Here is a 571,959-nt window from a genome sequence, read left to right as displayed (position 1 = left end):
TCAAGGGGGAGCACCTCCATATAGCACAGGAACATGGAAAATAAAGATCACTGGATTATTTGGGGTCAGCCAAATGCCCAACAAACAGGTCATTTGGTAGAATGCCTACTTTCCAGATCACACTCGGCACTGGTCAGGTTGAATCAGGGGTACGGTGTCCAGTTCAGGATGCTAAATTTTAAGAGGGGCATTGATGAATGGGAGCATGTCCAGAGAAGGCGAAAACAGGGCCTGGAAACCAGTTCCCATGAAGAACAATGGAAAGGCTTGGAATATTTATCCTAGAGAAGGGAAGGTTAAGGGAGGAGACATTCTAGTGGTCCTCAGATATCTGAAGAGAAGACTTGTTCATTGTTCCTCAAGAGGACATATCTAGAACAAATGGGGGGAAATTCAGCTATTCATTCTCCTAATGACTTTTGGAAATAGATCTATAATGAATTAAAAAAAGATGTTTAGATATACCTTTCCCAAAAAAACTGGAAGCATTTTTGCTAGATTTGATGGGAGAGGCAATTACGAAGATAGATCAAAGACTATTTATGTATGCCACAGCAGCAGCGAGAACTTTAATGGCCCAAAAGTGGAAGTACCTACAATTGCAGAGTGGCAGGCAGAACTGGCCAGACTGACCTGCAGAATTCAAGACCAGGACGATCAAAAATTTCAAAGGGACTGGAGTAAATTTATTGTTTATCTGAATCATAATTGTAAAAATTTGAAGACAGTAGCAGGATTGAAATAAATCCTACAATTCTTTCTCCTTCTGTGTTGGAACTCCTATTTGGGGACTTTCCTGGGGTTTTTCTGGCCCATGTAGATAGGTAGCCTTGGTGAAGACTTGACGTTTTCATCCCCAAAAAAGTTTTTGATTGAGTTTCCACTGAAATGAGGCTGCATTTTAATGTTTTAATGTATTTTAATCTTGTTCTTTTAAGATGTATTTCAATCAATTGTTTTTATATTTGGTGTTAGCCGCCCTGAGCCTGGTTTTGGCTGGGGAGGGCGGGGTATAAAAGTATAATAAAGTATTATTATTATTATTATTATTATTGACAATAGATGAAAGAACTAAAAGGCAAGACAGGATTTGAAAGTGGAAAACCTGCTGAAAGGAGGAAGGGAAGTCGCATGCTCGGTAGAGCAGAAAGTTTTATGTTTGTTATTTTATTGTTGAAAGTATTGTTTAAGGAAGAAAATAATAAAAATATATTTAAAAAAAGAAAAAAGAAAAGAAAACTCCTAATGGCAAGAGCCATTCAGCAGTGGAGCAAACTGTCATGGAAAATGGTCACCTTTGCTGCAAATATTTTAAGCAGAGGCTGGCTGGCCCACCTGTCAGGGATGCTGTGGAGGCATTCTGCACTGCAGATCCAGCACTGAGCAGTGGGTCAAACTAGATTACCTTCAAGGTACCTCCTGACTCTAAAATTCTGTGATTCATACTGATAGTGCCTCTTTCTTGGTAAGTCCACTGGCCCTGATCCTGTTGGCATGGGGACACTGAATTTGCTCTTAGAAGGAGTGATGCAAAACAGAGAGAAGCACTTGTACTCGATTTATGCCAGGAAATAAGAGATGCTCAAACTTTTTAAAAAACAAATGAGCAACACCCCCCCCCCCAGTGCAGCATGACTGGCTTACCACATTTTGAAGGCACTGAACTAGTGCCCGTTGACATCTAAAGAGCCGCCGCGCCACACCCCCACAAGCATTAAGATCATACCCTAAAATTACATACCTAAACCAATTATTACTATCGTATATTTTTCCCGAATTCTTGCAAGAGACTGACAATGTCTTCTGCCTCATGTCAGCTTTTAAAGACAGCTGTTAAAATGTGCTTGTTGAGGGTAGAATAACACCAGTCTCGCCTCTAGCAAGCTTTTTGTCTCGGTAACATAATAACCATATCTGTACTGTAATTTATCGGCATGCGATGGCTGCACTGTTATTATATCCCCATAGACGATCTTGAAGCAGGCAATGCAAATTAGTTATAGTATTCATTAAAGCCACACGAGAGCAATCCCATAATAAGTGTGTATCCTTTTCATATACAGTTTACCAGACACTGCTAGAGAAATGCTATTTGGGAAGGTAAGGATGGTGTGAATTAAGTGGCTATAGTGTTACGTTACGCAATATGTCAAGTGTGAGGGACTTTTGTAGTTGCTGAACTACAACTCCCATTATTCCCATTAGCCATGCTTGCTAGAGCTGATGGGAGTTATAGCCTCAGGGGCACCGCAGGGGGCGCCACAACTATGATGTAGAACGGAAGGTGAGAGGCAGAGGAAGGGGGCAAATTTTAGCATCACACAGGGTGATGCTGACATTTGAGACCCCAAGCAGAAGGTGCCAGTTTCAATCCCTGCTGGCACCTCCATATGGCCAAGAAAATTCATCGACATCTTAAGTGTGACTTTCTCCTGATATACACATTTTCATGTGCAGTTTTGCCTAACATACACATTTTTTCCGAAGCAATATTTTCTAATATAATTGATTTTTGAATGATATTTTCCCCACTAACACATACATTTTTCTGCACATTTTTTTTACCCTAGCACATGCTGTTTACTACACATTTCTTGGCTGGAGAACTGCATTGCAAAATCAGAGATGTGCCGGTTTCGAATGATAGCTCTGTTTTGGTTTGCATGTTGCTTTGTTTGGTTTGCAGGTAGGCTTGCTTTTAAATGCAAACAGAAAGGGAAATTTCAGCAGATGCAGCTGTCCTGATATAATTTGAAACAGACCCAAAATTGTACCCCACCCTTCTGGTGCTGATCCTCTAATCCAGGCATGTCTAGCAGGTAGATCATGACTAGTAGATCACTGGACATCTGTGGTAGGCTCCCCTCAAAGAAGCTCAACAACTTTGGCTCCCCTAAAAAAAGCTCAGCATTTCTGACCAGCACCCCAAAAACGGGCCTTCCTCCTTCCGGAAAAACCTCAACTAGTTTGACCTGAACCCCCCAAAAGGGGGTAGATCATGTTGTTAAAAAATATAAATGATTGGAGCATTAATAATGGAGAAGAAGTTAGTAAATGAAAGAAGTTAATATTAGAAATATGAATTTGGAGAACTGCTAATTAGGTGATAAAATGAAATTCAGTTAGAGGGGATTCGAGGAAGTCAGTTATCAATGTAATGAAATTAGAATTTGAAGTTAAAACTCTTTTTTATGTGTTTTTCTTTCTCTTTTCTCTTTGTTTCTTTTGTATGTGATTAATGTGAAAACTAATAAAAAAATTGGAAAAAGACAAACAAACAAAAGGGGGTAGATCACTGCCAGTTTTTAACTCTGAGTAGATCGCAGTCTCTTGGGAGTTGGCCGCCCCTGGTCTAATCCATGTGTGGAGAACCTTTGACCATCCAGATGTTGCTGAACTACAACTCCCATCAGCCCCAGCCAGAATGGCCAATGACCAGGGATTATGGAAGCTCACATCTGGATGGCCCAAGATGACCCTTCAGACACCAGTTCATCTATTTTCCTCTTCCTCACAATGCCACCTGAACCTGGGAGCTTCACTCTACTGCATCACAGCTTGGCCACTTAAATTTGTAGGGAAGACCATTCTCTGAGCTTCCCATGCAAATTCATTTCACCTAGGCTCGCAGGAACAGGGCACTTAAAAAAATATTTTATTTTTTTGGAGTAGGAGAGATCATATCCAGCCAACACCCTTTAATTGGCAAAGAACTTTGTGCAAGATCAGCACCTCAACGCCACAAGCTGTTGTAAGGAGAGGACAGGATTTTTGTTTAAGAGAGTTCTCACACATGGGAAAATTTTTACAGCCCTACCAAAGCCTTTAAGGCGTCTGACTCTTTTGGGATTTTTTTTTTTTTTTACTTTTCTCAAAGACAAAAACCAAAAAATATCACAAATGCATTAAGTGAAACTTTTCCTAACATGGAGAGGCAACAACAGGAATGCTTCACCTCCTCAAATTCTGTCTGGTCTGTGGTTCCCAAATGCAAAAGTGGCAATCCTAAAGCCAGGCAATGAGCTTCTTTGCCAACAAGCAGGTGGAAAATATATTAAGAGCCTGCAGTCTGCTTATTATACCCAACTGCAGTCATGGCTTGCAGAAACCAAAGGGGCAAAAAACAGGCACACCAACACACTAGTCATCAGTAGTAATAATGCTTCTGGATGTTTTGAGCCAATTACAACTCTGCCTAACTTGAGCCTATTCATAGCCAGACATTATCTTGCCTTCAAGATACCAGCTTTGGGGAGGAACATGCAAAAACCAAATACAGTGGTACCTCGGGTTACATACGCTTCAGGCTACATACACTTCGGGTTACAGACTCTGCTAGCCCAGAAATAGTGCTTCAGGTTAAGAACTTTGCTTCAGGATAAGAACAGAAATCGGGCTCCGGCGGTGCGGCAGCAGCAGGAGGCCCCATTAGCTAAAGTGGTGCTTCAGGTTAAGAACGGACCTCCGGAACGAATTAAGTACTTAATCCGAGGTACCACTGTATATTTCATTTATCTTTCATCATTCATCCTTCAGTACACAAAAATTGTCATTTTTGGGTTGGAGGAGGAGTTAGCAGCCAGCAGCAATTGTATTTAGGTGATTGCAGCCTTTGCTAGCTCATGACCAGGGCTTCTAAACAGAGGTGTTTGTGAGGGAATTTTGAGGGTAAGGGCCTGAACACTGTCTCTCAGTGTGTGTAGGATCAAGATTCATGTGAACGGCAAGTGAGCTGCTGCAGCGTCCTGCAACATCTGAGCCACAGTTGTCTTCCTGCTTGAGAATGTGCAAAACTACACCTGCAGCAAAGGCACCATCTCGGCGGGGGGGGGGGGGCAGCTGAGTGTCTTGGCACCCACAAAATTTCCACTGCGGCTGCTCGGCCGGGCAACCCAACATGTCACGCATGTAACATCATATGGGCTACAGAGAAACGGGTTGGGGCCTGGATGGGTGCACGCATGCGCGGTCAAGGAGATGGGTGCCTGCACAGATAGCCCAACGACAGCTGCCACAATTTCAGTCTCGGGTCACAGAGCAGAGGAGAGGCCAGAGCGACATGAGGAGCCACATCTCCAGCGGGTAGGAGGAGACCCTGCTGAGGTCAGAGCAGCGCAAAGCCACCCCAGGGCTGTTGTTTGCAGTCAATAAAGTTGCACTAGCGAGGCAGCAGCTCTTAAAGGCTTCGGCATCCAAAGTGGTTGCAGGGCACCTAGCAGGCCAGAGATGGGTGACACTGGGCAGCTCTGAATATTCTCCTGCCTCTCATTCTTGCCCCCTGGCTGGTACAAATCACTGACCCGCTTTCCTGAGTCAGACTCCAGCCTCTGTTCTCCGAGTGCGACCTGCCAGTAATCTGATGGAGAAGCAGTGCCAGTTTCCTGCAAGATCTCACCAAAATTGTAAGAGATCTCACCAAAATCTAATGAGTTCTTGTGCAAAATGCACAATTCAAAGTGTTGGTGCTGACCTTTAAAGCCCTAAACAGCCTCGGTCCAGTATACCTGAAGGAGCGTCTCCACCCCCATCATTCTGCCCGGACGCTGAGGTCCAGCGCCGAGGGCCTTCTGGCGGTTCCCTCATTGCGAGAAGCAAAGCTACAGGGAACCAGGCAGAGGGGCCTTCTCGGTAGTGGCGCCCGCCCTGTGGAACGCCCTTCCAGCAGATGTCAAAGCGATAAACAACTACCTGACATTCAGAAGACATCTTAAGGCAGCCCTGTTCAGGGAAGTGTGATATTTTATTGTATTTTTGCTTTCTATGGAAGCCGCCCAGAGTGGCTGGGGAGGCCCAGCCAGATGGGCGGGGTATAAATAATAAATTATTATTATTATTATTATTAACGAAGTCTGAAGGGTGCCTCCTCCCCCCCCCCCGGTTGTCAGAATAGCAAGATCCCCAAGGATGGTTTTTCCTCTTCTCTAAATTATGCTGTTCAAATTCCTGATCTGCTGTAATTTTGACCTAGGTGTGTACTTTTATACGCAGGTCATTCCATTAAGAGTCATGTGGTGCAGTAGACCACACACACGCACACAAACACACACACACACACACACACACACACACCCCTGAGGCACTGTTTTGCACCTGGCTCTATGTGGTGGGCCAGGAGCAAAATCCCTTCTCTGATGAAAATGGTGCCAACAGGTGGATTTCCCCTGGAAGTAAATAATTTCCCCTAGTGACACAGCAGAGCTTAAATTTCCCCCTCTCCTCTTCCTGCTATTTGTATTCTAAAACAAACAAACAAACAAAAACTGCAAGTTGAATGTGAAAAGGCACAACTTCAGCCTTTAAAGGGCTGTGCAAAGGTTGACCTGGGCTTCCCCTCCTTCCTGGAATAATTATGTTGGTTCATATTCTCTTTCTCTCTGTGTAGTTAGTAGATCCATTTGGAATGCTGCAATTACACTGCCAATGATGTTAAGAATTACTCAATGCAAATGCCAGTCAGAAGGAATATTGGGTGACAAAGTACACTGCTGTTTCCTGGTCCATGTTTTAAAATGATTACAAGTCGAAGGACACAGATGGGCACGATGCCCAGAAATGCTGAATGGCACTCAAGGGGGGGGCACCCACCCACTGCTGTCTTTCAAATTCTGCCTTAGCCAAGATTTAACACAAGCTGAACAAATGAGGATGAAGAGCAAAGGAAAGGTGATGTGGACAGAAGATGGTTACAAACCCATCCGCACCAGGGTGTGGAGTTAAGGTGATTAGTAAGGAATTCTTCTTAGCTACGTAAGTCATCGTTCAGGATGTATTCAGTACATTTAGTCAACTAAAGGATGACTTACACCAATGTGAGCCTGCCCAAATGCTCAACTCCAGGCCAGGTTCAATGTTGTGTTAATTCACAAAGCTCTAAGCAACATGAGCGCAAAGTTCCTTTAAGACCAGAGGGTTTGACTCTTAAACCACACAGAATTACAGCTCTGTGATGGAGGTCTCCTAACATCTCGCAGCATCCTTAACAACCCACAGCTTCCAGAATTCTTTGCGGGGAGACATTTTTTGAGTGGCACCATCGCGCTTTAAATGCACAGTGTGGGAGGTGAAGATCAGCTGTGGCTGAAGATATGTGGAAAAGTGCTTGGGAAGGAGGTGTCAACAAAATTCGGCTTGCTGACCGTTTCTGCCTTTACCCCCACACCACACACACATCTCTCTAAGACAAAATTCCAGCCGCATATGGGGAATTGCATTCTGTGGGGAGTTCGTGTTGTACACCTCCTCTGGTGTTCGGGGTGCCACTCGGGGTGTCTGTTGGAGCTGGAACCAGATGCAGACCAGGTACTGTCGACAAACGCTGTATAAGGTCAGGGTGGATTTTGGTCTTGCGTTTCAGTGGCACTCTGTGCAAGGTCAAAATTCAGCGCCCCCTCGCCTCTCACCTTCTGTTCCGCTCACTTCACTATGTCATTGTTGCAGTGCCATGCAGTGCCCCCAAGGCTCGGTTCCCAGCATGGCAGAACTGGTAATTCTGCCCAAAATCTGCCTTTGATGAGGTAAAGGCAGACTTACTGGCCATTACTACAGAGCTGGAATGCAAGCCCTGTTTCAGTGAAATATAAATTTGAAACCTGGCAGGTGAGAGAAAACAAAGGGTGTGAAATAGTCGGAGTCTGTGCACAACTATCTGTGCAAAGGTGCACATGCATGGATGGGGGGTGGGGGGCTGGGGGAGACATTTCATACATCACATAGTCCCTTCCATTTCTAGGGATTATAGCTCTGTGAGGGGAAATCTCAAAAGTTGTCCCCTCTTGTGGTTTATCTCCGCACATCTTTATGCCTTGTCCACCCTTTCCTAGGTCATTCCTGGCGGGGGGGGGGAGCTGTTTGTTCTGCACCCAGCCCCCATTCAAGGAAACAACTCTCTTATGCCTCACCCCACCCCCAATTACAACCATAGAAAGCTTTGGCAGCACACTGGCAGTAAAACAGAATCAACTCAGACCATCAAAGATCTGGGAGAAAGGCAACTCTTTACTTGGAATCACACACATGTCAACAAAGGCAGCAGGTGGGCCTCAGGGGGGAGAGCATTCCACACATGGGGAGCCACAACTGAAAAGGCCATGCCTCTTAGGATCACAATCTGAGCCTCCTTTAGGGGAGGGAAACAGAGAAAGGCCTCTTTTTATGAAATTATGCTTTCGGGAAAGGGGGGGTAGACAGAAGGGTTCCTCCCTCCCCTCTCCCCCCATACTAGAACATGGAGTTCATCCCATTATTACTGTTTGGAAGTAGATTCAGTCCAGACAAAAGAAAGTACTTTCACATAACATATCAGTGGCATATAAAATCCAGTGCTACAAGATGTGGGCTGTGCCCATTAGTTTAGAAGGCTGTAAAGTGGATGAGAGATATTCATGGGAATATAGGTCTATAATTCCTTTTATTATTCCCTCGGGTGTGAGTGCTGTTGCCTATGTTGCCCAAACAGCACCACCCAACCACAAGAAGGAGGTACTGGCAGGCTTGGGGGAACCCAAGGTTTGAAGATGTAAAAAAAAAGGAAGAAGAGGAAATCCTAAGACAAATACACAAAGAGGGGAGGGGAGTAGACTATCGAAGACTGAGCATGCTCAGCAGCCACAGGGTGTTGACTGTAGGAAAATGGCAAACTGGCTGGGGAGGGGGGGATGACATTGTGTATCCCTGAAAACGGAGGGCCCTGAACAAGAACAATTTGTGCTGCAGTATTGTGTCACAGGTCCTGCTTGTTGGCTACCAGCTAAGACAACTACATAGTTCAGAGTCTGTGTGTATACTGGTAGCTGAAGCAGGGCAACAGTGAAGGAAGGCTTGGGCACTTCTCAAAGATGGTTGGTTGACCAGTGTTTGGAAAGAGGATGCCAGAACTGGTGGACATTTGCTCTGATTCAGCAGGGCTCAGCTTAAGTCCTTATCCTCAGGCAGTTTCAAAATGTGAGTGCAGGCACATTTTAACTGCCCTGTTCCGGTTTCATCAGGATCTTCACAGTGTTCTGGGACCTGACCAGGAATCTCAAAAATGCAGCTCCTTGCAATATGTAGTTCTAGGAACTTCTTCCCCACCCACTTGTGAGGTGTTTCAGAAATTGAACACAGTCACATTCTCTGACCCTACCATGTTGAATCATGATTAGTTTCCCCCTCCCAACAGAGCTACAATTCCCAGTAACCTTAAGAAACTACATTTCCCAGAATTCTGTGTATGGAACAGTGTGTTTTAATTGTGCACAGAGACATTGTTTAGCATCTCAAAGTGTGTTCACAGTACTGTGAGTCTCTTTTTCATGCACAACTGTCTTGGCCCCATGTTACAGCATTTAAGATTTCACAGACACCCAAGAGCTGTCATCTGTGAAGCTGTCAGGACAGGACTTTGGGGCAAAAAGCCTAGGGCCCCACTCAGCAGAATGAGCAAAAGGCTCTTTAAACACATAAGGGCAGACATACTGCAATTTGAAGTAAAGAGTCTACAATCACCTAATTGCATCACTCACTAACATGCTGAAAATTCACAGCTCCCCACTGTGGGCTGGGGTGGTACATATATTGCAAGGGCAACCTTGTCAAACCAGACAGATTTCATGTCACTGTCAACCCACCAATTCCTGGCTCCAGAGTGTATGATCAGGTTGAGTGCAAATATTGTGCTACTCATGAACCATTCACCACAAAGTTACAGCTGGCACAGGAGTGAATTTTCAAACGTTTGACTGTTTCCCAGTATTTGTGTGCTTTGTACCCAGGAGGAATCTGAGAGCACTGTTTCAGCCGCATGAGTAGAAGAAATAATTGTATAATCAGGAGTCAAACTGGTTTCACAGAAACTCCACCCACCAAGGATCAAAGAATAATAGACTGCAATCATCATCACTAACCGAGAGCGAATATAAAAAGGCCTACACCTGTTACATAATGCACGCTTGTTGATTCATATCTCATAAAATAAATTACGCTAAATCCGCAAATGAGATGATGCCTAGGCAGCACTGAAATGCAAACATAATTTGCTACACTGCTGCAATTCAGGCCTCTAATTGGTCCTGCAAGGCTACCTCAAGCTTCTGCCGCAATGCAGGCTGTATAGAACTTGGAAGCCCACAGAAACTGCTGAGTAAACACAGAAGGAGAAACTCAGTTTCTTGTCTGTTTTGTGCCTTGATCTAGTCAGCTTTCAAAGCAGTTGCGAGCCAGCATAGTATTTCTTGCGCAGGAGAGTTCTGACTGTATTTGTGGAGAGTAGCAGTATATGCAACGCATAGGGTGGGAAGGAAAGGAAAATCTGTGCTGAGTAACCACCTTTGCCGAGCAACCTTTGCTGAAAGAAGGGGGCAGGTAGACATATCAGCAGGCAACTAGCAACTAGAGATGAGTGGATCCGTCAATTTTGGTTTCTTGTTTTTCTAATCTTAAATTTAGTTCACCACATCTGAGCATCAGTTTGTGATATTTTGTTTTTTAATTCTCATGAAAAATTGTCAGCATTTTAGCGTGCTTGTCACCTAATATCTGTGCTGTTTGCACTAATATATACATTTCTTTAAATGTACACTTTACTCACATTACTGGTTTGGAGAACTGTGCTGCAAAATTTGGAAAAGTGTGCATTTCAAAATATTCCTGTCTTTCAATTCATGCACTATTTTAGAAACAACAAGTTAGGTATATTAACCTGTAAAAGAGAAATGGACTAAATTTATTTCCCATTCCTACTAGCAACATGGGCACATAAGTATTTATTTAATTGCAGATTTATAAGCTGCTTCAAATCCAAATGCTACAGAAAATAGTGTACAATGAAATAAAATGCAAAAGATTGCAGGCACAATTAACTCAAATCAGCAAAACCATATCTACAATTGCTCAATTAACATTCTATAAAATAACTGGGTCACACTTGAGGGTAAGCCTTCCTAAACAAAAATATCTTTCACAGCTGCCTAATCATCAAGACACCATATATTTATATCTCATTTCAGTTGGTAACTGATTCCAGAGGGCTGGAGCGGCAATACTAAAAGCCTGGTCTCATACTAAGTGCACCTCTGGGGCATGTGGTCCTCATTGCAATTCCTCATCTAAGGTGTAATTGTCAGGCAGGGAAATATGCAGTTGAGGCAGTCTGTTAGGTTAGCAGGTTTTGAGTTGTTTGGTGCTGCTATTGCTAAAAGCAAAACCTAGAACTGTGCCTGGTAGCAATACTGGCATTGCAGTTCCCTGAGCCAAAGAACGGTACACTCCTTCTATGAGGGATGGTCGTCCTCTTCCACAGAGCACGCAGCTTCGGGAGGGACGCACATGGAGCGGTGAGGGAGGAAGGGGACACCCGCCTAGCCAGCCAGATCAGCCAAATCAACCCTGGCGATCAATGGGGTGACAGATGTCACAGCCAGATCGCCCTCACATCCAACACAAGGTAGAGACTGTTGCCTGGGCGAGATTTCTTCTATGCTGGTTAAACATCTTCCTTACATCAGATAAAGATCCTCTCCTCAGAGAAGTTTTGCTAGACCCCTTACTTTCCCCAGGGCTACAACAGTTTAACAAGAAGGTACAGCAACTCGGGCTGTCAGTGGAACTTTTGCAATCGATGTCCCTACCATCTGCCAAGGCTATAATAAAAACTAGGTTGTGGAATATTGAACTCCAAGAACTAATAGTAGCAGCAGAGAAAACATGTTCCCCTCTTTATTTTCAACTTTCTTGGGCACATGAAACTAACCACAATTACCTTGAATTTCTGCTTAACCCTCAAGAAAGAAGGGCATTTTCGCTGGCCAGGTTTATTTCAAATCCATCAAACCTCCTTTGGGGAAGGTTCTCAGGCAAGGTGGAAGGAGAAAGAACTTGCCCATGTGAAGACCACCTGGTGGAAACCCTCACATATATGGTTCTTAACTGTAAACTGTATGCTGATCTCCGTCAGCAATTTCTAGATCAACTCTGTATCCCCAAACAGAAACCAGAGTTGGAGGTCATACATTTTCTATTACTGGGGAATGATCAGGAGCTCACCGAGTTAGTGGCTAAATATCTCTATTTGGTTTTTTTGTTATCGAAACACACTGCAGATGTCTGATCTCCCTGGAGACCTAGAGATGTGACGATAGACTACTCTGCCTCCTTTCTTTTAGCAAATGCTTTGTGCCACTGGGGAAGTGGCAATTCTGTATTGATTTGTTTTGAATGTTTGTATGTGATGCCAAAAAAAGGTTTGATGATGATGATGAGTTCCCTGAGCAGAAGTGTTCCCTGGTGTTGATGGGATGCCCCAGTCACCTACCTAATTGCTGAATCTGTACCAGCTTTGGAGCTAAGGTCAAGGGAAGCCCCACACAGAGTGCATAGCAGTAGTCTAGCATGTGCATCTCCTCCCCCCCCTTTAGTTCTTGCTCTGGAAGGGCTTTACCACTTGCTTGTTTTTGATTGAGTAAGCTAGCCTTGAGTCATAGGTTATGAGCAAAACCTGGAATTCTGTGCAGCCAGTTGTCCTATGCAGAGGGTTTTGCAATGATGTTCATCACGTCACATTCTTCTTGTGGCTAATGTCCCAGTGGACACGTGCAGGGAACCGCCATAAGCACAACGTATGTGGCCCAACCCTTCAGGGTTATTGTGACTTGGTTTTTAATACATCCTCCCCAACAACTCTCAGATTAAAAAGTTTGTGACCCCACCCCCACAGATTTTGTATACTTATGGAATCCTGCTAATACCTTGTTGTATGTGCATCAATAGGGCTGCTTTAACTACATGTGCAACCAGGCATTGTAGTTTGCTAATACTGAGCCTGGGTGGCAATTGGCTAATATACGAACTAATATACTGTGGAGTATGATATGCTTCGTGTATTGATTTTCTTGAAATTTTATTTTGAGTTGCCCTTGTAGAACTGACAAAGGGTAGGTATAAAAATGTTTTTTTTTAACAAACAAACTAAAAACAGCACCTACTGAGCGATGTGACAGATATCTGCTTCAGTTTTACTTAATTTGTATTATTTTATTTTATTTTTAAAATGCATTTTAGGGTGGTACACAAAGAAAGTTTAAATTACAAATTCATTATAAAACATATTCCATGATACAATAAAATTGGGGGGGGGGTAAAATCAGCTAAAAATATTATAATCTAAAATGCCTTGGCAAATAAAAGGGATTTAACCTGGTGCCCAAAAGAAGAGCATTCCATAACTGAGGAGCCACCACAGAGAAAGCCCTTTCTTTTGTGCATACACTTCTCCTAATGATGAGTTATGGGAAAGAGCCTCTTCTGGCGATCTTAATGCAAAGACACATTTATATAGGACAAGGTCTTGCTCCTTCAGATATTTTATATAGGAATAGGTACTCCTTTAGACATCTGGGCTTGTTTCTCCCATAGCCACTGCCTTGGATGCAAGAAGAAATCAGTCATGGCTCCCTCCCTCCCTCCCTCCCTCCCTCTCTCTCCCTCCCTCCCTCCCTCCCTCCCTCCGTCTCTCTCTCTCTCTCTCTCTGCCTTTCCACCCTGAAGCTTTTTCCTCTAGGTCACATCACACACACTTTCAACCCTGAACTCTAGTTTTTGTCCTTCTTATTATCTGCAAGTCTCACACAGGTAGAGTTGCCATATTTCGAAAAGTAAAAACCAGAACATCCCGAAGGTTGTTGAGCGTTTTTTAGACAAACCCCAAAGTTGTTGGGCTTTTAATATTATTATTATTATTATTATTATTATTATTATTATTATTATAACACCAAAAACCCTAAATTTTTTAGTTGATTTGCCTAAGATCCAGAACAAAGCTCCATCTTTCAAAAGACATCTCCCAGACATCAATTCTGCCTTTGAAATCCTGGCAATGGCAGACGTGTGGCAGCCCTACACACAGGGCCCCTTTCCTTTGCTTTCATAATGGCCTATCACTCACACAATCACCCAAACACAGCTAGCCTGGCTTGATTAGCCTAGAAGAAGAGGAAGAGGAGGAGGAGGAGGAGGAGGAGGAGGAGGAGGAGTTTTGATTTTTCACTACCCTAAGGAGTCTCAAAACGGCTAACAATCTCCTTTCCCTTCCTCCCCCACAACAAACACTCTGTGAGGTGAATGAGGCTGAGAGACTTCAGAGAAGTGTGACTGGCCCAAGGTCACCCAGCAGCTGCATGTGGAGAAGCAGGGACGCGAACCCAGTACACCAGATTACGAGTCCACCGCTCTTAACCACTACACCCTTAACACTTGCTCCCTTAACACTTGCTGGGTCCAGGGATTTGGTTGATTAAATGCTAACACTTACTGGATCCAGGGATCATAGCTGTCCCGCACCCACAAAGTCATAACAATACAATCTCAAACTAAGAGAGCAGGGAAGCTGATCCTTGATTACCAAGTGGTTCTCTCTTTTCAGAAGAGAACCCAACTATAGTCTAACCGTTGGTTCCCAAGGCAACATATTGCCATATTTGACTAACAAAAGGTGTATGTACCGGGCTAGACCTATCCAGCCAGCTGCAGGACCATTAAACCTCCACTATCCAATCCATCTCCCTAGGTATTCTAATATTTGTTGGAAAGAAGGGTTTGTTGGTGCAAAAGACCAAATCAAGTTATACTGTGTCAGACCTGAAAAAGAACCTTGTGGCATCTCAAAGGCCAAGGGATAAGAGAAACACTTCCTGTTGCCCACTGATTCCCCCAAGAGAAAAAAAGAAGAAGCTTTTCGGGGGGCACCAACCCTTAATTTAAGAATTAAAAGAACAGAGGATCCGCAAAGGAGGTTCTGTAGATGTTTAACCCAATGTAGGTCAAGGAAAGGGAGTTTCTGAGTGCTCACTCACACCCATACAGGTATGGTATGATTTCTCTCTCTGCCTCTTACACTTTTCTTTTCTGGCAAGCTGCGTAGCGTATACTGAAACTGAATCATGTTGTTCAAAGACCACATCCCTCTGGCTATATCTCTGAAGGTGAACTGCAGGCATGCCTTCCTCAAAGATTAAACACTCTCTTTTCTTTGCTTGAAAACTGATCATAAAATAAAGTTAGCTGCAAGCAGCAACTGATGCCAAGCGATGTCAGGAGTTGGCCTAGTCAGGCATCTTCCAAGGTTCACGCCCTAACAGGAAGGCCATCATCAAGAGCCCCCTGGCTCTTGCTCCCTGTCATTATGGTTACCTATTTGTTAGCTCCCACTGTGGTCCACAGGGGATAAGAACATAGCAAAATCCCTGCTAGCTTCTGCCCAGAAACTGATACCTCCACAGCCAGAGAAAGCATACCACTGCTTTCATATCATATCGCTCTGCATCTAAATCCTTTAACAGGAGATGCCCATGACTTTTAAGAACATAAGAAGAGTCCTGCTGGATCAGAACCAAAGTCCCATCAAGTCCAGCATCCTGTTCTTACAGTGGCCAACCGGATGCTGCTTGGAAGCTCATATGTCGGCGAGGGATTTTAATGAAAAATTTAGAACTGCCCACTTGGTGTGCAGTTGTAATTTGCACACAAAGCTACAGCTACAGCACACAAGTGCATTTTCCTTGCACATCTCTTCTTGCTTAGAATCCCTTCAGTGAAATTTAGGTGCCTCCACAGAGTGGGAGAAGATAATCAGAACTGGGAATCAGGCAATGCTAATGCAGAAGAGTGTCCGGGTCAAGATTCACGCAAGAAGCATCCAGCGGTAGCTGTGGAACCCACAGGGAGTGTCTTTGGGAAGGGGAGAAGAAATGGGTGTGCTTCATCAAAGGTCTGGGTTTCCAAAGGAGCTTGGACTAAGTCTAGGTCTGCATTAAGATACAAAAATGGAAAGTGTGCACAGGGTTCCAGTAAAGTGTGTTAGGGTGAACGTAAGGCTTTCAGCCAAATTTGGCCCACCAGGCCTCCTGCTTTGGCCTGGGAGACTGTTATGGAAAAGCCACACAGGCTTTAATTGAGATTACTATATGAGGGTTGGACTAGATGACTCTCAGGGATCCCTTCCAACTCTACAATTCTATGATTCTGTGACTACTTAGTTTCCTTTTCGCATTGTGATCAGTCACTTCACATAATACAACGGACTTGAATTTTTTAACTACCCATTTTTCTCTTTAACTGCCCATTTAGGTGTTGGGCTGCCCATTAAAAAGAGCCCTGTGAGTATCCTGTTCTTCCCATAGTTCCCTATTAGTAGGCATCCTTCAAATACAAGTGAGTGGAAGTTCTAGGAAGGGTAAGGAGCAAATGCTGTTGCACCTGTTTTATTCACTCATTCATATATTGCATTTCTATTCCATCTTTCCTCTGAGGAAAGTGGCATACACATTCCTGCACCTCTCCATTTTATCTACACAAGAACCCTGTGAGGTAGGTAAGGATGAGAGCCAATGTCTGGCTCAAGGCCACCCAATGAGCTACATGGCTGAGTGAAGATTAGAACCCTGGCCTCCCAGGCCCTAGTCTGACAGTCCGACCTAGCCTTTTTCAATCTTGGGTCCCAAGATGTTGTTGGATTACAAATCTCATCATCTATAGCTAGCAGGACCAGTGGCTGCTATAACTGCTCCCCTGCATTGGCACTCACCTTTCCATAAATGCTAAGGGGTGGAGGGTCATGGTCCAGTGCTTGCCACCTCAAGCGAGACACTAGCAAGAGGTAACCCTTACATGCCTTCCAATGTGATGCAGGGAAAAACCAGGTTGCCATCTTCCAGAGCCACACTCCTACATGAGTCATATGATCCACGCTAGATCAGGGCCTGGGTAAAAGCATGTTTTTCGGGCACAGCGCCCAAAATGGCCACCATGGTCTCACAGGGGGAAAACAGGATGTCCCAGTTTTTCCATGACAGTTGCAGGGTATGCGCTTAAGCACCTAGTTTCCCTGCACATTGAAGGCACCTTCTACTTACAAACTGTCTCCATCTTGTAAGGTGCTTTGAAGCGGTACATGGAGCCATTATTGTCCATCATTTACACACACGTTTCTTTTGTACCTCCCATAATCTCATCTCAAACAGGTTTTTCAGGCTTTTTAAACTCTCTCCAAAACCTGTATAGCCTGTTACCCCAAGATGATAATCGGGTGAGTGTCATCATAGTCAACAGTACCTCTCCCACATCAACTTTAACATAATTCCCACAGCATTGTTCCCACCTTAGGCTATCAATGCCCGTTTTTCCTTGCATATCATGTGTTTTTATATTGAAAGCCTGCGGGTAGGGACAGTCTTGTTTTGATGTAGGTTAGCCTCTCTGGGAGCCTTTGGGGATGAAAAGCGGGGTACAAATTCTCTAAAGAAATAAATATGAGACAAAACCAATGAGGGTAACAAGTGTTGTCTAGTTGTTACTGACCAGGTTCCATTTGGGGATGTTTGCTAGGGACTGTAATGGGATTTAGGTCTGCCTGACATAACAGGTCTTTTTTTTATGGGATGGCCACTTAGGTTTTGCTCCCACACACATGGGAAATATTACACCCCAAACAATGCTCTCTAGCCATTAAAATGTTTCTCCTAATGTTCAACTGAAATGTATTGTCATATAACAAGGTAATTAGACCTAGTCCTGCCCTTTGGGCGGAAGAGAACCAGCTTCTGCCTTCCTCTGTGTTGCAATTATGGGTGGGAAGAAAATCAATCCAGTTTGCATTTAAAACTGAATCCGTTGAATTTTCGCTTGCCAGAGCAATATGCAAACCAAATCACAGCACTTGTCTGAATTTTGCGATGCAGTTCTCCCATCAAGCAACATTTACAGAACTGTATATATTAGGGAAATGTCTGCATAAAGATGAAGATACTAATAAAAATAACGTACAATAAATAGGCATTATACCAGTGGAAATTGCTTGGAAAATGTGTCAAAACTGCAGGCAAAAGTATGTTTATTGAGAAATTCTCACAAAAATGCTGATAAAATTTCACAAAGTCATTTTAAATAAAAAAGTTCTAATTGCTGCAAAATGTGGAGAACTGAATTTAAGAATGGAAAAATGGGAAAATTAGCGAAACAAAATTGACAGATCCTTCCATCGCTAGTGACAACCCCAAGGCAATTTTCTGTAACTTTAAGCATTTATATATGCAATTTCCACTAATATATACATCTATATGTACACGTTACTCTGCTATATGCATTTTTTAAAAACCATTACTCAGCTAGAAAGCTGGAGAACAGCAAATTTTGAAGGATGCCTATGTTTATCCTTGCATTTCAGTTTGGATAGTCCAGAGCAGCTAAGTTTACCTTTTTACTTATTTATTTTAATTTTATTTATTATTGTATAAAGCCTGAAAATACAAAATAAAAACACAAAATACATAATAAAAACAAGAACAAGTCAAATCAATAACCGTCCTCCAACAAACACAATTAAAAAGACATAGAATGTTAATCAGCCAAAAGCCTGGTTAAAGCCTGTTTTCACCTGGTGCCTGAAGATAATAATAATAATAATAATAATAATAATAATAATAATAATAATAATAATAATTTATTATTTGTACCCCGCCCATCTGGCTGGGTTTCCCCAGCCACTCTGGGCAGCTTCCACAGAAACCAAAAATACACTAAAATATCATACATTAAAAATTTCCCCGAACAGGGCTACCTTAAGATGTCTTCTAAATGTCAGGTAGTTGTTTATCGCTTTGACATCTGATGGGAGGGCGTTCCACAGGGCGGGCGCCACTACCGAGAAGGCCCTCTGCCTGGTTCTCTGTAGCTTTGCTTCTCGCAATGAGGGAACTGCCAGAAGGCGCTCGGCACTGGACCTCAGCGTCGGGCAGAATGATGGGGGTGGAGACACTCCTTCAGGTGAAGAGATATGAAGATGCCAAGCAAGCCTCCCTAGGGAGAGCATTCCACAAACAGGGAGCCACCACAGTAAAGGCCCGTTCTCATGTTACCACCCTCTGGACCTCACATGGAATAAGGGTCTCAGATGATAATTGCAGGATCAAGGTCAGTTCATATGGGGAAAGATGATCTTTAAGGTATTGCAGTCCTGAGCCATTTAAGGCTATATAGGTCAAAATCAGCACTTTAATTGGCCCCAGAAACTAACTGCCAGCCAGTGTAGTAGGGCCAGGATCGGTATAATATGCTCAAACCATCTTGTGCCAGTGAGCAACCTGGCCACTGAATTCTGCACCACCTGAAGTTTCTGAACTGTCTTCACAGGCAGCACTATGCATAGCACATTGCAATAATCTAACCAGAGCGTGGGCAACAGAAGTTAGGCCATCCCTGCAATATTTAGCTTTTCAATGCCATCTGAACCAATTCCCCCATCCCTATCTATTTTTCACATCACTAACTATAAACACTGTTTTTCCTCTGGGCTGTTCATCTATGTCAGGGCCTGCTGACCAGGCCTGATGGGAGTTAGAGTGCAACAGCATCTTGAAAGCCACGGGTTCCTCATCCCTAGCCTTTATCCTTTGAAAGCACAACTTCATTCTGCTTGGAACTATGAAAGCACTCACATTTCCTAAAGTAACTCTTCCCAGTTGGAATCATTACTCACTCAATAACTCAAAGTAATGGCAGAGAAGACTTATAATCACAACTTTGCATGGATCAGTTTATTCTCTTAGTATTATTAGATTTTTTAAAAGTATAAAATGTTGTGGATCTCAACATATTTTTCTTTATATACCCATTGAGCACTTTACAAATTACTTTCCATGAATTATTTTCTGAGGACTTATTTCTCTCAATGAGATCAATTTTCCATTATGGTCTACCAGAATTACCTTCCTTTATTGTTCTTCAGTGAATGGACAACATTTGAGACAATAATAATAATACTACCATTTATCCGCCCCCCCTTCCTCTCCCCACCCAGAAGCATTTCAATCAAAAGTGCTGTTATCTCTGTGTCTGGTCTTTTTTACTGCAAATAATTGAATACAAAAATGTACGCAATGTCGAGGAAGTAAATGAACCAAAAGAAATAAGCATTTGATATAAAAGCAGTATAGCATAAAATGTGCAAAAAATAAAATAAAAAATAAGATGACTTAGCTTACTGAAAATAATATGAAATTGGATGATTTCACTGGGATATTTAAACTTAATTTTGCACTTGAAATCTTTTAGCACATAATGGCATTACAAAAAGAAGAAATGCCAAGTCAAATAAATGGCTTTTCTGTAGTTCTAGTTTTTAGCATGCACAGGCACAAATTTTTTTGGTAATGCAATATTCCAGGCTAGCGATGATCACAGGTTCGTAGCTTAAGGCAGATCTACACTTTATGCTTGATGAGAGAAGATCGCTGCAGAAAATGGCATCCCTGTGTTGAATTATTTTCTTTCCCTTCTTTTACAACATAGGATGGCACATCCTGTTTTGTTATGTCATCAGAGCATAGGGTTCCTCCATGCTCTACCATTAGACAGAGGTCACATCTGCCCCTTACATTGTAAAAGGCATGCTTAGAAAAACATTAACAGCAGAACAATTGTAGTTTGTTAAGGGAGTTTGGAGCTCTGTGAGAGGTAATCTACAGTCTACCAGGATTCTTGGGGGTGGGGGTAAGGGAGAGACATATACTTTAAATGAATGGTGTGGGCGTGACCAGAGTAACACAGATGCCTCAGGTGGTTATCTTGGTGGGGGGGGAGGGGCAGAGAGGTGGAAGCAGCAACCCTCTGAGTTCCTAAGCTAGAACCCCCTGCATTCTCTAACTAGCTGGCCATGGTGAAGGGTGCTGTTCCATTATTAGTCCAAAGTTTATTGGTCAACTAAGTTCAGGTTATAGCCAAAGAAACAAAAACCCCAATGAGCAAACAGATTTTAACAGGCAAGCAAATATAATGAAAACAGCATAATAAAACATGTGTGATAAAACACACGTAATACATAAAACATGCCTGCACATGTGGCATACATCTCAGGCTGCAAGGCTAGACACATAGGATTTCCTGAGATGAGCCTTTATTACTGCAAACATAGCTATATTAAGCATGGCAGGCTTAGCCACAAAATTAAGCAGATGCTTAATTTTATCAGTGTCACTGAGGGTGGTGGTTGGCTCTGGAATTTTATTTAAATATTTTGCCCTTGGAGTTTCATATAATGTGCCACTACTATCTGACATCTGCAGATACAGAAGCACTGTTCTCCAGGGGCTGAAGTCACCTTCTGTGCAAGGACTGGGGAAGGGGCAACATCTTGTTCTTCATCTCAGGCAGCAAGGTGCCTTGTGTTGGCCCTGCCTTTCCCTTCCCTCACCAGGGCAATCAAGGGTGCAACATTTTACAGGGGATGTAAGAAGGCACTGTTTTCTATTCCACCTTCTATTTGTCACATACAGCATTGTTTCCATGCTGCTGCAGTTCATCTTCCACCAAAAACTACATTATTCACCTTGCTGTCCACTGTGGCAAAATTATGTAACTTACATAAGCAATTACCGTATTCTTCCGTCTATAAGACGCCCCTATGTATAAGACGCCCCTTATTTTGGGGGAGTCGCATTTAAGAAAACGGGGGCAGGTCTATCTGTATATAAGACGCCCCCCAAATTTTGGACATTATTTTTTAGGGAAAAAACCTAGACTTATACACGGAAAAATGCGGTAAGTAAATTAAGTAAATTCCATTGGCATCATGTCATTGCACCCTATTAATTGCAATGCAAAGGAAACACAAAGCCAGACCCTCCAGGTGTCCCTATTTTCCAGGGATGTCCCTGATTTAGAGAAGCTGTCCCAGTTTCTGATTTGATCCCAGAATGTCCCGCTTTTCCATCTGAAGGCAATCCTGTACAGGGAATTTTTAAAAAAATGTTTAATGTTTTATTATGTTTTTATATGTGTTGGAAGCTGTCCAGAATGTTGAGGCAACCCAATTAGATGTGTGGGGTATAAATAGTAAAATTAGCATTATGGAATAGGATGTTCCTATTTTCATCGGAGAAATGTTGGAGGGTATGCAGTGGAAATTAGGAGGGGGAAGCATTATCAATTACAGACTGAAATCAACAGCAGCAAATACTGAATAATGGAGCACCGGCAATTTCCACTCCGGTCTCTGTTTTCGTCAGAATTCTCAAACATCCCTTGTCTAATTGAGAAAATAAATTCAGGAAGGTTGGTTCCAACAAGCCATGCTAGGAGCAAAATGAATAGAATACAGTGGACGCTCGGGTTGCGAACGTGATCCATGTGGGAAGCATGTTCGCAACCCGCAGCATCCTCAACCCGCAGCACAGCGTCTGCGCATGCGCAGATCGTGATTCAGTGCTTCTGCGCATGCCATGCGCAAAGCGCAATTTAGCACTTCTGCGCATGCACAAGCACTGAAACCTGGAAGTAACCCGTTCTGGTACTTCCAGGTTTGGTGTGGCGCGCAACCCAAAATCATGCAACCCGAAGCATCTGTAACCTGAGGTATGACTGTAGTCCCATATTCAACTGCGACTCCCTGTGAGTAATCCTCTTTATTCTTCCTGGGAATACTCAGGGATGGTCCAAGATATGTTGCTGCTACACCAAAGTCCCCACCTGCAGCATATATTTAAAGCAGTATCATAAAACTTTAGTACAGTGGTTCCTTGGGTTACATTCACTTCAGGTTACATACGCTTCAGGTTACAGACTCCGCTAACCCAGAAAGAGTACCTCGGGTTAAGAACTTTGCTTCAGGATGAGAACAGAAATCGTGCGCCGGCGGCGCAGCGACAGCAGGAGGCTCCATGGTGCTTCAGGTTAAGAACAGTTTCAGGTTAAGAACGGACCTCCAGAACGAATTAAGTATTTAACCCGAGGTACCACTGTATCATGGCATGATTCTGCAGCCTCTTCTGGTGCTCTTATGTTCATGTTGAAATATTTAACATTGCATATATTATTCTAATAACTTTACTTAGATTTCAATAAGGTTTTAATATTTTTTAAGGAGAGGAATAACAGTGCTCCATAAGCAATGTAATCGTTTGCAAACATTTTTATTGAAACATATTCATATATCGGATTAACCTATGTTACTGTTTTTCTGCAAGCTTTCTATTATTCATAGCAACAGTATATGTAAGAAAAATTATCTGTATCTGTTAAATGCTGGTGAATTTTTGGGAGGTTGTTTTTTTAAAAAAAAAACAACAACAAACCACACAACTGCATACTGACGCAGAAAAACGAAGGATTGAACTTAACTATGGGAAAAGGAGAAACTGAAATTGACAGTTGTTCACTCCTATCAGTGGGTCAGCATCCTCCAATGCATCTGCAGGTGGGAAGCTAGCTAAGGTGCTGCAGGGCTTGGTGTAGCTGGGTGCACATTGTAGCTGGTGCACATTTAACCCTGTCCCTCAATACTTCACCACCACTCCACGCCTCCAATCTGCCACCTGAGGTAGCTGCCTTATGCTGCTTAAAGACATGCTACTACTGCAGCAAGAATTCTTCTGGCAAAGTATTGGAAGATGCAAGAGCTACCTACTCTTGAAGAATGGCAGACAAAGGTGATTGACTTCATGGGACTGGCAGAGATGACTGGCAGAATTCGTGACCAGGGGAAAGAGGCAGTGGAAGAAGACTGGAAGAAATTTAAAATATATCTTAAAAACTGTTGTAAAATTGAGGAGTGTTAAGATGTCAAGGGGTAAGAAGCAGAGAACTACAGCTGTAATTAATAAATCTATGGGAATTTAATGAAGGGAACTAAATGGATAAATTGACTAAAGGGTTGCTAAAAAATTTTAAAATAAGGATGCAGTGAAAGGGAGGTAAGGGGAAGTCAATTGAAAGAAGTTACAAGAAAATAAGATTATGAATTTATTTATGTTTGATTTGTTTATGTTTGTTTGTATTTTGTGATGTGTTTGTTTTTTAATTATGTGTTTTAAAAACTGAATAAAAATTATTATAAAAAAAATAAAAAAATATGCTGCTTAAAGACAGGGCAGGCCCAACCAAAGACTCTCCTTTGGTTTACAAGCCAGCAAAATTGGCATGGCAGAATAGGCTACCATCATCCCCACACAGCAATGTGAATGGGAGCCAGTATAGTGCAGTGCAATGGTTTAAGTGTTGAATTTTGACTGTGGAGATTTAGGTTCAGTACTTGCTTGGGCACAAGGCTTGGTAGGCAGTCTTAGGTCAGTTGCTGCAGAACTAGCCTACCTAACAGGGTTGTGGTGAGGCAGGGCTAGCATGAATTCTGACACCCTGGAGCTCTTGGGAAGAAGAAAAAATATATACATAGTCCATGCTTGTCTGTTGAGGTCAGGATTTGTTTTACTTCACTTAAGCTAATCCTTAATAGTTGGGTAGGTTCAAGGGATCAACAGCCGCTTAATTAAAAACCAGCCACCAAACAGTTTCAAAGGGATAGATCCATTTACACAGGTGTGTACACAACATGCCAGATCACAGAAGCCTAGAATTTTGTAAACACACCTCCTTCCCCTCTGTTCTGGAGGGAGATGAGCTCTCTTTGTACACTCTGACCTTGCTGTCTGTGGAGTCCTTCTTGAAAAGAGCTCAGCTGAGAGGGTGGGGTAAAAGAAATAGCAGGTCTACAGATGAATTAGCGAAAGGGTGGCAGACTCGTGGGCTTGAGCCCCATATTGGGATAAAAGTTTCCTGCATTGCAAGGAGCTGGACTCAGTGGCGTAGCGTGGGTTGTCAGCACCCGGGGCAAGGCAAGTAATTTGCGCCCCCTAACCCTGGATTTGCGCCCCCTAACCCTATCCCTAACCCCCAGATGTTGCGCCCGGTGCGGCCGGCACCCCCTGCACCCCCCACGCTACGCCACTGGCTGGACTAGAGAACCCTTGTCGTTCCTTCCGACTCTACAATTCTATATTTCTATGATTCTGTGCAGAAAGGAATACCTGGGCATTGGCGAAAGGTGGAGCCTTTTTGGGGAGGAGAACAGAGTATGTAAGAAGGCAACAATTTCCATTCCAAAGTGTACTCATCACAATCAATGCTGCTCCTATTATACTGCAGTTCGGCTTCTGCCAAATGCTACATTCTTCATCTCACTATTTAAAGTAAGTTACACAACTAGCATAATTATTTACATAACCTAGGTAACTTGCACTGATAGGCAAGGTGTGTACACTCCCCTCCCCCATATTAGTTTTTTGTTAGCCCACTTGATTATGAGCGGCTATGACGGTGCCCAGATGGAAGTCTTTAGACAATTAATTGATGTGGATTTTCTTTTCTTTTTTATATAATATTTATTAAGATTTTGGAGATTACAAAAAGAAAAAAAGAAAAATTGAACATACAAAGACAGAAACAAAAACAAAAACACTACATAAAACATTAAATTAACAAAACAAAACAAAAACAATTAAAAACACTTCCAATATTTTCAAATCTTAACTTTCATACACTTGTTTCATTGACTTCCTCAACACCTCCCTTTTTGTATTCCACTTCAATTAACTATTTCAGCAAGTCCTTTCCATCTTCATCTATTTTCTATCTTAAAGTTAATTTTAACATATTGTAACCTAGTTTTTCCCCTTTTAATGCATTAACAATCTATCTATACCTAGTTCCTTTAAACATTTCTGCCAAAGCCATATAGCTTCATTCCACCTTTTTTCTAACATTCATTAATTTTACAATATTTCCGTAGATAATCTTTAAACTTTTTCCAGTCTTCTTCCACCGACTCTTCTCCCTGGTCTCGGATTCTGCCAGTCATTTCCGCCAGTTCCATATAGTCCATAACTGATGTGGATTTTCAGACTTCCATTGAACTGGTGACCAGGAGTTGCTCCAGTATGATATATGAAGGTTTCTCTGCCCTTCCTGGGAGAATTGCACTCATATGTGTCCCTTACGTGTTCACAGGAGTTGAGATGGCTTTTGGCCAAATGTAGTTTGAATTCTTTGCAGTTTGTTGGAGGTTAAAGAAAGTTATGGCGCTTGGTGCTTATTGTTGTTGTTTTTCATTGTTATTATACTAACTTTCCATACAAAAGTGATGCAAGGTGATTTACAAAAATTGTATAAACATTACAACACACACAGCTTAAAAACAGATCTATATAGATGTGTCCTGAAGAGCTGGCCTCACTAAAAGACACCACAAATAAATGAAGCCATTCAATCAAGGACCAAAAGCCAAGTTAAAAAGGAAAGGGTTTTTTTGTGGCACTTAAAAAACAGATGAAGATGACACCAGGTTGCCTCCCCAGGCAGGGGCAGCATTCAACAAGCAGGGAGCCATCCCTGAAAAGGCTTGTTCTTCTGTTGCTACCCTCCATAGCTTTCATGGAAGGTGCACAGAAAAAGGGTCCCAGGTGATTGCAGGGTCCTTGTCAGTTTCTGTAGGGAGAGGCACTCCTTCAGCTTGGATATTGTCCTGCTGGATGCCCAAAGGTAGAGGATACGGGCACACTTTTCATTTGAACGCCCTTTGATCCTAGATCTGAGGATTCCTTAATTTGAGTACCTTGTTGTTGGGATAAGAAATAACTCTGTTAAGGAAAACTTTATTAATATTGACCAGAACAGATTACTAGGACTTGTAAAACTTGTAAAAGTGACTTTAGAGAAGTAGAAGATATTTATTGTTTTAGATTATAATGCATGTTAATTCCTTTCAGCTGGTTGCAATGGTATAATTTTTAATAATAATATAATAATAATTTATTATTTATACCCCACCCATCTGGCTGAGTTTCCCCAGCCACTCTGGGCGGCTTCCAATCGAGTGTTAAAAACAATACAGTAATCATATTGTAGCATGGCTTAATGCATTTTGGATGTGCATTATTCTTATTGCCCATCAGTGCAAATTACCTGATTGGCTAATGAACAATAAGCTTGTTGTTATATACATACATACATACATACATACATACATACATACATACAAAAATACATAAAATAGAGGGCTGAATCTTCAGTGGTACAACATCTGCTTTGCACGCAAGAGGTACCAGGTTTAATCCTTAGCATATTCAGTTAAGGCTGGGGGGAATATCTGCCTCAAATGCTGGAAAGCTGCCGTGCAGGTAATACTGAACTAGATGGAGTAATGCCCCAACTTGGTATAAGGCAGCTTCCTCTGTTCCTCATTTGGGGATCTGTAGGCTGATTGCACCATGTGGTACCCATCCAGATATTGCTGGACTCCATCTCTAATCATCCCTGACCAGTGGCCAAGTTGATTGGAACTTGTGGGAGTTGGAGCCTATCAGCATCTAAAGGGCAACCAGTTCCCCATCCCTTCAGTACATCCAACTGTATCTACCTATGCATATTAAAACATGTGTACTGTATCTATATTAATGGGATGCGGGTGGCGCTGTGGGTTAAACCACAGAGCCTAGGACTTGCCAGTCAGAACGTTGGTGGTTTGAATCCCCGTGACAGGGTGAGCTCCCTTTGCTTGGTCCCTGCTCTTGCCAACCTAGCAGTTCAAAAGCATGTCAAAGTGCAAGTAGATAAATAGGTACCACTCTGGCGGGAAGGTAAACGGTGTTTCCGTGCGCTGCTCTGGTTTGCCAGAAGCAGCTTAGTCATGCTGGCCACATGACCCGGAAGCTGTACGCCGGCTCCCTTGGCCAATAAAGCGAGATGAGCACCGCAACCCCAGAGTTGGCTATGACTGGACCTAATGGTCAGGGGTCCCTTTACCTTTACCTTTACCTATATTATCACTAATGCATAACTCACAATTATTAGCATCTGTATAACTGTATAGCATCTGGAAGCCGCCCAGAGTGGCCCCCAGTTGTTATAGGCTCCAACCCCTTCCAGCCCCAGCCAGCATTCCCAATCGTCAAAAAAGGTTAGAGATGTAGTCTAGCAACTCCTGGAGGGCAACAGGCTTCCCACCTTTGCCCCAGAGTGTGTGGCTCTTTCTGGCTCCATTGCTTTTCCCCAACATCTGGTCCTTCATGTGTTGGTTCAACAATATCAGATCTTCAGGGTCAATCAGAGGATGGTGGTCAGGAGACCCATTCAGCTCTGGGCCTTAAACTCCAAAGGAGCCTCAAATTTAGGCCCTTGTTAATTTTTTCATAGTTGATCAGTTTCACAATCTGTTTTTTAAGCACATCAGACCAAAATGTGACACATTCTCTCAGGAGAGTTCAGCTTGTCTTGCCATGCCTAATATTGACTGTGACAGTACACAGAAGCTAGCTCCCCACCCCCACCCCTGAATAATTAGTGCATTTCCACAGGAAACAGAAAAGAGTGTTAAATAAATTTTAAAAATCAAATTATATATATCACTCTTCTTATTTTCTTCTCTGCCGTATTTTCTTTTCATTAGCTGTTGTTGTTGTTGTTGTTGCTATGGCCCTCAAAAACTGGAAGTGATCTGGGCCTCTCCTGACCTCTGATTGGGCCTGCAGGTGGGATTACAAAGTGTCATAGTAGAGGAATTTGCTACTGAAATGGATCTCCTCCTCCTGACTTTGTCCTGCTTCACTAACTCTTACCAAGAAACCAGCCTGTCCCATTTCTTAACTCTTATACCCATTTTTCTTGCTTTATGACATGCATAATGAGGCACACGTGACACCTCGTACAGAAGGGGAGTGATTTCTGCCCGGTATTCAATGACTATTTCTCACACTTCACTGGTGCCATTTATTTTGCTACTCGGTACAAACCCATGTTGTTCCTGGAACCTTGCCTATAGAAACTCAGCAGTAACATGTTTGTGTGATATATAATTAGGCGCATGCTGTAACCTGTCCACAGCTGCTGAAGAACATCTTGCACTATCAAGAGAACATAAATCAGACCTCTCTTGCTCACTCGTCCCAACTTTACCTCCAATGCTTTGGGAATCACAATGAAAATAACACTGGAAATGGCAGGAGCTGTTTACAAACAACCCAACTGGGAAGAATTCTTACATAAGATACAACCTAATTATTCCTTATCTCTGGGATCCTCAACTTGGCACCCTTAAATACCCCCCAGATGCCTGCAAAAGCCCCCTACTCCTCTCACATTTTAAAAACTGAGTTGTGTGTGTGTGGTTGGTTGGTTGTTGTTTTTTTACCTTTTGGGGGTGGCCTTTTTTGTCTGTGTTTCATTTGTTTGGGAGCATTTGTGTAGGAGTTTTGCCTGTTATGGGGGAAGATGGTGTTTATTCCCTGTGAAACTGATACTTTCTGTTGGACCCCCAAAAAAGTTGGGGACACCTTCTATATACCCCCACCTTTCTAAGTTTCCTCTTCTGCTCCAGAACATCACCTAAAATGGCTCTCTGGTACTTGAAAAGAAAAATAACTGAATAAGCAAAATATTCCCCTGTCACATCCACCATCATCTTGCTAGAAAAACGAAGTAGGCATGAAAGTCCATGTAGCCTCATTTAGCTTTCCTTTCCTTTGCATGAGAACAGCCATGTTCTTTTTTTCCTTGACAATGGAACTGCAGCAGCCATGCCTCCTGGGAAAGAGAATTCCATACCACAAGAAAGGCACAACAAGAAAGAGGGCACTGTCCACTGTGATGGGTCTGCTCTCAAGTTTGACTAGGAAGCTGCGGCTAGTGCAGAATACAGCAGGTTGACTGCTCATGGAGGCAGAGTATCAGCATCATATTATGCTGCTGCTGCAAGAATTGCACTGGCTGCCAGTTAGCTACTGGGCTAAGTTCAAGGTGTTGGTACCAGAATACAAAGCTCTACACAACTTGGGAACAGGATATCTAAAAGATTGTCTCCACCCTTAAATACTCAACCAATCACTGCACTCCGTGGGAGATGACATCCTGTAGACCTCATCTTAGCAGGAGGTCTGTTCTGCGCAATGTTGAAATTCCTTCTCGTTACATATCAGAAAAGCACCCTTGCTGTTGTCCTTTGGGCACCTGCTGAAGTTGTTCCTCTTTCAACAAACCTTTTGAGTGGGGAGTTTTATCCCAGCCGGTATCTAAACTGGTTCTGAAATTGCTTTTAGATGTGTGATTTGTTTTTACTGTTTTTGTATATGTGGGACCTCTCCAGATGTACTTTGTATTGTGCACTGAGGAACAGGTATCAGGGTGATCACAAGCGCTCCTGCATTCGATTTGAATTGAGTCCTCAAAAAATTTAGGATGTTCATGTGGCATATGTATGTAGCAATCCTTGTATGGTCCACAGCTTCCAGCAAACTTTTCATACGGAAGATGCTGTTAGTGTTGTTGTTTTTAACTGCCACCTCTGATGCGCCATAGCTCCATGGTACAATGACAATGTGCCAAATTGGTCACTTCTTTGTGATGGGTGTAGCCACTGCCACATACTTCCTGTTGGTGCAACTGGGCAGTCAGTGCAGATTCCATAGAATAAGTGTAATACGACTACGTGCCCAAGCACCTGTCGATACTCTGACTACAGCGATTGGCACTAGCTGCAGTTTCCAGACCATCTTTAAGGGAAGGTCCACATAAAGTGCACTATAGCAATCTCATCACAAGGTTGCCTAAGCATTGGGTAAGGCTATCCCAATCCAGGAAAAGCCAAAGCTTGTGAACTGGTCATAACTTGCAATAGGCACTCCTTGTCCCCTGAAGCTACCTGGACTCCAAATGGCAGTGCTGCTGGATCCCGTGCTGGACTATGGGTTGTATCCAACCAAATCCAACTCAGAGTAGATTCCTTGAAATAAATGGATCTATGTTAGTTAAGCCAATTAATATCAACAGGACTGCTCTGAGTAGGATGAGCATGTATGGTCACATCCACACCATATGCATTTAAAACAGGCTTTCTCAGCCTTGGCCCTCCAGATGTTTTTGGCCTACAACTCCCATGATCCCTAGCTAGCAGGACCAGTGGTCAGGGATGATGGAAATTGTAGTCTCAAAACATCTGGAGGGCCGAGGTTGAGGAAGCCTAATTTAAAACATATCCCTTCCCCCAAAGAATCCTGGGAACTTAAATTTGTTAAAGGTGTTGGGAATTGTAGATTTGTGAGGGGTAGGGTACAGTTCCCAGGATCTTTGGGGAAAGCCATGTGCTTTAAATGTACAATGTGGATGGGACCCAAGCTGGACCACAGTGGGGACAGGGAGTAAACCGAATGAGGTAGCAGTCAGCTGTGTTTGTCATAAAATACAACATTATCGAAAGAAAGTGGAGAGCTATTCAAATGAGATCACATTCCTGACACCAGCCCCTCAGGGCAGTGCCTGTATGAGCAGCTGTGGGAATGATGGGGGAAAGAGAAGGAGGCTCCATCAGGATTCAACAAGAGATGGAGCCAAGTTGGATGGGCCAAGAGAGCACTAGGCCTCAAGGGCTTCCCAAACCCAGGGTGGGGTTGGAGGTTGGACAACTTTGGTATTAGACCCGGAGCTCCAAAATTCCTGGATCGAAGAAAGCTGGGAACTGCTGTTTGTAGGATGCCATTCCCTCTATGTAAATGTGTGACTCACATCATTCAATTAGCTTCCTTTAATAGTGCAAATCAAAGGGTGAAGCTAGGTACATTCCTAGGCAAGTTTCAGCTTATTGCACTCTTTGATGTTCTAAGTGTTGTGTTGATATTAACATTTTCTTAAACAAATCTGCACTTAACTGTCTCCACAGAGGAAGAATCTCATTCACAGTTATCATTCCCTCTTAATTAAGGCGAAAAAGTGGGCTGGCTGTTTGTTTGGTGTTTTTTTCTTTTTTTGCAAAACAGCTCATTCATTTATTAAATTTCTATCCCATCCTTCCTCCTAAAAGAGCCTTGAGCAGCAGACAACAAAACAGCCCAACAACACTAAAAGTTTAGAAAAGTGTTTTTTTTTTAAAAAAAAAAATCAGACATTGTCACAGCTTGTGGAGCCCCAGCCACCTATGGCCTTCTAAGCCACATATTGTGGGTTCAAGTCCCATCTGGGGTAATTTTCTTTTAGATGCTAGGATAGCTCAGTTGGTAGAGCATGAGCCTCTGAATCTCAAGTTCATGAGTCTAAATGTCTATTTAGATGTCAATAGAAGAGAGATGCACTTCACAGGGGAGGGGCATAGCATGGTGGGGGCACATGGGCAATTGCCCCAGGCACATAATTGTTATGGGTGCGAAATACCTGGTGCTCCCTCAATACAGCTGAGCACTTCTGTCACTGGGAACTGTTGGGGGAAAAAACCAGCTTCCCCATGCGAACCAAGAAGTGACCTCTCCAGACAACAGAATGACCCTTCTCTTCTTATCTCTGCAACTGCTGTCTCCTGGGTGACGTGGACACTGTTAGACAGTTGAATACAAATGCATACTCTGTCCATTTCCCTCCCACCCACTCCGCATAGCCCTCGACTCTCGCAACCCACCCTATGCCATTGGAGGAGTCCATTACATAAATGGGGAACTACCACCCAAAAGGCCCTGAACTGCTACAACTACTATTTTGCATGTATTACATACTGTTTATTATGAATTGTGTGTCTTTGTTTCTCAATGTGATCCTTTTACATGCTTCTGTATGTATTGCAGTATTTTATGCATTGAGACTTGCTGTTATTTTTTTTAATACATTATAGTTTAATACAGTGGTACCTCGGGTTACATACGCTTCAGGTTACATACGCTTCAGGTTACAGACTCCGCTAACCCAGAAATATTACCTCGGGTTAAGAACTTTGCTTCAGGATGCAAACAGAAATCATGCTCTGGCTGGCGGTGCGGCGGCGGCAGGAGGCCCCATTAGCTAAAGTGGTGCTTCAGGTTAAGAATGGACCTCCGGAACGAATTAAGTACTTAACCCGAGGTGCCACTGTAATGATTTATTGTAATGGTTACGAATGAATTTCTGTTTAATTCTTATTTGCCGATATTTCGAGAGTTAGTTTTGTTGTATACTGTTACATTCTACTGGATTGTTGAATATTTATTTGATATAAGTTTATTTTAAAGTTATGTTGTAACTGTGATTTTTTTTATATTGAGTCAGATTATTATAAGGTTGTGATCTTTGTTGTATATTTTGTTGTTGTAAACCTCCTTGTGTATAGCAATATAGAAAGACAGTATGCAAATGCCTTACAATTTCATACAAAGTGAAATTGAAAAGCGAAAAGGGGTCATGTCAGGGGTCATGACAGTAAGGGGTCAGTAAGGGGTCATGTCAGGGGTCATGTCAGGGGTCATGACAGTAAGGAATCAAACCACTGGGTACAGGTGCATCATCTGGAGCAAAGTACCTTCTGCATGCTATTCTTCCATTTTTGCATTGGCATCTTTGATGGCCGCCTCCCAGCTATCCTGGCCATGTGCTGTTTGACGGGAGCGTGCTCCCAGCTAACACAGAGTGAACCCCTCTATGTGCCCCATTCTTGCCCTTTGAAATCCCCAGCTGCCACCAGATCCCTGGGTCAATATTTCAGCAAGGCTGAGACCACAACAGGTTCATGAAACAAGTCCTGAAATTTACTAAACCAGAAAACGGTCTATGGAATTTTAAGGGGAGAGGGAATACCATACCCTCCAAGTGTCCCATTTTAAGCGGGACATCCTGAATTCTCAGAAGCTGGTCGCAGTCCTGGGTGTCTCATTTTGACTCCTGTGCTCTGGCCGCTCAACACCAGAGTGCAGGACCAAAAAGCAGAAGGAAAACTTGCCTTGACTCACACAGTACCCCTCTTCTTCCTCCTTCTGTCTGTGGCACCGATGGTGGTGGAGGAAGAGGCTGCACCGATTGGCACAATGTCTCCCAATGCCACGCAGACCAGTGCAGCTTCCTGTGGCTGAGGAGGAGGAGGCTGTGGAGGAGGAGGAGGCCAGTGGGCACATGTAGGAGGGGGAAGGGAAGGGTGAGTGGGCAAGCAATGGTGACAGTGGGAGGCGGGGATGCCCCAATTTGCTCTCCCAAAAACAGGAAAATAGCAAAATAAAGCATTATAAATAAAATAGAAAGAAGGGGGAATAGTATTAATAGCAGAGAAAAGAACACAGGAATCTGCCTTTTATTGGCTCAGCCCAGTATTGTCTATGGTGATTGACAGCGGCTACCAAGGGTTCCAAGGCAGTGGTCTCTTCCAGGCCTACCTGGAGCTCCCAGGGATTTAACCTGCAACTTTTTGGACACAAATCCTGTGCTTTGCTATGGAGCTACAAGCCATTCCATGACTGCTATGAACTGAGCCTTATTCCATTGATCTCATTAGTCAAATTGCCAGTGAAATCTTATTTCCTTTAAGCCACCCCAAAGCGGTATGCCCCCCACTTAGAGTGAGCTTTGTGCAGATAAAAAGAATAATAAGAAAGGATACCCACTTTGAGCATTCAGTTGTTTTTACTCGCTGGCATTTCCCTAGGAGTGTGCCAGTAATACTCCTAGTTCCATCTGATGAGGGGGAAGCCTCCTGCTGAGAGTGCAGGGGGATGAACAACAAACACCCTCCGTGCCTGCTGGAAGCAACTGTGTTTGCTGCCAAATGTAGAGAGCTATATTTCAAGAAAAGAACAACCATATGCCATATTTTTTAACACATAAATGTTTCCTGTGGTTAGGCAATTAGACTGGGGACCCTCAGCTAGAGATCTGGCTGGGCTTTCAATGGGATATGTGTGAAGCTGTCCAAAACAATCATAACTAGAGCCCTCCTAGATCAGGCCTGTGGTCCATCGAGTCTAGCATGCTGTTCTCACAACGGCCAACTAGATGCCTATGGGAAGGAAGCCCACAAGCATGACCTGAGCAGTACAGCACTCCCTCTCCTCCTGCAGATCCAAGCAATTCAGAAGCCACTGCCTTTGACAGGGGAGGGCTAAGAGATACCGGTGACCTTATCCTTCATGATTGCATACAACCCCCACACTAGGCCATGTGTGAGTTTTTGCCTGAGCCATTCTTGGTCTTCCCCAAACTGTGGTCTTTCATCTTCTCTTCCTACAGTCCAGTCACTGCCAAAGCACACCAAGTTCCTGGTACGTGACTTCTTTGCCCTATCTGAATTTGGGACTCATCTATATGATACAGTCATGGCCACCAATTTAGATGGTTTTGGAGTTGTCAACATGATGCCTTAAGGCACCACTGAGCCCAGTGTGGTTTGTCCTATGACACCCACAGGTGTCAGTAATATCCCCTCCAAAAATGAATGGGAGACAGTTTGCTCTTCCTGTTTGCACTGTCTCAGATTCTCCTACACTGAACACACTGCCCTAAACATATCCTTACATCACTGGATGCCAGGACAAGGCATCATCTGTTCTGAACAGAGAGGTGCAAGGAGATTCTCTCTGTGAGTGTAGTGTGGTGGCAGATGTCCAGGGCCTTTTTGATGATAGGGGCATGGAAGCAGCATTTTATCAGGCATTTTGCATTACATATCATTCCCTCACAGCAGCCAAAGTTTGTTACGCCAACTGAAAATAGTTTGTGCTATGCTATGCCCCCATAGCAGCCAATTTTGGACTGGTGCCCATCGTAGTTTCTCAAAATTCCAAGGGTCCCCACTGGCCCCAAAAGGTTGGTGATCCCTGGACTGGACAAAACCTGTGGAGGATAAGGCTATCAGTGGATACTCGTCATTGTGGCTATGTGCTACTTCCAGGTTTGGAGGCAGCATGTGTCTGAATGCAAATAGCAGCAGATAGCTATTATCCTCAGGTCCTGCTTGAGGCTTCCTGGTGGCATCTGGAGGGCTTCTTGGAGGCACTGTGAAAAACAGGATGCTGAATGTATCAGAGCTCTTATTTTATTCTTATGCCTTAACCTGGCGAGGTAATCCCTGGGTGGAGTAAGGAAGAGGAAGATGCCCCATAATCACTGGAATTGCTAGGCACTTACCTAGACTACTGGAAAGGCCAGTAATCAATGCATAACCAAATTTCCTGAGTGGTGTGGGTTAGGCAAATTGCACTGCTCCACCATCAATAATGGAGGGTGGAAAAAGAAGAGCAGGTTGCACATGGCACTGACAAACGGCTAGCCCATGGTAGGTGGAGGAGACAATGGGTGTAGGAGGTAGTGGCACACCCCAGGAAGGAAGGAGCAATCTGTTCTTGTTGGGCCAAGCAGCAAACCATTATGGGTCACATTTGGCTACCAGTTGCCAACCACTGAACAGGGCCATCCTGTCCTATTTCACCACCTGACGCAAAACAGAAAGGTGCCGCCCCTGTTCCTCCGAAGCCTCTTTTACTGTGGTAGCATGGCTGCAGCAGCAGGGACAGCTGTGATGTCTGCAAGGGGTGCTGCCCTATGGGATTCTGCCGCCTGAGGCAGCTGCTTCAGTCTGGCCCTGCTGTTGGAAAAGTGAAGCAAATTTTAAGGGATTCTAATGGAAAGCAAGAGACTGGTTGTAGGTGGAGATGAGGAGAAGGCGATTCGCTTAACTGATAATAAATGCCCTGCCATGTTGGCAGGCAAGGAGGGAAGGGAGAGGAGGCAACCTCGTCTGAAGGATGACAGATGAGCATGATTAATTGTCTTCCCCACCCAAGGCTCAAGGGAGTTTGGGGATCTAGGCCTCCTTTTCTACTTCTTCTTGACTCATTGTGAGACGGTGATAAAACTGCACAACTGCTAGAGCTATGTGGCTGTTAAAGTCAATTCATAGCTTCAATTCCCAACGTTTCCCCCCTCGACAAACGTTCTCCAAGCACAATTACCTTTTGCCCGCCTGCTATTAACAGAAAGACGCAGCACATCTCAAGGTGTGCCGTTTTATCCAGATCTCTCGATTAGAGAAGAAGACACTTTCATAGAACAGGTTTAGCATTATCTTAGCCAGGAGCAAGGCTTGTTATTAACTGCACTGGAGGAGGTCATGAAAAAGCAAGCCAACCACACCAGGATGCCAGTTCAGCTCCTCACAGAGGACAATAGATGTAGCTGCCTAGCACTGAGTCAACCCACTCGTCCAGCTAGCTCCATATTAGTCAAATCTGACTTGCAATGGCTTTGGGGTCTGAGGTACAGAATGGTCTTTTACAGCCCTGCTAACTGAGATAGTTTAGCTCAGGAGCTGGGAACTTTCAGGCTGAGGTCCACGTTACCCTGGAGGAAAACTGTTAGGTGCTGCATTTCAGCACTGGGCTGAGCCAAGTTCAAAAATAGGCAAGGCCAAACCCACACACAACCACACTCCTTACACACACACACACACACACACACACACACACACACTTCCCATGGAAGTAGAAGCATATATTTAATTCTTAGTCAACTCAAGCACTACTTTCTATTTTCTCCAAAGACTTCTTTTTAGGACATAGTTTGCAAAAACCAAAACCCCAACACCTCCAACACTCTTTATCTGACCTGATCATGCAATGAAATGAAATCCAGTAATTCCAGCAGAAGAATGCAGATAGGGTCAGTGCAGCCCTGAACTGCAAGCCAACTTATGGCCCCTGTGCCCTTCTAAAAATAGTAGCTACATTTTCTACTACATATTTTAGAATGAAGAGTTGTCCGTCCGTCTATCCATTCTCTATGCATTTGGGCATCTCTGAATGTGTTGCCACCAAGTGATGGCAAGTGATTCCTGAAATGAAGGAGCTGGTTTTTGTCTACAATTGGATGCCATTTTGAATCAATATGGCAGACCGAAGCATCACAAACTGCACTGATTTGGTCACCTTTTAAGATAATCATCATCAAATTTGGCATGATGCAACTGAGATTGGGGTGCAGGTTTTGGTCTACATTTGGATATCATCAGATACCATTTGGAATCAAGATGGTGACATGAACCTATCAAAACTCTACTGATTTGGAAACCTCTTACAACTGCCACACACTCACTGGATGACTTATATTCAGAGGACAACCTGACGTTCCCAGAAGTAAATTTTGATAACACTTATATAACTATTTTGCAACACTTCTTCATTTATAGTTTATTAGGGTTTTCACATTATTACAAACAGTACAGCCTCTTACTCCCTCTCCTCCCTCCCTCCCAGTTCTCTTCTCCCTTCCCTCATGTCCTGCAGTTGTTGTTGCAGCATTTGCATTGAGCATGTGAGTTTTTGTATGTAGTTTTCAAGAATATACCCATATATACTGTTGCACACCATCCCAATCTCTGAGCAGTGTGAGATTCCAGGGTTTCCAGATGCTTGCCAAGGGTTCGGTTTCCTAAGAATGAGGACGGCAGAGATTGTGATGTCCTTAGGATATATGGTTTATTGACACATATGTACAACCTGAGCCTGTTATGGAGGGGCTCACAGCATTAATACCCCAAGAAGGCACTGCTTCTCCCATAGCCACAGCCTTGGATTCCAGCAGAAATCAGGCATGGCTCTGTCTCTCAGGTGCCCAGTCTGCAGTCTGCTATAACTTCTAGCTTACACACACCATTCTCAACTCTGGCCTTTGTCTTTCAAACTAACAGGCAGTTGAGGGAGGAGGTCAACCCATTCGGTGCACAGAACTACTTCCTTTGCTACCTTAACAACCCATACTTAGACCATTACCAAGAAGCTTCCTTGGCTATTCTAGCAATTGAATCCTTGTTGTATCTAGGAATTGGAAGGGACTCAGGCATACAGCCTACCCCCAACCCCCAACACTCTGCTCGCTTTACAGTGGTCCTTCGCAAGACGAAATTAATCTGTTCCGCGAGTCTCTTCGTCTTGCAGTTTTTTCGTCTTGCGAAGCACGGCTATTAGCGGCTTAGCGGATTAGCGCTATTAGCGGTTTAGCAGCTTAGCGGCTATTAGCGGCTTAGCGGCTTAGAAAAAGGGGGGAAAGGGGGGAAAGCTCGCAAGAACTCGCAAGACGTTTCGTCTTGTGAAGCAAGCCCATAGGGAAATTCGTCTTGCGAAGCACCTCAAAAGATGGAAAACTCTTTCGTCTAGCGAGTTTTTCATCTTGCGAGGCATTCGTTTTGCAGGGCACCACTGTATCCTAGTCTATACCTTTTGTACAAATTGCTTTGCTAGAGAGCCACATTGCAAAATTCAGAAAACTTAATATATTGAAGGTTGGCTATGTTTCAGTTCATGTGTTGTTTTTTGAAGTGTGAATGAGGCATGTTTGCCTTTAAACGTGAGCTGAATCAAATTGCTCACCTGTCCATAGTTGGGACTGATGGTTTAGGGCTTAATGTTATGAACCCTTGTCCTGTCATGCTGTATGACAGCTTCAATACTTGCCGGCTTAAATTGTTGCTGAAATATCTTATAAAACAGGTTGTTAATCAGCACTATTACATCCTGTTGTCATATAAATATAGCTTTTAATTGAACCCTCACACATTCTTATGACTGTTCGGCTCAATGTTGCATTTTTTTAATCTTATTTTTGTATCCTGAGGGTAGCCATTGGGCCTCTACTGACTTTAAACTAAAAAAAGGAAAGGAAAGGAAAGGAAATGATTGGCAACAGCATTATTTTTAATTAGTGTTTATGATGATATTACTTCTTTGGTCAGGACACTAATACTACCCTTTGAGTTTATAGTTTTTAAAGCATACTGGCTGAAATCCAGATAATTTATTTTAGACGAGCTTCATCTGAAGTGCTCCCTACTGCAGCTCCAGCTGACAAAGAGGCAAGCCTTCCCCCTTTTTTTAGAAAGCTGAGGCTTTCCTTTTAAGCAAAGTTACCTGCTGTGTCAAAATAAATCCCAGGGGTCCACATGGGTTAATTTATTTATATATTGCCCCTTCCTCCAATGAGCTCAGGGTAATATGCATAGTTTTTCTATCACTGCCCCTCATAGTACAGTGGTACCTCGGGTTAAGAACTTAATTTGTTCTGGAGGTCTATTCTTAACCTGAAACTGTTCTTCACCTGAAGCACCACTTTAGCTAATGGGGCCTCCTGCTGCCGCTGCACGATTTCTGTTCTCATCCTGAAGCAAAGGTCTTAACCCAAGGTACTATTTCTGGGTTAGCGGAGTCTGTAACCTTAAGTGGTTGTAACCTGAAGCGGCTTTAACCCGAGGTACCACTGTAGTCCTATAAGGGATATTAGGCTGAGAGACAATGATTGACCCAGGGCCAATCCTGGCTGAGTGGGGTATATGAACCTGGGTCTCCTGGTGAAACTAGTTCAGCAATGTAAACCCTCTGTTGCCATCTTTTAAACCAGACATGGGGAACCTGTCACCCTCCAGTTGTTGTTGGACTTCATCAGCCCTAGCTAGCATAGCTAGTGGTAAGGGATGAAAGGAATTGTAGTACAGCAGGACCTAGAGGGACACAGGTTCCCCAAATCTTCCTTTAAGGCACAGATTAGCTTCCCCCCCTCCCCCAACAAGTCAAAATAAAAACACTTGAGTGTGTCACACTGGCTCTCAATTGTGTTGTGAAACTGGGTGTGGATGGGCAGGAGTGTGGATTCTAGAAGGAACCCGTTCATTCATTGTTTTGCACCTATATTTCTGGGTGGCGGCGGCTAAGCTTAAGATAACAAACAGGGCAACATTAAATATATAACAAGCTTTACATAATTACACTGGAATTCACCTGATTCCAAAGACAGGATAAGCTAGAAATCCACTCCGATTAGCAAAACCAACGTAATGGTTTTGTTCTGGATTTATCAAATATTTCAAATTTTAATGGTAACCCTTATTAGTGCATTTCCGAACTCATATCTATATTATATGGTCTGTGAAAACCAGACATTTTTTCTGTAAAAGCAAAATAAAAAGGGAGCTAAATGTCTCCAAATCTTGCACCTAATATGTGAACCTACAAATGGAGAATTAAATGTGCACAGAGACACACATTTCACCTAAGACTGCAGACACACCATACATTGGAAACACATTAAAAACATGAAGCCCCACAATAATCCTGGGAACTGTAGTTTGTTAAGGGAGCTAGGAACTGTAGTGTGGGGAGTAAACTACAGCTCCTAGAATTCTTGGGGGATGTGCTTTTAATGTGCTTTAAATGCAGTGTTTTTTTCTGGCGGTACTCACCATTACACAGTACTGACACCTAGTTTTCCTAGAGATGCTCAGTCACATAGGGATTGAGCAAAGCCCCACCAGGGCCCAGCTGCCACAACCACCCCCTGGGACTGGCCGAAACGCACAAACCCTGCTCCCCAAGGAACACAAGAGTTGGTGGTGCAGCATGTGATGTGCTTCTCCCCCGCCGTGCACTGCACTCTCCTGCTGGCCATGTGTACCCTGGTTGTCTTGCTGGTGGTGCTTGCCATGGTTGGGGTGGGGTGGACTCAGGAACTAACAGTGAGTTCTGGCACTCCCCCTCCCCCCCAAAAAAGCACTGTTTAAATGCATGGTGCATATGCAACTCAATTTTGATCCTGTATTTCTACCATTTTCATGTCTCCCTGAGACTCTGCTACAATATGTTACAACTGCAGCAGGGATTCTCTTTACCCACAAAAGTGGAAAGCAGAAGAAATGCCCTCTAGAGAAGAATGGATAAGCAAGGTGATGGACTACAGAAAACTGGCAAAGTTAACAGCTAAAGTAAGAGAACCTAGGGACGTGGGTGGCGCTGCGGGTTAAACCACAGAGCCTAGGGCATGCTGATCAGAAGGTCAGCGGTTCAAATCCCCGCAACGGGGTGAGCTCCCATTGCTCGGTCCCTGCTCCTATCAACCTAGCAGTTCGAAAGTATGTCAAAGTGCAAGTAGATAAATAGGTACCGCTCCGGCAGGAAGGTAAACGGCGTTTCCGTGCCCTGCTCTGGTTCGCCAGAAGCAGCTTTGTCATGCTGGCCACATGACCCGGAAGCTGTACGCCGGCTCCCTCGGCCAATAAAGCGAGATGAGCGCCGCAACCCCAGAGTCAGTCACGACTGGACCTGATGGTCAGGGGTCCCTTTACCTTTACCTTAAGAGAACCTAAGGATGAAGGTTTTGTGGAAGAATGGAAACTCTCTTCAGATTTAAAGAAATAGTATCATATGATGAGCACGCGAGCAGGATTTGAACAATGAGCAACAGAAGGGATTAAAGATTGCAATAGTTTTGTTAAGGTTTAAGAGATAGAAGATAGGGTGCACCAGAGAAAGAAACAGAAGCACCGTGGGAAAAGCTGGTGGGAAGTTGGGGGGGGGGAGTCTTTATTGTGTTTTGAAATGCACGTGTGGAATTTTGGAACACTTAGTAAACATTTTTTTTTTTTTTAGAATAAAGACTGTGCTACCATCGGTAGCCTTGATAAATCTGTATGGCAACTTGGTGGTCCAAGAGTTACATGATATGCTCTGTTATGTGCCAATCCCTAAGGTGTGTGTGTGTGTGTTTGCACTTTAGCAAGAAGAAAATGGGCCACAGGGTGTGTATAATGGAAATTAGGGCTAGCTGGGAGAACACAATGATAAATATCTGCATGCTTCAAACAACTGCAGCAGCAGAATCAAAAGGGCAAGGCAGAGCCTCAGTGCACATGGAAAAAAATCAGCTTGTGCGGTAACATCAAACAGTGAGCTTGAAGGACCTGTTCCCACAAGGCCTCCTCCACACCACAGATTTTCAAAACTCAACCACACACTGATCACGTTTTGTCCACACACAGCCATCCATGGACCTGCAGAATGTCCACATTCAGTGATGGAACCCTTCATCAGGGATAGGGAACATTGTGCACGAGAGCTAAATGGACCTCTTAATCCATCATTCAGGACTCATCTCAGGCCACACACCCTCCTGAACCACACCTTGCACCAGATCTCCTTTGCACCCTTCCTTGGGTGTTTTCACCTGGCTAGATTGTGTCCTTAAGCTCTGATAATGGCTCTTGCTTGACTGGACGGATATAAGGTGTGTGCATAGAAACTAGCCTATAGCACAATGCAACAGCCACATTTCTTGCTCTGCCAACTTTTGCTTTTGGCCCTGCTCACCACTGGTTGTCCAGAAGGGCATTTGGACCTTGGGCTGAAAAGTGTTCCCCACCCCCGCCATACGCCATTCTATCCCCACATATGAGCTTATATTGTTGAAACAACATATGAAGGAGCCGGTGCAGCCAGAAAGAGGGCCAGGTTAAGGAACCTGTGGCCCTCACAATATTGCTAGACTACAACTCCTACCTGCTTTGCCCATTGAGCATGCTGTTTGGGGAAGGGGTTGGGGCCTGTCAGTGCGGGTGTCAGAAACAGGTCAGTAATAACTCACATTGTGTCAGAGAAGTTAACTCTTTATTCAAAGAAATGAAACAGCTTGGGAGGTCAGGCTTAGCGAGCACAGAAACTCTTCCCAGTAGATCCTGCCCCAATCGTGAGGCAATTGTGAAGACTGAAAACGTACCCACGGCTCCCTATGTCCCCGCCCCGCCCCATTCCTCCGGAAGCAATCTGAGGCGTCTTCATTTTGCTTGTCTTTTCTCTGCCCTCTTCATACCTCTTTGGGTTCTGGGAGACCAGGGAAGAGTGGAGCTGCCCATTGCAGCAGGAGGGGAGGACTCCCTGGCTTCAGCAGCAGCCTGCCTGATCTCTACATTTTGGCCGCTTCCTCTCTAGCCTCTTCTTGTGCCTCTGATTCTGGACTGCACTCTGCCCCAACCTCTTCCTGTTCACTAAATCCTGTGACTTCTTCAGTTCCCGACATCTCCTCTTCTCAATCTGTTCCCTCTTCTCCCTCTGGCCACTCTTTGTCATCCCACTTTCCCTGGGGATCTCTTGGGGGTTCCCCAGTGGGTGCCTCCCACCATGATCCAGCCAGTCCATGGCAGAACCTGACAATTTCTGGAAGGCTACTGGTTCTCCATACCTGCTGTATAGGGCTGCTGTAAGGATTACAAGCAAGTACTGCTGTGGACATTTGGAAGTCATAATCCTTGACAATTGCATGCCACTTACAAGTGTCCATGGCATTCTCTACTTGTAATCCTAGGTGAAATATGCACTAATTATAGACAAGCATGTATTTTTATACATTTATGTGCATAAGCCCTATGGGAGAAGAAATGTAACACAAGGCACGTGTTAATACACTGAAACATTCAGAGATGGCAGTATCAAATCAGTGGCACATGCCCTGCTGGCTTGCGCTCTTTATAAAGATTTGAGGAATGAGATTATCACTCCTCTTTTATTGTCCAATCCAGGTTGCCCAACCACTGCCACAGTGTCCTTTCTCTTGGCAGATCAAGATGAGCAGGTGACAGCAAAGGTTGCAAGGTTGTTAGCTGGGGCAATCAAAATAAGATCCACCATTTGACTATTGATTCAAAACCCTAAAATGTGTTTTATATAATTGACTTTTTATTTTTATTCTTTGCATATCGTATTGTTGTTTTATTGCTATGGCTGATGACTGATGCAAATAAAAATCCATTCATTCATTCATTCATTCATTCAGTAATTATACTTCTTGCATACAGGAAGAAGAAAATCAGACTGAATAATGCAAAAACTCAGGGCCTGAGTAAAGGGCATTGGGAACTGTAAGTGGAAGCATTTCCTGTGACCCATCCGTCTTGGGGCTGATTTGTCATCATTATTATTGATTGCAGTTATTAGTCACATGCTGCACATAAAAAGGTCTCCAAGCAACTCACAATTTTTGCAAAGGACATAAAGCATGAATACAAAAAGAATACATTACAATTAAAAATGTATTAAAACTGATGGTTGCTTTTATAAAAAGAAATCCACAGACAGCCCCCAATAGAACAGCAGGAAGAGCCATACAACATAAATTCTATTGTATAAGAACAGATAAAAGCAAATTTAAAATAGCATTGCTTTGATCAATGCATTCAGATCCAGCAAAAGAACTATTGCTTTTGGCACTCTCAAATACAGGTGAGGGATCGCAAGAGCCACCTGACTCGTTCATTTAAATGGAGAGAGGCAACAGACCTGTGAACTATAGGGGTGGATGGATCAGTCTCTTTCTATTCTATGCTAGTTTTACATGTGTTGATTCATAAGTCTGTTCCCTCCAGTTTTCACACTGATCTGTGAATTTTTGTGAATTTTTTTTAACTCTTCATGAAAATTCCCCAGAAATTCTCCTACATTTTCATACCTTTTCATATGCAGTTTTCACTGATGTACATAATCAGCAATCTCTCCTAACAGAATGCATTTTTGTATGTTATGTTAAATGCACCAATATGTGCATTTTAAGCACACTTTCCCTTAACAAAATGCAAACTTTTGTAAATTTTGGTTGGCTGGAGAATGACAACACAAAATTTAGAGAAGGGCAAACTTTGAAGGGTGAATGCATTTCAGTATATGTATTGTTTTGAAAAGTATGGGTCAGGCAGGCTTACCTTTAAACATGAACTGAATCAAATTTCTCCCCCATCTCTAATGTCAAATTTGAAGAAGTGCAAAATCAGAAGGATATCTCCAATCCATGAATTAGTCTGGGAGGTATAAAATATTTCAGTTTGCTTAAAAATATTCTTCTCCATCCTTGAATGAACAGTGCTGATTACATGTGCATTTACATACATGAATAGTGATTTTTTTCACTGGTATTTAGGGTAGTTACAATTTGAACACAACACAAAGAAAGCAACCAAATAAAATACCAGATTAAAAGATAATGTATAAAAACAAAATTGGGCTGCAGCCCTAAACCCCTCCTTACTTGGAAGTAAGCCTCATTAAACTCAGTAGGACTTAACTCTGAGTAGACTCTTAGGTCAGCAGCCTACATTGTAATGCTTTAAGGGGGGGGGGGGGATAAAAACTGAATATGATGTTTGATTTTGCACACATTGGCATATTTAAGAAATATACTACTAGATCCTTTGCAACTACTCTACAAAGGAGTGCTAATTTTAAGTAATGCCCAGATATTACAAAATCTTAAAGAGTCAGCTAGCAGGGGGATAACCCCCAATATAACATAACATGCTGAGAATCAGTACAGTAATTTGGGTATGCAAGACAAGGTACTGTCTCAAGTGAAAACTAAGAAAATAGCTCCCTCTGCCGGGCTGTTTAAGCAATTATTTGTTCCCTTTCTTACACTTTTTAAAAAGAAGATTTCACGGGATCACTCCCCACCGCCCACCACGCCATTGTATTTCTCCAGAGTAATGTTTGCTCCAATTTAGCAGGAAAGAGCAGGTTTTCCCTGGGAAAAGAGCAGGGCCGGATTTAGGTTTGATGAGGCCCTAAGCTACTGAATGTAATGGGGCCCTTTATATGTGCAGCTGTCCTTTGTCAACAACAAATTGTTGCTGTTTTTTGTGTTGAATATATGCTATATGGTAATTTATGGACCTAATAGGTACCTAAAGCCATTTGCACATAACAAAATATGTATTTTATCAAAGTAATTGATGAACTGAAATACAATTAAGAAGAAGTATATTAATAGTAAAGGTAAAGGGACCCCTGACCATTAGGTCCAGTTGTGGCTGACTCTGGGGTTGCGGCGCTCATCTCGCTTTACTGGCCAAGGGAGCCGGCATACAGCTTCCGGGTCATGTGGCCAGCATGACTAAGCCACTTCTGGCGAACCAGAGCAGTGCACGGAAACGCCGTTTACCTTCCTGCCGGAGTGGTACCTATTTATCTACTTGCACTTTGATGTGCTTTCAAACTGCTAGGTTGACAGGAGCAGGGACTGAGCAACGGGAGCTCACCCCGTCGCGGGGATTTGAACTGCCGACCTTCTGATCAGCAAGTCCTAGGCTTTGTGGTTTAGCCCACAGCGCCACCCACGTCCCTTAAGTATATTAATAGTGAAATACAATTAAGAAGTATTTTAATAGCAAAATAATTATTAAGCTCTAACTGTATGTAGGTTTTATTTTATTTGTTTTTTATCTTGTATTTTGGAAATGTACATCCAGGCTTTTTTTCCCTTTAAATTTTTTGAGAGCCCCCAAGAGAGTGGAGCCCTAAGTATAGCTTGTTTAGCTTATACGGGAATCCGGCACTGGAAAGGAGTGGGGCAAGGTGGCAACCTCTCACACTCGTGCCTAGGAAGAAAACTGCTCAGCCCCCTGCTTCCTAAGCAAGGGAGAAGCATAAGTGTGGACAAGCCCTTAATCACCTTTCAAATGTGTTCACTGGAACAAGGTTTGATTTGGATACTATGTGTATGTGAGGTCATGCAAAGGATTAAATTTAAAATATTAAATGATTTAATTGAACTGTGTTGTTACATATAATGGTATCCCTGGTTACGAACTTAATTCGTTCCAGAGGTCCGTTCTTAACCTGAAACTGTTCTTAACCTGAAGCACCACTTTAGCTAATGGGGCCTCCTGCTGCCGCCACACTGCCAGAGCACGATTTCTGTTCTCATCCTGAAGCAAAGTTCTTAACCCGAGGTAATATTTCTGGGTTAGTGGAGTCTGTAACCTGAAGCATATGTAACCCAATGTACCACTGTATTTTAATTATGGGTGCTTATATTTCAATGTTTGTATAATTGGTTTTTACATGAGGAAACTACCTTGGGCATTAAGCACAGTTTCTCCATGAAAGAACTTTCTTTGTAGCAGACCAAAACTGTGGAACTCCCTGCCCATAGAGATGCATGTAGCATTGTCATTGTACAATTTTCACCATATACTGAAGATGCACCTCTTTAACTTGGTATTTAGGAATTAAGGTGCTTTGTGTTTCTGTGTGTGTGTGTGTGTGTGTGTGTGTGTGTGTGTGTGTGTGTGTGTTTTGTTGTTGTTGTTGAATTTACATTGTTCTGTTCCATTCTGAAACAGTTTCACATGTTTCAACGTTGCAGTGATTTTTATTGGTTTTTAAATTGTATTTTCTATTCATTGTGTATATTAGGGGGGAATGAGCCTTAGTGAAAATAACATGCAAAAAATGCATTCTGTTAGGCAAAAATTGCTTGCAAAAATGTATATGTCAAACAAAACTGTACACAAACATATGTGTATTAGGAAAAATGCACACTGAAATCTGGTGAATTTTCATGCGGACTTTTAATAAAATTGCAAACTGATCTGGAAATGTGAGGAAGTGAACTGAGATTGCAAAAAAAGAGAGAAATTGAGAGAAACGAAAGTTAGTCGGTAAAAAAGAAAAATGCAGATATTTTTGTTTTTCCCAGCAGGGGTCAGTATGTAGCAGGATTGGTTTAAGAGACTTTAGATAGGAAGCACCAGTTCAGATTCAGTGTTTGCAAAGGAAGAGAAATATATATTTAAGAATAGAATAGTAACTGGGTGAGGCGCAAGTTGGTAAGCTGCTACTAAAAGAAACTTGTGTTCAGTTTGTTTGTTTGTCAGCTTGCTTGCTTGCTTGCTTGCTTGCTTGCTTGCTTTCGAAGGATGAGTGGGGAACCTGTGGTACTCCAGGTATTGCTAAACTCCAGCAACCTCTCATTCCTGAACATCAGCCATCCAGGCTGGGGCTGATGGGAGATGGAGCCCAAAAACATGTGGAAGACTATGGGTTTCCCACCCCTGTTTTAAAGCCTTACCTGTCATCTTTTTGAAGTAGGTATTGGACCAACTCTGAGACATCCCTCCTGGCAGCCAACCAGCCTTGCAAAACAGATTAGCCAAAGATGGAAAAAGACATTCTTAGCAAGATATATACGATGCCTTTTAAATGTCAGTGTTGACTCCAGGAGCATCTCAGACTTTGTAACTTGAGCACATACAGCAACTGGAAAATTGGCTATGCCCACACCATACATTTAAAATACTTTTGTACCACTTTAGCAGTCATGTTCCCCCCACCCCTCAAATACTGGCACACAGTTCCTGCTTACTGAATGCAATGTGTTCCATGAAAGCTGTTCGTTAGGTGAGTGTTCACATAACAAGTCCATGATTTCTACTATTTCCTATGGAAATATTTCTCATGTGGGATTTGCCTGATCTCCCTCCCCTCTCGCTCCACAGCTTCTTCCTGAAATGGCTGTAGCCATCAGCAAAGAAACAAAGAGAAAAATTATTTGTCTGAACTTTCCTACTCCCTGATTCATCCAGTCTTGCTTCTCTCACCCTTTCTCCATGGTTGCTGCCTGAAAATAGCTGCTACTGACCATCTCAGCATGGGTAAACAAGAAAGTAAACAGTTCTGTTATAAGTGAATCTGCAGTGCATATAGTAAGGTTTGGGCATAATTCTTTTTGTGCAGAGAAGTGATTTTTTGGATAGTAAGTGTGTGGATAGCAGGACCTGTGTGTAGTTTATTAAATGTGCTGAGAGACTTTATTCAGCTCATGTAGCTGCAATACCAGCACCCTTAACAAACTACAGCTCCCAAGTTTCTTTGGGGGAAGCCATTACTGTTAAAGTGGTTCAAGATTGCTTTAAATGTATGGTGTGGATGTGACCCCAGTCAATCATAAGCAAACTACATCCTTTGTGCTTTTCAGAGATGTGTGAAGCCCATTGGATAGCTATATTCAGACACATTCAGGCCACTCCACATTCACAAAGACCAAAGTCCTCAAAGAATCTCTGATAAATTGATATTTCACATTTGTTGCCTAGAACTTCATCAACAATCAAAAAACAATATCAAAACAATATCAAACTTCTAAACAAAATATATATATTTGAGATTCAAGCTAGAAGTCGAAATTTCTCCAAGTGGTATGAAATTTCATTTCAGCTATCAGAAAGTGTCCCCCCCCCCCTCACACTTTAAACCTTTTGGTTCTCTGCATTCTGGGAATGGCAGAATTAAATCTGTTGAGCACAATGCCTCAAAAGTGAAGCGCTTTTACATGCTGCTGATATCTTCGGGAGAGCACAAAGTACCTAATTTTGGCTGGATCACACCCAACTTGTTTGCCAGGATAACCGAGAAGCACAACAGTTAACCAAATTAACCAAGTGTGTATCTCGGAAGCAAGAGCAACTGGGGTTTCAAAGTCCTCTTCTCAAATGGTGACCGTCATTGCAAGAATTGACGTGGCATTTGGAACCTGACCATTGTTTCCATCTGTATATATTACAAGAAGCCATACTTAATTGCATGACAACGTCCTATTTTTATGTCTCGGTGCTAGCTTGGCTGCCCGTCAGTACCGAGGATGGATGATGCTCAGTGAATGAGGCAGCTATTCAATATTTCTTTTCATCTTCATCATTCAGTGTGCAGCTCCCCATGCCTTATCATCCAATCCCCGCACAGGCTACAGAACCATTCATTTCCTTGTTGCTGTTTGAATGTTCCTCGTCATCACCATGGTGTCTGAATGTCTCCTGCATTAATGAGTTCATCTTCAGAGCTTCCCCGCTGCCCAGACACAACATTCTTTTCAATCATATTTAACAGATGAGGAAACTGAGAACTCAGAGGCAATTTATGAATCCAGGAGTTCTAAAACAGACTGATACTGTGCCCGATGCCTCTTTGAATGGCATCCATACCCTATGTCTTCTTTTATAAATACATCTTCTTTTTCCATGTACCTATGCTTGCTTTGTCCCAGTAGCAATTTTGGTTTAGGCTCATTTTTTTAATTTAATAGATTTTGAGACTATGCCTTAGGACATGGATGTTGCTGGACTACAATCACATCATCCCCAATGCTTTGCTGGGGCTGATGGGAGCTGGAGACCCACCACATCTACAGGAACCCCAAATCCCCACCCTGTCCCCTCGGAGCAATTTATAAAATTACAGGGCTGTATTCAGCAATTGAGCAGACCAAAGTTTTACAAACTTCTCATGCTGGTGACACACTTTTTAGAGATGCGTCATTTCACGACACAGTAATTCAGTTATACTAGCAAACCGGAGGTTAAACTAACCCCTTTCCAGTCCCAGAAGGAGTGTAAGGAGCATTTGTGTGACACACCTATGCACTGCAGCCAACACACTAACGTGTTGCAGCAAAACAGTCTGGAAAGCTCTGGAGTAGACCCATTGAAATGCATCGACACAACTAACTTAATTCCATTAAGTTCTACTCTGAATAGAACTTACCTGGGTACAACTGACAAATTTCAGGCAAGAGTAATGACCATAGATTATAATGGTATATAGCCCAACGAAAGATAAAAAAGCAATGTAGCCCTAGTGGAATAAAACTAATATTGCATACCCTCCAACATTTTTCTAATGACAATAGGGACATAATGATAATTTTACTATTTATATCCCACACATCTTACTGGATTGCTCCAGCCACTTTGCTTCTTACTTCTTCTTTGGCAATTACTCATAGCCAAGTAAGATTGTCTGCCATGAACACGGTCTTAACAGTGAGTCCGTAAGTGACTGTGGAGGCCAATTCTGGATCCACACGTCCTTCCACAGTGGAGACATAGGTTTCCGGGTGGGAGTTGATCACGATGAGGATTTGCCAAGCGTGCCTTCCTCTTAGCACATTTCTCCCTTGCGTCCTGAGTTTGAGCAACTCTAACGTATATTAAAACATAATAAAACATCAGACATTTAAAAAACCTTCCTATACAGCTCTGGGGTTGGATAACTCCATCCCCTCCAACATTTCTCCAATGAAAATAGGGACATCCTAAGGAAAAGCAGGACGTCCCGGGATCAAATCAGAAACCAGGATGGCTTCTCTAAATCAGGAGCATCCCTGGAAAATGGGGACACTTGGAGGGACTGATATGGTAAAACAGCAGCAATGGAAAATCTTAACTAAAAGCCAAAATGAGTTTATTTTACTCAGTGGCCATGAAATACTGACTGACTATGGATGGTGGTGGGATTGAAAACTGGCGCAGGAAGGGGGGGAAGAAAATGAATGTAGGGTAACATAAAAGGTAACACTCCACAGTGCTAGATTTTATCACGCATTTTGCATCTTCATGTCTACTTGGAATTGCTTACTTTTCACACATTCCAACCTTAATAGGTCGTAATAGAGAAGACCTTTTGCATATTAGTATTATTTTTAAATACATTACGTTACCAAATACTACAATACTATCTAATTGGATTCAGGAGGACTTGCTGTCTTGCAAGTATCCACAAAAGTCTAGTCAAGGGCTGCAGTCCTAAATATATTTAACATTTTAATGCATTAAAAAAAGAACACCTTCCATTGCCTACACGACTAGAGTCAAATGATGATGACATCTTAATGGTACCCATCTGAAAAGCAGCGATCAGAATCAATTTGTTTGGCAATCATGCAGTTGTAACGACTGCTTAAGGAAGGAATCTCCTATAATAATTGCAATGTGTACCATTAATGGATTATTATCATTGCAACGGCTCCTTGGTACTCAAGTGAATTAGATCGCCTGGTGACTCAGTCTTCTGTGTTAACCCAGAGTGAAGTACTTCTCATAATCATGTAACAGAGGGGTTGCAATGGTCATTACATGGATTTGGAAATTAAGAAAACATAATGAGGATCAGGTCTGTAATGTAATAGTTACACATCCTGGCAAGGACTTTGCCCAAGTTTGGATGTGATTAGTCCTCATTTTTGAATTGGTAAGTATGAATCCTAACATAAAAACATAGGAAGGGCTCTGCTGGATCAGGCCAATAGCCTATCTAATTTAGCATTCTGCTCCCAAAGTGATTGACAATATGTCCCGATGGGAAGCCTGCAAAACTAAAGCACAACAGCACTCTGCCCCCCCCCCCCCGTGATTCCCAGAAACTGGCGTTCAGAGGCATGCTGCCTCCAACAGTAAAGGTAAAGGTAAAGGGACCCCTGACCGTTAGGTCCAGTCGTGGACGACTCTGGGGTTGCGGTGCTCATCTCGCTTTATTGGCCGAGGGAGCTGGCGTACAGCTTCCGGGTCATGTGGCCAGCATGACTAAGCTGCTTCTGGCAAACCAGAGCAGTGCACGGAAATGCCATTTACCTTCCCGCCTATTTATCTACTTGCACTTTGACGTGCTTTCGAACTGCTAGGTTGGCAGGAGCAGGGACCGAGCAACAGGAGCTCACCCCATCGCGGGGATTCGAACCGCTGACCTTCTGATCAGCAAGCCCTAGGCTCTGTGGTTTAGACCACAGAGCCACCCGCGTCCCAACAGTAGAGGTAGAACATAGCAATTGTGTTTAATGGTCATTCATAACCTTATGCTTCAAGAAATTACCTAATCCTACACATAAACTGAGGGCAGGGAATTATCTACAGTAGTAGTTTTTTTATGCGCACACATATACCATACCATTGTTTTGGTATGGTTCCAAAATGCATTGCATTACAAAGAGGATAGCAGGAAATAATATACCTGCATCACCTGGTGGAGATTGCACCCCAAGGGCAACGCAGCAGCTCCAGCATTCTGTCGGCATACACAGAACTTGAGGAACAAGCATTGGCTTTGCAACTCACATCTATCACAGCAGCTCCTCTCTTGTGGGGCAGAGAAAAATGGTGCTGCAGAAATTGAACTCCCTCATTTCTATGCTGCGAGAGCTCATATTCATTTCTTGGAATGTTCATAGCTTCGGCGAGGTAGTTTTTCTCTGCAGAGACCATAAGCGAAGCCACAGATGACCTGGTGAGGACACTCCATCAAGGAAATCATGGCTCTCCAGGCCTCATATAAGTGATGCCCAACTGTCTTCATATCCTATTAGAATGCTCCAGGAAAATGTGTCCAGGAACTCTTAATACCTTCAACTTTGGATTTTTAACTTGTCCGCTGTCATCAGCTGCTCCTGCCGATGGATGAATGGTTTATGAGCACAATCCACTGATAGTTTCATCTCTTGAGCCTGAGGCAGCATTGTGCATAGCTTCAAGAATTTTGCTATGAGAAGGGGCTAAAGGTACATCTGGGAGTGGGAAAAACAATGCAGAACAGCCAGAGCCTGAATGTAGAGAGCCCAAAGGGCTTCAGCTCAGTTACAGAGCATCCACTTTGCATGCAAAATGTCCCAGGTTCAATTCCTGGCATCTCCAGGAAGAGCTGGGAGAGAACCATTGCCTGCTGAACCCTGAAGAGCCACTTTTAGTCAGTGTACTGAGCTAGGTGGACCAAATGGTCTGACTCAGTATAAGGAAGCTTCTTATGTTCTTATGTTAAAAAGTAATTGGATGGTATTAAATATTCATTCTCTCTCTCTCTCATACTTATATCCACTTTGCAGCAAGAGGCTCCCAAAGCAGATTACAAAATATTTTCAAGATCTAATACAAGGGTAGGACGCAGGTGGTGCTGTGGGTTAAACCACAGAGCCTAGGACTTACCGGTCAGAAGGTTGGCAGTTCAAATCCCCGTGATGGGGTGAGCTCCCATTGCTCGGTCCCTGCTCCTGCCAACCTAGCAGTTCGAAAGCACGTCAAAGTGCAAGTAGATAAATAGGTACTGCTCCGGTGGGAAGGTAAACGGCGTTTCTGTGTGCTGCTCTGGTTTGCCAGAAACGGTTGAGTCATGCTGGCCACATGACCCGGAAGCTGCACGCCGGCTCCCTCGGCCAGGAAAGCGAGATGAGCACCACAACCCCAGAGTCGGTCACGACTGGACCTAATGGTCAGGGGTCCCTTTACCCTTTACCTTTTAATACAAGGGTAGAAATTGTATGGTGTGTCCATGTGAAACCATGATAGTTCCTGCAGAATTAGCTGCCTTGTTCTTCCCCGGTGTAATGCCAAAAGCTTCTGAGGCAAATAATGTCTTCCCAATATATGCATTTCTGCATGTCGTCTTCCCTAATATGTGCATTTTAATGAATACTTTCGCTTAATACCAGAATTCCTGTACATATTTTTTTTGGCGAGCATACCGCCTCGCAAAATTTGGAGGAGAGTGAACTTAAAAGGATGCCTGTTTTTCATCTCACATATTGTTTCTGAAAGAATGAATAAGGTAGGTTCTTATTAAAATGCAAATCACACTGGATTTGTTCCCCATCCTTAGAGCCAGACCATCTTATGGGTATGCCAGGATCCTTCCCTGAATATTCAGCATTAGTATTTAATATGGTTTTTTTAAAAAAAAATCTCCCCTCGCCTAGAAAAGTAAAGAAAAGCATGCTCATTGCATTTTACCTGGCTTTCCACAAAATTAAACCTATCGCCTTTTGGTCCTCTCAATGTTGACTGTAAAGCAGAGATAGGGATCCTGCAGCCCTCTAGATGTTGCTAGACAAAAGCTGCCTCACCATCAACCTAGTTCAATAAGGTTGATAGGAGCTGGAGTCCAACATGTGAGGGGGCAGTGAGTTCGCCACCCCTGTGAAGCAAAGGCATTGGGATAATTGACAATCTCTAGGCCCTTATTTTAATTTTTTTGTACTTTTATTTATCTAGAACAACAACAACAACATATCTCTTAAGTCCTGAACATAAAACATTACATATCATGTTTAACCCTACGTTTTTTAAAAAAAATTAAGATCAACAATAAGCGAAAGACCAGATTAAAACACATGTAAACATTCTTATTTGGAGTTTGTGTGGCCCCAGGGATTTTTCAAGGGCTCATGGAACGCCTGTTAAGAGGTCTGCCGGGGGTCTTGCCATTTTTTGATGATGTTTTGATTGCTGGAAAAGACCCACAGGAACTGGTTGCGCGTGTCCGTGCAGTGTTGCTCAAGTTCAAGGAGGCGGGGTTGCAACTAAAAAAGGAAAAATGCAGTTTTGGGGTGCCAACTGTGGAATTCTTGGGGTTTAAAATTGATGCATCAGGCATCCACCCCACAGATGCTAAGGTTAAGGCCATCATCGAGGCACCACGGCCACAGAACAAGACGGAGTTGCAGTCATTCCTGGGACTTATTAACTTTTATCATTCGTTCTTACCCCAGAAAGCTTCGGTAGCTGAACCATTACATAGACTGTTGCAGAAAAAGAATGTGTGGCGATGGGGGCAGGAGCAGCAGAAGGCTTTTGACTCCTTGCGAGGAATGCTGAGTAGCAAGAGCGTCCTTGCTCATTATGATGAATCGAAGCCGCTGGTCCTGGCATGTGATGCCTCTCAATACGGCCTGGGGGCGGTGCTGAGTCATAGGGAACCGGATGGGTCGGAAAAGCCCATCTCTTTCTATTCCCGTACGTTGTCGCCCACGGAGCGCAACTATGCTCAAATTGACAAAGAGGCGCTTGCAATTGTGGCAGGAATCAAAAAGTTCCATGATTATGTGTACGGTCGCCATTTCTCCATTGAAACGGACCACAAACCACTGTTGGGGTTGTTCAACCCGAACAAACAAACGCCACCAATTCTCTCCCCCAGAATGTTGCATTGGTCTATATTCCTGAACGGGTTCCAGTACACCTTGACCCATGTGCCGGGAAAACGGTTGTGCCACGCTGATGCGCTGAGTCGATTGCCCCTTCCTGGCGGGAGCAATGAGGATCCTGCTCCAGCGGAGCACATAATGATGCTGGAAACACTTCCGGGGGCTCCGGTAACGGCTACTGATATTGCTGAGAAAACGAGGAAAGATGCTGTTCTCTTCCGTGTGCTCGCTTGGGTGGGGAGGGGGTGGCCACGTGGTCCGCATGAAGACAAATTCAGGCCTTATGCGACAAGGCAGCACGAGTTATCCATGCATAAGGGTTGTCTCCTGTGGGGAGATAGGGTGATCATCCCAGCACCACTGAGAAACAGGGTTCTTGAGACGCTTCACATGGGACACCCGGGAATGGTCAGGATGAAGTCGCTAGCCCGATGTTATGTGTGGTGACCTGGAATGGACCAGAACATAGAACAATGGGTACGAACATGCAAGGCATGCCAAGAGGTGCGGCCAGAAGTGGCCAGAGCACCAGTTCACTGGTGGGAGCAGTCCAGATCTCCCTGGAGCCGGCTGCACTTAGATTTTGCTGGGCCATTCCAGGGGAAGGTCTTTTTGGTTATCGTCGATGCATATTCCAAATGGTTAGAAGTGGCGATGGTCCCTAGCATGGCATCAGCTGCCGTAATCAAGGTGTTGAGGCAGCTGTTTGCAACCCACGGGTTACCTGAGACCATTGTATCAGATAATGGGGCAGCTTTTGTATCCCAAGAATTCAGGGCATTCTTGGCTGATAACTTCATAAGGGGGGTCACATCTGCGCCCTTTCACCCATTCTCCAATGGCAGGCGGAGCGCATGGTAAGAACAGCCAAAGAATCCATTGCGCGCTTAATGGAGGGTAACTGGTCAGCTCGCATTGCGCGAATGTTATTTTTGCAGCATGCGACGCTGTGTACTGCGACGGGCAAGTCGCCAGCTGAGCTGCTCTTGGGTAGAAGATTGGTAACGGTGTTGGATTATGTCCACCCGGATAAAATGCCAAACCGTAGTTCAAGAGCAAACCCCCAGGCTGAGACTGATACAACAAGGTATTTCGCCCCTGAAGATCTGGTCTGGGTGAGGAACTATTCACGAGGTTCGCGGTGGGTGGCTGGTGTGGTCACCCGGGCTAGTGGACCTGTGTCCTATTATGTGACCTTGGAAAATGGGCAAGTTTGGAAGAGACATATAGATCAGCTGAGGCGCCGGGCGCTCAGCAGGGAGGAGTCTGATAATTCATCCCTGGCTAACGACGCAGAGCTGCAAGACCAGAGTGAAAATGGCCCAGAGGTGCAATCACCAGGGGCTTCAGCAAATGAACCAGGGTCTGCTAGTCCTCAGGATGACGAGGTACAGGTAGGGGACCCTGAGATGTCTGGGACTCCATCTGTTCCTGACGAAACCCCTATAGCAACCCCCCTACCACAGGTGACACCCAATCCAGAACCGGCAACACCTGTTGTCAGGAGATCAAGTAGAAGTTGTAGGACCCCACAGTACCTGAGAGATTACGTCTGCTGTGCTCACTAGGGGGGGAGGGGTGTTGTGTATTGAGTCAAAGGATTTTATATCTGTATTATTATTGTCTGTAATTGCATTAGGGTAAAGTAACTGCCTTTTGGTTCCAGAGGGTACAGCTACTATTGGTTCATTTAAGCTGCTGTATTTGGATCCTCTGTCTTATTGGTTGCCTCCAAAAGGCAGGACTGTGATTGCCTGATATTGTTCCCTCCAAAATGTATCCCTTCTAACTAGTTCCCTGTCCCTATAAATGTAGCTCTCCCCTCCTCAGGTTTTAGTCTTGTTGCTTTTAATAAAGAAGTGTTACTAGAGAACTGACTCCAGCATATTATGTCAAGAGAGCTGAAATCACAAACCCCACGTCACAACAGATTTGATATCCCACTTTATCACTACCCGAAGGAGTCTCAAAGCGCCTAACATTCTCCTTTCCCTTCCTCCCCCACAACAAACACTCTGTGAGGTGAGTGGGGCTGAGAGACTTCAGAGAAGTGTGACTGGCCCAAGGTCACCCAGCAGCTGCATGTGGAGGAGCGGAGACATGAACCCGGTTCACCAGATTACGAATCTACCGCTCTTAACCACTACACCACACTGGCTCGCTGCTCTCTGCTCTCTGCTCTGGTGGGGGTGTTGCTGTTCTAGATATTTCTTTAATAAATCTTTATCTTAGATCTTGTTATTTATGTGGAAATGGTTCCATTTGGTTGTGTGTTTTAAATGTTTTATTTATTGCTCATGACTACTTTTGTTATGCTATGGTTTTCCCAGTAGTAATGTATGGAAGTGAGAGCTGGACCATAAAAAGGGCTGATCGCTGAAGAATTGATGCTTTTGAATTATGGTGCTGGAGCTCTTGAGAGTCCCATGGACTGCAGGAAGATCAAACCTCTCCATTCTTAAGGAAATCAGCCCTGAGTGCTCACTGGAAGGACAGATCCTGAAGCTGAGGCTCCAATACTTTGGCCACCTCATGAGAAGAGAAGACTGCCTGGAAAAGACCCTGATGTTGGGAAAGATGGAGGGCACAAGGAGAAGGAGACGACAGAGGATGAGATGGTTGGACAGTGTTCTTGAGGCTACCAGCATGAGTTTGATCAAACTGCGGGAGGCAGTAGAAGACAGAAGTGCCTGGCGTGCTCTGGTCCATGGGGTCACGAAGAGTCGGACACGACTAAACGACTAAACAACAACAACAACTTTTGTTATGTTGCCGTTATGTATTTTTTTCATGTTGTAAGCTGCCTTGAGCATGGTTTGAATTGTGGAAAGGTGGCATGCAAATAAAATTATGGAAGGATGGATAGATGATTGTTTGCATCGGAGGATGTAGGTAGGAGCTTCTATCTAGTCTTGCACCAGGGAAGAACAAGGCAGCTAATGCTCCCTAAACAATTCTGGTTCCACATAGACACCAGTAAAGGTAAAGGTAAAGGGACCCCTGACCATTAGGTCCAGCCATGGCCGACTCTGGGGTTGCGGCACTCATCTCGCTTTATTGGCCGAGGGAGCCGGCGTACAGCTTCCGGGTCATGTGGCCAGCATGACGAAGCTGCTTCTGGCGAACCAGAGCAGCGCACGGAAACACCGTTTACCTTCCCGTCAGAGTGATACCTATTAATCTACTTGCACTTTGACATGCTTTCAAACTGCTAGGTGGGCAGGAGCAGGGACCGAGCAATGGGAGCTCACCCCATCGCAGGGATTCGAACTGCTGACCTTCTGATTGGCAAGTCCCAGGCTCTGTGGTTTAACCCGCAGCGCCACCTGCGTCCCTATAGACACCATTAGGGATGGACAAATCAGTCAGTTTCATTTTCTCTCAGTTCAGTTCTCCTGTCTTCAGTTTAGTTATCCACCTTTCCATTTCAGCTTGCAAGTTTCTTTTTTAAAAGCATGCAAATCTGGCAGAAGTTTAACACTCATTAATGTCTGGATTATTTCTGGGTGGGGAGAGGGGGAATCATTTACAACCCTGTTAACTTGGAAAATCACTATAGTTTGCACTGTAACATTCCCACGGTTTTCATGATTGTACCACTGCTGCTCAGATGATGAAATTTGGGGTGGTACCTTTCCAATTTTGTCCTGCCATGTAAGATTTAGTGCAAGTTGGTGGTATATTGATTAAAGAGCCATAGTTCCATATTGCTAGCAGATACTGGGACAGAATACATAGAATACCATTCATAGAATTGTAGAGTTGGAAGGAACCCCAGGGGTCATCTAGTCCAACCCCCTGCAATGCAGGCATCTCAACTAAAGCATCCATGACAGATAACCACTCAACCTCTGCTTTAAAACCTCCAATGAAGGAGAGTCCACCACCTTCTGAGGGAGTCCGTTCCACCGTCGAACAGCTCTTTCTGTCAGAAAGTTCTTTCTGAGGTTTAGTTGGAATCTCCTTTCCTGTAACTTGAAGCCATTGGTTCAGATCCTCCCCTCTGGAACAGCAGAAAACAACCTTGCTCCATCTTCCACATGAGTCCCCAAGAGCAGAGCAAAGAATCCAGTGTGGCTGGAAAGTTGGAGTTTAAAAGTGGAGGATGGGAGGAACTTTGGTAGATGCCTTATACTACATCAGGCCATTTCTCTGTCCACCACAGAGTTCTTCAACCTTGGGTCCTCAGATGTCATTTGGACTACATCTCCCATCATGCTTAATGAGCTTAGTCAATGGGCAGGGATGGTGGGAGTTGTAGTCCAACAACATCTGGGGACTCAAGGTTGAAGAAGGCTAATCCAGGACCGTATTATACACTTTGACTGATGGTAGCTCTCCAGGGTTTCCGGCAGAGCTCTCTTTCCCCATCTTCTGTTACTTGTTCCTTGAAACTTGAGATACCAGGGACTGAACCTGGAACCTTCTGGTTGCAACACATGTGCTGTGCTACTTAGCTAAGACAAAACAAGGTGTTCTGAATCTCTCTTTTTCTCTCTGCTGAGGAGAGAAGCAGGAGCTGGTGAGCTGTGGGAATAAAGTCTAAGTAACCCCTTCTCTTTCGCTGAGTCGCAAGGTGTCCATAGTTGACCCTTTCCCTCCTTTCTTACAGAATGTAAGGCAGGCATTACCCACCTGGTGCCCTCTATATGATTTTGGACTACAACTGATAGCCTGGTGGGAGTTGTAGGCCAAAGAAACTGGAGGGCACCAGGTTGGCAAAGGCTGATTGAAGGCCTTTGTTCTTCCCATAACAAAATTCCAACAGAATGCAGCTAAGTCCCATCTGCAAACCTTGGATTGTTCTTGTCCCTGGGATGAAGAACCACACGGACGAAACACAGCTATCTGGTAGGAGAGAGGGAGGGGGAGAAAGAGAAAGCGACTGTGTAAAAATGAGATATACGCGTGTAAATAAAACATTGATGAATGAAGGCCCTGAAAGCCGAGATGAAAGTGAAGCAGAACAGACAGGTAAATCATTTTGATACTTATGTTAGTGCTGAAATTATGTTTCTGTACTTTTTGAGGGTGCTTTTTTTCCTCCCCTGTTCTGCTGACAGCGGTGCAGGTGACAGAAAATTTGTCCAATTGTGTTGCTGACACAAGGGGAGGTTAGCAAGCAGTTCTGAGTTTTGCTGCTGAGAAAGCATGCTTTGGAGCTTGGAAGGAATGGCAGAAGCCTGAGCTCTTGCTTTTTCACACACAGCCCACACACACACTTTTTAAGGCTGCAGCCCTATACACATGTACCTGGGAATAAGTTCTCATCTTTTCAGTGGTGCTTACATCAGAATAGGCATGCATAGGCCTGCACTGTAAGTCACTCTGTTTCAAGTATGTTAGCCTGAAGTTCCACCATCCTCTCATTTTCACAACAAGATTTAGGGTTAACCTCTGGGCTTCTGCTAAGGGCCAGAGATAGTCCTAAGAAGTTACCTTCTATCAAGTGACACCAGTGGCGTAGCGTGGGGGGTGCAGGGGGGGCCGGCCGCACCGGGCGCAACATCTGGGGGTTAGGGTTAGGGGGCGCAAATCCACGGGTTAGGGGGCGCAAATCCATGGGTTAGGGGGCGCAAATCCACGGGTTAGGGGGCGCAAATTACTTGCCTTGCCCCGGGTGCTGACAACCCACGCTACGCCACTGAGTGACACTATTGGTCCATCCAACTCAATCCTGTCTGCAACAGAGGGGGAGAGCATTTGGTCCTCCAGATGTTCTTGGGCAACAGCTCCCATCATTCCTGAGTATTGGCCCTGCTGGCTAGGGCTCATGGGAGTTGGAGTCCAGTGATATCTGGAGGGCCACAGGTCCCCCACGCCTGGTATAATACATTACAAACATATTTTGCTTTCACACCAATTTAACAATTATGGCTTTCTCCCAAAAAATCATGGGAACTGTGGTTTGGGGAGTTCGCTAAAATTCTATAATGATCTTCACAAAAGCATTGTTCCCAAGGAAGAGGGTATGAATGCTAAACCAGTGGTTGCTTCAGTTTTCTGCACACCACTTGGATATATATTTAATCAGTGCTTTTTTCTGGGGGGGATGCAGGGGTACGCATACCCCTTAAACATTTTGTGAATCTAAGTTTGACCTCAATGCGGGGCAGTATTTCAATATGAGTAGGAAAATGAAAGTACCCCTAAATGTTTTTTTAGGGGGGGAAGCACTGTATTTAATATATTGAGCAGTATAGAAATTAAATAATCAAATCAATCTAGTTTAAGATTTAGATGTGTGTGTATGTGTATATATATGGTGGACACACATTTACTCAGTGTTGAGACACATGCACACAGTCATATCTAGAAAATTCATATCAAGTATTCTGCAAAAGATGTATAAAATATAAAAGCTGATCTGAAATTAGGAGGATTCAGGACAAGCAATTACAGTCGGTGAATGACATTCCCAAGAGCAGGACTGAGCTCTGGGGATCCAGAGATTCATTATTTTTAGTTAGGATCCAGTCACACACTGACAAATTCAGGTTGCACAATTAAAGTTGATTTTCAGTCTCCTGCAACAAACCTGCTCCTCACCACCACCAAAAGAATTAGAAATCCAGTGATGAGGAAATGTGCTGTAAAGTGTGGGATAGCACTTGATACAATGTCATATAATCTGTCCCAAAACCAACTAGAATGAATGCTCAGCAAATAGCTAGCATCGTCCAACATCCTACAAATTTTGTGCAGACAAATCAGGATCATCGCTGAAGCAATCCAGGGCAGTGGCTTTGTTTGTGTGTGTGCTTAAGTCAACTGCCCGTCTTTTCCTATGACATTCAACACACACACTCTAATCAACCTAACAAAGACATCACCAGCACATTAATTTTAGAGGTTCCTTTGTGAGTCAACAAAGCAACCATGTACAGAATTATGCGCTTTATTTCTGAATGATTTGGCACTATGTAGCAGTGAACCAGACCTGTCATATCATATGCACTTGGCACATCCAACAGACAGCTGTGGGTGACGTCCCATGGAATTGGTTTACCAATGCATGAGTGAATGGCAGAAGGAGGAGACCAAACAGCAAATGTCAGGCAGCAAGCTTTTAGGGGCTGGAATGTGGTGGCTTTTAAAATCTTTTATTCAGGCAAATCCTCAGTCAGCATGTCTGGTTCCTCCAGGCATTTTCCCTTCATGTGATGAAGCATCATCAATCAACACAAAACAGAAAAGGATGTAAGAGTTCTCGTAGATCAAGCCCAAGGTCCATCTAGTTCCAACATCCACTGTCTCACACTGGCCAACAAGATACTTCTGGGAAGATCACAAGCAGAATGTGAAGGTAATAACCCTCTCTCCTCCCAATCACTGGCATTACCTGAGCAGTGGTGGCTGGAGCCCACTGGGATTGGTGGGGCAAAAGGCTGAAAAGCTAAGAGCAAATGGAGTCTAAGCCAGGGATAGGAGGAGCCAGATCCATTAATAGGCAGAGCCAATTAATTCTAGTTTTGTCCCCATACTCCTCCCTGCTGAGTTCTATCATTACTTTGACTATTATTAATTATTTATTTATATCCCACCTTTCACCCTGACAAGACTCAAGGCAGCTTACAGATAAAAATAAGAACCACTAAAAGCATAGGAAACACAATCATGAAAAACAAATAAATGTTGATAAAATTAAAACTATATATGTACATATACTGTACCTTCCAAAGCTGTTTGTTCCACTGCCGAACAGCTTTTGGAAATAGCCTTCCTAATATTTAGTGACAATTGCATGGTTTAATGCTAACCATGCTTTAACACTATGTGCAAACCAGGACAATGAATCCTGATGTTTTTCATGAAGATGTACTTCTTTTGATTTGGTCTGTACCTAACAATTTCGTTCATTAAATTGTAGATGTTGGTGTTTGTCAAATTATTCTCCCCACAGAAGTGTGGAACCCAAGCAGGTTAGCCATAGGGAGCCTGCACTGGCTTTGGTCTGGATCTTCAGTGCTTAATGATCCTGAATTTCCCTTCTGTTTACATAATTCAGTGTAAAACGGAAGACGTTCTATTGGATTATTGCAAGGTGTTCAGAAATCTCCATATAATATCACAACTTGCTATAATTCGGCACAGTCTATCACATTATATATGTCTGATGACTTGGAGAAATTGCTCTCAAAATAAGATTGGAGTTGTAAAGAAAGCAGTAGGGAAAATATGATTTTTCATACTGTAGAGCTTGGTGAATTTATATAATCACTTAAAAACTAAGGAAGCTTGGCCTTTAGTTGTATTTCCCCCCCTCCCCCCCCCTTTGTAGTTATTATTGCCTCATTATACAGTCATTTGTACAATGTTTTGGCAGACATTCACTGTTGCATAAATTAAAGTCACTGAATCTAGTTTTTGCCTACAGGTCTTTGATGAAAATACCAGGAACATTTTTATTTGAATGTCAAAGTTTGTCAACCATTAAACTGATTGATTTTTCATTATACAATTCAATAGGAGAGGCAATCTCCAGTCTGTATGCAACATTACACTGAGAGATATACTCATCTCTGAAAAATCCTTCCTGCTTATGCTTTTTAAAAAATGATATTCCTAGCACGGAAGAACCACATGTTCCTAAGCCATCTCTATACATGAATTGTTTTGTTAATATGCCCAAGACAGGTATGCTACCGTAATTCAATTTTCATGAAAATAAATGAAAAGACATAACGTGGATGCAAAATTTCACTTTAACAACTTTTCAATGGGCTTCAAATGATAAGAGGCTAAGCAAGGATTTCCTGAAACTATCGGGGGAAGCAGTGAGAAAGAGAGAGTGTGTAACCAAGACAGAGAGAAGCCCTCCCTAAATGGTAATCTTGCTTCTACATTGGGGGTGCTTCTACCACATTGTAGATCGGGATACAGAACCCTTTATAGGCCAAGAGCCACATTGCCCACATTGATAACCTTCCAAGGGCCACAGTCCAGTGGTGGGCAGGAGCCAAGGGAGAAAGTGGGACGGACATTCCAGCTATAAAAAAACCAGAGGTTTGCACATATACAAACACCTCCAACCAGAGAAGCAATAGGTACTATCACAATTGAGGGACAATTTCTAGCAAGGCAAAAGCAATTAAGAAATGCACAGAGCAGTGCTGATGAGGGATGAGACCTGGTGAGGGGTCGTGGCTCGGGGACAGCCCCAAGGGCCAGACAGAAAGATCTGAGAGGATGCATTTTCTCTGATGAAAATAGGGGCATCCTAAGGAAAAGTGGGACATCAAATCAGAAACTGAGACGGCTTCTGAAAATCTGGGACTGTCCCTGGAAAATAGGGACACTTGCATTTTGCAAAGCAAAATATAATCCACTTTTGTATGTTAACATGTGCTGGTGTGCACTTTTTAACCTAGTATGTGCATATTTATACGTATCACTGGGCTTGGAAAATTGCATTGCAAAATGCTAACTTCTATGCCACAGGTAGAGAACCTGTGGTCCTCCAGATATTTGCTGGACCATAACTCCAATCATCCTTGACCATTGGCCATGCTGACTGGGACAGATGGGGGTTGCAGTCCAGCATTAAAACCCTATGCAGGTTGGGAGCAGGATCTGCATAAAATAGTCTCACCCATTATTTCCCTAACTGATCACTGTGTTCTGCAGGATAAGGCCTCCTCCAGATGTTGCCTCAACAGGAGGCCTGTTCTGTAGGGCTTTTTGTGCAACAACTCTTGCCCTTTGGAACATCCTCTCGTAACATATCAAACCGGTATCATCTCCACTGGCTTTTGGGCACCTATTCAAGATCTTCCTTTTTCAACAAGCCTTTTGAGTAGAGATTGCTATCTCAGTTCTGTTTTGGAAATTGTTTTCATATGTGCTTTTTGCTGTTGATGGTCTTAGGATGTTTTCATTGTTAATCACTTCCGAATGGGAAGTGATCCATGAATGAAATTAAACAATTGAAATAAGTAACATATGGAGAGTGGCTGTTTCCGCATTACTGTGCTACCCAGAAGTACAGCTGACCCTCCAAGAGTCCTTATTTTCCAGGGACAGTCACAGATTTTCAGAAGCTGTCTCAGTTTCTGATTTGATCTTGGAATTTCCTGCTTTTCCTTAGGAAGTCCCTGTTTTCATAAGAGGGTATTGAGTTATGTGACCCCTGAGCCAAGGGAAAAAGTCACTATACAACCTTTAGAAGACATCTGAAGGCAGCCCTGTATAGGTAACTTGTTTAATGTTTTAATATGTTTTTATATATGTTGGAAGCTGGGCAACCCAGTCAGTTGGGCAGGGTATAAGTAATAAAATTATTGCTATTATTGAATAGGTCATCCTTATTTTCATCGGAGAAATGTTGGAAGGTATGGTACAGAAATATTATAATGTGTGCAGTGTGAACTGGCTCTTCGACAGTCAGCAAATCTTTCTCTGGTGAGCCTACTCTATTGGGGGCTTATCTGGGGGTGGCAACAGTGGGCAGCAAGCGTGTGATCAAAGCCAGGAGGCCGTTTCAATTTCCCACAATGCTTCAGGCATACAATGGCTCTGAGGGCTGACTGCCTGTGTAATGTGAACAAGGTCTGCAAAATAACTCTCATTCTCAGGCTCTTCCTGGAAGAGGAAAACTATAATGATAGGCAATATAAATAAGCAACCCAATTTTGTACTGAGCAAAAGCGGTTAAAAAACAAACACTGCTTCGTGCATATGGTAATAATTTTCTTAAACAAGCTGGATCCTTAATAAAGCCAAAAATGAATATCTGGTTCCAGTTACTTCAAAAATTATTTTTAATTAAATTGCACAGTCAGAAGTCCTCTGCTGCAAAAAATTACGACTGCCATCATTATCTGCCCATAAATAGCCAACTTTGCAGATTAACACACAGAATGTTAATGACACTGGCATTAAGTCCCAATTAAACAATGAAGTAATACATAAATTATGACATCTCGGTGGAATGTATACCCAAGTGAGACGCATTTCAATAAAACAACATTTTACGTTAGATTTCAATAACTTTCATTTCCTTCTCCTTCTCTGAAAGTACTGACAAAAACTAAATATTCTGATGCTCAAATAAATACTGGTTGTTTTTTTTAATCCAATAACAATGTGGAATTGATGTGTGATTTGGCAGGGGGGCGGGGCAGAGAATGTGGTCTACCAAACATCTGCTATCATGTATCATTACAGTTAAATTTGATTTTCCAGCCTGAAAATTATTTGCACCTGTCCTCAGCTTATTCTAGCATACAGTGTATCATTAACACTTTCTGTTTGTTTTTGCTTTCAAACAAACACTTCACACCACTGAATTGGTGCTGCTACGTGGTGTGTCAGAAAACAGCCAGGTGGTGGGTAAATATGGTGGACCTTGCAGTGAGTAGGCAAATTTTAATGATTCATTTTGGTTTTTATAGTGAGCCCCGTGTAACATGCACCCCAAGAGATGCTAGAGATGGGCTGGTTCACCCTGGCTAAATTTGGTGATGACCTAAGCTTTTTCATCTCCTCCCGCTCCAACCATCTTTCCCAAGCTAATATAAGACCTGAATAAAGAAAATGGCACACCCCTCACCCTCCTAAATCTCTCCCTGGTTTGATGCAATGGAACACTGAACAGAGCAGCGCTTGCCAACCTCTTTAGAGGTCTGTGGGTACATTTGAACTTGTGCCATGGGTGCTGCATCCTGCCTCTGCTAACCTTTATCCTGCTCACACTCTTGGATCAGCCTCCACTCCAATCCACAGGGACACTGAAAGAGAAAGTGTACCACACACTGCTTTCCCAAGGTATCTGGTTGAAAGCCACATCCAGCAGAATTAGTCTGAGCCTTGAATAGCACCTAGAGCTGAAATTAGAAAAGGCCAAGAGCATCATTCTCCCAACTTCCTTCCTCACCTGTATGTACTTTTCACTGCAGGAAAGGATAACCACCCTCACCATCACATAACCAGTGAGTGTGGGAGCTCAGAGGCTTCATGGAGCCATGTTGGAGACTTCTTGAATGCGGAAAGTTGCAGTGGTAGTTAGGCAACTTTAGGCTCTGGACTAAATGGATTGCAGGGTCCTTTGTTGGGGTGGTAATGTGTATTACTTCACTTAGATCAGAATAATGTTATAGCTGGGGCGCCAGAGTCTGCTGGTTAATATTAGGAATGAATAAATGGTAGCATTTGGGTAATATTTGTGAAATTGAAGGGAAGATACAGGCTGCAGCAGTTCCCCTGAACTGTGCCAAACATGGAAATTCCCGGATCTAGCCGTTGAAAACTAGCTTGGCTGGTTTGGTTGAACGTAAGCCATTACATTTTGTGCTTTTATATTGTATGTTTATATTGTCAACCACCCTGAGATCTGCAGGTGAAGGGTGGTAAATGAATTGGATGATGATGATGACGACAACAACGAAACAATGGCCACACAGAGCTACACGTCAAAGAAGGTGTTTGGGTCTGTGCTGTAAGGTGTTGCCAAGGTGACAGGGAGGGGTCTGATGCCATATATTAAAATTTGCCCCTTTTTTACTCAAGGTTTAGAGAGGAGGATGTGTTGTGTTTGACTAGGTGTTTTGGAAAGGAGGAGAAAGGGAGAACACCATATGGGAGCAGAAGGGCAGAAGTCATTAGAGTTGGCTGGGAAGCAGGAACAAGGGGGTGGTGCTGTCTGCAGAGCTGGGCTGATGTGAAAAGCAAGCTGCTCTTGAGATGGTAATCCTGGAAGATCTGCAGCCCCATCATTTAAACTCAGGTATAGATATGTGTAATTAAGCCATATTTCATAAAGACACCACAGCCTCTGCTGTGTCTTGCTTCTCAACAGTCCCCCCCCCCCCAGAAAAATAGGTACTCACCATGAAGTTGTTACATTAAGTGCCATACTTTTTAACAACAAAAGAAGAGGGACCAGTACTGCATACCCTTGAGTACCCCCTGGGGGGAAGCATTGCTTCTGAATGGGAATATGATTCTGAGTGAGCGCCTGGAACCCCTTTGTGCACTGCTCATCAGAAATAGGGTAGCGAACGACCTCACAACAATAATATAAGCTGGCCCTCCTTTGTTTGAAGGCCAATGGTTCCTTCTGTGGAACGGGGCCCTTGATGTCTGCCCCAAAGTATTGTCCAGATGGCGCCACCTGTTGCAGGGGCAAAAGCTGAGGGTGGGAAATAGGAAGCCCAACCCAGGCACAGGACCCATTGAGATGAGTTCCTCCTCACACCCCTGGTTTTCACAACTGCCAATATATTATTCATACATGTACATGCATTGAATATAAGGAAGCAACATCATTTCATTTCACTGAATTCAATAGAAATGATGTGAAATGCCAGGGAAGCTAGCAGTTCTTCTCTGGCTCAGATCTGAATCTGAGCCTGTTTTGAGAGACCTCTTCTGGCATCTCCAATACAAACAACATGCAAGAACAGAAATAAGGAAATAATGCATAAGTTGCATCATTATTGCAGTTGTAGTCTCTATAGTGGTGTTTCCAGGGATGCTGTGGGGTACCAGTCATATTTATCTTTCCCCATACCCAGGATGAGTGGGCATAAAATTTGGATTTAGTGGTCAATCACAAACATATATCCAGATCTGGCAGAGGGTGAGTATAGGATTTCTGGGTTTAAAATCCATTTTCGGATATATTGATATCTTTATCTATATACCTATATATCTATGCATAAAATACTAGTTTATTTGTAGAGTAGAGGACTCAGTACACATTTTGTGTATAATTTATTATTTTTCAGTCATTTGAATTTGTTAAATCATAGCACTCCCAGTTGGAAGAGCAGAAGGTTGCAAAATTAATGTGCTCACTTAAGGAATAAGATTCCCCCAAAATACCCCACATCAGCAAAGAAGAATTCATTTTTATTTTTTTTAAATTGTCTCAGTAACACTGAGTGTTTAATCCATAGTGGAACCTTTCTAAAGATTTCCCCACAAAATACATTAATGACCAATTTCTTATTATCATTGACTTGGTTTTTTCCCCTGAGCCCATTCCTTAATATAGTCTTTGCCAACCCAGAGCTCTCCAGAGGTTTTGGACCACAACTCCTATCAACCCCAACCAGTACACTGGGAGTTGCAGCTCAAAACATCTGGAGAGCATCAGGATGGTGGGGACTGACTTAATCTATGTACCACTATCTCAAAGGAATAGCCAAAGAAAGAAGTTAATAAAGATATCTTCCCTATCATTCCCAGCCCAGAGAACATTTCAGTAATACCACATTTTAAAGGAATGAGTGCATTGCCTACATTGCTTTTGGGGGGAGCCAGATACTTCTCTGAGCAGAAGGTTGCATTGTCACATAAATTATTGAAAATATGGAATGAAAACTGAAATGTGCGTAAGAAGGGTTGAGTGAGAGAAGGTTGGAATGTGAAGGTTTGTTTGCAAGAGAACCATGAGAAAAGGACAAAGCAGAATGTAAGCAAGAGGAAGATAAGGATGAAGGATGAATGGCATTGCTATGTCAGAAGGTAATTAAGCTATGCCACATGCTGTAGCTGGACAGAAGAGCTGTTGTTTGGGAATGCATAAACCATAAGCATCCTGTGTCTTTTACACAGAGTGGCCATTTCCTCTTAATGCGGGTCAAGAGGTGTCCATTGCAATGCTAAGGAAACCTCTGGAGTCCGGATTTTATTAGCTGTCCAGGCTGAACCCACAGAGTAATGAGTATTGAATGTACATCTCATATCTTAGGTGGATCTAGATCAGGGCTTGACTTCAGCATTTTGCTTGTGAAATAATGCCCCGTTAAAGAGGTATTAACTCCCGCAACCATTATAATGGAGTTTGCAAGATCGGAACAAGTCTTGCTAGGGGCTCTCTATCCCTGTCTTCAAGCATTACACTGTCAATAAAAGCTGTGTGTTAGAGTGGCCACTTATGCAATGCATCATGGGGCAGAAAGAAGACACAAGAGGGCACAAATTTGCATATAATTTGCATGAGCTAAATAATGTGTATGGATACAAATTTAGAAATAATTACTGCAATTTAAATAAATACCTGAAGGAGCACCTCTTCCTCCATTTTTCAGTCTGGACGCTGAGGTTCAGATGCGAGGGTCATTGAGAGAAGTGAACTTACAGGAAACCAGGTAGAGGGCCTTCATGTTGTACCTGCCCTGTGGAATGCCCTCCCATTAGATGTCAAGGAGATAAACAATTATACGACCTTCTGTAAACAACTGAAGGCAGCCCTGTATCGGGAAGCTTTTAACGTTTGATATATTGTGTGTTCTGTTGGAAGCTGCCCAAAGGGGCTGGAGCAACCCTGGGGTGGGGTACAAGTAATAAATTATTATTATTATTATTATTATTATTATTATTATTATTATTCCAAGACTCTTGGCCAAAATTAACACTTCTTCAAAATTAAGGGAGTGGCACATGCCATCTTACTGAGAATAGCAATGGGCTTTCCATAGGCTCAACCCTGCTGGCTAATCTCTACCAACCTCTGAAATTTCACTACACCAAGGGACACACTAACATAGTGCCCATGGTTGCCCATGTGCCTATGGAAGTCTTCCCTGGTGTCAACAATGTCTCCCCTCTTTCCCATGCTAAAAATTAGGCTTGCAGTCAATATACCGTATTTTTCGCCCTATAGGACGCACTTTTTCCCCTCCAAAAATGAAGGGGAAATGTGTGTGCGTCCTATGGGGCGAATGCAGGCTTTCGCTGAAGCCTGGAGAGGGAGAGGGGTCGGTGCGCACGACCCCTCTCACTCTCCAGGCTTCAGGAAGCTATCCGCAAGCCTTGGGAGCCCGCGGGAGTTCCCGCTGGGCTCCCAAGGCTTGCGGACAGCAGCCTGCAGCCCGAAACCTGGGGAGCGCAGCGGAGCATGCCCCGGGCTTCGGGCAGCTCTCCGCAACCCTTGGGAGCCCAGCGCGACTTCGCTCCGGGCTCCCTAGGCTTGTGTATAGCAGCCTGTTCTGGTGGCTGGGGTCGGGGGAAGCTCGGGCTTCCCCTGCCCCAGCCCTGCACCTGGGGGGGAAATATTTTTCCCCCTTTATTTCTCCCCCCCCCACAAAAAAACCTAGGTGCGCCCTATGGGCCGGTGCACCCTATGGGGCAAAAAATAAGGTAATCATTTGTGCTGGGTGGTTCTAGAGTGCATGGAATGTCCTCAACAGTTTCTCCAGCTTGTAAATGTGCTAAAAAGGTCCTTTCTGACCTACCTCTATATCCTTAGGAATATAATCTGATATCTCTTTCTCTATGAATGAAAGCTAAGTTTCCTAAGAGGCTTAAATTCATCCCATATCCCCAACTCCATGTTTGTACACTGCATGTTGGAATTGCAGAAGAGACACATCTTGTCTGTTGGAGCATTCAGAAAACCAGCCACCATGATCAGAGAGATCAGGCAGAGTTTGGGGGAACAACCCTTCTCTAAGCACTTTCAGGCACAACTTTTTGGAGTTTGCTCGAGTACGCACAGCTGGGTTTGGTAATGCATTGTGCATACATCCCATCTTTGTCTTGCCAATGTATGCAACTGGCATGGAATTTATTGTCTGTGAGAGTTATGACAAGAGAAGCATTTTCTATTAAAGTCTCCTTTGATCAGACCTCCCATGCAGCCAACAGCAGCAGCTTCTCCTTGATGAGTCACTGTCAACTTTCTAAATCTCAAGTGCTATGAAGATTTACAACATTCCTGCACGGCTTCCCATCCACATTCTGATAAGCAGCAACTGCCAGCCTGTAAATAAAGATAATGGTGGAATTGCTAACAAGCTGTGCTCCCACCTAGTGCTTTATTGATAGATCTGACTCCAGACTCCCATCATTCCAGAGGCTGACAATAGTTTTTGAGGGACAGCCTAGAATGTGTCTGGGAAATGATTGTAGTGAAATGAGGTGCTCTTGCAAGTCCAAATGAGCATAAGATATCAACACCGGCAACAATATGATTCCCAGAGTAGTCTAACAATCTAGGCCTCTTCCCAAGGAACTCTGGGAATTGTAGGTCTGTGGTGGGAATAGGGGCCTCTTAACAACTCTCAGCACCCTTAACAAACTACAGTCCCCAGGATTCTTTGGGGGAAGCTGTGACTTTTCTAAGTGGAATAATAGTGTGGATGTGGCTTTAAAGCAAGTATAAAAACAAAAATAAAGCAGGAACCTAAAATTCCCATTCTCATATATGTATAAAACAGCAGATCCCACTGTGAGAATATTTTGGCCTGATCCAACAGAATGCTTCCTATTTTCTTTTGACATTCCCAGCCTTACCTGGAGATGTCAGGGATCAAACCTGGGGCTTTCTAAACACAAAGCATAAGCTTAGTTTGATAGGCAGCCCTTGCAGGGTAAATAAGGATAAGTCCTTGCAGAGCTCTCTCTGCCCCCTGTCCAGTGGTGAGGCACCAATTCCTCTTCAGCCACTTCTGTATTTGACATGGGGAGGGGTCATGCTCCCCCCAATTTTTTCCTCCCACAGAAAGATAAGGAGATACATTTTTCTACTTCTTCAGCGATTATTTGTTCTCCTTTGTGAACTAAGAACCTGATAATAAGAGAAAAGCCAGCATTGGTCATCTTCAGGGAAAGAAAATTTCATTGTGATTCCCAGACAGTTTCCGAATCAACCCACCCACAGCCACATGGATTTCTTTCAGGGGTCAAGTCTGTCATTGACACAAGGAGAATTTACACATGCAAGTCCCATTAGCATTAATGGGAGTTACCTACATAAATCCCCCCTTGCAATAATAGGAGGAAAAGGTCCAGTTAGTCTTCAGGCATTCAAGTTCTAATGATTACCTGTCAAATGGCCCAAAGCAAAATCATTTGAGGAGGCTGGTGGGGTGGGGGGAAGAGAGAGACAAGAGCAAATGTAGCCATTTGCCGGCTAAGAAGGCTTCCAAGAGATAGAGGATCAATTACAGGCAGCAGAAGAATGATAACAGCATCCAAATCTGGATTTAAACTGACAAAACTTGACTGATACAACAGTAGTAAAACAATTACAAACCTCGAATTCACCAGTGTCTGGGACTGGCTGGATGACAAGGAGTACTGGGAGGCACCAGGTGGTGAACCTGCAAGGGAAACCCCAGAGGAGGAAGGCTCAGAGCCAGGGAGTTGGTGGTGGGAAACTGAGGAGAGGTCAGAGGCAGAAGATTGGGAGAAGGGGCTTGGTGCTGTAAGGGTTAGGGTTAGGGTTAGGGTTAGGGTTAGGGTTAGGGTTAGGGTTAGGGTTAGGGTATGGGAAACTGAGGAGAGGTCAGAGTGAGAAGGGAAGAACCTGTGACGGAACAGTTCAGACTCTGAGGATAAAGCAGAGGTGGGTGGGTCAAGAGACTGCAGAAGAATCCTGGGAGTCCCCCTTGGTCTCCTAGAACTTGCAGAGTAATGAGAAGAGCAGAACAGAGGCCAGAGGTGCACAGCCACAGTCTGAGACTGCTTGGGAAACATCTGGGAGAGGAGGAGACTTAAAAAGGGTGGAAGGCCTTCAGTCCTGGCAACTGCTCCATAGGAGCAAGACCTACGGGGAAGTGTTGCTAAGTTGTATGCTCTTTCCTTGACTAAAGAGCTAACTTCACTAACAATGGAGTCATGCTTCTTTCACGCTGGTCTGCATCTGATTGCAGCCCTGAAAACCAGCCTGTAATATAGGATTCACTTTTAGACTGCAATACCCTCCCAGAGGGCAGACATGGGAACCTTTTGCAGCCTAAAGACCACATTTCCTTTTCGGTCACCTCCAGGAGGCCATATGCCATCCTGTGTACTGGATTCTACACTCATTCACACACACCCTCTCTGTCCTCCATCCATTCAAACAAGAGGTATTCTCAGATTTTTGAGGACTCATTCCAGCTAAGTGAAAACACCCAGGATGCAATGGAAAGTCAGGGACCCAGAGAGATTTATGGGGGCCAGGCAGAACTGAAGGGATCCATTCAGGCTGCTGGCCTGAGGACCCCCATGTCTGCTTTACACACCTTCTTGGGAGTAACTCTCAAGAAGGATGCACACTGTTCATGTAGCGCTATTCAGGTGAATGCATATGAGCATAAGCTGAGGACAGGATGTGCACATGTTTTTCAGACCTTCTTTAGCCTGATAGAGTGAGAGAGCTTCTTAAATGTGTTAGCAAAACTCTATGGTGCTGGATTCCCAAAGATGGGAAAGGAATCACCTTCACATTGAAAGGTCTGAAATGGACTCGGTATGGGTGGGGATGCTGAGGTTAGGGATTGTGTGTGGCCCCGCCATCCTCTCTACAGTTTAAGCCTGCATGTCTGAATAGGGTTTGTAGTTGATTGCACAAGCCCTAGAGCTGAAACACTGGTTGATATTCAACTGAGTTTTAAACATAGACCCACTGAAATTAATGAACATGATTAAGTTAATTTCAATGGATCTATTCTGAGTGTAAAGTTAGTTGAATGCCACCTGTTTAGTTTGATTAATCCATTGTTTTTAACTATTTAAAAAAGTGTTCCTGATTAAATCAGACAGGAGACCCCCCCCAAAAAAATTTGAAACCAATTTCATTGCTTTGTTTAACGTTTTTTAACAGGCCATTTCAGCTAAGGCTGTTCACACCATACATTTAAAGCATCCCCTACCAAATCCAAGGGATGGTAAATTTCTAAGGGTTCTGGGAATTGTAGTTTTGTTACAAGTAAACTGCAGTTCTTCTTCTTCTTCTTCTTCTTCTTCTTCTTCTTCTTCTTCTTCTTCTTCTTCAGGGTGTGTGTGCTTTAAATATATGGTGTGCGCACATCTTAATAATTTGGAAAGACCAATTTGGAATAATTTGGAATAATCTGAACAGACATATCTGGATTTCTTTAACTTAGTTCCAGCTATAGTAAGTCCAGCTCTGCCCTGCCTTCTTCTGCTTAAAAACAAAACGAACCATTGGGGAAGTAGAGTTGGTGTGTGCCATCTCCACTAGACCAATAGTGCAATGATCAATAGTCCAATAATCACAAGTTTTATTTTATATGTGTTACTTATTTTTTAAAAGGAAGAATTCAAACCTAACCTATCACTTCCAAATGGGATAAAAAGGCGTGAATATTGAATGAGCTCCAAGGTGCTTGAAGGATAACACAGCCACTCGTTTAAAAATTCAATTAACCTTATCTTTCTCAAACTTGATTAATAATCCTACAGATAAATCACTTTTTTAAAAAAAAGCTGTATTATCTTTTGAATATACTCTGAAACTAACAAACCTAATAGTGCAATCCTATGCTATCTACTCAGAAGTCCCATTGAGTGCAGTGGAACTTACTCTTAAGTAAGTGAATGTAGGATTGCAGCCTTATTTTATTCCACCCACCCTGGGCAAATCTAAGTCTTCTTTTGCAATGCTTAATTTATGAAATTCAGAGCGAGTGTTTCAACACATTATTCCTGGGAAAATGAAAGCGCAGCCGATACTTGCATAGCAAACCATTGGGTACTCAACTACCCCAGCAAACTCATTCAAAATGCACATCTGCCATGTGAACAAGTCATGAAAATAGTTTGTACACATCCAGTGTAGTGTAAAATCAAAGCCTGAGAACATCTGCAGTCTTTAATTTGCTCCGAAAGGCAAAAGCTGAGCATTTAAACGGTTAAAAAAAAAAAAAAAGACATCACAGCCACTAGAACAAGCAAAACATTTTTCCCCCTGCATGCATTCTTCTTTTTTACTATGCATCTCATTTCTGGTTAGAGAGCCATGACATTCTTGATGCAAATCAGAGTCAGGGATAGATGAGCAACTTGGGAATGGGGAAGACCAAAACTGCATTATGCCTGAGTCAGACCATCAGTCTATCTGCCTCAGTGCTGACTACGTTGTCAGGGTCTGTGGGGGAAATTTCCAGTAGTAGCAGGAGATGCTGGAGACTGAACCTGAGAACTTCTGCATGGAAAGCAGATGCTCTGCTACTGAGCTACGGACCTTCCTCTGAAGGGGCAGGGGCAGGGACCCCCTTCAACATAGAGAGGAAAGAGGAAGGAGGGTTCTGAGGCTTGCCTTCTGTCTAATTTGTTTTGACACACCATCAAAAGTTGGAGCAGGCAATGCCTTTTACCTGATTCTGGACTCCCAAGTGGGAAATTTGTGTGAGAGACTTGCTTCCATGTCAACCTTTTGGGGCCTGGGGACCCAGTGCTTCCCCCACCCCCAGGGGTACTCAAGGATACACAGTACTGGCACCTTTTCTTTTCTGGAAGAAAAGCACTATGGGGGCCCATTTGCAACCAGATAAATTGTTGTGCCTCACCACCACCAATTACAACACTGCAGCCCATTCTATCAGCTACAGTAGAATGCTTCTTTCAAGCCTAATTTAAGCTAGGTGCGAGGAAGGGGACCATGTGAGTGCTGGGAAAGGCCTCTGTGAGTGCAGATGGATGCCACGCTGATGAGACCTGGCTCCAAGGCTTCCATTAGCCCCTTGTTTCTGATCCTATGCCCTATTGCAATAGGAATAGCTGTTCTAACCCCTGATCTGCACTGTGGTCTAATTTTTCAGCTGCCCCTTACTTAACTAACATCACTAACGAAGCTTATAGATGGGCTTTCTCCAGAGCCCGCTTTGAGACAATGCCCTCAGCAGTGCTGTACGGCAAATTTACGCGGGTACCAATGCATGCGCGTCTCTGCCCCTGTATGTCTAATAAGGTAGAATCTGTCACTCACATCCTTCTATTTTGCGAATTCTATAGTGAAGAACGAGCTCAACTTATTTTGCCGCTTTTATCAAAATTTATACCCCTTCAACATTATTTGGAATCCTCCCCCGAAATTCTACGAAAATACCTTCTGGAAGATTCCTCAAGCTCAATATCATATGAGGTGGCCAAATTTTGCACTTTAGCAATCAGGAAGCGTAAATCTCTTTTGTTGAACGGCACACTGCGAAGCTCCCTTGTGTAATATTTTTTTTTTCTTGATGCTGTTGTTGATTTCCTTTTGTATGATCTTGTGGTGTTCTGTGTCACTGGCTTTTGCCGCAATAAAACTTGACTTGACTTGACTTGACTGTGGGGTGGAGTGTTAGCTTGTGGCAGACTTGGGTATGTAAGTGAGCTGGGCTAGAAGCAGGCAGAAGCGAGAGAGTGAGAGCTGTGCTTGATTTCTGCTTGAATCCAAGGATGTGGCTATAGAAGCAAGACTGAACCTGGATCCGAACCTGCTGGTATCTCCTTGTGTTCCAACAGGCCCTTTGTGCCCCACCTGGATCATGTTAAGGGAAAACCTGTTAGATTAGACTAATGGTCCAGCTTCCATCACGTTGGCTGAGGCGGGGGGGGGTAGTTGGCGTCCAACAAAATCAGGACTACCGATTCCTCTCTTCTGATCAGGCTGAGTAATCAGATTCAGGCTGAGTAGTCAGATTCACATTGGACAGGACTGAGGAAGTGATCTTCTCTGGACCTCTACATCTACAAAGCTGGATGCAACTCCCATCTTCCCTGTTGAATAGCTCTCACCATTGACGAAATTTCTCTTAATGGTTAGTTAATATGATTCCTCACCATTTCACCCATTAGAACTAGTCTGCTCCATCTTCTGCATGACAGATCTTCAGCTATTGGAAGAAAGATGTCACATCTCCTATGAATGTTCTCTTCTCTAGCCTAAAACATATCTAGCATCCTGCTTCTCACAATGGCCAACTAGATTCCTTAGGGCAGCCTATAAGCAAGATTGAAGGCCGCTATCTTTTCAGCGGTGGCTTTTGTCAGCTGTGTATGTAGAAATTGTCCCTGAAAACTGGGGAGGAGTGGGAGAATCTTTGTGAAGTTTATAAGCGTTGGGATCAACCTTAATAACTTTGGATTGTACCCAACTAAGTTCTACTCAGACCAGTAGTCACGTCAATTAATTTCAACAGGTCTGCTCTTTGTAGGGCTAGCACAGGATACAACCCATTACGATGTGACCTGGGACCATTCTTCCTTTTACTTCCTACCCCCCATTTTTTAAAGCCTCTCTCCACTCTGCATCTGTGCAGCTTCCTTGGCCATACCTGGAGTCTCAGTAGAAGAACACAATGATCTAACATTCTCCCATAGGCAATCCAGGAAGGGCAGATGGACGGGGAGCCTGTGGAGTTGGCAGAGTGCGAGAGGCTTTTCTTTTTATTTAAAGGAAAAGGTATAAAAGAAAAAACCCCATGGCCATATTTAGTTAAGCACCAACCTTCTGCCCCCTGAAAAATTCAACAAAATTATCTGCCCTCCCACCAAAAAAAAGCAAGAAGATAGCTGCTGTTTTTGTAGATGGCAAGGAGTTCCATGAAACAATTTGAACAGAACATCTACACAAAACAATAACAAAATAAAGTGACACACCATTTTGCATTAATATTCACAACCATAATGAAACATGGAAACATGCTTGCAAGCAAACCTTTAATTTCTTATACTAAAGTTCATTTCCAAATTAAAAAAAGAAAAGAAATTTTCTGTAGGAACTTCGTTCTGGAAAGCTCTTGGGAGCAAGCCCTCATTTTGGCTCCCGTATTGATTTGTAAACGTTCAAATATAATTGGGCTACATTCATGCTTTCTGATTTATGCATAGGAACAGCAATGGCGAAGGAAAAATAGGCAGACTCTCTCTCTTACCCAGCATAAATAACAGCTTAATTGCAAACGCCACAAGAACTACCTAGCGAATGAAATGAATTTGAGCCACCGTTTTTGTACAGAAAGGCTGTGTGCCATTGATACCTGCATCTTGCTTTACTGTGCTGAACGTAATTGTTATGTTTATGGAATAAACTTACTTTTGTGGCACAAAGCAATCACATAGGCTCAAGCACTGAAGGGCTGTATCACGGACCAATGACCTAGCCATCTCCCACCCAAACTGCATAATGATCATGAGGGGCATTTGTGGCCTTTATTAAGGAGCTGAATTTTAAAACATCAGTGCAGTGAGCTACACAGTAGCTGAAATGCTACCTGGGCTTTACACAACGCAATTTAAGCTCTGCTACCTGAGTTTGTCTACCACAGCCTGTCTCTTCTTACAAATATTAACTGTAAATATATCTGTTGCTTCATCCTGGATTTTCTGGGTGACCTTACACAAGTTATATGGGATGCGGGTGGCACTGTGTGTTAAACCACAGAGCCTAGGACTTGCCGATCAGAAGGTTGGTGGTTCGAATCCCTGCGACGGGGTGAGCTCCCGTAGCTCGGTCCCTGCTCCTTCCAACCTAGCAGTTTGAAAGCACGTCAAAGTGCAAGTAGATAAATAGGTACCGCTCTGGCAGGAAGGCAAATGGCGTTTCCATGCGCTGCTCTGGTTCGCCAGAAGCGGCTTAGTCATGCTGGCCACATGACCCGGAAGCTGTATGCCGGCTCCCTCGGCCAATAAAGCAAGATGAGCGCCGCAACCCCAGAGTCGGTCACGACTGGACCTAATGGTCAGGGGTCCTTTTACCTTTACACAAGTTACTTGTTTCTAGCCTCAGGCTCTTACCTGTAAAATGGGAATAGCAAGATAGCACCACTGGAAAAACCAACAAGAATGTAAAACATTTTTGCATAATGTAAGTGCTGTGCAAATGGTTACTAATTCTGACTTATTAGTTGGCTTTTTAGATTCAACAGCACAGAATCACCTCTTGTCCTTTTCTTCTGTACTGGATTCTTAGACAAATTGTCTTATATATTTACAAAGGCCAGTTTCCAACTGTCTCTCAAGGATGAGGAACATGTCACCTCCTAGATGCTGTTGGGGCTACCACTTTCATCACCCCAGTTGATTGGCCATGCTGGCTTGGGCTGATGAGAGTTGGGAGCCCAACAATACTGTGTGTGACAGGTTTCCCATTCCCACTCTAGGATAACCAAGAAAGAATATTAGTGGCTATGGGGTCTCTCAGAGGGCACTTGAAAAAACAAGCCTTGCTTCAGAGAAGTACTTTTCAACCAATATTTTTGGCTCAGTACTTTTGAGCAGCAACCAAGTAAACTTGTGCTGTCTTTGGGAAAAAACAAAAACAAATAGATGGTGAGAAATATAGCTCAGTTCTTGAAAGTGATTCAGTGAGCAGGCACCCAAGTGCTACCAAATAACCATTTCCAAGAAATCTATTGAAAGATCTATTTATTTTGCATTTCTACTGAGTATATAACAGAAAAGCTTAAAAACCACTTCTGTGATATTCTGCACAGCCAGTCAAACAAACAAACAAACAAACAAACAAACAAACAAACAAACAAACAGAAAACACTTGGATCTTTTCCTTTTGGTGAGCTTCTGCTAGCTCACTAACAACTGAATGTTCAGTGTCTAGTGCAGGAGTAGCAAGTTTGTTTCCCTCTAGATTTCAGGCTCCAGCTCCATCAGCCCCAACGAACATGGCTAATGGTCAGGGATGGTGGGAACTATAGTCTTGCAACAACTGAAGGGAACCACAGTGGTTACTCCTGGCCTAGCACCTACTAGTCTAACCCAAGAGCTGTTTTCAGTTAATGGAATTTTTCTCCACACTTCCTGTAGAGCAAGCTGAGTTCCATATATTGTGCTGCTGCTGACTTTGGCAAAACTGCAATTCTGTGGAATGACGGAATGCCTTATTTACAAACTGATAAACTGTATTTCCAGGAAAAATGAGTCAAGGATGGAGTTATGTTTCAGGACATAGCTTTGGACAAGACTCTCCTGTGCCAACTCAAATCAAGCTATTAAGCAACTCTGTAAAGTCCCGCTAGGATTGCTGGGGTTACATTTTGTGTATGACAAACTGGTTGGTTGGTTGCACTTTGGACTGGGTCAAGCTTCCCCAGACACCATGGTGAAATGAGTTCAGTCTTGGCCTTGCCATCCATTCACTCTTCAGAGGGTCTTTCACTCTCTTCAGTGCTTTTCTCAGGCAAAGTCTCTGGATTGGCCTCAGATGGATTACCAAACCCAGGATCTTCTGGCAGAGTCCCGTCTCCATCATAGATGATATCTTCTGGATTTGGGGGTGGTGGGCAGAATTCCTCACTGGGAAACATCTCTTGAAATATGGCCTCAGCCTATTTGGAAGGAAGCAAACATTTAGTTAACCTCTTTACTGGTTGAGATTACAAACCAATCCACATGCATATTGTGGTGTGTCCACAAGCAACAAAACCATATTTCACATCTGCCTCACCACCTGCTTGTTCACAATACTGCTCCTAAGAGATACCCAAGTACTTCCTTTATTCATTCATACTCATGTCCCCCTAAGAAACAGAAAAAGGAGAAAATGTGTGCATGCACATGCTTGGACTTTTTACTCAGATCCCTTGGAAAAGATGTAGAATTCATTTGAGCCTTGAAAAGCACACAGAGCTGAAAGAGGAAGTGGGAAAGAGTGTCACTCTTCCAACTTCCTCCTTCCACTGTATGTATTTTTCAAGGTAGAAAAAGGTTGCCATCCTTACCATCTCAAGACCAAGAAGGGCAGAGCGTTGGGACTCAAAGGCTTCATAAGTGCCAGGGGGAAGATAACAAAGGCATCATTTCACCTACCACCGAGTTAAAGATTAAGAGCTATATATATATATCTACAGTGGTGCCCCGCAAGACGGAAAACCCGCTAGACGAAAGGGTTTTCCGTTTTGGAGGTGCTTCGCAAAACGAATTTCCTATGGGCTTGTTTCGCAAGACGAAAATGTCTTGCGAGTTCCTGCGGGGTTTTTTCCCCTCCCCTCCCCCTTTTTCTAAGCCGCTAAGCCACTTATCTGCTTATCCACTAAGCCGATAAGCCGCTAAAAGCCGCTAATAGTGCTAATCCGCTAAGCCGTCAATGGGCTTGCTTCGCAAGACGGAAAAACCGCTAGACGAAGAGACTCGCGGAACGGATTAATTTCGTCTTGCGAGGCACCACTGTATATCTATCTATCTATCTATCTATCTATCTATCTATCTATCTATCTATCTATCTATCTATCTTTATAATTGTGGCCACAATACTGTCGTGGCTGAACACTTCTAAGTCCCACTGATTTCACATGGAAGAGAGCTAAGTGAGCAGCGTATATTTTCACATTCTGATATCCAGATAGGACTACATAGAAACATTTTTAGCCATGTCTGTCCGAGTGAGCATGCAAGGATAACATGCACAACTTCTTACGCTCACAAGGCTATAGCAACCATTAATTTTTAAATGACTCAGGCCAAGTGAGAATATATGCAAGAAATTTTAAGCAGCTGCAGTTGCCCTCCCTATGGCCGTTATCAATGGGCTTTTTAACAGAACAGCTGACACAGCCTGAATGCTCACATCTGATCTGTATATTCAAAGGCTAATAGTAGCCTTAATTTTGTTTTACAAGGCAATAATTTGACTGGTAAGAGGATAAAAGATGAAGATCAAAGACTTATATTGGAAGCAGAAGGCTTCTGTGATAATATTAATAAATTATCTTTTCCTCCCTCCTTTTTTATATAAAAAAGATACTGTTGGAGATTTATTTATTTCTAGAACTGGGTGAACTCTAGCAAAATCTTCTTAGATTAATTTGGGGGGAAACGCCCAAGCTTCCTCCCTGCTTCCAAAAGACCAAGAAAGGTTGTTTAATATTTTTTTTGGGGTGGTGGTGGTGCAATTTGAAGGCTTGGAGAAATCACCTCTACCCACCTGTCTTTGTACAACACACTAACTGTCTCCATCATAATGGAACTAGGGTGGAAGAAAGGAAACAGCACAGACTAGGAGAGAGGAGGCTGTCTATTCTATATATCCTTCTCTTCTGCTGTCTACCTTTGCTCCATTTCTTCCCTCCTCCCACCCCCAATTCCTCAAACCCATATGAGCCAGCAGAAGAGGGTGTGGGAAAATATTTGTGCATATAAAAAGGGCCGATGAAACCACCCCATTGTCGGGCTAGGTCATTTCCCAGTTCACATTAAGAAACTATAATTAAATGTCCCTGGGTATGGAAGTGAGAGCTGCCCATGGACAATCAATTGATATATCCAAGAGACACATAGCCCCCTCCAAACCCAATAGAGAAGACTCCTCACTCTCTGTAACTCAGCTCTTACTGTGTGAAGCATTTACCTAACAGCCCTGCTAATAGAAATTCCAAAGCAAATGCAGTTTAATGTTCCCATATGGCAGGCTGGAAGGGCCTAGAGCTAGAGAGAGTGGCTTAAGACAGCCCCATGGTGTATTTAACATTGAATACTGCAGGTCAGACTTCTTCATAACAATCCTGAATGGTTTATAACAATCCTAAAGTGTTCCCTATTTCTCCTATCCCCATTTAGCAGGTTGGGCTGTGAGAGTAGCATGCAACAACCTTGCAGTGTAGTTCACTGTTATATGAGCAGCAAGTGGGAGAGGGAGACAGTAGCTTAAGGCAGCGCTGCAATACAATACAATACACTGTGCACACAGGGCTGAGACTGATCTAGAGTCTCTTGTTTTTTAAGTTTTTATGCTTTCCAAATTTATGCATGTCATTAGTTTTACAATCAATTTAACATTTCAAAGTTTGACTTCCTTCCGCCTCTTTCTTCGGTTCCTGAAATTTATTTTTTAATATCTTCTGCATATCCAAATTCATTTAATTTGCTCATTAAATTATCTACTTTAAATACATATTCTTATGAAACTGCAGGTTATTACAATAATCCTGCTAATGTTTTTATCTGTTTGCAATGTATCTGTAAATATTCAATAAACCATTTCCATTCTTTTATTAAAAGTTTGTTATATTGATTTCTTATTCTTCTGGTAAGTTTCGCTAGATTGGTCTAGAGAAGTGGTTCCCAACCTTTTTTTGGCCATGCCCCACCTAAGCATCTCTAAAATCCCGATGCCCCCCCCCCCCAATGTATAATTCTTATTATTCAAAAAGTGAACTCCTATTCACATGGAGGAAGCCTAAAAGGCCATTCACTGTTAATAACTCATTCTCGAATTGCCTCCCCTTAAAAATCAAATGTGTGCCCCACATTGGGAGCCACGGGTCTAGAGTCTCAGTCAATCCCTCTGTCTCTCTCAGGTTGCAGCTCCCAGGCCAAGTCCAGCACTCAATTGCATACAGAAGCCTTGTGCTCCACTGGTACTTGCAACAGACATTGGTTGCAGTTCTAAAAGTAAAAAGGACTCCTGTCTTTGATGCTAGCTTGTTCTTTTTTCAGCCCCCTGAGTCACATCTAACTTACTTTAATTTTAATTAACAGGATTTATATGTGGTTTAATCATCCATAACCTCTAAGTGGTCTACATAAGCCAACACATGCACATTTCGTTGCAGAAACCCCACTTGCCCACAAACTGGCCCACAAAACAACATAGGTATTACAACCCTGCAGTGTACCATCACCCTGAAAGTTCCTCAGTCAAAAGCTGAAAAACGTGGGACACCTCCCTTACCTGTTTGACAGCACAGTCATTTCCCAATGCGTTGTCTGGCCCAGAACAGACATAGACGTTGGGAGGCAAATTGGCATAGGATGTCCTGTCTACACCAGAGGAGTCTCTCATGTTGAAATATACCGACCAGAGAATCTGAGGCTTTTGCCCTTCTCCTGCGCCTTCACTTTCTGGAACAATGGGGGGAAGACTTTACTCACCGGAATTAAAATGCAGCAAGACTTATACAGTACAGCAAAATGTTGGAAAGGCAAATTATTGGAGGTTGTGCTCTAGATTCTCCCACCTTCGGGGATTATGGATGAGGCCCTTTTGTTGCTGGTACCCTGATTGTGAAATAAGTCTCTCTGAAATGGATATCTGAAAGCATCTGAAAGCCCCCCTGCTTCTGGTTATTAAATATGGCTTTGTGAAAATGTGGTTACTTACAGCTGCATACAGTGAACAACTTACAGCTGAATACAGTGAACAACACATCAGACTGATTAATTCAGGGGCCCATGGGAATCATAGAGTTCCTTGAGATAGTTTTGAACCTCAAACTGGGTAGAAAACCATATTCAAGGAGATTTAGAGCATCTCCTAGAAGGGGTTTCACTCAGAGCAGAGAGTGTTCATGGGCACTGAGATCAACTAAGGAGGACGAGCCCACTGCTTAAGCACTCCAGTATGGGTTTTAGGGCTCAAAATGGAACCAAGGCGACACAGGCTGTTATATACAGCAAGCCACAGACTAGCACGCCTTCAAAACAATGGAGGATACCAGCCTCTACTGCCTCAGGAAGCAGTGGCTGACCTTATACACAGGATCTTACTTAGGTGGTATCTTCCACACACAAAGCTTTTCAGGGTCCCTGTACAGATGTGTGTGTATAGAATTCTGTAGCAATGCGGGTGGTATGTTGGACTGAGAAGATCTGGCTTCAAATCCACACTTAGGCATGAAGCTCACTAGTCAAGTTGTGGCCAGTCACTATGGCCCCAATTGCACATCATATTAAACCATGGGTTATAACAAACTATAGTTTAACATGAACAAGCAGTGTGCTAGTACACCCTGCTCAAAATTTCCTGTGGCACATCTCCCCTGCTCTGCCATGTCACAGACAACACAAGCACACCTGTATCATCTGAACTTGGGCTCTTGTTTCATATCCCAGACAGAGAGACCATGAGCTGTCAACCAGGATTTGTTGTTGGCTTTCTGTTTGGGAATATTAAGTCTTGCTGCTCTGCATTTTAATTATGTGTACACGACTGGGAAAGAAGCAGTAACCAACCGTGAGGCTTTTAAGGCAGGGAAGAGGGGGAAACACCCCCCCTAAAATAAAATTTAAAATAAATGCTATGCTCACATTGCTTAGAAAGAGAGAAGCCTTTCATAATGGATAAGAACAGAGGTTTGAAGGTATTTTTAAAAGGCAAGCACAGGACAACTAATCTCTCTCGCTCTCTCTCTCTGTGTGTGTGTGTGCCATGTGTGTGTGCCATGTGTGTGTGTGTGTGTTTAAACAGATGTATAATGACTGTTCTCAAGGAGAGAGCAGTTTACCTTTTCCAATCTATTTGGAAGGGATAATCAACCAGCATAAAGCCTGACGCAGTGCATTCTTTTAAAAAATTATTAAAAGTTCCTAGTACTCTTAAAAAAAAGAAGTTACTTCTTCCTCATTTAGGCAAGAAAATGAATAGAGTCCTCTTCTTCAGGTGACTTTGCTTCTCTGACCTGCCATGGCCCAGTGCTCACTTTATCTGGTGATTCATTTTCAATAACTCCAACAGTATTTGTTCTGACATTTTAATTAAAATATGACCACTACCTCATCTTGATGATAAAAAGGCCTATGTGTCAGTGAAAACTAGCTTCTCAGTGCCTCAGTGCACCTGAGGACCCTCCTGATCACAGAGTTCCTCCAAAAGAATTTCAGGCAGCTTCTAAACAATACATCACTTCAAAACCAGATCACTTTAAGCATTAAGATTAATGTTAAGAAGGAGGCAGGAGGGAAAGGACAAGATGATGCTAAGTGGCAATCTAACCACTTTTTCGTATTCCGAGGTGTGTTTTTTTTCCAGATCTGTACAATGCTGGTTTGGTTTCAGGTTGTTTTTCTCTCTAAGTTAAATTACGGGAGATGAATTGGGAGCAATAGAAAATGGATTTGCAGTGTTTATATGAACCGTCTCTCTGGTCTGCTAATGGGAGTTGAAAAAGTAATACCTGCATAAATAAATAAATAAATAAATAAATAGCCCTACAAATTTATAGTGTAATTTGTTGTTATTCTGCATGATTAAGTCCCATGGCACTCCAAAGCAAGTGCCTCCCCAGACAATACTGAACCTGGACAGTCACCAAAGGAGGACCATGGCACACCCAGAGATGCACATAGAACTAGCTTCTCATTTTGTCTGATAAAACATAAAGTAAATTAAAAAATGCGCACACATAATCAGCCAGGCTTTTGACGTGATTTCTGATACTTAAGTGGTAGAATGGCTGTCAATCAACTTGGGCTGAGAGAGAAGATTGTAAAGCATGACTTTTGTTTTTTAAAGTAAAACAAAACAAAGCATTTACCTGTTTCTGTACTTTCACTGAACAACTGGCCCACAATAGGCTCCAAATCTTCTTTAGCAGTTTTAATGGACAAACAAGTTAAATGCACCAAATCTGTTGGAATGGGATAGAAAGGCACTTTTAGGATCCTCCACAGCCTGGCATTCACAATTTTGACTATTAGTGTTAAAAGTGTAGGTCAGCTTGGAACTGGGCTGTATCACGTGGAGACAGTGCAGCGTTTATCAGGTCAGTCTTCTTCTGGGGCGAAGAAGCTGCAACTTCGTTGGGACAACAACTTTCAATGGCAGTGATATGGCATGGTAAAGTTCCTCACTGCACTAAAATGTGGTCATGTGAATCCACCCTGAACTGCATTTAAAATTGCACATAGCTTTGTAATTTAAAATAATTTCCAACCCAGGTGACAACAATTAAAAAGAAGAAGAAGCAAGCACCACCAACTGAAATCAAGTCATGAGTAAAATACCTTAAACACTATTTCAGCTATTAATATGCAAAAATCAATCTTTGTCCCTCCCCGCTTTCTAAAAGAACTGGATAAGCCTTTTTTTAAAAAAATACAACCAACAACAACAACCAACAACAACCTCTCCCTAAAAATTTCAAAGAAAGAAGCTTGCATTTTGAATATGAGCAACAGAGAAGTTTCGAATGCTGAGTCTGGCTACTGCTATTGCATGCCTCAATAGCATCCAGTTCCTCTACCATCTGGGACAATTCCATCGTCTAGATTCCCTTCCAAGGTTTCCGAGAGCAGGGTCTCCAGAAGTGATCATCACAAATAAGAAGGCTCTATAGACAGCAGAAGAAGAACCTTGCCTATCTGATCCAGTACTCTGTTCTCAAAGTGGCCAGCCAGATGTCTAAAAGAAAACTGCAAGCGGAACCTGAGCATAACACACACTCCCCACCTGCAATTTCTTCCAGCAACTGGCATTCAGAGTCATACTGTGACAATTGGAGGTAGAACTACAGCCACTGTGGCTGGTTGCTGCACCTCTGTGGATGCTCCCCCAGAGCATTATAATCATTTTTTAGGTTAAAAAAAACCCCACACCTGTCCACACTCTAAATTTGAGATTTATCTTGATTATTTTCTTTGCTTATTTTATCATTTGAGTTTTTGGAATCAACATTTTAATGCTTAACTTTTATTATTGTTTAACCTATTCTAACCATATGCCTTCAGAATTCTTAAATAATAAAAAGGAGTGATATAATTTTAAAAATAAATAAATAAGCAAATGCAGAGAAAACTGAAGCATTTGCTCTTTTGTAGAACGTTTGCCATAAAATCTTTTTTTTCTATTAAAACCACGATAATTGAAGTTCACTTTAATTTACTATATAATTATCTGATCACATGTGATGTTACTGCTATAAGCCATCAGCAAGCCCCTCCCTCCCGCCTTGGCAGTGTGTCTCTGATGTAATTGGGTTTAACTAAATTAGTTATACAGTGCATCAGCCTGATGGACTATATGCTGATGGACTATATGCAACTGGCCGAGATGACCGGCAGAATCCGTGATCTGGGAGAAGAGAAGTTGGAGGAAGACTGGGAGAAATTCAAGATGTATTTACAAAAACATTGTAATTTGGTTGAATGTTAAGAAGGATGCTAGATTATAAAAAACTGGTCACCACTAAACTAGATTTAAATTTGATGATAAGTGAGACTAAAGAAAATATAAAACTTTTTGGAAGAAGCGCTAGATTATATGTGTGAGTGGACATGAGATTGTAAACAAGTTGATAATTTGTTTGGAAAAAAAATTTTAACGATGTAAATGGGAGCGGGAGACGTGAGGGAGCCCAAAGAAGTGATGAAATTGTTGTGAAAGAAGTAAGATTGTTTATTATGTTTTATATTTAAAAACCTTAATAAATATTTATATAAAAAAAAAATAAATTAGTTATACAGTGTGCCACTGCTGGTCTTTGAGTAATTCATTTAGGGCTGGGGAGGACACCCTGTCTGTATAGCCTAAGGCAGTGGTTTCCAATTAGCTATGTATTGTGGACCCCCTGGTTTTCAAAAGCCAAGCCATGGGCCCCCCATTTTGATATTTCTACTGTACTTTTTGTTATGTGAATGGTGCCAAGGCCCCCCTGGATAGGTTACGTGGACATCCTGGGGTCCATGGACTACCAGTTGGGAACAACTAGCCTAAGGGAAATCCTACATCAGTCATACTCTGGGTATACCCACTGAAATCAATGGAAAGAAGAAGAAGAAGAAGAAGAAGAAGAAGAAGAAGAAGAAGAAGAAGAAGAAGAAGAGTAGTAGTAGTAGTAGTAGTTTGGATTTGATATCCCGCTTTATCACTACCCTAAGGAGTCTCAAAGCGGCTAACAATCTCCTTTCCCTTCCTCCCCCACAACAAACACTCTGTGAGGTGAGTGAGGCTGAGAGACTTCAGAGAAGTGTGACTAGCTCAGGGTCACCCAGCAGCGGCATGTGGAGGAACGGAGACATGAACCCGGTTCCCCAGATTACGAGTCTACTGCTCTTAACCACTACACTACACTGGCCCATTGATTTCAATGGGTCAACTCTGAATATGACTAGTGTTGGAAAGTGCTCTCAGTACTTAGGGTACGAGGAAGGGAGTTTGGTTCCACTCAGCGGGCAACATCAATTACATGCCTGTCTTCTGCACCATGTGACCCAAGGTCATGTGTATCTGCATGCTTATCTTGCTTAAATGAGTGGAAGAGATCAGCCATGTTAATAACCATTAATAGCAAACATCCAAAAAATAAATAAAAGGAAAAGGGGAAATATTTTTTATGCTTTGTCCAAAATCCAGACACAATTAGATCATGACCATGCCTTCATACACATCTGGCCAACTCACAGATTGTTTCATTGCATTTCTTAATTATAGATGTTTGTATTTTCATATGCTTGTGTAATTATATACTTGTAAACTGCTTAGAAAACTATTTTGGCACTATGTGGTAAATATATAAATAAATAATAGCCAGGTGGAGATTTGAACATGGAACTCAATGTCCAAGCTGAAAGCTATATTCATGACAGCACAATGACAATAGCAAACAGTTTGTAAAATGGAAAAAGCATATATGCTAACTTGGGGGGGCGGGGACACTGCACCCATTGAAGCTAAAGGAACACTTTAAAAATGTTTGAGAACAGCCATAACCAGATGGGGCAAGCAGGGCAGAGGAATGTGATGGGTGTTTACCCTCCATTTGGCAATACAATTGTAAACTCATTGACTAGAGAAGAAAAGCTAAGTGCTAATGCCTTGCAGATATGGGCTTCCTGTGGTGTGCTATAATAGAGTTTTTTTTATATATATAAAAATTAGCTAACCACCTGTCATTTTAATGAATGAGCATTAGCAGTCCAATTGACCTGAAGTGTAAATACATAATTATAGACTTTTTAATAAAAGCTTATTAAAGTGATTTTTAATAACAAAAGGTGGTAGTGGGGAAAACACACAAAGTCTATAGGCAGATCATAAGAACAGCTACTTCTCAAACTAGTGCAGAACTTCCTTAGTTTTCATTGTTAGCAATTTATTAATCTTGGAAAGTGGGTGTCTCAGTTCAGTTTTTTGGGACACACAATGAGCAGGTTTGGTGTGAGCTTGTGGCATTTTGAGACAGCAGCTGATGACACACTACCTGGAAAGGTCCTTAAGTGATACTTGCCCTGTCTCCCCCACACACTGTAAGCAACTGGGTATGAGAAAGGTCTCTCCTCTCTCACTAGTTATTCCAACTTCCACCCCCCCCATCCCATTGTGCAAGCAGGATAGTTCTACATGTAAAATGAACCCCCCACAAGGTCAATATACCAGCGATAATACAGAAGTTCTATTTTTTAAAAAAAAATTCCCCAAGCAACTGGAAACAGTTATGTTTTAGACCCCCTTAGTTTATTATGTTCAGAGTAGAACCTTAATAGTAAACGTTCCGTTGTCAAGAAAAGGCAAATGGATAGGAAATTAAATTGCCTGGGCAAGTATTTGTTCCAACCTTTAACATCCGCATTTCAATGCAGTTTATTTGAAAAACCTTTCTAATAAGGAGATCTCTTAGAGGAAATGCCACAAAGCCCTTTTCAGGAATGTCATTACTTTTCTATACAATATATTATATACTGTTAAAACACAGAAATCATCAAAAAACTTTATTGCTGTATTAACAAGGTCCCATTTCCTTTAAGCTATTCTTATGCAAATACATATATATTAATCTCATTTACTGCTGCTACATTTTGTAGCTGCAACCATTTAAATAGGTAACAGAATTGGCTACATATTGGGTTTTGGCCTGGCAGATAAAGGGCTTGGGAGATTGATGCAAACAGAAGATTGCAGAAATACTGGGGATATAGGATAATTTTATACTGAATCTTCTATCAAATTTCTCCAAGTTTTGCAATGCAATTCTCTAAGTTGTTCTTGTTGGCATCTGTTTGTCTCAACAGACAACCGAGTGTGCCTCCAGAGGTGAATTCAAACTGCTGCATTAGCAGCACCAAGCTGACCTCCCTGGAGTGCTAGCCTGGGCAGTGTGTGTGGATGTCCTGAGATGCCCAGATGACATGTACCAAAGGAAAGCAGAGCAATATGTTTGGCAGCAGCTTGGCTGCAGGAGTTGCCAGAAGGAGGCATACAAGGCGCCATCCAAGCATCTTAGGGACTCCACTCCAGATTTGTGTAGGGTTTACTCCTGAGCCTTTTCTACTCCCAAAAGAGAAGGATCCAACAAGGTTTAGGATAAGAGTTTTCCTTCTCCTAGATGGGCTTCCTTCCCGGGTTGACAAGCCCTATCTGCCCCTCCATAGCATGTGCAGAAACTGTCTTCTTGACCACTGAACCCACAATCAGTCTTGACCGCTCAATCCACCAGAGCATGTCTTTGCATGCAGGGGAAGTCTCTAACTCACCGAGGGTTTGAGACCCATCAGCTACCCTCACCTGGTCTAGCCGGCAGGTCAAAGCTGTTCCTGGTGTGTGGCTGCTGTCACATGCTGACTGTTTGCAGGAGCCACAAGTGAGAGCTGAGTGCAAGGTGGGGACCAAAGGTGGACAAACCACCCCAGAAGGAGCATGGTGTGTCCCCCACCAGAGGTACTACTTGCTCCCGTAATACCCCAAGTAACGGGCACAAAAATAAATATACTAGAAAAAGGATCCAAAAAAGGGTATATAAGTGAAAACAGCAGACAAAAATGCAAGGTGGGGACCAAAGGTGGACAAACCACCCCAGAAGGAGCAGGGTGTGATTTTCAGGATAAATTTTTATATAAAAAAAGAATTTGCAAACAAATGTGGAAAACTGAATTTGAAATTAGAAAAAAGGGAAACAGAGAGAACCTGAAATTGACAGATTTGCTCATCCCTAAGAACACACACAGAGGAATCTATGCCAGAGAGCAGCTGTTGGTGACAGGTTCCTGGAGTGTATCTACTGCTGTATCTACTACTAGTACTTGCAAGTCCCTTTCACACCAGTGTAAGTCAGGGCAAATATGCATGCTGCTATTAAGCATGTATTGGCTACATTCCTGAAATTTATAGGGTATTTGCCATTCCTACTGAGAGTTGGCACTTCCTTTCTTGCCACAATAACAAAGAACAAAGTCAGAACATGTACTCACATGTATTTTTCATGCATGTCATGGTTGAAGAACACAGTTCTATAAGGCAGACAGCAGGCTGACCTGGCTCCATAGGTGGGACAGTCAAAATGGAAATCTGGAAAGCAAACAAAACAGAATCTCTTTAAAAAGTCTTCCAAAAGAATCCATCTAGTAGTTCTTTGCAGGCTACAATGCAAGGCCCTTTTGCCTTTGCACCAGCATATTTAGCATATTATAAACCCAAGTCTGCCAAAGCGCTATTCAAAAAGAGACTGAGAGATGTTTGCCCCTGCTGCCTAATTATGCCTATTTTATTGAAAGCCACAACCACTGTGCTCTTCTCAGTGGTATGCTTTGCTTAAGAAAAGTGCAGCATTTAGATTTCAACAATAAACAATGTCTACTAAGGAAATGGCCACTATGGAAATGTGATTGGAGGCACTGTATTTGTTCACGTGGGATGTATTTGTAGAGGTGGAACATATCCCTTGCTCTACAATTGATTGTCCCATCCAAAGTGAGACTAGAAATAAATAAGAATAAGAATAAGAATAAGAATAAGAATAAGAATAAGAATAACTTTTATTTGTTTCCCGCCCTCCTAGTCAAGTAGCTTCATCTACATTGGCTGCAGAGATTTTCCAAATTTAAACCAGGCAACTTTATATGCATACTTATGTAATAGGATTATTTTATCTAATTTGCAAAGCTGATCTGTAAGGCTGATCTGTATACTTGTTCCTGTTACAACCTACAGTTTATAGTTTTAGATTTGGAAGTTATACAGAGATGCAGTGGGGTGTAGAACGTTGACCTTGAATCCGGAAGACATTTGTCCAAATCCTCACTCAGCCATGAAGCTCACTGGCAAATTTAGGTCAATCATAGCCTTAGGTCAATCATAGCCTAGGTCAATCTACCAATAGGGTTGTATACTTGGATGTGATCCCATTGTAGTTTTACAACAACCATGGCCTCTTCCTTCAAGCAACCTGTTGTTTGTCTGGGCCTGGTATGTGTTTGGATGGGAGACTGCTTGGGAACCCAAATGTACATGCTTGAAGACTACCATGTTGGAAGAAAGCTGGAATTATAATTTCAATAAAATAGAGATCCAAATATAAATGAGATATATAGATTATGTGCAGAGAAGTGGGACCAGATCTCTAACTTGATGTTTATCAGCTCCATCTATCTGTTAGGCAGGTTAGATCCAGGTTAAGTTGTTGTGTCCAACTTGTTTCTTTGATTTCAATGGGACTAAAGTATGATTAACTTAACCTGGATCCAACACATAACCTTTGCTTATACTTAAGAATTAACTTCATTGATCAAGCATCTATGATCTTGTTTGTCCATTTCCAAGTATTGAGCATTCAGACTTAAAAACTCTCCTGTTTCCTGGCAAATGCGTCTAATGGTGACAAAGGCACTTAAATGGCTTTACAATGAATGGAAATTGTGATTGAAAATACAGTCACAAGCAAGCAGCTGTTTACAAGGCAGAAAGTTACCAATGCTTAATGGATATGCTAACCTGCTGATCTGAGCTTGCCTTCAAAATCGACCGATCAGTAATGAGAACTGCTCTGGAGATCTGCCTGTAAGTGAATAAAGCAATTATGGTCTATCACCAAAACATAAGAAGAAAGCAGCCATATGGATTCAGGGTTTCTCTCTCTCCAAAAATAACTATTACCACCATGAGAAACTAACATTCCACCAGCTTGCACATTGCTAATGACACATTTGCATATGGCCAGCTTAACTAAGAAATTAACAATGACTCAAGTGCATGCATATATGAAGGCTGCCAAATCTGACTCTTAATATTTATCAAGTTATAATGAATATACTCAGTACTCCGTATGGAACATAATGTTTACTTCACCCATCACAGAATCACTCTAATAGCAAATTGTTTTAGAGTGTAGAAATATGCAAACACATCAACCAATACAGCCAATGACTGAGAGCCAAAGAGCTGTGCAGCTAGTGGGAATACACCTAGAGGCTTTGGGCTTATGTTTCTCCCACAACACGCCACACGGCAAACTACCTTTGAAATGACATTCAACAGCAGCTTGCAGTAAGGTGTAGGATTCTGATGTATTTTTAAAATTCCTCTAGGCCAGAGGAAGGGAACCTGTAGCCATCCAGGTGTCACTGCATTCCATCTCCCATCCGCCCCTACCAACATGGCCAATGGTCAAGGATAATGAGTCTTGGCATTCAACAACACCAAGAGAGCAGCAGGTTCTTCATCCCTTATGTTCACCTAAAATAGCTATTTGGATCTTTGCCACTACAAATATGAAAAGAATAAGAAATTTATAAATGTGGAACCACTGCCAAATGACAAAAGTAGGAGAACCTAAGGCCAAGGGCACTTCTGCCACCACCAACTGAACAAAAGAGAGTGTGTGGAGGGCGCAAGAATCTGCTGGAGTAGTCTGCTACTATTAGAAGCTGCTGCAGATAGAAGTCATGGGTCTGTGTGCTGTTGATCCACATGGAGAGTCACCAGGGTTGCATGTTTTATTCTATATTGTGATATACATAGAACATAGGAAGCTACCTTATAGAGTCAGGCCATTGGTTCTAGCTCAGTACTTGTCTATACCAAGTGCGAGAACATTTCACCTTCCAAATGTTGCTGAACAACAATCACCACCCCTGGTCATTGGCTACACTTGCTGCAGCTGATGTGAGTCGCATTTCAGCAACATCTGAACAGCCAATGGTTCTCCAGGGGGTTTACACTGATTGATAACAGTTCTTCAGGGTTTCACATAGGGGACATTCCCAAGCCTACCTGGAGATGCTGGAGATTGAACCTGGGACCTTCTGCATGCAAAGCAAATGCTCTACCACTGAGCTACGGACCTCCTGAATAGTTCCTGGGCTTGTGACTCTGCCTACCATGCTAGCCTTCATTTTTCTCTCACCAGGAATGACTAGAAAAACTCCCAAATCAGGCTGTAGATTTGCTTGGTCAACAGCAGTATTCACTGGATCATGATTATGGTTCCTGGGGCTCACTACACAGCTGCTTTCAGCTCAGCTCTGCCATCAATGAAGTGTACAGTGGTACCTCGGGTTAAGAATTTAATTCCTTCTTGAGGTCTGTTCTTAACCTGAAACTGTTCTTAACCTGAAGCACCACTTTAGCAAATGGGGCCTCCTGCTGCCACTGCACGATTTCTGTTCTCATCCTGAAGCAAAGTTCTTAACCTGAGGTACTATTTTGGGTTAGCAGAGTCTGTAACCTGAAGCGTATGTAACCTGAGGTACCACTGTATATGGATAGCATCTTGCCAATATGTTAGTGAAGAACAAGCAGCACAACATAACTGAAGGGGGGCAGGACGGAATTGTGATTATTTGGCAATCAACATGGTGTTTCTCAAAAGACACATCAGACTAAGCTTCCTTATTTGATAAAATAATGGGCTGCATAGGCAAGGGGAAGGTATACCTCTGTAATTAAGATTCTTGGACTTCAAGCCATAATTCTGATCTAGTTCCATATGTTTTCTTTACTGAAGAGACTGAAACCACTGCCTTGGGGGAGAATCATGTAATGTGATGAACTTGAAATTGGCTGAACTTGAAGTGCACGTAAAGGAGGTGTGTGCAAAGGAGGAGTAATAAACAGCCTTATGACAGACTGGAAATGAAGACTTCTGCATGGATCAATAGTGGCTATCACATTATTGAATATCTTCATCTACAACGAGGATGAAGAATGAAGTGTATGTACCACATTTGTAAGAAATCCTTTTTCCCACAGTAGCCAGCCAAATGCTTTGGGGAAGCCCACAAGCAGGAGGTAAGTGAAACAGGCCTCTACTGCTGTTTTTTTCCTCAGTAACTGGTATTCAGAGGCATTTTGCCTGGAGATAGTAAACAGCCAGCATGACTTCCTCCAGGAGTTTATCCGTAAGAGCTTAATTAAACAAGGTTCAATAAATTTAATTGTTGTTGTTGTTGTTGTTGTTTTAAAAAAGAAAAGGCTAAGTTTTCAGAAAGCAAGGGGCTCTTTTTTTTATTTGGACATCACAATGCATTCAAAAAGAGCCCTGATGCACCAGACCAAAGGGCCACTTAGTCCAGCATCTCCATAGTGGCCAACCAGATGCTCTCCCTCATTCTTGCCTCTCAGCAACTAGTACAAGGCATGGTGCCTCCAGATGCAGAGGCAGCATGCCTATGAATACCAGTTCCTGGGAGACAACAACAGGTGAGGGCTATTGCCCTCACAACCCACTGGTGGGCTTCCCAGAAGCATCTGATCAGCTATTACTGAGAGATGTTTGCTTACTACCCCAAAAGCATGGGAAGCAGCAGCTAGACTCTTGGTTCCCGTTTCAGCTCTTCAAAGTAATGTTTGAAGCTGACCTAAAGTTCAAGCAATGATTGAAACTTTCCTTATAAATAGAGACAGTGAGCTGACACAGAAGGAAAGTGGGGGGAAGTATCACTCCTTTAATTACCTTGTTTTGGTTAAATACCTTCTGAAGCATCCAGTATTAGCCATTGAGAGAGAGAGGAGACTGGATCAAACAGGCCATTGGCTTGACCCTCAAGAGCACTATGGCAGCTTTTAAACATTCTTAAATAGCCATTAGCTGGCTACTAATTGCCTCAGCAAAGGTTAATGGCATAAATGAAGCAGAGTCAGGGAGGGGGTGAGGGAATAGGTGTAAAATGCAGGAAAGTTCAATTCTTTGTGCCTTCAAGAGGCATCTGAGCTACTCTGCTGGGTAACTGGTCCAGAACCTGAACAAGGACACAAATGCCAGGGCGAAATGCAATATAATACAAAGGAGTTTTTTTCTCTTAGTTGGAGGGCCAAGCTATATGTAACACATAAGATCAGATCTCCCCACGTTTTTTGTCAAAGCTTAAAGACAAATGCTCAGGGAGGTGCAATCCTTTCCCTTTCTGAGTTTCCCTGTCTGAAATCAAACACTTAGGTAAAACCTGCAGCTGCTAATAGCCTCAACAAGGAAAGAAGACAGGTACAGATATAAGTATCTGCCTTTCCCAACCCACCACTTCACCAGTTTACACATATGCATTTCCTTGGGAGATGCTATAAGCCCTGCTTTCAAGCCAATTTTAGCACATAGTCCTTTGCTTTGGGGATCTTGATAAACCATTGTTTTGTGTTCTGATAATGTACTGCATTAGGCTTGCATTAACCACCCACAGAACAACTATAAGGAGGAATTCTGCAGCTTTCACTTCCATTTTATATTAACCACAGTTAGCTATGTCATCTGTACCCCAAACTGCAGTTAATATTAAAATGGATTGTGGAAACGATACAACTTCAAACCACAGTTTATGAAGCTGGCTTATTTCAGCTAACCATAGCTAAGATTAGCCACAGTTTAGGGTTCAGATAATATGCTAAAGAGCAGCTTAAGTGGAACCTTCTGCTGGAGGGGTAAGAGGGTGGGTCATGAGAGCTAGTCTCATTTAACACCGTGGTTTGATGTTATGCCTGAATGAATGCAGTGCCTCTTGGGGCATGTTACACATAATTTCTTAAGAAGGAGGGTGTCTCCAGTACATGTATGCACAAGAGTAGCGAGTTAGGGAGTGGAACAGAAAATGAAGACATATGTAGGACATCTATACATAGCTTGCATTCATTTTATAGTAGTTCACATAGCACTATGTGACAACTGAAGACCTGGAATGGGTGATTGTAATGTTTAAGGCTGGCAGAAAGGGGCATGAAATACCTATTAGGTTTCTCTTCTGTCTTGATACGTACCTGTAGGACACATTTGCACAGGTTTCCTCTGAAAAGTAACTATCTTCCACAACAAAATAGCTGGCACTTATTCTTTGACCAAAATGATCAATGACCGCCTTGCACCTGTTAAGAGAAAGATGGACAGATAGAGGGGAAATCATTTTTTTTTGACAGGCATATTTATGAAAAGCAAATTGAGGAGGCCTTCATTTTATGCTTCAGGCAAGTTACTAAGCACTTTTTATTTTGAAAATCTTTAAGAAATACAAGAGTTGGAAGGGACTCCAAAGGACACCAAATCCAGTCTGCTGGTGACGAAGGAGACAAGCTGCTAGAATATCCCAGATAGGTGGCCATCCAGCTCCTGCTTAAATAATTCTAATGAATGAGAGTCCATCACCTAAGGCAATCTGTTCCACAGCTGAACTGTTTGCACCATCTGGGAATTTGTCCAAAGGTTTTGTCAAAATCATCTGTGCAGCACCCCTTTAAATATTTGAAAATGGCTCTCGTATCACCTCTTAATTGTCTCTTCTCCAGGCTATACATATTTAACTCTTTCAACCTTTCCATGTCGGACTTTCAGCATAGGTTAAAGTTGACTTTTCTGATTTTCAGGCAAAATGGTTTTATTGCAAGAAACTGATCTTAGTAATTGGGCTGTTTTTACTGCTTTATGTATTATTATTATTATTTTGTTACCTACTTTGATTTGATTTTAGAAAAGAAAGGCAGGCAATAGCTTATGTTTTATTTATTATAAAATAATAAAGAAAACAAATGCAAGTCCCATTCAATGGGCTTAACTATTTCTCCCTGCATTTGCCCAATCACTATGCTATAAACATAACCTACTAAAGTGAAATAATTAATGTATTAGAACATTTGATACATCGTGGCCGTGGCAAAGTTTCTTTCAGTAGTAATACGAATCAAAGATCAACATACCCATGTCTAAGCAAATAACGCTTCGGTCTCCCTTCCCTGAGGGGTTGTCTGTATGAATCTGTATTTTATTCAGAATCCATGTTATGGGTTGTTGGACCACAATAAAGATTATTATTATTATTGATACATCGTTTCACAATGACATATCCCATCATTTTGGAAGAGGCTTTTCTTTGAACACCTCCACCATGTACACTGTTTAGCAATGCAGGCAGCTCCATTGGGGGTAAATTAGACACTGCCCCACCAGCCTCAGTCTGCCCTCAAGCAGCCTTCACCTGCCTGCCATCTTAATTACAACCTGTCCAGGAGAAAACATTGACTGGCAGCTTCTTCCTCCTCCTCCTCCATCTGTGCTGTAGAACTCAGCAGCAAGGAGGATGGGGACAAAACAAGAATGAGTTGGCTGTGCCTGTCGTTGGCTCTGGCTCCACCTACTGTTGGCCTCCTGCTCTACAAATCCAGATGGGTACTACTCACCACTGCAGCTATGAGAGCTTTGTGATCAAGTATTTTATACATCTTTCTAAATAAATAATTGAAATAATCTAAATAAATAAATATGAGGTGGGGGAACACGAGACCTTCTTGGTCTTGAATCCCATCCCCAGAGTCGCTCACCTGGCACTGTCCTGTGATCCTTCATATGCCACGTGGAGACCTCATTGTTCACTGAGGCCTTTAAAAGTTTTTTAAAGTTCTGAGTTTTAGCGCAACCTGCCATTTTAAATTGGGCAGCTTTATTTGTTCATTTGTAAAACTACAGAAAAAGACTATCTCATTGGAAAAGCGCCCTGGGGGACTGTGGTGTTGAAGGATGGCATATAAATACAGAAAACCAAGAAAAAACTTAAACCGAATTGGGCAGACATATAGGATCATCTATTCAGCTTGCAATGTTACCCTGATTTAATTTTAACTTTTTGAAAAGATCACTTTAGAGTTGCTCATTTAAATGCTGCTAACAAACAGTCTGGTCAAGCTGGCACAGTTCATATTTAATTATAAGCTATTCTATTGTTTATGAAACAATTTCTCCCCTCTCTCTGAATATTCCAGTGGGAAGAGTGGAGGTTGATTAAATGTCATGTTGCAGCATTCAAAATAAGCAAAAAAGCAAGTCACTAGTTCTTTATTTCCCCACTTTTTTCCCTTTTCTCCTTCATTCAGTGATGCTTAACAAGTCGGACATACAGTAAGGTTTTATCCAAAAAGTAGGAAGGGAGAGTGTATGCACACATCTTTTAATACTGGTTTCTACTTCAAAAGGGATAATCAGCAGAAGAATTCTTTCTAGTGCCACGTTCAAATAAGGAAAACACTTATGCAATGACATTATCAGGTCTTTGTCATCTGATATGTGTTAGGACAATGAATCATACAGAACCCTCCATTGACCTTCTTCAATGTGTCTAGATAAAAGGATGAAAATTAGAATCCATCTCCTTGCCAAGTGCCACCAGTTATAAATGTACTTTATAGGGCTCATTATCCAAACTAATGGACTAAGGGCGACATCCTTGAAATGGACTTACCAGCACTGACAAAGCCACTATGCAATATTTCAGGAAAGATATGTAAATTACAGTGTTTGCTATATCTTTTTTTTACTATGGAAATATAAATTTACATTTGTCACATCTCTTCAGTTGGAGGCCGGGATTGTTTCATTGGAAAACGCACTTAAAACTGTGCTAGAAGTAAAATGCGGGCAATTATTTTTAATGTAAGGCCTGCTCAAAATATACAGACGTAAATTAAAATACCTTAAATCTTATCAAATGGAGCCACATAAGCAAGATCTATGCAGCATAAAAGAACTGAGAAACAAAATTAAAAAGGAAAGGAAGCTTATAGGGAGCAGAAATTCAATTTTCGTCCCCCTAAAGGCAAAAGTCATGAGGAGATTCTCATTCACAAGCAAAGCAGGCAACAAATTTGATGGGTATCCAGTGGCATTAGCAAAACAAAACAAACCCATCCCCCTTATTTTAACTAGAATGCTGTATATGAAAAAAAACCCTTTTTTCTCCTATTTCCCTCCTCAGCATCTTGTTTAAGATATAAAGCTACACATCCTCACTTATTGGGGCACATAAACATAATCTATAATAATCCAGGGCTCTGTGTCTTGGAGAGATAATTAAGAGGCAAGACAGGGACTGCTAAACTTATAAATTGTGTGTGTGGAACCTCTGGCCCTCCAGACGTTGCTGAACTCCAACTCCCACAATCCCTAGCCATTGGCTATGCTTGTTGGGGCTGATGGGAGTGGTAGTCCAGCAACATCTGGAGGACAAAAGATTCCTCACACCTGCTGCAAATCCTGATCTGCTATGTGCCTCACACAACCATTTCCTAGGGCCATGGGAACTCTAACGCTCCTAGGGCTCTTTGTGTCCGCAAGGGCTTCCACATTCACTTCAATGGAAGAAAATGTTCCAATTTCCTTTTGCATTTGCAATTCACTCCTGCCATTAAAATTAATGGGGCAGACCAGACATGTGGGGTGTTCCATGCTCATAGTTAAACACCCATGGAGCTCAAAGGGGTGGGGGTGGAATGTACATGGAGCTTCTCTCTCTCTCTCTCTCTCTCTCTTTCTCTCTCATGCTCATTCCTCATGCTGGGAAAAGCTCTTGTGTGCCTTTGAGCATGCAGTGTTCAACATCATTGCTGAGAATGAGATGACCCAGTTTGAAAAGAGCTCCATGTGTGCTTTGGTACGCCCCCAAAATTTTCAACCCATGGCAGGAAAATTAGGAAAGAAACAATACTTGTGGGATTCTGATCTTCCATTAACGCTAGTCCTCAAGATGCCTTCTACCTTTTGTCATTTTGCATGAAAGCAATATGATGCAGTTCATATAAAAAGGTTATGATTACTTTACTTAATCTCAGGAAGTGCCATTCCATTGCTTCCATGTTATGTCAGCTTCAGTGATTTAATGGCAGAGAAACTGCAGGACATGCCTTGCACAGAGTTAAATCTTTGTGACAAGAGCATTCTTTCTGAGCGTTCCTGTAATCTGTCACATGACATCCTCTAAAAAAATGGAAGTTACGCTTCAAAATAAGTGTTACACTAAAGGTAACCAGACAAACATTTTTTTCATTTCCTTTGCTATAAGCCACCTTTTCCCAGTATCTCATTGAAGGACTAATCTTACCCAAATCTCCTCTGCCCAAACCTAAGAATGAACCTCTGCGTCAGAAATATATATACACACAAAATCAATCTATAAAGCAGCCTAAACACAGTTAGCTCTATATTAGCACATAAGGAAGTTTTCAGACACTAGGGAAAAAGTTGTTTTTCCCCTTTCAGAATGTGAATAGGCCACAAATGGGAAGCACAGTATTCATGGCTAGTAACCACTCTAAACCGAGTGAATAGACAGTAAAATGGCAAATGCAATTCAGTGAAAACAAGTGTAATGTGGTGCATGTTTATTTCACATGCACTTGTGGGGTTTGAACTGATGGTGATGGGCCAGGAGCATGGAGAAAGTGAACAGTGAAAAGTTTATGTCTCACACACATAAAACCAGAACTCAGAGACATCCAATGAAGCTGAATGCTGGGAGATTATAGACAGATAAAAGAAATTATTTTTTTCCATGCAGTGCATAGATGAACTAATGGAACTCGCTCCCACAGGAGGCAGTGGGATAGACAACTTCGATGGTTTTAAAAGAGAATTAGACCAATTCGTGGAAGAGAAGGCGATCAATGGCTACTAGCCATGATGGCTATGCTCTGCCTCCTCAGTTGAAGGTAGCAATGTTTTTAAATACCAGTTGCTAGAAACCACAGAAGGAGAGAGTCCTTTTGTGCTTGACTCCTGCTTGCAGGTTTCCCACAGGCATCAGGCTGGTCACTGTGAAAAGACCCTGCTGCACAAGATGTGCCATTAACATGGGTGGATTTATCTGTGAGGCTGATGTGGCATCCTCCTCTTCTTTTCAGTCTCCCCGCTTCCATGCGGGGAGCTGGCCAGATACTTATCTTGCCCCAACCCTCGTTGGCCAACTGTGACAGGTAGGTGGAGCCATCCACCTGCCAATCACCTGATGTCATTATGACAGGGGACAACTTCTGAGGGGTTAACTTTCAGTGCCAATTAAGGCTGAGCTTCTTTGAAGGCATACTATCAGTGCCAGTTGGCACTGACATGACAGCACAGCTTCAAAGTACCCCTTTGAAGCCCATTTGCATTCAAACCACACCTGCAAATAGAGAGGAAAAACATCAGCTTGCAAGCACAGCAATGGACTTCTAAAGCATGCTGTTAGGCAAGGGCTTTGCAAGTACTAACTATTGGCTGATCACTGGCCCTTGCAAAGACCTTGCCTAGCACAGCACACTTAAAGGAGGTTGCTGGAACCACTAATCAGCGGTGACTACAAACCCACATTTGCTGCCCTGCACCCGACATCATATATAACGTGAACAGTAAGCAATCTTCCTTTTCTCCATCTTCAATAGGACAAAAGAGCGTAAGAACGTCTTGCTGGATCAGGCCAAAGGCCCATCTAGTCCAGCATCCTGTTCTCAAAGCAGCTGACAAGATGACCCAATGGGAAGCCTGCAAGCAAAACTAGGGTCCAACAGCACTCTCCCCACTTGTGATCCTCACCAACTGGAGGATGTGCTGTTTCCAACAGTGGAGGTAGAAGAAAGCTATTAGGGGCTCCCTTGAGAGGAAGGTTGGGATAGAAATTTAACAAATTTTAAAAATCTAAATAATAACCATTATTTCCCATGCATTTGTCTAATCCTCTTTAAAAGCCATCTAAACTGGTGGCCGTCTCAACCCTCTTCCACTGTCCTTCTCTTGAGTTGTAGGTGGAAACAACTAGCAAAATCACTCCAGTCACTGCCATGTGGATCACATCTGTAGAAATCTTAATTGTATGGGTGCATGGGTGACTGAATCAACACAGAATCATAGAACCGTAGAAAGGACCCTGAAAATCATATTGTCCAACCCCATGCAATGCAAAAATATCAACTTAAGCATCCATGACAAATGGCCATCCAACCTCTACTTATAAACGTTCAGGTAAGGAGAGTCCACCATCTCCTGAGGGATGCGAGGAGACTGGGTCTTACATAGATATGTGGTGGTTTTACAAATCTGTTTACCTATTTTTGGTTCTGGTATTTAAAGAATTGAATTTAATATATAAAACAGGCATACAACCTTCCCATCAACTTGCTTTACTTGGAATAAAGGATATGTCTACTCCACCAGTTGCTCATAAAAGTCCTTATAACACTGGTCTGTCTAAGCCACTACTGCCAATGCTTGCTGGGATTAGTTGCCCAAGGTCCTAGGCAGACATGTCTCTTGGTCCTGCAAACCTCATCTCCTTTAACTAGATAATGTGGGGGAGGGGGCAGTGTTGGCAAAGGCTATTTCTACAGGTGAAGACTATCTAAGCAGAACATCAGAGGTCACTGAACTTTTCATTGCCTTACTCCCTGAGCTGCCAGTTTTTCCAGTATATTTTCAGCAGCCAGAGATCAAACCTGGGACCTGCCACACACAAAGCATGTAGTACCACTGAACTACTATCTCTCCTTAACTGATGTTGTTGCATTTAGCTGGCAGGCTGTCAAGCAAGCAAATTGTGCATGAGTTGCTCTTGCTTAATTAAGTGGGGTTGGGGGAAGCCTAGCTTGTAGTACATCACACACACACTGATGAGCATTTAGTCACAAGTCTAGCCAACACATGCAGATGCTGTGTGTGATTCAGACTTAGCTATGCTTAAAGTGGACCTACTGAGATCAGTGGGCTTTATGTTCATTATGGCAGACGTCCCGCTGATTCTGGTAGGTCTCCTCTAAGCAGAATAAGTCTGGATCCAACACATTCTTTCTAATAGACCCTTTCACAGGAGTGAATTCCATTCCCACAGCAAAAAAAAATCAGCCGATTTTGATCCAACTTTTTAAAAAGTTGCCCAGAGGCCCGATACTATTGTAAAAAGAATTCATCCTACAGTAAGAGGGCAGCATAGTTTATGACAACAATCTACCTAAAAACTCATTAAAGCCTTTTCTCTTAGAGTGACATGCATTATCAGCAAAGATTAATCTGATGAGTCTTTGGGTGAGCTTCATTTTTAAAAATGCAATAACAGAGGGCTTTGTTGTCATCTGATGAAAATCAATTAGAGTAGGTAAGGCCACAAGGAAAACTAACATCACTCATCACCAGACCCCCGGCAACCGAAATGATTTGTCTTCCAAGCTTGGGTGATCAGGAAGGAGGCTGCAGTAATATCGCAGGGAAATTAATTTAGTTTCTATATTCTAAACCCACTTTCCTTGTTCTGGAGGACCTATACACAAATTACTTTTAATCAAGGTTGATGTGTTATTAATACCAAGGAAGATCTTTGAAGAACCATTTTTAAAAAATTGACTCCAGCATTTTTCATCTTGCAGTTCTGTGTATATATATTTATATAAAAAGCAGAGAAAGGTTAATTCTTGCTAGCCTTACCTTCTAGTTTCTTTGTCCACCACAAGGCACTGCACAGGATGGCGGAGACAATAGACACCGCCAAATACTGCACACATCCTAGAAGAACATCAGAAATAAAATAAAAAAATGAGGGATGAGATGTAAATAAATTTCAATTCCCAGACCCTCCCAGTGTCCCTATTTTCTACGGATGTCCCTGATTTAGAGAAGCCATCCTGGTTTCTGATTTGATCCCAGAATGTCCCGCTTTTCCTTAGGACATCCCTATTTTCACTAGAGAAATGTTGGAGGATACAAAGTTATCTGACTCCTGAGCCATCTGAAGGCAATCCTGTATAGGGAAGGTTTTTTAATGTTAATAATAAGAATAATTTTATTATTTATACCCCACCCATCTGGCTGGGTTTCCCTAGCCACTCCGGGTGGCTCCCAACAGAGGACTAAAAACAGAATAAAATTTCAAACACTAAAAACTTCCCTAAACAGGGCTGCCTTCAGATGTCTTCTAAAAGTCAGATAGTTGCTTATTTCCTTGACATCTGATGGGAGGGCATTCCACAGGGCAGGCACCAATACCGAGAAGGCCCTGTGCCTGGTTCCCTGTAACCTCACTTCTCGCAGTGAGGGAACCGCCAGAAGGCCCTTGGAGCTGGACTTCAGTGTCTGGGCTGAACGATGGGGGTGGGGACGTTCCTTCAGGTATACTGGGCCGAGGCCGTTTAGAGCTTTAAAGGTCAGCACTAACACTTTGAAATGTGCTCGGAAACGTACTGGGAGCCAAGGTAGGTCTTTAAGGACCGGTGTTATACGGTCTAGACAGCCACTCCCAGTCACCAGTCTAGCTGCCGCATTCTGGATTAGTTGTAGTTTCCAGGTCACCTTCAAAGGTAGCCCCCCGCAGAGTGCATTGCACTATTCCAAGCGGGAGATAACTAGAGCATGCACCACTCTGGCAAGACAGACTATGGACAAGGAGTTTCTCAGCCTGTGAACCAGTTGGAGCTGGTAGATAGTTGCCCTGGACACAGAACTGACCTGCACCTCCATGGACAGCTGTGAGTCCAAAATGACTCCCAGGCTGTGCACCTGGTCTTTCAGGGGCACAGTTACCCCATTCAGGACCAGGGAGTCCCCCACACCTGCTCGCCCCCTGTCCCCCCAAAACGAGTACTTCTGTCTTGTCAGGATTCAACCTCAATCTGTTAGCTGCCATCCATCCTTCAACCGCCTCCAGGCATTCACACAGGTCCTTCACCGCCTTCTCTGGTTCTGATTTGAAAATGAGGTAGAGCTGAATTTTTAATGTTTTATTATGTTTTTACATACGTTGGAAGCTGCCCAAAGTGGCTGGGGCAACCCAGTAAGATGTGTGGGGTATAAATAGTAAAATCATCATTTTGGAATAGTCCCTATTTTCATCAGAGAAATGTTGGCGGGCATGAATTCTATCTTCTCTAAACAAGGTAGCTTGCAATGATTAAAAACAATTCATGATGTACGTTATGTAACTAAAAGCCACATGAAGACCACAATCCTATGCATGCTTTCCTAGCAGTGAGCTCCATGGAACAGAGTGGGACTTATTTCTGGGTAAATGTGTCAAGGACTGCAGTGCAAATGCCAATTTGCATCTTTCTAGACTTCTTAAGAAACCATTACTTGATGGGAAGATAGAGCTTATTTAATATTTCATTTATTCATTTATTTTATTTTTGTTTATGGATTTTTTAAAAAACAAAGCTGAGCAAGGCCCAAGAAACAGGCAAGGATCCACTATAACCATCTCAACCCATCAAACCTCCCCAGCCACCCAACCAAACCCCTGCCTCTCCCCCACCCTGCCCCCACAATCCAATCACCATTAGCCATGCACCTTTTAATAGCAGTTCATTTCAGATGGAGCGGCTTGCATGCCATAATAAAATGGGCTGGCCAAGATAACTTTGCCATATACTTTGCTCCTCTCTGCACTACCAGAATAAATCTAACCCTAAAACAGCATTCCTATACTAATATTTCTGTGGCCATTCACTTCTGATTTTATAAAAGAAAATGAAAATCAGATCCATTCATAAGTGATCAAGACACGTGGATGATGTCTTTTAAAAAGTGAGTCAAACAATTCTCTCTCAGTTGAGGGCAAGGTCACAAAACAGGGGGAAAGGGAGTTAAAACAGCTAAGAAACTGAACACACACAAGAAAATGCTCAGGAGAAACCAAGAGGCACCAAAGAAATAAATGAGTATTTTCTTTAAAAGTGTGTGTGTGTGTGTGTGTGTGTGTGTGTGTGTGTATTCAAAAAGAATAACATTTCCATAGGAAAATCAATTAGATTTGTTTGCTCACATAACTGGAGACAGGGTGTTTGGCAATTCAATACAGCCAGCTAAACATGTGTGTTTATTAGACAAATGTTTGTCTAAAAACGGTAAACTAACGAGTGAAGATCTAATAGAAGCAATGAGGCACGGTCAATTTTTCAATTAAATCAGCCCTAGAGGTTTTTACGCAGCATCTAGATGAATCAATATGTAGAACAGATATCCAGCACAGTATTGTACTTGGAATTTATTTAAACATGTTTCTGTGTATGTTTCACACACAGATAGCACATATTATGCTACACTATATTACATTATTTATTAATAACTGAACTCTGAACTGAACCCTTCCTACTGTGCAGCCCTGAGATAGTTGCTGGAGGATGGGGGGCATAAATGAAGCACATGAAGCTTCAGGGAAGGGCAGAATGCAAATTGCCCAGTATTTATACCAAACCTGGCAAATCCAGAGGTTTCATGTTAATCGCAAGGGCAAATATTATATATTATTTTAAAATATCTACCCTGCTTTGCAATTCTGTGAGTTTGAGGTGGCTTACCATTAAACAACAATAAGACACCAGCATTGAATGAATGGAGAAGTACAGTAGTACCTCTGGATACGAACAGGATCCGTTTCCGGAGCCCTGTTCGTATCTAGAAACAAACATAACTAGCAACGGCACGTCTGCGTGTGTGCGTCGCTTTTCGCCACTTCTGCGCATGCGCGTGACATCATTTTGAGCATTTGCGCATGCGCAAGCAGCGAAACCCGGAAGTAACGCACTCCGTTACTTCCGAGTTGCCATGGAGCGCAACTCGAACGTGCTCAACTTGAAGCGCATTCAACTCGAGGCATGACTGTAGTATGTGAACAACTTATGCACAAAACAGCTTATTATAAAAGACTCTGGGATGGGTCACATAAAGTGGGTATCTTAATCTAATCTACTATATATTTTTGGAAAGTAGTTTGCCTGCCCGCCTGTCCAATTGTTCTCTATAGGTTTGACCACCTCTTGTGATATTGTCATCAAATTCAGTACGGGGTTACCAGGTGGAGGGAGAAGTCTTTGTTGACACTAGCCACCATTTTAAATCAAGATGGTGAACCAAAATCATGACTTCACTCGCTTTGGGGCATAAGTCTGTATCCTACTGAGGTATTGTCACCAAACTTGGCACAAGGGTTCCCAAAGTGGGTGCAGTGGTCTCTGTCAATGTTAGGCGCTATTTTGATTCAATATGGTGGACCAAAATGTGACTTTGACATGATTTTATCCACTTTTTGGCATGATGGGTTCAAACTCACAAGTTACATGATTCATTAAAAAATAACTTCTTTTTATTTGGTTTCTACAGATTTCTGAGTAGTGCATGGCAACTCCCTGCTAATCTATTAAATGGAGATCACACACACACACACACATAAAACAAATATCCAGCAGTGTAGGGCTGATGGGGAGTGAACAGAATCTGGGCAGGGGGTGGGCACTTGAAGTGGGCTGTGCCTGCTTCAATTCTGCAAATGGGCATTTGAGCATAGGTGGAAATCTTGTTTAACATCCCGTGTGTACTGCAAGGTCACCGATATGGTCCATGGCTACAAAAGATGGAAACTGTACTCCAGCAACATCTGGAAAGCTACCCTGGTGTTCAGGATTTCCTGTTCACTTCAATAGCAAGGGCAGCTCCCTGCCAACAACATTTTGCAGTGCAAGGAATTTCAATGGCTCCTAGAGACTTATAGGGCTGTATTCAACCAAGTCCTATTCAGAGTAGACCCATTGGAATTAATGGGACTAAGCTATTCATTAATTTCCATGGGTCTAGAATTAGATACAAGCCATGGAGATCCTGGGCAGGATGCAACTAAGATGTTGCTGCTAATGGAAGCCAACACAAAGACTCCTGCTAGCTCAATGGAACTTTCACCCCCATTCTCTTTCCCATGTTGCCTCTGCGACTTCTCCAAATCTGCTCTGAAAAGTGGGGGAAACCCTCAGAACAGAGTGCAGGGGGAGGAGGGGGAAATTATTCCATCAGGCAGGCACAAATACCTGAGGTGATGGAACTATCTCCTTAGTGCTATGTTGAGCTCCACCTCCTGGATTTTTATGTTACAGCTGTGTCCCATGCATGTAATTTGTCCTCCTACCTAGCCTTGCAACAGTCCTATGATTTGGGTTACGCTGAGAAATGATGAGTATGGCAATCCCAGATCACCAGGTGAATTGCATGATGTAAAATTGATTACAACCAGGTCTCCTTAGTCCTTGACCAATACTCTAGCCATGACATTTCAGTTTGTAATGAAAACGAACAATTTGCCATCTTATCTATTGACTAGAAGACACCCAAATGACCTGGTTAACACAACACCAACTACATGCCTTCTTAAACAACCCAACAGTAAAATCAGCAGCAACTAGGCCCCTGACAACCTTTGAAAACCTCCTCCTAACAACAAAGGGAAACGGTAAAGGGACGGTATCCGCAATATACAAAATACTACTCCAAAATCCCGCAAATCCCCTAGACACAATGAAAAAACAATGGGAGAATGACATAGGCTATGAGATTAACCCCACTCAATGGACCAGAATGTGGTCTAAACCCCCCTTTAAATCCATATCAACGAAAAGAAAAGAACTCACACTGAAACTCACCTACAGGTGGTACCTAACACCAAGGAAACTAGCGCTAATACACCCAGGAACCTCACCAAAATGCTGGAGAGGGTGCACCTCCACAGGCACATACCTCCACATGTGGTGGGAGTGTCCCAAAATTCAACTATTCTGGACAACAGCCATACAAGAAATATGTAAAATAACTAAGCAAGTAATAGACATCACCCCAGAATTGGCCCTACTAAACATCTTCCAAGACAACAATGCCCATTTACACCACAAAGAACTCATAACCCACCTGCTCTCAGCAGCCAGAAACATCATAACCAGACACTGGAGAGACCTGTCAGGAGTAAGCATGGACCAATGGTACCAAATAGTATGGGAAACAGCCCTACTAGAAAAATTAACTAATAGACTGAAACTGACACGGGGACAAGCAGAAGAAGACGCCTTCACCCCGGTATGGCTCCCCTTTATCACATACACAGCCCAACAGGACAATGACAATAATCCACCAACAGCATACAAATCAATATGGCTAACCTGATCCAAAACACCCACCCACCTCACTCACACACGAAAACAAAGATCACCACAGCCAATCACAAGCAAACAATCACACCCTAAGCCAACCCCAACCTCTCTCACCACCAAAGGAACACAAGTGAACAACACAAGCAACGCTGACACCAAACTCTACATACATTAAACATAATAGAAACACCGCCACCCGACCCCACCCCCATCCATCCTCCCTCTCCCCACCCCCCCTTTCTTTTTTCTTTCTGTTTTCTTCTCCCCCTAATGCCTCAACAAATGAAACGGATTTGTAAAAATGTTACATGGAAGAAGAAGGAAAAAAAAAATACGAGGCACTACACTTCTGTAAAACAAGAAAATCCTTAATAAAAAATATTTTTTTTAAAAAAAATAATATCTATTATCTATTGACTACACCAGCACACTGATGTAGCTGTATCAGAGGGAGAGGTGAAACACCAAAGCCCTCATTACTAATTTGGTTGGGATCAATTTCTATTTGGTTCCTATGTAACACAGTGTAAGAACTGGTACCAGATTTGCTTCTTTTCCTCTTCCCATCTCACCCTTTTTGCCTTTGTTCCATAACCATTTGATTACATGCCAACAAGACAGTATGTAATTGTAGTAAATATATGAAATAAGACAGGTGAAACAATTTGGAATTAATTCTCTAATGCTCTTTAAAAGTCGAAATCTATATGAAAATCAAGCAAACTGTCTTGTCAATTTCTTATTCTACAATAGGATGATTTGGCTAGAACCAAAGTACAAGGTAACTCTGATACTATTAACCCTAAATGACAGACGTTTAAACTGATTCTCCTCTAATTAACTGGCTACTGTCTCAGCCAATAATTCAGGTTTTGCTGAAAGATCGCGCCTGTTACGCACTGTGTTTCAACTTTGCCCTGGTGACATCAAACTGCATTACAGCTAAATTAACAGTTGCGAAAAATTTTGGCCTAGTATTTTCCCGCCCCCCCCCCCGCCCCCAATCATCTCTAGCCTTTAAATGCCATTTCAATTCCTATCAAGCCAAGGAATCAGCAACTGCAATTTCAAATACAGCTGCAAAACAATAGACCCCATTAATAGCTGAACTTTTGACAGCACATTCACAGTGATTTATGAGTTTGTATATAATTTGATTATTCTATTAATTCTACTGATTACTGTTGGAGCTAATACAGTGAAGGTCACTCCCTAAAATAAATCTTCATTACATTTCACAGAAAGTAACTGCCTCCAACTGGTTGTTTTCTTTAATTAAAACACTAATGTTACAAGGAAAGAAAGAGGCTTCAGGGTTACTGCATCTTTTGCCACAGGAGGACTATGCTACTGTGATGTGATACTCCTGGACCTGAGTATTTGGGGAGGGGGGAATGCAGATGTCTATCTGACATCTTGATTTTTAACTCACCACACACATAAACACACATGCTTTGTTTGGATAACAAATTTGCTATCCTTTTTATAGCAAAGATCTCCAAAACGCTCACAAAAAGCAGCTGAAAGCAACAACAAAGCGCTTTTAATTGTACAAAACACCACACACGCATTATCTAGTTGTAGGCAGATAATTATCTAGTTACAACAACTGCGCATGGTAAGTCATTATTAACTACTATCAACAATATTACAGACACAGGTACTGAGAATGAGGAAGCATGGCATGCCTAAGTGCATTCAGCAACTTCACATCAGAGATTAGATTTGAACAGCTCGGATCACAATCACAACACGCATTTAAAGCACTTTTGTAACAATTTGAGAGACAAGGCTTTCCCAAAGAATCCTGGGAACTGTAATTTGCTGAGGGTTCTTAGGAGACCACCCCCCACAGAGCTACAATTCCCAGCACCCTTAACAAACTTCAGTTTCCAGTATTCTTTAGGGGAAGCTATTACTCTTAAAGTGGTGCAAGAGCGTGTGAAATTTATGGTGCAGATGTGACCATAACCTCTTAGGAACAAAAAAAGGAACTAAAGCAAGACAAAGGAAGATCCAGCTACTAATAAAATGCCAATAAAGTTAGCATTAAAAGAAACAAAGTAACTAAATAGAGGTCAGCAAAAGCCTAGGTCTGGGTACTTTTTTGCATTGAGGACAACACTTTGTTGGGATAATCTGCTGGGGGCCCACATGCCAACTGCATATGGGACCCAAAACAGAGGTGGGGAGGCAGCCCATTCCTCACCTCACCTCACCTCTCCTTCAGTGGGGCAACCCAACTCCCTCAGAGAACAGGTTACGTAAATGAACATCTATTTATGGGTTTTTTTTATTTTGAAAGTAAGAACATGCAAGTTTTTATAGGTTTGCTGCTACTGTATTTTACATATACAAACCACCGTGATTAATTTTATGCAGTATAATAATAATGGGGGGGGGAAATAATGCATGTTGTATCCCACCATTGCCTCAAGGAGTATGCAACATTATATGTATTTTATCTTGCCCCACGCAGCGGCGCAGCAAGTTGATCGGGCACCTGGGGTGGCACACGTGCCCTGCTCCCAGGGGTGTGGCCAGCCGGGGCAGGATGCTCCACGGGGCCTCTGAGGAGTCTGCCTGCCTCCTCCCACTCAGCCGCCCTACAGCATGGGGCAGTATGGAGCCTGCGGGTGCCCAAGCCACCATGTCACTCCCAGGAGAGATGTGTGGCTCGGGTGTGCTGCAGGCCCTGCAGTGAGTGCTGCCCGGCATTTTGTCACCCCCCCCCCAGTAGTGACACCTGGGGTGGCCCGCCCCCACCGCACCCCCCTTCCTCCGCCCATGGGCCCACTCTCATATTTATCTCCACAAACCAAGTCAAGAGCTAGTGTGGTGTAGTGGTTAGTGTTGGATTGCAACCAAAGAGACTCAGGTTCAAAAACCTTATCATCAGGTGACCCTGGGCTGCTCATTTTCTCTCAGCCCAATCTACCTCATGGGATGTTTTGAGAATAGGTGGGGCAGAGACCATGTATGCTGCAGAGCTCCTTTGAGGAAGGGAGATATAAATGTTATAAATAAAAATAAGCCGAGAAATAAGAGCCCAGAGCAAGGTCACCCTGGGAGCTTCAAAGCTGAAAAAGGGTTTGAACCTCACTCCTGCTGGTCCTAGTCCCTTAACCACATGGGCTCTCTTAATTATTGAACTTTCTAGAAGGAATTTCAGTGGAGATGCTCTAAACAGTGCAGTTAAGCCTCCTATAGCTTCAATGGGATTTGAGCTGCCCTGCACTCATTTCATGAGAGCAAGCGTCATTGAAATCAATAGCACCAACTTCTGCATCATGATCAGAGCATTTATCCGATATATTCAAAACAAGCATCCAGTTCAGCTCTGAGAGCTTCAACATCTGCAAGCCAGCAGCTATTTCTTAAATGCTAGAATTATTCCAAACAATGTTTTGCGAGAAGGATTTCACTGCTCAACATGGGATCGTGGAGTGCCACACTCACAAAGGACTTTGTATGCTTAGGAGGGCATGTTTCAACACAAAGGTTATTTTCAAATTAAAAGTCTTGTCCTGTCAAAACTTGAGAAATAATATGGGCAAGGACACAAAAGCATTCCATAGCTTTATTAACGACAGTGCTCACTGATCTGTGAATAACCCGAGAAGAAAAAAAAATGAAGATTATTGAGTTACTTTACCAATCTATCCATCCATCACTGGAGAACAGGGCTCAGAAGTGATGGATTATCTCACCTCACTGATGTTTGTCCCAAACTAAGGTTCTCTTCTCAAGGGAGGGGGGCACACCAGCCAACTCCAATCACAACGGTGCTATCCACACCCTTATATCTGTCATCAATGCAAAACTAAGAATAGAAAATGCTGAAACCAAACAATTTCTTTTAACGATAAACATGCTGCTTAAAAAAAATAAAAAAGCAATGCAAAGTTCAGAAAATAGCAAACATAGGAAACCACCTTATGCCATGGTAGACTATTTGTCCATCTAATCCAGTACTGCCTACTCTGACTGGCAGCAGCTCTCCAGGCAGAGGTTATGTCCACCTGATCCCTTTAACAGTAGATGTGGGGGACTGAACATGGGACCTTCTGCCTGCCAAACATGTTCATCTTATCAATGATCTATGATCATCCTTGACATCTTCCATGCACTTAAGCTTCAAACAAGATAGTCTGAGCTTTTTATTCCAAGCTATGAAGCCAGCTATCTCGCCTATATTCATTCAAGCTTTTACCACTCAGTCCTACAGTCCTACTTTTACCACCCAGTCCTACTTCCTTTAAGATGAGAATGAGAGATAGAGCTGTGTGTCATCACCATACAGATAACATTTCAGCCCAGAAGTTTCATGCAGATGTTTAAAAAGCATGGGACGCAAGGTAGGACCACATAATAACTGTTGGATGGAGAACTCAGATGTTTCTACTAAAAGCTCTAATGCTCAATCACAACAATACATAAGCAAAACAGGTATCAAAGGCACAGCAGGTGCAAGACATGCCTAACAAGCTAAACATTGATCCAACAAGTCACACACACCCTTGGCTCCTATTATAAACTAGTGGGACAGGTACTGCTTCAGTGAAGCAAGTGGGACGTATCTTTGGACTGGGCAAGCAAACAGGAATGCCTTTGGGTGGGCTAAACCTGAGTGGTCTCTTTGCAGTGGCATGGATCTCTCCATGTCCTAAGCAATGGAGAATGTGTCAGTGCCAGCTCAGTCAGACTGATCAGCAGGTGCCTCCTTGGGGACTGGAGAGTCATCCAGGTCATGGGCAAAGAGCAGTGCAAGGAGTGGCACTGGATCTGGAGGTGAGGCTGGCCCAGAGTGCCTGGGTGATGGCTTTCTGCCTGTTGCTCTATCCTTGGGTGGTTCCATTGCAGCCAGTCCCAACCACCTGGCCCCTGGTCACCAACGGGCAACTCCTCCAACCTGTATTTGTTTTATTGATGATTTGTTAATTACAGAATATGATTTATGCTGTATTTGTGATGTTATTGTTATCAATTGTTTGTAAGCAGCATCAGTATTCATTTGAATGGAAAGCAGCATAGCAATACAGCATTGCAGCAATACAGCAATACAGCATAGCAATACAGCCAACCAATCAAATCAAAACCATATATCACAGTAGACAATACTGAAAGCTGCTGATAAATCCAGAAGAATTAACAGGCTCATTCTACCACTGTTGGTCTCCCATTACAAGTTGTTTACTAGGGCAACAAACCATAGTTTGATTGAAATGGAACTGCACTATCCAAGCAGACTTTGAAGCAGAGTTGCTACAATGCTCTTGAGCACCAGAGTAGAACATTTAAAACTGGCTGGTAATTACCCAAGTTAGAAGGGGTCCAAAGTTGCTGTTTTGAACAAAAGCAAAGATGAAAAATTATGCACCCGTTATAAAGGATTGAAAGAGTTTTGTTTCTGTGACCAAGCATATTTTCAGGTTATTCTATTAAGAAACCCTAGTCTGGATCCAAAGGTTCTCATCAAAACTTTCCGATGGAGGAAGGGAGCCTATGAATCCAACCTACTGATCTTACAAACATCCATTCATCAGAAAGAAATGGTATATTTGTAAAACCATGGATAAAAAGCAAAATCACAAACCCAGTTTCTATTGCATAAATCTCATTCTGATAAGCTCTGAAAACAAAAATGTGAACCTTGCATATGAAAGTTACATAGTAGCATGAAAAAGAATCCCATTCACTGAGAGCAGTTTCAGAAATAAGGACCAATCTTATTCACTCAAGGGACTACCACAGTTCTAGTAAGCCTTGTAGAGTTTATGCAGAATTCATTCAGAATGGAAGGATATGACTTACAAATGTCTTTGAATCATTCACATAAATATGCATACCTGCCATTTATAACAGTAGCCTTGATGAGAACACACAGGGTAACTGACTGCAAGAAACGCTTAAGAGGGTTACATTAAAACAGAATATGAAGAGGTGGTTAGAAATCACAGGACAAGTGACACCTTATTCTGATAACCTGGCGATAAAAATTGTAGGGTATGATGTATAGGCAGAGATGTTACCACTTGGAAGACTGACTGAACACTAATCCTAGAAGTCTTAGAAACGCTGCTTAGAATTAGCAACACAAACTGGGGCAAAGGTGGTCCGGTACATAAGAAACAGAATCATTACAAGTTGAGATCTTTAAAGAAGGAAGCGGCTACCTTCCAAGTTAATTGATTGTGCGCTAAGAGAGCATTTTAAACAAATATTTTTCATATTTAATGCAAGGCAATTAACCTTAGAATCATAGAATCATAGAGTTGGAAGAGACCACAAGGGCCATCGAGTCCAACCCCCTGCCAAGCAGGAAACACCATCAGAGCACTCCTGACATATGGTCGTCAAGCCTCTGCTTAAAGACCTCCAAAGAAGGAGACTCCACCACACTCCTTGGCAGCAAATTCCACTGTCGAACAGCTCTTACTGTCAGGAAGTTCTTCCTAATGTTTAGGTGGAATCTTCTTTCTTGTAGTTTGGAACCATTGCTCCGTGTCCGCTTCTCTGGAGCAGCAGAAAACAACCTTTCTCCCTCCTCTATGTGACATCCTTTTATATATTTGAACATGGCTATCATATCACCCCTTAACCTCCTCTTCTCCAGGCTAAACATGCCCAGCTCCCTTAGCCGTTCCTCATAAGGCAGCGTTTCCAGGCCTTTGACCATTTTGGTTGCCCTCCTCTGGACACGTTCCAGTTTATCAGTGTCCTTCTTGAACTGTGGTGCCCAGAACTGGACACAGTACTCCAGGTGAGGTCTGACCAGAGCAGAATACAGTGGCACTATTACTTCCCTTGATCTAGATGCTATACTCCTATTGATGCAGCCCAGAATTGCATTGGCTTTTTTAGCTGCCGCGTCACACTGTTGGCTCATGTCAAGTTTGTGGTCAACCAAGACTCCTAGATCCTTTTCACATGTGCTGCTCTCAAGCCAGGTGTCACCCATCTTGTATTTGTGCCTCTCATTTTTTTTGCCCAAGTGCAATACTTTACATTTCTCCCTATTAAAATTCATCTTGTTTGTTTTGGCCCAGTTCTCTAATCTGTCAAGGTCGTTTTGAAGTGTGATCCTGTCCTCTGGGGTGTTAGCCACCCCTCCCAGTTTGGTGTCATCTGCAAATTTGATCAGGATGCCCTTGAGTCCATCATCCAAGTCGTTGAAGATGTTGAATAAGACCGGGCCTTCTTACCAGATGCAGCACCAACATCCTTAAACAGCTGCCAGTAGTGCCCAGGTCTCCCTTTTCTGGCACGCCAATAAGTGCCAGGCAGCCACCATTGTGATTGCCTACCATGTCCCTGATGCTATGTCACTCTGGTGCACCATGGGCAATCAGAACCGCAGCAGCCTAGCATTCATTGTGGAAGCACAATTGCTGCCACCCTCCTGGTCCTTTAGTAGGCCTCACCTCACCTACCCTTCATGTCTGGTGGAAAGAAATAGGAGGACAGGGGCTGGTTGCCTGCCTGCCTGCCTGCTGACATGAGAGACACATCAGAGGACCCCCTTCAGCCTAGAGCTACTTGCCCTTCCTCCAAGGAGTTGCCAAATGGCAGTATAGCCTCTCAGCCACTGGAACCTACTCAGTTAAAAAACAGCTCCATATATTCCTGAGTCAGGATCCATATAGCACAACAATGTCTATATTCGCTGGTAGCAGCACTTCAGGCTTTCAGACGAGAGTCTTTTCCAGCCCTACATGCAGATGCTGGGACTCTGGGCATGCAAAGCTGATGCTCTACCTCTGAGCTGTGCCGCTTTCCCAAAGCACCCTTTAAAATAGGTTAGGGCAGTGATTCTCAAACTTTTCCTCTGGACCACTTGAAAGCTGCCATGGGTCTTGACACACCACTTAAAAACACACACACCTTTTGTTGTTGTGCAAATCAATGAACTTACATAAGTCATATCTTAAATGATTGTAGTCTTGCTGTTCTAATACAATGGGTATGTGTCTGGTTTTGTAGGCAGCATTTGGTGAAGTTTATCTCCATCAGCAGGGGAAAAAACCCAAGCAAATTCAGAGCAAGGTGTGGGTATTTTCAGCTGTTCCACAACCTTTCTATGAGCCACCTAAGGGCAGCTCAAGGACTGCTAGTGGACCACAGGGCACAGTTTGAGAACCTCTGGACACAAACAGGGATTTCACAAAGGCTACCCATTGACTGTAAGAGACAAGTATCACACATCAAAACATAAGGCTGTCATTCCTGCACCACACAGCAACTTTCTATATTTATGGAGAACCTTCAAAAAGCTGCTTTGAGGCTTGATGGGACAGAGGTAGGAAAAGAAAATTTTACTGGCAGGAAAGGAAAACACATAGACGGTGGCTGCAAACTGAATTGAGAGACACAAGATGACTTGCAACACCACATTTAACTGCTCCCAAGGGACAGCTCCAAATTAAAGTTTCATATTTTAAAGCTCCAGTTAATGAATTAATAATAGAAACCAATGTACTAGAGCTTTAGGGATTGGATCAGTCCACAGGGGTGCGAGTGTCCCTCATAGGCTATTGTGATGGGGGGAGGGGAGGAGCCACAAGCTTAATATACTGTTACCATCTCCGTTCTTCTACACGATTCACCGCTAAACAAAAGAAGCCCTAAGGAAGCGTTGAATTCTTAAAAGGTTTTATTTTCCACGTACAAACATGTAAACACAGGGAAATGAAAACAGCTAAGTGTCTAAAAGGAATTAAATCAGATTAGTTAGTATTCCCAACTGAATGGCCTTTTAAAAAGAAAAGAAATAAAACGTTGCTTACCGGCAAAAGCACTGTGGGATCTCTCCTTGGCCATACAAAGGAAACAAGAAGGGAGTGTTTCCGTAACGCCCAAGGCACTGGAGGAACTTCTGAGTCGCCTTCAGGCCATCTATGGTGTAGCAGTCAACCTCCGAGACCATTGCAATGGAATGCAATATGAAATGCTGCAGATTGGGAGTCAACTTCTGGGTTTTTAAGTAGTCTGAGAATTTAGAGTCCTTGTGACCTGTTTCGGGAAATAAAATAAAAGTCAAGCATTATTCGTTCCGGATAATTATTTACAACTACAGCAACAAAACAACAACAACAAAAACCAGCCAGTCAATCAATCAATACAAGGACAGAAGGACTGTACTGTGTCAGATACTGTGTTAGCCATCTTTTAGGCTTCAGGCATCTCTCCGAACTCTACCAGGCAACACTCAAACACTATGCCTAGGGAATGGTTTTGAGTTTTTCTTTATTGGTTACATTTGTTCCCCACCATTCCTCCAAGGAGTTCAAGGTCATACACACACTTCTTCTCCCTCTCTCCATTTTATCCTCCCAGCAACTCTGCAAGGTAGGCTGAAAAACAGGGACTGGCTTAAAGTCACCCAGTGGGCTTCATGACTGAGTGGGGAATTGAAACGATCTCTCAGGTCTTGGTCTGACACTAACCATTACACCATGCTGGCTCACACTGTTTTGGATACAAGCCCTCCCTACCCGTTTTTTAAAGCACAACAACCAACAACCCCATTTTTGCTGTTCTCTCTTGCCTCAAGAAACAAAATCATCGCTCACAGCTTTGGAACCACATGTATTGCCTGGATTAGAAATGCACTTAGATGGATGCTCTTAGCCCAGAGATGGAAGGAAGACAAAGGTTCCACCAGAGAGGAATGGGAGACCAAACTGATGGACTGTGTGGAGATGGTGAAAATGACTGGGAAAATCAGAAACCAGGAAGACCAGAATTTCCACAAAGAATGGGGGAAATTTATAATTTACCTTGGAGACCACTGTAAATACTTGAACTCTTTAGCAGGATTTGAATAACACTTGTAGTGTAACAAGAACTAGGGATATATGGGATACTTAAAAACTGGAGTGACTTACAATATGCAGCTGAAAAAGCACTAGCGACGGAACCCATGGAAGGGTGGGGGAAAGCACAGAGATTTAGGTAAATCTTTGTTTATTTACCTTTTTAATATAAATTTTAGTCTGTAAAGCCAAATAAAAAATATTATAAAAGGGGGGGGAGAAATGCTCAGAGCTCCACATGTTCAAAGGCTTCAACATCAGCTCGAATGATCAGGAAGGCTACACACATGCCCCAGAGTGTCCCCCAACAAAAAAGTGAATGGAAAGCTTGTACACATGGGGCTTCCTTCAGCACATCAGGGGTAATAGCATCTTGTATAGCATCTGAGAACCAAAAGGTGCAGACATTTAAAGATCAAATGAAAATGCCCAGTGAGATTCTCCTGTTCAACAAATAGGTACAAACCTTGATATTCACCAGGGTGCTGCTCATAATCCAGACAAAATGTAAGAAATTTCATCAGCATTCTTTTTTCCACCATGGTCAACTGTTTGCTGTTGAAGACGTCAGCTCTAGAACATGGAACCTGAAATATAATTTGGAGGTTTATTTTCCACCATTCCAAACACAGTCAGGGCCAGGAAATGATCTGTGTCACAGAACTGGAGAAATCTGCAATTTTTTAAAAACCATTATCTTTTAGTATTAATTTAAAAACAGGATTTTTCTGTGTGAAAATGTAATCTCTTGCAAACACCATAGTCAGATAACTCAACCATGCTTAAGAGGAGGTCTGAAGCAGGCTGTAGGATTCTGCACTTTCTTCCTTGGTCCCATGCCTCGCAGGCACAAATTACCTCCTGCCCTCTCAGAACCATGGCTTGTTCCTCAAAATTTAAATGCTGATTAAGAGGGAACCATGGTTTAATATTAATCATGGTTACATAGGGAGAGGGAGGGGATTCCACAGCCCAATTGCTTAGCCATGGTAAAGAAGAATGGGGACATTACATTTACGCCTGCCTTATGAGTCACACCTTCTAACAGTCATTATACACAGGCGTAGCCAATTCAGAGTATTCTGAAGATTCAGCATGGATCACAACCTACCTTCCTTCCAGAGGGAAACTGCCTGATTTTATGAATTAAAAAAAGGGCTATTTCAACAAGTTTAAGGATTGTCTTTTGAGCAATCACTCAACTTTTGAGAAATCTCTTGCAGCTCTTTCCTAGTCCTATAAACTTGTGATCAGATCAATGCAAACTTCCTGTCTTTTCTGCCCAAGGGCACCATGATGTCTGAAAAAACTCATGTTTGCTGCCTCTTAGACTTCTCTTCTCCCATATAATAAGCCACTAATATGCTATTCTTCTAGACAAACACTTGGTGTTGGTTCATGCGATGGTCTTTCATTTTAAACAACCTTTAATGCTGGGCAATTGTGTCCTTCAAGGACACAATTGTCCTCACAAAAACTATGATTTTGGTTTATGTGATTTTCCGGTCAGCATCCTGTTGACTGCAGAGTTACATTAGAAGGCATTTCCTTTCTTAGTTCTGCTAATAAGCTCTAGCACCTCCTTCCCAACTGAATGCAAATAATGAATTTGGAAAACTGCACTATTTGGAAATCTGTTGCTAATATCAGATTTATTATATCAACAGTCAACTGGTGAGAACGGGAGATTTGGAGCACCAATCAAATTAATTCTCTTTTTCCAATTCCTTAACATACTCCCAAACCTCAGGTACATGTGCTCCCTCCTCTAGCCTTCTCCACTCCCGTTCCCTTCCCAACTCCTTTTGCTGGGAAAACCATTATTATCTGAATTGGTAAACTTTTAGTTTGCACTTGCCCTCCAAACCAGAACTACAAGGCCATTTAAATCCATAGCTTCCAACTATTGAATGTACAAGGGGAAGAGAGAGGGTAGAGGGGAAACAGTGTGTGTGAGCTTGAAACTTTGATCCCAGGCCTGCACCAGCAGTTGGTATCACTAGGAATGTGCCAAAGCCCATGCTTCTACTGAGGGCACACTGCCAACCCCAGGTGTCTCCTGGCTCCACTTCTCTCCCTTACTGCCACTGGGTATGCAAGCAGTGATAAGAGGGGAGGAATGTGGACCTTCACTTGACTTGTACACTTCCTCTGGGAAGTTGTGAAGATTGGGACCAGAGGGAGAAGGCAAGTGAGTGGGTAGCAGTGACAGTGGTGAGGAGTAGATGGGCCCATTCAGAAAAGGGGTCCCAATTACAGCATCTTACTCAAGGCACTTCAAAACATGCAGCTGTTCCTGCTTAGACGAGCCAGATCAGGGTCTGGTCATTATATCCAAACCAGTCCAAGAATGAAAGAACGTACAGTATAGCAGAGAAAGTGGTAGAGTGAAAGGAATTATACCTACATAAAAACTTATGTTAGTCAAATTTGCACTTTCAAATGAATTGCAAGCTCAGCTTTTGCAGTTAGGTCCATTTCAGTACCTACCTGTTCCACTCTGCCTTCTCGAAATGCAAGAATCCGGGTGACATTTTTGAACTCAGCATAGCGACTAACATTTGACTTAATTAGGAGGTCAATCAACAATCCTCGGGAGTACAGTAACTGCAAAAAAGAAAACATATATATATATTTGAAGACAATCTTAATTTTAAATTATCTTCTTTCTAGCATTGTTGAAGAGGAACACACTGTCAAGGCTCCACATTTTTGCAAATTAAACGTGTCATTTATTTGATAACAGTTGGAGTACTACTTCTGTATCTTAAGCCTTTGAATAACAGTAGTAAATGCTGCCAGAGCTAAAGCCAAAGTGGGACAATGAAAAGCAAGAGGTAAATGCCAGCATGCTTGGGGGAGCCTTGAGATTTCCCCCTTTATTCTTGAAAAAGTAGAAGGAGCAAACCGCTACTACCCTGTAAAAACAAAATAAAACCGGCCAGTAAAATGAAACAACCACCTAATGCAGCTGTAAAAGTAAAAGAGGACAAGGAGGAGAAGATGAAACACTTTGCTTTAAGAGAATGGTTGGCTGGAACAGCAGCATCGCTTTCAGGATGGAGGATACACAACAACATTTTGTTGCAGTTGGAATTTGTCTATATACTAATACTATATACTACAAAAGTTCCAGCTTCAGTGTGGGTGTGAAGCTATTAGCAGGGTCATTCCTACTTGGTTCAGGACTTAAATTAAAAGGCACATACTCTTCCAGATTTGATGGAGGGGAATAAGGATGCTCCCCTACAATCCATAACTCTATGGGCAATAACTGCTGCATATTTGACTTTACCTTACTGAAAAGTTCACTCCTATGCTCACTTGAAGCAAAACCAGAGGCTTCAAGGTGAAGAAAAGATGGAGAATAAAGGTAAAATGCAAAGAGTTGAAATTTGGAAGGGCTGCTTCCGATTTTTCCACAGTGCCCGAGTAAGTGGGAGAATCATGCTTTTCAAATTTCCAGGTCGTACCTGAAGAGGGAGGGGAGAATCTACTACAGACTAAAATCCAGGAGGAGGAGACACATAATTCACACATTCTCTCACACATAGTTTCTGGCTGCTTTGACTGTTGTCCAGAAGCAGAGAGAGAGGGATGAAGGATAGGTTCTTGCTGAAATAGTCAAGAGAAAAACCTTGGGGAAGTCAGAGAAGAGGCACAAATCCTTTCATGAAATTTTGGCAGAAGAAGTCATCTACATCAGGGATAGTCATCATGAATTCTCATCATCCTTGATCCCCGGCCATGCTGGCTAGGAATGATGCAAATTGTGATCTAACGGGTGGAGGGTACCACGGTGGCTATACTTGCTTTATATAGTGAGTTACTGGGTATCCAGATCTGCAACACACGAACTAGGGTCCAGATGGTTTACTCCCACCAATATGTGAGTTTCAAGCACTTTCAGGAGTGCAATATTTACTTTGGGCTGCCTCATGAGGCGCTGCTTCAAAAGGCCACCTTAATCTGCAGAGGAAGGGCAGTTTTGCAATGAGCTAAAGAGCCTCTGAGCATGAACAAAACAGAAAATAAAATAATAATAATAATAATAATAATAATATTTTTTTATTTATACCCCACCCTCCCCAGCCAAGGCCGGGCTCAGAGCGGCTTACAAACAATAATAAAAACAAGATGAATGATTACAACTTAAAAACAAAAATAAAATACAACATTAAAATAATGGAACATTAAAATATTAAAATGTAGCCTCATCGCAGGAGGAGAAGGAAAAGAAAAGAAAAAAAGAGAGAGGGAGGGAGGGAATCAAATTGGCTCCAAGCCAAAGGCCAGGCGGAACAACTCTGTCTTACAGGCCCTGCGGAAAGAAATCAGATCCTGCAGGGCCCTGGTCTCATGAGGCAGAGCGTTCCACCAGGCCGGAGCCAGAGTTGAAAAGGCCCTGGCTCTGGTTGAAGCCAATCTAACTTCCTTAGGGCCCGGGACCACAAGGGTGTTGCTATTTATGGACCATGAGGCTCTCCGTGGGGCATACCGGGAGAGGTGGTCCCATAGGTACAAGGGTCCTAGGCCGTGAAGGGCTTTAAAGGTCAAAAGCAGCACCTTAAATCTGACCCTGTACTCCACTGGGAGCCAGTGCAGCTGGAAAAGCACTGGGTGAATATGCTCCCATGGCAGAGACCCCGTGAGGAGCCTTGCTGCAGCATTCTGTACCCACTGGAGTTTCTGGGACAGCTTCAAGGGCAGCCCCGCATAGAGCGAATTACAGTAGTCAAGCCTGGAGATGACCGTCGCATGGATCACTGTGGCCAAGTCGGGGAAAATGCAGAGAATGTGATCGCAGCCAAGGAACTGAAAAGAGCAGAAGAAAGGATGCAGTCAGGCTGCAAGCCATCTGGTAATCAGAAATAAAGGGAGGCTGCAACCAATGCCAGTTTGGTCTACCTGGAGGTGAGGACAATGGAAGAGGAAGAGCACTCAAGACCCAATATCCTTTCAAAAGAAGTGACATATTTATTGTTAGGTTCCCTGAAGTCAGAACCAAAGAGAATACAATATGCTTCTGAATACAAGTTACTAGAATTGCCAGAATGGAGAGTACCCATAGGCATTTGGTTGGCCTCAGTGAGAACAAGATGTTGAACTAGACGGGAATTTGGCCTGATCCACCAGGGCTTTTCCTATACAGTATTCTTATCCTTAGGAACTAAACTTCCTGGAACACAGGGTGCTTCCAACCAATCTGTTTATAGAGGATTCATCCTGATTTATTTGCAAGAAGATCAGATGACATTGGCTATTTAATGAGCATTCATTTCAAATTATTTGCATGGAGGTTAGGTGGAGCTGCATTAAAGCAAGTGTAATCCCAGGGCATTTTCTTTTCACTTTCCTTAAAGCATAAAATCTGATTATTTGGGGAAGTAGGTTTGTTGCCCAAGAGTGTGAAATCAACTGAACAATCTGAATTTTGCCAAGGTGCAACTCAATCCCATCCCAAAATACTGAAAGTCAGGGAGTGCCCTAGGTTTGATAAATAAAAATAGAGAATCTTAAGGGAGCTATCCATGCCATCAAGAAATAGCTGGAGATCTTCTTTCCATTTCTACTGCATAACATACTTGCCAGTTTTTGGAGGTTTCAAACTTGTACATTCTGGTTGCATTTCAACAATGCATTAGCTTTTATTGACCTGTACAAAACCTCTTTGGCTCCTCCCTTTGTGCAAACAGGGAAAACAAACTAAGAGGTTGCAATGTGTCCTGTTATGTGTCAGTTGGTAACTATGGTTAATGGCTTCCAAACCAGCCAAGTTTTGAAAACCAACTTCCTTACACTTATCCATTTGCGGGTGATGGGAAGCTCTAGTAAATGGTGGCTTCCTGGTTTGTTCCCCTGGTTGTGCTAAGTGGGTGGGTGGGCAAGTAAAGTGATTCCATGCAGGTTCATGAAGCTCATGCCATTATTTCCATGCATTCTTTATACATTTTCTCTCCCTCAATTTTCATCTTTTTTGAGGCTTAAACTACTGTCCTCATTTCCTCAATATCCCAGCAAGCAGTGTGCTCACAACGGTTACAAGTTAAAACCATAAAACTTAATCTTCTAATACCTTTGCTCACTTTATATAAGCTAAAAATTTATTACACATTCTGGGAAGGACATGAATGTAAAAAACCACAGCACAAGATGGATGACTTAACTTTTTAAAAAAGAAGAAGCAATGCTCCACTGAAGAAAGTTACTTATGCAATGCCATCACTCTCAAAGTCTCGAGGAGAGAACTTTGTAAGGCCTAGCAAGAGATGGGGGAGGCTGGTTGCCTGATTAGAACTAAATCCAAAGGAAGCTCACAGGGGCACGATAGGGCAAAACAGGCCAGAGTTGCAGAATCTGAGAGAGCTCTGACTGAGTGACTTAATTTGCCAGCAAACCCCCACAGTTACAACAGGTGGAATGTGGGGGACATAGGAAGCTGCCTTACACCAACTCAGACCATTGGTACATCTAACTCAGTATTGTCTGGAATGGGCAGCAGTGGTTCTCCAGAGTTTTAAGCAGAGGGCTTTTCAAGCCCTACCTGGCGATGCTGAGGAATGAACTTGGGACTTTCTCCTACCATGCAAAGCAGATGCTCTACTATTGAGCTATAGGGGCAGTGTGGGGATTGTTTGGGAAACTCAAATCCAATGTCATCTGGAAGCCACAGACCTAGTTTTGGGACTCTTTGGACCCTGTCTCTGTTTAGCACTGCCACAAGTACTATGTCTGCAACTTCACATGACTTCATAAGGCAAAAGTAATGACTATCATTAAGCATGTGTACCAAATCATAACATTTTTTTCTCCCCAATGGTTCACCCTGCAATAATATTTCTCGCAGCAAGGTAGAAGAGAGTTAGAATAGTACGACAGCACAGTAGAAGTTGTTTTTTATTTTCTGGAATTACAGTTTCTTTAAAAGCACATAGCTTTCAGAGAACATGTAGTACAGTTCTCCCTACAAAAACTCAAATCCCTGATCAGCAAACCAACATTCCTAAAGGAAAAGGTGCAAGAAGTGTCTTGTTTTGAGACCCAATACGGTTGTTCTATCCCCAAAGCAAAGCGTGCTTTTAGCAGATACTTTAGCTTTGGTTCATTTTTTTTTTTAGAGAACATGTGTGTCTATTTAAAACCCCCACAAAACGCTCTTTTATAAAGTGACCTATGTTCTTTAGAGCAGAATACTAGGTCCCAGTATCATCATAATTATCTTGCATTGCCTGTGAAGTTTCCAAAGGAATATTTTCAATGATGCAAACATAAGGTGCAGGGTTAGTAAAGAAAACATAGGCAATGAGTTTCCTACCTTAGAAATTAAATCAATATTAAATCGTCTCCCTTCTTTAACAATTTGGGAATAAGTAATTTTCCTTGGTTCAGCTGCAGCTTCCACTATTGATGCAGCTTCGTTATTTTCCACTTCCTGTACTGATTGACCGGGCGTTACATTGTCACAGGGTTTCTCCCCCAGAGAGGTCACTTCAACAGCTTCACGGTCAACTGTACATTCTGGTTCATTTCCTGCAGCACTGTCAGGGAATGTTTCTTCACCTTTGGTCCCCGATGGCCGATCCTCCAAAGGAAAGCACTTTTCCTCAGCCTCTGGGGTGCCAGAGACTTCCTCTATAACCTCACTAGAAGCAGAAGCAACAGAGGCAGGGGCCTTCGGAAGTGCACCAGCTTCTTCCACATCTTCAGCTAGATCCTGACTGATTTTTCAAGGGGAGGGAGAGGGAGAAGGGGAGAAGAGATGAAAATCAGTCCCCAAACCTATCTTGCAACTTTCTGGGTACAACAGCTATTTCGACCAACTGATCGAAACATTATAAGAACCATGTCTGCTTTGTCTAGTCAACACAGATACACAAGACAAGACATACCATCTCCTCTATTTCTAACATTCAGAGTGTGAGTGTCATTGCTTACGTTACCAAAACAGCACAACCGATTAAGATAGTGGTAACAATCAGTTTGGAGAAAGTCTCCAGCAGTATGAAAAATAGCCCCACTAGGATAAAGCATGCTTATTGGCTAAAGGATACTGACTGCTGTTGGGCAGAAGGGACAGAAGATGACAGTGGTGGTGTAATGGAGCAAAGCGGCTGGAATTCTGAATAGCAGCATTCCACAATGCAATATTTTGTTACAAGTCCCAAGTAACAGCGTGAACAGGGTGCATGTGCACAGGTCTCACCCCCAGCCACTGATTGGCTGAACTACTGTGATGTAACAGAATGTTCACAAAGTGCTCAGTGGGGAGGTGCCAGCAACAAAATGTTAACAAATATAATACAGCTTTGTTGAGGGAAGTGAATGACCAGCTTGGATGGAAGAATATCACGCCACAGGGACTATGGATAGAAGGAGCTGTGCATCATGGATTGTGCGCAAAGCCATAATTAAAAGTGGCTTATGTGTACATGCACGCACACGCATGTTTGGAAACAAAATCCTCATCTTTATTACCGATCCACCCATGGCCTTTAATGAAACATAATGAAGGCATGCTTTAAATTTTACTGCTGTGACCATTAATCTAGTGGCTGCCTATCATGATAAAGGTAAGGAGGTCAAAAGAGCAAGGTCAGCAGATGTAACAAGTCTTTGGCATCCTCCTTTCTTCCTTAATGGCAAAATCCTTAACATTCTCCTTCTAAGGCCACACTCCACATTTCAAGCTCATTTTCCTTTTTAATCTTCAACTTCAATGGAGTCTACCTCAGCAACTAGCACTTTTGAACTTGGGATTTCAGTTTAGGCTACCAGCAGAGATGAATCAAATCAGTGTCATTATTAGTGGGGGGGCGGGAGAGGAAGAGTTCACCAACCATTTTGCATTATCTTTTTATCTCAACCACTTAGCCATTAATCCTCCAAGTAAATGTTTTAAGCCTAGCCGTCAACAAATGAACTGCAATCTAAAAGGTGATCTAAAATGATACAGCAGTAAAACTTCAGTACTTATCAATAAAAGGCAGAGCTTCCCCAGTTGCCAGAGGTAAAAGCTATTTAATTTTTTAGGTCTTCTTATGTCTATCTCTGATCTAATTAGCAGCCACACTAGGTTTTTTTGCAAGAGAAGCCCCCGAGTGAGCTGGGCCGAAATAAAACTCATCACATCCCTCGGCCCAGGTCAGCTTTATAGGCATCACCTAAATGTATTATTTCAGAAATATTGTTGCTAGTAACAATGCATTTTCAACTCAGGGCTGAGGGGTTAGGCTACAAGCGACAGGCAGGGCTTTTGTCATATATATTTTTAACACAGCTGCAGGGATAAGGGTGGGCTGCAAACTGAATTGGGAAAACAATACTAGGTGAGAAATATTTTGATCCTCTCTACATTTTCCACGATTAAAATCATTCCTCCCCTGAAAGCTGCTATTGGCCCTAAGAGGGGAGGGGCAAGGGGAAGAAAAGGAAGAGACAGAGGCTGTTCTTAGAACGCCTCCCTGGCTTCTTTGGAGTTTATCCTCAAAACTCACAGTTTCCAGGAAGCCTATGGAACAACCTCCTACTCCCAGCTACAGATATGGGAGTTTGGTTCTCATTTTAATGCAGACTGACCAAATTCTCACTTTCTAAAACAATATGTGAACACAGCTACATTCAGAAGTACATTAGCTGCAGCTTTGAAACCTGCTGACGGTGTGACTATTCAAGGATTCCCGGCAACCTTATAACAACAACCAAAATATTTTTGTAGAAAACTTAATTCTTCAACAGAACTGTCGCTATAAAAACTGGGCTGGGGGGGCAGGAGAGACACCCAAGTTTAAATCTTATGTGCAGATGGAGGTTTGTTTGTTTGTTTAAACCTGTAATACTAATTCACAAGGATACATGTGCAGCACAAATTGTGGTGTAAATTCTGAACATTATCTAGCATCATTCATTAATTAATGGTACTAACAAAAGAATCTCTCAAAGCCAACGTGTCTTATTAATGCCTCGTAACAGCCACCCCTTCCGATAGGTCAAAAGAAAAATTGCCAACCAGCTGGTTAATTTATGCAGCACAGGTGTTCACTATTTATTTTTCAACCATTTGCCTTTTTTTCAATACCGCTTGTTGCGGAGATGGTTTTCTTCCACTTTGATGGATGCACTTTGTTCTGTGGCCATTCATTTCGGCTTTGTGCACTATATTACCACTGCAACCCAGCTGTTTTTATTCTTTCAAAATAAATGTTTAATGGCAACTTCATAGGAGTTCAGGGAAATTAAGCAACAATAGCAAAAACTAACCGAAGCATGTAAACCGTCAGAACTGCTGTGATCAGCTCTCTCTCTCTCGAACATTAAGTTATTAAAAGGAAGAGGTTTTTTATTTCCAATTTTAATTTTTTAGATACATAACATAAAATCAAATAACACTTATTCAAGACAAAGAGCCTGTTCTGATGTAACAGGCAAACTGTCTTCAGTGCTGGTCTGCATGCATTGGATATGGTTTGCTTATACCAGGAAGTGAGTGAATTGGTTCACATGTAACACTAAGCCAAACCATTGTTTAGCATGGATGTACAAGGGTTCCCACAGAGGAACTGTGCTCTTCCTCTGGCCTTCTTGCAGGTGTGCTGCCATGAGCTATGCTACAGTTTGGTTAAGTGCATATTCCAAACTCAGTGTATGCCTCCAGGAAAAACCCACAAACTATAAACCCAAGAATATACCTTGGTTCTATCTTGTGGTTTACCAGAAGCAAGACACTCTGTCAGCCAAATTCTGGACACAATACAAAGCCAAACAACGAATCTAAAGAATTTACAGGAGTTCACTATTCACTTCTGAGTCCAGTTCAAGGTGCTTCAGATCCAAATACCTGAAGGATCTCCTCTCCCTATCAAAGCCTGCCTGTACTTTGAGATCTTCTGGGAAGGCTCTTTTCCACACTCCACTACTGAAGGAATCTTGTCAAGCAGTGGAATGAGACAGCCTTATCTATAGTGATGCTCCAATTACAGAATGCCCTACACTCACAAACATGCCAGACACAGAAATTGCCTTCATTTTGACACCAGGTTAAATCTTCTTTGTTTGCCCAGGAATTGTAAGCTGATGTTGTTTAGCCTGCAATTACATTTTTAGCTGTTCCTTTTTAACGGTGTGTTTTATTGTTGGACATTTTATGATTTTATTTATGTTCTGCAACCCACTTTGGTATCTGTATAGATGAAGGATATGCTACAACTATTCTAAATAAATAAATAAAACTGCTTGTGGCATCTCTGAAGCCAGCTGTGGCCACAGCAGTAAGCCCCAAACCTTCCTTTATCAGGTCTAAGTTGGGGGAGCAGGTTTCACCATGGAGGAGCAAGCTCACACAGCTGGCCCATTGGATTCCCTGTTCAAAATGTGCCTCCACATACACCATTTATGTGCAGAACAGGAAGCACTCACCTGGCATAGCAGAAATCTTCAACATGCTGAATGGTTTGGTCTGCCTTGTTCAGAGGAATACCTTCTTCGTTTTCAAGGATCAGTTCTTCCCAGCCGGTGTTTCCCTCACAGGGGTCAGCCGTTTTCTTGAAGGAATATGCAAAAAGGAACAGAAGTGTTTCATTAAACTTTTTTAAAAAATGAGCAAATGATGTTTGGGCTTTATTTAAATGTTAAGAAGTTGGAGAAATAAATATTTAATTCACTTTCTTTAGCAGTGTGAGGAGCAGGGGTTATACCAGACCCCTTCCATAGACTGAATTTTTCCAGTCTATGTATCCTGCAGGTGTGTGTGTGCACGCGTGTGTGTGTGTGTGTGTGTGTGTTTCGTTATGAAATGAGAGGTCAAAGTAAACAGATCTGGAAGGTTCCTATGTTCATACTGTAGTTTAAAAAAGAAGTTGCAGAGGACTGTAAATGAGATTCTGGGCAGCAATAGAATCTTAACACCAAAATGTTTATTGAAATATCTGAAAGGCACAATAAACAAGGAAAACTTGGAAGTTGCAACAGCAATGATTACTGCAGCCAGACTAGTCACAGCAAGAAATTGGAAATCGGATATAGCAGGTGACATTTTACAAGGATATAAAAACATATGGGATATAGCATGGTTGATAAAACCTACATATTCTAAAATAGATATTGAATGATTTTTTTCCCGAAGTTTTTAACCAAAAGGCTGAATATTTAGCACGATACAAAATCACTACTGCTTACCTGGTTCTCTTTTATCCAAGATAATAATCCAGAGAAACTAAAACTTGCCCAGTTTCCTCCATAGTATTGTCTTCTATTGTGGAGATGGGGGAGGGGGAGGGGGAGAGAAAAGAAAAAAAGAATAGCTAATGGAGTAAGCTTTCATTTTTGCAAAGATTCTATTGCAATTATTTAAACATAATTTACATACTACTTAGTATTTTTTAAAAAACCTCTTTGCAGTGAACAACAGAAAAAAATGAATATCATTAAAGCAAATATACAATGCAGAGTCAGTAAAAGTAGTAGTATAAAAGCACATAAAAACAGGAAATAAACACAGGGTCTGATCTTATGGTTCACAGGCAAAATGAAGTGAGTAAGTTCTGCTACCGAAAAGGCTTCCATGTGTATACAGGAACAGAAGAGGTTAAAAGAAAAGCAAAAACACACCATAGCAATCCCAAATAAGTTTACAGTTTCTACTTAATATACATGTAACATGTATATTAGAATTTTGGGCTGGATGTTTGGTAGAATTTTGGGCTGGGTGTTTTTTGAGTGTGGGGGTGACTTTTTGTTTCTGCTTTTAATAAAACCCATACACTCTGAAAATACATTTGCATTTTTCCACCTTAAAAATGATACCCCCCCCAAAAAAGAGAGTCAATTGTAGAACAAAAGAATAAGATATGATATTCCTGGGACTTCTGTGCATAGCCACTGTCAAGTGCCTCTGCATCATTCAAGAACAGCAGCACCATCAAAGGCTGCTCTTTAGTTGAGAAAATAGAAGGGCCAGGTTTTCTTCCAACTCTTAGTTTAGTTTCTGTCATTAGCATATACCTAATCTGCAGAAGGCTGAAAGCCCCTGGTCATCTGGAGGGAAAGGGCCACTACAGAAAAACATGGGGACTGTGGCTTCTAAATTTTCAACACAGCCTCTTGAAGCAACTCAGACTAGGTTGGCTACAAGCAGCTTTTTTGTCCCCATTTAACAATAAAAACACAGGTTGCACGAAGAAATGTTGAGTTATATGACCTGATAAAAGGATTAAGTGTGCATCAAATTAAGTGTGCATTTGTGTGCTGTGCAAAATGTACTGAGCTTGCCACAGAGAAGCACAAGGAGTTACAGAGGGCACTAAAGGGTTACCCCAATCAAAGCTCACAGGAAATCCCACTTAGCATATGCATGCACATATTTCAAGTACATTTAATACACATGGCTTCCCCCCAAAATCATGGGAACTATCGTTTAAGAAAGCTGAGAACTGTGGCTCTGTGAAGAGTAAACCACAGTTCCCTGGATTATTTGGGGGAAGAGAGGATGGAAGCATGCAAGCCCAAATCTTGTGCATGCTTGCTTCTATAATGTGAACCATGGTTTAGTGTTACATCTGAAGCACGTTTCTGTCTGACAGAGACAGGAGACCTTCACAACTGTGTGGTCAAAAGAACTGTGTCACTGATGCAAATTTAACAGTAGACTTGCAAGAGGGGGCAAGAACAGTTCTTTTGTAAATATCAATTAGGAAAGTTACACCTCTTGATGCTGTAATAGTCCTGGAAAAACAAATCAAAGCTGCTGATGCCTGAGAAGAAGTTGCTGTTGCTTTATGATTTCTCCAGAGAGCGGCCTGCATTTGTCTCTCCCCTGTTTGATTTCTGGAGTGTGTGTGCATGTCTCCTGTCACCTTAATAAGCTGTCTCTTGTTACCGACCCGGTCAAATTGATTTTAAGGCAAGAATGTAAAAGGACTTCTGGGCCTAATCCTAAATTTCAACTAATCACTTGGCTGAAGCACTTATTAGATAGGGATATAGGTAGCCTGTGGCCCTTCCGCTGTTGTTGGACTACAACTCCCATCAGTCCTGGTCATAGGCCATGCTGGCTAATGGGATTTGGAGTCCAACAAGATCTGAAGGGCAGATGATTGCCATCTCATCCCAAAATGGTATGAGGGCTAGTCAGCTTCTTTGTACACCTCATACTTTTCTTTAAACTTTTTGTATCACTGAAAAGAAGAAAGAAACAATGAATTACTAACGTTTAATCATTTTCACACACCAGCAGCAGAACTGGGTCAACTTTAGTGTAAAAGCAACCTGTTGGACCAGACCAAAGGTCCAACAGTCTGTGGCCACTGAGGAAAAGATCAGGTGCTTCTGGCAAGCTCACCACCAACCTCCTCAGCTTTTCCATACACACACACGAGGGAAGAGGAAATTCAAGGCCAAATGGAGGTTCCATGTAGCTGTCATAGTCAACAGATGCTGATAAATACTAGGAAGACAGATCTATCTAACCCCCTCTCCCCTTTAATGCCATCTAAATTAATGTGGCAGTGAAGTAAGAATAAATGTGTGCCCAAAAAGCCATTTTGTGATTGCTTCTACTCAAAAAGGGCAAGATCAGAAATTTGGAACAGGATGAGTTTTTCTAGTATTTGGTCTACATGACCAACATATGGCTTTTGCCATGTAGATCAGGATGATCGCACATCAGAGCTGATTTTATGGATTGTCCCTGCCCAACAGATGAGAAAATAAAGTTTGAGCCTTCCACAAAAATAACTAGGTGGATTTGCATCGCATGGTGGCTATTCGGGTAAACACCCTCATATGTTACAACCGGTACACTACCACAACAATGAATCGAAAATAAAAATATTAAAAAGAGGGACTTTCCTTCCAAGAATGAGGGATAAATTTGGCTTGGAACTATTCTGTTTTATCTAGTATTTCACTAAGGTACCTATACTGAGGTTTTGGTAATACCCAAACTTACTTTTATGTCAAATGGTTTAACTGATTAAAAAAGCAAAGTGAGACAGCTGCCTATTCCTGCATTGCAGGGAATTTGGACTAGAAGATCCTCAGGGTCCCTTCCAACTCCAGAATTCCATGATTCTATGAATGTAACAAGTAAGCTGACTAGAGAGCAGTGAAGGGAGGTGGAGAGGATCTATCTATCCCCAGCTGCCCCCAGTTTTCAAGCTAGATTTAGCTAAGTGTATAAAGGGTTGGAGCCAAATCAATTTTTGCTTTGTGGTAACAAACCTTTGTGCACTTAGCTGGGAGTAAGCTCCACTAAACAAAGCATGCAATATTTTGCAGACTGCTATGTAAATTTCATAAATATGCCGAACAGGGCAATTTTATATGCCAACTAAGGTATGAAGAAACCATTTTATGTTGTCAAAGCAGTAATAAGTTTAAGTCTGATAAGAAAGAAAGTGTTGCACATGTTTATGTTTTCCCCAAAATCTCCAGCGCCCCCACAAAAAGAACTAGGAAGAAATCCCCCACCCTAAGCTTCAAATTTTCTGGAAGTTTTACATCCCTAGTTCAACAGCTTATTTCTTTGTACTGTGACAAAATGATTAGACTCATAAACCAAATTTTACTGTCAGACACAAAATAGACAACCTGAAGAAATATGCTGCCTTCCCTTTGCTTTGGTTATTCCACCAATGCATCCAGAATTTACGAACAAGAGCAAAGTCCCCTAAAACAAGAACATTTGGGGGAGGGGGAGGGGGAGGGGAGGGGAGGAGGGAGGTCACTAGGAAGAAAGATCTTCATGCATAAACAAATCGCTTTCACAACTGCATTCAATTCTCAACTTTCACAACTTCAAATTTAAAGTCAATGCCAAGTCTCACGTTCCGAATTGCAAATTACTTTTCTAAATCACTTAGCATCTATCCTTGAAATTTCACACGTCAACAGCTCATTAATATCTACAGTAAATGTAGCTCTCTGAAAAAGAACCACATTTTTTTTTCCAAAAACATTTTATTGAGACGGATAGCTAGCACCCAGAAATAGAGCCCCCTTCAATTACAATTTGGCAGAAGCTAACTTTGGTTTTAAAACATGACTACCGGAATTTATGGCCAGGCTGCAATGGAAGTGACTATTTTGAATAAGATTAGCTGTTCTTGATGGGGGATGCTTGGACAGTGTTTATAAATCAACAGAGGTGCTACTCAGTGGTTTATAATGGTCCACTTCAGACCATCTACCATCATCACATAAGCGGTATATTATGATAAACGCAAAACAGTGGCGGGAGATTAAAAGTAATAAGATCCACCCAGGGTAATGAATCCAGGCAGCACTGGCACAAAGTACTTCAAAAGTTTCATTTGACTCACAGCTTCTCGCTGCCCCCCTCCCATTATGCTTTCTATCTAACTCCTATCAGAAAGGAGAGATTTAAAGTTTACACAGCATAGCGAGGATCAGATTTACAAGTGGGACCAATATTCCATTCCTCCTTCTCGTATGCCATAACACCCAAGAATATTGTTTAGGATTTATGGATTTAAATTTTGAGGAGCAAATCCAAGTGGTAGTTTTCATCTTTTATTTCTCCAAATTTTAGTTTTATTTATTGATGGAGGCCTATCCCTGTCTTGCAAACGCTCTTAGAAGCAACAGGTAGCTGTCCAGCAAGTATAAATGAAAGTGGGAAATGTGTTTTATGCAATTCGATCTGGAAGGACTCAAAACACATAGCTACCGTAATGGTAGGGGGAAACATCCCATTGTAAGCTGCATTTCAATAGAAGTTGAGAATTATTAGATATGTTTTACTTACTCAAAGTGTTCAGACAGTGCTTTAGACAGTTGACAATTCTTAATACATTTTTCCAGGTCCATTTCTCACTTACCGGGAGACTGGAAAACCACTTGTTCTGGATAGGGTTGCACTCCCTCTGAAGGAGCAAGAGTGTAGCTTGGGGGGTACTCCTGGATAAATCTTTGTCATTAGAGGCTCAAGTATCCTCTGTGGGTATGAGTGCATTTTACCAACTTAGACTGTTTCACTAGCTGTGACCATTCCTGGACAGGGATAGCCTGATCATTGTAGTTTGTGCAGTGGTAACCTCAAAGTTGGATTGCTGCAATGCATTTTACATGGGGCTGCCCTTCGGCCTGGTTTGAAAGCTCCAGCTGGAGCAGAATGCAGCATATGGATTGCTGATGGGGGCATCTGGCAAACAACATGTGACACTATTGTTAAAGCATCTGCACTGGCTGCCCATCTACTACTCAGCCGGCTTCAAGTTCCTTGTATCAATTTACAAAGCCCTAAACAAGTTATGCCTGAATCCTTATATCCCAGCTCAGTCAAGGGATACAGGTGGCGCTGTGGTCCAAACCACTGAGCCTCTTGGACTTGCTGATCAGAAGGTTGGCAGTTCAAATCCACACGATGGGATGAGCTCTTATTGCTCTGTCCCAGCTCCTGCCAAACTAGAAGTTTGAAAGCGCACCAGTGCAAGTAGATAAAAAGGTACAACTGGAGTGGGAAATGCAGGCAATTAAGCCATCATATTTCCACAATAGTTAGCCGGTTTTTGACAGTAACCTTTTATAGTGTTTTTACTGTATGGCTTTATATGTACAATTGTTGTAAACAACTCTGATATTCTTTAGGAATAATGGTATATAAATAGATTTATTCACTGAAAATACATGCACAGTTTTGAAATCAGAAGGCTATTTTAAGTGTATTCAAGAACATGTAAAATAGGGTTAGGTGCTGCCTATGTCAGAGCCTTCCTACCAATTCTCTGCCAGTCCCAATTCAGAGAAGGGTGATATTCAGTTGTTATTCCCTCACAGGCTAATACCATGGCTAAGGAGAGATTTGCAGGCTCTCACACACTCTCCCGCAAATGTTCTCACTCCTGGAAGAGGTGAACAACTGACATATGAGAGTCCATGTTTTCCTACTTATTTATTTAAAGTATTTCTTATCCATCATTCATCACAAGGTTTCATACAACCAAGGAGATACTGAAAGGGGTGAGGGAATCTCACCCAAAAGCTCCAGTGTAAACTGCAGAAAAGGGGGATACTTAAACTCATTCCAGGGGAATATGTCTCAGATAATATCATGTTGTTTAGTGATCACAACAAAAATAAAGGTAAAGGTAAGGGTACCCCTGCCCGTACGGGCCAGTCTTGCCAGACTCTAGAGTTGTGCGCTCATCTCACTCTATAGGCCGGGAGCCAGCGGGTCACGTGGCCAGCGTGACAAGCTGCATCTGGCGAGCCAGCGCAGCACACGGAACGCTGTTTACCTTCCCGCTGGTAAGTGGTCCCTATTTATCTACTTGCACCCGGGGGTGCTTTCGAACTGCTAGGTTGGCAGGCCCTGGGACCGAATGATGGGAGTGCACCCTGCTGCGGGGATTCGAACCGCCGACCATGCGATTGGCAAGTCCTAGGCGCTGAGGTTTTACCCACAGCGCCGCCCGCGTCCCTACAACAAAAATAAATGTCCCTAAAGGTGTCATACAACAGTTAATACAAGGTGAAACCACAATCTGTTATGCGCAAGAAGACAAGCATTAAGTCCCACAACATGTAACAAAAGATGGCAATTAGTCAGAAGACTTACGAATCCACGTGGAGAACCCGCTGGCCACTTCTTGAACATGCGGCTGCTATGATAGATTCAGGCAAACCTGTAAGGGAGGGAGAAATGGGCACCACTGTTATACCAGACCAGCTGAGAGCTGCCCCTTCTGGCACATCCTCCCTACATTCAGAGGAAGGAATCACGAAGCTTTAAATGGGGGGGGGGGTTCCTAATATTTTAAAGTTCTCTTTTCCATCCCTGTTTACCTCATCTCCCCCACCTTTAGGCACACATTCCATCCAGGCAGAAGCACTCAAGAAGACCACAGAGCAGGAGTGGGGAAGGGCGATGCATGGGGAAGTTGAGTCCCAAGGGCTATATAAAGCAGTCCAGAGGGCTGCATTTGGTCCCAGGGCTCAAGGTTCCTCACCCTTGTTCTATGTGCACATAACAGGGTTGCTTTTGCTTCTGCAATGTAATGGAAAGCGACACCAAAGCTGTCTATCACGTAAGACCATAAAGAAGACCAAGCCGAAACCTTGTAGATGAGCTTTACGCAAGTTCAGCAAAATGACTCCATAATAAGATCAGAAATCGGTATGAAACCAGGAAGCGTTCTAATCTATTTCATATCTTCAGGTGCCCTTAAGGTAAAAATTCAGACTTTCAGCAACTTTTTAGTCATTTTTAAGGCCTACCATTTTGACAGATAGTGGAAGATTTAATCTCAGCTGGCAAAAGGGAGGGGGGGAGTTATGAAGGTTCAATGCAAGTTCCCAACATCAATGGCTGTTTTGTTGTGATGGAACACCATTTTAACACTTGGGTTTTACCCCAGGGTGGGGAGGAGAAAAAGGATTGCTATGCTAGGAATAGATGAAAGTTTATTTTGCCTAGTAGACAATTCTGAAGGCATTGGGAGTTTCACACCACGGGCCAGGATCCTTTTTCCTTTAGCAGTGTTTCAAACTTACACAAGTGTCCCCAGTTCTATGAGCCAATTAGCATATTGATTTCCATTGAAGAAACATTATTTGAGCGAAGCTTCCAGCTACTTTCGTTGACACATTGCCGGTATCTCGGAATGGTGCATTGCGACAGACAACGCCTGTAGTTTATGCTTGTTTGGCTACGCGAGCTTTTCAAATACCTTTAAATCTTAAAGCAATGCATACCAAGATTTCAAAATCACCATCTGTAATCAAGGAACAACCACCTTGCCTTTGCTACCTTTCATCCAGAAATCCCTATGAGCTATTTTACGGGTTTAATATAAAAGGCTTTTTGCTTTCAGATTTGAAAGTAATATTAATAAAATGTTAGCAGTTTATAATCTAGGAAATGAATGCTGGATGCAACTGTAAAGGAAAAGGAGGCAAAATTACCCTTTTCCAATTTGGTATGGGGCAACCTTCCAACTAAATTTGAGTTCATCTAAAGAGCTTTGACTTAAAACATTACCAAGAAGCATTTTAAATATTTAGCGATGAGCCTGGAAGTTGCAGATTCAAAGTTTGATCAAGAGGAGAAGAGTTAGTCAATAATATCACTGGTATATTGTTTAAACAACTAATAATTCAGGCCTCAGATTGGTCTTATACATCACTCTACCATGCTGTCCTAACCAAAATGGCAGCCAACACTGTATGACTCAAACATATGATCATGGTACTGAAAACAAAGTTTATTAAATGCCCATATGCTGGTGCAGCAAGCTGCTCACCATGGACACGGCCTCTAGATGAACAGGAAAGTATTAAGCAAACAGTGAATGTGGAAAAGGGGCAAAGGGTGCTTTTCCATATAGTGAGTGGGCAAGAAGATGCTATGACTTTACTTAGCATGCCAGGTTATCAACGTGCTGGGGCATGTCACCAGTTGTGGAAGCCCCAAAGATGCTGAGTCCAGACACTCACAGTGAGCCTGCCAGTCAGGAGCATCTTGAGCCAGAGACACCGAAACTGGGATTCCTGGAAGAACCAGCTCCCTTTACACCAGAGGCCCCATGCACCCCAGTGCCTGCTTGCAAGCACACACAATACAATGCAGGAGCTGATTGAGAGGCAACTGAGTGCTAGGCTGGAGGATTGCTCATCAGGAAGTGGGTGGAGCCTCAGAGGAGCATAGAAGGTCTGCTTGGAGCTGTCCAAGGTACTACAACTCCAACCTGACCAAAAAAACTCCAAAAAGCACCTGTTGTGGTCAGGGGTCACACTGACACCATACATCATCATCATCATTACTACAACTACAATTTATTACCCACCCTTCACCAGAAGATCCCAGGGCAGGTTACAACAATTAAAACACAACATTAATATTAAAGCATAATATAACACTATATGAGCAAAAATAAGGTGGGTCCAAAAAATACACATCTCAAGTGCCAAAAGCCAGGGTGAACAGGTGTGTCTTCAGCATTCACTGAAAGCTGTATAATGAAAGAGACAGATGCCTGAGCTTCTGAGGGCAGAGAAACTACCCTCAGATCTTAGTGCCCAAGAGGATCTGTAGGAAAGATGATGCTCTTTCAAGTATTTGAGACATGAGTCATTTAGGGCTTTGCACACTAATGTGAGCACTAACTAACAACCAGTTAAAGCTCTGTTACACCATGATTTCCCCAGAAAACTGTAGTTTGTTAAGTGTGCTGAGTTGTTAGGGGGCCCTCATAAAGCTACAATTCCCAACATTCTTAACAAACTGCAGTTCCTAAGACCTCAGCCCTTTTCCACCTGAGTACTCCTTGTCTTGTCACCCTAGCAATGTGGGGGCCACTGCACTAAACACTCTTCCTGACCCACAGAGCTGTAATAGGGTGCCCCCATGCCAGGTTCAGTGCACACCAGGGCTGCCTCAGGGCATCAGATGTTATTTTCACAGCCCAAAAAGGCATTAAGCTGCAGCATCTCCCACCCTACAAAAGGTAGATTAAGAAAGGGGTCCTGCAGACGGGTAGTATGCCAAACAGAAAACTGGTTTACACAATGGATCCCCCTTCCCCCCAAAAAAAGAAAACACTGACTGTGGCTCTGCAGGTGAGATATTCCTGCTAGTTCAGTAGAGTTGGCAGGGGTCACTATGGTCATCTAGTCCAACCCCCTACAATGCCGGAATCTTTTGCCCAACATGGGGCTCAAAATTCAACAGGTCACCTGGGACTGCACCTTTTTACTTATAAATTCCTGCCCACAGCCATCCCTGGGTGGGTTCAAACCACCAACCTTAACAGCCAGGCACACTGAACCACGGCGCCACAGAGACATTTCCATTATTCTGTAACACAGGGTTGGCAAAACTGTGGCCCTCCAGATGTTGTTGGAATGCAACTCATATCCCCCCATATCACTGGTGCTGCTGGCGGGGGTTGAAGGGAGCTGGAACCTAGCAACATCTGAAGGGCCACAGCTTCCTCAACACTTTTCTTATAAAATCTTCCTGGTGAGCCCTACAACAAAGTAGCAAATCTTTTTCAGGCCTCCAGGATTAATGTGTCTCAATTCTAGCTCAGGGATGGGGAAGTTGTGGCTCTCCAGATGTTGCTGGACTCCCATCAACCCCAGTCAGGATGTCCAGTGGCTAGGGCTGATGGGAGTTGTATTCCAGCAACAAATGAAGATCCACAGATTTCCTCACCCCTGCCAACCATCTCCACAGAGTTTTAGCTAACCTTGCATCACAAGCAAACAGAGCTAGAACTTAAGCCAATAACCTACTTCAGAAGCTCACAAATCTGTATAGCATTGAATAAAATAGCTGTATGACAATATGAAAAACAAGTTCACACCATCTAGTTTTGAGAGTTCCCCACCCCCCACCCTGTGCCAGATGCTTAAATATTTGCTTGCGTAAAATGAAGCCCACTTGCTGACAAAAATTTGAACTATGAAAACATTACAGCAGGAAATGCATTATGATGAAACTGAGGAAGATCATGCGCCCAAATATTCAGTAGTAATCAAAACATTTAAGGTTGTGTATGTATGACAGAGAAAGTGTGTGTGAGAGTGTGTGTGTTTTGCAGGGAGCTAAAACCGGCGCCCCCAATGTTTCACTTTGTACCTCATCTTTTGGTTAGTTTGCCATAATAGATTTTTAAAACTGTATTAGTATCTGGAATTGATTTTTCTTAACACTATACTTACATAAGATAAACATAAAATAAAGTACTACCACCACTCCCGGCATATCGAACAATAAATAATAGATTCCCCTGACAGGACTTTGATGACTGGGCAAAGCCCAAATGCTTTCAGCCAAAATCATATGGAGCCATAAATCACTCTTTATTTTATAGAATATTTCAAAATGGATCCCTGCTTTCTACCTTGAAAGTCATTTCATGTGTTATTTATAACTAGAGAAGACTAGAAAAAGAAAAGAGGGGGGAAATGCATGGAACCAGGAAATTTACAGTGACTCTTTTTTAAAAAAAAAGAATAACTTCTTTTTCAGAGACAGAAAAAGAGGGGGGAATAGATTTACTTGGGCACAAAGAAAGAGAACCCAAACTCTTTTCAGAAGGGAATGTGCTTTATCTGATAACTTAACAGATTTGCGGTTTAGTTTTACTAGTTATAATGCTAGGACTCTTGTCCTCATTTCAAGCTCTGGTTCCTGTGCTGGACAAGACGGTCAGATCAGGGTGAAGGGTAGGTGTAACCATGGACAAGTGGGGATGGACCCAGAGGAACAGAGCTGGTCATATCATAGTCCCAGAATATTAAGGACTCATCAAGGGAGGAGGGCTCTGGGGAGGGATGCAGTGGGATGCCTTTTCCATACCCCGTTCTGTCTCCCTGTCTTCTACCTTGGTGCTTCGTGCTCATCTTGTCAGCGGCTTTAAGGCCAGCTTCATCTCCGAATCTGGCTTTACCTTCAGAACTACCAGGGCCTGGCCCCAGCTTACTTTCCCAAGAGGAGCCTGCTGCCCCATCTGCTCCAGAAGTTTTGCTAATGCCTCTGCTGTCGTCTAGGTCATGGAGAAGTCAGAGTAAGCATGACCAGACAATGCAGGCTCAGCCTTCTCCAAGGAGTGTTTGTTTGCTTGCCCAGTCCAAGGAACAGCCTGATTTGCAGCATCAAGTTGTGCCTGCCCCATTCCTATATGATGGAATTGCAGGGGACATGTCACTTACTGGATCAACATCTTAGCTTAACTGGCTTTGCATGGAACCTACTGTGTCTTCTAACTCTTGCTTCTTCTTCTTTTTTACTATGTACCAATTTCAGCAATTAGGAATTTATATGCAGTATTCATATCTACAATCTGAGTTCAAGTTCTTCATTCAGTGAGAACCAGGACACAAGTGTTCCTCTTATACTACTTAAATTTCAGCAGTAACACAACAATGAATGCCATCACACATGCTGCCATTCTCTCACCCTTTCCGCATATTAACTCATGATTCACCATATGGTATGGTGAATACTACCCAAAATTTCATGAGGGGGTTGTGTGATTTATTAATACCACAAGAAACTGAAGACAAGTCTTGCATTTTCAACCTACATCCCTAGAGTTTAAAAGTTTTGCACTCTCAGAATCCAAACTTAGCTCCCCAATGAGCCCCATCAAATTCTACTTAAAAGGCTGCACTTAGGAATTACCTATTTATGTTCCAAAGTCAGCTAGTGTTGTGAGCTAGAACAGGAATGGGGAACCTCAAGTCTTAAGGTCCCAGTGCTGCTCCAGGCCACACACATACACTGAGCCACAACATTCATGAGCCCTGGCTTGCACTCTCCTTGAATTTTTCTGCCTGGCTACAATGCATCCTTAGATCAGAGGGGGGATATGTGAATTTGTAGAAACTAACCTTCTGTACATAGGGAAATTTGCATTCATTGTTTTGCCTATTTTTGCCTCTGGGTCTGCCTACCCCCAGCACACAGCTCCTGAAAGGGAATGTGGCTCTCAGACTGAGAAAAAAGTTCCCTCTTCCTGAGCTACAATATCTGACAGTAGCATTCAATAGTGAAAAACACAAACACTTTCAGAAGCATGCAGCTGGAGCTAATCAGCCCACTGATCACAATATTACCTTGTATTTAAGCCATAGGCGACAAGGAACTGAGTGAAGGCAACTGTATGAAATTCCATATATAAGAGTGAAAGGACTGGGAGGGAAGGGGCAGAACACTACCTCCCTCCTCTGCAACAAACAAGAAACACAGAGGGCAGTCAGGGGGCAGAATTCTCCATCCATCCTCTGCCAGTCCCCAGCAAACTAGTGTATACATACAGCGGTACCTTGGTTTACAAACTTAATCCGTTCCAGAAGTCCATTCTTAAACCAAAGAGTTCTTAAACCAAGGCGTGCTTTCCCATAGCAGCAGGGGACTCAATTTACAAATGGAACACACATGACAAGAAGCGGAACATGTTCTTATTCCAAGGCAAAGTTCACAAACCAAAACACCTACTTCCGGGTTTGCAGCGTTCTTAATCCAAGTTGTTCATAAACTAAGCTGTTATTAAAACAAGGTACCACTGTATTTCGCAGGCTAGTTACTTCTGGCAGCTTATTCACAAGTCTGTACTAATACAAGCATCCTTATTTAAACTGGAGTAACAAGAACTTTGGTGGTACCAATGTACCACCAAGGTAAAGAGGGCCACATTTCCTAGCAGGCAACCTTCTGGGGGCCACATGTCAGTGGTGGGTGAGGCAACATATCTGACTCTTATCTTTACACTATAGGCTACATTCCAACTACACAAAAGTCAGAGGCTTCTACATGTACATCTCTCCATATGTAAAGGAGGCATTCCCTGGGGAGAGTTCTGAGGGTCAGAGAGAAAGGCTTGGAGGTGCCAGACGAAGGCTTCTCATTGCCACTGTTTACTTTCTGCCAGGAGCCGAGGACTGGGTAGGAGGCAAAGATCAACTGTGATGCTGCTGTTAGTAAACAAAGTCCTAAATGACTTGGGGTTATATTTAATGTCCATCATACTCAGAGCAGACACACTGAAATTTATGAACAGGACTAACTTTGGTCCTGTTCAATGGGTTCACTCCAAGTAGAACTTAACTGGATACAACCAGTGCGGCTGAAGGACCTGAGAAAACGCTGGTCTAATGCCAATGTTTTGTCCCAGAGATGAGGAACTTGTGGCCCTCCAGATGTTATTGGACTACAACTCCCATCATCCTTGACCACTGGTCACAGAGGAACATTTGGAAGGCTATATTCACTTTCCTAGGCTAAAGTTCTCCACTGCTGACCTAGGCGAATGGTGGGCTCTCCCCCACAAAAATATTCGGGGAAAGCTAGAGCATCCCCAAATGACGGCTGTCTGACTTCTGGATTTCCTGTACCGAGCAGGGAGCTGGACTAGACGGCATGCGAGGTCTCTTCTGTGTCATTTATCTCCCAACTTCAGACCCAAATTCATAAAATGGGAAGCATTATGACCAAGCTACCTACCAACCACACAGGACTATTTGGAAGGTGAGGAAAAGTCTGTTGTGGAACATTATTTTAAATACATTCACATACAGCAGTTATTTGATATACACAGAGCACAATTATTAACAGAACGTCTCCATCCAAACACACACACACAAAATTCAATTCATTATGGCATTAGCTTTTATGGACTGAATATTGTTGTTGCTACTCATTAATCACCTTCCACATTATGAGGCACAAAAATTTTATGAGGCACAAAAATAACAGAAGATGAAAAAAAGAAACAATACAAAGTGGACACCTATAGCAGATACCTATTCATCCAGCTGAGAAAGCTTGTCAGAGCAAAAACGTCTTCAATTGTTTCCAGAAAGTGCAGGTGGGAGGCACCTGTCATATCTCAACAGGAATGTCACGGCACAGAACAGGGCAACCACAGTGAAAGCCCTGCTCCATGTTACTGTGGAGTGGGCTTCCAATATCTTTGAAACTTGAAAGAGAAGCTCTCCTGAAGACTGCAGTGGCTTACCAGGTACATAAGGGACAATGCATTCTCTCAAGATCCAACAGAGAATCTTAAATGAATAAGAAGCCAGGGTGAGAGGAAGGAGATTGTTAGGGTCTGATGCACAAGCAGCTGTGATACAGAAGAAAAATACACATGGGGAGGGGGCCAGGGGAGAAGTGAACACAAGGTGAAGCTACATCCTTCATACCTTTATACACCTTTATTCTCTTCATACACAGAAGAGACCTCGCATGCCGTCTAGTCCAGCCTCCCTTACCTTTCCCGTCCCCGACTTGGCCACAGTGATCCATGCAACAGTCATCTCCAGGCTTGACTACTGTAATTCGCTCTATGCGGGGCTGCCCTTGAAGCTGTCCCAGAAACTCCAGCGGGTACAGAATGCTGCAGCGAGGCTCCTCACGGGGTCTCTGCCATGGGAGCATATTCACCCAGTGCTTTTCAAGCTGCACTGGCTCCCAGTGGAGTACAGGGTCAGATTTAAGGTGCTGCTTTTGACCTTTAAAGCCCTTCACGGCCTAGGACCCTTGTACCTACGGGACCACCTCTCCCGGTATGCCCCACGGAGAGCCTCATGGTCCATAAATAGCAATACCCTTGTGGTCCCGGGCCCTAAGGAAGTTAGATTGGCTTCAACCAGAGCCAGGGCCTTTTCAACTCTGGCTCCGGCCTGGTGGAACGCTCTGCCTCATGAGACCAGGGCCCTGCAGGATCTGATTTCTTTCCGCAGGGTGTGTAAGACAGAGTTGTTCCGCCTGGCCTTTGGCTTGGAGCCAATTTGATTCTCTCCCTCTCTCTCTCTCTCTCTTTTTCTTTTCCTTCTCCTCCTGCGATGAGGCTACATTTTAATATTTTAATGTTCCATTATTTTAATGTTGTATTTTATTTTTGTTTTTAAGTTGTAATCATTCTTCTTGTTTTTATTATTGTTTGTAAGCCGCTCTGAGCCCGGCCTTGGCTGGGGAGGGCGGGGTATAAATAAAAAAATATTATTATTATTATTATTATTATTATTATTATTATACACAACCTCTGGCCGTGGCCAGCAAGAGTTAACTGGGATTCATAGAAGCATAAAACTGTTGAGTTAGAAGGCATCAAGAGGGCAATCTAGTCCAACCCCCTGCAATACAGAAATCTTTTTGCCCAATATGGGGCTCAGATCTACAAACCTGAGATTAAGAGTCTCATGTACTACTGGGATTGCCACTTTTACTTCTGGTATGCCTCCTATGCAATGTTACAACAATCAGAATTTCAGCTGGTAAAAACTTTTCCATCACTTCATCTGCAGGCTAGGAAAAAGCTTCACCTGCTTTTACTCATAACAAGACTTGGAGGCCTTGCAAAAAGGGAGGTGGACAACACTAGCTCAAAACCTTGATTGTCTGTAGAATGTGTGGCTACATGGAAGCAAGCAGCTTGTTTTCAGCTTCAGTTTCCTCTTTGTAAAGACAACCACAAAAACCCAGATGGAGGTACCCTGGGTGAGAGGCAGGGAAGCAAAGAACTCCCAGGGTGAAAGACTGGGAGAAGAAGAAAAAGCTCCAAGTGAGAGCTGGGAGGCTACACCACCTTCTGTGTGAAACAAAGGTTAAGTGTTGCTTTTGAGGGAAGACTCTGCATTTTCTTTTCTCTGTCTAGGTTTTTATTTAGATTGGTTTCTTTTTGCTTTATTGCATCATGAAAAGGTTTTCTAAAACCCTTTTTAGAAACACACACAACCACAACCAAACCTCAAAAACAATAATTACCTTGTGAAAGTGAACACAAGGACTTCATTGCACAACTCATAAGGTGGTGTGCAAATTGTTATTTTTACTAATAATAATTATACTGTATTAAACATAGGAATTATACCAATTAAGAGCTGTTTGGCAGTGAGGTGTCTGCCTCAAGCAATGGCTGTCTTTTGCTGGAGGTGTTTAAGCAGAGGCTGGCTGGCCATCTGTAACAGATGCTGTAGTTAAATGCCTGCATCAAGCAGAGGTTGGACTAGAGACCTCCAAGGTCCCTTCCAATGCCATGATTCTATGACGTGGCCTTAACAACATAGTAAGCCACAGTTTGTCACAAACTATGGTTTAATTGTGAGTGACTCCCTGTGCGGCTCTACAACTGCATTTTTATATTGTGAACTGCCCTGTGATCTGCGAATGAAGGGTGGTATTTAATAAAATTTATTCATTAAACAAATTTAATAATTTCACAAACAAGCCAATACTATGGCTTGCCATGTCACCTGAACGCTGACCGCAAGCCAAAAACAAACCAAGGTTTATTCTCAGATACTCCTATCTGATTGTTCCTTTGGGATGAAGGGTGGGGCATAAATTGGATAAGTAACAATAATGATATCAAACAGGCAGGAAAGCTGAAGTATTTGAGAAGCCCTATATTTAATGAACAAGGGGCTTTCCCTGAATCTACCAAAGCCGATTACATGAGCAGTGGAGCAGACCCCCTCAGGAGGCGGTGGACTCTCCTTGGAGGTTTTCAAGCAGAGGTTAGGTGGTCATAGAGGCTTTACAGTATTTCAGATTCATGTGCTGCAGAGGGTTGGACTGGATGTCCCTCAGAGTTCCTTCAACTTTAAAATCCTGTGAACAGGCATTTCTTAAAATAGGTTACTGTGTTTTTAGGAAGATGGGGCTGCAATCCTAACCTCACTTACCTTGGAGCGAGCCTCCACTAGTTGCCCTTACTTCTGAATAGGCTGCACCATTGGGAAAGGGGCGTGAGGTAGGGAAAAGGCAGGGGGCAACGGAGGGCAGGTAAAATGGGGCCGGGGTCTCCCCTGTGCGCCTCATTCCTGCTGCCCCAAAGCCCATCTCTCCTCCATACTCACTCCAGCTTCTCACTTCCCAAAGACCGGCCACCCGTCTAATTCCCACGTTACATATACACGCGCGTAACCCTACCCACCCAGCCCTTACCCGTTCCTATGACCACCACATCAAACTCCGAGGGCAGGTTATCCGCCATCTTGGGAGGGGGAAAGCGGCCGCTGTCATACGGCAACGCCCCGCCCCTCCGCCCCGCTTGCGTGTCAGCTCCTGGCGGAAGTGAAGCTGCGAGCTAGCTTCGGGCACCGGCCGCTAAGGAGCGGATGTTGTTGGCGGGGGTGGCGGTGCATTGTGGGTGATGTAGTCGTCCGGCTAGGCTCACGAAACACCGTTTTACCTGGTAAAAAAAACCTCTCTCCCAGGTAAAGGGAGGGAGAGAGGCGGGAACTATTATTTATTAAATGTAAATGTTCACCTGAAGAGCACAGGGAGCTTTACAGTATAAATACAACACCATACTAAGCAGTGGCGTAGCGTGGGTTGTCAGCACCCGGGGCAAGGCAAGTAATTTGCGCCCCCTAACCCGTGGATTTGCGCCCCCTAACCCGTGGATTTGCGCCCCCTAACCCTAACCCCCAGATGTTGCGCCCGGTGCGGCCGGCCCCCCTGCACCCCTCACGCTACGCCACTGATACTAAGGTAACGAAACAAAACAAAAAAACAACAACCCAATAACACTATGAAATGTCATGAATTAATGTGGCGCCAGATACTCTGGCCTCCAAATCCCATCAGCCGCAGCCGGGATGGTCAATGGGCAGGGATGATGGGAGTTGTAGTCCTGCAACGTCTGGCGGGAACTTTTTTTGCATACAGTACTTACCTTTATAAATAACCATCAGTTCGCAGCCCGTGAAAAAAGCGTGAAAACTGAACCTCTCTTCGGTTAATGTAAACTAAAACTATGCTGCTCAGTGTCGGTTTGCTTGGGTGGAATTTTGCTTTGCTTTTTAAAAAATGTTTTATCTTAGAGCCACCAGATTTCTGGATTGTCACAAACCACACAACTTTTGTTGACGCTCCTTACCTGCAGTGGTATAAGGGAAAAATAATATTGCCAGAAGCAAAGTTCCTTTCTTTCTTTGCCTTCTCCATGCATACGTAAACGAAAAAAAGTTAATGTCTATTCAAATCATGGGCTGTTTTATCAACCATCGCTGCTGTTTCAAAGGGTTGCCAAGTGTATGTTTCGTGTGCATTTCAGCTCTTGACTGAATTTAGGGGGAAGAAGGGCAGACTGATACAGAAAAATTCAATCTCATATTTTATGTAACAAAAATGAGTCAAATAATAAAAATTTTGGCTTGATACATGACATAACTAATCAATATTATAATAGCAATCAAAAGAACCATTAAAGTTAGAAGATAATGAGAATATAATGACTTCAGTAAAAAATGGGTTTTGTAGCATTCTTCCCCACCTATGGGGCACTTTGATACATTGGAGGAGACTTTGATACAAAGTGTAAATTGTATGAGAATGGTAGTTATTTGCAAAAAAATAATGAAAAATCATTTTTATTGTGAGAGATCATAATCAACCTTACAATTTGCTTCTTAAAATCTAAATTATGTATCAAAACTAACAGTGTTTCACATATACAGTGGTACCTCAGGTTAAGTACTTAATTCGTTCCGGAGGTCCATACTTAACCTGAAACTGTTCTTCACCTGAAGCACCACTTTAGCTAATGGGGCCTCCTGCTGCTGCTGCGCCGCCAGAGCACGATTTCTGTTCTCATCCTGAAGCAAAGTTCTTAACCTGAAGCACTATTTCTGGATTAGCGGAGTCTGTAACCTGAAGCGTATGTAACCTGAAGTGTATGTAACCTGAGGTACCACTGTATCATAGACTTTATGGCAGGTTTTCTTAACAAAACATCAAAACTTATATTAATCTTTCCTCAAACACCTATCCATTTTTTTAAAAAAAAAACTTTGGAAAAACTTAAAAAGTATAAAAACTCACATTAGGTAGTCAAAAAATAGTAATTTAAACAAAAAGCTTATAAAAAAGAAGATAATTACTTGACGTTTAGCTTCTATTGCACATTATATCCACTTAAGTCAATAGAAAAAGTATAAAGAGATGATGTTCAAGATGTGCCCTTTGGGAAATTTGGTTTTGGCAAAGGCAAAACAACACCCTTAAAATCAACACTTGCCTTATCTTCTACAATGGGGAAGACAAACATACAAGATCTTGGGTTTTTCCAGAGATGGACTTTGGCCACGTAGTAAACAACAGGTTTTTTTTTTCTTTTCAAATTTAATGAGTTGAGAGATTTCATACAAACTTGTATATCGGGTTAGGGTTATGTGTATCAATGTGCCCCGTGTCTTAGTGTATCAAAGTGCCCCAACAGACATTTTCCAAAAAACTAACAATTATTACTAAAACCACTGAACTTATTTGAAAATCATGTGTAATCCTGATTACCTGTACTGAGTGAAATAATTTACCTTTGGTATTTAAAAATCTTAACTAAACGACGTAAAACAGTGTTGGAACACTTTTACATTTCATGTAATTTTTTAGTTGGCCAAGCTAAAATCACACCTACTCTCATCAAACGCCAACAGCTAACTGGCGAGCGGTGCGGTCGCAACTTTTGTACTGACACCTGTATAGACACGTTTTAGTGCTGTTGCGACACGAATGACATTTCTCGATATTGAAATATTGTCAGTGTATCAACGTACCTCATGCATCAATGTGCCCCACTTCCCCCTACTGATTTTATTAATTTGTTTCATAAAATTTATACACTGCTTGATTATTATTATTATTATTTTTAAAAAATCAACATCAAAGCAGTTTTCAAGAAGATAAAACAAGAATTCAAGAAAATCATGCAAAAGTAAAAATGCCAAAAAGATTAAAATTACTTCAGCTTCCTGAGCATTTAGGTAGGCTTGTGGAACAAAAACATTTTTAGCAGGCACTGTAAAGAGTGCAGTGAAGATACCCGCTTGATATGAATAGGCAGGGATTTCCAAAGAGTAGGTGCTGCCACACTAAACAACTGAGTTCTTACAAATTGCCATTACCAGAACTTTTCTGCAGTTCATTATTGTCTGACTTCACTAGCTCCTCCCCCCCCACTCCACCCTTACAACCCGTCTGTTGTCATCATTATTAATCTTATTAGCTGCTTCTTTTTTACAAAAACAATTCACAGTGACTTGTATAGGGAAATAAATAACATACATTAAAACCAGCTTAAAGCGAAACAAATAAAAATCAAAAACATTCATATTTTTTTTAAGAAAGATCAAAGCATCCGACCCTCTGACGGAGGCCACAGATAATTAAAAGCTAAAGTCCGGGGGAGGGGGGGTTTCTGGGTGCCTAAAGATATACAGTGGTAACTCTACTTTTGTTCACCTCTGGTTACGTATCCTTTGGGATACACACGCTGTTAACCCAGAAGTATTTTTCTGGGTTTCGCTGTGCACGCATGCACAAAAGCGGTGTAATGCCACGCGCACATGCACAGAAGCAGTCCCTCTGCTTGCAGAAACCTTGGGATCCAACCAGAGCTCCCAAACGGATCCCATCCGCAACCGGAGGTACCACTGTATAATGATGGCGCCAGGCAAGCCTCCCAGTGGAGAGCATAGGGATGCCTAGAAAGTTGAAGTAATTTTAATCTGTCTTAATATTTTAACTTTTGTATGTTTTAAAGTATGGTTGTGAATTTTTCCTGATTGTATTGTTTTATCTTTCATAAACGGCTTTAAGGGTTTTTTATTTTAAAAAAATCAAGCTCTGTATAATTTTTTATATGGAAGTAAATAAATAATAAATTCCACAGGTGGAGAAGTATTCTACTGTGTATGCCAAGTTATATGCACAGATGCAGGTTTTAAACATTCTGTGTTCCAATTACTATAATTGAAAGAGATACATCTCACCAAAATGTGCCCAGATACCCTATGCACCTTCTTCTGCTGCTGCTGCTTGCGTGCTTAATGAATATAGATGGTCAACTTTAAGGCCTCTGAAGCTCTCCTTTTTTAGTGTTCTTTATCTTTACACGCCTAGACACGCCTTCAAGCAAAAGACTCCTTCAAATAGATAAGGCATGTCCATCAGGTTGATCGCCTGGGTTCTCCAGGTCGATTGCAGGAGTTAAAAGAGAGATTGCCAGGTTGCTCCTGAACGATTGTGATGCGCTATGTCCTATCAGTGTGGACATAGCCAGAGCCAGTGTGGTGTGGTGGTTAAGAGCGATAGACTCGTAATCTGGTGAACCGGGTTCTCGTCTCCGCTCCTCCACCTGCAGCAGCTGGGTGACCTTGGGCCAGTCACACTTCTTTGAAGTCTCTCAGCCTCACTCACCTCACAGAATGTTTATTGTGGGGGAGGAAGGGAAAGGAGAATGTTAGCCGCTTTGAGACTCCTGCGGGTAGTGATAAAGCAGGATATCAAATCCAAACTCTTCTTCTATCGGCGTCATTGGTGTTGCTGTTAAAGGTTTTATTCCCTTTGTCTGTGGCAGAGTTGGAGGGAAGAAGAAATGGGTGCGGACTGTAGGGTGAGCGATCTAGAAAAAAACCTAAACAACTCTGGCTTCCCTCCCTAAAAAAAGCTCAATGACTTTGGGCAATGACAATGAGTAGATCACTGCCAGTTTTATTATACTGGGAGTAGATCGCAGTCTCTAAAGAGTTGGACATGGCTGAAATAGAGGACTATCCTCTGCAAAGTAGGACCCATCATGACCCTGCTAGGGAGTATGCATAGGATTCCAGTCTTACGCTCCTGATCCCTGTGCTACATCGGCTTTTCTTTACCATTGCATAATGTAATGGCATTCCGAATAGCTAAGCTACAGCGCAGCGGTAGAAAAAACATGTGCTTTCCATGCAAAAGCTTCCAGGTTTGATCCTTAGTGTCTCCTGGTAGGGCTAGGAAACATCCCCTATCCAAGACCCTGGAGAACTGCTGCCAGTTAGTGCCAACAATAGTGCCAATTAGTGCCAATTAATAGCTGCTGGGAGTCACAAGCAGGGAAAGTGCCATTTGACTCAGATCACGCTTGAGGGTTTTTTGCATTGGTGGCAAGCTGTGAGAACAGGATTCTGGGTTAGGTGGACCTTTGGCCTGATCCAGTAGGACTCTTATTGCATTCCAGTAGATGGTGTGACTCAGTCTAAGGCACCTTTCTATGTTTTCCTATGGGAATCTCAGATCAAAAATGATCCCTGTTTAATCATCTCATGCCGTCCATGTTCTTCAATCTTCACGGTTAGGAAAGTTTTCCTGACTGAAGGCCTGCCTTGCTTGCCAGTAGCAGGATGTTGTGCTAGCTGCGGCTTAGCAGGCCTGGGCCTCCGAAATGTGTGTGAGGAAATACTCAAGTCTTAACACCCGACATCATAAGGGGTAATAACCTGACTGGCAGCCCATTAACGCCTTGTTATAAGCCCCTTGCTTATTCACAAGAGAACACAAAACCACTAATGGAAACCAGAGACCACTTCAGCCTTAGGAATCTGTTAGGCACAGTTCGTCTAATGCACAGTCCTGTTGTCAGGCTGGCTAGAAACCTCAGAGACAGAAAAAAACAAGGGGATTTCCATCTTGATAATAATAAGAATAATGTAGAAAAGGGTAACAAACCAAAATGACCAGAGGGCTGGAGCTCAGTTAGCAGCATATTATTTAATTAATAAATTCTCTGACACAACACCACTTAAGAAAGGGAATTAGACAAATAAGATTGTGCAATTGAACTTTATAGTTGTCAGTGGATTAGAAGCCTATTTTGGCACCAGGGATGTATTATATATATACACACACACACAAAAACACACACACACACATAGTAATGATAATAAGAAATATAAGCGGTCTCTTTGTATCATCACCTATTGCAGAAGTAGGCAACCTCTTATCTGCCAAGGAAAAACATCAAAGGCAGATTTAGGGGAGCATGACTGGTTCAGCTGCAACTATGATGTAGAATGGAAGACGAGAGACTGGGGGGTACCGAATTTTGGCATTGCACGGGGCACCGCTAAATTTGAGGCCCCAATGTCTGCCATGACAGCATTTGCAAGTGGAGGCAAGGGCACTACTTGGAACTAGAAGTGTCATGGATTTATCAATCTGGAATACAGATCAATGTGCTTCCTTTTTTACCCTGTCTAGAATCCCCACTCTCCTTGGAAGCAAGCACCACTGCTTTAACTCTCAAATAAGTGTACAGAGGATTATTCATCTACAGTATTTAAATTGCAACTAGCCAACCATTCTGGAGAACAAGCAAAATGAGTTTTATTCTAACTTTAGTTCACTATACCCATGCACATGTGCACACATGGCAGAAGTATACCGATTTGTCCTCAAACTGCTAGTAACTTTTTTTTAACACCAGAGTAGTTTATTTATATAGAATTTAAATCCCTCTGTTTGCCATCAATGGTCTCGAGACGGCTTTCAATGGTGCACCACAATAAAAACACAATAGCAAAACAGCAGTAAGGCCACAAAGGTAAAAATAACAAAGCCAGTCAATAAAACTGCCAATATCCATTACAAGGATTTCAGTTGGTTAAAATGAGGGTTGAAAACCTGTGGCCCTCCAGATGTTGCCGAAGTATAGCTTCCCACTCCCTAACCATTGGTCATGTTGAGTGGAGTTGATGGGAGTAAAGAGTTCAGTAGCAGCCCTGCCCTAAGCCTTGCTCTTTGGACTGAGCAGCAGAGGTCAATCTTTTCCAGGCCTCCACCACTGATATGTCTTGCCTCTTCCTCAGGGATGGGGAACCTGAGGCCCTCTAGATGTTGCTCAATTCCCATCCCTGAGCTAGAGACAAGACAAGCCAATGGCAGACGCCTGAACAAGATTGGTCTCTTTGTTGCTCAGACTAAAGAGCAGGATTGATTAAGAAGCTTTTGTTGCAGGGGCATGGAAACCTCTGGCCCTCCAGGTGTTGTTGGACAACAACTCCCATCGACATCAGCCAATGAGCACGGATGATGAGAGTTGTAGTCCAGCAACATCTGGAGGGTGGTAGGGGAATATGAGAGTTGCAGTCCAGCCACTGAGCCACAAGAGGGAGGTATCAGCATCCCCATGGGAACCCCAAAGTTTGTTGCAATACAAATTACACACAACACACAATCCCAAAATCTGAGGGGGCAACCCTTGAAAGAGAAAAAGCCAAATGAGGGCCAATCATGCTCAATAACTACTGAATTTTCAATGGCAGTTGGGAAAGTGGGGTGGGGTGTGGACAGAATGTAGTACAGTGGTACCTCGGGTTAAATACTTAATTCATTCCAGAGGTCCGTTCTTAACCTGAAACTGTTCTAAACCTGAGCTACCACTTTAGCTAATGAGGCCTCCCGCTGCCACCACGTGATTTCTGTTCTCATCCTGAAGCAAAGTTCATAACCCGAGGTACTATTTCTGGGTTAGCGGAGTCTGTAACCTGAAGTGTATGTAACCTGAAGCGTCTGTAACCCGAGGTACCACTGTATCCTGCAACAGTGCATAGAGGGCTGGGCAGCAGCACGTCCTCTTTCATGGCAAAAAAAAATACACTGCAACATTTTGTTGCAGATCCCACCCCTTGTTACCTCTCTAGTAGCCATAACCTTGCACGTTTCTAAGAGCAGATACAGTTATTACCTTATGTAGAACAACCAAACTGGAATGCTTGCAAACATCAAGATTTGTTGTGTGCATGTGTGCGTGTTTTTAAAGTGAGAGCTATTTTATAACATATACAAAGGGAGAATTATTTTGCTGTCAGCATATCCTGGTTTCCAAAGTATCGGAGTATTTATCCTAGCGGAACATGCTATTGGCTGGCTGCTTCCCCGAGTTTCTGTTAAGTTCATTCATAAGATGGCAGTCGATGCAATTCTATTTCATGATGACAGTCATTAGTCACTGAACCAGAAACCTTTCTTAGTACCAGCTGAGTTAGCCAAATGTTTATCTAGGTTCCTTAACGGCAGGATTTGTTGATCTTCTACAGTGCAAAACTATTAGCTTGTAGTATCAGCATCAACTGGTGAAAATCTAATAGAAAGTGTGAAGCAGGGGGTGAGAGACACACAATGTATGAATAATTTTTATGGGAATGTCATGGCCCTTTAGAAAAATGTCATACACTGTTCCACCCCCCCTTTGCTATTTAATTGCAATGTCATAGTAACAGAAAGCAGCATACCCAATTCTGCACGGCTGAATAAGCGCATTCAATAAAGAAGATTTAACAGAGTAAATCAAACACTGGATTAAACATTTTCTGCATAACAGACCACAAAATGGGCATTCATTTTACCAATAGATCCTCTGCATTAGAAACAAATAGAAGTGCCCACCGACATAATTAAACAGCACATTCAACGGCGTGATTGAAGAATATCCTTATATTTTATTGAACAAGCACCCCAGTCAATTACAATTGCCGAAACCTATTCAAGAATGAGCAAGATTAAATGCAAAATGCAGCCATTTGCATTCAATAAATTAATTTGTTTTCTTTTGTACATTTTTAATCGGCAAAAGTTGGGAATCATTTGTAATCCGTGGATGGCATTTTAACAAATGAGCCGTTTAAGTGCAATTAATTAATATGTATGGAGGAGGGGGGTGGGGAGAGAAATAATAAAACATGCAAATCTGGATTTAGTATTCCATTTTTAAAATTCTTCTTACATTCAGAAGCGGCTCCCTTTAAAAGTGATTTCCCATTACTGCAATGGCTTTGAGCAAACTACAGGGATCATAGGGGCAGGGGGAAATCACAGAACACAATTTTTTTGGGCGAGCCTTCCAGTTCTCACACTAATAAATGTCTGTTTGTCGCCATTGTTAAAAAGAAGTAATATTTAGGACTCAGCATTCCCGTGCCTCATATGACTATAAATTAGTTGAATATTTTTACTTCCATTTCATTATGAGACAAATGTTGCACAGTGGCTCAGGTGACTTTTGCAAATGTAGTTTTGGAGAATACTTCACCAGTTTCACTGTTGCCCACCGGTAGTTGCAAACATAGATTGACAGTGAAATCCTGTTTACTCAGACATAAGATCAACTAGGTTCAATGCAGCTTACTTCCTAACAAGTGTGTGTGTAGGATTACAGTCTAATTTTTTAAAAATTAAAATACTATAATTAAATGCACATTTGAAAATCAACATAACCCACATAAAAGCCTATACCAAGTCAGCTATTGTTCTCAGACAATAAGGCAGGAAAACCTACTCACACACTTTAAAATTCGTAGGCCACATTGTACTATTTAACTTAGGGTTGGCAGCCCGTTGTAAATCTTCCAGTTGGTTAGTGCTCTTGCTTTCAACCAGTTGATGAATCAGACTGCAACATTCCAATTAATGGCTGATGCGGGTTTTTGTTTTTGCTTTTAAATTAATCTCCAGACTGTAGGTGATACTTCGGCACAAAAGTGTCACGCTGAAACACACGCAAACACACCCATCCCACTCATTGCTCAGTGAAAGGAAAGCCCTCTTTATTACTTTCAATAGACGTGTGAAACAGGCAAACACCATGACCCTCTTCACTTTGTGAGTTTAGCTGATGATTTATGAGACAGCGCGAGGTGACAGGGCTAACTATGACTCTATTCTTCCCATCAGCTGGTGGTCTTCAACCACAATATAAAACACACCAGCTAGTTAATATTGGCACAGACAGAAGACAGCACTACTGATGTGCCTGGGATGTGCATTGTTTTGCATGGCTGAGGCCTGCAGTCACGCAAAGGCAACTTGGGAAAACGCTAAGAGGTTCCTGGATCCCAAAGTCTCTCCTCTATCTGCTGTATATTAAACAGACCAAGTTTATTTTTTAGAAGGTGAGAATACTTAAGGATGTTGAAAAAGAAGAGGGATAGGGATCTGTAGCTTGTGGGCTAGATTGGAATACTGCAATGCATTCTATGTGGGGCTTCCCTAGTGTTTGAGCTGGAAGCTGCAGCTAGCGCAGAATGCAGCAGCAGAGCCGCCGACAGGACTGAGACCCTTTCTGCATCTAACACCTCTGCTCAGAGATCTACAATGGTTACCCATTCACTAATGGACAAGTTCAATGTGTTACTATTAATATAGGTAAAGGTAAAGGGACCCCTGACCATTAAGTCCAGTTGTGGCCGACTCTGGGGTTGTGGCGCTTATCTCGCTTTATTTGCCAAGGGAGTCGGCGTACAGCTTCTGGGTCATGTGGCCAGCATAACTAAGCCGCTTCTGCCGAACCAGAGCAGTGCACGGAAACGCCGTTTACCTTCCCGCAGAAGCGGTACCTATTTATCTACTTGCACTTTGGCGTGCTTTCAAACTGCTAGGTTGGCAGGAGCAGGGACCGAGCAACAGGAGCTCACCCCGTTGCGGGGATTCGAACCGCAGACATTCTGACTGGCAAGTCCTAGGCTCTGTGGTTTAACCCACAGCGCCACCCGCGTCCCAACTATTAATATATAAAGCCCTTAATAGCTTGAGTCCAGTTTGCCTTGTACAGTAATAGGTAAAGTAAAGGTAAAGGTACCCCTGCCCGTACGGGCCAGTCGTATCCGACTCTAGGGTTGTGCGCCCATCTCACTTAAGAGGTCGGGGGCCAGCGCTGTCCGCAGACACTTCCGGGTCACGTGGCCAGCGTGACGAAGCTGCTCTGGCGAGCCGGCACCAGCACAGCACATGGAAACACCGTTTACCTTCCCACTATAAAGTGGTACCTATTTATCTACTTGCACTTAGGGGTGCTTTTGAACTGCTAGGTGGGCAGGAGCTGGGACTGAACGACGGGAGCTCACCCCGCCACGGGGATTCGAACCGCCGACCATGCGATCGGCAAGTCCTAGGAAGCCCAATCGCCACCCGGGTTAAATATGCTTCGAGTTGAGTGCGTTCGAGTTACGCTCCTCGGCAACCCGGAAGTAACGGAGTGCGTTACTTCCGGGTTTCGCCACTTGCTCATGCGCAGACGCTCAAAATGACGTCACGCACATGTGCAGAAGCAGCGAAAAGCGACGCGTGCGTGTGCAGATGCGTGCTTGCATGCGCAGACGCACCGCCACTAGTTACGTTTACCTCTAGATACGAATGGGGCTCCAGAACGGATCCCATTTGTACCTAGAGGTACCACTGTATATGCTCAGTCAACTACTTCAGTCTGCAAAAGTGACACAGTTACAGGTGCTCCATAATACTCGTCCTATACTTGTAAGTATAGCAGCACCCCACAGTTGGAACTCCTCGCGTATTGACATCAGGCAGGTGTCTTCACTGTATTCTTTTCGGTGCCTGCTTAAAACATTTTGTTTAGCCAAAACTATCCAGGCTTGCTGACGTTTACATGCGTCTTATCACTTTCTAGGTATTGTTGGTTTTATGTTTTCTAAATGTCAGTTTTCAGGGATTTTTAACTGGGAACTTAAAGGTTTTATTATATATATTTTTTGTAAACTGCTTTTCTTACAACCAAGCAGTATACACATGCACTTAAATAAGTAAGTTAAAATTAAACTCAATCATCATCTACAGGTGGCAGATTGTGTAGCTTTGTTGGTGCTCTGGTTCCAGGGCAGGTAGGCATGGAGGGGAGGGCTGGGCCTTTTCAGCAACTTCCCCTGGGGACAGGTTTCTCAGAATGAGGAGCTGACTATGATGAAGGCAATTTATAGGGTCTGGTGAGTCATAAGAACATAAGAAGGGTCCTGCTGGATCAGGCCAAGGGCCCGTCTAGTCCAACATCCTGTTTTCAGAGTGTTCAACCAGATGCGTCTTGGGAAGTCCAGATGGGCCCAACCACAACAGCACCTTCCACAACTGTGATTCCCAGCAAATCATCTTCAGAGACCTACTGCCTCCAACACTGAAAGTAGAACATAGTCATCATGATAAGAAGCTACTGATAGCCTCCATGATTCCATGTAGAGTCAGCTGACAATCAGAAAACTGTCTAGCAGGCACCCTTGATCCATGAGCTTTTTGCTGAAAAGCCAGAGCAAGGGTGGCACAAGAAACAAGGCACTGGTCACTACAGGTCCTGGTTTGAGACCTTGTGCCTTACATCACTGGCTCGTTCAATGTATCTCTTCTCACAACAGGGCCAGCTGCTGATCTCAGCAAACCTGTGGGCTATGCAGTATATTTCTGTTTCTCTTGGTATAATTGACAGCTCAGCCTGGCCCTTTTCTGTCCTACTAGTCACCTTATCCACATATTACTATTCCACACCATCTTTTCATCGCAAAGCCAGTGTGTTTTTGCAATGACATTTCCCTTCAGAAATGGCAGGGAAGGAAGCCACAGACAGAAAATGAAATTGTCTGAGAAGTGTGGCGTTCTTCAGAGGGCATGTAAAAGTTGGGCCATAAATCAAGATCTGTGAACAGGGATAATTCACAGATCTTGATTTATTAGGATAAGTATTGCTGTACTATTAATAAGTATTACTCTACTATTTTATTCCATTTTCAATGACAGATTGAAATATCTCAGAATTGTTTGAATCAGTTGTACTGGTGCTGGCAACGGGGGTAAGCCAGAGCGGGCGGCAGAGGCCAGGCTGCTCTTGAGATGTCTGTGTGAGAGAAAATTGTTTTGGAAACAGGGTAAAAGGAAACACAATTGATTGGTCTTTTCTCTCCTATCACTTCTATATCTGACGGCCTTTGGGAGTGCCAGTGTAATATGGCGGGAATTCTTTTAAAAAATAAAATACATAGGGTTGCCATATTTCAAAAAGTAAAATTCCTAAAAATTTAGGAAACCACCAAAATTGTTGAGTTTTTTTTAGGGAAATTGATTTTAAGCTGTTTCTGCTGCTTTTTCCAGTTTGTCAATTCAGCAAAACTCCCCCTGATGCCATTTTCACACCTGAAAACAGGACACGTCAGGAATTTTCCTGACGTATGGCAAGCCTAACTTATTGCTCCAGGGCCAAGAAACAGCAGCACTCTTCAGATATTCTTAGCCCTTATCAACTCAGCTGGTTACTGTGGTGCTCTGTGAGAGAGCTTCTCCTTCAGATTCTGAAATTATCCTAAGCCTGATCCACAGTACTTCAGAACAAGGCTTTTAGTGCTCCCTGGGATAGTATTCCTGTCAAACTACTACAGGTGTTCACTATCTGCATTTTCCTGAAACAATTGAAGACAATTGTTCCAACAAGCTTTCTCAGCTGGGGAAATAGGTCTCTACCATGGCTGTCTACTTGTTCTTTTAAAAAAATTTATTGGACATTATTTTCTTTGTTGTTTCTATTGAATTTTGCATGTTACCTTGAGGCATGTGTGTAAAAGAGGATATAATAATGATTATAATAATGATGGAGAAGCATGGAAAGCTATTTTTTTATATATCATATTTAACATAATCCAAAGCGGAACTAATTCCAGTTCATTTCATTCAGTTCACATTCGGTTCAAGTTCATCCAAATAATTATTGGCAAGTGAGAATGTTATGAGCTGCTGTGCTGAAGTATAAAATATACTTAAGAAGACTTAAATATCAACACTGAGAGTGGAATGAGAATTGTTTAATTTATTTCTCCCAGCCATTATGATATTGAAGCTTAAAGACTCAAAGACTCTAAAGAGTAAACAAAAAACACATGTAGGAGAAAGAACTTGAAGATGAACCAGAAATCATTCAAAGTTCTACCCACCAAACAAACTTAATTCATGTTCAGTTTACTTGGCAACGGTGGGAACTGCTTTCATGTGAATCAGAGATTCTTGAACCAATTCAATACAATTTGTTGAGCCATACTAGTTCATTCCAAGCCAGAGGTGAGAACTTGGATACAATATTGGGAGAGGGAGTTATTCCCTGCCCTGCATAATTGATTACAAGATGTGCACATGCGCACCATCTGAATAGTGATGCCAATCAAAAAAAATTTGGAGGGGTACCCCCTCAAATATTTTATTGGGGGGGGTGTGTGAAGGGACCTTGGCCCTTAGGAGTTGGCTCCCATGTTCCAGACACTAGTTCTACCCACATTATTGCCATGACGCAAGGGGAAGAGCATGATTTGTGGGCCCCACCCTTCCCTCACATCCCCATTACCACTCCCACAGCCCTTCACACATTGGGGGCTGAACTTCTGCAATAGGAAACCTGCTTTACTTCTTTAGGTTCTGTTTTCGATGTGAGTATTGACCTCAGCAAAGGTGAGGCTAGGGTACCCTGAACAGCTTTGTGAAGCACTCAGACTAAACACTGTGTTATGTACTGAAGTTCTCGCCCTGGGCCAGCAGGGGGATACTGTAGATAGTTTTCACTCAGGTCCACATATGCAAATAAGGGATTGAAAGTGACGTTCAGTGATTGGATAGCTACAGAAAATGGTTACTGTTGCGTTCTAGTGGAGCTCTATATAAGCAGGCTGGCTGAACCCTTCGGTTCAGTTCTGTTCTGGCCTGTGAATAAACAAGAGCTGTTTGAAGAATTGCTGTGTCGTCTGATATGTTCACCCACAACTTAACACACCGCATGACTGCAGAGCTCAGACACCGCTTCAGCAATTGTTCCTCTCTGTCTCAGTAGTGGGCAGCCTTCCCCATCAGCTTCTTTTGTCCTACAGAGAAGGAGAGATTCTGGTTGTGCTGGTGCTTCTAACATGGACTCCTCTGAGCCCATCTATTCCACCTATAAAAACAGTTAAACACTTTGATTCTTAATTCAACATGATTTACATACCACGTGATTGCAAAAAAAAAGCCCACCCCAAAACCCAATGACCACCCTCTAAGCGGTTTACAGAAATATAAAATAAAATACTAAATGTATTGATAAAAAAACAGTTGATACTGATATTTAAAATTTCAAAAAGTGATAAAACGCATGTAACTTCTGCATGTCTACATAGGTTTGCCTAAAAATATTTTAAGCATATGTTTTATGGATACTGTTTTTATTGATGATTTTAATATTTCTTGTAAGCCGTTTTATTACAGTCAAGTGGTATATAAATGTTGTTAAATAAAAACAAAATAAATATGTAAAAACAATTTCAAATCCAATCCAGAGTCGCATATAGATTTTAGTTTAAAAGGCTTGTTGAAAAAGGAAGCACCCAAAAAGACTACAGAGATGGTGCCCATCTGATACAGAAAGCGAGGGAGCAGGTGCAGCAACTCTAAAGCCCTGATTCCTACCTCATATGGAATGTATCTCCTGAAAGGGTGGTATCTGTGGGATGCCCTCTCCTGGAGTGATGAATTTGGGGATACAGTATAGGCAAACTAGCAAGCATTGAACTAGTTAGTGCATGAAGGGGTAAAAGATCACAGAGTTGTATTGCTAGATAGACTCAGCTAGGTTATGCCCCCTCTCATCTCTAAAGGGAGGAAGTAAAGCTTACTTCCTTTCTCTTTGACTGTCTCTTGCTCTCCATCCTGTAATCCACCAAGCAGGACATGTGTAAGCTTTCTCCCAAGCTTACAGCATGTGTTTGGAACTATATTCTGTAATTTCTACCCCATTGTATTTTGCTTGTGTTATGCTGGCTGCTCCATGGAACAATGCGTGACCGAGACCTTGAATTTGTAAGTAAAGCCTTTTGAACTTACTTAACAGTGTGCAATCTGCTCATTGCAAGAGGGGTAAAAAGAGGTCAAATGCTGTGTGCAGCTGAATGGGATAAGACAGATCTAACAACCTATAGTCCTATTGCTTCACTGTGCTGCATATTTTTGTGCATTTAATACTCTGTCTGGAACTGTCTGTGTGTAAGTCCTTCAGTTTGAATCCAGGCACCCAGTTGTTTCCCTTTGTTTTTCACCCACACATGTGAGTCCACAGGATTCATATATTTAATTCCCCACAGTTTTGGTACTGCCTAACTCTGTGGCAAATATAGAGAGGAAGATAGGAAGATATATTTCTGATGCACACTTCATATGAAGCAAACATTTTCAAAACACACCGGTCCATCTTGTTAAGTGTAGAGTGGGGTATATGGCTAATGTATAATTTATGACAACTGTGGTGTGAAATGTGTAAAGCTACAGATTTTAAGTCGTGGAACTCCGTATTCTTATTCTTCTTGCACTGTTGTACCTAGGAATAAAAACTATGAGGCATCAACTGCGTGTCAGCAGAAGACAGCTCGTAAAATGCCAGCCCTTGAAAAGAAAACCTTTTGCTTAGAAAATTCTAACACAAGGAAGGGGGTTGAAGGAGAAAAGCTGAGAATTTGTTAATCTGAAAAAGTTATGAAACTGCTAAAAAGCTCCTTCAGAAAACGCTCCGTAAATATCATCATACAATTAAAAAAGGTTTAAGGTCATCCATAAAGTTGAGTGAATTGATGTCTCTCATATGCAGTATTTTAACTTAGGCTTCAAGAGAGAAACCATAAACAAAAAGCTATAAAGGCATCAGAAGAAATGGGTTCTTGCAAGCTCAGATTCTTGGGAAGAAGCTTACGTTAGAGCCAGAACAGTAGATTTTGTACTGACATGTGGATATGCGGGCTGAAAATACTTGTCCCTTGTATGCATGGTGCATGAACGCCTTTGCTTTTCCTGTGGAAAATGCAAGTGGCACCAGCACAGGACTTTGGGCACTGCTCAACAAAATGCACAGGATGGCTAAAAAAAAGTGATGTGATACACACTACCATTTAAGGAAGACCATTAATTCCAGAGTCTTACATTGCCTATCTATATCACTGCACAGGAGTTTGGTCCTTTGCCAGGGACTGCTCCTGCATATTTCTCTACAAAAAGCGGTTGTTTAAATGAGCATAGGTCGTTCACAGCAGACTGCAAGCACAGGGATTTTGTACTCAAATTTGCCTAACATGCTTCCATTCCACGGTCTTCTACTTATTCTTTGGAAATCTCAGATCGGGCTGCAGTCTAATACCAACTTCCCTGGGGATAAGCCCCATTGAAAGCAATGGGAACATCTTGCTGGCACCCAACAGCTGCCCCTCCTCTTGACCATGTAGGACCTCCCTAACCATCTACATCAGCCTTTGCTAACTCGGTGCTGTCCAGATGTTTTGGACAGCAACTCACATCAGCCCAAGCAAGCACAGTGCTGGCTGGGGCTGATGGGAGTTGTACTCTAAAATGTATGGAGTGCACCAAGTTGGAAAAGGCTGCTCTGCATTTTTGTTAGAAGCAGCTGTGTGTGGAGAAGAAGGAGACCCACTTTGGATCAGGACTGTGTATTAGGGGAAAGTTTGTTAAGGATGCTGAAAGGCATTAAGGCAACCCTGTATTGGGAAATTTTTTTATGTCTAATGTTTTACCGTTTTTTTATGTGCTGTAAGCCATCCAGAGTGGCTGGAGAAACCCAGCTGGATGGGTGGGATATAAATAATAACGTTGTTGTTGTTGTTGTTATTGTTGTTGTTGTTGTTGTTGTTGTTGTGAGACCCATAGTAAACCACAGCCCCCTCGATTCTGTGGGGGAGGCTGTTACTGTTAAAGTGACATAAAGATAAAGGTAAAGGGACCCCTGACCATTAGGTCCAGTCGTGACTGACTCTGGGGTTGCGATGCTCATCTCGCTTTATTGGTCGAGGGAGCCGGCGTACAGCTTCCGGGTCATGTGGCCTGCATGACTAAGCTGCTTCTGGCAAACCAGAGCAGCACACGGAAACGCCGTTTACCTTCCCGCTGGAGCAGTACCTATTTATCTACTTGCACTTTGACATGCTTTCAAACTGCTAGGTTGGAAGGAGCAGGGACCGAGCAACGGGAGCTCACCCTGTCAAAAGTGGCATAAGGTTGCATTAAATGTATGGTTGTTGGTGTGAGTCTAGACCAGTACATGGCTTCCCCCAAATATTTCTGGGAACAATAATTTGTTAATGGTGCTGGGAACTGTAATTCCCAGCGAGGAGTAAATTCTAGCTCCAGGATTCTTTGGGGAAATACATGTGCATTAAATGTGTGGTATAGGTGTGACCACAGACACCGATATTATTTGGTCACTGTTGTTCCTAACTTTAAAAAAGAAATGTTTCACATAACAGTTAGTGAAATGTGAATGAGTGGCTCAAGAAATGCATCTTTTCTATTGAAATTACCATCTTGTGCATGCTTACTTAAGAGCATGTCCCTCTGAGCTCTGTGAAGCTGACTTCTGATTTGAAGTGCATGAGATTTATCTGATAGGGTTTTTTTTTTCTTCCTGTGCAAAGTGTTTGTACTTTGACAGAACTGCTGAGACTTCCCTACTGCAGAAGTTAAATTTTTCAAGGCATGCTTTCAAAAGAGAGGGAGAGAGAGAGAGAAGAATGGAAAAGATTGCTTAAAATGGGCACAATCCTATTAAACAAGTGAAATCTTAATTTGTATTTGTATGAAATCAAATGGAGTGAATTATTTGGAGATGATTATAATTGTCATTGTCATCAACATAATCATCATCATTATTTTTTTGTAAGTCTAAGTGGCTGATGCAAGATGAATTATTTTAAAATATATATTCCCCCCACATGCCATTGTGATTCTCTCTTGTGGCAATGTGCTTGAAGCTGGTACTTGCTTTCTTCAGCCCCTGAACTTTTCACAATGTAGCTGTCATCTTTTAACAAGCATTTAAAAGGAAAGAGTCTAAGAATGGAAACTGTGGTGTTGTTTGTAATTTTAAAAATATTTCCCCATTTTTTTTAAAAAATACACTTCCTAGCTTCATTTCTGCATAGTTGGGAAACAACAATGTAGAAGTAGGACCTGCAACAAAATGTTTAAGTATCATAGAATCACAGAATTGTAGAAATGGAAGGGACCACGAAGGTCTTCTAGTCCACCCCTCTGCAATGCAGGAATATTTTTGTCCAATGTGGGGCTCAAACCTACAACCCTGAGATTGAGAGTCTCATGATTTGTTGTCTGGAGTTCCAGTCAGCTATGCCCCTTTTCAGGATACTCCATTTCATTCCTTCTCCTTGCACCCAACAGGCAGTTAGGATTCTGCGGCCTCTGGGCATGCTCAGTCCCCAATGGTCTGTTTTTGTTTCCCACACGCAAGTGCTTATGAGAAAACACATCATAGGAATGCTTGCAGTAGGAACATAGATGATAACGATTGCTGCTGCTGTTCGTTCTTGTGCATTGTGTTGTTTTTATCAATTTTTGTAATTTTATCTACTTGTATAGTGCCCTGTGACTTGTGTAAAATGCAGCGTATAAATCATCACCTACATAAATAAACAAGGAACATTACAAAATATAAATACCTTAATGCTTAAGGATGAAAAGGGGGTGGAGAGGTGGGCGGGCAGGTGGATGGGATTGTTCCAACAAACCTTCAGTTTCTTAAAACAAACTTCTTCAAACGCAAGGCACATGAGCCCCATCCACTTTCACAATGCCCCACCAGCTGCCCCCTTTTAAACAGTCATGGCCAGGTGTGCCAACTTGAATTAAAATATTGGGGATAGGGGAAGTAAGCCCCGCTTTGCATAACTGATCACATGATGCAGTGCACACACACCATTTGAATGGCAACACCCAGTGCTTCTTTTCTGGGGGGACGCAGGGGTACACGTACCCCTAAACATTCTGTGAATCATTGTACTTTTGTCCATTTACTGTATTTATTTTACCCAATTTGAACTATAAAATGGTGATTTTCTTGAGTCAAAATGAGAGTACTCCTAAACTTTTTTTTTAGGAAAAAAAAGCACTGGCAATTCCCACCATCTTTTATTGGGGGACGGGGGCGGCAAAGACTCCTCAGTCCCTAGGAGTTGGCTTCCATGGTCATGGCTTACCCCAAAGAATCCTGGGAAGTGGAGTTTGTTAAGGATGCTGAGAAGAAGACCCTCAATTCTCCCACTCTCTCCAAATGTTATGGTAGAGGGAGAAAGTGTCTCTATCCATTTTCTGCACACCATGCATAATTTTATAAACATTTATCATGTCACTTGCCTTTTCTCTAAGTGGTCTAAACCACTGAGCCTCTTGGGCTTGCCGATCAGAAGGTCAGCGATTCAAATCCCCACGATGGGGTGAGCTCCCGTTGCTTGGTCCCTGCTCCTGCCAACCTAGCAGTTCGAAAGCACACCAGTGCAAGTAGATAAATAGGCACTGCTGTGGCGGGAAGGTAAATAGTGTTTCTGTGCGCTTTGGTTTCTGTCACGGTGTTCTGTTGTGCCAGAAGCAGTTTAGTTGTTCTGGCCACATGACCCGGAAAACTGTCTGTGGACAAACGCCGGCTCCCTTGGCCTGAAAGCAAGATGAGTGCCGCAACCCCATAGTCACCTTTGACTGGACTTAACCGTCCAGGGAACCATTTTACTTCTAAGCTAAAAAGTCCCAAACTTTCTTCATAGGGGACTTGCTCCATCCCCTTGATCATTTTGATTGCCCTTCTCCCCTGAAACTTTTTCGACTATATAATATCCTTTATGAGTTCAGGCTACTTCAGAGTAAATGAAAACAGAATGTGGCAGAGGAGACCCTTCTTCTATATGTAACAAGAGTGGTTATAGTAGGCGCAGAAGCGTTCAGGTAGCGTCAGGAACTGATTGCAGAACACCGCTGAAAGAATACTTTCCCGGTCTGTCTACAAAGATTATAGCAGAAGGAATCTCTGGCCTCCCACATATTGTTGGACTTCAACTCCCATCCACTGCACTCAGTATAACCAATGGCCAGGGGTGATGGGACTTGTAGTCCAGTGACCAGAGTGTTGATTCCCATTCTCTTCGTGTGTTTGCCTTACCACTATGGAGAGGAAAGCAAGCAAGGCGTTTTCTTGCCGCTAGGTGGCAGTGCTTTCGGGTCAGGGGCTGCACGAAATCTAATGGCAGATGCAGACAACACGAATTGGGGATTGTATTATGTTTGGCTATCTTGCAAGGGGAGAGAGAGGGGAAAATAGGATGAAAAATGTCTTAGAGAATACCTAACAATTTTCTGATCGGAAACATTTGCCTCCAGAAATAGAGATACGCACCATTCTTCTTTTTTTCCTCTTACTGGGCGATCACTCGTAGCCGAGTAAGATTGTCTTCCACAAACATGGTCTTAACAGTGAGTCTGTAAGTGACTGTGGAGGCCAATTCTGGACCCACACATCCTTCCACAGTGGGGACATTGGTTTCCAGGCGGGAGTTGATCACGGTGTGGATTTGCCAAGCGTGCCTTCCTCTTAGCACGTGGGATCAGGTGTTAAACAGGGTTGTGTTATTGCCCCAACTCTATTCATTATTATGCACTATATATTTAATACACCCCCTAATAATCCTGGAAACTGTAGTTTGTTAAGAGTGCTGGAAACTGTAGTTCTGTAAGAAGTACAATTCACGGTATTCTTTATGGGGAGGGGTGAGGGTGTATTAAATGTGTGTGTGTATGCAGTCTCAGCTTCATGTATCATAAAATATCATGAAATGATGAAAATTTGTTGCTCCTTACCCCCTTTTAAAAAATGGCACCCATCCATAAATCTGACATTTACAGAAAAGTTATGAGGATATGTTATATATTATGTTTTTTTGCTTTGCTTTTCATATGAGATGGTGGTGATGATACCCCAAGAACTGCCTTTCCCCACATGAAGCAACCCAGACCCCATCCTCATCAACTGTGTCCCTTATTGTGAGCCCAAATGGAAAATATTACAGGACTCGATGACTCTTGGGGTCCCTTCCAGATCTACAGTTTCTGATTCTATAAACTTTTGCTCTGGAGCAATAATGTTTGGAATATTGCTGTTCTGGAAAAAGTTACACTCCATCTTTGAACATTGCAAGGCACAACTACACTGTGTACATTTTAGGCTGGATACTTGCGGGATTTTAACTTTGCGTTCAAATGAACACCAACAGCAGCAACTTAACACTGGCTTCTTGTGAGATCTGGAACTCTTGAGTTAACTATATTGGTTTTGGGTTTTTGCCACAGAATAAGATAGATGATTTGTGCTGTTCTTTATCCCCATGGTTCCTTATCGTTTTTGTTTTTCTCTGTCTTTGTAATGCTGTTTATTTTTTTAAAAGATAAAAAAATAGAAAAAGAGCATGCCAGTGCAAAATATATTTAAAAATCTGATTGCACCCGAGTCAACTAGGACAGAGAAGCATGGCTGCACTCCCCTTTGACAATATAAAACCCTTCCTTGTTCAGTTCCCTGCACCCTCTATCAGTAATTGGCACACAGAATTACTTTGGGGAGCAGAGAACAAAAGCAACGAAAAGCACTGAAAGCCCTGAATCATGTCTCAACCTCAACATTGCATCCTCTGCTGCATTACCGTATTTTTCACTCTATAAGACCTAACCATAAGACGCACCAAGTTTTAGAGGAGGAGAACAAGAAAAAAAATTCCCTCCCTCTCTGCTCAGCGCCTCTCCAGCAAAGTGGGGGGAGAAATGGAAGGGGCTCTGTTTCTCCTCCCGCTTCGCTGAAGGGGCGCTGCACAGAGAGGGAAAGCTGCGCAGCGCCTCTCCAGCGAATCGAAGCCAGGAGAGCAAGAGGGATCAGTGCGCACCGATCCCTCTTGCTCTCCTGGATTCAGCGAAAGCTGTGCAGCCTGCATTCGCTTCATAAGACGCACACACATTTCCCCTTACTTTTTAGGAGGGGAAAAGTGTGTCTTATAGATGGCATTTTTAGCACACTTTTCCTGCAAGGAAGACACATTGCCCTGTTCCTCCACCCAGCCCTGTGTAGAACTTGCCTGAGGCCCGGGGTGAGAGTCTTGTTAGAATAAAGTTGTAAACTCTTATCAAAATAGCAGCCAGTCCCTGGAGGCCCCCACCCCACCCCATCTCAGCCAGCTTAGCTTTCTGAGACCCGGAGCAAGTGTATCTGGCTGCCCCCCTCCATGCTCACAACCACTCTGTTCAGAAGGTTAGGCTGCGACAGTGGCTGGACCTACATCTGAAGTTGTTGCAGCAAGAAATGGGAACCATCTTTTCTGTATGTGGCTTCCCCTTGTGGCAGGCTGCTGTTACTGAGGCCTGGAACATCTTCTCAAGGTCTGGACCAGCCACTCCAGCTGGTGACTGGCCCTCCAGGACAGGATGAGCTCTAAAAGCATTGTTCTTTGGGCTGGACCTTTGCATGAGCAACAAAGGATCTTCTTGGCTGTGGTGTGCCCCTCAGCTCTGATGCACCTCTGACAAGCTGCTTAGGTTTCATCTGCTTAGGTTTCAACACAGCGTGCTTCCACTAGCACAAGGGCTTTGGGTTGTACCACAGAACTCCCTTTTCCTTATTCTCTGCCCCCCTCCCAACCCTTTGGAGCAGATCTGGGGAAGATGCAGTGGATGGGGAGCAGGACTGAAAGCATCTGCCAAGAACATTTTCATTAATCAAGAATGCAAGTCGGAGGTTCGAAGACAATCAGATACTGTCATAATTCTGTCCATAAATTATGCTGACTGGTGATCAGGTGCCATTATTCCCATGACCTGCTGGGCAGCTTCTGAAAAACCAAAGTCTTTGGGCTCCAGGGGAGTATGGTTGCAAAGCTGAAACTTAAAGGAATTGACAGAAGGACACCACCAGGATTGAAGCCTGTGGCTTAATTTGACTCAACAGGGAAAAAGCTCACCTGGCTAGGACAAGGAAAGATTGATAGCTCTTGATTCTGTGGATGGGGTGGGGGGGTGCATGACCGTTCTTAGTTGGTGGAGCGATATGTCTGGTCAATTCCGATAATGCCAACTAGTTATGCCATTCCTGAGCAGTTGGAGCCCAACTTCTTAGAAGCATAAGTGGCCACTCAAGAATGAGTGATAACAGGTACAATAGCAGATAGATGCTTTCGTTTAGGTCCCCGCATTGCAGGAGGTTGGACTAAATGACCCCCAGGTTTCCTTTTAACTGTATGGTTCTACAATTCTGTGATTTTATGATTCTGTTGCACAAACAGAAATTCTAGCACTAGCAAAAACACTTTGTTGATGCCATGAGCAACCGATGTAGTGGGGCAGGATTATGGAGAAGGATTGTAGCATTACCACTTTGTCTATGGCAGGAGTGATGCTGTCACCTACTGAAGGGTTTTTTTTGTTTTTTGTTTTTTTGCCAATATTTTGATCTTGAAGGATGGCATACAGTAGGTTTGCTCAGCAGGCTAGACTCAGACAGTGACTGGCCCAAAGTCAGATAGTGGCATGCCAGGGATGTGAACTAAGGTCTCCACAGCCAAAGTCTGTTAGGCTAAGTAATGATGATGATTATAAAATTTACCACCACCACTACTACTACTACAATTTATACCACCCTTTATCAAAAGACCTCAGAGCAGTGCACAACATTAAAAACACTGCTTGCCAAATCATAATTTTATTACGGTTGTGTGATCCTAATAGACTGGCCACTATGCTACGTTTGTATATTTGAGAGAGAGAGAGAGAGAGAGAGAAATTTGCAATAGATTTTAACTGGTTTTGTATATGTAACTGCTTTGTATATGTTTGTATATGTTATTATATTGTAAGTCACCTCAGGATGCCTCATGGAAAGTGATTAGTAATACAGTGATACCTTGGGTTAAGAACTTAATTCGTTCCGGAGGTCCGTTCTTAAACTGAAACTGTTCTTAACCTGAAGCACCATTTTAGCTAATATGGCTTCCCACTGCTGCCACGTGATTTCTGTTCTCATCCTGAAGCAAAGTTCTTAACCCGAGGTACTATTTCTGCGTTAGCAGAGTCTGTAACCTGAAGCGTCTGTAACCCGAGGTACCACTGTACATTATTATTATTATTATTATTATTATTATTATTATTATTATTATACATCCTACCTTTCAGATCCTAATCGAACACTCTAGCTACTACAGGGTCAACACAATGACTGCATTTTTTTATTCCCCTTGGGTGTGTGACTAGGGACTCTGCTTGGGGGCATGGCTAGGTGTGTATAAGGGGAAGCTGTCATACTGAGCGCCTGCACTTCAGACTTTTGAACGACATCGCTGGCGAATAAGGATTCAAATCCAGCTCACCCCAGTCGTAGTTCAACACTCTAACCACCATACCACACTATCTCTTGTGACAGTGGATGTTAGCATGTAGCTTTTAGCTCTGAGAAGTGCACCCCAGGAACTTTTGCAACACTGTGGTGAATGTTGGTGCTCAAAATGTCATGCGTTGGTTGCCTCTATACACTTGCATGGAATGCAAATCCAACCCTCCCTCCCACCTTAGCATTCTCCCCACCCCTCCCTTAACATCAACAGAGCTGTCAATCACAAAATAGCATACCTAATACTTAATAAGGAATGCCACATCTTAGAGACATTAGAAACAGATGTCACTGCATTACTTCACTGCTGATGTATGTAATAGAAATGACACTCTAATTAATTTAATGCAGTATAAAAGGACTGATTATTTATCATGGCTGACAATAAAATTAAGAAAACATTCAATTACAATCAAGAGTAATTCATTATTTATTGATTTTGCATTATGCACATATTAATACAGTGCGTTTAATTACATCATTTCTCTATTGACAATCAACCCTTTGAGTCAATTTCATCCCCCCCCCCCCAATTCATTTCAATAGGGAGTTTTAGGATATACTTCTAGCAGTACCAATCTGTGAAATACCAATCTGGAGCCCTCCATATGTTTTAGACTACAACTCCCATCATCCCCAGCCAGCAGATAGGTTGGTGCGGGCCAACCATAAGTATCCCTATGTGTGGACAGTTAAGTATGTTTGTGTGTGCACATCTCAATGTAGTAGCCTCAGATTTGCATCTTAGCATTGCTAGAGACAGCTGCACGTTCTGAATCTATCACTGTATGTTGCTCATCAGACATAGGGATGGGTTGATCTGTCAGTTTTATTTTTGCTTAGCTTCTCATCTTTCCACTCTTTGGTTCAGTTTTCCACATTTCTCAGTGAGTTTGTATTTTAAGAAAAAGGGTCTCACAAAAATTCTTCAGTATTTTAATGTGCATTTTGTGTGTGTGTTTGCAAACAAATTTCCTGAATATGTTTTTTTTTTTTTTGTATCGCTGGCTGCATACACACTAACAGCTTAAAATGCAGTGAGGTTTCAATTTGCACATTGCTGTACACACCGGGGGGGGGGGCAGGGATGTCTTCAACCAATGAACACTACCTGTATCCACACACCTTCAGCGCCCAGAACTCCTTTTAATGAAGCTGTCATCTGCACATGTGCAATGGCTGTCTCAGAGGTACACACATCAGCCTTACTGGGAACTGAACGTGGCTTATGTCTTTAAACTGGATGGAAGCCAATTTGAGGGAAAATTAGGCAAAACAACTGTATTGCGCAAGAAACTACAGAATATTTATGGATTTTGACTAACATCACATGTACACAATGATGTGTGCTTTTTAATGCACACTTTCTCATAATGTATGCATTTTTGTACATTGGGGTGGGGTGGGAGGACTGTGTTGCAAAATTTGGAGAAGTGTGGATTTTGAAAGACAGCTGTGTTTTGGTTCATCTATTGTTTCAGTATGAACAACCTAGAGAGGAATTGAACCAAATTTCTCCCCTGCCCTTAGTCTGTTGGCGTAGATTCTGGAGACATGGTCACATGTAGAGGTCAGACACCATATTAGGTGAACAGAGCTTAAGGGCCACGTTCTGGCTAGTTTTATTCGAAGCTGCCTAGGAGGGGTTTGTTCTTAAAAGCAGCACATAAATTCTTTAAATTAGTAACATTGGAGATTCCTACTGCACATGCATGCTATCAATATTTGCCAACCTGATGCCCTCCAGATGTTGTTGGACTACAACTCCCACCAGTCCTAACCAGTGTGTGCTGGGTGGGGCTGATGTGAGTTGTAGTCCAACAACATCTGGAGGGTATCAGGTCAGCGAAAGCTGTTTGGAATACACAAAAACATTTCTCCCAAATGGGCTGAGGAGAGTGCTTTTACTAGGGACAACTACTTTGGGACATTTCATGGTAAAAAGGCAGCAGTTGGAAGGTACGAGTACAGTGGTACCTCAGGTTACATACGCTTCAGGTTACAAACTCCACTAACCCAGAAATAGTACCTCGGGTTAAGAACTTTGCTTCAGGATGAGAACAGAAATTGCGCGGTGGCAGTGCAGCAGCAGCAGGAGGCCCCATTAGCTAAGGTGGTACCCTCAGGTTAAGAACAGTTTCAGGTTAAGAACTGACCTCCAGAATTAAGTTCTTAACCAGAGGTACCACTGTACTGGGGTCTGAACGGACCCAGAAGTTTGCAGTCTCACAAATCCCTCCCCAACCCAACTATTCTGTCTGCTATAAAACAAAATCCCAATTACTTGCTCTTTTTGTAGCATGGATGCTGTCAATCCATTTTTTAAATTATTTGTACTGAAAAGTGCTCCGATATTCCCCCCGATTGCCAATATCAAGCAGAGAGGTTGAAAGTTAGTTTTCGAAAGCTCAAATGGGGAGATATATTAGATTAAGAACTATCAATTGTGATGTGAGGCTGCTGGGCCTCCATTTTGGTGGGAGCCTAAATAATCTGCCAGACCCAGGAGGCTGCTGTTGAAAAGGGTGCCTTCAGTTCACAGCAGGAGTGGCCAGACTTCAGAACTGCTGAATCTCCTTTTCTGTGTGTGTGTGTGTGTGTGTGTGTGTGTGTGTGTGAACCTCCAGACCTGCCATGCAAAAACTCCCATATTTAATCACTGGCATTTGTAGGTAGAAAAACCCATCTGAAACCCTAAGAGCTACTGTGAATCAGTGTGGACTAGAGGTGTGGTGGGAGAACTCTGGCTTGCATGCCTAATTAAGCCTGATAAGCCACTGTGAGAACAGGATGCTGCACTAGATGGGCCACTGGTCTGAACTTGTGGCCCCCCAAGATGCTTTTAGATTCCAGCTCTCTTTAGGCCCAGCCAGCATGACCAGTGGTCAGGGATGATGGGAGCTGTAGTCCAACAACATCAGGAGAACCACAGGTTCCCCTGCTTCTGAATTATAGATTGTGATAGGTAGGGCTGGGTACAGGTTTGAGGGGGCCCTGAGCAATATGCCCCCTTCTCCATCAGTGAGCCCTGGTAGACTTACCTGGTGGCAATGGAGCAGCAGTGTTTTTAACCAACATTTTCACTTCTCCCAAGAGTCCAAAGTGATGCATAATCTGGGGAAATTAAGGTGGCACCTGGACCCAGGGGCCCAATCCTTTTTATTGTGCATTCATGATGATTTGTGCCCATGATCATGACTGCAACTGGAAAGGTTGAACAGGATCCTGCTTTCAACACTGTTCATGCTTTCAGGGCAGGAACATTTCAGGGTTCAGGGAAGACCTATAGCTTCATTTCCAACTGGTGCATTTCTGCTGAAATCCTGTAACCTTTCATATGGCAGATGTTCCAGGTGTATGTCCTTCTTTTGCTGGTGCAAGAGTGTCCCTCCAGGTGACAATAATGCAATAACATTGGGGAAGCATTGTAGGGCAACTAACAAAGCAGAATGAGGTGTGGATGGTCCAGTATAAACCCACCAGAAATGCACTCTTATTGTGTCCTTGTAAAGGACAGCAAAAGGGACACGGGTGGCAATGTGGGTTAAAGCACAGAGCCTAGGGCTTGCCGATCAGAAGGTCGGCAGTTCGAATCCCCGCAACGGGGTGAGCTCCCATTCCTCGGTCCCTGCTCCTGCCAACCTAGCAGTTTGAAAGCACGTCAAAGTGCAAGTAGATAAATAGGTACCGCTCCGGCGGGAAGGTAAATGGCGTTTCCGTGCGCTGCTCTGGTTCGCCAGAAGTGGCTTAGTCATGCTGGCCACATGACCCGGAAGCTATATGCCGGCTTCCTCGGCCAATAAAGTGAGATGAACACTGCAACCCCAGAGTCGGTCACGACTGGACCTAATGGTCAGGGGTCCCTTTACCTTTACCTTTACTTTTAAAGGACAGCAAACCATGATCTCTGATCACTTGGCTCATCCTTACGTGTGAACACAGTCAATACACAAAAGATTCAGAGTATTTTTAAAGCTGCCAATATATTAAAACTGGGTCATATGTTGGAGCATCTTTGTTTTACCCTGAGAAATTATGGGAAATAATCCTGCGGACTAATGTAGTCAGCTCTTCCATGCTCAGGTGAGCTGGGCCATTGCCTGGTATTAATTCACAAACCTTGAGCCTTTCCTTAGAGTAAGTGCAGTTCCCTTCTCCATGGATAGTCGCTTCTCAAGGGTACCGTTTTTTACTACAGCCTTTATGATTTTATATTGCTGCATGCCACTCTAACATGCAAGGTGGGAGGGAGTTGGGGGGGCTGATGCGCAAGACTTCATCTGGCCTTGCAAAAACTCAGCCTTATTTAGAAATATATTTAGCCTATGGAAGGCATTACAGTCCGAAGCTGGGGAGGGGGGTAAATCCCAGAGAGTGGAATTTGATAGTCTCATTAATCTGCAAGCAAAAATTCCTTGAAAGGGAGGAAAGGAAGGAAAACAACAACAATGCAAAACCTATAAATCAGATTTATATTTCCTGCTCAAAGACCTTTGCATGTTTTTGTTTTTGTTGTTTGCAGCTGAAGATACAAACCTTAAAAGTGGATGGAACATAAGAAGAGGGACAAAATCCTTTGGCTGGCCAAGAATTCTTCAGAATGTTTGAACTCACTATCTCTCAGCTTTTGTTCTCTCTCTCTCTCTCTTGGGAAATGGGGGTGTCACAATGACCTCCCTTGGTGGGTTATTGTGAAGATGAATGATAGAATGGCTGCAATGTAGCTTTGGAATCCTAAACCCAGGGGTACATTGCACTGAAGGTGGGAGGTCTAGTAGGTGCAAGGGCAGAGTAATCTTAAAAGGGGCTAGGGAGGAACAGGAGTAGCAGGATCTGACAGTTTCAGTTTTATCCATTTCTCATTTTAAATTCTGTTCTCCACATTTCTGCAGCAATTATTATTATTACTACTATTATTAAAACCCTTATGAAAACTCATTAGCATTTTTAGTGCTTATTCCTCCCTAAAAACACATTTTTGTATGCTGTTCTCCCTAATGTATACTTTTTGCGAGCAATTTCCCAAAACATAATGCCTTCGGGGTGTTATTTTCACTAATATCTTCATTTTTATGCACACTTTCCCCAAATATGTGCATTTTGGGTAAATGTTGGTTGATTGGAAATCTGCATTGCTACATTTATATAAGTTTGGATTTTGGTTCAGATACTGTTTTGGAAACTGTGAATTTGAAAGATTTGCTTGTAAATGAGTACTGTATCAAATTTCTGCCCCATTCTTTCCTCCATAGAGTGTTAAATTCACCAGTGCACCCGTACTCCTGCTGTCTCCTGAACTACAACTCCCACCTGCTTCACGCAGTTAACACAGCAAATGCTATACAGGGATAATGGGAGTTGTAGTTCAGCAACATCTGGAGGGCCAAAGATCTGAGCTAAACGAAGAGTTCTAGGGAGCTAAAAAAAATAATTGCTAATGATTTGGCAATATTTCGGTTGGTCTTAATAAATGTAGTATGATAGTGTGGATTTGGGATTAACATAATGAAAGAAAAAGTCCAACCTATTTACTTACAGCACAGTCTTGCTCATGTTTACTCAAATGCAAGTCCTGGTTCCAGGGTATGGTTTGAGGCTACTACCTTAATAAAGCCAAGTAAGCCTGGGTCTGGTCAAGATGGAAGACCACTAGTGAACCACATCTTCTGGATAGTTCAGTTGGCTAGGGCATCGTGCTGATAACGCCCAGGCTGCAGGTTTGATCCCTATATGGAACAACTGCATATTCATGCATCGTGTGTGTGTGTGTGTGTGTGTGTGTGTGTGTGTGGACTAGATGATTCTCAGGGTCTCTTCTAACTCTATGATTCTATGTATGTATGTAGGCTTGGGTGGTGGGTAATAAATCCCAGGATGGTGGGTAATAAATAATAAATAATAAATAATAAATGTAATAATAAATGCTATAAGTGTATACAGTATACACATTGTGTTAGAGGGTGCTTTGTCCCCGGTAAACGTGGCACAGGATTTCAGATTTGTAGCAGCTGTGCACTGAGTGAGTACTCAGAAAGTAACTCCTAGGTTAAGCGCGCACGAGGCGGCAGCTCTCCGTATCTCGCATCCCTCAGTCGGATGCCTTAAGTCCCACTGAGCGAGATCCTCGGCGGAGGGTCGCCCTCGCAGGTTCAAGCTGCACCTCTTGCGCACTTGGCTCAGAAATCCAATTGAAAATTCAAGCGCGCTGGCGGCTTTATTTCCCAGTCACCTGTGCCTCTAGTCGGGGGCGCGCGCAAACTTCCCCGCCATCGCACCTCAAGTTTTAACTTTCTTTCCTGCCCCCCCCCCGCCCCATCTCTCGCCGCGGTTTTCTCTTTCTCTAAGTCATAAAAGGTTTACCCCTGCCCCACCTCACTCCCGCAGCTAGAACGCTCAGCCCTTTTCCAAAAAACGCAACCTCGGGTCGCAAACTCTCTTCCACTTTCCCTTTCCCTCCTCCCCCAGCTGGGTGGGAACGGTACCCTAATGCGTCCCGGCGCTCCATTCACAGGTACCCAACGCTCGGGGGCAAGGGAGAGAGGGCCCCGCCCCGCCCCGCCTCGCCTCCCTCTCCATCCTTAGCCAGTGGCTGGCGGCCAGGCTGAGACCCCGACGCGTCGCATTGGCCGCCGGCCGCTGCCGCTCCGCGCTCCTCCTCCGCCCCTTCGCTGGGAAGTGGGAGGCGACTCCGCGAGCGGCTGGGTCGTGGGAGTGCGCGCGGGGTGTTTTTTCCCTCCCCTCTCCCCCACTTCTTCCCCTTTCTCTCCTCTCTCGCTCTGCGTCTCCGTCTCCTCCGTTTCCTCGAGTGTTGCAAACAGTTTCGGGTGGAAAAGTGGAGCCGGCAAGGTTGGATGCTGTAGCTGCCGCCGCCGCTGCCGCCGCCGCCGATGATCCAGGCGCCCGGGGCGGAGTAGAAAGCATGGCCGTGTCTTCTCCCCCGATTATCCCGGCAACTTCGAGCGGCGGCGGCGGCGGCGGCGGCAGCGGGGGCAGCGGCGGCACCGGCAGCGCCAGCACCGCCGCCAGCGCTGGGGGCTTGTTCCGGGCGGACGCGCTCTATCCCTCCAGCCCGTCGGAGTCCCCGCGCCTGACGAGCAGCCTAATCCACAGCTTCATCGCCAGCACCGCCAACGCCGCCACTGGCGTGCCGGGCAGCGGAGCTGGAGCAGGAGGAGGAGGAGGTGGCGGCGGCGGCGGCGGCGGGAACGAGTGCAAGATGGTCGACCTGCACGGGGTGAAGGTGGCTTCATTCCTGGTGGACGGGCAGGAGCTGATTTGCCTGCCGCAGGTCTTCGACCTCTTCCTCAAGCACCTGGTCGGAGGGCTGCACACCGTCTACACCAAACTCAAGAGGCTGGACATCGCGCCCGTGGTGTGCACCGTGGAGCAAGTGCGTATCCTGCGCGGGCTGGGCGCCATCCAGCCCGGCGTCAACCGCTGCAAACTCATCACGAGGAAGGACTTCGAAACTTTGTACAACGACTGCACCAATGCCAGGTGAGAGAGAGAGAGAGAGAAAGAGCGCGTGCGTGCGTGCGTGGGTTTGTGCCTGTGAGGGGTGTATTTTTTTGGGGGGTGGGGGACATAGGATATGGCGGTTCAGGCCTCCCCCTCCACCGGGGTCCCGACCGTAGTGAGGAGCAGAGAGGTCCGAGTCCCTCTGGCCACGGCTCCCTTTCCTGCAAAAACCGGGTCCGATTGAGGGAAGCGCCCCTTTCCGTGGCTGAGTGGGACGTCGAAAGTATCCCAAGTGCTTAGCTCGTTGTTTTCCTGAAGCTGAATGGATGTTGCGTGCTTCTTTTTCTTTTTAAAATCACCCGCTTTTTTATTTGGGAACAAATCCCGTTAGGTTTCTGTGATGCTTCCTTTAAAAAGTAGGGTACGCTGCTTTTTTCCTTTGCATCAGATCACAGTTCTGTATAAATCCGACATCCATCTAATTGCAAAGTCCTAGGGCAGGTCAACAGGATTGTGTTTTGAAGATCCCACGTGTGCACAAAAAAGTTTTAAGCCTTGTCCAATTTGCTTGAAACAGGAAAATGAGGGAGTAAGGAACCACTGATGTGAGAGATGCAAACAGGTCTTTGTAAAGTGCAACTCGCTTGGGTTTTGATTAAGAAAGAAAAAAGTTTATTTGGAAGGGAATGAGGGGGTTATTTTAAAACGCTTTGGAAGGGAGTTGCCTGAGGAGTTGCAATTAAAATCAGTGGACCGGGGGTGGCAGGTGGGTTGGAACCTTAAGCAAACTTAACTTCTGAAAGTTTAACCGCATTGTAAGTGATGGGAGTTGGTAGGGAAGCATGTGCTCCTCATCACTGATGATTTGGGGTAGATTTGAGCGGACCTACTTGGACATTAGGCTCACAGAAATCCTGAGTGGGGCTTGTTTGCGTGGAGGCAAACAAGCTGCAGCTGTAGGCAATCTTAGTCAGGAATTGTGCTTATCAAAATTGGTCAGATTTGACCCGGTACATCTAATTCTCAGTAGGTGTTCAGACAAATGCATTTATCACGGGTGCATTTATCTTACCTGCAACTGAGTGGGAAACACTGGGATGTATGGCCAATTCACACATTATGCTGGACACTGGTTCTGTGGGTAGTATCCTAGTACCTGTATATAAATGATGGGTTTTATATTTGCCTGGTGATCAATATTACGCACTTTGGTAGGAAAATTCTCCAAGGGTAGAAAAAAATTCTGAGAGGAAATACTTAGCATCAGCAATATAGTTCTTTGAACATCACTGGGTGCACTTAGAGGAATATCTTGTTGATTTCAGCAACCTTTACTTCCAACTGCAGGCATTTAAACAGTGGTTGTTTAAAACTTAGATTCCATGAAAGTAAGCTACTTTGATTGGGACAAGCAGATTTTGTTTCCCCAAGCAAATAGGGTTAGGAGTAGGGGATTTAGTATGCGCTTATCAGGAGGTAAGTTCAAACGAAAGGAATGCAACTTTTATATCTGTAAAAAGTGGTAAAGTTTTCAACATTGAGGACCAGCCTCTTCCTTTTGATAATGAAACCCTATTTGTGCCTACCCAGAAGTAGCTCCCATTCAGCTCAATGGGACTTGCATTCAGATAGTGCGCATAAGATCACAGCCTAAAAGTGCAGTCAGGAGTGAATCCCATTGAGTTCAGTGGGCCTTGTTCCCTGGTAAGTGGTTATCTGATTGCTGCCCTTACGATGCAATAATTAGCATGTTATATTAGGAACATGTGTATTTAGGGTTTCAGCTTAAACAAACCAGCAGGTGAGCATACCTGCACCTGAGCTTTAGGAAAAGTAGCTGCAGGAGCCCTGAGACGCTTCCTGGCTTCATTTTGTTTTTCCTGACAAGTTTTTGTCAGTGGGGAGGGTCCCCCTCCCTATCTCCTTCTTTATCCTGTTCATCATTTCAAGATAAATTCAACATGGATCGTTCTTTTTCCCTCTGCCACATTTTTCTTAGTTTTATATAGTGTCTGATCTGAACGCCTGCCCTGCCAGGTAGCATTATTGGGGTATAAGCAACTAAAAGCCCCGCGGGCACCTTGGTGTCTGCTGTCAATGTACCCTTGGTGCAGTAGGTGAAATAGTGTGACAGGTTAGGGAGTCTCTCTTTGTATTCATCCCCCCACCCAAAAAATTGCACCAATTTCTCTGTGTTGTAAGATTCCAAACATGGCACAAAGTTGGTCAGTTCAGAATCTGGAATTTGTGGGTGCTTCTTCCCTGTCAGTGAAAGTCTTATTGGACCAGCTCTGCCTGGTGTAGACCCCCATATGGTCTCTTCAAATCACTGACCCTAAATCTCATTGACCCTAAATCTTCTGTCCTCATTAGGATGCTCTTTGCCCAAAGGAGATTGTGGCTGAATTACATTATGCAAAGAAGTGTGTCCCAACTTTTCCTAATAGTGATAGAATTTACGGGATTGAGATGTTCATGTATCTGGTATCCTTGTCCTGAGAATAACAAGGTTCACAGTTGTGGTGAATGTTAAAAGGAGAGAAGTGTGTTTTTCAAATGTGTAGTAATAAATTTCTTTCTTTTTCTTTTGCAATTGTTTGGCAATCATTTTTGCAATAGTTTTAACGTTCATGGAAGGATATACTTCTTTGCATCAAAACAGCACACACATACTTCATCTTCCTCTGAAGATGAAGAAAGTTCCCTGTTAGATACTATTTTCGGTGAAACTTTACCTGTTAGGATCTTGCTAGAGGTTGTGAACATAACTTGTGATGCTGAAGCAGTTCATTAGTGCTGCAAATGAAGTGGGGGGAAATTCACAAGAGAGCATTGTGAGATAGGAACTTAAGAACTGAAGGAGAGTTTATAGACTAACTGTTGCTTAGCATAATTCTGGAGCAATATCATGAGCTAGTTAGCCCAGTGAGAGGAGGGTCTGTTCTGTTATCTCTCTCCTTTGGAACTGTTTAAAAGCAGCTCGGGTCCAGGAAACTGTGAAGAAGCTTCTTCAAATTTTAGGGTGCTTAATTCCATTATTAATTGATAAAGAAATGCATGCAATGTAAGCAAGAATCTTCAGGACTCTATGATGAAAATAAATAAATAAAAGCTTGCATTGGATCCTAAAACCTGAAACTATTAAATAATTTTTATTAGATTTATTAGATTCCTCCCCACTCCCATCTTCTTCTTTAGTGAAGGACCTGCATTAAAAACCTATTATACATTTGCACATGAGCAAATAAAGCATGTGTTAGTTGAAAAAACCACATGGCAGTTTGATTAGGTCTATTTTTTAGTTGAAAAAACCACATGGCAGTTTGATTAGGTCTATTGTGACTCATTGTGAGGTAAATGTTTTGCAACTTTTTTGTCCGCAATAGGAGCCTGGTGGTTGGTTACATGTTACTATAGGAAAGTGCTGATCTTCCATACAAAAGTGGGACTTGGATAAAACATGTTCTGCACTTGCTGGGGAAGTGTCCTACTCCCTTAGAAACTGATAATTTCTGCAAGACTAGGTTCTTGATCATCACATGTTAATTGTCGGTTTGGCAACAGGTAAAATTCTAGAGCTGCTCAGAGCACTTAACTCTTGCTCACATCCGTATCTATTCAGTAATTTAGGTCCATATGTGACGGAACAAATTCTACTTCGGGGTTGATTGTTTATATGCAAAGTCTGAGGTTCAAACAAATGGAGAACACTGCATATAAAATGCCTAGCTTTTATTTAGCAGGTGAAATCTACTTACACACTAAGTAACTCAAAATCATGATCTGATCTACTCACCCAAAGGTGGTGCTCCCATGCCAAATACAAACTGCTTGGTGACTCTCAAATCAATTTGTGATATGGCTGGCGGGCAGGGGTCTGTTTCAAGAATAAAGAGTTTAAGATTTCACAGGTTGGCTCAAAGTCCTGGGTAGTTCTTTAGATTGAGGGATGCAGACTTCAGGCTTGCAGGACTTTCTTGGTGTTTTACTAGAATTCTGAAATCTCCCAACTGTAGTCAAGTGCAGTATACAAGCACTTTGAAATAAAACAATTCTGAGCCCAGGGTTTTCTTTTAAGTACGGAATTCAAGGGAGCTTTTGGTTCACTCTGAGTTATTCCTACCTTCCTTCATTTCACAGTACTTTTTCGGGAGGGGGCAGAAGGGGGAAAAGTTTTTTTGTTGCCGTCCTTGCTAAACAATTAAGGGACAGGAATCTTTGCTGGTCCAATAAAAATAGGAAGATCTACCAGTAGATTTACTGCCCTGCCTGCTTAAGATCCGGTTCCTGGTTCTTAATTTTGTGTCCGGCACCATGCTAGTTGACCACTGCCCTTCGTTAACAGGGCAGCACATTTTGCTGACAACATAACTGCAAAAAATCCAGTGGGAATTGCAAAGTTCTTAACAAATGTCTTTTGACATTCTTGGGTCCAGTTGGCACTGAGTGGGAGATGGGCTCTTTTGAGCCATTGACAAAACCTGCTGGAGGAGAGTTATGAAATCGGGTGTAATAATGGATAAATCTGATGGGGCAGCCTGAAAGCAAGAGGCTTGGAAGCATGGAGAAACAGAAAATGTGAATACAGTATGGGAGAGCTATTTTGCACAGCAGATAGGGAATACAGAGATAGGGGAAAACAGCTGCTGCCTCCCAAAGTGAAACAGGAAAAACTGAAAACTGTTATGTGTGTTTTGCTAGTTAGATTTTTTTCAAGTCTGCTCTTACAGCTAACTCAGTGGCCCTTGTAGCTATTATTTCTAATTGTTTCTGCTTTCTGCTTAATTTCAACTCTCTGATCAAGTTGTTCTGATAGCAATTATCAATCTTGCTGGAAATGAATTACTGCATTTTTATATTAATCATCCTGTGAGATACTTGTTTTCCGTTTTGACTCAGCCACCAGATCAAATAAATCTATCCATCAAAACAAATCTACTTCAGATCTTGATTTCAAATCTGTGTCATTACATGTGTGAATCATATGTACTAGAATCTTCTCTTATGTCAACATTTCTGAGTTAGATCCACGCTTATAAGATGAATCCAACAGTTTCCTCTTGCAGGGTCACCTACACTAATTCAGTGCCTGCACCTGGAAAGTGAAATTGTCAAGATGATATTAACTGAGCAGGTGGGATAATTTTTTCCTGTATGCATTCTTCAAAAATATTGCTCAGTCATTGCACAAGTCAAGTTATGGGCTGTTTTGCTCACCAATCACCACCACAACAAAAAAGTTACAGCCACTTCAGATTGCCCTGATATAATGTCAACTTCAGTGGGGGTTTGAAAAGCTGTTTTGAAGTTTTACATCCTTTTCGTGCAGCAGGATGAAATATTAAACAGGAGTACCTTAAGCTAAGCCAAGGGAGAAATGTTTCCTTATGTGTCTCTTTGATTTTTAAAGTGGAACTCAGCTACTGAATTTGTGACAAACTATAGCAAGCATCTCATGCACTCAGATCTTGAGTGTTCCATGGAAGTCCTGTTGAAAACATACACTGCTATAATTTAACGTTGGGGAAAGGCCGTAGCTCAGTGCTAGAGCATCTGCTTTGCAGAAGGTACCATGTTCTACACCCAGTGTCTCCAGGTAAGATGACGAGAGACTCTCGCCTGCTGGGATCTGGTGCCAGTCTGTGTTGGAAGTACTGAGCTAGATGGACCAGTGACTCAGAATAAGGTGCTGCTTATGTGTTAGGATTTCAGACAATGATAATCTGCTTATGTACCCATATATTTGTGTGAGCACATGCAACTTTTGGAGATGGCAGGAATATAATTTTGTGCATGTATTTCTAGAGTTGTCTCAAATCCCACCAGTCAGCATGTTGTTTATTATTCTCACCTCTTATCACCAATGGCAAGGTGGGTAAGGTCATGTGTTCGGCTGAAATATATTGTACGTGCTTAATTAGAAGTCAGCCCCATTGAGTTCTGAGTAGATATGTATAGGATCGCACTGCAAGAAGCTTCTTACTTGCAGTCTGAATTTTAGAATCAGTGTTAGAAGAAACTTTTCTCACAGAAGCAAAGAAGGGTGATTGGTAGAATAGAGACTGTAAATTAGCTAACAAGTTTTACAATGAAGGTTTCAAATTTTAAACCTTTCGCTCCTTTCCCTCCTAATAACGGGGAAGCATTGTTAAAAAACAAACACCAAGAAACTCCCCTGAATATGGCCTGTACATACTTTATTCTAACTGTTCCTAGTTGTAGGGTCTCTTAAAAGGAGTCCAGTAAAATTGCTGGGGTTTTTTTAATGAGTAAAAGTTATAATTCCAGGACTTATGCGCCACTCTATAGATTTCAGTGCACACATTGTTCGTCAATGCTCACTTAAATAAATGGCATGCTTCTCCCTACATAAATTGTCAGCAGGGATTTAAACTTGCCCCAAGCTGTATGTGGAAAGTGTTAATTTTGCTGGTTTGGGCACGGATGTGAATTTGGGGGTGGCAGTCTTGGGGTCATGAAATGCAGTGGCTAAGAAGTGAGCCTTCAGTTCTATTCTTTAACCTGTCACAAATTAGCCTTGTGGCTTTAGGAAACCACTGTTCTCTTACTCTCCACCTCTTATCATTTGTAAGATGGGAATATTAATACTGAATGACCTTACAGTGGTGGTCAAATTATGAGAAGGAAAGCTGATGCTTAATACATCCCGGGAAACTTCCCTGTACTAGCCAAATTATTTCCCCTCCGTGGCATTTGAAATACAGTAGCAAAAAGGGCCAGTATAAAAGACAATATGATTAGTTTTAAACCCCACGTCACAACAGTTTTGTTCTGCCTTTTCCCTCAAATTTGAGCACCATATTACACGTCTGTTAGAATCAATGTGTGTGAAACATCTTGAACACTGAATATACACTATAGAAATGCTTTGCATAGTTAGTAGCATTATTTTACCAGCATATGTATAAGCTTATTCACCAAGTCTCACTGAAATTAATGAGATTTACTTCCTAGTATATATGTTTAGGATTGCAGCCTACGTGTCTTAGAGACATGGAGAAAGAGCCCCCCCCCAATTCTCTTATGAGAAATTATCAATACTTTATAAAACTGTTTCTCTCTCTGTGTATATATATATCTCCCCAGAGATTTAATGTGCATCTGTGTGTGCATTTCAGAACAGTTTTGGCATTTGTTTGCCTTTAGCACACTGAGTATCTTACTGGCTCATTGATAAAGAAATCTAATTTGAAGGAACAGTGATTTAAAACAAATCTTGTAATTTCTGAGAGCTCTAGATTTCTCCAGCTGCAGATGAAATGCTTCCCCCCCTGAAAGGGAAATGTTTGTACGTTTCCATTAGATGTTTGAGTTTTTATGGAAGCAATTTCTTAACAAACTCTCCCTACCACCTCCTCTCTCCTCCCCCTCCCCAAAATACGGTATTCTGTGCTCCTGGAGCCAAGCAAAATAATTAGGCATTAATGATGTTCTCGCCACATATTCAAAAGGTCTTTGGAAGCGTTTTTCCCTCTCCCCGCATCTCTTTTTCTCCTTTTCACCATCTCAACCTGCAGAAGAACTCTTCAGCGTCACTTCAAATCCGACAATTCTGAAAAGATGTAGGGATCAGAACGCGCACACTTTTAAAACTCATTGGCTCTGGCAAGGGAAATTGAGCATTTGCACCCAATAAGCCTGATTGTGGAACTGAATGCAAATTGTGTTTTGATTTATCTCTTTTTCGCTCCCCCCCCCTCCATTTGAATTGATCTTGCATTAATTTTGCCAAGCAGCTCTGTGAGGCTGCAGATGTTGCCCTGTGTTTAATAAATCAACGAGACGGATCTGAATGAATCACTTCAGATGGATTCTCTGCTCGGTTTGATGTCTAGATGTTATTCTTAGCTTGTTATCGTGACAGATGCATTAATGTTCCCATACACTGCCAGCAATGTCAAAGAGATTGAAGCTTTTAAAGTGGCGGTAACCTCTCTCTCCCTCCCTCCCTCTCTCCAGGTTTTCTAATGGGGGAAAAAAATCTCACAATTTTTCCTCCAGAAAACCCCAAAACAGTATTTTTAGGAAGAGGATGAAACCATAAGTAAAGCCATAAACTTAACTGTGGCGTAAGATGATTCTGGAGGGTGGGTGAAGAAGGGGAATTAACCTCTTGATTAGCCAGCAAGTCATGGTTAAATTTGTAAGAATTTATTTCTGAATGATTAATTATTGCACAATGGCAGAAATCAATATATGTATCTAAATATAGCACAAGGTCTTTTAATAGCGTAACCATTTTCTCAACATTAATATTTCATTGCAAAAGGAAAAGGAGGAGGGGAAAAAAAGGATGACCAGGATAAGTAAAATAAGATTAAGTATGTTGAAAATGAAAATGTTGAAAACAGAACTAAATTGATTGCTTTTGTTGCCGTGGCTGAGGGTGGGCTTTTTTGGAGGTGGGGGTTAATTCAGTTGGACTTGACATTTCTTAGGTTGCTTCTCTTGAATCCATCAATTTTACACTAATTTAAAACGGTCTCACACATGCACCAATACCTTGGTTGGAAATGAATGAACATTTGTTGACCGGCACATTCTGGTAACTTTTCCTACAGAAGTAGCACTTGGGATCACAGATCATAAAGTTGCGTAAAGTACCCTGACGGCTGCTGCTTTTTTAACAGAGCATGCTATTTTAAATTCTAAACATGCTGGTGGAAAAGGAAAGATATCTTGGTTATTGCACTGTATCATTTCACCCTAGCTCACTAAATTCAATTTATTACCTGGCTTATAATATTTTAATGGCCTCTTCGGACCCCCTGCTACCCCCACAACCCTTATGACTGACATATGAGGAACTAGTACTTTGTATGGGATCTGTTTCTGTCTGTGTTAAGGGTTTTAGAATGTTATTCAGCCATAGTTGAACACTTTTAAATCCCGTTAATTTCAAGGGGGGATTAAGCATGCACTTCAGTTCATCTCCTACTGAAATTGATGGGGCTTAAAAAGTGTTCATAGTTGGCTGGATCATGCCCTTAGTGATGTGGGAGGAAAAAAATTCTAGTGCTTTATTTTTCTATGGCAAATTTTATATTTAAAATAAGTTTATTAGGAACAACAAATGGGTGCTGATTTCAAATGTGATATTAAGGCAGTCTGACAGTTTCGAAAGCACTTGTAGGTTTGTTTATTAAACACAGTATAAGTAAAACAAACATGCTGAATTAAATTTGTAATTAATATGGAATCCAATAATTACCAGTTGCACTTTCACCCAACACTTAGCCATGCTGGCTGAGTATGGTAGGGATTGTAATCCAAAAAAATATGGAGGGCACCAGGTTGGCAAGGTCTGATTTAAAACTCTAGGTTGTTCAGCAAACTGTGAGCCATCTTACAGGCAAAGGACTATGGCTAGTTGCTCCAAAGCAGGGGTCAGCAAACTTTTTCAGCAGGGGGCCGATCCACTGTCCCTCAGACCTTGTGGAGGGCTGGACTATATTGGGGGGGGGGACGACGAACAAATTCCTATGCCCCACAAATAACCCAGAGATGCATTTTAAATAAAAGCACACATTCTATTCATGTAAAAACATGATGATTCCCGGACCGTCTGCGGGCCGGGATTAGAAGGCGATTGGGCTGGATCTGGCCCCCGGGCCTTAGTTTCCCTACCCATGCTCCAAAGACTGGGTCACTTTCCTGCTTCTCTTCCATTGTGCTTCTATAGCTTGATGAGCATTTGGAGTTGGCTGGCCAAACGAACTATGGTTGAGTGAGGCTGCTAGGCTTGGACATAACACCAAACCACAGTTAAACAAGCCGTGGTTTATGAGCCAACAAAAAACTGTTGTGGTTTGTTTCCAGAAAACTAACTCTGGTTAAGCCATGCTTTGGCTAAACAACTATAGCTTAGTTTAATGTTCAAACCTTGACAATATCTTCTAATGGGATTCCATTATCGTCATTGAACCAGTGGTATTTAAAATAGTCATATGGTCATAGATGATATTGCTGTGATGTGTTTGCATTTTTTCCTTCGCTGAGACTTTCAAAGTCCTCCTCCTCCTTACATCTGTGGTATTTAAAATAGTCATATGGTCATCTCTCTTTCAGATTTGAGTAGATGTTTCTTTTATCTGAGCCCTTTACTTCAGATAGGAGTCCTTACTCCTGATGCAAGCTTTTTTTAAAAAAACAAACAAACCCCATCCTCAACTGCTTAAACCTGCAATATATATTAAATGGAATACATGGTGTAAGGACACTTGTAAAGAGGAGATTTTTTTGCCTTGTGCCTTCACCTGCGTTTTCACCTGAGCAAATGTAAAGTTCTTCTTGATGTTCCAAACAAAGGGTTCCTGCTAATGCTAGTCTTATGTAGAGTAGACCCATTGAAATCAATGTGCATGCCTAACCCAGACCCATTAATTTCAATGGGTCTGCTCTGAGTTGGACATAGGCAGATACAACCCTATGTCCGCAGTTCTGCCCATGCAATGAAGCAGCTTAAATCCCGCTGAAGTTAATGGGGCTCATGCAGTTTAACAGTTTACAGGCCTGCAGCCAAAGACGTTCTCTTTCCCATTCATTGAGCCCCTTTATATATCCTGTAGGAATCCTTTGCTACACCTCATTCAGTTGTTGTGTAGGCATTTTTTCTTTTTCTTTTTTTTTTGCTATTGACCTCAAAATCTCAGTTTCAGCAACAACTTGTCCCTGCGATGAGAACGCAACAAGTTGTGAAGAAAGAACAGACCTGACTGGAAAAGCCACAAATTCTTAGTGCTCTGAAAAGAAGCTCCAGCGGTGCAGCTGGGCGCATTCTTTGCTATGTATGTGCAGGGCAATTTTTATTTTTATTTTATTTTTTAAAAAAGAGTGTTTTGATTAGACATGAATTACTAAGTGCAACAGCTAGTCTAGCATGTAATGGTTCTCAGTGATTACAGATTTATTCTGCTTGATATATTACAGACATCCCTAGGGGCAGTGCGGTTTTGCTCTCCGTGGCCACCGGTTAACGCACGCTTCTGAAAGGCAGCCGAGTGCAGGGAGAAACTTTTTCCCACCAATTCTACAGCTGGAGAATTAGAAATATTAATAACCACAGCTAAAGGCATTAGGTCTCTCCCTGAAAGGTTCCAGTGTGTGCCTTTTTATATCCATGTAATTAATGACCTAGCGATATAGCATCCCTTGTATATGTCCTTTTTCACATGAACTTCTCTGTCGTCTCTCTGCCGTAAGTGAGAGTAAGGAGATTACGTTTCTTATGTCTGTATGCTATTTTGACCTTCTAAGCCTGTTTTCCTTGTTGCAGTGCGTTGCACCAGACCCATGTTCTTGATCTAGCTTCTATGAATTCTCAATAAAAAATCCAAAGAATTAAATTGACAGCATAATGGCAGTTCTTATGTCCATGCAACATTTCTTTTCCTTTTAGGAATATATATATATATATATATATATATATATATATATATATATATATAATTCTGCTCCTTATCAGTAGTTCTAATGTAGTTTCGCAAACGTTTAAAGCTTTACAAAATGTTCAATTACTGTTGTGTGCAGTGATCATATCGGGTTCCTTGTGGCTGATCTCTGGTAACAGCATTTAAACTGCAGTTAGAGACAACACGCTATTTATGCACTGGGTTAAAAAGGAAAAGAGTAATATTGATCTGCCTGTGGATTAAAGTTTTCTTTTCTTTTTTAAATCGGTAACAGCTCAAACACAAAAGGTTTCTCCTTTTCCCCCCTCCCCTCAACCCCTTTATGATTTCTCAAGCCTGCCATTGATCTACTGGTTTTATTGCATTCATTATTTATTAAAAGAATTTGCAAGCTAAACATAACGCTAAGCTAGTTTGCACAGAGGGACCGCACTTAGGAAATTGAATGGAGATTGCATTAGGGATGAACATCTGTGCTGTTTTTCCACTCGTGTATTTATTGGTTTGTATAAAAGGTGTATTGGATTAACAGTTATAACTGTTATGGCATGAAGCTTTCTCTCTGAGACCCCAGGCAATTTAGTTGTTGTTAGGGAAGGTTGCCGCCTTTACTTATTGTAAAACCTGCGACAATCCCAGACTTGGCATGTTCTCTTTTTTTTAATGCAGCTGTTTCTGTTTGGATATAAAACACAATACATTGATTGTATGATACATGCAATATCGCAGATGATGTAGCATACAGACGGCCACCCTCTCTACTTTCTGGTGACGACAGGTGTAGTTTTGTAAATTAGTTCGCTGGAAATAAACTTCATCCTACAACCCTAACCTCACTTACTGGTCACTAAGCACCACTGGAACTCAGTGGAGGTTATTAATGAGCCAGTATGTTTAGGGTTCTGTTGCATGTCTTATTCTCTTCAGAATTTGTGCTATATTATTTTGACTTGGTGAACCACTCAGAACTCTGGTGGTAGCACTCTTCACTAGCTGCAGCTTCTGGATATTCTTCAAGGGTAGCCCCATATAGAACACATTACAGTAGTCTAATCAGAAGGTTATTAGAACATAATTTCCCCTTGCAAGGGGGCCGGTCCACTGTCCCTCAGACCTTTTGGGGGGCCGGACTATATTTTGAAAAATAATAATGAACAAATTCCTATGCCCCACAAATAACCCAGAGATGCATTTTAAATAAAAGGACACATTCTACTGAAGTAAAAACACGCTGACTGTCTGTGGGCCAGATTTAGAAGGTGATTGGGCTGGATCCGGCCCCTGGGCCTTAGTTTGCATACCCATGCTCTAATGATATACAAATGGCTTGTGAATCCTCCACATAGGCCTCCCTGTGACAATGCTGAACCTAGGAGTGCCCCCAAGCTATACACTAGTTCCTTCAAGGAGAGTTCAACCACATCAGCAACAGGATGCCTTCTCAGTGTCCCCAAGACCCACCAACCCAGAATACCCTCCATTTATCTGCATTAAGACTCAGTTTATCAGTTCTCATCCAGCCCATTACTTCAACACTGCCAGATTCAGAAGATTAACAACCTGCATATTGATTGCAACTTCATATAGACTTCATATCATAGTGTTAGTTTGATGTCAATGGATGAAATATGAAATGGGGAAAGTAACACCCAGGAGCAGGTAATGCGTTGGCTGAGGTGCTATTTCCTATAGAGTCCTTCTCTTATTGCTTAATCTGGCTTTTGCTGCCATTTCTCAGAAGCCCTCTAAATGTCTATGTTGAAATGCCAGCTGGAGGACTGTTTATTCCACATGCTCTTTGGGTGGAATATCAAGCCTTGTGTGTCATTTAGACTTTGTGACACATGTACCCACCCAAGGCCTAATGACTTGTCTGCAGATGAGCTGTTATTTATTACAGTCATGTAGAATAAAATTGATTGTCTTCTGAAATTAATCTTTCATTTGCCTCTAGCTCTGTTTTTAATACAGGACACACAGTTGCCTGTTTTGCAGAAATACTGTTTAATCACATTAATATCTCCCCCTCCCCTTTTCTCTCTTCTCTTCCTCCCCCCCCCCCACCTGCCCGCCTCTGGGCTGGGGAAGATAATTGTACAAACGAACAGCAAAATCTGTATCTTTAACTTCTCTTTATGATTAAATTATGCAAATGACTTATCTCCTGCCCTTCCAAGCAGTAATCATCTAATTAGGAGTGATGTGTTAAAGGGACAGTTTTGAATTGGGAGGGGAGAGTTGGAGAGAGAGAGAGAGAGAGAATGAGAGAATGAGACATGGAAGGACTCATTTTTTAACCCTAATGCAGGGACAGCTTTGGATGGCAGGTCTTAAAAGCTCTTGTTACACTCTGTGCAGGTGTTATGCTAAAAGGGGTTGTCTAGCACCTAGTTATTCATTTCCCGACTTCAAGGATCTGCTTTGCAACGTGATGCCCCCCCCCCCCAGATCTTGTTGGACTCTCAGTTCCCATCAACTCAGTTCCCATCAACTCTGGATGGAAAGTACAGGCTCCCCACTTCCATTTTACTGCTTTGTATTGAGTTCATTATGAGGGACGCAGGTGGCGCTGTGGGTTAAACCACAGAGCCTAGGACTTGCCGATCAGAAGGTTGGCGGTTCGAATCCCCACGACGGGATGAGCTCCCGTTGCTCAGTCCCTGCTCCTGCCAACTTAGCAGTTCGAAAGCACGTCAGAGTTCAAGTAGATAAATAGGTACCGCTCCAGCGGGAAGGTAAACGGCATTTCCGTGCGCTGCTCTGGTTCGTCAGAAGCGGCTTAGTCATGCTAGCAACATGACCTGGAAGCTGTACACCGGCTCCCTCGACCAATAAAGCAAGATGAGCGCCGCAGCCCCAGAGTTGGTCACGACTGGACCTAATGGTGAGGGGTCCCTTTGTTATTGTTGTTTAGTCGTTTAGTCGTGTCCGACTCTTTGTGACCCCATGGACCAGAGCACGCCAGGCACTTCTGTCCTCCACTGCCTCCCGCAGTTTGATCAAACTCATGCTGGTAGCTTCGAGAACGCCATCCAACCATCTCATCCTCTGTCGTCCCCTTCTCCTTGTGCCCTCCATCTTTCCCAACATCAGGGTCTTTTCCAGGGAGTCTTCTCTTCTCATGAGGTGGCCAAAGTATTGGAGCCTCAGCTTCACGATCTGTCCCTCCAGTGACCACTCAGGGCTGATTTCCTTAAGAATGGATACGTTTGATCTTCTTGCAGTCCATGGGACTCTCAAGAGTCTCCTCCAGCACCATAATTCAAAAGCATCAATTCTTCGGTGATCAGCCTTCTTTATGGTCCAGCTCTCACTTCCAGGGGTCCCTTTACCTTTACCTTATTGAGTTCATTGGTTCAGAGATAATTATAAAAAGGGGACTGGGTTTCTTTGCATGCTGAGAACCAGTCCCCATTGTAGCCTTTTCTAAACTTGGCTTCTTAGTTGTTGCTAGAATCCAAGATCCACCATTGGCTGTACTGGGCATGATGGGGACTGGAGTCCAACAAAAACTGGGAAGCAAAGTTTGGGGAAGAACACTCTGTTGCTTGTCTGACGCAAATAGCAACAAGGAAGGAAAGAAATGATGCTGGTTACAGGTATGAACATCAAAAGTAGTGAGGCAGAGGAAGAGTAAAATTGATATTGATAAGACCTAAATTACCTAAGCCTCTCAGGAGCTACTGGGTTAAGAACCAGAAACCCTCAGCCCATTATGGTGAGCTGTGCTATGGAGCATCTTCTAGGGCAGTGAAGTATTCTAAGACTGGTTTCTCTCACCATAGGTTGCCATTGGGCACTTGTAGACCAAGGGCTGTAGGAACTTAGGAAGCTGCCTTATACTGAATCAGTCCATTGGTCCATGTAGCTAAGTGTTTCCTGCACTAACTGGCAGCAGCAGCGCTCCAGGCTTTTCAGGTAAGGGTCTCAGCAAGCCCAGCTGGAGATACGAGGGCCTGAAGCTGGGACATTCTGTATGGAAAGTAGATGCTGTACCACTGAGCTATGGCCCTGTTTGGGTTGGGGTTTGGGCAGGTGTGGCTTATCTGGCTTGGGAGCATTTTGATGTGAATCCTGCCTTGGTTCCTCACCTCTGACTCTGTGGTGCAGCATCTGGTTTCCCGCTCTTCTCTAGCAGCTACCTGTGACATATACAGGTAGGTATATTTATGGCTATGCTACGTTAGGAAGAGCTAGGGATGTGTGGTAAATTTTATTCAGTTCACATTTAAAGGCAAACCTTACTAATCCACACTTTCCAAAACAATGCTTGAACCAAAATAGCCATCCTTCAAAATTCAAACTTTGCTGAATTTTGCAGTCGAGTTCTCCAACCAACCAATATTTACAAAAATGCATATATTAGGGGAAGGTGTCCATATAAAATAATACATTACTGAAAACAACATAGACAGTGAGTTACACTAGGCCAGGCATGGGCAAACTTGGCCCTTCTGCTGTTTTGGGACTACAACTACCATCATCCCTAGCTAACAGGACCAGTGGTCAGGGATGATGGGAATTGTAGTTCCAGAACAGTTGGAGGGCTAAGTTTGGCCATGCCTGCACTAGGCAATGTATATTGAATACTTTAAAAAACCCTGTATATTAGGGAAGATTGCATACAACTTGCATATATTAGGAAAAATTCAAACGAAAATTCTACTTAATTTTTGTTGTTGTTGTTTCTGACATGGAAATGTAGAGAGCTGAATTCAAGATTGCGGAAATGAGAAACCGAGAGAATTAAATTAAATTTTATTGCACACTTTCCCCTACTGTATAGGTATTTGGAAATATTACTTTGCTGAAGAACTGCATAAAACACAGGATTGCAGTGTTACACTTCATGTATTGCTTTGGGAAGTGCAAATTAGGTAGGATCACCTTTAAATGTGAACCAGATCCCGCTCCCCCTCCCCAATCCCTTGCTGCAGGCTTAGAATCTTAAAATTTACAAACTGTACCACTGACTTACCCAAAATATAATATGATCTAAATCAACAGGACTTACCTGGAATGAAACAGGTTAAGGATGGGAACATGAATGTGAACCTCTCCATTTATTTCAGAAACAGTGGGACAAAACGACCCACTGCCTCAGAAATGCACCTTGCCACTTCTGCCCCCCCCCAATTATTTTATGGTGCTGCGGCATCCCTTGAATTATTATTGATGCACACCTGTCATATTAGCTTCCAAGACAGCTGCAAATGGTGTGATCTTTCTTTCTAGGTGTGTGATCTAGGCAGAGGGAAACTTCAAGCGAGCTGTGTTCATGCTTCTCTGAACCATTTGCCATGCAAAAATAAAAAGGGTTCATGTAACATGATAATCCTGGGCCGCTTATATCTCTCTTTGTATCTGCATCTTCCCCTTCATGCTGTGACAGTGGTGGTGAATGCTAATGAAACAGTACATAGGTTAGCCCCCAGAGCAGTAATTTTAAGATAATTAGTTAAAGAGTCTGCAAAGGAAGAAACACGAGTTCTTCTTTACCCCATAAAACAGTCCCACTACGCGGCTCATACGACTTGGATTATTCAGTACGTGATCTCATAGAGTAAAATCACTCCATGGCTCTGTGCACAGGATGACTTGCATCAAAGTCTAAATGACCTCCACCAACTTGAGTATTCCTTTTGTTGATTCCCAAGACCAGATTCGTACAGCGGCCTATGAACCAACCACCATGTGGGGCCTTGGGGTTACTGTGGCAGCAGCTCTCTGAACTGATGGAAAGTGGATATGGAGAGGCCCCTTCTGGTCCTCTGTGTCCTCATGCAAACCCAAACATTGGCATCTTTTAACAGCAGGAAGTATCAAGGATGTCAGAGTGACTTCCTCCTTCCTCTCAGCACCAACTTGAACAAAATATTGGCGGGTGCTCCCTCCCTTTGTGGGAGATGATTATTCATCACACACATTATTGCAAAGGACACAGTTACCTTAGATCTGCCAGTGTTAACCTTGCTCAGATTGGGGAAAACGAGCTGTAACCAATAAATGCCAATATTATCTTACTTAGGGGAATTAGGCATGCTCAAAAAACTTGTGCCCCCCACAAACTGTAATGTAACTCTGAGAAAATGCAAAGGCCCTGTGTCAGCTGGCTAATGCTTGTAAAATGCTTTGAAGATGAAAAGGAGAAAATAAATTTTAGCTTGCAAATAGTGACATTTCCTTCCTCAAGAAAGGCTAGCTGGCACACCGATTGCTCCTATTTATTAGCTGTGATTTATTTGTGAAATTCCAGCAGGGAGCCATACAAAGGTCTCCAAGTTGCGGGCTGAGATAAATTGTGCATTTTGAAATGTATTTAGCTAATTAAAATGGAAACCGCATTAAAAATATATTAAAAAGGAAGTGGGGAAAATCTTCAGTGGCTTGAAAGTTATTTACACTCAATGGCTGAAGCTATTTACCATCCGTGCTTGCTGAGGAATATCTTTGGCCGATACACCTGTGCTTGCAATCTAGATAAGCTGTTGTCCCTCTCAAGAATAGCTGTTGGTACATTTTAATTCTCAAGCATGTGATCAGGTCCACTCAACAAAACTGAGAGAGTTTTGGCTGTTTAAACATTTTTTAGGCCTTGAAGAGGACATTTAAGATGTATTCTATTGACCCGGCTGTGAACTGCTCACACAATTACCAACAGGCCTCATTGATGATCCTTTGCTAAGGATCATCAAACGGTTAGAAGTAACAGTGACCTGCATGTAGCACAAAGGGAAAGGGGGTGAGTTGGAAGCAAGAAGTTCCGGTTAAATCATATTACCCTATAAATCAGGCTAGATCAGATAGGGTTGCCATATTTCAAACAGTGAAAATCTGGACAGAGCTCCTTTTCCCAGACATTTATCCCAGACACTGCTGCCGCCTGCAGTATTCCGGATATGTTTGGGAAATTCTGGACGTAAGACAACCCTAGATCAGACCAGATCTTTGTCCAGTATCCTGATCCCAGTAGTGGACAATCGGATGCCTTCTCTGTCCTGAATCTCCTAATCAGCTTAGCAGAATATGACTCTGAATTCTAGTCTTAAAATGAACTATATTTCTATATAATAAAATGTAACAATGTTGTCACGTAGACCCCAGTGGAGGATTTGTAGTGCTGCATCACAGTTATGGATAAATACAGTGTAGGGTAGGGAAGCAAAAATGAAGGCAGGTTGGACAACAGCATTGACCATTACCCTATTGTCCCACTTATATGTCCCCTACAAATCAGAATGGTACTAACAATGTGTTATTTTAGGCACCTCCTTAAGACTTGTAAAAATTCAACCAGGCCTTTTCAGAGTGGCATTGTTAGATGAAAACAACAAGACCTTTTGCATCCAGCACAGGTAATCTCCACTGAGTCTCTGTTTGCCCTTGCTCTTTAGCTCATATGAACTGAGAGTGCAACCTTATTCCTTGTAATCCTACTTGTTTTCTGACCTTTTACAAGGTGAGTTCAAATGCAGAAAAGCTTGTTGTCATGGAGTGGACACAGAGGAACTGTGGGAGGAACCAGCCGGGGAAGAAGGCTCAGAGCCTAGGGATTGATGGTGGGACAACAAGGTGGGAGAAGACTGGTGGGAGGAGGTGTTGGAAGCTGAAGAGGTAACAGGGCTTAGTGAACTGGGAGAGTCTGGCAAAGAGAAGTGCAAAATCAGGGGCAAAAGCTGGAGTGGCGGGAGAGTGGAAGGAGGGAGGCCAAGAGGCAGAGATGAGTCAGGCTCAGCGGCGTAGCGTGGGTTGTCAGCACCCGGGGCAAGGCAAGTAATTTGCGCCCCTAACCTGCCGCCGCTGCCAGCTTCTTCTTGCTGCTGCCTGGGCTGGGGTATTTACGGTAAGGTAGCCACGGCGGTGGGGGCGGGTCCGTGTCAGGTGATCTGAGGCGAGTTGCCGCTGGCGCTGCCGCCCAAATGACGCCGCTTGCCCGGAGGAGGAGGAGGGCAGAGAGGCGAGGAAAATGCAACATGGCCCAGCAGCTGCAGCGGCGGGGCTGTCTGGCGCGCCCTCCGCGGCGAGCGCTGAGAGCTGCTGCCTGCTGGACGCCTTCAGCCCGGACGCGTGCACAGTTCGTCGGTTCCGCGAGACATGGGGCTCTGCTACAGCCTGTGCCCGAGGCTCTTCGGCGACTCTGGAGGCGGTGAGCGCCCCCCCCAGATGTTGTGCCCTGTGCGGCCGGCCCCCCCTGAACCCCCCACGATACGCCACTGGTCAGGCTGGTGAAGAGTAATGGGTGTCTCCCCTTCCCTCTTGTTTCCAGAACCAGAAGAGGTATGAAAAGGGCAAAGGAGAAATTGGTGACGTACAAACACAGTCTTGGAAAAAAACCTGGAGAGGAGAGGACTTAGGCAACTTTGGGGAGGTGGGGGCCTTCAGTCTCAGCAACAGCTTCATGGGGGTAAGACCTCCTGGAGTTCAGTTGCTGTCCTCTGTAGGCCTAACACTCCTGTGTTGATGGTGTTTTTGCTAATAAAGAGTTAACTGCAACTTGCATGGTGAGATTTATTGGTGGCTCACTCCTGACACCTGTCAACCATTGCTAAACTTTTCAAATTCAAGAACAGAAGTTTGAGTAAAGCGATGTAAAAAGGAAATGGAGAGGAAAACTGTGGTTTTAAACAACAGCAGAGATTTGAATAAAGTACCTTTCACACAGTTTTTAAAATCATCATTTCCCTCTCAGTGATCCCCTATCCTTGCTTTACTCAAACCTCTGCTGCTGTTTAAAACTGCCAATTGCCTCTCTCAGTGTTTCTCACCCCACTTTTGTCAAAGTTCTGCTGTTTAAAAGAGACACCTTTCCCATTTCAGTACAGTGGTACCTCGGGATGCGAATGGGATCCGTTCCGGAGCCCTGTTCGCATCCTGAATGGAACGTAAGACGCGACAGTGCGTCTGTGTGTGTGCAGGTCGCATTTCGCTGCTTCTGTGCATGTGCATGACGTCATTTTGAGCGTCTGCGCATGCGCGAGCGGCGAAACCCAGAAGTAACACACTCAACCCAAGCGCAACCCGAAAGCGCTCAACCTGAAGAGCATTCAGCTCGAGGTATGACTGAACTCAGTACTCAGCTTCTCCCTCTTGCATTCCTCAGCTGCCTCATGTGAGAGAGATAAAAGAGGGGGAGCCCACTAAAGATCCCATAGTTCCTTCTCACCATGTATTTTACTTCTGGTACCACATGAAGTGCTAGATTCAATGTAGCTTTGTAGGCATCACATGTAGACAAAGCATGTAGTAATTTAGAAGAGATATTTCATTGTCTGCAATACAGAAATGATAATGTTGGCCTACTTTGCAGGCTGTTTTAAGGATTCCCAAGAATGTATCAAAGGTACTTTCTTAGGCACTTGGATGTGCTGTCTGTGGTGCTTTTCGTGTGAGATGGTACTTGTGATGTGGAATACCAGCTGTCAGTCACAGTGCTTTTGTTAAGAATGGAGTACTGGTACCTCCTTTTCTTTAACTCCAAAAAAGACCACTGACTGTAGTAAAGCAAAATATTTATTATATTGAATCGTACAGGACCAAAGCAATATGATTGATAGCTGTGTCTGTATGCCAGTGCTTCTGTTGGAAAGTTCTTAGACTTGGAGCAAGAGTGTTGCACCCACTTAAAAACACACATTTTAAAACAGTGGAACTACATATAAAGCTGTTCTTTGCTGCATAGACTGCAGTCCTGTGCACACTTACTTACTAGGCAGTAAGTCACACGGAGCACACTAGGAGCTTCTACATAAACACATGTAGGATTGCACTGCCCATAGCTAGAATTATTGTGGCTGCTAAATCCATGAAAACCCTTTTATTCAAAGGCTACTTCATCTATAATCATAGTATCTGTGTGCAAAATGAAAATGAATGGCGCACATGGACATTAAAATTGCAATTTTTCCTGGTGAAAAAGGTGAGGGACTGATCAGCAGATTCTGTATTTATTTCTGGGGAAAGTAGCAATTTAAATGGTGTTTTGCCAGTTGATCCACAGGGGTGTAAAATGTTTAGCAAGGGACATGGAAGGCTCCTGAAGCCTGGGGAGCTGCTCCTGCTCTGGCCCTTGGAACTCTCCATAGGCCACACCCTTCATTGGCCTTGCTTCTTATCCTACTTGAGAGATTTTGCTGGGTTGGAATGTATCCTTAAATGCTTGCAATGCATCTTGCAGGGCTGGCTCACCCATGAGGCAGGCTGAGGCAGCTGCCTCCGGTGGTGGAAGCCCAAGAGACAGTGCTCCTGTGGGCACCCCACCTACCCTGGCAGCATCTGCAACAGTGCTGTCTTCTGGTGAGATCTCACAAGATCCTACTGAAATATTGCAGCAGCTCGTGCTCTCCATGAGATCTCATAAGAGCTCAGCTAGACTATGTGAGATCTTGCCGGAACCTGCTGTGGCTGCTGCTGTTTGGCAGGTGCTGCTGTGCAAGGTAAGAGGGAATGGGCAGAGCGAGGTGGCACCTTCCCATTCTGCCCCAGGCGGTGAAATAGGACTCCCCACCCCAGCCTTTTGGTGGTGTGGATAGAGAATAAATAGGGAGGTGTGTGTGTGTGTAGAAACTAATGCAGAAAAGTAAGAGTTGCATGTATGGCTATGTCCACTTTTTCCTTTGATCGCACACTCCACAGGCATGTGATCCAAGGGAGGTTGCACATAGGTGATGTGGCCTTTGAGCTGTAGAACATTCACCACCCTTCCTCTTCATAGAGACTGTTATTTGGGTAGCTTACTTCTCCCCGCTTCCCTCTGTAAGTGTGCATTGGTGAGTAAGCCTCCTGGCTCCTGCAGCAAACAGAGGAGAAATTGGCAACTTCTTGATTTCTTGGTGTGTTTTAAGAGATTAATTGAAATGGATAATTAAATCATCTTGTGCCTTAAGTCAGCAGCTAATCGAAGCCTAAGAAACCCAGATTGCGTTCTGCTAATGCATGCTTTGGGTGCAAACTCCCTTCCTTTTAAAGACTATTGTTGAGTGTGGATGGCAGTGGAAATTTCACTCTTGGGACCCACCTGCATCATACCTTCAAAGCAGCACCATACCATTTTAAACAGTTATGTTCCCCCCAAAAAAAATCCTGGTAACAGTAGTTTGCGTGTCGAGGTCCCCAAGTCACCCCAAATAAATCACAATTCACTCAGAATTTTTGTTTAAGGTTTTTGGCATAATTTTGGCCACAACTTTATTAAAATACATAAATGTGAGTGGTTGCTTAGGCATTGGTTCTGCCCAGGGACAGAACTGACTTCCAGATTCCAGTGAAAGCCAGTAAGGGAAAACAATATTGGGGAGAAAATGGAGCCCGGCACCAGACCCTCACCTCTCCCAACATGCTCCCAGGGGCTTGCACGGCCCGAGCCCCATGCCAGGGACTCGGACAAAAGCATGGCAAGCCCCCGGATTCCTTTAACAGAATTCCCTTGCAGCAGCAGCATTCAAGGGGCAGGCACTGCCAACCACATCCCCTCCACCAACCAAAAATTAACCAATGCCTAACCACAACCTTACAAGTTGTGACGATTTGCCATGCAGTAGGCAAAAACCAAATGGTACCAGCCAATCAGCTAAATGGACAAAATTCTTACCAGGCCCCTGCCCCAAAAGCAGACGACCCCATGATAGGCATAGCAAGGTCAAACGCAAGAGCCCTAAATTAGGGAGGGTGGGCGGGTGATTTGGTGCACGCAGCAAAAGAGAACGCTCAATGCTGCGTGCCCTGCATATAAAACCTTTGGTCCATCCCCCAAATTGGCAACATCAAAGTTAGCCCAGTAACCCAAACAGCCCAATCACTGCCAATGGCCATCTAAATGATCCCGCCCAGCAACTGAGGGGGTGGCCTGTCAGACCCCACCACAACACGTGCTCTCCATGAAGGAGAACATGCTTTGTAGTGAGAGTTCATCATTACTATTCATCATAATAATCGGTTTTAGTAGTAAAAATTTGATCTGTAATTCATCCTAAGGTTCCTCTCACATGCCCCTTAGAAATCAGAATGGTACCAGCAATGTGTTATTTTAGGCACCTCCTTAAGACTTTTAAAAATTCAATCGGTTGACATTAACATTTTCAGGGTGGCATTGTTAGATAAAAACAACAACACCTTTTATGTCCAGCACATGTAATCTCCACTGAGCATCTGTTTTTCCTTGCTCTTTAGCTCATAGGAACTGAGAGTGCAACCTTACTCCTTAACAACTGGTAATCCATTCCTCCCACTCATTTGCTGGGTCAGAATGACATTTATAAGGTGAGCTCCCACTCAGAAAAGCTTGTTGTCATGGAGTGGTTGGACACAGAGGAACAGTTGGAGGAACCAGCTGGGGAGCCCCTAAGCAAAGAAGGTTCAGAGGGCAAGACCTCCTGGATATGCGCTGCTGTGCACATTAGGCCTGACACTTCTGTGTCGATTGTATTTTTGTTAACAAAGAGTTAACTCCAACTTACACAGTGTGATTTATTGCCGGCTCACTCCTGGGAAAGGGGTTAATGTGTGTGGGGGATGGCAGCAGGGTTGATGGTCAGAGTAAGCAGGGGGCACATCCTGGTTAGCAGCTGATGGGCATTGGAGCCCAAGAAAATCTGGTGGATCACAAGATCACCACAATTCTGGTGTCAGGTGTGTTCATAAGTCTGCCCTGCCCTGTTTCCATGTCTATCTTTTTTTTAAAAAATACAAACATTCACATCAGGCAGTATACAGTGCTAGACCTCCTCAGAGTAGGCCCATTAGATTTAGTAGATATGACTAATTTAGGTTCATTAATTCCATATTATTGTAGAGTTGGAAGTAACCCCTGCAATGCAGATATTTCAATGGGTCTATTCTGAGTAGGACTTTTCTGAATGCTATCCATGATTTTTGAATGTATTTTTTTCCACAAATTGTCCATTTTTAAATGCATTTAAACCTAAAATACAGGTTTTCACATTCAATTTGATACATTTTTCAAACCAATAATGGTATCTCAAAATTTGGAGAAGTGGGAAAAACGAAGGATAACTATGTCCAGAATCAAGTTGATTTACTTAAAAATGCAGACTGAACAAAATCCTCAAGCGTATCTAGTTGGCAGTCACAGACATCCAGAGTTAACAATGACCATTTTAATGTCTGCAAAGACTCCTATCTATTGTTGCTTTCAGTCCCCAAGTGATTCATAATCGGTGGCATTTTCTCCCATTTGCATTGTACTTCCTTTGCATTGGAATCAATGGATGGAATAACAGAGTGTCAATGTAATTTATGTAATTACATAAACTGTATAAGTTACATAATTCCACCCCGATGGACAGCGAGAGAAATAACATTTTCAATGTAAGATGATCTGCAGCATTATGGAAACAGTGCTGTATGCAAAGAATAAAGGCCATGAGAGAACAATGACGCCTTCTTACATCTCTAGGCACCATCTTTGATTTTATTTTGGTACTTCCTTAAAACATAATTATTTAGCTATTCAGGTGTATTTCCAGTTTCTGTTCTTTTTTCCCTAGTGTTCTGCAGAGGTATTTTTATTCTTCATAATTCAGTTTTAATATTTAATATTAGTCTTACTTTTGTATGTTGCACATTTTTAATATGTGCATGGGCTTGAGGCTTTGCTTTGGAATGAAAAAAAGCAACCACCTTTTCATCCAGCTTATGTGATCCCTACTGAGCATCAGCTTGCCCTTGCTCTTTAGCTCAGATGTACTGATATACAGTCATACCTTGGGTTACAGATGCTTTGGGTTGCACGATTTTGGGTTGTGCACTGCGCCAAACCCGGAAGTACCGGAACGGGTTACTTCCATGTTTCGGTGCTTGCACATGCGCAGACACAGCTTTGCAGGTTGCGGACGCTGTGGGTTGTCAACGTGCTTCCTGCACGGATCACATCTGCAACCCGAGTGTCCACTGTAGTACCTTGATGTTGCTGGGGATCCTTTTCTTGGTCCTTTGCTGGGTCAAACTGGTACTTTGAAAGATCAGCTGGCATTCAGAAAAGCTTGGCAACCGTTGTTAATCTCTCCAAACCCAAGGCTTCCCACAACACAGTTTAAACCCCTCTCTCCTATAGGCTTTCCGCTACCACCTCACTCTGGTTCTTGCTGAGACTGAATGGACTCGTGTTTTAAAGATGCCTTTTGAAATATTAGCTTGCATGGTAGATATGAACACTTAAAGCAGAGGTGCTAGTTAGTGTGTTGTGCAGAACAGATATTATTTCCCTGATCAAATTTTAAAATAATTTGTATTTAGAAATACCAACAGTGAAACCTCTTTAACTAGAGTTAGTGGGCAGCATTCAACTAAGTTTTACTCAGAGCAGAGCAATTGAAATGAATGGACCAAAATCCATTAATTTCAATAGACCTACTCTGAGTAAAATTTAATGGACACCTTTTATCTCTTGCTTTATCTACATGGGATGCCTACAAAGCTCCTGCCTCGCTCTGTTGGCCTACACAAAAATTTCAAAATGTCAAATTGTCTAAGAAGTATTCTGTTGATTCCTCATTGCTCTACCTGTAATCATGCATTTAAAAAAAAAACTTTTACAAAAATCCTGCAGAAGTCAAAGGTGGGGTGTGTGTGTGTGTGTGTGTGTGTGTGTGTGTGTGTGTTTTGAGTGGGATGCTCACACTTGCACCATAAAAACCTTGTTTATTGCCACCATCCGTCTTCAAAGATGCACCCCACAATGGGATTTGGTAAAGCCATTACAAGGTGCCGTATGAGTTCCATTTGCCTACAGTAAATAGAATGTCAGAAGTGTCAGAGGGAAATAAATATCGGGCTGGTTAAAAGGGAGCAGAGATGGCTCAAAGCATCATTGAAAGGATTGATTTATCTGGCGTGCTGTAATGACTGCAGATGTGGATCTGTTATTCTAGATGAGCAATGAATTTGATGAGCTGATAACACGGGGGCCAGCAAGGCCTGGTTTTAATTACTGATGAGGAATTTATTTGTGAAGTGTTGTGATTTACGGAAGGTTTGTTCGGTTATTGACAGGTGACCTTGGGTCTTTTCCTTTTCCTTTTTTTTTTTTTTTTTGAGTAAAATAAAGTGGCACACCTCCCTGTCCCTTCCTTGCCCACCTCCAACAGCAAAAGAGGATGTGCTTTTATCTGTATGGAAAATACAAAAAGGGCCATTTTTCTATGATACATTTTTGGAAATTACGCCTGTATAAATATATTCCTTTTGTGGAAACTCTTCAGAGGCAGCTTCACTGTGAGACAGAGCAGGGTTGGCTTAACCTGAAGCCCCCCAGATAATGTTGCCTTACAGCTCCCATCATATCTGATCGTTGGCCATGAGGTAAGTGGATGTGTCCAGCTGATGCTGGCAATGCATTGTGGGTACCGTTAAGGACAAGAGAGTGAGAGACAGGCCATTCTGACTGAAGAGGGTACTACACTACATTTGCCCAACTCTTGTCCATGGCAGTTACAGTTCTTTGCCACTGCAACGACATAGTTACAGGAAACATAGCTCAGTGGTAGGACTGCACGATTTAGTGATAAATAATTGAAAATCCACATCGCGATAACCGATTCAAAATATCTGCCTTCTAGATAAACAACATAAAACCAGCTTTTGTCTGTTGCTCTGCTGACTCTGCTCTCTTGCAGGGGGCAGCAAACCACAGAGCAGGTGGCAATGCCGCCATAAGCTTCTCTTCCAGAAAGGCTACATGGTTGATAGGCAGCAGTGTCTGCAGTTGGCGCAGATAGAGCTGCGCCATGGTACTAAGGAGGAACGAGGAGCTCCCAGGAGAGCATCTGCTTTGCATGCAAAAAGTCCCAGGTTCAACCTCCAGCATCTCCCAACAGGGCTGGGGGAGAATCCTCCCATAAGACTGTTCAGGACCTCTGGGTGATGGAGAGCATCTGCACTTGGGCTGGATCTATACTGATTGTAAAAACACTAAAAAACAACAACTGTTATATGGCTCTCAATGCAATTTTACATTGATGGTTTTTAATTGCTCTACAGTTCCCTCTGGTTTCACATGTTTATAACACATTTATAACGTTTTAACTGACCAGTATAGATGAATCCTTGGCCTATCTGATATACCATTTTGGGATGAAGCATAATCTCTGCACATAGACCCTGGGACTGGACCAAGAACCAGTCGTTCTTGTTAGTGGATTACTGCCTAAGAGAGTACACCAAAGGAAGCCCTTGAGACTTTGGGGAACAAAAGGCCTGCATACACTTTGCTGGACTTTTGCTTTGGTTCATTCCCTCTTGACAGTGTCTGCCTCATCAGTTCATGTTAATTCATTGCTTTCAGTGGGTGTTAATTGTGGGTTTTTATGATACCTTTTCGTTTTAATGTTTTGATTTGTTAACTGTCTTGTGAGGGACCTTATGATTGAAAGGTGGGATGCAAAATAGTTTAGGTAAACAAATGAAGCTGGCACAATAGATTCCCCAGGTATTAATCAAGGGGATGGTGCCCTTTGCAAAATTTGTGTTCTGTTTTACATTGCCTCTTTTAAAAAGGATCCTGTGATTACCACAACTACTACCATGTTTGAATGTGGTACGTTATGTCCCTCCTCCATTATGTGTGAAAAAGGCATTGTAGTCTTCCCAAGAGCTTAAAAGGCACAATGTTATATCTCCTTCTTTCCTCCTGTTAATGCTGTGATACTGTACAGAAGGATCTGCTTTTGAGTGTTGTCAAGTTAGGTAGTTAAATCTGAGCGCTTAGATCTTTTTAAAGAAGATATTTAAAAATAATTTAACAGGAAATCATCTGGCAGAGCTACTACTTTTATATGTGTTTTAATTCCTGGGTTCTCTTGGGAGAAGGGAATTAGAAGAAGGAATTGCATGCTTTGGTGTCACCCTAATTTCGCTCGCCTGTCTGTTTTGGAAGAAAATGTTTCCTACAATGCGTTTGAACGGGCTCCTGCCCTTTCCACTCTAGCTGGAGCAGAGTGGCCAGCCAGATGGGCCCAGGGTATTGTGAACACATCCTTAAGAAGTTCTTGGTATGAGCTTTCGTGTGCATGCACACTTCTTCAGATACACGTATCTGAAGCAAATGCCTTTGGCCAGCCCTAAGGGTTAGACAGAAAACTGAGAAATGATACACGTATACATCAGTGTATCTGAAGAAGTGTGCATGCACACGAAAGCTCATACCAAGAACTGACTTAGTTGGTCTTTAAGGTGCTACTGGAAGGAATTTGTTTTGTTTTGACTATGGCAGACCAACACGGCTACCTATCTGTAACATCCTTAAGAATGTTAGAAGAGCCTGCTGCATCTCAGAGTTTTAACCTTTCTGAGCACATTGCTCCCTGGACTACATTCTTTCTGATGCTCCCCTGTGGCAAAAAAACCACCCCGTGCTGGTATTTCATCATAGAAAGTTATGCCAAAAAGGCAAAGCCTAGAAGACTTGCAGAAGGTAGAGGGAAACAGGTAACATGGAGGAATGACATGTCTGAGTAACATTTACAGCAGGGGTCGGCAAGGTTTATCTCGCCTAGGCTGGATTGGTCCCGCGGAAATCTCTCTGTGAGCCGGATCATGAGCACGCGCACCCACGATTTTCAGCGTCTGCGCATACGCAGATGCGATTTTTGGCGCCGTGGAAGTGAGTCCCTGCACTGTGCCGGTTTAGCACAGCACGCAAGTGGACAGCTCAGTTCGGGGGCGGCTTGTGGGCCGGTCAAATGCCCTCCATGGGCTGCTTCCAGACCATGGGCCTCAGGTTGGTGATCCCTGATTTACAGCAACATGGTGGTATAGTGGTCAAGATGTGACAAAGCAGGCATGTGCAGTGTGAAAGGAGCATTTGAAAATAGGACAGAAGCACTAGCCTTATAATCAGTGAAACTAATGCAATTAACCCCATGTATGAATGCAGTTCAATCTGGGTTAAGGACTGGTTTTCAGACCAAGCCATTTTTGGCTGCCCTTATGGGTGGTCTTTATTGTGGTAGGTGAAGTGGCAGTTTGGCCCTGTTACTCTCACCTGCTCAATGGCTTTTGATACCATGGACCATGGTAACCTCTTGGATTGACAGTTCAGGATGGACATTGGAGGCATGGCAATGCAGTGGTTTCTTTGGTGCCAGGTGAGTCCACAGGGACTGCTATTCAGGCAGCACTCTGTGCTGAAGCAAGATTCAGCTGCCAGTCCAGTCAGTTTCTGTATGTAGAACTGTGCGCACACACAACCATCTTGTCGTTTGCCCGAGGCAGCAAATGCCTTTGGCCAGCCCTAAGGGTTAGACAGAAAACTGAGAAATGATGTGAAAAATCAGGTCTTAGAAAACAAAATAACCCGAGGTCTTACACCAGCAGATGCTAAGCTTCTTGGGACTTGAAAGCTGTGATCCTTGGTTTTCTCTCACCCCACTCTTTTTGGTGGGATGAACAAATCCCTCCCCTGTGTGTGCTGAATTAATTGCGAAGTCAGAGAAGTTCATTTTGTGGAGTTATGTGATTATTATGTCTGATCCTGTGGGTTCCCCCCACTATGCAAAGAGGAGATGCTTCCCTCTTCTGTGAGTAACAAGGGCTTTATTATCAAAATACATGAAGAGTTTGACTCCAGGGACCGTGTTATAATTAAACATCTATTGGACTGTTTTAGACTATATTTGTGACTTAACTCTTGCCTTGAAGCAAATGTAATTAAAAAGACTATTAGATAATACTCCTTCTGAGGGTGAAACTTATCATAACCCTGACAGAACGTTCAGTGTGACCTCCCCCCCCCACCCCCCATCAAACAACAGCAGGACTATTATGTGCCTTGGATCAGTATACAGCAACAGACTTCAACATTTTGTTCCACTGAAAAGCAACAGCGAAGGGCATTATGCTGCTTAAATCTCTTTAGAATGTGCCTGTCACTTCCCCCTCCCCATTCAAATGAATAATAGTTCAAAAAAAGGGAAAAGGATAAAAGGTTAATGAATTTGGACAGCCAGGTAAGCACTCCAGGGCCCTGTGATGGCTGTTATGTGTCACCAAGCCCCACCCCCCAAGCCAGTCCTGATCTCCACCTTCCTGAAGTCCTTTTGTATGGCTGGAATGTGTCTTTGGACTGTGATACTCTGTCCAGGCAAGCAAAAGGTGCTATGGAGACTTTTTGTGTTCTGTATGTAGATCACAGAACCATGGAATTGTAGAGTTTGAAGGGACCCCAAGGGTCATTTGATCGAACCCCCTGCAATGCTGGAATATGCAGATACTTTGTGAATTTGTGTGGTTGGAATATAGCCTACTGTAGAAACTGCTAGGTGGCCCCTGGAATGTTTCCTACAATGGAGTATGGCTATCAGGCTATGATTTTTAACCTCACCCAAATAACTTTCCTTCAGCCTAGGGATGGGGGTGTGGCCCTCTGGATGAGGGTGATGGTGGATGTTGTTGGACTGCAACTCCTCTTCAGCCCCAGTCAGCATGGCTAATAGTTAGGGCTGGTGTTAGTTGGAGTCCCAACATCTGGAGAGCCACAAGTTCCCTGTCTCTGTTTTAAACTTGTTTCATATGGGACAGTTGTGAGGTCCAGCAGTCGGAGGAGCACAAGCAGGTGCAGGTCAGACTTCTTGCCAGTCTAGCCCAGTACTCTCTACTCATTCCCTTGATAGCTCAGTTGGCTAGAGCGTAGTGCTGATAACACCAAGGTTGCAGGTTTGATCCCCAGAGGGACAGCTGCATATTTCTGCATTACAGGGTGTTGGACTAGATGATCCTCAGGGTTCCTTCCAATTCTATTATTCTAATGAACAGCAGCTGTCCAGGGTCTTGGGTCCAGAAGTCTTTCTCATGACTTGTTACCCGATCCTATTAACTGGAAAAAAATAGAAATTGAGCCTGAGACCTTCTTCATGCAAAGTTTCTGATCTAGCCTGGACCGTAAACTACACATGTGCCATACCACCTTCCACAACCTGGGGTTCTCTAGATGTTGTTGGGCTACAATTTCTGCCAGACCCAGCCAGCATGACCAATGCTCAGGGATGGTGCGAAGGCTAACAGAAGCTACTTTAGCATTCAGTGCTTCATTGATAGGTCAGTTTGGAAGTGATTCTTTGAAACAGAAATGCTCTCTCTCTCTTGAACATTTTATTAGTTGAATATAAGAACAACATATAATCAAATACAAGCAATCAAATACAGTTTTCCTCTAACCCCCCCCCCCCATAGCCCCAACTACGTCCAGGTAATTGCATTAGTAATATAATCAAAGGAAAAAATATTTCTACAGTTGCTGGTTTAAAAAACATCATTCTACATGCTCCTGTGTGTCTTAGGTGGTGCATGTTCTTTCTTTGATGCATAAGTAATAAAGGAGGACCTAGTTATGTAAAAGTCATGTAGTTTCTCACATTGTTTTCTTTCACGTACCCTTTCTGTTAACTTTTCATCAAAATTAATTCCCAGACATAAGCATACCAAACTTCATATAGGTTTACGTTTAATGTCCTCCAGTGTCTAGCAACAGTAAGACTTGTTGCAGTTATAAGATGCACAATTAAGTCTTTGTCTCTAAGATTTTGTGCTTCATCTGCAAATATAGAAAGCAATGCTATTTTGGGATCTAAATTGATCAATTCAGATGTAATTTGTTCCATTTCCTGAAATATTTTTAACCAGAAGTTTTTAATCAATGGGCATTTCCACCACACGTGTATAAATGCTCCTTCATTCCCACAATTTCTCCAACATTGCAGAGAAATATTTTTGTCTATTTTGCTTAGCAATGTGGGATGCAAGTACCATCTGTGGGTTAGCTTATTCGGGCAGAAATAGCTCGAAAGGGGGCTTTCTGCCACATTCCTTCTCATGAACCATCATCAATCCCTTCTCCCAAGTCTCTTTCCCATCTTATCTTCAACATGGAGGGCTTTGAGGTTGAGAAATTTACTATCACTTTATAGATTAAAGCAATTAGACTGAAATGCTCTCTTGTAACCAAAACTCCCCCAAACCTCTTCATAGCATTTGTTTTAGAATGCTGAAAATGTCAAACTGTTTAATCCCTCCCCCCATTAATTGTATTTTGATTAGAAGGTGCTGCTCCAAATTTTGGTGTAGGCTGGGCTGCGAGTGCAAATATTTTTAGGTGGGGAAAGAGAGGAGCTGCTGCTACTCTTCCACTGGTTATGGCTGGAAGCAATGGAAGCTACTACAGCACTGGAGACTACTACAGCTTCTGTTATTTACTCATTTAGCATGATGTTAACATTCTTCAATTATTAGAAAATATAATGAGTAATAGAGTTTCCTTGAGAATATTTGCATGGATTTAAAATGGTTTTTCACATCTTATTGGGGAGATCCATCTTTGCTAAAGAACGAGCAACTCTTAAGAGTACCCATCCAAATGTTTTTGTCATGGAAGGATTTCTTATATCATTTAATGTCAACCCAGATGGAGATTCATCATAGTGTTGTTTCCTCTTATTCATCATTCTGTCAGAACAATCATACTGCTGAAATTATGATTTCACATTGAGTGGGTTTTTTCCCATTGTGTGCAGAGCTGACCTCTGATAGAAATGAATGAAAAAGTTTTTGCTGCAGTAGGGAGTGGGAAGGAAGTTTGGAAATGTATATTGGTTTGCCATTTCTTCAGATGATTGGCAGGATGGGAAAATTAGACACTGCTCCTTGGCTACAATCCAACACACAGTATGGAAATATGTAGCAATTAAATAGAAGAAAGCAATCTTTCATTCTCCATGAAATTCTATACAGTGGTACCTTTGGTTGCGGACACGATCTGTTCCGGGGTGCCGTTTGCACCCCGAAAAGTCCGTAACCAGAGCAGCGCTTCTGCGCATGTGCAAAGCGCGATAGAGTGCTTCTGTGCATGGGTGAACTGCGCAGAACGCTTCTGCGCGTGCAGTCATGGCAAAACCCGGAAATAAACACTTCCGGTTTAGGCGTGTTCTTAACCCTAAAAAACGCAACATGAAGTGTTCGCAAGAAGAGGTATGACTGTATTGTAATTCCATTAGCAAAGGGATGTTGAAACTATGGTTCTCTTTATGTTGTTGGACTCCATCTCCCATCAGCTGCAGCTAGCCTAGACAGTTATCAGGGATGGTGGAAGTTGGAGTCCTACTAAGATCTGGATGACCTCAGGTTCCCCATCCTGCTTTAAGAGATTTTGTGATGGCTGTGGAAGTTCATTGCCTGAAATCCCAGAAAGGTGCAGCAGCAGGTGGTCTTGGCCATTGGCTGACTTGCTTAATCCTGAAGCACCCCAGTGCATGACACCAACCCAAATAGTGTTGTGCTTTGCCAGGGAGATTCAGAATGCTAAGTTTGTTCATGCTTTGATTCATTCTGGTTTTAACGTAATCTTATTCAGATTTGTACATCCTTGTTTTGTTTTCGTCATTTTAACAAGTCATAATCTTTAATTTTTAAAGGTGATTTGCTAGGGAATTTTAGCATTCTGAGTTTGTTCATGTTGGGGAGAGGAAGCCACTTCCTCCACTTTCCTTTTCTTCTCTCTTGGTGGTTGTGAGGATTGGGCCAAGAAAGAAAGAGAGAGGAAGGAAAACAGGCAGAAGTAGTGAGGAGGGGCTCACTTAGAGCGGTGGACACCTGAGGTGAGCATCTTGCCCAGTGCCCCACCCCAAAAAAAACCTTGCCGTTCATAGTAGAACATAGGGAGGAGTTAGTATTCCAAAAAGGGGCTCATTCCTGATTCTCCAAACTGCCCTTTGAGGGATCAGAAACATTCTGCCGAAGCATCTCATACTGTTGGAGTCTTTGAAGTGATGACATCAAAGTAGCTTGGCTTGGGAGGGGGGACTTGCCAAGATTTCCGTATTTATTATTAATAATTGCCTTTATTTTCTGCCCCGTGACCTAGTGGACCATTCTAGAGTGTATTGGTTTTCCGAGACACCTTATTTGCCCTTAACAAGTCTGCAAGGAAAGGATGAGGAGGAGGGAGTAAAGGAGCGGAGACCCATCTTTAAAACAACAATCAGGCTTTGTAAGGTTTCATTCCAGGCTAATGGCTGGTGAAATTGTTCCGGGTAGTTAAAATGGAATGAAATGAATTAAAGAACATGAAAGGGAGCAAGCTGGATACTTTATTGCTTTTCTTTGAAGGCCCAATAGCTGCTTGGTGTGTGTGTGTATATATAACTGTGTCAGATATTTAAAGTCCAGTTCTTGAGGACCAGGGCTATAAATCCAAAGCTACAGTGTACCATTCAAATGAGGGCAAGTACTCAAAACACAGTGACACCCCCGACACGCTAACAACACTGAAACTTAAAGTAACATTTTGACCAATGAATGTAAACATAGGCATTTACCTTATACCAGGTTATGCTTTTTGCTCACTTAACTCAGGATTGTCTTCTTTTGACTGTTGCCTACCTGCAGTCCTGGAGAGCTACTAAGTTCCTCCCATCACATGCTATCTGACCTTCTTCACTGTGGATGCCAGGGACTGAACCTGGGATTTTTGCGTGCAGAGCATATCCTCTGCCGCTGAGGCACGATCCCTGCAGAGATCAGTGCTCAAAATACAGAGGACACCTGGGCCTAGCATGCTTAACCTTTTGTGCCCTGCCCTTCTTAGCATTGCATCATTACCTGAGGCCACCTGAGGTGCCGAGAAGTCAGAACATGCTAAGCAGCTCTAAACCACGGTTTGGCCCCTCTCTTTGGGAAGTTCAAGCCATGGTTTGGGATTCTAAACTGTGGTTATTGTAAACCATGGCATTATGTCTAAATTCTCTCATCCTTCCACTTAAGCTGTGGATTTAAGGCTGTGTGGAGATAAACTTTCCAACCAAAGCATGTTTTAAGAAGAGCGTGGAATGTATAAGGGCTTTGGAATGACGCAGTTAAAAATACCGTTGCCATATTGGGAAGTTCTGTCGGAGGACTTAAGTCTGGGAGGAGAAATAGAGCTGTTTTTATATTGTGGGTGAAACTCCTCAGAGAGACTTAAGAACGATAGTTCTGTGATTAATGATGGAAAGAGCGATGTTATCTATGAAGATGATGATATATGGAAACCATCTCAATTTGAGGATTGGAAGAACGGAAAAATTCACACAGGATTATTATTGGTGTTTATTGGCTTAAGGAGACTATCAGAAGAGATCATAAAGAAAAAAGAGAAAATATACGAACAAGATGTGATGTGGAAACAGCAAGATAAGACTGGATAGAATTATGAACTTTGTTTGGACTGATTTGGACATTAACGCAGTAGCAAGAAGATGATCAGAATCCTCCTTCGGATCTTGAAATATAGGTCCCCTCAACAAAATTTAAAATTCGGCTTTGTAATTCGGAATTTGTGATTTGATTTGATTTGATTGGCCGGTTAATAAAAATTATTTTTTAAAAAAAATTCTCTCATCCTTCCAGAATTCTGAGATTTTGGCTGACATTTTCATCATGCCTTAAAATACATATCATAAGAACTAGTGACCTGAATGCCAGTTTTCAGAACACAGTATTCTGTGTCATATACCACATGGCTGTGCTCTTGGGGAATTACTGCAAATGTAGTGTCCTGGTAAGGAACGCGGGTGGCGCTGTGGGTTAAACCACAGAGCCTAGGACTTGCCGATCAGAAGGTCGGCAGTTCAAATCCCCGTGACGGGGTGAGCTCCTGTTGATTGGTCCCTGCTCCTGCCAACCTAGCAGTTCGAAAGCACATCAACGTGCAAGTAGATAAATCGGTACCACTGTGGTAGGAAGGTAAACGGCATTTCCGTGTGCTGCTCTGGTTTGCCAGAAGCGGCTTAGTCATGCTGGCCACATGACCCGGAAGCTGTACGCCAGCTCCCTCGGCCTATAGAGTGAGATGAGCGCCGCAACCCCAGAGTCGGCCACGACTGGAACTAATGGTCAGGGGTCCCTTTACCTTTACCTACTGTCCTGGTAGTTATTATCTACGTAGAAAGAACTGTGGGTAAGAGTGGACACCATTTGGTTCGCCTGCTTATAGATCTTGGCTTGAGTATTTTGCCAGAACTGATTTCTCCCCACCCCCAACTTTCTCCATGGAGGAAAGAATATTACCCGGGAACTAGTCCTTATTTGCTGCCTCAGCAAATCTTATAACATTTCCCTTTTTCTTTTTAGTTTGTGTTTTTTTTTCTTTAAGTCTCCTGCCTAGAAACCTCTGAAAGGTGACTTCTCTCCCCACCCCTCCTCATGCACTATCCCTGCTGAGAGCTAAAGAAGCCTCCCCCCCCCCCAAACAGGGCAAGGGATAAGGGAGCTTAAAAAGCACCTGGTATGTGCAGGCTTTTTTTTTTTTTTTTTTTTTTTACACAGCTGCAAAAATAAAGTGTCCTATCAGGTTGGGGTCACATTTGTCTAAGAAAAACTAACAGGAGTATTTCTTTTGTCAACACGGGAGATGAGCAGGATGATAAGGGCAAATTATACTCCTCTGATCTGTCCCTCTTAGAGAAGTGACTGGAGATTAAAGCCTCGGTCTGGAATTTCAATACATCTATGCATTTTTCATGGAAGACAATGTTTGTCAAAATTGCTGGGAAAGAAGGGTCAGAATTTTTCATGAAAAAGCCACATTGTTTTTCTCTCTCACTTTCCCCTGAGCTGATGTGCATGGCTTAGTAGGTTTGGAACAAAAAATACAACCAACTCTTTCCCCACTTAACGGATGTTTTAATTGTGCCTTTTTTCTCTTCCCTTCCTCAGAGTAAGGGTTCGTCCACACTTACTTTTTGCCCAGCACTTTCTAGTCATTCTAGACTTTCCCAGTCCGTGTATGAGGACTTTCTGCAACATTCCCCAGGAAAACCCGATCTTTTCCACTGAATCGGAGCAAATTGCAATTCAGGAGCCTGAGGATTATAAGTACACCACGTTTTTCTACTTTTCCGTGAAACATTGGAAGAGTATGCAGTAGTAGTTGCTCTCTCACTGAGGAGTGTATTAAATCAGTGGTGGCTGGCCTGGGGACCTCCCGATGCTGATGGACTTACAACTTCCATCATCTCTGACCATGGGCCATTCCATTAGTGGTCAGTGGGGTGGTTCATTCAGGGCAGCCTTGCTCACTTACCTTTCCAACGCCGAGTATCACTGCTGGTTCCTGGGAGGATGAGGTGGAGAGAGTTCAGTGCAGGTACAGCAGTGGGGCTAATCTGATATGATTATTCATCCTCTTCCTCATCCTCATCATTTTCTATTACCCTAAGGTCCCAGGGCAGGTTACAACATCAAAACACGGTATCAAATTCAGTTTAAAACAACTTACAATCACAGAAATATGGTGTGTCCTAAAACTGGGGGTACTATTCAGTGTTGTTTATATTTGAGTAGACCCACTGAAGTGCAGGTGGGCAAGTCCATGGATCTCAGTATACTGCTCTATGCTTGAGTAAATCTTGGTTGGCTATAACTCTCAAACGATGGACTCCCCCCCCCCCCCGGTGTAATCCTGATTTGAGGCATGCATGAGAAACACTTTTTTTTAAAACGTCAGCAACAACATACACATTTTGACATTTCTGAAACTTTGAATCGGTGTGACTGTAAAAATATTTATCGTGATTCAGCTTCAAAAGCTGCCATTGATTTTAAAATATGGCATGAGTATTTATGTAATGGAAAAAAGCTGTATTTCGGCTTGTGTTTACTTTAATAAAACAGCTCACTGCTTTCCTCTGATAGTATCTAGGCTTGGATAAAGGAGCGATAATTGGTCGAGGAGCGTAATGAAAGAGGGGCCTCTTGTCTTATCTAACATGGCAACATGGCATTAATCAAAATATCAGCACTAAAAAAAGTGGAAATGTTTCCTTTGAATTTCATTGAATGTGTGTGATTTTGGGGTGGGGCAAAAGTGGTTGAGTTTTATATTAGGTTTTTCTTTTTCCATTTTCAGCTTTTATCTTTCCCTAAAAAACCACTTGTACAGTTCAGATTGTAGTTTAATATTACGGGAATAAGCCCTGTGGTCAAATGCCATCATACCTTAGTGGTACTTACAGTTTGTGGGGAGAATACGTTCAATGCAAACCATAGTTTGCCTAGTTCAGAAGTAACCATGGGATAATGACAAAGTTTTTATCATTAAACTTGCCCATGTAGTGCCAGCCCTGCTGTTGGGCATCAGTGTGAAGTGACCTGCTTCAGGAATCACTTAGGGCAGGATAGGTGAAGGCAGGAATTGGTGTCCGAATGCTGCATCGAATACTTTTTTTCACATGTTTGGCCTCGCTGGGACTGCCATGGTGCATTTTCATCACAGCTGAGTAATTACAAGAGCCAGCTGCCCATCTGATTTTCTCTTGCTTCCATGATCAGGGATGTTTATATGTAGCTGACCACTGTACATTTTGTGGTAGAACTGGACTCAACAGCTGACTACTACTTATTATTATTACTACTACTACAATTTATTACTAAGGTACCAGGGTGCGTTACAACAATTAAAGCACAACATTGATTATTATCATTATTATTTTTGGAAAAGTTTTTCTATTATTTCATTTTATAATGTGTATAAAGCAGAGAGAACAAGTATAACAACAACAGTCAGAAACTAAAAGATGAAAAAACAAAGCTTTAAAACAGTTACGTAGAAAGAGTAGTTGCCCATGAGTTAAAATAACCAACTTTATCTGTCAACTTTATCAGATCATGAAGTTTAGCTATGCTCGAGATTTGCGAGGCATGTGACAAGGGTTGTCTTGAAACTATACAACATTAATATTAAGACACAGTATTACAAAATAGTTTAAAAACAACTTTAAATTCCCCCAAACACTTGAAATCAGTGGTGAGCTATCAAACCTAGATTTGCGAACCCCTGTTGAGATGATATGCTAGAACAAATGTCCCCTAACATGGCACCTTCTGGGTCTTTTGGACTGCAACTCCCATCAGCTCCTGCCTACGTTGCCCGGAGGCGATGGGAATTGTAGTCCAGCAACATCTAGAGCATGTCACATTGGTTGCAGCATGCTGTGATCTTACAGCATTGTGCATGGCCGTAATAGCCATATTTATTTTGTTTACTTAAAAGTATTTTTTGTCTTGCTCTTCGGCCAAAGAAAGGCTCCTAGATGGGTTTGCAAACATTTCTAAGCCTGGGGATTAAAATCCAAAAAGCATAGGCATCAAAGGGGAACGGATTAGGAGAGAAGAGGAGAAAAGAAAACTCCAGGCACCAGTTCTTCTTATTCATTTATTAAATTTCTATACCACCTTTCATCTGAGGATAACAGGGAGGTTTACAATATAAAACACAAAAATGCATAATTTAGTAACAAGCAGAAACAATTACGCCCACAATACAATACAATACAATACAATACAACGTTAGAAATAATAGGTGACTTCTCTTCCCACTTCCTGCCACAGGAAGTCTGAACATGAGTTGGCCTTCCTTTGCAATTGCAATTAGCATTGATTGTCCTACCTTGTTGACATGCCAGCCTACTTTCACTGAAAACCTTCAAGGAAGGAAGTTCTACAGACTCGCTGAGCAGCTTGTTCTGCTCTGGCAGTGCAGTAACTGGGACAGTCAACACTCTGCTTTGCCACAGCATAAGCATGAACCTTGCCATAAATGTGGCACGGTTCACCTGTGGGTTGCTTTCACCCCCAGTTTGGTGAAGACTTGTGTCAGGTCAAGACATTTTCTTGTCTGCAGAGCAGCACCAGACAAGAGCTACACACACACACAGAGTGGAACCTTGGTTCCCGAACGCCTCTGTTGTACGTTTCGGTTCTCGAACGCCAAAAACCCGGAAGTAAATGCTTCTGTTTTTGAACATTTTTTGGAACCCGAACATGCGACATGGCTTCCGCTGAGTGCAAGAAGCTCTTGCAACCAATGGGAAGCTGCGCCTCAGTTTTTGTATGTTTCGGAAGCTGAGCAGGTTTTTGGAACAGATTTCATTCAAGAACTGATGTACCTCTGTGGTTTTTTTTTTTTGTGTGTGTGTGTGTGTGTGTGTGTGTAATGTACACACACACACACACTGGACCATAAACATTTATCTGCCCATTGTCCTAGGATAACATCTGTTGCATGTGTGATTTCACCCTTTATAGACCCACAAGCAGCCTTGTATTTGGTGTGGCTTAGGAAATCTAAGAAGCCAAAAATTCAGTGCTGTTTTGAAAGGCTAAGCCTACCATCTAGATTTAAAACCATGTTTAAAACTGCTCCTTGATCTCTGAAGCTTTCATGCAAAATTTGGTTGCGATAACTTAAGAGGTGTCCAAATACACAGAGAAGGAACAACTTTCCAAAATTCGTATTAGATTCGGTATTTAAACCAGCCATTGTTAGAAGTGCTTGTATTTCATTACGCATACCTTTTTAGAGTGATCCCCTCTCCCTGATTAGCTTGCTGTTTATATTTATTTTTACTCATGAAAAATTCAACAGATGGTGCTGGGTTAATTTTGTTGTAAATTAATCTTGCATTTCACCGCCGGTCTTCTTTTTTTTAAAGGAGTTTAAAAGGCCACGAAGGCAAAAAAAAAAAAAGGGGGGGGGAGAAGCTTGAACATGCTGTTAGGATATAATGTCACAGTTGAAATTCTACAGTATATTAGTGCAGTGGATTCACAGCCATTTCATACTGTATAAAAGAGTTGTACAATATTGATCCTCCTAGATTATTACATTTGCTTTTAAAGGCAAATGAAGCATTAACACCTGGGCCCACAGCATTGATCATAACGTTGGCACTGTAAAAGCTTTCCCGCTGTTAACCGACTTCCAAGGTAATATGAACAACAGCCAGCCTACTTTTTTTTTTTTTAATTAGGTGATGGGCAGAGCAATCTTAGGCACTAGTTTCACGGTGCATAAAGGATATGCCACAGCTGTAGTGATGGAGCAGTTTCTGTACCCAATGTGTGCGCTCTGCCTGGAAGGGGAAAACACACATTCAGGAAATACGTAAATGTTTGCGCTGGTATAAGTTGTACTGTCAACAGGGGGCCATGGATCATAGGTGTAGCGTAGGGTGGGGAAGTGGATCCCGCCAGCAGGCCAGATCCTTCACTTCCTGCTCACTGTGGGGCAATTCTGACAAGTGAGCAGGGGCTGTCAATCACCTGGTGTCCCAAATGATGGCAGGTGCCCCCCTTTTTTTTGCAAGGCTCTTTTGTGTTCATGCACTTTATATCCATTCACGGTGCAAACAGGAGGCATCCCACACAAAGAAAAAGCTTGGACCTTGAAGTAGAAGGCCACATGTTGGATTTGGAACATAGGAAGCTGACATACCATTGGTCCCTTTAGACCAGCTTTTTGTCTACACTGACTGGCAGTGGCTCTCCAAGGTTGTGGGTAGTGTTCTCTACTAGCCATCCCTTGAGACACCAAGGATTGAACCTGGAACCTTCTGCACGCAAAGTGTGTTTGCTCCATCTTTGGGACACTGCCCTTCCCTCATTGCACTTCAGACACTGCAGCTAAAACAAAAATCTTATGCTATTCTTATCCCATACTATTTTCTACAGTGGTACCTCGGGTTAAGAACTTAATTCGTTCTGGGGGTCCGTTCTTAACCTGAAAGTGTTCTTAACCTGAGGTACCACTTTAGCTAATGGGGCCTCGTGCTGCCGCCGCGTGATTTCTATTCTCATCCTGAAGCAAAGTTCTTAACCTGAAGCACTATTTCTGGGTTAGCGGAGTCTGTAACCTGAAGCATCTGTAACCTGAAGCATCTGTACCCCAAGGTACACTGTACTTTCTACTTTTCTACTTTCTACTCTGGCTCCACGCATTAGTTGTCCATTCATTTCTTATTTTAGGAATATAGTAAGCTTATGCTGAGTCAGACCAATGGTTCCTGTAGCTTAGTATTGCCTTCACTGACTGGCAGCAGCTTTCCAGGGTTTCAGGCAGGAGCTCAGCCCAGAGGTGCCTGGGATTGAACCTGAGGCCTGATGTGTGCCGAGTGGATGCTCTACCACTAAGCTGCAATGGTCTTGTTCTGTAGGGCCAAAAAGGGGGCGTGCCAAGGAGAGGGCCAAGGGAATAAGTGGATCCAAACTACAAAGAAAACTACATCGGCCTAGGAGCTGGCATAATTCACTTCCCTTTTTATTTCCTTTTCACTTAGAACAATGGGAGAGGGGAAAGTAAGAAAAGAAATCCTGGAAACAGACGGAGGGGTGTAAGAGCACTTGCTTGTCATCTCTTCCACTCTGCCTGTGAGAGCCCAGCAGTGTTGGATTATGCAGAAGTACTACCATTCGCTTCCTCCCCACAACCTTAGGTTTGCCATTGCAGCCTAGATATCTCCTTTGAGAGGAGGTTTTATGAGGATGAAAACATAGCAAGAAGAATGTTTTTGTTTTTAAAAAAAGTTTAGTGGAAACTTCAATCCTTATTAAACAGGAAAAGAACGTGATAGAATTGCTGTCTGCTCTTCTGGAGACGTGTCCTTCCTTCTTTCTTTAAAGTGATTCTTAGCAAAACCTCAGTTTGTAGCAGTTTGTTTAGCAAGAACGGCAGAGCTTACTGGGATTAAAGATGAAAAAGGAAGAGCTCGGGGAGGAGGCGCTATTAACACCCATGATGATGGGGCTGACAGATCAGACCAAAAGTGGCACCAGGGCAGAGAAGCATCAGCCCTCGTAATGGAGACATGTCTGGTGGAAAGATTGCTCTATCACGGTGATGGGTTCCTAGCATGTTATAAATCTAAGATTGTTTCTTTCCTGCCACAGAGATGAGCAGGCTCTTTTTCCCCTTCTAGGATGAAATGTCGGACCGAGACAAGGAGCTGAGATGAAAGCACCCCCCTCCCCTCCACAAATTAAAAAAAAAAAAAGTGGAGAAAGTTATATTTTTAACATAAATCTTTTGTGGCAACTCTATTGGACCCTCTTGCGATCTGAAGGATTAAAGCTCTACTGTTCCACCTGGCCCCGGAGAGAGGGAGTGCTGGCCCTCTCTTTTTTTACAGCCCTCTTGTGCATTTATGGTCACTAGGACATATCTATATCTATATATCATCTGTATCTCTATCTGTCTGTCTATATGGAAAAAGGATATATTTTGACATATCAGAAAAGCCTAATTCTTGGGGCAAAATAAGCTTGCTGTCATCAAGGATCATCGTTATGCAGCGTGTTAGTGACCTGTTTTTAATTTTATTGGTAGGTACATATGAGTCATACCATTGGGCCATCTAGCTGAAGATTGTCTATCCTGAGTGGAAGTGGCTCCTTATGATTTCAGACAGGGAATGTTCCTGGTCTTGCCTAGAGTTTCTGTGTCTTCAATGTGGGATCTCCTGCATGCAAAGCAGATGCTCTACTGCTTATATAGCACACTTGTTCTCAAACCAAGGAGTGGCACTAACCTCTCTCCCTTCCCAAATTACTCACGGACAAATGCCTGTTCAATTTAGTATTTGTGCTGCTGTTCAATTTAGTATTTGTGTTTTACCCCACAACAGCCCAAACAAGGTAGGATAGGCTGAGAGAGAGAGTAACTGATCCAAAACCATCCAGCAAGTTTCATGTCTGAGTTGGGATTTGAACCCTAGTCCTAGTCCAACACTCTAACCACTACAACCTACTGACTCCCTGTGTTAAGTCAATACTTTCTGGAATACAGCAAGAGAGACGTGGAGAATCAGTGGGAGGGAACAGGATAACATTTGCCCTACTACCCTGGCCTCAGTGGGGCTACAGATGTGGGTGTGTATAGGATCACTCTGCCTAGTTTTCCTAAACAGTCTAGAAGAGCTGCAACTCAAGTATTTTCAGCAAAATGCACTGTTTGTTTGGAAGTTATCTGGTGTGGGCTGGGGGAATAGAAGAGGACATGCCCCCTTCTACATGCATGCAGGTTAATGTTTTTAAAACATTTCTGCAGAGTGTCCTTGCAATAGGTACAATAGTTTGTCAGGGACAGTGACTAGAAAATAGCATTCCTGTGGTATGATCTGAAGCAGTGTGAGATATATAAGCTAGGTGCCAAATGGCTCCTTAAACCCGGGTTACCGTCACCAATTCAGAATGCTTAGTTGCAACTTTGGGCCAGATGGCTCTAAAAGTTGTATTTTTCAATACGACTTTTTGGTTCCTGCTTCCTTTTCTCCCTATGCTGCTGCCTAATTTTAGAGGGGTGTGCCCTAGTATGTGAGGGAGAGGACCCTGCCCAAGTGATAGAGTTTCTCCTTTGCAGACAAAAGGCGCTTGCTTCAGTCCTTGTCATCTTCAGCTAAAGGGTTTTAATGTACCTGGGAAAACTTGCCCAAGATCTTAGCAAAACACTGTCGGCTAGAGTATGCCATGGGTACTTGACTATATAGGCCATTGATCTGACTCTTATTAGAGCACGTGCAAAATGCCTTCCTCTTGGGAATTCATAGCCATGGCTAGCCCCTGGTCTGCCACCCACATGGGTTTAATCTTGGGTGGGGGGTTCTCTTTTTGTTAACAGCTGTATCCCTGTTGAGTTCTCCCTGCAAACACCAGCCTCACCTGCTTGTAGGAAACTCTGAAGATAAAGCTGGAACTATTGCACTTATAATTTTGCTCAAACATCATTGATAATGGTCAATGTATTTAAATTTCTGTTTTGAATTGGGCAACAGATGCAGATGGACTGCGGCCACCCCATCCTCGATTGCCAGCTTTATTCTTGTTTTTTAGCCTGTGGGAAGTTATTTAACTTCAGCCAGCAAGCTCATAACTTGCCTTTATAAATTCTAAACCTCTTTTAGCTTGGAACAATCAATGATTTATAAATATTAATTAACCCTCGCAGAATCCCTGTGCCTCATGTGCTCTGTTTTTTAACCTTAAAGAGAGAGGTTCAGACACAATGTGGTTAAGAGCCTTTTTTTGTGTGTGCAAAAGCCGTTTAAAAAGGAGAGGAAAAGGAGTCTGCTGATTCCTAGTGAGGATTTGTCAATGACACAGCACACGTGCCGTTTCCGATGAAGACAGAGTGAGAAATTTGCCGGCCCAAGGTCACAGGGAAAATGAGTGGCAGACTAAGAAATAGAAACCATGAATCTTTACTATCTTTTTCTCCCTGTGTTTTAACTACTGACCAAGCACTCCCTTCAGCATGTACAGTTTGAAAGAGACACTGTACAAGGGCTCTTTTAAATGAAAAGGTAACACTATAGAGCTTGTTTAAGGAAATGAGAGATTGTGTGAGGATTTGTGTGTTGAGGTCCCCAAGCCACCCCCCCAATAACTTACATCACACACATTATTTTTGTTTAAGGTTTTTTGGCAAAATTTTGGCCACAACTTTATTGAAATACATAAGCGTGAGTGGTTGTTTAGGCATTGGTTAAGACTATCTGTCCCCCTGCCTGGGGACAGAACTGACTTCCGGGCACCACCGAAAGCCAGTAAGGGAAAACAATATCGGGGAGAAATGGAGCTGAGTCACAGGCCCTCACCTCTCCCCCCATGCTCCCCGAGGCTTGCCGGCCCTAGCCCAATTCCAGGGATTCGGACGAAAAGATGGCAAGCCCCTGGATTCCTTTAACGGAATTCCCTTTCCGCAGCAACCATGGAGGGGCAGGCCCAGCCTATCCTAACCCCTCCTCCAACCAATTTATAACCAATGCCTAACCACAACCTTACAAGTTGTGACGATTTGCTACGCAGTAGGCAAAAACCAAATGGCCCAGCCAATCAGCCAAATGGACAAAATTCCTACCAGGCCCCTGCCCCAACGGCAGACGACCCCATGACAGGCATAGCAAGGTCAACGCAAAAAACCCTTAATTTAGGGTGGGTGGGCGGGTGATCGGTTGCACGCAGCAAAGAGAAAGCTCCAGGCTGCGTGCAGAGTATTTAAAACCTTTTACCCCTCCCACCCAAATTGCAACATAACTTTTACCCCAGCAACCCAGCCATCCAATCGTTGCCCTAGGCCCTTTTTAGCAACCCTGCCTGGCAACAGAGGGGTGGCTCGGCAGACCCCACCGCAACATGTGCTCTCCATGAGGGAGAACACGCTTTCTTGACAATCTCACCTCCTTATTGTTGTGAACCACTGCTCAGTTACATGATGCAGGCAGTGAATTTTGGATCACTCCCCACCCAACCCAGAATAGGGCATGTCCCCCGGTTGTGGGGCATGAGGAATAGGAAGGAGGCAGAGGGACATACCAGTTCCCAGTGGAGGAGTTGTTATCGGAGTCTCAGTTGATAATGCTAGCAAGGGATAGTGGAGAGAGGAGCAGAGGTGGTGGCATGGCACAGGTGAGTTGGGGGGGGGGCGCTGGCATTTTCTGTTTTTGCTTCATGTGGCAAAAATGTCCTGAGCTGGTGCTGGTTTTGTGGGAAATTAGCCTTTTCTCATCTTTCAGTGTGTCTTTAGCCAGTGATTCACATTTAGGAAAGTAGATCTAGCCAACTGCGCCAAGATAAGGCTAGAGTGTTTTGATTCCCAAGGGAAAGAATGTCTTGATTTGTTTTAAAGTCTTTTCTGCTGGTCTTCCCTGGTGGAGAAATGATTGCTGCTGCCCCATAGAAGGAACTCAGAATGTTAGTGTACCTATGATTGGGGAGTAGCTTGTCAATTAAAAAAACAACAACAAAAGCAGCAGCAAAGAAAGGGATTCATGCTCTTTGTAATGGGTTTTATTTCCTGCAAAAAAATTGTGACACCCTCTCCAACAGGTAAATATTTTAAAAATTACTCCATGGATGCTAATGCAGATAAAGTCCATCATACAGTGTACTGGGCCCAGATAATCCTGTTGACATTGCTTGCTGCTGTCACTTACCACCCCAGTAAGTGGCGCTACCACCCCTGGCAAGCACCTCACCTCCTTCAGTATGTGTTTTTTAATCTAAAGTACACCTTTTAATATACATCTTGGTAATTTTCTTCTCCCTCCAGAGAACCCTGTTGTTGGCATCCATCTGTCTTAAGAGACAATGGAGTGTGCCTCTGGGAGCGAAGTCAAACTACAGATTTGCAGAGGTGCAAAAAATGAAGGTTAACTGATTTCTGATCACATGTATTGGTCCAGAAAGCATAGATTGGGCCTGCTTACTTTAAAAAAAAGAGCCTGCACAAAATCTATGGCCACCCTTAGTCTGGAGTTGAACTCCTCCTGTGGCAACTACTTAGAAGTAGTACTACTTAGAAGTATTTCTAAAGGCAGCCTTCGTCAACCTGGTGCCCTCCAGATGATTTAGACTGCAAACCTGGCCTCTTCTGGTAGGTCTGGGTAAGACCCCCTCTCTGAAATTATGGAGAGCCATTGATAGCCAGTGTAGACAGAGCTGAGCTAGACAGACAAGTGATCTGATTTCCCATTTTGGAATTGTACAGAAAATTCCCTGTTTTTGCATGTTGAGCACATGCGCAACTACTGATGCGCACACGTTTTTTGGAACCAGAAGCGGGCAGAGCAGCTTTTGTGCATCCCACGGTGCATCCCACTGTGTCTCAGAATGCAACCTCTGCACAGATGTGAAGTTGCCTGTATTCTAACAATGCTGGAGAACACCAGATTGGCAAAGATTGCACATTATTTTTCTATCCAATTTTCATTAGGATTGCTTCTATCAATTCTATTCCCCCCTCTACCATGACCCATTCTAGTTAAATTCTCCCTATCTTGGGGAATACATAATATTATCCTTCAGGTTGATGAGTTATGGCTTAGTTGTGTGTCTGTTTTGACAGGTAAGCTCAGTAATTATGCAATGCAGGGCTTTAGCTGTGGTGGCACCATGCTTGTAGATTTTTATTATTATTTTCTAGTCCTATAAATGATGTAGCTTCTACCTCACCCAATGTCCAAGTCAGCTTGCCATTGTTATTCAATTAACATCCACCATGAATGAAAAATTATGACACCTCAGACAGTGTTAATTAGGTCCTAAGGTCAACTACCAAAGCACCTTTCTTAATAAGGAAGCCTCTCCAAAAAAGGGGTGGTGATAATCTAGGCTATAGGACTGGTTCAGTTGCCCTTGTGAAGGGCTTCTTTCCAGATCAGTAGCCAGATGTTGTTGGGTTTTTTTGGGGGGGGAGACTAAGCCAAGGCACATTAACTTTATCATTATTTAATGGTATTATTTTTTTTGCGAGGAGTTACGTATGTAAAACATTGGCTTCCTTCAAATATCCACAAGGAAAAGAGTCAGATTCTCAAATCCCAAAATTCAAAGAATATACAGTATTTTTCCGTGTATAAGACTAGGTTTTTTTCCTAAAAAATGTCAAAAATTAGGGGGTGTCTTATACATGGATACATCTCCCCCCATTTTCTTAAATCTGAGTCCTCAAAAATAGGGGGTGTCTTATACATGGGGGTGTCTTATATACAGAAAAATACGGTACTTAACATGTGCCTGGAACCTACAACCCATTCATAGCTACAGAACTGCCTCTTTCTCTCTCTCATGTTTTTTTCCCCTTTTAAAAGAACTAATGGAGAGAGATGTGATGGACATGACGTACAGATTTTAAATAATGGATTGTTTAATGGAATCATGAATAAATGGTAACAGATTTGTCTGTCAAAAATTAAATAGTGGTATTTCTTTGATTAATATCAGAATCTAATCTAAAATAGTTTTAGCCATTTCATACAGGTGACATCTGTGCTTAAATATAATTTTCCTCTCCCTGTTCTGGCATGACTGTTAATTACTTACTCAATGTAGTTCAACATTTAGTTAATAAATATGTCAAGCTTTTACCATGGTGTTCTTTTTGCAGAGTTGTGAATTTGCAATTAGTTTTAGATTTACTACATGGTGACAGACAGTGCTGTATAAATAGAGGTTAAACACACAATTTACATATTAATTTCATGATTCATTTATTCAATGATTTATGTGGATATAGATTGTATTTAATCTCTGTGCTGTAGTTGTTTGAAGCATGACGAACAGAGTCGCTATACTGGCAGAGCAATAATGATCGTTGCATTGAGCTACTGGAAGCTTGGAAGAAGAAGAAACACTCATGAAAGATTTGGAAACATGAGTGTTTATTAGCCTTAATGCTGGGGAGGTGGGTGGGCAGAGGGATAAAAAGTAGATTGATAGAAAGTAGGGATTATCTTTTTTTTTAAAAGACCCATGGAGTAAGGATTGTATGTGTGCATTGTGTTTATGTATACATACAGGAAATGCAAGTTGTACTCTGAGGAAAGCTGATTTCTGCGAGGTGCAAATTTGCATTATGAAAATTCCATCATTTATTGCTTTCCTGAAAAACACAATTTGTATCTTCAGCTTCTTTGGAAAAATCGAACTTGTTGCTAATGCTTATGGCACACAGATGTACAAATATAACCAGAACTGGACAATGTGTAAGTGTCTCATTTCACACTTGCTTAAATCATGAATGCCACCGCCCTTTGTGTACTTTTTTGAGAGCAGTTGCTATTGGATTCCATAGGACTTGCTAGTACATAGGACTGGATTGTAAGAATCTGTTTATTGATTCAATGGGATCTAACATGTAAACCTTTTTTGAGCTCTACTGCTTCCATCTGCAGACCTGACCCAGTTTACTTTGCATGCAGTTTTTTCTTACGTGGTGCTTGTATTGAATACACCTTTTTTTCCTGAGTTATTACACAAGTTCATTAAATGTCTTGCATGGTGTGGTAAGTACTAAAAATGCACTTTCCCTAAGATAACGCGACAGGAAATACTGGATGTTTCGATGCACCTCCGGGTGCAATACTCATGATGTTTCATTGGTGAAAGAACTCTTGCATCTGATCCTGTTCCCTTCTGGCCTTCCTTGGTTGGCTATAGGATTCTTCTATAGCTGAGATCTTGCTTGCATGTTCCTTCTCCAGCTGAATCAAAGTGGTGGCAGCAATGATTCTTAGCATGGATGGCAATGCTGTCGAACCTCCGTCCTTAAGGACACACACTTTCCTCCTTTTCCTTTTTTCAGGCGACTGGTATTTTTCCAATGGGCTTTTGGGGCTGAATGATTCTTCCAGATCTGCACCTATTTACTGCTGTTTAATGTTTGTTTCCTGATGTGTGGTGAATTGCTGCCAACTTTCATTTTGCTGTCTTGATTATGGTTGTAGTGATAATATTTGTACATTGGGCTTTTAAAACAATGGCTTTGCTGCCTTGTGGATTTTTGAATGGACACGCTGGGTTGAAATGATAAATCTAGGCTTAGTGTAAGGGTGTCTTTCTCCCCACAATTGGAGTCAGCAGGCAGGAAGCCCCTTTATTGGCTTTTTTAAAAAAAAGCAGGTTGCAGAGTTCAAATCTGGCTTTCCGACCCCTTGAAATTGGGAGCCGTTAAGGAGCAGAGATGGAAGGGAGCAGGTGCCAAACAATATTTAAATGACAGTCTCAGCAAACTAAATATTGAATTGCCGTGTCATTTTTTTGTGAAAGAATAATCTACTTAAAGAAAATCGTTGCAAACTGCCCCTGACATTTGTTCTGCAGAAATTATTTTCACTTTATCTTCTGCATTGAAGCTCCCCCTTCTTTTCATCAGCCCAACAAGTTGTTGAAACTGCTTGCAATGAAAGAAAAGAAAGGGTGGGTGGGAGAAGGTAATTGACTATTTTATCAAATGTTTGCAACAAAACAGACTCTGTGAGTCATAAATGAAGATTAAAACTCTTGATGGCAGGGAGGAATAAATAAGAATGATTTATTATCCGAAGCATCAATATGCTGTTGCTTCAGATTTTATTTTTTTTTATAAATGAAGGCTGTAATCCTATAATATTTAACTGGAAGTAAGCCCTATTGAATTCGGGGGGGGGGGGGCTTACATCTGAGTAGACATGCATACAATTGTGCCGTTAAGAAATAAAACAAAACCTGTTCATCCTCCCTTTCCTGCAAGGATGCAGGTGCTTCTTGTCTTAACCAAGCCAAGGAAGATGCATAAATGTGTACTTGAGATCAGGAAACAGGTAGGTAAATATGTCAGAGGAGAGACCGGCTTCTGTAAGACTTTATTTGAGCAAAAGAGACAGTAATAAAATAACTATGTCAAAGCAACTCTGTGTGTACTTCACAAGAGGCAATGTGAGTTTACTTATGGTGTATTAACTTGTAAAACGTCAGTGCCTTGAAATGGAAAACTATCTTAATCTCCCTTAGTTGCTGGATATCGGGACTCTCACAACAGTTGCAGAAAACATTAATGAGCAGGTTTTGTAATCAAACTCTCCCTGGATTTTTTGGGGGAAATAGGCCAAAAACAAAAGTCAATGCACAAGTGATTCTGGTGGGATCCTCTTGGCTCTGTGACACGCAGCAGCCAAGGTGATGCGAAAATGGGTTTAGTTCCCAGGACAGATTGAGAGGCCCGGAGGGCCACATTTGGCCTCTGGGTCTGAGGTTGCCCACCTTAGACTGGTCAGAGCATGGACCATTTGCCAGTTATTGGCCTATTACATAGCAGAACCCCTATTGTCCAGGCTTCAGATACTGGAGGATCCAGAGTGGAGAGGACCTGAGATGAAACTGGAAACTGAAATTGAGGCATGACTCTCCATGCTGCCTTCTCTGAATGCCATGCCTTCTGAAGAAGGTCGGCAGCAATAGTATGCTATTGTTCTTGGACCAGGAAATCCCTGCTTGGTTATGATGCTTGGTGAGTGTTGTTAGGCAAATATTGATCTCTTCCAACCTATCACCACAGAGAAGAGTCATCTGTATGTTGGCTTGAGTTTCTTGGAGAAAAAGTGGATATAACATTGTAACTGATAAATAAGCAAATTGCATATTTTATTTATTCCATGTCCTTTCCCTATGCAGTGTGCTTCAGTCTTGCCTTCAGCCGCAAAATGTGTGGGGTGTTTTGGCATACAACTCCCATCAGGCTTGTTCTTTGAATAAGCTGACTAGAGATCATGAGAACTGTTGTTCAACAAACATATAGGGACTCAAGTTTAAAGAGCACTGCCTAATTTTCAAGAAGCATATGCAGACTCTAAAAAGTATGCAGGGGAAGAAAGTGATACCCCCCCACACACTGGCTGAAAAGTTGACCATGGGAAGCCAGCAAGTGGAATTCAAGCGTGATAGTGTTCTCTCCACCTGTGGTTCCCAGAAACTGTTATTCAGAAACATTGCTACCTCAAACTGATAGCAAACCCGTTCTCACCTTTAAGAAGCCAAAACAGTAAGGCTGACCGAAATAAACAAATGTCACTCAGTGGCATGCCAGTGACGAGTTTTCAAACCTCCAGGAGTTGGGTTCCTTCTTTGCTGAGTGGTGAATCAGATCCTTGCAAGCAAGATACGAGCTCAGCAGCACTTTCCTCACTTGCGTTCTTTAGAAACTTAGTAAACAGGGGCATGCTGCGTCTGCCAGTGAAGATTGTACACAGTCATGATGGTTAGTAGCCACTAATAGGTTTTATCCTCCTTGGATTTTTGTGTAAACTCTTTTTAAAGGCACCCAAGTTGGTGGCCATTAGTCCATACTGTTGTAAAGAGCAGAATTTGTGGAAATTCAGAATTCTCTGCCAAGGGAATTACAGTGGGATTCCCTGCTAGTAGACAGCCTTAAAACTTTTGGATTTACCACATCACTGATCACCTGAACTGGCTTTTGACATGTAAATATGTTTTATAATTGTATGTGTGTGTTTTTTAAAATAAGTATGGCATACAGTGGTACCTCAGGTTAAGTACTTAATTCGTTCCGGAGGTTTGTTCTTAACCTGAGGTACCACTTTAGCTAACGGGGCCTCTTGCTGCCGCTGCGCCGCAGGAGCACGATTTCTGTTCTCATCCTGAAGCAAAGTTCTTAACCTGAAGCACTATTTTTGGGTTAGCGGAGTCTGTAACCTGAAGCGTATGTAACCCAAGGTACCACTGTAGTGTCGCTTTCACCTGCCCATGGAATTGCCCTTTCTTGGACCTTGATGTGGAATGATACTACAGTACTTTAAAAGCTCAAATACTGATTTTGCTCTATTTGGAATGTCGCACGAAGAACTGTTTGTTCACTATTTGCATGCACTGTGCAGAGCTAAAACATATCCGTCTCCGTTCAGCCTGACTTTTCATATCCACCAGCTGTGGGTCTGTTGTTGCAGCTCCGTAAACCTCTGACATCGTATAAAGCATTCTAGAGCTCTTTCGTACTTTGTTGTAAAGGTGATCCTTGGAAATTGTTTGTTGAATAACCCCATGGTATACTGTACATCATTTTTATTCTTTGTAATAAAGATGGAGAGGCTACATACCATCTGCACAAAGTTGGTTGGATGCTTGTATAAAACATTATGTTCCACAGCCACATAGATCTCAGGAGCTGCAATATATTCACTCCCTTGCTATTTCCATTCCAGTGGAAACTCTTCTCAGTCTCCATGCAATGCAACTGGGAATGTTTTCAAGGTTGGGGTGGACTGAAAGTTAGATTAGGCTTATCTGGATCTATTCTTAGCGCCACAAAAATGTGTGAATATTTGGAATTTTTTTCAGAGGTTTTGTGGTAGTGGTAGAGTTTACCGCGGCAGTTAGTGGCAGCATTTTCTCTTTTTATATAACATAAGATACACACAGGAGCATACACTTAGTTTAAAGTCAAAATACCAGCAGATTTTTTCTCAGGCAATGAATGGGCAATAATTGAAGAGGCTGCAGGCCCGACCCATCTAATGGAAGGAAGCGATTTTGTTTAGCTATCCATGTGAAATGTGTAGTGCTTAAATCAGCTTAACTTTGGCTGTATAGAGTAAGAAGTTTATTCATTTCATTTCCTTGGTTGCCCAAACACACAATCAAGTTGTAGTAGCGTTTGCGTATTAATTCTTTAAACCAGGTGCGGTTTACCCAGACATTTGGCTTTTCAGATGTTGCTGAACCACAACTCCCATCATCCCTGCCAATTGGCCATGTTAGCTGGGGCTGATGGGAATTGTAGTCAAGCCGCATCTGGAGGGCCAGAGATTCCCCACACCTCCTGCGTACCAAAGAAGGTCAACCTGCTTCCTGAGGGCCTCATTTGGCCCCAATGCCTCTCGATGCTCCCCATGCCTCCATCTCATTCCTCCTCCTTCCTTCTTGTCTCTTTCCCACTTATTTTTCCATGATTCATAAAGTGCCTCCCTTATATAGAAGGGACAGTGTTTTATTTTCCTTACAATTTTGTCATAGAATAATTGTTTTGCACTTCCAGAATCAAAATTTGTAACATGAAAAACAGATTTCCACTCCCCTTCTGTTGCTGGTTCAAATTTGCCTGCTCGCTTAAGATGTTCATTAAATAATTCGTTAATTAAATTTATGTACGGTATGTCATGCTCCTCCTCCTAAAGGAACACAGGGCAGCAAACACACAAAATGATGAAACAGTTAAAACATTTAAAACAATTCAAATACAGATGTAGGTTGGGAAAGATCCTTACTTAAATGACATGCTGGAAGATGAAGGTCTTCAGTAGGCAGTACAATTGCTAGAAGCTATGTTGAGTGAAATAATTATCAGCACACTCCCATTCATAGTTACTCAGAAGTAAGACCCGTGGAACGCGGGTGGCGCTGTGGTCTAAAAACCACTGAGCCTAGGCCTTGCTGATCAGAAGGTCGGCGGTTTGAATCCCCGCGACGGGGTGAGCTCCCGTTGCTCGGTCCCTGCTCGTGCCAACCTAGCAGTTCGAAAGCACGTCAAAGTGCAAGTAGATAAATGGATACCGCTCCGGCGGGAAGGTAAATGGCGTTTCCGTGCGCTGCTCTGGTTTTGCCAGAAGTGGCTTAGTCATGCTGGCCACATGACCCGGAAGCTGTCTGTGGACAAAACGCCGGCTCCCTTGGCCTATAGAGCGAGATGAGCGCCGCAACCCCAGAGTCGTCTGCGACTGGACCTAATGGGCAGGGGTACCTTTACCTTTAATGTTACCTTTAAGACCCTTTGGAGCTTATGATCTAGTAAGTATGTTTAAGGGTGTAGCCTAATTCAGTAATGAACGGACAACAAAACAAACAAACAATAATCAATCAATCATACTCTAATAAATAGAGCAATGGCTATGAGAAATCAAGTATTGAGGAATATATATATATGCTGGCTTTTTAAAGTAGTGTCTCCTGTTTGTGGAATCCACATCCCAGGGAAATGTGCCTGGCACCATCATTGGCAGTGTTTAGGTTCCAGGCTGAAACATACTTATTTATTAGCGCTTCAGTTAGTGTCTGCTGTGAAGCTCATCTTTTAGCAAGGTGGGGTATGTCTTATTATTGTTTTGTTGGATGAGCATTTTATGAATTTTTTTGTTGTTGCATGTTGTTTTCCTTTCTTTTTTGCTTTGATATGGTTTTAGCTTTTTGTAGTTTATCATGTCAAGTCACAGCAACATCTTCAAAAAACTACCTCCCTCCCCAAACTCCAGGGCAGTGCAGAGATGCAGCTGCTGCTTTTTTGTATTAAGCAACAAACAAATATTATTAATAGTAGTATCCAATCTTAGTCCTACTCAGAGTAGACCCATTGAAGTTAAAAAGGTTCATTACTTTCTGAGTAGGACTTTGTTCAATATAACCTAATTTGTATTTCAACCAGAAAAAAAGGTGCTAATCTCCACCTTTTCACAGATAGTATTGGGTATAACAGCTCACTATTAATTTAAACGTAATTTAAACTGTATTTATTATGGTGATTATAGCAGCTGTTTAATTACGATGAAGGCAGTGGATTTTGTGACAACTTGGGAAATAAAGTAACAATGCTTTCACTAAAAGATCCCCACAAGTATTTTTGAGGGAAAATAATAAATAGAAATTATGAGTTGCATTCATAATTGAATGGGGTACAAAAAACTGTACTTGTCTCATAAGAAGTTGATTTAAGTGAAGACTGTCCACCTATTTTGGTATTGTCTACACCAGTGGCTCACAATTAGCTGAGTACTGTGGACCCCCCTTGTTTTTCTAGAGCCAAGCCATGGACCCCCACTTATCAAAATTGATGGGATTATACATTCCATTGTATCAATATTCAATTCGTGTTATACATTCCAGTGTGTAGGAGCAGATGGGTGCATCCAGTTGTTTTCTTGCAGTAATTTATCAATGCAGATGTGCCCATCAGACAAGCGGAGGGCAATATGGTGAAGATGAACTGAAGGAACAGGAAACTGGTGAGATGCAGATGCCCTTGTTTCAGAATTAATGTTTGAGATTCTCCTAGCTTTATTATTCATTTTTAAGGCAGTCTTCTCTAGGGTAATTTCCCCTTAAGGTAAGTACTGTACCAACATACCAAGTGCAATATATCAGAATCAGGGTGCCACAAAACACCAAAAATAACTGTAAAAATAGTACAGCCCAGCGATAAAATTAGCAACAGCAATGACATCCCAGCACAATGCTACTCAAATAGTTTAAAATTGATGTAAAGGCATGGTGCGTGGAGCAAGTCAACAAGGTTGACTAAGGGCCCAAACCCAAGAAGGTGGCCCACTGACAAAAGGCCTCTGGATCAGTCCTTGTCTTAACCTTTGCAACCCAGTTATTCACCAACCTCTCTCCTTCTCTAGCCCAGGCCTCTGGGAGAAGGACTAGTGAAGGCCACTGTCTGCTTCCTTATTGGCTCTCTACATGGTAGCAAAGATGAGGAAGAAGAGCAGTAGCAGCTGAGAATGGAGGTGAGAAGGTGGACTTGCTGAGGGAAGGAGATGCTAATCTAGGCCCTGCTAGGGCTCCGTATGCATCACACCCGGAAGGTTAGGCATGTTTTATGGACACAGTTGAGCAGCCATGGTAGATCAAAATGGATGGCAACATGCTGTGTATGTGTCTTTCCTGTACAAGCTGTTTAGAGCTATGTACACATGCTGGCTACTTTTGATAAGGCTCCTTCGTTTCAGTTACATTCAGTAGTCTGTGTGGTATTTTTTTTATCTTGTCAGCTTTACTCCATGTTCCACTGTGTTGCTCCTGAGCAAAACTGAGCCTTGACTGGAATCCAGTGAATGTTAGCGCATTAGCTAGGCATAGTGTGCACTGATGCTGATTGGATTAATGAATTAACAGGGAGGGGCCTTTTTCAGTGCCTCTCCAAAACTTAGAACTGTCACTGATAGCACCCATGCCTGTCTAAGACAGTGGCGGAGAACCTTTGACTCTTCAGGTGTTTCTGGACTACAGCTGCTATCAGCTGTTGGCCATGCCAGCTGGGACTGATGGGAGCTGGAGTCTATGAACATCTGAAGGACCACAGGTTCCTCAACCCTGAGAAGGCAGCTTGACCAAATGAATCTTTAAATCCCTTTGTTGGCAGACGATCCCAGATTCAATCCCTGGCCTCTCCAGGGAGGGCTGGGAGAAACCCTGAAATCCTGGAGAGCTGCTGCCAATCAGTGTTGACACTACTGAGATTATCTGCCCAATCTGATTGGGTATAAGGCAGCTTCCTATTTCCGTATTGGGTAGAATTTTGCAAATGTGACACTGGACCTGAGAAGATTAGGGTAGAATTCAGGAGGAATGGAAGTTGGTCAGAATGACCTAGAGGATGAATGAAGGAATCTCTCTCTTCCATAGAAAAGGTTCAATATGGCCAGTATTGTGTCCATTTTTGTTCTGTTATCAATTCACTTTGGGAAACGGTACTTTTTTAGGAATGGAAAATTGTCACTGGAAGGATCTAATAGTGGGAAACTCACCTTGTCCCTCATCCCTGCATAATTTCCCACCTGTTTCAAATAGGTGACAGTAAGAGCTGTTGGACAGTGGAATTTGCTGCCAAGGAGTGTGGTGGAGTCTCCTTCTTTGGAGGTCTTTAAGCAGAGGCTTGACAACCATATGTCAGGAGTGCTCTGATGGTGTTTCCTGCTTGGCAGGGGGTTGGACTCGATGGCCCTTGTGGTCTCTTCCAACTCTATGATTCTATGATTCTAGGTGCTTTGAGTAGAGAAACTGGTGGGGCCAGGAGCCAAGATGAAATGTGGCAAGTGAGAGGATGGAGCTGGGACAGAATCGGGAGTTATAAGCTGACTTCTCAGATCCTAATATTTTGGTGGTTTTGGTGATCAGACCAGAAAAATACTAGTTTTTGGTTGGTATCACATTCTGTAAAAATGACACAACATTGTCATTCTGAATGAAGTAATTTTACTAAGTCACCCCCACCAGTACCACCACTGTGAAATCAGTCCATGGAAGCATTCTAACTTTTAAGAAACAGTGCTCCCTTATCAGGGTTTATCCTTGTGGCCTCCCCCCACCCGTGAGGCATGGATACTGGTATAAGGAACAAGCTTATCACATGAAGATTCTCAGCCCGAAATCGTTTCAATGTTTTATGAGGTCTCTCCTAATTATAGCTTTTTAATTAGTGCAAGTCGTTAGTTTCTGATTAGTTTACAAAAGAATAAAAAAGGAGGAGGTTATTGCTCTTTAATAAGACTCCTAGATTTGAATTCTTAAACATTAAGTGTGGTGGCGGGGGCTGAGTCTTGGGGGCTGGCTGGTGCACAACATAAGAAGTCCTCCAGGGTTGTAGCCAATGAAGTTTTTACTCACAGTGGATCCATCAGTAATACTAATAAATTTCATGGCCATAAATTTCAGTGGCTCTACTCTTGATAGGCATTGGCTACAAGCCCTACCTCCCTTCTTGAAGAATACTAGCTTTTAGTCAGTGATGTACAGTCCACTTCAGCTTCTGTAGAATAGAATAGAATAGAATAGAATAGAATAGAATAGAATAGAATAGAATAGAATAGAATAGAATAGAATAGTTTAGTTGGTAGGGATCCTGAGGGTCATTTAGTCCCTCCTGCAATGCAGCTGGCCAATAAGCTGGATCGAACCTGCGGCCTTGGCGTTAACAACCCCACGCTCTAACCCACAGAGAAGATGCTCTGGGTCCAGAAGTGGAATGACAGACAGGGGGTTTGGGCAGGAATATGAGTTTCAGGAAGCATAGGTCCCATCTCCACTATACATTTAAAACAGTATTATACCACTTTCATCACTTTCTCCCAAAGAAATCCGGAGCCCCCCGTATTAAATATCTTTTGGAAGAAAGGTCAAATGATATTACACTGGCCGTGGCAAAGTTTCTTTCAGAGGTTATAAGAAACAAATATCATTATGCCCTAGATAAAACAAAATGACTTCCTTGGTTTCTTCCATCTGTCTGTATGGCCATTTTAACTGTATCTTGTTTTGAAATTGTTTTGTGGGTCTTTGGACCACAATAAAGTATTATTATTATTATTATTATTATTATTATTATTATTATTATTATTATTATTTGCTAGGGAAGGCTTTTTCCCATCTGGGTGCCACCACTATGAAGGTTTAATGTCTTGTAGAAGGAGCCCTGCTGAAGACCTTAGTCTACAGCAGGGACAGGGAACCTTAGAGCCAAGTGTGGCCCTTCAGGTCTCTCTCTATAAACAGTTCCAGTTTGGAACTGATCCTATGTTCTAAAAGAAACCAGCCATCAAACTTATTTCCAAAATATGCTTAGCCTTGCAAGTTAGAAGCAGAAGTTTCTAACAAAAGTTGCTATGCCCCTTTTGCTTCTTGCTCCACCTTCCACTGGCATGGGGCCTCATGAGAGTTGTTCTGGAAGTGAATATGGCCTTTAAAGTAAAGGTAAAGGTACTCCTGACTGTTAGGTCCAGTCGTGGACAACTCTGGGGTTGTGCACTCATCTCGCTCTATAGGCTGAGGGAGCCGGTGTTTGTCCACAGACAGCTTCCGGGTTATGTGGCCAGCATGACTAAGCCGCTTCTGGCGAACCAGAGCAGCACACGGAAACGCCGTTTACCTTCCCGCCGGAGCGGTACCTGTTTATCTACTTGCACTTGACGTGCTTTTTAACTGCTAGGTGGGCAGGGGCTGGGACTGAACAACGGGCGCTCACCCCATCACGGGGATTTGAACTGCTCACCTTTCGATCAGCAAGTCCTAGGCTCTGTGGTGTAGGCCACAGTGCCACCCGCGTCCCTGAATATGGCCTTTAGGTTGAACAATATTCCCAATACCTGGTGGACAGGTAGACCCTTGTGGAAATAGGTGTTCTTCCAGGTGCCTTGATCCCAAATCATAAATGGCTGATGATATTTCTTTAAAATTATACAACGGTAGTATTGTTATTGTTTTTATTATTATCACCCAGCCTTAAGGACAAGGGAGCCTTAAAGGTCAAAACCAGCACTAAAACAGCTTGAAAGCCATTATAATTTATAACAGCCATTGACAAACTGAAGTGCATTTCTAATTTGCTTTTATTTTATTAAGCCGGGCTGTGCATTTGTCTGAGGTTGTGGACAGCAATCCCTTTAGTACATAAAAATATTAGGTGCTTTAAATTCATCTTATTATACATACGTAGAACATTTCACTCAACGCAGGTCTCAAGGTGGTATCCATGGGAAGTGGAGGGCTCAGGTGGTCTCCCTTCAGATACCAACCAGACCCAAACCTGCTTAGCTTCAGCAATATAACTATACTATGTACATCCAGGCCAGGTAATGAAGTTGCTCTTGCCTTTTATGCAGTGGTACAAGCACATTTCCTACTGTATGACATCTGAACGGGCTCTGATTCATGCTGAGAGATGTGGTCTCTTAAGCTATACAAGTCTTGATCAGAAATACATCTGGATATGCAATTTTTGAGCCTGACATGTGTGATGCAAATGGCAGTTATAAGACTGTGCCAAAAATCAGCCTCCTTCTTCTTTTGTTTTGTTTTCCAGGTGGTGTATATTTGGAATCCTTGTGCTCTTGATTGTTATGTGCATTTTAGATTTAGACATCCTATTGCGATATTTTTATACTTTTCCTTCAGGGATCGTTATTCTACTGCATCCAGCACAGGAAGTTTCAAGGTCAGCATTACTTGAACAGTTGTAATAGTCCCAACAGAAAGATAAATATATATTGACTGTAGCTGAAGCTACGAATCTTGCAGTTGCTGAAGGTCAACGACCCCTCTGAGGTGCTCTTCAACCTTCAAATGTCTATAGGTTAAATCGCTGATGAATTGCCACACGCTTCTGAAGGGTGGAAATGCATAGACACTGAGATTGCAACCCTGAGCATAGCAAATCATGCACAAGTTCCACAGAATTCAGTGAGAGTTATCCATGCATTGCAGATGGTAGATTTGCAAGTGTGTGTGTGTATTTTGTGTGTGTATATGTGTAGTAAAGGTAGGAAAGACAGAATAGAGAGCAAACCAATATTTATTACAACCAAAGACCTAAAATAGGATGAAGTAAATTAAACAAAAAACATAATTGTTTTGCATTCAGTATGTCATAGCTTTTTGCCCCATTCTTTTGATTACAAATTGTTTTAGCTGATTTGAATATTGTATTTTTACTTTGTTATAACCCACCCTAGGATGTTATCGTGAAGGCTGGGTATGCCACATGGGAGGGATGCTAAGCTTCTGCTTTGCATGCAGAAGGTCCCAAGTTCCTCTGGCATTTCCTGGTAGGGCTGAGAGAGACCCCATCTGAAGCTGTAGAAAACCAATGCCGGTCACTGTAGATCAGCTTCCCCCAACCTAGAGCCCTCCAAATGCCACTAGGCTGCAATTCCCATTGTTCCTGACGATTGGCCATGCTGACTGGGGCTGATGGGAGTTGGGAGTCAAACAACATATGGGAAGCCCCAATTTGGAAGAGGCTAGGTAAGCAACATTAAACTACAGATGTCAGTGGTCTGACTTGATAAGCATTTCTGAGTGCAAGCTTTGGCAGGACCATTCTGGGGTCAAGGGGACATGCCCAGTTCAGAACAGGAGGCTACGTTCACCAGCTTCAAACCCCCAATGATGTGGAAGGCACTATTCTGTTGATCAGATAAAGTCAATGGGACTTACTTCTGAGTATACATGTGTAGCATTGCTGTGCAGATCAGGAAATCCTCTCTCTGCTGGTTGTGTGGTGGGGTGCAGAACTACTCAAAAGTAATCAGAACTACTCAAAAGTCAATTAGCTGTGGAACCTAGAAGTGGCAACTCAATGGTCCAAGGTTGTGTACCACCTGACCCCCATCAGCTGCTGGTGATGGGAAGGAGAAATGAATAAGTCCATATTTTCAGGTAACCTGTTGTTTTATGATTCTGCAGATGTAGATTGAATTTTAGAATTCCACATTGAAATGTACTACCTGCCATTTGCTTAATGTTTTTTTCCCTGCCTGTTTAGCACCGGTAATATGAAAGGCATATTTACGTATAAATTTTAAAAAATATTTTAAAAATTAATCCCTAACCTTCATGAATATTGCATTGTTGACCCACTTATTTAACAGCTTACTAGAATACGGCCTAGTGCACCTCAACTATCCAATGCATTTTTAATTCAGCCCCATGGAGACCAAATGCTCAGTTTCACCTGGACCATAAGCAAACTTATGAAGACCAGCCTCAATCAAGACGCAGTGCTTGCATCTCTGGGTGGCATCCTGCTGTAGGCAGCTGTTGCTTCCCTCTGTATATTCTGAGGCAGGGGTGGACAACCTACTGTCCACTGCCTAATTTCAAAAAACCCTCTGCAAGTGAGTAGTTAGACTTACAGCAAGTTTTACCCTTCTTTCTGCAGGGAGTCTGCTAGGTGGAACAGGAGCGGGAGAGATAGGGGGAGAGAGAGAGAGAGAGAGAGAGAGAGAGAGGGATAGAGAGAAGGAGTGGTCCAGCCCTTTGCTTTTGCTCATTGTTGACATTCATTCCAAAACAGACTGCCCCATCTATAGTGACTACACATCATTGGACTTCTGATTTTAAGTTGAAAGCTGCAGTTTGCAGAGTTCCTTTGATCTGTTCCAGATAACCCACCATTCAGCTTCTCTGGTCCTCAGTCATGCAGCACTTTATTAATTTCCTTTGCAAGAACTATGCTGTCAGTGCACGTGATTCTGTGTGGCTCTGTACATACTTATTTAGAAAACAAGGGGAAAGAAAACAATGGGAAAGAAAACAGTGCACTTTTTGAACTTTGGCAAAGAACTTCAGGACTTTCCGAATCTGTCAGAGTTGTCACATTGACACAATAGTGTGAGACTAGTGGGGAAATTAGCATTGGTCAGAGATTCCATTGTTTTACACATAAAAACTTAAGTGTTATATATATTCCAACATTTAAATTTTTAAATGTTCATCTTTCTCTTTCAGTGCTAAGGGGAAAAATATTCTTGAAATATAAAGGAACTGCCCTGTGGTCAAAGATAGTCTTAACTACCTGTCAATCAAAAGGAGAAATTTGTTGAGACACTTAATTACAAGATAATGTAGTCATCAAAATGTCGTTGTGGTAACTGACAGCTCATTTTGGACTGAAAGCGGAGAGCACCCTCCCCTGAGGTCAGAGATGTTCTGAGGTTAACTCAGTAATGACAAGTCCTTTATTATCACATTATGACATTGAAAAAAAAATTGCAATTATACTAATAAATTAATAACAGTAATAAAATGACAGTCATAATTGCATAATATACATGTTGTCAACTACATTTTGGTGACATGGTTTGAATTTTTATTTTAGCAGCGTTATCTTATATGAAGTCATTCCAACTTGGCACAAACATTCCTTGCTTCTGAAGCTTCGGGTGATTGCACTTTCAGCAGCTTTCAGGCAAGAAATAGGAACAAAGAATGTGAACATTTTGAGGCCCCCTCCGACTAATAAATGTCCGAGGCCTTTCCCAATTTCTTTTCTTCCAAACATGTGTATTTATAGATTTTGCTCTGAGAATTCCTATTCCATTATATTCTATCCCTTGATTTCCCTTCTCTTATTAGCTGGACTTAATCTGCATACAAGACTGAGTGTGGCTTAGCCATAGCTCCTTTTTATTGATACCATTCACTGGTAGAATATATAAAATAGTGAGTTCTTAGAGCATATATGGAGTGCTTCTTATTCACTGTTGCATAATCACAATCAGCCCCCTCAACACGCTTATGATTAGGACTTCCAAATAAGAGGGCATGGTTTCTGAGCATGTGAAATAAAAACCCTTCTTCCCACTCATTCATTCTAGGGATTCTTTTGAAATCCTCCCATCTGGTTTTGAATCTTGATCTTGGAGTTCCAAGTTGCCTGGTCTTTTCTGTGGAGTGATAGCAATACTTTAGGGACCTGTCATTATTCTGTGCAGTTTGCTACAGCTAATTTGTTCAACCCATTCTCCTCCCCCTGCCCAATGCACAGAAATGCTTGCACACACTAATAAAAGGGTAGCTGAACAAGGCAACTGGATGCGCCTCTGCCTGTATGTGCTATGTTTCATCAGCTATGAGCCTTTCTAAGAGAGGAGCAGAGGGCAGAGTAAATGAAAGGAAATGCAAGTTGTGGTAGACTATACATGCACCATTTCTAGAATTAATTCTAGAAATTGACCATGTTCAGCCAGAATGTTAGCATGTAGTAGTGAATGAGCCCATAGAATGGAACCAGAGATGTTCATCCCATGTTCATTCCTCCTCCTCGGTGCCAGTGTCAGGATTAACACTTGATGCTTTGAGCAACCAGTGTTTTCTTCTAACAATCTCCAAGGAACTACCATGCAGTGTACGACACTCCAGATGTGGTTGGACAACTATCCCTGATGACTGACAATGCTTGTTGAGGGCTGATGGAAGTTGGCATGCCATATATACTGGATAGAAGTGAAGAAGAGACACAGCTTAGAACTGATCAGGCCTTGAGAATAAGTTTAACACATGTTCAAAATTGCACCACCTCAAAGTTGATGCAGCACTCCATGTGGGGTGCATTGCAGAAAGTCCTTGTTCTGTGTAGAGATGTAAAATTTCCGAAAATTTTGAAGCCATGGGGGGGGGGGACATTTCCCCCTGGAAAAAATGGAAATTTTGGAAAAAATGGGAAATTAAATTGAAAAAAGTTCAGTGTGGAGTAGCAAGAAACCATCAACATAAAGAATAATCAGATTTGCCCCTTATCACCAAAAGCAAATAAAGTTAAGGTCCACCTCAATATTTTAGCTCCATAGAAGGTCTACCCTTTGAATAGTGCTTTAAAAACAACAACAGAAGATACAACATATACATGCAGTTTATTCTATCTCATTTTCTGAACTACTATAATTTTCCATTTCTTCTTCTTCTTCCTCTTTGTCATTTTTCTCATGGACTTCTCAAAAGCGTTTTTTGGGGGGAAAACTCCCCCCCCCCATTTTTCCATTTCCCCCCCAGGCCTTCTCATCTCTACTTGGGGACAGCCAGGACAAAGCGTAAGGCAATTTTTTTGCATGCCAAGCCCAGAAGGAACTAACATACAATTACTAAATAGTATGTTGCTCTAAGGCTTTGTTTGAAAGGAAAAGGAGTGTGTGTGCTTTTAAAATTGAATTTGTTATTATATATTATAAACCGCATGATGGTAAGAGAGCTTCTAAACAGTTTACAAAAATATACAACAGAACATTAAAATGATTGATAAAACACAGTTAAAAGCAGTTACTTAAGAGTATTCAAAAGCTGATTAAAGTCAGTAGTGGTTAAAAGGAAGTACAGTGGTACCTCGGGTTAGGAACTTAATCCGTTCTGGAGGTCCGTTCTTAACCTGAAACTGTTCTTAACCAGACGCACCACTTTAACTAATGGGGCTTCCCGCTGCTGTGCGATTTCTGTTCTCATCCTGAAGCAAAGTTAACCTTAATAGTACCTTAACCCGAGGTACTATTTCTGGGTTAGCAGAGTCTGTAACCTGAAGCATCTGTAACCTGAGGTACCACTGTAAATCACACGCAGCTTCTACGTGTTCAGATGGGCTGGCCCTAACAAAAATGTTTTGAGCAGTTGCCAGAAAGAGTACAGTGAGCGCACCTGCCTGGTGTCAGTCGGCAGGGAGCTCCGATGTGTGGGTGCTGGAAGGCCTGGGGAAAAATGGAGGGATAGGACAGGTTTTTTTCTGTTTTTCCCCAAAGCCATTTTTCGGGGGGGGGGGACAGAAAAAAACCTGTCCCCCCCAATTTTTCTGTTTTCCCCCCAGGCCTTGCCATCTCTAGTTCTGTGCTTTGCCCAAATCAGTCTTCCCAGTTGTCTTTAGTTTTATTCCCCTCTGAAAGCAGTTCCCATTTTTTCCTGAATCATCCTTAGGGCATTTGAGGACTTCTTTTAAATTTAAGGCAGTGTGGGATTTTGAGTTCATCTTATTGTCACAAGGTTCTCCAGTAGCCTTCAGATTCCCCAGACGCCCACACTTTTTGATCTGAAAAAAGAGGAGTGAGAGCCAAGGGCCATCACTCCTCCCTATGAGAGGAGTGATAGCCAAGGGCTATTACTGAAGGCACCTGGGATGGCTGCGGACTGGGGATGAATTGTTGAAGGGAAGAAAAGAAACTCAAAAACACCTCTTGACCATCTCAGAAGTTAAAGCAAACACATAAAAACCCCACGCTCCTCCACCCATGAGAATTTCACTCCAGTTTTTAAATTCAATTTCTTTTCTCAAGAAGAGGTGTAGAACGGTTGAAAAAAGAGCACCGAGCTAGCCCTTATGTTCAGTTCAGCAAAGGAAACAGGTCATTGTGTCCACATAGTCACCTCCTCCATTGATGAGTATGGGGAAGCCATTGCAGATGCAGCGATGGAGCCCATAAGGACTCTAGGGCAATTAGCGTTTTACAGCAAGTACTCAAAAGTAAATGATTTTTAACTTTGCTAACTGAAGGAAGAGATACAGCCACAAAGCCCTTGTAAATGTGCTTCTGCCTCTCCAGTTTAATGTCGGGAATTAGATTTGCATTGATGCCACTACACAAATGGAGTCCCGTTTCCCGTCTGCTAAATGCTTACAGGGGATAGTTTCTTACAGAGAGAACTTGGTGAGAGCAAGCTGGATTTTATTTTTATTTTTATTTTTAGTATTATTTTTGCTTACTCAGAGAGGAAACATAAGTGAAATTCTTGTTGACAGAGGGTCTCCTCTTGCTCACCTTGAAGTCTGTGCCAAAGGTCCTATTGATTTCATTGAGTAGCACTGTCCACCTTTGTTCTGGCTGGATCAAGACATGCTATAGGTGACAAGTAAGCATAACTCATACCTGCCCTTGGGGCCAGCCCTACCATTAGACAGAGTGAGGCAATCAGCTGGTAGATACTGTACGTGGGGGCAACGGCAGCTCCCCCCATGCTATTTCTCGTGAGCCCCCAGCCATTGTCCTCTGGGAGATTAGAGCTGTGTGCCACAGGCCTGTCATCAACCCCTTAAACTAGCCTTCTCCTGCAGATGCAGGGAAAGATGTTGTTGCACCTCTAGTGTTGAAGCCAGGCTACAGCTGCCCTATACATTAAAAGCACTATTATACCTCTTTAAACAGTTGTGACTTCCCCAAAGAATCATGGAGCTGCAGTTTTTAAGGGTGTTAATTTCCTTTCACAGAGTTTTAATTCCCATACTTCCTCAGGAAACTGGATTAATTGCTAAACCAATCTCAATAGCCATCTTGGAGGAATGGGAGAGGTCCAGACTCCATTCCAATAAACGTCTGGAACACTCCCCCCTTTTATCTCTGCAGTGACAACAGAGGGGCTTTGGTGGCAGCCCTTTACGTTGCAGCTGAGAGGGGGATCCCCAAGGCAGATCCTCTTCTCTCCCCTCTGGGAAGGAGATCCTCAAAATACCATGGTCTCTGGAACAGCCTCTCAGTGACTATGGGATTGCAACCAGAATCTTAAACTTGGAAGATGGTGCGGACTGTAGAAGTTCCTACTTTATGCAAAATACAATAGATCGTCAGAATAGAGATGATCCAGCCTAATGTCTGGATTTGACAAATAGCCAACTAAACTCTCACACACCCCCTTTAGTTTTCTCATCCTTTTGGCTGCATTTGCTGGACCGAATTTTCTTTCTGGTGGCATCTGCCCTGTTCACTCTCCTTTTTCTGACTTACATTATGCGATATCTCTGGGGTGCGCTTAAGAAAGGTCACCATCTGTGTACTTGGGGAGGGAAGAAGAGGAGAGATAGAGGTGCAACTCCTGGAACCAGGAGTTGAGGATTTTCTGATACTGAGCACAAATGCAAAAATGGCAGCATCCAGGGATTAATGAATAGCAGAAAGTGCTTTAATTTATTTGGAAGCAGTTTGTAAATGGTGTAGAGTGCAACACAAATTTCCCCCTTGGTGTATTTTATTCTGGAGAAAAGAACCTGAGCCCCTGGCCCTCAGAGAGATGAAATATATGATACATGACAATTGGCTGATGGAAGATCCCTTTCTTTTCAGCAGGAGGGGGGTGAGACAAGGAGACCTAGGCCTATAGCTTTCTTTTATGTTAATAGTAAAAGTTCTTACTCAACTGCAGAGTGCCCTTTCTTTATTGCATAGCACAGCAGAAACCTGGTGTATTTTATGTGTTTTACGAAGCATGCGTATCTACAGATGGTGTTTTTGGAACATGCGAAATATCCAGAGTTTGGAAAGTTCATTTTACAAAGGAAATGGTGCTAGTTGAAGTTCAGCATGCATGTCAAAAAGGGAACTAATTCCAGTTAACATTTGATAGTCAGAGTTACACCCACTCATAGCCACACCCCTTCTAAGATCATACAATTATAATTATACAACAATAATAATTGGGGGTGAATTGCAAATATCAACACACTCCAACTAGATTTTCAGGAAGATTTACTATTTTCTGTGCACACACTCTGGTTGGCTTGAATCAGCACAAAGAGTGAGGTGGCTTTTTCTTGGTGGCTGGAAAGCTCCCCTTTCATGCTGATAGGGTGGCTGTAAGACGCTGAAGGCTGGGACTCTGCTGCAGAAATAGTCATGGGTCTTCAATCTCTCAGTGACCCTAGACAAGTACACCTCTTCTGGAGAGCTGATGTCCATCCTAGTGTACAGTACTGTGATGGACTAGATTAGGCACATCCAACAGGTAAATCGTGATCTACTGGTAGATCACTGGATGTCTGTGGTAGATCACTGGTAGATCTCCCCCCGAAGAAGCTCAACAACTTTGGCTCCCCTAGAAAAGCTCAACATTTTTGCCCTGCAACCCAAAGAAATGTGGCTTTCTTCCTCCCTAAAAAAGCCCTACAACTTTGACCTGAACCCCCCCAAAAGGGGGTAGATCACCTCCAGTTTTTAACTCAGTGAGTAGATCACAGTCTCTTGGGAGTTGGCCACCCTGGACTAGATGGACTATGGGTGTGGCTCCATATCAGGCAGCTTTTATTCTTCTGTAGATCAGGGGAAGTCAGTGGATGTAGTATATCTTGATTTGACTAAGTCTTTCAACAAGACCCACCATTATATTCTTGCTGTTAAACTGTGGGTTAGATTATTAGACTTTTAGGTGGATTTGTAGCTGGATGTTGGACTGTATCCACAGAAGTGGCTCCTTGTCAACAAGTGCAGGGTTCTGTCCCAGGCCCAGTGTTGTTTAACAGGTTTAAGAATGACTTGATCTAAGCAGTGGAAATGATGCTTATCAGATTTTCAGGTGACACAAAACTGGGGTGATGGTTATAAATAGCATCTTAAGAAGTCAGAAACAGGATTCTAGGTGATCTTGACAGGATGGGGAACTGAGTCTGAATGCTAAAAATGATTTGTAATAGATAGAAATGTAAATTGCTGCATTTAAGTTGGAAGAACCAGGTGTATAGCTACAGGAAAGGAAACCCCTGGTTTGACAACAATTTGCAAAATGGATCTATTGATTTTCATAATATTGCCAGCTAAACAGGAGACTGTGGTGTGATGCAGCAGCTAAACGGACTGATGCATGTCTAGGCTACATTGCTAAAAAATATGGTGTCCAGATCCTTGTTTGTTAATATCTATTGTCAAGTGTATCTTTTTAACCATGATGCCCAGGAACTTGCATATACTGTCGTACCTTGGAAGTCGAATGGATTCTGTTCCGGAAGTCCGTTTAGCTTCCACAACGTTAAAAAACCAAATCGTGGTTTCTGATTGGCTGCAGGAAGCTCCTGCAGCCAATCAGAAGCCATGGCAGCCACGTTGGACGTTCGGGTTCCAAAAGAATGTTCTCAGACTGGAACAATCACTTCCAGGTTTGTGGCATTCGGGAGCCAAAACATCCGAGTTCAGGATCCAAGGTACGACTGTATTTAAAATGAAAACTGGATTCTCAGCTTATGATAAGAACTTTTAAGTTGCAAAAGATTTAGCAGGTGGCAGGTAGGAAGCCTGTCATTCAGATGTGTGTCACTCCTTGGATAAAATGGGTCCTTTGTGTTTGCAGCAAGGCTTAAAAGAATGCCATTATTGCTTTCCTATATCTGTAAAATGTGCCGTAATAACACTTATTGAGAGTCATTTTTGCAAGGGTAACATTTTGAAAGGACCACTTAGCAGGAAAGATAACCCCCCTCCCAACACACCCAGATACAGGAAGAGCATGTGTCTGAGTCAGATGTCTCCAAAGCTTCATTCATTGTTGTAGAAATCATAATTGTGCTGTTGCACGAACCTGAACCTTTGTGCTTTTCCTTGCAACAAACAGCCCTTTTAAAGGTTACTTGTATGTTGTGGATAAATCCTTTTCTTACCCCTGTAGCTTTGTATGGAGGTATATGATGTAGCATCCCACTTGAAGCTAAGCAGGTCTGGGTCCAGTCAGTTCCTGGATGGGAGATCACCTGGATGCATGTTGCCTTGAGTTACTTGGTGGAAGAAAGGTAGCGTGTTTTTGTACAGCTCTCACTGATTTTGGTGTGTGTGTGTGTGTGTGTGTGTGTCTGTGTCTCACAGTTATATACTGTGCCTCACGGTAGTTAGTGGGAGGGTGTTGCCATCTGGATTTTCCAGTTCAGTGTCAGGATCTGCTGACCACTGCCCCATATGTTGAGGTGCATGACTGCGACCTCTTGCTGAAGATTCAAGAGCAACTGATCACTGCCCCCATCAGGTGAAGTGCACAATTGCATCCTCTTGGTAAACACCAGGAGATGTTTTGACTCTGCCCAATAGGCTGCATGCTGGGAGGAAGGGAATATATGAAAGCTGCCTGGTGCTTTGCTTGAACAAGGCCTGCTAAGGTTCTGTTGCTCCTGGTCTTGCTTTTCTAGTCCTGCTTCCTGGCTTGTGTTCAGGTCCTGTCTCCTGGTTTCCCTCTCACCCTGATTCCTGGCACCAGCTTGCTACCCAGTCCTGACAATCAGGCATTAAAATGCCTTGGGTAGATCATGTCTCATGGAAGCCTGAGAACTGTTTTGCTAAGTGAGTCCATTGGTTCAAGATCACCTATCATTCTGTTTCTCACAGGAGCCAGTCAGATGCTTCTAGGATGCCCACTAACTGGAAATGAAGGCAACAGCCCACCCCCACCCCCATCCCCACTCCCTAAGCAACTGGTATTTCATGCTAGACTACCTCTGAATATGGTGATTCCATTTAGCTGTCATGGCTAATAACAACGGATAAATATATTTACTGCAAATCTATCTCTAATCTTCTTTCAGAGCTATCTCAGCCAAACTCCAGCATCACATCTTGTGGCAGTGGATGAAGAAGACAGTGCTCTTTCTCATTCATCCCCCCCCCCAGTCCATACATATATAGGCCTCAGTGTACATGCACTCCTGAAAAATCTTCTAGGTTTAATGCATGTTTTCTCTACTTAAGGGACGCGGGTGGCGCTGTGGGTTAAACCACAGAGCCTAGGACTTGTCGATCAGAAGGTCGGCGGTTCGAATCTCCACGAGGGGGTGAGCTCCCGTTCGGTCCCTGCTCCTGCCAACCTAGCAGTTTGAAAGCACGTCAAAGTGCAAGTAGATAAATAGGTACCGCTCCGGCGGGAAGGTAAACGGCGTTTGCGTGCGCTGCTCTGGTTCGCCAGAAGCGGCTTAGTCATGCTGGCCACATAACCCGGAAGCTGTATGCCGGCTCCCTTGGCCAATAAAGTGAGATGAGCGCCGCAACTCCAGAGTCGGTCATGACTGGACCTAATGGTCAGGGGTCCCTTTACCTCTACCTTTCTCTACTTAAAAGGGTCAGACCACAGAACATTCAAAACACCTCTATCTGCTCAAAACGCTGGAGAGATGCTGGTAGTCAGAGTACATAAGAATATAAGAAGAGCCTGCTGGATCAGACCAAAGGCTCATCTAGTCCAGCATCCTGTTCTCACAGTGGCCAACCATATGCCCACAAGAAGCCCATAAGCAGGACACAAGCACCTGAGCATTCTCTCCTGCCGAGGTTTCCAGCAACTGGTATTCAGAAGCACTACTGTCTCCGACTGTGGAGGCAGTGCATAACAACATGGCTAGTACCCACAGATCGCTCTCTCATCTATGAATTTTCCCATTCGTTTTTTAAAGGTATCCAAGTTGGTGCCTATCAATTCCTCTTGTGGGAGTGAGTTCCACAGTCCAACTACACACTGCGTGAATGAATATTTTCTTGCTAACTCAAGACAGCCCAACTCGTACTTGCTGACTCTTGACTGGTAGCATACCTCTAAGGTCCTGGGCAGACTTCCTCATCATTTGCCACCTGATCTGTTTACGTAGAGAGGTCAGGGCTTGAACCTGGGAACAGTTGTATGCAAAGTACACTCTCCATCTACTACTGAGCTATTTCCCCACCTTACCTGACTTTTATCTCGATGAACCCAACCCCAGCCTAATGTGTCAGTCTTTCCTCCTAAGGAAGGTACTCCAACCCCTCGATAATTCTGACAGGCCTTTTCTGCGCCTTCTTGAAAAGAGCTGTGGTTCCTAGTTGCATAATGGCACCTGAAATCTGCCACCTTCAGCAGGGATCAAACCTCTTTGCTGTGTGCAATAATAGCCATGGGGACTGAATTGCATTGTTGGAGGTGCCCTCTGCAGATGAGCAAGCTGTCCTGAATGCATTTATCCCAACAGCCCAAGGGAGGAAAAGGTGAGGGTTCAAGTTGGGTTGAAAGAGGGACTTTGTTTTTGCCAGACCCTGGCTTCTTCTTGCTTTGCTGCCTTCTCTTTGGTTTCTAATTGTCTTACCTTCTGCAGTCTGTTTGCATTTGAATTAGAAGACAGGAGCATTATGCTTACGCCTGGCTTTCAAGTTGTTCACCTTTAATTTCTGAACTGCAATTAGATCCAGTGTGGTGTCGTCCCCCCCTCATACACTTTTCTTGCTGCTTTTCAGGCTAGCAATTAGGAAGGGTTGGGTGAATAAGGTTACCATTTGCTCCATCTCTATTACTCTGACGGATGGAGCTATTAAATAAAGGCAAACTGTAATTCCTCATTACCTGCCTGCCTCATTTCTGCTCTTTGCCCTGGAGAAGAGCTGCATAAAAGATCAGAGTGTTATTGAGAGCTACTGGACAAATATTGAGTATTTGCAGCAGAAAAGAAAAGCAGCAGCAAAGATTCAGCAAAAGGGCAGCTGCAGTTGGGGCAGAAGGAGAATTTTTTGCTGTTAAGAGTGACTGCAGAGGGCAAACAAAAAATATTATAAGGCGGCTGTCTCCAACCCTGTGTACTCTATATATTTAAGGCCTATAACTCCCATCAAAACACCTGGAGAGCACCAGGTTGGGGCAGCTGGTATAAAGTATGGGGGAGAGCCGTAATGAATGCAGAAGGTCCCAGGTTCTATCCTGCCAGTCTCTGTGGACAGTGCTGAGCCAGGTGGATTACTGTTTCAGTTCAGTATAAGGCAGCATCCTATGTCTTGACTGCAGACTTGTAAATAAGCCCATAGTGGTTACTAGCCTGCTGGTAAATTGACCATTGACCCTGCTGGCTAGGATTGATGAGAGTTGGAGTCTAATAACACCTGGAGTGCCACAGGTTTCCACATGTTGGGGAGTACAGTATGGATGGCACAATATGTTTTTAAACAAAATGGTGCCACTACCGAGCAGTCGGGAAGCATTCCCTTTCCCTCCCTCAATAAACCAAACTCCAGAATTTACCTTTGAGTCTCTAGTATGAAGGATAAACAGTTCCCTCTTGTGGTTTTAGCTGGTGAGTACTGTCTCCAGGATTCTGAGAGCTCTTGAGCATGCCACCCTCCATGTCATCCTCCCCAATCTGGGAGAGACAGGGCATGTAAACTGACAACCTCTTAAATTGCACCTAATCTTCTTGGATGCAAAGTGGAAACAGTAGTGCTGTTAGGGAAGTGAGCGCTCTGCTGGTCTTGCCCTGTCAAATGCCCATTGATGTTACCCTCTGGAACTGGCCCTAGAAATGAGGTCCCATGTAGTAGAGTTTGGAAATCTCTTTACAGTTTGGTATACTTCATTTATGGAGAAGAATTCACCAGCGAACTGCTGCTTTACTTACGCCAGTGTCCACTGTATCTAGAATCAGGAACCAAACACTTGAGTTAGATTGCTGGGTGCAAACATCTCTTAAACTATATTAGCCAGCAGCAAGAGTGACACACTGGAAGGTGGTAGCCTCCTTTTTTTCCATTTGCATCTTGGTTTGTGTGTAGGTTGCCAGCGCATGCAATTGACTTGCTGTTTGATTTCACTGTAAATGCCAACATGGACTGGCTGGGTGCAGAGGAGTAGTGGGAGGCCCCAGCTGGGCAACTCCCAAGAGAACTCCCTGGGGAAGAAGGTTCAGAGTCAGGGAATTGGTGGTGGGATGACGGAGAAGATTGGGGGGGGGGGTGAAAAGCTGGAGGGGCAACAGGATTTAGTGAGCAGGAAGAGTCTGTTGCAGAGTGCAGTTCAGACTCTGAGGCTGAAGCAGAGGCTGTATTTTGGTTTACTTGAATAAAGAGTTAACTTCACTGGCACCAGTGACTTAATTACTTGAGTGCTGATGTGCATCTGACTCCAGCCCTGACACTTTCTCAAGCAGTGAGTGAAGCCGCTTTCATGGTTCCCACTTAACAGCTTTCAATGTGATGTTCATGCATGCAAAATCCCAGTTACACAGGAGCAAGATTTGAAGTTATTGAAGGAGATTCAGATTACAATATCCTAATAGTGTCCTAATAGATCATTGACCTGTTTCCTCTGTGTCTTGTCCTGTCTTCTCCCATGTGGGTGGGGAGAGGTGGGAACCTTGCAATGTGGAGCTTTTTGTTTCTGGCTTTGTTTGGGCACTACAATTAACCCCCTCTTTCCCTCTCTCCTCCTTATGTGGCTGAGAAGAGTTTTCAAGAACTACAGCTTCTAGAGTAATCCTAACTGGGAACTGTGCCTAACATTAACTGTGCTTAGTTTAAAATCTGCTGGCTTTAGAAATGATGAGTTGAATTGTTTTCAGCAAACCACAGTTGGGGTTAATTACAGTTCATTGGTAAGGACTAGGCAACAAACTGTGGCTAACTAAAGCAAAAGCTAATGTAGGGGAAATCATGCGAGCCCAATAAAACCTATTCTTGCTTTTGTATGTTACGCTAAACCATGGCTTATAATTATTTTCAAATGTGCCCACTCTCCCTCTATACCTGTCTTCTCATGGGAGTGGTGGTGGGGAGATGGGGAGCATTCTGAGTATGATCTGAAGGCACATATTGAAACAAAGTTAGAAATAGATCTGTAGGTCTGAGTCTGATCATTGTCTGGTTGGAAGACCACCTAAGAGCTCCATAATGAAAGAAAAGCAGGATTATTAATGTTCTAAAATGTATATTGCACTTTAGAGGACTTAAAGGGCTTCACATACAGAAGGCAGAAAGGAAGGACTTTCTTTCTGGCCATTGAGTGAGTTCCTGGAAGGGGCAGCATTTAAATCAGGGATTTCCTGACTGGATACACATTGCAATGAGGCTGCAGCAGACTACGGATGCTCAAGAAATTTGATTTTTATGAATCAAGATAGACACAGACATGAACCATATACCCTGGATCAATGTATGGTCTGTCAAAGTGACACGGTAAGGGACACAGGCAGATGCTCTAGAAGGTAGAGGTGGCTTTCTCAGTCTCTTACAAGACCTCTTCCTTGGGCTGCCTGCCCTATGCTAAATAGCTCACTGAGCTCCTTGCCTCCCCAGCTTAGCCCTAGTTGGGCACAATTACAGATGTGGCTGTTCCAGTGCATTTTGGTTCTTTGCTCAGTCCCTAACCCAGAGCTTTCCAAACTGTGTGTTGTGACACATTAGTCAGTGTGTCGGCTGCAGTGTGAAGAAGGTGTGTCACACAAATGCTCCTCCTGGGGATGGAAAGGGGGTTCGTCTAACCTCCAGTTTGCTAGTAAAACTGAACTACTGTGTCGCAAAATGATGCGTGTCTAAAAAGTGCGCCACCAACATGGAAAGTTTGGAAAGCTCTGCCCAAACCAATCAGAACTTTGTTATCCACCAGCGTTCACACATCCTGCAATGCAGTTCACAGTTCAGGGAAAAAACAACCCAACCCTATCAAAATATGTTTAAAACAAGCATTTTAAAAGTATGCTTAAAAGTCCATGTTTAAATACATATTTAGGAAGCAAGTTTTAAATATATAAAGTGCCATTAAAAAAAATCACAGATTTAATGCAGGAACAAGATGGAACTGACTTATTGGGGGGGGGGGATGACACCTGAAAGTGACACGGACCGGATAGAGATTGATTTGCCCATGGCTGCTCCAGCCGGGTCTTCTCCTGTGGGGTGAGCAGGTGTGTGCATTTGGGGCAGGGTGGGCTGTGCTGCTTAAGCCTCCATTTGCTCTTCCCTTGTCTGCATCTCCCAGGAAGGAGAAATACTGTAATAATTAGTGAGATCATTAGCATGGACCCCGTGTACTTTAGTATTCACAAAGAAGTCTTTAAGCAGTAAGCTTTCTGATGCAGGCGAGAAACAAATGGATTAGATCTTGCTGAATAAGCTCTTTAGGATCTCCAAGGAGGTGACTTCTCCGCTGATGGCCAGTGGGGGTCTGGAGAGTGAAATAATTACTTAACAGTGTGTAAACAATGTGAGATGTGAAGTGTGCTTCCCCTCCCCTCCCCCCTCCCCTCTCCCTCCATCTCTTTCCACCTCTCTCCCTTTCCCCCTTTCCTTCATTGAGAGAGTTTCTCATTGCGATGGCTCCGTAGGGACACACAGCAGAGAAATTTGATTAAATGGATGCCTGGGGTCGTGACCCTGTCTAAACACGTTGCAGCTCTCAGCATTAATCAAAGAACAGTAAAAGAAAAAAAATTCTGACCTTGGTGCACGTGAGGTTTGTATACAGTTGCACAGAGGAAGTTTGTGTGTGTGTGTGTGTGTGTGTGTGTGTGTGTGTGTCTTCCTCTGTTTGTGTGTGTGTGTGTGTGTGTGAGAGAGAGAGAGAGAGAGAGAGAGAGAGAGAGAGAGTGTGTGTGCAGGCAGGACACAAACACAAACTAGGGAAGAAGCAGATTTGTAGATCAGAGGTCCAACATCCTAATATTAACATCATCATCAGAGTCCTGCTCCATCAGTCCAAAGGTCCATCTGGTTCATTGTCAATATACTTATTATTATTACTGTTTATAATTATAAATTATATTTATTTCCCTCCCTTTCCTCCCAAGGGAGCCCAGGGAGATGTCATGTTTTCACAGCATCCACTAGGAAGCCTCTCTGGGAAGCATGCAACCAGCAGCAATGATGGTGGCGATAAATAATGAGATGATGAAAAAGAACAACAACAAAAATTCAGAATCTTTACTTTAGAATGTTCTTTAGACCAACCGTCTATTTTGCAGTGGCCCCTAACTGCCCTTGTTGCATTTGAGCATATTTCTTAAAAACATCTGTTTTGGGTGGATACCTATCTGGACATTTGGATATCAATATATATGTTTCAATTAAAATATATGTTTCAATTATATCAATATATGTATATATTTAAATTAATATGGATGTGAGCTGAAGGGGTTTCCCCCTTCATCCCCCTTTTTTTCTCCCTCGAATTTTTTCATTAATCTTTTTTTTTTTTTTAAAAAAAGAACAATAAGAAAAACAAGAATATTCCTTAGGGTATTTGGGGTTCCCTGTATTTTTCATGGAAGCTTCATACATTTAAGAGAACCAAGTGGTAAAGCCTTTTCTGGACTGTACGACTTCAGGTTGTGTCATGGAACACACACCTATCTTCCCTGCATGTAGACAAACAGCATTTCTTAACCCTGACATCCTGTTTTTCCACAAGCAGGGAATTTCCAGTGCTAATTTGAACCAGCCCCTGGAAATCACTCACAAAACCTATTGTAGGTGGTCATGCGCCGAGAATATAGGGGGCCCAAATTATTTAAAACATTCCGCATTCAATCCACAATAGAGTTAAGACTGGAGATTTTAGGCTTGAGCCAGCATTACGAGATATGACCCATCTGTAAAATGGGAACATTCAAAAGCCTACTTTAGGAGTAACGAGACTAAACTGCATTGCAACTGCTGTAGTCATGTATCAAAAGATGGCGATGAGTTATTTTGGTTTAATGGTCAGACAGTAATTGTGCTGTCTAGGTGGTAGTGCTGCTTGTGTTAGAAATGCTTTATTTAATAGTTTAGGCACCACACCTTTATCTCTCGTTAATCTAATGTCAATACCTGCCTGCTTACCTGCAGACTGACAAATGTTGGGCAGATGACTTTGATTACAGTCTGACTGCTCTACATGTGCTAAGCCAAAACATTGTGCCAAACCAGTTGCATGAGGTGGCAGGTAGTCCCAGAATACCGTAGGGAGCCTTGGTATCTGAAGGATAGTCATCTTTCAAATAAACCTGCATGATTGGTAAATCTTCAGCGGAGACACTGCTTTGAGTGCCCCCTCCTTCACAAACGTCCTTCCCAGTGTGATAACCATCAAGTGAGAGGGAGAAATGGGATGACCCTGCTGGCCTCTCCTCCCCTACACATCATTGTTCCTGCAGGCCTAAGGACACCCAATGAACTTGACATCAGAGGATTGAATCTAAACCTACTATGATTGCAGTGTGTATATATGTGTATATGTGTGTACACACACACATACACATGCAGAGAGAGAGAGTAAGAGAGAGAGAGAAGTACCATTGAGTTCAATGGGGATTTCTCGATAAGCTTTTGAAGTTTGTAGGCCGTCATACAGAAGGAAATGCCTTTTTTAAGGTGGTACCTGCCATGCCAGTTGTGTGCATAATTTTAATTGGGCACTGTTTTTTATATACATGGAAATCTGTGTGAATTTAGTCAGTGAGTGTAACTACTAAAACTCATGTGGTTAATAAACATTTTTCTTTCTTTCATCATATGGCAGTCTAAAACCTATCAATATGTCCAAGAAGGTTTATTTATGTATTTAAAATATTTCCATCTCACCTTTTCCACACATGTGCCCAAGATGCCTAATAAGATACATTTTTTAAATAAATAAATAAATAGCTGTAACTACGTACTTAAATTCACACTCAGGGTGTACCTAAAACAGGTCGTACATTGAAGATCTCAGTGGGTGGGAAGTCACAAACACCACAAAACATCACACCATTAAATGTTTGGCCCTCCAGGTGCTGACTGCAACTCCCAGCATCCCTGACTGTGAGCTATGCTGACTGGGGCTGATGGGAGCTGGAGTCTAGCATCATTTGGAAGTTCTCTGGTTCACTAGTTCTGCTTTAAAAAATAAATTATGGCGGCTGACTGAAAGACTGCTGAAAAAGTGTTGCACTAAGGCAGTGGAGGGCCACTGGAGAGTGACCAAGATGGGCTTTCCTTAGAAGGGATTTATGCAGCCACAGAGGAGTCCCTTTCATGTGTGCTTGCCAGCCCTACCGCAGTAACTCATGGGACATAAAGAAGAGCCTCTCCTGCCAATCTTAACAATGGGATAGACTCATATGAGAGGAGATGGTCCTTTGATATCCTGGACACAGAGCACCTTGCAATAGTTCAGTCTCAAGGTTATTAGAGCACAGTATCTTATCTCTTTAACACAAAGTCTTCAATGCCCAGCACTTTGGACATACCCTCCAACATTTCTCCAATGAAAACAGGGATGTCCCATTCCATAATGATAATTTTACTATTTATACTCCACACATCTTACTGGGTTGCCCCAGCCACTCGGGGCAGCTTCCAACACATATAAAAACATAATGAAACATTAAACATTAAAGAAACCCAAAAAACTTCCCTATACAGGATTGCCTTCAGACAGCTCAGGAGTCGAATAACTCCATACCCTCCAACATTTCTCTGATGAAAACAGGGACGTCCCATTCCATAATGATAATCTTACTATTTTCACTCCACACATAGTACTGTTTTGTCTCAGCCACTCTTGGCAGCTTCCAACACATACAAAAACATAATAAAGCTTTCATTTATAGGATTGTCTTCAGATGGCTCAGGGGCTGAATAACTCCATCCCCTCCAATGAAAATAGGGGCATCCTAAGGAAAAGTGGGACATTCTGGAATCAAATCAGAAACCAGGACGGCTTCTCTAAATCAGGGACGTCCTTGGAAAATAGGTATACTTGGAGGGTCTGCATTGAGTTGTTCTTGGTGACAAACTGAAAGACAGCACTGCTCACCTCACAAATATTTTTTTCCCCTTTCCCCTTTTTGGTTGGCCCAGTGGTACAGCTGCATCATCTCTTTTTGTATATCAGGGAGGGATTTGAAGGACTTGAAACCCTCATGAGCGGTCTTGGAAGTGATGACTGCTGTGTGAGGAAATAATGTTCTCCACAGAACAGGCGAACAGTTGCAACAACAGGATTTTAAGAATTGCCAAGGCAGATTTTCTGCCTTGCAAGCACAGCCAAATACACAAACGCATATAGCAGTTCATGGATGCTCTCTTCCCCTTACTCCTCTCCCTGCTACCCACGTTTTGAATGCTACTCTGACACAGAGAGCAGTGCTGTGCTGAAAGAGTTAAATTTTCTCTCGCACCCCTTGATAAAACAATTCTACAGTAAATATTTTAATTAAGTTTTCTTGGAGAACACAAAGGTTCATCTAGACACAGGTCACATTGACAGCGCTAAACAGCATGGCAAGATTTATGAGCTCCCCTTGTTTACCCAGGAATGTAAAAATTTCCCTTTCTAAATGGGACAGTCTTATCTTTATTATTCCAGGGCCCTTTCAGTTTACAGTTGTGCTGTAAGCAATGTTTCTGAAGCTTATTTCGGGATTCCTAAATAAATGAACAGACAAAATTAATGCTTGGTGCCAGCAATCTTAACATTTTTATATATTTTGTGATTGAGAGTTAAGTCTTGCTAAACAGAGGCAGGAGAAGAGGGGAGAGAGAAAAATTGACTGCTGTACTTTATTTATACAGAATTTATGTGATAACAGACAGTAAATTGAGCTTCTGGAAATAAACCTTGTTTACAAATCTTTTTCTTTTTTTTTAAGAAAAAAGTGGAAGCCAAGCTATGATGACTTGAATTTCAAGTCTTGGTAACATCAAAGAGTGCATCTCTCCTTTTTAATCTAATATCTGTCAAAATGGATGTCTTCATGCATCTTATTTATCTGAGCCCTAGGAACATGTGGCTCTGCTAACCTACTCATGCTCTAGCTAGGTTGTTATAAACTATTTCCCCTCCCTTTAGTGAAAAGGCCAAAAGCCAATTTTTATTGGCTGCGGGATGCATCTTCCTCCCTTGCCTGCACTGAAATGATCAAATGTTAGAGGCATTGTCCTAGCCTTGATGTCTACAGGAAACGTTGACTTCCACATCTTTGTACAAACTCAGAGTCTTTGTGTTCTGCAGAGAACTTTCCAATACGCCTTGTCAATAATAATTGGGAAAACAGCTAATCTTGAGGTTCAGGAGAGACTATTACTTGCTTCCTTAAATAAATGATAGGCTACAGAATAGAACAGCTAACCACCGTGGGGGGGGGGGGGCGTGTTGGAGAGCTGTTCCCATCGGCTGATTTTAAAATCAGATAAAATAATGAGGGAGGTCCTAGCTGGAACAAAGAGTACCATTTGTATGCTAAAAATATTGGAAGAATGTTTGCAGACCAGACCATCTGTGTTTTGTTTCCAGTAACAATTAGTAATGCCATTATCTCCCCCCCCCACCTTGTGTTAGTTAGAGCAGACTTCGGCAACTGGGTGCTCTCTGCTGTTGGGAGTTGTAGTTCAAAGCATTTGCAAGGCATCAGGTTGCTGAAGGCTGACCTAGAGACACAGCTTCGTAGGGCTCATTCCCAGAAGATGTGAAGAGACAGGGAAGCTGAAGGAAGAGATCCTGGATGAATTTGACCTTTAATAAGTTCTGATATAGACTGACATACACAGCAAAGCTCTGACTCATATGCCCATTGTATCCACACTTCCCAAATGTTCTGGTGCACTTATTGACTTTAAAAAGTGTATAAAAATAGTTTAAATGAGTAGTTTGAGAGGAAATAGAAACACATATTGTGGGATATTTAAATATCTTTTTTTGCGTGTATATCTTTTTATTAAAAATTGGATTATTGTGGAAATGGATGCAACAGACTGATGCATGAGCACAGGCTTATATGAAAGTAGCACAGACCAGAAATTAGAGTGATTTACTCGTCCTTAGCTGGGAGTTCTTCTGAGTGCATCATCAGTGTTTTCATCAGTTAGCCATGAAATCAGAGCCAGGATCCACAATGAGTTTATTGGTTTGTTTGTTTTTCAATACCAGAACTGGTATTTTAGAAATGAAGGAATTTTAATGTTATTTTTTTTTTCTTACTGGTTTCTTTTTATGTTTCATAGGAAGATAAGAAGCTGCCTTTATATAAGCTTTGTCCATCTAGCCAAGCACTGCTCTCCAGGTTCTTAGCACAGGTCTTCCACATCACCTGTTATCTGAGATCTCTCAACTGGAGATACCAGAAATTAATCAATTGATCCCCTCTATTCATAGAATAGTTTAACAATCAATCCTTCTTCCCAGTGAACTAAAGGAAAGAGAGGTGACTCCAAACAGTTCTTAGCACCCTTAACAAACTACAGTCCCCAGGATATTTTTTTGGGGGGGGTGAAGGGAGACAAAGTTTAAAGTGGTATCATAGTGCTTTCAATGTATAGTGCAGATATGACCTAACACTTCTGCACAAGTTGCTTGCCCATCACTAACCACCAGGTGGGAGATTCTTTAAAAAGAAGAAGAAGATAAGAATCATATGATAGCTGGCAAGCCATCTATAGGGATGGTAGAATTTTTTTCCATCTGCATTTCTAAGAGAACTGACTTAATTTATATCTCATGATTTAATACAGGGGTCAGCAAACTAAGGACTGCGGGCTGGATCAGGCCCAATTGCCTTCAGGATCCGGCCCGTGGGCTGTCTGTGGATCGGCGTGGGGATTCTGTTTGTTCGGGCTGCGCTATCCCCCCCCCCACCGCACCATTCGATTCCCCCCTCCCTCACACACACCGCGCCACCACCGCCTTCCTCCCTCCTTCTGGGTTCTCCCCGCCCTGCCTAGAGGAGGAAGGGGGTTGGGCTGAGCTGTCTGAGCAACATTTTAAGCAGCCCCTCTCCAGAGCCAGCCCTTTCATACCACTCATCTTCCTTCCGCTGCCGCTGCTGCCCTCGTGCTCCTGTGGGCCAGAGAGCGGAGTGGATGTGCTCGCTCTGCTTACCCACTAGAAGCAGCAGAGGCGTGGCGGCAGCAGCCCCTGGGAAGGTAAGCGCAGTGACTGGAGGGTGAGGGTGGGGGTGGGGGGGGAGGACTACTTGCCCCCTACCTCTTGTTCCAGCTCCCTCCCCCCAGTGCTGCTTCTCTGACCCGCTACAAGGTCTGAGGGACAGTGGACCAGCCCGCGGCTAAATTTTTTTGCAGACCCCTGAACTAATACATGGATTGGAATGCAGTTATACTTCAGGTTTCACACTAGGATCCCAGTGTTTCAGGGGGCAGGGTCTGTGAGCTGCCTGCCATTTTAACTGCCCACATTTAAGGATGGTTGAGGAATTTGATTTCTGTGAATTCCAGTGTGAACAGACCTGATCAAAACCTCTTATACCTGTGCTCCCTAAACTCCCCTCCCCCCCCCAATGAATCATGAATCACTTGAAGATGGCTGAGTGTCTCAGCAGACTACTTTATGATTTTTCTGCCTGTCGTAGCAACAGCAATGCCCTGTGCTACATGCAAATTATTTTTAATTGTGTGTTTTTTTTGAATTTGATTTTTGTAGAATTCAAATTGTAAGAAAAGAAAATACAATAAAATAAGTAATAAATGTAAAAAAAATAAATCATAATGACTGTTTAATGTGATGAATCTGCTACCTCTCGACCAGAATGAACCTTGTAGACCGTTGGTTGCTTGCAGGCCACAGTTTGGGAGCCCCTGTCTTACACTAATGTGTTCACTGGGATATAATTGTCTTTTGGTTTTCACAATTGTCCCCCAAAATTGATGCAAATTTCTGCTCAAACCACCCTGTCAAAACATGTTAGCATACCTTCCAACATGTTGCTGCAGAAAACCGGGACACATGTCTTCCGGGATGCTCTCCTGCAGGAGTCACATGACCCATGTGCTTTGGGGCGCCATGTTTTCTAGAGCACGTCCCCCAAACAGGATCCTCCGATTTAATGGGGGGGGGGTGCAGTTGAAGGGTTTGCATTAGGTATGTTTATTTTGTAATAAAAGTACCATTGGAGTTGCATACGTTGAAACAAAATAGGTATTTTCTTTTCATACGGTGCGTGGGATTGAATGGATTTGAAAATGAACACATGTGCAATGGCTTGCAGTTCACATTTCAACAGCTTGCAGTGCTACCACCACTAACAGAAAGTCAAGCCATTGGTAGGTGGACACTGATGTAGCATGGAGGGTTCTCTGATAGGGCACCCCTGAAACCTGCAGCTGGCCCTGAGTTTTTTTTGCACTGTTTTCATTTGGACTCTGGCCTGGGATTGCAGCTGGAGCTTCTCTTGTCCTCGATAGGAATATACGGACGAGGAGCCTGGATCAGGAGAAAGGTCCATCTTGGTCCAACACCCTGTTCTCACAGTGGCCAAGCAAATGCCTGTGCAAAGGCCACAAGCAGGATCTATGTGAAACAGCACCCTCTCCCATTGTGATTGCCAGCAACTGGTATAGTGGACATAGCATGTAGCCATTGTGATTGGTGGCCGTGGGTGTTCAGAGGCAATCCCCGGGCTGCCATTTGGGAGATCAAGGAAGCCATTCCCTTTCCCTCTGGTGCTTGAAACCACATGTTCCTCAGGAGTCCCTATCTCTTTCTGGTTATTCTTACAAGTTGAGCATAATGGTCTTAAAAGGCACTCCTTTTTTATGCAATGTGGTCTTGAATAGATTGAAGCAGAGGCCTTTGAACCTTTCCGTGAACCTTGACACCCGCCTTTTCTCCCTGCAATCTCTGTGCCCCTCAGTTTCAGGCTTTGCCTTTTTTTGTTTTAATTTCCAAATTGGATCCATGCGATCTGTTAAGCTGGTTTGTGAAGTTTCCCTTTCTGCGTCTTCACTGTCTCCAGCCAGACAATGAAAACAAAGATACAGTAGGATTCATTTTCTCATTATTGATTTCACGTGCCAGCTGCCAGCTGTTTTTGCTTGTTCGTTTATATAACCCTCCGGGCAACTTTTTTTTAAAAAAAGTACTTTTCTTTGACCATCTGCTAAATGCAGTTGGTTTAATAATTAAAGACTTGCCGTCCTTTTCCCCCAACAAACACAACTGCTGCCATATTTGCAGCTAAGAGATCAACATTTCTGGTGTTTCTGTGTGTGTCTATTCCTCTGTCGGACTATTTCCCTTTTGAGACAAATTCACAGCAATAGAGTTTTTAGATAGATAAATTAAATAGATGAATAAATAAGATAAATGGAAAGACAGGCTAAATACATAAAATAATGTTGGATAGATTTTGTCTCATTTACCCATAGCAGGGATTTTATGCATTGAGAATCCAGATAAAACTTCTTACACTCTTTGCAGATTCTCATGTTTGCCATATACCTCCTTGTGCACACTGACGATATTTAGCTTTTCACTGTGCTGCCTTGCAGCCACATCCTCTGTGCACAACACACACTCTCCTGCTCATTGTTCTGAATAGTGCATAAAGACATCATATTGCAGCTCAGCAGAGAAGTCTCTGTTTGTTTTCGTGATGTCTTGACAGTGACAGCTATTTCTGCAGTGACGTTTGGATGTCTGTGTTTCGCCATCTGTTTTGCTCCTGGCAAGGGATAGTGAGGTTGGTAATGCTTCAGAGATGGAAAGGTACGGCTATTCCCTTCAGTCCCTAACAATCTGAAAGAAAAAAAGAATCAGCTGGAAGCACAAATCCTTTGCATTTATGAGCTCCTTGATTTGATCTTGCCGGAGATTTTGAGGCTTAAACTGGGAATCCCATCGGCTGAGGCATGAGCTTGGCTACAGACTACCTGCACTCAGAGATCTCTCCAGGTGCAGAACATAGGAACGAGGCAGGCTGCCATAAACCGATTCAGACTATTGTTTCATCTAGCTCAGCATTGCTCACACTGACTGGCAGCAACTCTCCAGGATTTCAGGCAGGATGCTTTCTCATACACACCTGGAGATGCTGGGGATTGAAACTGCGACCTTCTGCATGCAGAGCAGATGCTCTGACACTGAGCTGTGGCCCTTCCCCAGAAGGGAACAGGACCGTGTAATATTGACCCTCAGATTGACAGACAGTACGAAGCCTCTGGATTGGCCAGTCCTGGTATATAAGCACTTTTGCCTTTCCCTGGCCTACAGAGAAGGAATTTCTGCCTGTTCCTCTTTTCAGTCTCCAGCAAAAGCCCTTGCTTTTAAAAATAAATTAAATTTATTTATTAAATTAGTATACTGCCCTTCATCTGAAGATCTCAGGGTGGTTCACAGCATAAAAATACAAACTAAAAACCCAGAATACGTATTAAAAACAAGAAGGGAATTAACCCTCCTCCCACATTGTTCTTACTATAATAAGTATTATTAAGTTTCTATATAGGCAACAAATCATTTCGTGGGTGCTCAAAGCATGCGTGGCTATGCAGTCATGCATCACCGCGAACCCAGAAGTGGCCGGAAAGGGCATAATGGGGCAGGCTTGCACATGCTCTGCTGTCGCACGCAATGACCCCGAATACAACCCCCTTGCAAATTGGGGTGTGTCTATGTTTGTCTGTACTTGCCTTCATCTGATGGATCGCAGGATGGTGTGCAATATAAAATCACAAAAATACATAACATAGTAACAAACAAACAAATCCACTTCCCCCAGTTTAAAAGGCAATGGACTAAAGGCCTGGGAGGAGAGGGATGTTTTTGCATGGACCCAGGGCTGACAGTAGAATTGCCATCCATCCCTTGAAAAATGGGACCACTCCGTTTTTTGACAGAAGTACGCCCCCCCCCCCCCCCAGTATTCATGCTCGGCTGGCCCCAAATGGGAGTGGCATCACTTTTGGCTCTGCACGAGTGACAAGAGAGAAAAGGGGGATGGAAGGACCTCCTCTCCCTCCCTCGCCCTTCCTTCTCTCTTGCTGATGCTCCTCCTCAGCCGCCGCCCACCAGTCCAGCATGGTACAGGTCCTCTGATGCTTGGCCCCCTCTGCCAACCCAACCTGACCTCTTCTCATCCCCTCTTCCTCCTCCACACTTGAGTCTCTTCCGACACCAGCATGGGTGAGAGGCTAGAGCTGCTGCTCAAGTTGCCCATGGGAGCCGCCTGTCTACCCCAGCCCGTTGCTTGTCTACATGAGATTAAGGGAGAGAGGCGCCAGGGTGGTGAGGGAGGCAAGAGGCCAAATGTGATGAACCCCCCTCCAAGAAGGAGAGTCGAGGATTTGGAGTCATGAGAGTGTATGTGTCCCCAATCCCACCCCAACCTGTCTTTTATTTTGCCCGACCTGTCCTGTATTTTGCCTGACCAAAGACGGCAACCCTAGTTGAGACCACTCCAGGTGTTCACCCTCACCTTTTCTGAATGTTTTTCAGACTGAAGACTGTAATGCAGCTATCTATGCTCAACTAACCTTTATGGTCACCAGGTTAGAAACCACCTAAATCAGGATGTGATTGGCCAAGACTCCTTACATTGTTTGGAAGTTGGATTTTACAGGATTTTAACCTTTTGTCCATTTCCTTCTATCACCCCCTTTCCCAAAAGAAAAACAGAAGTACTTTTAAAAATCTGATTGAAGACTTGTGAAAAACAGATTTCAGAGCCATAATGTGCATGTGAACATCTTTCTGAGTGTGGTATGCATCCTGTTTATACTTAAGGTTACAAATAATAAAAAAGACTACTAAGGAACTCAGAATAAGTTCATAAACTCTTCTTGCTTTGAATGATAAAAAGTTTGATTTGCTCTTTATACAGTTGTTCATTTGCCATCTTGTTTTGAAGGACAGCCAAAAAAACCTTCCTCCAATTTACCATTTTCTTCAAATGTATCTTTATCCTGACCTGCAAGATTGTTCTCTTGAGAGGTGAAAAGGGGGTAATCCTCTTTTTAGAAACGACAACAACAATCCTTTAATCTTTGGGTCCTTTCGAGAACTGTTTCTGCTGTAATAATTTGGTTTTGTTTTGCTGCAGAACTGTTTGTACAGTCTCCCATTCCTTGCCACATAATTTGTTCACAAGGCAGTGCAGATATTTATGTTTGTGATGGCGATCTTAAAAAATTGTGCTGGCATTTTTTCCTTCAATAGGACTAAATGAGCCTGAAGAAGGAAATGATTGTGTGTTTTCTTAATGAGATCAAAAGATAGCCATATTTTTCCTTTTGAGATCACTGTATTTGTTTGTCTAAAAGATCTTTTATACTTTTCATATAAACACATATAAACTCTATTCCAGACAGCTGCTGTACTCAGGAACTCTTTATTACTTGTAAAATTGATATAAACAAGTTTACTTACCAATGTTATCTTGATTGCTAGAGTTGACAGCAGGGATAAGGGGATCAGTACACTTTTAGGCCTTCTTCATACAACCACTGAATGCATGACTGCCCAGTGGTATCATTTGCAGCTATGGCGGAGGGGGCTTGTGCACTGAATAACAGGGCTATATGGCTGGTCCATTAGGGCACAGGAGCACTGCCCCACCAACTGCAGTTTGCCCTTAGCCAGCCCTTAGCTTGGTTTTTTAATTTGCAACCAGTTTAGACTTCCTGGCTCACAGTAGAACTCAACAGGGAGGAGGAGGAGGGCAAAACTAGATGTAGTTGCCTTTGCTTGACTCTTGCTCCCTACCAGAAACAATGTGCAGCAGCCACTACATAGAGTAAAAGAATTATAGAGTTGGAAGGGCCCCCGAGGGTCATCTAGTCCAACCCCCTGCGATGCATAGAAAAAACAAACCATTGTAAGAGTAACTTGTCTACTTTTTGCTTTTTGCATAGTGCAGTCGCCTCTGGTTGGAGCGGAACTGATGGTCATAAATCTGGTGTGTCAATTCAGATGCCACACCAAAATAATTAGCACAAGCCATGGCTTGCAAACACATTTCAAGACATGATTTCTGGTTCCAGTTTGTTGACCAATTGCAAACCATCTCATGTCATGCCAAAATGTACTTAAGCTCTCTGAACAAGGATCTGGCACAATTTTTTAATTGAATCATTGTAACACACGGTCCAGAGGGCAGGGCTTATTTCAGAATAGCCCTAGTTCGGACTTGTTGGACTTTTTGGTCTGCTCCTGCAAGCCAGTTCTTGAGTTGTAAAAAATCCCCATGGATCTCTTTAGTGCCCTTTGTGTTCTGTTTTGGTTTGGTTATTCAGGGATAGGGAAACTGTGGCCCTCCAAATATTTTTGACTCTTGACTCCCATGAAGGAGCGTCTACACCCCCATCGTTCTGCCCGGACACTGAGGTCCAGCGCCGAAGGCCTTCTGGCGGTTCCCTCCCTGCAAGAAGCCAAGTTACAGGGAACCAGGCAAAGGGCCTTCTCGGTAGTGATGCCCTCCCTGTGGAACACCCTCCCACTAGATGTCAAAGAGAACAACAACTACCAGACTTTTAGAAGACATCCGAAGGCAGCCCTGTTTAGGGAAGCTTTTAATGTTTGATGTATTAAGGTATTTTAATACTTTGTTGGAAGCTGCCCAGAGTGGCTGGGGGAACCCAGCCAGATGAGTGGGGTATAAATAATAAATTATTATATTATTATTATTATTATCAGGGCCTTCCAGTATGGCCAACTCTCAGACCAGTGACACCTTGGGCAGGGAGGGGGGGGAGGGGTGGCATACAGGTTTCTCAGCCTCGCCATATGGGATTTCATGGGATTGCCCTTGGTTTCCCTGAGACGAGTTTTCGTGGCATCATAGAATTGCAGAGTTGGAAGGGACCCTGAGGGTCATTCCATCTAATCTCTTGCAATGGAGGAACTTAGATGTGCGAGATCTATTGAGGCTTTCTTCAAAAAGCAGCATTTTAAGTTCACAGATTAAATTATTCATTTGGTAGTTCACGCTTTGAAAAGGCAAACCTCAGTAAAAGAAAATGTTACAGTAACACCCTATAACTTGCCAGAACTGAAAGAACATCTAGTCAGTCTTCTTATCATTCTCTGCTTCTCCCAAGCTTTATAAAGCAGATATTTTAAATCTACCTGCTAGTGATATTCCCACCTCCCAACTGCAGGGCAGAATTATGCACAACCACCTTGCTTTTTTTAAAAAAAAGAAAAGGCAAGGCAGCCACCTGGATAGTTTTCCTTTTAGACCAAGCAGAGAAGGTCACTGAAGGCACCTCTAAGATCTCCCTGAAAGGACTTGTCCTCAGTGACTGCTTTCCTGGAGTATTAACAGAAATGGTGCTACATGACTGAATTTCTGTTTAAAATGTATACCACATTTGGAATGGGAGTGAGGAGAGGAGAGAAGGGGCCCACCTTACAAAAAAAACAAAGTTGTATAGTTTTGTCAGTTTTGTACAGTCCTGTATATATGCGGCAGTGGAGTAGAATGTAAGTTTCCTGTAGTGGCTGTAACTTTTTGCATGAGGGCCTAGTAGTAAGGCAGGGAGGTCTGAGGCTGTATCAACCAGATCCAGCCAAAGCCCAGATCTTCCTAGTTCAGTTAAGGATTCAGGCTTTGGCCAGATCCCATGCATAGCCCTAGAAACCACTTCCCCCTCCCCAGGCACAGAGATACAAACCTAGAGGTACAATGTGAGCACATATATGCCCTGGGGGTGACTAACAGAAGTCCCAAATTTCCATTATAGAAAAGGTTTATTTTTTTGGGGAGGGGTAGGATTAATCCCCACTTTTTCCAAGTCCACAGCTCTGATCCAAATTGCCCTCCCTTTTGGGGGGGTGGAATATGTTTGGAAATAGCTTCAGTGACTCCCCATGTCAAGTCTACGTTGGCCTGTGGTCTGCGGAGATGTGCTAAAATGTTAGACACATGTGCTCTTTAAGGAGCAAAGGTTGAAGCGGGGTTTAACTGGAGAAAAATACAGACTCGCTCCAAGAGCTAGAAAGGGAGAGGTTGTGTCACCTCTTTTTTTCACTGCAAGCTAACTCAAACAGGCATCCATGAGTTTTCTCCTTTCCAACCCACCCTGCTTTGTCACGAAAAGAGCAACCAATTCAAGTGACATGCAACTTGATGGCGAAAGGAATAAGACTTTGGAATAATTAAAACAATTAGCACAGGCTGAATTGAAAGGAGGAAATGAGTGTGAATGTCACTCAGTAAGAGAACGGAGAATAAATGTGATAATTCAGGGGGGTGGGCATGCCACACTTCCTGTGGAGCCTGAGGCTGAGGGTGGGGATTCACAGCTTTCATTAACAAAAAAGGGCAGAAGTTGTAGTGTTTGTGGTTTGGAGATGGCAACTGTGCTGAAGTTTGATAAGAAGGTACATAAATCCTGTGCGCTGGCAGTCAACTCATTCAGCAGATCGCTGTTTGGCCTAAGCCAGCCACACAGAAGGTGGAATTATCAGCAGGCTCAGGGGAACCCTGAGGTTTGCAGAAGTACAAAAATATTTAGCAGAGGGATGGAAAACTGGCCAATGAGGACTGGATAGAATTCAGTTGCCACAGAGTTCTGGCTGTTGGAGGGAAGGGAATGGAGCCATAACCAGACCCAGTGCCGTGATTTCCTTGGAGAGGGTGGTTGGATGCTGAGGAGGAGTGGGAGGAGATTGGAGAGCTGGAGTTGGGATGACCTCAGGGAGGTTCCTAGTTGAACAAGGGAGGAGGAACTGGGACCCTCAAAAGGAGTCTGACCCAGACAAGAGGACCAGCAGGCTGGGAGGTGGAGAACTGGATCCCAGGAAGGGACTAGCCGCTTGTCAGAAGAGCAGTCTGCTCCTGTGGCACTAGATATCCCGAGACCCTCTGCATCAGGAGAAGATCACAGGGGAAGGGCCATAGCTGAGCAGTAGCACATGTGCTTTGCACATGGAAGTTCTTTGGTTCAATCCCTGGCATCTCCAGCAGTGCTGGGGAAGATTCCCTGTTTGAAACCCCAGAGAGCTGCTGCCAGTCAAAGTAGACAATACTGGCTTAGCATACGGCAGCTTCCTGTGTTCCTAAGATGTCAAGCTGGCTCCAACTCTGCTCCCATTTCCAAGGATGCAGCAGTGCTAGTGCATGCTAATCTATTCCTTGCTAGGCCTACAAATCCCATCCCACTTAGCAGTTATGATACGTTTTACGCGCATAGTAGAACAGCCATGGTGGCTCAAACCTGATGGCCCTGTGCCATGTTTGTGTCTCTAATATAGAAGCTGTGTGGACCTCTGTGCATATATTTGCTGCTTTTGATAAAGGTTCACAGAGCCAAAGTATCACAGAAATTTGGACATTGGCATGGCACCAAAACGAAAGTGAAAGCTAAACATGTTTCAGCAAACAGGAGTTGGAAATGTGGTTTGGGGCAAGGATAGATAGACCATGTGCTCCTATTGTCAGTTTTGAGACGCAGCCTTCTCATAGGCTGCCACTGAGTTCTAATTCTGGCAAGGTAGGTGAGGGCCAAGTAGCTCAGAATTGTCTACACTGACTGGCCATGGTTTCAGGCAGGGAATATATCCAGCCCTACCTGGAGATTCTGGGTGATTGAACCTGGGACCTTCTGCATGCAAAGCAGATGAGCTATGGAGGAAAGGAAGCAAGCTGCTGGGGGTGGAGCCTGTTCTGTTTGGTTCTGGCACCTAGACTTTGGACTACTCACCCCAGGCATGTTTACAAAGACTGTACCTTAATAATTGAAGTGCCAAGGAAAATGGTTTCTGTTTCTGTTAAGGGTCTTGACCAACCTTCCCCAACCCTGGTGTCCTCCAGGGATCTCACCAGACCCACCCAGCCCCTTTTCTTGTTTTTTCTTCCTTCTTTTAATGTTTCAGATGGTTTGCTGTTAGCCACCTTAGATCTGTGGAAAGTGGGAAGGGTGTGTGTGTGAGAGAGATTTTAAGCAAATTAATAAAACAGCTAAGCCAGGCTCTTCATCGGGAGTAGTTACATTTAAGCATAAGGGGAGGGTGAAACATGTCCACACTTTCATCTTCAAAGATTCTGACACCTTGCTTTCTGAGAGAGAGAGAGAGAGAGAGAGAGAGAGAGAGATTGCAGCCCAAAGATATTGACGTTTGCTGGCTATAAGGCAGTCGCATGTCCCATTCTCTCCATTCCTGCCGTGGGAAGGTTGAGGAGTGAGGCTGAGGAGCTGTCCAGCAGGTGAGAGACCAAGGTGTTCCATATTGCAGGGTAGCTGTCCAGCAGGAGAATCACTGGTTAAGCAACTCTGTGGCCTGCTGTGCTTCCCCACACCTCCCTAGCCTAGAGTGTCATCAGGACCCTTCTCTAGAAGGTTTTATTGGATTCTTTGTAAAGAAGCCAATAACAGATACGTATCCTGTAATCAGCCACTGTCCACAACTGTTGGCTCGATGTACTAGCCAACCTTTACTTATGGTTGCTATCAATCATTCCTCCTTCTTTCCCCCTTGAAGAAAGAAGGAAATGTTTGTGTTGGGCCTTGGGAACAGAAGTACTCCCCAGAAGGGAATAGGTGCTTGCTGCTGGTGAATGGGCAATTATATTTATTGAACCCTGTTTATGAGGGTACAAAACAGGGCACCAGAAATATGGTGTTCCCTCACTTGGGAAGTCCACCAGAACATGCTCTTTTCTGTTTTTCAGAAGAAGGCAAGGTACAAGTTGTTGAGAAGTTTTGTTATTTTTTTTAAAAAAGCTGAATAGTATCCTGTTGCAGATTATAAATTGTGGTTCTTCCTGAGGTATTGGGTTATTTTGTGGTTGGGGAATTGTTACTGCTCTTTTGTTTTGTTTTTATAATCATTTGCATTAATAGTTTGTAGATTGCAGTCTGAATTTCCTCCCCAGATGGGAACCCAGAATATAAATACAATAAATAAAAAATTCTGGCTCTGCCACCACCAACAAAAACCTGACAGCCACCCAGGAGGCCAATGAAAACAAACACAAAACATGGCCCAATCATCTGGTTAGAAACTCTTAATTAGCAACAGATAAAGCTGCCTTCTGCTCTGTTAGTCCATAGGTTTGCCTAGCTCAGTGTTGTCAGCATCAGTGGTGGCTAAGCTCGTGGCCATTCAGGCGTTGCCAAACTTCACCTCCCATCATCCCTGGGCCATTGGCCATGCTGACTTGGGCTGATAGGAGCTTTAGTTCAGCAACCTCTTAAGGACATCAGGTTGGCCACCCTCAGGTGTACATTGCCTGGCAGTGCCTTCTCCAGGGTTTCAGGTAAGGATTTTCCCATTCCTTCCTGGAGATGCCAGGGATTGAAGCTGGGGCCTTCTGCATGAGCTACAGCTGCTCTCTCCAATAAGTGGATCAAGTACAGATTGATATAAGTGTATCATGACCATTAAGCATAAGTTTTTGGAGTGAGAAGGAACATTCTGATGAGAAGCTTTTGAACTTCATTCAAGGTTAAAGCATCACGAATGGCCTCAGGTGCACAGTCTACTCTGAAAGAAAGAAATCGCCAATGTTGCTGTTTTCTTCCCGTTCTTCCCCACAGTTTCCCTTTTGGGAAAAGGAAGATTGAAGAACAGAGAAGACAGGACTTGCTTGCGGCATTTTGTTAGAAACATAAGCAGCTACACCCACAAGCTGATCCTATGTTTGTTTTTTCCCCTTTTTGAAAAAGGAAGATATGTTACGGTGTCTTCCTTCTTTCTCTTTTGCTTCAGCATTGTTGCCATCATCAGCTGAAGAAGAAAACTTTCATAGAGATTAAATAGTTCTTCAACAGCTACTGGAAGGGATCTGTTGTTGTTGTTGTACATATGAAATAGATCAAAGCCATCAGTTTAAAGAGTACAGGGAAACTTGCTTTTCACAAAGGCCAGAGTTGAATGTTTAAATCATGGCTTAGGAAAAAACAAAGATTGAGTGGCTGCAATAAACAATCTCGATTTTCGATGACAGGCAGAAATGTACAAGAAAAGGAAGATGATTATGCTTGGTTATTTGTAATTTATTACATCTGTCCCCTCATTGCTGTTGTAGGAACTGAGTCTTGCTAGTCCTCAGAGTTGTTAGGCGACCCTTATTCTCCTCACAGCTACAATTCCTCAAGTGATTTAACATTCACTTTTCTCAAAGAACTCTGGGAATCATAGCTCTCCAGGTAGGGTATCCTAATAATGCTCAGCACCCTTAACAACCTACACTTCCTAGATTTCTTTGAGGAGGAAGCCATGACTATCTTCGAGGAGGAAGTGGAATCATAGTGCAGATGTAGCCTAGTTACTCTTGAGCATTTCTGACACTTGCTTCTTCTTCTGGGTTCAATTGGATTTAAAAAGAACTGTCCTCCTGATAAGCCAGAGCACTGAGTGTTTCCATGACATACATGACATCTTACTCTTAATCACTTTCCCCTTTCTGTTGCATTCCAGATGTGTGTGGATGGATGAGAGAGCCTGGCAATGTTATCAGAAGCATTTCTTAATAAGAAAGGTAACCCAAGGAGTTAGCATAACAGAAGCTGAGTTGAACTGCTGATTGGAACGCTGAGGTGGATAAAACAAAAGCTTGTTATCTGAGATTTATTTTATAAGGGTCTTTTCCAGCAATCGGAGACCTTCACTTGTTTGCCTGTCTTGCCCTGGACCTTGGCACGTAATTCCACAGTATAGTTGTCTTTCTGACATCCTATTGGCCTTTCCATCAGCATCAATCCGACAGTGTGTTTGTCTAGAAAGGAAACAATTAAATTCCAATCTCTCTTGAAAAATCCTAGCTTTTTAAAGAAAACACACTTAGGCAGTCATAGAATGGTGTTTGAAGAAACAGAGACCGTATCAGAAGCACAATTCGGTAGGCTAGAACATCAGTGTTTGGCTATGAATCCTGCAATTTCAGTAAAAAAAAAAAAAAAGAGTATAGCCTTTTTCTCCAGCTACATTTTTTTTTAGTGCAGTTTGCATTTCTTTTTTCCAACAGAAGAAGTTTCTAAGCATGATTTGCTGCCCTCTTCTGCTCTCCTACATCAGACTGAGCACTTGATGCAAATGCAAAAAATATTAACTCGAGGTTTTAAATATGTGTGCATGCACGTACACAAACAAGATGCGGAATTTCTTTGTGGTAGGAAAAGGAAAGTAGAGCAGAAAGAAATAGGTTCCTTCAGATTTTTACACCCAAGTAGTTTCTTTGGATGGTGTTAGTACTTTAAGTGACTGTCTGTCTCCTGCAAGCTGCTGGGCTGCGCTGCTCTGATGCATTGCAGTGAGTATTCCGAGAGCTGAGCTGCAAGCGGGAATGATTCTGTATATTTGAATGTAGCCACCAGTTGCAGATTCCTAATTAGGTATGTGCTTTGCTCTAAGGATTCAAGCCAGAAAAGGTTCCCCAGCTCTGGGCTTTATAGACAAATGGTGTATTTTGTCCAGTATATTACTATGTGATACCAAAATATCAAATAATCAGTTTTGCTAAAAAAATAAATAAATCCATGTGATATTATGCTGGATTTCCTTATTGTTAAAAACAACAACAACTTTGCATCCCCTGAGAACATGGATTTTGCATAATTCCTTCCTCCCAACAGTTATTTCATCTGTCTTTCACTTCACCTTCTGTTTCTTTCAAAAGCCAGTTGTGATGGAAGTGTTGATTGTTAGCCAGCACTCTTGTGAATCCTCTCCCTCCCTTCATGCAGCTCAGATTCTCTCATCGTCTGTATAGGTGATGGAGGAAATTATATGTCCTAAAGATAGACAGTCTTATTAGGATTCATTTATAAGAAGGAGTGGAGCTTGTCCCCATGAAAAGGACTGAGTTGGGTTCATGTTCCCTTTTCCAGTTTCCCACATTTTCTAGAAAACTGCAAGCAGTACACAAATGTGCACCATGACTAACTTTGGAAGCAGATAATCTGCTGTGGAAAGTGGTGGAGGAAGATGATTTGGAATTGAATAGTGGGAGGTATAGAAAAGAGTTAAGGTCCTCCCCAATATTCACGACTCCAAATTTCATCCCATTGAAGCTTCCATAAAAGACATATACCCATGAGGGTTTTAAACATCTTATTCATTTGCGGCATGTAGTTAATCATCTAATTTAGATGCTTGTTTCAGGGAGTGTGTGGTCCACACCAGTGAGCTTCTGCAGATTTAGCAGCTAGAACTCTGGTTATGCAGGACCCATGAAGTGATACTAGCCATACTTTCACTATCACAGTGTGTGAGGAATCCTTTACACTTAGAAGCTTTTCTCATACATCAATAATATGTACAGGGCTCTGGATAGGAACATAGCTCCTTATAGGTTATATATCAACATATAGTTCTGAGCGTTTGAAATACTGTACTTTGAATATTTAAGAAATGGGAATCCCACTCAGGGCAAGTGAAGGGACTTGACATCTGAATCTAACTCACCAGGCCTTGAGAAGAAGTTGCACACATGTTCAGTATTGCACCATCACTCACAGTTGTTGCAGCACTCCATGCAAGCAGCGTTGTAGAGAGCTCTTGTCCTGCTGGGCCGAAATCTGTCCTCCAGTTTTATGTAAACCTTTCTTCCCCTGAACTAGAGGCTTCTATTTTACTACCTCATTCTTGGGACGTTTTAGAATGTCTTTATAATTTTGGTGATTGCAGCCTTGAACCTACCTTATTGTCACAAGGTGACCCAGGGTGGTATGTGTTGTTACTTCCCCTTAAACATTTCTGCAATCTCCCCAGCTGCCTGCAGTTCCTGATCTGACAAAATTCCCCAGTGGGAAAAGCTATCTCATGACATATTTCTCTGAGCTATAATTGAAGCAGGGAAAGCCAAGGGGGCTGGCTACTGAGTGCCTGAGAATTGGTGCAGTCACTGATTTTGTTTCTAAGGGAAGTACTTAGACAAAACAGCTGTCAAGTGGAGAACAGTCAGTCTCCCCATCTTCTCATGCTAACATGAAAATCAAGCTGAGGACATCATGAGGTTTTCAGGAAATATAGGTACCAGGAAAGTTCTAAAACTGTGGTTCCTAATTAGCTAAGTACTGCGGACCCCCTTTTTTTTTCTAAAGGCAAGCCAAGGACCCCCTAGTTTTGAAAAATTTGATATCTCTATGGTAGTTTTTGTTATGTGGATGGTACCACAGACTCCCTGGGTGGGTTATGCAGACCTCTTTCAGAGCCTGCACCAGCAAAGAAAGTGTGAATTATTTAGCCCTGTCATTTCAGTTTCCCTAATATGAAAATTAATTAGTACCTTTTATGTCATTGGAACAGAAGTAGTGTCTCTCTCTCCTGGCACATATTTGTGTTTTTTTTTAAATAATATTTATTATCATTTTTGAAAAATACAAATAACAAAGATACATACATAACGAAAAATTACAGAAAAAGAAAGAAAAAAAAAAAAATGTCACCTTTTAATTCCCATTTTCAGAAACTTCTTTTCTGGACTTCCCCACGCCTCCCCTTCTTGTATTCCATTTCCCATATTTGTTCAGCAAGTTTTAACCTTAATATCATCACTTGTTTTGACCATTATTTCAATATTGTATTTGCTTTAATCTAATCAAAGATACTTAAACTATATATCTTGTTCATATATAAACAGGATAGAAGAGCAGAAAGAATATAGAATAAAAATAAAAATATTTTTCCTAAGGTTGTCCCTAGTTCCCGTCCACGAATTCCCCATTTTATTATTAAAGAATAAGATAAAAAAAGAAAAAAAGAATTTTTACACTGCATAGTGAAAATTAGATCCCCTTCGGGCTCCCAAACCCTCCTTTTCCATCCCCAATTTTCACCCCAAACCTAGGTCCATAAGTCTATCTTTTTAACCCGGTGCCCTAACGTCCGAGGCTCTCAGGTCCCCTTCAGTCCCTCTCAGCCGGCTTTTTTGAAGATCTTTTATATTAAATACCCAAACTCGAAAAAGTACTTTCCCAATACTGTCAATGATTTTTTCAGCCAAGTCAAGTTGTTTAAGTGTGAAACTCTGTCTTTGTTTCTTAAGTTCATACATCCCAGCTAGTCCAGCTTTCACTCTGGTCGGGTTTGATGTCATCCTGATAGGTCCTCGGCTCTCATTTATCTTCTGTATCCCTTCGGCCGTCCCTTGTTTGACAAATGTCTTTTCCTCCTCTTCTTTCTTTAGTTTCCTTTCTTGTCCAGCTGCCGATGTTTTGAGTATCAGGCCCTTTTCCATCTCAGTGATTTTATTCTCTTTTGGTTTCAGCTTTAAAGGGCTTGTAGACCAAACATGACCTTGCTCATACGTCTCTTGCAGCTTTCTCATGAGAACAGCCAGCTCTTGCAGCTCTGCTCGCATTTCCCGACATATTTCCATCTTGTAATGTCCGTAGATCCCCTCTAGAGGGATTCTTGTTACTTAGTATTCCTTTCACTTTCGACCCAAAAGTCAATGTTATTTGTATCAATTTAAGTCAATGTTATTTGTTATTTGCCCGCCGAGTCACCACGTCCCCGGTCATTCGCGCCCGAGGTTTTTAAGGGTCCCCGTGTCGCCGGCACGGCAAGACCCAGCCCCCGCTGAGCAGATTCCCTCCGGAGCTCGGAGGGAATCCGCCATTAGCCGATCGCGCTAACCCGGAAGTCCTCTCCTGGCACATATTTGACAGGTGAGGCTATTCTCTGAAAGGCTTTCAGTGTTTTGACCATGGATCCCCTCAAGGAATGGATTCCTTTGTTAAGATATTAAGCAATGTGCTTTTGATCTTTCCTACAACATAATACCCAAATGATGGTGTAGAACATAAGCCATTTACTGCTCTTAAGAACCCAGCTTGAACCTCCTGAGCTAGTCATTTACATGATGTTTTCTTGGGATTACCTATATTCTTGTCCACTCTGACCTTGTAATTTTGTCGCAGTTGGAAACGTAATGCAGAGTGACTAAGATAATGTTGTTTACAGAGCCTTTAAGTGGAGTGACATTATAGTCAAGCAAGTGTCACATCACCCAAAGTGAAGGAAGACTTAATGACCATAATCCTGTGAATACTAAAATTCCTTAGCCATGTGCAGCATAATAATGTAATGTTCTGCATGTTTGGTTTAATAACCCAAAGGAAGAACATACTAGCTCCTGTCTTTCCTTTTGCTTCCCACTCTAAAATGAGAACAGTCAGGTTTTAGGAGTGAGCAAAACTAATCTTAGTCTTAAGAAAAAAAGTTTTGTGTAACAATAAAGTACCAAGATAAAATAAAGTACTGCAGAATGTTAGAAACCTAAGAGTCAATACAGATCTTCAAGAAAACCCGCAGGCAGTGATATTTCTTGCCTGCAAAAGATCTCATTTTTAAAAAATGTATCCTTTGCATTAGAAAAGCTAGCATGTGGGAAGATAGCCAAGCTAGACCCAGAGAGTTTTCCACATCCAGTATTTTTTTCCCTTTGAGACCAAGCAAGTGACCTTCACATGTGTCATTCTGAAGTGACGTGTGTTATGCTCTGTTGCTAGATAGGTTCATGGGTTATATAGAACCATTTGCCATTCAAGGACTGACATGTCAGGTAAAGCCTTCTTTGCCTTCTTGCTGTGTGTTCAACACCACACAGAAAGAGCAAGAAGAGCCTAGATTAAACTCAGTGTTTCCTCACTGTTTGCCCTGCAAAAGAGCCTTCAGCATTTTACTGTTTTCTTCTCATTGAACTGCCTTGAAAACATGCCATGAGTCACTTGGTGTGGTCCACAGACTATGTTTTAAGAATCATTGATTCAGAAGATAAAGTTTAGTTGTTTTGGTGGTGGTGGGACTCTCCTAGGAAATGGAATTCTAAGGTTGAAGGACATCTGCTAGGGATCATCTGTGTATGATGGAAGAGTTGAATAACTGCTCTCTGTTGATATGAGACCTCCCATGGGATAACAATCTTTTTAAGCAGCAGAAGCTCATCCCCATGTTAAAACTATAACAAAACATTCACTTCCTGTGCTATCTAATGGTTTCAGTGATGATTAACATGCTACATGAGCTTTCCCCAACCCAATTCCCTCCAGGTGATGTTGGACTACAGCTACTATCATTCCTGACCATTGGCCCTGTAACCAGTTATATACATTTATAATTTTTGTCCTACATCAGAGTCATTTTATTGGTTAATATTTTCATTATTGTTATTCATACCTGGTCTACTGAATCTTACAGTCAAAACAAGTTTAGCTATCTTGCTAATGGATTGTTTATTACTCTTGAAAACTGGGTGGCCTGACTACCACCAGCCCTACTAAGTACTAATAGTCCTTTAAATCATTTCTATCCATGATAGATTAAAAGTTGCTGTTTTCTTTTATCTTTCTAAAGTGGTAAAGCAGATTAAAGTTAACTGAATGACAGAGAAAGAACGAGACTGAGAAGATTATCATTCTCTATTGAAGAACGTTGGGAATTGTGCCATTTTTCTAAGGTTATGAACAACTGTCCTTCAGTATTTAGATGAACCTACAAGAATCTGATGTACAATATTTCTGAGCATTTTTGGCCTGGTCTACACTGGCAGCAGTATGAGGTGATATAAAGTTCTGAGAAGGTGAAGTGGACTGATTGGACTACAGACAGAGGGCAGCATTAAGTAGCACAGCAAGGAATGGGCTAGCCTGGGAAAGGAGTGGATGGAAGGTACTTTGGGATCTACTGATTAGTCTCTGAAATCAGCAATTGTTTGAGAATAACAACAGGGGGAAAACAGCATTTTTCCTTCTAAGTTAAGATCTTTGAATGAGGCCCTTCTGTCCATCATGGAAGTGCATTATGCATCCATAGATATGAGGGTCTTTTTGGTGGTGGCATTCTGATTTTAGAATCTCCTCTGAAAGGAAGGAAGAGTGGTGCAAACTTTGTACTGTTTTTGGTGCCAGATTGAATTTTTTATTTGCCCAGCCTTTTTCAATGGATATAATAGTTAATGGTATAATAGTTTTGGCTTCACTATATTTGAGATTTTTTAATATTTTGATTTTTAAACATGGTTCCTTTTAATATTGTACAGGACTGGTGCCTGACTTCAAGGAGTCTCTCTACACAGTGCCATCAATGCCCTCTCTTTCATGCCCACAACCACACAGCATTTTTTCTTCTAGTTCCTTTTTAGCTGCGTAAACAACACTGCCCTTCCCAGCTGCACTCTTGTCATTTAAGTGGTGGGTGGAGGTGCTGCTTTCATATGGAAGCCAAACTTAGCTACTGTCTGTGGTGGCTGTTTCCCCTCTCAAATGCCTTCAATCTGACTTGGCTTTATGATGTCACCAGAAAGCCAAGTCTGATTCGTTTTGTGGTGCCATGGCATCATCACAGTAGTTGTATGATTGGCGAGAAGAGGCCATTGACCATCTTAAATGTTCTCACTCTGACTTGACTTTATGATGTCATCACAAAGGCAAGTATAATTGGCTTTACAGGGCCATGTTATCATCACACAAAGTGTCAGCATCGCCCTTGAGCCAGTGTACCAACTGGACTCATGCACTACAGCCCGACTGGGCTAGGCGAGCTGGCTAGCACTGCCAGAGACCTCCTTTCCCACAGGAACAGGTCACAGTGCTGTGGACTCACAGCTTGCAGCTGAGAGCACCGGATTGACTCTCTCAATAATGCAGTCGTTGCGCAGCAGCGTTTTGCAGAGTCTTGCAGAGTATAAACCACTCGGAGAGCAGCTCTGTAAAATATCTTCCTTTTATTCTATTGCTACAGCTATAATACAAACTATATACAGAGCTAAATATTCTGAGCATAAATCAATGCTATACTCTGAGTGCCTGCAGCTGCTCTTAGCAGCAATCTTATCTATAAACACGATCTCTTGCACTCTCTCTCCGACACACTGACTGACTCTCTCTCACACACAGAGACTGGCTCACTCACTTGACTAATTAAGTAGAGAGCAGTACATTGCTCCTCCTCTCTGTAGAGTCAGCAGAGACCTCAGGAGATTCTTGGATATGGGAGGGGTGAAATCTCCTCACAAAGATGATCTCTGATTGGCTAGAAGAGAAAATCCCTTGGGGGGGAGGGAGTAGCCACAAGAAATACCAAACAGGAGTGAATATGGTGCAAAAATGTAGCATGGTGGGGGCGTTTTTTCAGTCTCCAAAGATATTCTTTTTCACACCAAAAAGGTTCAGCCATGTAAAATTTGCTAAGCCTCAATTATGAGAATTGCCACAAGCTTTAATCAGTGTAATCCATGGATTAATCAACTAAAGCTTGAGGCTATAATTCCAAACATAGTTGTATGCTTAAATTCGATGGAAGTCGAAGATTGATTGTTAGTTGTTGAGGGCAAATGTTAACTGATGGTGCTGAGAATTAAGGGCACACTTGTTTACTTTTTGAAGTCATTTTACCTCTGCTGTTTTACTGGAATAGGAAATGAGAGAAATGGGAGGTGGACTTCTCTTTCTTTAAACTGTGTCCATTAACGTCTTGTGTTACTAAGTTGAAAATGTTCCCACACTTCTTTCAGTATCTGAAGAGGACCATTAATTAGTTTAAAGACAGATTTTCTGCTACAATTCTTAATAACAAATAGTGTCACATTGAAATACTAATGCCATATCTACACAAAAATGTTACTTCAGTCAAAAAGCATGTGTGCATTTAGTTCTTTATTTTTCTTTCTTTCTTCATTTCATATATTTATATCCCACTTAATATTCAGAACTTCTGTTGCTTTTGTTCTTGTTAAAGCTAGCTAGGTGTACAGAGGAAAACAGGAGGCTGGCTTATACTGAGTCAGATCATTGGTCCATATAGCTCAGTATGGCCAACACAGACTGGCAGTCGCCAGGGATTAAACCTACAGCCACCTGCATGCAGAGCAGAAGCTCCAACACAGAGCTACTGTCATGGAGTGGCTGGTTGCTGAGGAATGGTGGGAGGCACCAGCGGGAGAACCCCCAAGGGGAGCCCCAAGGGAAGAAGGCTCAGAGCCAGGCGACTGGTGATAGGACAACAATGAGTGGTAAGAGGGAGCAGCTTGGGAGGAGAAAGTGTCAGAAGCAGAAGAAGTAACAGTGTTTAGTGAGCAGGAAGAGGCGGTGGCAGAGAGCATTCCGGAATCAAAGGCAGAAGTAGTGGCTGGGAAGATCAGGCAGGCTGCTTCTGAAGCCAGGGGGCTTCCCCCTCCTGCTGTGGCCAGCTCCCTTCCCCTTGGTCTCCCAGGACTAGAAAAGGTATGAAGAGGGCAGAGCAGAAACAGACACATCAATGGAGTCTCAGATGCTTGGGAAGGACCAGGGGGAGGAGGAGGCTTAGGGAACTGTAGGAAGGCGGGGATCTTCAGTCCTCGCAACTGCCTCATTGGGGCAAGATCTACTGGGGAGAAATACTGGGCTTATCAGGCATTACCTGTTTTGTTTCTTTGAATAAAGAGTTAACGTCACTGGCAGCTTATGAGTAATTACTTACCTGACCCTTATACCCGCCTCTGACAGCTACATCTGTTCCCCTTGTTGATACATTTTGGACAGCTACAGATCTTACAACTGTAGTGTGCGTGAATTTCTGCTGAAAGCCTATTTTTACATGGCGGAGTAAGCAGCAACCTTGCGGATTTGCTGGATCGTGCTGCAAGTCACCAGCGGCCTCCAGAGGGAGACAGCAGAAGCTCAGAGATTTGACAACATGACTCAGTGTATCCACATGGTTGATGCTTACAAATGGTATGACAACTATACTGTTCTTCTGAGATCTGATGCTCGTTTGAGGAAGCAAAGTGAGAACAGGGGTATGGGCTCCTCTTTGAAGGGCCTCATACTCCAGATCTGTTCATTAAGCACCCCTTCCCATGACATCCCTGTACTTCCAGCATGCTGCTGTGGCTGACTACATCCTCCGGCAAGGGCAAAGGTGTGCAGAATTTGGGAATATCTTCATGTATTTTTGCTGACCTCCTTGCAGGGTGGGAAATGAGACTGTAGTACTGTACGTATCTAAAGCAGTGGTAGCCAAAGTGGTGCTGTCCAGATGTTGTGGTCTATGGTCTGTATCAACCCCAGCCAGGATGATCAATAGCCAGGGAAGATGAGAGTTGTAGTCCAAAACAAAGTATCACATTGGCTTCCCCTGATCTAATGTGACGTGTGAAGACTAGAGGAGATAAGGACATTTTTCTGAGCAGACCCTGCCAGAAAACTTAATGTTTAATTTTGTTCATGTGAATGCAATCTGGAAATCATAATATGTGCATTGGTTCCAAGAAAGGCTTTAAAGTATAGCCTAATCTCAGTTGTCCATGGTCAGTGACCACCCATCGGGACTACTGTAATGCAGTCTACATGGGGCCATCCTTCGAAGGGCAGCTGGAGGCTGCAACTAGTTACGAATGTAGCTATTGTACAAGGTTGGCCAGTGGTGCAGCCAATAGAACAATGTGTGATTTGGTCATGAAATCGCTACAATGGCTGCCAATGAGCTACAGAGCCCAATTCACAGTATTTCTGATCTGGATTGGATATAGAGTGGCAGAGAGGGTATTTAAAGAGTGTTTAGACAGTGCTCCCCACCTATGCGATTTTCATTTAGGTGTGCAGGATGCTGGAATGTAACCCCCACGTAAGTGGGGAGTCATCTGTACATAAAATAGCTCCTTCCCTGGTATTGACCATCATGGTTCTATGATCACCTTTTTGCTGGTGCCTACTGCCTGGCCAATGTTGACTTGTAACAGGACCTTCTTGGTGGCAGTTCCCTGTTTGTGGAATGCCCTCCCTGATGAGGTTTGCCTGTCTCTATTATAAACCTTCAGGAAGAACTGAAAACATCAGTGTTTATCATAGGAACTGTAGAGTTGGAAGGGATCCCCCCGGGTCATCTAGTCCAACCCTCTGCAATGCAGGAATCACAGCTAAAGACTGAGATTCAGGGATACTGAGGCATCCAAAACATTTGGCGGCAGCAGGCTGGAGAGGGCTGTGTTACAGCTGCACATTTAGGCGTTTGGTGGTTGAAGACAGTGCTCCTGGCCACCTTGGAGGTCTTAGCTCTGGGGGTATATAATGTTTTTAATTGTTTTTAGCTGTTGTTTTCAATAGATTTTTCCAACTAGTTGTATTGCTTTAATATTTTCATGTTCATCGCCCTGGGCTCCTTTGGGAAGAAGGGGGAGGGGATAGAAATTTGATTATAAATTAATAAAACCCAACCAAATGGTGAAGATAAGCACCATGTGCAAAAAGATCTGAACTTCTGCTGGTTATTCTCCCCACCCCGATCTCTCCCCGGCCCCATGTAGCACTCTTTTCTGTGATGCATTTGCTTGAAAAGCATTTAAAAGGCTCTTGAAGAAAGAAAGAGAGAGAGGACGCAGAGTTCTGTTTTGCTAGCTCTCTGCGCATTTACAGAAAAAAGTAAAATCAAAGCCTTGCCTCCTTTTGTTGTGGTGGTTGGTGTGCGTTTGTGTGTGTGTGCGTTTGTGTGTGTGTGTGTTTGTGTGTGTCATCTTTCCCCCCAGTATGTGCTCCCGATCGACAGCTAGCTGTGCTTAGATTAGTTTTCATTGCTTCATGCTGACCAAATTTCCCTTTGAAATAAGGGCACTAGAGCTTTAACCTTGACTCGGCGGTAATGCAGCAATCCTGCCGTAAAGTCACTGAGCTGGTGCTTGAAAAAGCCTGGAGCACCTGTGAGCACAGACTGTTGGACTGAATTCCCAGCCCCTAGAGTGTTGAGGCTGCAGCTGCCGGGCTCCGAAGCAGTTGGAGGTGCTTCGCAGCTCCCTCTTGTCGCCTCCCCTGGGACCCACTAAAGGGTTTTAACTTTCTTTGGATGTATAATTTTTGTTGATTAACAGGAGGTTCCGGGAAGGAGCCCTTTTGTAAAACTGATGACAGGGACGAGCTGCAGAGAGCAGGAGCTGTCGAGCAGCCGTCTTTGTGGCGAGGCTGAGTGCTGAGACTGCCACTGAACCCAAAATTCTCTTTCTCCCCATTTCCTACAATTATTTGGGGCATTGGCTTTAACTAATAATACTATTAGTAGTATTAGTATTAGTGTTAGTAAGGTGGTGCAACCAATATCCCCGGAGGGGTGAATCACAAGTTTTCTAGCATTTTGCCTTTTCTAAGTGCATTATATAAACAATCATGGCATCATCATGTTGAAGCAGGCATGCTACCATGTTCCCCAGCCCTCTTAATCTTTCCTTAATGAAGAGCAGAGCAGTACTGCACAAGGCATCGTTGAAATACATTTTCTAAAATCCTTCCTGCAGGGCTGCAAGCTTGATTTGTGGAACCACTGTTGTTCTTTTTCCTTCAACTATCCCATTTAATTAAAAAAGAAATCATTGTAAACTATCAAGGCATAGGACCTAATAATGAAGATGATAATAAATAAATAAATAAATAAATAAATAAATAAATAAATAAATAAATATTTCCAAGAGGGGAGAGATTATCATCATTTACTTTTTTTTAATAAAACATCTATCCCGATTGTTAATCCAAAATGGGCTCTCAGACTGATACATCCATTTTTTTTAAAAGTAAATTCATATAAGATTTGAGAATGCGAAGATATTAACAGTAAAAAAATATCAACAAGCCAAAATGTGTGTTAAAAATAACTTTTAAGAACATTTGGGAAGAAATTTGGAGCATCAAAATTGTTTCGCAATTGGTTCTGGGTTTGTTTGTGTATGTATGTGTGTGTTTGTTTCTAAGCCAAAATATAAAACATGTATGTTAAAAATAACTTCTAAGAACATTTGGGAAGAAATTTGGAGCATCAGAATTGTTTCGCAATTGGTTCTGGTGTGTGTGTGTGTGTGTGTGTGTGTGTGTGTGTGTGTGTGTTTCTATGTGTGTGTACACATGTACATTTGGATAACCATCTGGCAAAATTGCCCAAGGCTGCTATCTTAGGTCTATTTAACTCTGAGCCAGCGCCATTGAATTCAGTGGAGCTTACTTCTGAGTAGACTTATATGCAATCTTAGGTTTCAATAACATCCTTTTAACATGCGACACTAAAGGAAGAGTCACTGGAATAGAAGAGAGCTTGCATCAAATCTGAACATTTCACCATCTGTCTTTCATGACCAACCATGTGCAGCAAAGCCATTTGTAAAGTATTTAAATTACTGCATAAACTTTTTCTCCACTGCATAAACTTTCGGTTTTACAAAGGGCATGCAAACTTTAAAACAAAAGTCTAAAACTCACAGGATGACTGCAAAAAAAGGGAGAATCTTTCTTTCTTCTTTTTTCTCTCTTCAGTAACACTGAAGGGGAAGTTGTGCATTTAGCTGTTATAAAGATGAGAAGGGTTTATGCAGGTACAAATTATTTGTTTTTATATAAAGTTCTTGCTTTTTTACAAAAATAAAATAAAAAAGTATGTTCCCTTTATGGAGCCAGTTACATCCAGAATTCTTGTGACTGCAAACCTAATTAGTGAAATTAAGTTGAAAATGCTGTAAACAAGTAAAGTTATTATTCATTCTGCTCTACACTACAAATGTGGGAGGACATGTTAAATGATAAATTAGGCATGAACTGCTTTAATCTGTAAACTGAACATGTGAGAAAACGGACTGCATTTGTAATTAGTGTTTACGGCCACAGGAGAGTGGGTCTTTTTAAAACAGTGACAGGAAATTGATCAGTTTAGGTTGTCATAGCAACCAGAAAGGCCTCAATTTCTTTGGCTGGTTTTTGCCTATTATGCTCTCCCCATGTTTTGAAATATATTTATGAACTGTAAAGATAATCTACTCAATAATGCAAAGTGGTCTGGAATGGTTAAATGCCAAACTGACAGGGTCCGAGTGAACGCCTGAACACCCTGATAACAAGCTTAAGTGTCCTATGGTTGTCATGGCGCTGTTTTTACAAAGCAAATGATGTCTGGAGAAGGGGGGGGGGGACCCTCAAAATTAGCTGAAAATGCAAATTGCTTTATGAGGCTGTCACCTTCATAATAACAGACAATAATTGATGATTTATGAGATGCCACCATAGCAACCTACTTCTTGGCAGCTTCCTGTTTTTTGGTGTTGTACAGAGAGGATCACAACACTTCTGTGGAAAAGTTTTGAATGTAAGCAACAACAAGGTCTTCTAGGCAGCGCTGGCTGTCAGTGAAAAGCACATTGTCACACTTAAAAAGCAAACATACCCCCAAACCCTGTAAAACTTCTGGTGCTCATGGCAAATCCAGAGGACACATTTTGGAGTGATAAACTAGACTTCTAGTGTTGCTTAAAACCTTGCGAAATAAAAGGGCGTAAACCTTCAACTGCAAGCAGTTCCCCTTCTTAGGTTTGTTAAGTGTGCCTTCAAGTTCTCTTCTGGGAATGCATTTCATAAAGCACTTCATTTGAAAAATATAAGCCTTTAAAAATTAATTGCCCACGCTAATCCTTTTGGTCAGTGAAAACTAGCTCTTTTTTATTATTAACACAAACATTTACTTGGATTAGTAGCTGTTCTTCCGTTATTAATTGGAATTTTTTATTAATGGCTGTGATGCCCCTAGATGGGGAAGAGAGCTTGCTGTAGTGATCTATTTTTTTAAAAAAATAAAAAATTGGCTTTTTAAATTCAAAAAATAATTTTTGATAGAAAGATTTGATTAATAACCACAGCTTTTAAAGAAAGTATAATAAATGCCTATTATGCAAATTTTTAAAAAGAAGCCATGTACATCTGCTGCCTGCAGTTACATATTGTTTGATACAAAGAGTTTGCCTTTGCTTCTACCCTGGAGTGACAATCTGGCTTAATTAGGAAGCAAAGGAACATGAGAAGCTGCCTCATAGAAAGTCAGACCATTGGTCAATGCAGCTCAGTTGACACAGACTGGCAGAGCTCTCCAGCCTTCCAGACAGAGATTTTTCCAAACCCTACCTGGGTGTCTGGGAAAACAAAATGCCTGTCTGGTCAATGCCCTCCTTGAGGAGAACACTCAAGTCCTTTCCTTCTTCTTTGTCCCTCTTTTCATAACTTCCATGGCTTTCCCACTATCCATTCCCCTTCATTCAGCTACTTGAAGGACCATTTCTTCAAGCCTTTTGACCCTTAAAACCTTACATGGTTAAAGGCCCCTAGACCTAAAGGATTGCTTTTCCGTATATAAATTTGCCTTGGAGGTAGCAAACAGAGAAAGCCCTCAGATTATGACACCTCAGGGTCTGGGCAAATTCATATATGGAAAAGCAATCCTTTAGGTCTAGGGGCTTTCCACCATGAGAGGTTTTAAGAGTCAAAAGGCATGAAAAAATGGTCCATGAAGTAGCTGAATGAAGGGGAATGGATAGGAAGTGCATTGAATGCAACCCATCGCACGGATGTAGCCAGGGCGTGCAGGGGAGGGACAGCTGCCCACCTAAATCAAGTAAATAAATAAAAATACTTAATTAACTGACCAACTGTAATGCAGATAACTTGGTTCTGTCTCCCTCCCAAGCCTGCCCCCCCCCAATAAAGCCTGGCTACTACGCCCAATACCCATTGACTAAGTTCTCTTTGAAACCAATGGCTGTACCATGTGCTGGGGTAGCCAACATAGTGACGCCCCAGGTAACTGTTCCACTGCAGCTCCCATCAGTCAGCCAACCAATAGTCAGTGATGAGAATTGTAGTCCAAAACATGTAGAGGGTACCATGTTGGCTACCCTTTGCATATATGATGCTGCATTGAATTGTGGCTGTAGAGCTTCGTTGAAGGTGGTGGGAATCGGCTACATAAGCCTGATCTTTTGGTATTTTTTAGTGAATAGATAAAGTCTGCCTGTTTTGTTTTGTTTTTTTAAAAAAAAGAATCACAAACTGGCTTAACGTGTTGACAAGACACATTTATTCTTAATTAGCTCTTCCTCCACAAATTCATAAATTTAATTTTTCTCTTATATTTAATTCTCCATGGTGTTTTATTTCTTCTCCCTCATGGCTTTGATGAGGTGTCTGAAGAGCTCTATCATATTATGAATAAACTTCAAAGATCTTGTTTAAGGTTGCCATATTTCAAAAAGTGAAAATCCAGGGACAAAGTGGTTGAGATTTTGTGTGTGCAAAATCTCAAAAAAAAGGAGAAGTTTTTTGAGCCATTTTCAAGGAAATTCACCCAAAAAATTCAGCACCTCCGAGATGCGTTGCCATACGCCCTGGTTTCCCCAAACACTTAAACCAGTTTCATGCTGTTTTTAACAGATGAATCCTGAATGTGTTTGGGAAATCCCAGACATATGGCAGCCCTAATCCAGTTTGATTCATCCATATAAGTTGTAGAATGTATGCATAGTGGAATTCCTGCCAACTTCTTCCTACCACTGACTTTATGCCACTTGGAGATTTCAACACTTGTAGGCCACTGAGGATTTTTTTTTTTTTTTAATGGCTTGTGTCCTCCCACCCTTAAGTGCAATACAAAATAGGTATTTGAAGATGAACTACCATTGCATCTTGTACCTATAAGAGAAAGCTAGCGTCAGCATTCAGCATGGTCTTTACCATAAAGACCATTTTGAAGTTGATAAATGCCAGCTGTGAAAACAGAGAATTAAACAAAAGCAACTGAAAAGTTGCTCTGAAGTAAACAGGTGAACAGTATGTAAGACAAAGTAACTTCCCAAAGGCATGGAACATGGTCATTATTTAACCCCTGGCTGGAAATAAACAATGTTGACAGATAATAAATGGTTGGAGGGAGGGGGAGCTATGATATATTAACCACATCGATACAGTACTTGTATAGCCTATATTTTGACATCCTTATCTGTAAGCTTAGACAGATATGTCAGCTTGTTTTTGTTGTATTTTTAAGTTGCCTCTTTTGATATCAAAAGATAATCTTCCCATTGTCTAATGCTTGACTACAGGAAGTGTTTGGAGAAATGTCAATAATTCTGTGGGTTTTCTCCCTCCTTCTTTTTAAACACAAAATCCTTTACACTTGGCTACATCTCTTGAGCACAATTGTGAATATGGGACAGAGTTGTTTGCATATCAACAGCGGACAATAAACTGTTTTGTCATATTCAATTACTGATGTCAAAGAAATAATGACAGCTTCTCTTATATATTTTTTATAAAAGCAACACAAAACACATGAATTCTTTGCTAGAGTGTAGTTGGAGAGGCTTGAACCAAACATTGTTGTCTAATAAATTAATATTTAGGTCTTGTGATCTTTTAATTGGAAAATAGCAGCTGTGCTTAGCTGGAGAGTTACTCTTCTATTCTTCCTTTGTGGTTTACAACTGAACTGTAATAAAGGTTTTGCAAGCTTCTCATGGGGAGGGCAAGAATTATTTCTCCCACCACCTATCAACTCCTGAGTTCATTAAGTTGGAAAAGGAATTGTCAAAATAAGGTATGATTCCATAAAGGCAAATTCAGACACTAGGGATAGTACACATTCTCATCCCACCCTGCCCCGAGAAGGTGATTCACAAGGCTTCTACATGTGGATCAGAAGCAGATAATAAAATAGATGTATCTCTAGTTTATATCTGCATAATTATTTTAAGAAGCATGCAGGTTCCAGTGCACATTTTAATATGCATCCATTTGTACATTCTGGTGTACATCCAAATGCACATTGCATTGAAAGTACTGCAGTGTACTAGATGAACAATTTCCACAGTGAGATGCTCTTCTGGTTTCCTAGTATGTTCATCAAAGCCTTGTTCATGTGCAGATTGCCTTTTATGGATTGAGGTTCCAGTGCAAATGAAATTTCATCGCACACATGTCCGTCCCCCCCAAATGTGCATTTGGATGAGCAAGCAGTTGCACATTCCAGTGTGCACATTCAAATGCACATTGGTTGAAAGTAATGTAGTGTAGCTAGAAAACTTCAACACTGAGGTGCTCTGCTGATTTACACTTTCTGATATATGCATGGGCGCCTTGTGCAGTTCCATGTGCAGATTGTCTTCTGTGGATTGAGGTGCCAGTGATTTAGGCTACATACTGTATGACGGAAACTTGAATTCTATAACATGCGTACATTATGGAGATTTGAGCCCACTAGTCATGGGAAGGAAAAGTGTTACTCCTGGCACTGAATTCCTAGCCACTGGAATTTTTATTTGGTTATACCAAAACCAGATATTGCTCAGCTGCTGGAAAGTGGTTTGTGTATTTTGCAGATTTGCTCAGCCATCTAATGCAGGTTGACGCAGAAGTAGGTCCCACTGTGTTCAATGAATACAAAAGGAGGGCTTTCAGAAAATTTTAGAAGTATTCTAACAGGCTAGTTCACTTATATTTCATGCAGGGATTTTTTAGCACCAGAAGATGATAGCAAACTAAATCATACTCAAGAGTAGTCTATCAAAAAAAGATATTGTGAAGCTCTTGTCAGAAGTCCCTACTGGCATTAATGAGCAACTTTCAACCCTTCGAATTAAACTCCCCCCAAACCAACAGACTACTATTTTAAGCGCTTATGCACACCAACACTGGATGCCGATTAAGACATTGAAGAAAATTTTTATTGTATGCTTGTAAAACCTGGACCACTTATAAACACCATCTCCAACTCTTTGAAAGATTCCATCAACGGTGTCTCCAAAAAATTGTACATATCACCTGGGAAGACAGGCAAACTCATGCCAGTGTACTGGAAGAAGAAAAGATCTCCAGTATTGAAGCAATGATTCTTCAATATCAACTTTGTTGGACTGGTCATGTTGTTTGGATGCCTGATTATTGTCTTCCAAAGCAACTACTCTATTCCGAACTTAGAAATGGAAAGCGTAATGCTGGTGGTCAACAAAAGAGGTTTAAAAACTCTCTCAAGGGAAATCTAAAAATATATAGTATAAACACCAACAATTTGGAAACACAGGCCCGTGAGCATTCCAGTTGGAGAACAGCCGTTACCAAAGGTGTAATGGACTTTGAAGATGCTCAAACTCAGGACGAAAGGGAGAAACGTGCTAAGAGGAAGGCACATTTGGCAAACCCTCACCATGATCAACTACCGCCTGGAAACCCATGTCCCCACCATGGAAGGACGTGTGGATCCAGAATTGGCTTCCACAGTCATTTACTGACTCACTGTTAAGACCATGTTCATAGAAGACAATCTTCCTCAACTCCGAGTGATCGCCAAAGAAGAAGAAGAAGACTTAAGAGTAGTCCCATTGAAGAAGAAGACTCAAGAGTAGTCACGTTGAAATCGGATTTCAAGGGATATACACAGAGTATGACTAATATTGCTCACTTATTACTGTACAGCATTTAAAACAAAAAAACAAAAAAAAAACGGAAACTGCAGAACATTTCAAAAGGGATTCAGAATGACCTGGGAACCCTCATTTAAAACAAAGAACACAGTCTGCTTAGCTTGATTTTGATTGACAAGGATGCCCAGGATGAACCATTGGGTGACATGTAAACATGTCTCATCAGAGCGATCTGCAACACTCCGAAGTCAGCTGAGCATTAAGAAACCTTAGAGCAAAAGGTTTTTTGGAACTGGCTTTAAGTGACAGGAAACATACTGATTCAATATTTCCCCCCCATTTTTTTTTGTCTGTAGGTACAAAAAGAAAAAAAGAAAAAGGAATCTAGCATATGTTTACATCTTCCCATGGCATTTTGCTCCAATAAGTGATTCAGAAAGATTAGGGAGAATATTAAGAAACCCATGGTTTAGGGTTTCTGCCTTTTCATGCCTAGTGACAGTAATCCTCTTTGACAAAAGAGGGTTATTACTATCAGTAAATCACATTCAGTAGTTCCCTCGGCAGCCTCTAACAAATTCTCATGAATGCGGGGGCAAATAGGAATTGTCAGGTTGAAAGACTGCTCGGAACACCTTGGCCACAAGGGTACAGCAAACGACTATCCCTAAGGCACCAACAGTGGACAAGCTCCAAGTGGACATGCAGGCATCTGTGATGGTCCAAGCTCACATTGAAACCCTGTCTCAAGCCAGACTTTTAATATTTACTGAAGACTGACATTTGACCAGTCTGTCCAGATCCATTGGTGAAATTTAGTCCTCACCTTCTTGACCGCTCAGGCTACTTTCTCCACCTTTTGAAGCTGCCTTGGTTGCCCCTTTCTTTTCCGTGTGGTGAGATAACTCTACACCTATTGGGAGTGTTTCGCTGATGGATATAAAAATGCCAAATGGACACAAGTTATTGGGAAGAGGAATTAAGCCAGTAGGTGGTGGTGAGCAGTGGGGCAGTTCTGGCAAAAGCACACAAGAAAAGCTCTGCTGGATCTGGCCAAGGGTCCATCCTGTCTAGTATCCAGTTTTCACAGTGGCCAACTAGATGTCTGTGGGAAAGCTTGCAAGCAGGCCTGAGTGCAACAGTGCTCTCCCCACTTCTCATCCCTAGTTACTGGTATTCAGAGGCACACTGCCTCCAACAATGGAGAATACTGTATGGCCATTGTGGCCAGTATCCATTGGTCACCTTGTCCTCCATGGACTGGTCTAATCCTATTTTAAAGCCATCTGAGTGGATGGTCAGCACTACATCTCACAGGAGTGAATTTCATAGTCTAAGCAGTCATCTATTTTCAGCTGTTACTCAGTGGTAAGGGGGAGAGTATGAATTAGCCCATTGGTCCTGCCTCTTCTCTCACACCCTTTTTAACCAATCCCCACAGCCCTCCATGCTTTGGGGGGCTTAATGTTGGCAGCAGGGTGGCATTTCTACTTGTGAAAGCTCTGTGCACAATCTAGAACCCTGATTGCGCATGGTTGCACTAGGAGCCCACTCTAGGCTCCCCACGGCAGACATTCACCCCCCAAAACATGGAGAGTGATGAGGATCGTTGACAAGGGGACAACAGAGGGGATGGAGCCAATGACCTTTCTCTCCTTCATGTCATTCTAATCATGGGCATACAACTGAATAAGGCTTTGGTTTGGCATGAAGTGCGCAAAGGAATAACTCCGTGTCTCACATGTGCTCCCTCCCTTTTTTTTTGCATTGTGTCAAAGACATTTTGTAGACTGCACTCACAAAACCAAATGTAAAAAGTCCAGTTTGGAGGAAGCCTCACCCTGCAAAGCTTAGAAACCAAAGGGCATTTTCCCCTCATTGGTTTTTGCCCTCTCTCTAAATTTGAGGAGCTCTTTTTCTCTATAACATATACGTATGTAACACTCTTGATAAAAACTACACTTGTGCTACAAAGAGGCTAAGAAGTAGAGGCCTCTGCTTTTCTGTTTTTCTGTTTATAAATACTCTTTCTGTAAGGAAAACAACACACTATGTGTGTGTTGGTGAGGAGGGGGGATGTTGCAGATGTCTTCTCTCTTTGAGCCCATGCAGTGTCACAGATAGCAAAAAAGCAAGGCCTTTAAATCAGCCCAGATTAAGACCCTGTTAGCAATGTGAAAGGGTAACGCTCAATCTGAAAATTAAAGCTAACATCAGAGGTGATGGAATGTGATTAATGAAGGAGATAATGGACTGAGGGGATCTAACAACAGAGGACATTTGGCTTGTATGAGATCAGCCATGTGAATACTAGCTGAAGAATACAGTTTTATCTAATTTCGATGCTGAAACAGATGTTTAGAGATAACGGTGTAGAAGGTCACCGTGAGAGCACACATATTAAACACAATCATGATATAAGTAAAGTGCATTCTTCAATCCCTTGTGGGATACTCAAGCCATCCAGTGGCTATGGAATAATCACAGTGCAGCAGAGAAAGCAGCAAATTAGGAGGATTGTATGAGAAATAAGTACTCAGATCCAGAGCCTTGCGTTTGCTTGGATGTGTGTCTACAGAGACCCTTTAGTGCACATGGATTGTCCTTTTCACTATCAGAAGCCAGGTTTGTACAGTGGTGCCCCGCAAGACGAACGCCTCGCAAGACGGAAAACCCGCTAGACGAAAGGGTTTTCCGTTTTGGAGGCGCTTCGCTAAACGAATTTCTCTATGGGGTTGCTTCGCAAGACGAAAAAATCTTGCGAGTTCCCACGGGTTTTTCCCCGCTTTTTTTGCCCTGTTCCTAAGCTGCTAAGACGCTTAACAGCTGATCCGCTGATAAGCCGCTTCTCAGCTGATCGCTAAAAGCCGCTAGACCGCTAATAGCGCTAATCCGCTAAGCTGTCAATGGGCTTGCTTCGCAAGACGAAAAAACCGCTAGACGAAGAGAATCGCGGAACGGATTAATTTCGTCTTGCGAGGCACCACTGTACATCTGTTGACCTCTGTGCAACTGACTCTGGAATGATTTGCAAAACTCAATAGTCCAATCAGCAGTGTGTGGAGGACCTGCTTTGTATAACTGATTGCTCCATGTGTGGGCTGTACAGGCAGCTGCTTCTGCAACTGCGTGATGGTAGTCGTTTGGAAAACTAGTACTGTAGTTGTTTCTAGGAATGGATTGAAAGGTGAAACTACCCAATTTGCATGAACCAAAACTCAGCCATGCTTCAAAATTTTCAGTTCTCCAAATTTTGCAATGTCATCCTATAGCCCAGTGCTGCTGCTGCTACGTTTTTGCCTGGTGCCTAAAAGCTGTATAATAAAAGGTGCCAGGCAAACCTCCCCGGGGAGAGCATTCCACAAATGGGGAGCCAATGCAGAGAAGGCCCTTTCTCGTATTGCCACCCTCCAAACCTCTTGAGGAGGAGGCACATGAAGAAGGGCCTCAGAAAATGATCTCAGAGTCTGGGTAGGTTCATATGGAAAGAGGCGGTCCTTGAGGTATTGCGGTCCTGAGCCGTTTAAGCACTTTGAATTGTGCCCGGAAACTGCCAGTGCAGTCAGACCTGGTTCGGTGTAATATGCTCAAACCGTCTTGCTCCGGTGAGCCACCTGGCCGCTGAATTCTGCACTAGCTGAAGTTTCTGAACCATCTTCAGAGGCAGCCCTACATACAATGCATTGCAGTAATCTACCTCCAGGTTACCAGAGCATAGATGACAATGGTTAGGCTATCCCTGTACAGATAGGGTCATAGCTGGGCCATCAGCCAAAGCTGATGGAAAGCACTCTGTGCCACTGAGGCTATCTGAGCCTTGAGCGACAGCAAAGGAGTAGCCCCAAGCTATGAACCTGCCCCTTCAGAGGAAGTGTAACCCCATCAAGAGCCGTTGATCTCCCACCCATCCCAATCCATTTTGTTGCATACAGAAATATAGTCATACCTTGGGTTGAATGTGCTTCTGGGTTTCGCTGCTTGCGCATGCGCAGACGCTCAAAATGACGTCATGCGCATGCACAGAAGCAGCGAAAAGTGACACGCACGTGCGCAGACGTGCCGTCACTAGTTACGTTTGCTTCTAGATGCGAACGGGGCTCTGGAACGGATCCCATTCGCATCTAGAGGTACCACTGTAAATATACTGGGCAACATGTCCATAAAAATACAAAGAAGCAATATTTTAGGAAAAAATGCTTTGCAAATATGTGTATATTAGGCAAAATTACTTAGAAACATGGACATATTAGGAGATGCTGCTAAATGCTCATGAAGACTTAAAAAAAATTGCAGAACAATGTGAAAATGTGGAGAACTAAACTTCAGATTGGAAAAATGAGAAACTAGGAGGAACCAAAACTGACCCCTTCCTAATTGTATCAGGTGATGACCCCTTCCTAATTGTATCAGGTGATGTTTGGGGAGATTGGTTTTGAATGGTTGTTTCTTTCAAGTCTCATGAGAACTTTAGAAGGGGACAACGTATTTTCTCACAACTAGGCTGACAGAGGTTCTACTTATTTCTCACAGGCTTTCATTCTGATTATTGAATTACCACAGCTATTTCATTAGTGCACAGGTAGGAATGCTGTTGGAAGGTGAACACTATTTCTTTACAGAACAGTAAGAAGTTTGGCAAACGCGAAATGAATGTTTGTGTGCTTCATCACTCGCCTTCGCTCAAGTTATTGGGTACAGTGACAACACAGAGAAACCGAGCAAAGATCAGAAGAGTGTTGGCAAATGAGTCTTCTCCCCCCTTCACAAACTTTTTCCAGAAGAGAGCTTAATGGTATTTTAGAGTTGATATTACGCCACTGAAAAAAGGGAATAATGCACCTTTAAAAGCTAAACTACATCTTCTTTCCTTTTATCAAATTCTCTATAAATCTTTCATGACAGTTTATTTAACAGAGTGTCATTGAAACTGTATGGGTGATTGATGTGACCCACGTAAGATCAACATGAAATGTTTGTAAATGTCAGCAAAATGTGACCATTGAGGAGTGAGTGAGGATGGCGAGGCAGTAAAAGTGGAAAAACAAACCAGGCACGCGGGGGGGGGGAAGGGGAGGGGTTGGGGGATATGTTTATCTTTCTCTTTTTCTTTCTGGGATATAATTAGCCATTTGTGAAAACAAGTATATGATATTTCTTGGAATTTGTGCCACAAGGGGACATTGACACTAGTTTTGACTTTTCAGCCTTTCAAAGCATTTGCTAGTTTTAAACCAACACCCCCGCCCCCGCCCAAATCTCATTTCAGTGGTAGAAGCTGGAGAAATGAAGGCATACTTCCTCCTGCAGAAATAAAAAGTGTTCATTCGGATGCCCACAATGAGATACAGTGGCTAAGTGGTACTTTACTCCGTTGCTGTAGGCTGCAGGGTCACTTAGTCTCATGATGGATGAGCATTTGCAATGGTGGCTTTGGCCAGCACTTCTGTAATCCAACGAAAGCAAGTGAAGGGGTATTCTGCTCTTCCTCCTGCCTGGGCTCTGGGCTACTGAAGGATCTCTCTCTCTCTCTCTCTCTCTCTCTCTCTCTCTCCCTCCCTCCCTCCCTCCCTCCCTCCTCCTCTCTCTCCCATTAATACTCAAGGTGGCTTACAAAGAAAAACAGAAAACACAGTTACAATACAAAAAGCTAAAAATATAAAAAGCCATGCATTAAAAGGTAATCAAACGCTAATTGAATCCAAACAAAATAAAAACAATATTGAATGACGTAGCAAGACATTCTGAAGCATACGAAAGTTCTCTCTTTAACTATATAATGACTAGAATATGGCTAATTTGCACCGTTTGTCTTTAGTAGTAAAGGAAGATGGGTGATAAGCTATTTGCACTCAAAGCTTATAATCTATTTTATAGACTGGGACATATTTTGATCTCTTTAGGTTCCTACCCATATAATTATGTTTTATTAAATGTTAAAGGAACCAGTTGCCAGTTCTAGCAGAGAGGGATTTAGGTGAGTGCTACCAGTTCAGTCGCACTGGGCGCAGAGCCTTGGGGGAGCCACAACAATGATGTATAATGGAAAGCAGGAGGCAGGGGGTGCTGAATTTTGGTGTTGCTCAGGGCGCCGTTGAAATTTGAGACCCCAAAGTCTGCCACTCGTTCCAGGCACATAGGAAGCTGTCTTATACCAAATCGAAGTGTTGGTCCATTTAGTTTAGTATTGTCAACACTGACAGGCAGTGGCTTTCCAGGGTTTCAGGCGGTTCTCTGTGTATTGCATGAATAAATGTGCAGTGCCGTTCTTTTGCACATAAGTAAGTGTCCCTGCTTTCAGTCAGGCATACTGTGTTTTCAGGATTGTAGTCGGTGTGGCTAAAAGACTACAGTATAGTACCAATACTTGATGAGATTATGGGTTTCTCCTTTTCACCACCCCCACCCCGTACTAAATTCTAGTATTAAATAAATAAATAAATTGAAATGCAGAGTTTGGGAAATTATTCATATAGCACTTCTCTTCCCCCCACCTTCTTTTTGGCAGAAAGGAAAACAATGAATAGATTGAACTGGCTGCTGGCCAACTCAAATTCTCAGTGGAAGTCAGCAGCTATGTTTGAGTTTATTTAATTGAAAATTAAACCCTAAAATGTAGCTTGTTTTGAATACTTGAGTAAATTGATGTGTGCACAACTGTAGCTTTTTGAGAGGCTGCTTTCGATCGAAGTAGCCAAGCCAGGTGTACAGCTTTTCTTTAAATAAGCATGGAAAGTGCAAAAGACGCTTTTCGTATCACAATCGCAAGTAATTTGGACATTTTCGTTTGATGGCTACTTCGGTAAGCTACTCAAGAGATGAGCTGTTATTGATTTCCCCCCCGCCTTCCAGCCGAGAAATATTGCAGAAAGGGGATGATGACAACAATAAAAATCTTGATGGCTATATGAAAACTCCAGGAAGCAATATAGGAAGTAGAGGAGCTACGCTGTTAGCTCAAGCGATGTGCAATGATGTCTGTTTCAACAAGTATTGGAGAAGGACACAGACTTGATTAGGTGGGAAACTTCAGCATACTGTTTTAAGTAGCAGTGCCAATAATAAGAACATACAGAGAGCCCTACCGGATCATACAAAATTTACACACAGTACAGTGTCCTGAATCCAATACTGGGAAACCCGTTGCTTCTGGAAAGCACAGAAGAGGCCATTAGGGCAATAACCCTCTTCCTCTGCTATTCTACATCAACTAGTGTTCACTGCTATACCTGAGCAGGGTGGTTCCTTTTACTTACCACAAGTTTGACCTGTAATAAATGGTTGCAGCATGGAATGTTCCAGCCAGCTATTGATGCCCTTTCCTATTCTGTTTCCCTTTCCTTCCCAAGTTCCTGCCTTCTGACAACCAAACAGCATGCTTGGTTGTCACTGGTACTACAAGAAAATGTATTATAGGATAAAAAATTAGGATTCCAGGTGGAAAAATTAAAGTTAGAAACAGAATTGTTAGAACCCAGCTCTAAGACACTTTCGAGAATGTATAACTTGCTGCTAAAATGGAATACACAGGATGAAATGGTCAAATCAGCTATGATAAAATGGGCACAGGACATAGGGTACAACATTATGTTTGCTGACTGGGAAAAGTTATGGACCACCGGTATGAAGTTCACGGCATGTAATGCCTTGAAAGAAAACATTATGAAAATGATATATAGGTGGTACATGACTCCAGTCAAGCTCGCAAAGATATACCATCTGTCTGAAAGTGTAAAGAAGCTGAAGGAACATTCTTTCACCTCTGGTGGACTTGCCCTAGAGTGAAGGCTTTCTGGGAAATGATATACAATGAGCTGAAAAAGGTATTTAAGTATACCTTCCCTAAGAAACCAGAGGCCTTTCTTTTAGGCATTGTCGGCCAGAGTGTGCAAAAGAAGGATCGAACTTTTTTTATGTATGCCACAACAGCAGCAAGGATACTCATTGCTAAATGCTGGAAAACTCAAGATTTGCCCACGCTGGAAGAATGGCAGATGCAACTGATGGATTATATGGAACTGGCTGAGATGACTGGCAGAATCCGAGACCTGGGAGAGGAACTGGTGGAGGAGGACTGGAAGAAATTTAAGGAGTATCTACAAAAACATTGTAAATTGTATGAATGCTAAGAAAGATGTTAGATTTGTAATAACACGGCTCCAACAAATTAGTAATAAGGAATATAAATTTGAACGTAATTGAAAGAAAAGACAAATTTGGGATAAACAATATTTCAAAACTAAGATCTCAAAAGTGTGATTTAAATTCTAAAATTTGAGATTTAATATTGGATAATTATATGATATGAATTGAAACAAGTAAATAATTTGCTAGCAAAATTTGTGAGTTCAGAATGCAGGAACAAGAGATGTGAGGAAGTCCAAAGAGGAGAATGAAATGTGGAAATTTGAAAAGACTATGTTATTATGTATGTTTTTTGTTTATTGTTTAAAAAACTTTAATAAATATTATTAAAAAAAGAAAGAAAATGTATTATAGGAAATTGCCTTATTCTGAGTCACACCTTTGGTCTATTGAGGTTAGTATTGTCTACGCTGACTGGGGGCATTTCTCCAGGGTTTCAGACAGGGGGTCTTTTCCATCTCTGCCTGGAGATACCAGCGAATGAATGCAAAGCAGATGTTCCACTACTGAGCTACATCCCTTTCCCATACATTGCTCCGTTAATGTGAACTTCATTTTACAAAGCAACTCTCAGAGAGTTAAGAGGTTTGAGGTTAAATGACAGAAAATGCCTAATATGTTTTAAGCTTGACCTGTTGTTGCACTCCAAGGTCCCACCTTCTATTCCTACTATCCTTCCTCTTCCTTCCTGAATGGGCCATCAGGCTTGACCTTTGTTTCCCCCGTCAACTTCCGGATACAGTTTAGGTCAGTATGTCAATTTCACAGGCTAAGATCTATAAATGCTTAGTCAAGTCCTGTACATAGGGGCCATAAATTGGAGTTAGCTGGTGAAGCCTAACAAATTCCATTCCAGCCAGAGAGGCAGCAAGAGAGATTGTTGATTTCAGCTTCAACTAGTACTGCAACCCAAAAGATAAGATGCCTGATTCTGTGAATGGTTTGGACAAATTCAGAAGTTAAAACAACCTTTTATTGTTTATTTAAATGGATTGCGGGACCATGCTCTGTATATTTTATTAATGAATCAAATTGTTTGGTTGAAGTAAAGCTGGGCACTGGGTAACCTTTTGTCCCTAACCTCACATTCTTGCTTTGGGGCTTTAGCCAAACTGTGGCACAATCCGACTCAGGAAGTGCCAAGACTCCGTGGCTTTGCACACAACCTCAGCATCTCCTACTAGGCCTGGGAAAGAGTCCCTGCCTGAGACTCTGGAGGGGCCACTTTCACTAAGCTACATCAACCCAGTGATCTGATTCAGTATAAAGCATGACCATCCTGGTCCCGCCCCCCGCAGCATGACTTGATAACTTCATATTTAATAATACTTTCCATCCGTTTTCCCAGAGCAGAAGTTAAGCTAACTGGCTTGTAATTTGATCCCTTTTAAATAATTGGTGTTAAAGTGGCCATGAAATTTTGCAGAAAGGAAAACTCATAATATGCCCTCTCCTTATCTCCACCTCGTCCTTGGTTTTGCTCCACTTTTCCCTTTGTTAGCCATATTTGCCAAAATCGCCGTCTTCTTTTATCTTGCCTGCCTCCTTCTTTTGGCTAGTCAAAATTTAACTCCAACTCTGCTCTCCTCACCTCAAGGGGACGGTACCCCTTTGGGGAGGCACCCTACCTGGCTTGAAGCAGGAACTTTCAAGAGAAACCTGATTAACCTGGAGCATTTTCCTGTCCTCTTTCACCTTCACCCTTGGAAAAACAATATGCAGAGAATGTGGCTCATTTAGCCAGGGCCAGCCCAAACATTAGATAGGTTAAGGCAGCTGCTGCAGGCATCAAATGCTGAGCAGGTGGGCAATGGCAGGAGGTGCTATCACATGGCCTGCTGCCTTTGATTGTGGAGAAGGACGCTGTCCTGTTGCCAGTGCTGAAGTAAGGCTCACGTCTCTGTCTTGTCAGTTCCTTTACATGGAAGGGGCAGGGCGCCACCTTGCCCTTTGCAGTGGAGGCTAGTCTGTTAGGGCAAATAGGGCAGTGCCCTGCTAACCTCGGCATGACCTCAGCCAGACCCACTTGCTTATGGGACTGGCCATCAGCTTCATCCTGGAATCATCCTTGGCCATAGTCTGCATTCATATGACAGGTTATTCATTTTCCTTGACATTTCCCTAGCTGTTATATTGGTCAAAAGTCCACAGTTCCATAACACAATAGTTATTGCAATGTGAGGGGGCCATTGCAAAATGTGAAAGAAGCACTAGCATTATAAGAGGGAAATTAACACAATATAACCCACATCTGCTTCCCTGCCTTCTTCCCTCCCAGTTTCAGTGGGCATCAGTGACTGCTGGTCTTTTCTCTTGGGTAACCAAATGCCTTGAGTTGACCCTATTCCAAAAACGTTGCAGATGTGATTTAGCCACACATATTTCACATTGATCTGAAGCAAATTGCCGATGTATTAACATTTGTAAGTCTGGGTTTTTCCAGGTTTATTTATTTACACACCTCTGAGAGGGTATTTTCTATCACAATCTCCCCACGCCCTCAAAGCAAACCTTTGAGATTTGAGGATTTTATCAAGACCTTAATCAACTGCTTTCACCCAGAGGAGGTTCATCATGTGATTATCAGCATGCTTACTGACAGTTCAGGTTTCTGCTGCAGAGAATAAATAAACAGCACGTGTAAAATGAAAGCTACTTTGGATGTGTATCGGAATACATTGCACCGTGCCTTGTGAGTGACTGCACCATCCCTTGTTGTGACAAGCCATCACATAACACGCAATGATGAATGCCCCACCCATCATGAAATTGTATCATTATGTATTCTGTTTGTTAAGCACTTTTAATAGTGTGGTTTTTTGGGGGGGGGAATATGCCACTCAAAATACTAAGGACATGATATTTATCTCCTTGCTTCATATGTGCCTTTAACCACGCAGACTTACAGCCAGGGAGCTTAGCAGTTAGTATGGGTGCATTTGCCTTCCCAAGCAAGTTTATAGTCCTCATTGTTGGGGCAGGAATGAAGAACTGAAAGTAAATGGAGATTTCTCCTGAAATTGTAGAGCATACCTACACAAGAGGGAAGACCTCACCTGTTTCCTTGACACTCTTCATCCCCTGAAGAAATAGAGAAAAGATCAATGTGTGTATAGTACTAGCCATGTCGTTGAAGAAAAAGAAAAGTTTGGTTTTCTAATGTTGGGCACCAGTGCTTTGACACATTGGTCAGTTGTTTTGTTATATATTGTCAGTTGAACATATATTATTTGATTGCGATCAGATACTCCATTAAGCAACTGTGTTCACCCCCTTTTTTTATTCCATTGTCAAGGACAAGATTAAAGGCTGTTTGCCCCCTAGCCCAGTAGCAGTGATGGGTAAATATACCAGTACAGTACAGCAGAAGCTCTTTTGCTGATCACCTGCAGGCATTTCTGAACAGGAAGAGAAGCAAGCCAACTTCAGTGGGGAACATTTACTGCCTAGTATTACCTATGATTCAATCTTGCTTGTTGGAAAGGGGGAAGCATATCATCTGCAGATCTATTCTGCAAAGATCCTGTGTGGGACTGGACTGAGGTCTAGAAAAAGCTTTTGATATTAAAAGAATAGACGATACTGACTGAAATAAAACATATTCTGCAAGTCGGATGTTAAAATATGCATTGTTGAAAAGTCAAAATTATTTGCTAAAAATATATATTTGATAAAAGTGGACACTTATGAAATGCATAACCATTCCAATCTTAAGAGTAGTTTAGAAGAAGTTGGAATATCTGATGACCAATTGAAAATAGTTTTCTAGAAGTTATTTCAAGAAACAAAACAATAGTATTAATATTATTATGATTTATATTTGGCATAAGTTTCAAGATAATCATATCTTGATTATCAGGTCCTCCTTGCATGATTTTTCTCCTTGCATGGTTTTCAGTTTTATGATTTGTAAACAAAACCTTGACTATTATTTGACAACAGTTGACCCATATTTGACCAGGCAGTTGACCACATTATCCAACTCTAACACTACCTGGTGCAAAAGTGCAAGGCATTTCATACATAACATGCTCACCAAAAAGCGGAAACTTTGCTGTTTGCCTGGCTGCCCTGAGCAGAACCAAAGATGGTTCATCTCGAACTGACAAGTTTGAGTTGAAAAGAGAGCATCAAGTTTAAAAGTATGATTGTAGTGAGCGTGCTTGGGGCTGTGTGGCTGTGCAAAGGAAGAACAGACATATGGAAGCAGCTTTCTCCAAGGTACCAGCGGGCACCGTTTGTGTGTCTCAGTGCGCCTGTTGGCATGGTTGGCAGCTCAGCTCCCCAAGAAAGGCATTGCTTTCAAACATGAGTAATTGATGAATTGTATGTAATATGCAAATGTGAATGCATAAATCTCCTGAATGACAGCTTAATTTATGTGAGCCTTTAAGAATGCAGGATTAGATTTTAATTAAATATCTTCAAAGGCACCCTGACTTACTCAGTGGTTTTTCCGTTGTTTTTTTGCGGCTGCGCTCCGCAAAGGGTGTGGGGCGGGATGGTGGGTCCTAATATCTACTTGCACGGTTTACTTTTTGCCCCCTATGCAATCAGTGCAATCTGATGCACGTTTACCCAGGAGGGTGTCCCAATAAGTTCAAAGGGGACTACTCCCTGTGACTGCAGTCTGTGTTGCAGAACAAGAGAACGTGACTGAATAAGGTTGCACATCTATAGCCGCTGTAATTATTTCCTCCTAATAAGTTCATACGCTTTTGCAAATTAAGGTCGGCTAACAATACAAAAATTAATAGAATCCTAAACCTCAAACAACAACAGTAAACAACCTTCCCCATCCCCTGTGCTCATATTAAAAAAGAAGCAGCAATCAGCAAAAAAAGGACTCGGTTTCCAAAGCAGCACAAATAAGGCAGTATCCACTGTCAAAAGCTTTTCTGGATGGCCTTGTTTCCACCAACCAGCAAACATTAACAGCACCTGGCAAGCCTCCTGTTCCAAGGTGCTGTACTTAATCAGAGCACCACCAAGTGATAGGTTCAATGCTTATTCTGATCCTTTCCTCTTCACTTCATGTGCCTGCCTTAAGATAAGACGTCCTAGTTTGTTAAACAATTTGTCCTTAATATCCGAACCAGGAAACTGTGGTTTAAGCATCTCCTCCAAGCCAAGTTTGCAAGTCATGGTTTGGGCTAGGCAGCATTTAAACTATGATGTCTTAGGGTTCATATGTTATAGGAAGCAGTGGTTTAAAAAAAAATCAAAGGAGAAAGCCTTCTCTGCAGCTGGGCATGCAAGGGGAGAAGGTAGGAAGGAGTGGTCAAACCTAATGGCTATTCTCTCACTTCAACAAACCAAAGTTTGTTGGACTAGGAATTCTGTATCTGAAGTGAGCCACTTTGTGACAGCCTAGCTGAGTTGTTGGAAGGGAAGATGGAGAAGCATGTGTAACACCCCGAGCAATTTGGAGGAAGGGTTGGATAAACAAGTTAAATACAACGTGGTTATTTACACATATCACTCCTCCCATTTTAACTTCACAACAACTCTGTAAAGTAGGTTAGGCTGAGAGACTGTGATTCCAAGTACTCAGTTTGGTATATTAAAATTAAATTTGACTATAAAAGGACAATTAGCTCTCTCTCTCTCCCCCCCCCCATTAGACATACCCACAGAATATCTTGACCAAAAATTCTGTAACAGGCCAACAATTGACACTCTCTGTGTATGCAGATCAGGCCAGATCAAAGACATTATTCACTATGTCTTGTGTTGCCCTTTTGAGTCCTCTATTCATTTTTGAATTTCCTAAAAGGTCAATCATATGATTTCAGAATTAGATAGTTGATGTCTGGTGTTGCCTATAGGGTAGCTTTGTATGTGCTAGCAGTGTCGACTCCCTAGGTTTTTTTGTTTTGTTTTTAAACACATAATCTAAATGATCTGGAGAATTTTAAGACCTGATAATTTGCAGTTCCGAAAATTGGTATGTTTTAACTTACCTTTTGTCCTGCCAACCTAGCAGTTCGAAAGCACGTCAAAGTGCAAGTAGATAAATAGGTATCGCTCCGGCGGGAAGGTAAACGGCGTTTCTGTGCGCTGCTCTGGTTCGCCAGAAGCGGCTTAGTCATGCTGGCCACATGACCCGGAAGATGTACACTGGCTCCCTCGGCCAATAAAGCAAGATGAGTGCCACAACCCCAGAGTCGGCCACAACTGGACCTAATGGTCAGGGGTCCCTTTACCTTTACCTTTAACTTACCTTTTGATTGCCTTGTTTGTTTATTGCCATTTATATTACAATGGTCATTGGCCACTGGCAATAAAAATCTGACTGACTAGCCTGGGCAAAGGTAGGTTCACATGACTGAGTAGGGATTTGAGCCCTCACTGTTCAGGTCGTAGTCCAAAACCTGTTGGATGCGCCTAAAGGAGTTGCAACCTGTAAGTGCAATAGCCAGGATCATATCCCCTGTGTATGATGAGATTTACCAGTATATCCATTTTTTTTGACCAAAAAGAGGAAGTTATATTTGTATTTAGATTTCTACTTACTTATTTACTTACTTACTTACCACCCTTCAACTGAGAATGACAGGTTGGTTTACAATATAAAAATACAAAACTACATAACAATAATCTAAACAATACCCACCACACACCGTTTAAAAGGCCCTAGATTGTTTAATTAGCTAAAGGCCTCAGAGAAGAGGAATGTTTTTGCCTGGTGACCATCTGTAGGGAGAGTATTCCACAAACGGGGAGCGACTACAGAAAAGGCCCATTATTGTGTTGCTACCCTCCAGACCTCTTGTGGAGGAGACACATGAAGAAGGACCTCAGATTATGATCACAGGGTCCAGGCTCGATCATATGGGGAGAGGCAGCTCTTAAGTTACGGTGGTGAAAGCTTTGCTTTATACAGAATGGGTCAGAAATTGAGACTGCGTGTTGAAGTGGATAGAGCACAGAGTGACTCATAAACGGATTCGCATTTTCAAAAACAACAGCACAGATACAGGGTGAATCTTGGAGCCCACGTACAAAACTAATAAATAATAGTGCAGCATGTATGTATTTCTTATTAGACTCTCCAGACACATGATGGGAATTATATCTATTTGGCCATCGTAAAACTGTTGCCATAAAAACATGTTTATTGAGCACAAAACTTTAAAACAGGTTAAGGACATCAGGCTTTCATTCAGTAATAGGCTGAAAATAGGCCTCAGACATGAAGGTATTAAACTTGTCCTGTTTGTGAAAGGACTTCTTTCATAAACTGTTTAGAATGGAGAGCATGGAGCCTGAAGACAAGCATACTGTATTTAAGACAGAACTCAAAATAACCTCTTCAGATAAAGAGAGAATGCATTCTGTCATTAGTGTTTACTTAAGGAAGAGCTATGCCTTCAGAACCAGGAAACCACAATGTGTATTAATGGAAAAGAAATCTAAAAATATATGACCAGCCTCCCCACCCTCCTCATTGCCCACTTCGGTCCCTTTAATAGAATTGCAGGTTATATGTTAAGCGTTTTATATTCTTGCAAATGTGGTGTGTGGTAACCATAACGCATACATAATTCATAGGCCAAGTGAACATGTGCCATTTTGCTAGTTTGTCTATGATTTACCTATGCATCAGCTGCTGCATCAGGAGAGCCAGAATAGAAAATAAGGTCTTTCCTTGCAGATCCGGAACTGCTCCACTGTTTATGGTGAATTCATTCTGGGGCTGGGCAGATTCTCACCATTGTGGTGCATATCTTCAGGATTTGCCACCAGCTACAATCCCCACAATTTTTTGCCAGATGTTGGGGGCAGTGGGAGCTATCCAGTGTTTCCACCAAATGCTGTTCCTCCATTGCCCTTCTCTTCCACACATGGTATTGCCTGGTATCTTAGGCCTACTCTTTTTTTAGCAAGATTTTGATGCAATATTTCATAATGTTTGTATTTTGTTTTTTAATGGGGAAATAGATGAAAGGGTTAAAAACAGAGTTAGGGAGCCCGTGGTCCTCCAGCTGTTGTTGGTCTACAACTTATCATTATTGGCTATTGCTGACTGGAGTTGATGGGAGTTAGAGCCCATCAACATCTGGAAGGCCACTGGTCCTCCTATCCCAGGCAGAACTTCTGTACCATTAATTGTTTGCAGCACCCTTAACAAAAATTTGGAATATAAAAATGAATATAGTTCTCAAAACTGAAAAAAGTATTGCCGATTGAACCCTGCCCGGCTTTTGTTTCCCTCCTTTTCCTGAACAAGTTGAGCAACTGCAAGAGTCAATTACAGCTGCTGCTTTTCCTACCTGGAGCGAGGCTTGCTAATCTGTTTTCTCCCCATCCATTCCTGGTCCTAGCCACATCACATCGCCTTGGGCCAAGGCAGGAAATTGAGGAGATGAAGGTGGCTGGCAGCCTCAAGGAACAGTTCTGCTAGTGCCAGCGTAGTACCAAGTATTCTGTTCTTGTCTGAGATGACAGTCTTGATGATGCCTCAGGGTTTCTGATCATCTTTAATTTTCTCTGCTAGCAGAAATGGGTAACAAGAAGATGAAGGGAAAGGTAAGGCTAAACTTTAGGCAGAAAGTAGCAGGTGTCAAACATTGTGATGCGCACTTGAAAAGCAATAGGGGAAATGTGTTTATTTCCTTGTTACTGCTTACTCAGACTTCTTCCCACCTCTCCTCCCAGATCCCAACCCAGAAATTCTTCCAATACCTTTTAGGCTGCTGATGTAAGACATTGATGAAACAGTTGTGGCTTCTGTTATCTCTACCTCCCCTTTTTCCACCTTCCCTCCTTCCCATTCATGTTATGTATGTGGAAACTATAGATCTGCTTCCTTCAGGAAGTTGGGAAGAGTGCTGGGAGACAGAGGAAAGGGAAGAACTAGCAGGAGAAACTGCCTTGCTTCCCACCTTATCACCAACTGTAAAGTTATATGGTGAATTTTTGAGTTGCACTATATCTCTTAAAGGGCATGGGTCCAGTTAGGAACAGAACAAGCTGCTAGTTGCTGGAAACCACAAGAGGGGAAAGTGCTCTTGTACTTGAATCCTGCTTGCAGGCATGTGATTGGCCACTGTGAGGACAGGATGCTGAACTGGATAAGCCATTGGCCTAATGTAGCAGAGTCTTCTTATGTTCTTATCATCCTCGATTTTCTCTGTACCGGGGTGATGATTTCTTTTTAGCCTGAGGGACATATTTCCTCATGGACCCTCTATGTACCAGTTGTGGGTTGAGCCAAAGCTGGAAATGATTGGAGTTTGGAGGCAAAAGCCAATGGAGCCACAGATGTGATTCTTCCTTTTGTGCAGTCCCAGCCTTGTAAAAGCTAGATGTATCTGCCTACACCTCTCTACATCCAGGCACGCCCATGTATCTGCCTACACCTCTCTACATACACGCCCATCGGTCAGAGCACCATGGCGGGCTCTTATGCTGTGGATGGCTCTGCGCCGCGAGTTCGGGGGGACTGGGCAGCCTGGGGGAAGGGGTGCCGGGTGGATCTTTGCACCCTGGCACCGCATATGCTTAAGACAGCCCTGCATGTAGTTGATTCCCAATCCTTACTCTATGTCACTGGCAAACCCTCCCAGCCCCATCTTGCATGTTTTTACTACTACTAATGCTGCTGCTGCTACTACTAATTAGTACTGTGGAAGGGTTGGAGTGGCTGATTTCCTCTCAGCTCAAACATAAAAATAATACGATAATTCACAACAAATCTTTCAACAATCCAACCAATAGACAGTGCTCCATTAAGCTGAATGGGCCACTGTCCCACCAACCTCAATCTGTCCTCAGCCAGCCCCCACCTGCTTGGTTTCTTGCTTACAACCAGCTTCCTCCTCCTTAGTCTTAGTTTTGTCCTTGTAGGGAGAAAGATGAGGATGAAGCTAGAATGAGTTGACTCTGACTGTCATTGGTAATGGCTTCACCTGTTGTTGGACTCCAAACTAAGGTTACCAGACGTCCCCATTTCCCGGGGACAGTCCCCGGATTTACAAATCAGTCCCCTGACAAAATCCATCTATTTAGTAGGAAATTGAAAAGTGTCCCCGGATTCATTGAAAAAAATCTGGTAACCTTACTCCAAACCTTCTGCCTCACCAGTCCCAGTGGGCTCCACCATCCATCTCTGAATCCAATGGTACAATTTTTTGAGGACAAAGCAAGTTCAGAGGGAATGTGAGAGTAGGCAAAGAAGGAGGAACAATTTAGTGCTGTAAAAATGTATATAGTTCACCCATTCAGTGGTCACATGTGAAATTGGGCTCCCAACATCTACTATCAGGGGTCGAGCGTATTCTGTTCTTAAATTGTAGTATCTTGTTGCATTTTTTTGAGTTTTGTTATTGAAGTCAGCATTCTGAGAACCTCAGGTTTCATTTGGTTTAAAAGCAAAAGACTCTAGCCCTCAAGAGTGTGAGCAGTTCCTTTAAAAAGTATGAGCCACTTCCAATATTTACCAGGCAGGGTTTTGAAGTGTGTTTGTGTGCTTTTCTGAAACAGAAAGGACGGGGGGGGGGGGGAGAAAATTGTAAGGTAATTTCTCCAGTTTTGCATATACAGGTTGTAGAATTAAGCATTTATTGACTTTTGCTTGTGTGTGTATGAAATTGAATTCATTGGTTTGTATCATCTTCTTCTTCTTCTTCACCATTATTAACAGTTTGTTCCAAAGGCTTCTGCATGACTTTCAGAGTGCTATCTCTGAGTAGTCTCTTAACTCTTTTCCAGGCAGCCTGCAACAATATTGTTAACAGCAGTTGAAATGTGGGATGTAAATCCTCTTAATAAATAAAACACACATACCCCTGAAATATTTAAAATGTGAATATTTTCACTCTTTGGTGAATCACATATGGCTGCAGCTGTTTTGGGATCTTTACACGAGAATGACTGTGCATGCCTCATGTGGGGGTAACTTAAAATAACATTGATAATTACGTTCTTGGCACCACCATTGCCATTTGCATGCTCATGTTTTTTAGAAATGCTTCCCAATCCTACATGCCTCATTATTGGCTAGGGCCACCCTGGGAATGCAAGAGCTGTCAGTCAATCCCGAAGCATGTCATGCGTTGGCAAACTACATGTTGCAATTACACAGAAGCTGAGTGTTCCGAGGGCGCAGTTGCAGAGGGTTTGGGAACTCGATCAAAGCCTGGAGAATATTTCAGCAAAGCGGAAAAGCTTGTCTTCACTCTTCATGCCACCTTCTGATCATAAACGAAGGAGGCGATGGGAGGGAGGGGGAGCGAAGAGGAGAAGGCACTGCGGGCAGAAATAACAATTGCCTCATTTGCAGTGGTGAGTCAAGGCTATATGCCTCAGTCATCACCAGTAAAGCACTAAAGAGTTAGTACCTTCCTATCACTCCAGATCTCCTGAAGTGGAAGTCTGTTACAATGGTACCTCGGTTTTCGAACATCTCTGTTGATGTATATTTCGGTTCTCAATGCCGTAAACCTGGAAGTATGTGCTTCCATTTTCGAATGCGCCTCTGAAGTCGAACATGCCACACGTTTTTTGCTGAATGCAAGGTTCTGAGGCCTAGCTGAGTTTTCGGTTTTTGAATTTTTCAGAACTCGAATGTTCTTCTGGAATGGATTACTTTTGAAAACTGAGGTACCACTGTATATGCTATGAGTTCACACATTAAGTTACAATTCAGCAGGTGATGGATTACTCAGAATGCTGCCTTCTGCAATGACTAGTTTTCCTAAGAAGAAAGGTTGCATGTTTTTAGCTTAGGCATGGAGAAAGTACATAGAGAAAAGTTTATTTATTTAACTAACTAACTAACTAACTAACTAACTAACTAACTAACTAACGTATTACTTGCTTGTCACCTGAAAGTCTCCAAGTGACTTACAGTAATACACAATACCATAAGGGGGGGAAGGGATGTGTCTTATAATATATTAATATATTACCAAACATAACACTTATGATGAAAACAACAACACTCACCATAAAAAATAATAGCAAACAAGATTAACTATACTCAGATAATAAAAAAAGAACATTCCCACCCACCCACTAATTAGCAGATGAACAACTATTTCCCCACTTTAACCAAATTGAGATTGCTGTAGCTATTTGTTGACACTTTCTAAGTGCTTTGTGGAAAGTCTGTATTCTCCCCCCGCCCCCCGCCCTGTGACTTTCATGGAAACACAGCCTTTGACTGAAAGGGATTACATGCTGCTTTCAACATATCAACAATTCCTCAATGGTCACATTCAATTAGCGAAAGGGAAACACCTGTATTTGTAGAGGAAGAGGCTTGTAGATTAGACTGTGCAGCCTTAAGTGGTAACATTAAAAACAGAGTGTGTTACTTATTTCCGGTACAGCAATGTGTGGTGCTGTTGGGGCTGAGTGTGTGTGCGTGTGTGTTTGTGTGTGTGTATTTGGATATCTGTTTTGCACGTGGACTTTCCATTATGCTTTGCTAACGGAAATCAATGGATAATCATTGCAGCTTTCTTGTGCTTTTATATAAAATATTGTTTGTGCATATGTAATGTTAGGAAAATCTGAGATGTCAACAGCTGTTTTAGCATAGTAGCTAAGAGAAAGAGGGGTGAGAGAACATCCTGGTCTCTAATCTCAACTGACACATTAATTTACTTGCTAGCCTTAGACAAGGCTGTCTTTTACTCTTTGGGATAGTAATATTTGTGTTATTCTGCAAGGTTGTGATAGGTTTAACTGAGAAAATGGGTGTGGTTCAGATATAACATGCTTCCAAATCATGGTGTGTCAGGGCAGGAATGTGCTAGGTTCTCACACACATTCTTTAGTACAAACCATAGTTTACCCTTGCATCCACACTGGCAAACAACGCTTTGTCCTATTCCTGCAAGCCACAATCTGGGTTGAAGTGCGAGTGCAAAATGCACAGAGCACTGGTTTGGTGCAATGGCAAACTATGGTCTGCGCTAAACAGGAAATAATTCATTGGCTTGGTTCAGATATAGTGAGAAACCATGAAATTCCATTGGAAGAATGAGCCTTGGGCATGTGTGCATCTTTCTTTCGCACCTATGAGAAGACAAGCATTTGAAATCTGAACTTAAGGATTTGGTGCTTTGTTCAAAGTACACTTCGTGAGAAGAAGCCAGAAATTTCAACCTAACTACAGGAAACAATGGTTAATTTGAAGTCAGAAGTGAACGTGCTTGATGTTCTTCATGAATGTGAGATCAGAGCGGGAATCTGACATGGAACATGCTGTGGCTCATTATCAAGGAAGAAAGGCATGGGGAGTAAATATCCAATGCTATCATTCTGGTTGCACAGTGGAAGTCCACTAGCAGAATGCAATTCCCACCCTCTCTCCCCTGCAGCCCCTCCCCTGCATACTCTCAAAATCAGTTCCAGAAGGTTGGGAGAACCCACCGGAAAAGATTTTGGGGGAGCACAAGGGGAGAAGAAATGGAAGTGCCACTGCACCAGGAGAACTCTGCTAGTACTGCTTTAAATAACACCCACGACTTCTCATCCCATCTGAACCAAGCCGCTGAATCTGCATGTATGAGGTGAGAAACTCATAAGCCTGAGGATAGCTCATGTAATGCTGAACTTTTGTTCAGCATTTGTCACATGTGTAACATATACCAAGGCGATGCCAAGTCTTAATAATATTTATATTAGTTGATGCCAAGTACTAATATGTCCCAGACAAATGAAGTGGGAGCGCTGTGGCTGAGTGGCTGAGAGCAGGCCTTGCATGCAGAAAATTCCATATTCAATACCTGAATACCTAAGTAGGACTGGGAAGAATTTCTGCCTCATATCCTGGAGAGCTACTGCCTGTCAGTGTCTATAGTGCTAAGCTAGGTGGACTGAGGGCTTGGTTTTGTGAATGGCAGTTTCCAGTGGTTGAACGTGGCAACCTGCTTAAGAAATGGACTTAGAATCATAGAATCATAGAATCATAGAATTGGAAGAGACCACAAGGGCCATCGAGTCCAACCCCCTGCCAAGCAGGAAACACCATCAGAGTACTCCTGACATATGGTTGTCAAGCCTCTGCTTAAAGACCTCCAAAGAAGGAGACTCCACCACACTCCTTGGCAGCAAATTCCACTGTCGAACAGCTCTTACTGTCAGGAAGTTCTTCCTAATGTTTAGGTGGAATCTTCTTTCTTGTAGTTTGGATCCATTGCTCCGTGTCCACTTCTCTGGAGCAGCAGAAAACAACCTTTCTCCCTCCTCTATGTGACATCCTTTTATATATTTGAACATGGCTATCATATCACCCCTTAACCTCCTCTTCTCCAGGCTAAACATGCCCAGCTCCCTTAGCTGTTCCTCATAAGGCATCGTTTCCAGGCCTTTGACCATTTTGGTTGCCCTCCTCTGGACACGTTCCAGTTTGTCAGTGTCCTTCTTGAACTGTGGTGCCCAGAACTGGACACAGTACTCCAGGTGAGGTCTGACCAGAGCAGAATACAGTGGCACTATTACTTCCCTTGATCTAGATGCTATACTCCTATTGATGCAGCCCAGAATTGCATTGGCTTTTTTAGCTGCCGTGTCACACTGTTGGCTCATGTCAAGTTTGTGGTCAACCAAGACTCCTAGATCCTTTTCACATGTACTGCTCTCAAGCCAGGTGTCACCCATCTTGTATTTGTGCCTCTCATTTTTTTTGCCCAAGTGCAATACTTTACATTTCTCCCTGTTAAAATTCATCTTGTTTGTTTTGGCCCAGTTCTCTAATCTGTCAAGGTCGTTTTGAAGTGTGATCCTGTCCTCTGGGGTGTTAGCCACCCCTCCCAGTTTGGTGTCATCTGCAAATTTGATCAGGATGCCCTTGAGTCCATCATCCAAGTCGTTGATAAAGATGTTGAATAAGACGGGGCCCAAGACAGAACCCTGTGGCACCCCACTAGTCACTCTTCTCCAGGATGAAGAGGAACCATTGATGAGCACCCTTTGGGTTCGGTCAGTCAGCCAGTTACAAATCCACTGAGTGGTAGCATAGTCAAGTCCGCATTTTACCAGCTTCTTTACGAGAATATCATGGGGCACCTTGTCAAATGCCTTGCTGAAATCAAGGTAGACTACATCCACTGCGTTCCCTTCATCTACCAGGCTTGTAATTCTGTCAAAAAATGAGATCAGGTTAGTCTGACATGACTTATTTTTTAGAAATCCATGCTGACTATTGGTGATCACAGTATTCCTTTCTAGGTGCTCACAGACTGTTTGCTTAATGATCTGCTCCAGAATCTTCCCTGGTATTGATGTCAGACTGACTGGGCGGTAATTATTTGGGTCCTCTCTTTTCCCCTTTTTGAAAATAGGGACAACATTTGCCCTCCTCCAGTCTGCCGGGACTTCGCCTGTTCTCCAGGAATTCTCAAAGATGAGTGCCAGTGGTTCTGAGATCACATCTGCCAGTTCTTTTAATACTCTTGGATGCAGTTCATCTGGCCCTGGAGACTTGAATACATCTAAACTAGCCAAGTATTCTTGTACTATCTCCTTAGTTATTCTGGGCTGTGTTTCCTCTGCTGAATCATTTGCTCCAAATTCTTCAGGTTGGGCATTGTTTTCTTTATCGGAGAAGACTGAGGCAAAGAAGGCATTGAGGAGTTCAGCCCTTTCTGTATCCCCTGTTTGCATTTCACCATCTTCTCCTCTGAGTGACCCCACTGTTTCTTTGTTCTTCCTTTTGCTACGAACATACCCATAAAAGCCTTTTTTGTTGCTTTTGACCTCTCTAGCAAGCCTGAGTTCATTCTGTGCTTTAGCTTTTCTGACTTTGTGTCTACACGTGCTGGCTATTTGTTTGAATTCCTCTTTGGTGGTTTCCCCCCTTTTCCATTTTTTGTACACATCCTTTTTTAATCTTAACTCAGTTAAAAGTTCTTTAGATAGCCACCCTGGCTTCTTTAGGCACCTTCCATGTTTCCGTCTCATTGGTATTGCCTGAAGTTGTGCTTTTACTATCTCCCTCTTAACAAACTCCCAGCCATCATGAACTCCCTTTCCTTTTAGTATTACTGTCCATGGGATCTCACCTAGCACTTCCCTAAGTTTTATGAAGTCGGCTTTCTTAAAGTCAAGAAATTGAGTCCTAGTATGCTTGGCTGCTCCTTTCCGCTGTATAGTAAACTTCAGAAGAGCATGATCACTCGCGCCTAATGATCCTTCCACTTCTACCCCACTAACCAGGTCAGCAGCATTGGTTAGGACCAGATCTAAAATGGCTGTTCCTCTTGTTGCTTCTCCCACTTTCTGGACAATGAAGTTGTCTGCAAGGCCAGTGAGGAATCTGTTTGACCTTATGCTCTTGGCTGAGTTTGACATCCAGCAAATATCCGGGTAATTGAAGTCCCCCATTACTACTATCTCCCTTCCTTTTGCATGCTTGGCCATCTGTTCCAGGAAGGCATCATCTATGTCCTCCTTTTGGCTTGGGGATCTATAGTAAACTCCCACAATGAGGTCCCTGTTATTCTTCTCTCCCTTAATTTTGACCCAAATACTCTCACTTTGGCTTTGAGGTTCTAAATCTTGGATCTCTTCACAGGTATACACATCCCTGACATATAACGCCACTCCTCCTCCTTTCTTGTCTGGTCTGTTTCTCTGAAATAGATTGTATCCCTCCATTATTACATTCCAGTCGTGGGACTTATCCCACCAGGTTTCAGTGATGCCTATTATGTCATATTTAGTTTGCTGTACCAAGAGCTCAAGCTCATCTTGTTTATTACCCATGCTTTGTGCATTAGTGTACAGACATTGAAGTCCATTAATCATTCCCCCGTGTCTCTTATTTAAGGATTTTTTCCTCCCATCACTAGGTCTGCGTGCTGTTTGCTCCATTCGGTCTATGACATTTGGATGATCATCTTCATCAATTGATAGACTCCTACCTTCAGGAGCACTGTCTCCTTCCCCCACATTAGTCAGTTTAAAGCCCTCCTGATGAGGTTTCTGAGATTTCTGGCAAAAACATTCCGCCCAACCGTTGTGAGGTGCAGCCCATCGCTTGCCAGAAGTCCATCTTCAAGAAACTGCAGTCCGTGATCTAAGAATCCAAACCGTTCCTGTTTACACCATTTGCGAAGCCAGCTGTTCACTTCCACTATTTTTCTCTCTCTCCCTGGGCCACGTCGTTCAACTGGGAGGACAGATGAGATGACAATTTGTGCATTTAATTGCTTCAATTTCTTGCCCAGAGCCTCATAGTCTTTTTTGATCTTCTGGAGGCTATTGTTTGCAGTGTCATTGGTTCCCACATGAACCAAGAGGAAGGGGTATTTGTCAGTGGGTTTTATGATTCCTTGCAGTCGTTCAGTTACATCTTGGATCTTAGCCCCGGGGAGACAGCACACTTCCCAAGACATCTTGTCAGGCCCACAGATCACTGCTTCTGTTCCCCTCAGTAGGGAATCCCCTATCACCACTACACGCCTCCTCTTAGGTTTGGTCGGGGTTCTTCCGTGAGCTGTCCGTTCCAAGGTCACCTGCATGTTCCCTGAGGACTGACTTTGCTGCTCGTCTTCATATACCTGATCGACTGTAATGAGGGAGAGATCTTCAAATGGAGTCTGCTCTTCGTCTTCCATGCTAGGGGAGAGGACCTCAAAGCGATTGTGTATTTCTAAACAATCAGAGCGAACCCTGGGCTTCCTACTTCTTTGAGTCACGTTTCTCCATATATCTGGCTCCTGTGTTGGTGAACTAGCCTCCTTCTCAGGGGAGTCCCCTGTCTCCTCCTTGGTGGAGACGGTGTGCTCTGTTGCTTCCAAGAAGAGCTCCAGCTCTCTAATTCTTTGGAGCGTAGCTACACGTTCCTCCAGTTGCTGGACTTTGTCTTTTAAGAGGGCAATCAACATGCAATTGCTGCAGGTAAAGCTGCCTGCAACCTTTGGCAAGATGGCAAACATTGTGCAGGAACCGCAGGCGACTGCAGCTGTTCCCTCACTCTCCATCTTGAGAACGTGTCGTTGGGGGTGGCTACAGCGGTCCTCCATCATAAGAAGCGTACAGACAGGACAAATAACTCCCCCCCCAAAATACCCTAGGTCTCCCCCAACAAACGTTTGAGACTAGCTCCCCTAAATCTAAAAGATGGATCAAACTGCTGCCCTGCAAGCTCTGACTTGCTGTAGAGGTTTGCCCAGTGCCATCTTTCTGCCAGGTGAAGAACTTATTTTGTTCACCCTGGCCTTTAAAATAAGTTGGTGGGCATTGCCATTCAAATGGTTTGAGTGTGTCATGTGATCGATTATGCAGGGTTGGGCTTACCTCCGCTGCCATATTTTATTCAAGTTGGCTACCTCTATCATCTATCTATCTATCTATCTATCTATCTATCTATCTATCTATCATCTATCTATCATCTATCTATCTATCTATCTATCTATCTATCTATCTATCTATCTCTATCATCTATCTCTTGCCCTTTCTATTTTACATGACAGTCTTAAGGGTGGTGATGTATTGCTGCCAGCCCCCCCCCTAACTGATGTAATGTTAGTTTTTAGGTAGTAAGTGAGAGAATGTTATTCCAAATGCTTTCCAAAAACCTTTATTTTTGCTGCTAGTTGCACATTCATAATTATCATTTTATCAAAGGAGAGCAAATTTCAAGGAAGTGGGGGTGGGGGAGGTTATTCTTGGCAAGAGGCCTAAGGTGAAAACCTGCTGCGTTTAATGTGTAAATTATAATGTGTGCAGTTATGAAGAGTAATTTTTGTGAAATGTTCACATAACCGTGAGATTCCTGAGGAAGCTGTCAGAGAGTCTGCAGTCTTCAAGGGCTAAGATTAATTGAAAAGCAGCTTGTAATACATCGCATATCTGAAGGCAAAATGAATAGTTTAACTTAAATAACAGCCACTAATCGTACAGAGGGAAAGGATTAGAATACAAAACAAATGGACCTTCTCTCAGAGGTTGACAAAAAGAGGATTCTTCAGCTCTTTACTGTGGAGGACCCGAAATTGATTGATTTCCCTGTAAGTGAATGTAAATGAGACATAAGGCAAAACTGTTACTCATTCTGACCCTTCCCTTGGTTTTCAAACTGAACTTGTCTGGGTGACCTTTTCAGATCTCAGGGACAAATGGTATATACTTAATATTTAAACAAGACATTTGAAGGAAAACATTTGTAGAAAGGTGGGTGGGAGGGATCTGTCCTGTAAATGTTTACTAATTCTCCTTTTACAATATAGACACACGATATATCAGTGCTAAGGAGCCTGGGACCTCCCAGATGTTGCTGGATCCCAATTCCTATCAGCCCCAGCCCAGTAATCCTTGCAGGGCTACAGGCTCCTCATCCCTAGAATACATATGTGATTTGCCCCTCTGCTGTCCCAACCTATCCCAGTCCCACAAACTGATTAATATTCTGGTTTGAGCTCAGTTTTACTAACTGCATACATTTCAAAAACATCTATATGGCAAGGACAGTGGTTATATTCTGATCCCTGCCCATAGTAAATTAGGGTGTCTATCTGTCTGTCTATCATCATCTATCATCTATCTATCTTGTTATCGGATTGAGTGTGTGTGTTTTGGATGATATATTAGGGTCTGTGATTTTGTATCTGCAAGATTGTTGTTTGTAGTAAAAAGGACAGCTAAAGTGGTCAAGCCCATCTCTCTGTTAAGTTAATGACCCTAGTGGGGCCAGTAAGCACTCCATTTACATGTCTAAAGAGTTCCTCAAGAATAGATGTTTGCCATAGACACAACTGGTATAATGCTTTTTCAGGAGGCAGGGGGTAAGGGTCCTCCTCTCTTACCTGGCTGGATGCCATGCCATGGCATCCCAGGGGGTAGGAGAGTAATAGGCTGTGGAGCTAGTCTTTATTTTAGTCTTATGTGAAGCTGGGAGTTGTAAAAGACAGAGAGGCTTAATTTTGCTCTCTGGGCTGAATCCAAAGCAATAGCTTTGGGGACTCCCCTAGAAATCTAATTGGGAAGCAAGATCTGCTGGGATGTCAATGCTATGAGCCCTTTCATCTTACGTTCAGGTTGTGTATATACTGTATGTGTAAATGAAGCCATATACCCTGAAGACGCCATAGTCTTCAGTGACCTTAATTCCATGGAAACCAAATGCTGGGTAACCACTGGCTGAAGTCTCTCACTACTTGGAGTGTGGGGTGTGCACAACAATATGCATGTGGGTGTCTTTTTGCTAGAGTTTCTTAGATGTTTGCAACTCTAGGTGGCTATGATAAGCTTTTGAAGCAGCCGAACATATTTTTAATCCAAAGATGCACATGCAAATAATTATGTAAGGGAGGAGTTACTGATGATTGCTCAGGTTTCGCTTGCTTTATTCAACTTTAGCTGGTGGTCAACTATATTTATTGCCTGTGGCCGTAATACTATTGTGTTCATGTATTTCTGATGTCCATGTTTTCTGTCCACTGAAGAGCTGTAGCCACAAACAATCTCATGGAGCAGAGATTTACTTGTGTGGATTTAAATGGTCTACTGCAGCAGCTCCTGAATGCTATATAACACCCTTGAAAGTTTCAGAGATACCTTTCCTGTGATTCACGCAGTGATGAATCAAAAGTATTCTGTTTTGTTTCCATTTCTCCCACCCAATCTGCTGTTGACCCAGAAACCTTCTCTGCTAGATTCATTGACAGTAGGCACTAGAGTAAGGTCACCAGATTTTTTTCAATGAATCCGGGGACACTTTTCAACTTCAATGGATTTTGTATGGGGACTGATTTGTAAATCTGGGGACTGCCCCCGGGAAACGGGGACATCTAGTAACCTTACACTAGAGTCCTGGCTGCCATTTTTCCTTACAGTAATGCATGTGAGTAATTCACATTCCTGTAAGGAAACTAAGGAAAGTAGTCTAATTACTTCTTTGCTCCACCCACCATGGGGAGGTGGACCTCAGAAGGTTGCCAGAAGGAATGTGGTTCCCAGCCTCTGAGATAGGCCTTTAATCGAAACCAGCAGGGCTCTCCTAAGGTGCTGTCAGCTGATATGAATGCCAGCTACGCAATCCTGGCAACAGTAAGAAAGAAGTGAAGGTAAAGGAGAGGGTTGGCCCATCCCACTGTTTAAGTGATTAGTGTGTCCATTAATGGAGAACAACAGTGCCTTTTCACACGAGAGTCGCTCACACTCCTAGTTAGTCCATTCATTCTCTCGGACCTCTCATGAAAATAGTTTTCCTAAGTTACGTTCCAGCTTTGAGAATTTGCTGAAATTATTATTTATCGAGATGATTTATGAGCTTCCTAGGCCTCCGAACTTTTCTGTGGAAGTCTTTTTTCTTTCTTTGTTTTCAAACAGCTCCTGGCATGCATACGTCAAAAGCAGCAGTTGCCCCCTTGGAAAAGGTCATATTTTCTGCTTGAAAATAGGCATTCAGTGTTGGATAATGACACTGCTGGATGAGCCGGTCTTTGGCGTAAAGATACTTCCTTTTAATTTCTGCGCTCAGGAACAGAAGTGCATCGCTTGTGTTTGGCTTAGATGAAAGTGGATAGAACTAATTTTAGATTTCCAACCCCCCTCTTTGTTAGTTTTAACAACCTTTATTCTAATGGCTGGCCTGCTGAGCAGAGAATCAAAGCCCCTTCAAGGGGCAGGAAATCAATAACCAACAAGGAAAGTCTAAAGAAAATGAATGCATCCAGTGTGAACAACTGACAGAGGAATTACTTTTTTTTTTGGTATAAGAAGGGCAATAATAGAATGCACATACAAATATAATAGAAACATAAAAAAACACCAGGAAGGGGGGTTCGGAGAGACTGAGGCTCAAATATACCTAACTCCTATTTATACTTCAAAGCTCCTGGCACTTTTGTTTTAGCTCCTGGCACTTTTGTTTTTACATTTTAAATGGGATTTGAAGATGAGTTTCAGCCGAAATATTTGTGCCTGTAAAGTGCTTCTAAACTAGCTGACTGTAATAGAAACATGTATTTAATGTTTCAAAGGGGGAGGGAAATCCTCCCCTCTCAACTTCATGGATTAGGGTTGCCACTTTCACTATGTTATTGTTATTGTTATTGTGATTGTTATTATTATTATTACCACCACTACTACCTCCTAAATTTATAATCATTTAGCCAGGCCTTTGCAGGTGTGTACTTCCAGTTTTAGTTCTTATCCCACCCCCCGTCCCCCCGTGCCTGTTGCAGCTACATTTTCTTCCGTATACTGTTTGGCTGGTCTTGTATTATGTGTACTGCTTCAAGACTTTGGAGAAGAGGTGGTGTGGACAGGATTCAAATAATATTAATTTTATAAAGTATGTAACATTTCTTAAGTATAGCACATGGTTTCAGATTGTAAACTGGGAGGCCTATCCCTGATGAAAAAGCCCAACTCCAATGGGCAAAGAAATTAGCGGTGGACATGTTTCCCCACATGTCCCAAGATGATCAATATAAACATTTGGAGTAGTTCTAGTAGGGGCCACCCCCATGGACCAAGGGCATGGCTCATGCTGGTGAGAAGTTGTGCCTTCAAGTGTAGTGGGCCTTAGGTATATGGGACCCCATCCTATTAGACATCAGCCTGTTAAGTTTCAGACACCAAGATAGGATCCTAGAATTGTAGAGTTCCAGCACTATATATGCATTTTTCATGTTTCTGTTTCTGACGTGTTGATTTAAGTTTTAAATTTTAGTGTGTATGCTTTTTTTCTTACTGCAAGCTGCTTTGAGACACTTATGGTGGAAATCAGGTTGTAAGTTATATTAAACAAACAAATAAATGAAGATAAATTCAAATAGAGGAAATCAGGCAAACTCACAGGCACCAGTTCTTAAAGTGACATTGCCTTTATCCTTGCATTCATTCATAAAATATTCATTTGAATTTCCAGCTTGGATAGAAACCATTTAGGAAAGGGAGAAGCCAAAAGGCTTGGATCTGTGAGGTCATTAGAAAGAACCAATGGACCCATCTAGTCTTGCATCCTATTTTGAAAGTGGCCAGCAGATGCTTATGGGAAGCCCCCAAGCAGGTTTGGGTTTAAATCCTGCTGTTCTCCTGCCAGAGGGAGAGAGAGAGAAAGAGTTTGTTTCAGAGTATGGACAAACACACACTCACACACCTACCTTAGAGCCAGAGTGATTTAGTGGCTAGAGGAGCAGGGAGAGCTTGTTTGAAATCTCCACTCAGCCCATGAAGCTCGCTGGAAGATCTTTGGCCATATTCCATTATGTTGAGCGAGACCTAAACTGCAGCCTAATTTAGTGGGCTACTTCTCTGGTGCAAAATCAGAGGTTTTTGAAATAGTCCATTTGTTGGAACCTATTCCCTGGTGTCCCTGATGTAAATGCTGAAGGTGCCCATATCCCAAAGGTCTGGAGCAGACATAACCAAAATAGTGGCCTCCAGATGTTGTTTCATTGCAAGTCACAGCACCAGCCAGCATGACCATTGTTCAGGGGTGATCAGAATAAGAGTTCAGCATGTGGATGCCTCAACATTGGTTTCTTCTGGTCTATGGGGCCTACATTTCACCCCTTCTGAGCCTGCTGAGATGCCTCTTTAGAGGGGCATAATACTTTCTGCCCCACTTCAAAGACTAGATGGAAGTAAAGCATCAAGCTATGCATTGGCACACCCATTTTTGCCCAACTTCAGTCAGAGGCAATTAGGAGGAGAGCCATGTGTTTCCAAGACATTTAATAGCGCATTCCTATAGTGCTTTCAAACATATTTTAAAATGCCTTTCCCTCATAAATAATTTACTTAAGTTTTTTGAAAGGTTAGCACTTGCTATAAAGGACGCATCTGGCTGTAAGGGTGGTTTTATGGTTAGACATTAGATAAGGAAAAGTATGTTTGAATATTGGACATTGGGGTATTTCTCCACATTATGGCTATGTCTTTTTTTTTTTTTTTTTTTAAATGTTCTGTTGAATCTACCGGGGCAGAAAAATAGAGCTATGACTCAGAGGCATGATAAGCCAACAAATGGTTCCGTTAACTTTTTTTATAGCAGCTTTGAATTCTCAGCAAAACTAAAAAGGTTTAACATATCAAAAGGGAGAAGATCTGTGTATAAGGTACATCAAATGAATTCTGTACTTACAGGAGTAGTACGACGCTCGTTATCTGATTGGCTTGGGGATATTTAAAATTTAAAATATTGAGAGTTCAATTCTATGCATGCCATACATTCAATGGGTCTCACTCCAAAGTAAGTGTGTTTAGGACTGCAATCTAAGCTTTGTTTCAAAAGAAGGAGATCCTGGAAAACAAATTGTCTTAACAATTTTGTATGTTGTCGCATCAGGAGCTCTCTGGGGCATTGTAGTCAATTTTAAATAGCTTCACCAAACTTCTTCAATGCTCATTGGAGCACTGGAAAAGGGGAGCCCAGGCCAGACAGCAGCAGAAACGGCCTCAGTTGATGCAGCTCTGATCACTGAGGAGCATCATATATTCCACAGCAGGGCCACAAATACCAAGTTGCAGAGGTGGTTGGTGCCCATTGGGGCTGGTAAGGTGAAAGGCAGAGAGTCCAACATAAGGTGGAACAAGAGCCAACGACAGGAGGGACCACTATGTCCGGTTTCAGCCATTTCTTCCTCCCTGCTGAGTTCTACAAGGGGAAGCACTGAGACTAAAGAGAAGGATGATGACTGTAAGTGGCTTTACCTGGCCTGCCTGTAAGTAAGAAGGTGGGCAGGAAGTGGCAGGCTATGACCAGACTGAGGTGGTTCGGGCAGTTGCTAATGGCGCCTTAAAAACTGGGCTTGGAAGCTAGTTTGTGTGCAGGGCTGGCAAGTTAATCTCTTTCTACAGGTGCTGCTCCTTGTAGGATTTCACTGCTGACTCCTCCTCCTCCTTCAGTCCACCCTCTGTCCTTTTTCCAGCTCACTTTGATTACTCAGCTCCTCTGCATTCTCAGGCTGAGGCCTGACCACCACCTCTATGTTTTTCTCTCATACTCCATCTTAGTCTAGTGGATCCTGTTGACATGAATGAGGACCAAGGGGCTGATGGTATTTGAGGTGGCTGAGGCTATATAGGAAAGTAGTCATCTTTGTTTGTTTGTTTGTTTGCTTGCTTGCTTGCTTGCTTGCTTGCTTAGGGTATGGGGAGTGAATTATTTATATGAATCTGTAAATAAATAAAAATAATATGCCTGGCAAAAGGTTTAAATTAAATGAAGAACATGCAGGACTGCAGTTGAAGTATTCATTATTGTTACTGAGTATTGTGTTTATAGTTATTTATTTGTAATATTTATTCTAGCGAAGTAACAGTGCAATGCATTTAATAATTTCATATTAGGTGCCCTTTTGAGAATTAATCTTTTAATGCTGTTTCTTCAGATGGTTGTGACAATGTAAACTGTGCATGGTTTGTATGAATTATTAAAAATTAATGAAGGAAAAATTAAAAATAAAGAAAAAAGATTAATATAGCACTTAATAATAAAAAACCCTTTAAGCGGTTTACATAAGATTATATAAAATATTCATACAGATATAATCAACAGAGCTACAAAAAAAAACAAAAACAAGTAGATTTAAGAAAACTAACACAATATAGATAAAACAAACCATTTAAAAAACTAATGTACATAATAAAATTACAGGTCTAAGTTGATTTTCCTAAACCGGAAAGATTTTTAGCTGGAATCAGAAGCACTACAACCAAGGGAACTGGCTCTTATTAATAGGCAAGGGGTGTCAGAGAATAGATAATGCCATACAATCAGTTGAGAATAAATCAGAACCTGATAGTGATAATAGGATCCTAACTCTTACTGGCATCCTCAAGCCTCCACCCAGGGCCGGCTCAACATGAGGCAAATTGATGTAACTGCCTCAGGTGGAATCCTCCGCTAGAGGCAGCTGCAACAGCTCCCTGGCTATTTCTTCTGAGCTCACTGGCACAAGACAGAGCTCAGTGTGCCATGGGGCCTGCCCTATAGGCTGATAACAGACCTGTTGCCCTCAAGTGTGGTTGGCATAAGGTTACCAGATTTTTTTCAATGAACCTGGGGACACTTTTCAACTTCAGTAGGGATGATAGGTTTTAGTCAGGGGACTGATTTGTAAATCCGGGGACTGTCCCCGGGAAACGGGGGCGTCTGGTAACCTTAGGTTGGCAACACTATCACATTACGTGAAATCCGATTAAACTGCACGTCAGGTCAGATACTTTGCCTTTTGCTTCAAGCAGCAAGGCTCTTAGGAGGGTCCTGCTCCACCTTTCCCTATGACCTGCCTCTTAGAAAATCTTGCTAGCTCTGACGTTTTGCCAAAGTGTTTATACCATAGTTCCGAAGTACTCATTGTGGATGCCCTCATTTCTTAGGAGAGGAGGTGTCTTTATAAAGGAAATGGGAATTGAGAGCACTGTGGGGTTGTCATCTGTAGAGATCAGGGGAACCTCAGGACTGGGGGTGACTTTCTAGGCATTGTCTGGCCCTTGGAATACACCTTGATGGTCTCCTTTCACCCCTACACACACATGTGCACACATGTTTTCACCTGGCTGGAATGTGTCCCTGTGTTCTGATAATGCTTCTTGCTTGTCTAGATGGAGGAGATAGGTATGTGCTGGTAGAAGCTAGCCTACTGGACAAAGGTAAAAATTATATTTGCTGTTCCGCCCACTTTTTCCTTTGGCTGCCCTTGCCATCAGCGCGAGAACCTCAAAAGGACTCATTCCAGACAAGCAAAAGCACTTGAGAAAAGCGTGGATCAGGTCCAGTGAGAGGCGTGGCTTGCAGAGAGGGCATGATCTAGGGAGAGACCTGAGGAAAGGCTTGGCACTGAATTTCTCTACTCCTGAGCTACATCAGCTGCCTTTAGGCCTGTGGATCCTAGGCAGTTTGCCATTACAGTGGATCCTTGGTTCCAGAATGGCTTGGTTGGCAAACAAATTGTCTCCCGGTTTGCAAATGTTTTTCAGAAGCCGAACGTCCGACACGGCTTCTGCTTGAGTGCAGGAATCTCCTGCTACCAATCGGAAGCTGTGCCTTGGTTTTCAAACAGTTTTGGGGGTCGAACGGACTCCTGGAATGGGTTAAGTTCGAGAACCAAGGTACCACAGTATATGTGCATACACACAAGCCAGGCTTGTGGTTGAAGAGTCTGTTGCCCCAACTGCACTATACATTTAAAGCGCTGTGATACTACTTTAAACAGCCATGGTTCTCCCCCCCCCCCCCCAAAAAAAAGAATCCTGGGAACTGTAGTTTGTTAAGGGTGCTGAGAGTTTATAGGAGTTCCCTGCTCCCTTCACAGTGCTGCAATTCACTATCAGTTTTCCCATTGAGCTCTGGGAATTGTAGCTGACTGAGGAAAATGGCAGGAGTCTCCTAACAACTCACAACACCCTTAGCTAACTACAGTGCCCAGGATTCTTTGAGGGAAGCCATGTCAATTTAAAACTGTATGATACTCCTTTAAATGCACAGTGCAGATTGGGCCTGTGTTTGTGTGTACGCACACCTGCTTCCTGCCACCCAAAGAAGATTGCAAGATTGATGATTGTGCGAACTGGCTCCAAAGCTGTGGGTGAAGCCTCAGTGGTAATCAGCTAAGCACCATGTCATTATACCATTGGTCATCCCTCAACAGTAATTCACTTTAGTCTGTTAAAGTCAAGAGGAGACAGCGGCCTGGCGTTCCCACAAGATGTGGTAAGGAGAGAGTCCGAGCATTAGCGTGAAGCCCTATTTTATGAGGGTTGCTAGGGTGACCAGGTTCTAGTTATCTGCTTAAACAACTTCATGTATGATTAATGTTAATTACCCATTTTGCATGGTTGACTCCCCACCCCCAACCCGCTGCTGAATTGGCCTGCTGTTGCCTTTGATCTGGTTAGTAATACAATGTGGTTCAATAGTTAGACAAGTGATCAGTTTGCCAATGCTGAGAGGAGACAGAATCGGGTTGCAGAGAGGTCATAGTTTCTTTATCTTCCTAAACACTCAGAAGGTCACGTAGAGTTTAACTGCATTTGGTAGGGTGGAAATGTGCGCAGTAAGGCCCAAGTGAAGAGAATAATGTTCTGAGGTCAAAATGCAGATAAAGAACTTGTAGAATGAGGAGTAATGTGTGTGTGCATGTACATGTGTACTCCTTTTGCAGGGATAAAGCTCCAAAGAATATTTCAAATGCTCATTGCGTCACATCCTCTTCCTTGCATTCCATTTGGATATACTTATGAACCAAACCTATTGAAACTGGCCTCCAATGGTCGCTAAATTTGAACTGTAGGTCTCTTTGTTCTTTGAGCCCTGGCTCTCAGATTGAGCTATCATCATTCATGTGGACAGGAATTTCTGGATTTTCAAATTTGAGAATCAATGAAAAGTAATTTATGGGAGTAAATACTTTCCTGCTTGGGTCAAAGAAATCGAGTCAATGGAAAAGTATTTGAATACACTGCACTTAATTAATTTATGGACTTTGCTGCTGTAAGTTGATAGGTCACATCCACAATATTCATTTAAATCATATTTACACCAGTTTAGCAATCATGGCTTCCCTCAAGGAATCATGGGAACTGTGGTTTCACCCTCACAGAGCTACAGTTCCTAGCATCCTTAACAAATTACAGTTCCTAGGGGATTCATATGGCCATGTCGCTTAAATATGATTTAAATGTGTAGTGTGAGTAATTCATGAACAGGGCTTCTCCCTGAGATGTATTTCCCTCCCCAGATGTAATATGGAGATGATCATTGTGGATTTTCTTATAGAGTTTACGGACAATCTCTCTGCTAATTATGAGAAACATTTTGAATATTTTTGGGGTGGGATGGGGAAGTGCTTTATAAGCAATTGTTGTAAAGCAGGCATAGGCAAACTCGGCCCTCCAGATCTTTTGGGACTACAATTCCCATCATCTGTGACCACTAGGGATGATGGGAGTTGTAGTCCCCAAACATCTGGAGGGCCGAGTTTGCCTATGCCTGTTGTAAAGCAGCACGCGCCTGCCTCTTAAGAAATTACCTTGATACCCTGCAAATGCCTGAGAGGAAGAGAAGGATCCTATGGCTCAATCAATACCCTGGTTGAGATGAATGAATTGTGTATAAGCTAATGGAAACACCACCTGAAGCTGTCTTAGAGATTTTTGCTTAAGTGTGTTGTGGATTTGACGGTGTCTGATGTGCGAGAATTTGCCAAACCAAACAATCATAGGAAACTGCCTTATGTTGAATCAGACCACTGGTTACTCTATCTCACTATTGTCTACACTGACTGATAGCAGCTTTCCTGGGTTTCAGGCCTGGGTCTCTCCCAGCCCTACCTGGAGCTGCTGGGGATTGAAGATGGGACCTTCTACACGTAAAACAGAAGCTCAGCACTGGGCTACGACCCTTCCTCTTATAAAAGGTTCCTGCGATCAACAAGTAATTTACTAATCAGAGTCCCTAGGATAGAGGATAGGGTGGAAACCTGCCCAAATCAGTAGAGATTGCCAAATTGTCTGGCATTAATTCATAAGTAGCAGGTGTCAAAAATGAGGTAGCTACCAGTATTTTTTATTTTTTTTAACTTAACGGAAAATATATTGGCTCCCTCATTTATCACCTTTTGTAGCAAACATACTTTGGAATGTGTCATATCTCATTGACATCCAGAGATTCAATGCTTTCCCTTCTCATCTAGATAACTGCCAAGCCCACAAAGTTTATAGGGAGGCTGCTGAGTTAATGTTGCTGGGTGATAATCCACTTCAGTTTCAGAAACATGAAGTACTGCTGAGATATATTTCCAGTTGGTTTATTCCCAGCACTCAGGGGGATAGGATACTATTTCAGTTTCTCTAATGAAGGCCAGAAAATGAAAGGCAGAGCATCAGGTTAAATTATGCCTAAATGAAGGGCTAGACCCCCAGAGGAAATCAAGCTTCTGCGGGACAGTATCCCTCCATTAATCCTACAAAATGCTACATCTAATGTTAATTCTTTAAAGCTGAACTGTTCAAAGATCTGCAGATCCACCTAGTGCTTTAAACAGTGATCATTTCAGCATTAACATTTCATGCTCATAGGGAGTTTTTGCTACTCAAGCAGTTGCATTGGTGCAATTTAATAGTATGCATCATGCACAATGCAAGTGGTTGGCCTGGCAGGACGTGAGCCTTGATGTGTTTTGTATATACTATCACTTTGCTACCCCTTTCCCTTTGTGGTCCATTGGCAGTATGTTGCCATTGGGATGCAATCCTTTGCAGTATCTAATAATGACAACTTCATTGCTGAAGCTCTCTCCTACTAAGGTAGGTATATGATGTTGCCTCAGCAAATGACTGAAGCTGTGTCCTGCTGAGGTAGAAAGATGTTGTTCCAGCAGGGAGCTGAAGCAACTGAAACATTGTGGGCTAACGTGACCTGTACTGTGACTGGCTCTACCGCCCTAAAGGAGCTAGTTGGGTTGTTAAAAGACAGTTAACCCAGTTAATTTCTGTTGCACCAGGAATGAGTTGTGTGCTCCCTCTCCCTGTTGTATCTCTTGTACACCTTAATTTAATACCTCCTGATTTGCTAATCCACAGTTTCTCATGATGTCCAAATCAGCTGCAATCTCTATGAACCAGGATACCAAATTATAGTTTGATTCTGGCCTGGTTTGTAGGGGATGCTAAATTTTGGGTTGGATGTCACAGGAAACTATGAATTAAAAGATTAAAAAGATGGCTCACAAGGGGAGGAGAGAGAGTATGGACACATGACTTATCCAAAGTCCAACAAATCATTACTTCTGAACTTGACCCCATGTGGAGGGGGACACATGTGCTTACTCTGTTGTCACAGTTGAAGTCGGTTTATGATCTGACCCATTGTCTTTCAGCCTACTCCTCCCTCCCTAGAAAGAAAGATGAAATATTATTTTATATTGCTGAGCATAAATAATCTAGTAATTAAGCAAAACACACACACAAGCAACCTTAATAATCACTAGCAAGCAATCACCATTCAATTAAAGAATAATTACATGGCTATTTGTACCCTGCAAAACAAGGCATTACTAAAATCAGTAACAATCAATATTTTCACTGCAACAGGATGTGGTAGTGATGGACCTTTCAACCTATGCTGATTAAATTGCCATCAGATTGTTTCCTAGTTAAATCCCCACATGTTTATTTGTCTTGATTAATATGTAAATTTACATCTGATTCTAGTAACTTTAAAAGTAGAGCCTTGGCCTCCATCAGGAAGGCTATGTTTTCAGCCATTTGCATACAAACTGCTTCTAAAAGTTTGTCTTTAAGTTTGCAAAAACAGCAGTTTTAGACTATCACATGACAGTCTATTCTCGTATCATTTTGGCCACATTGGACTTTCCGTGAAGTTCACTTTCCCCTCCTGTAAGGTATATGTCTACATGGCTCAATTTCACACTAAACCATGGTTTGTGCAGCCATATTTTTAGAACCTAAAACCATACTATTGGCTTCCAAATGTACTGGCAAGACACAGTTTTGACGTGCTTGTGAAGTTTCTATTTCTTTTTTATTTGTGCTGCTCAGCAAGCCATAATATAGAGCTGCTTACTCACTTCAGTCTTCTCTGGGGTTCATGTGGTTTCTGCAGAGGTGGAGCTACTATGGTTTGTCAATTCACCCACTGCACCAAACCATGGTTTGCACTCCTTCAAAGCATGGTTTCCCATTTTGTTTCACTGGTCAACTGTAAGTCATGTTTCAGATCAATCTCTTCCTTAGCCATGGCTTGCACTGATGGTTGAAGTGAGCTCCTGTAAATCCAGAGGGGTAGGACCTGTTACTGCCACCTTTTCTCCCCCACTCATAGTGCTTAACTGTTTGCTCCCTCTCACACAGAAGTGGATGGTAGAACATAGATGTCATATACAGCAGTGTGCGTAGGGTACCGTAATGGGGTAAAACCTGCCTTCCTCAAGAGATGCTGGAGTTATGCGGGAAGGGGGCTATTGCTCTTACAGGGTCCTCATAGTTAAGACTGCTGCAAGGAGAAGACCAGTGGAAAACCTGTGCCCCCCCCAGAAGTGGTTGAACTCTAAGTCCCATCAGACCTAGAGACAGGATCAGTAGTCATTGATGATGGGAGCTGTGGCCCAATACAATCTGGCTCAAGTTTCTTTCTGCCGCTCTGTTTGTTCCATTGTGGTGATACCCAGCTTATCACTTCCTCATGATCCAATACTTAAGGTGCTTAGTTAGTGTGCATTGATGGCTTTGTGTAAAATTGCACACTTAGTAAGTATGATGTTGCAGTGATGTGAAAAACAAGTTATCTTGTCATTCAGTTGCTGCTGCACAAGAGCAGGTCTCCAAAGCCTGAGGACTGTTGTACAATAAAATGTATTGATCTATATACAGCAAAGTTTTTTATTGTGTTTTGCTGCATTGTATTGCATAGGACTCCCCAGAGTATATTTTAAAAATGCACTGACTATGGGACTTAAAAAATTAATCTAGATAAAAAGGACAAGGTTTATAGGCCTAAAGTAGTAAACTCAAGAATGATTTTAGGATGTGATATGTGTGTGTACCTGAGATCTAGACAGATGTATAATAAAACAAATATTATGCACACTCTTTGTGGAAGTATGAATACAGTAATGGCACCTCTGTGCAATAGTACCAGAGATTTCTGACATTTAACCACTTGAGTGTGTCTCCTTTTGATAAAGAGCTTTGCTACTGCAAGCTTGATGGAGTGAAATTTAACTTTCGTTTCTTTGCGAACAAGGGAAATCATTTTTGAGAGAAATGGTTCTTGCTATGAACCTCTCATTCATTGTTGCTGGTTGGCTGTATAACACAAAGTTTGTCAAAAGCTTCTTTACTCATCTGGATGGAATGGATTTCTCTCTAGGAAATAAGAGGAGGGGGAATGTCCAATTCGTGTTCTGTTTAGTGAGTACTAAAGGCTCCAGGTGCTTTTGTACATGAATATTTCACTCACTGAGAAGTTGCAATGTGGGATTTGTGGTTTTATATATGATTTAACAATTAGGCTACAATCCTATTCACACTTATCTGGGATTTAGTTCCATTGAGTTCAGTGAAGCTTCTGGGTGTACATGCATAATCTCTTAATAATTCTGCCAGATGCATATTTGGTTCACAGTTGATCTGAGGAAAGCTTGCGTTCCAAGTATCTGCCTGTTTGGGTGGCAGGTCTAATTGGAAATCTAGCTTGATGACCTAAGTCTACTTTTTTAGTATCACTTGCCCTGCATATCACAATTACTGGCCAGGTTACAGTCCTTGTGTCCCATTTATTTCTGCCTCTGGAACACAACCAGTGTTCTCTGTCTGGCAGCACAAGGACCGTTGGAGTAGTGGGTGGAAGAATTTAAAGGCTGCACAACAAAGGAATCCAGTGCAACAGCTGTGCTAGCAGAAGCTTTTTGTGCAAGAGACTATTCTTGCTATGCAATCCATCGTGCAACTACCTTTGGTAATGGACTTGCATTTCCCCTTATGCAACAAGTATACTGCTAAGTGACTTCAACTTAGTGCTTCATTGGATACAGCCCCTTCCCTTGTTGTTACATGCTTGGGTTGAAGAACTTTTCTCATCCTGAGAGCCATATTCCCTCATAGGGAACCATTTAGGGGAAGTGCACCAGAGGTAGTCCAGAGGTAGAGGCAAAAGTGGGGAAATTGATGGCACGTGCTAAAGTCAGAGCTTTCTACATACACACATAGGTCCCTTCCTCTAGGCATCATCATAATCTTCATAGTTCAAGGGCATACAGCTAGGCAACAGCAGATGAGGGTGCAAAGCAAGGCTGGTGAGGGGATGTGACATGGTGAGAAGGATGGTGCCCTGGGGCGGGTGTGTGACCCAGGGAGAGTCCCAAAAGCCAGATACATAGGGCTGGAGGTCCTGAGGTTCTCCACTTCTGTTATACACAATATATTATATTTGTTTAATTTTAAACCTTGAACTTCAGTTGAGAAGTCCCATTGCTTGTATAACAGGAATGCTTGAAGTGGGTTGCTCTGTTAGGGGTGGGGATTCCTGGAGTGTATTCAGATCTGCTCCGTCCTTCTCCCCTATTTTAAAGACAATATAGGGGCTGGTGCAGCATAACCATGTGGTCTCATTCATGGACAAGAAGCACCTAACCTTTTGTTTCTGTGAGTAAGAGATAGAGAGAGGCGCCACTTTCCTTCTTTTACATTGTATATTAATATTCCTAGCCACAATTTATAAATGGCTTAATCCAGGGTTGAAAAATGTGAGAATTTTGATAAGTTAGATTGGAGTTGTTACCTGAGCCCATTGGACAACATTCAGAAGCACCAATCAGTTGATGAAGGAGGGAAACCTAAAAAGATAAACTGCTGTGGTCACTCTTGGAATATAGCTATGCTATACTGTAGTACAATATGCTTAAAAATGTTTCAGGAGCCCCATGAAAGCAGCACAGGTTTCATTCAGCTAGGATACTGAGCTTGGACATGAGTCATCTAACCTGGTGAGTCTTATTGAGACCTGGTTAGATGAGAAGAGTGAACCAGGCATGATCCACCTGGGTACCTGGGCACAAGCATAGGTGATGGTTGCGGGGAGAGAGTTGGCTTCATACATAGAATTCTACCTTCTCCACCAGGAAACCAGTTCATCTGGGAGCCTGGAGCTGCTCTTCAACACAATGTGTCGGCTCAAGCCTTGAGTTTTCTGGGGGATACCCCGCTTGTGGCCCTGCCAGTCTGTTCTGCAATGACAGGACCTTATCTGTCATAGCACCCTATTTGTAGAACTCGCTTTCCTTGAAGAAGTGACTATTCCCATTCGTGTGTCATCTGAAGTCACACCTTTTCCTTCTTGCCTCTGTGACAACGATTAATATTTTACTGATTGTGGTATTTAACTTGTTCTGTTGTACTGAATGTTTTGATAATTGAAATATTTTTGCTTGTGAGGTTTGTTTGGTTTGTTTGTTTTTGTTTTTAGTTTATTAATGGATTGTGATCATTGTGTTTTGTTTGAATGTGTTGTAAACCAACCCCTGGAATATTTTGGGATAAAGCTAGCAATTAAATCAATAACGGCTGGGTTGCAATTAAATTAAAAGTTGGCTAGCAATTAAATTAATAATGACATAGATCAGAATCTAGAATGCCATCCAGTCACACCCTGAAGCAAGGGTGCATGACTAAGAAAATCCCTTTTCTCACCCAAAGGTATTGAAGAACCATGGTTATCATGTTTAATCATGAGAGCTGGTGCAATGTGGTGACGAGATTTGTTTGCTTTGATCCTCATTGCCTGGGGAACATTGGGCTGAGAGGTAGCAACTATCTCAAGGTCACACACTGTAAATTTTGTGGCTAAATGGGGGTCTGAATCCTGCTCTCACCTGTCAAATCCTCATTCGGCTTAGCAGGGCAGTTGCTGCATCTCAGCCCATCCTTCCTCACAGGGTTCTTATGAGGGTGAATCAGAGGAGCCACATACTGCCCTAAACCTTTTGAAAAAAGAGTGAAATCAAAATTTTGTAGATAGATGAGATTAGAACACTGGGTCATCTAGTAAAGTTGAATATTTGCTCTCTGAAATGGAATGCCACATTCCTAACCCCTATCCCCCATGCAGACCATCCAAGTGTCCCCATTTTCCAGGGACAGTCCCAGATTTACAGAAGTTGTCCCAGTTTCTGATTTGATCCTGGAATGTCCTGCTTTCCCTTAGGATGTCCGTATTTTCTCTGGGAAAATGTTGGACGGTATGGTAGGATGTCCCCATTTTCATCGGATAAATGTTTGCTGGGTATAGAGTTATCCGACCCCATCTGAAGGCAGCCCTGTAAAGGGAAGTTAAAAAAAAAAGTTTAATGTTTTATATATGTTGGAAGCTGTCCAGAGTGACTGGGGCAACTCAGTCAGATAGTAAAATTATTATTATGGAATAGAATTTCCCTGTTTTCATTGGAGAAATGTTGGAGGGTATGTCAAAGTTCAGAAAAGCAGATCAGCCCCAACACTTGCTTAAGGGCCACTGGCAGAATCGGGTACCGAAAGAGTTAAGGCTGTAGGAGCTGGTTTTGAATACAGCCAAGGCCTCTATGCTATTCAGGACCTTAAAAAATCAATGCAGAGTGCATTACTATGCAAATCCTTTTGACAAAAGAGCTCTGAAAAGTTCATTTTCACTTTTGTTTCAACAGTTCACGACCAGGAAGACCCCCCAAGCGCTCTCTGGGGGTTGCAATACAAGAGAACACGCGCCTACTGCCCCACGGAGTACCAGGCCTCTTATCACCAGGACTTATCTCCCCAACAGGTAATAAAATCCATTGGATGATCGGCTCTGTCTCTCCCTACTGCACAGCAGTTGAAATAAACTAATATTGATCTAACTGCCTTGTCCTTCAGGGCTTTTCAAGCTTTACCAGAGGTTACGCTATTGGATTTTTTGAGCATTCATGAAAAACCCCGTGTGGTGTTGCTGTGCTGACTAAAACCTAATGGATTTGCGATTTAGTTCTTCATTAATTGTAATTTCCTTAAAGGGAAAGTGCCATTAGATACTTGGCTATATGATATGGGCGGAGGCAGGGGTAGGATGCTGATCCTCATACGGCCTCATAGGCTGCATGAATACCTTCTCTTAAATGTAGTGAAATTATTCTTTCTCCTGCTCTGTCGAAACACATGGAAACCAACCGTCCACTGCTGGATTACCAAATAGGCAGAGTAGGCATCGGGCTTTTAAATAATATTGGTTTGGTCTTGAAATAAAATTACTATCAAGCTTTCTTAGTTCAAAGGCTATCCCACTTGAGCGTGTACACGAGAAACCTCCAGAAACTAAGCTTTCTGTGAGTTGGTGTGTTGCAAGTTCTTGCCAGCTCCGGATTCTAATAGAATATTTGTGAGTACTAGGAGATAATTTGCAAGGGGGGGAGGGGAGAAAGATTTTGACTGCCACAGGGTTAATCCGGTGCTGCAACCATGATCAAAGAGGACCTTCATGCATGGTGATAGCTGTGGGTAACACCAGTAATGTTTCCTGTGGCAGACCATGCAAGATGTAGAGATCATACACGTGTACATAATGCCTTTGAAAATCTGGGTAGGCAGTGCTAGGAGAGCTATCACAGAGGTGGGTAACAGGATCCGGCCATGGGCTAAGTTTGACCCATTTTCGACAATGACAGGCGACCCGTTTTTGCAGTCCTGGTTTGAAATCAAACTATGAAGGCAAGCACATTGCCTGGAAAGCCCCGACAAACGGCTGATCATTTGATTGGGTCTTGCAGTGTGTTGTGCATGCAGTGCTTCACAAGGCCTGACAGTCAGCTGATTATCGGTGCTTGTAGGGCAGGATACACAGGGCACTGTAAGATCCAGTGATCAGCTGACATCAGGTAGGGGACAGGCCAACAGGGCTTAGCCAAAATGCCCTTCCATTAAAGGTAAAGGGTAAAGGGACCCCTGACCCTTAGGTCCAGTCGTGACCGACTCTGGGGTTGCGGCGCTCATCTCGCTTTATTGGCTGACGGAGCTGGCGTACAGCTTTCGGGCCATGTGGCCAGCATGAGTAAGCCGCCTCTGGCGAACCAGAGCAGCGCATGGAAACACCATTTACCTTCCCGCCAGAGCGGTACCTATTTATCTACTTGCACTTTGACGTGCTTTTGAACTGCTAGGTTGGCAGGAGCAGGGACTGAGCAACGGGAGCTCACCCCGTCGCGGGGATTTGAACCGCTGACCTTCTGATCAGCAAGTCCTAGGCTCTGTGGTTTAACCCACAGCACCACCTGCGTCCCTTGCACTTTCATTAGCTGGCCGCTAATTAATTAGGTCCTTGGTCTCGGGGTTCCCCACCACTGGGTATCATGTACAAGAGGGCAAAGACTTCTTCTCTGTTGCCACAGAGGGCATGCCTGTATCTACAGGATGCTAGATTTCATTTGAATATTATGAGATACCTCAGCCCCCATTATGTACTTTGTGTTTAAAACAGCATCATACCAGTTCAAGCAGTTGTGACTTCTCACAAAAAATCCTAAGAACTGTTGTTTGCTACGGGTGCTGAGAGTTGTCAGGAGCCCCCTATTCCCCTCAGAGAGCTACAATTCCCAGAGGGATTGGTTCTTTTTTAACCACTCTGAAAGCTGTAGCTCCGTGAGAGAAACATCAGTGTAGCTCAGGGATTTCCCACAGTTGTAATGTACGGTGCTGTTCGAAGGCAAAGCAAAGGACCTAATACCACAATGTATACCAGTGCCATTATTGTGACTCAGATAAAATGTTGTGAAATGTTGTGAGCCTGCTTTTGGGCACCCCAAAAGTCTTCTTCAGACTTCGAGTTTTGTACAAATGCATATCCATCTCAACTTTTACTGGAAGTTACCGTTTGGTCAAACTCTCCCTAAGTAGTTTAGATTGATGTTTGAAGATCTCAGGTTTTTGTCTGCAGGGAGTTGTGGTAGGTTTGTGTACCATTCCAACATACAACAACCCTGCCCCCCCCCCAGATGTAGTATGAAGTTGTATAGTCCAGGATCTTGTGATGATTGGTATGTTTGGACTTAAGTAAAGCTTGAAAGAGAAATGGGATACCAACATTTTTCCCTGCTTAGAGATCCCACCCCTACTGAGTGATCTGGCTAGCGCCTGTAGACCGAATGTTGAACTATTGGAAGAATTGGACTGACTCAGTTTGACCATTCTCCTTATAAGCTGGGAACATTGGCAGATGTGAAAGAAATGCAAAATCACTTCCAATATGCGTTTATTAAAAGGGCAGAAATCGGGACTGGTTGACAAAGATAATTCACAACTGCCATGTAATGACTGCTTTAAATTACCCCATGGCTGGCTGCTAATTAAAGGTGCGCACGCACACACACACACACACACACACACACAGCGCAATGGGAAACACTAGCGTTAATGCTGATGTTTATTGCAACAAATGCATGAAACATGGGCATCATATGCATGCTCACCTTTAAACATCTAAGTGTATGCATCAGGGAGGCAGGATTTGGTCAGTATCCCCAAACATATGCTATGTGCCCCAAAGTGGAGACAATTAAAAGCAGCAGCTTCATGTGGCATGCGAGACATACCATTTTAGCCATCTATATGATACAAAATGTGAAGCAAACTGTACTCCTCTAAAACGACTGTTTCACCCACTGTCTGAGGAGACTTGTTCTCGGTGACAAAAATTCTGCTGTGAATTACTTTGATGTTTGTGGCTAATAAATTAATATGATTAAGTTAATGAGCAGCACAAATGTTGCCAAACTCCACAAAGTCCATCTTTTGATTCCTGCTCTCTACATTTGCAGTCCTGCCTTTCCCCCTGTGGTGAGAGGATCGTTGCTTCCTACGCACTGTCACTGTGATAAATGGCAGATCCCACAGTACCCTGTGTTCCATCTGGTGTGCCCTCAAACTAATCCAAAATGAGAAGTATTTTATACAGATCGCACGCTCATGAGTGATGCCTTGCAGGGATCATAGGAAGATCTGATTATTTTTAGTTTTAAACTTTCCTCTGATAACAAAGTTGTTCAAGAATAGTATCTAGGTCTGCAAGCTGTAATAGTTAAATTGATCAACTGAAGCTAAATTGGAGTGGGCAAATTTTTGATCTGTGGGGCTGCGAGTTAAGGGAATTCACAAGGTATGTTGATTGTGCTGCAGCACCTGAAAATACTCCCTTTCTCCCAAGTTTTTAAATATCTCTTTTCTCTCAAGACTTCTTTCTCTCTCTCTCACCCTCTCCTTTTCCACCTTCCTTAAACATTTTGTTCCTTTCTTTAAATATCAAGCCTGTGGATTTGTTCTTTTTAACATATTTATTGCAAAACTCCTAATCCTTGAGGTGATTGTTGCTGCTGTTTTTACTTTTAATGTAATTACTGAATAGCTTGTCATAGTGGTTGCTGCTGCTGCTGCTATTACTTAAGACCCCATGTCATCCATGATGTTACCTGCATGGTGGTAGGTAGCGGGGAGGCTGATTGCATAAGCTGAAACTGATCCCACAACACATCACAAACTATGGTACTGCATGCTTTGTTTGGAACTACAACTGCAGAGTCAAGGTCACCCGAAATCAAGCAGCTTTATCCTCAAAGTATATAGCCACTTGGACACAGCTTCGTAGGCTGCTTCCCTACAGTGGGAGGCAGTAACCTCCAGCCCATCTAAAATAACTCTGCTGGCTGACTACTAGAGGTTGCAATGCAAGCTGTGAAATGATCATTCTTTGCAGCCTGCATTGCCTCATGGTAGGTATGATTATGCACGCTAACCAGTGTTTGGATGGCTTCTGAGCAAGACATGTACAAGTTGTGCTAGAGTCTCTGTCCAGCATTTTTCAGAGCCTGAAGCTCCCCAGAATACAGTGTTGGAGTGAATGCTTTGGAATCATGTCAACTGCTTAGCAAAATCAGGGCTTTGACAGATCATCAGCTTTCTCTGCAGTAAGATACCCCAGAGTCAGAGAAATACCTAAAGGACAAAGAAAAACAGTAATGTTCCCCATAGCTTCTGTGTCCCAGAGCAACCACTGCCTCAAAGACTTGGTTGACACTTGGCATTAGATTTATGGGGACTGATGCACTTACGACAGGGTGATATTAAAATTCATTTTGAAAGCATGGCAATTGTAATAGTAGTGTTCCATATTATGGAAGAAGATGTGGAAGTTATAGTTTGCTCATTTGTTTATTTATTGTATTTCCAAGGCAGTAGCACTCCGGCTAGTTTGTGGTCTGTTATTGCATTGGGATGTGGGCTCAAAGATTGCCTTGGTATCTAGACTAGAAGCTAAAAGAGAGTCATGTTTTATCATAAAAAATGTTAAGTGGTAATGGCAGCTCTTAGAATAACTTGACTGATAGTGATACCCCCTTTAGTCCATACAGTTGAGAGGAACAAAGTAGGCGTTTATTTGCTTTTGACATAAGAAAAGCAAGCCATCATGCTTTTTAAGATGTACAGAATCCCAAATTAGATAAATATTTGCTTTACAGCATAGCATTTAATGTTATGTTTGCCATAATTTGCTGCTATTTTGACAGGCCACAAATAAGAAGTTAGTCTAACACTCCATAAAAATGCAATAAATTAGATACTACTTCCCCGGGAAATAATTATTCCACGTATTTATGAATTGTGCGGGGATCTGCAGTTTGTATCAGAGCTATTCATTTTCTCAGTCAGACTTAAGTAACCAAAAGATGGAGGTGGTGGGGTTTTTTTTGAATTGGTGGTGGGTTTTGCATCATCCAGATTTTTGTGCATACAGTGGTACCTCTAGTTACGAACTTAATTCATTCTGGAGGTCTGTTCTTAACCTGAAACTGTTCTTAACTAGAGGCGTGCTTTCGCTAATGGGGCCTCTTGCTGCAGCTGTGCTGCTGGCACACGATTTCCATTCTCATCCTGGGGCAAAGTTCTCAACTCGAGGTAACTCTTCTAGGTTAGCGGAGTTTGTAACCTGAGGCATTTGTAACTCGAGGTACCACTGGTATTAGAAATGACTCTGAAATCTTGTTCATGGGATAGGATTTTAGAGACCCCAGAGCAAGAATTGGAGGCCATTTTCAGTCCAAGGGCCACATTCTCTTCTAGCTAACCTTCTGGGGGCCACATGCCTGTGGTAGGCGGAGCCAGAGGAAAAAGTGGAGAGAGCAAATAACAGAGCAATTAACCTTTCTATAGTAGGCTAGTTTCTAGAGGTACTCACATACCCTTCTCTATCCTTCATCCAGGCAAGCAAGAAGGATTATCAGAATTCATGAACGCATACCAGCTAGGCAAAAACATTCAAGGGGAGGTGCAAAGGAGGACATTGGGAGATGTGCTCTGGGAGATGGGGTGTGACTGGTAAGGGGTGTTTGGCATGGAGAGGGTCCTGAGAGCCAGATAGAGAGACCTAAGATCTCCCATACCTGGCAGGACTCCTAATCTACTTGTAGGCTCTCTTAGTTTTCTACATTTCCATGTTATAGCCACTTTTGCCTTCCTTGAACACACCTCCTCATATGTAGTGGAGGTTGGCCCATTAGAGGAAATGGGGCACTGTCCCAACAACATCAGCCTACCTCAACCAGTCCCCTCCTGCCTGCCTTCTTATTTGCAACCAGTCCATTGGCTGACTGGCTGTCAGCGTCCTCCTCCTTAGTCTCTGTGCCTTGCAAGACACAAGGGCAGCACTGGGCACAAAAATAAGATGCAGGTTGTGATATGTGCCTATTAATATCAGTCGCATAAATAAAAGCTGTTATCAAAATATTATATTGCAAACAGGGTTTTAAAAATTATAATGAATTAACAATTATGAAAATACAGCTTGGAGAAACAGACTAGGAAAGAGAGAACAACCTCTTCTGAAAGAACTAGACGATAACCTTTCTGGAATTCTTTAGCATGTTGAAAGAGTATTTTTGCACTGACTTATTAAATTAGGCAAGGTCACCTTTTCATTTTATTAACAGATTAGGTTTGCCAGATCGTGGACTTTGATTCTGAAAAAAACATGGCTCAATTGTTCAGGAACCTATGTCAAATAGAAAATGGACTGAAACAATGTTGAATCAATTTGAGGTGGCTTAAACCTTCGGTGTTGTTGTTTTTACCAGAGGATGATTTGTTAAAGCATGGATACAGTGCTTTAATGTGTGGTTATGTAATTCAAGGCTTGATTAGGTGGGCTTTTCAGATAATGATGGAAAACAGAAAAATAGTTTCGAGTAAGCCTCTTTTCTCATACTGACTACTACCCTCAAATGCAGAGAGTAATATACATCAGTAATAAGCCACGTATGGATGCCTATGAAGCCAAAATGTCATCATTCATAAGAGGGAGGTATCATCAGGTTTGGAGGAACCCCAAGATTTGTAGGAATAGTGAAGCCCAGACAGCCCAGTGAGGACCAAAGCTGCTAAGTTGCCATAAAATGCTGAAGACCTGTTCAGAGTGAGCAAGAGATGTACATCACTGGCCACCTCTGGCAGTGTTAAATCTATGCCCCATTGCTCATTATTTTCATGGTTAAATAGTCTCAATTAATAATAATAATAATAATAATAATAATAATAATAATAATAATAATAGTTTATTCTTTATACCCTGCCCATCTGGCTGGGTTTCCCCTGCTACTCTGGGAGGCTCACAACAGAATTAATGATAATAAGAAGAAGAAGAAGAAGAAGAAGAAGAAGAAGAAGAAGAAGAAGGTGATAAAACATCAGACGTTAAAAACTTCCCTAAATAACCTGCCTTTCTTCCACTGTACAATTCACATGATAGCACATATAGTTTCACGTTGTGCTTATGTAACTATTTTTGATATGATTCTTAATGTTCTTTTATATGCCAATGGTTATTACTGTTTCCGAAGGGACTCACGGTAAAGGCAGTGGCACTGACAAGTAATATAAACACATAAACCATTAACAGTGTTTTGTCTAAATAAAAGGTTTTTCATACATTACTAAAATTAAATCATTATCACATAGTAGCATATGAGCACCAACAGATTCTCAGCTGTAGCTAAACAATCTGACTCTTAAATTGGGTCTTGTTGGATCTAGCTGTGTCTTCTCCACCTCAGCCTCTTAAAATAAGTGCCAGAAAGGTAATTGCTAGTCCTTATAAAAACAAAACAACAACAACCCATAAAATAATATAAAGGAGGCAGAGTACTTGCAGAGTTACCCATTCTATCCAGCGTTCTTTCCCATCCTTCTTGCCAGATCTCTTGTACAAGTTGAAGGGATCTGTTCTGAGCCCCTTAGTAAATGGACAACTTCTCTCTCTTGTCACCATTTTCCTTATTTTTATGAAATAATCTTTTGAATGTTATTGAGAAGTGGTGCTGTTGCAGCAAGCAGCTAGGCTAGATGAGGATGGGCCATAGTTTAGTGGTAGACTTCCTGTCTTGCACGCAGGAAGTCTCCAATATCCCCAGGTTGGGTTGGAAGAGACTCCAATCCTGACTCATATTCTGGAGAGCTGCTGCCAGCCAGTGAAGACAGTACTGAGCTAGATGGGCCAATGGTCTGACTCGGGCTACAGCTGTGATCGATCCCCTCTAGTTCAGTTCCTCCAGACTGTGACCATCTAAACCAACCTTAAGAGAGCAAAATGCAGTAACTGTCTTCCAGAGAGAAGGTTCATATAGTGGTAAAGAAGCTGTTTCTAATATGCAGGAATGGGCTGTGTTCCACTATCATTTACATCTCAATAGTTCTGCACACATACGCAGCAAAGGTTCCTTTTTTGCAATGCATCGCACACCCCCGGTGCTCAGCCGAGTGCAATTGACTTGGCCTCGGCAATCATGGAGCAGGTGACTCGATTATGCTGAAATCAGGCAGAAAATGTCCTCTTCTGGCTACTCAAGTGAATCAGTCAAATTATCAAGTGGCAAAACCAATCTTAGGCCTTGGGCCATTGAAGCTGCCACTTCCTATAAGTCAAGCCTGTATTTTAGTGTGAAATTGTTTTCTTTCTTTTCTTTAAAAACAAAACAAACCCACTTTCATTTATTATGCTTATTTCAGCTAATCTGTTTAGCAAATATGAATTCATCACCCCCCAGGAGTCACTTCAGATGTACAATCTTCTCTGGAAGCTGTACTGAAATATCAGAGGGCCTGTCGCTGCCAATTTAGTGAGTGTCCAATCTAGGGATGACCTAAATAGGGAGAACAGAATTTCAGCGGTTTGTTTTGGGTTTGGTTCATCTTAGGGCTTTATTTTATTTTATTTGCAAAAGGCTAAAAAATGGAGAGGAGATAAGGGGTGAAAATGATATAATTCCGAGAAGGGGTATACGACAACTCATATTTTATTTATACACAGCTCAATTCTAACAACGCCTACTTGGAAGTAAGTCCGATTGAATTCAGTGAGGCTTACTCCCAGGTAAGCGGGGTTAGGATCACCAGCCTTATTCAGTTGTCGGCATCTGTATAGTGCTTTCTAGTCAGTGAACGCAAAGCAGCTTGCCGTTTAAATTAATGGCATGCTATCTCATAGATGGGAATCAAAAAGGGGGAAAAACACGAGTGGAACGATTATGAGGAAAAAGGAACAGAGTGAAGTCTCAGTACCTAAAGAATGATGCATCATTGTGGTGACAGCCCACGTGAATAGGTGAGAAGTCCAATGGCAGTTGGTCATGTCACACCCAGGCCATTGGAGGTGGCTCACTGTCTCTTGTTTGTCCATGATGTAATCATCTCAATAGTTCTTCACACAAGTGGGATAGCTGCTGTGGGTGGCAGTTCTGGGAGGGTGGGAGCAAAACAGCAGCTGGTCCCAGCTAAACACATAGTCTAGGTGCTGCTATTTCACTTGTAACCAGGTGGAGAGGGGAAGCCGAATGCCGTGCCACTAGAGCAAGCCTTGCTGTCTCAGCTGTCCCTCTGATGTGGCCAAGTTGAAAGGCTGCTGGTGGAGGGAGGCAGTTCTCACTTTGAAGAACCTTTCTGCTATTAATGGTGGGCTTTTAAGGACTTGTCCTCATGCCTGTAATGTTCATAGTGATGTAGTCAGGGGAGGGACAGGAATCAGGCACCTGCAGTGGCTGAGTGATTTACACTTGCAGTGGATCCTAAGCCTAGGATTTAAGGGAGTTTCAGCAAGCCAAGGGAGGTAACTGCAGGGAAACCAACCAGACCAGCAAAGAACTATCTTAACCAAAGATATTCATAGGTCATGTGATACTCTCTGACCCATTAACATACTTCAAGTTTAGACTTGCCACAGCCTTGTCCTCTTACCCCAGCTTAACACAAGCTCACCATGACAGTTTCTGATGAAGGATGATGGTGGTGGGGGTAGGAATCCAACAACATCTGGAAGACACTACATTGAGGATAGAGGAAAGTTTCAGAAAGGTGAAAAAGGAGGCTGATAGGTTTCAGCTGCTGCACAACAGAACCCAGTGGAAGAGGCCTTTGCTCCTGGTTCAACCACTTGTGGATGTGTCTCTCAAAGCCCCCCACTTCCACTAAATACTTGTTAATCCCATGGCTCTGAGAAGCAAAGGTTGCTGTTGTTGACGTGGGCCAGCCATTGCTCTGAAAGAGCGGGTGTACCTGAAACAGTAATCGTGGCTTCCCACTCTATTATTAAATTAACTGCATAGGGATTGCTCCCCCTCCCCATTTCCTCCTGTGAGTTGATGCATAAATGACATAATTTACCCTCCAATAAATCTAACATCAGATCAGGCCATGGCGCAGTGTACACTTACCCAGCAGTCCCATGATAGATTATTTTTGATTGCTTCAGGAGTTTACAACAGCTTGAAACCATTCAAATTTAAAGACATCATTGAAATTTTACAGTGTTCCTAACTCGTGCAACAAGCAGACATAGGCCAGCCAGAGGTTTTCTGGAATAGTAGGAGCTGCTGTTAGGTGGTGTCATTCAGGAGAAGGGGTCTGGATCTGTGAGTGTCAACAATTCCAGATTCTCCTCTAGCAAACCTCAAATTATGCAGTTGGAATACAGTATTCAAATGGGATCTATAAACAGTATGTACTTACTGCTCAGAACCACTCTCAGTAGAATAACATTAATAGGGTATCAAAGTCTTACGTTCCAGCTATGCTTTTTCAGCCTGGAGTGGCAAAGTGGCCAACTGCAGGGCATTGAGTGTATAGAGCAGGTCTTGAATAGTAGAATAGCTTACAAGTGGGAACTGCAGCAAACTGTTGCCATATATTAATTTATTTAACAAAATTTATATACCGGATGATTGCAAAACAGCAAGCTCTCTGCTGTTTACCACAATATAAAATAAAACATTAAAATTACCTGTAAAAAAATAGTTCAATCGGGTATTTAAAACTATTAAAAAGAAAATTAAAATCAACACTAGCTAAAAAAAAGAAATAAAACACCTGTAGCTTTTATATGTCTGGGTAGGCATTCTTAAGCCAAAACATTTAAGCAGGGGCCACATACTGGTGGTATTTCTGAATCTGTATATTGGCTTTGACACAAAGAGTTCTTACTAGAGCTGTGTGCAAGTGGCTTCCCAGAATTCTCCACCCTACCTGTGGAAATGGAGGATAAAGCCATCAATGGGTACTAGCTGAGCCATTGGCTGAGCTGGACCTCCGTGGCTGAGCTGTGCCTCCATATTGCTTCTGAATATCAGTTGTTAGAAGCCATAGCAGGGGAGAGTGCTCTTTTGCTCAGGTCCTGCTTAAGAGTTTCCCACAAGCATCTGGTTGGCCAGTGTGAGACCAGGGTGCTGGACTAGATGAGTCATTGGTCTGATCCAGTAGGTTCTTCTTATGCTATTGTGTTGGAGAAACTGGGAAGAGTCATGCTGGTGGTGGAGGAACGTTTTGCCAAAGTTCTTCAGCAGGCAGATAACTTACCCAACCGTTTATTGGAGGTAGGGCTCACCATTAGTAGTGACAGTGGCATAACTTCTTTTGTCTCTTTTTTGATGGTATATTTTGGTTGTTTCCCACAGCAAGTGGGAGTAGCAGCAACTTTGTTGGCAACCTGATTGCCATTTTGCATCCTGCACCAGAACATAGTGTCACCCCAGGGTAATGTGGTGGTGGTGGGCAATTACAACTTATACTAAAAAATGTTGGAAAATATTCAGGGGAAACTCTGCAAAGTGGTCTTACTTTTTTAAAGGGGTGGTGCTAGAAGAATGGAAAAAATCTCAGAAGCTTTCTAAGAAAGAAAAAAAAAGTTTTCTGAGAAATTCAGCTCAGCGCTAGAACTTCCCACCATATACCTTATGGGTGGGAAGGCTCTCTAGTCATCTATGAATGAACAAATCTTCCTCCTGCAGGGCCTTCCAGATCTGAAATGCCCACCTCTTCTTATTCTATCTGTATATATGGACAAAATGACATAAAAGACAGTGTTCCCATTCAATATTATGTAAAGGCTTTTAACAGTGTTTTTCTTTCCAGATATAAGAACTTTGTTTTTCCCTGATGAAAGCCACATAAAGTTTGCAGAGCTCAAGACCCTTCAAATACAAGGTGTTTACTCCTATTTATATCTTGTGTCACATACATCCCCCCCCCCCCGGAACATAACTTTGCATACATATATTTTGTAAAAAAGCATGTGTGTTTGTATTCCTGCATACGCATATGATTTCTGTCTGATACCCTTGAATTATTCTAACTTGCAACCACTTGAATGGTGAAAGCTTTGGTGTAGCTGACTTGGCAATCAGTTAAGATGTGAATGGAAAGAAACACTTCTTATACACAATACATCATTAACTTACTGAGGGTTTTTGTTTTTGTTTAAGCATAGCTGTGTTGGTGCATCTGAGAAATTTCAAAACCCATAGGTGGTCAATAACTTTATATTGACCGACCAACTAGAATATCCCAAAATAGTGAACAAGTTCCTCCAGAGCCTCTTAGCTGGCTGGAGGTTAAGCAAAGCAACAGGAGGGTTGTGAAGCTGGTATTGTTGAAGCTACACAAAATATATATGAATTCATAGTCTTAAGGTGGAGTGTAATAGGAGCTAGACTTACTTGGGCTAAGTTTTGCTAGCTGCTGTGCATGTACCTGAAGATTTGGTGATGGCAGCTAGCTTAAGTATCCAGGTGGGCCATGTCTGTATTGCTCTGTTAATGCCATGGACTGACTTAGGTAGGTTCACACATATGGAGGGCACAAGTAGCCAGCAAGTGGCGCAAGCAACTTGGAAGGTTGAGGCAGCCCTAGAGAGGAGCAGGAGGCCCCATAGGTCCAGTTGTGACGTAACCATTGTAAGCTGTCTTATATCAAGTCAGGCCATTGACGCATCTAGCTCAGCATATGTTGACTGGCAGTAGTTTTCCAAGGTTTCAAACTGGAGTCTTTCGCAGCCCTACTGAGACATGGAGGCTGACCCATGCATCAAAAACAGGCACTTTTCCTTTGAGCTATGGTTCTTCTGAATGTAGAAAGCTGCCTTATACCACTAGTTCATCTAGCAGTGTTGTCTACTCTGTGCCCTACTGAGAGCAGTTCAGGATTATAGACCTGAGTATTTCCTAGCATCTAAAAGGTATGGCTCCGTTTACCCTCTATTCAACAACTTATGTGGGAATTAAACATAGGACCTCTTGAACTGAAAGGGAGAATTGTGCCACCAACTAGGCCAGGAAGTCAGATATTTAGTTATCTGCCTCTGAAAGCGCATTAAAATCTCTCTGTGTGTATGGTGCAGTGTGCTCTAGAACAGCATTCTCCATGCACTTCGATATTGATTTATGTCCACTTGCTGAGCATATTGGCAGCCACTGATTTGGAGGCAGATGTTTAATTCAAGAAGTGGAACAGCTGATGTAGAAATTACTTGTGTGCCGTGGGTCTTCAAACATCATGCAGTGTTGAGCACACTAAGATCCCTAAGCCAAGCTCAGAATTGCTCCCAGCACTGAATTGGAGAAACCCACTTAGTGATATAGTTTCATCTGTGTAGTGTTAGCAGCCACAGAACCCCAGAGTGGAATGAATGCACATACAATGTGCAAGGCCTAATGGTGGGCTCATGGTCTGAAGCCAAGGCGCCCCCCCCCCCGTGCACTTTTTTTGTTCAGGAAGCACACTTTGGGATCATGAATCCTTTGACTAGATGTTGACAGCGCATGTAGCACTATTACTTGTGAATGCAACCCTTCCTTCTGACCCATGAGATTTGCACTATAAAGAAACTGAGAATACATCTATTGTTTAGGATCCAGATGTGGCCATGTTGCATCTGGGCAAAGTCATCTGTGCACCTGTAGCCTAAAAACTTTCTGCATGTTCCAGCATAAATGCTTTAAGTAATACCACAACCTATTTCCTAACGACTTCAAAGGAAGCATGGCCATGCTCAGACTGAAAACATGAATTGTTTGTAATTCTTAAGCATTGTGTATATTAAATGCAATGAGCAATGAGTGGATTTGGGTACAATATTATGTGTAACCAAAGCCAAGGGACACATCTCATGTGTGCACTGTGCAGGAATTGTCAAACATGCACAATGTATGCTTTCAGCTTAAGTCTAGCATTTGGTTGATTTCTTTTTAGTATTTCTATCATCTTGTAATTTCCTCCAGAGAAAAGAAAAGAGCAATTTGTACCTTTATGAAGGGGGAGAAATTGCTAATTGAAACCATGTAATAAAAGAGTAATTTGGGGGGGGGACTATTAGTTTTGGGGTTTGTTCATTTACATACATATATATATTTAAACCGATTATTTTTAAAATTACTTTTGTATTTTAAAAGGCTGTAAAGTTGTGTTGTGTGTCAGCACATTCCACCTTCCCTACACATTTCATTTCTGATTTTGTTTTTATTTGCATGAATAGTTACATTTTTATAAAAATGAGGCTGCAATTAATTGAAACAATTCCAACTGATGTTTTAATGCTTCTGTTTATGTTTTAATAAGTTCCACTGTACACCACTTTCTGCCACCCCCCCCTACAGTTAGGGGATGGGCGACTAATGTGCCCCCCATAGGGTTCTCTGTGAAAACAGCTACAGTGCTAATGAAGAGGAAGAGATGTCTAATCAAGCTTTTGTTAGAGGTTTGTTATGCTAGATTTATAACCAAATGTGGATATAATTTATTTATGGTCCACTGACCACAGATTTTCCTCCTCCTCCTCCTCCTCCTCCTCCTCCTCCTCCTCCTCCTCCTTCTTCTTCCTCCTCCTCCTCCTCCTCCTCCTCCTCCTCCTCCTCCTCCTCCTCCTCCTCCTCCTCCTATACTGCCCTTCATCTGAGGATCACAGGGCGGTTTACAATATAAAACAACAAAAATACATACCATAGTGCCAAACAAAAACAATACTTCACACACAAGGCCATAAGGTAAAGGGACTCCTGACCGTTAGGTCCAGTCCCGGACAACTCTGGGGTTGTGGAGCTCATCTCACTCTATAGGTCGAGGGAGCCGGCGTACAGCTTCCGGGTCATGTGGCCAGCATGACTAAGCCACTTCTGGTGAACCAGAGCAGTGCACGGAAATGCCGTTTACCTTCCCGCAGGAGCGGTACCTATTTATCTACTTGCACTTTGATGTGCTTTTGAACTGCTAGGTTGGCAGGAGCAGGGACTGAGCAATGGAAGCGCACCCCGTTGCGGGGATTCAAACCACCGACCTTCTGATTGGCTTCATGACTGAGTGAGCCCTGGAAGCACCAGAGACCTGGTGCTGCCCTGACCTTTTGGACTTTATATTCCATCATTCCCAGTCCTATCTTGAAGGCACAGGGCTGGTGGAAACTGCACTACACTGTACTGACTCTCAGTGTAGTGATGACTGCCACCTAGTATTTCATTTCTGATTTTGTTTTTATTTGCATGAATAGTTAAATCTTTATAAAAATGAGGCTGCAATTAATTGAAACAATTCCAACTGATGTTTTAATGCTTCTGTTTATGTTTAATTTCTGCCACCCCTCCTACAGTTAGGGGATGGGCGACTAATGTGCCCCCCATAGGGTTCTCTATGGCTTTAAAGGGAAATTAGACAAAGTCATAGGAATAAATCTGCCAATGGCTGCTAGTCATGATAGCCAAATACTACCTCTACAATCACTGGCAGCATGCTCCTGAATTCCAGTCTCTGGGTAGCAGAAGTGGGCAACTTCTGCAGCTTGTGTCCTCCTTGCAGGCCTCCCTTATTGATCTGGAACAGAATCATAGAATGAAGGACTAGATGGGGCTTTAGGCTGATCATTTAAGATGTTTTCTCAAAAACTGCAGAACCAAAGGGTTTGCAGCCTTGCTCCAGGGTTGAGGTGTGCTACACACTTCATCAGGTACTCCAACTGGCTTGACCACTTAGGTTCATTCATGGGACTGGCAGATCCATGACAGAGCTTTTGTACAGCTCAATTTTTCCCAACTTGGTGCCCTCCAGATGTTTGGGGCTGGGGCTCTCACCAGCCCCAGCGAATAGACTGAGATGATGGGAGTTGTAGTTGTATAACATCTGGAAATTCACAGGTTCTCCACCCCCAATTTATTTATTTATTGAAACCAGCTGGTTATATTTTTGCCCTGAAGGTCAGCAGTGACAGTCCTGTCATTAGGCAGACTAAGGCAACTGCCTCAGGCATCTGACTTCGGGTGTTGTGAAAGGCAGCAAGTTCTTAGTTACTAAGTATATAAATTTGTTGTATTTTAACTGCCAGGGAGTGGGAGGGCTGCTTGTGGAAGTTTCTACCTGATGTGCCCAAATAATCTGGTTGGCCTAAAGTACAAAACACCTTTGACTTTGGGAGAGAAGACTTCTCAGACAGCAAAATGTGGTAGGCCTCCCTTTCCCTTTATCCCTCCAGATGTGGTGAGACTACAAGCATCACCATCCCTCTCCATTGCCCATGCTCAGTGGTGGAACTGGCAGGGCAAAAAGCCAGGAAACAAAAATCGCTGGGAGCCGAAGCCAATGAAAAGTGGAACCAACTAATACTAGCTTTGTTCCCCATCTTCCTCCCTGCTGAGTTCCACAAGGGCAACACAGAGGCCAAGGAGACCAAAGATGTTGGCAGGCAGGTGGGGGCCAGAAGAGGGCAGACTGAGGTTTGTGGTGTTTGCCCCACTGGAGAAGCCTTCACTGGGTGCCAACTACACCCAATTCGATGGGAATTGTAATCCAAAACATCTGGAGGCAGAAATCTGGGGAATGCTGGGCTCTGCCCCAAAGGCTACTTTGAGAGACAGTGAACTTTGTTTGCCCCCCTCACACCAACACAGCCACACCAACAGAGTACCCCCCCCCATTTGTAAACTTATTCTTAATGTGAGGATTACCTGAGTGTTTGTTTTCTCCAAAAGCCATAATGTAATCTCAGACCTAATACTCTGACAACCGTGCACTAATTAAAACTACAATTATATATATATATACATATTGCTCAAACAAAACGACTTCATAAACATTACCACAAACTGTTTACCCTCCCCACCAAAAGGAAAATAGGAAGGAAAGGGGGAGAAAACAATTTATGCTCGCTAATACAATTTCCCATTAAAGCTGCTGCCAGGTAAATTAAAAAAAAAAACCCTCTTGAAATAGTAAGTAAGTGGGAAATTAATTCAACAGTTTAATCTAGAGCTAATAACAGTTGCAAGCTCTGAAAGAGATTGCTACAGCAGGGAGTTAATTAACAGCTTATTCCCTATTTGATAAAAGTAATCCACTCTAATTCCAGTGTAATTTACCTCAATGTAATATAAAATCACAAGCTGCTTCTGGTGCTAGTAATAATTAGCCTTGTCCTATGGTCATGTTGACAATGAAAGTCAGCAGTGGCATTATTATTATTATTATTATTATTATTATTATTATTATTATTATTAGGATGGCGACTTAAATACCTACATTTGAAGATTCTCTCTGAAATCTTCTAAATGTGTTGCCCTCAGTGTCTTTGTCTAATTATGGCAGCCTTCCCTCTCCAGATGTTGCTGGACTACAACTCCCATCATCCCTGACCATTGGCCATGCTGCTGAAGCTGATGGGAGTCGGAGGTCCAAAGACATCTGGAGGACAGCATGTTGTGGGAAGGCCAGTAAATGGTGCCGTCCTGCATCTTTGTTTGCATCGTCTCTACTTAACACCTGTAGACTGAGCAAAAAGAAAACAAGCGCAATCCTGAAACTGGTTGCTGAATAGTTTAGAACCAGAGCCCCCTTTCAAGTGACTCAAAGAAGCCCAGTAGGGACATAGGAAGCTGTCAGACCTGGAGATGCCAGAAATTGAAATTGGAACCTTCTGCATACATAGCATGTGCTCTGCCACTGAGCTATGGCCGTGCGCTCCCCGCCACCATGCTGCATTTAGGCGTACCTTGTATTCGTACACATTGTTTGAGTGCCCACAGGGGCCTTTTGTTCTTAGGGAAGCTTCTGTGTCAGGCTTCCTCAACCCACTCCTCCAGATGTTTTTTTCCTACAACTCCCATGATTCCAGTGGTCAGGGATGATGGGAATTGTAGTCTCAAAACATCTGGAGGGCCGAGTTTGAGGAAGCCTGCTCTATGTGATGTGGAATACTACAAAATCAGGGTTCCAGGTCATGAGGAAGCATTTGTGCAACAGCTGCATGTGTGAAGGCCCCCTTTACCCATGGACACCAAAGGGTGGGGCTAATCAAAGCACACGGTGCTTGGGAACAGGGCTGGAGGGCACGCCTTGCTCTCAAGTCTTGAACTCTTGTTGCATTAATTGAATGAGGCTTGAGATAAGCTAAGACCAGGGGTAGCCAATTTGGTGCTCTCCAGATGTTGTGGGTGGGAGCTGATGGCAGTTGCAAGTGTGCAGCATCTGGGGGCTATACCTGCCTTAAGAACTACTTCTTAAGGCCAGCACCAGAGCTACTCTCTTTTTATCCAACCAGCATTAGAGGATTGTTGAGGCCTTTTCCATGGCAGTGCCTGGATTGCGGAAGTTGATGCCCTAGGATACCCCCACCCTCACCCCCACCCCCAGATTAACAGCTAAGGTTGTCTGTTTCAGCAGGCTTTTGATCTCAGATGGTTGCTGTGCTTTTTAAATGCCTTCCCATGAATGATCAATGCTGCTTTCGGTGTTTTATCAAACGATGGTTTTCCAGTGACATTTTTATTGGTTGCTTTAATCAGTTAGCCATTTTGTGTATATTGTATGGGAAAGTAGGATATAAATATAGTAAAACAAACAAAATTATGTTTAAAAGTGCTTATTTTGCATAATTTATTCTGGGTTGTGGGTTTTTTTTTTTAAAAAAAAGATTATCAATTTATTTCATTTATAGCCTCCCTTTCTTGTGCTGCGGAATTCATAGCAGTATACACAGGGAATCCCAGGTGGTCTCTCATCCAAACACTGACCTGACCTGACCTGGAACTGTTTAGCTTCAAGCACACTTGTTGCATGAAGAGTCATGTGGTCTGAAACCCAGTAGAAGACCAAGGAGCTATATGGAGCACTGACTTAACAGCTGGCAATCCTGCTCCTACCTGCCCCAGAAAATGTTTTAAAGCTGGGTTAGGGAACCTTTTTGGCCTGGCTGGCATTTTATCCTCACCCCACGGGCTAACTGATGTCCTAATCATGCCATGTAACTGACAGGTGGGTTGTTCAAGCCATCTGCTCTTCACTGAGAAGTGAAGAGAGAAGTCCTGCTTTCTGAAGAGTTCAGGTATGTGAGCAGCTGATCTAGCCAATATCTACCCTCACAACCTGACATCACATATGACATCAGGTGTGGGGCAGGTAGATGTGATTTGAGGAAAATGGCCTCATGGACCAAATGAGTATTGGCATTCCAAATTTGCCCTGTGGGTCAGAGGTTCTCTACCTTTGTTCTAAAGGAATTTCAAGAGAGGAAGTGCAAGTGGGATGGGCTTTTTCTTCTCACACTACTTCTGATGTAGTTAGGCTTCAGGCTGATGTTCTCTCCATATGTTGCCCAGAAAGTGTGGCCAAGTTTCAGGAATGATGAGAGTTGTAGTCCATCAGTGTCTGGAGGACTCCAGATCCCCACTCCAGGTTAGAACTTACTGGGCATCTCAGAAACTTTGGATATGGATATAGATATCAGTTTGTGTGCCCATAGACACTCCATTCCTTCTCTGAGTGTCACTATGACCAGGGCCTTCTCTATGTGGAATGCCTTATCTAGACAGGTGTCATTAGACCTGTCTCACGATGTTATTTTAAGGACTTCACTCTTTCAAATAGCCTTTAGTTGCCTGGGTTCAACTTTTAGATTTTAACCTGTTGATTGATTAATTATGGGAATTGGTTGTGCTTGCCACTGCTATGGGATGGAATGGTGCTTTCTGTAACAAATGTTTATTTCTTGTTGTGTGTTGATTCATGATGTTCCCATTGATTTTTTACTTGTGACCTGCAAAGTGATCAAAGTGAATCAAGTATAAAAGACAGAATAAAATTTATAACTAAAAAAAATATAAAATATATAAAAAGGCAAATTTAACTGCAGATAAATATGTCAGTTTCAGTTCTCCGAGTCTCTTCATTTGTCCAGTGTTAAATTTAGTTGTACAAATTTCTGCAATGATTTTGATTTTTAAAAAAATCTAATGAAGATTTTAATTAAATATACATATTTGCAACTAGTTTCCCCACATATATTGCATTTCTGTACGTTATTTTCAGCTATATATTCATTTTTTAATGCACACTTTACCATAGCACACACACACACTTTTTTTTTTTTACAGGTTGCTTAGCTGAAGAACTGCATTGCAAAATTCAGAGAAGTGTGAATTTCTTAAGGACAACTATGTTTTAGTTCACATACGGTTTTAAAAAGTTCAGATGTTCTAGGTTTGCCTTTAAACTTGAACTAAACCAGTTTTATTCCCCATCCCTAGATCTAACTAGATCTAACTAAACCCACCCTACTAAAAGTTAGGAACACAGATTTTTAATATCCGTAGTTGCCCAGAAAGAACACGTATAGGAACATAGGAAACTGTCTCCTACCAAGTTAGCCTTTCAGTCCAATAACTCAACATTGTCTACACTGGCAATAGCTCTCTAGTGGAGTGCACTTTCCCCATCCCTATGTGGAGATGCCAGGGAATGAACCTGGGACCCTCTCCACGCAAGCCATGTGCTCTACCACTTAGCAGCAGTCCTTCCTCATCGGTACTGTGTGAAGCCTCTGTCACACATCTCAGGTTTGAAATAAGCCAAGCAAGCGGTATATTAGCGAGCCTGATTTGTAGGGGGCTTCCTCATTGTTTCATATATTATTTCCCCTGCCCCTGAGCTTTGCGATAAGGCTTGGATAGATGTCAGGAAAAAAAGATCTGCAGTCTGTGGTAAGTAATATTTTTAATCCTCCCATCACTGATCCGTTTGGAGTCGTTCAACAAATGTAAGTAGGGTTTTGTTTTGTTCCGGCTGACTTTTGTTCAATTCTATTAGCATCGGACTTCCTTTAATGTATCCAAAGTACTCCCCGTCGCTTCCTATTACAGATATCTATCAATTAGACTTGACTGCATTGTAATCTCTTTACCACCTTCCTCTTACCCTCTCTGAGGCCACTGACCATGCAGGAAATGATAATATTTAAGATAAGTAGGTTTAGTGTGAACATGGGCACCACTGAAGGACTTAATCATAATTTGAAAAGGCTGTTTTGCATAATATATCACTTTGACACTGAGAGTAGAAATAAGTGGTGCGTGACATTACTCTATCCAATTAGATGTTAACAAGGGTTAAATGGTGTGTGTGTGTGTGTGTGTGTGTGTATATATATATATTCTATCTAATATTTGTATACTCTGGAACTCCCTACCTATTGAAATTAGGCAGGTGCCTTCACTGTGTACTTTTTCCGCAACTGCTAAAATTGTTTAGTTTAGGGAAGCCTACCCAGACATGCAGTTTTATTTTGTATATTTGGTTTTCAAAATATGTTGATTTTATCTTTGTTTTGATCATTTATTATGTCTTTATTTGCTATTTTTAAATGAGTATTTTATGCCGCGTTGTGTAAACCATTTTTAATTAAGCGGTTAGGATAGCTATGTGCCCAGATAGGATGACTACTATGTTGCAGAAAAAAGAGAAAAAGTTTTTGCCCCAAAAAGCAGAGTCTACTGATTCACAGTTTGCACATGCTAATTCATATGGTGCAAATTTAGAAATAACTATTCCAGTGTAAATAGGAGCACAATATCTCTCCCCCTGAAGGAATAGGTATGTAGTCTGGGGGTGCTAGATCTGGCTCTATCACTGGTGTTATTAGAAGCTAGGGGTGCCTTTTACCAGCTTCAGATGGTAAGGCAGGTACAGACTTTCCTGAATTGGGTTAGCTTGACCACAGTACTCAAAGCATTGGTAGTTGGATTACCGCAATGTGCTCTATGGAGGGACTACTCTTGAGGTTGGTTCAGAGGCGGCAGCAGCAGTGACTAGGTTTCTTGTGGGAACAAACTCCTGCTAGCATATAGACCTTGTTTGTGAGATTTGCAATGGTTCCCAAACAGCTATCCAGCAAAGTTAAAGGTCTTAATAATGTATACGACCTTATACAACTCGGGGCAAGGTTACTTGAGAGACCACCTTATAGGCCCAGTAGTTCACAGTGTTCTGCAGAATACTTGCTCCCTGAAGTACTGGAAATACCAGAAGCCTGCTGCACAGTAACCTCCGGAGCAGGACTTCCTGTGGGGCTGCCCCTGTTCTGTATTCCTGATATGCCCACTATGTACCCTCCAGAAACAATTGGAGACATTTTTCTTTCAACAAGCTTTTTCAGCTAAATGAAAAGGTCTTTGCTGTAGATGTTGATTTTGTCATGTTTTTAAAATTGTACTTGGTGGTTCTTCACCTGTTTTTAAAAGTAATTCAGCTTTTTTTTAAAGCATGTGCCTATAAATTGCCTTGGGACATATATTTGGAAGGCAATTAACACATCTATAAAAAAATAATAATCTCACTGTAGTGGCGGAAACTGTGGTCAAGTGACCTGTGTGTTGCTCAGTCTGCTGTCCTGGTGTTCACTGTTGATGGGCCACTGTTGAAGGCTCCTACTTTCCCTTCTAATGATCTCTTATCATTAAACCAGACTTGGACCAGACAGCCCTTCAAATAGACAGCTCCTACAAACAGAGCTGTATCGTTTGTAAAGTAGGGCATATGGCTGCCATAATCATAACCCCCAAAGATTGATCTGGTTTTTGAGGGATGAAATACTAAGACCTTTCATTGAATGGACAGGGTTCTTTTCAAATATTGGATGACAAGGGTCTTTCTTAACTAAAAAAGAAAAAGGAAAAACAACCATGTTGCTTCAAGTAGCATTCCAGTCTACCCATGGAAATGTGTCCGGCCTTCCAAAAGGTCTTGAAATCCCTTCCCTCTAACTCCACCTGAGAGCCAGCTAATAGCTGCTCCTCTACCACCACATTTGTAGATGACAAATGGTCCTGTAGAAGGCAGATATTTGGTCCAGCTTTATTGTTTATCGAGATGGCTAGATTGTCTGTCTGTCTGTCTGTCTGTCTTTCTGCCTGAAAAGCTCATTTACTTTACCTGGCAGAGGCCACAATGAACTGTCATACTTATGTCCCATTACTCCTGAAGAATAAAGAGGATACTTATTTTTAATAGTCTGAAACTCCTCACTAACCTAATGGATGTTTGATATTCAGATTTATTTATTTTTTATTCAGACTTTTTCAACCCAATGAGGTAAATTGAGACAATTAACTCACACATTGTTTCCTGGGGGCAGGAGGAATGTGAGTAGATAAAAGTGCATGAAATTAAGTTGTCCATGTCTATTCTAGTAGAACCACCTAACATCACTGTTAATAACAGTTACATTTCCCTACTACAAACAACTCTGTTCACCATAATGTGAACACCTTTAAAAGTTGCTGAAATCAGCTCTATAAAAGACTTGGGAGTCTGGGAGTAATTTACCCCCCTCCATATAAATTTTCAATTAAATAATTGGCTTTCTGACTTAAAAAAAAATACATAGATTAAAAGAAACTGCTAATTGCTTTCAAATGCACTGGCTGAGAAGACTTCTTCTAACCTAAACAATGGCTTTGATTGAAATACAATTTGGCAAGTCATTAGGCCCAAACTTGATGTTGAATAGCTTTTAACATTTTGGAGAATAAATGTTGAAGTTGAATTAGCAAAGAGACGCATCTTCTGTCTGTTTTCAATAGACGATCCACATGATGAAATGCCTTTGTGCTATGTGATATTCAGAAAATAAGAATGCAGTCCAGTCGAGTTGAAGCACTTTTGTATCCTGTTGTTTTCACTAGGGGAAAGAGTCAAGCTTTGCTTAATTCTCCCTTTGGTAGGCATTTAAAAGGTGCTTCTCTTCCAGAATCAGTCATAGACCATGAAGTTTAGGGCCAGTTGCAATCTCAGTTTAGCTACATGTGGCCTTCCAGGTCCCAGAAGACTCCAAATTCAATCCCTAGCTTCACCACCTAGGGCTCGGAAAGAACCCTGCCTGAAATCCTGCCAAACTGCTGCAGGTCAATAGAATGGCACTGATAACGCCTTCTGCCTGATTGTTGCCTTGATGGTTCAGGGAATAAGGCACCTTCCCAAAAAACTGACCCGTCAAAACGTGTGGGTGGGTCATGGAATTTGTAGTATTCTACAACAATTCAGCGCGGGTGGCACTGTGGGTTAAACCACGGAGCCTAGGGCTTGCCAATCAGAAGGTCGGTGGTTCGGATCCCTGCAACGGGGTGAGCTCCTGTTGCTTGGTCCCTGCTCCTGCCAACCCAGCAGTTCGAAAGCACGTCAAAGTGCAAGTAGATAAATAGGTATCGCTACGGTGGGAAGGTAAACGGCGTTTCCGTGCACTGCTCTGGTTCGCCAGAAGCGGCTTATTCATGCTGGCCACATGACCCGGAAGCTGTACACCGGCTCCATAGGCCAATAAAGCGAGATGAGCGCCGCTACCCCAGAGTCGTCTGCGACTGGACCTAATGGTCAGGGGTCCCTTTACCTTTTTACAACAATTCAATTCATTTCCAGTTAAACAGGTAAATGCAAGACCTCCCCTGGTTTCTGTAAGCAGCTGCCTAGCCTTCCCCACTTTTCCCTTATTTCAAGGAACTATTCCTTAACTTTGAACCTAATTTATTTGTAAAATGTACCATAACTGGAAACCAGCAACAAAAAAGACACTATGCATTAATAAAGTACAGTAAATGTTCTGACATTCACTTCTGTTTTCACAATGTATTCCTGTTCTGGAGCTCTTAAAACCCAGATGCTAAACCTGGGTTCCCCAAAATAATAATAATAATAATAATAATAATAATAATAATAATAATAATAATAAATTTTACTGCAAATATAACAAAAAGAAAGCAAAAAGAAACAACATCAACTCACATTAACAATAAGAATAATCCTAATTTGAATATATCGTTATATAAGCAGTTCTTATGTTCAAATAGATATGCAAATGGTATTTATGATTATATGATACACATTCTAATGTAGAAAGGGCAGTACAGTCTTCAGACCGTTATTGGATAATGGGTGTTTATACTTCAAACCTTGAAGCATAACTCTTTGAAACCATAAGGGCTTGCTGGGCTATCACTTATAAACACTATTGTACCTGTGATAACACAGTGCAATGTTACATGCAACTCCAAGGAATATATTTTTACTTCTTAAATTTATACTCCGCCTTTCCTTCTCAAAGCTCAAAAGTATTTAACTGAGCCTTTTGGACATTATCACACCAACACATACTGTCAATTAACTGCAAAGTCACTTACTTTATGCAACCCCTAATTTTGTTGTTGTTGGTGTTGTTGTTGTTTTAGGGCCCTTTAACACCAAGATAGATTATTCCTCTGCACAGGTGGAAAGCAGATGTGAAGGCAAGCTTTAAAGTGTGTTTACACGGTGAATGATTGCACTTTATTCTCTCCAGCCTTGTATTATGTACCGTTATGTTATAATAATGAATACTTTAAAATAACGAACTAAAATAATGAATAAAATATGTTCTTTTTCCAGCTTGTTCCAAGCTTATACTCCCAATGCATGCATCTTGTATATTCCTTAGGCAGCTCAACTTTCTTACTTAGATGAACATTTTTCTTGCATCCCCTTAAGAGAGACGTTGTTTACTCTTATACTGCTGCCCTGTTTCTCAGCTACAAAAGCTCCTGAAGTGGCTGTTAAAAAACCTGAATGCACCAAATGTAAAATCCACAATTAAAACTAATTATTTAAAATGCAGCTGTCTAAAAACCACACACAAAAGACAGCAAATGGGAAAAAACACAAATAACGCCGGGGAGTTAGTGTGCTGTAGTGGTTAGCAGTGGAGGCCTGGACCATTGGATTGAATGAGGCACTGCCCCACCAGCCTCAATCTGGTCTTAACTACCTTCCATGTGCCTGCCTTCTTTCTTACATTCAGGCCAAGGGGTAGCACTGTCTGTTAGCTTCCTTTTCCGTAGTCTCGTTGTCACCCTTGTAGAAATCTGCAAACAGGAAGGTGAGGAGAAAACTAGTTGACTCTGCCTGTCATTGGCTCTGACTCCAACCACTATTGGGCTCCCTGCCTCCTATCCTACCAGTTCCAATGGGCACCAGCCACCACTGGTGGTTAGAGTATCTCACTTGGACTGGGGAAACCAAGGCACAATCTTTTGTCAGCTATGAAGCTCCCTGAGTAACCTCGGGGCAGTTCCTATATTTAATCCTAACTACAGGATTGTTAGGGGATGCGGGTGGCGCTGTTGGTTAAACCACAGAGCCTAGGACTTGCCAATCAGAAGGTCGGTGGTTCGAATCCCCGCAATGGGGTGCACTCCCATTGCTCAGTCCCTGCTCCTGCCAACCTAGCAGTTTGAAAGCACGTCAAAGTGCAAGTAGATAAATAGGTACCGCTCTGGCGGGAAGGTAAACGGTGTTTCCGTGCACTGCTCTGGTTTGCCAGAAGCGGCTTAGTCATGCTGGCCACATGACCCAGAAGCTGTACGCCGGCTTCCTCGGCCAATAAAGCGAGATGAGCGCCGCAACCCCAGAGTCGGCCACAACTGGACCTAATGGTGAGGGGTCCTTTTACCTTTACCTTTACAGGATTGTTGTGAGGTTAAAATGGGGAGAGATGTGAAGTGCCTTGAGCTCTTTAAAGAATAGGTAGGTTACATGTGTATAATATATATAGGCTCTTTACTGGCAAATAATGGTTCAGGTGCTAATTGTGTAATATTAATTCAGATCTTTTAGTTTTTATGCTTGGTGGCTCTGGATCTCGTATGCTACCTCAGCCCACAGCTGACTGATTGTTGTCTGCCAGTCATCTATTTTTGTTTATTCCTGGCCAAGGTGAACAGATTTTAACTCAGGGGTTGCCAACCTTTTTAGGCCTGTGAGCACATTTGAGTGAGTGCTATGAGCAACACCCTCTCCAGTTAGTTCTCTCACCTCCCCATGATACCTCCCCCAGGCAGAGAGAAAGAGAGAGAACGTGCACTTTGCTTTTCCAAGAGATCTTGGTAAAAGTCAAATCGAATGGACTTATCCAAGCCTTGCAAAGCACATAGCGCTGAAAGAGGAAGTGAAAAGAGAGTTACTCTTCCTCCTTCAGGTCTTACGTACTTTCCAGGGAGAAAAAGGTAACCTGACAGATTGTCCAAGTGTCCCTATTTTCCAGGGACAGTCCTAGATTTACAGAAGCCGTCCCAGTTTCTGATTTGATCCCAGAATGTCCTGCTTTTCCTCAGGACATCCCTATTTTCATCAGAGAAATGCTGGACGGTATAGAATAGGACTTCCCGGGGGCTTTTTTCCAGCTGGAACTCACCGGAACTCAGTTCTGGACCTCTTTTTCTAGAAAAATATCACTGGACTTGCCCATTTTCATTGGAGAAATGTTGGAGAGTATGTAACCATCTTCCCCACCGCATGACTAACGGGGCAATGAGTGAGTGAGTGTAAGTGTATGAGAGGGGAGAAGCCTTTTTGTAGGTGCCAGGGAAAAGTCTCAAGAGTGCCACTGCACCTGTGAGGACCACGTTGACAGCCTCTGCTCTGACACTGGCTTTGCACCCCGGATTCTCCAAGGCTCTTCTTCTTTTACTGAGTTGTACCCTCCAGCTCAGCGTTTTCTGTTCTGCCAAGCAGCAGCTCTCCAGGATTCAGACAGGAGACTTTTTTGTCCCTACCTGAAAATGCTTGTTATCAGACCTGGGACCGTCTACATTCAAAGCAGATTCTCCTACTGCCCTTCCACAAACATTGATACATCTAGCAGTGCATTATCTACACTGAATGCCTATGGCTCTCTAGTTGTCGTCCTCCCCGATCTACAGATCCCAGCCCTACCTGGAGATGCCAGGGACTTTCCACATGCAAAGCTCAGGGGCTGTAGACCTGAGCTCCAGCCCCTCCTCTGCCACACCAAGCACATTTAAAGCACATGGCTTCTTTCAAGGAGTCCTGGGAATTGCAGTTTGTTTGTGGTGCTGGGAACTGTGACTCTGTGAGGGATAAACCACAGTGAGGGATAAACTACAGTTCCCATGATTCTTTGGGGGAAAGCTGGTGTGTGGTGACCTCAGTCTCAGTTGCTGGGTCCTCAAAAGGGAGTCAGTCTGTTTTGAAACCAAAACTTTGCAACATTAAACCGTTAGAGCTTTGAAAATTTGCTAACTCTGAGAAGCTGCTAACTTTGAGAAGTTGGTGATCTTTCTGGCCACCTATGAATTTGCATTTTTATTACACATGACAACATTATTATTGATGTGTGTTGAAGGCTTGTAAAGTGACTTGCATGATCTTATGAAAATCAGGCCTTTTTGGGTGGTGCTCTGAAGATGAAACATGGACTATTTACTTTTTGCCATAATGAATACTAATGTACCAGGGGACAAGCAAGACATCTTTGCCGTCTGTTCGCCTTGGCCAGAAAGAAACAAAAATAGATGAATGGAAGACAACAATCAGTCAGCTGTGGGCTAAGTGCAATTGGAAGTTCTGACTAAAGCCAACTGATACCCAGACCCACAAACCTCTCTTGTCTCATTTTTGCTGTGACTAAATAAAATGGGAACAGACAGCAAATTGTCCTGTTTCCAGGATTCCTGGTGGGAGTTCTGCATAATAGATTCGTTGTTTCTGCTTATGTTTACATTGCTTTTTAAAAATAATAATCTCATAATTAGTGATTGTTTTGTTCATTTGTATTGGGAGTTTTCTTCCAGGAAGGGGGAAAGAGCTTATTTCCTTGAAACAGATCGTTCTTTTTCTCTCTCCAGGATTCAGACTGTGCTTTCTTGCCTATGCAAAAGCAAACTAATAAGCCACAAAATGTTCCAATAAAACATAAACCATTGCTCACTTGCTTTGATAAGGCTGTGTGCTTACCTTAAACAGTAATTAGGTAGAGCAAGATGTTCTTCTGTTTGTTTGTTTTTGTTTTTTGTTTGTTCAAAAGAGGAAGATAAATTGGTTGTTTACAACCGTTGGGACAAAATGTATCTCCTGTTATTCTTTTCGCTTTTCCTTACTGCCCAGCAATTGAAGCTATTTATTTCTAAAATGTGCAGCCTGCCTTTACATTATTCTGTGTTTTTACTATAAACTAGGGTATGTGCCCATGTTTAAAAGTGATTGAGTTGTTATTATTATAAATTTTAAGCTTTGCAAATATAAATGGGGAGAAAAGAAACATGGGCTGCATTGAGACATGGGGTAGATTGTGCTAGTTTTGCTGGTTATAACTCTATAGCTTATGTCCTAATTTCTATTGTTCCTTTGACACTGCATTAGCTGTTGCATTATGGAACTGTTGCTTTTCAGTAAATATACCACCACGTCACACTGAATTTTAAATGGCAGGAAAGTACCGCCCCAAATTTAATTTAATGCAATTACAGCACAAAACTCCTGTGATTTTTCAGGTTAAGAGTGTTGTAAATTGCCCCTCCCCCAAATAACATAGAAATGCATGCTAAATGTCTGCTACATTCCATTAGATTTCCAGAAGTGGTTTTTACGTCGTGTGAAAGATAACATAACATGAAAAAATGAATAGGTAAGGAATATTTCAAAAACCAAATAAAATGCTGTCTGATTGCAGCCATTGTTAGCTGACACTAAGAATAAAAATATTCCATGTGAAACTAGTGATGACTGCCCATTCCCAAGACTTTCTCCCTCTGCTGACTTGGCATTTTTTCTTAACTATTTGTTTCCTTTGGAATCAGCAACCCTTTCTACCAGTCTTCTCTTCCTATAACCTTCTGGTGGCATTTCCGCCATCGGAATCAGTTGTGCAAAAATAATGTGTCATGCACTGGTTTGCAGGAGATCCTTTGTGGGGGGAGTGTTGTACGTTAGGCTTGATAACCTTCTTTTGCATTCTGAGATTTTCTCAGAATAAACAAAAGATCCTATTGTGGTGGTTGGCAGCTGGAGGACTTTGAACTACAGCCAACCCATCCTTAGCCCACCACTTTTGCCTTCATCAGGGAAAGAAGCATTTCAGCCTTAGCTTACCGCAGGCCTTCTTGTAGAAGAGAGCAGTTGCATACACACCATACATTTAAAGAACACCCACATCCCAGAAACCCAGGGAATTGTAGTTGTTGTCCGTCCCCCCCCCCCCGAGCTACAGATCCCAGCACCCTTAAAAAAGTACAGTTCCCATGATTAATTGGGGGTCTGTGATTTAAATTTATGGCATGTCCACAGCCTAACTTTCAGGAACACATGCTTCCAACCACAACCCGAATCTCTCTGACGTTTTCTATTCCAATTTATATGTGTTGCTCCTTAAGGCAGAAAGAGTCTTGAAGCAACTTAAAATAGAGTCTATAAAGTCCAAAAATACAATAAATGGCAGATAGATAAACTGAAATGCTAAAATGCACTTGGCATTCATTGGAGGTGTCTGAAACTCTGGCGAACTACTGCCAGTCAGTGCTGACAGTACCAGCCTAGATGTACCAATGGTTTGAGTCAATCTGTGTCTTATGAAGACACTTATGCAGTCTGAGCCCTTTGCTGTCAGGAAAACAGTCAAACTGCTTTGCAGGTGGCTTTGTTCATCTTTTTCTTTTTTTGCTTGGAAAAGTTCCATAGAAGGGCACACATACAACAACAAAACGCACCTCGGCGTGATCGCTTTTGGTATCTCATTGTTAGTGTTTATTTAGGCAAAGGTGCTCTCATTAATGTCTCTGTGCCAGATGGTCTCATCCCATGATACCCCATATAAAATATAATATATAAGCATCTGTATCAATAATTCAGCCTGCATGGCATAAATCAGTCACATGGCCTGTTCCAGCAGATGGGGAATGCCCTTCGATTTTCATACTAATAACCTAATTCATAAAACATTATTTTGCTTATTTCCATATCATTTTCATATACGTTAGAAGGGGAAATGCTGAGCTCACCCTTCTATCATGCATAATTATGTGTCTGTATCCATGCAGATGTTAAAGATGAAGGGGAGAAAAATGAGATTTCTGCAATCCCTGTGGTTGTCACTATGTAGAACCGGGGTGGGGTGGGGAGCAACCTGTGAACCTCCAGATGTTACTGGACTCCAACTCCCATCAGACCCAGCCAGAACAACTAATAGTCACGGATGATGGGAGTTGGAGTCCAGCAATATCTCAAGGGTCACAGGTTTTCTGCCCCAGATGCAGAAGGAAATATTGATAAACCTATAGGTTGCTTGAGCCCAGGGGCAAATTTGCACAAACTTTTTGGGGAAGTGAGAAGTGTGTTATTCCCTTCATGGATTAAGATCTCTTGTGAATGTACTCCTTATTCTGAAATCTATATTAAGCCACACCACAACACTTGTCTGTGTGATGGTCTGCCTTCCAAACTACCTAGCTAGCATCGGCAGAAGAAGTACTATGAAAGAACTGATCTGTTGTGGTGAATGGGGTACTTCCCTACCAACCTCTTGATGCCCACAGCCAGGCCCCACTTGCCTGTCTTCTTTCTTACACCCAGTTCAGGGGGTGGCACTGTGTGTGGCAGCGTATACTTCCTTAGTCTTAGATAAGGCAAACCAATAATTAGTTGGCTGCACCTGTCACTGGCTCTGGCACCACCTGTTGCTGGCTTCCCTGCCTTCTACCCTATCACTTCCAAGGGGCACCAGAAGGGAATGACACACCTGCTGGAGAACTGGGTAAGAGAAGACAGCTTAAAAACAACACTTTTGTCCCAGTTGAGAAAGCAGACAAAGCCTTTGTGGTCTGGTGCAGAAGCCTTAAATAATGTAACCAGCTCCAGTTTTTCTCCCTCCAAGATGCTGCTGAATGGGCAAAATGTTTTTTAGCAAGTTACTCACCAAAGATGACCTCTGTTCAAATTAGTCTACAGTTGGCATACTTCAGCTCCTTTGAATAAGTATCGCCTTTCATGTTTGAAGCAGGCAGCCTAAGGAAGTGAAGTTTCTATCTGTGTTGAGAAAGAGGAGATCTGGTTGCATTTTAAGAATGACTTCTCAGGAAAGCTATGGCAGTGACCTATTTCAGCCACACTTATACTTGGAATATGTTTTATACATTATCATTCATGCTACTCTTATTGTTTAAATTAAAAGAAGAAAGAAATAGTAGCTGGGAAGGTATCATCTGCAGGGAACGTTGGCATGGGCCAAAGTCCTCTCATGTTTGCCTCCACTAATAATTAATCCCCCCCCCCAACCTACTGTTTGCAACAAACAGCATCTTCATGCATGAATAGGAACTTGAACTATTTTTCTAGAAAAACAGGTGCTGGAACTCACCATGAATGCCTCCATTGTTCTCTTATGGCAATGGCGACCACCTGAGAGGTGCTGGAATTGAGTTCTGGTGAGTTCTGTCTGAAGAAAACTCCTAATTATAAGTCCCTTGAACTCCAATGTAGATTAATTTTCTAATATTTTTGCAAACCACTTTGAGGTTTTTTACAATCAAGTAGTGCATAAATTTTGTGGAATAAATAAAATAAGTTTCATGCTAATCATCAACCAGTCTGGAATCTGATCAGAAAGTATCTGTGAGTGGCGGTGACATATTGAGTGTCCAGCTCTCCTCCCCCCTCCATATATCTTTCAGTTTTCACCAGCAAACAGCAGGCTTTGAGGAGGAAGGATGCCTCTGAATACCAATAATAACAATTGGGGGAAATGCTATTGTGTACACTTCCTATCAACATCTGGTTGGCCACTGTGAGAGCAGAATGCTGGACTACATGGCTCTTGGCCTGATCCAGCAAGGTCCTTCTTACATTATTAAACTTAGCTGTGGTCAAAACTCTGTTCTTGTTCTCAGTAAGGCAGTAAATATTTGCTTTCATATTACCACTTGAGACTACAGGTAAAGTCTCTCTCATGTACAAGTAACCATCACATTCTGAGAAGATTTATTTATTTATTTCATAATTTATACACTGTTTGATTGTAAAAACAACAACAACAAAAACTTAAGAGTTTTGGAGTAGGGTCATAGCCTTGTCCTTCCTCTAGTGTGCTAGTTTTCTGTGGGCAGGTATTTGCTTTGTATAGAGAAGCATTGGACATCAAGATACAGGAAGCTGCTGATAACCGATTTGGGCCATTGCTCCATCTGGCCCAGAATGTCTAAATCAGGGGTTGTCAACCTGCTCCCTGGATGTCAACCTGGTTCAGGATTCTAGGTGGGCAGTAGGGGGTTCCACGGCACAAGCGGAATCCTCCTTCCATCGAGCACTGGTGGGCGGTAAGAAAATTTTGCCATCAAGAAAGCTGCATTAGTGGGCAGTAGGTATAAAAAGGTTGACTACCCCTGGTCTAAATTGACTGCAGCAGCTTTGCTTAATTTTCAGTGTCTTCCCCAGCCCTACACCACAGTGCCAAAGATTGAATCTGGAATCTTTTGTGTGCAAAGTGTGTTCTGTGCCAGTGAGTTGCACTCCTTTCCCACCTGCAGTCTGAAGGGGCACAACTGGCCCCCGCAGCAGTTTGCACAGTCCTCTCGCAGGACTCAGTCCTGTCCATTTCATCAAATCTTACGTAAGGAGAGGAGACACAACAGACTTTTCCCACTGCCTGTGTGTCCCCCTCCCCAAGTTACGAATTGCAGCATATTTGCACCATCTTTAAACGTGTTCAGATTAATGCACTCAATAGCAACAAGCTTTTCTTTCCATCTGTTTCCCTCAACTTGCTTGTTTTATTGATCCCATCAATAACAATTATTAAAAGTGTAGGAAACAGTTGCTTAATTAAGTTCAACTACAGTGGAGGGATTGCTTTATCCTCCTCGCCTACTGGTGCTGTTTTTAAATTGTTTTAAGGTGTAAATTTAAATATATACGCTCAAGCAACTTTGGATGTCAGATTTAACATAGTGGCACCTGGCCATTAAAAAACCCCAACCTTCTGCCTTGCAGTTATAATGATGGGATTTCTTTTCATCCCAATAAAATGGGTAACTAGGAAGCAAGCTTTTAAAGTGGGGACTATCTGGAGGGGACTGGGGAAAATAATTTCCTTCCCAGTGCTTCTAGTCAGACATGTTGGATTGAGGGTGGGGTGTTTTAAAATGCTAGTGAAGTACAGGCTGTGACCATTTTGCACGCATTCAAACAATGTGCAACTGCCAATGCATGGGTTGCTTTGGACCTAGAGGAGGGCAGAATACAGGTGGGGCGGGCGGGCGGGCTTATGCACCCAGGAGACAGATACGCAACCCATGCACAACTTGGGGGTTGCCTGTAGTGTACACAGATTCTGCTCTTGGAATCTTTGTTATCCAAAACCTTGGTTATCCAAACACAAGGAATTATTCCCAAACTTCACTACCTGAGTGGCAGATCCAGATATCCAAACAGCTGGAGTTTGCACACTTCTTTGTGCTTTGCTGGCTAACAGCAGCCATTTCAGGCAGAAAGCAGGGAGGGGGAGGGATATCTGACAAATCAGGGGGCAAGAGAGGTTGAACAAACCAGTTTTTCCCCAGTCTCTCTTTTGCTGGTTGACTGCAGCCATTTTAGGAGGAAACCATGGTGGGGGGGGGGGGGAGAGATCACAGATTAGAAATGTTCCCACAGGAAATAATGGAAATCGCCAGCTTGTTATGCAAATGCTCACCTAATGAACAATTTCCTGGGAACACATTGTATTTGGAAAGTGGGAACTGTGCGTATTTTGTTTCTACTTTTAACACTGCTAAGCTCTGTTTCAGAGTTGTGTTAGACTTCTGTATCAAATACAACCAAGAACCTTGTAGCTTTTAAAATACAATGATATGATTCAGACATTAATGCCAAACCATGTTTTGTGGTAATGTCTAAGCCAACATAATGTGATGGTCTGTGCTTTGCAGGTTGCCACGAAAGCAGAATCCCAACCAACACAGTTTTAAGATGGCTTGCAAACATTTGAGTAAATTGGCTGGAATGCAAACTCTTAACTTAAATTTCAGAAAACACATAACCATCAGGGTATTTATTTGTTCATTTGCTCATTTGTTCATCGCAACACCTAATCCCTTTTTATGAAACATCTGAAAACAATTTAACAAGGAAAACATTTCACATAAAAAGCAATTAAAACAATTTCATATGTAAAAACCATTTCAAGTCCAATTCAATTTTAAAAAATAATAATTCCCCTTCAAATGCTTGTTGAAAAAGAATGAAAGACAAAGGAGATTGTGTCTTTCTGATATTTACAGGAGAGAGTTCCAAAGGGTAGCAGCTGCCACTCACTAAAGTTCATGAATATTGGGATGGTTGCTGGGATGATGCAGATAGAATGAAAAGCAGATATAGGTGTTAAGTCAATGGGAGAGGGAGGGGGGGCAGGTTGGTTGAAGATGGTTAATGAGTTGACTTGGGGCTGTCCATTGAGAAACTGCACATTACCATGGTTGGCAGCTCAAAATGCCGGCTCATCTCATAACATCAATACTTGGTATTGTTGAAGTGTTCGGAACACCTTACATATGTTATCTCAGTCATTATTATAACTGCAGGAGGTAAATATTATCGTCCTTTCTGTAAATATTATATTATGCAGGAGGTAAATATTATCGTCCTTATGCTACAAATTGGGGGAGATGACTGCAGTTGAGAGGTTGTAGCATTTTTGGACTTACATCCCACTTCTCCAGGGAATGTAAGAGGTTTACATGTTTCCACCTTCCCACTTCATTTAATCTTATGAGAACTCTATGAAGCAGGTTAAACTGATAATATAGTTACTGGCACAACTCACCTAATGAGCTTCACTGCTAAATGTGGATTGCAACTTGGGTTACCCCATTCCTAGACCAACACCCTTGTTACTTTTCACTAACCTGGAACATTAATTTAGGTTGTCCAGTGAAACAGTGACAAAGGTGAAATTTGAGCTAAGGACTTTTGTAAAATGAACTCTCACTTAATTTGATGGAACTTGTGCTTTTCAGATTGCACCCTTAACCACTCTGCTGAAAACACAAAGTAGTGCTACTGTATTATATAAGAGTAACCACCAGGTGTGTGGTGGGTGTGAACACCTTGTAGCCAAATTCTTAGAAAGCTTTTGTTTTGTTTTGTTTCCTAAACTTCTTCTGTGGTACATGTTAAAGTTTTACAAAAGCTATTAAAAAAGAAAGTTCAAATAGAAGGCAGTTCATTTCGGCCATGATATCACTCCAGAATTGAAGCATTATAGAAAAGCTAAACAATGCCAAATGGATTTGGCCGAGATCAAAAGCCAAATCTATTTGTTCGCTTTCATCTTCAGTGTTCCATTTCCTAGGAGTCTGACCTTAGTCAAACATCTATTAAAGTTAGCTTTTTGATCTCCCCCCTTCTTTTTCAAAAAAGAAGGGGGGAAGTCAATCTTGAAAAATTTTCTTCCAAAGACAATCACACTATTGTGTTTTTAATGTTCCACCAGCATCTAAGTAAATAGGATTCTCTGGTGTATGCGACAGAACACTGGTTAAATGGGACAATCATTTTTGTGTCTTAGACAAGAATCAAAAGGAAGCATTCTTCAGAGGCTGTTAACTGGAACAAGAAAATCCCCCTTAGGTCACTGGAAACCTGTTAGCTGGTCGATCTATGGTCTGTTTTAGTCCTTTGATTAAAAAAAAAAAAGCTTTGTAATTTGATAACAGGTAGCTTAGTTGCTTCTAATGTGGTTTCCTCTTCATCAGTCAAAGTTGACAGGTGTTTAATCAGGGAAAAGGTTCATTTACTCCTAAATTATGAGACTTGTAGTCAGGTTTCAGTACCAGTAGAAAGACAGCTACTACCAGCTCTTTGATCCTCCCCAATAATGTTAAAATGATCACTTTTTATTTACACCTTTAAAGTATTATGCTTTCTGTAGCATGCTTTCTGTAAATAGTTCTTAGCGTAAATAGTTCTTAGTGTACTAGGTGCTGGGTCTCCAGGTTTGGCAATGGCTAGAGAGGGCGCAGCCTGCAGAGGACCATATAAGGAGGCCTGGAGGGTCACATCTGACCCCTGGGTCTGATGTTCCCTGTCCCTGCCTTAGCCTATCACTTCAGAACTGTGTCATTTATTAACGATGATAGAGTCATACATTCATCATCTATAGTGGAAACAAAGCCAAGAAAGGAAGCTTCTAGGTCTAGCTGCTATATAGAGGTCTATATTGTTCTTTCTTCTTTGGCGATCACTCATAGCAAAGTAAGATTGTTTTCCATCAACACGGTTTTAACAGTGAGTTCATAAGTGACTGTGGAGGGCAATTCTGGATCCGCACATCCTTTCATGATGGGAACATAGGTTGCCAGCGGGAGTTGATCACAGTGAGGATTTGCCACATGTCCCTTCTTCTTAGCTCATTTCTCCCTTTTGTCCTTCTTCAAAGTCCATGATGCCTTGGTAAAGGCTGTTCTCCATTGGAGCGCTCACAGGCCAGTGATTCCCAGTTGTCAGTGTTTATACTACATTTTTTTTAAAAAAAAGATTTGCCTTGAGAGTGTCTTTAAACCTCTTTTGTTTCCCATATATGGCATTATGTTTCCCAATAGAGTGGTTGCTATGAAAGATGATAATCAGGTGTGTGTGTGTGGGTGGGTGGAAGGGGCCACAATAATCTTTCGTCCAACCCCATACCATACAGGAATCTTTTGCTCAACATGGGGTTCAAACACACAACCCTGAGATTAAGAGTTTCATGCTCTATCAGCACTCTACCCTAGGAATGGGCAACTTGAACACCTCTAGATGCTGCTGGAGTTGCACTTCTGTCATACCTGACTGTGCTGACTGGGCTTGCTGGGAGCTAGTGTCCAACAAAGTTCTGGAACAGGTCCAGCTCTACCATCAGGCAGAGTGACACAGTCAAAGCCTGAAGCCTCTTCTCAGCTAGGCTGCTGCCCTCAGGTACAGTTGAAGGATGCTGTCCCATTACCAGTTCCAACACTGATCTGTTCAGCTCCTGCATAGTGAGTGGATGCAAGGGGGCGCCATCCTGTCCTTAGCTCAGGCAGCAACTATTTATTGCCCAGCCCTGACTAAGAGAGCTACAAGTTCCCTATCCCTGCTCTAACCAGTACACCACACATGTGACATATTTACTTACTGCAATTGGAGAGTACATAGGCTTGCAGTTTTTGTTCCTTAGCACCACAGAAACCTAAGTTCAATGAGTACTTTTATTCTTTGTCTTCAGTTAATGCATTTACCAGGACAGTTGCCACTTTTAAAAAAGAGGTTCAATTATTATAGGACATGGAACACTCTGCTGATTTTCTGGATAGCCAGTCTTTCTCCCCCCCCCCCTCTCTCTTCAACCCCATCGCCCAAAATCCTTTCTCTGCCTTTTTACATTCATCTTTGTGATCCTGAGAACCGAAAGGGTCAGGCAGTCAACTATACAGAATAAGATAAAGGTCGCTGGAGTGGAGCTCACTAAAAGTATTAAGTATTACAATCCTGACAAATCATTCCCATAGCCTAGACTCTAAAAGGAACGGAAAATGTCATGAAATCAATCAACCATCATAAGCGGGTCTCTGAAAAGAAAGCAAGGGAAAATACAATCTAACCCGGCCTTTTCCTTTCCAACTCTGATTTTGTCATTTCCTCTCAATCATATAACTTAAAAAGATTTTCAGAGTATGAGACGGATGCATCTTGTTTATGTTTCATCCATCGTTGATAATATTGTTATTTTACTGATTTTAACATTTTACATGGTGGAATAATATGCCAAGATACATACAAATAGTAATACACATACATTTTCACTAGGTTTATTTCAGATTCTGGGACTGAAGTTCCCCTGAGAAGGGCGAGGCCAGATTCCAATCAGCTCCTGATCAGTGCTGGGGCAATATCATAGGCTGCTTATTAGCTGGACTTAGCCTGGCATTTCCACCCTGGCATGTTCAGTCCAAGATCCTAAAACCATCTCTGCCATTTTAGGACTTATACATAAAGCAGAATGAATTGGTTGAACCAACGAGGGAGCAGTCAGTGAAAACTGCAAGTGGTGGGTAACATTTTTTTTAATACTGCCCCCACATTGCAGTTAACAACTCCAAGCAAAACAGCCAGGATGGAATTGGAACATCAAAGTTTGTATCAAAATATTTTCATAGAGAAGCATTAAAAAAGAAGACACCCACCCCATACATTCATAAGTGAGGCAGTCCATTCTGGCACCCCAGAACTCAACCTACTCATTCCCCCTTCTTTCTGATCCATCTGCAAGCTACCGTATTTTTCGCTCTATAAGACGCACCAGACCACAAGACGCACCTAGTTTTTGGAGGAGGAAAACAAGAAAAAAAATTTCTGAATCTCAGAAGCCAGAACAGCAAGAGGGATCGCTGCGCAGTGAAAGCAGCAATCCCTCTTGCTGTTATGGCTTCTGGGATAGCTGCACAGCCTGCATTCGCTCCATAAGATGCACACACATTTCCCCTTACTTTTTAGAAGGGAAAAAGTGAGTCTTATAGAGCAAAAAATACGGTAGGTTTCAGTCTCCTCACTAGTGCTAGGCTGAGCATTTGAAAGACTGAAGGATTAACCTGGATTTTGCTTGATTGAAAGAGGGATAGCTGTGAGAAGAGCATGAGACTCTTGATCTAGGGTTGTGGCTTCGAGCTCCATGTTGTGCAAAAGGTTCCTGCGTTGCAGGGGGTTGGACTAAATGACCCTGTGGTCCCTTCCAACTCTACAGTTCTATGAATCTATGTGTGTGCAGTGAGAGGGTAAATTTCACCTTTGTCCATTAGTTTCTATACACACCCACACACCTCCATCCAGGCAAGAAGCTTTATCAGAATTAAGGGAGAAATTTTGAGCCAGGCGAAAACACTCAAGGAAAATACAAAGTAAGGCCAGTGAATGGTAAGACATCAGGAGCAGGAGTGTGGCCTTGGGGAAGGTGCCTAGACCCAGGTAGAAAGGTCCTCAGGACTATGGTTCCCCACCTCTGCTCAGGAAGTTGCCTCCACCTTCAGACCTGTGCTGGCTCCCCTGGCACCCAGTGACAGTCTATCTTCTCTCAAGAGGTAGCATCTGCCTTCAGTGTGGTGTGGTGGTTAAGAGCGGTGGACTCGTAATCTGGTGAACCGGGTTCGCTTCCCCGCTCCTCCACATGCAGCTGCTGGGTGACCTTGGGCTAGTCACACTTCTCTGAAGTCTCTCAGCCCCACTCACCTCACAGAGTGTTGTGGGGGAGGAAGGAAAAGGAGAATGTTAGCTGTTTTGAGACTCCTTAGGGTAGTGATAAAGTGGGATATCAAATCCAAACTCTTCTTCCTTTTCTTCTTCTTCTTCTTCTTCTTCTTCTTCTTCTTCTTCTTCTTCTTCTTGCCTGGTCCTGAGGAAGGCACAATCTGCCTCTTGAGGAAAGCATGCAGTAACTAGTGCAGAATTATAGATGGGTTCCTTCACCCCACAATGAGCAAGATTTCTCTGATCTGGAGGGAGGACAGTTCACTTCAGCCTGCTTCTGAAGGAAGCCAGGAGCAGCTGCTCTCATCTCTGAGGGGTATGGGACCCAGAGACTGCAAAATGGCTCCCCCCCCCCTATTTTCAATATGGCATTGTGCGTTAACATTTCATACCACCAGATGTTTCATTGTTCTTGCTTTCTGAATGTCTCACTTGACCCACAGCAGGTTTGAATGTGGATATTGCATACAACTGGTAGAGCACTCAGAAACCAGGCACAATTTGGACTTGAAATCATAGCGGCGCCAGAGCCTTAGTGGTTTTGTGTGTTTTCTCCCCCTTTTGAATGTTTCCAGTTACAAATAGTTTGATAATTTAATTAAATGTTTTGTTTTGATATGAGGGACTGCAGTACAGGCGGTGTGGCTTGCCATTCAATTTTAATTAATTAATTGCATACCTCAAGATTAGATTACTCATAGCTCCTCTTTAGTTAATTTACTCGTTCACAGTTTTGACAGAAAAGCTTTATGAATAATGCAGAGGGATGGGTACCATCTAACCAATTACTAAACTTGGGGGGGGGGGTGAGGATTTAGTTAGAGAACAGTACTACCTTCCATCATCATCCATAATCTATAAATATGAATGCAAAATACATATAAGTATGAATATATGTGTGAATATCTATCAGGGTGCCCACCAGGTTCTATAACTCCATTTGCACCAGGTTACAAATTATAATTGCTGTGTGAGTCTTGCTTCACTCCCTCAAGCAACTGCCCACATTATTAATGGCTGAGAGCCATTATGGCAATGCACTGCTTCCTGTGTTGGAGGGAATAAGCCAAACATCACAAGTGGGGAGAGTGTTATTGTGTTCATATCCTGTTTGTAGGCATCTCAGAGGCATCTGATTGGCCACTGTGAGAACAGGATTCTGAATTAGATGGCCCTTTGGTCTGAACCAGCAGGGATCTTATGTTCTTAGGCAAGTTGAAATGACAGAAAAGACTGTTTGGTCATTTTGTTTAAATAATTTTTCTCTTCATTTCTGTGGCTAGGTCTAACAGCAGCTGCCATGGCAGAGGCGATGAAATTGCAGAAGATGAAGCTGATGGCCATGAATAGCCTTCATGGAAGTGGGAGTCAGAATGGGACAGAATCTGAGAATGAGGAGCTGAATTCCAATGCAGGTAAGCAAATCTGAAATCTGTTTCTTTGAGTTTACTTCTTAACTGTTCACTCCTGGGAAGGAGAAATTATTCCATTGTCAAGCAGTTGCTATTTTGGGTTGCCCTCAACTCGAATAGCCACTTTACGAGAGTCACACATGGAAAAGCTGCCAGATTATGGAGTTGTTGGTGGTAACTCGCTTCTTCACCTTTGTCTTTCTGAGGGATGACTCATACTGCATTCCAAAAATTAGAATGTTTTGGAAGTCATCCATAATTGACAGGAAAAGTCCACACACAATGGAGGATTTTTATTTTATTTTTTATTTTTTTGGCAACAGGAGAAGTCATTGTTGCACAAATGAGCTTTGGGGGAGATGTTGATCACACCTTTCGCTTTTGGCAAATGCCAATCTTAATGCTTAGCCTTGGGGAGAATGATTGTGTGTTTACGTGTTAATCATCATAATTAACATGGATCTAGCACATTTCAAGTTTTGAGAGCATTTAATGTATATCAGCATAATGTCTTTATGGGATCTTCTAAGATAGGCCTCTATTATTTTCACCAGGTTGCAAATATGGTGCTGAGGCTTGAGATAAGATTTATTATTCCATTTTTAAAATCTCTCAGTCTTGTTATGAGACTGTTGAGTGGTCTCCCAGTCCAGACACTGATCATATTTATACCACAAGGTTGCTGCATTATATGCATTAATGTCATAGCTCTGGCTGAATATTGGCTTGCCAGAGATTTTCTGGTATATGGATTGACAATCCACAATGGCACAATATGCCTGCAGGGTCTCATTTCCTGAAATTAGACTTGAAATAAGCCTTCTGTTGTAGCCAAGAGAAGCTATTTTTGCCTGAGGTCCAAAAAAGTTTCTCCACTTTTCAATTTCTCCAAAGGCCCAAAAAAGGTTAGCAACCCCTCTTGACTTTGAAGAGGCTCATATCATTGATTCCCCAGCTCACAGTACTGTTTACTTAGCTTCATTTGTAAGAACAGCCTGTACAAGGCAGTTCACTACGTAGTAAAACTGTTACAGGCATCACCCAAAAACCCCAAACCGAATTGTGGCTTCCTAGTTTGTTCAGCTTCCTGATTCATTTCTCCCACTCATGATGCAGGAAGAGAAAAGCAGTAGTGATCAAGCACATTGGTCCAGCACACTGCTCATTCCAAATAATGCACAAGAGCCAGCAGTCTTATCATGATGTGCGAACATGGGCAATGTATTGATCTTGATCCATGCAGTGAGTTATTACAGCAGGGTGGAACAGAAATATGCAAAGAGGGTGGGTGATTTTGCCAACTTCCTTATGGAAATCATATGAATACAAAATGCTTCAATATACCAGACCAGACTGTTGGTCCTTCTAGCCCAATGCTGTCTACTCTGACTGCCAGCTGTCTTGCAGGATCCCAGACAAGCTACCCCTGTATGAGAAGATGCTAGGAATTAAATATGGGACCTTCTCTGTGTAAAGCAGGTGTTTTGCCATTAAGCTATGCCCTTCTCCCCAGTCATAAAGTGTATACCAACAATTATCTCTTGTGCATGTGCTTTTTGGTGCTCTCTGTACCACCCAAGGCCATCTAGATTAGCATTTCCCAACCTTCAATTCCTTAGCTATTGTTGACTACAACTCCCATCATCTCCCAGCCAGGGGCCGGGGTTGATGGGAGTTAGAGCTCAACAATAACTGGTGGCCCAAGCTTGACAAACATTGCTCTAGATACTTCACTGAAACTATGGTTTGCCCATTATAATTCTATGTCTACACTCAAGCTTTTAACAAATGTTTGGGGCAGGTTTTTTGTGTGTATAGACTCATACGGGCTAAATGAATGCTAAAATAAAATGGTGTAAAACAAAAATAAAAGGAGATTGAATTTTGAAAGTGACTTCTTAACAAAGGCAGGCGGCAACATAGCCACTCAACCAGGAGCCACGTCAGTGAAGAAAACATTTTATTTTAAGGAGACAGACCTACAGTTTCTTTGATTCGAGGTTGTGTTTAATAGCTTCTATAATGGCTGCAACATGACTCTGCATCTCGATTTCAGCATGAATAACAACCTGTTCGTGTTTCATTTAGCTCCAAATGAGAAATTCTGTCTTTTTATTGTTTTAGGAAATTAGTCTGTGTACTATTGCTCCTGGAACTTTATAATTAATCACTAAAGGTTATGGCTGTTGAGAGTTTGTGGGAAATAGACGCCTGAGTGGTTATAACTATAGCTGTCAAATCAGAAATATTGGTTTACAGTGGTAGAGTTTGTTATTCTTTTGGATTTTTAATAGATACACACAGAAACACACACACACGGGGAACAAAGAGTTTGAAGTCACCTCTTTACTTGAAAAAAATATATGTGAAAAGTGTGTGTGTGTGTCCCGGTGTGTCCTTTCATTCATTGCTACATAGTGATTTCCACCAGAGAGATAGAAAAGATATGCCTTTAAAACCCTTTTCATTCTGGATGATTGCCTCGTTGCCTTTTGTGATGGTTTAAGTGGAGCAAGGAAAATGTTTGGCAATTGGGCTTGAATAAAATGGTATTTGCCAGTGTCTTTCTTTTTTGAGTATATATTATTGTGCTTTTGTTAAGATTCAAATCCAAAGTACACCTGGAGTTTCTGAGAGAAGGATGTTGAACATGTAGTGTGCCCTTCTACAAGGCAACATGTAGTGTGCCCTTCTGCTCACCAGTGGGTGGTAGGGTGGAAAGCAGGGAGACAAACAGCAGGTGCTGTTAGAGCTAATGACAGGCAGAGGCAAATAACTCTAGTTTTGTCCCTACCCACCCCCACTCCTAGCAGAGTTCTGCATGGGCAAAACTGAGAATAAGGAGGAGTTTGTCAGGAGACTTGTAGTCCCCTCACTCCAATTCCCAGAGTTGCCTGGGAAGAAGAATTAATTGTTAAACCTCTCTGGGAATTGCAGTTCTGTGAGGGGATTACAGGTCTCCTAAGAACTATCAGCACCCTGAAATTCCCAAGATTCTTTGGGGAGAGGAACCATGGTTGTATAACATGGCATGATACAGCTTTGAAAAGTATAGTACAAATGGGCCCCAATTTTATGGAACTCCCTTCCAGCTGAGGTCAGGCAGGCAGGTCTAATGTTCCACTAAAACCTTTTTTTAAAATTTCGTTTAGCAAGCATTTTGTTTGAATTCTGTTTTTACAGTTTTCACTTACTTTTATCTTCTTTGTGTCATGGCACAACTTGCAACCACTTAGAGACTACCCATAATTAAGTGCTTATATAAATCATCAGAATAAATAAAACACAGAAATTAGAAGTACTAGTAGGGGTGACAGTCATGCCACTGCTGATATGTGACCATTATTTTTGGTTCTTTGCTGATGTGCTAAATATGTGAATGAGTGGATGAAAGGGAGATAAAAAGTGAACAAACTGATTGTTGCCTGCAAGTTTTTGTTGTTGTACGTTGAAGGACTCTTTATGCCATTGCGCTGTAATCAAAGAAGCATCAACATATAACTCCAGAGATTGAAGCTGCCTATTCCAGCCATTAAGCAAGGAATAAAGTTGACTTAAGTGAAGTGGGGTGGAGGCATTTTAATAGAAGTTTTCCAATACATATGTGTCTGTAGCTTTCCTGAGCAACAGCACCAAAGAGCATTAAATACTTCTTGTGACAAATATTCATTATCATTGCTTGATTATTTCCTCCTCCTCCTCCTCCTCCTCCTCCTCCTCCTCCTCCTCCTCCTCCTCCTCCTCCACCTCCTCCACCTCCTCCACCACCTCCTCCTCCTCCTCCTCCTCCTCCTCCTCCTCCTCCTCGTCCTCCTCCTCCTCCTCCTCCTCCACCTCCTCCACCACCACCTCCTCCTCCTCCTCCTCCTCCTCCTCCTCCTCCTCCTCCTCCACCTCCTCCACCACCACCACCACCACCTCCTCCTCCTCCTCCTCCTCCTCCTCCTCCTCCTCCTCCTCCTCTTCTTCTTCTTCTTCTTCTTCTTCTTCTTCTTCTTCTACTACTATTTATTGGCATTTTCGTTTTAAAAAAACATCGTGTGATTTTCCATAACTTTACATTGCCTATATTCTGACTCTCTCGAGTCAACGACTTCCTCCCCCATCCCTCCCAACTGACTTTCTAGTTTCCAATTATCATTTCATCCGCATTTCTCATTCCCCTCATCTACCTTTCCTTTTACTTTAAAATTCCTTATCATTGTAAATAAGTTTCTAATTTTAACTGACAAACCTTTAAGCAAGTCCTGTTAGTGTTGTTAAGTGTTTACAATGTTCTTTCAAATAAATAACAAATTTACTCCAGTCTTTTTGAAACTGTTAGTCTTGCTGGTCTTGGATTTTCCCGGATAGTCTTGCCAGCTCTGTATATTCAATCATCTTACTCTGCCATTCTTCTACTGTCAGAGTTTCCTGCTGTTTCCACTTCTGGGCTAAAAGAATCCTTGCCGCTGTTGCTGCATATAAGAATATAGTATGGTCTTTCTTAGGAATCTTCTCTGGTCTATGACCGTAATAAACTCATTCATTCATTCATTCTTAGGAATCTCTTCTCCTAAAATACCTAACAAGAGAGCTTCCGGTTTCTTATGGAACGTGTTCTTAAACACTTTCTTAAGTTCATTATAAATCATGTCCCAGTATGCTTTCACATCATTGCTTGATTTCTGAGGCAAACTGATATATTAGTAAGGAGCAGGGCAACCAAGGAAGCAAGCCTCGTGCAGCTTCTGGCAGTTCAAGAACCAGGAGGAAACCTCTTTAATAGGGTAAATAATAATAATAATAAAATAAATTTCTGTTTTGTGTGTGTAACATGAGTTTTCCCCCATGTACCTGCCATGCAGTTCCACCCGCCCCTCCTAAATGCAAACATCCTTCACGATCTGTTTAAAAAACCACAAATACATCACTCAGAGGAATATTTAAAGGAGCATCAGGAGGGGAGAAACTCATTGGTTTAATGGAATGCTGTCAAGAAAAATCAGCATCAGAAATGACACAAGGGCAGAATTGATACTTCTGCACTGACACGTTAAAAGAAAATCCCATACATTATTTAGAAAACCTCGAAATCTGTCAGCAGTATGATTGCCGAGTTAGCAGAAGCATGAGGGAAGGGGCTCAGAGTTGAAAAGAAAAAGCATAGGCATGGATCCATATTGTAACCTTTCATGTTCTACACCCACCATAAGTACCTAGCTATTACACGGTCAGCATTCCCTCCCCCCTCCCTTTTAAAAATCCCCATTTTAAAAATCTCAAGTCGAAAGTGGTAGGTGTTTTATTCAAAAAAGCAGGCTGCCTAAGCTGTTATTTTGTTGTAAGTATAAAGATGACAAGATCTAAGAACACAGTGTGTGCTTTTTGTTTTGTTTTTTTAAAGAATCTTTTTTTAATGCCTTTGCTGATTTCCTAAAGTAGTTCCCACCTGCCGCCACCCCCATCAGTAAAATCGGCATAATGTGGCCATGTTTTGCTTATTTAAACACATCGGTAATATATGGACAGTTTTATATTCCAGTGGTGCCAATGTTTAATTCTCCATATTATATATCTTTATCTACCCATGTATATCTAATGGCCAAATAAAAATACCTTGATTTTTGTTTTTGTTTTTAATCTTTATGTTATATTTTGCAAGAGAACTTATCTCAAAAAGTATACTCTGGGCAAGGATACATTTTATGGACATTGAACATCTCTCCCTGCCCTGTTTTGAAACCGCCCCCCAGCCATAAAGGTCCAGGTGTCAGTGGCAAAAGAAGACTTGTCCCTATTTCAAAAGCCACTTTGACAGGAATTCTGCACATCTAAGCATGAAGGATAGGGCTGGCTCCAGGTCTCAGATTCCCCTAGTAAATTGCCCTCTTGTGGGGTGCTCTCCTGTCACAGGGCCCCGGTGTATTTCCCTGGCTGCAGGCCATGTGGGGTGATCCTAGATCTGGGACAGTGTGGGGTATTAAAGGGATGACTGCTTGGTGTGCTAGGCATTTAAGGGGGTCAAGTAGTAGACCGTACTATGGACCTGGGATCCTAGCAACTCTTCAGTGTGCATCAATTTTGTTGTCATAACAAATCAGTTGAACTCCCTTTATCCCCTCCTAACTTTGACAGGAGCAAGGCAGGCTGGCTGTTGCAGCACCAAGGACAGCTCCTAGTCCAACTCTCCTACACTCAACTCCTTGTTGAGTATTGTACTGTTGTTGTTTGGTGTTTAGTTGTGTCCGACTCTTCGTGACCCCATGGACCAGAGCACGCCAGGCACTCCTGTCTTTTACTGCCTCCCGCAGTTTGGTCAGACTCATGTTTGTAGCTTCGAGAACACTGTCCAACCATCTCGTCCTCTGTCGTCCCCTTCTTCTTGTGCCCTCCATCTTTCCCAACATCAGGGTCTTTTCCAGGGAGTCTTCTCTTCTCATGAGGTGGCCAAAGTATTGGAGCCTCAGCTTCACGATCTGTCCTTCAAGTGAGCACTCAGGGCTAATTTCCTTAAGAATGGATGTGTTTGATCTTCTTGCAGTCCATGGGACTCTCAAGAGTCTTCTCCAGCACCATAATTCAAAAGCATCAATTCTTCGGCGATCAGCCTTCTTTATGGTCCATCTCTCACTTCCATACTACTTTTGTACTACTACTTGTTAATTGCTTGTTATCCAAAAATCTCCAAGCAACTTACAGCACATTTAAAAACATAAACAGAAGTACATTATAACATTTTTTTAAAAAATCAGACAAAACACCTGCCATTTATTGATAGACAGGTGTGTGTGCATTTGTGAGCGTGTGCGCATGTGCACACACACCTTCCTATCTATCTTCCATCCATATATACACAATGCAGCCGTACATTACACCTGTTGGAAGCTTTGGCAGCACACTAGTAACAAACCATCATTTCATTCTATCAAAAACCTGAGAGAAATACTGAGTCTTGACTGGTCCTGAAAATATGTCAGTAGAGGCACCAGACAGATCTTGCTGGAGAAAGCATTCCACAGGTAGGGAGTTACAACCAAAAATGACCTTTCCTTTGTCACCACCCTTCATCACAGCAGAGCCTTGGTGAAGGGCCTCAGAAGAAAACCTAAAGGTCTGGGTAGGTTCTTATTGGGTGAGGTGTTCCAGAAGGTACTGGGATCCTGAGCTGTAAAGAGCTTTATAGGTCAAAACCAGCACTTTGTATTGGGGTCTGAAGTGTACTGGCAGCAACTGTAATTAGAACAGAGTAGGTGTTATATGATCTGTTCGCCTGAAACCTGTCAACAGTCAGGCAGATACGTTCTCCACTAACTGAACCTTCTGGACTTAGTACTGGAGACTCTCAAAGGTCTGATCCACTGGCCTGTTTGCAGGTACTTCTTCTGCCCCCCATGGCTTCCCACCTGCACTGCTGGACTGGTGCGGTGGGGCTGGAGACACTCGGTTTTTCAGGCCCATGGGAAGGCAGCCATGATGGTCCTGACTCTGGTTCTACAAGGCCTAATGTATGGGACGTGGTCCATCAGGCTCCTGCCTGCAGTTTCAGGTTTAGTTGTCGGCTGATCACCTAGCCTAGCTCTTTAGCTGTTGTTACTGTGGGCTCCAAGTCCGCATGGTGGTCACTACTTTGGGGTCATGTCACATTGGCAGGAAGTTAAACTAGATGATATTTGACACCCCCCCCCCCCGCAAAATATTATGATCCCATAAGATGATTCTGGTTAATATCTTGTTGTACAGTGCTATGAAGTGGTTTATGAATTTGCAAAATAATAAATAAATGAAATCACTAATAAAATAAACTCTCTGCTGCCAAATGATTAGAACTCTTGCTCTTTTTCATAGCTATAAACTAGAAGATAGGTGTTAAATGTTTCTTTTGTTGTTTAAGCTGCTCTGCTTCCATCATACCCCCTCCCACAGAAATATTTGGGAGAACCCCTCTGATAGATGGTATAAAGGTATCCCCCATTGCACAAAGGGTGTAGTTTAGCAATCTGCCAGATTAGTAGGATGCTTACTGAGGTAGCACGTGCTCTGATTGGCTGAGTTTACCCGAGAGGGTTTTCTTTTACATGGTTTGATTGAATGTCTCCTTGTTACATACAAGGCCTGAAGTAAGACAGACAAAACCTCTCTGTTCCTTTCTCCTCAAATTATACACTGTTTTTGTTGAGTTTTCATTAGTGAAGTGTTATCAGGATTCATTTTCTCTTCTGACTCCCATCTGTGTTATTTAAGTGAGTTTGCCAACACCTACCTGTAACACACAACACTACTAACAAATGTCTCTAGAATGAATTGTGAGTAAATGTATGGCCCAGTTCTTCCGAGAGAAGAAGCTTGCCTACCGCAGTTCATTTGCATATGTCAGTTCATATTCCTGGTTTTCAAATTAAAAATTGCCTGCTGCCATTCTTAAAGCGAACTTAAGCAAAGAGTAAGGTGGCAAAAATCCATCCAGGCCAATTTGGAACCATTCCTTAAGGCAAATGTACTAGAGGAATATTTGGGAAAGCAGACTGCATGTCCACTTTTAAATATTTGCCCCAAATGGCACTGCTAAAGTTAACCATGTGAGTCAGTATCAAGAACATATCATTGCAAACTTGTAATCAGCTATTAGCACCATTTTAAATAAAAGTTAGTTATTATTTATTTAAGGCATTTATATACCACTTGATTAGGGATGCGGGTGGCACTGTGGGTTAAACCACAGAGCCTAGGACTTGCCGATTAGAAGGTTGGCGGTTTGAATCCCTGCAAAGGGGTGAGCTCCCGTTGCTCGATCCCTGCTCCTGCCAACCTAGCAGTTCGAAAGCACGTCGAAGTGCAAGTAGATAAATAGGTACCGCTCTGGCGGGAAGGTAAGCGGCATTTCTGTGCGCTGCTCAGGTTTGCCAGAAGCGGCTTAGTCCTGCTGGCCACATGACCCAGAAGCTGTATGCCAGCTCCCTCAGCCAATAAAGCGAGATGAGCGCCGCAACCCCAGAGTCAGCCACGACTGGACCTAATGGTCAGGGGTCCCTTTACCCTTTACCTTTATACCACTTCATTTACTGTATATACCATGATGGCTGAATTCTGCCAGCACTGTCAGAGGTGGTAGTGTACCTTTTGAATACCCATTGCTGGAAACCACAGGAGGGGTTTGTAGGCTTCCCATTAGGGCATCTAGTTGACTGCTTTGAGCACAGGATGCTGGACCAGATATGCCACTAGCCTGATCCAGCAGGCTCTTCTTACGATCTTATTTCAAAGCAACCTTCCCGCCATAGTTGCTGTTTTGGCGTGGGCACAGGGCAGATGAATCCAAACTACAGTCCCCAGGTAGCAGCTGTAAGACAGTGAACATACATTTGACTGCATTAGTGGTCAATACAGCAACAGGATGAGTCAGGAGAAAACTCTCAAGATGCATATAATAAGCTTTTTCCCTTGGGCTCACAAAGAAATCTCAGAAATACTGACACAAACAATAGTGAGTTCACCCATGACTAATCTTATCAACCTTATTTTTTACTTCACTTGAAATTCCTTCCCTTATTAGAAAATTCTTTTATTGTTAAATCTTGATTGTGACTTAAGGACATGAGGGTATGGCTTGATGAATCAGTCAAATACCAATCTGGGTCACTTATGCATATGGTCACAAGTGCATGCATTTATTCAAGTAATCCATCCTGCTTCTACATTAATTTGTATTACTTTTTTAAAAGCATGGAAATTCACGTTTTAATACAGATTTTAAATACCCACCCACCCGCACAAATATGAATATCCAGTGCTTGGGGGGGGGGGGAGTACTCGAGGTTACTCAGTACTGGCACCCACCCACACCCAAATTTTAAAAGTGTGGCACTCACTGTAAGAACTTGTTGTTGAGTTCTGGTACCTTTTTTTTACTTTTTTTAAATATATATATATCTAACAGAACAATCCAAAACTAGGAGGAAGAACCAATGGGAGGTAAGCCACTTTTTTTTCCTATAGCCTGCAAAACTCATGCTTGCATGAGAGTCAGGGGGGTGTACATTTCTCCTCCCTTTCCCCCTTCCTATTCCATTAAAAATGAAGAACAATTTCCCTCCCATTTATTGTGGTGGGAGGGAAATAAATTATGCCAGCTTCAAGGTTGGTGTAGTTCATCCTTCTTTCTGGGTGCATGTCAGAGGACTTTAAATCCTGTGGATCCACAGTGTCAGCTAGCACACTACCCATGCACCCTCAGAATACCTTCTCTGATGTTGAAGTTCCAGTGTAGAGGGACACCATTTGTAGGCCATTTTGGAACCTCTCAGAGGAGGCATGTGAGCCTGGGTCTCCCGCTCTGAGGTCCATAGCTCAATGGAAGAGCATCTACTTTGCAAGCAGAAGGTCCCAGGTTCAGCCCCAGGATCTTCAGGTGGGACTGGGAAAGATCCCTTCTGGAATCCAGGGCAGCCACTTCCAGTCAGTGCAGACAATACACAGCTAGGTGGATCAATTGATTCAGTATAATAAGGCAGCTTCCCTTATTCCTGTATTTTTGTTCAAGTTGGAATTTGCTGGAAACTCTAAAAATTAACAACAAAATATTAAATTATTAAATCTTAGTGTTTCATAAGATGGCATAGTGATGAGATTCAAGTGGGACAGAACTTTTTTAAAAAACAACAACAAAAAAGCCTCTTTCAGATGAAGAGAGTGCCTATATCTGTCACATTTTTTCGTTTCCTTAACAAATTTATAGTATTTGAGTGCAGAGGTCTAACACTTCAAAGCATAAAAAAGAGAAAAGACATTCGGCATTCACTAATCTTCACCCCCCTCCCCATTCTGCTATCTTCTTACAGCAGCACTAATGGAAATGTATTTTGTTTAATGACTCTGAAATCCTGTTTGTAATTAGATGTGGGAATTGGTCTTACTTTGTAACAGATGATACTGGAATAATAATATGAGAGATGCTACACTGAGACCACTCTCCTCCTAAATCTATATCATCTTTCAAGCTATTGACAGGAAATGTGTCCGAGAAAACATAGAAAACATAAGAGATTGATTTTTTTAATAAAGAAAAAGGCAGGAGTGTGTCTGATCCGGCTTTATTCCTCATCAAATTATTTATGGGTTTACATAGTAAACCATTTTGTTTTTGTTTTTCATTCAAACCTGAGTATTTTAGGAGCTCATGTGGTGGGAAGGTTAGTGAGGCAATGCTTGCAAAAAGTGTGAGTTCTATTTCGGTCACACTTAGACTGCTGCTCTCTTCAAAACATACATTCATTGCAAACGCCAGATGTGACCCTCCAGGCCTCTCTCTATCTGGCCCCTGGAACCCCTGGATCTGGCCCTTGGAACAGGCTACACCCTTTCTTGGTCCTGCTTCAAATCCTAGGTGTTTTCACCTGGCCCAAACATGTCCCAGAAACTCTGATAAAGCCTCTTGCTTCCCTGGATAGAGGATAGAGGATAGAGAGGGGTGTTTGTAGAAACGAGTGTACTCAACAGAGGTACAATTGGCATTAATTGCTGTGTCCTCTTTTGCATCTGAACTTGCTTACATCTCTGGCATGTGGCCTGCAGAAGTTTGCCTAGAATGTGTCCCTTTGGGCTGAAAAGGGCTCCCCATACCAGGTTTACTGTGAAGCCCTTGTGAATCCCTACTTCTCATGTCATGCTGTAACGTGATCTCTGAACAAATGTTTTCAGATAATAAAATCGTAGAGTTGGAAAGGACTGTGTGGGTCATCTCATCCAATCCCCTGCAATGCAGGAATTTTTACCCAACGTGGGGCTCGAACCTGCAACTCAGAGTCTATTGACTGAGCTATCCAGCTGAAGAAGTCGCCCATCCTTTCCCTGTTTACCCCTCCCTATAGCTCTGTCCCTTTCCTTACCCTATGTTGTGTTTTAGATTACAGTCTCCTTTCATTTTCTATGAAGTGCCACACACATTGATAGAATGAAATAAACAAACAAATAGCAAGAACAATAATTTTTGCATGGCGACAAAGCACTGATGCCCTTAAGAGTTACCCCTTGGCAATTGTTTGACTGATGCTCTCCCTGAAAGGTACAAAGCTCTTTCAATGTTCCAAGAGTTAAGCTGCTCGTGCACCCTGGATCAGGTACTTGAATACAGGAAAAGGTAAAGGGACCCCTGAGCGTTAAGTCCAGTCGTGGACGACTCTGGGGTTGCGGCACTCATCTCGCTTTACTGGCCGAGGGAGCTGGCGTTTGTCCGCAGACAGTTTTTCCGGGTCATGTGGCCAGCATGATTAAGCTGCTTCTGGCGAACCAGAATTCTATGTGAGAGTGGTTTGGAGTGGATGCATAAAGGCTGGATTACAATATTTCCCCAAGGGGGGCACCATTTTCCATGACCTCTGTTCATTCTGTCTCCCTCTGTTTGGGGGTGGGAATGTATCATTGGGCTGAATTCCATTTTTTGCTAGACATGAGTTTCACAGGGGACAGCTGAGAAATTGTGTTTTTCCTATTTATTTGTTGGTTTACTTTTTTCAGCCCCTTGAACAAGTAGCCAAGGTTTCTTATGCTTCATAACTAAGCAGTAAGAAGGTTCTGACCTTTTCCTAATTATTGCATTAGGAAGGTGCACATGACAATGATTGGTGTTTCCAAACATCTACTGATGTCGAAGCTCTTTGCTAAAACTTAAGAAATTACTCTGTATGAATGTGTACGTGTGATACTGTCATTCTCTCTGAGCAGTAAAGGAGACAGTCCAGATATTTAGCTTCATAATCAGAAGCAGGGATAAGGAATGAAATCTGAATAAAACACTCCCCAGAACCCAAAAAATGTTAAACAGTTTATCCCGTCCGATCAACCGCACGCGCAAAACTGAAACCGGAACGAGCGTTCTCTCTTTGGATTTGCAACTCCCATGCTGAGCGCAAGACGTTTCTGCCAGCTATACAGCTGCCAACAGCAGGAGCCACATAAATGCCAATTTTAATCAGAGCTGATTTTATCAAACCCACATGCAACAATAAAAAAATACTAATTTATGTAGAAGGCAGCAATGTTTCCTGACAACATGAACATTAATTGTCTCATTGATTGCTTCTTTATGTATATGTATAGACCCAGCTGGTTCCAGGCTTTTGGAAGGCCCTGGGCAAGAGACCATTAAAGGACCTTGACAAATAACCAGCTAGGTGTGGAGGGGATCTAGGGCCTGCAAACTGAAAAAAGACACCCCCACTAACTATCCCTAGTCATCTGCAGCACATTTTTTTACTTTGCACAGGACTTTGGCTCATTTGTACTACTTTTTCAGTTTGAAAAGAATCACAGTCATTAACAACAAACATCTAAGGCAGATGACTATTGCTATCACTGCACTTCAGAGGAAAGCTGAAGAAGTCACCCCATCCTATCACCTACCAGGTGACATGTTTGGTCCATGCCTGCTGATGTGTGAAAGGATGGGTTTAAACCCTACATTGTGCATGTCTGTTCGCAGCATAGAACCAGTGTGAGCAGCCAAGGCAGCAGGATTTGACTGCTACTTGTTGGCTGGGAATTAAATCTTGCTCAGTTCTGTAGAATTCCATGAAACCCCCTTTCTTGATTCAAAAGAAGTTTGCATGGGAACCCCTGAGAACAGCAAAGCCCCCCACCCTTCATTTTAGTAGGGGCTTCACCCCCCTCTCGACAACTGATGGAAAGGGATTAAATTCTTGCCTGCAGAAACTTGTTCCCAGTAGGGAATAGGCACATGTAGCCAGAGAAAGCCATCTCCTTCCCTCTATCAGGAGGAGTGATAAAGTGATTGGCACTTGTCAATGTGCTGAGCATAGGGCTAGCAATGGGACTTCTGCTTCAGTTCCCAAGCACCAGCCACCAGCTAGCTTACTATTAGATGCTTGGGAACATTGCTTAAGAGATTTCGACAAGTTGGCAGGACAGCGCACCTGTTGAACGTATGACACAAATAGCAGGTGGGTGATTTCCCCCTCCCCCACCCACATGGAGCTAAAAAGATTCCCCACCCTTAACTGAACAACAACAGCATGCACCAAGGGTAGCTAACACAATGCACTGCCATCAACCCCAGCCAGCATGCCCGAAGGTCTGGGTGTTGGGTGCTGAAGTCCAGCAGCAGTTTCAGGACACCACACTGACTACCTCTGCTTGATGTTATTCTCCAATACTTCTGTGTAATAGCCGAACAAACTTGGTAAAACAAAAGATGCACCAGTTAAATAAATAAATAAATAAATAAATAAATAAATAAATAAATGAAAGAAGACATCCTGTGTGTATACATCTGTGTCACCATTTTATAATATGCATTGAGAAGGCAAGGTAATAGCTAGCCAGCTGCATTTTGGCACATAGTTTTCATACCAGGTAGTGATGGTTGCTGGTGTGAGTCCCATTAATCTGGCACTATTAAAAACCTGGCCCAATCTACACCATAGCAATATGCCAAATCAGCATTAATTAACATTGCAGTTGTGCTGCCATGTTGCTTCCAGGAAACACAAATGTGTCTCAGAACAGAAGTGTCAGGCCTAACATATTTTCCCTTCTAATTTTATGACACTTTTCATTTGAATGGATTTTTCTAATTGAAAACATACACATTTTACGTTTTTGACATGAGACACACCACATGCAGATTTGCTTACTTTGTTTAATATATGCGGGTTGCAGAAATGCTGTACAACTGTGACCCCCCCCCAAAAGCTCAACACCTCAGCCATCTCCCCCCTGCCCCATTTTCTTAAATTTAAGTCCCCCCAAATAGGGGGGGTCTTATACACGGGGGCATCTTATAGATGGAAAAGTACGGTATCTGTGGCCCTTTTGCATGAGTAGGATGTTTTAATCTAGTTTTTAAAAGACAGAATGGTTTTTCAGATTATTATTTTAAACACTGGTTTTAATGTATGTTTATGTTTGTTTTATGCTTAAAATATTGTAAGCCACTTTGACTTGCCATGGCAAAAAAGTGAGTAATAAATGTTAGTAATTATTATAATTGTAAAACAAAATCAACCAGAGTTATTCATTGCATCAGAACTTGGGGAACTCTGGGTAGTTTGAACTCTGGTTTGTTTAAGCCACTGTTTGATTCTGTCGGATTTCTGAAAAAATGGCTAGAGGAGAGTGTGTGCTAGGTCATGACTTCATGTTGCATCTCAATTAAATTAGAATGCTTTCATTTATTTATTTATTGTGCCCAAAGCAGAAAGTTGCTACAGACGATTGGGAGATCTGTATGGATTCAGACATGCACATGCATCTGTTGCTCAGAGGAATGTGAGCCTGGATCATGTCACTTTGTTGAAATCAATGGTTAAGGCATTTGCTGGTTGTGTACCTGTTGGACCTCTTGCATTCAGAAAAGATCGTGGCAACTGTGTGGCAGTTATAGAGCATCCATTGTGCAAATGGATAGCCCAGATAGCTCTAGAATTGGATGCAATTACCTTAAAATACCATAGTCTACAGTGAGCTTAATTGTATGCGTGTGATACCTTCTAATTCAATTAAGACTAACTATTCCACATTAAGCTTTCTGCTAAAATCCATGCAGTGTACTATAAAAAAGTCATTAATTTGGTAATATCAATTTAACTAGTTTTAGCTCATTAACCTTGACACTGTCGGTGCAAGAGAGAAGAACCTTTTTAGATCATTTTTGTTCTCAGCACAATACCAAGGCGCTCTAAAGACCACTTGAAAGTCCACGTCCATTACCTTGGGCCATCAGTTACACAAATCTGTCTGTGCTTTGGAATTATAAATAGGAGGGTACTTATTTTCAAGTCACCTTCAAGGGTGTATACTGTTTCAGCAACTTGTTTTCCATGAAATTATTTTGTGTGTATCTTTTGGTCCCTAAGACAGCTACAAGCATACATTTTATTTATATTAGGTAGATGATAGATGATAGATGATAGAGATAGATAGATAGATAGATAGATAGATAGATAGATAGATATTGTCTACTCTTCCTTTAAAAAACTTGGAGCAGATTACACGTGGTTATCAATTGTAGCCTCAACTTCTTGGCTTTTTTTGAAAAATGTATACTTCACATTTTAAATGCACGATCAGGACAGCTTACTAAAAATATCATAAATACTGTAATATCACCAATACTTTAAAATAAGCTAAAACCATCCACTCTATAAATAGATCATCCAAATAAAACAGATCAGCCAAAGTTTTTAAAACACGGAGGGGAAAAAAACTAAAAGGCTTTGCTTGGTGCCAGAAAGACACCAGAGTGGGGCCCTAATGAGTCTCTCCAGTGAGTATTTTCTTCGGTTACAACTTGGGTCTCGCAGAGGCAGTAGAAACTATCAATAAACTCTTCCAAGTAGCTGTGGACCCTGGGCAGCTGCTGGTGGATTGTGCTGGCTGAGCTTTGGAGGATGTTGTCTCAGCAAAGATCTGAGGCCTTTCATAGGTAGCTGAGATCTGAACCAGCCTTCCCAGACATGATATCCTCCAGATGTTGCTGGAGTGCAGTTCCCATCATCCCTGACCATTGGCTAAGCCACCTACGCCTGGTGAGAGTTTGAATCCAACATTTGGAGGGTACCAGGTTGGGGAAGACTGGCCCATACTGCAGTTGGCCCCACCATCTTAGGCATGGGTAGGCAAACTAAGGCCTGGGAGCTGGATATGGCCCAATCGCCTTCTAAATCCAGCCCACGGATGGTTCGGGAATCAGCGTGTTTTTACATGAGTAGAATGTTTCCTTTTATTTAAAATGCATCTCTGGGTTATTTGTGGTGCCTGCCTGGTGTTTTTATATGAGTAGTATGTGCACTTTTATTTAAAATGCATCCCTGGGTTATTTGTGGGGCATAGGAATTCATTCATTCCCCTCCCCAAAAAATATAATCTGGCCCCCCACAAGGTCTGAGGGACAGTGGACCGGCCCCCTGCTGAAAAAGTTTGCTGACCCCTGGTCTTAGGGAGCTGGCTGTGTTGACTTAAAGGTCCCTTATCCAGTTTTGAAGGTGTTGACTTATATGCTGTGGAGGAGATGGTTTTATTTTATTTTATTGAGGACTTGTCCTTCAGGACTGAGGAAACTGTGAGAGCTATGTCCTCCAACAGGAGAACCCAGGGGCGGTGCTGAGGACCTCCCCCTGACATAAGAATGTAAGAATGGCTTACTAGATCAGGCCATTCACTCAGTTTGGAGAGATCATTTTGGAGCTCTTTGCAATTCCCTTTTGTTTTAATAACCATGAACAATTTAGTGTCTTCAGCTGGCAACCTCACTGCACACTCCTAACACTAAACAATTTATGAACAAGTTAAATCACACAGGCCCCAATACCGATCCTCAGGGGACCCAACTTTCTGCTTCTCTCCATTTGGAGAACTGTTCATTTATTTTTACACTTGGCTTTCTGCAATTTAACCAATTCCTGATCTACAAGAGGACCTCCCCTCTTATTCCTTGACTGCTAAGCTTACTCAGTCTTCAGGAAGGTACTTCGTCAAAAGGTATTTTGAAAGTCCAAGTACACTGTGTCAAATGGATCACCTCTATCCATTTGCTTGTTGACACTCTCAAAGAATTACATTAGGTGTGTGAGGCAAGATTTCCCCCTTGTTCTTCTATGTGCTCAGTTTTATTTTATCTTTAACAATAATTTCTACCAGTTTTCCAGGGACAGATGTTAAGCTAACTGGCCTGTGATTTCCAGAATCCTCCCTGGATCCCGTTGTAAAAATTGGCATTACATTGGCTGCTTTCCAGTCCTCATGTATGGAGGCTGAATCAAGGGACAGGTTACATATTTTTGTTAGAAGCTGAGCTGTTTCACATTTGAGTTTCTTGAGAATTCTCGTGTGGATGCCACCACAATTAGGGCAGCCTATCTTTACTCTTCATATGAATATTCTTCAGGGTAGCATAAGAGAATGGGTTCAAGGAAAGCATTCCAAAGCCAGGTCATCACCACTGAAAAGGTCCTTTCCCCAGTGCATCTTGTTTGTGGGGATCCTGTGAAGAGCCTCTCTGAGATTCTCAAAGTACAGAAAGGCAGAAATGGAGACAGACTACCTCTCAGGTACCCTTTGATTTGGTCCCAGAATCAGACTGGGATCCTGTGCATTTGGCAAAACACTAGCGTTAAAACAGCATAAACAAGATCTAAATCAAAGCTTTCCATAATAAACATTTATCTTGTTCATTTTACATGTAACATATTTGGGGGAGGGGGTGCAATTTGGATGGCGCAGTAGAAACACTGCTAAGAGGAAACGAAGTAAAGGTCACATTTACCCTTGCAACACTCATTAGTATAATTACACACACAGCTAGACGTTTTGAAATGTGATGATAGGGGAAAATGTACAGGAGTAAGTAGGCAGTCTGCTGGTCAGGGATTGACCCAGACACATATCTGACAATGCAATGGATTGATAAAATCTGATATTATGGTAATGTAACTTTGTGAGAGAGAAAATAAAACGATTCAGTGTGAAGCAATTTTTTAAAAAAGAATAAGGAAATAAAATGCTTTGTGGGATGGCCATCTAGTTATTTCTTTTTGGAAAAAGGAGGTGGTCCACACCAACCTCAGTCTGCCTTCAGCAGCCCTCACCAGCCTATCTTCTCGTTTACACGCCCCCCCCCCCGTGTATGTGTGTGCGCGCGCATGCACGCACAGCCAGTATGTCACCTTCCTCCTCCTGAGTCTCAGAATTGCCTTTGGCTCTATCTGTCATTAGCTCTGGCTCCACCTACTGTTGGCTTCCTTGCCTTTCACCCCACCAGTCCCAACGGACAGCTGCTGGCACTGGGTGCCAAACAGAAGGTGCACCCATTAATTCAGTGCAGGTTTGCATGCAACATTCTTGTGCAATGTACGCTTAACTATGTTCTCACTTCTGCATTTGGTTGGCAATGTAGGATCAGCAGGTCTGACCCTGGAAACCGCAGGAAGAAGTTCTGCAGATATCAGGAACATGTGATCCCATTGCACATCTGAAGTTATGAATGTCTCAGCTTGCCCACTGTTTGGGAAATGCCCTGAGAAATGCCTGTGCAGTGAACGAACACAATCTATATAAAACTTGTAGTTGATATGAATAAACCACCCTAAGAACATTAAAAGAGCCATGCCAGATCAGAGCAGAAGCCTGCCTAATCCAGCATTCTAGTCTCGTGGTGGCCAAACAGATGCCTTTGGGACCTACAAGGGCAGCATGAGCTCAGTAGCACAACTGACCAGGTGCAAGGTTTTACATAGAAAGAGCTGACCTATGCAGGCAGAAATAATGTGGTATTGAGGTAGCGGACCACGTGCTTGAATGCTCTCTCTCTCTCTCTCTTTCTCTGACATTACCCTCCCCCCCCCCCCCCCGCCTTAGCCACGCTGGAAAAGTAGCACTGGAAAAGAGAGACTAGATTAGTTCTCCTAGATCACCTGGCTTCCTTGGTGTAATAAGTTTTTGACATGAGGAGTACATTCAGATACTAAGTCCCACACTTGCAGGATGAAGTGGTATAGTCTAGGAATGACTGTATTACGTAATATTTTTGAAGTGCAGATCCCAGTGTCATTAGGAAGATATGTACAGGCTTCCCTGGATGTCTTCTTGCAGCCCCTGCTGCACACAATGTTATAACATCTGCATGCTTCATACAGGGTAAAATGTAGGAGTCAAAACTGCTGGGGAAGGACTTCCTCATTCCCATCATTGTTTAAGAAGAGAAATGCCTTTTGCCACATAAGAAGAGCTCTGCTGGATCAAGCCAGTGGACTCATCTGGTCCAGCATCCTGTTCTCACAGAAGTCAACTAGATGCCAATGGGACCTGAGAGCAGTCTTCCCTCCTGTGAATATTAGCAACCGGTACTCCAGTGAAGGAATGTACAGGGAAACATGCTTGTCGTGTACACAGAGTTGATTCAGATGATCCTGCAAACCATGATTGTAAAGATCAGAGAGGAATGGTAGAGTTTGCCACACTCTCTCTCCTCTTTCCTTTCCTGGTTAAAACCAGCCAAGGTTTGCCTCCAGACAAGTCCAAATAAAAGCAGTATACAAAATGACTTGTTGATTTTCTCCAACTTGTTTGCAGGCAGAGAAAGTGACAAATGTCTACACGGGAAAGAGATATTCCCCAATGGCTTCTTTGGGTGAGGCTCATCATGAGTAGTGGCAGGAGTGTGGCATCTTTATATTTTTCCTTTCTGATATTTGTTTGTTGGCTTTGTTTTGTGCTGCCATTGCAAGTGGTAGCATAAATCACTCTCTTTGCAGTGTGGCCATATTTTGATATCACCTCCAGTGCATGAGACCCAGCATCATTTTGCAGTATTCAGCGGTGAGGGGGAGGAATGGTACCCATCACCCTCAAAAGTGTTGAAGAATATTCGGATAAAAATTTGTGAATTGACGTTCTTTTTCTAAGTTGGTGGGTTAGTGAGAAAAAGAAAAATTTCAGAAACCTTTTCCGAAAATCAGCTTCCGAGAAATTTCTGCTCAGCTCTGGTTCAAACTATCTTTTCCAGTTCTGGTATGGAAGCAACCTGTGGTCCTTGTAAACGCAGGCATATGATGATGGTTTGCTGAACCAGAGAAGGGAGTCGGACAAGAAATCAGATACCATGATTTGGGGGAGGGGGAGGAATAAGCTTAAAGCTGAGGTTCACTCCCAATATTACAAACTGTGCTTTGAAAGCTCACCAGAAAGATCACAGCTTGACTGTGATAATAAGTAGAGAGGAAAAAGTCAACAAAATAATGCACTCTCCACAAAAGGCATTGTGATACATAGCTTTTTAAGAAAGTATAAATTTTATTGCATGGGATGTCAAGAATGAACATCAACTTTCTTCCCAAAATGAAGAGCTTGGGTGAAGTGAGCATTTGTCATTATGTTTAATTTGCACATACCTCACCAAAGAAAAGGCCATGGGAGTTAGGCCGAGAGCACAGCTGTACGGGCGCCTCAACTAATTGCCTCTCCATCCTCAACCTCATTTATCTTCATTTCTTCCCAATTATACCACATTATCAATAGTCTCTGTTGCATCAGAGTCTTAATCCCCTTTATTCAGGCAGCATTAGATAGTGGCAGATGACTTCTTGGAGGTAGTCGGAGTAAATAGCTATGAAATGCCACCTCTGGCAGATGGCGTTGCTTTGCAAGAAATGGGACAAAACATTTGGAAATGTGTTGCTGGGCACTGGTATGAGAACACAAGCTGTCAATATTTTTATAAATGATCATCAAGGTGCTGCTTGCTTAGCACCAGAATGTAACCCAGCCAAGATGGTTAGTAAAGTTTGGAAACTGTTCCGATGTAGATTTCAGATATATTCCAGAGAGTCCCTTTAGAAGGGATATTGGCCTTGAACTATTATAGAAGGGAACTTCAAGGGTCATTTATTCTGACCCCTGCTGATGCAGGAAATCCACAGCTACACAGAGGTTGCCAACATATATGGGAGTGGGTAGACTATGGGCACATTTGGAAATAGGAGAAATTGTAATGGGCATGGCAGCAAAATGGTGTCTTTGAGAGCCTTGCAAGTCACAAAATGGCTGCCATGAGGGCCTGCCCTGTGACAAAGGACAAGTCACTAGGAGTCACAAGAAGGAACTGAGCCCGTCAGAGACCAAACTATTCTTTGCTCCTTAAAACACATAACAAAATAACCAACTTCCACTGATCACCCCCCCACCCCCACTGCAGCAGCCACACAAACAAGCCACCCCACATAACAACCACACACAAGACAAAACAACCCATTGCTCAATGCTGCCCTGTCTCAGCCCACATCAGGAAAGCTGGGGCTGTTCATACTGTCCTACAGAACACAATCAGGACCACAGTGAGAAATGTAGCTTTAACTCTTTGTGTCCCCTTTCTGTACTTCTAGTTCTGAAGCCCCACACCTGTAAATTCCATTTCAAAAAGACTTCACTAAGAACATAAGAAGAGCTCTGCTAGATGAGGCCAATGGCCCATCTCGTTCAGCAACCTGTTCTCAGGCTGACCAAACTGATGCGTACAGGAAGCCCAAATTCAATTCAGTGCTACTTGACTGCATTGTTGGACCAAGATTGGACCAACCAAAATTGTGACCACAGTGGGAAGCAAAGCATGAAAGCACCCAACACTAGGGTGCTGCTCTAGATTCACATCCCCAACCTGGCAATATGCAGGGAAGGATTTTCCAGTTCCTGTCACTCCCTCTTACCTTCTCTGTGCAGGTCAATCCCCACCATAACACTTTTCACTGCCCCCCACCCCAGGCTGCCGTCCTCCTTTTTAAAGGCAGTTGGAGTTTCCAGTGCCTCTGGTAGATATGCCCCCTTCTCTTCCAAAATGAAAGCCAGGAGCAACAAGGAGTTGTAGGGAACAACAATGTATTTTGTCCTCCACCCCATCCTACCTTTGAAATTTGTTCTCCAGTGCCAAAATGTAAAAGTTAGCTCAGTTGCAGATCTCATGCTTTGAATGCAGAAGGTCCTGGGTTCAATCAGGCTCAATCTCTGGCATCTTTATGTGTGGCTATGAAAACCTCCATCTGAAACCTCAATGAATCACTGCTAGTCAGTGTAGATCAGAAATAGCCAACATCATGCCCTCCATATGTTATGGGCTACAAATCCCATTATCCCTGACCCTTGGCCATGCTGACCATGGTTGATGGGACTTGGAACTCAACAACATCTGGATAGGTTCTCCATCCCTGTTCTAAACCTGATCTAGGTCAGGTGCAAGGAAGCTTTGGTCCTCCATATGATCCCTGGCCATTGGCCATGCTTGCTAGGGCTGATGGAGGTTGTAGGTTCAGCAGCATCAGGAGAGTTAAAAGTTCCCCATGCCTGACTTATTGCATATATACAAAAGCAATGTATACAAGCTAACACATTAGCAGGATTTAAAAAAAAATGCTTATAATATTATACATAAGGTATAAAATTGGAAAGTAAAATGAGGTAAAGAATTTATGGACATGCATGAACAACATAGAACAAGGGAACGCGGGGGAGGGGTGGTGTCAGGGAATTCTAGTAGTCCCATGTTTTGGATTCAGTATGGATTGTGTATACGTGTAGGTTTCTTTTAAGGTTTTGATGTATGGTTCTTCTTTTTTATGTGATGTTTTGTTGTAAAAATTGTGTGTGTGTGTGTGTGTGTGTGTGTGTGTGTGTGTGTGTGTTCCCCATGCCTGGCATAGGTGATCATCTGAACTTGGCCTGTCTATGTAATCCAAAATGTCTAGAGGGCACCAGGTTGGCTACTGGTGGGGTAGATTTAGATGGGTCGATGGTCAGATGGCGCACGGCTACCAGTGTTCCAGTGCAACTCAGTAGTATTGTGGCTCATGGTCTAGAAACTTAATGACAAGCATCAAATATCCTGACAGACATGCAATTTCTTCCACCTACCCCCAGTTTGAGTTTTTAAAGTCAGAAAGAGTTTTTAAAGTCAGGATAGTTTTTAAAGTCAGAAAGAGTTTTCAAAAAGTTTGGGGAGAAAAAACGATATTCTGGGTGCCTTTCCCCTCCTTCCTCCCCAGTGACTTTTTATTATATAATTATCAATAGATTACCACACCTAAGTTGTGACAGACATATTTTTTAAGTATGACTGACTGATGGACAGACTGGGAATTGCTGAATTAATGGGCATATTTCAAAGCCTTGGCAGGACTGAGCAGTAATTACATCTGCTGAACCACTTGATAACTTTTTGGAAGTAGACCAGTAAAGCCATCGCTAGAGTTCTCAATTTTTAATATTTTAACTTAACCGGTTTTATAGCTTACTTCGAGTGCACAGTACAGAACACCCTAAACGCAGCTGTACAAACCGGTGCATGAAATGTCGAAATGCCTTTTGTAAGTCATTCATTTATCATTTCAGATTATTACTAGGCTAGTTCTTTGGGGAATTGTTTTGTCCAAAGTATTTCCAGTCTCTCTCTTTCCCTTCTCCACCTTTAGAAACTCAATCCTTTCTCCATCACCTCAAAATGCCTGGTGCCTTTTTCATGGTGGGGGGGAGAAGGATGTCAATTCTTCTTATGCACTGAAATTGTTGGCATGTCAATTTAGAATTATATTACTCTGTGCTTCATGGTAAGCACTGTTGAATTCAGTGGGGCTTACCTTTGAGTAAACATATTAGGATTGTGCTGTAAGTATGTCTTTCCCTTTTACTCTCCTTTCAAACACAGCTGAAAGAAAATTCAGTTTAGAAATTTTATATGATGTTGATTGGAGTTTATTGGGGGGGAGTGTACTCAGACCTAAACAGAGCAAAAACTGACTAACAGATGCCCACTTGACCGCTTCAATTGGCAGAATTGGCACTACTGCAGGTGCAGTAAAATATAATGCCCGTTCTGCATTTATATTTTTGTAAACCGCTTTGAGGTATTTTGTTTTTACAATCAAGAGGTATATAAATTTAAATGAATGCGTAAATGATAAGTGGGCACACACACATACTGTACCAAATATAATTATAAGAGAGAAGCAGCTTCCAGGCACCAAATTATCTCAATGTGTGTGTGGCCCTTGCAGACCTCTATCCCTTTCCCCAAACTTAATGGGCATGCTAGTAAGGAGGGCTCACAACAGCCATCTCAATTAAGATCTAGATGTTGCAGGGAGTGTCCACAGTAGGGGTCCATGGGAAGATGGAATTCTCATGGCTCCTAAAGTCCCTGCGTGAAGTAGGAAAGCTTTCGCCCTCTATATATTGTTGACAAACAACTCCCATCATCCCTGGCCATTGGCCATTCCGACTGGGACTGACAGTAGTTGCAGTTTAGCAACATCTGAAGGGCCACAGGTTTCCCATCTCTTCTCTAGGGCTTCATAAACCTGACCAACGGTGGGGTGGGAGAATTTGATTCTGTTTGCATTTAAAGCACTTACCTGAATTTTTTGGTGCAGCTCTCCAACCAGTCTTTACAAAAATGCATATATTACTCTTTTTCTTTCTTTATTTGCAGTCAAGAGACCATTAAAACATTTTTGTGACAGTTGACAGTTAGCAATTACAAAGGATAACATTAATTTAAAAAGTGCACATGAAACAGCTAAAAGCACAGAATTGAAATATTGGGCATATTAGGGGGGAAATGTACACAAAGGTGAACATTAGTGAAAATAACATACAGAAACACATTATATTAGGATAAATTGCTTGCAAAAATGCATACATTAGTGAAACTGCAGACAAAAATATGTTTATGGGGAGAAATCTTCACAAAAATGCTGAAGAATATTCATGAGGGCTCATAGAGAATATCACAAATTACTGCAGAAATGTGTAGAACTGAATTTAAGATTGGAAAAATGAGAAACTTGAGTTGACCAAAACTGATTAATCTATTTGTCCCTCCACAAAAATGACAAAGCTGCTATTATGTAATTATTTAATTAATTCCATTTACGCTTTGCTTCCTATGAAATACCTTAAATGGATTTCACAATAACTACATCAGCAATAATAATAATAAAAAAGAATTACACAATTTCATGTATACAAACAATGAACTGCATTCAATGTTAATCCTACTAAGAGTGGATCGACTGAAATGAACGGACATGATTGATTAGTTCCCGTTAATTTCAGTGAGTCTACTCAGAATAGGATGTCGCATACAACCTAGTTTAAACTGTTATTTTAAAAAATTGTAGAACAATTTCAGATGTAAAAATAATGTCAAGTTATCGATTTTTTGCGAAGCGCTTTGAAGTTTTATTAAAACCAGGCGGTCTGTAAATGTTGTGGAATAAATGAATAGATAAAAATCCAAAGTAAGCTGGTTGTTTTCCTGAAGTCAAAAACAATTCAGCTAAAGAAAAGATCACCATTTATAGCCCCAAAACCTTTCTAAACATGAAGGTTGTAGCCACCTGGCAGAAGAAGGCTGTTTTAAGAGAAGGCCACGACAAGCCTCTGCTGTGGGTTATTTATTTATTTAAAACACGTATATTCCACTTTACTTCTCCATGAGGCTCTCAGAGAAACCTACAAAATATTATCACAATAAAATCACATTCAAGTCTGCTATCCATGACATAAAGAGTATGTTGTGCCTGTGGTGCCAGGATTGTGCAGGTGGCATTTCCCCTATGACCTGAGCCTCCTAAGGAGCGGATCCTGCTGGAGGGCTCTTCCAAGGCAAGAGAGTGGTGCTGAGCAGCTGAAACTCTCTCAGTCCATAATGGAGCCAAGCCAGCCGTTGTTGGTAGTTGCCAAGCGGCAGCTCCCGCTGGTGTCCTCTGGGGCAAGGCACAATTGCCTGGGCTCAGTTTTGAATGGATTCAGAGTGCAGACAAAGTGTAAATATTTGCTTTATTTTTGCAAGCCGGTATTTGTTGTTGTTGTTGTTTCATTTTGCCATGGGAAACAAAAAAAAAAAAAAAAAGGTTTTCAGAACTTACCACCCTTGGGCTGTTAGCATGCTTGTGTGTGTGTGTGTGTGTGTGTGTGTGTGTGTGTGCGCGCGCGCGCACACACACACACACACACACACACACACACACACACACACCAGCTTCTGAGAATTCACCAGGCATGGACACTGAAGACATTATTGCTTTCAACTAGGGGATTCAATTTCCCCCTCCCCCTCCCTGAATTGTATAGCAACAAATCAAATGTCAAACGCAGATAGATGTAGTGGACAGTGTGAATTTCATTTAGACAGACCACACAATTTTAAAAATAGATAGAAGGAATCTGAAACCAAAGGAGAAAGTGCTGTCAGCCGATTGAACTTTAGATTGGTTTTTTGAAAACTTTTATTTCCCTCCTGTCCATCTCAAACTTTGAAACAAATTTGCATTTTACAAAGTCGCCTTCCCCTGGAAGATGCGAGTTTGACGAACCAGTGATCGATACCTGGAGTGTGGGCACCTGATGTTATGCCTTGAGTTCCTTTTCAGAACCTTCCCCGCCCCAGAAAACCTGGCTTCGAAAAGCAATTGAGGAATTTGTCCCAACAGATTTTTATGGTTGAAATGCTGCCGGTGTGAGGCGGCTATTCTCCTACACATGGAAAGTCACACAGTTGTTGTGAGGATGAAAGGCTTGAGCTCCTATCCTTGGAGGAAAGGTGGGATATAAAGGAAATAAAAAGCCCAGGGGTCCCCAACATTTTGATGGCACCTTTGGAAACTGCCATGGGAACCCATTTCACAGAAGAAAAAACTGAAAATAAAACCCGATTTTAAAAATCCTAGCGAAGTGTCTTGGCCAAAAGAATACAATAAAGGCAACTGCCTGCATTCCCCCAAAGCCACTGAATTTTTTTTAAATGGGAGGGACGGTGGACCTTAAGCTGGCAACAAGGGGATGTCTGATGGTGCTATAGCGCCCACGAGCACCACACTGGGGACTCCAGTGCTGGCCATACTGCCACACCCCAACTCTGTATGGAGAGCCAAAGGATAGAAAAGGGGTGCCTAGCTACATTAAAAGGCCTCTTTTCAGAAGTGGTGCCTGGGGATGTCAGGAATAGGGCTGGTCCCATATCCTCATCTCCCCTACAGACATTTTTTCTACATGTGGAAGGGGAGATCTGAAAACATCTGAAAACAACATTTGTAGCCAGCCTATAAAACAGTACTCTTAAGAGGTCATCTTCACCTTCTGTGAATGGATGGCATCTCTGTAATATGTATTGTTTCTTTCCATACAATTTCTGAAACCAGCTCAGCTGAACTTGTTTATCAGAGAAGGCTTCTGTTTCTGACTGAAATTTTATATCTAGTGTCCCTGTTGGCCTGCATTTCAGTTCCTTTTCCTCTTGGTTAGCATCTATCATTCAGACATCTGGAACGTGCCCAGGCACCGATCATCTTCTTAATTTACACACTGCATCCACTGTTTAGTAAATGATGTGGACCTCAACAAACTTAATTATGATAGAAAATGTGTTGTTCTTTTTCAAAGGCAACATGGAATCAGAGAACTGTAGAGTTGGAAGGGACCCTGAGGGTCATCTAGTCCAACCCCCTGCAATGCAAGAATCTCAACTGAAACATCCATGGCAGATGGCCATCCAGCCTCTGCTTAAAAACCCTCAATGAAGGAGAGTCCACCACCTTCTGAGGGAGTCCATTCCACTGCCAAACAGCTCTTATTGTCAGAAAGTTCTTCCTCATGTTTAGCCACCTTTGGTCAGAAAAAATATGAAGTCAGAGTTAACTACAGATTGTTTGTGTATTTCTCTCTCTCGGTTTATCACTACAGTGGTACCTTGGGTTACATACGCTTCAGGTTACATAGGTTACAGACTCCGCTAACCCAGAAATATTACCTCGGGTTAAGAACTTTGCTTCAGGATGAGAACAGAAATCGTGTTCCGGCAGCGTGGCAGCAGCAGGAGGCCCCATTAGCTAAAGTGGTGCTTCAGGTTAAGAACAGTTTCAGGTTAAGAACGGACCTCCAGAACGAATTAAGTACTTAACCCGAGGTACCACTGTATAAAGAATCAAGTGTGGGGTAGTGATTACAGTGTTGGACTAGAACCTGGGAGACTCAGATTCAAAGCACCATGAAAATTTACTGGGTGACCTAGAGCCAGTCGCCATCTCTCAGCCTAGCCTACATCACAGGGTTGTTGTGAGGGGAAAACTATTTATGCTTTCCTGAGTTCTTTGGGAGAAAAGTGGCATATAAATGGAATAATAAATAAACAAAATTGCAGCATAACCTTTTCCCCGAAAGCCAAAGCAAGTAAGGTTTTTACTCTGCATTGTTGGAGGAAGGGTGGTTTGTGCCTCTCTCTCTTTTTTAAAGTTACTGTGACACAAAATGTGCTTAGCAAAATGTGATAGAGATCAAATTCTCAAACCCTTAAAACTTGCATTTGGTTCTGCCAACGTTATTTAAAAAGTTAGAAAACTTTGGCCACAATCCAGAACACATTTTGATTTTTTATTTTTATTTTAAGGAAATGGATATATTAATTTATGCAGACACCATATTGAGTGTTGTTTGTGAGCGTTTTATCTAGCTAACTTTTGTAGACACAGTATAATTACATAATGGTACATGCAATTCACATATTCATTCTGAATAAAAGAAAAAGATCGACCCTTTTAGAAACCAGAATTAGTGGGCTCTTATATCACTTTAACAGGAGACCCATATTCCTACCACAGAGTTAACAATTCCCAGAGAGAACTATAGCAATTGCAGCTCTGTGGGGAGAATGGACAACAGTCTCCCAAAAACTCTCAGCTCACTTTATAAATTAACAGTTCCCAAGATTATTTGGGGGAAAGCTTAGGGTGGCAATTAACCTTCTCCTACTCAGAGTAGACCTGTTGACATTAACGGATGTTGAGAAGGGAGTACAAAACTGGTGATTAAAGGAAAGGATTTGGTTCAACAAGACAGCTCTTTTATAGGGACTGAATCCTTCCCCTCTCACACACATTGTAAAGCAACCCCTGACTTTGCCATGTAATAGTTTAAAGAAGAAGAAGGATGAGACCATATTTTACTTTTATTGTTAGGTGTACCCTTTTAAATGTGGGGTGTAAATCTAAAAACTGCAGTTGATGAAGCTACTTACCTATGCTATCATTCCTGAGGATAATCTCATTGGTGATGGGGGGAAGAGGTAACCCCACAAAAGAATGTCAAAAAATTCCCACCAGATGTTTTAGACTACAGCTTCCATCATTACTGATAACTGACCACTCTGGAGCTGATGGGAGTAGTAATCTAAAGCATGTGGAGAGTGCCAGGTGGGTGCAAGCTGACCTACAAGAACTCAACTTCCAAGGAAAAGGAACTTTTTAATTCTAGAGTGCAAAATGCATATTGTTTGCTTTGTGCTCATTAGTCCAACTGTGTTTAATCTCTGGAACACTGGCCTTTCAGAAGATGCAAATACGACCATGCTTTGAAATGCACCCTATTTCAGTCAATGTGAATTTGGGACAGTCAGTGCACAGTGTGTTAAATTTACGATGGAAGTGCTGACACAACTAACGCAAATATAGCAGCGCTGTTGAACACCGCTGTAATTATGCCACATTATATTAAAACATATGGTATAATTTAGCTTGGCATAAATGTATCTTTCTTTGTCACTGCATTGCTCATCATTTTTGAAAATTACAAATCTGTAATAGTAAAGGTAATTCATAGCTTAGCTGTGGTATTAAAATGATGGAGTGTTTCCCTTTTTGCTCAATCATTGATCTTTCAGTTTTTTTGTTCTGTTTGATAGCATTAATCACATTTATTAGCCAAGTGCTTATCATAAAGAATGTTGAGTGTTTCTATGCTGTTACTTTCATCTTCAATTAAGATACATTTTTCCTCCTGCCACTGTCCCTTACGCACCAACAAAGTATTACTGATTCTAATTGGAAATCAAGTTAATGAATTCCTGGCAGTGTCAATAACCCAGACAGGCGCCTCCCCACCCCCACCTCCACCCCCCACCTCCTTCAACCAATACAAAATCTAATCGAATGCTTCCATTGAAAAGGGAAAATAACGGAAAATACCTTAATTAACATTAACATAATACTTGGCTCTGTAGAAAATTATTGTGGCACATTGACACAGGACCAAGTGCATGGGCAAAATTAATAATGCATTCCTTAATTAGCATTTCGGGGACGCGGGTGGCGCTGTGGGTAAAACCTCAGTGCCTAGGACTTGCTGATCGCAAGGTCGGCGGTTCGAATCCCCACGGCGGGGTGAGCTCCCGTCGTTCGGTCCCAGCTCCTGCCCACCTAGCAGTTCGAAAGCACCCGTAAGTGCAAGTAGATAAATAGGGACCGCTTTCTAGTGGGAAGGTAAACGGCGTTTCTGTGTGCGGCGCTGGTGCTGGCTCGCCAGATGCAGCTTTTCATGCTGGCCACATGACCCGGAAGTGTCTCCGGACAGTGCTGGCTCCCGGCCTCTTGAGCGAGATGAGCACGCAACCCTAGAGTCAGACACGACTGGCCCGTACGGGCAGGGGTACCTTTACCTTTACCTTAATTAGCATTTCAGTTTTTTTAAATCCTTTTTTAGGGGGGAGCCCAGATTAGAAAATTGGGGGGGGGGTTGGGCTGGCAGGAAATGGTTGAGTAGTCAGGGGGAGGGACCAGTTTGAGTGTCTTTGCCTTGTAACGGGAAATGCACATGACCTGGTACATGGAACAAGATGTGCCACGTAGAACAGGGCAGTCCACTTCACACACACAACATTCTGCACTAGGGTTATCTGAAATAATTCCTTATGCTGGTCTATGACTGTAATAAAGATGTGAATTGGAAATAATTCCAACAAAAACAGAATTCTCTGACCTATACAACATTCAGCCAATGGGTACACATTTGTGTTGTCTTTAGATTTTATTGTTTCTTCTTCTAGTTGTGCAGAAGGGCCATCAACTATTAATGGTGTTTCAAGGGACAGCTTGGCCCTGACTTCCAGGCAAATTCTCTTCAGCTGCCCACTCTGAGATGTGCTTGTTTACTTGAAGAGCTGAAAAGATTCCATGCTCTGTGCGTTATATACCAGAGTCGGGGAGCCTATGATTCTCCATATGATGTTGGACTCCAACTCTATAATCATAGAATCATAGAATCATAGAATCATAGAATCATAGAGTTGGAAGGGACCACAAGGGCCATCGAGTCCAACCCCCTGCCAAGCAGGAAACACAACTAATCAACCACAACTAGCCAATACAATGGTCAGAGATGATGGAAACTGTGGTCCAACAACATCTGGAGACACTGGTACCAACTATAGGGGGCCCACACTGCAGGGCTCTGACATGACTTCCAGACTTCTGAGGCGATGTCCGAGGTCCTGCGAAACCTCTGACGCAACTTTTGGTAGAAACCAGAAGTCACATCAGAGGTCTTCAGGGCCTTAGAAGTGCTGCTGTGAAGCGCCAATGTAACATGACATCACAACGTCATGATATCACATTATGTCACGGGTGCCATTGGGCACCCATAATCTGAGGCCAAAGTTGGCACCCCTGTGGAGAGTCACTGGTTCCCCATTTCCTGTTATACAGCATAGACTCTTTCCACATAATTGGGAATTCTGGATGGTGGCTTTCCTGGTCAGAGCTCATATATTCTGTATGTATGTAGTCTTTAATCAATCCTTTAGTCATATTTGTCAGTCTTCTCCATCATTTTTTTTTCCATTTCCAAGGGTATGTCACATGCACAAGTCTAGAATCCATTATGCGGGAACTTCATTTAGCCATTGTCCCTGAACATCTTATTCCTGTGGGGTCTATTGCTATACTGTAAAAAAACAAAACAAAACAAACCCATAACTTACACCTATTACAAGGGAAAGAGAAACCACAGCCTTTCAGTGCTGTTTGATGGAACTTTATTTTGTAATCCAATATGTTGGATGTTCAGTTCTATGTATCAGCAGCAGCCAAGAATATATGGATGTTGCTAGATCTTTCTTCTCCTTACAGATGGGCTTTCTCTTTTCTTCTGCCCGATTGTGTCTTAGTAAACTCTTGACCCCACAGACGTCGTGTGTTGAGTTTATATTGGTGTCCTTTCTTTTGTTAGTTTTATGTATTGTTGTTTCCCCCCCCCCCCACACACACCTTAATGCATAATTGAACATTTCATCTAATTAACTATTATTATTATTTTTTTAAAAAAAAATCTTCCTGTCAGGGTAGGGAAGAAATCTTTTCATGACCCTTTGCCAGTGATGGAAAATAATTGCTCAAAACCCAATCTTTCCACACTCTTTTCCAGGTGGAAGTGAATCTTCATGGGATAAAGAGAAACTTCAGTCACCCATCCCACCGGGATCCCATCACGGGGTCAGCCATGCGACTCTGGCAGGGCAGCCAAGTCTGGGAAGTGCTCATCCTCTCAGCCCTCTGCAGCAAAACCATCTGCTCACAAACAGTATGTATGATGGTATCCCCTTTTCATCCTCTGCATGGCCATGAGAAGTGTGGGAGGAAAGCTGAAAACATTAAAAAGCTGGGCTGAAAATCCTACCGCACTTTCATCCCTTGCAAAAGTGTGTGGAGATACTTAGAAACTTTTTGAGGGCCAAGTGGATTCTAATAAATGTCAGGATGGTGTTCTTAAATACAAAGTATTTACATCATCAGGAAAACTTTAATATTGCTTCAGGTGACCAACGTGGCTGCTCTCAACAGACCAGTCAACATTCCAGGAGCATAATTTCCCTGGGCTGAGGAGGCTGGTTCTTTAGGGCAAATGGCCCAACCAATCTCAGTCTTGATTCTTTCTAACCCACCTGTCTGCCTTCCTGTTTACAACAAATCCAGGGGGTAGGAGGATGAGGTAAAGGTAGAATGTGTTGGCTCAACCTGCCTTTGGCTCTGGCTCCACCTACTGTTGAGCTCCATTCTTTCTGCCCTACCAGTTGCAATGTGTACCAGCCACCACTGTCCTTGGAAATCAACTGTCTTTATCATTTTGGTAAAGGAAAGGAAAGAACCCTGACTGTCCCTTATTTAAAGGTGAGATCACAATTAACAAAATGTTAGAATTCACCCACCCCATTAATCCAATCTTTGGGGGTGTTATTAGCCCCCTCAAACTTGGACCTAATGCTTAGGACCAGAGCTATAACTTGTAGTCCTAGATATTTCATGAGTTACACTGAAATCTAAGCACTTTTGCTTGGGTTTGTTTACTTTTTTGTGTGTGCAAACAAATGGGAAGTGGACAACAAACAACAACAACATTTTATTGGGACATTTGGTTTTTGAAATAAAGCTGGAAAGAATGATTCCTTGTTATACAAGTTTCTTTGGTAATTCTGCCAAACTTAGTGGTTTGAAATCATTGGAAAATACAGCCTTCTTTCTTTCCTGGTGCACAAAAGAATATTTTGTCCAGGCAGGAGAAGGAAAAGAATGTAGATAGGTGGCATGCCAGATTGACAAGGAGGAAAAGAGTTGTGAAAGGGTGACAGCAAATGAATGAGGGAGAAATAAGATCTGCATTGTAATGTTTTAATTTGTGTTCCGAAATTTTAAAGGTAGGTTTATGCAATTTACTTAGGATACATATCTTTGTGGATATGTGATGCATACATACAAAGTATCTTGATTTTCACTCCCAACGTTAGTTGAACACACTGAGCAGTTTGCACTGGTTCTTATAATAACGCATTCTCTGGTCCCCTGTTTGGCTAAAAGATAGACCCTAGACTTCTTGTGTCGCACTGAATAACAGTAGCTAACTTCTATATACTGCTAAATTTCATTTTCTGTTCTGAGGAGTTCAACACATTTGTAGTATCTAGTATCTTTTCAAGGTCTGCAAATGAAATTTATTTCCTTCCTTTCAGATTATTTCACTATTTTTATTATTATTGTTGATCACCCTGTTGTCTTGCTGATCACTCAGCAGTCTTCCACAAGACAATTCAAGGGTTTATTGAATATCGGGCATTATGTCTGATTTGTGAACATGAGATGCATTTCCTTCACACCCCCTTTTGAAAGCACTTGATGTATTGTCCTTTAAAACTGGCAATGTGCTGTTAAATTCCGTTTGTAGTTTGCATTTAGTTTGCATGTCAATTGGACTCTAAGTAGGCACGCAACTCAGTGCGGACAGATGGTGTCTGGGAGGGTTGAAAACTCCATGGAGTATGAGGAAAGATTACCAGACTGCTGTGGGGGGCATCAATGAGGAAACAAAGACTTACGTTTGTATGAGCTTGGTGGGTTGGGTGAGGTTGTAGAACTGCTTAAAGAAAAGAGATGTCACACACACTGTTCCACAGCCCATCTAAGTGACCAATTAAATTTATTTATTTATTTAGCATTTTCTGTTAACATTTCTAAACTGGCAACCTCTCAGCAGTGTACAATAAAATCAACGAAACACCAAAAATAATAATAAAATCATAAAATGCAGAGCAAATGACCAACACTGAATCAGATTTATTTGTGTTTAAATTCAGATCCAGCCCTATCTTCAAAGATTGTGGTGCACATAACATTTAAACAGATTAACGTGCTAAAAAAATAAATATAAAAATGGTTGGGTCGGGGCTAAAGATGGATGTGTAATACATCCCTGTCCATCTCTAGCACAAAATTTCTTCTCAGGATTTTTTTTTTTTAAAAAAAGGTCTTGCATAACTGCTACTCCTGTGAGGGACAGTGGAAATTATTTCACGTCTGTGCTTGGAAGTGGTGGTGAGAAGACTAGTGCTCCAACATCTACAGTGGCTTCCTTTTGTCTTCCAAGTACAATCACACCTTCTGGTTTTGCTTTACTCAGCCCTTTAATGCATTGAGTCCATATGACAAGCACAATCTATACTAGGAATGGGGAACCTCTGGCCCTCCAGATGTTGCTGGGTGACAACTTCCATCATCCCTGACCACAAATTATTTTGGATAGGACTGGTGGAGTCCAACAACATCGGGAGGGGTTCAGGTTCCCCATCTTTTATATACAACAGGAATTGAGAACATTCTACCCTCCAGTTGTTGTTGGATTCCAGTTCCTGTCAGGGGCAACCAACATAGGATGATGTGACTTGTAGTCCAGCAATATCTGGAAGGCCACAGGTTCCTCATCGCTGGTTTAAGCAAAGAGCCTTCTCTGTAGTGGCACCCACCCTGAAAATACCCTCCCATTTATCTCCTTGACACCCCCCCCCCCCGTCAAGGAGATAAATAATTATACAACTTATGGAAGACATCTGAAGGCAGCCCTGTATTGGGAAATTTTAAATGTTTAATGTTGTATTTGTTGGAAGCCGCCCAGAGTGGCTGGGCCAACCCAGCCAGGTGGGTGGGGTACAAATAATAAAATTATTAGTATGATTAATTATAAATAAGCCTCAGGCTGTCAGATTCCCCACACATATTTCTTTTTCACACATGAGAGGAGGAGAGGAAAAAGCTAAGCCTTAAAAGTAAGCTGCCAATCCAACCACAGTTAATTAACAGAAACCCAGATCAAACTGCAGTATGATGTCCTAGATATTCTAAGGTTAAAATGCACATTTCCTTTCCCCTTGTATCGCATGAGCAGGAAGAAAAGGGTATGCCTGTGTTGAAACCCAAAGTGTAGGAGGCAGGGGGATGATCTCAAGATTCATTTCAGTTGATACCTGAATAATGATTTTGTGTCGCCTTCATCAAGAAGTCTGGGGCTGAAGGGAGTTGTGCCCCTAAACATCTGGAGGGCACCAGGTTGGTGAAAGCTGATTTGGATTAATGTGAATGAGCCTGGAGATCACACCTTCCCTTAATAGTTATTAAAATGTGTTTGCCCTGTTTTCCATCTGTGTAGGACCATAAAGGTAGCTAAAAATGCCCTCAGCCACATAAACACTTTAAAAGTTCATAATAAGTTCATAATAATTATAAATTTGAAAACAAGCCATCCCATCAGTAAAACTTAACAGGAAGAGCAACCAATGCTTTGCTGGTCAGTTATACAATGAATCTTTTTGACTGAAGCATTTTTTCCACTGACATGTTCTTGCAGCTGCATATTTTTAACCTGGGTCATACACCTGAGTTGTCTGTGTTTCTGGTCTTTTGTAATTACCATTTATGTCAGTGTTTTATGCCCAGGTTCACTCTGCTTAAAATATTATCTCCATCTTTGTTAAGAAAGCTTTGCCCCTTGAAAATGCCATCTGTTTGCAGTGTGGATTTGTTTATTTCAATGTCTATTCCTCACCTTTCCCCAAGGGCTTGAGGAAAGTAGCAATACTTAAAAAATAAACCAAGATAACACACCGTAATGAAATTCAAGATATCCTATAGCTGTTCAGTCCTGGCCATTGCATGACAACCGAAACAAGAAAATACAGTTTTTCCGGAAGCTATTTGGAGGTTATGGTCTTGGATGGAGCTCTGTGTTTCAGAGTGTCTGTTTGCCTCCCTCTCTATCTGGTTTTGGACTCCAGGTCAAGATGTTACACACTTTTGACCTGAATGGGAAGTAATGATTGGTCTTAATCATTTTAGGTTATCTTAAATCATTTTTTTAAAAACACAATATTTTATTAATGATATGTGTCAAGTGGTGGCTAATGCCCATTGGGACTAGTGCAGGGGTAAGCAGGGGGGTCAACAGTTGGTGGAGCCAGAGATGACAAGGAGCCATCCCCTAACTGGTTGCAAGTAAGAAGGCAGGCAGATGAGGGCTTGTCAAGGGCAGTCCAAATGGACCAACGTCTATATGATTAACAGATGGAAAAAGAATGGGCATCATTCCATACCTCCTTTTCAGCACCTCAAAGAAGAAGCCACAGATCTCTATATCTTTCTGGTCCCTCTGTGTTCCCTCACTTTCTTCTCTTCTTCTTCATCCTCTTCCTCCATCTCCTCCAGTGCAGACAGAAAAAACTTCCAACATTTTAAAAGTGCCCTGTGGCTCTATGTAGCTTCCCGTCCCCATCTGTTTATTTGTAACATCCACAGATACCACAAATTTTCTTATCATTCCACCTGCAATTTGCTGGGGAAAAGATCTGATAGATTATTAATTCCATGGAACAGTTGCAGTCTTGAGTAAAATGTCAGATTATTAAGGAATGAAAAAAATAACAATATTTAACTGATCCACCGCCTGATTTTCCCACACAGGAATAGATTTGCCTTTTATGATGATGCCCCACCCACTTCTCCCAGTTGGCCTACCTCCTGCTTCGGTGGCAATGGCTATGAATCAGATGAACCATCTCAACACTATAGCTAACATGGCAGCTGCAGCTCAGATGCACAGTCCTCTTTCAAGAGCAGGAGCTTCAGTTATAAAGGTAAGGCTCCAAGCTTAGTTACACGATCAACATAATCACATGGTGCAGCTCTTGTTGGAATATACCCTGGCAGCAAGAAGGGAGGACCTCATATTTACAAGCTCTTTTCCACACAGAGAAAATAAATACAGAAAAACTGGGTTTTCTCCTGAGATGATCTGTTTCTAGTTCAAGGGGAAGGTCTCTCAGGTCAGCAAGGTTTAGGGGAGTGACTTGTCATGCATAGGTAATGTGTTCTGCAAATCATACAGCTCAGGGAAGTAGGAAGTGAAGTTCCAAGGTCCTAAAAGTTATTACACATATATTAACCCCAAACAGCAAAAATTGGAACAATTGGAAAATGATAGAAACAATGAATGGAGTCATCTCAAGTACTTAGAGCACAGTGGTGATTACTGAGACCTTCCTTCCTTCAGCCTTCATGGGTTTGTGTGTGTGTGTGTGCGCGCGCGCGCTAATTATGGTGGAGCCAACAGTTCCTGAGAGCAGCCTTCTCCTCTCCCCCGCCCCATAGAATGCCTGGAATAGAGTCATCATCCATGGCATTGTTAAAAACAAAAATGGCAGACTCCAGAATCAAGAGTGTTGTTGTTAAACGACAGCCCAGAGCCTGCATCAGTGTGGGCCTTGCTGATGCTCACCAATATCAGTCCATATGTCACTTCAATTATAATGTTTAAATGGGATTAATGCAATCAATAGATTGAATTGTGCAAACCCTATTGCAAGCTGTTGTATAAGTTAGTTGCTTCTCTGTAGTGTCAGAAGAGTCTGCTTCATGGGCATCTTTGAATGAGGTTATCGTGTGTGTCTCCCTCCTTGCCTTAATTTATCTAAAACAAAGCTGCCTCTCCCTGCCTTCACCACTACCCTCTGCAAAATGTGCCTGCTCAGCAAAGTTAACATTTAGTACTCTGGAAAGAAATGTCATAACTATGAAATTTGATTTCATCTTGACAAGAACACTATACATTAGGAAGAGCTACAGTAGGCCCATTTAGAAAGCCTTCCTTGCCATCTTTAATCTAGCCTAATGTGATTAGCAGGTCCTACTAGCACTTCTGTAGTAAAGACTCTTTGTCAAAAACTCTACTGTAAATCCCTGCCTTTACAGTCCCGCTGAGGAAACTTCCTCTCTTTGAATCTTGGCTTGCCGTAAGTCATCCATGGGATCAGAATTTTAAACAAAATGTTAGCACTCCCTGTTCTACAGGATATGTCTTTAAGAAGCGCAGAATGAACTGAATTGAGTGTAAGCTGGTTGTTGATTGTAGGACTAGGAATGGGAAGATTTCTCATTTCCCCAGTTCAGGAAGGCTTTGCATGGATGCTTGAAGCTCTAATGGAGGCTTCATCTTCTACACCATGCATTTCCCATTGTGGTTTAATCAATGCCTCTATCTAGGGAACTTTGGGAACTGTAGCTCTGTGGGGAATGGGGTCGCCTTACAACTCTCAGTACCCTCACTGTTCCTAGGATTCTTTGAGGGAAACCATGACTGCTAAAGGTGGTATAATAGTGTTTTAAATGTATGGTGTTGTTATGACTGGAGCTGTTACATAGGAGCCAGAGACTCCACCCCCTTCCTAACTCTCAACCAGAACCTGATCCATACAGTGGTACCTCTGGTTACGTGCTGAATTCGTTCCAGAGGTCTGTTCTTAACCTGAAACTGTTCTTAACCTGAAGCACCACTATAGCTAATGGGGCCTCCTGCTGCTGCTGCACTGCCATTCTCATCCTGAAGCAAAGTTCTTAACCCGAGGTACTATTTCTGGGTTAGTGGAGTCTGTAACCTGAAGCGTATGTAACCCGAGGTACCACTGTATATGTAATTATCTCTGCTGCTAAGTAGCCTTGCATGAAGCTACCTGGGCACTTCACAGATGGCCCTGAAGCTCCTGGCTCACCTTCTTCATTTTCCTTATGACTCCAGTTGGAATGAGCCAGCCAGAAATTTAGGTAACTGGTGTGGAGCCCTCTGGGTGAAGTAATACCACTGTCTAGGGTGTGAAGTCTAGGGTGAAGTAATACCACTGTCATTGGTCTGAATCCATTGCCACGCATGTCTTATCCAGTGACTCCATTGTCATTGATGCCTAGATCTAAGGACTCCATTGTCATTGGTCTGAATTCATTTTCATTAATGATGCACTCACTGGATGCAGTGACTCCATTGTCAGGATTGCTGGCAGCCTGGAGATCTGCTGAGGGAGAGTTCATGCTCCCTCTGCTCCTCCTCTAAGGAAACCCTAGGTTCCAAGTCTGAACTTCGACACAAGCCCCAGTCCAAATCCCCACCCACCCATAAAAGTGAAGATGCTTAGCACTCAAAAGTGTCCACTAGTGAGCATGCCACCCTGTGAAATGCAGCCACTCCTGCTTGTCTAGATGAAAGATACAGAGGGGGAAGAGGTGGGGAGGTAAACCCCTATCCTTTGCATGGTCTGGAATGTATCCTATTATTGTGCAAAGATAAGAGCCATATTTGTAGCTCGGCCAACCTTTTGGCTCAGACAGACTTTTTCTCTGTCACTGCATGAGGCAGGGCTAGAATTATTATTAATGGGTGGAAATTGGAAGAAAACACACTTCAGCTAAACATTAGGAGAATGTCATGGCAGTAAAATCTGTTTGACAGTGGAAACAGGCTGCCCTGGGGAGTGGTGGCTCTTCCTCACTGCGGGTATTTAAGCTGAGGCTGGCCACCCGTCTGTGAGGGATATGAACAGGCAGGGTCCGCACCATCCTACATCCAACACACATTTAAAGCGCATGTCTTCCTGAGTCTGTCTGAGCCAAAATGCTTGGAACTGTAGTTTGTTAATTGAATTTTAGCTCTGTGAATGGGAAACTACAGTTCGCGGGGTTGGGGAGCCAGGTTCTGTAAATGTGTGTTGGATGTGCTTTAATTGTATGGTACGGACTGTTCCCATTGTTGCATTCTGCATTATAGATCCTGCACTCAGTGGGAGGTTGACCTCCAAGATCCCGTGTAATCTTGAAAATCATTTGATTCTACGTTCATTTTAAAAAAACAAACACTGGGGGAGGAGGCACTTTGATATTATGGCACTTCAAATGCATCAATATATTAGTAGTAGTAGTAGTAGTAGTAGTAGTTTTACTGATACACGTGCCTAATGGTAAGAACACTGCAGATCTCCCAGTTATTCAGTTTGCTGTGCAATCATTGTGATGGTATAGCAGAAGGAATCGATGCTTCTTCCTCGGGGATGCAGGTTTGAGACCCATAAGTGCCAGATAACAGTTCTTCCAAAGCTCAGTGGAAGCTTCTGGTAAATAATAACCAATGCGCTGTGTTTGTCTTTAATGTTGGGAGAGCTATTTTGAGTTGCAAATCCACATGCTTTTCTGTAAAAGCTAACCTGGGAATATTGTCAGACCAATCGCTTATTAGCCTTTTACTGTGCTTCAGGTCCTTTTAATGTTGGCTCAGCCGCCAGCGTTTGTTGTTAATAACAAATATAGCCCTAATGTGGGCTGGAAATAGCATTAACGTCATTAAGTCTGGAAACATCATTTAATCAGTCAAACACAGCATCAAATAAGGAATGTTTTCATAGTAGGAAAGAGATTGCAGGGAGCTCGAGAGAGAGAAAAGCCTAATTAGTTTGAAGAAAGTGAACCATATGATGGAAAACAATAGCTAGGCAAAAAGAAGGGTGGACAGTGCATTTAAGATGCCTAGAAGGGCTTGCTTCACCCCTCCCAAGTTTACCCATGTAGATTTGAGGAAGGCAATCCTCAAATCTCAACAGGTACAGCTGACTTCTTCGTTCTCCTCCTTGTGTTTTTCGCAGCCAGAGGCAAATGGGACTTCCAAAGCAATGCTATAAGGGTGTGGGGGGTTTTCTGGCCTCTTGAATCTCTGTGCAGAGCTTGGGGATGGGGTGGCCATGGCAGGGTGCAGGTGTTGCAACATGTCTTGAGCTCCAGTTGAGTCTAACAGCCCCAGTATGCATTCACCTCCCCTGCTGTTCCTTCACTATATGATCGCATGTGTACCGGTTCTTCGTTTCTTACTATTATTTTCGAGTCCTTTTAAATTTTTTTAATTATTTCATGCACCTCTACAAATCTTGGAGTTCCCCCAAATAGGCAGATATCTCACCAGTGGTTTCTCAGTAGCCCAGTTTTAGGCTTATAGTGCTGTTGGCATAGGCTGGCTGAGTTCAGTATTAGTTGGAAGGTCTCTCCCGCACCAGCATTTTGTACACAGAGGAGAGTTTGCAGAGGCTGGGAGGCTTTCTAGCTTTCTCTCTCTTGACAAGGAAAATGGAATGGGCAGAGAAACAACCACTAACACTGCCTCACATCAACCAGTCCTCCTTGCCATAGTCTTAGCAAAGAAACCGTTCATCATTTGTTCCAGGACCTTGAATTCAGTACTTCCTTTCAAAATAAAATAAAATTGCTTTCCAAGAATAAGCCTATTAGAACACAAAGCTGCTGCTAGCCTACAAACTATTCAAAATGCTGATGGACAGGAGCCCACCCAATTCCTATAATATGCAAATGAGCAAAAAAGGTCTCCCAGCTGTGTGATGGGAATAGTGTATATACTGGATTTTGATACTTGCTCTTCACTGTGCACCTAGTTCTGCAGAGACAGCTGGAAAATCTTCTAGATTATTTTCTCCCCAAGGGGCTACAGATGCCACAGAAGCAAACTTGGAACATACTAGGTGCCCTGCTGGACCTGAGCAAAGCTCCAGCTTCATATGTTCCACAGTGACCAACCAGATACCAAAAGGAAATTGCAGCAGGGTGTGCAGAAGGAAGATGGTGTTCAACTCAAGTTTCCAGTTTTCTAATCCATGCCACCCCTGATGAACCCATCTATCTGTTTGATGGGATTTTATCACATATGCTGTTGACTGACATATAATGTAGTTTGACTATTCCTCCAAATGAGGAGTGGGGAAACTGTGGCTCTCCAGCTGTTGCTGGACTATGACTCTCAGTATTCCCAACCATTTTAATTGCTGACCACAGCTGATGAGAATTGGAGTCCAACAACATCTGGAGGGCCAGAAGTTCCCCATCCCTGCACTAAATGTCCTCTTACCTTTATTTTAACAAAGATCTTTGTTGGGCCATTAATTTATTTCCCCCCACACACACACACACACTTATCTGGAGTAGCAATACTGATAACAAGGCCAGGAAATGTTATAATAGCACAAAGGAAATGTCTGTTACTATTCTTCGACTCACAGAGAATTGCCAAAGTGGTGTGTTCTTGGTTGGCTGTTTACCAATATCCTCTGATTATCTATGGGTTTGTTTGGGTTGTTGTTTTTCCTTTGGCTGAGCAGCTGGCAATTAATGAGTTGATGAGAAATGGTCACAATGCAGTGAAATTAGTAAGTGAACATCTGGTATTAAAAGCTAATGCATGCTGAAGGTGGAGGTAATCATTCAGATTATAGTGAAACAAAAGTCCAGTTCGGGCCTGAACAGGAAATGCTTCTTGTAGGGGGCAGGGGGACAGGGCCATCCATGCTGGCTCTGCCCCAAACATCCTATCCACTTACTTCTTAATCTTCTTGTTTTGGGTGGGGAAAGTCTGAAAGGGGCTTCTAATTGCATTCACTTGGACATGAGTTGAAGTGTTCATGCAGTTAGATACCCTTGATTATCAGAGTTCCCAACCATGCTGAGCGTTCTATGCAGGTTCAGTGTTGAGAAGGTTGGGAACAGAAAGAGTGGAACTGGTGCACGCCGGAACATGGTGGGTGAGATGAGCTTGTGGAGCTTGAAGGCATTTTCAGGTTGATAGTCCTCCCCCCTCCCCTCCCCCAAGGCATAATTCCTAAACAGCAGTACTCATTTTATTGATACCAAAGTTACTTCGTCTGGAGGGACAATGACATTGTGGTAGAGCACATTCTTTGCATGCTCAGAGGTAGAGCAGGTGATCCACATTCAGAAAGTCCAAGTTTGGCTTTCTGTTTCCAGTTTAAAAGCAAGAGGTAGTTAGTAGTGGGAAAGATCCCTGACAGTCATGGTTACACAATAGTCTGGTAAGCCTTTAGTAAACCAAGTGGTAGGTTAGAAAAGCGTGAAGTTCAGATCATTGCTCCAGGGATATGCTGTGGGTGAGAAGCTTTGCTGTGTACATGGAGATCCCCCAACTCCACCGTAAGAGCTTCATTCATTGGGATTGCCCCCTGTGTTGAAAAGAATGGGAAAGTGTACATTCCTGAAGCTGGAGGTTGTAGCTCACATGAGGTTCTGAACTGAAACACATCTATCCAATTTAAGCCTGATTTACACTTTACCTGTGGCATGGTTACCATTTCCTGGTGGTGGGATTCTATGGAACATTTGGATGATTCTCTCGTGTGGTTACAAGGATTACATGGGCAAAACAGTTCAGAGCTCCATCATTTCTGAATATTTGTGGGGAGTGGGAATGTGATGGCTAGTCACTCCCAACATGGAAATGCTCATTTGGTCATACCCCATGATACCTCTGCATCCATTTAAATGTATAAAAGTGCCCACTATTCCCATGTTGCTTTCACAAATTTAGCTGTACATGTAGGTGCCAGGGGGCATAGCCAGAGAGATGTGCAAGGCAAGGCTTTTCAGCACAGTACATTTTTCCCTCTCACATGTTCTGTGAATGCATGGGGAGGTTCTTTGAAAACACTATTTCAAAAGGATACAGTGGTACCTCGGGTTACAAACACCTCTGGTTATAAACATGTTGGGTTACAGACTCCGCTAACCCGGAAGTAGTACCTCAGGTTAAGAACTTTACCTCAGGATGAGAACAGAAATTGCACAGCGGCAGCGGGAGGCCCCATTAGCTAAAGTGGTACTTCAGGTTAAGAACAGTTTCAGGTTAAGAATGGACCTTCGGAACGAATTAAGTTCGTAACCAGAGGTACCACTGTATTTGGTTGTCAAAAGATTGACCCAAAGGGCTACCCTTGATGCAGCCTTCAGCTCCTTCTGAGAAGTGCAGCCTCAAACAGATATAATAACATTAAAAACACCACAGTGAAAACATCATTTTGAAGAGATAATTTACATTACCAAAGGTATTCTGTGTTCATCGGGAAGCCATACTTTCCCTATAAAATCACAATATTGAAGTTTCTTCATTTTTGTTTTCAGAAAGATCCTGAAGCAGGGTGATGTTGTTATGCTGCCTCCAGTTTCATTAGTGAGTTAACTCCCACATTGCCCTGCCCAGAAGATCACAAGAGGAAAGGCATAAATTAAAAAGAAATATCGAGACAAATGTATGAATAAAATTTCCAGTATTCAGACAGAGCTGCAAAACCCACTTGTCAGCAGAGAAATGCCATTAAGTCCTTTAGGAACTCATTAATAGATTAACATTTGGATGAGTAATTATAGCTGCACTAGAAATAAAAATAAACAAGCAAGCCTTAGCATCACAGCTCCTCTAAACACTTGGCACACAAGTGAAGATCAATACTATGAAATATCACTGCTGGAAGTACTAAGGTCAAGTTGATTATGTCAAGAATAGATATGCTCTGCATGTGTGTGTATCTGTGTGTTATGTATATGTTGTTGTGAGTTGGGCTGACTTGATCACTGTGAATGGGTAGTTTGGGCCCTGGCAAAAGCCATCTTTTGTCATGTGTTTACCTATTGGTACTGAACTTATAAAGGGGCTATGCAGAATGCATGGACTAACACACTACTGATAACCACCACTCCGCCATGGTTGATGCATGATCTTATCTATTTGAAGCAGACATGGGTGTATATGCATAGGGTTCCATCCATGGAAATGAGAATGCTAATGTCAATACTTCCACATGTATGAATCCCTTTAGGGTGTTGGCATCTAGTGGGAACAGTTAGCCAGTGCATTCCAGACAGCCCCTTAACAAATTCATGGGTGACTTACATTTAAAACCAAAACATAAAAATGCAAATAAAACATCAATGTTCTCATGCAAACGCCTACAGTTAAATCACGTGTGTGTGTGTTTGTGTGCATGCGCGCGCACGCACACGCACACACACACACACAACTGCCACTTGCCCAATAACAGCTACAGAAAGCTTTGGCAGCACACTAACAGCACTAAAGTAGGACTAAAGGTAATGTTAAATGCTTTTTAATGACTGGATGGTCTGTTGAAGTTCAGCAGTTCATTTGCAGGGGAGTAGGGTATGAGAAAAATGTCCTGCAGTTTGCATTTCTGTACATGTGTTGGAAGGGGGATGCAAAGGGAAATAGGACACTTCTTGATAGATGAAAGGAACGGAGAGAACTGGTAATTTTTTGACGGAGCTATTTATTAATTATTTTACTTTGAACAATGTATATAAAGTGTTCAACTCTTAAAAAATGCAAAGCAATTACCAAAAGTAAGAAAAACAGTGCATAATGAAATAATATGAAAGCAATAAGAAATGCAATAATTTCACATATCCACAATAAACATCAATATACATGACTCTCAGACTAATCTTGGAAAGCCTTGGCAAAGAGAAATGCTTTTAGAACGGTAGCATAGAAAGCAAGGCTCTGCCACCCGGCTACCAGAGCATTGGGTGGCAGATGTTGGTGGCGTGGAGTGGTGGCAAAATGTTGGTGCACAGTTGTCTTTCATTCTTACCTCATCCTGATGCCCTTCTGTGCAGTGAAGGACGCTGTCCCTTTGCCAGTGCTGAAGTAAGATTCAAATACCACCTCCTTCCCTACAGACCCTCTCAGGTGTTAAGATTGGAAAAGCGGCCGTCTTAAGACTCATGCCACCCTAAGAGGTTCTGCAGGTGACATCTGAGGAGAGGGCATTATCTGTGGTTTGACTGGTGCCTTCGTTATACACCTTTAGGTGCCAGGCTAAAATGTTCCTGTTTAACTAGGCATTTGGCTGATTGACACCTTATGCCTTTTTAAATGTGTTGTCGAAGGGGAGGTGGTTATTGGTTGTCTTTGTTTTGATTTTTAGTATGGATGGATGGATGAACAGACGGATGGATGAACGGTCAGATGGACAGAGAGACAGACAGATGATAGATAGATAGATGATAGATAGATAGATAGATAGATAGATAGATAGATAGATAGATGATAGATTAGATAGATAGATAGATAGATAGATAGATAGATAGATATAGATGATATAGATGATATAGATATAGATATAGATATAGATATAGATATAGATATAGATATAGATATAGATATAGATATAGATATAGATATAGATATAGATATAGATATAGATAGATGGTGGTAATCTTATGTTGTTAACCGCCCTGAGATCTATGGGTATAGAGCAGTATACAAATTTTAATAATGATAATAATAATGACGACCAGCACTTTGAAGTGTCCCCAAAATTGAACTGGAAGCCAGCACAGATTAGACAAAGTAATGTGCTCCCCCTAAAAATCCCAGGTAGTACTCTTGCCACTGCGTTTTGCACTAGTTGAAGTTTCCAAACATTCTTCAACAGTAGTTCCATGCAGGTCTACTTTATCTAGGAAAGGGTCAGCTGGTACTCCAGCCAAAGCTGTGCAAATGTGCCCCTGGCCACGTGTGCCACCTGGCAACCCAGGAGCACCTGCAGACTGCAACCCTGGTCCTTCAAGTAGAGTGCAATCCTATTGACAGTAGGCTTTAGTTTTGTTGTAGCAGTCTTCTAATACAGGAATGGGGAATCTGGGGCTCTCTGGTTCCCCTGCAACTCCTACCACTCCTGACCATTGGCCATGCTTGGCTGGACCTGACAAGAGCTGGAGTCCAAGCACCACAGGTTCCCCTTGCGCTTTTCTGATACTTTCTTCCCTCTGAGTGAGTAGTAATTCGCTATTCAGAAAGAAGCCTTTAATGTATTGGGCTAGCAGAACAACAAGCTATTTCAGGAGAACAAAACTGAAATACATGAAGAGTGACACGGGGTTCTAAAATTCAGAAGCGACAGAATGAAGTCATCAAGGTGTAAAAAAAAGATTTCAGGCTTTGAGCTTTGCAATTTTTCTATTGAAATGTCCTCATTGATTTGTTACAAATACTGTTAACCCTGTGTTTGGAAAATGGCGGGGACATTATCGCTTGTGTTCTCATTTGTAATAAAATAGATTAACTTGCTGTGAAATTTTAACTAGACGGAGACACAACAGTAGCTACCTAATGAACCACAGCTCATTGCTGTTAAGTAGCTTAATAGATGCATACTGATTACGGGCCTGAAAAATGGATCTGTTTACGTGCAAAGAAGAAACTGCTCGCATATATTAAGGGGCAAAAAGAGAATCACAACTGCCTTCCATTATAGAGAACGTCTCAATCCACATCCTGGTTCTCATTGCTGGGTCTTCATTTTTCACCAAGTGCCATCTAAATGTAGTTTGTCAAGAGTCCAGACCTCTAGGGAGCTCCACTACTGCCTACCTGGGAAATGGAAATCCTTCTCACATCAAGCATGTGCCCACATGTTTAGTTAGCAATGATGCAAATTTGCTTTCTCTTTCCAAAAGGGTTCATTATTTGCAAGTTAAGCTGTTCTGTCATTGTTCCATTAAGCCAGAGACTACAACTCCCATCTTTCCTGACCATTGGCCATGCTGGCTGAAGTTGATGGGAGTTGGAGTCCAACAACATCTGGAGGTCCACGTGTTTTGCTTTAGAGTCTTGAATCAAAGGGGTTCTTTGGGACGAGTAAGGGATTGGAAACTAAGGGGAAAAAACTCTTCAAATGCATGCAATAGATGGGAAGAATTCAAAAAACAGAACCAACGCTTCCTTGTTTCTCTCTCAGGTCCTTTCTCAGTTTAGGTAATTTAATCTAGAGGCCATTTTCACTACCCAAAATAGTAGTGCCTATTGTTCTCCTCCTTTTCTTACCAATATAGTTATAATCTCTGCAATAATATCCTACAAGTCCCCTGGGAAGAGAGAAGGAAAAAACACCCAATGTTTGTTTCAAACTGATTTAAATCAAAAATGCCCTCAAGATACAGAGGCACAAAAGGCCTTGAATAGATTACGATCTGTTTAAGGTTAACAAATATTTTTAATTAGTAGACAAATAGTACAGCAATTAAATGCTTCTCTTTTAAGTTTTATTAGTTATTGTATGTTCATTAAATAAGAGATAATGAGTTAAAAAGCATGTCCGTTGAGGATTAACCACTGTATAATAGATAGGCATCTGTTACATGATTTTGAGGTTCACTTGGCATTGAATGTCCAATAACTATCCTATTAAAAAACAAATTTCAGGCAACATTTTCAGTGCTGTGTGTTTGGAATAGACAAATGCTATGTACAGTATTACAATTAGGAAACTCTGTTCTAGGACCCCCTGCACAGCCTGCTGGAAGCAGAGCTTGAAATATGAGGCCTGATTAGTAGCGTGGCATCTTAACACATTGCCAAAACAGAGGAAGCTTCCTTATACTGAGTCACATCATTAGACCATCTAGCTCAGTGTTGTCTACACTGACCAACAGCAGCTTCCAAGATCTCAGAGGAAGCTTTCCCCCAGCCCTACCTGAAGATGCCAGGGATTGAACCTAGGGCATTATTCATGCAGAACAGATGCTCTACCACTGAGTAGTGGCCCTCCCTTCCCAAGAGGACATGTATCACCAACAGAGGACACAAAGAGGATAGATTTACATAAAATTTGCATGTGCTAATTTGTAGGTATAGAAAATTGGAAATAAATACTGTGATTTAAATAGTGGGTTGAAACTGTGACCAGTGTGCCTGCTTAGTCTGCTGTCCAGCTGCTAACTACTGATGGGCAGCTTCAGGACTCATGATCTCCCTTCTTTTTTATCTTTAAATTAGACTTGGATCAATCAGCACTTGAAACAGAGAACTGTATTCCGTATAGTAGGATACCTTACTGACTAGGGAAGCCAGAGCCTAAAATAAAAAATCACTGGGCAGGGTCTGGCATCAGCACAGAGAGAGATCAGAGCTGCAACAGGTGGTGAGAAAGAGGTCGTTGATGGATCTAAGGACGGAGCCTCTCAGATTTTGGCAAACCTTGAGGTAGAGCCTATCAGATGTAGGTGGACCCAATCTGTAGAGCAGAACACAAAGCAATTCAGCAAAGTTGTGCAGCTGGAGTGGCTAGCCTTTGGCTCCCCAGGTGTTCCTGAACTACAACTCCCACTATTCCTGACCATTGGCCATGCTGTTTGGGGCTGATGGGAGTTGTAGTTCAGCAAGATCAGGAGAGTCACAGGCTACCCCACCCCTGGTGTACAGCATAAAAATGCATTGGGGGTAAAATATACTGTCCTTTGGGTAACTGATCTTGAAAGTGTATTCTAAAGTAACACCAAATACTATTTGATTGCTTTAATTGCTTACTATGACTTGGTCATCTCACACAGCCACTGCCTTAGCTTGTGCCCCAGGTATTAAGGAGTGGATTTAAAGCATTCCCCCCCCCACCACCTCTCTGGGATCTTTTCCACCTTTGACTTTCTCTCACCAGAGCACTCTGGGGCTGGTTGATGCCTGGCTGCCTTTTGAACAGCCACCTGAAGCACTCTCCCTACCTGCTATTCCCAGTGGTCTTGAGGTCTTGAGTCCCCCTTGTATTCAAAGGCACTGCAACAGAGCCATGCCAGCATGCATTCCTGCTCTCCCTCTTGCCTACCCTTCTCTGCCTCTTCTGCTGAGGCACCTAGGATAGTACTGTCTTGGCAGATATATGTGTGTGTTCTGATAGGTTTGGGGGATGGCCTAGCCATCAGTCTGAATTGGGGCAGCAGTGATGTACTCCAAATACTTTATTTTAATGTACTTCTTCTTTCTAAAGGAGAGAATTCATGACAGCCCTTCACCAGCCCCATCCATGGAAGAGAGTCAGCGACCCGGGAGTCATGCCTCTTCACACCAGAGCAGCAGCATTTCAAGTTCTCCATCGCAGCTTGACAACACATCAGATAGAATTGGTTGGTACCCTATTCATGGCGGCTGTTCTGATGCCACTGATGTCTGGAAGTGTCCTTTGTCAAAGATCTCTCACAAGAGACAGGTGGAAAGAAAGCTAATTGTAGGAAGTGAGCATATATCCAAAGGATGCAAACAAGAAATAATGACTGTGGGTGGCAGTAACATTTAATCAGTTAGATTAGCCACTTAAGAGCACAAGCCTAAGATTGTTCTCAGAGAAGTTCATCCCACTGAGTTCAGTTGGATTTATTCCCAAGGAAGATTGCACACCCAATTTTAAGTGGAGAGAGGAATATGATACAAGCTTGAATCCAATTTAATTAGGTAACAGTTATAATTAGTACTTCCTCACAGAATATGCTCTGGTTGGTTTCAGTCCTGAAAAATTTAGGAAACAGATTATATTAGTTCAGGAGAGCTCCTGCAAGTCTGAGTAAAGAATACTGAGCTGGATATACCAATGGTCTGACTCTGTGTAAGGCAGGCTACCTACGTTCCTATAGTCTCAGTCTGCAATCTGATTGCAACCTGAAAATCGCCATATTTATTTTAAAATGTTTGCTCTCTGACAACAAACATTCATCAGAGTCATGAAAAGTATGTTGATAATAATAATAATATTTTAGAATAGAATTTTAATAGTTCTGTTAAGTATGACAAATGTAATTTTAAATCAATAAAGAAAATAAGAAAGCCAAATATCATATATTTACCTCATCCATGTGATTTTACAGGTGCTACATTAAAAGAAAAATCTCAGTGGCAAAGATTATTGTCTTTGAACTGTCATCCATCAGTTTGGGTTGTTAACCATCTAGCTGTCTATATCTGTCTATTAAGTGAGAGGAATTACAGATAATTACCAATTCCTTAAATCCTCTGGTCTATTAAAAGCATTTTTCTTCCGAAATGATTTCAATGAATCACTCTTCTTAATTAGTTAATCTGAACATTTCAGAGGAAATCACTCATGTCTCAACTCATCTGCAGTTTTTCACTTTCTTCGTGGTTTTCTTTGTATTGTGCTTGCAGGCTTATTTTCCCCTGTCTTCAAGAATTGGTAATTCCCTCCCTCCCCCCCCCCCAAATGCTTTCATTTTGTCCATACCCCTAGACTCCCATTTCTCATGTGTATGACTAATGGATGGAGGGTGTGCAGTGCTATTTTTTTTTAGAAAAATTGGTGCCAAAACGCACCATGAACACCTCCTTCGTTCTCTTATAATGGCAATGGTGCCCACTGGAAAGGTGCCGGAACTCAGTTCTGGTGAGTTCCTGCTGAAAAAAAACCCTGGGGGTGGCATGGAGCTAAGCCTCATGGTCTTGCTCATGGCAAGTGTGCTTATCTGGCTCTTCCCTTCTCACAGAAGATAGAGCCCCCTGTTCTCCTATATATAATTGGGAGCCCCAGTGATGTGGAGAAGGGGCCAGTGGGAGTATAGCTGGCTGCTCCCTTCAGATATTCACTGAACATGTAGATGCCATTGTAGCAGGGCACAGGGGTGTTGGAGTACAGCTGTTGGCAGAAAACATAGCCCCAGTCTACCTTTAATGTGTTAGGCTTTTATATGGAAGGGATAATGTGAGCTCCTAACACTAGGTGCCTTCTTACACAACCACTTCAGAATTGTTCATACAAGGTGAATGAGCAAATGGTGCATATGGATTTTATTTGAACTTGTGAATGTGTCCAACAAGGTACAAAATATGGGAACCAGGCATTTTTTTAAAAAAAGTGAAAGATAATTCTTAGAAATGGTGGTGGTTTATATTTGAATGATCTAACTGGTGTGCATTTTCACGTTCCATAGCAATTTTGCAGGCATCCATTACCTGACTCCAGTTGCCAGTATTGATCACAGAGCAGGGATGGAGAACCTTTGGTCCTCTGGGTGTCAGACTACAACTCCCATCATCCTTGGCCATTGGCTAGGGCTGATGGGATCTGAAGTCCAGCAACATCTAGAAGACCACAAGTTACCTATCACTGACATAGGTGGGGAAAAGTATTTTGCAAATTCACTTAGAGATGTGACCTCTCTCACATTAGGAAATAGTATTACTTGGTATTTCAGAGAGTATAAATGGATTGACATTTGAATATACCGCAGGCAGATTAGTAGAGTATCATCAATGGTGATAAAGGAGACAACTAAATATTTATGTGAAAGCAACTGTAGTAGGAAGAGTAGGTATCCCTCCTGCTAAGGCTTGCTTCAGTTGACACAATCCCACACTGCAATCATGGTGGGTTTAAGCTTTAAGAACATGTGTGCATTCTTTGCAGTGGCCATAAAGTTAACTATTCTGATTTCTCTGGCTGGGATGTAATGTAGCCCAGTCAAGGGCCACCAGTGGAAAAGGGACACCGAATAACTAAAAGGATGTGCTCTGAAGGCCCTTTCCCATCTGACTTTGTAAGAATTGACCAGCTATGTTGAAGCTCTTGGGCTTCACAAATCTCTTACCCACTAGCCAAAGCAGTGTTCATTATAAAACCTGATCCTTGGTGGCAGGTATGTGGCACAATACATTTCCAGTTCCTGAATAGCAATCTCAAGAAGTTTGAGCGCCCCCAAGAATATAGTAATTGCTCTTCACTGTTGTACATTGAGGATATTGTTTATAATTTTGGCAAATATGCAGGTCAATGATTCTCACTCTTTTTCCTTCTTCACTCTGTCATGCCCATTCTTTTAGGCATGCTGCCAACTAATAGAGAGGGTGAACCTGTGGATCAAGAGCCTGGGCCCAACCCAAAGAAACTCCTGAAGGAAAAAGGTAATGTCCTCTAATATTTCGTTCTTCACAAAGGATCACAGACTGGATTCACTGCACTCTTCCTGTCTGTTGAAAAATGATCACAGTAGCTAAGTGTGTAGTTTTCCTTTGGTTTTAGATTGAAATTAGATGGCATTTGTTGCAAAGCCCCCCGCCCCCTCTGTACTCTGTCTTCTAACCGTGGAGAACAAACAGACAAACAAACAAACAAACAAACAAACTCTGTCTGGTTCATAGGCTACAAGTTCTGCTTACGTGGTTCAATCAATTGTTAGGGATATTGGTGAGCTTCTTTCATGTAGAGGTAAAACAGCTGATTCAGACCTCTGAGGCCTCACATTTCATGGAAATAAACACACCAGAGATAGGGACAGACAGGAAAGCAACCCACAAGTATAGACCTGAAGTTCAAAAGAGCCAGGTTTTATTCATTGGGAAGAGAGCATTTCACAGGTTGACGGAAATAATACATTATTTCAACACAAAGATAGGTGTTGATGCCCTTGGATAGGGGTATCTATTCCTGAATAGTTCTAGAGGACCAATACCAAGTGTAGTGCAGGGGTAGCCTTGAGATATTAGGGTCTTGAACTCCATAAGGCTACATATATCAAACCCTGTATTGAAATACCCATCTGGTTCCTTCTTGTCTTGGCTTCAGACACCAGATCAAGACGCTGTTTTTTCAGTATACTTTGGCTGTCCATGGTGAAAGACAATACACACACACACACACACACACACACACACAAATGCCACGTACAGAAGCTGCCTAGTTTGGCAGCTGAATCTTACTCTGATAGTGGTAACAGGATAGTGGCATCCACTGTACCTGAGGCTACTGCATTGATGAGGGTGCAGCATAGGTTCAAAAGCACAAAGGGACATAACCACCAGGCCCTTGGTCCACCTAGTTCAGTATTGTCTACACTGACTGGCAGCAGCTCTCCGAGGTTTCAGACAGGGGGCAAAATAATAATAATCCCCAGCTTCACCTGGAGATGTTACGGGTTGAACATGGCACCTTCTGCGTGTCAAGCAAATGTTCTACCTCTGAGCTATGGCTGTTCCCTTGTAACGTGGCTCTTGGAAATGTGCCCCAGCATTTGTCACCTGAGTGGTCATCTTATCAGAGTTAGGTCCTGGTTTTGCTGCTGCTGCTTCTTTGCTGCTGGTTGCTGCATTCATTGAAGAGTGTATGTGTGTGTTTTGCAATGTCTGAGCTTTCTGGTTGTTGTTTTGTTGCTTTGAAGGACCATATGAATGGAAAAGCAGAGTGAACATGTCTACATAAATAAATTCATGTATAATATGGTATGCAAAAATAGATTAAATATGAATATGACTAAATATTTTGAGTGCTTACTGTGACTCAGCAAGTTGGCTGAAAGTTGCATTTCTGAATACAGTTTTCCCCCCTAGAACACCCATTTTGGAGTGAGCCTGTGGCTACAGATTATTGGAAGTTATATGGCAAAATTATACAAATTTTGATTCACACTCCACCAAAATTATACCAAGCAGATGAATATTAAATAGGGAATACCAGTTCAGGAGTGCAAATTCTGCAGTCATATCTGGGCTGTTCCTTGTAGCTTACCTATATACTTCTGTTACTTGTGTTTTGTATACAGTATTTCCTTCCGTAATATTTGTATATTTGTATGAAATGTGAGCCTCATTTTTCATACCCTGACTGTTTGTCTTTACCGAGAAAAATAATAATAATAATAATAGTGTTTATTCCTGTGAAGGTTTTCAAAGTTATTATTAAGGTGGTATGTAGTTAACTCAAAATTATCAACATTTATTAAGTATGACAAGTCAGCAATTTACACAAGCATGGCAAACATATGTTTTCACATCTGGTTTGAGTAATATCATCATGATTTTTAAAATGATTTATAGCTCTGCAGGCCATAAAATGCCAGCTTTGCTGTAGCTTGGAGTTTTTCAGTCATTGAGCAAATTACTAAAAGCATGTAATGGGGGCAGGGTGGGGGAGCAGGGGAGTGAGGGAGAGGTGTTTGCCCGCGTCTTCAATGTAACTCCAAAAGTTTGGTATTCCATAACAATTAGCAGGGCAACTTGTGCAAAATCCAGCTACAGTTGTTAACACTCCATATTAAGAAGCACTAAAATGCTGACAAGGTGATCTTGTTCCTCAATAGGTAGGGAGCAGAATTCAGAGTGTGTCCCTGTAGGATGCCGCAATAATCAGGACCACCTAGGGGCAGGGAAGAGGGGTTACAGGTCCAGATCCAGCAGAGGAGCCAAACTGTGAGCTTTCATTAAAAAAAAAAAAAAGTGTCCCTAGCACATGTGGAATGAAAGTTATGAAGCAAAATGCGCAGGCACCATTTGAAGCAATTGCTTTGTTAGTTATGAGCTTACTCTTACCTTCAGTGTGTTTCACCAGTGAGTGAAGTCAGAGGTGTGTTTGACAAACGCTATAGAGAAGCATAAAGTCACGCAAACCAGACACAAACATGGCTTCCGAATGGCCAAGGAAATCCCTTCTCTAGACAATACAGAAGAGATTTCCTGGGCCATTTTGAAGCCATGTTTAGGTCAGGGGTGGGGGTGGGGGCGCATGTCAAACTAGTTTTTCCTCTAGAATCAGACAATATCAAAAGGCTGCCCTGTTAATTTTTAAGGGACTTTCTGTGTCATTTTGATGCTGCCTCCCCATCTTTTTCCATAGAGAAGTGATTGCTATCCAAATAATATCAACAACAACAACAAAAACTGAGAAATCAAGAACTGCAGTGTTGTGGTGACAGGGCAGTAGTGTGTCCTCTCAAAAGTAGCAGCAAAAACAGGAATTCATGCTCTTTCTAACTCAGATTAAGCTTCATGCTATCTTCTTCTTCTTCTTCTGCTTCTTCTTCAGTATGTGGGTATCAAGTAAATGCCCTGCTAATGGAAATAAAATCAATCATATTGCAAGGAGCAGGAGGATTGTTCTCGACGATGTGTAGGCTATGTCAATCAATCAATTTCCTTTATTCGACCGATAGTCAGAACTAAAACACAATACAGAGTTATAAACTAAAACATCATAGGGGTACATAATAAGGTAGGGCCACAGTACTAAACCTCTCACAGATAACCCACATCAAGGCATTCAGTTATACGTTTCCGACACTTGAGTGCCAGGAAAAGGAATTTAGCCACTGACAAAGTTGTTTTCCCAGAAGACTTATTTAGCAGATATGCTGTCTGCTTTCCTCTTTGTCGGGGACTGAGCTGGGGTAAATATGGGGTTATAAGATACTGTCTTAAATCGTTGTAGAAGGGACAGCTCAGTAAAATCTGCTCTGTGGATTCTACCTCACCCAACGCACAATGGCATAATCTCTGGTCATATGGGACTCCTCCATATCTTCCCTTCAGAACCGCCGAGTCAAGAACATTCAGCCTAGCTGTGGTAAATAGTCTGCGGTATTCCACGTAGTGGATATCCGCCAGGTAGCGAGCTGGAGCAGCTCAGTACATCTGCTCCCCCAGAAACAACCCAGGTTTCACACGGGCTATGTCCTCCTGTCTGGCAATATCCCTTAATCTTTGGGCGATCACCGCCTTTGCGTGGCTATACGTCCTGGACTCTATATAAAGGGAGGACAACCCGCACTTCTGCAGGTAGGCTATGTCATCCCTACAAAGTAGCCCAGTGATGCTATACTTATTGGGGGGGGGGGCAAGTAGTGTATGATCCGCTTGCAGTGTAGTACAGTGTTGCTATTCAGTCTCTTTTAGGTAAATGCAGTTGGTGGAGGCAGGGGTTAAACTTATAGCAGCAATGGGCAAGGCAGGTTATTAATTGCTTTAGCACCCATAGAGGAAAAATAGGGGGATTCACTGCTGCTGGTGGTAAAAACTTGTAAATGGAGAGATTCATGTCAAAGACTGAAATACTTTTTGCTCAAAACAAGAAAAAGAAAGTGGTAGCTATTTGACTTGTTCTGGTAACATTGCTGTAGTTATTAAGGAAAAAATAAATGATCACAACAAATGTTTTTAGAATGCGCAGCTTGCTTTTTAAGAATTTAATGTTGATTTCTCCAGGCATGGGCTTAGTTGCCGTAAATCATCAATCTCCTTTGATCACAACCCCCATCTGAAATGTACTCTTATCTAGTACTGCTAACATAAGATCTACTGACAAAAGGTCTACAGCAACATAACCAGTTTACAACTCATGAAACTTAAGTTCTTTCCACCATTCAGGATTGGCACAGGGGGAAGAACAGTGCTCTTGAGCTGGATGGCAGGCAGAAATCCATCAGGTTAGGCCTTTTCTATTATGGAAATATCTCCTGTTGCTTTGTCCCAGCTCCTGCCAACCTAGCAGTTTGAAAGCATACCAACACAAGCAGATAAATAGGTACTGCTGCAGCGGGAAGGTAAACGGCGTTTCCATGCACTCTGGCTTCTGTCACAGTGTCCCGTTGCGCCAGAAGCAGTTTAAGTCATGCTGGCCACATGACCCGGAAAGCTGTCTACGGACAAATGCTGGCTCCCTTGGCCTGAAAGCAAGATGAGCATCACACCCCATAGTCACCTTTGACTGGGGTTAACCATCCAGGGATCCTTTACCTTTTTTTACCTTTACATCTATGGGGAAAGCTTCACCTGATGGCATTCTGTCTGTCATATATCTTACTTTTTATTTTGTGTACTCTATCCCTCCTACAAAAGAGGGTATGAATGTTCTAGTGTATGCAAGTTTTTGTACACTTTTGAGTGTGAGAAGGAGAGCCCAATTCACATGCAGTGTTCTGGGCCCCTAGAAATCATGTCAGCAGCCTTAAGTTTAATTCTCCCCTGTATTATGTAGTCTCTATAAACTGGAAAATATGAATTTGTTCAAAATAGGCAAGGGAAACAACACACCAACGCTTTTCTACATTTTTGAATATATGGCACTTTTGTTTAGCTGAGGATGGGTAAGTTAGTTCATGACATTTTTGCATGTGTTCATCATAAGTCAATTCCATTTGTGCTTTAATCTGTTAATTTTAAATTGTTCTTTTAATGAGCATGAAAATTTAGCATTTAAACACATATTTAAATATCCATTTTAAGATGTAATTTTGCCTCAAAATATGCACTTTCAAACATACTTTGAGCCAAAAATCGCTCCAGAAGTTTCAGGAATTAGCTAACTTCCAAACCAGACATGGAAGGTGCAACTGAAGTCTGTTCATAGTGGTTTTTACGAACACCAGATTCCTCAAGCGGCCCAAGTTTTAGCAATAGATATCTAAGCTAATTTGTAACACTGTTTTTTGAAAAAGCAATTGCCTACAAATATTGTGAAAGGGCCATATCCTTTTCCCATTTGTTTGTAGAGACTAGGTTGGATTTGGTAAGTTTTATTATATAAGGGGTGAAATACTGTCTACCTGTGTCTTTAAACCCTGAAATAATTCCCAGTTATTGGGATAATGTACAAATCTCTCTCCCCCTCTGCTTTTTGTTTTGAAGTTTTATTCTGCGTGGCATTGCAGTTTCTGATACTTTCAACCGTTCCAGCATCTGTTATTGTTGCTTTCAGAAACTTTGGAAATAGTTTTGGGGAGGGGAGGGGTTGCAGTAATAATAGACAGTCTTTCAGATGGACTGTTTTCATTTTTGAGCAAGGGGTGAAAATTAATGAGTTGGAAAATAAGAAAAGATCAGTGATTTGGCTCAGGAACTTAGCTGACTTTCCCCCCCACTCCTTCTCTCTCTGCCTTTTTGGTGTGTTTGTTTTATATGATTCCAGCACCTACTCAACAGAATGCTGTCCAAGAAGAATCAGCCCCCCCCCACCTCAAACAGTCGCCGTCTAGAATATCAGCATATGTCTTTCGCTTCCCATGAGGTGATCCCAGACTTTATTCTCCCCAAAAAAGAGTAGCAAAGGAGTGCTTCATAAATGGCACAAATCTAGAGGGCAAGCAGATGGAAAGCCAAACTAATATCCTGAGTTGCTGTTTCCACCAATATGCCATGCAAACTGATAAAAATGCTGATGGGCTTAGCATCTATAGCTTTTAAAGCTATAAGCTGAAGTCTTTTAATTTTTTTAAAGAGATCTGAGTTTATGGTGGAGCACTCATTTGGTGAGGGCTCATTTGGTGAGGGGGCGATTTGTACAATAAAACAATGGCTTTGGGAAAGGGCTGCAGTTCAGTGGTAGAGTGCAGAAAAGCCCAAAGTAAATTCCTGGTTTCTCCAGGTAGGGCTGGCAGAAACTCCTGCCTGAAGCACTGGAGAGCTGCTGATAGTCAGTGTGAGCAGTACTGAGCAAGATGAACCAATGGTCTGACTTGGTGTGAGGCAGCTCCTTCTGTTCTTATAGGCTGACCCTGTGGTCTGCTGGAACAGACAAAATGTTAGGAGCATTGTGTGCTGGCAGGCATGTGGAATAGTGTCTTCTCCGTGGTGGCCCCCCAAATTGTAGAATTCAGTACCACGTGAGATCAGGCACATCCCTCTACACTTTTAAACAGGCCTTCAAGACTCAACATTGACTGAAGGTTCCCCATCTGTATCCTCAAAGGTGGGGTATAAATCAAAACATTCAAAGGGACCAGCTCTCTTCCCTTCCCTTCCCTCCCACTCGCACCAGTACAACACCGGGAGCAAAACACACGAATGTGAAGTACCTATTGTGAAGTGACCCTAGCAGCAGAATCCTATACATGTTTCCACAGATGTAAGGCCCAATGAGTTCATGGAAGCTTATGCACAGGTAAGTAGATAGAGGATTGCAGCTTGAAAGAAGGGCAGCATAAGGGCTGGTACTGGCAGGGTCAGGAATAGGCTGCCGGGAATAGTTCAGTGGCACTGGCAAGTATCTCCCCCACACTCCCATCACAATTGACTGATGCTTCAGAACTAGTTGACAATAAACCTAATAGGCTAAGGCACTCTATAACTAACCTTTAAATGAGAAGTTGCCCGTTGTTCCTTTAGCAATTAATCCAGTGTTAAGGAATTTAATTGACCACAAGACTACATTATTAAAGGAGCGGGGTGGGTGGGAAACGGTCACCCTAATTGAGACTTGAACCTGTACCCTTTATTTACTGTGCTGCTCAAGATGTGATTTAGGGGTTAATTGACTGGCTAGCATTTCCCTGGCTGCAATTATTTCCTCTAACCAGCGCTAAATGCGCACTGTAGCTAAGACCATTTTTAATGGCATCTTTTGCTATCAGCTCTTAGAATAGTGTCACAAGGACAGCCATGAAAGGCTGACTGGTGGGGCCATGGAAGGATATAAATAAAGAGATTCAAGGTTGTCTTTCAAGTTTCTAGTGAACACATCAAGAAAGAAAGAAAGCCGGTATTGATGTTGATTCACAGTTACAATGGAGGGTGGCTAATTTGCACACGGCTGATCCACACATCCCGTAATTCACACGCAAACCTAAGCAACATCTTTGATGTCATAAGCAATGTTGAATTATCTTGGACCATTGTAGGCTCTTTGTCTTTTGCTAAGCCTTCATTAATCAATACAAAGCTTCTAACTAGCAGACTATTAAATGCCATCGCTGGGAATGATCACATCTCAGAGGTTGAGAGGCTTGGTTTTCTTTGTTTTTTGTTTTTAACTTCACACAGAATGTTTGGGTTTGCCTCATACATTGGAGCATTGTACACTGTGTTAAGCTCTGAGCATCACAACCTAAGAAGAGTGGCAATATATTAGGGCCAGTAGTGTTTTGCGTGTCAGGCTAGGACCAGGGAGGCTCAGGTTCAAATCCTCATTTGGCCATGAAGCTCACTGGGAGACTCTGGAATCTCTTGCTACTCAGTCCGTTTCACATAATGTTTGCGGTGCCGAAATAGGGAGGAGAACAGCATATGCTGCTTACAGCTCCATGGCAGAAAGGCAAAATACAAAATCGGAAAGTAAAAATCACGTTAAGAATGGTATGACATCGACTACCAGATTTTGGGTGTTGCATGGCTTATTCCTATGTGTCCTGTTTTTGAGCTTCATCTAGGGCTTCTCACTAAATACAAAGACAGGACAGACCTGTTACTGGTTTATATGGATCTTTGGCCTGAAGCAAGACTCCAGGGAGTTGGAGCATGCCCTGCTGTACCCAACACTGGGGTGAGGTGGAGAATGAGAGGCGAGAGTGACATAGATACCCTTCCTTCCAATGGTGGTGCATGATACACAGCTGTGCCTGCCACTTATTATGTCCTTTTCTTTAGCAGGCCTCCCTTAGCATGGTTGGCCCATGTCAGCATCTTAGTTGTTCTTATTTCTAGAGATCAGCCAGCAGTGCAGTGCGGCTGCTTAAAAAAGGTTAATGCAGTGTTGGGCTGCATTAACAAAAGCAATAGTTCTAGTTACAGGTAGGTAGCCATGTTGGTTTGCCATAGTTGAAACAAAATAAAAAAAAATCCTTCCAGTAGCACCTTAGAGATCAACTAAGTTTGTCATTGGTATGAGCTTTCGTATGCATGCACACTTTTTCAGATACAAGTGTTCATGCACACCAAAGCTCATACCAGTGATAAACTTAGTTGGTCTCTAAGGTGCTACTGGAAGGAATTTTTTTATTTTGTTTCAAAAAGCAATAGTGTCAGGGTTAATAGTTCAATTTTATTCTATGCTGCTCAGACCAACATCTGGAACGTAGGGACCACGTTTTATGAAGGATGTTGACGAAACAGGAGCATATGCAGAGGATGGCGATCAAGATGGTAAAGGACTGGGAAATTAAGTCCTGTGAGTTGAAGGAGTTGTGTACATAGTACATTTAGCCTGGAGAAGATTAAGTGGAAACAAGATAAGCATCTTTAGATGTATGGGCAGGTGACATGCAGAAGATACAGCACATTTATTCTCTGTGGCTCAGGTTGCAGTTTATTCAGTTTTCCTGATTTTCCCTAACAGTTAATTTCTGCATTACATTTGAGCTTTCACATTACATTAAAAAAGCCAGCTTCCAGAAACATAGTGGAATAAAATGCAAGTTTAGCAAACATATTTTTTCTTATTTTTTCTGGAAGCAAGTAACATATAAATGAGCACTAAATCTGTGCAATTGCATTCCACGATGTTTCCGGAAGTGGCTTTTACATCGTGTAAATGCAGAAATTAACAGTTAGGGAAACATGAGGATGGAACAAACTGCCGTGTGAACACAGCCTGTTTCTCCAGAGGGCAGCCATCTGTCAGGGCTGTTCTAGCCACATTCTGCCTTATAGATCTTTTATCATTATATCATTATCTTTTTATCTTTATCATTATTATCATTGTTGTTATATAGATTTATTTTCCCTGGCGGGACCCAATGCAGTTTACAGATACAAACAAGAACCACTAAAAGCATAGAATATGACAATACTTTAAAACAATTAAATATAATTATAATTATGTATGTAAATAAAGTATGTTTAAAACATACAAATAATCACACAAAAACAGCATGGTACCAGCCCTTTCATTAAAAGCAGTCAGTTCCCAATTCCCAGGTTAGAATGTGAATTCTTTCTCTCTTGCTTGGTCCTTTCTGTTATTTTATTAACAAAATCTTTTTTCCACTTGATTGTAAAAACAAAACTATTAAGTGGATTACAAAAATGTAGAATGAAACATTGAAATTATCAGTAACACACACACACACCAGTTAAAATAGGTATTTAAAGGGATTATTAAAATCAACAGTATCTAAAAAGAGGTAAAACATATAAAAAAAATGTTTTAAGCAGCTGACAAAAAGAGTATTGCACAGCAATAGGCAGAGAATTCCAAAGTGTAGGTGCAGCCACAATACAAGATTGATTTCATACAAGTGCAAGATGTGTATTGTGTGGCACTTGTAACAGTACCACTTATGCAAATCAAAGCTGTCAAGCAGGCACATATGGCGGGTTAAGGTGATCCCACAAGTAAAGTGGTCATAAGATGCTTAGGACTATATATATGTAACAATATGTAATAATATGATCTTGTCCCGGGACTTATAAAACTTGATGGGCACAACTTTTTGAAATCCACGGGACTCAGCTGAACCTGCAGACTATCTTAAATCCTGTTTATTGCAATGAGTCAGCCCCCAAGCACATCTAAGTTTGGATCCAACCATCTCTTTTTATTCAGGGTTTATTCAGTCTTCCGGGGGAAATGGGCTCTGCCCAATTCACCAGACCGTGTTTTAGCCTCCATTTGCATGATCCAGTTATCTTCCTTACCTCCTGGTTTGCAATAAGTTTAGTTGATCTTTGCATCTGAATCACACAAACGGATTACTGCAAGCCATTGTTTCTTCATAAACTAGATATAGAAACCATGCTTTGAAAAGGCTTCCGATTTTGAGTTGGAGGTGAGTGATGGGTAGTGGTAATATTAGCTTGCTCAGTACAGGTGCAACAACCAGTTATACTTCATGCAAACCAGGAAGTGAGGGAGGGAAACGAAACCTGTGAAAGGTTGGGGGTGGAGGGAGGCCAGGGCTCTTTATATAGCAACAGTCAAACCATAGTTTGTCCCATAACATCTGAACTGGACCAGTGGGTGTACCAAGACATTAATATTTCCACACGCACAATTGTGGGCCTTGGAGACACCATTCTGCAATTGTAAAGTGCACAGGAACCAATTTAGGGCACCTTGTAAAACCCTTAAAGATCTTTGCAATGATTGCAAAGCTAAAAAATGCCCGGCCTGCACAGCCTTGCATGCTGACATACCTTTCTGTCACCATTACTTGGTGAAATAACTGATAGCAATCAATGTGATTATTTCCCGTCGCCAGAACATTTTTATTTTTACTGTGGTATTAGCTGGCTGTATGTTTTGGGAAAGAAGATATAAATATGTTTAGCCTCTGAATATAAGCTCCGTAGAAATGTTATATTACCCACTTGGAAGTGAAACTGTAGGTGACATACTGTTCAGGAACGAGGGCCAGCTTTGCTTACAAATCAGCTGGATGATGAGGTTGCAAAAGTTATATTTTCCCTGCTTTCACTGGTGGAATTTATTAGCTTCTTGGAATTGATTCTGGATGCCTTTCATTTGCCATTGGGCTAAAGTCAGAAGCAAAATGATGATATACCGCATTTTTGCTCACTCATCTTTTTATTGCCTAACTATTGTTATTGAATAAAAGACATTTGATATATTTCAAGAAGGAGACCCAGAACGAGAGAGGGAGACAGAATGTTTCATTTTCTTTCTTTTTTAAAATGGTCATCCGTTTATTTGAATGCTGGGCTGGCCGGCCACAGTATTGAGCTAGCAGCTGGGGTGAGGGGTTGGGGGGAAAGAAAGGGGGAAAGCATGGAGAGAATAGATCCATTGACGGGGGGAAGCAGTGAGGCCTACAGAGGCTGCCCAAACGTTGTGTCATTTTATTTGCCCGGGAAGAATGGACCGGAGCAAAGTTAATATCGATGCAGTGTATGAAAGTGTTTGAGTCGTTATCTCTGGGAAGATAATGTGAACTCAGCAGTATCATTGCTTTGATCTTTGGTTAAAGTCTTAACAAAACTAGATTGCCGTTTGACTGACAACCTTGTCAAGGAATGAATGAAGACTGACACTCCAATATTGAAAATGCAGCGTTTACAGAAGTTTTTTGAGTCCCAAGTTTTCTCATGACACTGCTTCTTTTGTGGAAGACTGAATTTCACATTTATTTCCACCACCCCCCACAAAAAATAATGAAAATAATAAAATATATACCTTGCCGGCTACAGCAGAAACTTACAATTTTTAGTCTCCCGGCTGCCAAAAGCTGCTGCCTTTCCTGACAAAGTTGTTTTTGATGTGTTCATGCTAGCAGTACAACCAAACAATCTCAGCTTGGCAACACTGGGATTTATCGTTTGGAACAGATACTGCTCTGGCAGTTTTCGAGAGTCAAACGAAATTATGAACTCTGCTACTCAAATGCAGGTGCCCATGTTTTCCCCCATTGAGTGTTGCTTTTATTGTGTTTTTTTATTATCTTCTTTTTTAAGATCTTTAACCTGCTGCATCTCAAGGGCTCAAATGAATAGCAGTAATTTACAAGGGCGGGGCAACAAACTAATTAACTATGGAATACAATGACAAGTGAAGCATTACAACTGCCTTACTATATGTTTTATTATTATGCACGGTGACAAATTTGTACAGATTTTGGGTTAGAAATTGCTTGGGATGATATATAATCCCTAATGGATCTGGGGAGGGTGGTTTCTGATGTTTTGAACCATACAGTTCTCAGACCATTAAAAACAATCATATCCTGCATAGGTTCTAGTTAAAGACAGCTATAGACAAGCTGAAGCAGCCATCCCCCTAGATTATGGGTGCTGTTAGTGATTCCAAAGATGGTCCCTTTTAACAAGTTGTGAATAAAGCTTGCTTGCATGGAGGAGTTCCAAGGTGGTAGCGTGCATTGACGCTGAACAAAGCAGTTGCTGTAGGATGCTCCCATTTTGCAGAGGAGATGTTGCACCTTAGCAGTAAATCTCATGCTTTGCATGTTTAAGATCCTAGTTTTGATATGCATCTTCAGGTAGATCTGAGAAAGATCTGTGTCTGAAACCTGTGTCTGTTGCTTGCTTGGATGCCGGTTGTGTGTATGTAGAAATCTGTGGGTTTTTGTATGTCTGGAATGTACAAGTGCAAGAGTCGTATCTGTTGCTTTGCTCACTTTCTGCCTCTGGCAGGTGGCCTCCAGGAGCCCGCAATGCGTTGTAGCCCTTAAACCGAAAAAAGATCCCCACCTCTGCTTTCAAGAAGAAGAAAAGTTTGAAAAACAGCAAGTCTCTAGTGTGCAGAATACAGGATGATTTGCACCATATCACCCGCAATCCCCATGCCATCTCCAGTTTGCATTGAGAAGGGCAGTTGGTCGAAAAACTATTTATGCAGTTGTGACTGTCATTCTGGTCTATAGGGCTCCCACACTGGAAATCCTGCCTGAATTGTCTCCTGGGTAAATTCATTTTACCTTGCTCCCTTTAGTTCTGCATATCCAGGGGCACTTATTGGTAGCAGGATTAATCACAGAAGTTTGTTTCCCCTCTCCAGTTTTCCCAAGTCATCTTCATTCTTTCTCATGGCTTTTGTGTAAATATTTCACGGTCAAAAGACATGTAAATATTTCTCTGTTGGGAAGTGCAATACATTTCCGCATAAGTGTCATTCTCCTTTTCTGTTCTGATCATTTAGAACATGAAAGAGAAACTTGTTTTATTCCGACTTCGTTCTCTCGACACTGTGACAATGTGCTCTTATTTATTGCTAAAACAAAGCTGTAGGGAACGTATATTTGGAAACCATTAAGTTACTATTATCCCAGCAAAGCTTTTCAGAGATGGCTCACTTGTTGACTGTTTTTGGTTTTTATGTTTAAGTAAATAAATAACCTTTCCACTTCTTCCAGAGAACAGGAGTGAGTGAGAGAAAGATTAATATCTTCCTCATCCCCTTAGCTAACAATTTCCTTAAAGCAGATAAATTACAGCACCACCAACCCTCCTTTTTAAAAAAGCTGGAGTTTTAATTTAGTGTTTCCTTTCATCCACTGAAATATTTTTTCTTTTCTTTTGAGCCTCCTATAGTTTGTTCTGGTCATTAACATTTCAGTAAAAAAAATATAAGTTTGAAAGGTGCTTTTTATGTTTGGGTAGACTGTGGTGCACATTTGGCTGTTAAAACCCAACCTCCTTAAGTCTGTATTGATGCTGAATACTCACAGCTATTTGCAGCAGTTCACTGCCCAGTTTAATGGTGCCGCCAAGGGCAATGATCACATTACTTGCTATTATATTTGGGGTAGGTGGGTGTTACTTTGGCAATAAAGGCATATTTCTTGAATCGCACACCAAAGAGCTCCAGGGTTAGCAGCATATGTCTATTAACAACCCATGCAAGAATTTATTGCGGCAGGAAGATAGGACCTTCTTCAATCTTAGCCTCATTTGTTTCTTGGAGTCTCAAGTTCTGTCTTTAGAATACTTGCCTCTAAAGTTAGCAAGCTTATGTGGATTGTTTAACATGTTCTCTAGAAACATTCTTTTCATAGTACAAAAAACTCAGGAAGGAGCTGCTTAGCTCTTACACCTCCCGTTATTTATCTGCTCAAAATGGCAGTGTGCCCTGCTAAAAATTTGCTCGTTTTTTCTTCTTTTGACAATTATCCATCAATTTATGAGAAAATAAATTACACTGAAAATAATCAAAGGGGAGAGAGTGTTTCAGTGAGATTCTCATGAGTCAGGGTGCCAGGGTGATGGTTGTGTGCTTATTTTTGAAGTAGCCAAGGGGTGCTTTTGAGTGTCCTCAACATGAAGGTGGTGGGGAAATCTGGATCATTTTGGCTATGTGTTCCCTTATTGGCTGGATCTGGTAAGCCATCCAGAAGAACGCCAAAGCAGCTGCCTAGGGGCAGTAAAACCAGTGCAAAAAAAAAAAAAGACATTTCAGATAATTTGTTGGTGCTCCCTTCCAAACCCGCTTTCATAGCGAAAATGTTTCAACTCAGCCCCAGCACCAAATGCTTCTCACCAGCACTTCAGAGAGATCACTGTAATGTTGGCGACAAATGTGCCATCTCAAGTATTTAGGATCACAGGAACATCTATACATGGATTTGATAGATACAAATGAAGATGGATGCTGCCCATGACAAGCAGCCACCAAACATCTCCCTAACAAGGGGTGATTACAGAAAGGAGGAATGTTTGGGAAGGGAAGGGAAGCCACAGTTCCCATATTGTTTTGCTGTATTAATGAACTATTAGGGCAACTTCCTCACCCCCTTTTTTTCTTCCTTCTTTATCTGCAAGTTCATAGAAGCAGCACAACCACCTGCTTCCACCACTTACTGTGTTCTCTTTAGAGACTGGTAAAAGAGTTATTTTCAGTTTCTCTCAGTTTTCTTATTTTCTAGTCCTCCAGTTCAGTTCTCCACATTTCCAGATCAGTCCTTATGAAAATTCATCAACATTTTGGTGTGAATTTTCTCCTAATATAATATTTTCCTATGCAGTTTTGCAAAGCAATTTTCCGCACTATATTGCGTTTCTGTTTGCCATTTTCACCAAATGTTCCGTATGATATTTTCACCCCAAAACGTGCATTTTTATTCACACTTTACCTCAGGGTGTGCATTTTTGTACACATGGCTTAGGAAGCTACATCGCAAATTTGTCTCAGAAAGTATGGACTAAGGAGGTTCACCTTTCCCACATACTTTCTCACTTGTTCTGCTTCACCTTTTATTATTGCTGCTATTACTAATACTTGTTGCTTTATCATTTTGATTTACTCTCACTAAGGCACATCATAAGACTGAATCAGTGTCCCCCTTCCTATTTTATTCTTTCTAGGAGGGAGGGAGTTCAAGCCCAACTTTCCCTATGGCCTGCAATCCTCTGTTTTGTTTAGCATTCTGCTTCTTTCTGCTTCTTTGTTGAGGGGGGGATAAGCTTTGCTTTTATGTTTTTGTCCGCTTCTTAATTGTTTAATTGTGGGGGGTGGATTGTTTGTTTGTACTTTGGTTAAGCCTCTTTGAGTACATTCCTTACAAAAATACTCAATGAATGGCGATGATAATAAATAATTGAGCCACTGTATGAGGCAGTCATCATTCCGACAAAGAAAGCAAAATCAGCCATGGTGATCTTAAAATATTTGTGCTGTAAGGAGAATTAAAAAGTGGATCATATCAGGACAAAGCTGGCAGAAACTCTGCAAGACATGAAAAATAAACTTTCTCCATTCCAAATGACATTGTTTGAAAAGGAGTGTGTTGTCCTGAACTTTGAATAAGAAGGAATGGCTTGTCACTAATGAACTCTGACAATTGTTGCAACATCATCTTGTACAAAACAAAACTAGAGCAAGCAAACCCTAATAGGATATTTTTAAAATTGAAAACAGCTTTTGTAGGCTACAGTTGTGAGTTACAAAAAATCAGGGGAGAGTGCTTAACCCTTGTGGCTTTCTCATCTGAGTCTCCCCATGTGTTGCTATTTTTCTGTATGTTTCCAGATATGTTTACCCTCACTAACAAGCATCTTTTACCCTGCAGAGGGGAAAGGAGCCCAGGGGTGGAGCCCAGAATAGCAGTTGGGGGGAGGTTACCCTGCTAGCATCATTCATCCCCCAGAAAGCCCCCACCTACCTGCCTTCTTACTCATAGCCAGTCCAGAGGGCAGCCCAGGTGTCAGCTTCCTCCTCCTGAGTCTTGATGTTGCCCTTACAGAACTCAGCAGGTGGGAGGATGGAAACAAAACTGGAATTACTTGGCTCTGACTGAACATACCGTTGGCCTCTCTGCTGTCCACCCTAACCACCGTTGGCCTCTCTGCTGGCCACCAGCCACTGCTATTGCCCTGCCCTCCTATGTGCTGAAGAGAGGACAGTTGATCTGTAGGTGCTGACACCTAGTGATCCACATCACCAGGGCACAGTGGGGAACTGCACATCTTCACGCCATGAGTGGAAAAGCAGACTGACAGTCCTTGGCACCTAGAAGGGAATAGCCCAGGGAGGAGGGGAGACACCAGACAGGGAAGGAAGACGTAGGAGGAAAAGAGAAAGTAGGAGGAGAAAGATGAAATGATAGACATGGAAGGAGAGGTGGGGTTTCGAGAGGACATGTGCAAGAGGAAGGGGCTATGTGTACCCACCCTACCTGGCAATAGGACTTAAAGGGGAGGGCTGTAGCTCAGTGGTTAGAGTAGCAGCCTTTCTTGCAGGAGGTCCCAGGTTCGATCCCCAGTATCTCCAGGCAGGGCTGGGATTGCCCCTTTCTGCAACCCTGTAGAACTGCTACCTGTCTGTAGAAACAGTACTGGACTAGATAGACCATTGGTCTTACTTTGCATAAGGAGTCTGAAGACCAGCAGGGCTCCTGCTTATGAGGGAACAAAGAAGTGTGTCTTTGTCCATTTGCTTGCTTGTTTTGCATTTTCCTTTGGTTTGTTTATTAATTGCAAATGTTCACATCCCACTCTTCAGCCCACAGGCTTTCAGAGAAGCTTACTGTTTAAAAGCATTTAAGCATTCAAAAGCATAGATGGCATCAATAATAATTTAAACTACAGCAACAGAAGTAGATTCTTCAAGAGAGAACAACCGAAGCTTGAGCAGTCTGTTGTCAAAAAGACATCAGAGTTGAAACATTTGGGTCCCTCCTGGTGCAACAGCTGGGAAGAGATATGAGGCCTGTAGCCAAGATTGAAAGCCAGTAATCTACACGCCTACCTGAAGCTAATTTAACCATTATAATGGGGAGGGTCAGGGGTGGGATACCTGTGGCCGTCCAGATATTGTTGGAACACAACTCCCATCAATATCTAGTCCAGCAATATCTAGAAGGTTACAAGTTCTCCATCCATAGCTTAATGCTTTTCAATTTAATCTCTGTGGCATATCCACTTCCAAGATCAGGTAGCTGGTGAAGAGAAAGTAATCGGCCAGAGATATACCCCCATTCAGAGTAGACAACGCTGGACTAGGCAAACCAGTAGTTCCTATAAGGCAGCTCATACAGCCATGTGATTGGATCTTTGCCTTCCTGTTGGAGAAGCATAGATACTTGCAACCACCCCTACACCCACAAAGACCAATCAATGTGATTATCCACAAGACTGAATCAGTCAGATATACCATATGATATGTTCCACTTTACTTGGACTAACTATAAAGCATGCTAGAGCCTGGGCAGAACCTTGCATGCCCTACTGTATTTTTTGCCCTATAGGACGCACCGGCCCATAGGACGCACCTAGTTTTTTGGGGGGGAATAAAGGGGGGGAAATTACACCACCCCCCCAGCCGCAGCTTCAGCGCACCCTGCGCTCCAGGCAGCAGGCTGCTATCCGCAGCCTAGGGAGCCCTGTGGGAACTCCCGCAGGCCTCCCTAGGCTGCAGATGTCTGCCCGAAGCGTGGGGCGCACTGCTTCAGCGCGCCCCGCGCTCCGGGCAGCAGGCTGCTATCCGCAGCCTAGGCAGCCCTGCAGGAACTCCCGCAGGCTCCCCAAGCTTGCTGATAGCTTCCTGAAGCCTGGAGAGCAAGAGGGGGCGGTGCGCACTGACCCCTCTCGCTCTCCAAGCTTCAGCGAAAGCCTGCATTTGCCCCATAGGACGCACACAGATTTCCCCTTCATTTTTGGAGGGGGAAAAGTGCATCCTACAGGGCGAAAAATACGGTAATTTTCAACACAGGCACACTTTGCAGCACCAGTTACCCAGGGCCACTTCCAGGTTGAGGGGGATTGGGGCAAAGTGCCCTCTCAGGACCAGAGTACCCATAGGGTCTTCTATTTATGTTTTAGCTGAGATGACCCTTGGGGTCCCTTCCAACTCTAAGATTCTATAATTTTATCTTCCCCTTTTTTGACCAACATAGTCAGTACCTATGGGACTGCCTCTCCTGGTATGCCCCACGGAGGACCTTACGGTCTGCAAATAATAATATCTTGGAGGTCCCGAGCCTCAAGGAGGTTAGACTGACCTCAACCAGGGCCAAGGCCTTTTCGGCTGTGGCCCCGGCCTGGTGGAACGCTCTGTCACAAGAGACCAGGGCCCTGCAGGATTTGACATCTTTTCACAGGGCCTGCAAGACAGAGCTGTTCCTTCAGGTCTTTGGTCGGGGTTCAGTCTGACTCCCTCTCCCCTTTCATTAGAATTTGCATGAAAGTGGCCTCCCAATTTTTCTCACAAGCTCATATAAGTTCAGCACAAACAGTTGGGCCTGGTGAGCTTTTAAGGTCCCCAACCCTAATCTGCAGGTTGCCGTCTGATTGGATTTTATTCTGATCCTGATCTGATTTTAGGATGTATTTTAATTGATTGCCTGATTTTATGTTAATGTGTTATACATTTGATGTTAGCTGCTCTGAGCCCAGTTTTGGCTGGGGAGGGCGGGGTATAAAATTATTATTATTATTATTATTATTATTATTATTATTATTATTATTATTATTATTATTGTCATCTGTCAAGGTGGGCCCATGGAGACACAGCTGATGTCCACTAAGGGCACAATGTCTTTTCTGTGATGGCCCCCTTAATATGGAATTATCTTGCTCCTGAATTTTGGCAGGCACCATTTTTACTGTATTTCAGTGCCTCTTTAAGACATACTTTTGTGGTCTTTCCAGGTCAGTTATTCAAGTTTTAAGTTTTTTCCTCCCCCCTGAGCCTGAAGGCCAATTTCAGGAGCAATATGCTGTTGGTAGGTGGGGCCAGAGGCAATAGTGGAAGGGGCAATTGATGTAATTTTTGCCTTTGTTTGGTAGACTTGTTTTCTACACACACTCGCACCCTTCTCTGCCCCCTATCCAGGCAAGCAAGAATCTGTATTGAGAGTCCAATGACACGTTTTAGCCAGGCAACACCACCCAGGGACAGGGCAGAGTAGGACTGGGGAGGGAAGCAGGCTTGGGAAGAGTCAGAGAGGTTACCTATGGCCTCTGGGCCTGATGTTTCCCACTCTGGAATAGCTTTGTTGATAGAGCATGAGACTCTTTAATCTCTGGTCATGAGTTTGAGACCCATCTTGAGCAAAAAGATTTCTAAATTGTAGGGGGCTGGAGTAGATGACCCTCGTGGACTCTTGAACTCTTCAATTCTATGAAATTTTGAAAAATTAAAATGGCAGCTCCTCATCCCAGGTGTGCTCTTTCAAAGGAGGAGGAGGAGGACACAGGGCATCTCTCAGTGATGGGCTCTAGTGGGGCCTGCCAGATGCGGTGGTGGGTCTGCAGTTGCTTGAAAGAAGAAGAAAAACAACCCACTGTTTTACTGATCTGACTGGCAGCCGTGTCCTCCTACAAGTTACATTCATTAACGATGGCTTGCTAGCAGCTGTTGATGGGGCTGCAAGTGAGTATTCTTGCATGCTCTTTAACAGTTGAAACATTTTCTTTAGGTAATTTAAGGTTTTATATAGTTCATTACTTTATTTTTATTTTACTCCCAGACTCACTGTCCAATTTACATGGTCTTAGGACCCCCTCCCCCTCCCCCTCCTGCCCTTTCAGGAATAGTAGAAGTAGCTTATTTCAGTCAAAAGCTATTACTGTAGGATATAAATCCAAACAGAATAGGCTGTAAAAGCAGGAACATGTTTTATTGTTTGAGAACAATTGAACCACAGAGGTTATACACTACTTCATTAATCTGAAAGACTGAATGGCTCCTTTTTTCTGCAGTCTTCACAAGAAATGGTGGGAGGAATTGGGGGTGGGGGGTGGGGGACAGCTGCTACTACTACAACAACAACTCTGTACAGGTGATGATCAAGATTGATAAACTTTCCAGTTCATTATGATTGCTTGGCTGTCTGAATGTTCGTTGGGACATTTGCTCGTTTCACCTTTGCAAACACAGTTTTTAGCACTTTGCTAACAATGGTATAGAGCAGTGATGGGATTCACTAAAAAGCAATGAGGCTGGTTCACACGTGCAGCACAATGAGGTGGCAGAGGCTTGCTCTGGTAGGCTGGGCTGTAGCACTTCAGGAAGCCTGTGAGGACCCACATTTCCGAACGCTCCCTTCTATCAAATTTCCCTGCAAGTAGAAACATAGCCTAGCGAGTAGGCTTTGCTAGAATTCCCCACCCCAAGTTCTTACCTTTTTTAAAATTTGCTTTGGTAAGTAATGTAGGGAAGCATTCAAAACCAGAACACCTCCACCCGCAACCTGTAGTGGTCACAGTTCTCTCTACCAGCTTAGGATTCTGCCATCTTGTTTTGCTGCCTATGCAGAGCTGGTTTGCAACCACTCCTGATCTTCACCTGCCACGGGCATTTTGGGTGGCTTTTAGGGTGTCCACTCAGTTCTAGGGTGTGCTCTCAGTTCATATTCGGCAATGCAAAGGCCAACAGGTATGGCTAACCACCCATGTGAGTTTATACCCTAGAGCAGAGCTTTCCAAACTTTTCATGTTGGTGACACACTTTTTAGACATGCACCATTTCATGACACAATAATTCAGTTTTCCTAGCACTAACCCTTTTCCAGCCTTAGGAGGAGCACCAGGCGGGGGGGGGGGTGTGCAGGGCGGGGAGGTGGCGTTCGCACAACACACCTACACACTGCAGCCGACACACTAATATGTCACGATACGCAGTTTGGAAAGCATACATCCCCAGGTAAGAAAGCTGGCGACTTACAGACAAGTAAGTCCCCAGAGGATTATGCACTGACCACCTTTAAATTAGATTTTATATCTCTCCCCCCCCCCCCCGTGATATTCTCAGCAGTGATTTTATTATCAAACAGGCATATGCCAGACACATCCCTAGCCTAATCTGCAAATTTTATGAAAGGTGGGCTAAGGAGTTTTGATGATTTGCAGGGTGGGAGTGGGAGAGCGTCAGGCTTCTGTGTACTCAGAAGTCACGGAAACTAAGTGTGAAACTGATTTGACAGGAGTGGATCTGTAGGGGCATATGGCTCAGAAGCAGGAGGACTGCACGTCCAGCATTTCCTAACCAAGCATCTGTAGTTAGCAAAGTGCCCTGAAGCATCTCGGAGGTCCTTGTTTTGGTTCAGGGTGATTTGGAGAGAGCCTGCTTTAGCTTGGACAAACCCGACTTTGGTTCTTGATGGAGGATTTGTTCGAATCTAGGTTAATCCTCCTCTCCTCGTTTTATCCTCGGAATAACCTCATGAGGTAGGATAGGCTGAAAAACAGTGACCCAAGGTTGCCTAAAGAGCTTTCATGGCTGTGAGGGAATTTGAACCCAGGCCTCCCCTTTAATATTCTCTTAATATAACTACTCTACCACTGGCTCTTACATTTGAAGCCATTGCAAAATAACCTATGGAAGAATGACAGTTTTTCCTATCTTAATACTGAACAGATATTTGGTATTGTGGCGGCGGGGGGGTTAAAATTAGCCCTATTGGTCAAATGCCCTTGGTCTGTGTTGAATTCTGCTATTAACTCTGCCTGATTTCAAGAGTCCGGCCATGATGGCACCAGGGAAATTAATAGACAATGTCCTCAATGGCTTTTCAAAGATTGGAGCGGGGTGGGGGTGGGGGGCTCCATTCCACCTCTTAAAATTATTTAAGCAGGTGTTGCAGGAAAGCTATTGCTTTTATATGACTCTTCAAATGTTTACAGCTAAACATTTTTTCCCCGTGATTGAATTTTTCACAGTGCTAAAATACCACCGAGAAATATGCTTCCCATCAGCTTTATTGCTCCCTGGATACTTTCTCGACAAACCTTGTATCTTGCTTGGACACAAACTCTCTATTGCAAGAAGATATCTTGCTGTTTTTAACAAGCTGTGTTGCTTTGAAAGGATATGCTTGTAGCGCCAGTGGGAATGTCAGTACCTTAAGAGTAATACTGCTTTAAGGGTACTATTTTATTAAAGCAGACATGAGTAATTCGTTCCTGACTGTTATACACCCCAAGTTTATTAAGGGTATTTTACATCTGCGGAGGAGATTACAACCTCACTTATTTTCTCCACTGCTTGGCTTTAATAGATGGTGGGGATATAATATTTATTAAGTCTAAGCAAGGAAGGGTATAATAGCGGGATTGTCCTTTATAACCTATTTAATACAGTTGTAAAATAAACCTTAATAAAACAGGAAGTGGGAAACACCATTTCCTATCTGGTGTGTGTGTGTGTGTGTGTGTGTGTGTGTGTGTGTAGGGTTCATGGGGTGTAACTTGTCTCCATATATTGCTAATATGTTAAGAACTTCAGCTTTACAATAGCATTAAACCTTGCAAGATTGTTGGATAAGTCTGAACTTGATCTTTTACCGTGGCCATTTCATGGATGGTTTCACGGGATCATGCATTTTATTAATTCAGCAATTGCAGTTAGTGGTGTGCAGGATTGTGTCCCTGGGTCGCAAATTTTCAGATTGTATGAAGACAGGGCTGTCTCTCAGTTCCCCTTTCCCATTTTCCCTACAGAATGGAGGGATCTGCTTCAGAACAGTCTGAAATGAATTTTCTCTGGGCCTCGGGACTCCCTCTAGTCTTTCCACAGCCACCCACCTCTCTGCATGGCATGACCCCTACTAGCCCTGATTTGCAGCCTCTTGGCTGGAAGTGTATCCTTGAACTCTGATAATGCCTTTGGCCTGCTTGGAAGCAGGACAGAGAAGGCTGTGAGAGTGTATGTAAAAGCTAGTCTACTGGACAAAGGGAAAACACTTGCTTGGTGCCCTCCCCATCACTGCCAGGTGGTCCCGAAGGGTTGCCAAGAATGCAGTGTAGCCCTTCAGCTAACAAAGTTTTGCCACCCCAGTATATATGTGGTATGGATATCAAAGTACATGTATAGATAACATTGAAGGAGATGGTCGTATTTAGCCTGGAGAAGAGATTATTAACAAGCACTATTTAGCCTTCTTCACATACCTGAAGGGCTGTCACATAGATGACAAATTCATCTTCTGTTGCTCTTGAGGGTAGATTAAAGGAATTAAACTGTAAGTGCTGGAGCACATGACAGCAAGTCAAAGAGGTCAAAGTGCCATAGGTAAAACACATGGAGAGCATAATCTATACTGGGTGCAACAAAACCTGGTGGAGCTGAGACAACATGGTGGATGTAGTGGTGCTCTGTTTATCTAAATAGGATGTAGAGTCCGACAAGCTAGAAAACCCAAAAATATTTCTTATATTGGCAGAGGGTTGGGCTAGAAGAACTTTAAGGCCCCTTGCAGCTCTGTGATTCTAAGATCATATAAGGGAATTCAGCAAGGTGAGGGAATAGGGTTGGAGATTGGTCCCCCTGCAGAACTGGCACTGTATCAGCCTGCCCCACACTTACGATTAAGTGAAATTAATGGCACTTTCCCCCCGAAGCCAATGTATTCAGGAAGGAAGGGGGAGGATAGCATAATGATCTCTGCTGATGTCCTTACAGTGTGTGAGTGGGACTGGATGGATTTTACTTTATTTTTAAATTTTTTTAGAGAGATGCACTAAAACCACCTACAGTGTGACAACAAGTAGAAGGATAATTGCTGAAAATGAAGTCTTCTCTGCCATGCATTTCCTTGAACATCTGTTGTTCCATATGGAGTCATAAATATTTGCAACAAAATAGCTAGGGGAAAAAATCATCTCAACATTAATATGGAAAGGTTGAATCTGCCAAGGAAACTCAAGATTCTTTAGAATTCTCTCCCCACCCCCACCCCCACCCCACCCCGCATGGGCAAGTTTCACCTACCCATGATAGTGAGAAACAAACAAACAGAAACGTTATTTAATGTGTGTGGGGGGGGTGAGACTTCATGGGAAGTTTGGGTATTGGAAAGGGATAAGTTTCATATAAATAGGTTTGCGAAGCTTATACACACATAGGAATCTGCCTTAGGTCAGTTTGTCCCTCTGTACTCATATTGTATAAATGGGCAGCCTGCAAGCCTAAACCGCCTGCCTTTATTTTAAGGGGAGGGGAAGAGGAGGGGCAAAAGAGGAGAGAGAAAAGGGGATGGATGAGACAGAGAAACAAAGGGGAGAATAGGTGGTTGAAGCAGAGAAGGAAGGAAGTAGCAGGAGACCCGGGGAGAGAGATAGAAGGGAATGGATGAGATGAAGCAGAAGGCGAGGGGGAGAGGGGATGAAGGAGAGAGTGGAAAGGGGGTGAATGAGAAAGAGAGAGGGGAGGAGAGCAGGAGGAGGGAGCAGAAGGAGGTGGGGGAGAGGTTGACAATAGGGAAAGACAGTGAGAAAATAGCAGAGGGGGGAAGTGGCAGAAAGAGGGAGGGGGAAAAGGGGGTGACAGGGACATGGAGACCCAAAGAGTGACCTGATGCCACTTCTAGTATGTAGCCTCTGACAGATTGTCTCTGAGAGAACGTGCCCCATAGGAATTGCTACCCCCACCCCGCCCACAGCACTCTCTACTCTGACAGGCAGAAGCATTTCCTGGAGAAATAATCTAGAGACTCTTTTCTACAGGTACCCAAATGCTGGTGCACCTGTTGTTTATTTGTGGCTCATCTATGTAGGTTGTCATTGGGGGCTACAGGTTTGCTGGTGGGCTGTTGGTTTTTCCTTTACAGCAGAGACAACAGCAACTGTCAGTCCCTCTTGTAATTCTGTTATTAGTAAGTTCTGGATTACTTGGAGGTGTTATAATTGATGATGGATTAGGGTGTGTGTGTGTGGAAGAGCTGTTGCCCAGAAATGTTTTTCAGTGGGTTTTATGGTATTTACATCAGCTTTCAATCCACGTACTGCATGATGATTTTAAGTTTTTAAAATAGTTCCATCGTCCCTGAAGACGGAATGTTTTGACTTGGTTGTTTCTGTGGCTTTGCTGATCTGAGCTCCTTACTAACCAAATTAACCGTGTTTCTCCCCAAATTCTTATCCATGTTCGCCATATATTTCTGTTCCCTCTCACCATGAAGATTTAAGTCCAAATTAGTTTTTTCACACACACACACACACACACACACACACACACACACTGTTGACAGGAACTTATGGCACCAAAATTTATTTTAAATATGTACCCAGTTATAAATAGGTATAATCTTCAGTGTTATTAATGGGAGCTTCATGCAGGTAAATGTCACGACTGTATAAATTACCTAGGTATCATTGTTAACAAGTATATTGGCATAATTCGGCATTGCAGGGTAATCTTTGTGCTATTGTACTGATATTTTCTAAGTGATTGTCTGTTTAAAACACCTTTGACAAGAATAGCTCTGTAAAACGGTGGGTGGGTGCATGTGCGCAAGGATGCATCAGTCTATTCCCTGACCATGTCTGTTTTGCCTGTGTTCGTTGATAAGGCCATTCTGTCCTGTTTCTGCATCAATCTCTCAATCTGAAACTAAAGAGAACAAACATACACACAAAATTAACATTATTATTTACAAAATACATATGTTTTATATGCATTGTATTCTAATATTAAGGATGAATAAATCTGTCACAGAGGTTTAAATTCCGAAGTGTGCCTGTGCTTTCAGTTTGCCAATTGTTTTGGAAAATGCAAATTAGATAAGTTCATTTTTAAATGTGAGCTGCATCAAATTGCCCCCCAACCCCATCTAAAATACCCATATTGGTGTGGACTTTATACTAAATTACACATTTTTTCTCCACACATTTTATTCCAAAAGTGCAGTTTTGTTGTACATTTGTTTAGCAGAGAACTCTATTGCAGCATTGGGAGAAGTGTGAAAAACAAAATATAACTGCATTCTAATCTATGTATTAGGCTAAGAACTGCAGATCAGATTCACTTGAAATACAGTTTGAACAAAATCCTCACAATCAGTATGTTGAAAACTGCAGTTGACACCTGTACGGAAAAGTACCTATTGATTTGAATGAATAGACAAACACTTCAAATGATTCCATTGTTTTTCCGTTGCTGCCAGATAAGTCAGATAAGTCACTTTGCCCTACTCCTGATGGGCAGAACTTGTATTAGGGCCTATGTGCAAGTATGTGCAACTAAGAAAATCACCTCTTCATCCTGTTTACTTTCCTCTTCTTCCTCTCATCATTCCCTTTTTATATAATTTTAGATTGTAAATATCTTGGGGCAGATATTTGCTTCCTGTTTGTCTGTAAAAAATAATGTTGTGCATACCTACGGCTTTCAATAATAGATGGCGGTGCAACTAAGCTTAACTGGCAAATAAGGTAATCTACAAGTTAGCTGTCTTTGTCATTTGATGCTTTTGCAATGCTTCTTGGATGCCCTCACAATGTGCACACATTCCTTAAGCACCTTATCACAAATCGGACCACTGGAGGAGGTGGAAGGCACCACGGCACCAGGCAATATAAATCATACCGTTAAAATGATCCCAAAGTTTGATTTAACACTCAGCAACCAGATTAATCAGCTACTCCTCAAATTGCATTCATTTTGACCCCTTTGCACATTCAAGGGGTGTAATTAAGAAAAACAGCCTGGACTTTAAATTTGGCACTTGAATTGCAAGGTTAAAGCAGTAAATTTGGGGTGGCTTGACTTCTGCCAGGTTAGAAGGAGGCATCCCTCTTTTCTCACTGATGAAAAGAACGACTCACCTCCTGGCCGAGAGGCAATGAAAGCAGAAGCAGTGGGCGAGGGAGGAGGTTGCAGCGCTAGTAAGTCATTGAAGGTAGATAGCCTTGTCCTTGAAGACTTGAAAATGGATGTGAAATTTCATGGAATCACAGAGGTGGAATCAGGGTGGAATGTGGATTTCCATCAGACTTTTTTTTTTCCAAGTAAGTCTCATGATAGCAAGATCTGATAACTATAATGAGCAGGGCTGGATTAAGACATGCCCAACTATGTCATGTTTAAGAGGCCCCACAGCAGCAACAAAAAATGTATTATTCTAACATAAAAGACAATGAAAATAGAAAATAATAAAGTGGGTTGGGTTGGGTGTAGTTTGCAATTGATCTGAACTGTATTTTAGCTGCTGGTGGTGCTGTTTGGCAATTTATGGACTGAAGTCACTAATGAATTCAACCAAAGCTAGTTATCTCCTAAGCATATATTCATCTATTGTAATGCACTAGGCAAAAAACTTTCTTTTTCATCTTTTGGTCCTTAATTTGGAGGGTTCCAAGTGCTTTTAAGTACTTGTTTCCTGTTTAGGTGGGCCAGGTTCAGTAAGACGTGGGGTTTTTTAAATTCATATAGGTGCGTTTCTTAAAGCTTTTTATTCGTTTGTTGTAGTTGGTTTTAGCATTTATACTGTGCTGCAAGTCTCTGAGTCACTTTTGTAAGGCAACTAAGTAATAATAGTATTTGTGTGTCGAGGTCCCCAGGGCCACCCCAATAACTCACACATCACACAGAATTTTTGTTTAAGATTTTTGGCATAATTTTGGCCACAACTTTATTAAAATACAAATTTGTGAGTGGTTGCTTAGGCATTGGTTGCGACTATCTGCCCCCACCATGGGGGACAGACAGACATTCCGCACGATGCGAAAGTCAGAATAGGGGATTGCGCGGAGCAGGGAACCTGCCCTCAGCCCAAATGCAACCAGGAGCTCATTGCTATGGCCTGAGCCCCCTTGACAGAGTGGACAAGCAATAGTTAGCCCCAATTCCTTTAACGGAATTGCAGCAGCAGCATTAGAGGGGCAGGCACAGCCAATCCATGCCCCCCACCAACCAAACCATAAACCAATGCCTAACCGCAACCTTACAAGTTGTGACGATTTGCTACGCAGTAGGCAAAAACCAAATGGCAACAGCCAATCAGCCAGATGGACAAAATTCCTACTGGGCCCCTGCCCCAAGAGCAGACGACCCCATGACAGGCATAGCAAGGTCAAAGCGAACAACCCTAATTCTAGGGAGGGGGGGACAGGCAATCCAATGCACGGGGCGAAAAGAGGAAGCCCTAGCCTCGTGCAAGGAGTTTTAGCATTTCTGGCTGTCAATCAACAAATGGCAACATTAACTTCTTCCCAACAACAAGGGAAGCCCCAATCGCATCAGTGGCCAACGATCAATTAACCCGCCCCCAACTTTGGAGTGTCCTGGCGGCCCCCACCGCAACACGTGCTCTCCGTGAAAGAGAACGCGCTTAATAATAACAACTGTTACTTCCCGACTGTCACTCCCAGGTATATAATAAGCTGGACAGCAGAGTTGCTTAGAGTATGGTGCTGATAACACCAAGGTTGCAGGTTCAATACCTGTATGGGACAGCTGCATATTCCTGCATTGCAGGGGGTTGGACTAGATGATCCTCAGGGTTCCTTGCAACTCTACAGTTCTATATTTCTAAGTACAGTGGTACCTCGGGTAAAACCTTAATTTGTTCTGGAGGTCCGTTCTTAACCTGAAACTGTTCTTAACCTGAAGCACCACTTTAGCTAATGGGGCCTTGTGCTGCCGCTGTGTGATTTCTATTCTCATCCTGGAGCAAAGTTCTTAACCCGAGGTACTATTTCTGGGTTAGCAGAGTCTATAACCTGAAGCATATGTAACCTTAAGCATATGTAACCCGGGGTACCATTGTAATCTCTCTTCTCTCCCCGTCCCACCTCTCCAAACACAAGCCCCGATTACAGTTAATTATACAATATTCAAGCAAAACAAACATTTCTGGTTTGAGACACCAGGAGCAATGTTCTGCCAACAGGTGGTTTGGGCCAATGTGATATCCCTTCCCTGATTCCTGATAAGGGCAGGCAGCCCCACAAGTGATGCACTTCTATTGATGGCCTTGACCATATGAAGCATAGCTTAGCCCTCATGCCAAAGTTTTATCTAAGGCCAAGTAGACACGCATCAGTAATGTGCACACAGCCTCCACTCAAATGAACATCTCCACTAATTTCTGTGAAAGAGGATAGTTCTGTGATGTGCACATTGAGGTGAGCCAATGGAGCTGGCCTCAGTGGGAAGTACTTGTTCAGGCCAGCTCTAAACTCATCTTGTGATGTTCTCATGGGATGTATTTGCTCAATTGCAGTCTTGATCACATCCAGGTGGCTCGTGTCTCCCACTTCCCACCTCAGGAATTCCCTGATTGTTTGTCATGCTTCCTATTCTCCTGGCACACGAGCAAAGTTTACATTAAAGAATACAATCCGTCTCTCATAATATTCAAACTCAGGACCATCCAATGAAGCTGCACGCTGGTGGATTAAAGACAAGACAAAAGAAAAATAATTATTCACACAGCACATAGTTAAGTTGTGGAATGAACTCCCCATAGAGGCAGTGATAGCCACCAACGTGGATGGCTTTAATGAGGGCTAGAGAAACTGATGGAAGATAAGGCTGTCAGTGGTTACTAGCCATGATAGCAATGTTCTGCCTCCACTCTCAGAGTTAGCAAGCCTCTGGATACCAGTTTCACAGGGATTACCAGTGGGGAGAGCACTGTTGCACTCAGGTCCTGCATGCCAGCTTCCAGTAGGCACTGTGTTAACAGGATGCTGAATTAGGTGGGTCTTTGGCCTGATCCAGCAGGGGTTTCCTCGTGTTCTTAATATAGCTTCCCTTCTTAACCCTGCCTCCCCTTCTTTCTGTTCTTTCCACTTTGTTCAATTTTAGGTTGCAAGTTCCATGGGGTATGAACTTATCATCTTGTACCTCTTGTAAAGTACCATGCACACTGATGGTGCTATATAAAATGATGGTGATGATACTATATAAGATTATGATGATGATACATTCAGTTCTGCTTGGGAGGAAGTTATTTGTCTGCCTGAACAGATTGTGCAGTGGCCAAAATGGAAGATAATCTAGCCCTCTTTTTGTCTGTGTAGTTATCATTCAAAAGCACTGGCACATAGGGAAGGTAGTCAGCAGTCTGCCTAAGCAGATTGGCCAAATTAGTTAAGAGCAGACATTATGGAAAGAGAAATCAAAACTTCTATTTCAGTACTACCAGTGGTGTCTGGTGCCCATTGGGATGGATAGGGTAAAAGCATGGAGATCAAACATTAGTTGGAACTAGAGCCAGTGACAGGCAGAATCAATTAATTTTAGATTTCTCCCAGTCCTCCTTCCTTCTGAGTTCTTTACTGAGGCTAAGGAGAAAGAGGCTGATAGGCAGTGCTGCCCTCTGACTGATTGTAAGTAAGAAGGCAGACACTTGGGGGCTGGCTGAAGGCAACCTGAGGTGGGTGGGACAGTTCCCCCTTAGCCCTAATGGAGTAGTCTCCACTGAATACTACCAATGCCTAATAGGAGATATGTTTCTACAATGCAATTATACCTATATCATCTATATCTATATATTAGAAAAGCTATCATGTTCAACTATGGAGGGGGGAGGAGCATTGGTGTAGCATGGTTGCCGGTGCCCGGGGCATGCTGGGGGCAGGGTGTAGAGGGTGAACGGAGCCTGCCATGTGAGCCCTCGTCCACTGACACTGCCAGAGCGATGCCAGTCCTAAGCTGATTTGCAAGGCTGGGATCTAATCTGAATGATTCACCCATCTTTGTGTGCGCGTTTGTGTGTGACAGTGTAGACACTTAATAAGATGGACATTTGTCATGGTAGTATTGAGCCATCATGGTCAATGGCACTTTACAGAGTAATAAGAAAAGGCTATGTTCCTGTCCAAGTGCAAGGGAAGCAAGAGAGGGATGAGAAGAAGATGATGGGTGAGAGGTTAAACAGAAGAACTCAGTTCAGTTCAGTTACACCAGGGGTGAGAAGCCTTTTGCACTCCAAATGTTGTTGCACACTTAACTCCCATTAGCCTTATCCAGCATGGCCAACGATCAGGAACGATGGGGAGTAGTATTCCAGCAACACCTGTAGTGCCACAGGTTGCGCACTAATGAGTTAGACATAGGCCGTATCTGTGCTATCCATTTAAAGCACTAGCATGACTTCCAAAGAAATCCGGCAATTGTAGTTTTTTAAGGGAGAGAACCACTGTTTCCCTCACAGAGCTAATGTTTCCAGAGTACCAATGAAAGATGGATAGGTGGTTTTACCACTCTGGAAATTGTAGCTCTGTGAGAGGAGTAGGGGTTTTCTAACAATTCTCAGCACACTTAACAAACTGCAATTCCCAGGTTTCTTTGGGGGAAGCTGTGACTGTTGGTTTGATACTGCTTTAAATGGATAGGAAGCAGCTAGCTGTTGACTGAAATTGAAATGCTGTGATGAATTGGATCCAGTGGAAACTCTTCCACTAGGGCTACTGGGGCACAGCCCTGCCAAAGATAATGTCCAGTGTGTGTGTGTGTGTGTGTGTGTGTGTGTCCCAAATCTCAAAGCTACACATGTAATAACAGTGACATCCCCAAGACAAAAGGAATGTATTCCTTTAAGCAACAGTAGCGGCTAGATTATTATTGGCTGTAAATTGGAAAACAGAAAAAATACCAGAAATATTGGAATGATGAGCTAAAATCTGAGAATTTGTGGAGATGGCAAAATTAATGGCAACAATTAGAGGCTGTTCCAACCAAAAAAATGTACAAAGAGTGGGAGTACATAAAGGAATACATGGAAAGATTTGGTTTTGGAGCTTAAATTTAATATGCAATAGGTAAAATGCACAAGGATACAAGATGATATCATGACATATATGGAACAACAAATACAAACTTTTGTTAACACAACAAGAAACAATATTAGGTTGAGAAGATCGCACATGGGTGAAGGGAAGTAATGAGAACGGGGGAAGGGAGGTGTAGGGCAGCATTTGGAAAATTGTTAAAGATATATATGTGATTTAAGAGGTTAAGAACAAGGAGTTAAAAGAAGATTAACATAATTGAAAAGAAAAGTCATGTTCTTGTTTGTGCTATGGTTTATTTTGGTTGTAAAATCCTCTTATGTGAAGAGGATTTTTAAATTTTTACAATTAAAAAACAAAACTTAAAACTTAAAAAATAAATCTCAAAGCTACACATGCTTTCCCAATCCTAGTAAATGCTTTCACAGCTTTGGGTGTGATTTTGGGCTTAGGATCATAGAACTGTAGAGTTGAAAAGGACCGTGAGGGTCAACTGGTCCATCCCCCTGCAGTGCAGGAATCTTTTGCCCAATGTGGGGCTCAAACCAATAGCCCTGAGATTAAGGGTGTCATGTTCTACCAACTGAGCTATCCATTCTGAGTATTTTGCTTTATATTCTCTTTCTCAATACATGTAAAACAACAACAACAACCTAACAGGATGCCTATTCATCTGGAATGAGTGCTAGAAATTAAAACCATGCCCTCTGAATAGAATCTAGGGTGCTATTACAAGGTATGGCAAACAAGCTCCATAAAAGCAGTCTTCCTTTTGCCTCAATAAATGCAGTGTTGCTTGTGCCCTTGGTTAGGTCCTAGTTTTATTTCCTGTTTATTCTGCCACCCCATGGGTGGCAGCTTTCAATGTATACATCGTGAATAGTGGGTGTTAAAATTCAAACACACACATCAAAGCCTTTGTATTCCACCCACAAAGAGTGTGACCTGTTTAGGGACATTCCATACTTATCCTTTCTGTTGTGGTTGTCATGGCATCATCACTTTGCCAATTAAGATTTTTATGTCTTTAACAAATTAACAAATACAGCTCTACTCCCTCCATGTGCTTCTGTTGAAGGTAGCCCTAAAGGGGGGCACCATTCAGATGTGAAGATCTATTACAAGATTGAAATAGATTTCTAATGCTTATATCATTCATCTTCGCAGTGTGTGATTTCAATCAGGAGGAGAAAATGATGAATTGTTTGACAGGGGTTCTTTTCTCCCCCACCCGCTCTCCCTTTCCCACCCATAGACGCTAAACCGTAATATGCTTCCCCTAGTCTTTTCCTAGCTATTACGGACTTTAACATGCAATGTGACCTTGGTTGGCAAACCATGTTTGGTTAGCACAAAAACTTAATCATAAGAAGTCATAAGTAGAATCCTTCTTCTTTACTGCCCCTTTTTTCGGGGACTTGGAAATTTATGGCTTGTGGGACAGGTAGGATATGAACAATGGGGCAAATGGAGTGCAGGGTTATCTCATCTGTGTGAAAACCGCTGGTAGAAATCGATGTGACCTCTGCTAGGCTGTCATCCCAGTCTCCACCCTCCGTCTCCTATTTGTCTTTTGGTGGGGAGCTTAGATCTGGATGCTGTCTCCCTGTGTCTCTCTTGGGCCAGATTATCAAAATGAATCATTGCCTGCATAGCTCTTATATTTCTATTTATTTTCCTGCTGTTGACTAGCTCGGGTGAAATATGATTTCTTTTTGCATTTGATCCTCACTGCAGCCAGCAGCACCTAATTTAGCTGTGTCTATCTCTTTAAAGAAGACTAATGCCATTTTGAAACTTCAATCTACTCTACAGCAACATTACTAACCATAGACGGTGTGCCCTGTCTCTGCAGTCAATATGAATTTTCCTTTTGGCCATTTTAATAGCATTACTTTCCCCCACCATACCATGCCCCCCCTTCCCAAGCAGTTGAGGTTTCTAGATTGTTTTAAGCAGTTTATCCACAATTCATTCATTGCGCCCGCTCGCTTGCTTCCCCCCCCCCCTCGTCTTTCCCTCCACCTCTCCAAGATGCGTTTAGTTTACCTTGCTTCACAGAGGAGTGGTTTTGGACATAGACAATTAGTTTTAATGACTTGACCCTGCATATGAATTATTTGAGCATGAGAAATGGTATGTAGTCTTTGACTTGGGAAGAACTTGTTTTAAGTGTGTAACCAGAGGATAGGGTTGGGGGGAATAGCAGAAAGATTGATCATACCTTCTCATAAAATATTAACCAAACTGATGTGCTGAGAAGACAGAATCTTATTAGAAACTCTGAGAAATAATCAGATAATAATAGTGATAATGACAGTGGTAGTGGTAGTAGTAGTAGTAGTAGTAGTAGTAATGGCATGCATAAGAAATGGAAGAAATGGGAAATCACAAAGCAAGAATATAACACAAGTAGCCAACAGTTACGGGGAGAAGGTCAGGCAGGCCAAAGCTCAGAATGAGCTCAGGCTTGCAAGAGAGGTTAAAAATAACAATAAAATGTTTCTTTGGCTATGTTTGAAGCACGAGGAAGAGCAAGCAAGTGGTAGGTCCTTGGTGTGGAGAAGATGGAGAAATGCTATTGGGTGACAGAGAGAAGGCGGAACTGTTCAACACCTACTTTGCCTCTGTCTTCATCAAAAAAGAAAGCAATGCCCAGCCTGGTGATAACAGAAAAAATATTGTAAGGAGGGTGTTGCAGCCCAAGATAGGAAAAGAGGTGGTGAGGGAATACCTAGCTACTTTCAATGAATTCAAACCTCCAGGGCCTGATGAGTTGCATCCAAGGGTACTAAAGGAACTTGCAGATGTAATCTCAGAGCCTCTTTCTATAATCTTTGAGAATTCTTGGAGAAAAGCTGAGGCCCCTGTGGATTGGAGGCAGGCGGACATCGTCCTCACCTTCAGAAATGGGAGAAAAGACCCAGATAACTACAAGCCAGTCAGCTTGATGTTGATACCAAGAAAGGTGCTAGAACAGATAATTAAACAGTCAGTCTGTGAGCACTTAGAAAAGGATGCTGTGATTACTAAGACCCTGAAGGGGTTTCTTAAAAACAAGTCATGCCAAATGAATCTCTTTTATATAGAGAGTTACAAGCTTCATGGATCGGGGGAATGTTGTAAACATAGTGTATCTTGATTTCAGTAAGACTTTTGACAGAGTTCCCTGTTATATTGTTGTGGAGAAGCTGGGAAAATGTGGGCTAGACAAGGTAACAGTTGGGTGGATTTGTAGCTGTTTGACTGATTGTACCCAAAGAGTGCTTACTAATGGTGTCTCATCATCTTGGAAAAAGGACAAGTGGGGTGCCACCGGCTTCTTTTGTTCAATGTCTTTATAAACAACATGGATGAAGGAATAGCGGGGATGTTCATCCAGTTTACAGATGACACCAAACTAGAATGGGTAGCTAATACTGCAGAAGACAGAATTGGGATTCAGGATGACTTGAACAGATTAGAGAACTGGATCAAAACTAACAAAATTCATTTCAATAGGGACAGATGTTTTGCTCTATACTTAGGCAGGTAGAACCAGCTACACAAATATATGATGGTGGACATATGGGTTGCCAGTAGCACATGTGAAAAGGATTTAGGGGTCTTAGCAAACCACAAGCTTAACATGAGTCAACAGTGTGATGCAGCAGCAAAAACAACTGTTATTCTAGGCTGCATCAACAGAAGTGTAGTTGGGAAGTCATAGTACTGTTGTATTCTGCCTTAGTCAGACCCTGCCTGGAGAACTGAGTCCCGTTCTGGGTGCCACAATTTAAGAAGGATATTGACAAGCTGGAACGTGTGTGCCTAGAAAAGAGGAGACTAAGAGGAGATATGAGAGCTGACTCCAAGTATTTCAAGGGCTGTCATATGGAAGATGGAGCAAGCTTGTTTCTTCCTTCTCCAGAGGGTAGGACCCAATGCCTTGAAGTTACAAGAAAAGAGATTCTGACTTAACATCAGGAGGAGCTTTCTGACAGGAAGAGCTGTTTGACAATCAAAGGTGGTGGGCTCTCCTTCCTTGGAGGTTTTAAAGCAGAGGTTGGATGGTCATCTCTCATGGCTGCTTTAGCTGAGATTCCTGCATTTAAGGGGGTTGGACTAGATGACCCCCTCAGGGTCCCTTCCAACTCTACAATTCTGTGATTCTATAAACTTCACTCCTAAAATCTGTGCACCCTGCCTCAGATCCTGGAGAATCATTGCTAGAATTTGTTGCTGTTGTTGTTAGTGTAGCACTTAATGCCGAAATAGGCTTCTAACTGGTTTACATGAATAAAAACAAATTACACAAACATTAAAATACAGAGCTACATAATTAAAATGCATACTGAGCAATCCTATTAATCCATTAAAATATAACATCTAGAATTAAAATATGAAATAAAGCAATCCTATAAATATAAAATATTTACGTACGGGGATGCATGAATCAGTGGCCTGACTTCACATGGCTGTATGGCACCTTCATACAGGATACAGAGCTGTCCACCCGTTACTAATTTCTGAACTTGCACAGTGTGGTTGCAGAATACACACAGCCCCAAATTACCATTGTTACATGATCACTGAGTATCGCAAAGGGGATTAAAAAGAATTAAGCATTGAATTCATCCATCCATCAAAAAGGGCGATGGAGCAAAAATCAGATTTCTTTTAATCCTTTTTAATCAGCAAGAGTGAAACAATATGACCAACGAGAAGCAAAAATGACTCTCAACGCAGTGAAGATTGTGCACAGTGTTTTATGTAAAATCCAGCAGTTTTGACTGTATTTTAAACATTACTTGATTATAGTTAGTATTATACCTGTTGTTAGAACCAAATTACTTCTCATTACTCCATTCTGTTTTTTGCTTTGTTTATTAGGACAAAGAAGTCTCTGAGTTAAAAAAAAAAAAAGTTATCTCATTTCTTTCCTTCCTTTAATTGTTCCTTTCTGGAACTGCAAGATGACCTCATTTGATTTGATTTTGATTTGATTTATTGTATTTCTATGCAATTTCTAAAATAATTAGCAAATTATCAGTAAACAATTACAATGTATAAAACAATCTAAATATCACAATTACAGCAAAGGTCATATTGTATAACAGATATATTACATAACATTATATATCATAGTATGCAACAAATATTTATAATCTGTAAAACAATGTTAACAACAAAATAGCAGCTAAGTAAACAAGGTAAACACTGTTAAGTTCACAAAGTCTCTCTCCACTCTTCCATAACTCCTAATATTTTACTCCATTCAGTTCATTAAAATACACATGACGCCCATTGCTAAACCAGCTTAGACAAATGCTGCACTGGCTGAAGTCCTCAGTCCTCAGGCCATGGTGGAGACTGTGAGGCTCTTGGGCCTATTGCCAATGGTAAGGTGAATATTGACTCCGAGTAGCACACCCAGGTGCTATTGATGAAGAACTCATCCTTGTGGCCCTTGATAATAATGAGATCCATTCCCACCTGAGTGGGAAGTCCAAGATGATTGGGTCCCTCCAGAGCAACTTTGGTTAAGGGGCAGTTGTCTGATGGGGCCCCCTTTCCATCAGTGATTCTTCATAGGTGTGGATAGGTAGCTAAGCCCCAACTTCCATGCTCCACTACTGTAAGTGCAGAGCCTAACATATCTCCCTATTTATTTTTTCCAGAAAGCCAAAATTTTAATAAGGAAGGGGGGGAATTATAATTTATCTGGAAAAAAAATCATTGTAAACAGTTAAAATCGTTAGTAAGAGTGGACTAACACTTGGTGAATTTTGGATTATAATGGAGATGTAAAAGATTTGGATTATTATAAAAGGGAGGAAGTGGCTAACAATAGGACCCACAAAGGGGAGGAGGGAAGTTCAGGGGATTCTTTGGAATCTTGTTTTTATGATGTATGTTGGATATGCGATTGTAAAATCTTAATTTGGAAAACCAAATAATTTTTTTTTAAAGAAGAAGAAGAAGAAGGGCAAAAGCAGCATCAAAGACAAGAACAAGGCCACATCCATCGGTTCTCAGAAAATTTCTTCATGCTTCTTCACAGACTAATTTTATATATATATATATAACAACCCTTCATTGCAGGGGATTGGACTAGAACATTTCTCCCTATTGAAAGTCGTTTCGTTAGTTTTGTGAGTCTGTTAAGGTAATCTTAAATCCTAATTCTGTCTTCTGTGGAATGAGCTAGCTATCCCTCTCAGTTTGGGAGCATCCCCTCAATTCTTTCACCCAGGTCATTTTTAAAGATGTTGCCTCAGTTGCTTCCCAAGTAATAATCTGTTCCTTCTCTGTCATGTCTTTACAGAAGAGATGCAGATTGGCATCCCAATAATGGCACCAGCCCTAGAGAAGATCCAACTGGCTGGGCAGAGTGTTCCTCCTGGTTTCCGTGCACCTTTTCTTTTTGCAGATGGATTGTCCTCCGTAGAAACTTTATTAACCAACATACAGGTAAAATGCCCCAGTGATTATTCCACATCCCACCCTGCATTGAGATGACAGAGACTTAAAATCAAATTATATTGGTATAAAATATTAACAGAAATAAGATAAATTATTGGTTATAAATTATCAAGAGTTCCTCTAGTCTGTCTGATTATCTTAAAGAAGTGGTGTCCCAAAAAGACAACTGGCAACAGCTGCCCAGATGACTACATGGTATGATGACTATATGTCAAGTTCAGAAAAAGTCAAAAACCCTCCTGAATTGGCAGTTTGGATAATGGAAACTTGGGAACAAGTATACATGTAAAAAGAACAAATGTAATCAGAGCCAGGGAAAGGAGGCAAACAAGATAAAACGTTCTCAGAGAAACTGAGTTTATTTTGTATTGGAATAATAATACACAGGCTGTAGTAAACCCATATGCCTTATTATATGAAAGATGTGCTCATGTATAGGAAGTCAGATATGTGGGAAGGATAAATCTCTATTATCTATAATATAGTCGGGATTTGGGAACTTTGTTTTATGGTGGGAACTTTGGAATCAGTTTCAGTCAACTATTTGTTAATTTCAGAATCTCATTTTTTTAAATGGATGGTGATTTTAACATGAATTGTGAAAAGTAGAAAGTTTGTGTGTGATATTATATTGTATTACAAATGTTATATGCTTGCAAGCACTTCAACCTAACTTTTTACCTTTTGCTTTTTTGTCATTTGTTTTCTTAGCTGTCTTGAGGATCTTATAGTCAAAAAGCTTGATGGAAATCATTTAAATAAATCAACTAACAAATACTTCTTCTCCTTAGAATGCATATCCTGGATTATTTATGGATCATCTGCCAACGTCCACTTATCCTTCATTCATCAATAGATTTTAGCAATGAGACTTCAGCTGATACATGCAATTCCACTATATTTGAATGCCCCCAACCCATGGAGCTCTTACACGCAAGGGACTTCAGGCACACATGAGTATCGCCACCTTCAAAATCTTCCACAAGTATTTCAGACTGAGAACTCTAAACAATGTATGCAAGTTCTGAAATAAATGAGGAAGCCCCTAAATTGGAAAAAGACTGATGCATGAGGATGAGGGGGAACATGATTAAGCCATTTCTGCTAAATCTTCTCCCACAAAAACCATTTGGCCCTAAAATATATTTATTTTTCCAGTAACACAAATCTTTGGGTGAATCCAGTATTTGCTGAAATTTGGAGAATTTGCGCTAAGATAATAGTGGGAATCTGTGTTAGTTAATGGTGCAGCCTTTCTAAGCCTGGAACCCTTCATATGCTTTGGAATACGGCTTCCATCAGCCTGAGCTAGCATGGCCAATGGTCAGGAAAGATTTGATTTTCAGACCAAAGCATATTGAGGGCACCAGATTGAGAAAGACTGCTATATTGTATTGCACTGATGTATGAGGCTGGAAATTGGGGTGTGCATTAGCCAGAGCCTGGATCTGTAGTAAAGCATCTGTGTCCTGCAGACTCTGAATGGGATTGTTCATCCAGATGTCATCCAACAATAATGTCAACCACTAGATTCACCAGAATTGTGATCATGTTGACAAGGCAAAAAATAAAACAGCACCCATAGTTCCCTCGCCTGAGCTCAGCCCTACCATTCCATTAAAAAGTTGTTTTCAGGATCGGTTTGTGTGCACCTATTTTAACAGGGGTTGCTGAAAGTTGCTGTAGATAATGCTCGAGTGCAGGAGAAACAGATCCAGCAGGAAAAGAAAGAGTTGAAGATGGAGCTGTGCAGGGAGAGAGAACTGAGAGAGAGTCTGGAAAGGCAACTCACTGCTGAGCTGCAAAACAGAGGTAAGCCAAAATAAAAACTGATTTCTGGCATGCTGCTCTCTATGGTTAGAAGCCTTCCTTTTTCCTACCCACCAAGCCTTCATCTAAACCTAATTCATTTGGATCACCATGGCCTCACCTCTTCTATATGTGTTCTTACTGTATCACAGAAGGAAACAGGGAGAGGCTGCCAGAGGGAAACTTGAGAACATCAGGAGAAGAGAGCTGTTGCCTTCATATCTTGTTTGTGGACTTTCCAGGGACATCTGGTTGGTCACTGTGAGAAACAGGATGCAGGACTAGATAGGCCTTTGGACTGATCCAGCTGGGCTCCTCTTATATTTTTATGACATTGATGACATCTTTGTGTCAAAACATAGGAAACCTGTGATCAGATCTCCTGATGTTCTTTCCACCACTGCTTTGGAGCAACTTTGATGGGCTCTGGTTTTGAGTAGACTGTAGGGTTTTTCAAACTTGGGTCGCCAGCTGTTGTTAGACTACAACTCCCATCATCCCTAGCTTGCAGGACCAGTGGCCAGGGATGATAGGAACTGTAGTCCAAAAACATCTGGAGATCCAAGTTTGGGAAACTCTGGACTAGAGCAAGCAGTATTGGGGGAGGGGTGTTCTATTTCATACAGTAAATAGCTTCCATCACTACTAAATGTCATTATTCTGTTCAGATGCAGTTTTGTAGTGCTCACCTATAATGGGAGCAAATATAACCATAAACCAATGCTGCACTGTAACTGGATTGTAGCAACTTGCTCTGATCATGGTCACCTGTCTGTTCAATGCACAAATTGATCTTTATTCATTTACTTACTTACTCCTAGTGGAAGCACTTTCACTGCTAACCAACACTGCCTAGGTTAATGGGGCAGTGTTGGTCAGCAGTGAAAGTATTTGCACATTACATCTCCTTAAGAAATCATTGGGCTTGGGTGACAGTCTTTACTGAGGTCATATAGCCTACATATGCCCCAGATTCATGTTCACATTTATTCACCAGCAGTATTTGTTCATATTTAATCCCTCACATTCAGCTTACCTATAAAGAGCATGGAATTGGTAAATAGCAAACTGGTGTTTATTATCTATAACAACTGGGATTTTATGTCTGTTTATATATACAAATTCATGCAAATAATCATTCCAACAGCTTAATACTGGCCCATTATTGATAGCCATTGATATGTAGGCTAAAAATTAATTTGGAATATAAAATTAAAATATGAAGAAGATAATACCACAGACTTACATTTCAAATGTGATGTACAGCTCACATTTCACTGGCTAAATATTTGAGGTTCATAGCAAATTGAGAGATTGTGATGAAATTCAGGTCACAAAAAATAATTCAGCATCGTGGCAGTGGGGTGGGGTGGGGAATCAAAACTGTGGGTTGGATCCAGACTTAGCGCTACGTAGAGTGGGCTATCATACTTTGAGAATATAATAGTTTATTCTCTTAAGTATGACAGTGTAGATCCAACCTATTATTTTGTTTCCCCCCCACAAAGAAAGTCCCATGGATTTCAGTGGGTCTACTCTAATTATCTAGAGTAGATCAAACCCTCTGAGTTTTGCAAAAGCAGAACAAAAACCTCGAAGGTGTGCTTTCCTTTTCCAAATGGAAAGAAATTTGACATTCCAGATTCTGTCTTTGTTTTAATTGTATTATTATGATTAAAAGTAGAATTACTATTACTATTGTTGTTTATTGTTGTTGCTAAACACTCTGCTTATGATTCATGGAAAGGCAGGATGTAATTTTTTTTAGATAGATAGATAGATAGATAGATAGATAGATGATAGATATAGATAGATAGATAGATAGATATAGATAGATAGATGATAGATAGATAGATAGATAGATAGATAGATAGATAGATAGATAGATAGATAGATAAATTTTCATTTTGATGCCCGAACGTGTAGCAAGCAGAATCACCATTATATAATTTTCAAGAATGTTTACATGGAGAAAGAGGGTGTAATAGTCTTGTAAACCAAAAGCAGAACTGGAATGTCAGCAGAGAAATATATTTGTTTTATATTCCCAGGGAAGGTCCCATTAATGCTTTCATAATTGTGTTTTCATCTTTCAGCAATAATTCAAAAGCGCTTGAAGAAAGAGAAGAAAGCCAAGAGAAAATTGCAAGAAGCTCTTGAGTTTGAATCAAAGAGGAGAGAGCAAGCGGAACAGGCACTTAAACAGGCAACATCAGGCGATAGTCTCAGGATGCTAAATGGTAACGTGATAGTCGGGCATCGCTGGTGAATTCATTTATTTGTTTGTTCATTTAAATCATATTATACTGCTTTTCAGGAGTACAACCTTTCAAAGCAGTTTATAAAGTGTGAAAAGATACAGTCTCAATGAAGATTAATGCAGCACTACATAAGAAGATCACAACAGGAGAACATTTTAAAAGCCAGATGACTTCATCAGTCAGATTTTCAGAGCAATCCTAAGTATCTGAAGCCAGCAGAATTTATACCTGCTTAAATTAAGCAGGCATAAGTTAATTGCATTCCAAACCCCATACAGGAGTGTGGCCACTGCTGGCTGAGTCGGCCCAAGCCTGGCAGAAGGAAAGCAGCCCTTTTTAAAAAGAGCTTAGTGTAAAACCACACTTTTTGTCACAGTTGCCAGGTCATATGAATGAGCTGAAAGAGGTTTGGAATAAGTGTTGTCTCCTTGCACCATCACATTCCCAATCACATAGCTTTTTCGGGGCTTAGGCCTTCTTAAGTTCCAACAGCTGAGCCAGCAAAGACAGGTAGAGGGATTTATTCTGGCATGCCATCAGTTCATCTTGGGTTTGAATTGTGCTGCACAACTGCAATCCTAAATCCATTTTCCTGGGCTTCTGCTGAAGAAGAAGAAGAGTTTGGATTTGATATCCTGCTTTATCACTACCCTAAGGAGTCTCAAAGCGGCTAACAGTCTCCTTTTCCCCTCCTCCCCCACAACAAACACTCTGTGAGGTGAGTGAGGCTGAGAGACTTCAGAGAAGTGTGACTGGCCCAAGGTCACCCAGCAGCTGCATGTGGAGAAGCAGGGACGTGAACCCGGTTCACCAGATTACCTCTCTTAACCACTACACCACACTGGCTCTCGATGTGGATGTGGATCCTGTTACCTGGTCAGTCAGGTTTGCGTGGAAAGAAGTGGTCCTTGCTGTATCAAGGGAATAACTGAGAATGAGGTGCAGCGATGTTAGGCTGCTGCAGTAAACTGCTCTGGAAATGTACTTCTCCCAAATAAGTTAAAATCTAGATTCCTTTTTATTCCCAGTTCAGGAAGTATGCTTACAGAGTTGTCCCTGTCCAAACTTTTCACCAGTCCGTAGCATATCTCCAAAGACCAGAAAATTCACTGGGCCAGTCATGAACTCTTACCTCACAGGGTGGTTGTGAGGATAGACACAGAGAGGGAAGCTTGAGCCCATGGGGAGAAGGTGGAGTATAAACATAATGAAATATTATTTTGATCTGTGCTTAACCTTCTTCAGATATTGCAGTTACGTAAATTATTGTTGTTGTTGTTGTTGTTTATTAAATGTGTATATTTGCCCTATACCTGTAGATCTGAGGGCAGTTCACAACATAAAACTACAAATTGTGCTTTACAGATGCTGGGATTCCAGACATGGAGGCGGAACGCAATGGAACCCAACATGACAGTGCGCCAATGCAAGGTATGGTATGTTTCGGCTCTTCTTCTATGCTTTTTTCGTTTCTAACCCAGCAAGCTAGCAATTAATGGGAACAAAGCCTACACAGCCCTAAAGATGCTTCTGAAATTCTAATCATACAGATTTCTCCACAGATTTCTCCACCTGTGGCCCTCCAGATATCGTTTGTCTCAAGCAGCAAAATCTCTCAGGCCGGTCTTGCCCTTGGAAACCACCACTGTTTCCTCAGCATGCAAGTCTTAACTCTTCACTCTTGTGTGGGCGTCCAGCAGGCAGTTGCATTGTAAAGCCGAAGAAAAGATTCACATTTGAATGTTCTTCTGTTTCAGTTGCCATAACTCACTTGCGGGGCCAAATGCAGGGATGGTGCATCAACCAATTTTTATCAACCAATCTCCGTTTCCCATAAAATAAACATACTGGGTGTCATTAAGTGCACCTTCAGATCAATGATTTTTGCAAATGACATTCAAGTACCGTTCGAGTGGTACATTTTTTGCTGATAAAAGCAAATTAAATTAGCACAACTACAAGCGGTGCTGATAAAAACTGAAGCTCGAACAGCAGCACCATTAGCTAACAAAGTAATATTTTCTCTTTACTGCTTTCTGCCATTTAGTTATTATCCTATTGGAAATCTAATTATAATCCTTTTACTCCCCAGTCAAACTTCACAGTTTTTGCAAGCTTAGCACTGACATGTGATTTCATTACGTTTGATTGCTCGCACCCAGATTGACTTAACTTCACTCGGAGACCTAAAAGCCCTCTCAGTTTCTCAGATTCCCTGTTTGCACATTACAGCAACAGCTCCTTTAATTAATTAGCATGAACAGCAGTAACATGAACTGCTGAACAGAAAATAACATCATTTTATGATCGCAGGGAGACTTCTCCTTTTGCATGTTTATACCTTAGTTAACTTTTGTATATTATTATATTTCATTTAGTAAGAGCCTGTAGGTGCAAAAAAGAGGAAAATAATAACCCATGCTAGTGTTTCATCTTTCTCTTCTTCTATAAAAATAAGAGTTAATACTCCTTAATATTACAGATGTACTAACACAGAAAACATGAAAATCTTCACGTTTAAAAAACAAAATAACAGCAAACTTGTAGGGTGATTAAATTGAGCACATTTAGAGGCCAGTGATTTCATTTGGAAAGTCTTGACAAAATCAGTAAGACCTTAAAAGAAGGCCTGAGCAGAATCTTCTGAAACAGAATATTTTGAAATTGAAAGTTAGAATGGTGGGAGGTATCCCTTCTTTGCCACCACTTTGTACTTCTGGCAGCAGCAGTAACCACATTCCCTGCCTCTGTTCAGCATCCATGTTTTGCTTTAGTTGCAGCAGAAAATATGAGCCTCACTCTGGTTTGGCTTCATGATATCATCACAAAACCATTTTATTGTCCTCACTCTGAATTGGCTTTGTTGGCTCATCATGAAACCAAATCAGAGTGAGGGCATTGCTTTCTTGCTCTTGCTCTCATGTTGCATTATGCAGCTAAAAGAAATAATGGGTGCCTCTCATCAACATGGGGTACCACCAGTGTTGCCAGTGGTAGAAACAGAACTGGCAAACTATTGGTCTCTGTTCCCACCCCATCCTGAAGAATCACTGGAAGGGGGAACGTTTTGTACATCTTGAAAAGGGTGAAGATGAGACTGAAGCTTGAGAGCTCCAGTTTTTACTGTATGTAATCTGGAATAGAGTTAGAGCACCAATCAGCTAGTATGCTTTGCTAAACCCCCTTCTCACTAAATTACTGTATGACCTAAGTAAAGGGGAACAATTCAAATATGTGGAACCCCCTCCTTCAGAAATGGTACAGTCTAGCATTATAGTTTGCTCATTGGACAGTTTTTATTGGTCCTCGCTGAGGACTATCAAGGACAAGAGCAGAGCTTTTCTCCCTAGCATTTATTTATTTGCTTGCTTGCCATTTAATCTCCAAAACTCTACATGTAGGGAGAGATTTGAACACACAGCAGTGTATTCAAACATGCAGTCCTGCCACTTACACTCTGAAGTTTTCAAGTCCCTAGAGAGCATAAGAACTGGCCTATAGAAGCTGTGCTTTGGGGCAAGATTCACAAAATTAGAAACTAAATGTAAAAATCTGTTGTGTGCATGTGCCCACAATGCCAGCAATTTGATTGAGCAACATCAAATGAGCCAATTACTGTGCTCTCATGAGCATGCACTGAGAATTAAGTGGAATGCTGCAGCACAGTGATAAGATCACCTACTTTGCCCACAGAAGGTGCCAGGTTCAGTCCCTGGCACCTGCAGGTAAGGCTGAGGAACAAACCCTGCCTGAAGCCCTAGACAGCTGCTGCCAGTCAATGTGGATGGTAGTGAGCTACTGGACCAGTGCTCTGACTAGGTATAAGACAGCCTCCTAGATTGCTATGAAGAGTCCCACCTCCAAAATTACTGAGTTTCCCCTCCTTTTCTTCCATGATACCAAATATAGAACAGAGGGAGACATCTATACTATGAAATAACAACCCTGTTAGGAAAGAAAATATCATCCAAAGGGGAAATTACCATCATTAACATAGGATTTGGCTCACAGGCAAAATTGTGAGATCTTTATTCATGTTACACAATGTACTGGGTCTGAAAACCCTTTCTAAATGTCTTGCTTATTAAGGCAGTCATGCATTTCACGGTAGGTTGTAAAACAGCCTATCATGCACTGGGGGCTCATAAGCATATTTTAGTGTTAGGGAATATCATTTATACCCTTTTTATATTGTCAATATTATCCCTAGAGAATTAAATTATGCTTTAAACTACTGTAAATCCACAGTTTGGCTCACCTTTGTCTAATTTCATTTTTTAATAGAATGAAGCCCACATAAATGAATATTTGATTATGGGATAAACCTAATAAAATAATACGTTTATGGCCCAAAGATTTATTTAAAATCTTCACTATGTAATACAGTAAAAAATGCTATAAAATGGAAACATCAATAGGTCCTGAACATTCCATACAGGATGAATTTTTGACCTTAGCTTCTTTTCTTATTCAACCAGTTTGCACAAAGCTTGAACAATGAAAAAGATTTTGGTGGATTTGGGAAAGGGAAAGAAGTGGGAAATAAGGTAGTAGGCATAATATCATAGGACTGGTTCCCACATGCACCCTATTGAATGAGTGCAGCGTCAAGGTACTTCTTGAATGTGTGAGTCTCAGATTGAAGATCCATCTGTATCTCAAAGTCAACACCTATGCAACTCTTAAATGCAATAACTCCCATGGTGGTTTAACAACAACAAAAAACTCATATCAATAAAAATACAAGCCCCAATAAAACTCACCACAATTAAATAAGTAGGACAAAAAGAGCAATAAAATCAAATGGAGTAAAACTCCTCAAGTTATAAAAGCCCAGGGAAAGTAAAGAAAAATATTTGCCTGATGAAAAGGCATACAATCATAGTAACACAGAATTGTAGTGTTGGAAGGGATCCCAAAGGTCATCTAGTCCAACCCCCTTGCAATGCAGGAATCACAGCTAAAGCATCCCTGATGGATGGCCATCCAACCCTGCTTAAAAACCTCCAATGAAGGAGAGTCCACCACCCAAGGGAGTCCGTTCCACGGCTGAACAACTCTTACCATCAGAATGTTCTTACTGACATTTAGTCAGAATCTCTTGTAACTTGAATCCATTGGTTCAGATCCTGCCTTTCAGAGCAGAATAAAAAAAGCTTATTCCATGTGACAGCCCTTTAGATCTTTGAAGATGGCTGTCATATATTCTCAGTCTCCTCTTATCCAGGCTAAACAAACCCAACTCCCTCAATCATTCTTTCCCTACACAGTGACATTGATTATCATCAACATCTTTTACATTTGCATTGTCACCTAATAATGTACAGTGGTACCTCGAGTTACAGACGCTTCAGGTTGCAGACTCTGCTAACCCAGAAATAGTACCTCAGGTTAAGAACTTTGCTTCAGGATGAGAACAGAAATCGTGCAGTGGTGGCATGGCAGCAGCGGGAGGCCCCATTAGCTAAAGTGGTACCTCAGGTTAAGAACAGTTTCAGGTTAAGAATGGACCTTCGGAAAGAATTAAGTTCTTAACCCGAGGTACCACTGTATGTTCTATGGGCTGCTCACAGATATGCGTCATCCATGTTCTGCAAGCAAGGCAATGCTAAATAGTGGTAATAGTGACACAGCCTGTATACTTAATATCAGCTAATGTGAAATTGTTACTACATAACACTGATTGGCTGCATCTAGACATCACAATAAACAATGGTTTGTCATAATGGAATGATCTTAGCTGGTGTGGCTACAAGGAGGCATTTGGAAGCTTTTGTTTCTGTTTTCTGTTAATTATGGCTTGCTGTATTATCCACACCTGACAAATGATCTTAACTATGATTTGCTTCAAACTGTGGTTTCAACAAACCATAGATTAATCACAATTTGGGCTTGCAATGTACTGCTGAACTGTGGTTAAATCAAACCAGAAGCAAAAGTTTCCAAACTTCCTAACAAACTGGGTCAGGGGGCTGCTAATTTGGTGATCTGATCAGAGTTCAAAGTTGCACATTGGCAAACCAGAGAATTGGGGAATGGTGCATATCCAGTGATAAATACCACAGACTCAAGATTATAACTGAAACAAATCCATCAGTTTATTGACATGCAGTGCTCCGTTCAAAGCATATTATTACCTTCATATGGAAGATAATGATACTCTGAACTTGAAACGGAACTTGGCAACATAAAGCAATGAAAGATAGCAATATGGTACTTAGAAAATAATACGGGTTGAGAATGGCATAATAGCATTATAATTACATTGACGAAGCAATCAGAGTCATTTGAATGAGCATCTTAAGCTTGCTATTTCCGACTCTTAACTGAAGATTTCGCCTCCTATCATCCTTCAACCCACCTAGTTATCAGACAGAATAGAGTGGGACTATTACTTCCCTTGATCTGGCCACTATACTTCTGTTGATGCAGCATAGAATAGCATTAACTGGGGGGTTTTTTACATCACTTTGAGACATGTGTATGGAAAGCAATTTATAATATATTGTTAATAATAACATCAGTAATAATGATGTGCAGAGAATCATTTCCTTCTTTCATTGTTGCTACCTATTCAGCTCTTCATTAAGTGCTTCCTCTCAGCTCTGCCTGGGCAACAATGAACTTTATTCCCAAATGCTAGGCATGCTGAGAAACACAGAAATGAGGATAAGGTATGGAAGATAGAAATTCTGCCTTGGAATACTGTGAACACCAAAATTTAATAAGGATGTTGACAAGCTGAAGTGTCTGTAGAGGAGGGCAGCCAAGATGTTCAAGGGTCTGGAAACCAAACATGAGGAACAGTTTAGGGAATTGCATATGTTTAGCCTGCTTAAGAGGGGACTAAGAGGAGATATGATAGCCATTTCCAAATATCTAATGGGTTGCCATGTGGAGGAGGATGGAGCAAGTTTGTTTTCTCCTGCTCCAAAGGATTCAAGTTACAAGAAAGTAGATTCCAACTAAACATTAGGAAGAGCTGTTCGACAGACTCCCACAAGAGGTGGTGGGCTTTCCTTCCTTGGGGGTTTTTAAGCAGAGGTTGTTTTAAAAAATTAATATCAAGTAGACCCCCATGGCAGAGACCTAGTCATCTGGCTGAGAAACCTTGTTGGAACAAAACTGTCTTCAATTGTTTCTGGAAAATGCAGATAGTGGTTGCCTGTCATATCTCAACAGGAATGCTGTTCCACATAACAGGGGCAGCCACAGTGAAAGCCCTGCTCTGAGTTACTGTGGATCCGGCTTCTGGTGCACTTGGGACTTGAAGGAGAAGTTCTCCCACAGACTGCAGTGACCTACTGGGTATATAAGGGATAAAGTAGTTTCTCATGCAGCATTGATCAGGAAATGGAACATAATTTCCCATCTTTTCCATCATTACTTGACTTGCGTAGGCAAGCTACGTGAGTTGTAGACCTTGAATGTCCATAATCTAACTAGGGGAAAGTGTACCTGGGCTCCATTCTTGTCCAGCATTGCTTAATTAAGATCATGGTCTATCCAACTCATCCCAGCACATTCTATTTTCAATAATGTTTGGAAGCACTGTTAGATTTTTCTTTTCTTTTTTGTGCTCTTTAGCATCTTATTGTGCTAACATTGTGCTTTTCCAAGATGCCAAGGTCTCACATGACTGTCACTGAGAGAGCTGGCTAACAGTTCCAAGCAGCCTTCGCAGAGTGGACCAGAGTTGAACTTTCCCATCCTTGTCATCCATTTTGATCCATCATGGCTACTCTGCTGTTGGGTGAAGCTTGCTGAAATGGCTTGTGCCCTCATGCCTAGCAGGGCCCAGATTAACAGAGAATAGGCTCATTCCCAGAGCAATAAACCATGGTCTGTCATGATATCTGAACATATCCATTATCTGCCTACCATCATCTGTTCATTATTTTTCTGTAAAAACTGCTTTCTATATACTTTATACAGGCCATACCCTTGACCTACCATTGTCCACCATAAGTGACCTTGCCCCATGGCTGTTAGACTCCATTCTGGGCCTGTGACTCATGGAAAGGAGCACTCTTCACTTATGTGAAATGTTGTTTACTCTTTGCCCAAGCCCCTGTGGATCTCATGGCAGTAATGTTGCGCCACTATAAAGACCTCCACAGTCCAGTTCTCCTGGCATCCTTTTTGAGGTTCCCAGGCTCCTGGACATTCCTCTGGCAATCATTTGTCCCTGGTATTTATTCATGTTTATGTCCAAGCTCCATATTAGATCATCACTGTTTGGAAAGCACAAGCCCTCTTAAAAACATGAAACATTCAATTACTAATTAGCTGTTTCCTGTTTGTAATAGAGTGAACATGCTGGATGTGGATTAAAATTCAGCTCCTGCACTCGGCTGTTTATAGTTCCAGATGTTTTTGTTTTATCTAGGAGTTTACTTTGACAGCTCCCGTTAAATGATAAATCACTCATATTATAGCTGAAATGCATTTCAAAATTGAAATGTAGCAAAACTTGGTGATTGCTCCAAGGATCTGTGTCGGTTAGCCGGTCAATACAGGTTCTTTCCTTATGAAGATTTGGTATTGGCATATGTAAAACAGTAATGGGAGATATGTCAACATTATACACATGCCGCTTGGGTTGATCATTTTCCTACAGCCTCCAAAAGCAGTAGTTGCTGGTGCAGCTGTTTGGACTTTAAATGCATTCTAAGACTAATAGGAATATAGATTTGCATTCCTTTTGGCTCTCCGTAGACTCCCCCCCTACCCCCACCACCACTGCCTGAACTTAAAACAGCATATTTCTTATCATTAAGAAAAGAGCTTGGTGTCTGTTTGCTTTTCCAGATAAAGAGGAATGCAGAAAACAAAGGTGATAGAAGTGGCTTCTCCTCCCAATCCCAGGAGAAGATATTGATTTACTAACCATGCTGATTTGTAATGCAGTCTTTTATGTTTTAAAATATGCCCTCTTGCAGATGGATTGGGCATGTGATGAGCTTAATTCACTTTGTAGACTAATGGAAGTATTCACTTGATTCACTCAACACCTTTTTAGGTCTCTCAATTTCGTATTCCAGGTTTTATTCAAGAATATATGCAAAAACAAAATAAATTAAGCTGTTTCAGTCTAGGACCTCACATTGGTACTGGCAAGGCCTGGCTAAAGGGCAGGCCAGCTGCAGTAGACCAGGACCACGGTCAGCTCTTGTGTGGATTGGGTGTCATGGACTGGCTGTAAAGGCATTAAAAGCAGCAAGTTAGGATGTTGCTGCAGCAATAGTCCAAAGTCAACTGGATTTTTATAGTCCTGCACCAAAGAGGTTGTCTTTAACTCCACCTGCTTTGAGGAAGCTTGCAACTGAAAGAGCTTGTACTCTGTTTCTCAGGCATTGGCTTTGGTGGGGGAGGGAGGGAGGTCCTGTCTGGTGGTGTCAGGCTTCAGGGAATCAACCCCACCCCTGTGGCAGTAGATAAGCAGAACAAAGGAAAAGGGAGTCTTTTTACCAGTTAGAAACTTTAATGATCACAGCAAGAGAATAAAGAACCCATCTCCTAGGAATGGTGCTGCTCCCAATTAAGAATCTCACCCCCCTACATCCCTATTCATCCACGTCACTTCTACGTCTTGAAATCTGAGCTTGTACCCTCTGTGCTTTGTGTGCTTTCTTTCTGCCACTTTCTCAGCTCTTCTTGACCTTGGGGAGAGCGGAGGAATGCTTTCCAGAGACAGTGGATCTGTTAACTCTCTCTCTCCCAGTGTTTCTTCTCCTACCTGTTCCCCATCCAGTATTTCCCAGCTTCTGCCTTCTGAACTATGCCCCTCTGCAAACCACTGTTCCAAATCTATACTGTCCTCCTGATCCTGGGAAGATTCAGGATCCAGCTCAGGAGCAGGGGGAGGGGGAGGCTCCCACCATTCCTCCTCCGTGCTGCCCTCCGCAGCATGGTCTCTGACATGGTAGTAGTAGGGTGTCCTCCCACACCGAGAAGGGTTCTGAAGAGGAGGTGCCCTCAAAAGAGAACAGGGCAGATGCTGGCAGTGCTGGTTCCCTGGGCTCTCTGGAAAGGCAGATATTTCCAGGTATGGCTCCTATCCCAAGTCTCTCTCTCCCCCCCCCCCAATCAAGGTCTGACTTGTTGCTTATTGTCTTACTTTTAAGCAGAAAAGAAAATGCTTTTAAAAAGCAAAAATAAAAACAAATCTAATTGGTCATAAACTAGTCGTTGATTCCTAGTTTGCTGGATGAGGTCTTGAAGTCTTGCATGGAATCTTAAGTGCATGACCTCCCACCAGAACTATCTAGCACCTTGGATTTAGCAAAGTTTTGTTTTTATTAACTTAGAAAGGATCTAGAGTCTTACTGGGGGGAAACCCAGCCAGATGGGCGCAGTATAAATAATAAATTATTATTATAAATTATTACTACTACTACTACTACTACTAGAGCTTCTTTTTTAAGGTTCTGCCTAGCTCTTTTGCTCTTATTTGGCTAGTTCAGCCCTTAGTGATTTTGCCTAACCCTTAAAGACAGATGTATAAAGTCAGGAACCAATGAAGGCTTTTCTGCTGCAGAGCGAATTCTGCTTCCATTCATTTTTGCTCCTCTAATGACATACATACCTGAATCCAGTACAGGTTAACCCCCCCCCCCCCGCCCCAATATGGCTAAGCTTCTTTGCCCGTAAAAAATGGATGTGGAGGATATGTTTAGCAGGTTAAATGTTTATTTTTGCACCTAGGTATGTTTTTAAGCTGGTCCGTTGTTTTCTATCATCATCATCATCTCCATCATCACTACTATTACTATTATATTGATCCATGCAGAGGAGGGGAAGTGAGTTCATAACTTCCACAAGGGCCAGCCAATCAGCACTTTGCACAGCCAGAATCAGGAAGGAATTGGTTGTTCCTGAGCTCAGTTCTTTTAGGAAGGTTGTATGTCTAACCCAAGCAAAGTGAAGGCGGATCCACAACAGGCTCACCATCTATGTCCATCTGTACAGAGCCTTAGAAATAATTGTTTGTATATTTACTCAGAAGGAATTGCCATGGTACATGTCTCACTTCTTGCTGTACTCAAAGTCTTACTTTTACTCTAGCCAATCAGGATATTCCTGCATTTGCAGATTTGAAACATGTGTGATTCATAAATATTGATTTTAACTCAGCCTTTTCAAAAGTGCAAATATTAGATTTATGTAATTACCATGCTGTGTTCTTCTTTTTTTCTTCCAGAAAACAGAGCATACATCAAACCTACCATTATGTACTGAAGACAGTAAAAATGAAGGGGTGGGATGGGGAAAATATAATGATCACTATTTGAAGACTATATAACTCATGAAAGAAGTCCCTTCTAACCTTTGATGCCTTCAGTGTTCTGCGAAGGACAGGATTGGTAGCATTGAAATGTGGACAGTGTGAAGCAATTTACTGTTCCTGTGTTGAAAACTGCCAAAATGTCATTGAGAAATATTATGACTTCTTTCAAGCTTTCTGTACTATACCAAACCTGTTGTAGCAATTCATTTTAGGCCCCAGAGGATAGAGAGGGAGGGGGTAAAAGTTATACTAGAACTCTTAAGCACACACAAGAATGATTCCCCAAAATAACTAACTTCCCACCCCCCACAAGGAGTTAGCTATTACAGTATAGCAATGGCACAATGAATTAAACAAGCCGCAAAGGTTTTCACTGGCTGTATGTCCTACAGGTCCAGTGTTAGCACTGAAACTGCTCAACATAGAGCCGTTTCAATTGTGTTTATAAATTTAAGCTTTGTTTACTGAAGCTGAAACTCAATATATAATACATTTCGAAGATAAAAGTATGTACATTTTTTATTACGATAACGATGTAAAAATTGTCCTTTCCTTAGATGAGCAATCTGAGAGGGTGTGAACATAACCCACAATAGCTGATGTAATAAGGGGATTATAAATTGATGCAGACATCATCATCATTATTATTATTCTTACATTATTCTTATTATTATTCTCAGTTCCGCTTGGCTTTTGGTCTTTCAAGAAGAATGGGGGGAGGGGAGGATGACTATATAGTAGAATATTAGACAATAGAAAACTTAAAGTATAGTTTCTCTGTTGTACAATATTAAGTTAAAAGTACACATTCTTTGTTAAAATGTTCTTGCTAAAAACAGCAGTATTAAAAACATTTTGTTTGACTTTGGAAATTGATTGAATTTTTTTTTAAGTGTTGGAGAAGGGAAATGCCAAAGGGAGAAGAAGCCATAACAGTGTTTGTTTGCTTGTTTGCTTGCTTGCTTGCTTGTTTGCGTGCGTGTGTGTGTGTGTGTGTGTTTGGTAAGGATGTAAGAAAGCATTGATTTTCATTCTGCCCATATTCATTGCAGCATTGTTTCTAGTCTGCTGCAATTCAGTTTCCGTCAAAAATGTTACTTTCTTGCTGTCTGCCACAGCAAAATTTCACATAATTATGTAAGCGATTACCGTATTTTTTGCTCTATAAGACTCACTTTTTCCCTCCTAAAAAGGGGAAATGTGTGTGCGTCTTATGGAGCAAATGCAGGCTGCGCAGCTATCACAGAAGCCAGAACAGCAAGAGGGATTCAGAATATTTTTTTTCTTGTTTTCCTCCTCCAAAAACTAGGTGCGTCTTGTGGTCTGGTGCGTCTTATAGAGTGAAAAATACGGTGATTGCAGTATCTGACGCCATTCATTTCAATGCAAGAAAACACAATGCAGCTGGTGGGAGACAGGGGAAGTCATCAGTCACATAGCATTTGTATTGTTTTTGGAATGAAAAGAAGAGCAGCAGTGGATACTGATCACATTTTCTGGATTGATTTTCATTCTGGACATCGTATGAAAAAGCAAGCACCAGCAATTTTAACTCTCATTTCAGGCAGTGTTCAAAACCTCCATTGTTCTAGGCGCGTTTTGCGACAGAATTTCATTAGCGCAAGCATTTTCTGAGCTCTGGGCGCAGTACTGTGCTGAAGATTTCAGACTGCAGAGTGGAAGGAAAGGAGGAGCTTTTTCTGCCTCCTCACTTCCAGCTACTCTCTGAAGACTCTCTGAAGAATTTTAGGGGGGTGGGCAGGGGAAGGACTAGACCATGTGAAAAAGGAACATATTATTTTAGCTGCAGTTCATTCATTTTCAGCTTTGCATTCTGGTTATAAAAAAGTGCACCTACACATTCCATTATTGTACCCATAACCTAGGATTAAGGTGCCATTTAGCTCCTAGCTTTTATATCTCAATTTCTTAACACTGATTTCAGGGATGATGGGAGTAGGGAGTTCAGCAACATCTGAAGTACCATCGCTTCTATAGCATTCATGGCTTTCTGGATCCTGTTGCTGCTGCTGCTGCTGCTTCTGTTACATTTATATCCTGCCTTTTTACCCAGACTGGGACTCAAGGTTAAAACAACACAGATAAAATACAGAAAGCTAACAACATTTACATTATAATAGTTTAAAAGTCATTAAACTATAATAAAATTAAAGCAATACAAAAGCAAATCTATTAAAATACGGATAATAAAAGCAGCATATCAAGAAGGACCTCTACCAAGAGTAGTCATCATGGTATATACTGATTGCGATCTTGAATTATGAGAGTATTTACTTATTAAAGAGGATTCATATTTACTCTTTATGAATACTGACACCGTTCACATCCTACTGCAGACTTCTGATGCGCATCTGGATGATCAAATTGAGAACAGGATTCCGAGTTCTCTGTTGAGCTTTAGTCTGATGCAGCATAGCTTCTTTTGTGTTTTTTGTGTTACCAAGGTGGGGGGGGGGGTTAGAATAAACTATAGCATGCAACTGAATTTATCCTTTGAAGCAACTTCAGGAAAGAGATCATAGCATCCTTTTCCCACTCAAAGACTGGTCTATGTTGATACTAGCTTGGCAAGCACAATTGCCAATAATAGTTTTAAATGTCAGGCACAGGCAAATGAGGTTTAGGGAAGGGAAAAGTTTCAAATAATGCATGACATAGATCATGTTCACCATCCAGGTTGAGAGGTGTATGCATGAGCTCCTTCGAAACAATAGGTGCCCAAGGTTTTGTCCCTAACTTTTATGCAGTTAAATAGCATTTCACCAATAACAACAACTTTGTCAGAACTGATTGACAGAGCAAGTGTGGCATAATGGACAGACAGTCAAGCTTCAGCTGCTGGGGAAATCAGAGTTCAAATATCCATTCAACCATGATATTTATTGGTTAACCTTGAGCCAGGCATGCTTTACCAGCCTCCTCTACCTCACCGACTAGTTGTGAATATCAAATTTGCAACCTGCAAGGCTAAAATGGATTCACAGCCCTAAGTTCTTCAGAGGGAAGACGAGATGCAATGTATAATTGAGTTATTTCTGCTATTTAAGAGTGTTGGCTTCTGTCTTCTTTACATGTGTGTGCGTGCGTGCCCATTGGGACTGATGGGGCAGAATGCAGAGAGACCAACTCTAAGGGGAGTCAGAGCCAACTAATTCCAGTTTTGCACCCATTCTGCTCCCTGCTGAGTTCTACAAGGAAAACACTAAGACTAAGGAGGAAGAAATAGACAAACAGGAGCTCCTGGTCTGGCTGTAAGAAGCAAGCAGGTGCAATCTTGTTAAGGCTGGTGGGGCAGTTCCCCACTTCTGCTAATGAACCAGCCTCCACTGCTCTTGCCACTCTGTGTCTCTCTTAGTTGCCCCTCTTTCCACTGCCTCCCTCCCTTTCCTCCTCCATTTTATATCCCTTATATGAGAGCATAGGAAGAGTCCTACTGGATCAACCCAAAGGTCTAACGTCCTGTCCTTACACTGGCCAACCTGGTGCCTGCAAGCAGGACCTGTGCAACAGTTTTCTCCACTCCAGCAACTGCATTCAGAAATATACTGCCTCTGATAGTTTGCCCCCCTCTTGCTTCTATTTTCTTTCTTTAGCTCTTGGTTTTGGTTGAGAGCACACATGGGGCTCCAGATCATGAATTTTTAACATTATTTAATCACACACACACACACACACACACACACACACACACACACACACACTTCTCAAGACCAACAAGAGAAATGTCCACAAGACAACACTATCAGTGTTCACATCTGCATCATGAGTAAGAACAAGGAACATAAGACCTGATGGATGACGCCACCAGCCTATCTATTCCAGGGTTTTGCTTCACACAGTGGTTAACCAGATGAGAATGGTGATCGAGTTTATTTCACGCCTTTCACCAGCAGGTCCCAGAGTGGTGATACACAACTCAATGTTTAAACAAATCACAGCCATAGGAATAGGGTGGGTCTCCAAAAAACATCTGAGGTGGCAAAGACCAGGGCAAAGAGGTGGATCTTCATTATGCAATGAAACTATAATGAAGTTGCGAGGTGCAGCTTTGTAATGAGGGAATACCATAACCTAGGAGCTGTGACAGAGAATGCCCTGTCCTGGGCCACTTCCCCCAAACTTCTTGGAACTGCCAGGAGGGCCCCCTCTGTTAACATGTGAGGGAGTCTGTGGGGCAACAAAGGGGTCTTTCAGATATTCGGTGCCTGAGTGGCCTCTGGGAAGTCCACAAGCACAGCCTGAAGGCAGAAGTTTTCTCCCATTCATTGCCCTCCATCAGCAGGTGTTCAGTAGCATACTGCCTCTGCCTTAATATGGCAATCCCATTCATTTAACGGACATGCCTAGCAGCCACTGATAAGCCTTTCTACCACCACCTCCATTTGTCCAGTCTCTGAGCCAATGGCTTCCTTTTCCACTGGTTTTGAATCTCCTGCTGTTGTTGGCATCTGTCTGTCTCGAGAGACAATGGACAGCACCTCCAGGGGTGAAGTCAGACTGTGGCATCTGCAGCACTGAAGTGTCCTCCCTAGGGCCCAAGCCTGGGCAGTGTGCATGGAGGTCCTGGGCTGCCCAGGCGGCAAGACCCCCTCTTGGCCTCTCTAGTGTGGGCCAAAGGAAAGCAGAACAATACGTTTGGCACCATCTTGGCTGCAGGAAGGTGACAGGAGGGGGCACACAAGGCGCACAGTTTTCCATCTTCTAGATGGGCTACTTTCCCAGGTTGATGAGCCCTGTCTGCCCCTCACTTCCTTCTACAGCACATGCAGAAACCGTCTTCTTGACCATTGGACCCACTATTGGTCTCATCTCAATCCACCAGAGCCTGTCTTTGCATGCAGACGAAGTACCTAACTCACTGAGGGTTTGGGACCCATCGGCTACCTTTATTGGTCCGGCCAGCCACTCAAAGCTGTTCCCAGGGTGTGGCCACTGTCACATGCTGACAGCTTCTAGGAGCCACTGGTGAGAGCTGAGTGCTGGGTGGGAACCAAAGGTGGACAAACTACCCCAGAAGGAGCATGATGTGTACCCCACCAGAGGTACTACTCATCCCCTAACACCCCAGTGTGCTCAGTGCTTTTTGAGGAAATCATTCACTTCCTTTATAGCATGCAAAATTTCACCATCCTCTCCCTTCATTCCCCACCCCCAAAACTAAACCAAAAGAACAGAAAAGGTCTTCTATTGGAGAGTGCTTTCTCTTGGATCATTTTGTTTGCTCTGAGCTGCAGTGAACTTATTTGATACCCCCTTTAGATTAGGTTGAGGATATGAATTCACACAGGGGAAGGGGCAGAGTTCAGCGTGCCTTGCATGCAGAATGTCCCATGTTCCATTGCAGGCGTCTCCTGGCAATGCTGGAGAGGAGACTGGCTGGAAACTCTTAGAATACTACTGCCAGTCAATGTAAACAATACTAAGTTAGGCAGATCCACTCTGTTGGAATAAGGACACTTCCCATGTTCCTTTTCCATTTGTGGAAAGGCTGTGGCTCAATGCCAGAGCACATGTGTTGCAGCATGCTGAAGTGCCCAGTTTCAATTGCTGGCATCTGGAAGGACTGGGAAAGACCCCATCAAAAATGGGGGGGGATACAGCTGGATTGGGGCCATAGTGTGTTGTGGAGGAAACAGTGTGCCCTGCCTATCCTCCTTTGTGTAGATTAGGGCTGTCCCCAGATCTGTTTGTTGCAGGACAATTCCTATCAGCCCTGACCTTGACCATGCTGGCTGATGAGAGTTGGTACACAACAACATCTGTAGAGCCACAGATTCCCCCATACCTAATGTAGATTATTAAAACTATGAATCATGCAATTCCCCCCCCCCCAAAAAAAAAACTTTTGAAGGAAACCAATCTTGCAAATGGGGCCTTTGCATGGTTGGGAATTTGAATAATGAAACCCCAGTTCAGAAAATCAACATCATTTATGTGGATGGAACAAGCTACTCTTCTGCTCCATCACATGAAGGTCCTACAGCAGGTGTGAAGAACCTTTGGCCATCCAGATGTTGCTGAAGTACAACTCCCGTCAGCCTCATCAAGCATGGCCAATGACCAGAGATAATGGGAGCTGTAGTTCAGCAATACCTATATATGGAGGGCCAAAGGTTATTCACACCTGTCCTATGGTAATGTATAAACTGAAACAAAGGCATGTGTTGTTATTTGCAAACAATGCTTTTGCATGTGCCTTTTGTACACAAGCAGAAAACTAGCATCTGCATGTCAGCAGGGACCTTAATGTATAAACTTTTGATGAGAAGTCAGCATCTTATTCCTAAACCATTAAAATAATTTTTAAAAGAAAAAGAAAGTTACGTGTTATTATTCCAAATGGAAAAATTAATTGTAAATAACTGGAAGTCAATTAAGGCTGGGTTCTGCTGGGTAATGCAAATCTTTTATAGTTTTCTTTCAGTTAACTGCCTCATTAATGATTTATAGATGTGTATACAGCTGTGGGAACAGCAGCATTATCTAATGTGCTCTGAGAATAATTACATATGAAAAGAGCCACACAGTTCGGGTGGCGGGGGTGGGGGAGAACCCTCTGAAATTACTTCCATAACCTTCTGCTGTTAACTCCAAACATATAAAAATGTAACACACACAAACACACAAAATATTTTCTCTCTCTAAAACGTAGTACTAGATAGATAGTGGAGCAAAGTCGAGCAAAGAACAGGAGAAGTCTCTTATTAAAGAATGCAGTTTATAAAATGGTTCCATGAAATGCATACATCCAACTATGAAGAGCCCCTGTATGGATTTCAGTCAGCTCTTGTGTATTTAATATGTACCCCTGCCTATTTGACTAGTACAGTGGACAACTCTGGATACGAACTTAATTCGTTCTGGGGGTCCATTCACACCCTGAAAATTATGTAAATAGAGGTGCGTCTCTGTGCATGCACATGGTGCGATTGAGTGCTTCTGTGCACTTGTGTGGTGCAATTGAGCACTTCTGTGCATGCGCAAGGGGCACAGGGCACTTCTGCGCATACGCACGCGGCAAAACATGGGAGTATACACTTCCAGGTTTGCCGTGGCCATAACCCAAAGATTCTGTATCCAGAGGAATACGTAAGTAGAGGTACAACTGTACTGAAAGGCTAGCACTGCATAGGTGGGACTGATCATGCAGTTCTTCCTCACCTGATTATCACACAGCCAGAAGGTAGGGCAAGAACAGGAATGCTTGAGTAGCCCTACCCACATTGGGCAAAAGATTCCTGCATTGCAGGGACTTGGACTAGATGACCCTTGGAGTCCCTTCCAACTCTACAATTCTATGAGTCTATACTGAGTCAGTTCCTTGGTCCATATAGCTCATTATTATCTACAAAGACCTGTTGCAGCAGCACTTCATGCCAGGACCTCTGCTAGCGCAATGAGGCTTTCCCCTACTCTCCCCCTACTCTCCTCCCCTGTGTGCCCGCTTGCCCCCTAAAATTGTCTCAGGGGCTTGGGCGTATCCTCAGAACAGAATGCAGAGGGAGGGGAGGGGAGGTCAAAAATGTTTGCACAGATAGAGTGATCTCCTTAGGCGCTATGGTGAATTCCTTCCACAGAGTCAAAAGAAAAATGCAATCATTAGTTCACCAACAAAGCAACAACTTCGAGAATCACATCGGCAAAAGCGATAGCAGTATATGGGCCATAATAACACAACACAACTCACCCAAATTCCTGTGCAGCGGCAGAGCATATGCCCCCCCCGGAAGGGTGCGCTCCCAAGGGGCGAGGGGCGCGGAGGGTGCCCTCCCATGCGCCACAGTTCAGGGTAGGAGAGGGGCAGGGAAGTTGCTGCTCACTCTCCTCCTGCTTTCCGCAGCTGGGTCAGACATGACCCGGCAATGGAGCTGCTGTGGCTGTGTGAGCCTCGCCACAGCTGAGGGCTGCTCTCTGCCGCTGGGTCAGAAGAGCTGTCGCCGCCAGACACGAGGTGTGCCGCCCACTTGCCTGCCATTTTGTCACCCCCCTCAGTCATGACACCCAGGGCAGACCACACCCACCGTCTCTGTCCTATGCCTCTGTCCCTGTGTACATATTTTCCTTAATAAATTAGAAAGGATACAAAGCCTTACCATACAATAGCTGTGGTGCTATTGCATTGTTGGCCAGTTCCCCACCCTCAGCTAGTTATTCAGTAAACTGGACATAAACTGGAACACAGAACGATATTTGAAGGAGAAATCAGCTGCCCAAAACTTTTATGCTAGGCGGATTTCCATTACGTTTTCTTGAATAACGGCCAGGAATGTTTATGACAATTTCAATAACTTTTTTAAAAAAATTAAGCCAAAGAAAAATATGTTGAAATGAGTCTCATACCAGAGTAGAAAAAGCCACACTTACATTTACTGAATTTTATAATGCATTTTACTTTCCATAAACACCCACTTTCTGAAACGAGATATCGTTCTGCAAAAAAAAAAAAGGACGCTGTTTGCATTTACACTTCTATCAGTCCTTCCCAGGCATTGAAGAACCGGAAAAATTAAATAAAATGCCCTTATTGGGGAAACTTGTTGAATCCATGCTTAAAAAGACATAGCCTACATTTTCCCTCCGCTGTTGGAGGCAGTATGCCTCTGAATGTCACTTGTTGGGAACCACAAGATTTCGATGTTTCATTTTAACAGGTTTTGTTTCCAACTCTGTTTCCCTCCACCCTAAATTGAAACTGGTGTAGTAGAAAGCCACTATTATTTCCCTTTTAAAACATTTCTGGATTTTTGTACACAGAATGGCTTTGAAAGGGAATCTGACAAATCTGGGGTGGGTAAGGTTATCAAGGATAACCTATTAGGACCAGAGGCAGTATTAACTCTAAATAACAGTTGCTGGGAATCACAGGTGAGGAATGTGCTGTTTAGGGTTGGGAGACATCTGGTTTTCAACTTCATGATATATCACCAGCTAAACATCATACTAATATATCACGATGTCTGAAATAAGGATGGAGCTATGTGGAGTCAGTGGCTGGCTTCACGGTTTGTTATTTAATCATTTAGTCGTGTCTGACTCTTCGTGACCCCACGGACCAGAGCACGCCAGGCACTCCTGTCTTCCACTGCCTCCCGCAGTTTGGTCATACTCATGCTAGTAGCTTCAAGAACACTGTTCAACCATCTCGTCCTCTGTCGTCCCCTTCTCCTTGTGCCCTCCATCTTTCCCAGCATCAGGGTCTTTTCTATGGAGTCTTCTCTTCTCATGAGGTGGCCAACGTATTGGAGCCTCAGCTTCACGATCTGTCCTTCCAGTGAGCACTCTGGGCTGATTTCCTTCAGAATGGATAGGTTTGATCTTCTTGCAGTCCATGGGACTCTCAAGCGTCTCCTCCAGCACCACAATTCAAAAGCATCAATTCTTCGGTGATCAGCCTTCTTTATCGTCCAGCTCTCACTTCCATACATCACTACTGAGAAAATCATGGCTTTAACTATACGGACCTTTGTGGGCAATATGCCTGTTGTCTTTGTCCATGGAGTTTTCTTGGCAGGGATACTGGAGTGGCTTGCCGGTTTCTGCTACAGGTGGATCACATTTCGACAAAACTCTCCACTACGACCTGTCCATCTTGGGTGGCCCTGCACGGCATAGCTCATAGCTTCTCTGAGTTATTCAAGCCCCTTCGCCACAGCAAGGCAGTGATCCATGAAGGGGGTCCCGCATCATAATTTAAAAATAAAAATTATGTCCCGCGTCATAATTTTTTGCAAAGCACACACACACACACACCACGATTCATGATATTTTGCCAGGTCAAAAATCATGAAACTGATATCATGATATGAACTTCAAACTGATTTTGGACAATATATTGCCAAGCCCTAATGCACATATGATTCGCGTTATACTGCCACGTCAAAAATTACAAAACCAATATCACAATATGGATTTCAAACTGGTTTTGGGTGATATATCGCCCAGCCCTAATTCTGTTGTGCTCATGTCCTGCTTGCAAGCTTCCCAAAGGCTACTGAGAGAAAAAGTTGCTGGTCTAGGTGGTCTGATCCAGAAGTCAGGCTCTTCTTATTTTCATTGAGCTGGCTAACCACACCTCGGCCTCTTGTAATCCAATTGGTATCAGCCAGATCATGGACACTGCAGTGATTTGAGGGCCCTTTTTGTTTCTTCTTTGTTTTATTTATTTAACCCTCCTGTGACCATGATGACAGCTTGTAAATAACATGGCAAACATTGAAGAGTATTTACTGGATATGTCATTGTCATATGTTTCCAGAACGTGCATGGGCAGTGGGGGAAGAAGGTTTTACTGTTTCTTTTTGCTCACTATATTAAAAGGGAAGGGCCCATGGGCTTGAATCATATTGTGAAGGGAACGGAGAGGGGGGAAGAGTCCTATAAATTAATACAGGGTTTTACAGAGGCTTGTGTGGAATCAAGGGAGAGTTATCCAGGCCCTTCAACTGCTGCTTGAAAGATCAGGAGGACAATAGGAAAGATAAATCCACTTGTAGCTTCCACCCTGATCAATTTTAAGTTGAACATAATTTCACTTAATCCAGGCGCTGACGGCACCTCAAGCTATTAATACAAACCCAGACTCTGTGGCATAGGCTTGCGAAAGAAACATTTTATTGGAGCTTCACCTGATTAAAGAAATCTGATAGCTGGTTAATCATAAGTTTCAGGTGATTAACTCATGAAGAAAAAAAGCAACTGTTCTGAAGGGGGGGGGGAGGCCATGGGTATGTTCTGTATCAGAGACAAATTTGTGATTGCAACTTAAGGCCTTATTTTATCACAGGGACATTGGAGGATGCCTTACACAGGGTCAGATTATTGCTCCAGATAGCTCAATGCTGTCTACACTGACTGAAAGCAGCTCTCTCAGCTCTGCTTGGAAATTGATTGATTGATTGATTGATTGATTGATTGATTTAGGAGTATTTCTACCCCTCCTACAAATCATAAGTTTTTGAGGCAGCTTGCAATATTCAAAGCACAGTAAAACAGACAATGATACAATAGTCACTAAAGCAGGACAAATGTTTGGACAGTGGTACCTCATTTTTCGAATGTAATCCATTCTGGAAGACCATTCAACTTCCAAAACATCCTAAAACAGGTGCGAAGGGCAACCTGCAAATTTAATTGAGAAAACTGAGAAACATGCGGCAGAAACCGTTCAACTTCCAAGGCATGCTTGGAAACAGAAGCATTTACTTCCGGGTTTTCGGCGTTCAAAAACCGAAACATTCGACTTCCGAGATGTTCAGAAACCGAGATACCACTGTATAAGGTTTTCCTCCTTGTTCCCTTATGTTCCAACAAATGCCTCGGGCTGACCACTGAAGCAATTCCTCCGACACAGGTCATGAAGACTTCCTTACTGGGTGGCTGCTGTTGCCACCTCTCATAGCCCCAGGCCCTGGTGGCAGATGCAGAAGGTGCTGGGGGGGGGGGGAACAAATGTGTTACAAACCTCCCTCCCACCCTTCAGATCTAGCCCTGCCCTGTGGGTGATGGAGAACAAGCTGTCGATCTTCATTCAGTGTCACCATCAGGGTGGAACTTTGGGGCAGGAGTTCAGAGGTCTCATTCAGTAAAATGAGCAAAAGGGGTCCAAATTCAGCAAGGATGACTTACATTTTGAAGTGAGAAAAGCATTGCATATTAATTCCTCACCACTTCCGGACTTACGCATATGTACCTGAAACTCAAGGTTGTGGGAAGGTTTACTTTAACAGAGTTAAACAATCCCCTTTATGCAGTGATCAGCTTGTTGCTGACTTGTCTGAGTTCTGCTAATAATGATGCCTTCCTGGTTAAAAATCCCTTTGAATCCCACTTAAAGAATACACACACAAATCTGATTCATGTTAATATAAAACTATTTTACTCTCAGATTCATTCAGGTTTACAGAACTGTACCTGAAGGCAGGCTTAGGTTACATAACAAGCAAATAAACTATACCAGAGGGAAGTTGGTCCTGAGGTGACTGCAACTGAGCAGTTATCTTTCAAACTACCAGCAACCGACAAACTGGTTGTCACAGCAACCAGTTTGAACATGAAGGCCATTAGTCCTCTGTCGGAATGTTGCACTTGACTGCACCTTTACATCCCACAAAGGTTAACAAAAAGAAGCTTACAATATCAAGTCATGGCAATGCAGAAAATATCAGAGACAGAAGGTTTTTGTGATGTTTGAATGGGTTTTATTACATATGCAAACAAAACAGAACTTGGATGCATTCCTCTTTCATTACAAGGGATACACAGATGAGGGATACAGAACCTCAGGCCCAGGGGCTGAAATGAGTCCCTTCAGGTCTCTCTGGTCATGCAGGACTTTCTCCAGATATTGCCACACCCAGCTTCCTCATTGGGTGGCTGCTCTTAAGGTATCATGGACTGACTGGATGCAGAGGAATGGTGGGAGGAACCAGCTGTGGAAACCACCAAGGGAAGAAGACTCAGACCCTGAGGAGTGGTGGTGGGATAATGATGAGTGGTCACAGGGTAAAGACTGGGAAGAGGAGGTGATGGGAGCTAACAAGTCTTTGTGAGCTGGGAGAGTCTGTGGCAGAGATAAGTCCAGTATCAGAGTCAGAAGCTGAAGCAGGAGAGTGGGAGAGGGAGGCCAAGAGGCAGAGATGAGGCAGGCTAGTGAAGAGTTAAGGGTGTCTCCCCCTCCTGCTGTGACAAGCTCCCCTTCCCCCCTCACCTGACTTCCAGAACCAGGAGAGGCATGAATAGTGTAGATCAAAGACAGGCTACATGCAGGCACAGTCTCTGATTGCTTAGGAAAAGCCCTGGGGAGGAGGAGGCACAGATGGCTGTGGGAAGGTGGGGACCTTTAGTCTCAGCAACTGGTTTCGTGGAGTAAGACCTATAGGGAAAGAGCTGCTGTGCTGACACTGAGCCAAGTCTGTGAAGATCATGGTTTTGCAAATAAAGAGTTAACTCCAACTTCAAATGGTGTGATTTACTGCTGGCTTGTTCTTTGACGTAAGGTCTCCCACAGCCCTGATGGCAGACAGAGGAGGGGCTGGGGAGCAAAGATATGAACATGCCTTCCACCCAGTTCTCAGGTGTTCCAACTGATGCTAATGAGACACTAAGGAACGAACCTGGGACCTTCTACATGCACAGCAGATGCTCTACCACTGAGCTACAGCTCTTCTCAATGGTTGGTTTTTCTTCTTACTCCCCTCCCTACTTTTCGTCTTCAAATTTATTGTGAGTTTGTACATTGTGCAATTAATTGTAAGCTGTCGGGTGACACAGCATCATGATTGTTGTAGTCTTTTACTGCTTATTGTTTGTTTTCAAGTTAATACAGTGGGCAGTGTGGGCAGTTCTGTTGCACAGGGCACCAAGCTCAGGGGGTGCTAAATTGAGAAGATCCATAACTGAAAAGATCCATTTGGGGGTACAAATTTTTGGCTTTGCACAAACAGAATACAGACATGGGAGTGGACTGCTCAAGACATGGACCAAGCACTTAGTATAATTTCCCCCATTTCCCCCAAATAACACCAACAGAGGAGGCTGACTGCTGTGTCATGTGACCAAGCCAAAAGGGGTTTGGAAGAGGTGAAAGTCTCTCCTTGTCCTGTGCTATCTCTGCCACAGTCCCAGAATGTTGGATTAAGTTCCACTGCCTGAGACCCAGCTGAGCTGCCTGAGCCATGGTAAGGGACTTATGCTCAACCTGGAAAGCTGAAGATCTGTCAAAGCTCTCTCACCCTGGTGGATGCTGGATTTGAATTATGCTGTAAGTGAACTTGGGCTGCTAGTCACTCTGTTTCTTAAGAAAAAAGAAGAGCCCTGATGGGCCAGGCCAATGGCTCATCTAATTCAGCACCCTGTTCTCACAGTTACTGGCAGAGGAAGAGGGGGACGGGGGAGCGCACCACCCCTGACAGCATGATCCCGGTAGGGTGCATCATGGCTGCCACCCTGCCTGTACTGGTCACTATGCCCCCGCAGGCAGTGTGCCACACCCCTGGGACACGAGCCAGCCCCAGCCCTACCTGCTCTTCTCCCCACCCCCCGGTGCTGGAGCATGAAGCTCCGCCACTGCTCACAGTGGCCAATCAGATGCCCATGGGAAACCCACAAGCAGGTCCTGGCTGCACTCTCCCAACTTGTGATTCCCTGCCTCAGCTGGACCGCTTCACAGGGTTGATGTGAGGAGAAAATGGGCATGGAGAAAATCATTTACGCAACCCTCGGTATTTTGAAGGATGGGATAAAAGCCAACAAGTAAACAAAAATTGCATGTGGAATCCCTCCCTGCAGCTGGAGAACCTGTCTTTTGTATGACCATTGATTACTGTGGAGTAGTCAATGTGGCACCCTCCAAATGTTGTACAAATGTTGTACACTAAAACTGGTGGTAGTGGCTGTCACTGATGAAGACTGGAATCCGAAACAATGAAAGGATGCCACATTGTCTGTCCTTGGATTACCGCATGGAGACCTGAGACATGTATAGTTTGTGTAACTCTGCTTACAGCAGAGATGGGAAACCTGTTGCCCTCCAGATGTTGTTGGATTCCAGCTCCCATCTGCCCTAACTAGCATAGCCAAAGGTCAGGGATGATGGAAGTTGTAGTCCAGACACCTCTGGCATACAGTTTTGGGTGAACAGGTGGATAAGAGTGGGCTCTGCAGACACAGTCCCACTACCCCAGCTACTCTTCCATATCCTTGGATATGTGGAATATGTGGCAATATTTCATGCCCAGTGTGAATTGTTTTGTTATTGTGCTGCTATTAATGCACTTCAAAAAGGGGTGTGTGTGGGTGCGTGTAAGAGGAGAGCAAGTTGTTGGTCACTGGACAGCAGGCACACTTAAGGATGGCTTGAGCCTTATGAAAGACCAAGAGAGGGTTCCTCAGCAGAGAACAAATAGTATGTCCTGGTTCAGCAGCTCAGCCTGAAAGGGGCAGATGACGTTGGTGAGAAATAGCGAAGACAAGGTGTTCCAAGGGGAAGACAGATTTGTGTGTGTTCATTATACATTTTCCAGCTTTGTTATTCTGGCAATGTCTGGCTTGTAAAAAATAGGTGGCTTCAAACCAGGTGGAACTTCTGGTTTCATCCCAAGTTGTTTACCCACAGTGGCATACGCAAGATAATTTATTGGAGTGGCAAACATGGTTGTAGATTTTACCTGTCACCTTTCTCCAGGCTGCTGTCCTAAGTTACAAAACCAAGGTGGGGAGGGGGGATTTGGGCAGCACGTAGGCCATATATAATTAAAGTTGCTGGAAGAATCACAAACTTCAAGCTTTTGCTTTGTGGAAGAACACTAAGAAGAGAGATCAGGACCCCGGACATTTCTCATCCTCCATTGGCACCCAGACAGCAGACTAAGCAGGCAGGACACCTGGCCACAGTATCCTATCCCCCTAGGATAAGAGGTACTTATATTTAAATTTAATGTGAGCCAATGCATTTAAATCAGCATATGTAATTCAATGTCCTCTCCTCTCCTCTTTTGGTGCGGAATTTCTTCTCTTTTTGGCAATGTACAAATGGCAGCCCTAGGCCAGGGGTAGGCAACCTAAGGCCCGTGGGCTGGATGCAGCCCAATCACCTTCTAAATCCAGCCTGTGGATGGTCCGGGGATCAGCGTGTTTTTACATGACTAGAATGTGTGCTTTTATTTAAAATGCATCTCTGGGTTATTTGTGGGGCATAGGAATTCGTTCATTTTTGTTTGTTTGTTTCAAAATATAGTCTGGCCCACCACATGGTCTGGGGGACAGTGGGCCGGCCCACAGCTGAAAAAGTTTGCTGACCCCTGCCCTAGGCTGACATTCAGCCCTATTAAAGACCCCATTTACATGACCGCTCTGGACAATGTCGGCCCACCCATGAGGTGGGGTGATGAAGACACCTCAGGCGGCAGAAGCACAAGAGACAGCACCCTGCCTACCTGCCAGCAGCAGAACACCCTCCAGTCCCGATCTTGCTTGTTAGCAGTGGTAGTGGTGGGGCAGGCAGGGTACAGTGGCTGGGGGGCACGTCTCTCGTTTCACCTCAGGTGGCGAAACAGGATGGGCCACCCCTGAGTCTGAAGAACCCAACTGAACAAAGCAAACTTTGTTCTATTGCCTATTAGAAGATTTACTTTCTCTTGGAATGATCTTAGAAGCTAACACACCGTAACTAAGCAAATTAAAATGTATTCATTGCTAGAGAGAGGGACTCTGCAAATTTCAGACCAGGAATCAAGTAATTTATTTTACATTTGATAAACAAGAGGGAGTGATTTACCAGACTGTACCCATCAGCCTTCTGGAGCTTGTAGACAGGGAGGAAAAAAAATGATAGAGATGTTTTAGAAAGCTAGGCATCCCTTGGGAGCATCTCTTGCATTTAATAAGGGGGGAAAGAGCACCTTTTGTGCGTCCAATAAAAGTTGAGCCTCTCACGAAGATTTATAACATATTACACTGAGAAATTCAATGTACAACGATCCCTCCTGGTGTGCTCAGATCTCAGAGTAATTCTCCTTGACTGTGTGATCAACTTAGGTTTGATGCAAGCTCTACTGTTTTCAATATTACATACTTGTAGAGGACAAGAAAATATTCTCAGTTCATGAGACAGCTTGCCTCTTCTCTTAAACAAAAACTAGGCTACTGTCTTAAGTCTGCTGAGAATTAAATTGCACGTATGTAATTAATACATGGCAACCACCACAGGGCTGCTAGGCTCCAGTCTTGCACCTTTCATTTGCTTGCAGGGCAACTGAGGACTCAGCAAAACACAGTAGTGCTGGGCATCTATAAATAAAGTGCATGCAAACGTTATGCATATTTTTGTTATGGGCCTGGACCCTGTGTCCTTTCAGTATCTGAGCTCCTTGTAGACCACAAGATGCAGTGGTGGCTGCTGGTTCATATGTTCCTGGGTAGGAATGGAGAGAGAAATTCAATTCAGTTCACATTTACAGTGATACCTCAGGTTACAGACACTTCAGGTTATAGACTCCGCTAACCCAGAAATAGTACCTCAGATTAAGAAATTTGAGAACAGAAATCACATGGTGGCAGCAGCGGGAGGCCCCATTAGCTAAAGTGGTACCTCAGGTTAAGAACACTTTCAGGTTAAGAATGGACCTCCAGAACGAATTAAGTTCTTAACCCGAGGAACCACTGTAAAGGTCAGCCTAGCCAATTCTTGCTTTCTGAAAAACAAACTGAAACACAGCTGTCCTTGAAACGTCACTCTTCTCTCATTTTTGCGAGGCACTTTCTCCAGCCAAGGAGAAGGCAAGAAATGTTTATAAAAAATGCATATATATGAAGGTAAAGTCTGCATCACATGCATATATTAGTGAAAATAACATATAAAATGAAATTTTGGGGGGGGAGATCGGTTTGCAAAAATGTGTGCATTAGAAGGAAAAAACACTAAATAAAAAGATATTTTTTCATAATGATGTAAAAAGAAGCACCAATCATGCCATGAAACCTTTCCTACTAAAATCAGACAAGTACCTACACTTTTGATATTTCATCACTGCTGAAAACAATGTTAATGGTTTGTTGTACACCATCACACTTCCCCCTCCCAAATGAGACAGTGGTTTATAAATATTTTTATGAATAATAAATAAATAAAAGTGTTCTCTGAGGAACCCATTCTTTGCAGCTGTTTCTGTGAACCAAGTCTCTCCATCAAAGCATTCTTGGGCTACTGCAAGAAGTGCTGGGTTCACGTGACTGTTCCTCTGTCTTTTTTGATACTTCTGTACCTATTCAAAAGCTCCGGCAATGATTTATGTTTTGGAAGGCTGTGTGATAGAGTTTGACGTTTTCCAGCTGAGGCGTGGCCCTCCTCCAGCTCATGCTTCATTACGTCTCACTTCCTTGGAGAGGGATGGAGAGAGTAAAAATAGCCAGGTTGTTTAAAATGTAGAAAGGCATAAATTAATTCTCACCAGATGGCCTATTCAATTGTCATCTTTATAAAATTATGGTTGACAAACTTTTGCCCACCATGAAAAGGAAGGAAGGAAGAAAGCTAGATCATGTAGGCTGAGAAATACTTTATATGTACCTCTTTTTCTTCTAAACATTCTCCTCTCCTATATGAAAATAAAAAATATGGCTTGGTAAAGATTTCATACCTGTAACTGCCTGATGGAAGTGGTCTCACCCAAAACTCTCTGTGTGTGGTTCCAGAACCAGAATCAATGGCCATTAGCCACGAGGGCAGTTGATGCTTTACACTTTTACAGCGTGCCCAGTAATACCAGTTGCTAGGAATCACAAGTGTGGAAGGAGCTGTTGCACTCACATCGTAATTGCAGGCTTTCCATGGGTATCTTGTTGGCCAATGTGAAAATATGCTGGTGGACTAATTGGAACTTTGTCCTTATCCAGCAGAGCTTCCGTTATGTTCTTAACAGATAAAAAGCTTTAACAGGAGGTTTGTGGCTTGTGTATGAAAACAAAGAAATTGGAAGCTGATTTCTGTCTGAAATGCGTACACTTTGGAAAATGTGAGACTGTATGCAGGGTGTGGCTTACACAGCTAACCACCACAAATCCCTGCAAAATGGCAACATTTCCAATGATTCTGGAATTTGTTCAGTTTTTCTGTGTGTGAGAGTACATTCGGCTGGAGTGTTCTTGCCATTTTCTTGTCAGCGTTGGGAAGGCAATCTGAGGATCGAGCTACAGTACATTAAAATTTGTATTGGTAGCATGACATCTGTTTCCACCCTTTTAATTATGGGTTATTATTATTTCATTAGTATACTGTTTAATTACAAAGGAGACATCCAAGTAGTTCACTAGAATATAACCAATTGCAGAGGTATTAAAAGATAAACACCCATAATTAACATACACAGTCAAACAATCTCATTAGATGAGGAAAATGGAGGATTTTCATCAGTACCACAGTATGTGGGGAGGTGAGGTTTAACTCTTGCTTCCCTGTTGCAATTAGCCTGGGGGGGGGGGATATCCCACCAGGTCTCCCATCACCTGGCAAAATTCTAAATACAGGCATTGACATATGTGTTGCACCCCTTCTGATGTGCTTCAAATGTGTGGACTGTAGGGTTCTGGAAGAAATTCAGTTCAGTTTGCATTTAAAAGCAAACTTCCCTAATTCACGCTTTCTGGAACAATACCTGAATCAAAACACTACCATCCTTTGACATTCACATGCCTCTGAATTTTGCACGGCAGTTCTCCAGCCAAGTAATGTGTAGCGAAGAGCATATATTTGGGTAAAGTGTGCAAATAAATGCATATAGTAGTTAAAATAACATACAAAAGGATTGTATTAGGAGAAATTGCTTTGTGTATTAGGAGAAAAAGTGTGTATATTAGAAATGGGCACTAAAATGCTGATGAATCTTCATGAGGACTTCTTCAAAAATAATAATAATCACAAGCTGACGTGGAAATGCCAAGAACCAAGCTTAAGAGTGGGTCCAACAGTGATCAAGACACAGAGTCAGAGGCTACAAAGTCATCAACAAAGGAGTCATACTGGGTACCTGAGTGTGATGTTGGTGACCAAGTGGCCATTAAATCTAAGGCTGGCAGGCAAGAGCCTGTTGGACCACCAGGTGCCTAGAGTCAGAGCAGGATTCTCACAGGTATCTTTCTCTACATAGAAAAGAACGAAGTCCCTTGAGTGTTGTACTAGGGCCTGGGAGAGCTGGGTTCAAATCACCTCCCACTTCATTGGGTTACCATGGGCCGATCCATAGTTTCATTATGTAATTCCAGAAGAAGTATTTTTTAATTTTTTTATCCGTTTTTTTTATCCAACATTCAGCTTCATTGGGTGTCCATAAGTTCCAGCGTTACAAGAAAGGAAGCAAACATTTTCTCTATCTACTTTCTCAGTGCCACACATATTTTTATAAGCATCTACCATGGCTCCTCTTATTCCCCTTTTCTCTAAACTAAAAAGTCCCAAATGCTGCAACCTTTACTCATAACAGAGTCGATCAACACCCTGGATAATTTTCTGAACCTTTTCCTGCTCTACAATATCCTGTACACGTGCCAGGACTGTACACAATATTCCAAATGCGGTAGCACTATAAATTTGTATAACGGCATTATGATATCAGCTGTTTCACTTTGAATTCCTAATTTCCTAATATTTCCTAGCATGGAATTTGCCTTTTTTGCAGCTGTTGCACACTGGGGCGACATCTTCATCAACCTATCCAATACAAATGCTAGATCCCATTCCTGGTCAGTCACAGCCAGTTCCGATCCCATGAGCATATATGTGAAATTAGGGGGGGGGATTTCCCCAACATGCATCACTTTTACACTTGCCTACATTGAATTGCATTTGTCCATTCACTCAGTTTGGAGAGGTCATTTTGGTCCTTCTCACAATCTCTCTCTCTCTCTCTCTCTCTCTCTCTCTCTCTCTCTCTCTCTCTCTCTAAATGACCCTGAACGATTTAGTATCATCAGCAAATCTCCCCACTTCACTGCTCACCCTTAACTCTAGATCATTTATAAACAAGTCAAAAAGTGCAGATCCCAATACTGTCCACTGAAAGGCCACACTAAGTACTTGAGAACATTGTTCATGCCTTTTGGAGGAAGCACAGATTAGGTAGATTTCCCTTTAAATGCAAACTAAACCAAATTTCTCTCCCACCCCTACATGAAGGCAATGTAGGGCTTCCTCTCCCACACCTTTCTCACTGCCCCAAACCCAGAATTTCAATATTTGCTTTTTCTCCGTTCCCTCAGACATTAGCTTCTGTACCCTGTTTATTCCAAGTGCTTGTAAATAGTACAGTTGCAAACATATGGTGAAGTGTGTTTGAAATGTTGATGGGCAGATCAACTAAAAAGCAGCCCGCCCACTAAAATGTCTCCCCTCATTCCTAAAATGTGGAGATCCAGGATGCGCTTGTCTTGTTTTTCATCCCATCTGTTTTTGTTATTGGACCTTTGGGCCATTGTTTGAGTAATCTTGTGCACAACAAGAAAAAAAAATCAAAAGTGGGTGCCTTCATTGTAAGGAATGTAAGCAATAAGCTTATTATTATTTTAAGCCTTGAATGCCCCTCACAGCAGTCAAAGGTCTCCATATGCCACCTTCCAGTTTAGCAACACTTCCTGGGATGTGACATCACAGAGTCACATGAGCAAACCAGGAAGTTCTGCCCAGTTGGAAGCAAGCACAGCACTTTTACTTGAGGGGAGGGGAGTTAGAGGGGAGTTAACTCAGTGCTATTCAAAACAAATAAAACGTTGCATTTTGCATTTAAAAATATCTCCCCTAAACTTCACTCCCACCTTGCCCTCTTTGGGGTCATGTTTAGTTCACCCCACCATGGGGTCTGAAGTAGTTGTGACTGATCAGGAATAAAAAAAATAGGATTTCTGGAAACTATTGAGTGATAGAGAGGTGATATTGAAAAAAGGGAACCTAGATGAAAATAAAGCTGGGGCAAAAAAACCTTCTATGGCACCAAGTAACAAAAAGGTGTGTACTACTGGCAGAAAGAAAGTGGACCACCAAACGCAATCCTAACCATGTATACTCAGAGGCAAGTCCTATTGAATTCAATGGGACTTACTCTCAGATAAGTGGAGGTAGGATTGCAGCCTTGCTATTTTTTCTCTCTCCACCCTAAAGGTTCTCGCTCACACCTTACTGATTTTCAGATAGGTATAATCATTGGAATGTGGATATATAATTATCTGCTAAGTTAATCTCAAGAATAATAAATAATAATCATTCTCTCTCTCTCTCTCTCTATCTGGTTATATTTCAATGGCAAGTAAAATAGTCTAATGTTGCCGATTTGTTGCAGCAGAAGGTCTTCATAGAATCATAGAATTGTAGAGTTGGAAGAGACGCTGAGGGTCATCTAGTTCATCGCCCTGTAATGCAGGAATCTCAACTAAAGTATCCATGATAGATGGCCTTCCAACCTCTGCTTAAAAACCTCCAACAGAGGAGAGTCCATCACCATCCAAGGGAGTCTTTTCCAATGTCAAACAGCTGTTAGAGTCTGAAAGTTCTTTCTGGTGTTTAGTTCAAAAATCCTTTCTTGTAACTTCAATCCATTGGTTTGGGTCCTACCCTCTGGAGCAGCAGAAAACAAGCTGGTTCCATCTTCCATGTGACAACACTTTTAGACATTTGAAGTTAGCTATCATATCTCCTTTCAGTGTCTTCTTTTCCAGGCTAAACCTAGCCAACTCCCTCAACTGTTCCTCATAAGGCTTGGCTTCCAGACCCTTGGTCATCTGGGTTGCCCTCCTCTACACACATTCCAGTTTATCAATATCCTCCTTAAACTGTGGTGCCAAGAACTGGACACAATCACTCCAGGTGGGACAGAGTGATACTATGACCTCCCTTGATCTGGACTTAGCATTAGCTGATTTTGTTGCTGCATCACACTGTTGTCTCATGTTAAGTTTGTGGTCTACTAAGACCCCTATATTCTTGTCACATCTACCACTGGCAATCCATTTATTTGTGCAGCTGGTTATTCCTGCCTAAGTATAAAGCCTTACATTTGTCCCTATTGAAATTAATTTTGTTAGTGTTGACCCAGCAGACTAGAGACCACTTCATCAAATGCAAGTTGAAAGGCAAGATGATACACTTGCAAAGATACTTCTCGTTTTTCATTCAAAAAGAACTACACACTCCCCCAACCCAAATCATATGAAACTATTTCCATGGAATTAGGCAATGACATCATTGTGCAGCATTCAAAGTTCTAGAGGGATAGCAACAAGTTTTTGCATGGTTAAAATTCATTAATAAGCTGGCTGTCTTCCAAGGCTTTGTGTGTGTGTGTGTGTGTGTGTGTGTGCGTGCGCGCATATAGTGCTCATCTGCCACAATGTCCAGAAGGTAAGGAAGACTCACCTGTTCTGTCATCTCTCTGCATTTTAATTGCTTTCTCTTTTGCATATTAGGGACTAAGCAGAAGGGGAAAGCCTTAGCCTCTTGCTGTGAATATGATTTTGTTGTGTGGGGGGAGGGGGGAGTAAAAACACAGAGAGATAAGGAGAATCTGTAGATATTTAATTTTATTTACATCCTTCCTTCAGAAGACTCTGAGTCAGGACTGGCCCTCAGTGTGAGACAATGGCCTCAGGAGGCAGTGCTCTGGGAATGCAGTAGCAGCCCCTGGCTATTCATTCTGAACCAACCAGCCATTCCTCCAGTGGAGGCTGCTCCATTATGATGAATAGGGCACTGCCCCACCAAATATAGTGTGCTCCCATTCAGCCTCCCAGTTGCCTGCCTTCTTACCTAGAACCAGCTCAAAAGATGGCACTGCCTGTTAGCTCCCTCCCCCTTGACTCCTGTAGGACTCAGCAGGGAGGAGAGTGGGGAGAAACTTAAAGAGTTATTTGGCTCTGCCTGTCACCTAATGTTGGCCTCCCTGCCTTTCTGTCTTACCAGTCCCAAAGGGGACCGTCACCACTTTATTCTCCTCTGTGGCCACATGGTCTCTCCTGGCTCCCTTAATCTGGCCTGCTGCTTCAGGTGTGGTGGGGGATGCTATCCCATTGCCAGTGGTGAACTAAGATCAATCTGCCAGTCCAGCTGACTTCTGAATGTGGAATAGAGGGGAGCACCATCTTGCCCTTCACCTAAAGCACAAAAATGTATTGGGTCGGCCCTCCTCAGAGAGTTTATGTGTGATTCCCTAAGGCTCCCATAAAGACACATCTTCATGTACTAATTAGCTCCAACAGAACTAATGGCAGCCCCACTAGCTTGATCAATGTTGGCTCCAACAAGATCCATTGGGTTATGGCCATGTTGTTAATATGCTGTTACAATTGTCATCTCGCCACTATTTTGCTAAGCAGGCTGTTGCTTTGCAGTTCAGCTTGAGCCCTGTTCCCCTGCAGTGCATTGTGGGAGGAGCAAGGCTGTGCACTTTAGTCCCACCCTTCATACTCCTGTTACTGTCAGCTCCACTCTTTCTTCTGTACATTGAATGGGACAGTCTGAAGGGGAAATATTCATGCATTCAGCTGAGTGTGTTTGTAATCCTCCATGCACACAGGATTCGAATCATAGAATGTTGGAAGTGCAGCAGGGGACATCATTCTATGAGCAATTTTAGGGTTAATCCTGTTAGTAAGTTAGAATTGCCGAGCCAATTCTGGATAGAGCCCAGGGGAGTAACAATAGCAGCAGCAGCTGCAACAACAACAACAACAACAACATTCATTTATACCCCATCCACTCTGGGCAGCTTCCAGAAGAATATAAAAACATAATAAAACATCAAACATTAAAAACTTCCCGATACATGGCTGCCTTCAGATGTCTTCTAAAAATTGTTGTAGTTCTTCATCTCCTTGACATCTGATGGGAGGGACATTCCACAAGGAGGGCGCTACTGCTGAAAGGGCCCACTGCCTGGTTCTGGCCATTGGGCCCAAAGAATACAATTGGTTGCTATTTTGAATCAAGATGGTAGATTAAACCTCTCAGGACTGCACTGTTTTTAACCAATGATTTCAAAATTAAAATGATGAGGGGTTTTTTAATAACTTCCCGAGCAACGCTGGGTATGAAGCTGCTGGTGTTGAGATAAGTAGCTTTTAGCCATGAGATCATTATCTGTAAAACCATTAAGCCCAGAATCTACAATTATCTGACTGCACCACTGGATGTTGAAGTGGGTACACCGCCATCACATCTCAGTATTTGTGTGTGCGTGTGTAATGAAAATAGAAAAATGCAAATGACAGAAAACCTGTAGCTATAGGTTTAGCTGGTGGGATAGGCAAAACAAGCAGGATATGCTGTTTTAAAGTGGATGACATTCAATTAGTGTGAATACTTTCCACCGCTATCATATTCATTCCCATCTTTCTGGGTATTAGCTGACTGCTGTGAGCATAAAGGATTTTTCTGTTTTTGTGTGCATTGCAAGCCCTGTGATGAGACATGATTAATGAGATGAAATCCCCAATTGGAGTTTCCTTCCAATCGATAGGCAGATGGGCAGGAGTAGATGTTGAACAAAAAGACAGCAGGAGATGCTTAAGTGATTACTATTTTGGTGACAAAACAAGGGAGGGAGTTTCTGAGAATGATTGAGACATTCTATACTTCCCCACACTTCCTAATCAGATGTGCCTTCCTTTTCATGCCTCTCCATTCAAAAGCTTAGTGGAAGACTGTTTTCTTCCATGTGCCAGTTCCTAAGTGTTTGTTTCAGTGGGGATTGTGCTCAGACTAAATCCCCAGTCAATGGGGTGGAGCCAGACTGAGTTAGTTGAACTTAGACCCAATCAAAATTAACAAAACAAGATAGTCATGTCTTAAGTTCCACCACTGCCAGATTTACACACAGTTTAAATTAGCTATATTAAGACCTCAGATTGTGAGTGCCTCTGTCAGAGCTGCCCGAGGTCCCAGCTCACAAAGGACCAACGCCAGTTCTTGTTATATACAAAAGTCTTTATTGAAGTTCAGTTTCAATTTCAAAGCCACGGCGCGCAGCTCTACGTCTTGAACTCAAGACCGCTGAAGCTCCGTCTGAATCTCCTCCCCCCAGACACCAGTTTAAGACTCTAGCCTTGCTCCACCTCTTCCTTTGCTCTTTCCTCCTCTGGGTCCGCCTGTCCACTGGGGTCTTGCCCTTTCTAGACTCTTCTGACGCTGAGTCCCCTGAGTCTTCCCCCTGCCTCCGGCGGGCTTTAGGACCTAGTTCCCAATCCGGGTTTTCTGCCATCCCGCGCGCCTGTACATTTGAACTTGGCGCGCGCGCCCAGCCGGCAACCTTTCTCCTGACCGTTACACTGCTCCTGTCACTGCTTCCCTCTTCGGGGGGGCTAGCTGGACCTGACTTCCCCTCCGTTCTCTCACTCTCTGATAGAGGCGTGGTCAGCCCTGACTCATCTTCTCTCCCTACTGGAGGAGACGCTGGCCCTGATACATGGGACTCTTCCCCCCCACTACGCTCTGGTGGGGGAACTGGTCCTGATCTTCCGCTGCTGCTTTGGGAGTCCCCGCTGGCCCCTTGCTTCTGGTGCGTCCCCCCTGGGACCCCCCTTGCCCTGGCCATCGACGCCCCCCTCTGGGAATCTTCTGAATCACTGGAGAAACTCATGGAATCTCTCGGGCCACTGTCATACTCCCCTGCGCTGCCCTCAGATTCTTCCCCTTCGCTCTCCGTTTCCTCTCTCCCCTGTGCCTCTGCTCCTGAGCCCCTGACAGCCTCTATTTTTTTTTATTAAAAAACCCTAAATTTCACATTTCACGTAATTGGTTACAAAATAATAGAACCATACATTTTATTTTATTTTATTTTATTTTATTTTATTTTATTTTATTTTATTTTATTTTATTTTATTTTATTTTATTTTAGTAATGCATAACATAGCTGAGCCCTGAGTTATGCTGTTTGCAATGGGAATTAAATGCAACCAACTTACGTTGACATGGGTGGCGCTGTGGGTTAAACCACAGAGACTAGGACTTGCCAATCAGAAAGTCAACGGTTCAAATCCCTGTGACAGGGTGAGCTCCCATTGCTCGGTCCCTGTTCCTGCCAACCCAGCAGTTCGAAAGCACATCAAAGTTCAAGTAGATAAATAGGTACCGCACTGGCGGGAAGGTAAACAGCGTTTCCGTGCGCTGCTCTGGTTCGCCAGAAGCGGCTTAGTCATGCTGGCCACATGACCCGGAAGCTGTACGCCAGCTCCCTCAGCTAATAAAGCGAAATGAGCGCCGCAACCCCAGAGTCGGTCACGACTGGACCTAATGGTCAGGGGTCCCTTTACCTTTAACTTACATTCATCCCTGGTAAAGCAGGGGCCAACAAACTTTTTCAGCAGGGGGCCTGTCCACTGTCCCCCAGACCTTGGGGGGGGGGTGTTGAATGAATTCCTATGCTCCACAAATAACCCAGAGATGCGGGCTGGATTTAGAAAGCGACTGAGCCGGATCTAGCCCCCGGGTCTTAGTTTGCCTACCCACGGTTTAATGGAACTTACAAGACAAGGGAGATACTAATTTGGTTGCATTTTAATATATTATCTACCTATTTCACTCTTCCAGAACTGAAACACAGACACACTTTGAAGTTAGCACAGTTGTGGAGTTCTCCAATGGGGAAAAAAACATGCACACACCAATGTGCTTTATTTAGTGAAAATTACAAAAATACATCATATGGGGAAGATACTTGCAAAAATGTATATCGGCCAAGATACATAGAATCATAGAATGGTTGAGTTGGAAGGGACCATGAGGGCCATCTAGTCCAACCTCCTACAATGCAGGAATCTTTTGTCCAACATGGGTCTCAAACACATGACCCTAAGATTAAGAGTCTTCTGCTCTACCAACCGAGCTATCCAGTTACCACAGTGAGTACCGTGACAACGATTGGGATAGCTCAGTTGATAGAGCATCAGACTCTTAATCTCAGGTTTGTGGGTTTGAGCCTCACATTGGGCAAAAATATTCCTGCATTGCAGGGGGGTTGGACTAGATGACCCTCATGGTCCCTTCCAATTCTACAATTCTATGATTCTGAGTAAGGAAAAGATGCAGTAATGTGCATTGCATTTTTTTGTGCAAGCTGTAAGAAAGAATATGCAAACCAATGTGAAAATACAACAAACTGAAAGCAAAATTGACAGATCTGTTCATCCCTCCTCCCAGGTAAGTGTGCAAATGATTGGAAACTTAGACAACAGGCCAAGGTTTACAAGAGAAGAAGGCATAATGACCACCTGAAAATCCAAGTCAAACTGAGAGCATTCAGGACACTGGACAGCTCCAGAGATGTCTCTGCAGATAATCAAAGCTCTATATAGGCTGAGGGGTGTTAGGGGTGTTAGGGGATGAGTAGTACCTCTGGTGGGGACACAGTGTGCTGCTTCTGGGGTGGTTTGTCCACCTTTGGTCCCCACCCTACACTCAACTCTCATCTATGACTTCTAGAAGCTGTCAGCATGTGACAGTGGCCGCACCCCAGGAATGGCTTCAATTGGCTGGCTAACCAAGTTGAGGGTAGCCAGTGGGTCTCAAATCTTGGTCCAACTCTTCATAGAGGGCACTGCTTCTGCAGCTTCAGCAGATGGAAGAAAAATGCCTTCCCAGCTACACATTGGCTTATGCACATTGGCTGTTCAGGAGCATCAAGGGAAAGAGAGAGGTTTAACACTGCAGGAGAGGAAAGGATGGGTCAAGCAAGAGGTTGGAAACCTCAGTAGTAAAGATGGTATGTGGGGGAAACTCAGCATGAATGGGACCTATAGGGTAGACAGTAGGAAGGCCAGCAATAGGTGGAGTGAAAGCCAATGAAAGGCAGAGACAACTAATTCTAGTTTTGTTTTGTTTTGTTTTGTTCCCTTCCTCCTCTTTGCTGAGTTCTATAATTCTGAGACTAAGAGGAACCTGATAGGCAGTGCTACCCCCAATTGATTGTAAGAATGTGGGCAGATGGGGGCTGGGTGAAAGCAGCCTGAGATTGGTGGGGCAATGCTCCATCTGCCATAATGGAGTAGCTTCCACTGATCAGTGGGTCCCACAGGTAGATACTGCTTGCCCTGCCCTATTTTTTCTCTCTCCCTCCATACATTTGGTGAAGAATGAAGGGTTTGGAGGCAGTTGCAGAAAACCATCAGCTGCAGCAGAGCAGATGTTTAGCTCAAAGGAAGAGGATTTCTGTAATCTTCAAACAGATGCTTTCTTGATCAAAGGAGCAAAATTGCCCAGCAGGTCCTTCTGCTAAAGTGTTGCAATGGCCCTAGTGAAACACATCTGCCTTTTCCCAACAAGATTCTGTTTTGGGGGGGAGGTGCCCATCATCCTTTGTTTTAAGTGGAGCTCTGAAAGTAAAGCAGAGTTCAAAAGCCACAAGGTGGTATGTTAATGACATTGCCTCAGGGAAAAAAGGTTTCTCTTTGGAGAAAAGTGCCTATCATAAAGCCATCTCTTGTGGCTTTATTGGAGTTTTCTCCTTTTTTTGCAACTGCTAATGGAGAAATTAAATAATTGAAATCGTTAAAATAGTCATGGAAGTCTAGTAATTTGTACAGTATTATAAAGGGGGCAGACAGCTGGCTGTTGTAGGCTGAGCTCCGTTCTTCAAGAGCACAACTCATGTTGCAGTGCCAGTCTAGTCACCTGACAGAGCACTCAGTCCAGGGATGGGGAAGTTCAGGTCCGGGGGGCAAAATGCAGTCCACAGTCCATACTCCATGGTGGCCTTGTTTTGCATTAAATTTGTTAATACAAGAATTTTCCAATTATTTTCTCCCTTATACTAATATTAGTTCAGTGGTTGCAAACCTTCTGGGGACCTTCCAAGCATATTCGCAAAATGGAAAAACTGTTATGGGCACCATGTACTTGCTGCAACTGTGAACATGAGCCCTGCAACCAAGCACATACATGCCCCTCCCCTCTCTCTCATTTTTCCTCCTCCCCAACAGCATTTTCTACCTGTTGCACTAGTTGCCTTTGCTAAGTATTTTCCTTTGCAATGGTAAACATTCTGCCATGTGGTGGCACAGGCTGGGTAGAAGCCATATCACGTGATTTTGCTGACAGCATGAGTTGGCTCTGTTAGGCTTCCCAGGTAAAGCCACATACATGGATATCTTTCCCACCCTTGATTTCTGTCCTCCCTGGATATCTGTCACTTCTTTGAATTGAAAAGCATGCATGTGACAAATGTATGCATCACAATGTAGGAAGTCACAATTGCTTGTGGTGTGTGTGAAGAAGCCCATTGTGAGTGTGCAGGTTTATCTCCAAAATCAAACTATTTTATTATTTTATTTATATTTTATTTATTTGTATCTTCTCTATCAAGTTCCTTCCTTAGTCTTGATTACCTTTTTTTCCATATACAGCTTTATGAATTGGCATATACAGGAATCATGCTGCCATCTCTAGGGTGGAAAAATGTGACAAGCAAGTGGCTATCTGAGTTGGGAGTGGGTGGCAGTTTTGCAGTGGTTCTGGTTCTACATGTTTCCAGGGTGATGCTTGCTCTTCAGCCCTGTGGAGCCTTCAACGTAAGGTTCTTCAGGGTTCAATTTTATCCTCCATCCTGTTTAACATCTACATGAAACCATTAAGTGGGATCCTTCAGAGCTTTAGAGTATGTTGTCTGCAATATGCTGATGACACACAGCTCTACTCACACATCTTAAGGGGAGGAAGTGGGTGTTCTTGACCATTGCTTTGCCTTGGTAATGGACTGGATGAGAGCCAACAAACTGTGTGTGTGTGTAATTTTGGCCCAGCTTAGGGAACCATAGTACCAAAGCCCCTAGTTGCACCTTAACCTTTCATTTGCTTCTTTGGATTTCAAAGAATATGCCATATTGCATTTCAATCTAACTGTTATCTAACCCAAGCCTTTCGGAGCAATACGCTTCAGGGAGGTAAGTACTGATAACTTCACTTGCATTTTTGAGTTTTATGAATGGCTGCTTTTGCTGCTTGTTTGCTGCATTATTTGTTTCAGGAATGTATAAACCTCTTGGTACAAAATATTTTAAGTGGTGAAAAAGAGTATATAAAAATACATCGGATGAATTCAGTCATAAAAAAATTAAAAGCATAATAAAGTTTAGGGAAGCTTTTAATGTTTGATGCATTACTGTATTTTAATATTTTGTTGGAAGCCACCCAGAGTGGCTGGGGAAGCCCAGCCAGATAGGTGGGGTATAAATAAATAAATAAATAAATAAATAATCCTTTATTGTAGATTGTATTGGCTGGGGGAAATGCAACCTTTTTGTTGATTTTGGAGATTTTGGATTTTATGATAATGGTAATTTTTTGGAGTGGTTTAATGTATTTTGAAAATTTGTTGTGAGCTGCCCTGGGTTTATTTCTTTTTTTCCTTTTCTTGTGGGAGAGTGGGCTATAAGTTTTTTTTAAATAATACCATAAATATATAATTCAATGCTTCTAGTGCCCGCCTGTGTAACTGAGGCAGACATGGATATTTTGAACTGACATCTGCTGATTAAAAACGCACTTAAATCACATGGCTTTCCCCAAAGAATCCTGGGAACTCTTGTTCATTAATGTTGCTGGGAATTGTAGCCCTGTGATGGGTAAACTACAATTCCTTGGCTCCTTTGAGGGAAGCAATGTGCTTTAAATGTATGAAATGGAGATGGCTTACTGCCTCCTCTCCTGTTGTTTTTGATGTTTGGAGACTGACATCTGATGGTCAAAATCCTTTTCTTCAGCCCTCCTTTTTTTAAAAAAAAATAATAATTCAGCTTTAATACACACATGTTACGAATATAAACATACATCTCATACAATCCTTAAAAATGTTCATACATACCCACACTCAATCCCACAGATACTTCTTTTTCCTACCACCATCCCTCACCCCTCACCCCACCCTTGTGTTTGACTTCTAATCTACTCAATTGCAATTTCTTTCCACTTCTATTACTTTCTTTCACACACTTTTAAACCAATTTTCTGCTTCTTTTTCTATTACACATTGTTATCCATCTTATTTAATATTTCAGTATTTAAAATGGAACTTGTTTATTCTAATAGGAGTTCTGATTTTTCAATATGGTTTTGCAAGTATCCTTTAAACACCTTCCAGTCCTTGTCTATCTTCTCTTTTGAGATCCTTCAAATTTCTCCCATTGTTTTGGATATATTGTAATACTCCAATAATTTGGCAAGCCACTCTGTTTTCGTCAGTATAATACCACTTTTCCAATTTTTCGCAATCAATAACCTTGCGGCTACTGTTGCGTATAAATATAATGTCTTGTCTTCTTCCTTTAGACTTCCTGGTACTATTCCCAGTAGGAAACCTTCTGATGTTTTCCTAAATGAATATCTGAACATTTTTTTCATTTCATTGTATATTGTTTCCCAAAATTGTTTGATGTTTAAACAATTCCACCATATATGCATCACAGTACCTTTTCCGGTGTTGCATCGCCAGCAGACATCGCTACAATTTTTAGTCATTTTTGCTATTCTTTCAGGTGTTAAATACCATCTATGTTGTATTTTGAGGTAATTTTCCTTCAATATATAACACATGGTGAATTTCATATCTTCTTTCCACAATTTTCCCCATTGTTTGAACATAATATTTTCCCCAATATCTTGGACACATTTAATCATGGATGCTTTAGCCAGTTCATCCTTTGTTTCACATTCTAAGATCAGATTATACAATTTAGATATATTTTAAAAATTTTTCTTGTATTAAGTATTTATCGAATTTTGATATTTCTCCCATCATTGGCCTTCCTGGTGGCAGCTGATGGGAGTTCAGCAACATCAGGAGGGCTGAAGAATTTCAATAAATAAATAAATAAATATTCAATATCAAAATCCACCAAGAATGCCAATGATGGGAGTTATAGTCCAGCAACATCTGGAGGTCCACAGGTTAGCTGCCTCTGGTTTAGGATAATGCACATCTAATGAGACAGGTGTTTTCCTCATTCAAGGGGAATGGAGGAAAACCTGTAGGCACAGTTTAATTTTTGTTGAAGAGTCCGGAGTGACTAGGAAATAACAAATGGTGCATTTTGGTAATTCTAAGTTCTCTCCTTTTTTCTTTGGGAAAAGTATAAAACCAGGAAAGGGGGAACAGACATCAACAATAACTGCATAATAGGTATGAAATCTGTGGAACACATTACTGAGAAATGTTAATCTGTGAACAGGGACACTGGAAGAATGATGTTACTCAGCAGTATGCTAATTGCCTGACCAAGGCAGTTTAAAATGTCCTCAGTACAACGTAAGTGCCTGTGGCAAATAGGGCATGGAACAACAAAGTTGCTTTGCTGGATTAGACCAAACTCTTGTCTCCAATAGAGGGTAGTCAGGTGCTCTTGGGAAGCTCTCATCAACAGTGCATGATGGGAAGAGCTAAGCTACGGTGGTTTATTTGGCATCAACAAAAAAACAAAGTTGAAAAGGGGACTCAAATTTGCACATTATGGGCATACACTAATTTGCATTTTTTAAAAGTTGAGAAATAAGGCCTATAATTAAACAGAAACGCAAAATATCTCACAATGCTGGGGGAAATTGTTACCCGTGTACCTGCTTAGTCTGCTGTTCAGGTGCTCACAGCGGATGGAGAACTCCAAGGCCACTGTAAACTGTCCCTTCTTAGAATCCTTCAGGTTTAAACTAGACTTGAACTGGACAAACACAAGACTCTCCTCCATATGCCTTCTAAAAGAGGATTAATACAGTGGTACCTTGGGCTAAGAACTTAATCTGTTCTGGAGTTCCGTTCTTAACCTGAAAGTGTTCTTAACCTGAGGTACCACTTTAGCTAATGGGGCCTCCTGCTGCCACTGAGCCACCGCTGCACGATTTCTGTTCTCATCCTGAAGCAAAGTTCTTAACCCAAGGTACTATTTCTGGGTTAGCGGAGTCTGTAACCTTAAGCGGTTGTAACCTGAAGTGGCTTTAACCCGAGGTACCATAAGGGATATTAGGCTGAGAGACAATGATTGACCCAGGGCCAATCCTGGCTGAGTGGGGTATATGAACCTGGGTCTCCTGGTGAAACTAGTTCAGCAATGTAAACCCTCTGTTGCCATCTTTTAAACCAGACATGGGGAACCTGTGACCCTCCAGTTGTTGTTGGACTTCATCAGCCCTAGCTAGCATAGCTAGTGGTAAGGGATGAAGGGAATTGTAGTACAGCAGGACCTAGAGGGACACAGGTTCCCCAAATCTTCCTTTAAGGCACAGATTAGCTTTCCCCCCTCCCCCAACAAGTCAAAATAAGACACTATTTCTGGGTTAGCAGAGTCTGTAACCTGAAGTGTCTGTAACCTGAAGCATCTGTAACTGGTAGGATACATGACCACCTTACAGCCAACAGAGTTCACCAGGTGATTATCCTTGTATGACTAGTTGCATAGAGTGTTGGACCCTTTCAGCCCATGGGCTCCAATTCCCTCATGGAACACTTTCTAGGGGCCACATGGCAGTGGTGGGTGTGGCCAGAGACAAAACTGGATGGAGCAATGACTCTCGCTCTTACCTTTCAACAGTAGCCATACGAGAGCCATACGAGTAGCCATACGAGAGCGGTCGAGTGTGCGCACAGTCAGTATGAGTGCGGCATCCCGTACGGAGGGTGCATGCGTAGCATCACTTCCAGACTGAGCACGAGTGGCACCCCATACGGAGGATGAATGCGCGGCACCCATACGGATTGTGCACATGCAGCATCAGGTATGGATTACGCATGCATGGCACCCCGTATGGACTACGCACATGCGGCAACCCTTACGGAGTGCACATGCGTGGCATCCCATACAGACTGTGCACGCGCACCACCCCGTACGGTGTGTATACGAGCAGCATCCTGGACAGAGGGTGCATGAGCGGCATCCCATATGGAGGGCGAATGTATGACATCACATACGGACTGTGCACACGCTGCTACCGGTACGGTGGGCGCATGCATGGAATCCCGTACGGACTACGCACAAGCAGCATCCCGTATGGAGGGCGAAGGCGTGTTATTCCTTATGGAGGACGCACGAACAGCATCCCGTATAGACTGAGCACGCCCAACATCCCATACGAACTGCGCATGGCAGCACCCCATATGCACTGAACATTTGAGGCACCCCATATGGAGGTTACAAGGGCTGAATGGAGGGTGCACGCTACCAGATCACTTCCGGACTGAGCATACATGGCTACTTGTATGGACTGCTCACGCTCAGCGGCATCCCGTATGGAGGGTGCACGCACGGCATAACTTCTGGACTCAACACACGCGCATACCGTACGGAGGGTGAACACATGGCATAAATAACGGACTGCACACAAGCCACATCACATACGGACAGCGCAAGCACAGCATACCGTTCAACTGGGCACATGCAGTATACCGTGGAACTGAGCAAGCGCGGCATCCCGTATGGAGGGTGAACGAGCAGCATCCCGTATGGACTCCTCATGCTCGGCTGCATCCCATATGAAGGGTGCATGCATGGCATCACTTCCGGACTGAGCATGTGCATCATCCCAGATGGACGTAAGGACTGTGTACGTGCAGAATCCCGGATGGCTTGTGCACATGCAGCATTCTGTAGGGACTGTGAACACACAGCATACTGTGGAAATGCGCATGCACTGCATCACATATGGACTGCGCACACACGGCATCCCATATGGAGGGTGAACGAGCAGCATCTCGTATGGACAGTGCACGCACGGTATCACTTCCGGACTCAGTACTCGCGGAAACTCATACAGACTGTTCACGTTTGGTAGCATCCCATATGGAGGGTGTACGTACGGCATCACTTCTGGACTGAGCATGTGTGTCATCCCGGATGGACGGCTCACACTCTACATTACACTGTAGACCCTTCATCCAGGCAAGTAAGAAGCATTATTCCAATTTAAAAACACAATCCAGCCAGGCAAAAACACTCAAGGATAGGGCAGGATAGGTGAGGGGAGTAGTCTGGCAGACAATGTGTGGCCTGGGGAGCAAGCTACAGACCCACCTTCAGACTGCTAAATGCTTTTAAACTTTCTATATGATTTCAACCCCTCCCAACACACACACACAGACACACCAACCACTGAAGGTATTTATTTTCCCAGGCAGGAAAATGCCTTTGTTAGAAATTTAGCATTTGTTATGCAAAAGTATGCCAAAAAAAGTGCTTGGCATAGGGTGTGTGTGGCGGGGTATGTGTGTGGAAAGAGGGAAGCACATATTTGTTGTTTTGATTTGTTTTGGATCCATCCTACCATACAATGAGCAGTTTGTGCCTCATTCTTGCAGCCATCTGACTCCTTAATAATACTTTAGAAAACACTTAAATTGTTGTTTTAGATGCTGGATGTGAAAAACAAACCCAATATTGTCTGCTTCCCTCCCTCCCTCTCTCTTTCTAAGTCTTTCTCTCTGTTATCATATCCCTGGTTTCCCAGCAGGTTCAAACGCAGATGGCTGCCGTATTGCGACAGAAGCAGAAATACTACATTAATGTTTAAAGGGATTAAAAAATCCTCTTGGCAACAGTGGCATATGTTACCAGTTAATTGTAGCACTGGAAGCTTCCCTGCTGTTTTAAAACATGGACTCATTTTACATGCTTTTCTGCAGAGCAGTATGAAATGTCAAATGTGTTGGTATAAGTCTGGAATCGAGTCTGACCAAAAACAAAACAAAAAACCCCCTCAAACCCTCATAAAGACAATGTTGTTTTTGCTACCTAACAGCTTTTGTATCCAAATAATGTTTTGTGATGGTGCCAATATTGGTGGTGCATTGATCAAACAGTGCAGATTGCATTTGTGTTCTGAGCTCAGTGTTTTGGAAGATTCTTTGAGCCTTTTGATGGTGCTGCTTCACAGGAACATAGGAAGCTGCCATGTACCAAGTCAGAACATAGGTCCACCTAGCTCAGTACTGTCTGCCTTCCCTGGCAGCAGCAGCAGCAGCAGCTCAGCAGGAAGCCTTTCCCAGCCCTACTTGGAGTTCCTGGGAATGGAACCTGGGGCCTTCTGTATGCAAAGCACCGAGATATGGCTGCTTCACCAAATATAGGAAGCTAAATCAGACAGGTAACGAAGGAGGGAGTGTCAATCCCTTCTACCCAGGGCCAAATTCCCAGTTTTGTAACTTAGTAGGATACTGTCAAGGGAAAACCAACCTTGCCCAATAATACTGCCTCCACCTCTTAAAAGCCCCCAAAATCAGAGTTGGGATGCTCCGATCTGTTTCTGGATGCCCTTGGGATTTACCCAAAAGACAATGATTTCCACTTGTTGTCTTCCAAGATCTAAGCACACAAGCTATTCAGTAGTGATAACCAAGCAGTAGCAATAACCTCAACAGGAAGGTCAGTCTGTCTAATACAGGGAACATTTAAGGGAGAGAATCTTTCCCATCCTTGCAGTCCACAGTCTGACAAGATCCTGCAGCTTGTACGGCTTATTTATTTATTTTAATTCATACAATTGGCTTGAATACAGCTATCACTGGCAATTATCCATGTGAATGAGGGCTGAGACATCTATCTCCGCAGGGAATGTGATTCTCAGATTCTGCATACAAGGAGCAAGGTATTGCTATCTCCATTTAAAGCCAGGTTTCCCTAACCTGGCTCCTTCCAGATGTTTTGGACTATTTATTTTATTTATTTAGTGTTGGCTGGTGCTGATGGGGATGGTAGCCCACAACATCTGGAGGGCACCAGGTTGGGGAAGACTGTTTAAAGCCATTTTTGTGAGTTCTCCAGGACAAGATGCTGGAGACAAGACAAGATGCTAGGCTATATAAGAGGAGCACTGTTACATAACACAAAGCCTTTTGTCTTCATCCAAAACAGCTACTTTCAAGCCTAAACTTAAATCTTTTGGATTTTCATTCTCTCCAGCACCATGGCAGAAAACTTCTATCCTGTTCTCAACATTAAATCAAATCTTGGTTTTAAAAGGAGATATTTCTGCAAGGCAATTACTGTTGTCAAATATAAAAAGAGACACAATGGCTGGAAAGAAGCCAAGCGTGCTCTCTATCTCTCTCTCTCTCTGTGTGTGTATAATTTCAGCATCTTCAGCCTTGACCTTCCTTTGGCTGCAAAGATCAAGAGAAATGTTCAAAGAATCAGCACCTCAGCTTTTCAGACATTAGAAAAAGAAATGCCAAACACAACATTTTGAGTTGACAATCTGTTGGCCAGAACTTATGAGTCCTTCACTGAAGGAGAACTTGAAGCCTGAAGTATATTTTGTTTGTTTGTTTGTTTGTTTGTTTGTTTAAAAAGAAGACTTTGCATGATGTTTAATGGGTAGCAGCCTTAAAAACAACAACCTGTAATTTTAAAATGATAAATCAATTTGATAACAGATGAGATAACTGTTCTTTTTTATGGGTTCATTTCTTTATATTATTCTTTCTTTCTTTCTTTCTTTCTTTCTTTCTTTCTTTCTTTCTTTCTTTCTGTATGCTGCCCCTTAAAATAAAGTTCTCTGGGTAATTTACAGTTCAGGACGAGAGAGAAATTCAAATCCATTTAAATTGAAAGGCAAACTTACCAAGTTTGCTCTTTCTGAACCAATATGGGAAACAAGACACAGCCATCCTTTGAAATTCACACTTTTTCTGAATTTTGCAGTGCAGTTTGCCACCCAATTCATGTGTAGGAAAATGCACACAGTAGGGCAAAGTATGCATATAAATGCATATATTAGTAAAAATAGCATACAAAATGCCTTATATGAAGGAATATTTCTTGCAAAAATATATATATGTCAAAACTGCAGACAAAATTAGGAGGAATTTGCACTCAAATGCTAATGAAATCTCATAAGGATTTTTTTATTTTTTTAGAGGATGCATATTGCTGCAGAAATGCAGAGAACTAAATTTAAGTTGGGGGGGATGAAAAACTAAGAGAACTAAAAATTGGCAGGTTTTTAAAAACCCAGAATAACAGCATAAATAAAGCAAAACAAAACTCACCACACACCCTGAAGTAAAAAAACAACAACCCACAGGTGGTGGACAGGGGTCTAGGAGAATGGAAAAGCTGTTACCCAGTGCAAAAAGCATGACATAGCATAACATAACAATGGCTCTAGACAAGTCTCCATGGGAAGGCAGGTCCATAACTGGGGTGCCACTACTGAAAAGGTCCTCTTGTATGGGAGAAACTAGTCTTTCAACCAGCCTGGTTCCAATGGACTCAAACATTTCTTACGTCAAGAATACATTCATATCTCATTTCCCTCCCCCGCCGCTTCTGGAAATCCAATTGTCTGCATGCTTCAGTAATGGCCTTGTGGTAGCATGAAGAACAAGCCCATTCACAAAACACCCACAGCAGTGAGGGAGCCAGGAGGGAAGGCAATGACTGAATGGGAGAGAAATCCACCTGATTCTCCCTGCCCATGTGGGCTTTTAAGTCAGTTTCACTCCTAAATGGTATGGGGTTGCACCAAGGGCAAACAGCTGTCTTGAAATCCTGTGTGGTGTAGAGTGTTAGCTTACATCCATACCATACGTACTTAGAGCGTATTTAAAACAAATGGCTTCCCTCCAAAGAATCCTGTGCAGTATGAAGCTAGAAAACCAGCAGTCTGACTTGCTATGAGGCAGCTCCTTATGTTTCTGTTATTAACATCATATACTTCAGGTGCTACCACCACTTGTTTTCTCTTCCCAAAAATAGCACTGGGGTAAAAACCCCCTCAAGAGACCATTTGATCGATTCTCATCAGTGATGACAAAAGCTTTTATTGAAAGCAGTCCTATTTGGGTTGAACACTGTGAGTATTTCCTCTCATGGGGAATGTGAAATAATTTCATGTGCAAATACTTCTGTAAACACAAGACTTCAAAAAAATAAAATAAAAAGAAAGAAATCCAGCATATGTTATGTGCTGCAATCCTCCAGAGGAACAAAAGGAACACGGCACTTCTGCGAAAGTCATTTAATACGCACCAGCACTTAAGAATTTGTCCCATTGGAATGAATCACTTCCTCCTGCGTGTCACACCCAGCGTTTCACCGATTTTTGTTTGCTTACCGGAAAAAAAAAAAAAAATACATGGGTCAGCACACAATAATACTGCTAAGCCTTTATGTTTTCAGAAAAAGAAATATTTGAATCCTACATATGTGCTTTTTTGAAGCCTCTTCTGTCAGAACTCAGTGTTGTTAGCAGAGTATGAACTTTGCCAATGATAAAATGATCAGTTCGTTTTTAGCAGGGCAGTCTCATTCCATTTGGCATTTGCCATTAAGGTGAGAAGCACCTTGGTTCCAAGCGAGCACAGGTATCCCCTGATTCCTTACCATTTCCAAGGCTGTCGTTACTTGTCTCTTATACAACTTGCACGGCAGATTCATACTGCTGCTGCTGCAGTAGCCATGGCCCCAATCACCAGGTGAGAGCAATCAAAAAGGTAAAATGCTAAAATCTTCCAATATTGCTCATAATTGCCAGTCCCAGTCTGGCTCACACCTGGAGGAGTTTGCTTACAGCTAGCTATGTCTCCTTCCGCAAGTGATGAGGAGTTGGAGATGGAACTGTTTAGTGTCATTTTTTGCTTCACATCCCATTCAGGAGCAAGTAGATTTCTCATTTGCAGCACTGAAGATGTTAGCCGAGAGAGCTTTGTTCACAGAAAGATGCCAACAGTCTCCCTGTTGGCTATTTAAACGGAGAATAGCAACTTTAAACTATCTATCAGTTGACTTTTCAAGCTACTCTGTAAAGCAATGGTCCCAACAGGGAGAACTTCATTTTACCTCTACTACTTACTTCACATATAGGCCATTTATTAAGTAAAATCACCATCCCACTTACTGGTAATAATTCCCAGAAGTCCGAGAGTGATGAAAGACGCCATAAGGCCTTTCAGAGATGAATTCCTAGACATAATACTCGACCTAAGGTAAGCATAAAGACTTTGATTTCACAGTGCCTTCCTTTTCATTTTTTAATTAAGGGATTCAACTATTTATTAGCCTTGTATAATTTTTTTACACTGCAGCATGTGTAAATATTAACTCAGAACACCTGGTTTACATGGCAACCAGCCTTTTAAGTTGCCACATCAAATACAAAAACAACAGCTCACAGTTCAAACCCATGGCATAGAATTCCATTTATGAAGACTAAAACTTCCTTCCATTTCTAATGCAATAAATCAGGTATTGGAATTTATTAATTGGAAAAAATCTATTTCCAATCCTTCTTTTCTTCCTCCTCCCCCTTTATAAATAGGAGGCTTGAAAGCATTATCACAGCAAGGGATCATTATATGAGAACATAATGCAGGCTTTGTACTGAGACAATCAGCTTTTGGCGCGTCTAGCTCAGCATTCCGTTTCAACATCCACATGAGAGACAGTGTGGTGAAATGGTTAGAGTGTTGGACTAGGAGAAGAAGGTTTCAAATCCCCACTCAGTCATGAAACTCACTGTGTGACCTTGGGCCAGTCACTGTATCTCAGCCTAACCTACCTCACAGGGTGGTTACGAAGATAAAATGAGGGGAGGGAGAACCTTACATGCTACGTTGAACTTCTTGGAGGAGAGGAGGCATATAAATGTAATAATAAATTAGATAAGTAAATAAAACCAATGGCTTTCTCTAAACAAATTCAAAAAAACAAAACGAGAGGAATCTGTCAGACACAATGTTTACCCATTCAACAGACACAAGGCATTTAGAGCAGAAACAGGATCAAGGCAGAATGTGATCTGCAGAGGTGGACTGTGCCTCCCCAAAACTGGCATTTCTACAGATCCCTTACACTTGGCCACTCCACCATCATGCCAATCCATCTTCCCACTGCTCCACTCATGTGAAGCTCCTCCTAACTGTTTTACCTTCAGCCTTGCCTCTGCAAGCCCACCTATCAGTTATGACAGCTGCATGGAACAGTCATGTTCAGATACTCTCAGATGTTGAGAGCAAACAACTGGGAGGCACATGACCAAACACTGAAGACAGGGATGTGAGCTCTAAACACCTCTCCCAGTCATTCATATTTCCAATCCTTCTCCATGCACACATAAAGGTGTGCAGAAGAGGGAGAATGACCACACCTATTATTTTGTGACTTCCGAAAAGCAGGATTTATGCACACATGGCTGCAACACACTAATTTCAGGTCAAACTATTTGTCCATTGAGCCCAGTATGGTCTACTCTGCTTGGATGAGACAGGGAACAGCCTTTCACATCACCTGCTATTGCATCCTCGTAACTAAGAGGTGGGGAACCTCAGGCCCAGGGGAGGCCACAAACCCTCCTCAGGCAACACCCATCTTTGGCCCCACTCTGCGCCCTTCTTTAGTGATCTTACCCAGCTGGAATGTGTCCTTGAACTCTGATAATGGAGGATAGAAAGTATGTCTGTCTGGCCACACCTACTTTCACACCCATTATCAGTGTGTGGTCTCCAGAAAGCTGCCTTGGAGCTGTTCCTTAGCTGTAGCTGCAGCCCTTCCCCATGATCGGTGCCCCTCCCAGGAACTATGACCTATATGTTTGGATGTTGAGAGGGTGAGTTTGGGGCGTGCATAACCTCACAGGTTGGAAGTATCCCCTGGAAGAGCTCTCTACTGCTACCGCAGTCCCAAGCTGTCAAGACACAACCACATGAACTGCAACATGATGACAGTTATGGCCAAGGTGAGCCGCAGGGGAGCAGGTAAGAGTAGCTCCCCAGCAATGGTTCTGCTCTGCTGCCACTGCACACCTCACAATGGCAGTGCCATTTTAGCCTCAGAAGCATAGGAGGCCAAGGGGCCTGTTTTTAATGTTGAATTCTAAGTTGTTGTGACCTGCCTTGAGACCTTAGATTGGAGGGCAGGTAATTAATTAAATAATAGTAATAATAATAATCAGTGCTTGGGGTTTTTTAGGAGGTACTCAAGGGTACGCAGTACTGGCACCTCTTTTTGTTGTTACAAAGTGTGGCACTTACTGCAACAACTTCATGGTGAGTAAGGTAAAGGTAAAGGGATCCCTGACCATTAGGTCCAGTCGTGGCCGACTCTGGGGTTGCGGCGCTCATCTCGCTTTATTGGCCGAGGGAGCCAGCATACAGCTTCTGGGTCATGTGGCCAGCATGACTAAGCCGTTTCTGGTGAACCAGAGCAGCGCACGGAAACACCATTTACCTTCCTGCCAGAGCAGTACCTATTTATCTACTTGCACTTTGATGTGCTTTCGAACTGCTAGGTTGGCAGGAGCAGGGACCGAGCAATGGGAGCTCACCCCGTCGCGGGGATTCGAACCGCCAAACTTCTGATCGGCAAGTCCTAGGCTCTGTGGTTTAACCCACAGCGCCACCTGTGTACCAGCACCTATTTTTCTCGGGGGGGGGGGGAGCACTGATAATAATTAATAGGAAAATATTATTTGAAATCTGCTTCCATATTTCAGAAACTTTCTGAAACCTGCTCTTATATTACAGCAACACATTTCAGCTCAATGCACCAGATGATGTTTTGTAAAGAGATCTACTTCTGTCAGGAAGGAAGGAAGAAGGGATAACTTCTTGGGCTTTGTAAAATATTGGCCCACACAATGGGCTTTGTAAAGTATTGGCCCTCCTGGCTTGCCATACCAGGAACTCTCAGACACTGTGCTTTTAGTTTCAGTTCTGCATTGCAAGCAGCACCGTGCTGGCATAGTTTAACCCCTCCATAAACTGTTTTGCATTAAAGCTGTTTTTGTCATGCATCCTCTCTGTGTGGCCAGCTCTTCATGATTCTTTCAGGTTTCAACTTCCAAAATGAACATAAGGAGGGGGGGGTGGGAATATGGGAGAAATCTATTCCCTATTGATTAAAGGAGAAATTTGTCCAGCTTCCAATCTAAAACTTGACTTCAGTGATAAGAAATCTGCTGTTAATGAAACCTTTGAAGGGAATTAATTTAGTAGCTAAAGGAACAGTGCTTTCGTCTTTTGATCTGGCACTAGTATTCCCCCTTCCTCTTAATGTTTGGCTGCAACAACAACAAAAACTATGGGTCTAAAAAATAAAAAAATCAGCAAGAGTCTTAAAAGGCTGAAAGGAAAACTAAAGCAAAGGAAAGCTTTTGGCAGGACACAAACATGGAGAAAATACCAAGAGATTTAAGTTGAAAGAATTCAAAAATAAACATTTCATAATGCATTTATTTGTCTAGAGAAATAGCACTTTCTGAGATTATGGGAAAGTTCTGGGGCTTTGTTGTGAAGTGTAGGCAAGTGTCTGTCTCTCTCAACTGTAGCTTTCAGTGGCTGGATCCTTGCTACTTCCCTTTCTAATTTGATCCCATGGGCCAAATTGTGTCCACATCATGGAGGGCATGTGTTGCTGTGAGATTACCAAGACTGATCTCACCATTTGTGTGGGTGGGATCATTTAGATAGCCACAACAACCCAATTGGGTCCCTCGGTTGCTGGGGTAATTCTGGCCAATGGGGTTGAGAGAATTTGCAGCCAGGGAACCTATTTATACCACTGCACATTGTGTCAAGCTTCCTCTTAGCGCCTCATGCATTGGATCACCCGCCCACCCTCCCTATATTTAGAGTTCATTATGACCTTGCTATGCTGTCGTGGGTCGTCTGTTCTTGGGACAGGGGCTTGGTAGGAATTTTCCCATTTGGCTGATTGGTTGGTGCTGTTAAGTTGTGGGTGAACATATCAGACGACACAGCGATTCTTCAAACAGCTCTTGTTTATTCACAGGCCAGAACAGAACTGAACTGAAGGGTTCAGCCAGTCTACTTATATAGAACTCCACTACAACGCAACAGTAACCACTTTCTGTAACTATCCAATCACTGAACATCACTTTCAATCCCTTATTTGCATGTGTGGACCTGAGTGAAAACTATCTACAGTATCCCCCTGCTGGCCCAGGGTGAGAACCTCAGTACATAACAGGTGCCACTTGGGTTTCACCTGCCACGTAGCAAATCGTCACAACTTTGTAAGGTTTGATGGTTAGGCATTCGTTCAAGGTGTGGTGGAGGGGAGGTTGTCATACCTGCCCCTTCCAATGTGTGATAGGGTATTCCATTAAAGGAATCCAGGTGCTTGCCATGCTTTTGGCCGATCGATCCCCTTCCAGGGGTTAGGGCCACGCCAGAGCATCTGGGAGCATTTTGGGGTGAGGTTGCGTCTGTGGTAGGAGCAATGCTCCCCTAGTATGTTTACCCTTACTGACTTCTGCTGGTGTCCCGTTGTCAGTGCTGCCCTGCCGGAGGTGTAGGTGCAGCTAGTCGAACCAGTGCCTAAGCAAACCACTCACATTCTGTAATCAATAAAGTTGTGGCCAAAATTATGCCAATAACCTTAAACTAATATTGCTGTCAACTGTTGTCTTTCTTTGGGAGGTCTTGGGGGTCTTCACATGCAGTTAGATCCCCAGGGCTCTCTGTTTGGCCCTCAAGACTCTCCCCAGGACACACACCTCTCCACTCACCTGGCACTGTCTCTGCTCTGTTGCTTCCTGAAAGGTTTTGCCTGGCTAGAACCTGCCATTCAACTGTGATAATGCCCATTGGTTACTGGGTGGAGAAGTGTGTTTAGAAACCTGTGATTTTTGGGTTTCTGCACCATAGCCTGTTGTCAGGAGTGTCTCACCAGTGCAACCTGTCATGAGTGTTCAGATTGCCTTCCCACTACCAAATCCACCAAATTTTGCCACCTGCCCCGCTCTCTACCTGCCCTATTCCCAGGCCAGCCTGTGTGATAATAGAGATGGGTGATCTAGCATATTCTGCACTTCTCAGCTTAGAAAATGTATAAACAATACATTTTGAAATGTGCATTTTGAATGAAAATACATTCTGAGGTGTAAATTTTCATGCATATTCTTTTTTGAAAAACTGAAATTTGATGTTAAAATAAGACAGACTGGATTTATGGATAAGTGCATGAAAAGGACATTGAATCATTGGCCCACCTCTACCACAAACCTCCTCCTGTCCTCCTTTGACTCCCAAATTTCAGTCTGCAGGCTCCCTGACTTCCATGTCCACTGTATCAGATAGCTCTCTGATCCCGAAGTCCTGTGTTGATTTCCCTCACTTACACACTTGGCTCTCTTCCCTGCTCCCCAAATCCCTTGGCAGTCCTGTCAAGAAACTGAAGTTCTTACTATGACAATCCAACCTTTCTCTTGACTGATCTCTTAAGATCATTTGAGTGAGCCATTCAGTCATGACCAGTGGCTTGTGCATCTTCTATGACATCACAGCAGCACAGCCAGTACCAAAGGAGGCAAATTTATATAGTGCCATCTATTATACTACTATTTGGGGAAAGTGTGACTTTCAAAAATAATATCTAAGTGCCAAAAAAGGTGATGCTTCATATTAGCTATTGTGCAGGTATATCTAACAAGACCGAACATGTATACAGGAAGACAGCATGCTATGATGCAGCGTGAACATAGAAACTAGTTCTTACTGAATCAGCAATTTGATCTCTGGATGTAAATACAATTTTTAGAATGGAATCTGGCCAGGATAGTCAAGGACAAAAATAAATAACAAGGAATTTTGTCAATGCTGTCTTGAACAATTGCAGACTATGTAATACGAATCTATGTAATACGAAATTATTCAAAGATGCAGTGAAATTTCTTATTACCCAATTATGCTGGAAACATCATAAAAATGGTAATATACCCAGTTTGACACTACATCAAAATATAACAGTGGGCTTAACTAAGCCCTGGATTCAATAGACATGGTGGTTGGGACAATCTGTGGAGCAGGGCAGCTGTTCTTCCACCTGACCCCTGCTCAGTGCTGCTGCCCTCCTGTTTCCTTGCTGTTGAGGTAGGGCATCAGGAACATCACTGGCCATCTTTGTGACTCAGCCCAGTATACCTGAAGGAGCGTCTCCACCCCCATTGTTCAGCCTGGACACTGAGGTCCAGCTCTCAGGGCCTTATGGCGGTTCCTTCTCTGCAAGAAGTGAGGTTACAAGGAACCAGGCAGAAGGCCTTCTTGGTAGTGGCTCCCGCCCTTTGGAACGCCCTCCCATCAGATGTCAAGGAAATAAACAACTATCTGACTTTTAGAAGACATCTGAAAGCAGCCCTGTTCATGGAAGCTTTTAATGTCTGGTGTTTTATTGCTTTTTTATTATCATTAATTCTGTTGGGAGCCACCCAGAGTGGCTGGGGAAACCCAGCCAGATGGGCAGGGTATAAATAATAAATGATGATGATGATGATGACTGGCAGCTTGGCTGACTAGGCTTCCTCTTGCAGGAGTGGGGTCTTAACACTAACGTCTCCCTTATCCATGATCTGATAATGGATGTGAATGCTGACATGATCTATAGAATTGAGAGGTGAATGGATGAGATTGGGGGGGGGGGAGTGGTGGAGGGAGGTGGCCTCACCTGGCTCTGCACACTTGGGTACTTAGTTTAGCACTGGAGTAGGCACTGCCAAGCCTGTCTGCGGCTGTCAAATTCCTTCTGATAAAAAATACATTCATTCTCACATACCACCCACGAAAAACATCCCAAATTCTGATTCTGGAGCTAATCATTTATCCATCCTTGCATTGAATGGGTTTCCCTAGCACAAGCCAGAAAAAGGTGCCCCCAAATCTAACTGGAAGTGTGGAATGGAGGCAGGAAAGGGACCTTTCCATTGGGAATCAGTTTCAGTGCGGCGTGTATAATGAAACATTTAATATGTGTGAAGGGGTATATTTTAGTTAGTGCTCGGTACAACTTCTCAATATTTTGGTTCTCATGACTCCTGTGGCAGCCAGTCAAGACAGAGATTTAACATGTATATTTATTTCTGCTTCTGATCTCCGTATGACCTAGCACTGGAATTCAAACTTCTCTCTGTCATTTCTCTATTGGGTGTGCATGGCTAAAATATAATGGCAGGCAGCTTTGAGGATAAATAGTGTAAGAAATAGCACTTGCTCTGCCCACATGGGATCTTACTGTGCTACTGGATGAGTGTCTCCCTTAGCACAAAAACAAGAAGAAATATATACTGCATGGAGTGGGATGTCTCTGCTGTCCACGTGGAGGGGGTTGTGGTAGAGCTTTCATAGTAATCAGCATGAGCCAAAATTAGTTAAAACAAGCTCGAGTCTCTTCTGCTGACCCCCCAAAAGACAGTCTTCATTCTATGTCCACTTAACAGTCTTAACATTGGGGTGTTGGGGGGGGGCTCTCCTTCCCCCTCAAGGATTCCCCCCCCAAGGTTTTCTGTATTTCTACAAACCCAGGCCTGCTAATGCCTCCCCTTCTTGTGCATGGATGATGCCATTTTGAATACGTAAAGGCCTGCAATCAGACAACGGGGATCACTGTATGTGATATAAAACGTCAAGCCATGTTGCATGGCATTAGCTGTGGAATTCCATTCCTGCAGGGGTGTGACTGGCACCTTCAGGGTGTATTTTTCATCATATGCTGAAAATACGGTTCTTGGCCTTGGTCTTTTGACATGTGAGACCCACCTTACTGTAAGTTGTAAATTGTTTTAACTGATTTCCATCTATAGTGGTACCTCTGGTTAAGAACTTAATTTGTTCTGGAGGTCCGTTCTTAACCTGAAACTGTCCTTAACCTGAAGCACCACTTTAGCTAATGGGGCCTCCCGCTGCCACTGCAGCGCCAGAGCACGATTTCTGTTCTCATCCTGAAGCAAAGTTCTCAACCTGAGTTACTATTTCTGGGTTAGCGGAGTCTGTAACCTGAAGCGTCTGTAACCCGAGGTACCACTGTATACTGTTGCAACCTGCTGCCAGAGCTCATGATGAAGGGTGCATAAGAAATAATGATAACAACAACAATAATAGATGTGTCCTTCAAGTTGATTCACACATTAGTAATTGATCTGATAATAGGCCCTCTTAAAGTGATTCTTTTAAGGAAGTTAAACATGTAAGGGAGAGAGCTCTGCCCCTACCCACCATAGCCCTGATTTTCTAAAATGCCCAGGGAGTCTCTATGGTTGCAATAAGCTCTTTAGTGAGTAGGCAGGTGAATGAAGCGGTGATGCAGAGGTGCCCCCCCATACATACATATTAACACTTGAAAATAATGTAAAAGTGCCATAATTTCTTATTTTGTTTACTATGAAAATCTGTCATTTATATAGAATCTTTATTGGTTTCCAAACAACATATAACTTCAGCAACTATAAGCATTTCATCCAAAAGGAGAGCTCTTGGAGAAACGTTGTTTTAGGAAGGTTAGCAATTCTACCACAAAATTCCAGTTTTCCTAATGCCATGATCTGTCACAAGGTGTTGCTGTTGGTTTCTTTGGTCCCTGAGGGAATATTGCTGCATTCAGACACAAACTCTCATCCTTTCACTTACACTCACAAACTAGCCACACATCCCACTTGAGTGAGAGTGCATATTTGAAACCAAAGCTTACAGGAGAGAAGCCTTCTTCCAAATGCTCAGAAAGAGAACCACACAGAGAGTTTGCAAATTAACAATTTTCTACACACACACACACACACACACACACACCTGTGAATCGAAATGCTACATGGTGTTTCTTGCCATCTTTCTCCTCCAAAACCAATTTAGCATTCCACAGAGCACTTTTCGAAACATCAACCCGCTCTGCTATGTTCTTGCCCCTTCCGTTCATAAACAGATTGCAATGAATGAGCCAACACAGATCAACACATATTGAATGACACTGGGCACATATTTGAAATATTTTTATTGCATTAAGGGCGGTTTTCTGACAACACATTTTGAAAGTGATTTCTTATCCAACAACCCCCAAAGAGGAGGAAAAACAATGTGGAAAAATATATGAATAATTACTGACTATAATCTAGTACTGTAACCCTGAGTATACAAATGTCCACAATTTGCAATGGTAGAGGAAAATGGCTCATGTTAGACTTGGCAATTGTTCTAAAAAGGTTGTTACAGATCCGAACAGCAAATCTAGCTGCCTATTCAGATTTGTATTTGCCATTGGTTGGAGATGGGCTGTAGCTCAAGGTTTAAAGCATATGCTTTGCATGCAGAAGGTAACAAGTTCAATTCCCAGGATCTCCAGGTAGGGCTAGGGAGACCCTTGCCTGAAACCATGAAGAGCTTCTGCAAGTCAGTGTAGACAATGCGGAGCTTGATGGACCAATGGCATGGTTCAGTAGAAGGCAGCTTCTGGTATGCCTATGTTCATTTTGTGCTGCTTTAGCTGACTATGTGAATTGCCAGTGTGGTGTAGTGGTTAAGAGCTGTAGTCTCATAATCTGGGGAACCGGGTTCGCGTCTCCGCTCCTCCACATGCAGCTGCTGGGTGACCTTGGGTTAGTCACACTTCTCTGAAGTCTCTCAGCCCCACTCACCTCACAGAGTGTCTGTTGTGGGGAAGGAAGGGAAAGGAGAATGTTAGCCGCTTTGAGACTCCTTAAAGGGAGTGAAAGGCGGGATATTAAATCCAAACTCTTCTTCTTCTTCTCTTCTTGCTAACTCCCATCAATCAACAGTAAGAACTTGAGTGTGCAATGCTCACACCATTAAAAAAACTAGCAAAATGACTATCACAATTTATTTATTTTTAAAAATATTTATCACAAAATAGTTCTGAAAAATAACATTATAAAAAGGCCAAAATATTGGGAGCACCATGGGTTAGCATCACGCAGAACATGAGTGAGCCAGGCTTTGCAGTAATGGGGATGGGGCAGGGGCCTCTGTGGAAGAGATGGTGGGGGTGGGGAGAGATTTGATTCAATTCACATTTAAAGGCGAACTTGCCAGATATGCACATTTCAGAACAATACACAAGCTGAAAAACAGCCATCCTCCAAAGTCTACACATCCCTGACCTTTGCAATGTAGTTCTCCAGCTAAGTAATGGATACAAAAATGTGTATACTAGAATGCATAAACAGTCAAAACCTCATTTAAAAGCATTATATTAGGGGAGGATCTGCTTGCAAAAACGTGCATACATGTCAAAATTGCATACGGAAATATATTAGGAGAAATTTACTCTACAATGCTGACTAATTTTCTTGAGGATTCGGGGTTTTTTCTTCTAGAAAGGGAAATGGTTGCAAAAATGTGGAGAACTGGGTTTAAGATTGTCAAAATTAGAAACTTGGAGAAAAGAAATTGACAGAGTTGCCCATCCATTTTGGGTAACTCAGGTCCACTTTCTCCAGTGTTTTAATTCCACTTGTGGCTGTCCACACAAGAATGAACCACAGAGCTTTAACATAAAGCTATGGCAAAAAGATATACTGGTAGGCAGGTTATAGGTTTCTGACTGAGATGGCTCCGCTACTGTCATCTTATCAAGATAATTGCTGGATATGTGTGCAATCCATTGAAAACAAATAGGACTTTCCGCTCAGATTGCAAAAAGATGAACTGATAGATCCCTCGCTTTATTCCACATTGTGCAAGATTGTCCCAGATTTAAGCAGGCCACACTGGATGGCGTCTACATACATGGAATTTAAAGTACCTGGATTTTCCCCCAAATGAACTTTGTGAGTTTATCTTTAGCAGACACTTTTCTGGGTTGATGCCACTTCTGCTTGGAGAAATCTGGAGCCTTAATATCAAACGAGTGGAGCCACAGACTCCCACTTCAGTTTTAAGGAGAGGTGCTCAAGGGGAGATGGATTCTGTAAGTACAGAGAATTATTTTCAAATCATGTACACACTCTTCTAAATCTAGCAACTGGCTTATCTTTAGTAACACCACAATATTTGCAGCAAACTGATCAGTCCCCAACCCCACACCCATCTCCCATAGCAGGACATCAGGAGCAAAAGGAAGAAAAGCCCCATTCTGCCAGATCGCCAAGCAGATAGGAGGTCAGTGTTTTTCTGTTCCCTCCCTATAAGAAATGACAGGAGGGGGGACGGGACACAAAAATCTGTGTTCATTTTGTAATCTTTTTAGAGATGCGTAAATAGCCACCTTAACTGGAAACTGCTAACCTTTAATTTATATCCACTTTATAATTATACTTTTAAAGTGGGACTTTAAACTAAAACAATGTGGTGTGTACTACTGCCAACTGTTCCATTTTACAGGATACTCCATTCCGTTCTCTCCCCTCTTGCAGCTTGTTCTTCAACCACCAGCAAATGTTCCATAGCAACTGAATAGACTCAGGAGCCATTTGGTGCTTTTCTAGGATGTACCATATTTTTCGCCCCATAGGGCGCACCGGCCCATAGGGCGCACCTAGTTTTTTGCTATCCGCAAGCCTAGGGAGCCCGACGGGAAGTTGCACTGGTCTCCCCCGGCTTGCAGAGAGCTGCCCGAAGCCCGGGATGTGCTGCTCAGCGTGCCCCAGGCTTCGGGATGCACACAGCTCTCCACAAGCCTTGGGAGACCGGCTCCCAAGGCTTGCGGATAGCTTCCTGAAGCCTGGAGAGCGAGAGGGGTCAGTGTGCACCGACCCCTCTCCCTCTCCAGGCTTCAGCGAAAGCCTGCATTCGCCCCATAGGACGCACACAGATTTCCCCTTCATTTTTGGAGGGGGAAAAGTGCGTCCTATAGGGCGAAAATTACAGTATTTTAACTGAACTTTCTTCATATAACCCAAATAAAACAACACAATGGTCCCCACCCTGCACTCAACTCTCACCTGTGGCTCCTATCAGCTTGCAACAGCAGCCACACTCCAGAAACAGCTTCAACTGGCTGGCTAAACCAGGGGAGAGTAGCCAATGGGTCTCAAACCCTTAGTGAGTTTGTGACTTCTCCTGCATGCACAAATTTGCTCCGGCAGATTGAGCAGACAAGATTGATAGTGGGTCCAAGAGGCAGTTTCTGCATCTGCTGTTAGCAGGAAGTGAAGGGCAGACAGGGCTCATCAACCTGGGAAGGTGGCTCAGTGGGTTGGCACATGAAAGCTTATACCCAGAACATACTTAGTTGGTCTCTAAGGCGCTGTGGATTAAACCACAGAGCCTAGGACTTGCTGATCAGAAGGTCGGCGGTTCGAATCCCCGCGATGGGGTGAACTCCTGCTGCTTGGTCCCTGCTCCTGCCAACCTAGCAGTTCGAAAGCACGTCAAAGTGCAAGTAGATAAATAGGTACCGCTCCAGTGGGAAGGTAAACAGTGTTTCCGTGTGCTGCTCTGTTTCGCCAGAAGCGGCTTAGCCATGCTAACCACATGACCCGGAAGCTGTACACCGGCTCCCACGGCCAATAAAACAGGATGAGCGCCGCAACTCCAGGGTCGCCCACAAATGGACCTAATGGTCAGGGGTCCCTTTACCTTTTTTTTTTTATTTATTCATTCTGGCAACTCCTCCAGCCAAGTTGCTGCCAAACGTATTAGTCTGTTTTCTTCTGGACCATATTAGTAAGGCTGAGAGGAGGATCTTGTCATCTGGGCAGCCCAGGACCTCCACACACAATGTCCAGGCTTGTACCCCAGGGTGGACACTTTGGTCTGGTAACATAGCGGTTTGACGTAAGCCCCGGAGGCGCAGTCCAATGTTTCTCGAGACAGAAGGATGCCAATGGTAACAACACAAACCCAACTAACAAAATACAACTTACATGAGACAAAAATATAAAAACTAAACCAAACCAAGGCTGTCATGGGATGGGATGGTCACAAGAAAAAACAACAATAAAGTTGGTTACCTGGATATTTGTGGTAAGATACAGGCAAGATACACAGAACCTATAGCTGAAACAATCAGAGGTGCAAACAGTACCAAAAATAAAAAGAATCAATAAAATTTTCCAATCAGATGTTACTTTCTTGAGAGACTTGCGTAAGAGACAAATGTAAACTGGAGTTTTTGAAAGTCACTTTGAAATTTAGGTCTGAAGTGGATGGTAATGTGTGAATGTGTGAGTTAGTTAGTAAAAGCTGATTGAATTCTGATTGGTCTGGTGAATGTGGAAGTGCATCTGACATCAAAGAGCCCAGGGTAGCATGCTTTTAAATCCTGTTCCAGCGGGATGATTAACCACCCACATAACTAGCAAGATGACTTAAGTGTTTTTCTGCTATTTCTGGTGAAAGCTTAGCCACCCACCCACCAACTGTCCACTTTTTATACCCTGTTGTTTGCTAATTTGGCATATCATGATATCAGCCATCGAAGCCCACATTTGTTTGGTTGATCTTGGACTGGCTTTGTGGTGCTTGAAAGGAACCATTAAATGTAGTGTAGAAAACTGCATTCTGAAGTGGCATAAACAGGTGTACCAATATCGTTTCTTCATGAGTGTTTGCTGTGTGTGTGTGTGTTTGAACCAAAAATATACAAACTACCAGAAATAAACTTTAGAAGCAGCACACTTTGTTGTGGTTTTAAAATAAGTCTTATGCAAAATGTTCTGTTTCAAAATGTTATTTTAAAAGGCTAATAACCATGTTTACCTGCATACCTGAAGGAGCATCTCCACCCCCATTGTCCAGCCCAGACCCTGAGGTCCAGCTCCAAGGGCCTTTTGGTGGTTCCATCACTGCCAGAAGTGAGGTTACAGGGAAACAGGCACAGGGCCCTTTCGGTAGTGGTGCCCACCCCAGATGTCAAGGAAATAAACAACTATCTGACCTTTAGAAGACATCTGAAGGCAGCCCTGCTTAGGGAAGTTTTTTATGTCTAATGTTTTATTGTGTTTTTAGTCCTCTGTTGGGAGCTGCCCAGATGGGCAGGGTAATAATAATAATAATAATAATAATAATAATAATAATAATAATAATTTTTCAGAATAATGCTGGTATAAAACTCAAGATCTAAAGGTAATAATTTTAGACAAGCTGAGGGCCCTGAGATTTAAACCTGCTACCTTGGGTTCCTAGGAATTTACCCAGCATCAAAAGCCGCTGGGTAAACAGCTTAAATTTCATTCATACCCCAAAGCACAGGCTACCCAGGATTGAAGGAGTCCCCCCCCCCCCCGTGACATCACAATGTTGTACAGGCTGGTGCAGCCTTCTGCTAGACCATGCCGGTCCATACAGCATCGGGAGATGCCGCACACCCCGGTGCAACCTCATGCCAGATGTGCCAGTCCCCGCTGTGTCTCCTGACATTGCACAGGCCGGTTCAGCCTTCCACTAACTGCAGGAAAGCCCAGTGGAACCCACTGCAGCTGAGGGTAGGGCTTGTGGGACCTGCTGCAGTTGCGGGAAGATCCAGCAGGGCCTGGCAGGCTGTGGGGAATTGAGGGAGGCCTCCTTGAAAATTGTTTGGGGGCCCTCCGGACTTCCGGGTTGGCGCCATCGCCGAATGGCGGACTCCCTCCGAGCTCCGGAGGGAGCCTGCTCGGCAGGTGCTGGGTTCTACCGCGCCGGCGACGCGGGGACCCTCAAAAACCATGGGCGCTGGAACCCATGGGCATGGTGACTCGGCGGGCACCGTTTGCGCACCCCCCGACCACGCGAAGGAGCCTTTTTAAAGGCTACGGAGCGGGTGACAGGGGGTGGTGGTGCTGTGAGTCCTCCGCTTCCCCTGCCGAGTGAAGCCGCATGCCATTTGGCGGAGAGCGCTGACTTCTTCCAGTGAAAATTTGGACTTAAAAGAATAACCCGTGAGTAATTGGAACTTGGATTAAAAAGGGGAATTTTTTTTTAAAAATTCGGAGCGAGCGGGGGAGGTGCAAAAAGGAAGTCAGCCTCCCCCCTGTTGTAGAGGAGCTAAAGCAAAGGATTTGACAACTAAGATCGAGTGCAACCTTTTTTTTTTTTTTGATGAAGTTATTAATTTCGCGATGGAAAATTATAAGCTGGGCTGGAGGAGAAAAGTGGAATGTGAATTAAAATGCAACCCCCCCCCCGGAAACCCCGGGAGCGATCCGTGAGAGCGCCGGGAGAGGAGAAATAGAGGCTTTGACAGCTGTCAAAGGAGCTGTCAAAGCGGAAGAACAAAAAGAGAACTTTGTTACGAGGACTTTGCTGGTTACATTTGTTATAAATTGGATATAAACTGTTTAAAACAAGGAATAATAAGTTACTTTGACTGCTGGGTGTGATCGGGAAGGAAACTGTGTTACTATAAATCCCTCTAGAGGAGCTGTGGGACACTACAAGTACTGCTGGCATGGAATTTGAATAGGACTTTTTATCTCCTGGGAAACTGCAGAAATGGAACACTATTTTGTCTACAGAGGTCTATACACTAAAGGAGAAAATAGATTTATCTATTGAAGAATGGAAGGGACTTGACGTAATGTTTTGTTCCTGAATAACAAAACCTCTGCAGAGGAATTAGAAGCTTTTTGGAATTAGAACATTTGTGCAGGAGAGCAGGAAAAAAAAAAAAAAAAAGAGGAGGAGAGAGAACAACAAGAACAACAAGAATAACAAGAATTGGACAAAGTTGGAAGATAGACTCCTTCCAAGATTGGACATTCGAAACCAAAGATGATTAAAGGACGGCAAAGACTATTAAAAAGATGGCAAAGCAGACTGGTGAAAGAATATGGCTTAGATGTGGGAGCTCCAGGATGACAGTAGACATTGACGGACATTGGGAACGCAACCGGGAAAGGGGGGAGGGAAATTTGGAATCCAAAGGGTGTTAAATTACATTTTATTCTTTTTCTATTTTTTTATGTTAATCTGTATTGCATACTAAAGAGGGGAACTCGTGGAAGGGAACAGGTCGATTTTAGGGGATGGGAAAACATTTTTTAAATTGGGTTAATGATAATAATTTTAAAACTTGGGGTAAGAATTTGCTGAACCTATTTGAAAGAATTGGAATACAAGAGGGGGAGGGGAGGGGAAGTCCTGGGAAGATGCCAATGAAAATAAGGTTTTAAATTTGGATGTTTTTCTTTTTCTGTTGTATTTGAAAATCTTTAATAAATATTATATTTAAAAAAAAAGAAAATTGTTTGGGGGCCCTCCGCCCAGGGCATCTTAAGCATATCTGGCGCCAAGGTGCAAAGCTCCCTCTGGCACACCCCCCCCCCATTTCCTCCTGCAGGGAAGAGGCGGAGGCTGGACGCGGCGCCTCCCGGCTCAGCTGGCTGCTTCGTGCCACGGTGGCCATGGCAGACGGAGGCTCCTGATGTGCCGCTGCTTTGGTGGAGGCGGGCAAGGGCTGCTAGCTGATGCCGGGAGGTGCCGCGTCCAGCCTCTGCCTCTTCCCTTGCACCCTCCAGAACTTGGCGCCCCGGCGCCCCACACCACTAGCCTCTATGGGTAAGATGCCCCTGCCTCGGCCACCCAGATGTCACCCCTGCTCATAAGAAGGAAGGCTGGCTACAGGTCTGCTTCCAGAACACAACATGCCCCCCCTTCAAATCTTTAACTTCCTTTGAACTTTTGACCCTTCTATTGAGGAGTGTCTTTATAGCAAAAAAGCAACTATTTAAAAAAAGCAACCATGAAATAACTGGGAAGTCACACTTGGGTTGAAGGCAATAGCCCTTTGCTCTCATTACTGCCAAGCATTTTATCTGTGAATCTGGAAGTTGTATATAGCCATCAGGATTCACAGCCATTGACAGACTTAACCTTCCCCCCCACCCCCACCCCGAATTCCAACTTTTAAAGTTATCTAAGCAAGTGGCCATCAACAAATCTGGCAGCCACAAATTCCATCCGTTAATTTTGTGTTGTGCAAATAAATATTTTCTTTTACATTCACTGCATTCCCAGTTATGGAACGAAGTGACATCCAGCTGCCCTGCAGTTGAAATGTTCAATAGATGCCTGAAGACATTATTTTATTTACCCAAGCTTTCGGATCTTGTGTGTGGTCCTGTAGATATTCATCACTCCTGTCCTTTTATATTTTAATGCAATTTAATTGTTTTAATTGATGTCTAGTTTAGGGTGGTTTTATTGATTTTATTTTTTTGATGGTGCTTGCTGCCCTGTGCTCCAGAATGCAGGATGTGGAGGATATAAAAAGACTAAATACGTAAAATAAATAATGAGTGCTATAGCTGAGAGCAGCCTAGTAGACATAGCTCAGTATTTAGAATCTGCTCTGCATGCAGAAGGTCCCATATTCAGTCCCCAACATCTCCAGGTAGGTCTGGGAGAGACCCCTGAAACGCTGGAGAGCTGCTGCCGGTCAGTGTGGACAATACTAAGCTAGATGGGTCAATGGTCTGACTCAGTAGAAGGCAGCTTCCTATGTTCCTTCCCACTTTCCCCCTTTTCTTTTACAATAACTCCATATGTCAATGAACTAAAAGGATTTCCAAAGCAATGCTTATTTTCCTTGTAGACTTGCAACCATAACGTGAAATTGCTGCACTGTGTTTTATATGTTGCTATTTATGAAACAATGTAATTTTTTTAAAAAAATAAAGTAATAATATGACTAATTTTGTAATGAAAGAAAACGGATGACTGATGTCAAAAGAGAATGAACTTTCTGGACTCGGCGCAAAATTAATTCCCACTTTTGAGTTTGCTTTTTTTGCTGATATAACATAAAAGTACAATTATCCATTTACAGGTAGGAAAGAAAGGGGGGAACTGGTGATTATACATATAAAAATGGAAATAATAATAAAAGGTGTTATTATTACCACAGTGGAGCTTTATGAAATGCCAAAATGATTTTATTTATTTTTTTCCAAATAGAAAGGTGAAGCTTAATTGATGGTTGAGCTTCTTTAAACAGATGCAAGGACACTTCTTAATTTTAATGTCCTCTTTCTTTTTTAATCAGGGACTGCATAAGGCTAGGGTCTTATAGTACCTGGAATTGCATATAAATTGAATATCTCTCACTGAAGCAAATGGTGTATATTTCTTCACAATATCATCTTGTTAAGCCATTTCCACAGGTACAAAAGACCCCCATTCTTTTCTCTTTGGCATTGCAGGCTGCTGGATCCCCCTTGTGTCCTGCAGATATCCTGTCTCCCACTGCTGCTTTGTTCCATCTCTGCCCTCCAAAGCCACTTGCAGCACTTTATCACGGTACATTCCACCAGATGCACCACAGTGTCCTCTCACCAGATATATGCCACAAATTCACCAACATTTCCTTCTTCCACAATAGCCTGCCATTCCCCTTGGCCTACCTGTCCAAACACCCCTGTCCAAACATCCCCTGGGGACAACAGTTGCCAAGTCTGCCCTGAACAGTCTTAGCTAGCCTATGCTTACTTATTCCTCATTTTCCTCCAAGCAAAGGTTCCAGTCCTGGTTGCAATGCCCAAATATGTGTGAGGAACAAGGGGAAACAAGGCCGTGCTCCCAGTTCCGCACTGGATGTTTGGAAGCCTACATGTTAAAACAGCTTCCGTTTCATTTACAGAGTTACACATTTCATGATACACAGTGCTCCCCTTCAGCCTTTAAACACCAACTTGTATGGCTTTAAAAGAGGGTTAGACAAATTCACCTTGCCAACAAAGGTCTGTGTAGGTAAAGCTATGGTTTTCCCAGTAGTGATGTATGGAAGTGAGAGCTGGACCATGAAGAAGGCTGATCGCTGAAGAATGGATGCTTTTGAATTATGGTGCTGGAGGAGACTCTTGAGAGTCCCATGGACTGCAAGAAGATCAAACCTCTCCATTCTGAAGGAAATCAGCCCTGAGTGCTCACTGGAAGGACAGATCGTGAAGCTGAGGCTCCAATACTTTGGCCACCTCATGAGAAGAGAAGACTCCCTGGAAAAGACCCTGATGTTGGGAAAGATGGAGGGCACAAGGAGAAGGGGACGAAATGGTTGGACAATGTTTTCAAAGCTACGAACATGAGTTTGACCAAACTGCGGGAGGCAGTGGAAGACAGGAGTGCCTGGCGTGCTCTAGTCCATGGGGTCACGAAGAGTCGGACATGACTAAACGACTAAACAACAACAAGACAAATTCATGGAGGAGAAGGCTATCAATGGCTAACAGTCATGACGGTTATGCTCTGCCCCCACTTTTGGAGGCAACACAACTCTGAATACCAGTTGTTGAAAACTACAGAAAGGGGAGAATGCGGATGTGCTCGTGTTCTTCTTGTTAGCTTCCCATAGTCATCTGTGAGAACAGAGGCCTGGAACTGAATGGGTCACTGGCCTGATCCAGTTAAGTTCTTCTCGTTTTACATATGTGTGCTTCCTTAATGAAATCAAGACAACACGTAGAAAGTAAAAGTACTATTTATCCACCTTTTGAGTTTCAGTATTTCCCAGCCTCTTGGATTAGATCTCAGAAAGGATTGTTTGCAGAAAAGGTCTTTATTTTAATAGGTGCTGAGAATCAGAACCAGTTGGAAGAGTTGCTAAGGACGGGGCTTTCCGCTAAATCCTCTGGTTTTAAATAGTTTATTATGCCCCAGCAACCCTGCGATGGATTAAGACAGAAGGTGGGAAGGGGAATGGAAGTTATCACTTTGGATTTCATGAGAAGGACCGGGCCAGTTTGTGTGGTGCTAACAAAGAAACATTCCATAATCCCTTATACTTTTCAACAGAACTCCCTTTTAAGCCAAATATACAGCACATTGCTATTATATCTCTCCATGTTCCATTCACATACTTCTCATAATTTGCCCTAATGCCAAGAATCCTAGGAATCAATTTTATTTTCATATATTTTTGTTCCCTGAGAACAATCTATTTTCAGAACCTGATTCCCAAGAGCTAAAACAAGAAGCCAACAAAGAGGAGCAAATTCTCAGGCTTGCAGTGGTGGTGGTGCATGTGTTGGGTGCAGATTATTTGGTCCACCATGGGCAGGAGCAGGGCTCAGCATCTGCTGAGGCCACCGCCACCAAGAGGAAGCACACTACCTATCCCAGGAGCCACCAACATTCGTTAGCCTCTGGGTGCATTTGGATTTTTGAGTGAATGTTGTGAACTCTACCAGGGCAGAACCAGGCCTTGGCTGAGTTGTAAGAGGACAACCCCAGAACACCTCCATTTGTGTTGGATGTCCTGCAGCTGTCAGGGGATGGGGGTGTCAGGTGAAAAGGAGGAAGTTTGGCTGGGTGCCTGTTCCCAGCAGGGAGCACATGGCCGCAGTCAAACTGAGCACAATTGAACTGAATTCAATCCTGCAGGTTGCAGGGGTCTGCTTTTGCCAGAGTGTTCCCTTGAGGAAAGGCACTGGGGAATCAGAACCCAGCAGGATTGGACCCTCTGCTTACCAGCTCAACGTTCAATCCTGATAGCTGCAGGGCTTTGCTTAGTGTTCCTTACTGTAAAGAGTTCTGACAAGACCTCTGTTGCCCTCACAAAGGTACAATTCTCAGAGTGGTTTAACAGCCAATCCCTCTTCTAAGAGAACACTGGGAATTGTAGATCTGTGAGGGGGACCAGGGTTTTCCTAGAAACTCTCAGCACTCTCAATAACCTACACTTCCCAGGATTTTCTGGGGGAAGTTATGACTGTTTAAAGTGGTACGACACGGCCTTTAAATGTGTGGAGCAAATGAGGCCTTACTGTACAAAGGCAAGAGATATCTTTGTTGCGCCACCTATTCCCCCCCCCCTTTGGCGTCTCCCACCACCTCTTGTTCCCCTCTTCCCCGCTGGTTGTCCATGAGGGAATGGGACCCTCTGGCTTTAAAAGATTCCTGACCCCTGTTTTAGACAAATAACAGTTATTACCTTTCCATGGCCATTGTCTCCAATCAATAACTCAACCCCACCAACCCACCCTACAGGGAAAGCCACCATTTCATGGCAAGGACTGCAAAAGTATTCTCCTGAGCAATATCATTGCAAATGAATAAGAACCATGCATTTAATAAAAGCGACCTGTTTTCTTAATTGAACCTAGGACTGTACGGTATCTCCACCCCTCCGCCCTTTCTGACAGCTGCCGACTTTTCAGGCTTAAAATAAACAAGCACTCAATGAACTCAAACCCTTTTCGGTTCTTTTGTAAACCAAACGGCACAATCTCAAAATTAATACTAAATTGAATTAGGTTTTCAAAGTTTGCTTACATTTTAGAAAATAAAATATTTCACGAGAATAAATAAAGCACAGATGTACAGGTCACAGGGATTGGGGTGGCGGCGGCGCATGCTCGTTTGTGTTCCTGTGTGCTGATAGATGGGGATTGCTCATATAAAACTATCCTAGCGCTTATTGGAAAATTAAGCCCCTTCATTTGAATCACAGCTCCTATTTCAGAGTGGGGAGGTAAAGCTTCAAGGTAATATTGAAAACGTATCTTTTGCATCAAAAGATTTAGCTGTGAGAGCCAAAGAAACAAAAAACGTATTCTTAAAATATCTGCCCTATGTGCTGGGAGATGGAAAAAGTCTACTGCAGCTAGCTTCAGCAATAAGGTCATTCAGCTTGATTTGGATATCTGTTGGCAGATATATTCAGAATGCCTTCTATATTTCATTTAGGTTTTGAATAAATAAAGCAATCTGCACATTATTAAAAACAAAACAAATTCCTTCCAGTAGCACCTTAAAGACCAACTAAGTCAGTTCTTGGTATGAGCTTTCGTGTGCATGTACACTGCCAGTGTATCTGAAGAAGTGTGCATGCACACGAAAGCTCATACCAAGAACTGACTTAGTTGGTCTTTAAGGTGCTACTGGAAGGAATTTGTTTTGTTTTGACTATGGCAGACCAACACGGCTACCTATCTGTAACTGCACATTATTAAGAGGTTCAAAATGGGCTGTGGCCACTTCTCTCTCTTTTTTAAGTCAATTGTCAGGAGCTGCTGGATCTGTGAGCAGTGCCACCATGTGGTAAACCACCAAATTGCAGGCAGTAACTTGGGTCCAGGACTGACTCCACCTGCACAGGCTTGCCATTGGACCCTGTGGACAGGAATTGCTTTGTGTTCCAGCTGAGCCTTACTTGAGCAACAAGATCTCCCTGAGCTCTGCTGTGTATCTGTATTCTTTGGTCTTGTCTCCTGGTTCATCCTCCAGTCCTGACTTCTGGCTTCTGCCTGTAGGCCAGTCTGAGATACCCTTCGTAATTCTTCCTATGTAAAGGATGCAAAATGTAGAAAAATGCTTACCTAATGGAAAGAGTGCATGGGTAGATGAAAATGAGGCATGCAATGCCATCCTAGGCAAATGTATCCAGAATCATATCCTAAAACCAGGTTGGAGAACCTCAGGCCCATGGAGCTCATCCCAGACCGCACCTTTCCCATGCCTTGCTCCATACCTCAAATGTTTTTGCCTGGCTGGAATAGGTCCCTGAACTCTGAAAATGTGTCTCACCTACTGTAGAAATTAAATTTAAATAAATTGTGTAGCTTAAGGCAGTACAGTGGTACCTCGGGTTAAGTACTTAATTCGTTCCGGAGGTCACTACTTAATCTGAAACTGTTCTTAACCTGAAGCACCACTCCTGCTGCCGCTGCGCCACCGGAGCGCAATTTCTGTTCTCATCCTGAAGCAAAGTTCTTAACCTGAAGCACTATTTCTGGGTTAGCGGAGTCTGTAACCTGAAGCGTATGTAACCTGAAGCGTATGTAACCCGAGGTACCACTGTACTTCAGGTAAGCTGACAAATCATCCCAAGCTTTAATGGTCAACATCACCAGCACTGTGGTATTACCAGTATCCATGTAGAATTCGAACAGGATTCTACTAGGAAGAATAGCAGAGTTGGAGGCTATGGAGTTACAGTATGCTAGAAAGCAGAAAAGAGAGCTCAGACAAAATTTTTGCTGACATTTTGGCCAAGAGATTGAAAAAAGTATTGATGGAAGAGATTCATAAAGACCAAGTGGGCTTTCTCCCGGGAAGACATTTGTCTGATAATTTGAGGGATATAATTGATATTTTGGAAAAATTAGAAGAGAATATAAACACTAAAGCAGTTCTAATATTTGTGGATGTGGAGAAAGCTTTTGACAATATCTCTTGGAGTTTTATGAAAAAGAACCTACAGGGGATGGGGGTAGGCCAAGGTTTTGAAAATGGTATAGGTGCAATATACTCTGAACAAAAAGCTAAATTAATTGTAAATAATGTGGTGACGGAAGAATTTAAGATAGAAAAAGGGACATGACAGGGGTGCCCAATCTCCCCATTGCTTTTTATATTGGTCCTGGAGGTTCTGCTGAATATGATTAGAAGGGTTGGTTGAAGGTATACAGGTCGGAGCTAAACAGTACAAATTGAGATCATTTGCAGATGACTTAGTATTGATGTTACAGGAGCCAGAATCTAGTACCAAAAGGGTTTTAGAACTAATTCAAGAATTTGGTCAAGTGGCAGGATTTAAACTAAACAAGTTAAAAACTAAGGTTTTAGAGAAAAATTTGACATTAATTGAAAGAGAGGGGTTTCAGAATGAGACAGGTTTGACCGTGGTTAAGAGTGAAATATCTGGGGATTAATATGACAGCTAAAAATGGGAACTTATTTAAAGATAATTATGAAAAATGTTGGATGGAAGTGAAAAAAGATTTAGAAATTTGGTCAAACTTGAAGCTTTCCTTGTTGGGTCGAATTGCAGCTATAAAAATGAATGTATTGCCTAGAATGTTGTTTTTGTTTCAAACATTGCAAATTGTGGACAAGATGGACTGTTTCAAGAAGTGGCAGAAAGATATTTCTAGATTTGTCTGGCAGGGCAAGAAGCCCAGAATAAAATTTAAGATATTAACTGATGCAAAGGAAAGGGGTGGATTTGCCCTGCCAGACCTTAAACTTTACTATGAATCAGCAGCACTCTGCTGGCTGAAAGACTGGCTGCTTCTTGAGAACACAGACATTTTGGATTTAGAAGGTTTCAATAACGCTTTTGAGTGGCATGCATATCTGTGGTACGACAAGGTTAAAGTACATAAAGCATTTAAAAACCATATTGTCAGGAAAGCATTGTTTAATGTCTGGATAAGATATAAAGACTTATTGGAAAATAAAACCCCAAGGTGGTTGTCACCAATGGAAGCTAAGGCTTTTAAAAGACTCAATATGGAGGCCAAATGGCCGAAATATTGGGAAATTTTGGAACAAGAGGGAGATAAATTGAAATTGCAGAGCTTTGAGAAACTAAAAAATAAAGTGCGAGATTGGCTTCATTATTATCAGATAATGGAGGCATACAAATTGGACAAGAAAATTGGATTCCAGGTGGAAAAATCAAAATTAAAAACACAATTGTTAGAACCTAAAACTAAGATTTTGTCAAAGATGTATAACTTGCTGTTGAAATGGAACACTCAGGACGAAACGGTGAAGTCTGCTATGATTAAATGGGCACAAGATGTTGGGCATAATATTATGTTTGCTGACTGGGAACAGTTATGGACCACCGGTATGAAATTTACGGCATGTAATGCGTTAAGAGAGAATATTATGAAAATGATGTACAGGTGGTACATGACCCCAGTCAAGCTTGCAAAAATTTATCATTTGCCCGATAATAAATGTTGGAAATGTAAAGAGACTGAAGGTACATTCTTTCACCTTTGGTGGACGTGCCCAAGGATCAAGGCTTTCTGAGAAATGATCTATAATGAAATGAAAAAGGTATTTAAATATACCTTCCTGAAGAAACCAGAGGGCTTTCTCCTGGGCATGGTTGGCCAATTGGTGCCAAAGAAGGACAGAACTTTTTTTATGTATGCGACAACAGCAGCAAGAATACTCATCGCAAGATATTGGAAGACACAAGATCTACCCACTCTGGAAGAATGGCAGATGAAGATGATGGACTATATGGGACTGGCAGAAATGACCGGCAGAATCCGAGACCAGGGAAAAGAGTCGGCGGAAGAAGACTGGAAGAAGTTTAAAGACTATTTACAGAAATATTGCAAAATTAATGAATGTTAGAACGATGTTGGACAGAAATTAAGGGGTTTCCAGCTGTAATGCTTAAGAGATATGAAAAATAAGGTTTAGAAATAAGTAAAAACTAAATGGTGAAGAATTGCTGAACTAACAATTTGAATTGGAATACAAGAAAGGGAGGTATGAGGAGGTCTGGAAAATAAGTTACAAGAAAATAAGTAATGGAAAGTCTATGTGTTTTTTAATTATTTTTGTATTTTTATATTTTTGTATTTATGTTATTTTTTCTTTTTTTATTTCACATTGTATTACTTTTGGAAAACTTTAATAAATATTCTATAAACAAAAGAAAAGAGAGCTCAGAAGACAATAAGGAGAACGTCAATAAGATGGCTTGGGAATGCTGCTCTTTAGAAATAATAATATGTTGTCTATAATAGGTCTGGGGAGAAGACTGGGAAAGTTTGTGGAGAAAAGGGGTCAAGTTCACTGCATGTACGGTGTATAGGTGGTACTTACTCCTGTAAAATTAGCAAAGATATATCATAATAGTGATAATCTATGCTGGAAATATAAAGAAAAAGAGGGTACCTTTTATCATATGTGGTGAACCTGCCCCAAGGAGAAAGACTTCTGGGAGAAGATTTATAATGAATTGAAAAAACCGTTGATATATACATTTACTAAGAAACCAGAGGCCTTTCTTCTTGGAATAGTAGGTCTGGAATTGCCCAAGAAATATGTTAGATAGTTTTTGTATTCCACAACTGCAGCTAGAATTTTGTTAGCTAAGAATTGGAAAACACAAGAAGTCCCAACAGTGGAGGAATGGCAGATGAAGACGATGGACTATTCGGAGCTAGCCGACCTGACTGGAAGAGTCTGCAACCAGAAAGAGGAGGAGTACCAGAAGGAATGGATGAAATTTAAAGACTTTTAAGTTAAATATGCTAAAATAACTTAATTGGAAAAAATTGCAAATACTAGATAGGCTTAGGATTTAAATATGTGATGTTAGAGAATAATATGTTTAAAGTTAAAATGAAAAGAAAAAAAAGATGTTAAGTGATTAAGTTAACTTTTATGATAAATTTGGTTTTGGAAAACTGTTAAAATGATATACACTGTAACTTAGCCAGGGGGATGCGAGGAAGTCATTTAACAATGTTACTAAGATTGGAGTAAATACAGGTAAGATTTATGTTTGCTTGTTTGTTTAAAATTCTGGAAAATCAATTATAAAAAATGGATATATATATATATATATATATATATATATATATATATATATATATAAATAATAGGTCTGGGGAACCTCAGGTCTGTGCCTGTGGCTCTCTAGATCTCTCTCAGTCTGGCCCTCCAAAATCTCCTAAGGCCACACCCTTTATTAGCCTTGCTTCATACCTGAAGTGTTTTTGCCTGGCTTGAATGTTCCTTGAACTCTGATAATGCTCTTACATGGTTGCTAGACATGCAAATAGATCTGAGAAGAGGGTTTGGATTTGTATAACGGCTGCTAGTGCCAGAAAGGCACTGATTCCTCCCTAGAGCAAGGGGGAAGTAGTGATATGACTCCGTACATTCCCTAGCAGAAATGTACATTGGGCAGCCCATCCCCTTTTATGCTTAAAGAGCGGACCCTACTCCCCTAGCTCCACCTCCCCAGTCACGATTGGTTATTTGAACTGAGGTTTGACAGGAACCTCAAGGTTCGTGACTTGGGGAGGTGGTCCAGGATTGGTCTGCTGGGAATCATGTAGGATCGGGGGTGCTGCGTGCGGGCAAGCAAAGGGCGCCCTCTGTTTGATGTGGAGAGCAGTCATTGTAAGCAATGGTTGCAAATGTTCTAAACTCAGATACAACGAATAATAACAATGACTTTGTGTTTGGGTTTTTCTGAGCTATGTTTCTGGAGTGTGGCTTTAATTCAGCAAGACTATGGGCTATCTCTCACCATCTGAGCTGATTCCTCCCCCCCCCCCGAGTACAAATAAACTAATTCACACTACTTATGAAGTAGTAGCAGACCATTGCCTGCGGACGGTAGAGGTAATGCATTTTCTTTTTTTGTGTTGTGATGTGATTTTTTCTTTTTAACCAGTGCACAAACAAGAGAGTAAATAAAGAGAGTTGTGTTAATTTCAAGCCCCATTAGGAACAGGATAACAAATCAATTTGAATCAAATGGGGAAAAGGGCAAAATTGGTTGGGCACTTTTTTTTTTTTAAGACTTCTAAAAACGCATTAGGGAGAAAGAGTGTGGGAAAATTATCAGCCATCATTTGACTCCTTTTTTTTTTTTGTTTTTTGGTAGTGTAAGCAGAGCCTGAGGTAGAGCCACACTGCTCTCTTTCTTTCAGATCAAAACCCATTTTCTGGTATGCTCAAGCCCTTGCTTACCCTAACCCTCCCACATCAGTTATTTGTCCCGTCAGGGGTAGGAAACATGATGCACTCCAGATGTTGTGGGACTACAACTTCCATCAGCCCCAGCAAGCGTGGGAAATGGATGATAGGAGCTGCAGTTTAACAAGTTCTGAAGGATACTACATTCTGTCCCTTTCCCCCCTAAGGGAGCAGACCTTTTCAAGGATGCTCCACCCATTGTGGAATGCTCTGATAAGAAGCTTACGAAATATAGGATGCTGCTGTTCACTGAATCAAGACCACTGCCCTATCCACCTTAGTTGTGTCTACACTGATTGGCAGCAGCTCTCTGAGAAATCAGGCAGGGGTCTCTCCTAGCATTACATGAAGATTCCAGGGACTGAACCTGGAGCTTTCTGCATGCAAAGCAGATATTCTGCCACTGAGCTACATCACTTCTACTTAGACTCACCTGGTGCCTATGCTAGCATCTCTTTGACATCAGGCGAACATCTTTAAAATCTTTCAAAGAGTTCTCTTTTTTTAGTCCTTCTGTTTGATGAAGGCTGGTTGGCTTTGACTTGTTTGGTTTTAGGTCACATGTGTTAAATTATTTTATTGTGGTTAGCATTGGTTTTGTTGTTTTGGACGGTTTTTTATTTTAGCACTTGTCAGGGGCTCAGGAGCAGAGGCACAGGGAAGATGGGAAATGGAGAGTGAGGGCGAGGAATCAGAGGGCAGTGTAGGAGGAGACAGTGGTCCGAGGGATTCCATAAGCCTCTCCAGCGAATCGGAAGATTCACAGAAGGGAGCGCCAGTGGCCAGGGGTAGGGGGGTCCCAAGGGGAATGCCCCAGGAGCAAGGGGGGAGCAGGGACTCCCAGAGTAGTAGTTGGAGATCAGGACCAGCTTCCCCACCAGAGCAGAGTGGGGGGGAAGGGTCCCAGGCATCGGGACCAGTACTTCCCCCACCAGGGAGAGAAGACGAGGCAGAGCTGACCACGCCTTCCTCGGAGAGTCGTACAACGGAGGGGAGGTCAGATCCGGCCAGTGTCACGGAAGAGGGAAGCAGTGATAGAAGCAGTGTAACGGTTAGGAGAAAGGTCACTGGGTTGGCGCGAGAAGCAAGTTCAAATGTACAGGAGCGCGGGACAGCAGAGAGTGAGGATTGGGAACCGGGTCCTAAAGCACGCCGGAGGCAAGGGGAGGAGCTAAGCGACTCAGCGTCGGAAGAGTCCAGGAAGGGCAATGCCCCAGAGGGCAGGAGGACCCAGAGGAGGAGAGAGCAGCGCAGAAGGTGGAGCAGGGCTAGGATCTTAAACTGGTGCGGAAGGGGAAGTGATTCAGATAGGACTTTGCCGATCTAGAGTCTAGACGTAGGGTTGCACGCTCTGGCTTTAAAATGGAAACTATACTTCAATAAAGACTTTTGTACATAATATCAGCCTGGCGTTGGTCCTCTGTGAGCTGGGACCTAGAGGCAGCCCTGACAGCACTGAACCCATTTGTGTTGTTGCCAGGGCCAGCCCAATATATTGAGGTACCTGAGGTGAAGGGCAAGATGGTGCTGCTCCCCCTAACTTAACTAGCAGTTGAATCATGTTTCAACACATGATGGGATACTATCCTCTATTACACCTGAAGCGATGGGCTAGTTAGAAGGGGGAGGCTAGTACAGACCATGTAGCAACAGAATGAAATGGCCAAGGAGCTCAGGAGGAACAGTTAAGGGTTGCTCTGGGCTGTCACCAACAGGATCTGCCACCTGAGGCAGTTGCCTCTCTCAGCCTAATGGTAGAGCCACCTGTCTCTGTGCCACAATAAACTTTCCCTTTCACTGAGTGTGCTATCTCTTGCTCCTAAAAAGAACTCTGAAAGCCAAGATGGATGTGATAAGCCCCATATAGTGCTTGTAAATATCCCCTTACAGCAAATGGCAGCTCCCCAAATGGTTGTGGGGAAGGGAAAATATGCAACAGGACAACTGTACAAGGTTAAAAACATGTCCTCCATTTTCATGGCCTCATGAACCAGGGGAACCCAGCATCTATTTAATAAAAGGAGGAAAGAATAAAATTGCAGGAGAACCTATAACAGATCTGGTTTGGTCTTGAGCCTTGAGAACCCAACAGCCTGAAGGATTTCCACCATAGTTGTGGCGTGGGAATCAGGTTGCCATATGTCCTCTTTTTTCAGGACTCATGCTCTTTTTCATGGTTATGTAAAATGAGAGGCAATATGGTGATCCATAGTTAAAAGTAGAAGTCGGCAAATGTGTCCTCTTTTTTGCTCTTCAAAATATGGCAACCCTAGGTGGAGTTGCCCCAGATTTACAACCGTTAAATAATTTACCATTTGCCTCCCTTTAATCATCAGAGAAGGAGGTCCAGAAGAGTGGTCAATTATTATTATATTTTTAAAAAGACAATATATATGTATGCACACACACATTCCATTTTTTTTGGGGGGGGGCACATATTGAGGGAGGGCAATTTACGCACCCCTGCTATAATGAGTCTCAGAATCTGCAACCTAACCTTACACTACCTTATTGCAGGTCTGGCCTTATGACTGGACACCACTCATTAGCCTCAAGCAGTGATTCTCAATTAGGGGTGCAGGGACCCTTGGGGGGGTCTGTGGAATGCACCATTTTTTGTCATTTTTGCATGGTGATATCACAAATTTTATGGTCTGGTGTTTTTTTTAGTACAGTGGTACCTCGGGTTACATACGCTTCAAGTTACATATGCTTCAGGTTACAGACTCCGCTAACCCAGAAATAGTGCTTCAGGTTAAGAACTTTGCTTCAGGTTGAGAACAGAAATCAGGCTTCGGCGGTGCGGCAGCAGCAGGAGGCTCCATTAGCTAAAGTGGTCTTCAGGTTAAGAACAGTTTCAGGTTAAGAATGGACCCCCGGAACGAAATGAGTACTTAACCCGAGGTATAACCACTGTATACCTAAAATCCTTTGCTTATTATTTTGTTCAAAAAAATTGCTTTGCTTTGCTGAGGCAGCTACCTTAGAGTTATCAACATTTTCAAAAGTAGGGAGTCCTTGGCTTGGCTTTTGAAAAATAGGGGGTCCTCAGTAATTAGTTGATTGGGAACTACTGGCCTAAAGAGTTGTATATATGGGTCACAGCTTTTTAAAGGATCTAATCTTAGAATATATAAATCCTCACTACTCCCAACTGAGAGGAGAGGTTCTTTTGGTGATGTCTGTGGTTGTATCCTCCTTCCCCTGCATGTCACTGCTAAGTCCTCATTAGCAGGTGAAATGAACTGGAAAGAATGCTATAGTAAAAGAAGAAGAGAAATAAGTGTGTGGAGGAGTGGCAGCGAACCAAAACAGGAGGTTAATTTATGACACTCTGTTTTTCTGTCCTAAAATTATTCTCTGGGTTGTCCTAGTTAAGCATCTTCTGGCTGTCTTAAGAGTTCAAGGAAGGGAAAGGCTTCCATGGTACATGCTAGCCTCAGAAATACATGTTATGTATTTTAAAGAACATAGGAAGAGCTCTGCAGGGTCAGGCCAAAGTGGCAAGAAGCATCCTGTTTCTAGAAGTGGCCAATCAGGTGCATGTGGGAATCCAGGTGCAAACAGGAACTGAACACAGCAACACTCTTCTCACTTGCGATTCCCAGCAACCGGTTGCCAGAGGCATAACACCTCCAGCAGTGGAGGTAGAACATGAGTTTGCCATCCAAGTTGGTGGACATCACCACAACAGCCACATAGGTGCCACGTGGCAGGGCTGGCACCAACACCCGGCAGCCTTGGGCAGTTAACAGTGCCCTGGCACTCCTCATTGCTGATGCCTGCCATACTCCCATTAATTTTCCTTTCCTTTTCTGGTGCTCCAAGTAGAGCCAAGCAAATGCATCTAGTCACCCTTCTAATTTCTGACAATGCTCTGAACTAGCTTCTCTCTAGATTGTTGTGCAGAATTAAAAGGATAGCTTTACCCAGCTACCCAATATGGAGTCTTGCCAGGTAAGCCTACCTGATTTTATCCTCTCTTTTATATTTTACTGTTTTATTACACAGTTATGGCAACCCACCCAGAGAACTTTGTTGGTTAGTAAAGAAATAATGTCCCCTATCATTTGGGCAACTGGAGAGGTGGGTGAGATAACAGGTATGCTCCTAGGCTCAGCTCACTAGAAATAGCATGTTGTTGTTTCTAGGTATTCAGTATGGTGCAGGCTAAGTACTAGCTCCTCTCAGAGTCAGCGTGCAAGAAAACATCACCTTCTGCAGTGGAATAGAAACAAATTCACTCCTCCAGCAGGTCCACATGGCGTAAAAGAAATATAAAGCATGAAATAGACAAGAAATGAACACATAGGTGTGAAGAAAATGCTCGTGTTAAAATTAGGTAAGATAAATTTGAACGAACAGGTTCCTTTTCCACCTCCTACTTTGTCTATTTTCCTTCATCTCTTCTTTTTTATCCTTAATAAAACTTTGTATGATTTGGCTGTTGGAGGTCTGAAGTGTGTTTATGCCAAACTTGAGGATTCTTGTAGTCTCCCACATGCCTAGCCACTGGGAACATACTACCTGAGTGAAAGTATGAGAATTTATGGGGGAAAGAGCAGGCTGCAGTGAGCCCCAGGGTGAGGAAGGAAGATGAATGCTAGCCCTGCTGTTCCTGATAAATTGAAAGGGATTTGGCTGACGGTGATCTGTCTCAGAGTCGCTTTGGAAGCAATTGCTTTGGTCTCCCAGACTTCACCCCACCTGGAGGTCATAGGGGTTAATAAAGGGTGTAGTGGCAGTATTACTGGATAGTTTAGGTCACAACTGGCCTACATTGCAAGGCAGTTGTGCAAGGAAGGGCATAAGCAGGCTCTCTTTGCCTCCCCCTTCCATTACAAACATAATGTACAACAAGGACCTTGTCTGAACCATCAATTGTCTTAAGGTTTCGGGCTTACGGAACTCATTATCAATCTCCTATCGCAAGCTCATTATGAATAATAAATAAATTGACAATGCACACAAGCCCCACTACACACACACACACACACACACACACACACACACTATTTAACAATCCCGGCCATCCATTTAATATATCACTTTTCTACTTCAAAGGGTCAATAATCACATTTTCTTAACAGGGAAATACAGCAGCTTTCTCTGAAGAGCAGAGCAATCAGATTGCTTTATCCATGTGTCATTCCTGTAGCAAAGTGTTTAAGGAACATAAATTGACTGAGAAACTACTTACTTCACTGAAATGCTTTTGCTGGGCGTCGGAGCGGGGGGAGCGAAACAAAATCAGATAAAGAAAAACAATGCTTTAATCTGAATGATTTCAGAATCAATTACATTCATCAGAATAAAAGAAAAGCTTTCAAATAGGCTTCCATGCTTTCTTAATAACAACACAAATAATCTCTAAAAGGTCTGAAAATTTTCCATGCCATCTTGATACAATCAAATGGAAGACCCGTTTAGCCTAATGAGCATTATGATTAAATCATTCACTCACAGATCAAAGGAGATTTTAATTATGCAAACCAGTTGTTCAGACGCATAAAATGTTCCATTAAGCTTCACAATTAATACATCCAGATTTAGGAGTGGGTGGGTTTCCTTCGCCACCCCTCTCCTTGGTTTTTTTTAATGATTGTTACCATTTGAAAAGTTTCCTTGAATAATATTGATTGGGAGGAAAACTATTTTGAAGTTACAAAAGTAACAAGCAGCCAAAAAATTTTATTGCCTCTTTCACCCACACAATTACTTTTCTATTTTGTTCAGTTGGTACTAAAAAGCATTTTGTATCCAGATGTTCATTACTGTGTGTGTGTGTGTGTGTGTGTGTGTGTGTGTGTGTATTCATGCTTTTCTGTAGGGGAAATTCCATGACTATGTCTATAACAAGTCGCTGTAAAATTCTCTGTATAGGAAAGAAGAGTGAAAGCAGAAACACTTTGAGGGATAGAAGGACCAGCCTATTGACATTCCATGACAGTTTTGCATGCGCTCCAACATGCACATTCATCCTAGCGGCTTTTGCAGATAGAAAAATTAAAAATCTGCATTTAAATTGTGCACATTTTATACTAAGAGAGGGGTGGCTGATCTGTGGCCCTCCAGGTATTGCTGCTCTCTGAGATCTCTGGCAGAGTTCTTTCCCATCAGCTGCTGGTTGTTGCAAAGTGTCTTGTGTGGGGATGTGCAGGTGTGACAATCAGGCTCACAGAACACAAGGATATGCCTTTGCCCACCCCACCCCATCACAGGTTCATTTCAAACCATGGAGGCAACCTGTCAGGGACTGGCAGAGCCCTGCAGTCAGTGTGGTGGAGGTCTGGGACCAGGGGAGTGACCCAGGAGAGGGAAGTAGTGATTTGTGGGGTGTTATTCCACCCACAAGGCAGGGGCCGGGGAGAAGGGAGAGTCAGGGCAGTCTGAAGCGGAAGAAGGTGTGCAGGAAGTGCTGAAAGAAGATAGGATGGTTCAGGAGAGGAATGTGTCAGCAAATTCCCCACCTTCCCTTGCCTCACAGTCTTTAAGCTTCTTTTGTTGACCACCAGGATTACGCTTTCTATTTTTAAGTTTGGAATGGAGTAGTTGCTTTGGAAGACAAATAATCAGGCACTGGAACAACATGACCAGTCCAATGAAGAATCATTGCTTTGACACTGGTGAGGTTTGCTTCTTCCAGTATATTGGCTTTAGTTTGCCTGTCTTCTCAAGTGATAAGTAATTTTTCTTGGAGACGCCCTTGGTGGAATCTTTCAAGGAGTTGGAGATGGCGTTTATAAGTGGTCCATGTTTCGCAAGCGTACAGAAAAGTTGGTAGTACAATGGCTTTGTAAATGAGCATTTTGGTTTCCCTGTGAATGGGAACACGCTTCAGGAAGACCTGGTTGTTCAACAGGCCCAGTGCCAGTGGTTGGTTTAGCATTGAATGTAGGCCCCATGGCTTTAAACAGGACCCCCACTGGCCTGGCCCTGCCATACCACCATTCATCATCCTCCATGCTTCCCCCCTCCACCCTGAGTCATTTCAGCACTTTTCACTACCACCTTTCAATGGGTAGCCATCCACCTTGTTTAGTTACCAGGTACACACTGCCCTGGTCTATAGGATACTAAGCAGCACAGGCAGATTCTGCAGCCAAAATTTAACGACTCCCCACACATAGCAGTCATATATATAGACCAGCGAAGTTCTCAATTTGTGCTTCAGCTTCTCATCACAACTGCCCCAACATCATACAACCTTGGTTTCTCCTAATTTTGGGCCCAGTTAAAGAAACTCTGTGTCATTCTTTTCTCATATCCAAAGCACCATTCCCCAAATAATGTGGTTGGTGCCCTTAAGCATCACCTTCTGGCATTACCAAATGGCACTTGATCATTTCAATATGGCCATTTCATAAGGAGCAATGTTCCGTGTCCTTACTTTAAAAAGAGAGAAGCCCTTGTCCATTGCGTCGGCATGATGGGTGGAAGAACTTTTCAATAAACAGATTGTTAACCGGCCATGCTGTGTGGGCTGCTAACGAGGAAAAATTACAGTTCAGAGCAAACAAACGGCTGAAGGAGCACTGCTAAAATATTCAAGCTGTATTGGTTATTGAGTAATTTATTTCTAGCCGAAGTTTTACTAAGGAAAGCAAATCATGAGGATGGAAGGCTGCTGACACTAAATAATCTTGGAAATCGGAGGGAACAGTTGTAAGAAAACTGATTACTACTTAAGAATGATGAACATAAATCCTTCCAAACTCTCAAGGCCAGCTGTAGGCATCAGCAAATTTTTCTGCCAAAGGCAGTGCCGCCTCCATTTAAAGAAGCCCTGAAACAAACAATCACACACACACACACACACACACACACACACACACACACATAAGCACACACATACGAATACTTTCTTTGCCACAGTTTGATCTCTGTGTTCACTGTTCAAGATGAGCAGTTCCAGGGTTCATTTGGGAGGTCCACACCAGTAAGGACCCATCCAATCAACTGATGACTCAGCCCAAGTACCATTAGGCAGATGCTGTGGGTGGCAGTGGCAGTCCCATCACCACCATTCACCATTCAACCAGAGCCCGAGTTGACCAGGCCACCAAAGGCCCATCTAGTCCAGCATCTTATTCTCATGGTGGCCAACCAGGTGGCCTTCAGGAAGCCCACAAGCAGGACCAGAGTGCAACTGCTCAGTATTTTCTGCACTGAATAGTAGTGGCCCTCCACAGAGGGGAAATCTCCAGCTCTACCTAGAGATGCCAGGGATTGAACTGGGAAGTTCTGCATGCCAAAGGGATGTTCTCCCACTGAGCTATCGCCTTCCAGAACTGTCATACACCTCCTATGCCAGCTTGCTGGCTTCAGCTGTGGTAGATGCTGTTGTGTTGAATCAAGTTTAAATTGGCTGTCCAGTTGGCTTTTGAACAGAGAATAGAATACAGTGGTACCTCGGGTTAAGAACCTAATTCATTCTAGGGGTCCGTTCTTAACCTGAAACTGTTCTTAACCTGAGGTACCACTTTAGCTAATGGGGCCTCCTGCTGCCACCGCACAATTTCTGTTCTCATCCTGAAGCAAAGTTCTCAACCCGAGGTACTATTTCTGGGTTATCGGAGTCTGTAACCTGAAGCGTATGTAACCTGAGGTACCACTCTATTGTTCTATCCACTCCATCATGTGTGTGCATCTATCCATTCATTGATCTAGTCTCAGATCCACCTATCTCTCAGCTGTCACTTGGCAGGAGCCAATGTAGCATAATGGTTAGAGTGTTGGACTAGGATCTTGGAAACCAGGGTTCAATTCCCCCACTCGGCCAATAAACCTCACTGGGTCACCTTGGGCCAGCTGCTATCTCTTAGCTCAGGGGTGCCAACTTGAATAAAATATTGTGGGGGCCCAGGTAAGCCCCACCCTGCATAATCAATCACATGACGCGGGGTGTGTGTGTGTATAAATGTAATAAATAAATAAAATAAAATTCCACAAGTCTGCCTCAGTGGGAGAGTTGGGAAGCCAGGTTCATCGCATCAGGTTTGCTAAAAGACCAGCCCCAACCGGCACCTGTTACCCCTGGACTGTCTCTATGCCATTTGCAACAGAGAAGGAAGAGGAAAACAGTAAAATCAGGCACCAGTTCTTAAGCAGAAATGATGTGTGAGTTTACTCCCCTCCCCTTTATTCTCTCTGTCCCTTTTCCCTAATGTGTTGTTATTTTAGATTGCAAGCCCACTATGGGCCGTCTTGCTTTAATTGATGGAATGTAAGCCGCTCTGGGAGATTTTTTGACAGAAGAGCAGGGCATAAATTCTCTTAAATAAAAATCAAAAATCAAAAAAAGCATGGAAATGCCATTGAAGAGAAATAGATTCATAAACTGCCCCCAATCCCTGAATCACTTTGTTTTGCAGATTCATTTTGCTGTTTTGTCAGCATGTTTAGTCGGGAGTAAGTTCCATTGAACTCAATGGGGTTTCAGGTTATTTGCTTATTTGGAACATCTAACCTTGTTTTAGTCTGTTAGGGCTCCAGTGTGGTGTACAGCAATTTGGCATGCAAAGGAATGTGTTGTCAATCTCCGCTTACCCCTTCCCAAAACAAGGAGGGAAATGAAACACAATATTGGATCTTCTTTCAAATGAATCACATTTTGGTTTTGGGAAGTAGGGGTTCAAATCAAATTCAATTCAGCACTCATCTAAAGGCAAAGCTATCAAGTTTGTACTTTCTGAAACTGTACATGAACCATCTTTTGGACAGTCATCCTTTGAAACTTGCATTTATCCAACTTTTGCAACGCAGTTCTCCAGCCAAGTAATGTGTGCAGAAATGTGTGCTAAAGTAGAGTGTGCATATATAAATGCATATGTTAGTGAAAATAGAATATAGAAGTGTACCATATCGTGGAAAATATAAACATATGGGGAAATACTGTATGCTTTGGGAAAACGTGTATATTCAAGAAAAGTGCATACAAAAATGTGTGTATCAGAAGAAGTTCACACTAAAATGCTGGTGTGTTCTCATGAGGACATTACTTCATTGAGTAATCTGGAAATAATCTGGGAATAAGTACATAATAAGCATAAGATGACATCACAATGTTCTGTTAAGATGGCCCTTTCTTTACAGTTATGGGCACATCTCAAGGGGCTAGTTAATGCTCGTTGGTTCAGTCTAGGCTGTCTGTGCAGGTCTACTCAGAAATAGTCCCAATTCCCCATTGAATGCAACGGGACGTACTCTGAAGTAAATGTGTCTAGAACGGCAGCTTGAGTTAAGGCACGTTTTATTCCCATTTAAATCAGTGCAACAAGTTAGCTCACGTGGAAGAACTTCCAGATTGCACAACAGCAGAAAGGATTGCCTTGGAAAGTGGTGTGTTATCCTTCACTACAGGTTTCTATAGGCTTGTTCACACATTACACTCAACATAGATATGAGGCTGCTGCCAGTTGTTTGTATGAAAGAATGGTATGTACAGGTCAACTATTGTGTACATGGGTGTGTGGACTGTATGCTAGTTGGGTATGATGCGCGAACGACCAGATGGCCACGTTTTGGGGATGTTGTAGCATTGGTTTCCCTGCGTCAGTGGGGGGGGGATGGACCAAATGCCCTTTGAAGTTCCCTTTCCATCTCTATGAATCTGTGGTTTCATTGGGACTACTAAAGTGTGGTGGCTTTAGCTCCAACCAAAATTAATAACTGTTTGTCCAAAATTGGAAAGGGGAAGGACAAAGAGGCGGAAGTGACTCCCCTCCCCTCAGTGGTTGGCAACCACTATCAGAATACTGTGGTACCTCAGGTTACAGACGCTTCAGGTTACATACGCTTCAGGTTACAGACTCCGCTAACCCAGAAATATTACCTCGGGTTAAGAACTTTGCTTCAGGATGAGAACAGAAATCGTGCTCCGGCAGCGCGGCAGCAGCAGGAGGTCCCATTAGCTAAAGTGTTGCTTCAGGTTAAGAACAGTTTCAGGTTAAGAACGGACCTCCGGAACAAATTAAGTATACTTAACCTGAGGTACCACTGTATAATGCTCCAACAGCCCCCAGAAGACTAGTGTTTCTGCTAATTTTCCTGGATTCCAATACAAGGCTATATGCGTGCGACTACATTTCAACAGGTTCACGTTATTTAAAAAGTTTCCTGTACCTGGGGATCACATAACTAACCCCTTTTCTTGCCATTAACCCATAAATCATCTCCTTGCATGACCATCAAACAAGAAAATGTCAAGGGTTTTTGTGTGTGTACACGAGGGTGTTTTTGTGTTGTTTTCTTTTAACAGATAAGCACTGTACTTAGGGAAGAAGGAGAAGCTGGTTTGGCTAGAGAGAGGCTGCTGTGAATTTTTAAAAGCATTATGAAATTGACAGGGTGGTGGTAGGGAAGTGGATGGAATTGTGCTAGCTTTGCCAATTTCTTTAATTAAAATAACCTTCATTCAACTTTGTTTTCTGCCTTCAACCTGTGTTGTTAATTTCTAATGGGTTAGAGAAGGGAAGACTTGGGGGAAGGAGGGCTGTTTCAGTGTCATTTGCTGCCCCCTACTGGACATAGGTGGGCAAGAAGAAGAAGAATTCTTTTTCCAGTCTGCATGGTTAAAAAAAACCACACACGTGCAAAGACAGTAGTGTGAACAGAAAGACCTTGTTTTAATGACCAGTTGGCAGCTTCTACCACCTATAGAGTTGCGGGGCATTGTTTTTGAAAATGTGGGTCTCCCACATTTTGGGGGAACTTAACTTGAGCAGAAAAATGGCCATCAATAATAATTCCCACCCACGTAACTTTGTTGAGCAGTGATTCCATTCCATAGCAAACATCCAGCCACTCAGTACAGTGCCCATCCATCCAACATAATCATTCTGGAATGACCTAGGGCTGTATCCAGCAGTCTCTATCCTCCAGCACAAGTTCTCCTGTTCTAGCAGATGGGTGAGTTTGTATACTGCATGGCCAAGGAATCCAAGGCAATGGCTGTGCTAGTGGGAACTTGGCGCATAGCAGAATTGCACATTCTGTTGCACAGCATAGCTACTGGTAAACTGCTTCTGTGTTCTCTTGTGCAACAACACGCCATTGCATCTGTGGCAAACAGTTTGCCAGAAGAACACATATACTGCTCAGTGACTTCGACTCACTGCTACATTGGATCATACAGCCCCTAATACCACATATCCCATCTCTGTTTACCTAACAAAAATACCATTGATCATAGAACTGTAGAGGTGGAAGAGACCCCATGGGTCACCTAGTCCAACCCCCTGCAATGAAGGAATCTTTTGCCCTATGTGGGGTTGGAAACCCACAACCCTAAGGTTAAGAGTCTCATGCTCTTACCAACTGAGCTATGCTGCACCTGGTGTTCTGTTCTTTCTATAGTCTTTTCATTGCTCTTTCGTTTGTGTGTTAACTATTTGTTTTCTTCATTTTGTTAATTTTAAAATAATACATAAATAAAACTCCAAAAAAAAAAAGTGTTCGTACTTTAGAACGAATGCTTGAGCATGCACAAAACGTGTTTCTTCTGTGCAGGCTTTTTGTATGTGAAAAGAAAACAAATTAAAGATGATGTGGCTGTAACTAAATTCTACTCAGAGTCAACCCACTGAAATTGACAGACCTAAGATGTTTCTTAATTTTGGTGGATCTACTCTGAGTTGAACTAAAAATGGGTACAACTCCAAATGTTGTTGAATGTGTGCAGAATCTTTTTTTATATACTTCTGATAGAAAACAACTACAAATGATGTGCAGCCAGAAAGCCTTTGAGTATTTGGACAGTATTTTCCTTTTTGAAGAGCACCATCTCACCAAGCTATAGTTCCCAGCACTCCCAACTACAGTTCCCAGGATTCTTTGGGGGAAAGCCTTGTGCTTTAAAAATCACTTAGATGTATAGTATGGATGCGCTCTTGATCAAATCATGCTGTGGAGTTCAGGCACCCAAAAGCTTTAAAAGTGTGTACTGATGAATAA

General features: G+C 42.6%; 2 protein-coding genes and 1 long non-coding RNA gene across 13 annotated transcripts; 1 reads left to right on the top strand and 2 right to left on the bottom strand.

Moving 5' to 3' along the window:
* Positions 1-79,241: 79,241 nt before the first annotated feature.
* CHM (CHM Rab escort protein) lies at positions 79,242-151,484 on the bottom strand. Its single transcript, XM_081848045.1, has 15 exons — positions 151,370-151,484; positions 140,531-140,597; positions 134,131-134,203; positions 133,372-133,496; positions 129,275-129,677; positions 124,450-124,566; positions 122,426-122,546; positions 120,931-121,156; positions 106,671-106,748; positions 99,224-99,328; positions 94,973-95,036; positions 93,454-93,550; positions 87,807-87,899; positions 85,226-85,395; positions 79,242-81,884 (listed from the first exon to the last, which is right to left on the bottom strand). Exons 1-15 carry the CDS (start codon positions 151,416-151,418, stop codon positions 81,693-81,695), a joined length of 1,980 nt encoding a protein of 659 aa, XP_081704171.1. The 5' UTR covers positions 151,419-151,484; the 3' UTR covers positions 79,242-81,692.
* Positions 151,485-166,665: 15,181 nt separating this feature from the next.
* Positions 166,666-492,297, top strand: DACH2 (dachshund family transcription factor 2). 10 transcript variants are annotated; one of them, XM_081848011.1, is made up of 14 exons: positions 166,666-166,825; positions 342,764-342,879; positions 354,528-354,599; positions 384,050-384,181; positions 416,903-417,058; positions 421,756-421,928; positions 434,742-434,877; positions 437,579-437,659; positions 475,908-476,053; positions 477,730-477,877; positions 479,971-480,114; positions 481,501-481,566; positions 481,698-481,795; positions 491,339-492,297. In XM_081848011.1, the coding sequence occupies exons 1-14, from the start codon at positions 166,794-166,796 to the stop codon at positions 491,438-491,440; spliced, it is 1,602 nt and encodes a 533-aa protein (XP_081704137.1). In that variant the 5' UTR covers positions 166,666-166,793; the 3' UTR covers positions 491,441-492,297. The 10 variants fall into 10 exon arrangements, with proteins under 10 accessions (XP_081704137.1, XP_081704128.1, XP_081704130.1 ...); XM_081848004.1 differs by lacking the exon at positions 166,666-166,825 and adding an exon at positions 182,888-183,725; XM_081848010.1 differs by lacking the exon at positions 166,666-166,825 and adding an exon at positions 244,785-244,901.
* LOC309334083 lies at positions 457,745-504,351 on the bottom strand. 2 transcript variants are annotated; one of them, XR_014152854.1, is made up of 4 exons: positions 503,357-504,351; positions 499,811-499,876; positions 467,127-467,251; positions 463,143-463,472 (listed from the first exon to the last, which is right to left on the bottom strand). It is a non-coding gene; the product is annotated as an uncharacterized lncRNA (long non-coding RNA). The 2 variants fall into 2 exon arrangements; XR_014152855.1 differs by lacking the exons at positions 467,127-467,251; positions 499,811-499,876; positions 503,357-504,351 and adding exons at positions 457,745-458,202; positions 500,908-501,114 and having other exon boundaries at positions 463,328-463,472.
* Between the last annotated feature and the right edge of the window lie 67,608 nt (positions 504,352-571,959).

Source organism: Podarcis erhardii, assembly GCF_964252035.2.
Source record: "Podarcis erhardii genome assembly, chromosome: Z".
Taxonomy (NCBI): Eukaryota; Metazoa; Chordata; class Lepidosauria; order Squamata; family Lacertidae; genus Podarcis; species Podarcis erhardii.
The sequence above is the reverse complement of the archived record's forward strand: the minus strand, read 5'-3'. Positions and strand labels throughout refer to the sequence as shown.

Excerpts from the sequence above, each read along its gene's own strand:
- DACH2 (XM_081848002.1), top strand. The coding sequence starts at position 183,148 with ATGGCCGTGTCTTCTCCCCCGATTATCCCGGCAACTTCGAGCGGCGGC. Across the intron at positions 434,878-437,578 it reads CAACACATCAGATAGAATTG|GCATGCTGCCAACTAATAGA; the intron begins GTTGGTACCCTA and ends CCATTCTTTTAG. Across the intron at positions 481,567-481,697 it reads TGACAGTGCGCCAATGCAAG|ATTTCTCCACCTGTGGCCCT; the intron begins GTATGGTATGTT and ends ATTTCTCCACAG.
- CHM (XM_081848045.1), bottom strand. The coding sequence starts at position 151,418 with ATGGCGGATAACCTGCCCTCGGAGTTTGATGTGGTGGTCATAGGAACG. Across the intron at positions 95,037-99,223 it reads TGTGCAAATGTGTCCTACAG|GCAGATCTCCAGAGCAGTTC; the intron begins GTACGTATCAAG and ends ATTCACTTACAG. Across the intron at positions 85,396-87,806 it reads CAGTGAAAGTACAGAAACAG|AAAGTGAAGGCGCAGGAGAA; the intron begins GTAAATGCTTTG and ends CCATTGTTCCAG.